The following is a 420,953-nucleotide window of genomic DNA, read 5'->3' on the forward strand; positions in this document are numbered from 1 at the left end:
GATCAGCAACAACAAGACTGTAAGCAAGTCTTGGGACAGTTTGCTAGTCTGTTCTCCCTGACCCCTGGACTCACCAATTGGTGTGTCCATGATGTTGACACTGGTGACAGCTTGCCTGTCAAGAACAAGCTGTACAGGCTGTCTGACCAGGTCAAGGCCAACATCAAAGCTGAAGTGGCTAAGATGTTGGACCTGAAGGTAATTGAGCCCTCTGATAGTCCTTGGTCCAGTCCAGTGGTACTGGTGCCCAAAGCTAATCCCCAAGGTGGGAAGAAATAATTAAGATTCTGTGTGGACTACAGAGGTCTAAATGCAGTCACTAGGACTGATGCTCACCCCATACCTAGAGCTGATGAGCTCATTGACAGGTTGGGGGCTGCCAAATTCCTGAGCACATTTGATCTGACCTCAGGATATTGGCAGATTGCCTTAAGTCCAAGAGCTAAGGAGAGGTCAGCATTTTCCACACCAGAGGGCCACTTTCAGTTCAAGGTGATGCCCTTTGGCATGAAAAATGCTCCTGCCACCTTCCAACGGTTGGTGAATAGAGTCCTATCTGGGTTGGAATCTTTTAGTGCAGCTTATCTGGATGATATAGCTGTATTTAGTTCCACCTGGAGGGACCACCTGGTCCACCTGAAGGAAGTGCTTCAGGCCCTGCTTCAAGCAGGCCTGACTATCAAGGCAAGCAAGTGCCAGATAGGGCAAAGTTCTGTTGTGTACCTGGGCCACCTTGTTGGTGGAGGCCATGTACAACCTCTCCAGCCCAAGATCCAGACTATCCTGGATTGGGAGGCTCCAAAAACCCAGACTCAAGTCAGGGCCTTTCTTGGCCTGACTGGGTATTACAGGAGGTTTGTTCAGAATTTTGGGACCATAGTGGCCCCTCTGACTGAGCTTACCTCCAAGAAACAACCCAAGAAGGTCATTTGGACCCCAGAGTGTCAGAAAGCTTTTGACACCCTAAAACAGGCTATGTGTTCAGCACCAGTGTTACTGGCCCCTGACTATAGCAAGGAATTTGTAGTGCAAACAGATGCTTCAGAGGAAGGGATTGGGGCAGTGTTAGCACAAGTTAATGAAGAGGGCCATGATCACCCAGTTGCCTTCATCAGCAGGCGACTACTCCCCAGAGAGAAAAAATGGAGTGCCATTGAGAGGGAGGCCTTTGCTGTGGTTTGGTCCCTGAAGAAGTTGAGGCCTTACTTGTTTGGCACTCACTTCCGTGTACAAACTGACCACAGACCTCTCAGATGGTTGATGCAGATGAGGGGGGAGAACCCAAAACTGTTAAGGTGGTCCATTTCCCTACAGGGGATGGACTTCACAGTGGAGCACAGACCTGGGACTGCTCATGCCAATGCAGATGGCCTTTCCAGGTTTTTCCACTTAGCTGATGAGGACTACCAGGGTGTAGGTTAGTACCCATCACCTTTCATCTGGGGGGAGGCAGTGTAGGAAAGTCCTTTTTTTTTTGCCTGATCACCCCCACTCTTTCTGGATAGGTACTGGTGGTTACTGACTCTTGGCTGTGCCCTGGGTACTGCTTACCAGTCCCAGGGCCAGTGCTCTGTGTAAAATGGATATGCAAATTAGGCTAATTAAAATTGGCTAAGTTAACCTATCTATAAGTCCCTAGTATATGGTAGGGCATGTAGGTTTAGGGACCACAGCATAGGTGGTGCACACCTAGGTGCATTGCTGAGGTGCCCAGTGTCATTTTAAAAGCAAGCCTGCCTTGCTGGCTGCTTTTAAATTAAAGTTATATGCAAATTCGACTTTGGAATTAAAGGTACTTCCAAAGTCTTAAACTACCTTATTTTTACATATAAGTCACCCCTAAGGTGTGCCCTATGTGCCCCTAGGGCTGGGTGCCATGTAACTATAAGCAGGGACTTTATAAAAATAGATTTATAAGCCCTGGTGAGGTAAAAACAGCCAAATTCGTTTTTCCCTCATTGAAGTAAATGGCCATCATAGGCTAGAATGGGCAGACTTTATTTTAAATTTTAAAGTCTCCTTAAATGTTACATACCAAGAATTTGGTATCAAATTGATTGTTATAATAAATCCCACAACTTCCAGTTGTTGGATTTAATATAACTAGTTCAGGTAAAAAGTTTAGACTTTACCTAAAAAGTTGCCAATTTCAGCTCTGCATTGTTTTTGCTGCTGTGCTCTGATTGGCCAGCCTGCAGCAGCTTCTGCCAGGCTACTTTAATGAGGTGTGAAGTGGCCTGGCTTCACACAAAGGAATGTGCTTGGGGGAGAGAATCTCCCCTCAGCAGATGGTGAGGCAGGAAGGGGGAGGGCTGCCAAACTGGTCTTCAAAGGCAGAGAAGGACATCTGGAGCACCCAGCAACACCCCCACATCCTGCAACCCCAGACAGCTAGGTGCCCCCTTGATTAGATTAGGAGAGGGCAGGAGAGGGGTGTGTTTATGATTTTTAGCCACACCAGTGGGTGGGCTCAGCCAGATCTCTCCTCCAAAAATCAGATTCATCCATTTTGGATTTTTAGAGACTGTTGCCTTCTGGGATGGATTTTTGCCACACTTCCCAGGAAGTGGTCATCACAGGGGGACGACCCTGTCCCTGATTGGAGAACCAGGGCCCCCCTGCTTTTCACCCAGGAGCAAGGATAAAACTGGCAGACCTGCACCCACGCCTCAGATCCCCTCCAGAATTCAACAAGAAAGGAACTAAAGAAGAAGAAGGACTGCCCTGCTGGACCCCTGGCCTGCACCTGGACCCTGCACTCAGAAGGACTGCACCAGCTGCACACTTGGGCTTCACCACAAGAAGGACTTTGCCTGGCTTCAACTGGTTCAAGGAGGGACTCCCTGTTTGCTACAGGTGAAAAATTGCTAACCAGAGTCCCCTGCACCAACTCCTGAAGAAAGCGACCAGCTGACCACTGTCCAGTGGCCAAAAAGGAGTTTGCGCCAGGTGCATTCTGGGAGTTGAAGTCCGCACCCCCCAAGGACCATCACAGAACTTCTGGACCCTTGGGGTGAGCTGTGGACCCCAAAAGAACCTTGAAAGAACATCTGGGTGAAGCCCCAGAAGTTTGGAAAAGATTGGAGAATTTTTGAAAAAAAGCTCCATAAAGTGACCGATCTGACGCGGAAATTCTAGCCGGCTTGCCTCAACCGCGACCCGGCCTGACTTCGTGGTTCGTCCCGGTAAAGAAAAACATCCAAAAAAGAGACTAAGTCCGAACGTAAAAAGTTGACCGGGACCTCCCAGCCATCGTATCCGAGAAGGGCTCCATGGACGTCGGATCAAGATCCAGGTTTACCCCGGTCAAAGGATTTTCATCTCGAAAAAACGACTAAGTCCGAAGGTAAAAATCACCACCGAGGAAACCGACTTCGCGTATCCGGACAAGGGCTCCAGGAGGTCGGATTCAACTGGCAGGTTCGTCCCGGTGAAGAAAAACTTCAAAATAAAGACTAAGTCAGAAGGTAACTTTTTAACCGAGGCCTCCCGCGACTTGTAGCCGAGCAGGGCTCCATCGCGGTCGGCCTGAAAGTTTGACTTTGCCCCGGTCCTGGTGCAACCAGATGACCCGATTGGCGCTTTTTGTTTCTAAGCGCTAGAAAATAATAATACTTTAAAAATTCATATCTCCGGTTCCCCTGAACCGATTTTAATAGTTTTTGTGTCATTTTAAAGATAAAAATATAAGCTATTTTTATAAATTGGTTTTGGATTTTTAAACTGTTTCCTGTGTTTTATTTAATTACTGTTTTGTGATATTTGAATGCTTTACACTTTGTCTCCTAAGTTAAGCCTTGACGCTCGATGCCAAGCTACCAAGGGTAGAGCTGGGATTAATTTACTGAGACTTAACTGTACCTATGTGGAGGTTAGTGGCTTGTTGCTAGGTGTAGGTACCTACCTGCCCTACCAATAACCCATTTTCCAACACTCTGCAAGACTCGTAAAGAAAGTTCAGTACAACTGAAGGTGCACGTTTAAAAATGTGCGCAGCAATGAAATGAAAACATGTACAAATACAGTAATTATTTACTTCAATCTATAAATAGCAAATATATATATATATATATATATATATATGTATGTATGTATGTATATATATATATATATATATATATATATGTATGTATATATTCTTGCACAATGGAAAGCAGATAATAATAATTAAAAATGAATTACCATGGGGCACAGTTGAATTTGCCTCATCTTTCTCCTGGCAGCAACAGGTCGTTGACCCCAAGATTGACAGTGAAGAGAAAGAGATTCTACCCTCATGGGAAAGATGACAGGCATCAGCGTCCCGATCCTGCCAGAGGTCTGCAGTTCACCCCATGGTCAATCCGGTTTCGGTCTCTTACATATCTTAAATAAGCCAGAGAGGAGAATTATAGAAAACGCCTCCTGCTCCACATGTTTTTGTTCACAAATGCTGGCTACTTCAGGTCAGATTTGAGAAGAACACGTTGGAACTGGCCAGGATCCCAAGGTGCTTTTCCAAAACCAAATCGTTCCCTGTTGTACCATAGGCATCATCCTAGTGCACACTTACCACTTTGCCTCCCCCATATTAAGCCTTAGCCCTTGATGAGAAAGAACATGCAGACACATAGAGAAAAAACATTAACGAAAAACACATTGCATAACAGATTGTGCACGGTAAAATACTTGCAGCTTCTGCACTTCTAACATGGCAGTGGCTAACGCTGAGTTCGACATAAAATATACTCAATAGGCAAAATGAAGCTGGTGATCACCAGTGTGAAGGTGTGCTGCTACGCACGAGTCAGTGGTCAAAACACAAATATAATTACACTCCACCCTTTGACCAAATGACTCACATACTCTAGAGGCCTAAAATGTACCTTTTTTTAAAACAAATTACAAGCAAATTCAGTATGTATTATACACAGCAACATAATGAAATGACAAAAGCAATAGAAGTGTGATTAATATTTTTAACCATTAGACAAGCTGACTTATTGATCATTCAGGTATTATGAACAGCTAAACCAGGCACACCTACAATAGAAAGACTTAGGCCTATATTTATACTTTTTTAGCGCCACATTTGTGTCATTTTCTAATGAAAAAACGGCGCAAACTTGCAAAATACAATTGTATTTTGTAAGTTTGCGCCATTTTGGGGTCAAAAAGTGGAGCAAATGCAGCGCTAAAAAAGTATAAATAAGGGCCTTAAACTTACATTTTCTGATTGGGATAATAATTCAATGACCGAATCACAGTACTCACTTAATTGAACTGTGTCCCTAGGATAACGAGTCTGCTCAGAGTTAGATGGAAACATCATGAGTCCTAATCGTGTAAAGGTACAAGGTCCACCAGTTATGTTAGCAGGGATGTAGGTAAAAGTGGGGTTCCCTCACAAGAATAACCAGCCAACTGGCAACTTACCATGCTTAATGTGGCTGGCAGCAGTCACCAAATGATGACAAGCCATGTAGTTGGACATATTTTTGCAATGTTGATTTGTTCGGTAAAAGCACAAAACCTTCCATGGCATGTCTTGAGAAGTTGATGTTTTCTTTTCTAAGCGCAATAGAATGCATTTTCCAACATCAGCAGGATTACATGTCATTCAGTAACAAAGTTCGCCTGTGGTAATGTTGTATGTAATTATCTGGGTGAGATTGTCCCACTTCTCATCAGTTGCTTCCTGACAGTCCCTACAATATTCACAGGGACTAAAATGGGTTTCCACGTCATGTTCTTGCACATCTTTATCCTGGTTAGTGGCATTGAAGATTTCTAACAAGATACTTGCTGGTGGTGGTATGGCAATTAAACAGGTTCACAAAACATCCACAGTCCTGCACATGACGCCCATACAGAAGTCAGATCTGTTGAGCACAACTTGCGCCAAATGGATCCATATGTTGTCATTCAGATGCAGCAGGGGTGTTGCACAACGTGATGGATCTGCCAGGTTGAAGTTGGGGGTGTTGGGAACCTCCCAACCCCACAAGCACTTGGCAGAAAGGAGACCACACAGCACACTCATGGCAGAGGCAAGCTGTAGTGTGATCTGTACAAGAAACAAGTATGATCATTCTTGCAAATAACAATTGTCAGCTGGGATGTGCTCCCATTTTTCCTTTCCTGGTTTTATGATCAGCAGAACATTATTGGGACCTGGAGGACCATTTAGAGATTCCACCAACACTTTAGCACCTGGGTTGTTGTCAGTTGAACCAAAACCTCTCTCCCCACGTACTGTAAGAAGGGATGGGGCAGTCCCTCTCCTCATCAATCCTCCATACACTGGAATTATGACAAGTTGGGCATTGGTGTAAGCATGTAGGTCAAGACCAGCAGATTCAGGTGTGGGTCTGTAAGGACCCAAAGCTCCAGGTTTTATTTCCCAGTACATGATGGTATTGGTGGCCACCTGTGGTTGTATCTGTAAAGCTGGGGTTAGCATTCTAATCAGGGGGGTTTCAGCATTTGTTAATGGTCTATTATTCAGAATCTAGAGGGCTTCATTTAAATGCTCTCTCCAGTTTTTCAGAGTCCCATCAGATAATTTGTTAGTTCAAAACCCCAGGGGCACCCTTCTTCTTCCCTGCTTTTGCCACCTGCTCCAATTTACATATTGTCCCTGGACAGTTACAGATAACTCAATGTCTCCTTCCTGCACTGGCCACAAGTTGAATTGCTTCTTTTGCCAAATCAAAAGCACACTGCTGCTCTTCACCCCATTCAAACTCATATTTGTTTCTTGTCACTTTGTAACAAAGGTTAAAATTTGACTCATATGAGGGACATGCTGTCTCCAAAAACCAAACAATCCCATGAATCATTGTGTCTCTTGCTTAGTGCGGGGAGTGGCAAACTACAAAGTCTTTTGTTTCGCCTGTAACAACACCTCTCTATATCCTTGATTCCACTGATCCCTAGAAACTTTGCATTTAGAGAGGGTGTCTGTGTCTTGTCTGAATTAATCATCCAGATTTTATTCTGCAAAAGTTCCACAACCCACTGCATGAATATATCTTTAATATCCTTAATTTCTTGCTGGGTGTAATCTTCTAAAGAATGCATTTCAACTCCTGCCAAATTCTGTGGATTACTCTGTATTATTTCTCTAAATACTGGCTGAGCACGAACTTTGTTCTGCTCATTTGGCTCACACTGGCCCCCACCTTTTTTAACCTTTTCATCACTGAAATCTGAAAAATCAGCTGTCCCTGTGACGGATTGGTGGACATCAGCCTTATCTTGTAATAACTTATTCTGACAAGACAGCATAGTTACAGTTTTTTTGTGGCAAAAAGCTGTTTCTCTAATTGCTGATTTTCATATTCTAACTGTTTGCACTTCGCATGCATTTTCCTGTAAGCAGAGAGGAGTATCCAATCCCTCCTACCAAGAACAAAAAGGTCATCATTCTGTTCAAAGAGCACCTTTTTTAAACATATAAGAAAATTCAATAGCTCTGTTTTACCCAGGCACCCGTCCCAAAATTTAGAAAGTCTTGATAAACAAGAAAACGCTTTAGCCAAGAAATTATAAGGCATTTTAATTACACATGCATTTTTTGAAATGATTTGCAGTGCTTCCTTGCCAAGCATATTTTCACTTTTAAATCATACACTCTCAACTTCTAACCTCCCTTTAGACTGCCGACTGTGCCAAAGTGTTTTGCTTCACTATGGACCGAGATGAAATACACACACACTGAAAAGAATCTCTGGTATGCAACTCATAGTCTAGGAAATACGTTTATTAAATCACTCTGCAAGGCTCATAAAGAAAGGTCAGTACAACTGAAAGAACTGAAAGTGCACGTTTAAAAATGTGCCCAGCAACGAAATGAAGACATGTACAAAGAATTCTCTAATTCAATCTATAAACAGCAAATATATATTATATATATATATATATATATATATATATATATATATATATATATATATATATTTATATATATATATTATATATGTGTGTACGTATCTATTCATGCACAATGCAAAGCAGATAATAAGAATTACAAATTAATCACTGTGGGGTACAGTTCAATTCGCCTTGTCTTTCTCCTGCCAGCAACAAGTCGTTGACCCCAAGATCGACCGTGAAGAGAAATAAATCTACCCTCATGGGAAAGATAACAGGCAGCAGTGTCCCGATCCTGCCAGAGCTCTGCACTTCACTCCATGGTCAATCAGGTTTCGGTCTCTTATCTTAAATAAGCCAGAGAGAAGAATTCTAGAAAACCCCTCCTTCTCCGCAAGTTATTGGTAAAAACTGTTTGCTACTTCAGGTCAGTTTTGAAAGAAACATGTTGGAACTGGCCAGGATCTCAAGGTGCTCTTCCAAAACCAAACCGTTCCCTGTCGTACCATAAACATCTTCCCAGTACATCCTTATGTCTCTGCCTCCCCCATGTTATGCCTTAGTCCTTTATGAGAAAGAACACGCTGACACGTAGAGTAAAAACATGTTGCATAACATGTTGTGCACGGAATAATACTTGCAGCTTCTGCACTTCTAACATGGCAGTGGTTAAAGCTAAGTTAGACATAAAATAAAAACAATAGGCAAAATGAAGCTGGATGTTACGAATGTGATGGTGTGCTGCTAGGATAAGTGCAATGTGGAGTCAGTGGTCAAAACACAAATATTATTACAGGGAGCTTTTTGATTTTCTGGATAATCATTACCCCCAAATACCTCAATTCACCTTTATTTAGTTCACGCTCACTTGGAATATTCCAAATCATGACTTCCGTCTTGGCATTACTGACCAGGTACCCTGCCACCTTTCCAAACTCTATTGTCAAACTAACCAAAACCGACAAAGTGCCCCTTAATTCTAACTTGTTTGCATAAGATCGTCAGCATACAGAACAACCTTCCTTTGCCAGGCATTACATCTAAACGGTACTATAACCTACTCCTTTCTAATTTTACATGCAAAGGGCTCTATATATAGACTGAACAATAGAGGTGATAATGGACACCCCTGCCTCGTGCCCCTCGCTATTTTTAATAGCAAAGTCAGGCTTCCGTTCACCAGGACTCTTGAATGGGGATTCTGATCAATCATATGTAGTACCCAACAAAAGTTCTCCCATAGGTTAAAAAACGTAAAGAGAGCTTGCAAGTATGTCTAATTCACTCTATCAAATGCCTTTGTGGTGTCTAACATAACTACAGCCAGCTGAACCTCATATGCTGTGCTGAGATCTATTGAGGTAGTCAGGTCATGCGTTAGCTCATGCATAAACCTTCCCTTGAGAAAACCTTTTTGGTCATCATGAAGGAGCCCACCAATCACACTCCCCAAGTCTATCAGATAGTAGTTTTGCAAAGATTTTGTAGTGACAGTTTAAAAGCAATATTGGCCTGTATGAATCGTAGCTCTTAGGGCATTTCCCTGGTTTCTAGAATAGCTTCATTCCAAGTTGGGAGTAGCAACGCCCCAAACTCCAAGATCTCTCCAAAAAGTGTGGTGATAATCAGAGGCAGACCATCTGGGCTTGCGGCTTTACCCGTTTTACTAGTCTAACATGCCTAATCTACTTCAAACTGTTCAATATACCCAGTGAGCAGTGTATTCTGTTCATCACTTAGTGTACCTAAGTCTTCATTCTTAAACCAGCTTCTCACCATCTCCTCCAGGACCTCCAAGTCTGCAGAGTATAAATCCTAAGAAAAAAGATGGAACGTGTTACTACTCCTTAAAATGGACCCAGTTGTCCCACAACCTAATTCACTTATTGAGTTTGTAGCCAAATCTGATTTTATCTTCCAGGCCAGAAACTTCCCACATTTTTCCCATACTCTAAATGTTAGACTCACATCTCTTTTCTTCCTTCCACCTCTGATGCCAGCCTGTCCTTCGCTGTTTGTAGCAGTACCTTCAGGCTCTCTATACCCCTGGGGCCTGTCCCCTGCTGGGTCAATTTCTTCTCTACCTCCTGCACTTCCCCTCCAGTTCATTTATCTCTTTACTGTAAGCCTTTCTTTTAAAAGAAACCAGCCTAATAAATCTACCCCTTAGAAAGGCTTTAGAGGAGTCCCACAACATACCCAGACATGCAAGTTTAGATTAATCCAGAAAACTCCTCTGTATCTAATCAGAGCTCTTTTATCGCATTCTCATCGAATATCAATGTGCAATGTAGTGTCCACCTGTGCTTCTCGGCCTTATTGTCTAAAGAAATATCCAGGCATATAGCAGAGTGGTCTGACAGGCGGGCCCCTACGTGACAGACATCCTGGACTTGCTCCTTTAGCTTCCAATCAGCCAGGAAGAAATCAGTACTCGACTGATGTCCATATTTTTGTTATTAAAAGTGTACCTCAGCAGTGGTCTCATTCTCTCTCTCCCCAGCCTGAATGGCCATCCTCGTATGGTTTCTACCAATGACTATCAGTTGTGCAGTCACAATACCCTGCCACAAATGTGGTGGAGCATCCTGTCTGCAAAATTCTAAATGAAGATCTAAATGTCTTTATTTTTTGGATACACATTTAAAGTTCTCAATCACCTGTTTGAGGTTGTTGCCTCTATATTTCCTTTACCTCAGGCCGTCTTCAGGCCTGAACCTTGAGCTGTCTCAAAAACAATAAACAACAATGGAATAAAGGGTTACCTTCCACTCCCACAAAGAAAATTGACCAAAGAAAACATTATATTTTGTCCCATCCATACCCAATTCGCTTCCTGTTTCCATTTTCTATGGCAACCTCACTCTGCTGGCCTTCCACCAGAACACTTGTCCTTTTAAATCACTGAATAAAAGTAATGTACAATGTCCCACCAACTGAGTTAAAGTTGATATGATATCTCTTCATTGTTTGTGTTGTCTTTTTTGGAGGAGTAGGTGTGGAACATGGAGATGACACAGAAGTGGAGCTAAATTCATTACATAAATATTACATAATACAAAGTCTAACTTTATTTGAAAGGTTACAGGCATCACATACATGTATGGCATGTCAGCCAAGTCCCAGCATCCATTTTAATTTTCAAATTCAGTACGATAATCCAGTGAACGGTATCAATCAAAGGCATCATTGTTCATATTGCAACTTGGTATACTTAGTGAAGAAAAAACTGAAACCCAACAGATGATATTGGAGTGCACCAACATGCATTTTGCACTTCTTCCATCTCCACCACAGCTTCATATGGCATGCCTACACACAACCAATACACTTCAAAGAGTGTTTCTATAATGATTCTTAGTCATTGGAGTGTGAAATTTCTGTTCTTGTCCTATACTCACGAAATAACAACGGAGGGATCAAGCCTGCATGTCTTCAAATACTATTTTCCTAATCATTGAACCTACACAAAATCCATTTTTTAGGAACTGCATTTTGCTAGGACTCAATCTCTTAGCTACACCAGAGGAGCCTATGTCAAATCAATGGCAAACAGGTCATTTGGGCACTTTGCAGGTGCAATGTATCTTTAGCTTTTGCACACCTGAAGTTTACCAGAAGCAGAACCAAATAGCTCTTGGAGTCCACTCATTGATCCTTGGCATGAGAGCAAGGCCAACCCTTTAGTCTCCCAACACAGGTTCAACGACAGGCGCAGTCTTTCTCAAGTTCTACCTTGGTCCAGTAGGGGCAGCAGGTGAAGCTTTCCTTGGTGCAGCCTTACTTTCTGGGGTCCACAGGTTCAGCAAGTTCAGTCCTTCTTCTTTTCTTTACAAACCCATCAGTGTTCTGTGGCTGGGAGGCATATTATGGCAATGTTGTGCATTTGGATAGGGAGGACTCACTAGCAAATAGGGCTACATTTCCCACAGTGCAACCCTCCCACTTTTACATAATTTTCTGTGGGGTTGGCTCTAAGAAATCCCACGGTGCATCTCTCTATCCAAATCTAAGAAATCGGGATCCTACTTCCTTTCTTCCCTGGGACAGAGCCATAGGCACACCCCTGAGGTGTGACCAGTAGAATGAGCTACCCCTCCTGGAAAACTGGTTCTGTAACAGGGTTTCCAATCCTGGAGGAGTTGCCAGCCTGTCACAAAGTAGCAGGCAAATTGAGGTATGACTCACATTTGCCTCTTTGAAACTGGGCCATCTACGACCATCGCTCTTGGTCCATCCTTGCAGGAGGTGGTGACACCTCCTCCCTGAAGCAGACTCTTTGCTTTTCTGGGAGCTCCTTACACCTCTTAGCAGGAGACAATCAGGCTGCCTCGGGTGACAACTGCTGCAGTTAATCAGAATCGTCTATTAGAAGTTTATGGCAAGAAAGTGGTGACTTTCTAGAGTCACCTTTGTTTCAAACATTACCTTAAATGCAATTTCAGCAGTATGTCATGTGTGTTGTTGCAATTAATTTCATATCTAGGAGTATTAGGTTTGGGGCTTCTCAAATGGACATCATGGAAGTTAGCACCAAGCACATGAGCTAGTGATGCTGCGTTATCCAATGGGACCACCAACCTTGGTAGAGTGAAAATGCTGATTTTGAGTTTTCACTGTCAGGACATGCACAGTATAAAAGTAACATCCCCTCCTCTTTAATCTGTAACACCCTGCCTGGTGGGCTACTAAAGCCTTCCATAGGGTAGACCTATAAGTATTAAAAAAGGAAGGTTTTGCACAGTTCTGTTGAGTTGGCAGTTTAAAAGCTGCCTGAAAAGGCTGCAAGTGACAGAGCTAGAGCCATCGTCTCACCTTGTCACTGTAGTGGTGGCACAATAAATGTTGTAGTCCACTAGTTACATTTAATGTAGTAGCCCTGGGTGCAATTGTGCCATATACCAGAGATGTATAGGTAAGTCAACTATGCCAATCAGGGACTGCCAATTGCACATAGACTTTGAGGGAACAGAGCTTGTGCACTGAGTTCTGGTCAGTTGTACTAGTGCACTTCAGATTGAAAAAAACTCTGTTCAAAACTTTGGAGGGTGATCACACAAAAATAGGCATTCTCTTACAAGTTTGTTTGAATAATGTTATGTCCAATGCAGGAAAACAGGAAAAGAATGGTGCAGCAGGTGTTCAATGCCATTATGACAACAGCAGTGCTCGGACCCTCTATTCCAAAGACATTCCATTTGTCTAGGAACGGAGTAGGGTATGGGTAAAGGGCAGTGCTACATAAGTGAATGAACAGAAAGGATAGCATATGCAGAATACATGTAATTAAAATAATACAAAAAGAAAAAATACCACAATAAGAATCTGAAAAAATAAGATATAAATATAAACACCAAAGAGAGCTTATAATCAGTATATTAAAACTCCATACCATAAAAAGTCAAACCTGTTAGCCTTTCCCAAACCATGTTTAGAGAGGATCCGCTAATAAGGCAGTTGCCCCAATAAGGTAATAAGTCTTGGAAGAGAATACATTCTAAACACAAGTGACAATGTAAAGGGAATTATACATTAGTCATTTTTTTAACAGTTTTACCATGCACTGTTGTACTAAAGAGGCGTTGGTGTGTTTCACGATGGATAGAACGAGAATTACATGAGAAGGAATCACAGTAGGAAGGGAGGAACAATGTCAAATGATAAACATAGATTTTACAATTATTGCAAACAGAAATAGTTGGAGAAAGTGAGACCTCAGTTCTATCCGAAAGACAAGTAGAGGGTGTTAGGTTCTTAAATTCAGGAGGAACGTGATTCAGAATGATGAAGCTGCTTTGAAAAATTGTGATTTTGGCCTCTGGATAAATTGAGTTTTAGGATGCAAAGAAAAAAATCCTTGCTTTTGAGGCCTTTTTAGCCTCCTTAATTGTTAAGCAGGCTCAGTAAGTAGGGAGGAGTTTTATGTGAATTGCTTGACATGCCAGGAATCCAATCATGAATCTAATTCTCAAAGAAGAGGCCAAAGCTTAAATGAACAGAAAAGGGACCACAAAACAGGTTAAGGCATAACAAGTGTGGTCGTTCTTTCCATGTCAGATGCAGCATGGTTTGAACGGAAGCAATATCCAATGAGAAGTGCAACCCTGTTTCTGAAGTTACTAACTCATACAACATCATAAATCCCACCCATACCTGTTAATTCATACAACTCCCACGACCAATAAACTAAACAACATTTTCCAGTTCTTTAAAGTCACATGATATGATTTTTTTTTGTAAACAGATTTTATTAGCATTTTCAAGAAAACAACTACATTCACATACAATTTCAAGCAGTGGTCTTCCCTTGTTCAGTGGACAGAAAAAGTGGACAGTCACATTTATCAGTAGCTAGCCATGTTTAAAGTTAATCCCACTCCAGGAACCGATTGCGCGGACTGTGGCATTACCCTTCCCGTCCCTTTCCCCTTGAGTCAGTGGAATAAAAGCAACAATAGTCGGCAAAGTTAATGGGTGTATGTAGGAAAGTACCATCTTGCCTGGCATGTTACCCCCATTTTTACTTGTATGTATGTTTATTTTTGCCTATGTCACTGGGATCCTACTAGCCAGGACCCCAGTGCTCATAATGTATGCCCTGTATGTTTTCCCTGTGTGGTGCCTAACTGTATCACTGAGGCTCTGCTAACCAGAACCTCAGTGTTTATGCTCTCTCTGCTTTTAAAATTGTCACTGCAGGCTAGTGACTAATTTTACCAATTCTCATTGGCACACTGGGACACCCTTATAATTCCCTAGTATATGGTACCTAGGTACCCAGGGTATTGGGGTTCCAGGAGATCCCTATGGGCTGCAGCATTTCTTTTGCCACCCATAGGGAGCTCAGACAATTCTTACACAGGACTGCCACTGCAGCCAGAGTGAAATAACGTCCACGTTATTTCACAGCCATTTTACACTGCACTCAAGTAACTTAGAAGTCACCAATATGTCTAACCCTCACTTAGTGAAGGTTAGGTGCAAAGTTACTTAGTGTGAAGGCACCCTGGCACTAGCCAAGGTGCCCCCACATTGTTCAGGGCAAATTCCCCAGACTTTGAGGGTGCGGGGACACCATTACACGTGTGAACTACATACAGGTTATCTATACAGGCTACCTATGTGTAGCTTCACAATGGTAACTCCGAACATGGCCATGTAACATGTCTAGGATCATGGAATTGTCACCCCAATTCCATTCTGGTATTTGGGGGACAATTCCATGCATGCTGGGGCTCCAGCATGGACCCCAGGTACTGCCAAACCAGCTCTCTGGGGTTTTCTCTGCAGCTGCCGCTGTTGCCAACCCTCAGACAGGTTTCTGCCCTCCTGGGGTCTGGGCAGCCCAGTCCCAGGAAGGCAGAACAAAGGATTTTCTCTGAGAGAGGGTGTTACACCCTCTCCCCTTTGGAAATAGGTGTTAAGGGCTGGGGAGGAGTAGCCTCCCCCAGCCTCTAGAAATGCTTTGAAGGGCACAGATGGTGCCGCCCTTGCATAAGCCAGTCTACACCGGTTCAGGGAGCCACCAGCCCCTGCTCTGGCCCGAAACTGGACAAAGGAAGGGGGAGTGACCACTCACCTGTCCATCACCACCCCAGGGGTAGTGCCCAGAGCTCCTCCAGTGTGTCCCAGACCTCTGCCATCTTGAATGCAGAGGTGTGAGGGCACAATGTAGACCTCTGAGTGGCCAGTGCCAGCAGGTGATGTCAGAGACCCCTCCTGATAGGCTCTTACCTGGTTAGGTAGACAATCCTCCTCTGAGGGCTATTTAGGGTCTCTCCTGTGGGTTTCTCACAAGATAACGAATGCAAGAGCTCACCAGAGTTCCTCTGCACTTCCCTCTTTGACTTCTGCCAAGGATCGACCGCTGACTGTTCCAGAATGCCGGCAAAACCGCAACAAAGTAGCAAGAAGACTACCAGCAACATTGTAGCTCGTCATCCTTGGCGGCTTTCTCAACTGTTTCCCGGTGGTGCATGCTCTGAGGGCTCTCTGCCTTCACCCTGCACTGGAAGCCAAGAAGAAATCTCCCGTGGGTCGACAGAATCTTCCCCCTGCTAACGCAGGCACCAAATTTCTGCATCACCGGGCCTCTGGGTCCCCTCTCATCTTGACGAGCGTGGTCCCTGGAACACTGGAACTTGATCCAAGTGTCCCTAACAGTCCACGGGCTCGTCTGTCCAAATTTGGTGGAGTTAAGTCCTTGCCTTCCCACGCCAGACAGTAATCCTGTGTACTGCGTGAACTGCAAATGCTAGGGCTTCTGTGCACTTTTGCAAGACATCCTTCATGCACAGCACAGCCCAGGCCCCCAGCACTCCGTCCTGCATTGTCCAACTCGCTGAGTTGGACTCCAACTTCGTGGGACTCTCTTTTGTTGTGCTGAGATGACCCCCATGCTCAGATCTTCTGAATGGCTGTTCAGGGGCTTCTGCGGGTGCTGCCTGCTTCTGTGTGGGCTCTCTGGGTTGCTGAGCGTCCCCTCTGTCTCCTCCTCCAAGGGGTGACCTCCTGGTACTTCCTGGGCCCTGGCAGCACCCAAAATCTTCAACCATGACTCTTGCAGCTAGCAAGGCTTGTTTGTGGTCTTTCTGGGTGAAAACAACTCTGTATCCTCCAGCATGCCATGGGACATCTTCTGACTGAAGGAGAAGTTCCTGGCACCTTCCGTTGTTGCAGAATCTTTGGCTTCTTCCACCCAAAGGCAGCCCTTTTGCACCTTCATCCGGGGTTTAGTGGGCTCCTGCCCTCCCTGGACACTTGCGTGACTCTTGGACTTGGTCCCCTTCCTTTGCAGGTCCTCAGGTCCAGGAATCCGCCTTCAGTGTTTTGCAGTCAGTTGCTGTCTTTGCAGAATCCCCTATCTCGACTTTACTGTCTTTCTGGGGTAGTAGGGTAACTTTACTCCTACTTTTCAGGGTCTTGGGGTGGGGTATCTTGGACATCCTTAGTGTTTTTTTACACTCCCAGCGACCCTCTACACACTACACTAGGCCTGGGGTCCATTTGTTGTCCGCATTCCACTTTTGGAGTATATGGTTTGTATTGCCCCTAGGTCTATTGTCTCCTATTGCATTCTATTGTGTTCTACAGTGTTTGCACTACTTTTCTAACTGCCTACTTACCTGATTTTGGTTTGTGTGTATATTTTGTGTATTTTACTTACCTCCTAAGGGAGTATATCCTTTGAGATACTTTTGGCATATTGTCACTAAAATAAAGTACCTTTATTTTTAGTAACTCTGAGTATTGTGTTTTCTTGTGATATAGGGCCAGATGTAGGAACCGTTTTGCATGTCGCAAACTGCGAAAATCACAGTTTGCGCCATGCAAAACGGCCATCGCAATGCTGATTCTCATTTTGCGAGTCGGTACCGACTCGCAAAATGTGAATCCGACTCGCAAATAGGAAGGGGTGTTCCCTTCCTATTTGCGACTCGCACCGCAATGCAGAATTGCTTTGTGACTGCGAAAGCAGTCGCAAAGCAATTTGCAGTTAACACCCACTTGAAGTGGGTGGTAACTCATTCGCAAACGGGAAGGGGTCCCCATGGGACCCCTTCCCCTTTGTGAATGTCGCTAAAAATATTTTTTCAGAGCAGGCAGTGGTCCAATGGACCACTGCCTACTCTGAAAAAATGAAACCAAATGGTTTCATTATTTTTTTGTATTGCAACTCGTTTTCCTTTAAGGAAAACGGGCTGCAATAAAAATAAAAAAATGCTTTATTAAAAAAGCAGTCACAGACATGGAGGTCTGCTGTCTCCAGCAGGCCACCATCCCTGTGAGTGCAGGGACTCGCTATGGGGTCGCAAAATGCGACCCACCTCATTAATATTCATGAGGTGAGTCTTTGCAACCCCATAGCGAGTCGCAGAAGGTGTCTGAGACACCTTTCTGCATACAATTTTGCGAGTTGCAAATTGCAAGTCGGTCTGACTCGCAATTTGCAACTCGCAAAATTTGACATTACTACATCTGGCCCATAGTGCTATATGATATAGGTGGTATAGTAGGAGCTTGGCATGTCTCCTAGTTCAGCCTAAGCTGCTCTGCTATAGCTACCTCTAGCAGCTTAAGCTGCTAGAACACTACTAATCTACTAATAAGGGGTAACTGGACCTGGCACAAGGTGTAAGTACCACAAGGTACCCACTATAAGCCAGACCAGCCTCCTATCTACAGTGTATCAGTTAATGCAGATGGGGCTCCCTCTGTATATAGTGTTTATAACTCCAGCAAGCTGCAAGACAACAACCCCCCACTTATAATTCCGGGTCCTTCAGGCTGGCAGATAGCAGCTACCAAGACTGTGCTATATCTATTTGGCCTATCCCCCTGCGTGCCTCCATACGCAGTACAGACCCCTCACACTCCACCCACCTCTTTGGCTCTCGTCTCCAGGAAAGGAAGCCAGGCACTTTGGGATCTTTCCATTTTCTAGTTACCTCTCTCTTAGAAAGCATTAACCCTAGATCCTCAAACTTACTAGTCACCTTGTTTTTGGAAGTATGGGGAAACCAATGTAGTAGGCAGTGGGCTGGTGTGGTGGGGACCGTTTTTTCCATGATTGCCGCAAGAAGTCTAGTGACCTCTATCTAGTATGGGGTCAGAGAAAGCGGGCACTACTACTGCGTGCCCCACTCCACTGCAAAGCTCTCCGAAATGTATAGGCCGATCCACACTCTGGCCATGGGGCTATAGTAGAGGAGACACGTCCAGGCTATAAAGCCTGGGTCTTTCCCCATAAGACCGATGACATCATATAAATAGTCCCATTCAAGACTGTCAAACGCCTTCTCAATATCAACTGCCACTACAGCAGCTTTATTCCGATCATACAAGTCATCTTCTAGGATGGCCATGAGCTACCTAACTTTAAAAGCAGTGTTGCATTTGGGAATGAAGTCCGTTTGGTCACGATGGTTCAGCTTCGTCATAAAAGGGAGTAGCCGGGAGGCCAAAACCCTGCTCAAAATGTTATAATCGACATTGAGCATGGATAATGGGCGATATGCCCCTACCTCTGTCGATTTCCCTGGCTTTAGCAGGGGAACAATCAATGCCTGTCTGCTATTTGGAGGCAAATAACCTCCTGCTCATGCCTCATTGTATAACTTCACCAACTGCGTGGCCAATTCTGCTGCATAGGTGTCATAAAACTCAACCGGCAAGCCATCCGAACCTTGGCCTTTGCCGCAAACCATTCTCTCAATTGCCCCAAGGACCTCTGGTAAGGTGATCTCCTCACCCAGGGCATTAGCTTGTATGGTATGCAGACATGGGACAATGACGGCACGAGGAACCAAGCACGTCCTTGTTCATCCAGAGATAGTCTACTAGTGTAGAGGGTCTGATCAAAAGAAGCAAAATAGGCAATAATTGCTTCTTGAGTCACTAGGGACTCACTGGTGTTTGTAGTCAATTCCACTATCAGGAAGCCTCGACAGGCTGGGTTAGCAAGCCACGCTAATAGTCGCCTTGCCCGATCCCTCTCGGCATGTGTTTGTTTGGTATGTGCCTCATAGTCGAGAGAACGAACCCGCTCTGTGTGCTCTGTGACCTCCTCTGGGCCTCCAGCAGCCTCTAGTTAAGGTCTGGGTGGCCTGGTCTGTCCAGTTCTAAGGATCTGAGTCTGGATTCTGCAGCAGTAATCTCTTACAAGAGGGTGGAGCGAATGCCCATGGACACAAAGAGACAGTGCCCTCGGATTACTATTTTAAATGCCTCCAATTCTGAGTGGAAGTTTGAAGCCGATCCCACTTAGTCAGTGAAGTAATTTATTATCTGACGATGCGCAGCATCCCTAAACGGAGGGTCCTTGAGGGCCTCTGGCTCCAGCCTCCAAGTTGGGATTGGCATAAGATGTCTGTCCCATGCCAGCCGAATCAATAATGGGTTGTGATCTGACAGCGTTCAGAATAGGTACTTGATTCCCTCCACCACAGCATGGGCATCTGGGGAGCATAAAAATGAATCAAGTCATACATGCAACTCATGCATGTGGAAGGTGCGCCAGCTATCCCGGAGCCCCCAGTGCTCATGCCAATCGCAAAATGGTCTAACTTCCCGATGTATGGGCAAGTCCGGCAACGGGGGTGGGATCGATTTAGGCAAGGATCCACCACACAGTTAAAGATGATCACTTTCACCACCACTATATGAGAGAGCTGGGAGGTCAGCTGGTCAAAAAGGCGGGCTAATTAGTGTTGAGACCATACACATTAATCAACAAAATATCCTGCCCTAATCCATTCACATATGAGTATAACATCCTACACACCTCCCTAGTTAAATCACCCCTTCTAACTACCATCACCCACTAGTTGAGCAGCATACATTTCTTGTAAATTCTTACCTTCTTAATGGCACCTAACCTTCCTGTTTAAAAACGTGGTAAGTTATAGCTAATAAAACTAAAATTCAAATAATGTTGCACCGTTAGATTTAAGAAGATTACAAAATTGCTTAAAACACTTGCCAATTAAAACTCACTATCTTAAAGATATCACCAAATATAAGAAATAACTAAACCATTCTGTTTATCAGATAAAGGTTTAGTAATAGGAGAGACAGGATTTGCACTACTTTTGTGACAGAATATTCAACCAAACTCTAAATAAGGTTCTTCGTTTTGTGATTTGTACATGAACATTGTAGCACAGTAGTCATTCTTTAATCCTTGAGTGAAGAACGAGGATTATTCTCTTATTTGTGCTCCTTAATAATATTTAACTTCGAAGCAAAAGGAAGTGTCGAAATAAAAATAGTTTACTTACTTTTTTACTTCATTGTGATGCCTGTGACAGGACAGCGGGTAGCTGGGCAGTTTATGATGCTTACTCAGAAACTGGTGTAAGCAAATGTAATGCTTCCAAGCTTTCGTTATAATGTTCAGAAGCCTAGAAGTATTAAAAGAGACTGTTTTTTCTGTGCTTCTAATATTCAAAACAACTGCCACTTGAGGGACTCTCAGACACGTTGGTCTGAAGGCTTCACAATCAGCTTTCACCATCAATGGCTGCAGGACACTCCTTAGTCAGACACGCTGCTTATATTCGTCCAGAATTGTTTTGGATTTGTGTTCTCTCACAAACGCATCTGTTGGTTACATTTTCTGACATATGGTGCGCCTGTCATGAGAATCTGTCTCTTTCTTCATCAAGCATCTCCTCTCTCTCCGTCGCTCTGGGGGAGCGTCTTACACCAATGCCCCTTAGGCCCTTTAGGTCAGCATGTGCTGCATTCTGACTTAATAGAAACAAGTACCTATTTGTTCAGCAGGGCAAAAATAATAACATTTTAAATGTATGGCACATATATACAGAACTACAGGGATGGATATCTATTATGTAAATGTAAATACATAAATATATTAATATACTACCAGTTTGGTGTCAATAGACACAGGTCCTACACAACTCAACAACTGAAAATGAGTAGTATAAAATATAAGTAAGCAGGCGATTCTGTGTTTATATATGCAACAATGTTTTGAGATAATCTACAGTTTGGTGTTCTGGGGAAGCAGCAAAAAAGTCGATCCTTTGTAGTGGGTATTTAAATAATGGTGGAGAAAACAGAACACATTTTTAGCGAGTGAGAAGCTGTGCAGGGTCAATGCAAATTAAACATGAAAATGTGCTGAGTCATTGCAAATGAAATATAAACATAAATGTAAATACAAGGATAAATATAAATTTATAGTGAGATAAGGATTCAGACTTTTCTTTTAAGGCAAACAAAGGCATTAAGGCATTAAGGGCCAGATGTATCAAGCTCCCGGTTTGCATTTCTTAAATAGCGAATTTTAAGAAATCGCTATTTAAAAAGTGCAAAATGGGATGTACGAAAATTGCGAGACAGTAATAGCAATTTCTTAAAATTCGCAATCGCTATTACCAAATCGCAATTAGGGAATGGGACTCCATTCATTCCTATGGGCCTGCCCATAGGTGAGAATGGTTTTGCATTACCTAATTTGCGAATTCCAGTTAGTAATTCGCAAATTATGTAATGCAAACCCCAGGGTGCTAGGGGCCTAAGGCCCCCTTTATGGACCCCAAAAAATATTTATGGGCATGTGTGCGCTACATGTCATTTTTAAAAATGCATTTATAATGCATTTTTAAAAATTGCACATGCTTACCACCAAAATGGATTTGGTGGGAATTGCATTTCCTAAATGCCCAATTCGCATTTAGGAAATGCTTCATACATGTGCTCTGGAAATCACAAATAGGAATTCCCTAAAGGGAATCGCAATTTTACAGATTCTTTGAAATTGCATTGCGAATGCCTTTCATAAATCCTGAAAGGCATTTTTGCATTCGCAAACGGTCGAATTTTGCGATCCGCACCGTTTGCGAATGCAGAATTGTTTGATACATCTGGCCCTTAGTGTTGTAGACTTGCTTTGCATGGATTTTTCCAATTCTACAATACTTAGAGAATACTTTTTCATGTGGCATAAAAAATAATTTAAACAGCATATGTTTTATTGTTTATGGAATCTAAAAAGTCTTCTAGCTCTAAGTGCAAACCATCCTCAAGTCCGAGTAATAACCAAAATGCACATTGTGTCTTTTGTAGTGCACCTTCCCAAGCAACAGACAGTCGTGTCCTGTTATGTAAAGTTACCTGATATATAGCACTATTGCCCATATTTATACTTTTTTAGCACTGCATTTGCACTGCTTTTTGACGCAATAGTGGCGCAAACTTTTAAAATACAATTCTATTTTGTAACTTTGCGCAACTTTTGCGTAAAAAATGATGCTAAAAAAGTATAAATATGGGCCTATGTTTTCCAATTTGTTAGTGTCTTGGCCCTTCTGGTTCTCGTGTAGAGACTCGAGGGCAGACTGCTGTCTGCAGATGTAGGTTTATGCACGATAGAGCATACATATGGCAAGTAGTACATATTCGGTTTGTTTCAGTGGTGTACTAATGCTCGCGTAGATTCTAATGGACCCAATGTTGCCATGGTGTCTGGATTTTTTGACTCTCTGCAACTCTCATAATCCTTCCTCAGTCCTGCCAAGTACCACGCATCAAGCGTTACAATAACACATTTTAATGTAATGGTCTTCATCACTGCATTAAAATGCATTATCATGCATTTAAATGCCTTGATCACCTGCGCGTGCTGAGCGTGAATGAACTAAAGCAGGTAGTTTACAGTTACCACACACGTGGCGCTTGTGCTGCATTATAGCAGCAGAAAATTACTTTATAGCCCTGAAAACACAGCACTTTGGGCCAGATGTAGCAAAAATAAAAATTGCGACTCAGATTTTGCGAGTTGATGCGACTCGCAAAATGCGAGTCGCAAATTGGAATGTCAGAAACAAAAGCGATCCTATTTTGCGACTCGCAGCTGGACTCGCAACGCTGTGTGCGAGTCCACAGTTTGCGAGGTCGCTGTTTGCGAGTGTGCAAAAAACGAACTCGCAATTAGCGAGTGGGTGTCGCAAATTGCGATTACCTTCAAAATTGCTTGCAGGTGCAGCAGAACACTCCAGAAAGCATACCAGAACACTCTGGAAACACTTCCTGGCACATGATGATGACATCACAGCCAGGAAGTTAACAAATACACCTGGGAGGAGGGCTCAACAGTGAGCAGTGTCTCTGCCACTGACAGTAGGGTGCTGAGGAGTGGTAGGCACAGCACCATGGACGCAGCAGGGATCAGCCAGGCTGGCAGGAGGGGCAGGAGATCATAGATAACAGCCAGGACAGATTAATGTGGCACATGGCGTTAATGTGCCACATGACTGGTTGGCATTTTCCTGCCCATGGACAATTTCAACTTGTATATAGTTTCTTCATAACATTAATAAAACAGTTATTTTTGTTCCACGTAACAAATGGTTAATAGGTGAGTATGGTGGGAGTTGACACATACCGTCCAAAATATTGCGTTGCAATGTGGTCCCGTCTCAGTCTGCCTTGATTAGCTAGACTCCTATCCCCATGATGGCGATGTGGTTGTTCTTGCTCTTCATCATCAGGATCTGGGTCTGCAGGGGTGAGAGGTAGCCCACGTCGGGTGGCTATGTTGTGGAGGATGGCGCATGCGACCACAATTTTGAAAGCGGTAATGGGGGTGTATTGGAGGGCGCCTCCACTGCGGTGGAGGCATCTGAATCTTGCCTTCAGCAGTCCGAAGGTGCGCTCGATCAGGTTCCTGGTCCTCTTATGCGCACTGTTGTATTGCCTCTCTGATTCAGTTCTTGGTGTTAAAAACGGAGTCATGATCCAAGGCCTTAGAGCATATGCACTGTCACCTGTTGGGCACAAAAGTACACTGTTAGGAAGTCCAGATAGTCGTGCACAGTGACCTGTGTGTATGTCTGCAAGTGTCTGTGGCTCTACCTAGGAGGTAGCCGTCTCCGAATTCCCCACGTTCCAGGCGTTGATGTATCCCACTATGCCTAAAAATGTATGAGTCATGGGTACTGCCTGGAAACTTAGCTACGATGTCCGTGATGACGTAATGGGCATCACAAACAACCTGTATGTTGAGTGAGTGGGTACACTTTCTGTTGCGGAAAATGTGTTCCAGATTAGCAGGGGGGCATATTTGAATGTGTGTCCCATCTACACATCCAATGACATGGGGAAAGTGGGCAATGCGGTAAAAGTCCAGCTTGGTGCTGTTAATTTCTGCCTCATTCCTTGGTAAGTATATGAAGTGAGACCTGTGCGTGACTAAGGCATCTAGGAATGCCCTGAGGAACCTTGACACTGCACTTTGGGATACCCCACCTGCCACGGCAATGACCCCCTGATAGCTCCCTGAGGCCAAGAGGTGCAGTGCGCATAGTACTTGCACATGCGTAGGGATGGCGCAGCCACGCAGAGTCTTGTGTTCTAGCTGTGGTTTGAGTAAATCTATTAATTCTAGAATGGCTGCGCTGCTAAGGCTGTATTTATCATAGATCTCCTCTTCAGTTTGCTGGAAAAGAGTCTGCCTGGTTCTATATATCTTCTCCTGTCTGTGGCCCCTCCTCCTCCTCTGCTGGGCTGCGTAGACTCTCCTCCTCACTGCTATCAGGTATATCTCCGCCATCTTGAGTAACCCAGATGGCTTCTGGGTCTCCTTTTATACTTTGGTAATGGTTACCACCTGCTCTGAGTTAGTGGTAAATGGGACATGCAAACTGGGCTTTTTGCGACTAGTCGCAATTTGCGAGTTGCAATTGCATATGGGTTGCGACTCGCAAATTGCGACTCGCAATTTGCGGGTCGCAAAATGGGGTCGCAACAGATGCGACTCGCAAACGGATCCCATCGCTTTTTGCGAGTCGCTTTTTGCGAGTCGGAAATGGGCTTTTTGCATCCCATTTCCGATTTTGCACTGTCGCAAATTGCGATTCGGCCCGTTTGCGAGTCGCAAACGTTTGCTACATCTGGCCCTTTGTGACTAGTGTTGCATGCATTTTAGACAGTAAAGCAAGATCGCAGTTTACTAGGAAGGAGTAAGTTAAAGAACAAGTGGAAAGAAAAAGCGTCATATACTACCCTCTTGTGGCAACATTTATGATATACTGTCTACTGCACTGAAGTGATTTGGAACACCGGTAATGTTCAAAGGTAATTCTATAGTGCACAATCTATGAAGTACATGCCTAATTTCCACTTGTCCATTATACACTTGACTTGTGATTTAATTGCTCGTGAACCTTAACCATTATGTACAATATTTTTTGGTGTCAATTTCCTACCCGCCTGGGCCCTCAGGAGTTACTGCTGCCACCCGGTGTCAATTAAAATTATAGGAAGACAATGACTGACTTCCTGACCTCGACACAAGTGCTGTGCCCTTTCGTGGGGGGTCTCCAGGGGTTGCGTCCGGTTCAGGAGGATTCAGGCAACAATAAAAATGTTAAGATAACTCCGGTGAATATTGTTCGTTGTGGAGCAAGATCAGCATTAAGTTTATTGGCAGTTTTCACTCATTGTAAAGTAGCACAGGGGGTTAATGTCCCTGCTGCAAAGAACTTGAACCATGCTTATTCACAGAACTGTATTTAATGAGGATATCTCTGAGTTACTGCTTTTGTCACACAAGGGGGCATATTTATACTCCGTTTGCGCCGGAATTGCGTCGTTTTTTTTTACGCAATTCCGACGCAAAACTAACTCCATATTTATACTTTGGCGTTAGACACGTCTAGCACCAAAGTCCATGGAGTTTGCGTCATTTTTTAGCGTGGACACCTACTTTGCGTTAATGATATGCAAGGTAGGCGTTCCCGTCTGAAAAATTGACTCCGAGGCATGTGCGCCGTATTTACACTCCCGGGCAAAATTCACGCCCGGGAGTGGGCTGGTCAAAAAAAATGACGTCCAGCCGCTTTTGCGCTGTTTTTTAGCACCTGGAAAAGGCAGGCGTTAAGGGACCTGTGGGCTCTGAAGGAGCCCAGAGGTGCCCTCCCATGCCCCCAGGGACACCCCCTGTCACCCTTGCCCACCCCAGGAGGACACCCAAGGCTGGAGGGACCCATCCCAGGGACATTAAGGTAAGTTCAGGTAAGTCATTTTTTTTGTGGCATAGGGGGGCCTGATTTGTGCCCCACTACATGCCACTATGCCCAATGACCATGCCCAGGGGACAGAAGTCCCCTGGGCATGGCCATTGGGCAAGGGGGCATGACTCCTGTCTTTGCTAAGACAGGAGTCATTTCTATGGGGTTTGGGAGTCGTAAAAAATGGCGCAAATCGGGTTGAGGCGAAAAAATTTCCTCAGCCTGACTTGCCCCATTTTTTGGCGCCCAAGCTCCATATTCCCCTACGCCGGCGCTGCCTGGTGTACGTCGTTTTTTTCCACGCACACTAGGCAGCGCCGGCGGCTAACGCCGGCTAACGTCATTGATTAAATACGGCGCCCGCATGGCGCTTCAGAATGGCGTTAGCTGGCGCTAATTTTTTTGACGCAAAACTGCGTTAGCGCAGTTTTGCGTCAAAAAGTATAAATATGGCCCAAAGCCTTTTGCTACTTGTGGAAGTTCTGTGCACAGCACCTGGTGCTGAGCTGAGGGGGTGGAGGATCCTTTGAATAAATAACTCATTTGTTTTACAGTAACATCAGGTTACATGGGTACTAGTTCAGTGCTCTTCCATTTCTGGTGCTCTGTAGCAGTTTTAATATCTTTGTAGAGCTTCTCCTTGCTCAATTGGCTGTAATTTCTTATATTTAAATGTTTCACTCATCTTCATTGCTTGATTTTGCTCGCAAGAAAGTGTCACTCATAGTCTTTGAAATGTCAATCATAATTACACTGAAATTATGAAAACATCACACATAGCAATCTGAAACCTTAGCAGCTATGCTTCTTCTTCATGTCATTTTTACAATGCTCTTGCTATTGCTTCTCTATCATTGTGTCTGGTATTTGCTGACCCAGTGCCAAAATTGGCAGCGCTGCTTTACTTTAGAAATGCAGGACTGCTTCATGTTTATTAGAATTGCAGTATTTTAGTTTTAAAATGTTTCCCCTTTTTATTAGCAGCATTACAGTATTAATATGTGACAGTAGCTTTAATAATCATACCTTTTTGCCTATTGTCATAACTTAGTGACGGCTCGTAGGCTTGCCACTTCCAGTTCGGTTTTACAAATCAGAGCGAGTTATATCTAATGGCCTGACTTTCCAACTTGGCGCTTGCAGGTGAAAGCCCTCCAAGACCAGGCTTTTAGGGAAGAGTTGAATGCAACAATAAGACAGTAATGGGAAATAAATAGGGATTCCACAAACACAAGAGCGATGGAATGGGATGCCCATAAGGTCATTGTCCGGGGTTGTTGTCTGTCTGCTAACTGAGAGTGCGGCGCTCTCTTCATGTTGAGGTCGCTAAATTGGAGAAGGAGGTGAGAAATCTGGAAGTCGCAGTGGTAAAAAATGGGGCATCATATACAGAGCCAAGAGACATGCGCACAAAATATGATGAGGCAGACTTAAGGCTCCGCCGTCATGATTACAACTATCACTTGATGCGATTACAAACAGAGGGAGATAGGTCGGGGAGATTGCTGGCATGGCTCCTACGGGAGGACCGCCAACAAGCTCCCATAGGATCCATACGCCTGACTGAAGGAAGTATGGCCACCAGTCAGGAATCAATCAACAAAGCATTCGATGACTATCACACCGGCTTATACAGGGGACAGACAATGTGCATTACCCAACAACTGTGGTCTTTTCTTGGAGGGGCACCCCTAGCACAACTGTCACAATCAGATAGAGAAACATTAGAAGCTCCTATAAAAATGGAAGAGCTAGAGGCGGCCATAACGCAGATGTCCAGAAACAAAGCACCAGGAATAGACGGCTTACCAATAGAATACTACATCACTTACTGAAAACACCTGAAATCACACCTACTGGTGGTATTCGAAGAGGCGTGGACCCGCAGGATACTCCCGCCTACTCAAAGAGAAGCACTGATAGTGGTCCTTCCCAAACAGGGGTGTGACCCTACAAATGTTAAATCCTATAGACCGCTCTCGCTTCTAAATCTAGATTGCAAAATTCTAGGTAAAGTACTGGCAAGTAGGTTGGCTCCCATAATACATACCTTAATACACGAAGACCAGAATGGCTTTATCCCAAAACGCAACACATTTTGAATATTCGCAGGCTGCTGAGCATAATGGGGGACACTCCAGCGGGGGCATATGATAATGTGGCGATGTCACTAGACATTGAGAAAGCATTTGACACACTAGGGTGGGACTACTTGTTTACAACTATGCAAAATATGGGTTTTGGTCCTAGCTACATACGCTGGGTGCAGACATTGTATGCCGAACCCAGGGCCAGAGTGAAAACAGGAGGCATTGTGTCTGATAGTTTCCCAATTGGTAGGGGTACCAGGCAGGGGTGTCCGCTGTCTCCCTTACTATTTGCCATAGCGATGCAACCATTGGCGACCAGATTACGGGCGATGGGGGAGCAAAGGGGAGTGCTCAGAACTGGAATTCGCCATATTGTTTCACTGTATGCAGATGATGCATTGATATACGTGAGAAGAGGATGCGAAGTGGTGCATTTAGTGATATCCCTGCTGGAGGAGTATGGGAAAATATCTGGATTGGTGGTGAACTGGGATAAGTCCTGTGTGTTCCCACTGATTAATTGGCCTACGGAGAATAGAAAAACTGCTCCGGCGGGACACCTGAAGTGGTGCTTTGATACATTCAAATGCCTAGGAGTTCATATTTACCATAACCCTGGAGACTTAAGGGACGGCAATTTGGGGCGCGCACTGAAATCTATGAGGGGGTCCCTACGTTTTTGGTGCTCACTAACACTATCGCCGTTCAGGCAGAGTGGCGGTGGCGAACATGTTATTATTTCTCCGACTTCTCTATTATTTTGCAGCATTGCCGGTTGCAGTGCCAAAAAGCTTTTTTCGTGATTTGAACACAGTACTGTTGGGACTCATATGGGGGGGAGCAGAACCCGAGTGGCACTTGCCACCCTGCATCGCCCATTGAATGAGGGTGGTCAGGGCGCCCCCAATTTTGAACTATACTTAACTTCCGCGCAAGTACAATGGATATTAAATTGGATACACAGACCTGAATCGGCAGAATCCACATGGATCAGATCACAGTTGAATGATGTGCTGCTGATTACATGGCTGTCGAGTGCCATAGCGAAAGGGGCCTCCGGTAACCCATTAATGTTAGCAGCGCATGCATGCTGGACACGGTATATACAAAAGGTCCGTACGGGTTTCCCATACTCTCCCCTTATCCCCCTAGGACAAATCCAGAGGAAGGGTAGTGTGTTTGGAGTGTACTCTACCGCTATTTGGGCAGAAGCGGGGATATTAACGGTAGGCGATTGCTTTGAGGCAGGAGCACTAATGTCATTTGAATCTATAAACAATCTCACGGCAGAGGGTCCAGGGCAATTTATGGCATACCATTCTATACATTGCTTAATCAAGAAGGCATGTCCGTCTGGCGACCGGGAGCCAAATATTTCCCCAGCATTTCATCACATGTTGTTATATGACACTCAAGCTAAAGTCATGACAAATTTATATAAAATTTTAAACAGATTTCCCGAAACTGCATTAGAGAATGTAAGGAATCGGTGGAACGCTGTTCTACCAAATCAGTTATCACCCGAGGAGTGGTCACAAGCCCTACAGCATACCCGAAAGGTGTTTAGAAACCCCAGGTTCAGATACACCCAATTAAATTATACACACCAGACGTACCTCTCACCTGTTCGGCTGAGGCGCATGTTCCCTGTCTCTGACCCTCTCTGCTCCCGATGTGGTTCCCCGTCCACCCACTTCTACCACATGGTTTGGGAGTGTGGTCCTCTTGAGGTGGAGTGGTGAAGGATAGTGACTGATGTCTCAGAGATAACCGACCATTTAGTTTTGCTGGACCCCGGTTCTTGCCTATTGGGAGTTAGGACAAGGGGTAAAAAGCACAGGCATACACACAAGTTTGCAGACCTAGCATTCATAATGTACAAAAGATTGATTGAAATGAAAGCCTCTAAGTCACCAGTTTTGAAAACATGGCAGGCATTGACGCTGCGCTGGACACGGACAGAACATCATGTACTATGCAAATTGTCAGACAAAGGTCAGACGCACACTGGTTGTAATGTTGGGAGACATTTGTCACTAAATTGGAAGTAAAAAACGATGAGCGCAGACCATGAAACCCGACATTATCATAGGGCTGCGGGAGGGGGACATTCCATACACGGGCCTGCACATACGGGAGGTAGCCATACAGAATACACCCACTGTGAAAGCACAAATAGACTGAAACTAACTCAGGTATCAACAAGGGACAAAATACAGGGTTAGTGAGGAAAAGTCATCGAGACCCAAACATAATGCGAGTGCGTACATTTTCATAACCGGCCTTGGTGAGGAAAGGAACAGATCACATGCGGTCCATAAGGAAGAAACAAATACACAATTGGAATATACATCACAGCAGGGACCAATACATGTCACACTCCGCCACACACTAAATGCAGAAAATAGATAATGAACTCCGCCAACCCGCTGTTCACATCTTCATTTAGAACTCATGACTCAATTGTGCATTAAATCCTGTGCAATATAATTAGACCTAAGTTGTTGTTAATGTAATATGTTATCATGGATACATTAGAGCCCATCACTATAATTGTAGACTTAATTGACAATGTCTGTGCAAAAATAATAAAAAGATGTTTAAAAAAGAAAACTTTGAGCCTGGTTTTATACCTCTCATCTTCTCAAAAGGAGATACCCCAGTTGCTTTCTTAACTTTGGTGCAGTGGGCCCACACCATTTGATCTACCATTTTCTTCACATCCCTAACACATTGAGTGGCCATAAGTATAGTACCCTTGAATAACCGGTTGACCTTTTTGACCATTCCATTTGCCAGTGGATTGTACAATGCTGTGCAATAATGTATAATTCTACAATTCTCAAAAAACCTCTTCATCTCATGTGAAGTAAGTTGTGTGCCGTTATCTGTCATTAACACCCAAGGGAGCCCTTCCTCTTGAAATACATCACACAAAGTTTCTATAGTACTGCTAGTAGTGATTTCTTGTAAAGCTTTGACTATCACCCATCTTGAGTGAACATCAACTATGACTAAGGCATTTTTAAGCCTGTTCTTTAGACCCTGCAAGGGACCATCAAAATCTACACACACGGCACTCCATGGTGATCCTGGATCCTCTATACGGCTTAGTACCTCTTGCACACAAGTCTTCAATTTGTTTCCTTAGTCACTGTTTGCCCTAAATGACCCTCATGAGCTAAATCATTTTTTTTTATTCTCCAGTGGTACACATTTATCATTTCTCATGGTTCATTTTTCATCTACCAACGTCAATTCATCCACTAGTTTTAAATATGGTCTCAGAGACGGAATGACTGAACTCTCTCTTCTTTTACCTTCTACTATCATGCGTTCCACTCCCTTGAGAACTAAATCGTTCTCCATGAAAGTCTTCCAATCTTTCGCTGTAAACGTTCCTGCCTCACATTCTTCAATATCACTTAACCAAGCCCCTGCTCCTTCTTGCAAAATATACATTTTATCCATATCTTACCAATCCAGTGATAGTCTAGAGAAACAATCTGCTTGTGTATTTTTCCAGACAGGAGTCTGCTCTATTCTAAAGCAGTACTCTTGAAGCCTAGAAGCTAATCTTGCTAATCTAGTTGAACCTTTGCCTACCCCACTAGTGCTTAATACTTAAAGTAAGGTTTGTAGTCAGATCGTAAAATAAAATCTATACCCCTGAAAAAGGTTCTAAAATGTTCTCCAGACCATGCTGCGGCTAATGCTTCACGCTCTATCACCGAATAGTTTTGTTAGTTTTCCGTCAGAGAGTGTGAAGCAAAAGCTACTGTCACCTCTTTTTTTCTTCGTAATTACGAAAGGACATCTCCCACCCCGCATGCACTGGCAGCGACTGTCAATATGGTTTTAAGCCGGGTATCAAAGGGTGTCAAAATACCAGCTTCATAAATGTCTTTGCTCACTGCATAGAACGCCATCTTTTGATCGTTTTCCCATTTGAAGTTGCTTCATAAAAGCATCCGCAAATTCTCTGTTTTTGGTGCAAAATTGTCAACAAACGCTGTAATACTCTATAAGATCCATAAAAGAGCGTAATTGATCCTTGCCACATGGGATGGATGTAGACCTAATGGCTTTCAGCAAATCCTCCTTAGGTCTGAACCCTTCCTCTGAAATAGTATGATACAAATAATCAATTTCCTCAACCAAGAATTGACACTTATCTCTTCTCAAGGTTAACCCAGGTTCTCTGAGTTTGTCCAACACTGACCTGAGTACCAGATTATGGCCCTCATTATGAACACGGCGGTCCAGACCGCGCCGCCGGCGGTGGCAGTAAAAACCGCCAACAGAGGAGCGGTCCGGACCGCCAAATAATGAACCAATCAAAAAACAGGCATCCAGAAAGCCACCCACCGCCAGTAGAGGAGTGGCGATGACGACAGCAGAGTCCGCCCACAGGCCGAGGGAAGGGCCCAACCCGCCCATCAAATTATGAACCACTATTCTGCTGCCAGTTCCAGGGCAGGAAACACCGCCACGCAAGTCCAGGCGGAAATTAACCAAATCCAATGAAACACTCACCGGAGGCCCACACAACGTGCCGAAGCAGACATGGACAGAGAGATGAAGATCATGCCAGCCCTGCTCCTTGCCATATACCTCCATGATGAGACCGCCGACGAAGACGATGACGGTAAGTACTGCAATCTACGAAACAAGGGAGGAAAGGGAACAGTTACATACCCACCCACTCCACCCACCCTGCAACGCCCTCCAATCCTTCCCAGCAGCACAACCCATAAGCCCCACAGCAAGAGGTACTTACCCAAAACAAGGCAAATCCAACTTGACCATCGTACATACAAATGCCCCACACCCACAAACAATGAAACGAAAGACCAGGGTGCCACAGTGTGCTGCCAAAACACAGGCCACACAGAAATATTTATTAAAGCTCAAAGAGCCAACTACTTCTAACAAGGCCAATGGCCAGTCCGTAGCGCAACAAGTGCCATGGGCCACAACGGACCCAACCTGACTCCCAAAAGTGCACGGCACTCCACCTAATGGGGCAACAAAGGGGCATCCAGGCACCTCACGGAAAGGGGGCAGGGGTGGTGGGGGGTGGGGACTTGCGACAGGGGTCGGTCTTGGACTTGTGCTTGGAAGGTGGAGGGGGTGTGGGTTTGTCCTTTGAATGTTGGGGGTGTTGTTTCGAGCGGGTGGAGCCAGATGGACTTGGCTCTTGATGGGGCTTCTTCTTCTCTGGAGAAGGGGCACAGGAATGTGAGGGGCAGACAGGGGTGGGCTGTGAAGTTGAAGGAGTGGAAAGGGCAAGGAGGTGTGCACGCTTAGGGACAAGATGGGGTGGGCCAGTGGGTTGGAAGAGGTCAGCACAGGAGAGGAAATGTTTCTTCGGAGCAATTGGGGTGGTCCTGGATGAGGGCGTGGGAGTGGAGGCAGAGGGTGTGGACTTATGTGGTGTAGGGGTGCGTGTAGTGGGTGCAGTGACTGGACAGTATGCTGAGGTGTGGTGGCTGTCTGATGGGTGGGTGTCTTGGTGCGTTTGTGTATTTTTGGAGGGGGGGTGGACACAGTGGGAGAAGACAGGCTGCCAGTGTGGATGTATGTTGTGTGGGTGTCTGCAAGTCTGGTGAGTGTGCTGCATGTGTCAACTACAGTAGTTGTGGTGAGTGCAGGTGTGTTGTCTGGGGTGCATGAATGGATGGCTGCTATTGTGAGTGCAGTAAGAGGAGCAGCAACAGTGACTGAAGGTGCAGTGCATGAGGGTGTGCATGTAGAGGGGACAGACAGGGAGGTGGAAGAGGTGGGCACACTGGGGATGTTATTGTGTGTGCATGTGTATGTTGGCTGTGTGAATGCTTGTGGTGGGAGGTGTGGTACTTGTGTTTTGAAGTGTGCTTCTTGTGTGTTGATGTGCTTGACTGTGTGTCAGATTGTGTGGTTTGGACGGGTGAAGGGAGTGGGGTGCTGGAAGGGGTAGAGGAGGTTGGAGGGGGGATGGAGTGGCCAGGGAAACTGTCTGCCAACCAAGAGGCCAGAGCCTGAAAAGATCTCTGTAGGGCAGACACAGCACAGTGAATGCCATCCAGATAAGCATTTGTCTGCTGCACCTCTGATACTAGGCCCTGGATGGCATTGACAATGGTTGTCTGCCCTACAGAGATGGTTCTCAGGAGGTCAATTGCCTCCTCTGTGAGGGTAGCAGGGCTGACTGGGGCCAGGGGAGGAGGTGCCTGGGTCGAAGGAGACACCCACCTTTCTGGGTAAGCGGGCACAGGCAACTCGGTGGGGAGCAGAAGGGAGGGCGGTGATGGAATGGGGGTGGCGGAAGATGTCACTGTAGTGGTGTGGCCACTAGGGTCCGCCACCCCTGGGAGCCCCCATCGGAGGAGTTATCAGAGTCACTACCTCTAGTGGCAGTTGCCTCCCCCGTGGTACTCCCCTCACCCTCCCACCCACTGGTCCCCTTGGCGTCGGATGTCTCTGGCTCCGAGGATCCGTGGGTCGCTGCTTCCCCACTTGCCGGTGCCTCAGCTCCCTCACCAGATGTTGCTGCTGTACAAAACCAACACAAGAGAACAAGGATGGGGACACAAAACAGGAAAGACACTTGTAAATAGCTGAATGGAGGTACATAGTGGCCAGACATACACCCACCCAGAAGACACCCCCAACAGGCAGCACCGTTCACTATGCCCATGGCCATGCCCCTGACTACTGACTAGAACCCTGCTCTACACCCCTCCCCTGAACTACCTAAGGTCCCGATGTGTGGGAGACCTGACAAAGACACCCCTACATCCTACGGGGACCATCATGTAGATGGACAACAGTCAAGAGTCCCTGCCTCTAAGCAGCATGAACCCTAATGCACACACAGACATCCTTCCAGACTTAGTTTGTGACATGAGTACTCACCCCCTTGTGACTGCAGTGCAGCCCTCAAGCACCCATCCAGGTGTGGGTACGCCACCGCCAGGATACGTTGCATGAGGGGGATCAGTGCCCGACGGGCACCCCTTTCACGTTGGGAGGACTTCCACAGCTGGGCCTCACAGATTTTACGCACTCAGGATCACAGGTCCTCCCACCTCTTCCTGCAGTGGGTGCTCTGCCGGTTGTAGACCCCCAGGATCCGCACCTCCTTGGCGATGGCATGTCAAAGTGCCCTCTTCTGGTGGGCGCTGACCTAAAAGGGTGACACAGAAATGGAACACAGAGGTCAGGCACTTGCAAGATAGGCACTGCTGGCTATTCGTCCACAATGGGACGGACACTACTGTCACGCTTTCAGGACACACGCACCCAGCATGCCATGCACCATGGCCCATGTAGGCTCTGAGGTGCACACATATGGCCTTACAACACCATCCATTACACCCAAACAGTGCACCCCAAACCCAGACTCACCTGTACCTCTGGCCGTCCGTAGAGTTTTGCGTACAGGGGCAGGACCCCGTCCACTAGCCTCTCCAGTTCCTCCTGGTTGAAGGCCGGGCCCTTTCCCCTGCAACACGAGCTACGTCAATGAGCAGAGGCAGGAAACAGCAGTACCACAGTGGAGTACCTATTCGACGAGATCAGTGAGTCAAGTGAAGTATAGATGACAAATTTTCGTACGTACCGTGGCGGTGTGCACGGCACTTAAGGCAGCGGTCATGATACGCCAGGATTCCTCATTGGTATCCATGTTAACCAATGACGGTGCGAGCGGCGGTAAACACCGCCTTACGGTCTTACGTCAGCCACTAGCAGTGTGAGGTCACTTCCACAATGACAGGCCTGGATTACAGTGGGCAGACATTTTGGCACTGACTACGCATCTATAAATACAAATTGTGCACAGTGCAGCCCCTACTTGCCACATGAAGCACCTATGCATGTGACCATTTCGAAATATAACACACATGAAGACCACTGTTCCCTCATTGAGGTGTAGATGTAGATCTGTCAAGAACATGTTATTGTTGAGTCACTACAATGAAGTATGCAGTGCACAATTTATGATAATATGTGCCTATGTATGTGCGTTCAACACACTTTTTAGATATCCCTCGTAGGTACCGACCCTTGTGGCGAGGAAGGGCACCATCGGTGTACAGACCACTTGTGGATATGAGGACCATGGTGGAGCATCAGATCATAATCAATTACAGACTCACACGTGCAACAATTCTGGAACTTTGTGCATTACTGGATCCTGCACTAACTCTGGGAAATTGTAATCAGCATGCCAACCCTACTGAAGTGCAGGTGCTCTCCGCACTCCATTTCCTGGCCACAGGATCGTTTCAAGTGACTCTGGGCATGGGTGCTGGATATTCACAGCCAATGTTCAGCATGGTACTGACAAGATTTCTAAATGCATTTGTACCGCACCTGCAGTCCTATGTGAGATGTCCCCATAGTACTGACCTCTCTGCCATCAAGTCAGATTTCTATGCCTTTGCCAACATACCCCATGTGATAGGTGCCATCGATGGCACCCGCATACCGATCATACCCCCAAGAGTCAGTGAACAGGTGTACAGAAACAGAAAGAACTTTCATAACATGAACATCCAATTGGTATGTACAGCAGACCAGTACATCTCACATGTGAATGCCATGTTCCCAAGTTCAGTCCATGATTGCTTTGTGCTGAAGAACAGTAGTGTGCCACAGAAGATGGAACAACTCCAAGCCCAAGAGGACAGAGGGTGGATCATAGGTAAGTGTTTCTGTCACTAACTGACGCATAGCAGACAGCCAGGCTGTCTGACTAAGGGGTTTGACAATGACTACTCTGTATTGCACCTTTTACTAGGTGATTCTGGCTATCCAAACTTGCATTGGCTCCTGACACCAGTGAGGAATCCTAGGACAGATACTGAGAGGAATTACAATGAGGCCCATGGACGTACTAGGAGGGTAATAGAGTGAACAATAGGTCTCTTGAAGGCTAGATTTCGTTGTCTACATATCTCTGGGGGTTCCCTGGCCTATGGGCCTGAAAAGGTGTGTAGAATAGTGGTGGCCTACTGCATGCTGCACAACGTGGCAGTGAGACATTCTATCCCCCTCTTGGAGGTGGAGGGTGCTGTATGTCCTGACCAGCTACCTCAGAGAGGGGAGGAGAGTGATGGTGATGATGAGGAAGATGTCAATTCCAGGACCCAAGTGATACAACTGTACTTCCAATAACTATGTGGGGCTTAGGGCTGACATTGGGGATAGTGACACATACTGTCAGTGTGCTTTGTCATATAAGGGGGGTTTGAATCTGATATGTGAAACAGGGTCCAGGTCTGCATGGTACAGATTTAAATTTGGTGCATTAACTTAGGGCCCACATTTAGGCACACAGGAGTCCTTTCATGCAACAATTTGTCGATAAAGTGGGTATTAGCCAGTTGCATCCATACTTCACTTTGTTCACATTTTAACACAGGGGACTGTGTTATAGGTGTGATGGGTGTTTTATTGGGAGCAGGGAGTGAATAGTGCTATTTATAGTGATGGCAAGTGGTCATGGGTGGGTGTCCTCAAGGCCAACATGGTGGCAGCCTTGTTGGTAGTATTGATTGGTCCATCAATTCTTACATTAGTTCATATTGCCTCTTAGCAATGTATGGTGGTTGATTCAGTGGGATGGTTGTTGTGCAGATTATTGCTGAGTTACTTTTTGAAGGGGGCCTTGTCCTTTGCTGGGGTTCCAGTGCCATATCTTGGCCTGAGGGTCCGTTTGGGCACCTGCTGTTGATCTTGAGGGGATGACATGGTTGGCCCTTGGGTTTCCTGTGAGGGTAGTTCCTGGGATGTTTCTGATGAGGGTGTAATTGGCAGGTCTGTGTCCGTGCTGTAGTGGGAGCCTCCTGTCCTGAGTGGGTCTCAGACTGGGTTTATACCAGCTGCAGCAGTGCTCCTGCTATGCTGGACATTGTGGCATTGTGCTGTTTCCACTGCTCCATGGCCTGTTGGTGGTGTTCCTGCTGCGTCCTCTGACTGTGCTCCAGGGTGGATACTATCTGTGCAAACCTGTCATGGGTATGCTGGTAGGCCCCCAATACCTCAGATATCATGTCCTGGGCTGCTGCATCCAACCTGTGGCCTCCCCCCTGGCCCACTGAGGCCCTGGCACTTGCCCTAGCCCCCTGTGCCTGTGTCCCCTGCACAGGCCTGTCAGTACCACTTATACTGGGGCCCTCTTCTTCTTGCATGTTGGGAGTGGGAGACTGTGGCCTCTGTACCTGTGTTCCACCAGTCTGTGGCCTGGATACACTGGTGTGGGGAAGCTTGCCCTGGGCTGCTGTTCTTGACTGGGTGGTAGGGGTGTCAGTGGTATCCTGGGTGGGGCTGCTGCATGGTGACGGTCCAGGACTAGTTGAGGGGCCTGCCTGCTCATCAGTGTCCAGGGATCCTTCCCCAGTGTCCTGTGAGGTGCCTCTTTCTCCATGGGGGGCACTGGCACTCCTTGTCCTGTCCGTGCGGGTGGCGTGGGTGGTGGTGCCTGTTGGGGGACATAGACATGTCTGTTACAAATGCATGAATGTTTGGGGTGCTCAGGACTGGGCTATTTTGTGCTGTTTTAACCTTTAGTGGCCATCCAGGGTGCTTTTGTCAGGTTTACACTGTACTTTGCTGAGGGTGTGGGGTTGCATGGCGGGGGGTGTTGCTCCATTGTTGATCCTTGCAGGGGTAGGTGGCTGTGCACAGGGGAGGGATGTGGGCCTGTTAGTGGGTTTGTGGTCATGCAGGGGGGCTGGATTCAGTGGCTGTTGCCTGGGTGGGTATTGGTCCTGGTGGGTGTGAGTGGGGTGGGGTGGTGCATGCATTACAGGTATGGTGTATATGGGGTAAATGTGGACGACTTACCCAAATCCATTCCTCCAGTGAGTCCAGTGAGTCCCTCAGGGTGCAGGATGGCCAGTACCTTTTCCTCCCAGTTGGTGTATTCAGGTGGTGTTGATGGCGGTCCTCCCCCAGTCTTCTGGACTGCAATGTGGTGCCTTGATGCCATGCCCCTGCCCTCCCCCCCTGGGTCGTTCCATCTCTTGTGGATGTCGTCCCCGGTGCGTGGATGGTGTCCCACTGCATTGAACCTGTTCACAATGGTCTGCCATTGCTCCATCTTTCTTGCGATGGGTGTGTGCTGCACCTCGGTCCTGAATATTTGTGGCTCCACCTTCAGGATCTCGTCCACCATGGTCCTTAACTCCCTTTCTGTGAAGCGTGGATGTTTGGGGGGTGACATGGTGAGTGTGGTGAATGGTGTCGGTGCTGGAAATGCAGTGAGAGTGCTCTTCTGTGGGTCGGTGTGCGTCTCGTGTATTGTGGCGTTAGGTGTCTGCTTCTGGTGCTCTCTGTCTTCTTTGGCCTGGTTTTGTTGCAAAGGATTGTGGGGTGTGTCTAGGAGTGTTTTATGGGGTTATGAATGTGTGTCAGGTGTGTGGGTTTCAAGCTTATCCAATGTGTACACTTCTTGCTGTTAAGTCCAGTTGCCGCCTGTGACGGTCGGCACCGCCAATGGTCGTCCAGCCTCCACTGTCCGCCAAGGTGATATGTGCATCATTATTTGGAGGGCGGGATGTGGGTGTGCTCGGTAGTGGCGGGGTGGGGAGGTCCAGCATTCCCGCCTACAAGGTCATAGCGGTGACTGGTGGTCTGGTGATTTTTGGTGGGGTTGGAATTTTCATTCATTATATGGCGGGTTTCCATTCACCACCAACAGCGGCCTTCTGTTCACCACCACCACGGTGGTCGGCGGTGTTTACCGCCGTGTTCATAATGACAGCCTATGTTCTCTAATCATTTGACCAAAAATCAAAATGTTATCTTGAAAGTAAGTTACATTTTGTACTCCTTTAAAAATTCTTGAGATAACTTTAAAATATGCTTGCAGCGGAGGACAAGCCAAAAGGCATCCTGGTGAACTGGAATGTGCCTTCCATAGTCATAAAAGCTGTGAGTGCCATGGATTCATCATGTAATTGTATCTGATGGTGAGCACTCTTTAGATCCAACTTAGTAAAATACCTACCACCTTTAAGTAGTGTCAGAAGTTAATTTATATTTGGGAGAGGAAATGTATCTGTCACTACCTATTGATTTAAATTTCACAAGTTCACAAAAAAACAAAGCTTTCCATCATTTTTTTTGTTATACCTACCAGAGAAACCCATGTAGATTATTCCACCGGTTCAATGATCCCTTCTTTCATCAACTAGCATTTTTTTTTACTTCTTCCTTATCCACCACCGGTACTCTCCTTACTTTGTGTTTTACTGGAACTGCTTCTTCTTGTAAGGCTATTCTGTGTATGTGCCCATCCTAACTTTTCATCAAAGACATCCTTTGCTTCACTCAAAATCTCATCCACACCTAAGTCGTCCAGCATTAAAATCTTGAATGTGGGTAAATCAGAATGTGTAAGTGATACTGTTGTACCTAACCCAGTATGGGAGGTCCACATTCTGCCACATAGATTTTTCCTTCTGTACTCCAAGACTTGAATTTGATAGTTGATACAAAGTATCCCAAAACGTTTTCGAACCTTGATAACCTCTTGGATTAATGTTTTTAGGTAGCGAAGCTATTTCTGGCCACTTTCTTTCCCACATTCCTTTGGGTATTATTGTATAGAGTGAACCGAAGTCAACCATTAGTTCCACCTCATTGTCTGAAACCACAAAATCTCTCTTCGGTCTAACTTCTCTTCCTTTTTCTACTGCTCCAGATAGTACCTCAAGAACTCAATCCTCATTGTAATTGTCCTCTGTATATTGTTCTATCAAAGCAACACGTGACTTGTGTTGAAACCAATATGTTAATAAGAGATATTTATAAGTGTTTGTGCATTTTAAAGAATAATAATAAATTGTAGAATTAAATAATGTAGAGAAAATAATGCGCACGTTTGAAAATGTGCCCTCGGAGAGTAGCTACCAAAATTCACAAAATGTACTAATAATATTAATGAAGTATGAATTATAGAAAATGTATTAAAATAATGTAATAGTATGTCATATTGATATATATAATGTATGTTTTGCATTATATTGTAGAGTCAACTTAGCCGAAGTTGTGGCCTAGTTTTGCCAGGCCTCATGCAGAAGCTGAATTATTAGCGCAATGTGCTGAACTGACCCTGAACTGCTTATTGTTTAATTTTTTAAAATCTGCTCAGCAAAATCCTATGCGTACACCGATGGACAGGAAACGATGGAATCATAATGTAACAATGACTGAGTAAAGCAGATGAGATGTTCTTTCCCAGGACTCGAACAATGGAGACACTGACTGGAGAAGAAGATGCAACATTTTTGATACCTGACGAGTCAGATGATAACATCGTACAGTGAACCAATCGACACTTTGAGAATCGTGTAATACTAGAATTCATAGATTTTAAGCTCTTAAATTGTTGGGTAGCGTCATAACTGGTGACTAATTGACCAATTAGGAATTGGGGGATAGTCTGTGTGACTTTGATATACTGAAGTGACAGGAGAGAGTTCAGATGTTAGGGGCAAACGCTGGAAGAGAGAGCTTTTCCGAAATTGATGCGATATTGGGAGAGAAGAGATTCAAGATTCTGTCATTGGGCTCACACTCAAGAGAGCCTGATGCGACGCTGATTGGTTGATGACCTGAAGATGAACAGTGGCTTTTTTGTTGATCCATACTGTGGATTAGTAGCTATGACAATGTGACTAATTAACTTTTTGTGCCTTTTCTTTCTAAGTACCAACTGCGCTGTTTTATAGTTTTCTTTCTAGTTAGATGTTTTTTCCAAATTCATGTTCTAAACTGTTTTCGCATGAAGTCCCACAGGCTAATGCTAATCTGGGTTAGGTAGGGTTCCTATTCTGAGATGTTGACATATACGGTGACAAATGATTGACGGACTGTTTTGCTGATCTCTGCTACTCATGTTAACATATTCATTGTTATTGGCTTATGTTGAGGCATTAGAATGCATGTTTTCTCAGGCTCTGATTAGATTATTGTTATTGGTGGTCACTAATAAATTAATCTTGAGTGGAATTGAATAAAGTTTGATTTAACCTCAAGACTTAGTATTGTAACCAGTAGGGAAATAAAATTGCTAAACGTATAATGAGTTGTGGTTTTTCATAAAAGTTGACTAATGTCTGCTTATTGACTATTGGTTTGTGTATTGATTATTGATGCACATTGGTTACACCATAGCTAGGATACTTCATGCGAATCAAAAGGTTAATCGACCTACACTTGTCCCCTTGTAAGTTTACTTACTAAGGACCAGGCGCTCTAGAAGTTTTTTGGTAGCAGCTTGATGGTTAGTTTCCTTGGAGAACTAGTTATGTGGTGACCGATGGTTATGGCGGTAGTTTAAATTAAGGTTAGTTATTCATTTTTATGAGATTAAATTTTGTTTTTCTGAAATGGTAATTGTAACAGGAATGATGTCCCCTTAAGCCCAGAACTGACTTTCCCAGGTCCTGGATCCTGCAAGTAGAGTTGGGTATGTTCTCGGCGTTTTTTGTGATAGTGTAAAAGTGGTAAATTGTGCTTACAAAGGCTTATGCAAACTGCAGGTGAATTGTAGGGTATGTAAGGGAAGTAGGGAGTCGGCGTACTCCAGTTAAGGTTTAGTATGAGTGTGCGTACTCAGCAGTATGAGAGTAGGAAAGTTGTCGAACTTCATATGTGTGTGGCGCTTTGTGCTCTAAAATTGTCCATGTGGTTGTTGATGATGTACGGCCCCTTCGTGGTCTAAGTCTCCAGAGTATATTGACAAGTGTAGGAGACACTTGGGTTTATGTTTTAATCTGCCTGGTTTAGTAGGTTGATCAGGCGTGATCAACAAGTCTGTGTGTGAGTTAAGTGGGTAAGAGAAAATTTTGACTGAGATTTGGCGAGTCCTATGTGCACCTGGACAGGCCCATTGATCAGTTGAGAGTAAGATTTGTGGGTCGAATGTTGCTTGCGAATGTGGGAGGCTAAAAAAGAGGAATAGCTGCATGAGCGAAAGAGCCATCAGTGAAAATCCGTAAGGTCTCTGAAGCGATTGTGTATCTTCCTGTAGTAAACCAGCAAGTTTGTTTTTGGTTATTGGTTAGTGCTCGCAATTATTTGCATTAGTTGTGTGAGTCGAAGAGTAGGAGGATGAGCCGCAAGACTTTGTCAGCCGCAGTGTGTGAGTGTGACGTCAGAGTGAGCCACGCTGGGATAGGCTGGTTAGTAACTGGAGTAGCGAGCAGATTGGCAGCCGTCTGTGAGAGACAATTGGGTGAGAAAGCCGGTGAAGGGAATTCTGGGAGTAAAAGTCATTTCCTTATTGAATCAAATAAACACAACAGAAAAAGATGACGTTTTTCAAAGCGTTCAGGAGTGCCATGAAGGGTGATACATACATTAAGGCAGCAGTAAGGGAGCCTACCCCCCCCGGAAAATTCTCCGGCTTATATTGAAATGGAGGAGCGAGGTGTCGCAGCATGTCTTTGGTTGAGCAGTGGTGCAAGTTGACTGAGAAACAGGGAGCTTTAGCATTCCCAGAGCATGGAACTTTTTGAATCAATTGCGAATGACATTACATGAGACAACGCCTCTCCCGAGACCAGCACAGTTTGAGGCATTAGCAGTTTGGGAGCTCATAGCGAGACAGCAGCCAGGAATCAAATTCTAGAGAAGAATAAGGAAGGTAGAGAAGTCTTTAGATGAGGCAAGATGGGACTGGGAACAGAAAAGGTGGAGAACAGAGACATTGCAGGGTGTTAAGTTGTTTCCTGCTATCACAGAGGAAGATGAGTCGGAAGGGAAAGAGGAAACTAGCAAGAGTGATGAGTTCCTCAGGGAGTAAGAAGAAGAAACAGACCTATGTAGAAGAGGAAGATTCAGATGTTGAAGATCTTATTACTCAGGTGTTGAGAGACCGACCTCCACCATATGCAGTGCATGATGCATGGGTCCCAGTACTAGTACTGCTCCGACTGCCCCAGCACAGGTGTCGGGGACAGCGGGACCAGTGCAAACAAATAATAGACAGGTCAAAGAGGTAGTGCAGAGTACTCCGAATGAAGCGACTGCTTCGGCGGTCCAGGCGCAAATGCACCCACCGCCAGTACAGAGAATTTATCCAGAGATACCAATGCTTGAAACTTAGTGGTTCCTCCGGAGCAAATGGTTCAGAGGCCAGTGTTAGTTCAGACTGAGCCGACTCCAATGTTGATACCTCAGGCACAGCCACAGGGTTTGCTGAAGTTCACACCAATGACAGGGACACAGTCAGGTGTGACACCAGTGCTGAATCAGAGTATGGGAGTAGCTCTTCCACAAAATGCGGGTGTCAGGGCGGCACCAGATGCGATATTGCTACTGATTACTGTTGGTCCAGCTGTACCATTATTTGCGCAGAAGAAGCAGATGGCAAGAGAGCAGGGTGAAATGTCACAAAGCCACATGAGGAGGGAGGTTAGAGAGCATGTGCAGGTGGTTTATCTATGGGTCAGACCTTCGATGGATCTAGGCCATTAATGGATCTTAGTCCACTTGTTGCGATTCCAGATGCCATAAATGGTCCGAGTCTAAGTCAGAGCTTGAAGCTTTTGATGCCGCAAACTCCAGGTGCAGTGGTACAACAGGTGCCATTGCCAAACGCAAGTAATATTTCATTACAGGAATCGACAGCACAGCAGTTAAATGAGTGGTTTGATAGTCTGAGTACCCCACGAAACACATCCAAGGGTGACGAGCAAATTGATCACTTAAGGCTGGCTACAGAATTGACTGAACTGGTTGAGGGGTCAAAGGGAGTGAATAGGTTAGAATCCTATACCAAAGACAAGCTGAGATATTGTGTCCGAGAATTGCAAGAAAAGTGGGCAAGATACATTGCAGAAAAGCATGACATAGAAATTGAGAAAACAAAGCATTTGAAACAAAGTAATATATTAGATTTTGAGGCAAAAGATTTCAAAACACATGAGGTCAGCTGGGATGACAGCGCATCTTAAAGAACTATTGCAGAGTGCTCAGATCTGGGGTGCATTTGAGAAGTGGGAATATAGATTGGCAAAGAAGAAGGATAAACAAAAATGAGATTCACATGAAGAGTCTGAAAGTGTTCAGAAAGAAAAAGATCCAGTAAAAATCCTACCAATGAGGGAAATTCCACGGGGGCAATTTGTTCATGTTCTTTGGCAGAGGAGTGATATTCTGTCATTCACAAATGATTATCCAAAGCTGAGGGAGAAACCGGTTGAATGGTATCAGCAGACATATAGATTTGTGAAACTTTCAAAATGTCTGTCGGAAGATCTGAATACTCTGTTGGAGATAGTAGTGCCAGCTGATTTGTGGGTTGAGTGTAAGAGAGCAGTAGATTGGCTGACAAGTGAACCGGAAAGAGATAGAGTTACAGGTGCACCATCACCCAAAGTGATGAAACATTATTATAAGGGGATTGAGTTCCTGAAGACAATAAACTCGCCTACAAATATTGATTGGCAGAGAATTGACAGGGCCGTACAGCAGGCAAAAGAGTCGATACATGCGTACTATGAGAGGTTACTGAAAGCGTTCAAGGAGTACAGTGGCAAGGAAGCGATTGAGCAGAAAGACATGCTACACTTAAGACCTAAAATAGGTCAGATGATTAAGAGTCATTTGATTTGCTTGCAAGCAAAACCGATTGGTGAGGTATTGCAGTATGCAAAATACTGTAGTGACGAGATTGAGTTGAAGCAGAAAAAGCTGAAGGAGAAAGCAATGGTGATGCAAATCAAGGCAGCTCAGACAGGAGTGCAGGGAGCTTTAGTGCAGCAGATGCCGCCGTAGCAGGGAACTGTTATGTTCCAACCTCAAGTGAGAGGTAGCTGTCATGGAGCTAATATGAATCGTGGTCCAGATTTGAATACGGTAGTGGTTCAAAATTATGTGCAAGGGATGAAAAAGATGTTGCTGTGTCATCTTTGCGGAAACTTGGGACACTGGAAGCGGGAGTATCCGATGATGGTGATAACGCGTCCCAATCTAGATAATTTATTCACTATGGGACTCGTTTTAGGCCGATGAATCTTTTGACCCTGATTGAAGTTTCCTTAAGACGAGATAACTAGTCAACATGTCAATCAATATATCAATAACCTCATCAATATTCACAATCGCAAATCAATCAAAGTAAGTAATAGCATCAATAAGACTCAGAAACCACCATGACCTTTCAGCCATGAATAACCACACAATACACATTAACATTGTCATGATATGGCAACTCGAATAGGATTTCATCAAAGCAAAGATCATAAACATTAGAACATGGCACGATGTCAGCATGGCTTAACTTTAGCAGAATATCATTAGCGCATTATTCAACAAGGCATAGATTCAGTCATTTGTCTGCTTGCGTCCGTTTAGTGACCCCCATAACTAACCTCGAATCAGCATTAGCATGTTGGGCTTCATGCAAAACAATTTAGCAACACCAATTTAGAACACATCTATCTATGGTCTCTATCAAAAGAAGCAGTTGGTACCTAGAAAGAAAAGGCAAACAGACAACACAATTTCATTATCACATAGTTACCCTCCATAATGGGTCAGCATACAGAGTCAGTCTTCGTCCTCAGGACATCAGTTGATTCTCCATCAGCCAGGAAACACAGCAAAGTTCAGTAAGACCGGGCAAAAGGGAATACCTCCCTCATAAGGAGGAAAAGTATGAATCGGGCAAGGCCAAGAAAGTGATGATAGTTTGCAAAGTTCAAACAGCAAAGTCTTTGGGCAGAGTAACAAAGTGGCTGGCAACAGCAAAAGGCATGCAATGGCTTGTAATGGCATATAATGGCTCGGAATGGCTGATTTCTCCTAATTTCCAAGAATTTTATATTGATCTTGTTGTACAGTCCCCTAATTTCCAATTGGGCAAGTTTTGGCACACCATCATCCCCATCCAATGGTTTACTTGTCGTCTCATTACAATTGTCACCCCATAACAGTTCTCACGTAGTTTATTGGTTCCTTGGTTTGACGCCTCCAACGGGTAGAATGTCAGGTGAGGAATAAGTGACATTTGTTACTCAAGTCAGTAGTCCCAGTGTCTTTCCTAGTCTAAATGACCTTGTACCTGTTGCGAATTACACTAGTTGCGCTCCACAAGAATGTCTCCTTGAGCAAGTAGGGTTCTCGTGAGAAGATTTACTACGGTTACACACACATCTCTAACTCCTGGAAAAGTACGGCTTCATGTCCTTCGGCAAGTCAGCACACTGCACATTAGAAAAACACATTTAAAATGAAACCGGGCAGCTATGCCCCGACTCAGGCTAACTAACTATTCATAGTGATTAATTAGCAAAACCTTAACATATACTCGTAATACTAGTACAAAATCATACATTAGTACATTAATATTTCATTAATAGTCAGTTTCATTAATCATCGTATATATTGGTGGCCACTCCGCGTGGGCACATTTCAGCACACGTTTAGTAAAAGCACAATAATACATTTTCTATGCGGCATCATTATGCATTAATTCGCAAATATTTTCATGTTAATTTTGATTATAAAACTACACTCCAACAATGGTGCAGGATGGTGTTATTCAGCCAAGTGATGAAGTCAATACATTTCAAATTGTTAACGTTCCTAGAATGAGAGGACTTAATCCGAATTTTCAGAATAACATGAATCAAGTGCAGAATTTTCAACCCATGCAGCAGATGCAAATACCTCGTGCACAAATGACACAGTTGCAACCAATGCAGCAGCAGGTTCCTATGGTACCTAAACAGCAAATGCAAATACTTCAATCACCAATGGAACAGCAACAGGTCACAGGTCAGAGACAAGACAGAAGTAGTGACACAGTGCACCAATTCCCATTACATAGGGGTAATAAAATAAACGATGAATGGATATGTGAGAGTTCGGATGAGGAACCATGCATGCTTGCAGCATCTCTAGAGGTAGATCAGAGAGGACCTTTTGTGAAAGGGAAGGTGATGGGTCATAGAGTCTCATTTCGAGTGGACACAGGAGCCACGTGTTTTACAGTAAGAAGTACAGAAGTTCCCAACTTACCTCTTTCAGGCAGGACAGTTCCGGTTTTAGGAGTAGCGAATAGACAGTTGATAAATCCGATCACAGATCCAGTACAGGTTGAAATTGGCAACTTCCAGAGACTGCGTAAGTTTGTAGTTTGTGACTCAAGTCCATTATCTCTATTGGGAAGGGACTTGTTGTACAAGACCAGATTTTCGATTAGTTGTTCAACTGCTGGAATAGAGGTTCAGATGAATAGTGAAGAAGAGGAAGAACAAACTCCTGAAACTGAGAATGAAACCACTAATGAAGAGTACCCGTTGATTGAGTTTTCCCGATGTTTACTGTGAAAGAATTACATGCAGACTTGCAGGGAACAGTGCAGGACAATGTGTGGGACCGGTAAAGACGTGGGCTTGATTAAGGGAGTGGAGCCGATTAAGATCACTTTGAAGCCAAATGTACTGTTCCCGCAGCTTCTACAGTATAACATGGCACAAGATGTTCTGATGAAAGTGGCACAGATAATTGGAGATTTTCTGAAACAAGGGGTTTTGAAGGAAGTGTTGAGCAGTCCATGTAATTCACCGATAATGGGCCTGAAGAAACCTTGTGGAAAAGTACAAATTGTGCAAGACTTGCAAAAAGTAAATGGCATGGTGGTAAAGTGTTGTCCTGTAGTGCCGAATCCAGCAGTAATATTGTTTCAGATTCCATGCAATGCAGAATGGTTTACAGTGGTTAATTTGTCACAAGCTTTCTTTTCTGTGCCTCTTCATAAGGATAGTCAGTTTCTTTTTAGTTTCAAATTCCTAGACAGAGTCTACAGCTGGTATAGGCGTCCTCAAGGATACACAGAGTCACCGTCCTTGTTCAATCAGATTTTGAAAAAGAATCTGGAGTCATTTGAACTACCGTACCAATCGACTCTGGTGAGGTACATTGATGACTTACTGATTGCACCTAAAACAATGGACGAGTGTAAGTACGACTCGATTGCCCTGTTAAATCATTTGGGAACATTTTGACATAAAGTGTCACCACTGAAATTGCAGTATTGCCAGAAGTCAGTGAAATATCTGGCACACCAAATTGAGAAGGAGTCAAGGAGAATTTCCAGAGAAAGGATTACAATGATACTGCAGAGAAGTCCCCCGATTTCACAGAGAGATGTCAGAATGTTTCTAAGAATGGTAGGTTATTGTTGTCAATGGATTCAAAATTTTGCTAAGATTGCCAAACCTTTGCAGCAGCTGACACATAAGGATGTCACAGATTCTATTACCTTAGATCAGGATCAGATGAAGGCATTCACTGAGTTGAGAGAGAGTTTGTGCAGAGTTCCAGCATTGGGAATGCCTGATTACATGAAGCCATTCATATTGTTTTGTCATGAAGGTGATGCTTGTTCTTTGTCTGTCTTGACACAGGTCCATGGAGGTGCTTATCGCCCAGTAGCCTACTTTTCAGCTACCTTGGAACAAGTTGCAGCAGCCTTACCAGGCTGTTTGTGTGCAGTTGCCGCAGTTGGTCAAAGCCTTTCACAATGTGAGGGAGTAGTGATGGGATATCCTCTGATGGTAATGGTACCTCACTCTGTTGAGATTTTACTGACAAGAATGAAAACACAGTATTTGACTGGTGCCAGAGTGACAAGTTATGAGAGGAGCATTCTAGGTGCTCCAAATGTAACATTGAAAAGATGTACTGTGCTGAACCCGGCAACATTACTTCCAAGTGGTACTGTTGAAATCGAAAAAGAAGAAGACATTGAGCATGATTGTCTTGAGGTAACTGAATTGTGCACGAACCCCAGACCTGATATCAGAGATACACGATTGGAAGAAAATGACCAAATTGTCTTTGTCGATGGCTCATATCTCAGGGATGGTACAGGAACATTCAGAGCAGGATATGCTGTGTGCACAATTACAGGTACTTTAGAAGCTTCTTGGCTTCAAGGTGTATATTCTGCTCCAGCAGCAGAATTGGTAGCTCTTACTAGAGCATGCCACGTATCTGCAAGATTGAAAGCTACCATCTGCACAGATAGCCAATATGGATTTGGAATTGTCCATGATTTTGGTCAGTTGTGGTCACAAAGAGGTGTCCTAACCTCTACTAGCACACCAGTAAGAAATGGCAACAGAATAAAAGAGCTGCTGTATGCAATACAGTTGCCTGAAAAAATTGCTGTGGTGAAATGCAGTGCACATCTAAAGTCACAAGACCACATTGCACAAGGAAAGGGATATGCGGATCAAGTCGCAAGGTTTTGTGCATTGAACTGTGTATCGTTCAAAGACAAGTGGGAACTGATGTCATAAGAAGATAATACGCTTACAGGTTTTGCATTGAAAGTGACCTATACTTTGGAAGAGTTGAAAACACTGCAAAATAATGTTGACAAAGAGGAGAAAAGACTTTGGTCTAAACTGAAATGTGTTCAAATGCCTGACGAAATATGGGTTTCTGAGGAAGGTCAGATGGTCCTGCCCAATAGTTTATTGTCACAAATGGCCAGGTATTATCATGGGCAGGCACACATTGGGAAGGATGCAATGGTTTGGTTGTTCAAGATTGACTCATTCAATCCTCAATTAAGGCAGGCAGCAGAAGCAGTATGTCATCACTGTATAATCTGTCAGCAGCTAAATGTGGGAAAAGTGACAGTGGTGAATTTGAGCCACATTGGAAGAGCAGGAGGTCCATGCAGCAGAATGCAATTAGATTTCATTGAGATGCCTGCATGTGGAGGTTTGAAGTATGTGTTGGTGCTTGTGTGCATTTTTAGTCACTGGATTGAAGCATTCCCCGACAAGAAGGAATGACAGTCTCACCGTAGCAAAATTGTTGCTCAGGTAGTTGATACCACATTACGGGTTTCCAATCTCTTTAGAATCAGATAGGGGAACCCACTTCAACAACGAGGTGATTAAACTCTTATGTGCAGCACTAAACATTGAGCAGAAGTTGCATTGTAGTTACCACCCTGAAGCATCAGGACTAGTGTAACAAATGAACGGTACTTTGAAATCCAGAATTGCTAAAATGTGTGCAGCTACGAATTTGAAATGGCCAGATGCCTTTCCTTTGGTGTTGATGTCGATGAGAAATACACCTGACAGGAAAAAAGGGCTGTCGCCCCACAAGATCCTCATGAGCAGAGCGATGAGATTACCAGCAGTTCCAGCAAATGCACTTGTAAACATTACAGATGATATGGTGTTGGACTGCTGTAAGGGTCTGGCTGATGTGGTTCGATCTTTCTCTCAGCAGGTGCAGGCCACTACCCTGCCACCCATCCATGCCACAATCTGAGAGCCGGTGACCGGATCGTTGACTGAAAACATGTTAACATGATTCGCAAGACGTGTTTAGAGCCACGCTGGAGAGGGCCTTACCAGGGGGTCCTAATGACTATGACAGCTGTGAAGTGTGCAGGACTTCTGAACTGGATTCACGGGAGTCATACGAAGAAGGTGGCATGTCCACTGGATCATGAAGAAGTGTTGTTGAGAGCACCAACAACAGTGAAACAGGTTGTCGCACCTAAGCCAGAAATTGAACAAGAGCGTGTGGAAGATGGTTGTGTTACCTCTGTAAGAGACAGAAGTGAAGAATTACTTGAGGGTGCAGAAGAATCAATCTCAACGGATACAGCAGGAGAACCTAGCTCAGCAGGGGTTCTCCCAGAAGTAGATGGTGCCGGAAAACAGACAGAGAAAGTGCCAGACCAAGAAAGGGGGGGGAATTGAGAAGGAGCATGTAGGAAAGTCCTTTTTTTTGCCTGATCACCCCCACTCTTTCTGGATAGGTACTGGTGGTTACTGACTCTTGGCTGTGCCCTGGGTACTGCTACCAGTCCCAGGGCCAGTGCTCTGTGTAAAATGGATATGCAAATTAGGCTAATTATAATTGGCTAAGTTAACCTACCTATAAGTCCCTAGTATATGGTAGGGCATGTAGGTTTAGGGACCACAGCATAGGTGGTGCACACCTAGGTGCATTGCTGAGGAGCCCAGTGTCATTTTAAAAGCAAGCCTGCCTTGCTGGCTGCTTTTAAATTAAAGTTATATGCAAATTCGACTTTGGAATTAAAGGTACTTCCAAAGTTTTAAACTACCTTATTTTTACATATAAGTCACCCCTAAGGTGTGCCCTATGTGCCCCTAGGGCTGGGTGCCATGTAACTATAAGCAGGGACTTTATAAAAATAGATTTATAAGCCCTGGTGAGGTAAAAACAGCCAAATTTGTTTTTCCCTCATTGAAGTAAATGGCCTTCATAGGCTAGAATGGGCAGACTTTATTTTAAATTTTAAAGTCTCCTTAAATGTTACATACCAAGAATTTGGTATCAAATTGATTGTTATAATAAATCCCACAACTTCCAGTTGTTGGATTTAATATAACTAGTGCAGGTAAAAAGTTTAGACTTTACCTAAAAAGTTGCCAATTTCAGCTCTGCATTGTTTTTGCTGCTGTGCTCTGATTGGCCAGCCTGCAGCAGCTTCTGCCAGGCCACTTTAATGAGGTGTGAAGTGGCCTGGCTTCACACAAAGGAATGTGCTTGGGGGAGAGAATCTCCCCTCAGCAGATGGGGAAGCAGGAAGGGGGAGGGCTGCCAAACTGGTCTTCAAAGGCAGAGAAGGACATCTGGAGCACCCAGCAACACCCCCACATCCTGCAACCCCAGACAGCTAGGTGCCCCCTTGATTAGATTAGGAGAGGGCAGGAGAGGGGTGTGTTTATGATTTTTAGCCACACCAGTGGGTGGGCTCAGCCAGATCTCTCCTCTAAAAATCAGATTCATCCATTTTGGATTTTTAGAGACTGTTGCCTTCTGGGATGGATTTTTGCCACACTTCCCAGGAAGTGGTCATCACAGGGGGACGACCCTGTCCCTGATTGGAGGACCAGGGCCCCCCTGCTTTTCACCCAGGAGCAAGGATAAAACTGGCAGACCTGCACCCACGCCTCAGATCCCCACCAAATTTCAAGAAGAAAGAACTACAAGGAGAAGAAGGACTGCCCTGCTGGACCCCTGGCCTGCACCTGGACCCTGCACTCAGAAAGACTGCACCAGCTGCACACTTGGGCTTCACCACAAGAAGGACTTTGCCTGGCTTCCACTGGTTCAAGGAGGGACTCCCTGTTTGCTACAGGTGAAAAATTGCTATCCAGAGTCCCCTGCACCAACTCCTGAAAAAGTGACCAGCTGACCACTGTCCAGTGGCCAAAAAGGAGTTTGCGCCAGGTGCATTCTGGGAGTTGAAGTCCGCACTTCCCAAGGACCATCACAGAACTTCTGGACCCTTGGGGTGAGCTGTGGACCCCAAAAGAACCTTAAAAGAACATCTGGGTGAAGCCCCAGAAGTTTGGAAAAGATTGGAGAATTTTTGAAAAAAAGCTCCATAAAGTGACCGACCCGACGCGGAAATTCTAGCCGGCTTGCCTCAACCGCGACCCGGCCTGACTTCGTGGTTCGTCCTGGTAAAGAAAAACATCCAAAAAAGAGACTAAGTCCGAACGTAAAAAGTTGACCGGGACCTTCCAGCCATCGTATCCGAGAAGGGCTCCACGGACGTCGGATCAAGATCCAGGTTTACCCCGGTCGAAGGATTTTCATCTCGAAAAAACAACTAAGTCCGAAGGTAAAAATCACCACCGAGGAAACCGACTTCGCGTATCCGGACAAGGGCTCCAGGAGGTCGGATCCAACTGGCAGGTTCGTCCCGGGGAAGAAAAACATCAAAAAAGAGACTAAGTCAGAAGGTAACTTTTTAACCGAGGCCTCCCGCGACTTGTAGCCGAGCAGGGCTCCATCGCGGTCGGCCTGAAAGTTTGACTTTGCCCCGGTCCTGGTGCAACCAGATGACCCGATTGGCGCTTTTTGTTTCTAAGCGCTAGAAAATAATAATACTTTAAAAATTCATATCTCCGGTTCCCCTGAACCGATTTTAATCGTTTTTGTGTCATTTTAAAGATAAAAATATAAGCTATTTTTATAAATTGGTTTTGGATTTTTAAACTGTTTCCTGTGTTTTATTTAATTACTGTTTTGTGATATTTGAATGCTTTACACTTTGTCTCCTAAGTTAAGCCTTGACGCTCGATGCCAAGCTACCAAGGGTAGAGCTGGGATTAATTTACTGAGACCTAACTGTACTTATGTGGAGGTTTGTGGCTTGTTGCTAGGTGTAGGTACCTACCTGCCCTACCAATAACCCATTTTCCAACATAATTGGAAGCAGCGACGGGATCCTGTACTTGTGTTCAATATCACGTTACAGTTTTAGATAAAACAAATTAAAAATCCTTCAAATTGTCCTAGTGCAAAAATTGTTTTTAATTTTTAATTTTAATTTTTTTGTTTTTTAATTAATTTGGATTAATTTCAATTATTGAATTTTTGTAATTTTTCTAAATTCTTGTTACCAATTTTTGCAAAAAGTTTTTGTTGACACAAAACTAGGGAACCATGGAGCTTGATCTGGCTAGCCTACCCACACTGACAGTAGTCCAGCTTAGGGGGTTGTGTATTGAGAGAGGGTTGCCTGCAACCCCTGATCTCAGGAAGCAAATCCTGATTAAATCCCTGACAGCATGGGCTGAGGCCCAAGAGGTAGAGACAGAGGAAGCTCCAGAGGAGGAAGAAAAAGAGCAAGATGCTAACTCTAACCACTCAGGGGAGGGAAGGCATCAGACCCCAAGTGAGGAAGAGGAGGAACGGTCCTCACTGGATACAGTCACTAGGCGCAGACCCAAAGCTAGTGGTAGGAAGAGGGTCCTTTCAGGAGAAGAGAACCCATCCATCAGGGAGAGAGAGCTGGAAGCCCAGCTAGCCTACATAGCTTTGGAGGCAGATAAGCTTGCCCTAGAAAAGAAAAAGTGGGCAAGCAAAGAAAAAAAAGATGGAAGCAGCGAGAAAGAAACTGAGGTGTCCCTGGGTGGGGGTTTTGCCCCCAGATTACCCAAAGGGGTGGTTCCTGCCTATGTGGAGGGGGATGACATAGATAAGTGGCTGGGGGCCTTTGAGAGGGCCCTCCAGATGAGGAAAGTCAAGCCTCAGTACTGGGGTTCACTCCTTTGGGAGTTAGTTCCCAACTCTGGGAGGGATAGGCTCCTAACCATGAGTGGGGAGGATGCAGACTCATACCCCAGTATGAAGAGTTGCTTGACTAAAAAGTTTGGTCTAACCCCAGAGCAGTATAGGCTTAAGTTTAGGGACACCCAAAAGACAAGCACCCAGTCCTGGGTGGACTTTGTGGACATTTCAGTAAAAGCACTGGAGGGCTGGATACAGGGCAACAGGGTAAGTACCTTTGAGGGGCTGTACAATTTGATTATGAGGGAGCACCTTCTAACTAATTGTGTCCAAGAGAGGCTCCGCCAGTATCTAGTAGACTCTAGGTTGACCAACCCCAGAGAGCTGGGGGAGGCAGCAGATGACTGGTTAAGAACTAGAGTTAACCAGAGACCCCCAGGGGGTGATCAGAAAAAGGGAGGACATGGTTCTTCTCAGGGGAAGAACCAAGGGAAAGATGACAAAAAACCCAAAGAGTCCTCACAAGAGTCCCCAAAAACTTCTCAGGGAGGGGGAGCCCCGAGCCAATTCACTTTTAAAGGGAAAGGGTATCAGGGAAAGAATTTTGATCCTGCTAAAGCAGGAAAGTTTCAGGAGCTTGCTAAGGCCGGCAAGTGTTTTGACTGTTATCAGCCAGGACATAAAAGAGGAGATGCTATCTGCACCAAGAAGCCCCCCACTGGTGGGCAATCCCAGGGGATTTCTAGTGTAGGGTTGGGGGTGGAAGTTGGCCCAGGGGTGGAATCAGGGTACAATGAAGTCACCTTAGTATCCGTGGGTGGGGTGGACATTGCAACTATGGCCACCTTACCTCCCATCATGCAGAGGTATAGGCAGAGGCCTAAAGTCAATGGGACTGAAGTGGAAGCTCTGAGAGATACAGGAGCCAGTGTGACAATGGTCACAGAAAAGCTGGTTTCTCCAGAGCAGGTCTTACCTGGTGTCTTCCACCAGGTGACTTATGCAGATAGCCGAACCAAACTCCATCCCATGGCTATGGTGAGTCTGGAATGGGGAGGTGTGACTGGCCCTAAAAAAGTAGCTGTAGCTCCTGCCCTCCCAGTAGAGTGTCTGCTGGGAAATGATCTTGAAGCATCTGAATGGTCAGAAGTGGAGAGAAGGGTCCATGCACAGATGCTGGACCTCCCTGAATGGGTGTGTGCTGTGACCAGGTCACAGGCAGCACAACAGGGAAATGCTGGACACTTGGACCCTGGGACAATGGGCCAAGCCTCCAAGAAGAAGAAAAAGGGCACTGGGTCTGGCTTACCAGCCCCAACAAGTACAGAGGGTCAGGAAGAATCCAACCCTGAGGGGGAGGATCTGAACTCTGAGGGAGGGACACCTTCCCTGCAAACTCTGCCTGACTTGGCAGAACTGCAAGGGGCAGGTGGGCCCACCAGAGAAGATTTGTGCCAGGGACAAAGAGAGTGTCCCACTCTTGAGGGCCTGAGGCAGACTGCTGCCAGGCAAGAACAAGGGGATACCGGTGGTACCCACAAGGTTTACTGGGAGGATGGAGTTCTCTACACTGAGGCTAGGACCCTTAAAGAAGGGGCTATTAGGAGAGTAGTGGTCCCCCAAAAGTATAGAGAATTCCTCCTTACCTTAAGCCATGATATCCCCTTAGCTGGTCATTTGGGACAGACCAAGACCTGGAGCAGGCTGGTCAACCATTTTTTTTGGCCTGAAATGTCAGAAAAAGTCAGGGAGTTTTGCAGCTCCTGTGTCACCTGTCAAGCCAGTGGCAAGACAGGGGGCAAACCAAAGGCTCCCTTGATTCCACTGCCAGTGGTTGGGACTCCCTTTGAGAGGGTGGGGATTGACATTGTTGGTCCCCTAGACCCACCAACTGCTTCAGGTAACAGGTACATTGTGGTGGTAGTGGACCATGCCACCAGGTACCCTGAGGCAATACCCCTCCGGACAGTCACTGCACCCACAGTGGCTAGGGCCCTACTTGGTGTGCTCACCAGAGTGGGATTCCCAAAGGAGGTGGTCTCAGATAGGGGCACAAACTTTATGTCAGCCTATCTGAAAGCCATGTGGGAGGAGTGTGGTGTTACTTATAAGTTCAGCACACCCTACCATCCACAGACCAATGGTCTGGTGGAAAGATTCAATAAGACCCTGAAGGGCATGATCATGGGTTTGTCTGACAAACTCAGGAGGAGATGGGATGTCCTCCTCCCATGCCTGCTGTTTGCCTACAGGGAAGTGCCACAGAAGGGGGTTGGATTCAGCCCCTTTGAGTTACTGTTTGGGCACCCTGTAAGAGGCCCATTGTGCTTGGTGAGAGAGTCTTGGGAAAAGCCTCTCAAGGAAGCCAAGGAGAATGTGCTGGATTATGTACTAGGCCTGCGGTCTCGCATGGCTGAGTATATGAAGAAGGCAAGCAGAAACCTGGAGGCCAGTCAGGAGCTCATGAAGCTCTGGCATGATCAAAAGGCTACCATGCCTGAGTATCACCCAGGACAGCTGGTGTGGGTTTTGGAGCCCATGGCTCCTAGGGCACTACAGGCCAAATGGACTGGGCCCTATCCAATCCTAGAGAAAAAAGGTGAGGTCACCTACTTGGTGGACCTTGGCACCCCCAGGAATTCTCACAGGATCCTGCATGTTAATAGGATGAAACCCCACCAGGACAGGGCAGACATGACCATGCTGATGGTCACTGATGAAGGGAAGGAGGAGGAGGGTGAACCTCTGCCAGACCTCCTGTCCTCAAAGGAAAAAGATGGGTCAGTGGAGGGAGTGGTACTCTCTCCCAAACTGACAGATCAGCAACAACAAGACTGTAAGCAAGTCTTGGGACAGTTTGCTAGTCTGTTCTCCCTGACCCCTGGACTCACCAATTGGTGTGTCCATGATGTTGACACTGGTGACAGCTTGCCTGTCAAGAACAAGCTGTACAGGCTGTCTGACCAGGTCAAGGCCAACATCAAAGCTGAAGTGGCTAAGATGTTGGACCTGAAGGTAATTGAGCCCTCTGATAGTCCTTGGTCCAGTCCAGTGGTACTGGTACCCAAAGCTAATCCCCAAGGTGGGAAGAAAGAATTAAGATTCTGTGTGGACTACAGAGGTCTAAATGCAGTCACTAGGACTGATGCTCACCCCATACCTAGAGCTGATGAGCTCATTGACAGGTTGGGGGCTGCCAAATTCCTGAGCACATTTGATCTGACCTCAGGATATTGGCAGATTGCCTTAAGTCCAAGAGCTAAGGAGAGGTCAGCATTTTCCACACCAGAGGGCCACTTTCAGTTCAAGGTGATGCCCTTTGGCATGAAAAATGCTCCTGCCACCTTCCAACGGTTGGTGAATAGAGTCCTATCTGGGTTGGAATCTTTTAGTGCAGCTTATCTGGATGATATAGCTGTATTTAGTTCCACCTGGAGGGACCACCTGGTCCACCTGAAGGAAGTGCTTCAGGCCCTGCTTCAAACAGGCCTGACTATCAAGGCAAGCAAGTGCCAGATAGGGCAAAGTTCTGTTGTGTACCTGGGCCACCTTGTTGGTGGAGGCCATGTACAACCTCTCCAGCCCAAGATCCAGACTATCCTGGATTGGGAGGCTCCAAAAACCCAGACTCAGGTCAGGGCCTTTCTTGGCCTGACTGGGTATTACAGGAGGTTTGTTCAGAATTTTGGGACCATAGTGGCCCCTCTGACTGAGCTTACCTCCAAGAAACAACCCAAGAAGGTCATTTGGACCCCAGAGTGTCAGAAAGCTTTTGACACCCTAAAACAGGCTATGTGTTCAGTACCAGTGTTACTGGCCCCTGACTATAGCAAGGAGTTTGTAGTGCAAACAGATGCTTCAGAGGAAGGGATTGGGGCAGTGTTAGCACAAGTTAATGAAGAGGGCCATGATCACCCAGTTGCCTTCATCAGCAGGCGACTACTCCCCAGAGAGAAAAAATGGAGTGCCATTGAGAGGGAGGCCTTTGCTGTGGTTTGGTCCCTGAAGAAGTTGAGGCCTTACTTATTTGGCACTCACTTCCGTGTACAAACTGACCACAGACCTCTCAGATGGTTGATGCAGATGAGGGGGGGGGACCCAAAACTGTTAAGGTGGTCCATTTCCCTACAGGGGATGGACTTCACAGTGGAGCACAGACCTGGGACTGCTCATGCCAATGCAGATGGCCTTTCCAGGTTTTTCCACTTAGCTGATGAGGACTACCAGGGTGTAGGTTAGTACCCATCACCTTTCATCTGGGGGGGGGCAGTGTAGGAAAGTCCTTTTTTTTGCCTGATCACCCCCACTCTTTCTGGATAGGTACTGGTGGTTACTGACTCTTGGCTGTGCCCTGGGTACTGCTTACCAGTCCCAGGGCCAGTGCTCTGTGTAAAATGGATATGCAAATTAGGCTAATTATAATTGGCTAAGTTAACCTACCTATAAGTCCCTAGTATATGGTAGGGCATGTAGGTTTAGGGACCACAGCATAGGTGGTGCACACATAGGTGCATTGCTGAGGTGCCCAGTGTCATTTTAAAAGCAAGCCTGCCTTGCTGGCTGCTTTTAAATTAAAGTTATATGCAAATTCGACTTTGGTATTAAAGGTACTTCCAAAGTTTTAAACTACCTTATTTTTACATATAAGTCACCCCTAAGGTGTGCCCTATGTGCCCCTAGGGCTGGGTGCCATGTAACTATAAGCAGGGACTTTATAAAAATAGATTTATAAGCCCTGGTGAGGTAAAAACAGCCAAATTCGTTTTTCCCTCATTGAAGTAAATGGCCTTCATAGGCTAGAATGGGCAGACTTTATTTTAAATTTTAAAGTCTCCTTAAATGTTACATACCAAGAATTTGGTATCAAATTGATTGTTATAATAAATCCCACAACTTCCAGTTGTTGGATTTAATATAACTAGTGCAGGTAAAAAGTTTAGACTTTACCTAAAAAGTTGCCAATTTCAGCTCTGCATTGTTTTTGCTGCTGTGCTCTGATTGGCCAGCCTGCAGCAGCTTCTGCCAGGCCACTTTAATGAGGTGTGAAGTGGCCTGGCTTCACACAAAGGAATGTGCTTGGGGGAGAGAATCTCCCCTCAGCAGATGGGGAAGCAGGAAGGGGGAGGGCTGCCAAACTGGTCTTCAAAGGCAGAGAAGGACATCTGGAGCACCCAGCAACACCCCCACATCCTGCAAGCCCAGACAGCTAGGTGCCCCCTTGATTAGATTAGGAGAGGGCAGGAGAGGGGTGTGTTTATGATTTTTAGCCACACCAGTGGGTGGGCTCAGCCAGATCTCTCCTCTAAAAATCAGATTCATCCATTTTGGATTTTTAGAGACTGTCGCCTTCTGGGATGGATTTTTGCCACACTTCCCAGGAAGTGGTCATCACAGGGGGACGACCCTGTCCCTGATTGGAGGACCAGGGCCCCCCTGCTTTTCACCCAGGAGCAAGGATAAAACTGGCAGACCTGCACCCACGCCTCAGATCCCCACCAAATTTCAAGAAGAAAGAACTACAAGGAGAAGAAGGACTGCCCTGCTGGACCCCTGGCCTGCACCTGGACCCTGCACTCAGAAAGACTGCACCAGCTGCACACTTGGGCTTCACCACAAGAAGGACTTTGCCTGGCTTCCACTGGTTCAAGGAGGGACTCCCTGTTTGCTACAGGTGAAAAATTGCTATCCAGAGTCCCCTGCACCAACTCCTGAAAAAGTGACCAGCTGACCACTGTCCAGTGGCCAAAAAGGAGTTTGCGCCAGGTGCATTCTGGGAGTTGAAGTCCGCACTTCCCAAGGACCATCACAGAACTTCTGGACCGTTGGGGTGAGCTGTGGACCCCAAAAGAACCTTAAAAGAACATCTGGGTGAAGCCCCAGAAGTTTGGAAAAGATTGGAGAATTTTTGAAAAAAAAGCTCCATAAAGTGACCGACCCGACGCGGAAATTCTAGCCGGCTTGCCTCAACCGCGACCCGGCCTGACTTCGTGGTTCGTCCCGGTAAAGAAAAACATCCAAAAAAGAGACTAAGTCCGAACGTAAAAAGTTGACCGGGACCTTCCAGCCATCGTATCCGAGAAGGGCTCCACGGACGTCGGATCAAGATCCAGGTTTACCCCGGTCGAAGGATTTTCATCTCGAAAAAACGACTAAGTCCGAAGGTAAAAATCACCACCGAGGAAACCGACTTCGCGTGTCCGGACAAGGGCTCCAGGAGGTCGGATCCAACTGGCAGGTTCGTCCCGGGGAAGAAAAACATAAAAAAAGAGACTAAGTCAGAAGGTAACTTTTTAACCGAGGCCTCCCGCGACTTGTAGCCGAGCAGGGCTCCATCGCGGTCGGCCTGAAAGTTTGACTTTGCCCCGGTCCTGGTGCAACCAGATGACCCGATTGGCGCTTTTTGTTTCTAAGCGCTAGAAAATAATAATACTTGAAAAATTCATATCTCCGGTTCCCCTGAACCGATTTTAATTGTTTTTGTGTCATTTTAAAGATAAAAATATAAGCTATTTTTATAAATTGGTTTTGGATTTTTAAACTGTTTCCTGTGTTTTATTTAATTACTGTTTTGTGATATTTGAATGCTTTACACTTTGTCTCCTAAGTTAAGCCTTGACGCTCGATGCCAAGCTACCAAGGGTAGAGCTGGGATTAATTTACTGAGACCTAACTGTACTTATGTGGAGGTTTGTGGCTTGTTGCTAGGTGTAGGTACCTACCTGCCCTACCAATAACCCATTTTCCAACAGAGCAAATTCAAGGTATTCCTACTCCTCCTGAGCCTGTAGCAGGTCCATCAAAGAGAACACCATAGAAAAAGAAAAGGAGAAAAGTCCAATCTTGAGAAGAATATTAACAGAAGGATTGAGAAAAGGAGATAGTTGGCCTGAACAGCAAGTAGAGAAAAGAAAGGATGTGGTCATAAATGAAACAATAGAGGAAGAAGTAGACACTACGAGAAAAGAAGAATTGAGTGAAGGAGAAATAAGTGGTGATCAAAAGTTGAAAAGAAAGAGAACAGCAAGTCGGCGCTACGGAGGTCTTGAATGGGCATATGCAACTACTAATGAATGACAACACAAGTTTATGTCCTTTGTTTTGATAGAGAGGTTCTAAGTCAGTACTTTGATGTATCCTGAAGCTGAACAAGAAGCTGAATTGTTGAACCAATCTGAAAAACTTTAAAGTGACTGTTGAAAAATAATCCGAAAGAGACATTAATAACCGGAAGTAACAAGCTGCTAATCGATTTTGACAAGGAAAACGGTTCCTAGATGTGAAACTGAACTGTGAGAGAAAGTTTTTTCCTTATTTTTTATTTTTACCGCACTTATATAAGAGTTTCTTCTGCTTTCTGATTCTTTACAGATCATGGCTGAGTTGAATAATCAAGTTAGGGGTGCTAGGTGCTGTAAATATATGAGCATTGGATTGGCGATTATGTGTGGGATTTTGTTTATAGTAGTGATTGTGGGAATGTCTGTTGTCGATACGAAAGAAGCCACTCATACTTCTGTTCCTGAAGCTACTACACTAATGGCTGTAGAGAGTTTTAAGCTAGATGAGAAATACTTGCATGACTATGCTAATGCTCAAGGAGAGCTTTCTTCTAACGTCTTCTATCGCTTGTTGAGTGAATATGTTGAGACAATGGATGCAAGGGATTATCTTGTGTGTACGCAAATTCCTTTGTCAGTAGAGGAAGGAGTTACGTACCTTTAACCTACGGAATAAGCTGTAGTCTGCTACTAACAAGGATCTATAATTAAGAGTATATACAGTATTTTTATTCTAATTATGATGTGGTGTTTTCATTTGTTCCTATTATTAGGTATCTGAGTAGAATAGCTAAGGGTCATGATATAGTATTAGTTAGAGGTTTCTTTGAGCCTACACTAACATTTGGAACTGCATACGTGCAACAAAATAATCTCACGTGCTTGCTTACACCTTTTAGGAAGAGCTTTATAGAGCATCCTGATGACAGGAAAAAAGCACTAAAAGAGAAATTAGAAAAAGGTTTAGAGAAAAGGACTTACAAGAATGATTATGCTTACAGTGCAATTAAGACGCATGGGAAATTAGCTTTAGATGCCTTACATGTAGGGAAGCTTTGTATATATAGGCCAAAATCATGCACTGACACTTTATTTGTGGGAACGAGTGAATGTAGGCATGTGTTTTTGTTTCAGAGTAAATTGACTTTTATGTTGAATGGTCAGGACCCTGAGATTCCTGGTACCTATGATATTTGTGGACTTAATGCTTATTATCGACTTCGAAGAGGATGGTATGGGACATGTTATTTGGGGATAGTTTTCCCAAATATTTATCAGATAGATGTCTTAAAGTTTTCTGAAATTGACTGAATTACATGATAAGCCACAGAGGAGGGAATTCTCTTCTGCTATTGTGGGAGATATATTTGGTGTGGTGATTCCTTCACTGGGAGTCATCCTAAACTCAATCAAGATACGAAAGTTGTCTACTTTTGAGGCTAACATGCTGACAAATTTTACAAGGGCTATACTCCTGATAGATACAGAATTAGCTGCGGATAGAGCTATGACCCTTCAGAATCGCCATGCTTTAGACATCCTTCTAGCGAAGGACGGTGGAGTCTGTAAAATGATCAACTCTAGGCATTGCTGCTCGTACATACCTAACAATAGTAAAGAGGTAAGAGACTTACTTACTAATCTAACTAACTCAAGTAAGGATTTGACGGAAATTAAGGAACCAGGTGTTTGGGAAAAGGTTGGTAAGGGATTTGCTTCAGTGGGAAATTCGCTTAGTAACATTTGGAATAGGGTATTATTAAAAATAATACGGGGAATATTGATTGTGATTGCTTGCATATTAGGAATATGGGGTGCATGTAAATTGTGTCAAAAAATTAAATTGAAAAGGTCTAAAAATAATCAGAGGAGGGAAGAACGAAACAGGGAAAGAATTTATAGGGAAGATTTGAGAAGGAGACAAAGCACTGAAGAAGTTGAGCTATGAAAATGTTAATGGGAAAAGTAGTGTGATGACATATTTAGTCATCAGAGGAGAGACTTTTGAAGCCAATATGTTAATTAGAGATATTAATTAGTGTTTATGCATTTTGAATAATAATAATAATACATTGTAGAATACATAATGTAGACAAAATAATGTGCACGTTTGGAAATGTGCCCTCTGAGAGTGGCTGTCAAGATTCACAAAATGTACTAATAATATTATTAACATGTATGAATTATAACAAATGTATTAAAATAATGTAATAGTATGTCATTTTGAGATATATAACGTATGTTTTGCATTATATAGTAGAGTCAACTTAGCCGAAGTTGTGGCCTGGTTTTGCCAGGCCTCATGCGGAAGCTGAATTACTAGCGCAATGTAGAGAAGCTAATGTGCTGAACTGACACTGAACTGCTTATTGTTTACTTTAAAAAATCTGCTTAGCAAAATCCTATGCATGAACCAATGGACAGGAGACGATGGAATCATAATGTAACAAGGACTGTGCAAAGCAGAAGAGATGTACTTTCCCAGGGCTCGAACAATGGAGACACTGACTGGAGAAGAAGATGCAACATTTTTTACACCTGATGAGCCGGATGATGAGAACATCATACAGTGAACCAATCGACACCTTGAGAATCGTGTAATACTAGAATTCATTGATTTGAAAAACTGAAAGTATTGGGTAGCGTCAAAACTGGTGACTAATTGACCAATTAGGAATTGGGGAATAGTCTGGGTGACTTTGATATAATGACGTGAGAGAGGAAGAGAATTCAGATGTTAGGGACAGACGTTGGAGGAGAGACCTTTTCCGAAATTGATGCAATATTGGGAGAGAAGAGATTTGAGATTCTGTCATTGGGCTCACGCTCAAGAGAGCCTGATGCAACGCTGATCGATTGATGACCTGAAGACGAAGACTGACTTTGTTGCTGATCCTTACCGTGGATTGGTAGCTATGACAATGTGACTAATTTACTTTTTGTGCCTTTTCTTTCTAGGTACCAACTGCGCTGTTTTATAGTTTTCCTTCTAGTTAGATGTTTTTTCCAAATTCATGTTCTATACTCTTTTCATATGATGTCCCACATGCCAATGCTAATCTGGGTTAAGTAGGATTCCTATTCTGAAATGTTGACATAAACGGTGACAAATGATTGACGGACTGTTTTGCAGAGCTCTGCTACTCATGTTAACATATTCATCTTTATTGGCTTATGTTGAGGCATTAGAATGCATGTTTTCTCAGGTTCTGATTAGATTATGGTATTGGTAGTCACTAATAAATTAATCTTGAGTGGAATTGAATAAAGTTTGATTTAACCTCATGACTTAGTATTGTAACCAATAGGGAAATAAAATTGCTAAATGTATACTGAGTTGTGGTTTTTCATAAAAGTTGACTAATGTCTGCTTATTGATTATTGGTTTGTGTATTGATTATTAATGCACATTGGTTACACCGTAGCTAGAATACTCCATGCGAATCAAAAGGTTCATCGACCTGTACGCGTCCCCTTGTAAGTTTACTTACTAAGGACCAGGCGCGCTAGCACTTGTATCCATCCTTGCACATACGTGCAAAGTGCCCGTTGCAACCTCACTTTCTACATCCTTTGTTCACCTCAAAACACCATTTAGCCTCACTGGTGTGAGCTGAACCTCCGCACCATGAGCATATCTTAGACTTAGTTGATTTTAGATCTTTGTTGCAATGTTTGTTGGTTGGACCTACATATCTAGGAGCAACCCTTTTTTTATAAAAGCGCTATATCACCTTCACTGTTCATATTTTCTTTTTTTCATTGATTTCTTTCATGCATAGCTCTGACTCCTCTACTATTTTTGCAATTGTTATTGCATTCTTCAGTGATGGATTCTTCACTGCCCATAACTGCTTTTGACTTTTATTGCTTCTACACTGCACAATGAGTTGGTCACAAATCAATTCTTCAATCATATGACCTGATCAGCACTTCACTGATACTTCCGTAAGTTTCAAATACAGTCTTCCAATGACTCTCCCTCTCCTTGTGGTCTGGTGTAAAATTTATATTGTGACAGTACTATATTCTCTTCTTAAGCAAACTTTTTCTCCAGTCGTAATTTTACTTCTTCAAACGCATCCTCCATAGGTTGGCCATCATCACTACATGTTTCAGGTAAATACTTAAGTATATGATGTACTTCTTTACCAATGGTACTCAATAACAGTGCTTTTTTTTCTTTGTGCCAAAAATGTTTGCCCATCTAATGTCACTAAGTAATCTTCAAACATATCTATCCATTCTTCGTGTGAGACCTGGCACCCTTGGCGTGGGCTCCCCTGTCTTTTTTGCCTCTGCTTCCTGTGTTGTTGACTGTGTGCTGGACTCTGTTTTTTGCTGTTTTGGTACTCTTGGCACTTTACCACTGCTGACTAGTGCTAGATTGCAAATGCCCCCTATGTAAAATGTATGTGTAATTGGCTTTTTCATGATGGGCACATTTGATTTACTAGTAAGTCCTTAGCAAAGTGCACCAGAGGTGCCCAGGGCCTATAAATCAAATGCCACTAGTGGGCCTGCATCACTGGTTATGCCCTCCACACGAGTAGCCCTGTAAACATGCCTCAGGCCTGCCACTGGGGTGTCTGTGTGTGCAATCTTGCACTGCTGATTCGACCAGGCAAGTGTAAGCACTTGCCAGGCCCAAGCCTTCCCTTTTTATACATGTAAGGCACCCTTAAGGTAGGCCCTAGGTAGCCCCATGGGCAGGGTGCAGTGTATGTTGATGGTGAGACATGTACTGATGTGCTCTCTTGCGAGGGAGAAAAACGACACATCTCTGACCCAACCAGAGAAGAAAACGATGCACAGCCTCACTTGTGAGTAAGGAATCTACCATCGCTGACTTTCTGATGCACACTCAGCCGTGCAACTTTATTTTTGACACAAACTAGGTACTTAGTGTAAAATCAACGTTTCCATTGTTTTCTATGGAGTAAGACTCTTATACTTTTAAAAATTCATATCTTGACTTGTGTATGTTGGATTTTTGTTGTTTTGGTCTTGTTTGATCTAGATCAATATTGCCTATGTTTCTAAACTGGTGTGGTTTCCATTTTGTAGTGTCTTCACTGTTTTACTATGTGTGTTGAAACAAATACTTTACACATTGACTATGAGATAAGCCTGACTGCTTGTGCCAAGCTACCAATGAATGAGCAGGAGATTCTTGAGTATGTCCCTTCATTGCCCTGACTAGAGTGGGGGTCCCTGCTTGGACAGAGTGCCAACTGACTGCCAACCAGAGACCCCATTTCTAACACTTCCCTTGAATAGCTGGCAGACCTTGTTGATCTAAAAATGTAGAAGGAATATTTATTGATGAAGCCATAGTAATAACAACCTGAAAATTATATATGTAATGTTACACTTATGTTAGATGATGAAACTTTCTAAAACCCTAAAATTTAATGTAAAAATTAAGTCTTGACTCTAGAGGTCTTTACAATTGAAATCCTTTTCTAATTTCTGCTAATGCCAAAAGACTCAGCAAGTGCTAACACTAGTTCCTTTAATCCTGCATTCAGAGCGCAGTTCTGTGAGAGAGGGATTGCCACGATATGAAACGATCACACAGTGAGGAATCTGCTTGTTGAGTATACAATTTTTTTATTTAATGAAGAATACTGTGCCTTTAATGCTGCACTGTATACGTTTATCCTGCCGTCTACAAATGCGTGAGGTGGAGCGCGAGAGATCAAAATAAGGCCCATATTTATACTTTTTTAGCGCCGCATTTGTGCCGCTTTTTGGTGCAAAGGCGCTGCAAACTTGCAAAATACAATTGTATTTTGCAAGTTTGTGCCGCTTTTGCGTCAAAAAATGACGCACATGCGGCGCTAAAAAAGTATAAATACGGAAATGTGCACACGAGATAGGGCGCGTGAATGCAGCTGCACTTGCTGGATTACAATACATCAATTGCAATGTGTTCCGTAAATACACGCGTACCAAACACATACGATTCTCCAGTCCATTGCGCGCTGCAAGAAGATGACATTTATGATAAAATCTCACCCATTTACATAACGAAAATAGCTTGTTTGGTAGCCTTTCCGTCACGGTCCGCCTTTCCTTGACGGTCTCTGTGCGTAGGTTAAATGGTAACCTCATAAGCTCACTACAGGAACACGCCTGGTCCAATCTCTGCTGTGTTATTAATGTGGCTGGCGCTCATTGCCCAGATGAAGTAACTACGCTGAACACCAGGAACTAATAAATAGTATAAATTGTAGATTTATTCCTGTAAGAACAGACTCGGTCCTTCCTTCTGCCAGCCACAAACCAATTGACTCGGAACAAACACATGCTGTACAATATTCTGATTCCATAGAATGTTAAGGTGCATACTTCTTTAAAGAAGTATGAAGTCCTTTAAAATATAACAGTTAGCCTCTGTGTCTTTAATGAAATTCAGATTCTCTTTGCACTGTGGCCCATATTTATACTCTGTTTGCATTGAGTTAGCATCATGTTTTTACTCTAATTCAGTGCAAACTTAACTCCATTTTTACATTTTGACGCTAGACCCGTCTAGCATCAAAATCTTGGAGTTAAAGTCATTTTTTGGATGCGTGAAACCACCTTGCGTCAATGAGATGCAAGGTGGGTGTTCCCATCCAAAGAATGAATCTAAGGCCCTAGCACCTTATTTATTCTCCTGTGCAAAAATGGTGCACGGGAGTAGGCGGACCTAAATAATGGCGGTAAGACTGCTTAACACCATTATTTAATGCCTGGGTCAGGGCAGGCGTTAGGGGACCTGCGCACCCATTTCCATGCTCTGACGCCATGGAAAGAGCCCACAAGTGCAAGCCGCAGGAACACCCACACCCACACCAGAGGGACACCAGAGGATGGTGGACCTACACCAGAGGGACACCAGAGGATGGTGGACCCCATCCCAGGTAAGTATAGGTGAGTAGAGATAAGTACTGAAATGCACCCCCCTACATGGCACTGGGTGCAATGGCCATGCCCAGGGGAACCTTGTCCCCTGTGCTGGCCATTGGGCTGGTGGGCATGACTCCTATCTTTTATAAGACAGGAGTCATGTGGTATGGATGGTTTTGCATCAGGAAATGATGCTACGCTGGATAAAGGTAATTTTTTTGCCTTAACCAGCCGAGCGTCATTTTTTGGTGCAATACCCCCTTTCCCCTTACCTCCCCCCAGACAAGGCTAACGTCATTTTGCCAGACGGTAGCCCACCCTTTGCGCTGGCTTGCAGGATTCCATAAATTTGTCGCCAGGCTGACACTCTGGAATGATGCAAGCCAGCGCTATACTTTTTGACGCAAAACTGTGATTGGGCAGTTTTGCATCAAAAAGTATAAATATGGGTCTTAATTTGCGGAATCGCTACTTTCACATATGGAGAGCAGATGTCATATTTTAGTACCCATATGGTAAAGTCATTAGTGTCCATAATGTAAATCTCAACTCAAAGTTTATTGTGTAACAAAAATTATAATTATACATCTATATTTAAGCAAAACAGCAAGAAGTAAAATGTCTAGCAACTATCCAAAGCGGAGCTATAATTACATAGCAAAATGAGAATAAAGAGAACTCAGTTACCGGCCCTAAAATGTAAAAAAAATAGAAAAAACTGTCAATGTAGCTAAACAACATTTCTTAAATATGTACACCTAGATCCAGATTTACTAATGCTTTGTGTTGGATTTGCATTACATTTGTAGTGCAAACCCATCTCAAAGCATTAAGGTGAGATTTACTATTACAAACAAATATGGCTTTGCATTTGATAGTATGCCAAAGTAACACAAAGCTGTGCAATGTGCTGCTTTGTATTACGTTATGTGCTGGGGAAGTTCTATGGGTGGTGCATGGATGTGCCCATGCAACCACCCATAGATGTTGGAACAAATCCCTATCTCTAAAGAATCATAGATAGAGATTGTTAGACCTGTCAGCCTTAAGGTGGTCTTCCCCTAAATGTTTTGCCTGCTTACCTCCTTTTTTTGCTGAATCTTTTTGTTGGCCTTAGGGCACTTTACCATTGCTGACTATTACCAAAGTGCATGTGCTTCTAACCTAAACATGTTAACAATGCTGTATACACAGTTGGCATATTTAATGTACTTGTAATTCCTTGTAAAGTGGCATACCATATACACAGGGCCTGTAAAATAAATGTTACTGGTAGACCTGCAGCATTGCTTGTGTCACCAACACAGGTGACCCTTTAAACATGTCTCAGGCCTGCCACTGCAGAGCGTTTGTGTGCAATTTTACTCCCACTTCGACTTGCCATTCAAAACCCTTTGCCAAGACTTACATTCAACGTTTATTACACATAATTCACAACTATGTGGTGGGTCATAGGTAGGCCAAAGATCAGGGTGCTATGTAATTCTTGAAAGAGAAGGAGTAGCTATGTTATGTTCCATATCATTGGAATAGTAATGATAAACCCTCTTTACTGGTAAAGTTGAATTTAACATTACTATTTTAGAAATGTCCACTTTTCGAAAGTGAATATTTCTCTGCTCTTACAGCCCAGTGTTCCTGCAGCCTGTCTCCAATACTTGCCTGTGGTGGGTGCCAGCTTCAGTTTGTGCCTTTCCTCTAGACAGCCACACGAACAGGAAAGTTAGGTGTGTCTGAGTACTCATCTGCATTCTGATGGCTCTTCCTGATCAGGAAGGGATTGAAGAGCTGACACACCTGAATAGGCAGCATGTGTCCCCACACGAAGGGCTGATTACCCCTTACTGATAATCTAGAGCCAGGGCTGGGAAGAAAGGGCCTCTGTGCATTTCGAAGACCCTTCTTTGAAGTCACCCCCACTTCAAAGGCATAACAAGGTATAAGGAATTATAACTGAACTAAAAAAAACGGCTGTGCTGCATCAAGGACTGTTAATCTGCTGGACTACTAACTTGGAAGGACTGCTGTCCTGCTGTGCTGCCCTGTTGCCTGTTGCTTTCTGACCCTGCTGAGTGAGAGCTGGACCCTCCCTTGTACTCCATGTGATCACCAAGGGCCTGCCTCCTGTTGCTTGAGACTCAGGAATATCAAAGTCTTTACCCCTGCTCTTGTGCCTGGTTCATTGGAAGTGGGCCCAGATACTTGCACCAGAAAAATTGACACATCTTCAGTCTTCTTGGAGAAGAACCAGCATATCAACTCTGGTACGGGAGTACAACCAGCGCATCTCTTGGAACCAACGCTTCACGTTGAGAGATCAATGCTCAGAACCGCACAGCATCGTTGCAGCAGCTTGGAGAGATCAGCGCACACCCGCAACTGTATGGAGAAACCCGGTGCATTACTCTTCAGAGCCAACGCATCTCCGCTCAGCGCTTTGTCCTCGAAACCAACCGATGACTACCACTGCATAATAAATTGAGGTATCACCTTGACTGCGGGCCCAACACCAATGCATTGCTTGATGCATCGCTTGTTTCCATCTCTTATCTCACTGTTGCAACCAGGATCAAGGTCTTCTGTTCATTGGGCCTGCATGACTCTGCCCCAGCCTGTGCTCCATTGCAGTCAGCCTGAACAGTTGACTTTGCCCCATCCAGCGTGACCAGATAACTCGCATTGGCACTTATAGCTTCTAAGTACTAGAACTCTTTTTATTCTTCCAACATTCATAACTCAACTTTTACTTATTGGATTTTTTTGTTTGATCTTGATTTTTTATTCAAGTATTGCCCATTTTTCCAACCTGGTAAGAAGTCTTTTTGTGGATTTTCATTGTGTTACTATGGGTTGTGTTGCACAAATACTTTACACATTGTCTCTTTAGATAAGCCTGACTGCTGTGTGCCAAGCTACCAGACCGTGAGCACAGGTTATCTTTTAGTGTGCATCTGACTGACGCTGACTAGGATTGTGGTTACTACTTGTACAGAGTGCATACTCAGACAACCAGAAATCCAATACCATATAGTAACTCATTGTTCACTACAACTCCATACTAAGACCAATTAGAGCCTTTTTCAAATCACCCTAATTGGCATTTTGATTATGTGCTAAACCGTGTCTTTATCTGGAGAAGTAGCATCTGCACATGCAGCAACTGATTTTGAAATGGCCAAGTTAGAGTCCTATTCAGTGGTCCAAGTTATAGATTTTTGCATGGGGTATCAGGTGTCCACTAAAGGCTTCACCTGGAAGGTGGCCCTGCAGAAGGCTTTGAGAGCCTGGGCAGAGGCTCGTAATACAAAAGCTGTGAGTCCAGAGGAGGGAGAGCAATTGATTGAAGAGGATGAGGAGCTGATCCTGGATGCCGAAGTGGATCTGGGACTGCCTATGGAGGGGCCAACAACTTGCTGGAAGCAGTGGTGGTTCCCAGAGTAGGGGGAAGTGTCTCATCAAAGAGCCTGACTCCAATGGAGCTAGAAGACAGGAGGGGGGAGAGAATGCTCAAGCTAGAGCTTGCCAAGTTGGAGCAGGAATAAACGCTTGTCAAACTGAAATTGTAGAAGGAACAAGCTCTAGAGGAAAGGAGCTTAGCTCTTGAGGAGAGGAACATGTCCCGTGAGCTAAGCCTCAGAGACATGCACATCAGAGCACTTCAGGTGGAGTCCAGCAGTAATGGTGGCAGCATAACTACAGTGTCCACTAGTGAGACAAGGGTCTGTCGCGTAGGCTCTCATTATCCTAATGAGACTACTGGATTTTGAGCAGCAAGATCGTTCGCAGTGTGGGGGACTAAGTCTAACCCACGGTGAAGGACCCTTGTCACTCTAAATCGGGGTTTTGCTCCGGATAACTAGCAGTGCCTAATGTCTCCCAAGTGGAGGATACAATTGGGCAGCCGAGGGCATGACATCTTAGCACTTCCCAGGGAAGTCGTGGTCACTCAGGTCACTGCCGTTGCGAGGCAGTGGTAGCGACCCTGGACCCCAGGGTAGGTCGCTCCCCTGTCCTCACAGCGCCACCAGATCCTGCGTGCCTTCCCCCTCGCTGTCTGCCTGTGTGTGATCCTTGCTTCCCGAGTGCCTGTCTGTGTGTGATCGCGCTCCCCTTCTCTCCTTGTTTCCCGAGTGTCTGTCCCCGATTGCTGCCTGTGTGTGATCGCGCTCCCCTTTACTCCGTGTCTCCCGAGTGTCTGCTCGCCTGAGTGCCCCCGCCGTCCCCCTCGTCCTTCCGCCGTTTTTCTCCTCTTTTTCGTACCTTTTTGAGGTACTTTTCGTTTTTCAGGCCTCCTCGCCGTTCTCAAGACCTCCCGCCGCTTTTTTTCCCGCATTTTTCCCTACCCGCCCGCCTCCCAGCTGACCCCGCCTCCCCGGCTACCCCTTAAATGGCAAGCCCGTCTGCGCCCGTCCGCGCCTGGACCGCGCCCAGCGCCCGAACCCCTGGTCCCCACGACCCCCACCCTCCACCACCGCCTGACCTACGACACCACCACCCTCACCGCCCTCAACCCCGGCCGCACGCCGGGCTGCTACCGCGCCACCCCGAAGCGGACCCACGGACCCTTCACCTGCCGCAACTGCCGCTTTACCTGCCCACGAACACACATCGCACCCATCAAGAACGACTCCCACGGAAACAACCTCGACTGCATCCTGATCAACACCCGATCCGTCCACAGGCACGCCACCGAACTGTGGAACCTCATCGACTCAACGAACCCGGACATCGCCTTCCTCACCGAGACCTGGATGAACCCCTCCTCGGCACCCGACATCGCCATAGCCATCCCCGACGGCTACAAAATCATCCGGAAAGACCGCACCAACCGCACCGGAGGATGCATCGCCATCGCACACAAAAACTCCATCCGCATCTCGACCCACGTCGACGACTCACTCCCCGATACCGAACACCTCCACTTCGCAATCCACAGCGACCCCAAGACCACCCTCAGAGGCACCCTCATGTACAGACCACCAGGACCACGCACTAAGTTCAGCGAAGACATCGCAGACTTCGTCAGCCCACACGCACTCCCGTCCACCGACTACATCCTCCTAGGGGACCTCAACTTCCACCTGGAGAACCACACCGACAACAACACCACCGCCTTACTGGACAACCTCGCCAACCTGGGACTGAAACAGCTAGTCAACACCCCCACCCACTACGCCGGACACACGCTCGACCCCATCTTCTCCTCCAGCAAACACATCTCTTTCAGCCACACCACCGTACTCGCCTGGTCGGACCACAGCTGTGTCCACTTCAGCTTCAAGAAGACCACCATGCGCCACCACACCCAGCAACCACCAAGAAGACAATGGAATCGAATCACCACAGAACAACTCACATCGACCCTCTCCCAAAACCAACCCACCAGCACCGCAGACCCCAACGAAGCCGCCAACAACCTCACGAGCTGGATCTCCGACTGCGCCAACCTCCGGGCCCCCCTGAAGACCCAAGCAAACACCAACAACCACAAGAAAAACTCCTGGTTTACCCCCGACCTCAAGGACTCCAAAAAAGAATGCCGCACCCTCGAGAAGACTTGGCGCCTCAACCAGACCGAAGAGAACATGTCTGCTCTCAAGAACGCCACCCACCAACACCACCAACGCCTCCGCGCCGCACGAAAATCAGCCTTCCAGAACAGACTAGACAACAACGCCCACAACAGCAAGGAACTATTTGGCATCGTCAAAGAACTCTCCAACCCCGACGCAGAAAACAACTCCATCCCTCCCTCACAGGACCTCTGCGACTCCCTTGCAGCCTTCTTCCACCACAAGATCACCGACATCTACAACAGCTTCACCACTACCAACACGAACCCACCACTGGAACCCACCACCGACAATACCACCATCCTCACCTGGAACCCAACCACCACCGAGGAAACCACCCGCATCATGAACTCCATCCACTCAGGATCACCATCCGACCCCTGCCCGCACCACATCTTCAACAAAGCCGACAACATCATCGCACCCCACCTCCGAGACGTCATCAACGCGTCCTTTACCACCGCCACCTTCCCAGAGAACTGGAAACACGCCGAAATCAACGCCCTCCTAAAAAAATCAACAGCAGACCCCACCGAACTCAAAAACTTCCGGCCCATCTCGCTCCTATGGTTCCCCGCCAAAGTGATTGAGAAAATCGTCAACACTCAACTCACCACCGCCATGGAAACCAACGACTCTCTCGACCCCTCACAGTTCGGCTTCAGAGCTAATCACAGCACGAGACCGCCCTCATTGCAGCCACGGACGACATCAGATCCCTGACCGACAAAGGAGAAACTGTGTCCCTCATCCTCCTGGACCTCTCTGCAGCCTTCGACACGGTATGCCACCGTACCCTGATACGCCGCCTCAGCAACGCCGGCATCAGAGGCAAGGCCCTGGAATGGATCATCTCCTTCCTCTCCGGAAGAACTCAGAGAGTCCGCCTCCCCCCCTTCAGATCCACAGCCACGGAGATCATCTGCGGCGTCCCCCAAGGATCCTCCCTCAGCCCCACCCTCTTCAACATCTACATGACCCCCCTGGCGAACATCGCACGAAAACACGGACTCAACCTCATATCCTACGCCGACGACACCCAGCTCATCTTATCCCTCACCAACAACCCCACCTCAGCAAGAGCCAGACTACACGAAGGCATGAAGGAAGTAGCGAACTGGATGACAGACAGCCGGCTTAAACTGAATACAGAGAAGACGGAGGTCCTCATCCTCGGCCCTACACCAACCGCCTGGGACGACTCCTGGTGGCCTCCCGCCCTAGGCAGCACTCCCCAACCCACCGACCACGCACGCAACCTCGGCTTCATCCTGGACTCTTCCCTCTCCATGACCAGACAGGTCAACTCGGTGACCTCGGCATGCTTCAACACCCTCCGCATGCTCCGCAAGATCTTCCGCTGGATCCCCACCGACACCAGGAAGACCGTCACCCACACCCTCGTCACCAGTCGCTTGGACTATGGGAACGCTCTGTACGCCGGCATCACCATCAAGCTGCAGAGGAAACTTCAACGAATCCAGAACGCTGCCGCACGACTCATCCTGAACATACCCCGCTACCACCACATCTCCGGACACCTGAAGAAACTTCACTGGCTACCAGTCAACAAGAGGATCACCTTCAGACTCCTCACCCACGCACACAAAGCCCTGCACAACCTCGGACCAAAACTCATCAACCACCGCGTCTCCTTCTACACTCCTCCGCGCACCCTACGCTCGACCGGACAAGCCCTGGCAGCCGTACCACGCATCTGCAAAGCCACCGCCGGAGGAAGATCCTTTTCTTTCCTGGCAGCGAAGACCTGGAACTCTCTTCCCAGCCATCTTCGCGCCATACAGGACCACCTCTCCTTCAGAAGGCAGCTCAAGACCTGGCTCTTCGAGCACTGACCCCCCCCCCACCCCCCCCCCAGCGCCTTGAGACCCTCACGGGTGAGTACCGCGCTTTATAAATGTGATTGATTGATTGATTGACAACCGGTTCTCTCATACACAGTGCGGTCTCATATATAAATGACAGAGGTAGTTTAAGTTTTAAAGATTGGTTAATAAAACGACTGCATTTGAGATAGCAAAACGTGAGCTGCAATAACCAGAACTACACAACACAATAGGATTAAAATAGTAACAATGAGAGTGAAGCACAAGAACAAAGCTATCATAGTGCCACTAGATTATGTTCTCTCTAAGTTATATTTCGAGCACAGCCTGTGAAGCTCTAAGCCTGCCTTTCAGGTTCCCCCGGGAGGACATCAACCCTCATACCTGAGCAAAGGCCTGTAATCTGCATCAGCATCTGCAATGAGGCAGTCAGCATCTAGTTGTAGGTTCCTGGCCGGAATGTCCCTCTGACCTGTACTAGGACTAGGAAGTGTTTTTATAACTAACACGCAGATGTTCTAAGAAAATGTCTCTACGTAAGGATGTGTATTTTCTACGAATACTGGAGACTAAACTTCTACCACGTTTACCTGCAATGTACCAGACTGTAGCCTTGATTGCAGCACAGGGCAATCAAGAATGCAGTATTTGAGAACACAGTGCTGAACTAAGCTAAACAGTGTGATAGAAGGAAATAAAAACAAGACCGTAAAACTGGTTATTGTGAAATAACAGTGCGAGGCTGAATAAAATGTATCTAGGGCAAAGTGCACAGCGGCCTAGTATGTTAAACTAACGTGCATGAAGCTATATTAAAAATGGCTACTCTACAGGTCCATGTACCCTAAGACTTGGTGCCTAGTTATGTGGTGGGAGATGACATAGCTAAGTGGTTTACATCCTATGAAGTGGATCTAAAAGTAAACAAGGTAACCAAGGAGTCCTGGGGTGGTAGTCTATTGAGGTACATGCCCACAGAGGGGAGGACACACTCCTTACAGTAGAGGTGGGGGCCAGACATGCTACACTGCAATGAAGGTCATCTTAGTCTGGAAGTTTGGACTGACCCCTGAGAAGTATAGGCAACCGTTCAAGGGCAGCCAAAAGCTCTTATCACAGACATGGATAGATTGCTTGGATTATGCTAGTAAAGCATGAGGGGCAGCAAGATAAATGATTATTCAAGGCTGTAAAACTTGATTTTGAAGAAGCACATGCCAGATATGTGTTTTCCAGAGCTGCGCCAACACCTGGTTGATAGTAAGCTTTCTGATCACAAGAAGCTTGCTGAGGAGGTGGACACCTGGGTCAGCACCAGAGAGTTCAAGAAGGTATCTTGGGGGGGGCTCCCAAAAGGGTGGTCAGGGTTCCCTTCAGAAGAAAGAGGGGGGAGATAAACAGAAAAAGTTCTCTCAAGCCTCCAAAACAATTCACAGGGAAAGGGTCCCAGTCTCAATCTGTCCACCATAAGAAAAACTACCCTAAGAAATAGCAGCCCAAATCTCCCAAGTGCTATGAATGTTTTGAGAATGGACCCTACAAGGGGGATCCCAAGTGTTTAAAAATAGTACAACCTCCCGCAGGAGGAAAGGTTCTAGGGGTGTTGAGTGTAGTGCTGGGGGAGGGGTTTGTCCCCATTTAAGGGGTGGAGTTTAGTGAGGTTACCCTAGTGTCCCTGGGTGACAGTGAGACGGTTCCTAAGATACATGCGCCCTGTGATACTACACAGTATAGGCAATGGGTCACTATCAATGGGCAAGGTGTTGAAACTCTGAGGAACACAGGTGACAGCATGACTATGGTACGGAGTCAACTGGTGTCCCCAGAGCACGTGATACCCAATGCATTCCATTGGTTATGGTGGCTGACAACAGCGAGGGTCGCTATCCAGTAGCCCTTGTTCCATTTGAGTGGGGGGGACTTCAGATCTTCTGAAAGTCGCAGTGAGTTTTGCCATGGCCTGTGGATTGTATGTTAGGAAAGTACCTTGAGCCCACTACCCAGAAGGAAGTGGAGTTCAAGGCTCATATGGAGAAATTGGGGTTACCTTATTTGATCTGTGCAACCACATGGTATATGGCTGTCCAGGATGTGAGTCAAAAAGGTCGGGAGCCTGGAAAAATGTCTCAGTCAACTGCTAAGAAGGAGAAAGACGGAGGGTATGGGAAACCAACACCTGAATATAATCCTAGTGAGGTGGATGGGGCACCTGTAGTGGTCGTCCTGGAGCCCGCTGAGGAGGACATTGCTCCCCTTGGTGACCTGCCAGAGCTTGCTGGAGCTCCTTGGAAGGAGGACCCACCCAGGAGGACCCACAAAGGAGGAGTTCTATAGGGCACAGAGGGAGTGCTAAACTCTTAAGGGCATGAGGCAACAGGCCGAACCACAAGCAGCAGGTATTGCCTCCGGTAGTAATTGCTTTTACTGGGAGGACAATCTCCTTTACAGTGAGCCTAAAGCTCCTGTGCATGAGACAACAAGGGCCATGGTGGTCCCCTGATGCTACAGGGCCTTTCTACTGGAGCTGGTTCACACAATTCCCCTGGCAGGACACCTGGGCAAAGGCAAGACCTTTGCAAGGCGTGTTCCCCACTTCTATTGGCCTAGGAACAAGCCTCCCTCAGATACATTCTGTAGACCTTCTGTGACCTGCCAGGCCAGTGGGAAGACAGGGCAGAGACTACACCCCTTAATCCCTTGCCTATTGTTGGCACACCCTTTGAGATGGTGGAAGTCAAGTTCATTAGGCGTATTGATCCCTAGACTGCTTAAGGCAAGATGTTTATTCTGGGTCTGGTGGATCGTGCCACTAGGGACCCAGAGGGAATCCCTCTGAGGACTATGACTGCACCGATGGGGATTTTTACCCTAGTAGGTTTCCCCAAGGATGTAGTGTCTGACATGGGAACCAACTTCATGTCTGCTTATATGCAGTAAATGTGGAAGGAGTGAGGGGTCACCTTAAAGCTCTCCTCCCCTTGCCATCCACAAACCAATGGGCTTGTTGAGAGGTTCAACAAGAACCTGAAAGGCATGATTAAAGGCCTGCCTGAGGCTTTGAGGCGAAAGTGGGAGGTCCTTTTGCCATGCCTTCTCTTTGCCTACAGGAAGGTACCACGGAAGGAAGTGGGCTTTAGCCTCTTTGAACTCCTGTAGGGAGACCCTGTCAGAGGACCTCTGAGTTTGGTGAAAGAAGAGTGGGAGCAAGCTCCCAGGAATATTCCCCAAGATGTAGCGAGCTATATGTTGGCCTTCAGAAGCCAAATGGCTAAGTTATGGAAGCAAACTTCAGACAACTTAGACGCCAGTCATGAGGTTATGAAGTGGTGGTTCAACCAGAATTCTACCACTGTGTAATTGCAACCTGGGCAGAAAGTGTGGGTGATGGACCCTCTGGAGTCCAGGGTCCTCCAGGGCTACTGGTCTGAGCCCTATGAGGTAGGCGGAAGGGTGAGGCCACATATCTGGTGGACCTCAGGACCTCTAGGCACCCACACAGGGTGCTCCATGTAAACCTCCTCAAACCCCACTTTGAGAAGTCCGAGTTGACCGTGCTGTTGGTGACAGTTGGAGGAGAGGAAAAGGAGAGAGAACCTCTCCCTGACCTCTTGGCCGCCATGGAAAAAGATGGGTCTGGAGAGGGAGAAATCTTTTTCCCCAGTCTGACTCCTGAACAGCAGAGGGATTGCCACCAAGTGTTGGGGCAGTACACCCCACTGTTTGCCCTCATTCCTGGGACTTCCCACCTGTGTACTCATGATGTGGCCATAGGAGACAACCTTTCTGCCAAGAACAAATGTCATAGGTTGTCTGACAAGGTGAGCGCCAGCATTAAGAAAGAGGTTTCCAAAATGCTGGAGCTGGGGATGAGCGAACCCTTTAGCAGCCCCTGGTCCAGTCCTGTAGTCCTGGTACCAAAAGCTGCCCCACTGGACACCACACCTGAACTCAGGTTATGTGTGGATTATAGAGGGCTCAACTCTGTCACAAAGACATATGTTCAGCCCCTTCCCTTGGCTGATGTGCTTATTGACAGGTTAGGGGCTGTCCAGTACTTAAGTACCCTTGATCCTACATCAGCGTACTGGCAGATCACCTTAACAGAAGGAGCAAAGGAGAGGTCATCCTTCTCCACTCCAGAGGACCACAATCAGTTTAGAATGATGCCCTTTTGACTAAACAATGCCCCTACCACCTTCCACAGTTTGGCGAACCAGGTCCTTGCTGGCATGGAGGCTTTCAGTGCTGCCTATTTGCATGACATAGCTGCCGTCAATAGCTGCTGAAAGGACCACCTTTTTCACCCCCAGGAAGTGCTTCAGGCTTTGCAAAAGGCAGACCAGACTAACAAGGTCAGTAAGTGCCAGATAGGGCTGTGGTCTGAGGTGTACTTGAGACACCTGGTGGGCAGGGGTGAGGTTCACCCCCCCTGCCAAGATAGAAACTATTCTGGTCTGGGAGCCCCCCAAAACCCAAACTGAGGTCAGAGCATCCTTGAGCCTCACTGGGTACTATAGGAGGTTTGACAAGGTATATAGCACCATTGTTGCCCCCTTGACAGATTTGACTTCTAAAAAGCAGCCCAGAAATGTGATTTGGAGAGAGGCATGCTAACAAGCATTTCACTCCCCTAAGTAGGCCATGTACATAGTCCCTGTGCTCAAGTTACCTGACTTCTCCAAGAAGTTTATTGTTAAGACAAATGTGTCAGAGCATTGCTTTGGGGCAGTACTATCACAATATAATTAAAAGGGTCTGGACCAACCTATAGCATTCATCTCCCAGAGGTTACCCCCCAAGGAACAAAAGTGACATGCTATAGAAAGAGCTTTTGCTGTGGTCTGGGCACTGAAGAAGTAGAGACCATACCTGTTTGACAACGCCTAATCAGACACTTATGGACCTATAACTGGACTCTGTCAGAAGAACTTCTGTACTACATCAAGGACTGTTACTCTTCTGGACTGCTGACCTGGAAGGACTGCTTTTATTCTGTCCCCCTGCTTCCTGCTGCTCTCTGACCCTGCTGAGGGAGAGCTGGACTCTGCCTTGCCAGAGCTTGCTGGAGTGTCTCCTGTTGCTTGAGACTTGGGGATATCAAAGTCTCTACACCTGATCCTGTGTTTGGTTCCCTGGAAGTGGACCAAGATACTTGCACCAGAAAAATCGACACATTTCCAGTCTGCGTGGAGCAGAACAGGTGCATCAGCCCTCTTGATGGAGTAGAACCAGTGCATCGCTCTCTGACCCATTGCTTCCTCTCGAGAGCCCAATGTTCGTAACCGCCCATCACCATTGCAGTAGCTTGGAGAGATTGATACATCCCCTCGAATGCTCGGGGAAACCCTCTGCATTACACTTCGGAACCAACGCAACTCAGCTTGGCGCTTCGTCTTCGGAAGGAACGTATCACCACCAATGCATTAAGAAAATCGCCTCGACTGCGACACAACAAACCGCTCATGCATGGCTCATCTGCACACTCCATCTCGCTGTTGCAACCAGGATCAAGGTACTCTGTTCAACAGGCCTGCAAGGATCTTGCCCTCCTCTGCTCTACTGCAGTAGTTCTGAACTGTTGACTTTGTCCCTGTCCAGCGGGAAAAGATAACCCTCATTGGCGCTTATCACTTCTAAACATTATAACTCTTTTTATTCTTTAAAAAATCATAACTCAACTTCTACTTATTGGATTTTTGTTATTTTGGTCTTGATTTATTTAGAATTTATTGTCTATTTTTCTAACCTGGTATGGAATCTTTTTGTGGTGTTTTCATTGTGTTACTGGGGGTTGTGTTGCACAAGAATTACAGAAATGCTGTAAGCAGATTTCTAAATAGTATTTGTGGACTATGGCATTGCCACATAAGACTACAGAAGGCTAAACAGATTTGTTTAAAATCATATTTGGGATACAGAGTGGAATAACCCAGAACAGGTAAACAGATAAGGGAGTATTATCATTAATGATATTGCAGGAACCTTAAATGATATAAGCAGTTAAACCATTTCTCCATGGGAATCATATATTGCTACAGCAACAGAGAGTTGTTGAAACAAACTACCAGCTCAACCTGTGAATATATTTTAACCCCTAAACTTAAAGTCTGTTCTACTCACCCAGGAATATCCTCCCCCATCCCCAAGGTCCTTGCAGTTGTTAGACTGTGGTAGAATCATTCAGTCGATATCGAGAATCCACAATAGAAGCAGTTGATTCTACACAAGCCAGAGGACATCCTAATCGGGGATAGGAGTGTGGATGATCATATTTTAGGCATAAACTTCACTCATGGCAAAGCACAGAAGGGCGTATCAGCATTGGAAGTGTCATTAAACAGATTGAAACCTGTGGTTCCATATATACTTGAACCATTTGAAGGTACAAGGCAGGTGATTTAGCAGATAAGGATAGTGTTTGCACGATACAAAGGATGAGGCAAATTTCAAGTTTCAACTGTATTCCGGGTGATTATTATTTGATGTTAACTAAGGCTTAATATCAACAGTTCAGTGGCATATTAGTAACAGTGAAGCACAATTTTGCCCCACAAGAATGACAGAGAGTAGTAGATTTGTAAAGCATGAAGGTTTATTAACAGATTAGCAAAGTTGCAAACTCAAATCAGTCGAATTAGTCTTAAATCTATATTCATTTGATTACAGAGTAAGTCGAAATAATTTGAGCAAGTCAGAACAGCAAATACAAAGCCAAAGCAATCAGGGACCCCAGGGATGATTTAAACAAGCATTTGCAATGCAACGGGTCTTGCATTTCCTCGAGTTGGAGCTATTAACATTGTAAACTCCTAACTGGACGTTTCTTGCCAAAACAAATTAAAAGCAAAAAACGAAGCACGATCACGCTATGTAAAATGCAGCGTGTTCGCACTGAAATTGAAAACATAAAAACAGAGTGCAATTGCGCTATGTAAACCCCAGGGCGATCGCGCTGCATGGAAAATAAAAGGATAAAGTAGTCTGGAAACCATGCTGAACACATGGAGTCTCGTATGTTTTCAGTAGTTTTCCAGTGCTGTGTAGGTGGGCTAAACACAGGAAAAGGCATGACATATGCATGCCTTTCATGAATGAAAGCAAGCAGATCTTAAAAGGCAAGCCCACGAACCAATGAAAGTGACTGACGTGACATGGGTGTGGTTAGAAGCCCAAAGAGAGATTACTGCAGGGGACGGAGCGCTTTGCGCTCACCCCTAAAAAAAGGAGGGTATGCAAGGTCTAAAGCTAAAGAAAAGCAAATGTGGCTCTTCCCAATGCAGCAGGAGAGCAGCTCATATGATATGCACAAACTCCTGAAACAGAGAGCCCCATAATGCCCTTCGGGGCTTTGCACAGCTTCTTTTCTGTCAGACATGGTGGCCCCAGGATGGCAGGAGCACCACCAACACAATAAGGAAGAAATGGGGGGCTACGGAAGGGCAGCAGCACCCTCTATGACATTTTACAAAAGTACTGAGCCCATGTTGCTGGGGTCAAGCAAATCATGACCCTTTAGGATTGTCACTCAATGTTTTAACACACTCCCAAGGTGGAAGCTTTTACTGGCAGTGCGATGAGTTCTAAGGCCTTATTTTATGGCTATATTTAATGTGCTTTGTAGGTGTTTAAGACCGGTGCGTGGTGTACAGTGGTCTTTAGGGGCAGAATGTGTGGTTGCTTTTCATATGATCAGAAAGTGATGCTCATCAGGGGCTGTGTTTATGATTGAATTTCATGGTTTAAAAAATGTATAAAAAGCACACAGACGTGTTGGCAATGACTATTGAGCAAGGTGAATAAGCATTACTAACATTAATAAGTGCAATTACACATGGTTATTATGGATTATTACACTTACACACAAAATTATAGTGTTTTTTAACATGTGTTATTTTGATCTTGAATCTACGACTAAGCCAATAGACTTACTTTATATGTTTGTATAACCCTTTAGGAATCAAATGTGATTTATGGTTTTGCAATGTCACTTATGGTTTTGCAATGTCATCTATGGTATTTTTTTAAATTTGCCTAATGTATATATTTGTAAATTAATGTGTAGTGTTTAGTAGTATATGTGTAATAAATGTACTTTCCATTTTTCTAAAGACCAACTCCCCTGAATAGGCCTTGGATTGCTCTGCTTCACTTCCCGGAGAGAGTCAAGTGCTACAATGGGGCGCTTTGTTCAAAGTAAGGAGAGATTATGGGCCTATCACTTGTGCAGGCTACAAAACTAATAACTCAAATTCCTACATTGGTGCTCAGCACTGGAATAACAGTGCCAGTATGCATTGATAACTCTTGATCAGTTCAGTTTTGCCACACATTACCTATGTATTCATGCACAAATATCAGGGCGTAAGGTTCTGAGAGAGGTTCAAGGCTTTGGTTGGGTGAACTCTAGATGTGAGAGAAGAAAGACCCCACACACATATTTCATGTGAAAACACTCTTGGTTGGTTAAAATATTAGCTGTGTTTGTTAAGACTGGTTTGTATTTTTTATTTTTATTAAGTGATGACGAGGTGAGCTTTCACACACAGTGTTCCCATTAGAGTGTTCCAGTCCAAAGGGTCCTTTAAAACCAAGAACTACACACTTGGTCTGTATGAGGAGGTTTTTTCTCTATGAGTTTAGGGACTACAACAGGCACCCAAACCACAGATCTGAGTGTATGAGTGGGCTCTGCTTCTGGGGGGTGTAGGAGGTGACTGAGGGCTCCAATAGATTCCCATGCTTGCCATGAACAGTGCAGATTTCCAGTGAGGCAGCCAAATGTGAGTCATTCTTTTTATAGGTTTTTTCCCCCACCATTGGGGAGGAACAGAAATCACTGAAAGGGTAGGGCTGGAGGTTACCCAGATGTAGTTGACCCTACCCTAGGCGTTCCCGCTTTGGTTACCATGGCCCACGGGAAACTTTCCTGCAGTAGTGATGACAGAAAATGGTGGTTACCTGGACGGGTGAGGGAGCTAACCGAGGGTGGTTCATACTGGTGGGTGGCCCTGTGGAGGAGATCATTGCCAAAGTTGGAGTTGTAATGACTGACCTTGAGGAGATCAGAGGGGAGGTAGGACTCCCTTGATTCCTGGAATGGGTTAGTGTTCGACCCTGAGATGTAAGTGTAGGGTAGGTGACTGCCCGAGAACAATGAAGGATGTCATCCTAGGACTGTTTTTACCTGTACCTAAGGTGACAGCTGAGGTGATGCCCAGCTGATGGCCAATCAGGTTGGTTCGGTGTAGTCAGACCCCAGGACTGAGCGCAGAGGCCCTATAGCTTGTGGGTGCAGCCCCAGCATGGTGTGAGGGTGTGCAGGAGGATGTGCCAGAAGCAGACTGGCACATTGCTGTTGTACCAGCCTTAGGGTGTATGCCCTGAGGCCCCTCGAAATCCTGACTTGCCAGGCCATGGTTTGGTTGGTGGGTGCAGCACCCAGAGTGTTCTGATGTACAGAAGCTGGGTGCTCCCGCAGTGGGAGTATCAGTTGACCAGGTGAACTCTACCATAGGCAAAGCGATGCTGTGCTTCAGTCTGGGAGTCTGGCTGGTTGCTTTGAGCTGTCCCATGAACAGTTGATGAGGACTGTGCCCTGCAGACTTCTGGTGAGGGAACTTTAGGTATACAGGTGGGGCAGATTTACATGGTGAAGTTGTGTGGAAGGCGTACCCTAAGTAGTAGTACCAGATCCCCAGGTGAGTCTTTCAATTGAGTTGGGACCTTGTGCTATAGTCTGGGATTGCGTTAGCCACTTCCATCCAGGAGGTTTTCTTCACACTATCAAACAAGCAGCGGTTGATGACTGAACCCAGCAGATTCTAGTGTGGTGCATTCCAGGTGTACCAGTCTAGGGTGCTTCCCTAGACCCCTCAGAAGTCCTGCTTCACAAGGCAAGGACTCAACAGGTGGGAGAAGCCCTCAGCTAAATGAGGTGAAAGGAGGCAGTGTGGGCCTCAAGGTGACCCACTGAACCTTTCATTGGAGGATCTTCATGCTCCCTCATTAGTATTTGTGTTTACAGCATGGAGGATAAAAAGTGGCTTTAAATTGAGCCTGAGTCAGGCATGTCCCACTCAGTGCCCAGCAGTGTTTCCTGTTGATCTGGTGGTGCTGGAGAGAGTCCACAGGTGAGGGGTTCCTGTGGTGAAAACAGCGTGGGGTCATTCCTATCTGGGAGTACTCCGTGATATGTCTGGGGTCCCATTAGGGGACACAGTCATCCCAAGAGGGTGTGGTGGCAGTGTAGACCCCATAGTAACCAATGTAGGTGAAGGTGAGCAGCCCAGTAAAGGAGCTTATATAGTGACCTAGTTGAGTGAGTGTAGTGGGTTGTGTAGTCTCCAGAAGAGGGAACAGTCAGTAACTTGTGGGGCAAGTTTTTGACCTGCCTGTGGTATTGGCATCAGTGCTGAGACAATGAACCTTTGCCAGCAACGTTGGTATTGGATGCAGCATTGTGTGACCCAGGACAAGGGTTGACATAGACCTAGATTCTAGATCCTGGTGGAGGGATTACTCTGTCACAAACTTGACAGATATCCCATCTGCCATATTACGATCCCTATAGGCTATAATGGGATCGTAATACAGTGGACAGGATATCCGTCACATTTGTGACAGAGTAACCTCCTCTGCCAGGTGGTTTAGTATCATGGATGCAAGTGATCATTACCAGAAGGGTTCTTAGTGTAGTCTGGGTTCTCTGTAGGGTTAGGTGGCCACATCATTGTGTTAGGTGGGAGGCTTTAGAATATGAAGACCAGTAGAAGGTATCAGTGGTAGCGGGCAATAGGCAAATGGTGTGTCTAGTCTGAAACAATTGCCACTTGTTACCACTAACTAGGTAAGAGTACCCATGAGTGATGACTATCCCTTGCTTACTTTCAACTGGCAATATAGCATGTGTTTCAATTGAGTTCCACCCATTTAGTGCACCCACATTCTTTGCTTTTTGGATCACCCAATTTTGGGCTTTTTACTTTGGGTGAGTCACACTGCCTGTGTCTCACCCTCGCTGAGCACATCTCAAATGAACTGTGCCTGTTTGCCTCCAGTGACCACTTTTTAAGATAAGGTTGCTGTGGCGCAGCTAAGGTATGGGGCACTTGGCTGATTATACATGAACACGTGTACACATGTGATTGCAAATGTGTGATGGCTGCTGTACGAGACTATTGCCATGCACAAACTAGTAGCTGCATACATGTAGCTTGACACAGAGGGGACTCTGCAGGATTAGAAAGTTAGTGTGAGTTACTGTTTTGTCTCTCGTGACACTTTATTATACACATAGTGGGAAACTGCCTTACGGTCCAGTGACATGTCAAATGGAGAGTAACCTGTGTGAGAAAGTCAAATTTGTGAGTTCCAAAAGGATGTCTGTACAACTTAGGGGTCATCCTGGATTGTCACATTTCTCTGGTTCAACTCAGGATCAGAGTCCAGGCCTTTTGTCACCCTGCTGTGCCAAATTAGTTACATTTCTCTTCAGCAGCAGGAACAAAGGCCTCCCAACACAAAGTAAGCAATTAACAGTGCTTCACTCAGCTCTTTAGGAAGAAAATGGTGAGGTGAAGGATCAGAATCAATCAATCAGCTGTCACACTGTACCAGGAATGGGCCTGGCCAAGCCCTCTGAACCAAGGAGGGAGCCCACTCCTCTGGAACCAACACAAGAAGGTGCTTCTCCTTTGAAGTTTTGATGGAAAAGGGGACCTGGCAGTGATGTTAGCGAGGGTCAGAGCTGAGACCCCCAAAGGACATGTGACTGGTGAATCCTGAATGAAGCCATCTTGAACTTCCCCATCATGCTGTGCAGAAGGGTTGGGGCAGGGGTGGAGAGGTGATGGGGCACCCTAGGGTTGGCCAGGGGTGCCTGGCTTCTAGAACCTCCCACCCCCATTATAAAACTCTTGAGCAAGGAGAAGATTCTCTCTTGGTTCGTGTTTTTGTTTTCTTCGCTACTGGACCCTGGGGTTGCCATGGACAATAGGAATGAGGAATCCAATTATGTCCAAAAAGACTAAGGTCTCTGCCTCAGTTGAACCCAGAACTAATGGGTATCCACAATGGCCAGTGGGCCTGACCCCTCTACATCTCTTAAAGACCAGTTGGGGGAAAGGCCTAGACTTTTGCTTTCACAGATAAAGATAAGAAGGAAGGATGGTGCAGGGATCCAGGAGAACCAGCTCCCTGTAGATGACACCACTTTGGAGGTGAGGAAGTCTGCTAACACTGCTCCTGGTGGTTAGAGCTCACCACCAGGATTACAATGATCCCAGGGTCAACCAAATTGTCCCAATGGGGCCAGGGTTGTGGCATTTTGAAGATTAGCGATCACCTTTTTACTGAACAAAGGTTGTGGGACTCCACTGTCTATCATAAAATTACCCTGAGTGAGCCAGGGCCCCGGAGTCGCTGCAGGATGGATACCTGAATTTTTTCAGGCAGGGTGAATGTCTGGGGACCTCTCCTGAGACTCTCCATTGGCCCACAAACCACATCCCGGGCCGTAGCGCAGAAAAGGGGTCTGGGCCCCGTCTCTGACCCCTGTAGAACAGGAGAAAGGTGGAGCACCATTGCATCTCCCCCACAAATGTCGCCAGGGGTCTGGGACCACAACTCCAAACCTCACTGAAGGAGTGTCAAGGGAGAGCCACTATACCAACCCCAAGCAGTGGTAGGCCTGCCCACTCCCTGTTCCTATGACTGGGAGAGCAGGTGCCTACCATAAGTATTCAGCTGCCAACTCCCATGGTCACACGCAGAAGTGCTGGCCATACAGAAGGCACCCGGGCAGCCAGGGGTGCGTTCCTTTGCCTGCTACCAACATTTTGGAGGCATTGCAGGGCCTGAGTAGGACCAAGCACCCACAATCAAAAAAGAAAAAGGAAGGCACATGGCACAAGGCTATGTGCTGAAGAAAAGCAAAAGCGTTTCTCCCTGGCACAGTAGGGGAGCCACTCATATGATATGCAGCAACTCCCAGGCACAGTGTACCATAATGTCCTGCAAGGATTAGCACAGCTTAATTTCTGACGTGGTGGCCCAAAGATGACAGGAACACCATCAACAGCAAGGATGGTGTGGGGACTGCAGGCTTGCAGCAACATAAATGCATGGAATCAATGTTTACGGGGTCAAGCAACTCCTGACCCTTTAGGATTTTTACTCAATGTTTTTAAACACTCCCAAGGCTGAGGCTTTTGCTCTGCAGCTGGGAGAGCAGTGTTCTCTAGGGGCTTATTTTATGGCTGTATTTAATGTCACCTAAAGATGTTTAAGGAAAGTACATGATGTACTGTGCACTCTAGGCGCTGAATCTGTGGTTGTTTTTATGTGATCAGAAAGTGGTGCCCTCCAAGGACTGTGTTTATGATTGCATTTTCATGGTTGAAAGTATATAAAAAGCACACAATCATATTTGTTCATTTTAAAATACTTTATGCATATAATTTTAGCAACGATTATTGCAATTACACTTCATGCCAGCATTTCGCTGTCTTGTGGTACCATGTGTTGGGAAGGTGTTCCGTGGGTAGAGCATGGGTGTTGGGCTTTGGTGCATTCCCAGATTAACTAAAGCTAGTAAACCTGGGTATGCATCGAAATACTATGCCTTCCCAAGCGAGGCGTAATTAGGAGGAATATCCTTATTTCTCCTATTTTTTTCCTCTTCTCACAAGTGCTACATTCTGCAGCACAAATAGAAAGAGGAACGTGTTGCTTAGGTTTATGGCCAATAATTTTGCCCACAGCCATACCAGGATGCTTCTACAAATGGCAGACATTGGCTGATTTAATAATTTCTTTATACTTGAGGATGTATGGTACCATCAATTGCAGAGTAGTGAGAAAGGCTTCAGGTTCTTCCCTCTTCTCTCAACCTTTTTATGGGTTGGTATGACGGAGGGATGCCTGAGCTAGAGCTGGAATGATTCCGTTTTATTCATTGTTTTCAGCTCAGGAGATTGCTGCAGTATTTAACACAGCACCAGGACATCTTTTTAGATCATCAGTGTGCTATAAATGGCTATTCAGTACAATTCTGGGGAAGATTTATTGATGATATTATCATCATTTGGACAGGCTCTAAGGTACAGACTCACCGTCAGTATGAGAAAAAATAGAATGCCATATTTAGATATTGATCTGCATACAAAGATGCAAGAAATCTTGTCGTTTATCACTTGGGTAAATACCCTAATTTGCAAAATCTAAACTATTATCAATCAATACTGGTCATTAACTAGGGATCATCCTTGATTGAAAACATAAGTGACCAGTAAACCAACAGTAACATTTTGTGGAAATTGGACAATTAGACAAATTGTTAGTCCTAGTCATGTACTTTCTGTATATAATAAGGACTTAAATTGCTAACAAAGGTCAGGTAAATCAGCTTTGTGACCTTATGCTATTGCTACAAACTTATGAGATCAGTAACCTGTCTGACTAATAGTACTCTATAAAGATAGGAGAGAAGGCTGTCTCTGTCAATTATACACAAATTATATTAAGGCAACAAGTACAAAAGAAAAGCTGAAAAATATTTTCTTCTCACAGTAGCTCTGTCCAACCTCAGCTTGCTGCTCGGCTATATGAGCAACCTCATCCAACTCAGTCTGATATTGTCTTCACAGAATCACCATTAGCTGTTCCATTATTTGCAAAGCGGCTGTTGTACCTCTGCCTTATGGCACTGCATTTCTTTTTTTCAACTGGAAAGAAAGGCTCAGACTAAGTTGGGATGAGATTGATAGTATAGATAAGTGGCAAGGCGAGTTTGGACTGAGATAACTATGAGGAACAATTTTCTTTTCTTCATCTGGATTAATGCAAAAATGGGTTTGTGCTATTTTGAGTGAATTCATAAGTGATTATTTACGGTTTAGTGTTTGGGGGTAGGAACCTTTTGTAACTTGATACTCCAGAATGAGAGTTTCCTCTCTTCTGATGAAAACTGGAATATTGGCAGCAGAGCCCTGAGGAAGCAGCAGTATGCTGCAAATCACACATTTGTCGGGCTCTATCAGAATAAAGACAGATGTTATAGAGCTAAATGCATACTTTAAAGAAAAAAAATATGCTTCAATGTATAGTGAATGGTTCCAAACTGATGTGTCCTTGTCTTAAGAACCTGTTTCTCTTTTAATTTTGTGTCAACGTACATGAAGTCTATGTGGAATGAGTGTGAAGTAACTTACAAGTTCTGCACACCCTATCATCCCCAGACCAATGGGCTTGTTGAGAGATTCAACAAGACTATTAAAGGCATGATAATAGCACCTTCAGAGCCCAGGAGGAGGAAGTTTGATGCTCTCTTGTCAAACGGTCTTTTTACCTACAGACAGGTGCCACAGTAATGAGTTGGGTTCAGTCCCCTTGAGCTCCTGTATGGCCACCCTGTGAGTGGGCTCTCAGCCTGGTGAAGGAGGGGTGGAGCAAGTTCTCAAGAACCCCCCAAAGGATGTAATGTAGCTACATGTTGGTTTTCAAGACTGAGATGAAGGGCTTCTGGAAGAATATTACTGAGAAACGGGAAGCCAGTCACAGGGTTATAAAGCCTTAGCATGACCAGAAGTCCACTTTAGTTGAGGTTAAGCCAGGCCAAAACGTGTGGGTGATTGAGCCAGTCAATGTCCAACAAAACTGGTGGCCTGGGCCTTATGAGGTGAAGAAGAGAAAGGAGGAGGTTACCTACCTGGTGGACCCCAAACTTTCAGGAACCACCCACAAAGGTCCTGCATGTCAATCGCTTCAAGCCCCACTGTAAGAGGTCTGAGGTTACCATGCTCCTGGTCACAGATGATAGAGTGGAGGAGGAGAGTGAACCTCTACCCAAACCTCTCCTCAACCCCCTCTCTTCCTGGAGTAGGAAGGGTCATTGGAAGGTTGAAACTTCTCCCCTATCCTGCCCCCAGAACAGCAGAGGGATCGTCATCATTTGCTGGGACAGTTTGGCGCTCTACTCTCTCTGACTCTTGGGGTCACTCATTTATGTACCCATGACACAGATACTGGGAACAGAATGCATGTTAAAACAAAAATTTACAGGACATCTGACAAGGTGAGAGCCAGCATTATGAAGGAGGTGTCCAAGATGCTGGTGTTAGGGGTAATTAAGCACAATGTAACAGTCCTTGTTCCAACACAGTGGTGCTAATACCCAGAGCCTCCCCTCCAGTTCTGCCGCAGAGCACCAGCTCTGTGTGGACTATAGAGGGCTTAACTCAGTCATTATGACTAACACACACCCCATCCCCCGAGCTGATGAGCTCATAGATAATTTAGGAACTGAAAAGTTCTAGGTACCTTTGATTTGACATCTGGGTGCCTGCAGATTGCCCTAAACGAGGGGGCTAAGGTGAGGTCTGCATTCTCTGAAACTTACAGTTTAGAGTGATGCCCTTTGGTTTAAAGAATGCCCCTGCCACCTTCCAGATATTGGTCAACAGGGTCCTGGCTGGGGTGGAGGCCTTTAGTGCAGCCTGCCGGAGTAACATTGCAGTCTTAAGTTCCAGCTGGGAGGACCACCTGTTGAACCCTGAGGAGGCGCTTCAGATCAGGCAGTCCTGACTATAAAGGTCAGCAAGTGTGAGATAGGACAGCGATCTGTGGACTACTTGGGACACCAAGTGGATGAGGGCAAGGTGCAGCCCCTCATGCCAAGATTCAGACTATCTGGGCTTGTGAACCCCTAAGACTCAAGCTGATCTTAAGAGCCTTCCTAGGCCTCACTAGATATTATAGGTTTGTCAAGTGCTATTGGACCATTGTTACCTCCTTGACTGCGTTGACTTCTAAAAGGCAGCCCAAGAATGTGATCTGGGTGGGGCCTGCCAGAAAGCCTTTGATTCTTTGACATAAGCCATGTGTACAGCACCAGTACACAAGGCTTGTAACTTCTCCAAGGAATTTATTGCCCAGAGAGACGCTTCAGAACATTTCATAGGGTGTGCTCTCAAAGGTAAATAAAGAGGGTCTATACTAATCTGTAGCCTTCATTGGCAGGAGGCTACAGGTTGAGTGGAGTTGAGAGGGAACACTTTGCAGTGTGATCTGGGCATTGAAGAAACTTAGACCATACTTGTTTGGGACTCACTTCTGAGTTCAGACCGACCACAGACCCTTCAGATGGCTAATGCAGATGAGAGGTGAGAATCCCACACTGTTGAGGGGGGCCATCTCCCTGTAGGGAATAGACTTTATTGTTGAACACTATCCTAGGACCAATCACTCCAATGCTGATGGTATTTTTGGGTCCCTCCACTTTAGTGAGGAGCACTCCCATGAGGGTGGGTAGTTCTCCCTACTTTCAGCTGGGGGCATATTCTAGGCCTGACTTTCTGGGTGTGGTCTTCTCCCAATCCTTTCCCTTCACCCCTCTTATTGTCTGAATTCATGTTTATTGGCATTATGACTCTATGCACTTCACTGCCAGCCAGTGCTAAAGTGTTTGTGAACTCTTCCTTAGACATGGTAAAATTGTCTGGCCTAAATCAGAAGGGCATATTTATTTTACTTGTATGCCCCTATCAAAGTGGTACTACATGTACCAAGGGCATTTACATTAAATGAAACTAGTGGCCCTGCAGTATTCATTGTGCCACCCACTGAAGTATCACATTAAAACGTGTATCAAGCCTACCAATGCATCCTGTAGTACAGGTACTAAAGTGCCATTTTGACCTGGCAAAATAAACCTTTTGCCAGGCCTATATGTTATATTTTAATATATTTAGATCACCCCTAGTGTAGCCCCTAAAGGCCTACATGGCAGGGTTAATTATATTTAAAAAGTAGGACATGGTGGGTTTGAGTTGTACATGTCCTGGTAGCAAAACAATCCTAAATTTGTTTTTCACTACAGCACAGCCTATCCCTCCCATTGGATAGCATTGAGTTACCTTATTACATTCAATAAGTTCTACCTTTTTATTGTGAGGTGGTAGAAATCTCATGTTTGGACTCAAGTAAATTGTAATTCAAAATCCTCTTTAATGGTAAATTCAGATTCTAAATCACAATTATGAAAGTGACACGTTTAGAAACATGCCATTTTCTTACCCTACCTATTTGGTGTTTGCTGCCAGTGTCCTGATTCGTATGACTCCGAATGGCTCTGCTGTTGGGGTTTATGTACTCCTGCTAGACAGTGAGATGAAGGGGACTGGGTATGGACAGGATTGGCCATCCTGACAGAAATGCTGGGGGAGGAGCTGTTCCCTGCCCCACTATGATTTCAAACAAATACACACAAACACACTCATCTGTGTAGTCCCACAAGGATTGTCACTCATCCCAGGACTCTTCAACATCTACATGAAGCTCCTCACAGACATGGTCAGAGCACACAGCATCAATATTCCATTCTATGCCAATGACACACATCTCATTCTCTCCCTTATTGACCCAACCAGCACCGCCAAAGCAAACTTCACCAACTGCATGAGCAACGTTGCTGCTTGGATTAAAAACAACTGCCTCCAGCTCATAACAGACAAAACTGAAGTCCTTATCTTTGGTAACAACCACTCCCCCAGGGAACCCTCTTGGTGGCCCTCTGAACTTGGCTCCCACCTACCCCTACAAACCATGCCAAGAACCTCAGGATCATCCTGGACACGTACCTCTCTATGAGCAGTTAGATCAATGCTATCACCTCATCATGCATGGATTTCACTTAACACCAGACGAACAGCCACCAAGACTCTTATCACAAGTAGACTTGGCTATGGAAACGTGCTCTAGTTTGGAATCCCAGTCCATGTTCTATGTCAACTCCAATACACCCAGAACACTGCTTCCAGAGTCATCCTAAACATCAAGTACAATAACCACATCTCTCCACACCTCAACAATCTCCAGTAGCTCCCAGTCCAGGAAATATGTCAGTTCAAGCTACTCACTCATCCCCACAAAGCTCTCTACAGTACAGGCCCAGAGTACCTCAACTACCACCTCAACTTTTACCAACCCACCAGACACCTACGATCTGCATCCCAGGCAAGATCATACCTCCCTTATATCAAAAAGGCCAGAAGAGGAGGAAGCTCCTTCTCAAACCTCACAGCCAAGACCTGAAACAACCTCCCACAATACCTCAGAACCTCCCCCCTCCTGGACTTCTGAAGGAGTCTCAAGACATGACTCTTCCAGGCAAAATAGGCCTAATCTTCTTCTCCCCCTTCAGCCCTGTTCTACTGAGCACCTGAATACCCTCGCAGGTGATTAACCATGCTCTACAAAACCACACAATGTAACATAAAAAAGAAACCAGACACTAGTCATTTGTCACCCTAGACTTCCTGGATCCTGGACAGGGGAAGGGAAGAAGTTTCCATAACCAGATGTGGGGGTAGTCCAGGATGTACCCCCACTTCAAAGGCTGGGAACAGTTATAAATATTTGACCCTTATAACACCACTTCAGTACACTCCTCAACATGTAGACTTACAGATGAAGGACTTCTCAACTCATTGAGGACTGCCCTGACCTCCAGAGGGTTGCCATGCTGCCTGAGAATTGCCTTGCACTTTGAGAAAGAAGACTAGAACTGATCCCTTCATCTCAAGGTACCTGAGTGACTCCAAGGTCAGTTAACTGATCTTCTGTCAGAGCTACAGGGACACAACAGGCTACTGCTGGTCTCTATTGTAGTGAGTCACTGATCCTCAAATGGTGCCTCCCAGTATCTTGGACCCTTGGCTGGCATCAGAATGGACTCCTCCTTGCTTACTCGAAGATTCCATCAAAGCAGGCACAAAGCAATGCAAAGCTCCTCAAAGCCTTGCTTCACAGCTGAAAGCTTCATTGGAACCAACTCTGGCATGCAAAAGCCCCACAAAGCCTCCCTGCACAGTTGAAAGCTTCATCTGAACAAATGTCAACCGACAAGAGGCCTTACAAGGCAAAGCAGTGCAGACCTCCCACCAAGGGCTTAAGGTACAACTAGGCCTGAACAGAGTACATTGAGTTCCACTTTGCAGAATTCTACAGAGTTGATGTAAAACTCAGTAGAATTCCACGGAGACGGAGTTCTGTGAGTGGTGGAGTGTCACTGCTGCCTGCCCTTCAGTGCCATAGTGGCACCCTGTCCTGAATGCACCTGGTCTCAGAAGCACTAAGCAGGTTTGGGCCTGGTTAGCCAGGCCCAAACCTGCTTAGTGCTTCAGAGATCGGGTGCATTCAGGAAAGGGCAGTAGGCACTGAAAGCTGCCATTCAGGCCTCTTGTGCACCGGCCTGCCCCGTGTACAGTGCACACAGGGCAGGCCGGTGCACAGGAGGCCTGAAACTGTAGCTTCTGCTGCCTAATGCTTCTGCTGGCCTGAATTCAGGGGCGTAGGCAGCAAAAACGGATGTTTCAGATGGGGCAGGCCGGTGCATAAGAAGCCTGATCAGGCCAGTGCACAAAAGGCCTGAAACAGCAGCTTTCACTACCTATGGCCCTGGCCTGAATTCAGGCTAGGGCTGTTGGCACCAAAAGCTGCTGTTTAAGGCCTTTTGTGCATTGGCCAGCCCTGGCCGTGTGCACAAAGAAGAGAAAGGGAAACAAGGGTCTTACCTGGGTCCAGGTCATCTCCAGGGTTCCAGTTGCCAATTGCCAGTGGCCTGGCACTCTGCCTCCCTCTGCCCCCTGCTTCCAGGCTGGCCTGGGCAGCTGGTGTAGGGAGGCCTGGATGATCCAAAGCTGGTGCTGGCAGCAGCACCAATGTTGGGCCAAGAGTGCACACTGCATACAAGTTATGGGCCACACAGAGCAACGCCAGACTGTGCACTTGCTCTGTGTGGCCCATAACTGGGTTGCAGTGTGCATGGGGTAAGCTCCGCTCGGCTGATGGGGCTAGCAGAGTTTTTGGTCAAACTCCGCGCTCTAATCGGAGTGCGGGGATCCAAAAACTCTCACCGCCCACCTGTAGGTACAACTCTGATTGGGCCAAACTTGGTCCTTTGCCTGGCCTGCACCCCACCATGGTTTGCTCTCATTATGACCTTATCCCTGTCCAGTGCAACCAGATACCCTCAGTTGGCACTTTCTGCCTTTAGACACTATGCCCTCATTATGACATTGGCAGTAAATGCCGCTTACCGCCGTGGTGATGGCCTCTAACATACTGCCACGATGGAGGATATCCGTCCACCATATTATGACACACACACACACACACCAATCACGCAGAATACTGCCATATACACAAATCCACCAGCCCAAAGGTCAGTGGTAAAGAGTCGGTACCAGCACCCATAATATTACGCCACCAAAACAACGCCTACCACATTATGACCCACGAATCACCACAGCGGACATTCAACAGCGGTTAACTATTGGCGATACACAGTGGCGCACTCAGAATCTATACCCAAATACCAAACAACACTACATTGGCCAAAACCGAAATAACACATGACACTCATACACACACCAAACCCACCCACAGCACTATAAAACACACACCCACCCACAGCACTATAAAACACACACCTACATTACCCACAACCCTTTGCGAACACCAGTTATTGCCACAAGACTGAAACCAAGACCACTGAGACAACAAACACCCACACATCCGTCATGCACCCCACATCCCACACCCCACCACATTACTCAACACCCTCCCACCAACACATACCACACAACACCCATGTCCCCACTAAGGCACCCCCGTTTCACTGATGAGGAGTTGCGGGTCATGGTGGAGAAAATAGTCAGGGTAGAGCCACAGCTGTTTGGAGCTCAGGTACAGCAAATATCCATTGCAAGGAAGATGGAGCTATGGCGGAGAATCGTGGAGAGGATGAACGCCGTGGGACAGCATCCAACAACAAGGGAAGACATCAGGAAGAGGTGGAACGATCTATGGTTGAAGGTACGTTCTGTGGCAGCAAGGAACCAGCTCGCCAGACAGAGGACTGGTGGTGGACCCCCACCACCTCCCCCACATCTCACAGCATGGGAGGAGCATGTCTTGGCAATACTGCTTCCTGAGGGACTCACTGGAGTTGCCGGAGGACTGGACATTGGTGAGTCAAGATTTACTTTCATCCCCATACCTGGATGCTATCACACCCCTCACCCTCACTCCCATCACTCCACTACATCCCACAAACTGCACTTACACATATGATTAACCTCAATGCCTAGCCCTACATGCTATATCAGTGCTTTGACAGCCCTCCCAGCCCTGTATGAACACCCATCACAAAAGCATGCACAGCATGGAGAACTAACAAGCCCACAATACATCACCTCACACAAACAAAGGCGACAGGGCAACAGCAACAAGAGAGGGGAAGACAGGGATGTATAATTTGTCACAGACATGAGGCATAATACATCACTTACATCCCCAGAGGTGTACCAGCCAATCTTAGCGGAGAGGAGGTGCCACTTCAATCCAGTCCCCCAACAGAAGATGCCCCCAATGATGACAGTAACTCTGGACTTCAAGATCTGGATGAACTACCTGGTCCATCAGGGACCACTGGTCAGTCAGACACCCTAGCCCACTCACAGTCCACTGCAGGGCCTTCCCCATCAGTATCCAACACCACAGCACCCACCCAACGTCTGTGAGAAGGTAGCCTCTTTCTAGCCTTGTTACCCCCACTTTTGGCCTGTTTGTGAGTGTATGTCAGGATGTTTGTCACTGTTTTCACTGTCTCACTGGGATCCTGATGGCTAGGCCCCAGTGCTCATAGTGAAAACACTATGTTTTCAGTATGTTTGTTATGTGTCACTGGGATCCTGCTGGTCAGGACCCCAGTGCTCATAGGTTTGTGGCCTATATGTATGTGTCACTGGGACCCTGTCACACAGGGCCCCAGTGCTCATAGGTGTGCATGTATATGTTCCCTGTGTGGTGCCTAACTGTCTCACTGAGGCTCTGCTAACCAGAACCTCAGTGGTTATGCTCTCTCATTACTTTCAAATTGTCACTAACAGGCTAGTGACCAATTTTACCAATTTACATTGGCTTACTGGAACACCCTTATAATTCCCTAGTATATGGTACTGAGGTACCCAGGGTATTGGGGTTCCAGGAGATCCCTATGGGCTGCAGCATTTCTTTTGCCACCCATAGGGAGCTCTGACAATTCTTACACAGGCCTGCCACTGCAGCCTGAGTGAAATAACGTCCACGTTATTTCACAGCCATTTTACACTGCACTTAAGTAACTTATAAGTCACCTATATGTCTAACCTTTACCTGGTAAAGGTTGGGTGCAAAGTTACTTAGTGTGAGGGCACCCTGGCACTAGCCAAGGTGCCCCCACATTGTTCAGAGCCAATTCCCTGAACTTTGTGAGTGCGGGGACACCATTACACGCGTGCACTACATATAGGTCACTACCTATATGTAGCTTCACCATGGTAACTCCGAATATGGCCATGTAACATGTCTATGATCATGGAATTGCCCCCTCTATGCCAACCTGGCATTGTTGGTACAATTCCATGATCCCAGTGGTCTGTAGCACAGACCCTGGTACTGCCAAACTGCCCTTCCTGGGGTTTCACTGCAGATGCTGCTGCTGCCAACCCCTCAGACAGGCAGCTGCCCTCCTGGGGTCCAGCCAGGCCTGGCCCAGGATGGCAGAACAAAGAACTTCCTCTGAGAGAGGGTGTGACACCCTCTCCCTTTGGAAAATGGTGTGAAGGCAGGGGAGGAGTAGCCTCCCCCAGCCTCTGGAAATGCTTTGTTGGGCACAGATGTGCCCAATTCTGCATAAGCCAGTCTACACCAGTTCAGGGACCCCTTAGCCCCTGCTCTGGCGCGAAACTGGACAAAGGAAAGGGGAGTGACCACTCCCCTGACCTACACCTCCCCTGGGAGGTGTCCAGAGCTCCTCCAGTGTGCTCCAGACCTCTGCCATCTTGGAAACAGAGGTGCTGCTGGCACACTGGACTGCTCTGAGTGGCCAGTGCCACCAGGTGACGTCAGAGACTCCTGCTGATAGGCTCCTTCAGGTGTTAGTAGCCTTTCCTCTCTCCTAGGTAGCCAAACCCTCTTTTCTGGCTATTTAGGGTCTCTGTCTCTGGGGAAACTTTAGATAACGAATGCATGAGCTCAGCCGAGTTCCTCTGCATCTCCCTCTTCACCTTCTGATAAGGAATCGACCGCTGACCGCGCTGGAAGCCTGCAAACCTGCAACATAGTAGCAAAGACGACTACTGCAACTCTGTAACGCTGATCCTGCCGCCTTCTCGACTGTTTTCCTGCTTGTGCATGCTGTGGGGGTAGTCTGCCTCCTCTCTGCACCAGAAGCTCCGAAGAAATCTCCCGTGGGTCGACGGAATCTTCCCCCTGCAACCGCAGGCACCAAAAAGCTGCATTACCGGTCCCTTGGGTCTCCTCTCAGCACGACGAGCGAGGTCCCTCGAATCCAGCGACACCGTCCAAGTGACCCCCACAGTCCAGTGACTCTTCAGCCCAAGTTTGGTGGAGGTAAGTCCTTGCCTCACCTCGCTGGGCTGCATTGCTGGGAACCGCGACTTTGCAAGCTACTCCGGCCCCTGTGCACTTCCGGCGGAAATCCTTCGTGCACAGTCAAGCCTGGGTCCACGGCACTCTAACCTGCATTGCACGACTTTCTAAGTTGGTCTCCGGCGACGTGGGACTCCTTTGTGCAACTTCGGCGAGCACCGTTTCACGCATCCTCGTAGTGCCTGTTTCTGGCACTTCTCCGGGTGCTACCTGCTTCAGTCAGGGCTCTTTGTCTTGCTCGACGTCCCCTCTCTCTGCAGGTCCAATTTGCGACCTCCTGGTCCCTCCTGGGCCCCCGCAGCGTCCAAAAACGCCAAACGCACGATTTGCGTGTAGCAAGGCTTGTTGGCGTCCATCCGGCGGGAAAACACTTCTGCACGACTCTCCAAGGCGTGGGGGATCCATCCTCCAAAGGGGAAGTCTCTAGCCCTTGTCGTTCCTGCAGTATTCACAGTTCTTCAGCCTAGTAAGAGCTTCTTTGCACCAACCGCTGGCATTTCTTGGGCATCTGCCCATCTCCGAGCTGCTTGTGACTTTTGGACTTGGTCCCCTTGTTCCACAGGTACCCTCAGTCAGGAATCCATCGTTGTTGCATTGCTGATTTGTGTTTTCCTTGCATTTTCCCTCTAACACGACTATTTTGTCCTTAGGGGAACTTTAGTGCACTTTGCACTCACTTTTCAGGGTCTTGGGGAGGGTTATTTTTCTAACTCTCACTATTTTCTAATAGTCCCAGCGACCCTCTACAAGGTCACATAGGTTTGGGGTCCATTCGTGGTTCGCATTCCACTTTTGGAGTATATGGTTTGTGTTGCCCCTATCCCTATGTTTCCCCATTGCATCCTATTGTAACTATACATTGTTTGCACTGTTGTCTAAGACTATACTGCATATTTTTGCTATTGTGTATATATATCTTGTGTATATTTCCTATCCTCTCACTGAGGGTACACTCTAAGATACTTTGGCATATTGTCATAAAAATAAAGTACCTTTATTTTTAGTATAACTGTGTATTGTGTTTTCTTATGATATTGTGCATATGACACTAAGTGGTACTGTAGTAGCTTCACACGTCTCCTAGTTCAGCCTAAGCTGCTCTGCTAAGCTACCATTATCTATCAGCCTAAGCTGCTAGACACCCTATACACTAATAAGGGATAACTGGGCCTGGTGCAAGGTGTAAGTACCCCTTGGTACTCACTACAAGCCAGTCCAGCCTCCTACATTGGTTGTGCAGTGGTGGGATAAGTGCTTGAGACTACTTACCACTCTTGTCATTGTACTTTTCATAAGAGAAAAATATACAAAACAAGGTCAGTGTATATACACATAGCCAAAAAGTTTTGCATTTCCTCTTTTCACTCTTTTCTAAGTGCTGAAAAGTACTTCTAAACTTTCAAAAAGTTCTTAAAAGTTTAAAAAGTTTTTTCTGTCTTTCCAAAAAGTTCTGAAAACTTTTTTCTCTTTGTCTATCACTTTAACTCTCTCTAAAAATGTCTGGCACAGGCCAAAATGTTGAACTGTCCAAACTTGCATATGTTCACCTTAGCTGGAAAGGAGCAAGGAGTCTCTGCATAGAGAGAGGTTTGAGTGTAGGGAAGAATCCTTCTTTAGAACTGTTAATTAATATGCTTAGAGTACAGGATAAGGCCATAAGTGCCCAATCTGTAGAAAAAGTAGCTAATGGTTCTCAATCTGATCCAGGGACTCCCCCAGGAAAAGGTTCAGGAAAGAAACTTCTCAGCCTGCCCATTACTAGACAGTCTAGCATAGTTGGTACAGAGGTTGAATCACACCATACTAATGGTGTACTCTCACATTATACTGGTAGCCAAGCTGTTAGGGTGCCCTCTGTAAGGGACAGGTCTCCATCTGTTCATTCCCATCATACCTCTGTATCTAGAAATGTCCCTCCCACCCACCCTGATGACAGATTGTTAGAAAGGGAGCTCAATAGATTGAGAGTGGAGCAAACCAGACTGAAGCTCAAGAAGCAACAGCTGGATTTGGATAGACAGTCTTTAGAAATAGAGAGGGAAAGACAGAAGATGGGTTTAGATACCCATGGTGGCAGCAGCAGTATTCCCCATAGTCATCCTGCAAAAGAGCATGATTCTAGGAATCTGCACAAGATAGTTCCCCCTTATAAGGAGGGGGATGACATTAACAAGTGGTTTGCTGCACTTGAGAGGGCCTGTGCTGTACAGGATGTCCCTCAAAAGCAGTGGGCTGCTATCCTATGGCTATCATTTACTGGAAAAGGTAGGGATAGGCTCCTTACTGTAAAAGAAAATGATGCTAACAATTTCCAAGTTCTTAAGAATGCACTCCTGGATGGTTATGGCTTAACCACTGAACAGTACAGGATAAAGTTCAGAGATACCAAAAAGGAGTCTTCACAAGACTGGGTTGATTTCATTGACCAGGCAGTGAAGGCCTTGGAGGGGTGGTTACATGGCAGTAAAGTTACTGATTATGAAAGCCTGTATAACACAATCCTGAGAGAGCATATACTTAATAATTGTGTGTCTGATTTGTTGCACCAGTACCTGGTAGACTCTGATCTGACCTCTCCCCAAGAATTGGGAAAGAAGGCAGACAAATGGGTCAGAACAAGGGTGAACAGAAAAGTTCATACAGGGGGTGACAAAGATGGCAATAAGAAGAAAGATGGTGAAAAATCTCAAGATAAGCATGGGGATAAGGGTAAAACCAAAGATCCCACTTCAAATCTTAAACACTCTTCAGAGGGTGGGGATAAAACAAATTCTTCCTCTTCTTCCCAACCTGCACACATTAAAAAGCCTTGGTGCTTTGTGTGTAAAAACAGAGGCCATAGGCCAGGGGATAAGTCCTGTCCAGGTAAACCCCCTGAGCCTACCACCACTACTACATCAAGCTCTAGTGCCCCTAGCAGTAGTGGTACTAGTGGTGGGACTGCTGGCAACAGTCAAGCAAAGGGTGTAGTTGGGTTCACTTATGGGTCCATAGTGGAAACTGATGTAATCAGTCCCAAGACAGTTTCTGTCACACCTAGTGGCATTGGCCTTGCCACACTGGCTGCTTGTCCCCTTACAATGGATAAGTACAGGCAGACAGTTTCAATAAATGGTGTTGAGGCCTTGGCCTACAGGGACACAGGTGCCAGTTTCACTTTGGTGACTGAAAACCTAGTGCCTCCTGAACAACACATCATTGGACAACAGTATAAGATTATTGATGTCCATAACTCCACTAAGTTTCTTCCCTTAGCTATAATTCAGTTTAGTTGGGGTGGAGTTACTGGCCCTAAGCAGGTGGTGGTATCACCTAGCTTACCTGTAGACTGTCTCTTAGGTAATGACCTAGAGGCCTCAGGTTGGGCTGATGTAGAGTTTTATGCCCATGCAGCCATGCTGGGCATCCCTGAGGAATTGTTCCCTCTCATTTCAAGTGAAATGAAAAAGCAAAGGAGAGAAGGCCTGAAAACTCAGGATCCCTCTCCATCAACAGGTAAAAAGGGTATCACAGTATCCCCTAACCACCCTACCATTCAGGATACCATTCCTGTGGTGGGAGAAACCTCTCCTGGGGTGGCACCTGTTCCAAGGGAATCATCAGCTGGCATAGCTGGACTCCCTGAGGTAGAAGTACCTCTCTGTGGGATAACTAACATTGGTGACAAAAAGAGCACCATTTTAGTTAACATGGAGCATCCCTCCAACCCTCCCAGAGAAACGTTAGTGCAGAAACCCTGCACTACCTCACAACACTTAGGACAGCATCCCTGCCCTAGTGTGGAGCTCATAGGACAGCATCCCTGCCCTGCTCCAACTCAAGAGAAACAGCATCCCTGTTCTCTCTTCCAGCCAGATGGACAAAGTTTTTGCCCAGCTATGGCTTTTCTGAGACAGCATCCCTGTCTGGCATTTCCATCACTACAAATAGGTTCAGTGGACAATTCCCACTGCTCTAAACTAAAACTTACTGATAGAAACTCTGAAAATACATCTTCACATTGTTGCTTAGCTAAAAAACTTCAAACAGGGTGGTTTACATCCCCACAGGGAAGTAACCATATAGTGGATGATAAAGGGAGTAACCAGTCTATTGCAGAGCTACTCTCTACTTATCACCACTTAGACAATAAAGTCTCAACTGGCCAAGGTTAGCCTTATTGTCCTTCGTTTGGGGGGGGGTTGTGTGAGAAGGTAGCCTCTTTCTAGCCTTGTTACCCCCACTTTTGGCCTGTTTGTGAGTGTATGTCAGGATGTTTGTCACTGTTTTCACTGTCTCACTGGGATCCTGATGGCTAGGCCACAGTGCTCATAGTGAAAACACTATGTTTTCAGTATGTTTGTTATGTGTCACTGGGATCCTGCTGGTCAGGACCCCAGTGCTCATAGATTTGTGGCCTATATGTATGTGTCACTGGGACCCTGTCACACAGGGCCCCAGTGCTCATAGGTGTGCATGTATATGTTCCCTGTGTGGTGCCTAACTGTCTCACTGAGGCTCTGCTAACCAGAACCTCAGTGGTTATGCTCTCTCATTACTTTCAAATTGTCACTAACAGGCTAGTGACCAATTTTACCAATTTACATTGGCTTACTGGAACACCCTTATAATTCCCTAGTATATGGTACTGAGGTACCCAGGGTATTGGGGTTCCAGGAGATCCCTATGGGCTGCAGCATTTCTTTTGCCACCCATAGGGATCTCTGACAATTCTTACACAGGCCTGCCACTGCAGCCTGAGTGAAATAACGTCCACATTATTTCACAGCCATTTTACACTGCACTTAAGTAACTTATAAGTCACCTATATGTCTAACCTTTACCTGGTAAAGGTTGGGTGCAAAGTTACTTAGTGTGAGGGCACCCTGGCACTAGCCAAGGTGCCCCCACATTGTTCAGAGCCAATTCCCTGAACTTTGTGAGTGCGGGGACACCATTACACGCGTGCACTACATATAGGTCACTACCTATATGTAGCTTCACCATGGTAACTCCGAATATGGCCATGTAACATGTCTATGATCATGGAATTGCCCCCTCTATGCCAACCTGGCATTGTTGGTACAATTCCATGATCCCAGTGGTCTGTAGCACAGACCCTGGTACTGCCAAACTGCCCTTCCTGGGGTTTCACTGCAGATGCTGCTGCTGCCAACCCCTCAGACAGGCAGCTGCCCTCCTGGGGTCCAGCCAGGCCTGGCCCAGGATGGCAGAACAAAGAACTTCCTCTGAGAGAGGGTGTGACACCCTCTCCCTTTGGAAAATGGTGTGAAGGCAGGGGAGGAGTAGCCTCCCCCAGCCTCTGGAAATGCTTTGTTGGGCACAGATGTGCCCAATTCTGCATAAGCCAGTCTACACCGGTTCAGGGACCCCTTAGCCCCTGCTCTGGCGCGAAACTGGACAAAGGAAAGGGGAGTGACCACTCCCCTGACCTACACCTCCCCTGGGAGGTGTCCAGAGCTCCTCCAGTGTGCTCCAGACCTCTGCCATCTTGGAAACAGAGGTGCTGCTGGCACACTGGACTGCTCTGAGTGGCCAGTGCCACCAGGTGACGTCAGAGACTCCTGCTGATAGGCTCCTTCAGGTGTTAGTAGCCTTTCCTCTCTCCTAGGTAGCCAAACCCTCTTTTCTGGCTATTTAGGGTCTCTGTCTCTGGGGAAACTTTAGATAACGAATGCATGAGCTCAGCCGAGTTCCTCTGCATCTCCCTCTTCACCTTCTGATAAGGAATCGACCGCTGACCGCGCTGGAAGCCTGCAAACCTGCAACATAGTAGCAAAGACGACTACTGCAACTCTGTAACGCTGATCCTGCCGCCTTCTCGACTGTTTTCCTGCTTGTGCATGCTGTGGGGGTAGTCTGCCTCCTCTCTGCACCAGAAGCCCGAAGAAATCTCCCGTGGGTCGACGGAATCTTCCCCCTGCAACCGCAGGCACCAAAAAGCTGCATTACCGGTCCCTTGGGTCTCCTCTCAGCACGACGAGCGAGGTCCCTCGAATCCAGCGACACCGTCCAAGTGACCCCCACAGTCCAGTGACTCTTCAGCCCAAGTTTGGTGGAGGTAAGTCCTTGCCTCACTTTGCTGGGCTGCATTGCTGGGAACCGCGACTTTGCAAGCTACTCCGGCCCCTGTGCACTTCCGGCAGAAATCCTTCGTGCACAGTCAAGCCTGGGTCCACGGCACTCTAACCTGCATTGCACGACTTTCTAAGTTGGTCTCCGGCGACGTGGGACTCCTTTGTGCAACTTCGGCGAGCACCGTTTCACGCATCCTCGTAGTGCCTGTTTCTGGCACTTCTCCGGGTGCTACCTGCTTCAGTGAGGGCTCTTTGTCTTGCTCGACGTCCCCTCTCTCTGCAGGTCCAATTTGCGACCTCCTGGTCCCTCCTGGGCCCCCGCAGCGTCCAAAAACGCCAAACGCACGATTTGCGTGTAGCAAGGCTTGTTGGCGTCCATCCGGCGGGAAAACACTTCTGCACGACTCTCCAAGGCGTGGGGGATCCATCCTCCAAAGGGGAAGTCTCTAGCCCTTGTCGTTCCTGCAGTATTCACAGTTCTTCAGCCTAGTAAGAGCTTCTTTGCACCAACCGCTGGCATTTCTTGGGCATCTGCCCATCTCCGAGCTGCTTGTGACTTTTGGACTTGGTCCCCTTGTTCCACAGGTACCCTCAGTCAGGAATCCATCGTTGTTGCATTGCTGATTTGTGTTTTCCTTGCATTTTCCCTCTAACACGACTATTTTGTCCTTAGGGGAACTTTAGTGCACTTTGCACTCACTTTTCAGGGTCTTGGGGAGGGTTATTTTTCTAACTCTCACTATTTTCTAATAGTCCCAGCGACCCTCTACAAGGTCACATAGGTTTGGGGTCCATTCGTGGTTCGCATTCCACTTTTGGAGTATATGGTTTGTGTTGCCCCTATCCCTATGTTTCCCCATTGCATCCTATTGTAACTATACATTGTTTGCACTGTTTTCTAAGACTATACTGCATATTTTTGCTATTGTGTATATATATCTTGTGTATATTTCCTATCCTCTCACTGAGGGTACACTCTAAGATACTTTGGCATATTGTCATAAAAATAAAGTACCTTTATTTTTAGTAAACTGTGTATTGTGTTTTCTTACGATATTGTGCATATGACACTAAGTGGTACTGTAGTAGCTTCACACGTCTCCTAGTTCAGCCTAAGCTGCTCTGCTAAGCTACCATTATCTATCAGCCTAAGCTGCTAGACACCCTATACACTAATAAGGGATAACTGGGCCTGGTGCAAGGTGTAAGTACCCCTTGGTACTCACTACAAGCCAGTCCAGCCTCCTACAACGTCCCCACACCTCTGACCCCAGGACATGTCAATCAGCACTGTGCCCACCTATACAGGGACCCCAGTCCACACCTCACCCACAAAACAATCAGGGTCCTGGGGTCAGTGACAGTGGGCACACCGTTCAGGGGATAGAGGCACAGGGCTACAGGGACACTGGGAGGACCGCTGTGCGCCAGGGGGAGGACAGGCTGAGGGAACCGACTCTCCAGGAGGCACTCACTAATGCTCTGGGGGCATACCAACAATCCCAGGACAAGATGGGCCCGATCCTCACCAACATGCAGGAGGAACACCATCAAGAGATCAGCGAGGATTTGCAGGCCCTCAACACCACCATGATCTCAATAGCAGGGGTGCTGGCAGACATGGCCAACATCATGAGAGAATGGACAGCACACCAGCGGGCCCCTACTACTAGCCAGCCTACTGACCAGCCCTCCACTTCCACTGCAGCTAGTGGGCAGTAGGCCCTGCCACAGGACCCACAGACCGCCAGCACCCCTCCCCCTGCAGAAGGTGAACCACCCCGTAAACCTTCCCTGCGAAGCCAAGACCATGATCACCACCAGGAAATAAGGTCCGCCTGAGTGCCCCCCTTGTGTCCCACCCTGTCACCTTCTCCACTTTGAACTGCCTTTGTTCCCCTTCCTATGACCATTGGACACTGGACTTGTGCTACAAACAGAATGGAACCATAGCCTGGACTTTCCTCTACCATCACCCCATTGCCATGCACTTCCCCATCAATTATTTGTACTACACTAAACACCCATGAACACAACTTGACTGATAGTGTTTAATGTGATGAAAGTGTGCATTTATGGAAACAGTCACATCATGTGCAAATGATCTGAAAACTGTGATTGTATAGAATTAATGACCTGTAGCTGTCTGTAGTCATCACATCATTACACTGTTGTAATATCAGCTAACAGCTGCAAAATGAGAAGCCAATGGTGACATTAAGTAGAGATGCAAAGTAAGTGAATGCCATCCTGTTACAGCCACACAGATAAAACAATAGTCGGAGGAATGGTCAGTTGCACTGTCTCACCTGTGTGTCATTGGAAGTATTGACGTATAACTGATGTTCTGTTGTCCACATCCTCATCCTCTGCCTCCTCATCCTCACTCTCCTCAGGGTCCACTGATGCCACAGGGGCATTTCCAGCCTCCTCCTCCTGCAGATAAGGCACATGTCGTCCGAGGGCCAGGTTGTGAAACATGCAACATGCCACTACTATCTGGCGGACCTTCTCGGGTGAGTAGTACAGGGATCCACCTGTCAGATGCATGCATCTGAAGCTGGCCTTCAGGAGGCAGAAGGTCCTTTTGATAATTCTCCTGGTTCGCGCATGTGCATCATTGTAATGATTCTCAGCCCCTGTCCTGGCATTCCTCACAGGGGTCAGGAGCCACAATAGGTTTGGGTAGCCTGAGTCATCTGCAAGAATTGAGGGACAAACATTAGCCATACACAATGGTATGGGGTTTTTGGTTGGCAGTCAGGTTACCCTCTGTCCAAGCAAGAACCCTCACTCTAGTCATGGTAAGTCACACACAATCCAAATTATCCTGTGCCCAACCTCTGGCAGCTTGGCATGACCAGTCAGGCTTAACTTAGAAGGCAATGTGTAAAGCGTTTGTGCAATAAATCATACAATAACACAATATAGCACAACAAAAATACACCACACAGTGTTTAGAAAAAATATATAATATTTATCCGGGTATTTGCAGGTCAAAACAATCAAAGATGCAATATGAATTTGTAAAGATATCACTAAAAAGTGATATGAAGTGTCTTAAGTCTTTAGAAAGTAAACAAAGTCTCTTTCAAGCACAAAGTACCTGGTTTGGAGTGGAAAATCTCCGCAGAGGGCCGCAGAAGAGGAGATGCGTGGAGACGTGCGTCGTTCTACGGGAGGAAAAATGGTGTGTGCGTCGGTTGCGCCCCTTCACACATGGACTTGCGTTGTTATTTTTCACAAGGGGAAGACGTGTGTCGTTTTCCGGCACGCGGACCATCTCCTTCTATGGATCGCGGGATTACCAGATGTCCCAGGGTCTGTGCGTGGATTCTTCGGCTTGTTATACGGCTGCCTGTCGTTCCGGGAGGCTGTGAGTGGAATTTTCTCTCTCACGGCAGGCGTCATGTCGATTCCCCTCGAAGCAATCTGTGTGTCGAAAATTTCGGCGCACGAAGAGTCCAAATGAAAAAGAGAAGTCTTTTTGGTCCTGAGACTTCAGGGGACTGGAGGCAAGCTCTATACAAGCCCTTGGAGAGCACTTTTACAGCCAGACAAAAGTTCAGCAAGGCAGCAGGCCAACAGCAAGACAGCAGTCCTTTGAAGAAAGCAGACAGGTGAGTCCTTTGAGCAGCCAGGCAGTTCTTCTTGGCAGGATATAGGTTCTTGTTCAGGTTTCTTCTCCAGCAAGTGTCTGATGAGGTAGGGGCAGAGGCCCTGTTTTATACTAAAGTGTGCCTTTGAAGTGGGGGTGACTTCAAAGAGTGGCTAAGAAATGCACCAGGTCCCCTTTCAGTTCAATCCTGTCTGCCAGGGTCCCAGTAGGGGGTGTGGCAGTCCTTTGTGTGAGGGCAGGCCCTCCACCCTCCCAGCCCGGGAAGACCCATTCAAAATGCAGATGTATGCAAGTGAGGCTGAGTACCCTGTGTTTGGGGTGTGTCTGAATGAATGCACAAGGAGCTGTCAACTAAACCTAGACAGACGTGGATTGAAAGGCACATAAAGATTTAAGTGCAAAGAAATGCTCACTTTCTAAAAGTGGCATTTCTAGAATAGTAATATTAAATCCGACTTCATCAGTCAGCAGGATTTTGTATTACCATTCTGGCCATACTAAATATGACCTTCCTGCTCCTTTCAGATCAGCAGCTGCCACTTCAACAATGTATGAGGGCAGCCCCAATGTTAGCCTATGAAGGGAGCAGGCCTCACAGTAGTGTAAAAACAAATTTAGGAGTTTTCCACTACCAGGACATATAAACTACACAGGTACATGTCCTGCCTTTTACCCACACAGCACCCTGATCTAGGGGCTACCTAGGGCACACATTAGGGGTGACTTATATGTAGAAAAAGGGGAGTTCTAGGCTTGGCAAGTACTTTTAAATGCCAAGTCGAAGTGGCAGTGAAACTGCACACACAGGCCTTGCAATGGCAGGCCTGAGACAAGGTTAAGGGGCTACTGAAGTGGGTGGCACAACCAGTGCTGCAGGCCCACTAGTAGCATTTAATCTACAGGCCCTAGGCACATGTAGTGCACTCTACTAGGGGCTTACAAGTAAATTAAATAGCCAATCATGGATCAACCAAATCAATAGTACAATTTACACAGAGGGCTTATGCACTTTAGCACTGGTTAGCAGTGGTAAAGTGCCCAGAGTTCAAAAGCCAACAACAACAGGTCAGGAAAAATAGGAGTTTGGGGATGACCCTGTCAAAAAAGCCAGGTCCAACAGGGGTTAACACCAGAAGGCGTACACTGACATACATTGGGTGGGCACTCAGGCTCACCTATTAGCCACACTCTGGGGCATATTTATACTCCGTTTGCGCCGGAATTGCGTTGTTTTTTTTGACGCAATTTCGACGCAAAACTAACTCCATATTTATACTTTGGCGTTAGACGCGTCTAGCGCCAAAGTCCATGGAGTTAGCGTCATTTTTTAGCGTGGACACCTACTTTGCGTTAATTATATGCAAGGTAGGCGTTCCCGTCTAAAAAATCGACTCCGAGGCATGTGCGTCGGATTTATACTCCCGGGCAAAATTCACGCCCGGGAGTGGGCGGGTCAAAAAAAATGACGTACGGCCGCTTTTGCGCCGTTTTTTAGCGCCTGCAAAAGGCAGGCGTTAAGGGACCTGTGGGCTCTGAAGGAGCCCAGAGGTGCCCTCCCATGCCCCCAGGGACACCCCCTGTCACCCTTGCCCACCCCAGGAGGATACCCAAGGCTGGAGGGACCCATCCCAGGGACATTAAGGTAAGTTCAGGTAAGTGTATTTTTTTTTTTTTTTGTGGCATAGGGGGGCCTGATTTGTGCCCCCCTACATGCCACTATGCCCAATGACCATGCCCAGGGGACATAAGTCCCCTGGGCATGGCCATTGGGCAAGGGGGCATGACTCCTGTCTTTGCTAAGACAGGAGTCATTTCTATGGGGGTTGGGAGTGAAAAGAAATGGCACAAATCGGGTTGAGGCGAAAAAATTGCCTCAACCTGACTTGCCCCATTTCTTGACGCCCAAGCCCCATATCCCCCTACGCCGGCGCTGCCTGGTGTACGTCGTTTTTTTTAACGCACACCAGACGGCGACGGCGGCTAACGCCGGCTAACGTCATTCAATAAATACGGCGCCCGCATGGCGCTTCAGAATGGCGTTAGCCGGCGCTAATTTCTTTGACGCAAAACTGCGTTAGCGCAGTTTTGCATCAAAAAGTATAAATATGGGCCTCTGTGCCTCTGTAGTTGTGCCATCAGCTGTGGGAAACTGCTATTCCTCAGAACAAAAGTGTCATGCACTGACCCAGGATACTTGGCAGTGATGTAGGAGATGTACTGGTCTACCAAGCACACCATTTGCACATTGAGTGAGTGGAAACTCTTCGGATTCTGAACACCTGTTCATTCTGGTGAGGGGGGGAACAAACGCAATATGTGTTCCTTCAATTGCCCCAACAATAGTTGGTATATGTCCCATTGCATATAATCCTGCCTTCACAGTGGCCATATACTTCCACCTGTGGGAAAGCGATGTTGCTGCACATGTGTTTGAGCAAGGCAGACAGAACCCTTGCCAGCACGACTGAGAACATTGGTTGTGACATTCCTACTGCCAAACCCTTTGTCACTTGGAAAGAACCAGTTGTGAGGAAATAGAGCACTGATAGGACATGCACAAGAGGGGGGATCCCAGTGCGATGACGGATAGCTGATATCAGATCAGGCCCCAATTCGGCACACAGCTCTGTGATTGTGGCCCTGTCCAGTATATAGGTGAGTATTATGTGCCTTTCCTCCAGTGTAGCCAAGTCCGCAAGGGGTCTGTACACGGGAGCTTGTCTCATCCTCCTATTCATCCACAGTGGTAGATATTTAAGGGACACAAGAGTGAGTAGGCTGTCACAGTTTGAACAATGGAACCACCACCTCAGTGTACGTAGAGCATTAACCCCTTCGCTGCCAGGCCTTTTCCCCCTCCTGTGCCGGGCCTTTTTTTGCCTATTTGGGGCAGTTCGCGCTTAGGCCCTCATAACTTTTTGTCCACATAAGCTAACCAAGCCAAATTTGCGTCCTTTTTTTCCAACATCCTAGGGATTCTAGAGGTACCCAGACTTTGTGGGTTCCCTTGAAGGAGGCCAAGAAATTGGCCAAAATACAGTGAAAATTTCGTTTTTTTCAAAAAAATTGGAAAAAGTGGCTGCAGAAGAAGGCTTGTGGTTTTTCCCCTGAAAATGGCATCAACAAAGGGTTTGCGGTGCTAAACTCAGCAGCTTCCCAGCTTTCAGGAACAGGCAGACTTGAATCAGAAAACCCAATTTTTCAACACAATTTTGGCATTTTACTGGGGCATACCCCATTTGTGCAATTTTTTGTGCTTTCATCCTCCTTCCAGTCAGTGACAGGAATGGTCATGAAACCAATGCTGGATCCCAGAAACCTAAACATTTCTGAAAAGTAGACAAAATTCTGAATTCAGCAAGGGGTCATTTGTGTAGATCCTACAAGGGTTTCCTACAGAAAATAACAGCTGAAAAAGAAAAATATTGAAATTGAGGTGAAAAAACCATAAATTTTTCTCTACGTTTTACTCTGTAACTTTTCCCTGCAATGTCAGATTATCGAAAGCAATATACCGTTACGTCTGCTGGACTCCTCTGGTTGCGGGGATATATAGGGTTTGTAGGTTCATCAAGAACCCGAGGAACCCAGAGCCAATAAATGAGCTGCACCCTGCAGTGCGTTTTCATTCTATACCGGGTATACAGCAATTCATTTGCTGAAATATAAGGAGTAAAAAATTGCTATCAAGAAAACCTTTGCATTTCCAAAAAGGGCACAAGATAAGGTGTTGAGGAGCAGTGGTTATTTGCACATCTCTGAATTCCGGGGTGACCATAGTAGCACGTGAATTACAGGGAATTTCTCAAATAGATGTCTTTTTTACACACACTCCTATATTTGGAAGGAAAAAATGTAGAGAAAGACAAGGGGCAATAGTACTTGTTTTGCTAATCTATGTTCCCCCAAGTCTCCCGATAAAAATGGTACCTCACTTGTGTGGGTAGGCCTAGCACCCGCGACAGGATATGCCCCAAAACACAACGTGGACACATCACAGAAAACAGAGCTGCTTTTAGCAAAGTGACTACCTGTAGATTTTGGCCTCTAGCTCAGCCGCCACCTAGGGAAACCTACCAAACCTGTGCATTTCTGAAAACTAGAGACCTAGGGGAATCCAAGGAGGGGTGACTTGCGGGGCTCGGACCAGGTTCTGTTACCCAGAATCCTTTGCAAATCTAAAAATTTGGCTAAAAAAACACATGTTCCTCACATTTCTGTGGCAGAAAGTTCTGGAATCTGAGAGGAGCCACAAATTTCCTTCCACCCAGCGTTCCCCCACGTCTCCCGATAAAAATGATACCTCACTTGTGTGGGTAGGCCTAGCGCCCGCGACAGGATATGCCCCAAAACACAACGTGGACATATCACAGAAAACAGAGCTGTTTTTAGCAAAGTGACTACCTGTAGATTTTGGCCTCTAGCTCAGCCGCCACCTAGGGAAACCTACCAAACCTGTGCATTTCTGAAAACTAGAGACCTAGGGGAATCCAAGGAGGGGTGACTTGCGGGGCTCGGACCAGGTTCTGTTACCCAGAATCCTTTGCAAATCTCAAAATTTGGCTAAAAAAACACATGTTCCTCACATTTCTGTGGCAGAAAGTTCTGGAATCTGAGAGGAGCCACAAATTTCCTTCCACCCAGCGTTCCCCCACGTCTCCCGATAAAAATGATACCTCACTTGTGTGGGTAGGCCTAGCGCCCGCGACAGGATATGCCCCAAAACACAACGTGGACATATCACAGAAAACAGAGCTGTTTTTAGCAAAGTGACTACCTGTAGATTTTGGCCTCTAGCTCAGCCGGCACCTAGGGAAACCTACCAAACCTGTGCATTTCCGAAAACTAGAGACCTAGGGGAATCCAAGGAGGGGTGACTTGTGTGGCTCGGACCAGGTTCTGTTACCCAGAATCCTTTGCAAACCTCAAAATTTGGCTAAAAAAACACATGTTCCTCACATTTCTGTGGCAGAAAGTTCTGGAATCTGAGAGGAGCCACAAATTTCCTTCCACCCAGCGTTCCCCCACGTCTCCCGATAAAAATGATACCTCACTTGTGTGGGTAGGCCTAGCGCCCGCGACAGGATATGCCCCAAAACACAACGTGGACATATCACAGAAAACAGAGCTGTTTTTAGCAAAGTGACTACCTGTAGATTTTGGCCTCTAGCTCAGCCGCCACCTAGGGAAACCTACCAAACCTGTGCATTTCTGAAAACTAGAGACCTAGGGGAATCCAAGGAGGGGTGACTTGCGGGGCTCGGACCAGGTTCTGTTACCCAGAATCCTTTGCAAACCTCAAAATTTGGCTAAAAAAACACATGTTCCTCACATTTCTGTGGCAGAAAGTTCTGGAATCTGAGAGGAGCCACAAATGTCCTTCCACCCAGCGTTCCCCCACGTCTCCCGATAAAAATCATACCTCACTTGTGTGGGTAGGCCTAGCGCCCGCGACAGGATATGCCCCCAAACACAACGTGGACATATCACAGAAAACAGAGCTGTTTTTAGCAAAGTGACTACCTGTAGATTTTGGCCTCTAGCTCAGCCGCCACCTAGGGAAACCTACCAAACCTGTGCATTTCTGAAAACTAGAGACCTAGGGGAATCCAAGGAGGGGTGACTTGCGGGGCTCGGACCAGGTTCTGTTAACCAGAATCCTTTGCAAATCTCAAAATTTGGCTAAAAAAACACATGTTCCTCACATTTCTGTGGCAGAAAGTTCTGGAATCTGAGAGGAGCCACAAATTTCCTTCCACCCAGCGTTCCACCATGTCTCCCGATAAAAATGATACCTCACTTGTGTGGGTAGGCCTAGCGCCCGCGACAGGATATGCCCCAAAACACAACGTGGACATATCACAGAAAACAGAGCTGTTTTTAGCAAAGTGACTACCTGTAGATTTTGGCCTCTAGCTCAGCCGCCACCTAGGGAAACCTACCAAACCTGTGCATTTCTGAAAACTAGAGACCTAGGGGAATCCAAGGAGGGGTGACTTGCGGGGCTCGGACCAGGTTCTGTTACCCAGAATCCTTTGCAAACCTCAAAATTTGGCTAAAAAAACACATGTTCCTCACATTTCTGTGGCAGAAAGTTCTGGAATCTGAGAGGAGCCACAAATTTCCTTCCACCCAGCGTTCCCCCACGTCTCCCGATAAAAATGATACCTCACTTGTGTGGGTAGGCCTAGCGCCCGCGACAGGATATGCCCCAAAACACAACGTGGACATATCACAGAAAACAGAGCTGTTTTTAGCAAAGTGACTACCTGTAGATTTTGGCCTCTAGCTCAGCCGCCACCTAGGGAAACCTACCAAACCTGTGCATTTCTGAAAACTAGAGACCTAGGGGAATCCAAGGAGGGGTGACTTGCGGGGCTCGGACCAGGTTCTGTTACCCAGAATCCTTTGCAAATCTCAAAATTTGGCTAAAAAAACACATGTTCCTCACATTTCTGTGGCAGAAAGTTCTGGAATCTGAGAGGAGCCACAAATTTCCTTCCACCCAGCGTTCCCCCACGTCTCCCGATAAAAATGATACCTCACTTGTGTGGGTAGGCCTAGCGCCCGCGACAGGATATGCCCCAAAACACAACGTGGACATATCACAGAAAACAGAGCTGTTTTTAGCAAAGTGACTACCTGTAGATTTTGGCCTCTAGCTCAGCCGCCACCTAGGAAAACCTACCAAACCTGTGCATTTCTGAAAACTAGAGACCTAGGGGAATCCAAGGAGGGGTGACTTGCGGGGCTCGGACCAGGTTCTGTTAACCAGAATCCTTTGCAAATCTCAAAATTTGGCTAAAAAAACACATGTTCCTCACATTTCTGTGGCAGAAAGTTCTGGAATCTGAGAGGAGCCACAAATTTCCTTCCACCCAGCGTTCCACCATGTCTCCCGATAAAAATGATACCTCACTTGTGTGGGTAGGCCTAGCGCCCGCGACAGGATATGCCCCAAAACACAACGTGGACATATCACAGAAAACAGAGCTGTTTTTAGCAAAGTGACTACCTGTAGATTTTGGCCTCTAGCTCAGCCGCCACCTAGGGAAACCTACCAAACCTGTGCATTTCTGAAAACTAGAGACCTAGGGGAATCCAAGGAGGGGTGACTTGCGGGGCTCGGACCAGGTTCTGTTACCCAGAATCCTTTGCAAACCTCAAAATTTGGCTAAAAAAACACATGTTCCTCACATTTCTGTGGCAGAAAGTTCTGGAATCTGAGAGGAGCCACAAATTTCCTTCCACCCAGCGTTCCCCCACGTCTCCCGATAAAAATGATACCTCACTTGTGTGGGTAGGCCTAGCGCCCGCGACAGGATATGCCCCAAAACACAACGTGGACATATCACAGAAAACAGAGCTGTTTTTAGCAAAGTGACTACCTGTAGATTTTGGCCTCTAGCTCAGCCGCCACCTAGGGAAACCTACCAAACCTGTGCATTTCTGAAAACTAGAGACCTAGGGGAATCCAAGGAGGGGTGACTTGCGGGGCTCGGACCAGGTTCTGTTACCCAGAATCCTTTGCAAATCTCAAAATTTGGCTAAAAAAACACATGTTCCTCACATTTCTGTGGCAGAAAGTTCTGGAATCTGAGAGGAGCCACAAATTTCCTTCCACCCAGCGTTCCCCCACGTCTCCCGATAAAAATGATACCTCACTTGTGTGGGTAGGCCTAGCGCCCGCGACAGGATATGCCCCAAAACACAACGTGGACATATCACAGAAAACAGAGCTGTTTTTAGCAAAGTGACTACCTGTAGATTTTGGCCTCTAGCTCAGCCGGCACCTAGGGAAACCTACCAAACCTGTGCATTTCTGAAAACAAGAGACCTAGGGGAATCCAAGGAGGGGTGACTTGTGTGGCTCGGACCAGGTTCTGTTACCCAGAATCCTTTGCAAACCTCAAAATTTGGCTAAAAAAACACATGTTCCTCACATTTCTGTGGCAGAAAGTTCTGGAATCTGAGAGGAGCCACAAATTTCCTTCCACCCAGCGTTCCCCCACGTCTCCCGATCAAAATGGTACCTCACTTGTGTGGGTAGGCCTAGCGCCCGCGACAGGATATGCCCCAAAACACAACGTGGACACATCTCAGAAAACAGAGCTGTTTTTAGCAAAGTGACTACCTGGAGATTTTGGCCTCTAGCTCAGCCGCCACCTAGGGAAACCTACCAAACCTGTGCATTTCTGAAAACTAGAGACCTAGGGGAATCCAAGGAGGGGTGACTTGCGGGGCTCGGACCAGGTTCTGTTACCCAGAATCCTTTGCAAACCTCAAAATTTGGCTAAAAAAAACACATGTCCCTCACATTTCTGTGGCAGAAAGTTCTGGAATCTGAGAGGAGCTACGAATTTCCTTCCACCCAGCGTTCCCCCAAGTCTCCCGATAAAAATGATACCTCACTTGCGTGGGTAGGCCTAGCGCCGGCGACAGGAAACACCCCAAAGCGCAACGTGGACACATCCTAAATTTTGGAAAAAAACAGAGGTGTTTTTTGCGAAGTGCCTACCTGTAGATTTTGGCCTCTAGCTCAGCCGGCACCTAGGGAAACCTACCAAACCTGTGCATTTCTGAAAACTAGAGACCTAGGGGAATCCAAGGAGGGGTGACTTGCGGGGCTCGGACCAGGTTCTGTTACCCAGAATCCTTTGCAAACTTCAAAATTTGGCTAAAAATACACATGTTACTCACATTTCTGTGGCAGAAAGTTCTGGATCTGAGAGGAGCCACAAATTTCCTTCTACCCAGCGTTCCCCCAAGTCTCCCGATAAAAATGATACCTCACTTGTGTGGGTAGGACTAGCGCCCACGAAAGGAAAGGGCCCAAAACACAACGTGGACACATCACATTTTTTTATAAAAAGCAGTGCCTACCTGTGGATTTTGGCCTATAGCTCAGCCGACACCTGAGGAAACCTAGCAAACCAGTGCATTTTTTAGAACTAGAAACCCAGGGGAATCCAAGATGGGGTGACTTGCGGGGCTCTGACCAGGTTATGTTACCCAGAATCCTTTGCAAACATCAAAATTTGGCCCAAAAAACACTTTTTCCTCTCATTTCGGTGACAGAAAGTTCTGGAATCTGAGAGGAGCCACAAATTTCCTTCCACCCAGCGTTCCCCTAAGTCTCTCAATAAAAATGGTACATCACTTCTGTGGGTAGGCCTAGCGCCCACAAAAGGAAATGGCCCAAAACACAACGTGGACACAACATATTTTTTCACAGAAAACAGAGGTGTTTTTTGCAAGGTGCCTACCTGTGGTGTTTGGCCTGTAGCTCAGCCGACCCCAGGGGGGGGGGGGCAGAAATGCCCTAAAATAAATTTGCCCCCCCAACCCCCACCCTCCCCCGCCGGGAGCGACCCTTGCCTACGGGGTCGCTCCCCCTGCGTGACATTGGCACCAAAAAACAAATCCCCGGTGCCTAGTGGTTTCTGCCCCCTTGGGGGCAGGTTGACCTAAACTCAGCCAATCTGCCCCCAAGGGGGGCAGAAATGGCCTAAATACAATTTGTCCCCCAGGGGAGCGACTTTTGCCTGATGGGTCGCTCCCCATCTCTAAAAAAAAAAACAAAGAAAAAAAAAAAGAAAAATTCCCCTGGCGCCTAGAGGTTTCTGCCCCCCCCCCCCCGGGGGCAGATCGGCCTAATAATAGGCCGATCTGCCCCCCGGGGGGGCAGAAATGGCCTAAAATAAATTTGCCCCCCCAACACCCACCCCCCCCGGGAGCGACCCTTGCCTACGGGGTCGCTCCCCCTGCGTGACATTGGCGCCAAAAAACAAATCCCCGGTGCCTAGTGGTTTCTGCCCCCTTGGGGGCAGGTTGACCTAAACTCAGCCAATCTGCCCCCAAGGGGGGCAGAAATGGCCTAAATACAATTTGTCCCCCAGGGGAGCGACTTTTGCCTGATGGGTCGCTCCCCATCTCTAAAAAAAGAAACAACAAAAAAAAAAAAAACAGAAAAAAAAAATTGCCCTGGTGCCTAGAGTGTTCTGCCCCCCCCCCCCGGGGGCAGTTCGGCCTAATAATAGGCCGATCTGTCCCCCGGGGGGGCAGAAATGGCCTAATATAAATTTGCCCCCCCAACCCCCACCCCCCACCCGGGAGCGACCCTTGCCTACGGGGTCGCTCCCCCTGCGTGACATTGGTGCCAAAAAACAAATCCCCGGTGCCTAGTGGTTTCTGCCCCCTTGGGGGCAGATTGACCTAAAATTGGCCAATCTGCCCCCAGGGGGGCAGAAATGGTCTAAATACAATTTGCCCCCCCAGGGGAGCGACCCTTGCCTGATGGGTCGCTCCCCATCTCTAAAAAAAAAAACACAAAAAAAAAATTGCCCTGGCGCCTAGAGTGTTCTGCCCCCTCCCGGGGGCAGTTCGGCCTAATAATAGGCCGATCTGTCCCCCGGGGGGGCAGAAATGGCCTAAAATAAATTTGCCCCCCCAACCCCCACACCCCCCCCGGGAGCGACCCTTGCCTACGGGGTCGCTCCCCCTGCGTGACATTGGCGCCAAAAAACAAATCCCCGGTGCCTAGTGGTTTCTGCCCCCTTGGGGGCTGATTGACCTAAAATTGGCCAATCTGCCCCCAGGGGGGCAGAAATGGTCTAAATACAATTTGCCCCCCCAGGGGAGCGACCCTTGCCTGATGGGTCGCTCCCCATCTCTAAAAAAAGAAACAACAACAAAAAAAAAACACAAAAAAAAAATTGCCCTGGTGCCTAGAGTGTTCTGCCACCCCCCCCCCGGGGGCAGTTCGGCCTAATAATAGGCCGATCTGTCCCCCGGGGGGGCAGAAATGGCCTAAAATAAATTTGCCCCCCCAACCCCCACCCCCCCCCCCCGGGAGCGACCCTTGCCTACGGGGTCGCTCCCCCTGCGTGACATTGGCGCCAAAAAACAAATCCCCGGTGCCTAGTGGTTTCTGCCCCCTTGGGGGCTGATTGACCTAAAATTGGCCAATCTGCCCCCAGGGGGGCAGAAATGGTCTAAATACAATTTGCCCCCCCAGGGGAGCGACCCTTGCCTGATGGGTCGCTCCCCATCTCTAAAAAAAGAAACAACAAAAAAAAAAAACACAAAAAAAAAATTGCCCTGGTGCCTAGAGTGTTCTGCCCCCCCCCCCGGGGGCAGTTCGGCCTAATAATAGGCCGATCTGTCCCCCGGGGGGGGCAGAAATGGCCTAAAATAAATTTGCCCCCCCAACCCCCACCCCCCCGCCCGGGAGCGACTCTTGCCTACGGGGTCGCTCCCCCTGCGTGACATTGGCGCCAAAAAACAAATCCCCGGTGCCTAGTGGTTTCTGCCCCCTTGGGAGCAGATTGACCTAAAATTGGCCAATCTGCCCCCAGGGGGGCAGAAATGGTCTAAATACAATTTGCCCCCCCAGGGGAGCGACCCTTGCCTGATGGGTCGCTCCCCATCTCTAAAAAAAGAAACAACAAAAAAAAAAAACACAAAAAAAAATTGCCCTGGCGCCTAGAGTGTTCTGCCCCCCCCCCCCCGGGGGCAGAAATGGCCTAAAATAAATTTGCCCCCCCAACCCCCCCCCCCCCGGAGCGACCCTTGCCTACGGGGTCGCTCCCCCTGTGTGATATTGGCGCCAAAAAACAAATCCCCGGTGCCTAGTGGTTTCTGCCCCCTTGGGGGCAGATTGACCTAAAATTGGCCAATCTGCCCCCAGGGGTGCAGAAATGGTCTAAATACAATTTGCCCCCCCAGTGGAGCGACCCTTGCCTGATGGGTCGCTCCCCATCTCTAAAAAAAGAAACAAAAAAAAAAAAAAACACAAAAAAAAAATTGCCCTGGCGCCTAGAGTGTTCTGCCCCCCCCCCCCCCGGGGGCAGTTCGGCCTAATAATAGGCCGATCTGTCCCCCGGGGGGGCAGAAATGGCCTAAAATAAATTTGACCCCCCAACCCCCCCCCCCCCCGGGAGCGACCCTTGCCTACGGGGTCGCTCCCCCTGCGTGACATTGGCGCCAAAAAACAAATCCCCGGTGCCTAGTGGTTTCTGCCCCCTTGGGGGCAGATTGACCTAAAATCGGCCAATCTGCCCCCAGGGGGGCAGAAATGGTCTAAATACAATTTGCCCCCCAGGGGAGCGACCCTTGCCTGATGGGTCGCTCCCCATCTCTAAAAAAAAAAAAAAGAACAAAAAAAAAAAACACAAAAAAAAAATGTGCCCTGGCGCCTAGAGGTTTCTTCCCCCCCTGGGGGCAGATCGGCCTAATAATAGGCCGATCTGCCCCCAGGGGGGGCAGAAAAGGCCTTCCCAAAAAATTGCCCCCCCTGGGAGCGACCCTTGCCAAAGGGGTCGCTTTGTTGCGTGACATTCGCGCGCAAAAACAAACTCCCTGGTGTCTAATGGTTTCTGCCCCCCTTGGGGGCAGATTGGCCTTATCAAAATAGGCCAATCTGCCCCCAAGGGGGGCAGAAATGGCCTAAATATATATTGCCCCGTAGGGGAGCGACCCTTGCCTAAGGGATCGCTCCCCACCTAAAAAAAAAGAATTCATCACAAAAAAAAAAAAAAAAAAAAAAATGGTCCCTGGTGCCTAGAGGTTTCTGCCCCCTCTGGGGGCAGATCGGCCTAATATTAGGCCAATCTGCCCCCAGGGGGGGCAGAAAAGGCCTTCCTAAAAAAATGCCCCCCTGGGAGCGACCCTTGCCCAAGGGGTCGCTCCCTTTTGCCAATTTCAAGAATGGAAAAAAAAATCCCTGGTGTCTAGTGGGGTTTCAAAAGCCGGATTGCAAGCAATCCGGCTTTTGAAACCTGTGAGAGACTTCAAAGGGAAGGAAATACATTTCCTTCCCTTTGAAGCCTCTCGGGGCCTCCCCCATGGGATTGAAAAAGAAATGCAAAAGCATTTCTTTTTCAATCGCGCTGGAAGCTCTGCTTCCAGCGCGATGGGGGAGACCCTGTGACTAATCAGCGTGCGCTCGCGCGCTGACGTCACAGGGGGGGTTGGGGGAGTCGGGGGTGGGAGGGGAAGGGCTTCCCTTTCCATCCCTGACTTGGGGGGGGTGGGGGGGAACCCCACAGAGGGAGCGAGAGCGCTCCCTCTGGGCTCTGTGCACAGGACGTAATGGTTACGTCCTGGGCACAGCAGCACTGTGCCTCAGGACGTAACCATTACGTCCTGGGCACAGAAGGGGTTAATGTGATGGGACAGTGGGAATGGCAATGTACGTGCAATGATCAGCAATAACGCAGTTATAGATTATCTGAATGTTGTCCGCCACCATTAAATGATGACTGCCTGTCCTGTATGTAGGGACAGGTGGAAGTGAGATAACTCTGCCGACATTAGGCGTTGTGGCGGAAGGCGGTCTTGCACCGCCCTGCAATTCCTCATTGGCTAATATGGGGCTCTATGGAGTGCAGAGGCCAATGGGGATCAGTGGCAGCGGTGACGGTGTACACCGCCGTGGATGTGACCTCCATTTTCTATCTATATCCTCACTTGATTCCTGACTTTCCACAGGACAACACTTACACTGTGTGTGCTGCTGTGACCTGTGTCTAAAACCTATCATGGCCCGTGTGACCCGGGGAAAGGGCCCCTGCCTTCATTTCGGAGGAGTTGGAGCATTTGGTGGAAGGGGTCCTACCCCAGTATGGACTGCTGTATGGGCCTCCAGACCAACAGGTGAGTACACCTTGGGTATGATGCATGTGCCAAGGTTGCATGGAGATGTGTGTGCAAGCATTGTCTAATTTGTGGGGGTAGTATGTCTGTTGGCAGTATGTCTGTTGGCATGGTGGGCGCCGGGTGATGTGTTTGCAAATGGAGATGGAAATGGTATTTGCGGGCCATATGTGTGACAGGCTGGATTGTATGTGTAATGCTGTCCTCCTGTCTGTATTACCTCTGCAGGTCAGCGCCCATCAGACGAAGGGATTGTGGCGTGCCATCGCCAAGGAGGTGCGGACCCTGGGGGTCTATAGCAGGCAGAGCACTCCCTGTCAGAAACATTGGGAGGACCTGAGACGCTGGCCATGGAAGATCGCGGAGGCCCAGCTGGGGATGGCCTCCCAATGAGGAACGGATGCCTGTCAAAACCTGACCCCACTGATGACCCACATACTGGCGGTGGCCTACCAAGAGCTGGATGGGCGCTTGAGGGCATCACAGTAGCCACAAGGGGTAGCACAGTGGGCGAAACTACAATCATTGGTAGGTGGCATGGGATCCGGGTGGTGGTTGTGAGTCGGTGGGTGCCCCTTAGTGCCAGGTCAGACATTGCGGCGTGACCCAGCTCAAGGGTAATGGGTGTATAGCAAATTCAGGAAACCTAGCTAGGTTGTATTCTATGTCAGACAGGGTTTAATGGGTCCCAGGAGGGCTGAAGTTGAGGGTGCTTGGCGCTCATCTTGCTGTGGCACCTATCTAATTGATTGACAGTGTGGTGCATTGTGCTCAATCCTGAATCCTGTGTGTGATGATAATGTGTATGCCAACTGTGGTGTTGGTGCTGTAATTGACCCAGTGTTCCCTTTCTCTCTCTCTACCCCTTTTTTCTTCTGTCATCCTATCCATGTGTGCAATAGCATCATCTGGTGGAGGAGCAGGGGTACCGGCGACTGAGGGAGCTGCATCCCACAGGACCCAGAAGGCAGAGTCCACAGATGCAAAGGGAATCAGTGGAACAGAGGGCGAGGGGAGCACCACGGCAGAGACAGGAGGTGACAACATTGACTCTGATTCCTCCTCCAATGGGAGCTCCCTGGTGGTGGCAGACACCTCTGGGACCACCCCAGCTCCAGGTACAGCTGCCACCCCCCCACCAGCACCACCCTCCCATTAGCCCCTCACCGAGTTGCCCATGCTCGCTCACCTAGGAGAGTGGGCATCTCCTTTGCCCCAGGCACATAAAGCCCTGCCCCAGTGAGCCCTGCTGCCCTGAGTGAGGGCTCTGGCCCCCTCTCTGATGGCAGCTATTGCCCCTGTTCCTACCATTCCCCCCTCCAACTACCACTTCCAAGTCCATCTTCTCTGTCTCTAATGGTGAGTCTTTGGTCTTCTGTGTTGTGTTTCCGCCAGGCTTTTGATGGTGGTGGTACTGCCCCTGAAATGACTTTTGTAGTTCACCCAGGCAGGGATTGTGGTGGTTATCTTAATTGGGCTTTGTTGGACCTGGCATCTCAGCGTGGTTTCCCTTAACTTTTTGCCCTCTGATCTCCTGTTTTTCTAACTCATTGTTGACAACTTTTAGGATTCTGGCCACTTTACTACTGCTGACCAGTGTGCTAAAGTACAGGTGCTCTGTACTCTAAAAATTGTAATATTGGTTCTCCACAATTGGCATATTTAATTTCTTGTAAGTCCCTGGTAAAGTGCACTATATGTGCCCAGGGCCTGTATATGAAATGGTAATAGTGGTACTAGTGGTCCTGCAGCACTGATTGTGCCACCCACTACTGTTGCATTTCAAATTTGTCTCTGGTTTGCCACTGCAGAGACTGTATGTGTACGTTTAAATTGTGATTACGACCTGGCAAGTGTACCCACTTGCCAGGCCCAAACCTTCATTTTTATTACATATAAGTAACCTAAAAGGTAGGGCCTAGTTAGCCCTAAGGGCAGGGTGCAGCATATTAAAAAATTTGAACATGTACTTTTAAGTTTAGCATGTCCTGGAAGTGAAAAACTGTTCATTTGTTTTTCACTACTACAAAGCCTATTTCTCCCATAGTTGAACATTGGGGTCACCTTGAAGCATCCTTTAAGTGTAACTTTCAAATAGGAAAATATAGGAATAAGGAGTTTGGTGTCTCCGGACTCACAATTTAAAATCACAACATATGTTGAAGCTGGATTTTACATTGTAAGTCTGAAATGCAACTTTTAGAAAGTTAGCATTCTCTTCCTTTAACCGGTCTGTGCCTCTGTCTGTCCCTGAATACACCTCAGGGTGGATCACAGCTGGGCTATATGTATTCCCACTAGAAAGTAAGACACAAAGGGAGCTTTGGTGTGACATTTGCATCCTAATGGCCCATCACCAGGCTGATTGGTTTTTCTGGGTTAGGTGGGAAGGAGGAGCTGGCACTTACACTTTAACAGGACTGTGCCTCTTCTCAAGAAAAGAGCTGTATAGCCTCCTGTAGAGTGTCTGAAGCTAGGGAAAGAGGGCAGGGACCTTTTGTTCTTTAAAGGCCTCTTTGAAGTCTCCCCCGAATGCACATTTAGGTATATGTACTGGACCCCAAACCCCACCAAATCAGAATAATACTAGAACCAAGGACATTCTTCCGGAAGAAGGACTGCTGTGCTGCCAGGGGGGACTGACAATCTGCATTGCTGTGTTGGCATACTGCTTGTTGTGTGCTATGGTGTAGGAGGGACTGCCACTTTGCTACTAGCTTTGCTGTGTTGGCCTGCTGCCTGCTGCTTTTTTCCTGGAGTGAGAAGCACTAGACCTGTTCTCTATAGCCTTAAATCCAAGTTATCCAAGAGTTTGTTGGTTTGCCCCTTGTTGAAGAAGTCTGAAAGACTTCTTTTAGGGTTGTCACACGATTGCAGGAGCTGTCCTGTGGGAAGTAGAACCTTAACTGCTCAAGAGAACAGCCCTGTGTGGTGCTCTGCACCAACTAAGAGACCTGTGTGATAAAATCCTGCGTTTGCCCGATCCTCAGCAGGGCTTAGTGCTCCGTGTACTATCTCAGCGAAGGACCCTCACTTCAGAAGCAAAGGTGACAGAGTCCTGATCGACAGTCCACCGGTGCCAAGGAATACTAAGGACAGCATTGAACCCAGCCTACGATCTTGAGAGAGACAGCTGCAGCAGCACTTGAACGTGGACAACTGCAACTCACCGCGGCAACACTGTCAGCACTTGGCTTGATGAAAGGAGACGTGACCCCACTGCCTCCTGCAACAGGTACTATGTACAAGAGACCTGCAAGGTCCCAGAAGCGGCTGTTCTTGGCTGCCTGGGCAGTTGTGTTTACCTGTAGATCTCAGGCCTGAGAACCCAGCTTTAACCTTGCCCATTGCGACCTTCTTCTAACGCACTCCCAGCAAATTGCTGAGTGCTCAGAACTTTGCCCAGTCCCCGATACAGTTGCCTAGAAGTACACAGGCACTTCCTGTGTGGTGCAAACCAATTGCTAGAACTTTCCCAAGCCCTGCAAAGCCCTAAGTTCCTGTATAGAAGATCACAGGCGCTCCCAATGTTGCACTGATTAGCATACATGTTTTGAATGTATATATCGCGACAGGTACTAATAGGATTTCTGTTGTGTTGGTCTTATTTGGATCAGACAAATATCCTTTATTTTTCTAGACTGGTGTGGAGTCTTTTATGTGGTGTTCTCAGCATGTTAGAGTACCTTATGTGTTGCAGCAATACTTTACACATAACCCTTGTAAGTTAAGCCTGACTGCTCTATGCCGAGCTACCAGAGGATGAGCACAGATTAATTAGGTTGTGTATCTCACTTACCCTGACTAGGATTGTGGTCCCTAAATGAATAGGGTGCTTACCTCTGCCAACCAGACACCCAATTTATAACAGGCTTCCAATCCTCTCAACCAATAATCTGATTTCTTACAGAGTGTCTTTAGAAGAGAGGTATATATCCATGAAATGTTTGCAAAGTCGGGAAGTACACCATGAAATGATGTATCATTGGTAGCATTCCCCAGGAAAGCTCCGGAATAGGTATACTTTCAGGGACGTAGGTTTGGGAGGTGTATGGGGTGGAGCACCCCCCTTGAATAATTACCTAATTGGGTCTTGGCCTGACAGTAACAGTTGGATAAGCCAAGAAAATAGTTGTTAAGTTTTTCATGCAGCAAATGTCTTGGAAAAAAGTTGCTTCCGATTTTAAAAATGTGTATTTATATAACATGCAGTAGTGTTTCACCTTGGTAATTCAGAATATATCACCACATTGAGAGGCCTTTCTTAGAGTGATAGTTTTAAAAGATGTACTTTGAAATATTCATGACCCCCAGCCCTTATGACCTTGTTTTTGTACAGCACGCTTCCAGCAGTCAAGCATTTTAAAGTACTCTCGTATGGGATAATGAAGAAAAAATGTGAAATAAAATATGGGCCAAGAATCACACAATTTGTTCAAGCAGCGAAGTCATGATTGATTCCAGTAACCTATGAAGATGTGTATGATATGTAAGCATGGCAAAGTGCACTGATCAGATTAGGCAAGTACCTGTCACTCACTCCACATCAGCGTTTCATCGGCAGGGCTTTAAGCGGGTTGGGTCCTACCAGGTCTCACATGCAGCAGGCGTTCAACACTATCTTTAAAATGTGTCCCTATTGGGCCCTACATTCATGTGATTTACGAGCAAACCATAACAATGATGCATTCTCTCTTTGCATTTCATTTGAACTCCATCTTGTATTCCCTAAAAGTATTTGTTGTTTCCACACGTAGTGTTTGCCTTGTCTTTTCATTTAACATATGTCCTATTTACATGAACAAAGTAACCTCTTGACATCTGAGTGCATTCTGGCTGTGGGGAAAGTTCATGGCGGGACACGAGTGAGAGCTGAAGTGAGAGTGAGAGTCGGTAGGTAGTGTGGATTTCTCACAGTGCATGTCATAAAGATGTTCAGACTTCATACACATGCATTCCTTGGTCTTTCTCTATAGGGCACACGATGAAGGTCACACAAAGTGTGTCAAGGAGGTAAACAACTCAAAATATTGACAGCACCAAAAGAAAAGTAAATGTATTTAAATCTGAGTTGGGTTGTTTACGATCAAATGAGATGAACAGAACTATGTACAGAAGGTAAGACTGACACGACAGTGTTAAGAGGAAAATGATGATTTGTGAGGTATGCAGATCATTTCAGAAAGATGTGGGAAGAAAAAGGGAGCACGTGCATAACAGACTAGGAGACAGCAGAGGGACATGGTGTGAAGGAAAACAGAAGTGAATGAGATACCTTGAAGGATACATTCTCTTCCACAGATCTCAGCAATATTTTATTCAGTCTCAAAGTTTCTGAACGGATCATTTTCAAATCTAATTATTTACAACACAATTGTTGTTGTTACTCATTTTTTGATCCTGTAAAAAAACATTGGCAATGCCAAAAGGTCTGGCGTTTTATTTTTTAGGCGTATGTCTATTGTTGTGTTATATGCCTGGATGAAATAACATACAACTCAGAGAGAAAGGCATCCAGAAAATGGGTAGGATGCATGCTTTGTAAAGCACATGGTTTTAGTTTTCCACACCCTTAATTCCGTAGGCCATGCCTCTTGATAAAGATTCCTAGTTACACTTCTTTGCCGATGTCCCTTTTGAAGACTCCACACTTTTTTCCTCCCACTTAATGCAGTGGCCACCTGGAATGATGACCAGTTATCTGTTGTCTGGTAAACATAATGTATTGTACATTCATGCCCCTTTCAGGACTAATGTATGTGCTTGGACACATGGGACACAGTGCTGCTGCAATTGAAATTGGCTCTTAAATTATGTTTCCCCCACCAAAACATCAGTTTTTCGTCTATCTCAATAAGTGAGGGGGTATATGAGTAGTACCAGACTTAGGGGAATTTATCTGGTGCTTTGAGGTCCGAACAAAATCCAGCTTTCTTCACTTTCACCCTCAGCAGCGCATCATCTACTTCCCTTACGACTGGATTATCGCCCATCTGTCAATGCAGTGTGACAGTGGGTCACAGCACCGGTGTTTGGGGTGGTTCTATATCTCCTCCAAGAATAGCAGAGTGGGCAGGTTAACTTTATTGTCAGGTCTTTAGTACCCAAAGATTCGTTTTTATAGCACGTTATGTTGTGTCATTCTGATGATGCATTCTGATAAATAAATCAGGGCACATGGTAAACACATTTGCAGAAGTCACAGTTGCATTTGTGACCATAGAACTGGAACTTACATATCACCAACATGTATATCATTCTGAGATGTCTCACTGCTATTCTTTCTGTCGTGGGTTTTTCTTACAGCCAGCAGTGGCCAAGTCAAAGTATCATATCAAACATATCATGTTTGTCAATGTAGAATCCCAATTTATTGACCTATGACTCCTACGTGTACCTAATTCTCAGTAGCTGTGCAGTATTAGGAATCTTAATGAGATTCGGCAGCTATGCTTCCCCATCACAGAGATTTCTTGTGCTTTCCCAGCAGGTAGATGTACATTCCCTTCAAAGTCACTAGTCCCTTTTTTTATAGCTAATCATGTGCATGAAGGAACCCGCTCTACATGCAGCAGCATCACTGACATTTATAAACATGTATTCACATATATTTCCATCTAGGCACATACACAAGATGCATCGTTTCTTACACACTTCCATATACACGCCACAAGCATACAAATTTACGACATACACAAAGTGAACTTTAATCCACACAAACACACAAACTAACCATCAAACATCCTTGCACAAACACTCATCAATCCACAGACATTTTCCTTTCACATGCAATCGCCATCCACATTTTGCGCCACATATCTACGCATCCATCTGTCCACACAGATTCATCAAAACATAAATTCAGCCTCCCACTCATCCAACTGTCTACCAACTGAGACCACCATCCACTCCTCCGTTATTTACTTATGTATCAATACAACCATTAACCCCTCCACACACAGAACATATGTATTAGTAAGCAAACGTTCTTGCCTTGGGCATATTGGTGCTGAAATAACAGATGTTTGATCACAGCCATCTATACTTAACCATCAATGCATTTACCAATCCACACAACAATACTGGAATATACAGATTAAATAGGGAAGGGTGTTTCCTTTAGGTTGTGCTGTACCTTATAGTTGAGAGAGGCGCCTTCACTAATACTTCCTGAGTTTTACCTGTTCCGGTTAGTGATAGCGTGAAGCTTGTACGGCTGCTGTAGTGTCAGAGAGAGAAGCCTGTGCTGCTGTTACTACGATACACCTGTTCCCAGAATCCAGGAAGCTTGTACTTCTGCCCATGCTCTATCTGTTCCATGAGGAACGGAAACCTGCACTATTAATCCCCAGCTTTACCTTTTGTACCTTTTGTGTGAGGGACATTCATGTGAGGAGAAAAGGTACTACAGTGGACAAGATATTTCAGACTACCTCACTAAGAGGCATATTTATACTCGAATTTGTGTCATTCTTTTTTATGCAAATTTGGTGCAAACCTAACTCCATATTTTGATATTAGACATGTCTAATGTCAAAATATAGGAGTTTGCACCATTTTTGGATGCGTGCACCTACCTTGCGTCAATAAGATGCAAAGTAGGCGTTCCTATCTAAAGAATTGTGCTATCCCCATCGCCCCATATTTATCTCCCCATGCTAAAATGATGCACGAGTGGGAGGAGGGGCTAAATAATAGTTCAAAGCTTGCTCTGCACCATTATTTAATGCCTGGGTCAGACCATGTGTTAAGGGACCTGTGGACCCAATTGCATGGTTAAACACCATGAAATGGGTCCACTGGTGCCCTCCCGAAGCCCCAGAAACCAACCCCACCAGAGGGACACCGGAGGATGGGGGACCCCAACCCAGGTAAGTCCAGGTAAGTATTTTTTTTTTTTGCCATTGGGGGCCCTAACTTGGGACCCCCTGCATAGCACAGGGTGCAATGGCCATGCCAAGAGGACACTTGCCCCCTGTGCTGCCATTGAGGTAGTGGGCATGACTCCTGTCTTTCCTAAGACAGGAATCATGTTTTGGTGGTTGTGCGCCAGGAAAGGGCGCTAGTCTGGTTAGACATTATTTTTACCTCTAACCAGGCTAGCGTCATTTTTTGATGCACAACCCCCTCCTTCCCTACCGCCACCCCCACCAGGCTAGCATCTTTTTTGAAGACGCTAGCCCAAGTTTAGCACCATTCCTTTAATATGGCACCTGGCTGCTGCTGTGAAATGGTGCAAGCTGGCACTATACTTTTTGCTACAAAACTGCGTTTGGCAGTTTTGCAGCAAAAAGTATAAATCTGGGCCTAAGATCCTAGGATGAGTGACCTTAATTTTGCAAATAATTACAAACTAATACCCCTAACCCTGTCCATTAACTTTGCCCAGAGGCCCCTTCTGCCCTATCATTCTAGTTGGGTACACCTCATTGTTTGTGGGGAAATTTCAGATTCCCCCCACCTCACATTATCGATAAAGCTACGCCCCTCTGTGTAATTAATCTATAAGTACATTGTTCCGTGAAATTCCCTCATGAGCACCTGTGGGTTCATATCAATTGAAATATATGGATCATCTTACTTTGTTTGGTAAGCAAAACCTAAATAAGTGTGGTTGTAAAATTGTAATTGTGCTTCCATGGAAAAATGTTTGCAAAAAGACAAAAAGTAGAGAAGCTGATTTATTGCAAATGAAAAGTCCTACACTTTTATCAGTGCAGAATACATTGCAGTTAATACTTTTCGTATCAGATGTTATGTTGTTCACAGACAAACATATATTTAACTCAATACATGCATACAATGACAAGTGAAATAGTAGCACTCCTGTTATCCTAATTTAAGTTCTGATCAAGAATCTCAAAGCACAGGGTTACAGATAAGCACAGTCTTTTCTGTAATCCATGAGGGAATTGCTTTGTGCATCGTTTTCTTCTTAGAATTCAAGAGCCATTCTTTAAGAAGGAACTACAGGTCCATATCCATCTTCGACGGAGTTACTTATTCCATTTTTCCTGAAGAATTCTAAACGCACCAACCCAATTCTAACGTGATCTCTGGTCACGTGATCCGACTGGTATTTCAAATGTCTTCCATATTCTGAAGATGCCAAAACAGGGACCGGCCTTCTCACTTCCTGTAAATTAAAATATTCAGTATATTTTAAGTCATTGTTCTCAGTATGGAAAGCACCAATTTGCAACGTATTTTTAAAGACATTTAGGATACATGCAAAAGAGAAGAGAACACATTCTAACACGAGAGGTGATTCAGGGCATAGAGCCAGTGAACGCTCTCTGCGATAAAGTAAACCATTAAAATGTCTGCCTATTTTCTAAGAGAAATTGCGTCTTTATTTATTGCGTGTGCGTGTGGGGGGAGTGGGTGAATGTAAAATTGATGGAACCCCTGGATGGATTGGTGCATACATGGATAAATGTTAGTGAGAGTCAGTTCAAGGATAATTACGGTCCGCTTGTGTGAGTATGGATGATGGTTAAATAACTGAGTGTTCAGATGGATGGGGAGAGCACGAATAGGTGAATAGGCAAGTGACTGAGTGCACTGACAAATATAGACAGGTTTCACAATCTAATAGCCTGATGCTACTGATAGTATAGTAAAAGTGTTATAAAAAGGCTAAATGATAATATAATGCCAACGGAAACATTACAATATATTGAAAAAATAGTGGTTCATAAGGTTCCATCAACAATAGTTACAAACCTTATGGACTGTAGGATGCTCCTCCGGACAGCAGACAGTGATAGTAACGCTGCATGTCTCCGCTCTTCTCATTTAGAGAAAGTTAAACCTGTCCATAGAAATTCAGGGGCAGGTTTATCATTTCATGCAGCGCAGCAAGCTACCTTTCTAGGCTGCGCTTCGTGAAAGGGAAAGGACAGGAATGTGCCGTATTTAACACGATATAGTGCACTCTTGTCTTTTTCTTGCACTGGCACATCATGTGCTGCCTTGAGCCAAAACAGACACCTTTGCACCATGTCCTAGGGTGCCTGTGTTGTAGGCAGGATTGTTTTTGCACAGGAAGTGGCACCTTCCTGCACAAAAACAATCCTTAGAGGCATTTTCCTGTTTCTAAGTGTGCTGCAGCATGCAGCACACTTAGAAAGAGGAAACATCAGAGGCGGTGCCTCCATGAGGGCGAAAGAGTGTTGCGCCCTCACTGTTAGTGCAGGAAAAATGAAAAATAAAATGGCAATAAAACACATTTATTACCGTTTTATTTTGCATGCTGACGGCAGCTGAGTGTGTGGGCGGGGTGGTGCCAGCAGCGGGGAGGAGTGAGCCATTCAGTTTAAAGTGTGCAAGTCACGGTGGCCAGATATCTTGCGACAGCCAGCCTGAGATGCGCACTTTAAACCCTCCAACCCGAGCTGTCTTAGACAGCTGGGGGGAGAGCAGGCACAGGCTCCCAGTGCTTCAAGGAGCATCGAACTAGGACCCTCAAGCCCATCCTGGTGCTGCTCTCATGCTGCCTGAGCAACGTGAGAGTAGCACCAGGATTGGTAGAGGGGAGTCAGATGAGGCTCTCAGAGTACCGAGAGAAAGAAGAAGAGCATTGCAGTGTGATTTCCCAGGAATATCAGTTCCTCTCAGAAGCAGTTTGCTCTGTGGGAGATACTTTCTCATAACTATGATGACTCATAAGTTATGTTTGTATTTGTAAAGTGCTCCGTCCTCCTGAGGAGTTTCTGACACACATTTTTGGATGTAAGCACGCTATTACTTTTAGCTTGGGAGAAGAGAATACCCTAGGTACTCCTCCCGCTCTCGCCCTAACTGGACCTCCCACATCTGTTTGTTAGATACAGAAGCCACACACACATGTACCTGACATTTCGCTTTACAGAATGCGGGTACTCTGTTACTGTAACATCCTACTTACCTACTTTAAGAATATATCTGAGCAGGTAGAGGGAAAACACAAGCTGCCATGCATGTGCTACTCTCCGCACTCAACCGGCTAGCCAAAACGCGTTTCACGTCCTTTCTTGCCAGCATGAGGATCATTGCAAACTGAACTGAAATGCTGACTGCAGTCCAGCACTTCCGCCATCAGCAATGTATCAATCCGGATTTACAAAGCTACGAGGCACAGGTTAAGGTTATCTGTTTACGTTTCACAGTGAACATACACTCCAAGATTTATGACTGGCCTTCATTAATCACAACAAGCCCTGCCCTGACAGAGGAAGCTCTACAGATAAGTCATTAGAGAAACAAGAACAACGACCTCTAGACACAGGGATCATTGTCACATTCTTCTTGGTGTTCCATCCAGTGCTTAACTTTTGTTGGTGGTTACAGATGGTGGGAAATGGCTTAAAGTCTGGGGACCGCGACTTAATTTTTCATCAGACTTTTACCTAAAGCAAGAGAGAGAAAGGCAGAAACAGGAGAAAAAGGAAAGAAGAGAAAGGGAGGGAAAAGGACGACAAAGGGAGAAAACAGGCAAAAAAGAACATGCAAAGGCTGCTACAAAAACACAAATACATGCTAGTGAAGAAAAGAGGCATGAGATGGGATAAAAACTACACAGCATAGGTATTCACTAGACCCAGACATTCAGCAACAAGGGAAGCGGGTTCCAAAGAAAAACTTAAATTCCTGCATTTTTTTGTCTATGTATTTAACAAATTAGGCACTGGTCACTTCGTACCACGGCCATACGACCCAGCCATGCATTGTAGCATCCCTATGTGGACTACGAGCCTGTCGTTGGTTTAGACATTAGACAGATTGCAACCACTCAGCCCTCAAAGCACCCATGGACTGAATCCAAGGCAGTAGGTAAGTGAATCTTACATATTTTTTCCAGTTCCTTTAACTCACTGACAAGTAAAAGGCACTGTGAGAAACTCGAAATGCTTTCAGCCTAAACTCCAGAGTCCTCAATCGTGGCCCATTATAAACACGGTTTATAATGAACCTTGACTGAGACCTTTAGCGTTGAGCCTAAGAGTACCGCTGTTTTTTTATCACTGCCTGTCAGTAGCCCCACCAGTTTCATTTGCCACTGCAAACACTGGGAAACAACAAGGAGAAATAAAGATAATTCTTCTTGTTGCGCCTCCCCTAGGTAGGTGTAGCATTTTAAAGCGTTCCCAGGTTCACCAATGTTGGTAAACCTGGGAATGCACCAAAATCTGTGGGTAGATGCGTGAGAACACCTAAGCTCCACCCATGGAATGCCTCCCTGGGACAGAATACCGTAAGGCAGCGATTGGCACTAGCTTGCGTTACTCCAGATTTATTAAGCCACTCAAATTCAATAATGGATCGAAAGTCGACACACAAGTCACCACAAGCACTGAGTGCTATATATCAGTGTGTAAAAAAAATAAAAAATAAAAAAATATATATATATGCAAAAAAGATTTCTGCCACTTTATTAAAAAGCACAAAAAAGTCACACCCAACATGTCCACTCCTCAAACATAAGGCTTTATTTGAACAAAAGATTACATTGTTCCAAAAAGCAAACTGATACAGAAAGAAAATATATGTATATATATACTACTAAGATGGCAACGCGTTTCAACACAGAAGTGTCTTCATCATGTCTAAATTGAAAAAACCTGCACACCTTCTGAGCCAGACTTAAATACCCCTTGTTAATAAACACAGAAAAAATACTACTTTAAATAGGAAAATTCCAATTATATCACAAAGGGCATCAAAGTGAATACTGAAGTCCATTTTAAATAAAATTTTCTCAAAAATTAATTAAAGCAAAATCACCCATATTTTTAAACCGAATTATCCTTTTCTCTCCAACTCATATACCACTATCAATAGCACACAATTGGAGATACAAAAACAAAGTAACATTTTGAAGGTGATACCAAGACAATTTGAGAGTGATACTCTAATGTGAATAACAGATATCAGAAAATAAAAAAACTGTCATATATAAACTATAAAAAATATGTTATACTGGTATTTAAATGTCACAGGTAATAATCAATACAGTGCGCCTAATCGGAGAGAACAGAGAAGGATAAAGTGCACATTACCATTAATCAATGTTCACATTTGTCCAACATGCACATAAAGTTCCTCATCCTTATTGAGGCCCCCCGGGGTCTTCGTCCCAAGAAGAAAAATATATTCAGATTCCCTGATTCTAAGGAGTCTCTCCCTGTCCCCTCCACGTAAATTCCTCTCAATCCTATCAATACCAAAGTATACCAAACAATCAGCATCTCTATTATGTATCTTACACCAATGTCTCGCCACAGGATATGAGGTGTCATAATTCCTAATAGCCCTGTAGTGTTCCAAAATCCTCTTTTTAACAGGGCCAATAGTGCTGACAACACACTGTAAGCCACAGGGGCATTGTAATACATAAATGCAGTGATCTGAGACACATGAAATAGCTTTGTTCATTCTTTAAGTCTCACCAAAAGCTGTTTTTTACATCTTGGCATTTTTACTATGTTTACATGCCTTACATCTTCCGCATTTGTAGATACCCCTCTGCTGATTGAACCAACCAGAGTTTTTATTCTTTTGCTGTCGTGGATAGCTATGAACCAAGATGTCTTGTAAAGATTTGGCATTACGATGCGTAAATTGAGGTCAAGGAGACAATGTTTTCCCTATTATGGGATCATGCTTCACCAAATGCCAATGTCTCATCACTATGCTCCTGACCATTGGACTAGCCATATTGTAAGTCGTAATCATCCTTATTTCCAGGATGGAATTATATTTCTTTTCAGTCTCCACCAATAATGCTTGCCTATTAGTATTAGTAACCTTCTCACTAGCCATACGTAATACCTTATTTGGATAACCTCGCGCTCGTAGTCTCCTAATCACCCTACTCTCCTCCTCTTTGTACAATTCCAGAGTACTGCAATTCATTCTGACTCTGAGTAAATCACAGTAAGGAATGCTATTTTTCAGACTAGTAGGATGATGGATGGCTACATGCAAAATACTGTTACCCGCTGTATCTTTACGATATAGCCTTGTCTGTAATTTATTATCAACAATTTCCAGTAAAACATCCAAAAATTCCATCCTTGTTGGATGTATTTTTCGAGTGAATCTTAGATTAAGGGTATTTTGGGAAATATGATCCAAAAATTCCTCCAAATACTGACGCGGCCCCTCCCAGATCAAAAAAAGATCATCCATGTATCGTGTCCACATTGATATATATCTGGTCCATTTCTCATTTTCCTCAACCCATACCCAGGTGGCCTCCCACCAGCCCATGAAAATTCCAGCGTAACATGGGGCAAAGCATCTTCCCATCGCAGTCCCGACCAGCTGACGGTACCAGGTATCCTTGAATAAAAATAAATTATTATCCAAGCAAACATCCAACATGTCTTATAACATCATGGAATTTTCATATTTACTGAGTGGTCTCCACGAAAAAAATATCTACACGCTTGGATCCCCAAATCATGCTGGATACAGGTATATAGGGATTCCACATCTAAAGTAACCAGCAACAAAATGTGGCTCCCAAGGAATACCCTCAATTTTAGAAATAAAATCCATGGTATCCCTACAATAGGAAGGTGAGGCCAACACATATGGTAGAAGGAAAAAATCTAAATAAATGGATGTGCGTTCCAAAAAACTGCCATTTGCAGAGATTATGGGTCACCCAGGAGGATGATGATAATTCTTATGAACTTTTGGTAACATATAAAAACATGGTACAGTCAGCTTTTTAACCAAAAGAAACAGATATTCATCTGTATTAAGCAACCCTCTGTCTCTCCAATCAAACAATTTACTATGATATTGGTCAAAGCCGACTGTATCATGTTTTTATATGTTCGGCACACACACAGTTGCAGCATTCCATTTGGACCAGGGCCCTGCATTTGCCTCTAAGGGATTCAGGGACACCATGCGGACGATGGGTGTTGAACTCCATTACTCCTCACCATACCATCCTGAGGGAAATTTGGTCGTGGAGAGGCGGAATCGTGATCTAAAGCAGTCCTTAACAGCTCGAGTATTAGGTTCAGGCCGCAGTTGGTTACATCACCTATATGGGGTCCAGAGAGCACTGAATAATCTGCCAAGACGGTCCTTGGGGGGACGCACTCATTATGAGGTTCTCTTTGGGATACCTATGTATGTCCCAGATCTTGATGCCTCTGGTGTGGTGGCAGCAGAAACACCATTTGACATAAATAAACGTCTCACTGTCTTACAGGAGCTTCAGAAATTTTGTGATGCTAAATCATCTACCAGTGCTGCCACCTTAGGAATAAGGGATTTAGCGAAAACTTCGACTGGCTGGATTCCTAAAGTTGAGGATCTGATTCGTGAAAAGATCGCTGTGAAGAAGGAATTCGGCCCATCATACAGAGCACCTGTACCGGTCTTGGGAATTCAAGGTACCAGGACTGTCATCTTACCACCACTTCTGGTTCTCGAACAAACAGATTTATCTCCATCGGTGACATCAAATTACACCATGTGGCTGATCCTTCACAGTAGACCAAAAGGTCCCTTGGGTAGTTCCCGATCCCCTCTCACTACCCAACAGGACATACATCTAGACAGTAGGATGAGCAACACTACTACGGACTATGCAACAATGTCCAATGCTGTTCCAGATACCTCCTCGACCATGGGGAGTGCGGAAAATGAACCCTTGCTAGTTCCAGTCACCACTTCAGTGACCATTTCTGTCCAAGATTTGGCTGTTTTTTACACAAACACCTCACAGACTGTAGACACTGTCTACCAAGAGCCTCCACATGAAGTGGACCAAATTACAGATAATGCACCGGCTCCCGTGTTTGCAGAGACTACCTCTGGCTATTTTATTGACATTGATGATTTTTCTTCAGACTCATCCACTACTGTGATTGACAATGGTTCAACATATCAATGGCTTAAAAAGAACTATTTGATATACCCGTGGAACTATTTATGGTTCTGTTTGACAATTTCAGCATTATTTTTATGGATTGGTTTTGTGACTTTTTTCTTTTTGCTCATAAATGGTCACTATATTCCTGATCGCTCCTCTGTTGAGCCTGTTGATGAAGTTTTAACTCCATATCATTCCTCACATAAGGTCCGAAGAGACTTATCCCCTGTAAATGTTACAGCAACACCGATTTCTGGTGGGATTGTGTGGGACAGTGTTCCCTTTGATATATACGGGCCTACAGAGATTATTCAAATACCACATGTGTTCAAAATTTCTATGACAGGTGTAATTACACCTGATGTTGTCTCCGATGATTGGGATGTCCAAACAGTTGATTCCATGCTAACTGAAATGAAGGACTATTCCGCTTTTGAAAGTGACGATGTATATGAGCATACCATGAATTATGGGGAAATGTTCTGCTATGACGATTCGGGACATTAATACCTACACCGTGCCACTAGATACAGGCCAGTATTGAACTACACACAGTGGGAACACTGTTCTACACCACCAGTGGGGAGACAAAAATACTATAGTGATAAATTTATATATTTCTCTGGACATGATACAAAAAAAGCAGAGTCGTATTATTTCAAGATACCTCCAGCACAAATTAGAACATTTTTGCTAACTGACACAAAACTGATTTATTCAGATCCCTTTGTTTCCTGGCTCGCACTAATTTTTCCAGAGAACAACAGACAATGGCTAAAAGGGACGCTAGTTTCACCATGCTTCACGTGGAAAAACTAGATAAGTTGCCCTTCACCGTAGCAGAGAGTCCTTCAACTATCTGGCTCTTACATGGCATTATTAATTTACCCATTTCGACCTTTTGTTTCTCAAGCTGCCTGAAACATCTTGCAGTGGGAAGGTATGAGCAACTAGGAGATAGCTATATTAAGGAAGAGTGGGAGTTGCCCTTTGATTATAAATGTCTGAATGGCGAAACAGAGGTCTTTCTTAGCGAAAGCGAATGTGAGACTGCTCTTAGTCATTCAATGATATGCAAGCAGGTGTCCCTTCATGGTCTTTGAAATGCGGATGTCGCGAACTTAGCCTGTTTTCTGAAGGGTACTCTCGTCCCTTTGATTCACCCGGTATTTCATGTACTTTCCAATGGAAGTTATGTGGTACTGACCGATCAAAGTTGTTGCGGCATGCAACCAGGAATTGCCTACGCAATCTCGTTCTCGAAGGTTGTTTCGTGTTGTGAAACGTTTTATTCCCCCCCACACGAGAGATAAAAGTATCTGACATGTGGCCCCACATAGATACTACTAATGTGAACTATGAAAAACTGAGCAGGCTAAAGGCGCTATTGTTTCAAAAACAGGTCGCCTTGACATCCTCAAAGGAGACGTATGCTCTCCAGATTGCGAGATCATCAGTCGAGATACAATCCCTATTATATACCAACTTCCCTAAGTACTTTGGAGAACTGGTATCCAGAATATTCAATGCTTCGAGCACTACTGGGATTGTCCATTTCTTTAAGGCTGTCGGGTCTGGTTTGTGTCCATCTTCCAGACTGTCTTCGGAGTCATCCCGTCAGCCATCCACTCGCTCTTTTCAAGTGTGTTTGGTGGCTTTCCAATTATTTTGGTTTTGATTGGTCGACTACTACTGCTATTTCTTCTGATTTGCAGTGGTTGTTTCTTTCCAGCTACGCAGAGCAATGGAGCCGCTCCCACCAACTCCACTGTACCGTGAACGCATGGTTTGGATCTTCGGTGCACCCTTGCTGGTGGAACTGGAGCATGACTGGCCATTGTCATTTCGGCCCCTTCTCTGGTGCGTACAACCAATTTTCCACTGCAAATGGTGCCTCTTTGAACATCTGCCTATGGTCTGTCTTGCTATTGCACCAACATCTCCTGTGGACCACGAACTGCTGATGTCCCCGATGAGGGTTCATACACGGTCATGCCCCTTGAGACTGAGGTTGCTCCGTGAGGCCACCTATGAAATCTACCATGGACAACGGCACTGCAATGGATGACTTTACACCAGAAAGTACTGCTCACTGCTGCTCTGTGGATCCGTTTGTCCGCCCAGCACTCGATTTAACATCAGATGATGTTGACTCATTTTTTAGGTCCTTGTTTGGTGACTTCGATGACACTGTTCGAGATCATGCGTACAGCAACTAATTTGATGAACTGGCTTGCCATTCCCAATTGAAAATGATGCATTCAAATTAACTTGCTTTGGCACGCTGTGCTTGTCATGGTTGACGTTAACATCTCTGTATGTATTTTAGCTGAACTGTTTTTATTACCTTTTTTAACACATTTTAAAGAGTTTTTAGCTAGTTTTTATGCTTTTAGCTTTTAGTTCAGAGCAATTTTAGCATTTGGGTTCCTGTAACCTTCGTCATACATGTTACAGAAATGGGGAGGGTGTAGTGAATCCTAGTTTGTTTTAATGGGATAACAGGAGTTAGCTTAGCCTTTGGCTTGCAGACTCATGCCCCGTCACCTAGTGACTTTTAACCTGCTTAGCTTGCTCTGTCTTAGCCCATTTAATTATTTAATTAATCTAAGATGGCTGCCTTGTTTATAGTTAGGCCACTTGTTATGCTTTGCATTATCAGTGCCACCGCGCAAGGCGTCAAGATCAAGCAACAAAGACAAACAAACAGTAGGTGTTCACACTTAGGGATTTTCCCTCTCTATACTTTCAAGGGATTGTTTATAATAATTGCGGTCCCAAGCATGTCTGTTATCTATTGTTAGGGAACACACCTACGTCAGGGGTCCTGGTAGATCTGTATAAATACATCGCACTTTAGACAGATAATGAGAGGGATTCCGACCAGAGGGCATCACCACCATCGCTGATACCGATGCTGCACGTCGTCTTGACGCTGACCCAGTCTTCGTGTCCCTGCGGAGTCTGAGATAGAGACCTCATTCCAAGGTAACGTGGCTTGGGGGCTCTTCTCATGGACATTGCATTGGCAGATTAGGTTTAGCAAACCCAGCTGTCCTTTAGGTAGGAGGTTAGGCCTATCACATTAGGGTATTAGGGCATATTACATCTAGTATGTTTTTTACATGCATTGCAAGATGGTGGGGGTCTTCGTAATAATGACTCTCATCTTCATAATTCATTATCTTAATCATTGCAGCCCATGCAACTTATCGCAAATTGCAGTTGTGTTAAATAAAAATGATTGAAACTTTACTGCATCTTTGTCATTGCCTCTGTTTGTATAAGTCAGGATATATCTGTGAGAAAGGGGTAATCTCCGTTTAACCACGACACTCCCTGAGATGTCTTATTCTCGAGTCCATTCGTAAAGGCTGCCACAAATCACCTTTTACTATTGTGTTTCTGGTGAGGTGCTGCTAGTGAGCCAGTAAGGTTGGGACAACAGTTGCGATTTGTTGTAGGATAGGCATAGTCGCCTACAAACTATAGTACCGTCATCCTTTAACCAGCAGTCTTGCCTAGAGCAAGAGTCCGAACGACGACATGTTATTTATAGCCAATCAGGAAAGCATTTGAGTTTCCACATGTGGATGAGTAACCACACCCAATTAGAAGCACATGTCTACACCACACCCAATTAGAAGCACATGTCTACACCTGCTCACATTAGCAAACAAGCATTGGTAAAACAAGCATTGATAAAACCAACTGTGTAACACAGCACATTATGTTTACTTAGAAACATGAAGGTTTAACCAAGAACAGATATATGATTTAACCCTAATCCCTGGGGATGCTGACAGATAATGCAGGAGGTACCTTGGGGATTCCTGACAGATGACACCCAGCTGATCATCTCCCTGACTGAAAACCCCACAACGGCCAAGGAGAACCTCCAAGATGGGATGGAAGCAGTTGGTGCCTGGATGAGGGAGAGCTGCCTTAAGCTAAACTCCAACAAGACCAAGATCCTTATCCTAGAACTCTCTTCCTCAGCCTGGAACGACTCCTGGTGGCCCTCAGCACTTGGCAGCCCCCACACCCCTACAGACCATGCACGCAACCTCAGTGTCATCATCAATCAGCGCTCACCATGACAAAATAGATCATCTCCATTGCCTCCACCTGCTTCCGCACCCTCCAGCTCCTATGGAAGATCTTTAGATGGATTCAAAGCAACTGCTGCAAAACCGTGACACGTACCCTGATCACAAGCAGACTTGACAACGGCAACGCACTCTATGCTGGAACTACCAAGAAGAACCTGAGCACGCTACAACAAATCCAGAATGCCTCCCCCAGACTCAACCAGAACATCCCCCACTGAGAACACACCACATGACACCCGAGAGATCTCCACTGGCTCCCGTTGAGAAGAGGATCAACTTCAAGCTCCTCTTACACGCTTACAGGGCACTCCACAAACTTGAACCCAGATACCTCAACCACCGCATCACTTTTTACTTCCGTGCCAGACCTTTCTGCTACTCCCAGCAGTCGCTCACCACCATAACCCTCATAAGGAAGTCCTCGGCCAGAGGGAGATCATTCTCCTACCTTGCCACAAAATGTTGGAACACCTCACCTCTCCACCTCAGACAGTCACCATCACCACCTCAATTCAGGAAGGACCTCAAGACATGGCTCTTTAACTGAACCCTGAGGACATACCCCACAGCACCTTCAGACCCTACGAGTGAGTAGTGCACTCTAAAAATATTGTTGATTGATTGACATAATAACCCTCACGAACATAAGTCCTTCAACAGCTTTTTGTCAGTAAGATCGCACTGATCTGATCCATAAATATACTTGGAACAGTGGGTTTTTAATTTAGAATTTGCCTTGCTCGGATTTGACACTTAGTAATCATGGCAAAGAAGTAAATCTTGCTATATTTTGCTAATAACGTTTTTACTACATTCTACGAGCAGAGCTAGAACATGCGCGTATAAGTGATTTTTTTCCAAAAGTTGCTTGGGCTGAAGATTCCTCTTTCAACAACTTGAACTTAAAAGTCAGTAATTTCTAAATAGACACCACTGTTAATAAAAGCCTGCTTTGTACACTAACCAGTTTCTTCAAGCTTAGTTTTGGAATTCATGTAGAATTTCATCCCACATATATTGTAATTTGACACCATTCAATGTCTGCAAGGATTCACCTTTCTTGATGCTCACATGCCTCTCTTTCTAGCATTTTCTGTTCCCACTCTGCTGCTTTTTTCTAGGTTCACATTCAGTTTGCTAAATTTGTTATCATGCTCAGACTAGCACTTTTCAATGTTTGTATTACTCTTATGTATGTCCTCCATTCTCAAACTATTGCTGGTCTATTTTACTATTCATATTTGCAGTCCACTAGCTTAGACTCATGTTTCAGTTTTTGTCACTCATGCAAACTCCAGCATTACTCTTGGAGGAGTTTTCAACACCCACACTGCTGATGTGTCAAGCTTTCCACTGCTACTCATGAGAATGTCTGCGATAAAATCTATCCTTGATAGGAATCTGTTTATATCACTGTACCGATGCTTGACCGAGGTGTATGATTTGCAGGTTACTTGAATTTCTCATGCCCATATGTGATCTACAAGTAGTTATCCTTTCTGTGGAATGCATGTTCTAATTTCCATACCCTTTGCACACTGCACCCTTTATCTTCTTTTTTAGGGTCGCATGTGCAAGTGCATGTGCTAGCGCATGCGTCTCACTTGCAAGACGTTGCTGTGTACAGTAAAGGGCTTGGAGCCCGCCTGTTTCTTACCATTTGTTGGCTTCCATAGCACTCCTCTTTACAGCCTCATAATTCGTCACTGCAGGCCATATTATCATTTCCGATCCTGCCCATGGAGCAGGGGCCAAGCACTGATTGATTCAACTCAATCAGTGCCCGTCCGCTGCTCCTGTTGTAATTGAGATACTGTTTTGGTTTTTTAACTTCTAGTGCCCTGCAAACAGAAGGCGTGTGACTGTCAGGGAAAACAAAATTGCTAAGTTTTTTTTTTTTTATAGCTAACTTTATTTTATTTTGCCAAGTCATCTTTTCTCACTTTGCACTTATGTTTTCTTTTGTTTTTGCTTGTGGGTGCTGTTCTTGGAAGAAGATGATTATCTTGTTCTAAATATTGCAGTAACATTGCTTCTGTATGTGTATGTGTAATTTCTGAAATAAGGCTTTAACACATAATTGTGCAGTACACCCAAATACACCCCACTACAGTCCCCCAATCACCCCACCTCTCCCCACACCAATAAACCCCACCCCAAATCAATCCACTCCAACTCACCCTACTCCAATCCTCCCACACCACCCCAATCTAACCTGCCCCACTCCAGTTTGCCCCACTCTGATTCCAAACAATTTAAATCACTCCAAAACAATCTGCCTAACTCCAAAACAATCTGCCGCACTCCACTTTGTCCCACTCCTGTCCAAAACAATGCACCACTCAAATCCATAACAATATGCCACACTGTCATCTGCCACCCCCAAACCAAAACAATTTGCCCTGCTCCAATCAGCCCAATCGAAAACAATCTGCCCCACTGCAATCTGCTGCGCTCCAATTCAAAACAATCTGCCCCATTCCAATCTGCCCCACTGCATTCCAAAACAAACAGTCCCACTGCAATCTGCTGCACTCCAATCCAAAACAATCTGCCCCAATCCAATCTGCCCCACTGCATTCCAAAACAATCTGCACCACTACCAATTCAAAACAGTCTGCCCCACTCCAATCTGCCCCAATTGAATCCAAAACAATCTGCCCCACTCCAATCCGTCCGACTACCATTTGCCCCACTCAAATCCAAAACAATCTGTCCCACTTGAATCTGCCCCACTCCAATCCAAACAAATCTGCCCCACTTCAGTCCGCCACACTCCTATACAAAACAAACTGTCCCAATCCAATCTGCCCCACTTCCATCTGTCCCACTCCAATCCAAAACAATATGCCCCACTCCAATCCACCTCACCCCAATCTAATCCATCCCACTCCCATTCAATGCACCCCACACCAACCCAATCCACCCCACTCCAGTCCAATCCACCCCACTCCATTCACTCCAAACCAATACAACCCACTACAATCCACCCTAATATTATCTGCCCCACTCCAATCCAAAACAATCTGCCCCACTCCAGTATTCCTGACTCCAATCCAAAACAATCTGTCCACTCTAAAACGCCCCACTCCAATCTGCTGCACTCCAATCTATTTCAATCTGCTCCACTCCAATGTGTCCCAGTCCAACCTGCCACACTTCAACCTGCCCCACTCCAATTCCAAACAACTCACTCCAATCCAAAACAACCTGCCCCACTCCAATTCGCCTCACTCTTATCGAGTCCCCCCACTAGATCACACCAACCCATCCCAATATAATCCAGTGCACACCAATCCACCAGAATCCAGCCCTGTCCATTCTATCCCACGCTAGTCCTATGCACCTCACCCAAATCCATTCCAACCCACCAATGCACTCCAGTCCAATTCATCCACCTCCAGTCCAATCTATCCCACTCCAGTTCAATCCAACCCACTCCAGTCAAACTCATTACATTCCAGTCCAACCCACCCCAATCCAATACAGCCCACTCTTCTCTAATCAAATCTAACCAATTCACCCACTCCAATACACCCCACTCAGATCAAATCCACTGCTACCAATCCACCTCACTCCAAACCAATACACCCACACCACCCAAATCCATTCTACTCCAATACCATCCACTTTAATCCACCCCGTCCAGCCAATCCAGTCCACATTAATTCACTATACCCCAGTCCAATCCACATCACACCAAAACACCTTAATCTGCCCACTCCAATCCTGTTCATCCTTCTCCAATTAATCTACCCCACACCAATCTAATTTACCCCACACCAATCCAATCCACTCCACTCTAATCCAGTCGCCCCACTCTAATCCAGTCCAACCCACATCCATCCAATCCTCCACAATCCACTCCACTACAGTCCACCCACCCTACTCTAATTGAGTCCACCCCACCCCACCCCAATCCAATCCACTTCATCCCTATCCAATCCATTCCAATCCAATCCACCGACCTCTATCCAATGCACCCCAGCGCTATCTAATCCACCCCAATCCAATCTACCTCACTCATTCCAATTGACCCCACTCAGTTCACCCCATCCCACTAAATCCAATACATCCGTCTCAATCCAATCCACTTCACCCCAGTCCGATCCAATCCAACTCATTTCTATCTACTCCACTCCAATCCACCCCACTCTACTGCAATCTACCCCACTATACCCTAAACCAATTCACTCCACCAATCCTAGTTCAGTTTACCACAGTACAAGCTAATCACCCTATCCCCATCCAATCCAATCCACCCACTCCAATCAAATCCACCCCACACCACACCAATCCAATCCACTCCACTCCAATCCACCCTACTCCAATCCTCTCCACTACAATCTAATCCACCCCACCATACCTCAGTTCAATCGACCTCACTGCAATCTACTCTACCCCACTCCACCCTACTCCAATCCACAACGCTCTACTCCAGTCAACCCCACTGTATCCCAATCCAATCACCTGCATTCCAGTGCAGTCCACCCCACTCCAATCCAATTCACCCAGCCCACCCCACTTCAATCCACCCCAATCCATTCAACCCCACTTCAATTCAATCCTCCCCACTCCAGTCCAATCCACCTCCCTCCAGTCCAGTGAATCCAATCCAGCCCTCCAACTCAATCCACCCCACTCCAGTCCAATCCACCCCAGCCTTATCACTCCAGTTGAAACCACCCACCCCAATCCGATCTAATCTACCCTACTAGAATCCACCTCAATCCAATCCGCCTCACCCCATTTCAATCCATCCTACTCCAATCCAGCCCACCCCACTCCACTCAAACCACCCCACTCTACCCTAATCCTATCCATCCCACTGTACTCCAATCCAGTACACCCCACTACCTCAATCCACTTCAACCAACTCTATCCTATTCCACCCTACTCCAAAACACTCTCTGCCACTGAACGACTAAATTCCACTCCCCTCTATTCAACTCTACAACACTCTACTCCCCCTACTCCACTCTACGACAATCCAACAAATCCACTCTATGACACTCTACTCCCCCACTCCACTCTGATACTCCATGCCACTAACTTTTAGCCATGCTGATTTTAGTAATCATTCCTATATAGGTCTTGTAGCACACAAGGCAGGTTGCATATTATTTAAAGGTGGATGGGTGGTCATAACTCTTCTACCTAGGAAAAACAAAATCCAGATTAAAATACTAACACTTTTAATAAATATTAAGGAAAAATACCTTTTAAAAAGTTCCCCTTTCCCTGGCTGACGTTCCTGAAGGCTAATTTCTAAAAAATCTCCAACAGCTCTAAGCCGGTTCTCAGCCCCAGAGGAGGTCTGAAATTCCACCCAGAAGCACACAATAGGCTCAAATGAAAGGGCAGCGGTGACTCCCATTACCTCAATAGAATATGTAGGGTGGGGGCTGTGGGGGTTCTGTTGACACCACAGCATCAAACCTTGCCCATCAGGTCTGTTGAGCCACATGTAAAGCTTTGGCGCAATTGAAAGGAAGAGAACAGAATGCCAGGATTTCTTGTGTATTCCCTATCTCTTTGCTGAGGAGCCCTGCTTTTTTTCTACCACACTTCTGTCTCTGGGCTTGCTATGGTTATAGTGCCTGCTTCAAACTGGATTTTAGTGTTAGCTGTGGGAGGACGCTAGTTGTTACCACAATGCACTCCCCTTTCACCCACAACCTTCACAGCCCAAGTTTAGTGTAGACTTACATCATCTTGAAAATGCCCTGCCACAGAGCATTGTGGGCCTGTTTGCAGAAAGGCAATGTGGAGGTACTGGAAATGTTGGTAGGACTGCCCCAGGAACTTATACCCCGTTGATTAGGGAGTGCCAAGGAGTCACTCCCACCTACTAGCTGATCCAAGGCATGCTAATGGCACCACAAGGCATCTGGACTGAGTACTTTCTTGACCTGCAGAAGAACAGACCAGGACTGGACCTGCTGTCTGTGACCTGAGAGGAGTATTGAAGGAGTGGACCTGTTCCCGTTTGTACACAGGACAAAGAGTTTGACTCAAAGGGTCAGTTGGTGGACCTCCTGTGTTCCTAAAGGCACACAGCAAACTGTTAGAGACCTTTACCTTTGAGTGCCCAGCTGAGAAGTAGCAACTAGACCTGGACTGCACCTTGCTGGTAGCCTCTGCTAGAGTAGGCCTAGCCCCTAAATGCTGCTCCTCAGGTCCTAGGAGTCTCAGAATTGACCCAGAGAAGCTACTCTAGACACCTAAAAACTCTGGGACTGAAAAGGCAGAATGTAAAATCTCTGACCAGGATGAACCTGGTTGGTGTACACAAGCCGCTCTCCATTGTGATCAGCCTAAAATCATACCTAGTTTCCAGTCCATTGCAAACATAGACTATCACTGGCGCTCCCCACCTTTTGGCGCAATTTCTACTTAAAATTTAAAAAAATCATAGCTCAGGTTACCCTTATTGGCTTTTTTTGATATTGGTGTCATTTTGTTCTCTTTTCCTCTATTTTTCTAATTCAGTTTGGGATTTTTATTGCTTGGTCTTCTGACGTTACTACTGTTTTGATACTACTAATTTCTCCAATATGGTTAACTTTGCAGCATCAATAGTAAAAAATAACTACCAGAAAGCCCAATACTTTCACATTACCCAACGTGGTTAAGTTTGGAGTGAAAATAGTAAATATGCACCCCCGCCAAAGTGCAAGACTTTCCACAATGTGGCTACTTTTGGCGTGGGTATATTAGATCTGCCCCTACTGCCCGAACGCCCCACATTTTCTCCATTGTGGTTAGGTTTTACATAGGAATAGTAAATCTAAGTACTCCACAATTGAACACTTTCCCAATGTGGTTGAGTTTTGAGTGGAAATAAAAATCTGCCCCTCTCCTAGTTCAATGCTCTCCTAAAAGTGGTTAAATAGTGCTTAGTTTGGTTATGTTGGTTAATTTGCAGTTAATGCAATTTTATTTTATTTTATTTCCTAATCATATAAACTATCTTTACAATTTTTTTCACGTTTACCATTTTCAAAATTTTTTCAATACAAAATGCAGTTCATATGGCACATTGTATTGATTTTCCAGTATGTTTTGTTTTTAAACAATTTCCAAGTCTGTTATAAAAAATATGTTTTTGCATATACATTTTTTTAAACTTCACAGACATCTACGTCCATAATGTTGTTAACATTTTTTAACAAAAAGTTTTTACATTTTTCAATCTACATTTTCATTATTTTCAATCTAATATATTTCAAACGACTGTCCATAATTTATTTTTCCTTTTTAACAGTATTTTCAATATAAATGTACATTTTATAGGAGAATTGTTTAAGCAGTTTCTTTAAACATTTTTATTTTTCACATATTTTGTACATTTGTTTGGGAAAACCAAAACACAGTTCTTGCTTTTAATTATTACATTGTTTCTATCATAAGAAAGAACATTTTTTAATTCCTTTATTCTGCCATTTTTTTACTGTTTGCTTTATTCTGTAATCTGTTTTTGTCATTTTTAGATGCTGATGACTTTGCAGGTTACCTGTTTCTCACGTCTTTCCTCTGTTGAAGGTAAATTTAATTTGAATCTTAGTTTTAATCTATTTTTATAGCTTGGATATCTAGGATAGGTGGAATATTGTTAGCCTCGTTATAATTTGTAATTTTATGTGCTTCTTAGGTTATATTTAGTGTGAGTTTTTCTGTAGTTGTTTGAGGTGTGTGCACTAAGTCTAAATCTGTTTTAGTGTCTATATATTTTTATGGTTAGACAGTATAGTATATTTTGACTATTTGTAGGTATTTTGATTTGCTTCTTTGTAAGTATATGGGGTGAATAGGGGGCTTTGCTTACAAAGGAAAGGCAGCCTTTAATCCTTTTGAGGTCCATGGCATCACATCCCCCTCTTGCCTACCTTTGGCCAGTCATTGATTCTGAGTTATCCTGACTCCTGGGAGGAGTAGCTAGGGGAGTTTTTGTGGCTCCGGTGTGGGCTATCCTGGGAGAGCAGCCTGCTAGGGTCTTGGAGGCCTGCTGGGCCTTCCCGTCCATGCTGCCACAAACTCTGCCTCTGGGAAGTGACTGACCTACTACCTCACTTCTCCCTCCTGGGACAGGAGGGTCTCAGGAGCTGAAGTGCCTACAGCAGAAGAACAAAGATCTACCCAGCCCTGAAGGAGGTGAGGTGTTCCCAGTCCCATATCTCTGTTGCAGCACCTCTTCAGCATGCTGTGGTGCACCCCAAAGGGGTGTTCTTGCCCCAGTGTAGGAGGTGGTGGTCTCTATCCCCTCAGGTCACTTGATAATGGTTTGGACTCTTGGGGTTTGCTGCTTTGGGTACCACCACTGAACTAGTGCTACAGCGTTCCTCTCTTCATAAAGGGCCAGTGGCCAGTGCCCCCACCCTGGGCCCTCAACTTCCGCTGCTGTGTGACCACCTCAGGCCAATATGAGAACTGACCTGACCTCTCTTATTGGGCTACTGCCTTGTCTCTTAGTGGGGAGTGAGTTGTCTTCTAGTTACAGGGAGTGGATGGGTGTGTGGGCTGTGCTACTGAGGCTCTGCATACCTGGATCATTTTGGCTTCATACCCATGCTACTGGTGCTTAGTACTGTCTGGACCCAGAATACTAATTCTTTGGGGCCTCTCTTGGGCTATGGCCTAACAAGGAACTTCACTCTGGGGTCTGGGGGATCCCCCTTACTAAATCCAATCACTGCTGCCGCTCATATGCAAACTGCACCAGCCAGGAAACAGCCTACAGTGCCTCACTGCTTTGACACCTTCACACTGTTTTGGGATACTCGTGCTCTGCTCACTGATACTGGGGCACAAGTGGGCCCATGTGTTGTGCCTTGAATACAGCACTCGCCAACATGATACCTACCTCGGACGGACACCTGGACCATGGGTAGGGTTCCTTCAATGACTGCGGCCCAATCTGCTAGGGACTCACAGCATCATGTGCCTTTGCATCCACCAAGTGTGCGCATCTGCTTTCCCTCCACAACTTGCCAAACACGATTCCACAATTGCAGCAAATGAAAACTTGTGGGCAATGACACTGTCTTTTCTGGAATCCTGGATCAAGGGCTTCAAGCCCCTGCAAACAGTTACCCCTTTTTTCTCTATTGAAAAAGCGCAGAACCCCCTCGCCCCCAGGTCTGTGCTGCGGCAGCTGCTGGCAAACTTGCTTCACTACAAGGAAAGCGAAACAAACCTACAAGAGGCCACAAGTTGGGCCTGCTAACCATTGATAATCATCATGTAATGTTGTTCCCTGAATCTACATTGGTGGTCCAGCATCAACAAGTATCCTTTTCTGAGGCGAAGTTCAAACTTTAAGAACTGGGCCTGAAGTAATCCCTCTTGTTCCTGGCTAAACTCCCGATCATGACTCAGAAGAAATGGCAATTCTTTGAATTTCCAAAGTTTTATCTAGCATTGGACAGAGCAATTCTCTTCTGCTCTCCTGCCATCAGTGGAGGGGTGGGATCAGCCATGACGTGGCCGAACACAAAGGAGGCCCAGATGTCACCATTAGATGACTGATCCATGCCATGTGGTCCCATCTGAGAGTCGGGCTAGGGAGCGCCAATGTTCGGCCCTGAAGGCCATAGCAGGTTTCTTCTCCCGCACAAAAACAGAAGACATTGATCATGCAGACTCTTAAAGTGACTCTGTCCCATCTCCTACCAGATATTAATCATAGGGGGCCCCCAGTTGGTCACTGCTCAGTCTGCGCATGAGTTGCTTTGATATCACCAGATGCTGCACCATGCACTATTACTACACTGTCGCACTTGCACTTCCAGGCACTTTTGCAGGTCCTCTCCTCCATCTAATCTCCTCCCTTTCATTGGGGATGTTTTGTGCTTGTTTTTTCAGAGGCAGCCTCCTATTCTCTGTATGCATATTAGGGATTCCAAGCACTCATACTCCTGTTTGGGACCACGCTGGTGCACTATATCTGCTACTATGTGTGACTCATTCATGCCTTAATCTTAGCCATTTGCTTCTAAGGTTAGGCGGTTGGTGTTGCTTCTGAATCACAATAGGGCTCTTCATGGCACCTTCTGACACTCTTGGCCCATTGGCTCCACTTTGGTGCAAGTGTGCACTCACCAACCCTAGTGGAACACCTTCTATTCAGCTTTAATGGTTTGCCCTTCAAGATTCTGGTTCCCTCAGTTCTTGGTAACAGTAGACACTTGGGCCCGAATTTAGGAAACGTGGCGTTGCATCCAATCCGACCCTAAGCACCCCCTACCACCACCTTGTGTGTGCCATCTTTAATATAAGGCGCACCATGGCGCAGGGTAGGGACAATATTGTCAAACGTTTTGACAGTATTGATGTACTGTGCAGGACTAGGGACAAAATCTTGGCGCTAATCCTGCAGAGCACATAGGGGCCCATAGAAAACAGTGGTATGCCTCCTTTTAATGCCTGCTCTGTGCAGGCATTAAAAATATCTGCTAAAATGGCACAGTGGAATCCCTGAGATTTCACCGCACCATTTCTGCGCTTCCCCTTGAATACATTATGGCTGGCACAGGTATAATGTGGTGCCAGGGGTTACAAAGTGGCACAATTCATGCATTGTGCAATTTTGTAAATATGGCACAAGGAATTTGGTCTCGTTGGGCCACATTAACAACATAAAAAGTATGCTAATGTGGTGCAAGGAGGCGCTAGGCCCTCCTAAATATAGGCCTTATTCCCCTTGCAACTGCAGGGTAGTAGCCAGCTGGACCACAATTAGAGTGCCTCTATATTATGGTTTAGCTATTTTATTATTTTATTTATGTTTGTACATGGCAGCTAACAATAGAATAAGAGCACTAACAAGCTATAACATGTTCACCTGGAATGTCAGGGAAAAGTACACAGCTAATAAATGCTGCTTCATCTACTCTTACCTGAATAGCAGGGAGGCACATATTGGGCTGCTGCAGGTGTCACACACCTTCTAGACTTAGAGGCAGTGAGGCAATGGTGAGGGCAGGACTGTTCAATCAACTACTCAGCATTTGCAAGGGGTGTGCTGATGGAAGTTAAGCCTAGAACCCCCTTTCAGGCACTTGCAAATATACTAGATAAGGATGGGTGCTTCATACTACTGCATGGGACCTTGGATGGCTCACCTGTGGTACTCTGATGCATAATGTCCCCAATGTAGAACAATCAGCCTTCCTTACTACACTATCACAACTTGTAGCACAGTGGGCACATGATTCCTTGCTCCTGGGTGTGGGTTTCAAGTACTTACTTGATCTAGCATTGGATAGATCATTACTGCCCAGACCTCCACATGATTCAATGCTGAGAAATGTGAGAAAGTCACTGAATATTTTACCTTAATACAGACACTACCTCATCTGCCTCTCTTTAATGAAAAGCATTTAAGATATTGGTTAGAGGTCACTGCATATGTGCATTGTGTATTAGAGAGGAAACAAACTGTGAAGAAGTTGCATCACAGGCATTATTATAGAGTATTACAGAGTTATATCTGGTGAAAGAACTGTGTAAGCCTAAGTTCCACAATGCTGCAAGACAGGTGAAGAGTTCACTGGAAAATAGAGTGCATGATCAGCAAGGTCTTAAAGGAAAACCTATGTTTGCAAGCTTAGAGGAATTTATGGGCACAGCACTCAAGCATATATTTTGTTCTTGGCAAATTGAAAACATGACTGAAAGAATGTGTGCAGAAGAAAGGGTTAGCCAAGTGCACGCAGAAGCAGAGCAATAAAACACGAAAGAAGCAAATAAATGGCTTGTTAAGCACTGTTAGAATTACAATGAAGAATGTGTAGAGAAAAAGGCTAGGAGTTTGAGGACACAGGAGATGTGATTTTCTTGTAACAAATATGTACTTGTTAAGTAACCTATTATTTGACCCTTTATAAAAACATTGTTTATGTAACTATATAAGGAGCTGCCTGTGAACAGTCATTTGAGACTAGTTGTTTACCTGTGTGCCGAAAGCTACTCTTACTGCCATAACAGCAATCCTGCTTTTGCCTTGCCAAGAGGAGTCCCATTTTATTTATTTAGTTTTCCTACAGGTGGTAGGACCATTGTGCACCATAGAGAAGAAGATTAAAGAAGTTGAAGATTCCCTGGTCTCCCTGGAGACTGATCATGCAACCCCAGTTTGACCTCTTGCCATTGCCCACACCAAACATGCTGAATTGCTTTAATGTTTGTAGTGATTTAATCACTGAACATATATAGAGTGCACAAATAGAAAAGTGGGCAGGACAGGGGCTTTGTTAGCTTGGCTGTACCCTCAGGAAAATGCACAGTGCCCTATCACATCCATCAAAATTGAACAGGACATATTGCTCATCACATAATATCCATGAGGCATGTACAAAATACTAACAAATATTATAGTATCCTCTACAATGTGTGCTTTCCCATGATATAGTGGCCTACCTGGATAATATTCCTTTACCCTGGCTTTCCACAGATCACCGTCGAAACCTAGAACAACCCATGTTCATTGAGGAAATTAAGTAGGAGGTATGATCTATGGTGTTAGAAATAGGGTCTTTGGTTGGCAGTCAGGTTACCCCCTGTCCAAGCAAGGACCCTCACTCTAGTCAGGGTAAGTCACGCACAATCCAAATTATCCTGTGCCCCGCCTCTGGTAGCTAGGCAACTGAGAAGTCAGGCTTAACTTAGAAGGCAATGTGTAAAGTAAAGTATTTGTGCAATAAATCATGCAATAACACAGTATAGCACCACAAAAATACACCACATAGTGTTTAGAATATATAATATTTATCTGATAAGATGCAGGTCAAAACTATTAAAATGCATTAAGTATATGTTGAGATATTACTGAAAAAGTGATGTAAAGTGTCTTTGGTCTTTTAAAAGCAATAAGGGGCATATTTATACTCTGTTTGCGCCGGAATTGCGTCGTTTTTTTTTACGCAATTCTGACGCAAAACTAACTCCATATTTATACTTTGGCGTTAGACGCGTCTAGCGCCAAAGTCCATGGAGTTTGCATCATTTTTTAGCGTGGACACCTACTTTGCGTTAATGATATGCAAGGTAGGCGTTCCCGTCTAAAAAATTGACTCCGAGGCATGTGCGCCGTATTTACACTCCCGGGCAAAATTCACGCCCGGAGTGGGCGGGTCAAAAAAAATGACGTCCAGCCGCTTCTGCGCTGTTTTTTAGCGCCTGGACAAGGCAGGCGTTAAGGGACCTGTGGGCTCGGAAGGAGCCCAGAGGTGCCCTCCCATGCCCCCAGGGACACCCCCTGCCACCCTTGCCCACCCCAGGAGGACACCCAAGGATGGAGGGACCCATCCCAGGGACATTAAGGTAAGTTCAGGTAAGTATTTAAAAAAAAAAAAAAAATTGTGGCATGGGGGGGGCCTGATTTGTGCCCCCCTACATGCCACTATGCCCAATGACCATGCCCAGGGGACAGAAGTCCCCTGGGCATGGCCATTGGGCAAGGGGGCATCACTCCTGTCTTTGCTAAAACAGGAGTCATTTCAATGGGGGTTGGGAGTCGAAAAAAATGGCGCAAATCGGGTTGAGGCGAAAAATTTGCCTCAGCCTGACTTGCCCCATTTTTTGGCGCCCAAGCTCCATATTCCCCTACGCCGGCGCTGCCTGGTGTACGTCATTTTTTTTCACGCACACCAGGCAGCGCCGGCAGCTAACGCTGGCTAACGTCATTGAATAAATACGGCGCCCGCATGGCGCTTCAGAATGGCGTTAGCCGGCGCTAATTTTTTTGACGCAAAACTGCGTTAGTGCAGTTTTGCGTCAAAAAGTATAAATATGGCCCTAAATGTCTCTTTCAAGCATGAAGTACCTGGTTCGCGTGCAAAATCTCCGCAAAGAACCGCAGAGGAGGAGATGCGTGGAAACAAAGGGGTGTGCCCCAATTTCTTGGGCTACACACAGCAATGCGTTGTGGATCCTTTTTCGGTTGCAGGGTTTTCGGGTGCCCCAAGGATGATGCTTGGATTTCCTGCACTGGAAGGACGAAGTCATGGGAGCTGCGTTGTTTCGGGGGGCATTGTGTCTAAATTTCTACCACATGGCAGGCGCTGCGTCGATTCCTTTCTGGAAGTCGGGCTGCGTCATTCCGGCTCGGCTGTGCATTGATCCAGTGGGCCATGCGTCAAATTTCCAGTCGTTACGCTGGCGCTGCGTCGATCTTCTCGATGGGAAGTCAGGCTGCGTCGTTCCGATTGGGCATGCAGTGAATGTTTTACAGCAATACAGGCTGTGTGTCGTTTTGGCAGGCTGTGTGTCGTATTTCGTCGCACAAGGAGTCCTTCTTGTAGAGATGAAGTATTTTTGGTCCTGAGACTTCTGGGAACAGGAGGCAAGCTCTATCCAAGCCCTTGGCGAGCACTTCTCACCACAGCCAGAGAGCAGCAAGGCAGCAGGGCAACAGCAAGGCAGCAGTCCTTCAAAGACAGGTGAGTCCTCTGGGCAGTCAGGCAGTTCTTCTTGGCAGGATGCAAGTTCTGGTTCAGGTTCTCTTCTCCAGGAAGTGTCTTTAAGGTAGAGTGTCTACCTCAGTAGTGTCTAAAGTCTGTGGTTTTGGGTGCTCTTCTTATACCCATTTTGGCATTTGAAGGAGGCTTACTTCAAAGGAAAGTCTCACTTGTTTGTGAAATCCTACCTTGCCCAGGCAAGGCCTCAGACACACACCAGGGGGTTGGAGAATGCATTGTGTGAGGGCAGGCACAGCCTTTTCAGGTGTGAGTGACCACTCCTCCCCTCCCTCCTAGCACAGAGGCTCATCAGGATTTGCAGACTACACCCCAGGCCCCTTTGTGTCGCTGTCTAGATAGAGGTGCCAACAGCCCAACTGTCAAACTAACCCAGACAGCAAACAGGCAGGGTCACAGAATGGTTTAAGCAAGAAAATACCAATTTTCTAAAAGTGGCATTTTCAAACACACAATCTTAAAACCAACTTTACTAAAAGATGTATTTTTAAATTGTGAGTTCAGAGATCCCAAAACTTCAAGTCTATCTGCTCCCAAAGGGAATCTACGCTTTAATCCTCTTTAAAGGCAGCCCCCAGTTTAACCTATGAGAGAGATAGGCCTTGCAACAGTGAAAACCGAATTTGGCAGTATTTCACTGTCAGGACATATAAAACCCATTAGTTTATATCCTACCTTAACCATACACTGTACCCTGCCCATGGGGCTACCTAGGGCCTACCTTAGGGGTGTCTTACATGTAGGAAAAGGGAAGGGTTAGGCCTGGCAAGTGGGTACACTTGCCAAGTTGAATTTACAGTTTAAAACTGCACACACAGACACTGCAGTTGCAGGTCTGAGACATGATTACAGGGCTACTTATGTGGGTGCCACAACCAGTGCTGCAGGCCCACTAGTAGCATTTGATTTACAGGCACTGGGCACCTCTAGTGCACTTTACTAGGGACTTACTAGTAAATCAAATATGCCAATCATGGATAAACCAATCAACAGTACAATTTACACAGAGAGTATATGCACTTTAGCACTGGTTAGCTGTGGTAAAGTGCCTAGAGTCCTAAAGCCAACAAAAACAGGTCAGGAAAAAAAGGAGGACGGGGGAAAAATGTTTGGGGCTGACCCTGCAAAAAGGCAAGGTCCAATTTATGGCTACTAAGAAAACTCTGGGACCAGATGGGGTTTCTCTGGAGTTTTACCTTACCTACATCGATCTCCTTGCTCGGAGACTTGAGTGATTATATGTGACTACTTTCACCAAAGGCCTCCTTCCCACCTTCTCTTTGCAAGGCTTTGTTGATCTCTATCCCCAAGAAGTGATGGGATACAGCCAAGATTGCCTCTTATCAACCATTAGCAATTTTTAATGTGGATTTTAAGATCTAGAGCATAATATCAGTGAATCAACTACTCCCACTATTGCCTCAGCTGCTCCACCTGAACCAGAATAGTTTAATTCCAGGGAGAAGCGCATCCCTGAATATTTAGCGGCAGTTTAGAGTCATGGAGTTTGCACCTCAACTCTTTCCTACATCAGAATGCCTCGTATTGGATCTAGAGAAGGTATTTTGTTTCCTCATCTGGGATTACTTATTTGAGTTGCTTTGGTGACTGGAGCTGGGTAAACTAATGTTTAAGCACATTCTAATACTCTACATGCTCCCTTCAGAGCACATCTTTGTTGGACCCCACATTTCTGCCGTCATAGCTATTCATAGGAAGACCAAGCAGGGCTGTCCGATGTCCTCTGTCCACTTAGTCTTAGCCATGGAGGTGATCGCTATTCATCTGCAAAGTGGGAGGCATCCCACTGGGAGACCGAATGCATGTGGTTTTCCTGTATGCGTACATGTTATTGTACATGACAGACATAAATACAAACAGTTTGAATATAGCACAGACCCTTTGGGAACTCCATGGGCTATCAGGCCTGAAGGTCAATTGGCAGCACTCTTGCATATTCCCCCTCCTGCAACCAATTTGGATATGGGAGCTGGGACACTTATCTGATAACAAAACATATTCCCCTACCTAGTTATATGCATCTATCATTGGGAACATGATCTATGGGATGAGGATCTGTCACAGACTCCTAGGGGGCTCCATAGTCAGATGTCCTTCTAGGGATTTTTGCCATTATCAAGGATGTAAGGAATAGCCTTCTCAAAGATAATTATGTTACCCCACTTACTTTACTTTTTCACCAACTTGCCACATCGCCTTACCGCAAAGTATTTTTGCACCCTTGATGCCCTCCTAACTTGGTGGTATAGTGTTGCACTGTTGCATTTCCCCAACTTCAGTGACTCACTTACTTAGGTTGGTTTGGTGCCCCAAACTTCAAGTACTATTATTTTGCCTCCCAGCTCCAAAGCCCCTGCCATTGGCTTGCAGTTGCAGGTATGGAGGATTCTGTCACTATGCATGCACTCTGAATAACAGCCCAATGACAGCCTCGACCTCCCCTTATGCTCTGGCCACCCCCATTAGATTGCTCAAGTCAGGCATGCCTTGGCGCTCTCTAATATGAAAAAGTGGCCCACTCTAGGCCTGGTGACCCTAGGCGATCTATTCAGTGAAGGGTCCTCGCTCACATTTGATGAGCTCCAGGACCAATAAAACAAACTTCATGATCACTTCCTGACATATCATGCACTCACCCACATGCTATAGCTCCGTTGGTGCATAACCTCTGAACAGCCTTCCACAGATAAGGTAGTCCAAGCACTCTACACCATAGGTACCGGATTCCATCTGATCAAATGGCTGAATGAAGTATATAACACCCTCTTTGGACACTGGGGGCCAAATGGGAATCTCCGTCAGCAGAGAACTCAATGATGCATAATGGAGTTGCACCCTGGATCACCCTCTATTGGTACCTTCGGATTGCTAGATTTAAATTAATTCAATTTTATGTCCTCCTTATAGTGCTAATTCCCATTGCACTGGATATAACTTGCTGGGAGCAGACCTGCATCATATGTTCTGGACATGCCCAGAATTGGTGCATTATTGGATGACAGTGATAGGTCACCTGCATCGTCTCTTGGAAGGTGACGACCTTCACAGCTGGGACAACTGTGCCCTTCACATGTTTTTATGCCTGAAGTAGAACAAGGCTGTATCCAAATTCCTAGATTTAGCCCTTTTGCTGGAGCTGGGGTCCCTCACATGTCTTTGAACCCATTCCCACCCGTTAGCGATCACCTGGCATCAAAAGGTTCTCATCTGGGCAGAATTAGATAGCACACCACTTTGAGTGGAAGAGGCTAGGGGCCTTTCCCTAAGCTGGGAGAAACTCATCAACATTTTTCATACTCAAATCAAACATGATGCTTTTCCTTCGTAATCGCACAGACTCAGTCTTTATTTCCCTCACGATGCACTTCCTAGCTGTTTTGCCACTCCTTTCCTTATGTGTGATCAGTCACTCAACCCGCCTCCAGACATACTTCTCCCAACATACAGTGCAGGGAGGTTTTGTGAGCCCATACTTGCAGCTCTCACTTATGATCTGTGGTTGCCCTTTCTATTGACCTCCTAGTTTTTCAACTTACTGCCTATGCTCCAAATGTTAAAACTTGCCTTGTGCTCTGTAATTTTCACCTTGGCGTATATAGGCCTGTCGCCTGCTCACATCCTGGGTACATACACATATAATGTCTGCATTTTGTTGCCACATTTTGATTTTGTGTCATTGAGGATTGTTCTTATATTTTAATTATTCTTGTATGTCTGGCAAGGTATGCCCCACTGACAGGATTACTAGTCGGGCGGTCTCTTCCCCCAAAACTCACAGGCCTGTATTGGCTTCTACCCTTTTTTCATTGTAAGGTGCCTTAATGCAACTGTCTTTATTACTTGCCTTATAAACCTTTTCCAAGTGTTCTGCCTTTATTTGTGTCTCTTGTTTCGAACATAAGTGTACCCTGCCTACTTTCAGATGTTAAATAAGGAAAATGTTCAATAAAAACAATTTTGAAAAAACGTACGGGGTATGTTTGTTTTGAGATGTTTTTTTCTGCATTTTCTCTTACTGTTTTTTTATTTGAAGTGGAGACTGTTTTTGCGGGCGTATGCGCTATTTTCAAGGAAAAGTAGTTGGGATTTTTAACCAACTATTTATTTTATTTTTCCTTGGTGTTTCTGTTTTTTCTAGAGTAGTTTTTTTCATTTTTCATGCTTTTCAGTTTTTGGGTGGCTTCTCCACATTTTATTTGGACATACTGGATGAATTATATTTTAATTTGTATTTTTGCATTCTTTGTGCTACATTTATTACACAATTCTGATGGGTTATATTTTGCTATGGGCACTGTATTGCCTATGGAGGGCTTCAGTTGCAAAATCATGAGTAAATCTGTTTTTAAACTATTTATTTGTTGGGGGTGGGAATGTTGATTTGCATTGTGTTTGTTCATATTTTCTTATTTTCTAATTATGAGTAAATCTTTGTTGTTATATTATGTATTGAATGTAATCTATTTGTACTTTATTTAATTTAATGTTAGTTGTTTTAGAGACAGCATTGTGTCATGTTTTATTCTCCTTCTATTTTATTTTGATTTATTTTCTATTTTTATAGTAGTGTTCTGGCTATTGTTTCAAGGTAAGGTAGGCCTTGGTTTTTAGTAAACAGATACACTTTGCTTGTTAACCTTTCATACATTGTATAGTTTGTTTAGATATTTTTAGTTTCAGTTGTGTTGGGGATTTATGGCTTTTTTTGAGCGTTCCCTGGGAGGGTTGTGCCATTTTCACACTGCCTTGTTAATAGTTGCTTCTTGAGAGATAGCTGCTATCGTAGAAATTCCACAAAGGGATGTGAAATTTTCGTTGGGCACTGTGGGGTCATTCCGACCCTGGCGGTCATGGACCGCCAGGGCCGGGGTTGGAGGATGCACCGCCAACAGGCTGGCGGTGCATCAAGGGCAATTCTGACCGCAGCGGTAAAGCCGCGGTAAGAAAAGGGAAACCGGCGGTTTCCCGCCGGTTTTCCCCTGCCCCTGTGAATCCTCCACGGCTGCGCTGCAAGCAGCGCCGCCATGGGGATTCCGACCCCCTTCCCGCCAGCCTGGTTCTGGCGGTTTTCACCGCCAGAACCAGGCTGCCGGGAACGGGTGTCGTGGGGCCCCTGGGGGCCCCTGCAGCATCCATGCCAATGGCATGGGCACTGCAGGGGCCCCCTAACAGGGCCACACATTTATTTTCAGTGTCTGCCTAGCAGACACTGAAAATCGTGACGGGTGCAACTGCACCCGCTGCACACCAGCAACTCCGCCGGCTCCATTCGGCCTAGCAGACACTGAAAATCGCGATGGGTGCAACTGCACCCGCCGCACACCAGCAACTCCGCCGGCTCCATTCGGAGCCGGCTTCCTCGTTGCTGGTGCTTTCCCGCTGGGCGGGCAGGCGGCCTTTTGGCGGTCGCCCGCCAGCCCAGCGGGAAAGTCAGCATGACCGCCGCGGTCTTTTGACTGCGGTACGGTCTTCTGGCGGTTCCTGCCAGGCGGGCGGCTTCCGCCGCCGGCGGGGGTCAGAATGACCCCCTGTGTCATGATGGGTGCAGGTGGCCAATCCAAGGGGCATATTTATACTCTGTTTGCACCAAATTAGCGTCATTTTTTTGTACTCTAATTCGGTGCAAAACTAACTCCATGTTTTTACTTTGGTGCTAGACCCGTCTGGCGCCTAATTTATGGAGTTAAAGTCATTTGTTGGAAGTGGAAACCTACCTTGCCTTAATGAGATGCAAGGGAGGCGTACCCGTGCAAAGAAATTACTCTATGGCCTTAACACCATATTTATACTCCTGTGCAAAAATGGTGCACAGGAGGGAGAAGGGGTCAAAAAATGGTGCAAAGCTTGCTTTGGCTTGCTTTGCCCCATTTTTTAACGCCTGGGTCAGGGCAGGCATTAGGGGACCTGTGGGCCTATTTCCATGGTGGAACACCATGGAATAAGCCCACAGGTGCCCTCCCAAGGCCCCAAGGACACCCCCACCGACACCAGAGGGACTGTGGAGGATGGGGGCGAAATAGGCCCCTCTTCATGGCACTGGCTGCAATGGCCATGCCCAGGGGACCTTTGCCATTGGGGTGGTGGGCATTACTCCTGTCCTTTCTCAGACAGGAGTCATGAGGTATGAATGGTTTTGCATCAGAAAATGACTCTAGGCAGGTTAGAGTCATTTTGTTTTTACTTTAACCTGCCTAACATCATTTTTTGGTGCAAAACCCCCTTCTTCCATACCGCGAACCCCACCCGACTAACGTAATTTATTTTTACGCTAGCCTACCTTTTGCACCCGCTTGCACCATTCTATAAATATGGTGCCCGGCTGGTGCACAGAAATGGTGCAAGCCGGTGCTAAACGTTTTGGTGCAAAACTGCATTAGGGCCTAAGTGTCTTCAAAATAATCCATTTTATTCTATTAGCATAACATAGTGTTTGACTACTTCGGTGACAGTAATGTAGGCTAATGCTATCAATTGGTTTACTTTGTAGACCAATTCTGCATTTGTGCCATTTTTTAGACTCAAAATAGAGTTTTGTAGATGTCACCATGTAATTTGCTTAAAGTGGCTACAGCACACTTGTATTTCTGTGTGTGAGTAAAAGTTTAGGATAGTCAAAATCATAGTATTTTCCAAAATCAATTTTTGTTTGGAGGCATTGAAAATAATTTTTGTTTGATTAATGTTAAGAGTTTTTATAGGTTGCACTTTGCTTGTTTGGCCGCAGTACATATATTAAAGAGACGTTCAATTGTGTTATGGTATTGCCACGGACAGTGTGTGTTTGTGTTATTGGTGGTGGGCATAATTTAAATGTGCCACCCATCATTCATGTGTTGCAGTGCATTAGGATCAGTACATTATTGTTAGTCAAATAGACAATGATTCTTTTGTCATTATTTTAATTGTCATGGAGTAAGAAATCTTCATTAGTATGCATAGTTTTTAAATGTTAGGGGATTTGTATTTTGTCATATGTTCTGGGTACTCTTCATCATAGTGATTTGCCTTGCTCTGCTTATTATGTTTTTAGGTTTTCTGTGGCTGGGAGTTGAACAGTCACTTCTTCAGGAAACTGAGGAATATATTTGTAATATAATTACTGTGGGCTCTTGTGAGCTTGTGCTGGCTTCTCCTAAGTCCTATAGGATGTTCCTAACTTGAATTTCAGTCCCATTTGGAGGATGAGTGTATTTCCTTACACTTTAAACTACATCTTCTTTGGTAGACGCTCTGCCAGAGCAAGCACTGGAACAACATTTAGTGCATTCCAATGCATCCTTTTGTGAAAAAGTGATTTCTTTAATAGGTGTATTTCCTATACCTAAATAATAGTTTTCCATTTTGGATTTTGATATATGTTGCAGGTTCAACATTATATCAGTGTATTATAGAATTATTAATGCATACTTTTTTCATGTACATATGTTATTTAAAAATGATTGTCACATTTTCTGTACCATATTTTACATTATTTACTTACACCTTTGGTGTTGCTTCTTTTTCCAGGTTGATTGGTTCTGGGTTTTAGGGTAGCTTATCTTTTTCTTTTTTCAGGACTTATTTTTGTAGGTGCTGTTAAAAAAAGGAATTGTTATTTTTGAATTTTAGTGGTTATTTCTTTTATTATACTTACTTTTCACTGTGCCGTTCTTGTATTGTAATTTTGAAATAGTTCCATGGGTTGGTTTTCTTTGTCTGTTGTTTGGTCTTTTTTTACAGCCTTGGTACCTTTGTTTTAGAGATATTCCATTTTAAAATAATTGTTATTTATTTGTGTATGTATTAGAATATGTAATTTATTCTTGTAGTTATAATTTATTTTTGTAGTTGAGTTTATGTTACAATTCAATACTTACTTCGCAAATGTAGGGGCTTTATTTCCAGAGAGTATCTTATTTGGTAAATGATCATCATGCTTTTTCTGCTATTTGAGTATGTTTCATTTATATGTATCTATTTATTTAAAAATATTTTAGTTTTTGTGGTTTTGTTAATGTTTTTTATGCTTTATTTCAATCTTGATATTTAGTATTTCTATATTTTTATTTTTGGTATATAGGTATCTTAGATTCCTTTGCAGCAATGTTTGTAATCAATATTTGTGGTTTTGTGTTTTATGTGTAGGTTGGCAATAATTGTGCTCTTGATATTTTTGTAACAATATTTTAGTTTGTGGATATTATTTATATCGATATTAAGTCATACAAGTGGTTTAACTATTACCTAACATTTTACAGAAGTAGTTGTGTTACTGTACATATCTCTTCCAAAAAGTATTGACATGGTATCAACTCCCTTACTTCAGTTTTTCGCAGATCACCGTAAATACTGAATTTAAAAACATGTCTTCTAGTCTTGTCTTTAATTCCAGTATTTGTCGAAATGTGACGTGTCTCACAGGTGTTTGTCTAATTTTCCAAGGCTGTATGACTTGAACACTCAGGGTTGGAGCACAGTGTTTTCAAGCAAGCAGTCTAATACTTATCTCTTAGTTGTTTGTGAGAAGTGTGAAATAATGTAATTTGTAGTTTGAGGCACCCAGTTTTTTTTTGTGGCATGGCTTGTATCATATAGTTGAGAGTACAGTGGGTCATTGTAAGGCATATTTCATATAAACTATCTCTGGAAAGCTTAAAAAGCAAAACCTGTGCAAAAATGGCAAATAACATGTGCAATGTATGTACATTAAATGCAGACAAAAGTATGAAATGAATGGCTGTGTACAGGGAATGAGGGGCACACAAGAAAGAGGGAGGGCAGGAGGGATGTTTGAGAGGAGGTGGTGGGTGGAAAAAATGAAGAGCAAGATACAGTAAAGGAGAGAGGGGAAAGAGAGGTCTATTGTTGTAAAGTATCTCTCATACAGTTTAGTGCAAGCATTGTATTAAAGGTAGCAAAAATCACAAAAACATCTAAACGCATCAGGTGAGTGAGGAATACTCCTCTGAGTTGAGTCAAGATATGATTGACAAAGTCTCAAGCCAATGGCTGTAAGTGGCTGGTAAAAAACTAGGGGTTGAAGGGGAGGAACTCAAGTCCCTAACCTGTCAACCCACACCTAAGAAGGAATAATCCCTGTCATTTATTCCTGAGTAGCACTAGCAATGTGGGTCAATGTTTAGTGTATTGCCTGACGTGGACAGTTGACTAGCCCTGCCAAGTGTCACTCATCATGGGTTAGAAGAAGTTATATTCTGTAAGTTCCTCCATTACCACATAGAGCGAAGATTGTCACCTCTGATTCATATGTGTACTCACACATTCTCTTTCTCTGTTGGGCGGCTCATTTCCCTCATCTACTGGCACATCAGCTGGTGAAGGTGAACTTAACCTCAACAAACAGCAACATTCTGTCGGCTGTGTTGGGTTGAGTAACTGGCACACTCCTACTCTTTAATTTAGGGTCTGCAATGAAAGGTTCCCTCTATGCAGCCAGTGCAGCTGATCCTCTTCCTCTGCACCCATTCTGGCCAAAGAATGCCACTTATATCAAGGAAGTGCAGGCTCGAGGAGCAGGCTCGAGGAGCAGTAAAACGTCTGATTGCAACTCAATTCTCGCTATGTGGATCAATTCATGTTTCCTGCATAGTAAGAATACAGTTCTTCTTTTATTCCTCAGGGCCATCACCCCTCCACCATAGGCTGACAAGGCTCAGCTATAGAGGAATAGTAGAGGCTATTATTCATATGCAGCTTTTGGGACCCATCTGTTTCATATGCTGTCTGATGCTTCTTGACACAACACCTCTTGGATTCTGCTGACCATAACCTAATGCCACTAGAACAATGCAGATTAAGAGTGAAGACACTTGAACACTAATCATTGTTTTGCCCTTTAGGCTGCTGTTGGTTGACTTCCATGTGGTGTTTCATTTGGTGGACAGTAAAACCTTCCAAATAAACTAAAACTTATAACATTTTACTATGTCCATTTTGAGACCTTTGCATCTTCTATACCTTTAATTGGGTGCAGGTTGAGGTAGATATCTCAGGTCATCTACCACTCAAGAACAAGACTAGAAGCAGCCTCAAGGAGGGTTGTGTCCAAGAACTGAGTTTATGTGGTTTATGTTTGGTGAATCTACCATATAAACATACGAATTACATTACTTTTCACTCAAAAAAGATGTGGCATGTTTCCTACCTGTTCTATTCTGATGAACTGGATTAATGGATTCAATGCCAATAGATCTCCAGAAGAAATTGGCCACCTTATATTCTTACCAAAATCAAACTTCATTTAATAGTAAATTTTGTGAAAAACGAATGTCCTACCAGGTGTGGGTAAACATAAGAAATGTTCTTGGATCTTTTGGATACTTACTGTGGAGGGAGTAAACTTCTATACATAGTTATTTGTAACTTTTGCCACTGCTCTCAAATGGTCACAAACATCTCCAGTTAGGATTACCAAGGCTTTGGCAATATGGTGCATTTAGTCAGAATTAATTCTGAATAAGGAGGCTTATTTATGGCACCACTTGAAAATGGTTTTCAAGAGTATACTCCAACCAATGGTCCTATATGGTGCTGAATTAATGTCTCAAGACCTAAGGGTTTTCTGGGATTCTAATAAGGGGTGTTCCTAGAAAAAACGCATGGACCATTCTGGCAAATGTGATAATTTAGAACCTATGGGGCGAGCTAGGACTTGTCTCATGGTATGTTGTGGCAGGAACCAAACTATTAGGATTTGTTCAATCCCTGTGTAGTGGGGATCAACATAAATCTCCTCTATATGATGGAAGGTAGTGTAAGCAATATTCTTTATGCAAATTTGGGAATCATAAAGAGCTTTTCTGGATGGACAAGGAGCAGTATTTATCCCCTAGGGAATTTAGTGCTCTACACTTGACCATGGTCAACAAATCAATAATTTCAATGTCATGTGAAGGACATTGGGTGCTGGAAAAAGGAAAGATGATGTTTTAGTATCAAACCATGAAGGTTTTTTGAAGTTGATGGTTTACTGAATGCAAAAATCAGGTTTGCAGCAACTTATGAATAGAATGTTAATACATTAATTATCAGGCAAATTAGTTTACATTTTAAGACGCAAAGGATGAACCAGTATGGGGTCACCTCAAAGAGAAGAACAAATAAAAAGTCAGTTCTCTCTTTGAGATTGCACTGTGAAATCTTCTGTTCTGGTGTGCCCTAAAACACACAAACTCTAACATTTTGCATCACTACATGCAGGTCTGATAAAGCCTATCCAATCAGCTTAAAGCAAAATGATATAATTCTACACTCAAAAGGTGCTCAAGGTTTCTCAAAATATAAGGTTCTCTCTGCATCCTGAACAAGACAAGATACACAAACTAGTCTGCACACTGAAACTAAAACAATGTCTTTATATGGGAAAGAAGGAAAAAAGAACACTGCTCTCAACAGTATTAGATGTCGAGCTTGCCTAGAAATAAAATGTCCATGTGCCAAAATGCAAAGATAGCAACCAACATTAACTCATTTTGAGATTCAGGCCTACATTAGCTATAATAAAGTCTATATGTATATAAATATAATTTCTCTCTACAAATAGCATTAGCATGACTATGCATTCATGTCATGTTAAAGTAAAACATATGGGGCCAGATGTAGTAAGCCGTTTGCATGTTGCAAACTGCAAAAATCGCCGTTTGCGGCATGCAAACGGCCGAACGCGATGCTCATTCCCAAATTGCGAGTCGGTACCGACACAATTTGGGAATGCGACTCGCAAATAGGAAGGGGTGTTCCCTTCCTATTTGCGACCTCATCGCAATTCAGAGTTGCTTTGTGACCGCGAATGCGGTCGCAAACCAACTCACAGTTACCACCAGTGTCACACTGGTGGTAACTCATTCCCAAAAGAGAAGGGGTCCCCATGGGACACCTTCCCCTTTGTGAATGTCGAAAAAAATATTTTTTCAGAGCAGGCAGTGGTCCTATGGACCACTGCCTACTCTGAAAAAAATTAAACCAAATGGTTTTGGTTTACTTTTCATTTTGCAACTCGTTTTCCTTTAAGGAAAACGGGCTGCAAAATGAAAAAAAAAACTGCTTTATTTATAAAGCAGTCACAGACATGGAAGTCTGCTGACTACAGCAGGCCACCATCCCTGTGAGTGCAGGGACTCGCTATGGGGTCGCAAAATGCGACCCACCTCATGAATATTGATGAGGTGGGTCTTTGCGACCCCATAGCGAGTCACGGAAGGTGTCTGAGACACCATTCTGCATCCAATTTTGCAACTTGCAAATTGCGAGTCAGTCAGAGTCGCAATTTGCAAGTCGCAAAATTGGATTTCCCTACATCTGGCCCTTAATATTTAAAACATTCTCAATTGTACAAAAGTCAGATAGAATCAAAGCTCAATCAATTCTAAATCAGATAAATTGGTAGAGGAACCATCACACTGCACAGAGTGGGACAGAAAATTAGAGTCCCTTTCCAACTTGACATATTCTAATACAATCAGCATTGCATATCTTGTAATAAAGAAATGGAGAATTTGAAGAACAAACCATTAATTGACCTCAAAAGACATTCATTGGGTTCAATCATCATGTTTCCCTGTATAAATAATTTATCAGATCGTCAAATGACAGATGAAATAATGAAAGCTAGGCTTCACTGCCGCCATAGCTTTAAGGTTGAAGTGAATAGTCTATGTGCACTGAATATTAAATGTACAATCGTATGGAACTATAACACCTGCACCTCTCCTAGAAAGGGTACTCTCAAGTATCCAGTTTAAGTCTGGGAATATGGGTAAATGACACTATAAACATAAATAAACATTCCTGCTAGACCTATCTACATGAATTAAATACATTACAGGAATTAATCCAATAGAAGTCACTGACCCAAAATCTTCTTTCAAATCACTAGGCCTGCCTTGTCTTTTGTCACCCCAGACTTCCTGGAGCCTTGTCTGGGGAATGGAAGTACTTTTCAGAGACAAATGTGGGAGTAGTATAAAGAATCACATCACTCAAGGCTGGCACAAGATAGAAATATTGATCTGGACCTGTGGAAGACTTAGAAGAATGACCGCTCTCCTGCCTTGCTGCTCGGAGAACTGCCCTGCTGCTGCGTTGCCTGAGAAAAGAAGACTGGACCAATGTGAACTACAGGGACACAACATGCTCCAGAGAACTGTCCTGCATCTGCCCAGTCAACCAAATTCAAATGGACCTGCCTATGCTCTGCTGAAAAAACAACAAGGTGATGGATGGAATGCTTGAATTAATCTCAGCCACTGGTCTTTGCTTGGGGCTGCCTCCCAATCCATCCGGCGATATGGAAACCACCTTGTTGTTTTTGCATTTGCGGCCCAAAATGCTCTGGATAAGCCCGGATGTAGGTTCCAGGCTTATTTTGACACTGGAACCAAACTATACCTGCCTGAAGAGTCCTAACTAGGGCAAACCTGGATGCGTGTGTTCCAGTTCAGGGAGGACCTGTCCTGGCAGTTTGGGCTGGACTGTTCCAGTGAGGAGCAGGATCAAGACTGATTTGCATATGGCTGGGTCCAAACTGAGGTGGCCTGGTGGACAAAAAAATGATGGATTTGGATGCAGCCTGAGCGTTTGCCATTGGCTGAGATTAAGTCAAGCATCCTATCCTTCGCCTTGTTATTTTTGCATCTGCTGCCCTGATATTAGCCTCTGCTGAGGTGAGTCGTGATCCTAAAAAAGGTGAGGTGTAATAATGTACCATTTATGAACGTGTATCTCATGTGGGATGTTTGTTTTGTTTTACAAAAAAGAAAAGTTTTCCACAAAAAAAAAAAAAATACACAGTAAAACACAACTCAACGCAGGAACTTGCACCACAGCACCTTGCAGCTCCTTATCAGCAGCCTCATTGGAACCAGTGCAACTGGGCCCAACACCTCCCATTCCAGGACCTCGCTGCTACCGATCAGTGGCCTCATCAGAAGTGACGCAGCATGATGTAGTTCAATGTAGGACCCCACATTTCAGCACCTTGCAACTCCTGATTGATGGTCTCATTGGAACCAACACATCTCAACACAGAACCTCCCTCACATCTCAGCCCCAAGTATAACCAGGTACACCTACCAGTGGGCCAAACTAGGCCCAGTACCCACGCTCCATCATTATTGGTCTAAACTTGTGGGATTGTCCTAGTTCGGGGCAACTGGCGCTTTACACTTTTGGATATTATTCCCCTTAGAAAATGTAAAGTTCAATACCTCTGGTTCTACTGATTAGAGTTCTGTGGATCTGGTCTAATTTTTATTAACATTTACTCTATTTTACCAAATTGGGATTTTCCTGGTGTTGTGTTTTTACTTTATAACTGGTTGTGTGCTGCATAAATATTTTACACATTGCCTCTAAGTTAAGCCTGACTGCTTTTGTGCCAAGCTGCCAGAGAGCTAAGCAGAGGCTCATTTAGTGGCGTTTTGTAGTTCACAGGGATTATGTTTATTATTTGAGTTAGGGCTTTCACCTCTCTCAACTAATTACCCAATTTCTTACAGTCCCCATTCGGACTCTGGCCACAGGGCCAGGTTAGAGCAAACATGTCCATTTCATAAAGGTTTCCTTGAATCCCAGTTTATGCAACACAGTGGAAAAAAAGGGCCAGAACAAGCAATCAAAAGCCTTTCTGATCTTGGGAGATGCCACAATGGGAGTTTGTGTACCATCAGCAATCCAATCCAGAATGTGAAAAGCAATCTAACGTTGGTATGTATATGTCAACCCAGGATAAACCTGTTTTGGTTGCGGTGGACAACAGCATGAATCAGATGTGCCAGATGAGTGGCCAAAGCCTTACCCAGTATCTTGTACTCAGAGTTGAGGAGGGACGGGGTCTATAAGAACCAATGTTCAAAAGGACATATCCCAGAACAACTATGGTCATTGTCATCATGGACTCAGGATCTATATAGCAACATCCAGCTTTTTGTATAATGTTAACAACTTTGGTAGCAACTGTTGTTTATAAGTGGTGTAAAATCCTATTGGTAGAACGTCAGTCCACGGGTTCTTACCTTTAGAGAGAAAATCGATGTCCGCCTTAATCTCCTACTCAGTGATAGGTTCACCCAACTCATTCTGCTGTACTGCATTCATTGTAGGGAAGGGGATGAGTTGTATAAATGTAACCAGATGAGGGATACAGAGCTCCTGGGGTTGGGAGTAGAGAGAGGCATAGCATGTAGCAAACTCAGTGGTAATCTCTTGTTGAGTGTAAACGACACTGTTCTATCCCATTCTAAAAGCACACATGGGCTTTCTGCCTATGTTCTCACGTAGCAACCATGTCAACATCTGTCCCGCCCTATCTCCATCTGCATGTTGTCAGGTCAAAAAATCTTTATATTGGACATCACTGAGCCTGTCTAGCAGCGCAGTGTGTTCTTTGCACTTTCTTGCTTCTGCATCAAATACCATTCCATACTTCAACTCCCTTTATCTAAAATCTGTTGCATTATCAAATTTTAATCCCATGCGCAGCTTTGATGCAGACTCTGCAAATCACCATTATAAAAGTGCCCAAGGTAACTGAGTGATCCATTGTCGAGCCCTTATTTTCTCCAGTAAAGTATCTACGATAAATCTCCATGTGAGGATAGTTTGTCGCGCCCCTGTCATACTCAAATTTAAAAGCTACAGACTATGATCGGAGAGTGTGTGGCCCCGGTATTTTCTATGTTATGTCTCCCAGAATACCCCCAACCTAGTTTAGAACATTTCCTACCCAATGTACACCCTATGCCTAGGAGATTAAAAGGAAAAGTCTAGAGCATCTGGATCTACCTCTTACCAGGCCTCATTCTCTAGTCTACTCCCCCAAGTGAGAAAGAAGTGCTCTGCATGTGGCCCACCTACGTGGCAGGATGTATTTATTGTTGGTTTCATCCATTACATTGTTTAAGTCCCCCCAATATGCAATATGTATCCCACAAGAGGAACGTGAGTTGGTTCAATTAATCTAGATACTGTGTATGGTTCACATTGGGAGAGTATAAGCACATCAAAGTTAATCGCTCATTTTCCAGTGTCCACAGCAATGCTACATATTGACCTTCTGGGTCTATGTGGGTGTTCTCCAGAGTTTATGGGACACCAGACGATATCCTGTGCACCCCTTGCAAATGCAGAACAATTGTTGCATACATTTGTCCCCTCCACCTCCTGCGCAAATTGTCTGTCTTTGGCTGTAGTAAGTATATCTCCTATAGGAAGGCTACTTGGACTTTCCTATACTGCAAATAAGTAAGTTCCCTATGACACTCACATGGCGTGCCCAATCCCCTTAAGTTCCATGTAATTCATTGGGCCATTGTACTCATAACATGTATTTCTATATTTTATATCGGGAGTTCCTGCACCTCATAAGTTTGGGCCGCCAATGTTGTGGAGGGCCCTTTTGTAGTACAAAATCTTGTGTGTGCTCTGCGGCCAGGACTTTTGTCGCTCTATACATGTGTTTGCATTGCCCTTGAATTAGGTAAATGTCCTTGTAACTCAAATGACTGTATAGAACCCCCCTTAGATAAGGTGTGAGTAACTCCCTCGACACTTACAACTATAAACCAAACAAATAGAATGGAGTTTCCCACTGGTACAATGTCAGCTTACTATGAGTAGAAAAAGCAGTGTGTATCTCTACTCTAAGAATTTCACCCTCAGCCTCATCCCTTCCTCAACCACCCTCACACTTTATGTTGCAGATCAACCAGTCTTCACACATGTGTTCCCTGAAACAAACCCTCTGGAGAAGCAGCGTTTCTCCAACCAGCCGGTTAGCTCCTGTGGTCTCACAGTCTAGTATCAGGTGGGAAGGTCAGCAGTGATTGGTAAGGTCAGCAGGGCCGCAGGACTATGCCCCTGGGAAGAAAGATTCCTATATGTCTAGTGGACACTGATCAGATTAAGATTCAGGCCCTCATTATGACTTTGGCGGTCTTTTTCAAAGACCGCCAAAGCTGCTGCAGCCAACAAACCGCCATATTAGGAGTCGTTGGAGGACTTCTGCCCATTTATGGGCGGAAGGCTGACGGAGTTGAAAAGGCAGGTACATCACTAGCACCGCCACGCAAGCAAGACTCTGCCCTCTGTATTACGAGCGTTTGTATGAGTGAACGGGGAGAGGTGGTGACTGTATGAGGTGTAGGGGAGTGAGTGTATGTATGTGGTGCAGGAGGGAGTGAGTTTATGTATGCGGTGACGGGGGAGGGTGGGTGAATTTGTGTGAATGGTTGCGGAGGAGGGGTGCGTATGTGTGAGTGTGGGGGTGTGTAATGCTGTGTAAGAGCAGGTGGGGGTGTTTGGATGGATGTGTACAGTTAGGGGGTGTATGGAGAGGTGCAGACATGTGTGCATGTGTGTGCCGGCAAGAGGAGTGAGGATTCCTGTCTTCAGGTGCATTACCGCCAGTGTTTACATGGCGGGGTGACCGCCACTGGAAGCCTGGCAGTCTGCAGGCATGTAATCCGGCCGGCAGGCGGAGGCCTGCCGACGGGCTGGATGTGCTCATTGTCAGCTGAGTCGGTGTGACCGCAAAGGCGGGCCAGGCGGCATTGTGGCAGTTTGGCTTCTGCCATACCCCACAACTTGTAATGCGGCAATTTTACCCACTGAAAAACTTTCTGTAGCAATCATTGTTCCATATAGTCTTCAGTTCAGGGGCCCTCTGATTTCTCACATATACCTATGGTGCACACACTGCTGTAGCAAGAAGGCCTCTCAGTATTTTCAGTTCATTGTTGTAGACCCTCAATCACCACTTCTATCTCTATGGCCTGGTTTCATAGTCCTATCACTATGGGTCTTAGTAATGATGAGGATGATTATTTGTGACCCTTTCAGCCAGTGGTCTGTGGTTAGGTTGCAGGATCCCTCGTCAATCTCTAAACTATTGATTTTTTTCTTTCAGTGTGGTCTTTGTGTCGATAATAGCCTGTAATATGTCATCAAACCTGTTCTTATGTGCCTCTAAGGTGGTCTCTACCGATCTGAGTAGAGGCTCTGGAGGAGGAGTGCTCTGTGACGATGTGTCCATGCGTTTGTCTTCTTAGAGGAGAGGTTTAATGTTTTGGGCTTAATCATCTTGAGTACATGTGGCCCAACAGGGTCTCATCAGCTCTGGTTGTCACTCTGTCATCTCAAGGGGTGATGATCACCCACCAAATTTTCTAATTGCTGTGACGACACACAACGGAGACCACGGGGTCTTCAACTCACCCCAGCTCACTGGTTCAAACAGGTCATCATTACAATGCTCCCTGAGTGCGTGCCCACCTATTTGGCAGAACTCGGCAGCACCAGCAGAGACATATGGGGTCTCCATAAGTCGGTTGGCAATAACATGAAGACAGCCCCTTCACCCCCTACTGTCTCGCCACATCAATCCCTACAAAACTGGAATTTGTTTCACTTGCCTCTAAGGACCACCAGGAATTCCGCCATTCACATCAAGGGCCTTTACTCCAGTGGGTCTCTTCATGTAGCTTGTTTCAAGTCCAGTCTGGTGACACCCTCACTGCAGCATGGAGCATGCTGTGACAAGCAGCAGAGAGTCTCTGTCCATCTCTGAGCATTTTCGGTCCTATTCAACCATAACAGAGCAAGGGGACTTCCACTCTTCACTCTTCTTGGCTCACTGCCACTGAACCGGGCGTCCACATTCCGTCTCCCAGCTCCATGCTTGGGGTCAGACAATATTTCCAGGGCCCTGGTCTTCTACTGTGGACGCATTCCCTGTGTCGCTTGCGCACCAGCCAAGTAAGAAAGGACTTTTGTGTTTTTCTCTCTAATACTCTGGGTGAAAGTCTCATGAGAAGAAATATGTGCTGGTCCCCATAAATGAGTGTCTGTGTGTCCCACTGGCAACCACTGGTTCAAGTCAAGCACCGCTTTACTTTTTTTTTTCTCAGTTCATTCACTTTTAAACGCTTGTCCATCCCTTCTCTTCCCTGCCCTTTCAGTGCAAGCTGAAAATGTATAGCAATGTAATCCCTTTCATTGGATGTGCATAAACTGTCAATGTAATTCAGAAACATGGCACCCTTTGATCACCAGAATGATGCTGTTGTAGCTAGGTTACTTGTCTCTTCAGCAAATAACCAAATTAAAAGAGGCATTTTTATCATCTGCATCATTGGTTCTTAATCTATGGTTCGGGGACTGCCTAGGTGTCTGCAAATCCTACCCAGGAGGTCTACAACTATTCAGAATTTTTAAAGATTAATAAAGTGTATATAAATACATAAGAAAGATGTAAAATTGAAAATGTAAAACATTCTGGAAATGTGAACAAATTTGAAATTTCCGCCTAAAAATTAAGTTAGTCTTCACATATTGATTTGTTGGAGCGGTAAAACTGCATCATACAGAATATAGTATAGATGATGAGTGGCCTCAATTGAATTTAGAAAATCTCTATCCTTACCATTACAACTAAAGTTTTATTGTGTTTTATATTTGTGAATTAAATATAATATTTCATCATTAGTGTATTTGTTGAAGGAATGCTTGTTTTTGTACTTTGTCGTATTAAATAGCTTAGACGGGAGTCCAAGGCTTCTAGTGACCACTCAAGGGGGGTCTCCTAATTCCAATAATGATTCAGCAGGGGATCCTGGGTTCCAGTGATGATTACGTTGGTGTCCACATAAGTCAAAAGGTTAAGAACCACTGATCCATGTAGTGTGGATAGACTAAAATACGGTACATGGCCTTTCGTAAAATGCAGCATCACATGTATTACAAGTGCTGCTGCAGTGCTCATAATCCAGAGACCCAACGCCCTGGCATGACAATCAATGGCAGGTGGAAATCTCTAGATAAAGTGGCAAAACTAGAAAAAACAATAAAAACTCAAAAGAAGTCTTGAAAATTAAGGGGCATATTTACAAGGAACTGGCCATTGACTCATGCACCAGTTTCCTTGCCTCGGCCTGTGCCCCCCGCAACAACACCATGGTAGCACTCTATTTTCAAAACAGCGCACCATGACACAATAGCGTCAATATGTTTGATGCTTTTGTGGCACTTTGCTGGACTAACACCAAACATTTTGATGCTAGTCTAGCAATGCTCTGGGAGACCCATAGGAAATTGCCTAGCATCACTCACCTGGGCAAGTATTAAAAAATTACATTAGAATGGTGCAGTGAAATCTTGTAAATTTTACTGCGCCATTTTTTTGGGCCTCCCTAAGGGGAAACGCCCCCTTGCACACATTATACCTGACGCAGGTATAATGTGGTGCAAAGCGTTTACAAAATGGAACATTGTAAATATGGTGCAGGGTGATAGTCTGTTTGGTGCCACGGTAGCATTAAAAAAAATAACGTTATGGTGGCACTAAGGGGCTTCTAAATATGCCCCTAAGTTTTAAAGCCTTTCCAAGCGTCATCTGCAGCATGTTCCAACTGTGATCACCAATGACCATAAAGGGTGTCAAAATGCATGTGGATCTGTTTTGTGTAGACTTCTAAGATGTGTGTGCACAACGATTTTAACTTTCACACTCCACCTTCATTGACAATCTTCTTGCAACCCTGGTAAAGAAGAAGTGAGCGTTAGAAGGAGATAGAAAAAGTGAGAAAAAATCTGGGAACGATAACAAGAGGCTGAGAAGTGATGGAAGTTAGAAGAGTGAGGAAAGGAGTTCGATAAGAATAGACATATGTGTGGAAAGGGAGACAGAGAAAATAACATGAAAGATAATTGAGAGGGAACAAGAGATTAGAAATAATAAAGTGACGGGGAGGGTGGGAACATGAAGCTGAGAATGCTCCGTATCTTTAAGTCTAAGGGTGCCGATTTCAGGCAGCCACTGACTGCTGCTTAGTGAGTTTACTTCGCACAGATGAGTGTCATTCACTGATCTTCTTTGTCCAAGATCTTTCACCAGTACAGGGCCCATGGGTACGGAGGGGGAATAACATTTACTTGGGACAGTAGATTCCAGTTGGTTCCTGCCATGTTAGAAACGGAATAGGTTTGAAATGTTGCATAAACACGTTGGTTGTAGGGGTTATAAGGCAGTTTCTGGCCATGCTATTCTACAAAGGGGCACGTACCTGCTGAAGCAGATGTCTTAATTAGAAATTATTAATGAGTGTTTATGTATTTTGAAAAATGAATTTTGTAGAAAATGAATAACCTAGAAAAATAATGTGCACGTTTGAAATTGTGACCTTAAAGTGTGGCCACCAGTGTTTACGAAATGTCCTAATTAATGATTAATACTCATGAAATATTGAAAACGTATTAGATTAATGTAGTAATATGTCATATTGAGGGTTATGAAGTATGCTTTAGCTTATTAATTGTAGGCCTTAACTTAGTGAGTGTCTTGGCCTAGTTTTGCCAGGCCTCATGGCTAAGCTGTATTTCTTAGCATTTAGTAGAAAATGCTGACAGAGTGAACTAACTGTGAAATGTTTGTTGTTTGATAAAATGCTTAGCAGAAGCTTTCCATGAGAACCGAGTAACAGGAGACAGTGTCCTTAAAATGTATCGGACTGTGTGTAATGTGTGCTAGAGGTTCTTTCCCAGGACGAACAATGAAGACACTGACTGAAGAAGAAGATGCAACAAATTTGATTCCTGACGAGTCGGATGATGAGAACATCATAAAGCAGTCCAATCAACGTTGTGTGAAAGGCGAAATTAGGGGATAGTTTGGGTAACTTTGATATAACAACGTGACAGAGGGAAGAGAGGATAAGATTTTAGGCAGACCGCTGTCGAGAAGAAGTGACTTAGAAGAGATTTGAGATGATGTCATTGGGCTCATACTCTCCGGCTGAGAGCCTGATTTGTTGCTGACCAACTGATGACCTGAGGACGAAGACTGATTCTGTTTGCTGACCCATACCGTGGATAGGTAGATATGACAATATGACTGAAATGTATTTTTATGCCTTTTCTTTCTAGGTACCAACTGCGCTGTTTCATCAGTTTCTTTAGCTAGATATTTCTAAATTCACATTCTAAATTGTTTTGCATGAGCCCCACATGCTGATGCTAATCTGGATTAGTTAACGCTATCTACATGACAATTGACAAATTGCAGAGACAAATGATTGACAAATTAATTTGCTGAACTATATGGATTATGTAGCATTGTTGAGGCTAACTTTGCTGATGATTTGCACCGATGTTTTAGAGTGTATTGCGATTCAAGTTTTTTATTAGGTTATGCTTCTTGCATCTTTTTGGTTAATCAATATTATTACTAAGTTTTTATTTGATTTTGAGATTCATCTACATGATTTTAGTATTGTTAATATAAGGGAAATAAACTTACTAAACGTTTACTCAAGGTGTGGTTATTCATTGCTGAAAAGTCATAGCCCCTCATTCCAACCGCGGCGGGGGGCGGTCGCCATCCGCCCGGCTCGAACCGCCATATGGCCGCTCCGCGGTCGAAAGACCGCTGGGGCCATTCTGACTTTCCCGCTGGACCGGCGGGCGCTAGCCAAATTAGCACCCGCCGGCCCAGCGGGAAAGAGGCCTGCAACACTGAAGCCGGCTCCGAATGGAGCCGGCGGTGTTGCAGGTGTGCGACAGGTGCAGTTGCACCCGTCGCGCTTTTCACTGTCTGCTATGCAGACAGTGAAAAGCATACTAGGGCCCCATTAGGGGGCCCCTGCACTGCCCATGCCAGTGGCATGGGCAGTGCAGGGGCCCCCAGGGGCCCCAGGACACCTGTTCCCGCCAGCCTGTTCCTGGCGGTAAAAACCGCCAGAAACAGGCTCGCGGGAAGGGGGTCAGAATCCCCATGGCGGCACTGCTTGCAGCGCCGCCATGGAGGATTCGCCCAGCCGGGGGAAATCTGGCGGGAAACCGCCGGACCCGGTTTTCCGACCGCGGCTGTAGGCAATGAAGCACCGCCAGCCTGTTGGCGGTGCTTCAGTCGTCCGTGGCCTGTCAGAATGAGGCCCATAGTGTGTGAAAATTACTGACTCCATTAAATATTGATTTGACTAATGATTATTGATTATCATGCATTGATTATTGATTCTGTTCTAGAGCTAAGCAAGAACATCTTAAACAAGTCAAAAGGTTCATTGACCTATACCCGTCCCCTTGTAAGTTTCCCTTTTTTAGGACCTACGCGCTAACAGTTATGGTAGCAGACTGATGGTTTGTCTCTTTAGGGGTTTGCCATAGGTGTTTGGTACAGAGTGATAGGTGCTAACAGTTACGGTGGGAAGACCGATTGTTAGGTATCTTTGAGAGCTTGCCATAAGCGCCCAGAATGGAGTGACAGGTGTTAACAGTTGTGGTAGAAGACTGATGGATAGGTGTTCCTAGCTATGGTAATAGGTTGAGATTGATCTGTTTGAGAATTCACTATTATTGAGATTTGGATTTTCTTTTTCCAAGATGACATTTGTAGTGAAAATGATGTAAAAAAAAAAAAACAGCAAGTGATGGACGGAATGCTGAACATTGTCAAAATGATGTTCCCTTAAGCCCAGAAATGACTTTCCCAGATCCTGGATCCTGCTAGTAGTGTTGAGTATGGTCCTGATAGAGTGAGAGAGATAGGTTGCGCTTGCACAGCTTATGCAAATCGCAGGTGAATTGTGACCGATGGAAGAATTTAGGGAGTTTGCGTACTCCAGATGAAGTTTTAGTAGGAGTGTGCGTACTCCGCAGTGTGATAGTGGGGAAATCGGCAAACTTCACAAGTGTGTGGTGCTTTGTGCTAAAAAATTGTCCATGTGGTTGTTGATGTACGGACCCTGCGTGGTCTAAGACTCTGGAGTATATTGAAAAAGTGTATGAGACACTTGGTTATGTGTTGTAATTTGTCTGGTTTAGTAGGTTAATCGGGCGTGGTCAACAAGTCAGTGTGTGAGTTAAGTGGGCGAGAGAAATTTAGACTGAGATTTGACAAGTCCTATGTGCACCAGGACAGACCCATTGATCAGTTGAAAGTAAAAGTTGCGGGTCGAATTTTGCTTGCGAATCTGGGAGACCGAGAAAGAGGAATAGCTGCATGAGCGAAAGGGCCATCAGTGAAAATTCTTAACGTTTCTGAAGTGATTGTGTTACCTTTCCTGTAGTACACCAGCAGATTTGTTTTTGGTTTATGGTTTTTTGATTAGTGCTCACAATATTTTGCATTAGTTTTGTGTGAATCGAAGTTTAGGAGGACCAGACGCAAGACTTTGTCAGCTGCAGTACGTTTGAGTGTGACATCATTAGAGCCGCACCGGGATAGGTTGGCTAGTGAGAAGGGTCGCACACGAATTGGCAGCCGTCCGTGAGCGGCAATTGGTAGAGAACGTGGGCGAAAGTAATCTTGGGAGTAAAAGTAATTTCCTGATTTGATTTGAATAAACAGAATTAGAAAAGATCAAGTTTTTCAAGGCATTGAAGAGTACCCTAAGGGGAGATACGTACATTAGAGCGAATATAGGGGAGCCTACACTGCCGGAGAATACACCAGCTTACATTGTAATGGAGGAGCGAGGTGTTGCGCCATGTCTTTGGTTAAAACAATGGTGCAGGTTAACAGAGAAAAATGGAAGCTTAGTGTTTCTTGAGAATGGGACGTTCAATTTGAGAATTTTGGAGCAATTGCGGATGGCGCTCTATGAATCAAAGCCCCTTCCAAGACCAACACAGTCTGAGGCATTAGCAGTTTGGGAGCTGGTATCTCGACAGCAACAGCAAATGAAATTCTAGAGGAGAGTAAGAAAAGTGGAGAAGTCTTTAGCAGAAGCAAGATGGGATTGGGAACAGAAGAAGTGGAGATCAGTAAAATTGCAGGATGTTAAATTGTTTCCAGCAATTACACAGGGATATGAGATAGAAGGAAAGAAAGCAACTAAAAAGAATAATAAGAGTCCGTCCGAGAGTAAGGAAGCAAGAAAATCTTCCATAGTGGAGGAAGAATCGGATACTGAGGATCTTGTTATGCAGATATTGAGAGATCGACCACCACTGTATGCAGTGCATGAGGGAGGTCTGAGTACTAGTGCTGATCTAACAGACCAGGCATAGGCAATGGTGACAGTGAGTCCGATACAGGTTAATGCAAACCAGATACAAGGTGTGGTGCAAGGTAGTTCTAATGTGTTGACTACTCCAGTAGTTCAAGCACAGACGCATCCGCCACCCATAAAGAGAAATTATCCTGAAGTGCCTATTTTGGAGACGACTTCGAACGTAGTTGTGCCTACTGAGCAAGTGGTTCCGAGACCACTGTTGGTTCAGACTGAGCCAACTCCGATATTGTTGCCCCAAGTGCAGCTGCTGGGGATGCCGTGGTTTATGCCAATGACAGGGACACAATCAGACTTGACACCGGTAATGAACCAGAATATGGGAGTTACTCTCCCACAGTGTACAGGTGCCAGAGCATCCCCAGATGCAATATGGCTGCTGATTATTGTTGGTTCAGCTGTACCATTACTTGCGCAGAAGAAACCAATCATGGGTGAACAGTGAGAGATGTCTTGGAGTTTAATGAGGAGGGGGCTGAATGTTCAAGTAGTCTCTTCTATGGGTTAGACCTTTGATGGGTCGAGATCATTGTTAGATCTTAGTCCACTTGTTGCACTTCCAGATGCTGTAAATGGAGCTACTGCAGGTAGAGCTTGAAGTTATTGACACCGCAGACACCGAATGATGTGGTACAACAGGTGCCACCGGTGAATGCGAGTAACATTTAGTTACAAGGATTACCAGCTCAGAAGTTCACTGAATAGTTAGACAAGCTAAATACCCCACAGAGTACTTCCAAGGGTGAGGAGCCGCTCAACTGTGTCAGTTTGAGCATGGAAGCGGGTGAATTAGTTGAGGGAACAATGGGGGTGAATAGATTAGAATCCTACACAGAGCCAGAGTTGAGATACTTATGCCCGAGAATCACAAGCAAGGTGGGCAAGGTACACCAGAGATTAGCAGACTTGTCAGAAAAACATGGTGTAGAAATTGAGAAAATGAAGCATTTGAAGAGAAATTACAGATTAGATTTTGAGGCAAAGGATTTTGAACACATGAGGTCAGCCGGAATGAAGGCACATCTTAAAGAACTATTGCAGAGTGCTCAGGTTTGGGGAGCATTAGAAAAGTGGGAAGGCAGATGGGTGAAGAAAAGAGACAAAAGGAAAGGAGATTCTCTAGAAGTGACCAACATTGTACAGCAGGACAAGGATCCGGTAAAGATTTTACCAATGAGAGAAATCCCAGGGGGAAATTTTGTTCACGTCCCTTAGAGCAGAAGTGACATTCTATCATTTACAAATGATTATCCAAAATTGAGAGAGAAGCCAGTAGAGTGGTATCAGCGGACAGACAGGTTCGTGAAGCTCGCCAAGGGTTTGTGGGAAGACTTGAACACATTACTGGAGATAGTGGTTCCAGCTGATTTGTGGGTTGAGTGTAAGAGAGCTTTAGATTGGCCAAGAAGTGAACCGGAGAGAGATAAGACTACAGGTGCACCATCTCCTGAGGTGAACAAATATTACTATAAGGTGACTGAGTTCCTGAAGATGAGGATTTCGCCCCAAAACATTGACTGGTAGAGGATTGATAGGACGGTGCAAGAGATAAAAGAGTCGATACATGCGTATTATTATGAGAGATTGTTGAAGTCATTCAAGGAGTACAGTGGCAAAGAAGCAATTGAGCCCCGGAAACTGAGTGTGAAGCTACAAATGCAGAGTACCCTTCGATTTAGTTTTTCCCGATGTTCACAGTGCAACAGCTTCACTCTGATTTGAAGGGAACAGTGCAAGAAAATGCGTGGGATTTGACAGGGAAAGAAGTGGGTTTGATCAAAGGAGTGAAGCCGATTAAGGTTACCTTGAAGCTGAATACAGGTTTTCCGCAGCTTCCACAGTACAACATGCCACAAGACGTCCTGATGAAAGTGGCTCAGATAATTGTAGATTTCGTGAAGCAGGGAGATCTAAAAGAGGTGTTGAGCAGTCTGTGTAATTCCCCAATAATGGTTTTGAAGAAGCCATGTGGAAAGGTCCAAATTGTTCAGGATTTGAGAAAGAAAAATTACTTTGTGGTCAAATCTTGTCCCATATTGTCCCTGGCGCAACCCTAAGGCGATACTGGTAGGCGATAGTCTCCCTATTTTGAAGTAGCCCCTAAACATTTTATTGATACTATACTGGTTTTATTGTTACGTTTGTTGTACTATATGTGTAGATCATATCAGGATTTGTATTTTAACATTAACAGGCCAGTGTGCAATGTTAATAATTTTTTATAGTCTAACCTTTGTTCTTTTCGATTTCTTTCTGCTCGGCTCCTGTGTCACCTCCGGTCCATGTTTAGAGGCCGGTAGTGGCAGGGGTGGCAGGGGTGGCAGTTGCCATTTTTCCTCCTTTCCTTCGGCACCTTAACGGACGCCATTTTGGAGGTCAGCGCTCTAGTGGCCTGACTCCCCTATAACTGGCACCTATTAATACCGGCAATGCTGCGACCGCGCAGCGGAACCCTAAGGCGATATCTGTAGGAGATAGTCACCCTATTTGGAAGTAGCCCCTAAGCATTTCATTGATACTATACTGGGTTTATTGTTACGTTTGTTGTATTATACGTAGATCATATCAGGATTTGTATTTTAACATTAACAGGCCAGTGTGCGATTTTAATAGATTTTTATAGTCTAACCTTTGTCCTTTTCGATTTCTTTCTGTTCGGCTCCTGTGTCACCTCCGGTCCGTGTTCAGAGGCCGGTGGTGTCGGGTGGTGGCAGTTGCCATTTTACCTCCTTTCCTTCGGCACCTTAACAGACGCCATTTTGGAGGTCAGTACTCTAGTGGCCTGATTCTCCTATAACCGGCACCTATTAATACCAGCGATTGATGCGACCGTGCAGCGGAAAGCTAAGGCGATACTGGTAGAAGATAGTCTCCCTATCTGGAAGTAGCCCATAAGAATATTGCTGATACTTTACTGGTTTTATTGTTACGTTTGTTGTATTATACGTAGATCATATCAGGATTTGTATTTTAACATTAACAGGCCAGTGTGCAATTTTAATAGTTTTAAATAGTCTAACCTTTGTCCTTTTCGAATTCTTTCTGCTCGTCTCCTGTATCACCTCCGGTCGGTGTTCAGAGGCTGGTGGTGGCGGGGTGGCAGTTGTCATTTTTCCTCCTTTCCTTCGGCACCTTAACGGACGCCATTTTGGAGGTCAGCACTCTAGTGGCCTGACTCTCCTATAACCGGCACCTATTAATACCGGCGATGCTGCGACCGTGCAGCTGACGCGCCCGGCTGGGACCAGGGGCCATCAGTTATGCCCAAACCAGGTTAGACTGTATAACGTATGATTCATATTTTTTACTTTCTCTCAGACCCCCTCCTCCCAATAGAATCATGGAGAAGGGGACACCATTATGGGACTAGTCCAGACCTTCAAACTGCAGGACCTGCAATCACTGGGATCCCCCCGCCGAACCCCCTCAAAGTCGATTTCTTTTGACTAACTGTAGATCGCTAGCTGCCCATAAGCTAAATATCAATCTGCTTTTGGACACTCAGAAACCGACACCGCTGTTCTTAACCGAAACATGGTTACACAAGGGCTCAGGACCTGATGCGATACTGGCCTTGCCCAATGACTACTTAATCATTAGGGTGGATAGAGTGGGGGGGAAGGGTTGAGGAATTGCCATCATTTTCAAGGATACAGTCAAGGTGACCTCATCTCCCCTTGATATCCCAGACTGTGAGAAACTACTCTTTTCTTTCCTCTTAACCCCCAGCGTTAGATTCTCCGGAGCCTTAATTTACTGCCCTCTGGGATCAGCATAACATTTGATAGATTTATTCCCAGAATATGTTGCTGATTTAATCTGTAATAAACCTAATTTTACGATCTTAGGTGACTTTAATTTACATGCAGAAAATGAGGACAAGGCCATAGTACAACATTTTTTGTCTGACATGAGGGCCTTGGACCTCACACAAGTAATTACAGGTCCTACATATAATAAAGGCCATGCCATTGGCCTGATTTGTAGTAACATAGCTAATTTTCACAGTCTCTCCACCTACCCCTCTAGCATGGTCGGATCACTTTTTAATTCCTTCTAGTCTTCTGACTTTGCAATCTAGTACATTTTTGTCGACCACATCCCAACTACAGAGATGTTGGCATACCCTCAAGGTCAACATATTAACTAGTACTAAACCAACTTTGAATGGGAACATGAGTAGTTCCCTAGACTCTGCGGATAAATGATTCACAAACAGTTTGGACATTTTGATACCCTACACAGTAAGGCGTGGGGCTCCCTGTAGAAAGAAAAGGGCACCCTGGTCCTCCTCCCAGCTGCAGGCACTCAAGAGAGACTGCAGAAGACTGGAAAGGCGACGGAGAAAGTCCTATGGTATGTTTGCCAAAAAAAGACTATAGGAGAGGCATCAGACCTTTCCACTTGGAAATCAAAGCAGCCCAAAGACTTTATTACACAACAATAATCAAACAGAATGCCAACTCTCCTAAAGTAATTTTTCAGCTGCTAAAAGATATTGCCTCCCCACACTCACACTTGGGAGGGGTAGAAGCCTCTCATAAGCATAGTCATGATTTAGGCTCCTTCTTTCAGGATAAAATTACTGATATTTACTTAGCCTTTCAGACTGACCCCACTAGCCCCCTAAACACGGAGGAACAATCTTTTAATTGCACAGTTATGTTTTCAGATCTTCCCCCTCTATCCCCTGAAAGCATTGTAAGATCTATGGGCACTCTTAAATCAGGATCCCCTCTTGATCCTGTGCCTCCCTCGATCCTAGCCTAAGGATCGACAATAATAGCACCCATTTTGACTGAGCTACTAAATCAGTCACTGGAAAATTGCATCTTCCCCTCACAATGGAAACACGCGATTGTTAAACCCCTCCTCAAAAAACTTAACTTAGAACTTTCCATTTTAAATAATTACAGACCTATTTCCCTGCTACCAGCGTTTGCCAAAATACTAGAAAGACATGTAAACAGTAATTTGTCTGTTTATCTTGAGGACAACAATATCCTTCACCCCTCCCAAATGGGCTTGAGACCCATGCATAATACCAAATCGGCTTCGATCGCAGTAATGGAAGAGGTCAGACGGCGCCTTGATGATGGCTTGGCCTCAGCAATTGTGCTGCTTGACCTGAGCGTCGCTTTCGATACGGTAGACCATTGTATTCTACTCCGGAGGATGAGGGAGATAGGAGTCACAGGGACTGCGTTAAGTTGGTTTAGTGAGTTTCTAAGCACACAGTCATTTCAGGTACTTGATCGATCTTTTTATTCAAGTTGTTTCAATAGTAGATGGGGGCTACCTCAGGGCTCTTCTCTTAGCCCTTCATTGTTTAATAATTATATGCTGCCTCTTGCTAAGGTAGTGGAACCCTTTGGCCACTCTTCAATATCATTTGCAGACGATACACATTTCGTGTTCTCCTTGATCTGAAATCACAACTCATTGGAAACTTCATTCGGCCCTTTCCTACGGGCAATATCTAACTGGATGTCAGATTGTAAACTTAAACTTAATGCAGATAAAACAGAGGTCATGTTTTTGGGCTCCCAAGACCCGTTAAATCTGTCCCCCTCTGTCCTGTCTCTTCTTAGAGATCTTCCAGCTCCCAAGGAGTATATTAAGAGTCTCAGGATCTGGCTTGATCCATGGCTATCCATGGATCAGCAGGCAAAGAAAATCTCGGCCATTTGTTTTGGCATATTTAGACTCATTAGGAAGTTCAAAATCCTTCCGTTTATGGCAACGAGATTAATCATATAGGCATTGATCAGTTCACGCCTGGGTTATGGGAACGCCCTCTTTCTCGGGTCTCCAAACTATGTGGAAAGGAGACTTCAACTGGTGCAGAATACTCCCGCTAGACTGCTCTTTAATATTCCTAAACATGAATCAGTCAAATCTGCATTTCTCACTTTGCATTGGCTCCCATTGGAGCAGTGAATAAAATTCAAGGCCTTATGCTATATACATAGGTCCTTCAGTGACAAAGGGCCCCCACAGCTGCGTTCTTTGGCTACTTTCTATAAGCCCTCATGACATCTCAGGTCATCGTCAGCAGCCTTGGCGGTAATTCCCTCAGTAAAAAAGGCCAGATGGGGCAGAAGATCCCTGTCACATCTAGGCGTGAAGCTGTGGAACTCGCTACCTCTTTCTTTACGGCTAACTGGCCAGGAACCAATCTTCAGGCGGCTACTGAAAACATGGCTATACTGATCTCTTTTATGAAAGTGTTGTGGAGGATCTGCTGAAGCGCTGGGAGGCCCCCGGGTAGCCATGCGCTATATAAATTTGTTAACGTAACATAACATAACATAGTGCCCAATCCAGCTGTAATAATATTCCAGATTCCATGTGATGCAGAGTTTTTCACAGTGGGTGATTTGTCACAACCATTCTTTTCTGTGCCTCTCCATGAGGATAGTCAATTTCTCTTTATTTTCAAATTTTTAGATCAAGTCCACTGCTGGTGCTTCCTCAGGGGTACACATGGTCACCTTCCTTGTTTAACCAGATCTTGAAAAATAATTTGGAGTCGTTAGAATTGCCTTTCCAATCGACTCTGGGACAGCACGTTGATGATTTACTGATTGCATCCAAGACAAGGGACAAGTGTAAGTATGACTCGATTGCCCTGTTGAATCATTTGGGAAAGTATGGTCATAAAGTGTCACCACTGAAATTGCAGTACTGTCAGAAGGTAGTGAAGTATTTGGGTCACCAGACTGAGAAAGGGTTGAGGAAAATATCCAGAGAAAGGATTACAATGATACGGCAGATAAGTCCCCCAACCTCACAGAGAGATGTCAGGATCTTCCTAGGAATGGTGGGCTATTGTCACCAATGAATTCCTGATTTTTCTGAGATTTCAAAACCACTGCAGAAATTGACTCATAAGGAAGTCACCGATCCCATAGTGTTAGACCAGGATGAGATGAGAACATTCACTGAGTCGAGAGAGAGTTTGTGCAGAGCTCCAGCGTTGGGTATGCCTGACTACATGAAACCTTTCACATTGTTTTTCCATGAGCGTGATGCATGTTCATTGTCTGTCTTGATGCAGGTCCATGGAGGTACTAATCGCCCAGTAGCATATTGTTCAGCTACCTTAGACCCAATTGCAGCAGTCTTACCAGGTTATTTGCGTGCAGTTGCTGCAGCTAGTCAAAGTCTTTCACAGTGTGAAGGAGTGGTGATGGGATATCCCTTGACTGTAATGGTCCCTCACTCGATTGAGATTTTACTGACAAGGACGAAAACCCAATATTTGACTGGTGCTAGGTTGACTAGGTATGAGACGAGCATTTTGGATGCACCAAACGTCACACAAGAAAATGTACAGTGCTGAACTCAGCAACTTTACTTCCAAGTGATACTACTGAAATTGAGAAAGAGGAAGATGTTGAACATGATTGTCTCGAAGTAACTGAGTTATGCACAAAACCGAGACCTGACATTAGAGACACCTGATTGGAAGAAAATGACCAAATTGTCTTTGTTGATGGTTCTTGTCTGAGAGACAACACAGGGACACTGAGAGCAGGATATGCTGTGTGCACAATTACAGGGTACCTTAGAAGCTTCCTGGCTTTGAGGAGTGTATTCTTCCCAAGTAGAGGAGTTAGTCACTCTTACTAGGGCGTCCCATGTTTCCGCTCAATTGAGTCACTATCTACACAGATAGTCAATACGGATTTAAAATAGTTCATGATTTTGATCAATTGTGGTTGCAGAGAAGTTTTCTGACCTCTACTGGATCACCAGTTAGAAATGGTGAGAGAATAAAGAAGTTGCTGTATGCGATTCAACTCCCTGAAGAAATTGCTGTGGTGAAATGCAGTGCACATCTAAAGTCGCTGGACTATGTGTCACTAGGCAATGGATATGCGGATCAATTCGCAAGGTTTTGCGCATTGAACTGTATATCGTTCAAGGAGAAGTGGGAATTGTTACCTGAAGAAGACACTACATGTACAAGTTTTGCATTAAAAGTGATTGACAAACTAGAAGAGTTAAAAACTCTGCAGAGTAACGTCGACAAAGAGGAGAAACGGTGATGGAACAAAATGAAATGTGTTCAAAGACAGGATGAATTGTGGCTGTCTGAGGAGGGCCAGATGGTTTTGCCAAACAGCATGTTGTCTTAAATGGCTAGGTACTATCATGGTCAGGCTCACATTGGGAGGGTTGCCATGGTTCGTCTGTTCAAAATTGACTGGTTTAACCCCAAGTTTAGACAGGCAGCTGAAGCAGTATGCCATTGTTGTGTCATTTGTCAGCAATTAAATGCGGGGAAAGGGACAGTTGTTAATTTGAGCCACATTGGAAGAGCAGAAAGTCCATTCAACAGAACGCAATTGGATTTAATTGAAATGCCTGTGTGTGGGGGTTTGAGATATGTGTTGGTGATTGTGTGCCTCTTTAGTCATTGGATTGAAGAGTATTGTACATGAAGAAATGATAGCCTCACTGTAGCAAAACTGCTGCTTAGGGAACTGATACTGCGCTTCAGATTTCCGATCTCTTTAGAATCAGATAGCGGAACCCACTCCATTAATGAGGTGATTAAGCTATTGTGTGCAGCACTGAACATTGAGCAGAAGTTACATTGTAGTTACCGCCCTGAAGCATCAGGACTAGTGAAGCAAATGAATGGTACTTTGAAGTCAAGGATTGCAAAAATGTATGCAGCTACGAATTTGAAATGGCCTGAGCATTGCCTTTGGTGTTGATGTCAATGAGAAACAAACCTGACAGGAAGACAAGATTGTCGCCCCATGAGATTCTCATGGGCAGGGCAATGAGGTTACCAGCAGTTCCAGCAAATGCACTTGTCAACATTACAGATGATATGGTGTTGGATTACTGCAAGGGTCTAGCTGATGTAATCAGTTCTTTCTCTCAGCAGGTGGAGGCCCCCACACTGCCACCAATCCATGATCCAGGGCACAACCTGAGAGCTGGTGACTGGGTTTTTGTCCAAAAACATGTGCGCAAGACGTGTTTAGAGCCTCGTTGGAAGGGTCCATATCAAGTGGTTCTAAAGAGTACGACAGCTGTGAAGTGTGCTGGGATCCCGAACTGGATTCACCCAAGTCACACAAAGAAAGTGGCATGTCCACTGGATCATGAAGAAGCGTTGTTGAGAGTACCAACAACTGTGAGACAAATTACAGCACCAGAAAAGGAGCAAAGAAGAACTGAAGCTGAACCTGAGCTCATTGAAGATGGTTCCATCACTCCTGTGAGAGACAAAGGTGGAGACCTCCAGGAAAGTGCTGCAGAAACCATCTCAACTGAATCAGCAGGAGGACCTAATGTAGAGGGGCCTCTCCCAGAAACATACAATTATGTGGGGCAAACAGAACAATTGCCATACCCAGAAGAGGAAGGAGTTGAGGTGGATCAAAGTCAAAGTGATCTGATTCCTCCTGAACCTGTTGAAGGTCCGTCAAGAGAAAACACCTCAGAGAAAGAAAAGGATTCAAGTTCAGTCCTGAGGAGAATATTGAAAGAAGGCTCACGAAAAAGAGATAAGTGGCTGAATTCCCAAGTAGAGAAAAGGAAAGAGATGGTTGTCGAACCAGCAATAGAGGATGAAGTAGATACTACGAGAAAAGAAGAACTACGTGAAGGAGAGCTGAATGGTGATCGAAAGTTGAAAAGAAAGAGAATAGCAGTCAAAGATACGCAGGTCCTGAATGGGCGTATGCAACTACAAACGAATGGCAGCAAGTGTTTATGTCTTTTTGTTTTGATAGGGAAGTTCTGAGTCAATATTTTGAGGTGACCTGAAGAAGATTCATGAACTGAACTGTTGAAACAACCTGAGAAATATTTTTGACAAAGAGACTGTTGAAAGTAACCGGAAAATACATTGATAACCTGATTTGACTTTTCAAAACCTGATTTTGACAAGGTGCTAACCGATTTTGACAAGGAGAAAGGTTCCTGGAAGTGAAACTGAACTGTTGAAAGAAGAATTGTATTTTTTTTTTTTTTTTTTCCTAAGTTACTTCTACTTTCTGATTCTCTACAGATCATGGCTGATTTTGATAAGCAGGTTAGGGATGCTAGGCGCCTTAAATATATGAGCATTGGTTTGGCAATTATGTGTGGGATTTTGTTATAGTGTTGATTGTGGGTATGTCTGTTCGTGATGCGAAAGGAGCCAACCAAACTTCTGCTTTTGAGACTATTGCATTAACAGCTTTAGAGAGGCTTAAGTTAGACGAGAAGAATTTGCATGAATATACTAATGCGCAAGAAGAACTTTCTTCTAATATTTTCTATCGCTTGTTGAGTGAGTATGTTGAAACAATGGATGCAAAGGAGTCACCTATCAGAATCTTCCATTAACATATGGGATAAGTTGTAGTGTATTACTATAACCATGAGAATATACAGTTTTTCTACTCCAATCATGACCTCGTGTTCTCGTTTGTTCCAATTATTAGGTACTTGAGTAGAGTAGCTAAGGAGAATGATATAGTATTAGAGGATTCTTAGAACCTACACTAACGTTCGGCACATGCGTATAGAAATAACCTCACATGCTTGCTTACACCTTTAGAGAAGAGCTTCTTAGATCATACTGATGACAGAAGGAAGGCCCTGAAAGAGAAATTAGAGAAAGGCCTAGAGAAAAGGACTTACAAGAATGATTATGCTTATAGTACAAATAAAATGCAAGGGAAAATAGCTTTAGATGCATTACACATAGGGAAGCTTTGTATGTATAGGCCTAAATTGCGCACTGACACTTTATTTGTGGGTATGAGTGAATGTAGACATGTGTTTTTGTTTCAGAGTAAATGGACATTTATGTTGAATGGGCAGGACCCTGTGATTCCGGGGATCTCTTATATTTGTGGACTTAATGCTTATTACCATCTTCCAAGTGGATGGATTGGGACATGTTATTTGGGGATAGTTTTCCCAAAGATTTACCAGATGGAGGATTTGAAAAAGTTTCTGAAAGTGACTGAATTACATCATAAGAGACAGAGGATAGAGTCCTCTTCTGCAATAGTGGGAGATATATTTGGTGCGGTGATTCCTTCAGTGGGAGTCATCTTGAATTCGATCAAGATTTGAAAGTTGTCTACTATCGTGGATAACATGCTGACAAATTTTTCAGGGGCAATAATCCTGATAGATACTGAATTGGGTGAGGATAGAGCTATGACTCTTCAAAATCGTCTTGCTTTAGGCATTCTTTTAGCGAAGGATGGCGGAGTCTGTAAAACGATTAACTCTAGACATTGCTGTTCTTACATACCTAACAATAGTAAAGAGATAAGAGACTTATGGGGTTATTACAACTTTGGAGGAGGTGTTAATCCGTCCCAAAAGTGACGGTAAAGTGATGGATATACCACCAGCCGTATTACGAGTTCCATAGGATATAATGGACTCGTAAAACGGCTGGTGGTATATCCGTCACTTTACCGTCACTTTTGGGACGGATTAACACCTCCTCCAAAGTTGTAATAACCCTCTTACTTACTAATCTGACTAACGCAAGTAGTGATATGAAGGAGTTGAAAGAACCAGGTGTTTGGGAAAAGGTTGGTAAAGGGTTTGCTTTGGTGGGAAACTGGCTTAGTAGTATTTGGGATGGCATGCTGCTGAAAATTATACAGGGAATACTAATTGTCGTGGGTTATCAATTAGGAATATGCGGATTATGCAAATTATGTAAAAGAATTCAATATAAAAGGTCTAAAAATAATCAGTGGAGGGAAGAAAGAAAAAGGGAAAGAATTTATAGGGAAAATTCAAGGAGAAGACACAATGTCAAAGAAATAGAATTATAAATTGTGGGTGGTAAATTTGGTGTGATGACACATTTAGTCATCAGAGGAGGGATTGCTGAAGCAGATCTTTTAATCAGAAATTATTAATGAGTGTTTATGTATTTTAAATAATGAATTTAGTAGAAAATGAATAATGTAGAAAACTAATGTGCAAGTTTGAAATTGTGACCTCGAAGATTGGCCGCCAGGGTTTACAAAATGTACTAATTAATGATTAATACTCATGAAATATTGAAAATGTATTAGATTAATGTAGTAATATAACATATTCATGGTTATGAAGTATGCTTTAGCTTATTAGTTGTAGGTCTTAATTTAGCGAGTGTCTTGGCGTACTTTAGCCAGGCCTCATGCAGAAGCTGTATTTCTTAGTGTTTAATAAAAAAATGCTGACAGAGTGAACTGTGAAATGTTAATTGTTTAATACAATGCTTAGCAGAAGCTTTCCATAAGAACCGACTAACAGGAGACAGTGTCCTTAAAATGTATCGGACTGTGTGTAATGTGTGCAGAGGTTCTTTCCCAGAACGCGAACAATGAAGACACTGACTGAGGAAGAAGATGCAACAAATTCGATACCTGACGAAACGGATGATGAGAACATCATAAAGCAGACCAATCAACGTTGTGTGAAAGGCGAAATATTAGAATTCATAGAATTGGTATAGAATCACTATTGGATGGAGTAATAACGCACGATTAACTGATCAATCGGAAATTAGGGGATAGTTTGGGTAACTTTTATATAACAACGTGACAGAGGGAAGAGAGGATAAGATTTTAGGCAGACCGCTGTTGAGAAGAAGTGACTTAGAAGAGATTTGAGATGATGTCATTGGCTCATACTCTCCGACTGAGAGCCTGATTTGTTGCTGACCAACTGATGACCTGAGGACAAAGACTGATTCTGTTTGCTGACCCATACCGTGGATAGGTAGATATGACAATTTGACAAATGTATTTTTATGCCTTTTCTTTCTAGGTACCAACTGCGCTGTTTCATCAGTTTTCTTTAGCTAGATATTTCAAAATTCACATTCTAAATTGTTTTGCATGAGCCCCACATGCTAATCTGGATTAGTTGAGGTTATCTACATGACGATTGACAAATCGTAGAGACAAATGATTGACAAATTAATTTGCTAGACCAAAATGGATTATGTAGCATTGTTGAGGCTAACTTTGCTGATGATTTGCACTGATGCTTTAGAGTGTATTGTGATTCACGTTTTGATTAGGTTATGCTTCTTGCATCTTTTTGGTTAATCAATATTATTACTAAGTTTTGATTTGATTTTGAGATTAATCTACATGATTTTAGTATTGTTAATATGAGGGAAATAAAATTACTAAACTTTTACTAAAGGTGTGGTTATTTATGGCTGAAAAAACATGGGGGGTTATTACAACTTTGGAGGAGGTGTTAATCCGTCCCAAAAGTGACGGTAAAGTGACGGATATACCACCAGCCATATTAGGAGTCCATTATATCCTATGGAACTCGTAATACGGCTGGTGGTATATCCGTTACTTTACCGTCACTTTTGGGACGGATTAACACCTCCTCCAAAGTTGTAATAACCCCCATGGTGTGTGAAAATTACTGACTCCATTGATTAGTGATTATTGATTTGAATAATGATTATTGATTATCATGCATAGATTATTGATTCTGTTCTAGAGCTATGGCAAGAACATCTTAAATGAGTCAAAAGGTTCATCGACCTATATGCGTCCCCTTGTAAATTTATTTATTAAGGATCGACGTGCTTAAATACTGATTTTATTATTTTAACATAATTGCTCTGTTCTACCTGCTACAAAATGTCACACGCAAGGCACTAACATACCATGCATAAGTGCACTTAAAGCATGAAAATGATGCACATAAGCAAACTCAAAACCTGGCAACTATGCTATGCTTGAGATTACAAGTAAGGAGCTATGGGAGCTCGGCACCACTAGAAAATAACATTTATTAAAAGAAGTTAGAGAAAAGAGGTAAACAATATTTCAGAACAAATATTGGTGCTACAAGAATGTTATAAGCAGTAAGAGCCAAGCTTCATATGTTTCAGCAGTATCAACTCTTATTTCGTAAATTATTATTCAGTGCGATTAAGAACTATGGTGTCCAGCCACATACCATTTATGACTAACAACTACTAAGACTGAAATACTTGTCAGTCTGTAATTCATCTTTACCAATCCCTGGATACAAATGCACTGTAATGTTTTTAAGTATGCATTAAAAGGCATTTACTAACATCTGTATGCTAAATGTGGTCAGCTGTTACAATTTACCCTTAACAACTGGTACTATGAAGTCATATTGAGGCTACTAATCAATTAGTTTGCAATGAAGAAGGAGGAAGAAATCACATTCTTACATAAAAAATAGCATTTGGATTATCTTACCTGTCCATGAATGTCCAGACCCTTATGTTTTGCGTGTTCTCTATCGTCTCGATGCAGTTTGGCATCATAGGTGACAGGTCTTTTATAAACGGTGTCAAATGTGTAAGTGTGGTCTGCCTTCAAAGAGAATTAAATAAAAAACTATTTTTCTATAGAACGTATGACATAATTTCAACAAAACATACATTTTGTGGCCACCTTTCTTTCATAGTTTTTGTATTATGATATATATATATACTCATTGGAAAAAACATAGTTAACATTTAAAAGACCTTGTTAAATGAAAGTTATGGTTCATTCTTCAGAAGAAGAACTAATGTTAGTTATCAGAAAAACACAGAAATTCAGCTAAAAATATATATTTTGGTTATGGTTACAAACCAAAACCTACAAGCCACTGAGATTAGCCAGTTATGTTAAGCAAAGCAACCATAACTTAATACAGTGCATTTCTGATGACCTCACATGGCATCACAGATGACACCTTCGAATAATACCATATATTACATCAATGAACCTGGTACTGTGGATTGTGTAGCCAGTGTAGTGTCTAGCCAAAAGAGAGGAGAGTCACTGTGGCCAGAATAAACTGAATGTAGTCAAAGGATAAGTAGAGTGAGATGATGTTGTTGAAAAATAGGTTTCAATATAAAGTTGGCTCCTATAACTCACTGGCATGGCCACAGAACATAATAATTTGGCTCCTAGTGGGAGCAATCTCACTTGCAAGACCCAATGGATGTCCAAATCCTGAATTAAGTGACCAGTGGACAAGGTTGAAGGTATTGACCGATGGGTGCTGAGTGCGAGCCATGCCTAATGATGTCCAACAGATATCGCTGGTTGATGAGAATAATGTCCAATGGTATAACCACAGAAATTAACATATACAATTGTGGAAGCCCAAGAAATTCTTCCATACATCATTTAATAATTTTATATCATCATATTCAGTATTCCATAATAGAGGTAGATAATTGAAACAATATCTTGTGCGTGAAGTGAACGTAGCTTAATTAGGAATTACTTCAGCTTTCTTTACCAGTTTACTGATAATGACAGGAATCATCTGAAAAAACCCCTTCCAAATCCATGCCCAACCCACCCAGAATTGACTGAACAAAATTAACCCGAATACTCTGGCTTTTCCTGCATCCAGCAGGATTTAGGAGCGGGCTGAGTTGCTGATAAGTTGGGACCTCTGTGGAATACACATTTGATGTTCCAACTCCGGGCTCAGGGTGACCTGGGGGTGTGATGTGGGATCATTAGTGTATCTATGACAGCCCACCAACACTGTACAGCAGTGAATAGCTGCTGCTGAGTAAGAACAGCTAGCGGGGTAGTATAATGATTCATCCTTATAGATGCATAGGATCCTTGAGTAATCAGCGACCAATTATACTTCTACGACAGGTGAATATTATGCTTTTCAGTCTGTGTGGATTCATGTGACATGGAAAATCCTCCTTGGGGTTACGCTGGTCTGAGGTAGTAGGCTACAACCTACCCTGAAGTGTAGCATTAGGTGTGGATGCATGTGGGTAATTAAGGAGGGACACCTAATTGGGTGACTGAGGCCTCTCTTCTACTGAATGGCACTTTACAGTGGCTACATGTGCACTAGAGCAGAATATGTGTCATTCTAGTGTTCGCTATGCAAGGTGGGTAGATACTTTTAAGCTTTGAACACACGTGCCCAGGAAACTGATAGCAGTGGCTCTGGGTGGGCGTAGGTTTGGCATGTGTCAGCCTAGCATAATAAGGACAGTAGACTGCAAGTGTGCGTGGGAAATGGCACATCAAAAGGACAAGTCTAACCTACAAATGCACCCCTAGTCTAAAGCTACCCCATAGCAACATCAATCCCTGTCAAGGGTAGTGTCATAAGGAAGGACACCAAGACTGGAAGGAAATGTAAGGAGAGAGAGGTGATGCCAGCCAAAGGTTTTTTGACCCCTCGTTAGCTCTCCCTAAGGCTTCGGGCTTGAGCAGATAGCCTGTAAGCCAGTAGACTGGTAAAACTGGCAGAGATCTTACTGACCCATACAGGGCTCAGTTACAGGGCATGGGATTGGAATGAAGATTGCTTCAGACCTCCCAGAGACTCTTACAGGGTCTTTATGTAGTCTCAAACAATGCTTAATGAAAAGTAAAGGCATGCAGTGTTTACACATATTCATTAGACCTTAAACTAGAACATAGACGGGCAGGTGGCTATGGTAATAATAAGTAAAGCATTAGGACAGGTATTAGGTATGTGAACAAAACATAATTAATTAAAGGGTTAGTAGCAACAGCAGCCTACAGTATCCTACCTGCTTATCATACAGAAATGTATCTAAATCCTCCCTGACTTTCCTCTGAGTAGCCAGTCAGAGTGGAGCCCTCATGTTGCCAAAGTTCTGGATTCATTGGCAAGGATTCTATGTCAAGCCACGGAGTTTAATATTATCCATATCGCTTATTTTGTGCCACAGCAGCAATAATTGAAATAATTAATAATTTTTAAAACCTTTTAATAGTCTATAAAGTCCAGTAACACACAGCTCTCTTCCTTCTTTTGTTGCTGCTGCTCACAAGATAAGTACTCCTGTTGTCTTTCAAAAAAGATATATATAAAAAAAAGGTGTGAATCGATATTGGAGCGTTATTATTGATTTGAGTTCATGGGTGATATGTCAGATTATGATTTTATGCAATCATCATGTCTGGGAGCATTATTTTAGCTTGATTGTCTTCATAACTGAGAGCCATAGATAATGTGCTGTAACAGAGCTGTAGATAACAAGCACTTAAATTAGGGATATACTTTTTTATAAATTTAAGATGCACTTCGGTAAGAGAGCCTGTTTAACGTTACCCAATGGTGTGAACCAGGGGAGTGGTCTAAAGGTTGCTTTTAGTCTCGCACTTAATTCCAGTGATCATTGCGCTTTTCATAAGTGTGAGCGTGCCCTTCTCAAGTAGTGGTTCACAGAGTGAAGTGTTTGAGCTAGGAGGGTACTGATGGCGATTAGAGTCAGTCCTCTCACCCAAGTCTGGTTAATATTTTAGAAGCTGAGGTTGCTTCCTAATAGCTTGGTGAATGCCTGTTTCTACAAAAGTACCTGATAGGTCGGGCGCACTGATCACTTTGTGCATGATAAGCTCATCTGCCGTTTTGTAAGACTGAAATGCAGACCACTTTTAACTAGTTGGCATTCATTTTAAACGTTTAGGATGACTCATAACAATGCTATGTTTGATAATGGCAGCTTCCCTTTGGGATTAGAGCGGATATATACTTAGAGAGGAACTAATACTTTTTCTTCAGTTTTACACTAGATATTATATTTTAATACTGGAAAAAGATGTCAGAGGAACAGAATGAAAGCAGAATGCAGAAATTGGAGGGAATTGTTAACAAGGCTCTAGGGAAATTAATGGGGTCATCAACTGATACCACTGACAGGAAGTCGGAGTCCTTATAGCCAAGCGTGAAACAAATAATTTATACAGGGATAGATTAACGAAAGGATAAAAGTGCTGATATAGAGGAATGTTCAGACTGGGTTGGAAAGGTTCAAAGGAAAAGAACATCACGGGAGATATATCGTGGAAAACTAAGAAGATTAGGGTAGAAGACGATAGTAATTTGAATGATGGCGTGAATGCAATGATTAGTGCTACAGGCACTATGGAAAGGCATGAAGAAAGGCGCAAAGGATGTTCCAGAGATGATTGATGATGGTGATGGATCAGAATCTGAGATAGACTTACCATGTTCATCTGAGTTTTATTCTGACCATGATGTAATAGAAGGCAAGGAAAAAGGACCATCAGACAAGGTCTCAGAAATAAACACACCAATACTTGATCCATAAGCGGATGGAATGTTTGACCCACTTTTGATAAATCATCCTCATTCCCCTGAGTAGGCGCCATCCCAACATGTGGCAAATTACACCACCTTCTGGTTAAGAAGGGAAATGCCACGGGAGGTCAGATCTCAACTAAGGGCAGAATGCCCACAGCCATCTTTACTGGATAAAGAGGCCATGGCACCTGAATTAGATGCAAAGGTGATAGCATTTATATGTAAAGGGAGGAAGGGTTTGAGAAAAGCTCTTGATGGGGAATTAAGGTCTTCTCAGAACCATCTTTTGGATGTTATTGGGCCCTGAACAAAAATAATTGAAATTTTTCTGCAAAGGCTCATGTCAATGAAAGTCTTGTTGATCTAGGGGAGTTGCGCCAATGGGCCACAAAAGAACCATTTGTTTATTGGGTAATGAGAACATACCATTATCCAACAAACAGAGGAAGAATATTCTACTGGAAATTGACCCAAAATTTATAGAATTGGCATATAAGGAATGGGGCCTTCCTCCCAGGGTTTCCTATTTCTGGACAAATTTATTTGAGATATAGCAAAATATAAACTCAATTCAAAAGTTGCACAAAAATATAAAAAAGGTGTTTGCAGATAGAGTTTTTGCTGGGGCTGGGAGAACAAGAAGTTGGTTCCCCCACCGAGGACAGGGAGGAACAAGACCCTACCTGGAACATAGCACACGATATTCCCAGATGGGATATGTAACCCATGAGGGGTTTTACCCTCAAAGGCAATGAATTAGAGGAAGATCAGCTAGAGGAGATATGAGGCAAAGAAGATTTTCATTAGTAAATTTGGGGGGCAGCCTGATTTTATGGGACTTGGAGGAAGGTGACTCAAGATCCTTTCGTTCTAGAGGCTGCCAGGGGACACAGACTCGAGTTTATATTCACACCAATATATAGGTGGGCCCCTAAGAAGATAACATTTTTACAAGAGGAGAAGAGGTTGTATACAGAGGAAGTTGAGGTTTTGATTGCAAAAGGGACAATAGCAGAGGTGTAGGATGGTGTTGGGTGTTATCAGCAACTTATTTTTTTTGGCGGGGGGAGACAAAGGGATGAATCCAGTGATAAACTTAAAAGAGTTTGCCGCACATCCCCTAACAACACCATGCATGCACTGTATTTACACGTTTTCACAAATGCTTCAGAAATTCTGACACACCCGTTGGCACTAAATTCACGCATTGCTGAAGTAGCATTGTTGGACTGATGCAACTTCAGTAATGTGAGGAGTCTTCCATAGGAAAAAAACCTGCATAACTTTTAGACCAGGAGGTAAAGTTTTGAGGCAGTGAAGTTGCAGAATGACGCAGTGAAATGATTTAAATTTCACTGCATCACTTCTGCGTGACTTTTCCTATGGGAACGCCTATGCTGCATACATTACACCTGGTGCAGGTGTAATGTGACACAGTGCTTTACAAACTGATGCATTGGGCCCAATGTGTCATTTGTAAATATGGAGCAATGTAGTGCACTGTAGACGCAGCAGTGAAAATGTTTTTTCAGAGGACGCAGTGGTCCCATGGACCACTGCCTGCTCTGAAAAAAACGAAACCAAATGGAAACCAAATCCTTTAAGGAAAACGGGCTGCAAAAAGAAAAAAAAAACTGCTTTATTAAAAAAAGCAGGCACAGACATGGAGGTCTGCTGTCTCCAGCAGGCCACCATCCCTGTGAGTGCATGGACTCGCTATGGGGTCGCAAAATGCGACCCACCTCATTAATATTCATGAGGTGGATCTTTGCGACCCCATAGCGAGTCGCAGAAGGTGTCTGAGACACCTTTCTGCATGCACTTTTGCGAGTTGCAACTTGCGAGTCGGTATGACTCGCAAATTGCAAGTCGCAAAATTTAACTTACCTACATCTGGCCCTTAGTTTCTAGAATTTGTTGTAGATATGATTTAGATACATTTCAGACAGAGCTAAGGTTATCAAGGGAGAAGTTGAAGAGGTTAACATAGGAGTTGTGCTGGCTCTTATCGATGGAGGAAGTATCCCTGAGGATTCTGGTGAGGATTCTAAGGGCTTAAATTATGAGGTCTGTGGTGTAGGGCAGAGCAGCAAGTGCCTTGCTGCACCACCGGGAAAGGGCAGAGATACACTATATTTATAAGACATTTCTGTTCTCTCCCCCTGCACTGGCACACAAATTGCTACAAGGATGCCTGCACTGCAGGGATGATTGTTTTTGTGCAGAAAGGGACACCTTCCTGCACAAAAACAATCACAAGAGGTGGTTTCCTTTTTCTATGTGTGCTGCAGAATATAGCACACATTGAAAGAGGAAAAATCGAGGAGAAATAAAAATATTTCTCCCTGTTGCATCATTCCTACACCACTACTGAGGCTTCTACACCTCAGAATGTGTCAGATTCCTTCTGCTTCCATGGGGGTTATGTGGGAACACCCAAAGCAACATCCATGGAATGCCCCTTTCATGTAGTGTTATGCGTGTACGGGGTCCATATTCACAAGGCCTTAAAAAGCCACGCAAGGTGTCCTTGTGTGGCATTGTAAATATGGGCTGGCAGCCCTGCACCACCAGAGTGTAAACAAAAATACACTCCTGTGGCGCAGTGTGCCGCGAGGGCCTCATAAATGAGGCCCTAAGTTTATTATCTTCAACGATTCACGCAATATTCCCAGGACTCCTGTGTCACTGGGCTCTTCAGATGTTGAAAATGAGGAGTTTGAGAAACAGTTGAGTATATTCTCAAAAAGTAGTTTTAGACAAGGAGTCAAAAGAGGAGATAGACTGGTGGCTCAGGAATGCAGAGGCTTGGAATCTATATTTGAACAAGATCCGGTAAGTGATAGAATCAGCTGTAAGTTTGGAAGGATGGGGAAAGAAATGTGGAAACGGATGGACGTTGGATAGAGCAAGAGAGGAATTTACATTTCAACTGTTTGGAATTGTTAGCATGTTCTTTTGAAATACTTTTTTTTCAGGGAAGGATAAAATGTTGTGTAATGCTTCATATGGACAATGTGTCAGCAGTAAGGTATGTCAACAAGGTGGGTGTACCACAATCAAAGTGGTTGGCAGATTTGGTGAAAAACATTTGGGACTATTGTTCGAGTAAAGGGATTTGGTTGCGGCGATGGTCTAAGCAATAGTGTGGTAGACTGACTCTTGAGGAATTTAAAGATTCTAGCAATTGAAGATTGGACAGGGAGGTATTTCTGAAGATTCAGGAGAAATGGGATCCTTTTGGTGTGGATCTATTTGCAGACAGACTGAATGCACAGTTGAGAAAGTATTTCAGTTGGAGACCAGACCCAGAAACCTGGGGAGTAGATTCATTCTGGCAGGACTGGAAGGGATTAGTTCCTTATACGTTCCCTCCATTTGGGATGTTGCAGATTTCTAGTGAAGGTACGCAGATGCAAGGAAACAGTGGTTGTTATACCTCTAGTTTGGAGGTCTCAAGTTTGGTTCCCTATCGAGATGGAATTGAAAATAGATTATCAGATCTACATACCCAGGTTCAGAGAGGACAGCAAGGAGGGTATCACAATATGGTAGAACATGAAGTTCTGATTTTGATGGCATAGAGGAATTCAGGAGACAATGGGGAATGCTGGGACTTTCGGAAGGGACTTTCAAACTTACATCGGAATCCTGGAACAAGAAAGACATATAGGCGGTCATTCCAACCTCGGCGGTAAAAGGCGCTTACCGCCGTGCAGAAGACCGCCATAACACCGCCGCGGCCGCGGTAAACCGCCACGGTCATTCTGACCCACAACAGGCAAACCGCCAAAATACAGACATCCAAAAAAGTCCGCCACACCAAAGGCCAGGGAGAAACTGGCGTAGACCAAACCTCCACCGTCATGCCAACAGAAATACGCCCACACTATCACGACACACGAATCCACGCGGCGGTCTTTCAACCGCGGTATTCCATTGGCGGTACACACCGCCGCGCTCAAAATACACACACACTTACAAAACACAGCCACATTGGATAATTCGAAATACACACACCTGATACACATACAAACAATACTCCCACACACCCAACACAATCTAAAACACACACCCACATCACCCACAAACCCCCACTCCTAGAGATTCGTGAACACGCACAGAGATAAGAGACCCGAGCACCCAGACACGCAATTCACTGTCATCCAGCAATATTACCACGCACTTCAAACTACACACCAATCCACATCACCACACTTAGCACCACACAATCCACCCCACACATCACCCAAACCACCCCATGGCACCGCAAAGACACCCTAGGTTTTCTGAGGCTGAACTCAGGGTCATGGTGGAGGAAATTGTACGGGTAGAGCCACAGCTCTTCGGGACACAGGTGCAGCACACCACCATTGCCAGGAAGATGGAGCTATGGAGCAGAATAGTGGACAGGGTCAACGCTGTGGGACAGCACCCAAGAAATCGGGACGACATCAGGAAGCGGTGGAACGACCTACGGGGGAAGGTGCGTTCCATGGTATCCAGGCACAACATCGCGGTGCAGCGGACTGGCGGCGGACCCCCACCAGAATTTACAACATGGGAGGAGCAGGTCTTGGCGATCCTGCATCCTGAGGGCCTCGCAGGAGTATCTGGAGGAATGGACTCTGGTAAGTCAAATCTTAACTACTTCATCCCCCCACCCCACCAGCATGCCAACTCATACCCCCAACCTCACCCCCACCCCCATCACACCTACTCCTTGCAAATGTCTCACCCTCACAACAAACCCATCCCAACACCAAGCCCTGCATGCGACCACAAAGCATGGACACCCATCACCTAAGCATGCCCACTGCACATACCCATCCCCCCCCAAACCACTGTCACAAAAGCCCACACACAGGAATGCAAGCACAGGGGTACACGGGCACCCACCCATTGCACGCTATGGCACACACAGAAGCAATAGTCATACTTTTATACCCCTGCAGGACCCGAACGCCACGTCACCGCGCAGGAGGGTCCACAAATGTCCACTCCACCCCCAGAAGAGGCCCACAGTGATGACAGCAGCTCTGTCTCCCTGGATCTAGATGACCAGCCCGGCCCATCGGGGACCTCTGGACAGTCGGTTCCCCTCAGACAGCCACAGGCCACAGCAGACCTTCCCCCCTCTGGGAACACCAGCACAGCACCCACACAGCGGGCCCATATCTCTGTCCCCAGGACATGTCAATCAGCGGTGTGTCCACCACTACAGGGCACCCAGGTTAACCCACCACCCCAACAACAACAGGGACCTGGGGGCAGTGGTAGTGGGCACACGGTCCAGGGGACAGAGGCAGAGGGAAACAGGGGAACTGGGAGGGCTGCTGTGCAACGGGGGTAAAGGCCCAGGGAACCCACTCTCCACGAGGCCCTCTCCTCCATCATGGGAGCATACCACCACTCCCAGGAGACGATGGCCACGGTCCTGGCCAGGTTTCAGGAGATCCAGCTTCTGCAGGTGCAACAGTATATGGGGTTCAGGGAAGAACTAAGAAACATCAGTACCGCCATGGGCACCATCGTAGTGGCTCTGAATCAGGTAGTCACCACATTGCGGGATACTGTTGCACCACAAAGGGCCCCTGACACTAGCATGGACCAAGAACTGCCTACCACCTCCGCCGGCGCTAGTGGACAGGAGGCCCCGACACAAGACCAACAGGCCACCAGAACCCCACCCCCTTCAGAAGGAGAACCACCCCGCAAGTGGGCCCTGAGATCCAGGAAGAAGACAGAGTAAGATGCCAAGACCCCCGCCAGCAAAGGATACCTCCCTGATTGTCATCCCACTGTCCCACATTGACACCCTGTCCAACCTTACACTGCCCCTGCTCCACTTTCCATAGGCATCTGGACAATGCACCTGTGATACTGATAGTCTGGACTCTGCCACGGACAATCCTCCACCATCACACCTCAACGATTTGCAACCACCCACCAATTTAGAGCACTGTAATAAACACACTTATTGCATAAAACAATCTGGAGTCTGGCTGTGATTTTGTACATATGTATTAGACATTAACGTGCCAAATGGCATATTCACATTGTGATGCCAACATACCAATGTCACACAGGTGTAGTCCATGGGGAAATAAAGCAGATGTCACGCAGTGGGGCCCACATCTCTGAAATCGGAAGGGAAAGTCACAACTCAGTTACCATACACTGGGGGAAAAGGTCAGACAGTAGAGAGGTAGTAGGGGTTAAGTATATGTAATATGCCGGTGTGGATTCTTACCTGTGTGTCATTGAAAATACTGCTGTATTACTGTGTTCCTGTTCTCTATGTCGTCCTCTTCACCTTCCTCCTCTTCACTCTCCACAGGCTCCACAGCTGCTACAACACCACCATCTGGACCATCCTCCTGCACAAAAGGCACCTGGCGTCGCAAAGCAAGGTTGTGAAGCATACAGCAGGCCACGATGATCTGGCACACCTTCTTTGGTGAGTACATTAGGGATCCACCAGTCATATGGAGGCACCTAAACCTGGCCTTCAGGAGGCCGAAGGTCCGCTCGATCACCCTCTTAGTTCTCCCATGGGCCTCATTGTACCGTTCCTCTGCCCTTGTCCTGGGATTCCTCACTGGGGTCAGTAGCCATGAGAGGTTGGGGTAACCAGAGTCTCCTAATAGCCACACACGGTGCCTCTGGAGTTGACCCATCACGTAAGGGATGCTGCTATTCCGCATGATGTACGCGTCATGCACTGACCCAGGGAACTTGGCATTAACATGGGAGATGTACTGGTCTGCCAAACACACCATCTGGACATTCATGGAATGATAACTCTTCCTGTTCCTGTACAACTGTTCACTCCTGCTGGGGGGGACCAAAGCAACATGTGTCCCATCAATGGCACCAATGATGTTGGGGATATGTCCAAGGGCATAGAAATCAGCCTTCACTGTAGCCAAATCCCCCACCTCAGGGAAGACGATGTAGCTCCGCACGTGTTTGAGCAGGGCAGACAACACTCTGGACAACACCTTGGAAAACATGGGCTGGGACATCCCTGATGATATGGCCACTGTTGTTTGAAATGACCCACTTGCTAGGAAATGGAGCACTGACAGCACCTGCACTAGAGGGGGGATCCCTGTGGGTTGGCGGATTGGTGACATCAGGTCTGGCTCCAGCTGGGCACACAGTTCCTTTATAGTGGCTCGGTCAAGCCTGTATGTCAGTATGACATGTCTTTCCTCCATTGTCGACAGGTCCACCAGCGGTCTGTACATGGGAAGATTCCGCCATCTCCTCGCATGTCCCAGCGGACGGTGCCTAGGAAGGACAACAGCGAGCACAGAGTCAATCAACCCACGGGTACGTAACCACAGCTTGCACATAACACGATTCCCAATGCATTGAATGGCTTGTATGAGTGTCGATGCAAGGCCTAGGTATGTGTGACGCAGTAGAAAATAAGGCATGTGGGCCCTTGAAATGGCAGCTGCCTGACCTGTGAAGTGCGACAATGGGATGTGAGGTCAATGCGCTGGCGTGGGACACCGTGGCGGTAGGCGGTCGAAGACCGCGGCGCAAAGCTGCATTGGTTAACATTGAACCCTATGGGTCTCAGGAGCCAATGACGATGTGCGCCGGCGGTCGCGGTACGCACCGCCGCGGGCGTGACCGCCATTTTCTATCTGCCTTATCACTCGATACCTGATCTTCCACAGGAGAGGACCTACACTGCAAGTGCTGCTGTGACCACGGTCTGGAAGAGACAATGGCTCATGCGACTGGGGAAAGGGCCCCTGCCTTCACTGCTCAGGAGTTGGAGAAACTCATGGATGGGGTCCTCCCCCAGTATGCGCTACTCTACGGTCCTCCAGACCAACAGGTAAGTACACTGGGACCATGCTTTGTGGCCAATGCCTGTGTTGAGTCGGGTGGATGAAAGATGGTGGTGAGGGGAGCGATTGAGGCATGCATCAAACGACAGATGAGAGCATGTGCCACATGGCAAGGGTGGGGATGGGGGGCCACTCACATCGAGCATGCAGAAGGTGATGATTATTCTTCTCTCCCTGTACATGTCACATAGGTCAGCGCCCACCAGAAAATCGGTATTTGGCGTGCCATCGCCAAAGGCGTCCGGACCCTGGGGGTCCACCACAGACGGGGCACCCACTGCAGGAAGAGATGGGAGGACATCAAACGCTGGAGCAGGAAGACGGCGGAGGCTCAGCTGGGGATGGCCTCCCAATGTGGGAGGGGTGCCAGTCATACTTTGACCCCCCTGATGTCCCGGATCCTGGCGGTGGCCTACCCCGATTTGGATGGGCGCGTGAGGACATCACAGCAGACACAAGGGGGTGAGTACACTCAAATCCTGGTGACTTTGCGTGCAGTGGATGTGTCTGGGTGGGGGAGGAGGGCTGTGGGTATCCCTAGGCCAGGGCGATATCTGTAGGCTAGGCCCCTCCGTAAGGCATGGCCCTGTGCCCCCGCCCCCCACCTCTGTAGGGTGCCAAGTACAGCTATTCATTGCCCTGTGTCATGTATGTGAGCAGAGGTCGCCCATAGGCTTGTAGGCCATGTCCCACGGATTACGTAGTCGACCCCAAGTGCGCGGCGTAGTGCAGGGGGCTTCTGTGTCTGTCCTGTCCGCCAACGGTGTCGCCAATGCATGCACTGAACATTTCTTTATTTTTCCCCACCCCCCTTTTTTGTTGTCTTCCTGTTCATTTGTGCATTAGCATCATCAGGCGGAGGAGAAGTGGCATCGGAGCACGAGGAAGCTGCTTCTCACATGGCGATGGCGGGCCATGCAACTGACTTGGAATTCACCAGTGAGACGGAGGGCGAGGGGAGCTCCACAGCGGGGACTCGTGCGGATGTCAGTGACAGCGACTCGTCCTCTGAAGGGAGCTCTCTTGTGGTGGCGGCAACATCCGTGCCCCCCGCAACAACAGGTTCAGCCGCCACCCAGCGCACCAGCACCGCCCTCCCAGCAGCCCCTCAGCGTTTGCCCCGTGCCCGCTCACCCAGGAAGGTGGGCATCTCCTTCGCCCCAGGCACCTCAGGCCCTGCCCCTGTCACCCCTGCTGCCCTCAGTGAGGAGGTCATTGACCTCCTGAGTACGCTCATTGTTGGGCAGTCTACCCTTTTGAATGCCATCCAGGGTGTAGAAAGGGAGGTGCACCAGAGTAATGCATACCTGGAGGGCATTCATTCGGGTCAGGCTGCCCATCAGCGATCGTTCAACACTCTGGCCTCAGCACTGATGGCAGCAATTGTCCCTGTCTCTAGCCTCCCCCCTCCAACTTCCTCCACCCATACCCAATCCCCTGTACCTCTGCCTATCCCAGACACACCATCAGACCAGTCTGCACACACCTCAACACCCAAGAGAAGCTCATCCAGACATAAGCACCACACATCACACAGGCATTCACCCAAGCAACATCCACATGCAGACATACCAACACCCACTGCCTCCACTGTGTCCCCCTCCTCCTCGTCTCCCTCCTCCCTCCCTGTCACTTCTCCACTCACACCTGCATGCACAACATCTTCAGCCACTACGTCCATCACCAGCACACCCACCAGAACCCACGGCACACGTGCAGTCACCACCCCCACTACCATTCACACGTCCCCTGTGTCCTCTCCCAGTGTGTCTGTCACCCCCTCTTCCAAGCTACACAAACGCAGGCAGCCACCCACCCAACAGCCATCCACCTCACGACAGCCTCCAGCCCAAGCACCTGCACCCAAAGACAGCAGACTTCAAACTCCTACTACCACATCCTCTTCCTCCACTCCCATACCTACTACACCTACCCGTCCCTCTCTTCCAAAACTTATTTTCCTTTCCAAACTTGACCTCTTTCCAACAACTCCCCCACCCCGTCCATCTAAAAAGACTCCAGTCAGCACCTCAGCCACCACAAAAGCGGGCCCTGTGAAGACAGTCTGCCATGGACTGTGGAGTCCCCCACCCTTAAGGGCAGCCAGCTCAGTAGGGAGCCAAGGCACGGGCAGCCCACCGCCGCAAAAACATGCGAAGATTGTCAGTGGCCGGCGCGAGAGGCCTAAAACACCTGGGACCAGAATCCCTACCATGGCTCCGGCAGGGAGTGTGGTGCCACTTGGCACACCGCCAAAGGTGGGGAAGGGCCACAGGCGACCAGGGAAGGCTGGGAAGGGCAGCACGCCCGACAAGACCGCCAGCAGCCCAGCTGTGCAGGAGGACCCCGCATGCCCCATCCCAGGTGGGCAGGAGGACACCAACAGGCCCGGTACTGCAGCCCAGGAGGGCCCCACCAGGCCCATCCCAGGTGGGCAGGAAGGCGCAGCCAGCCACAGGTCAGGTGGCGAATGACCTCCACGCCATGGGCTGATCCGCTTAACTGGGCACTCATCCGAAGCACCGCTGAACTGGGCCCTTCATCTCAAGCACCGCTCCGCTGGGCACCGCCGTCTCAAGCACCGCCCCGCTGGGCACCGCCGTCTCAAGCACCGCTGAACTGGGCCCTTCATCTCAAGCACCGCTGCGCTGGGCCCTTCATCTCAAGCACCGCACCGCTGGGCACCGCCGTCTCAAGCACCGCTCCACTGGGCCCTTCATCTCAAGCACCGCTCCGCTGGGCACCGCCATCTCAAGCACCGCTCCGCTGGGCCCTTCATCTCAAGCACCGCTCCGCTGGGCCCTTCATCTCAAGCACCGCTCCGCTGGGCCCTTCATCTCAAGCACCGCTGAACTGGGCCCTTCATCTCAAGCACCGCTCCGCTGGGCCCTTCATCTCAAGCACTGCTCCGCTGGGCACCGCCGTCTCAAGCACCGCTGAACTGGGCCCTTCATCTCAAGCACTGCTGCGCTGGGCCCTTCATCTCAAGCACCGCTCCGCTGGGCACTTCATCTCAAGCACCGCTCTGCTGGGCACCGCCGTCTCAAGCACCGCTCCGCTGGGCACCGCCGTCTCAAGCACCGCTGAACTGGGCCCTTCATCTCAAGCACCGCTGAACTGGGCCCTTCATCTCAAGCACCGCTGCGCTGGGCCCTTCATCTCAAGCACCGCTCCGCTGGGCCCTTCATCTCAAGCACGGCTCCGCTGGGCACCGCCGTCTCAAGCACCGCTCCGCTGGGCACCGCCGTCTCAAGCACCACTGAACTGGGCCCTTCATCTCAAGCACCGCTGAACTGGGACCTTCATCTCAAGCACCGCTGCGCTGGGCCCTTTATCTCAAGCACCGCTCCGCTGGGCCCTTCATCTCAAGCACCGCTCCACTGGGCCCTTCATCTCAAGCACCGCACTGCTGGGCCTTTCATCTCAAGCACCGCTCTACTGGGCACCGCCGTCTCAAGCACCGCTCCGCTGGGCCCTTCATCTCAAGCACCGCTCCGCTGGGCACCGCCGTCTCAAGCACCGCTCCGCTGGGCCCTTCATCTCATGCACCGCTGAACTGAGCCCTTCATCTCAAGCACCGCTCTGCTGGGCACCGCCGTCTCAAGCACCGCTCCGCTGGGCCCTTCATCTCAAGCACCGCTCCGCTGGGCCCTTCATCTCAAGCACCGCTCCGCTGGGCCCTTCATCTCAAGCACCGCTCCGCTGGGCACCGCCGTCTCAAGCACCGCCGTCTCAAGCACCGCTCCGCTGGGCCCTTCATCTCAAGCACCGCTGAACTGGGCCCTTCATCTCAAGCACCGCTCCGCTGGGCACCGCCGTCTCAAGCACCGCTCCGCTGGGCCCTTCATCTCAAGCACCGCTCCGCTGGGCACCGCCGTCTCAAGCACCGCTCCGCTGGGCCCTTCATCTCAAGCACCGCTGAACTGGGCCCTTCATCTCAAGCACCGCTCCGCTGGGCACCGCCGTCTCAAGCACCGCTCCGCTGGGCCCTTCATCTCAAGCACCGCTGGCCCATTGGCGGAAGGGGCAGGCCCGCATCTGTGTCGGGCAGGGCTGCACGAAGCACTCTGGGCACTAGTCCCCCTCCATTACCAGTGGAGACTGATATTGACTTGAGAGACTGTGGCTTTGCACTCCCCAGGATTGCACAGTGGGCAACCCACCCACTGTAGAGACTTGAGAGACTGTGGCTTTGCACTCCCCAGGATGGCACAGTGGGCAACCCACCGACTGATATTGACTTGAGAGACTGTGGCTTTGCACTCCCCAGGATTGCACAGTGGGCAACCCACCCACTGTAGAGACTTGTGAGACTGTGGCTTTGCACTCCCCAGGATTGCACAGTGGGCAATCCACCCACTGTAGAGACTTGAGAGACTGTGACTTTGCACTCCCCAGGATGTAACAGTGGGCAACCCACCCACTGTAGAGACTTGAGAGACTGTGGCTTTGCACTCCCCAGGATGGAACAGTGGCCATGGAGGCCCCTCGTGGATCTGGCGTCGTGGACTCATCTGGCTGAGGTGCCCCCCCTTCCCTTCCCCCTGAGGTGCCTGTAGTTTTGGGATCTGATGCCCCTGCAGTGTTCTCTCCGTTGGAGTCAGGTATCCTGTGTGGGCTTTGCCCATGTGATTTGGGCCCAGTGGCCCACGAACAATGCCTGATACACATATCGGACTGGACAATTTATGTATATAAAGTTATAGATGTGTGATATATTTTAAAGCCAGTTATACAATATATTCCAATGTTTATAATCATTTCCTTTTGTCTTTGCATTCTTCCGGGGGGTTTGGGGGGGTAACTGTGTGTGTTGTAGTGGGTGAGGGTGAGGGTGGGTGTGTTGCATATGTGTGTCCCCGTAATTTTTTGCCTCCCCCCTCCCCTGTGTCGTAGGTGCAGTACTCACCGTTGTCTTCTGCGCCAGCGTTCGTGCTTCTGATAGAGGAGCAGGAAGACAATCGCTGGGAGGATGTGGAGTTCTGGTTCCATGCTGTCGAGATTCCTCTTGGGGTGTATGGAGGTGAGCGTTTTCCGTTTGAAATGGCTGTTTCCGCTGTGTTTTTATCGGCGGGGCTACCGCCCCGGAAAAGGTGGCGGATTGGTGGGTTGTGATAGGGTGGGCGGTACATTGTCTCCCGCCTGTCTGTTGGCGGTGACCGCCGCACTGTTTGTTTGTCCCGCCGTGGCGGGCGGTGTGTTGAAGTGGCGGTCTCTGTTGGCGGTTTCCGCCAGGGTCAGAATTGCATTTTTTTTACCGCCAGCCTGTTAGCGGTTTTGCCGCCGCTTTAACACCGACCGCCAGGGTTGGAATGACCCCCATAGATTGGCGTGGCAGAAATGGGTTCATTGATTTGAACAATGGGATTATCATCCCATTTCAACAGATGTAGATAACTACTTAACAGAATTGTTTGAAACAGGACTATTGTGTAGAACGATGAATGCCTATAGATCAGCAATAACGGCAGGACACTGTTTGGTAAATGGAGTATCTGTTGGACAGAATCTAGCAGTTAGGAAAATCATGCAAAGCAGGGGGGTGCTTAAACCACCAGGGGGAAAAAACTTCCTTATGTGATGTAAAGCAGGTTTCAAAGGTAGTGGAGAGCTGGAGTGATAATTTAGACCTGTCACTGAGACAGATTTCACCAGCAACTTTGGCAAGGTGAGTAATAGAGGTGATGAGAGAGGCAAGTGTGGCTCTGAAAAGATGTGGGGCACACTCAGCTAAAAGTGCATCAGCATCAAAAGCATTTTCTTCTGGGTGGAGGATTGCAAGAAATTTTAAGAGCTACAGATTGATCTAAGGAGAATATGTTTAGAAGTTGTTACATTAAGCCTGTGGTGAATGCAATTGATAATATGTTAGCAGGACTTTGAAATTGCATAATAATAGCCTCTTTGGCTTGACTCAAAATGTATTTTTCCACCACCAGGTGGTCTGAAAATCCAGATTTTAATAAGGAAACGAAGGCTAACATTTTCCCACCTCAGTTATAACCCACCCTACCAAAATATTTTTTTTTAAATTCTTTCAGAGTAATGAAGACTTCAAGAAGAGGAATCAGAAAATTGGAGTCATGTTTTATCCATGTAGATTTTTGAGATACGTTATTTTGTATTAAGTTGTTCGCAGCACATAATAAAGGACAAGAGCTGCATATGTCTGGACTTTATAGACTATTAGAATGTTTTATAAGTTCTAAATCCTTTCAATTGTTGCTGCTGTGAGTGGAGCAATAAAAGAGATATGCATAATCTTAGCCTCCATGTCTTTAATAAAATTCGGATTTTCTGCGCACCAGGCAGTAGAAAATCTACATTGTCAGTGTGCAATAGAGTCTCCAAAGCCTATCTTCTATGGCTGCTATAACCTGTGGGTTTTACACACTATTGTAGTGGGTAAAAACCTGGTGAACTTTTTCTAATTTGAAGGCTGTTCATGGGAGTACAGTGTTAGAGATATCTGTGTATGTGGTAATGAGAGAATTGATGTGAATTGAGTATTTTAGGCACATTACACATTTCTACATATCATTGATAAGAGAAATAGTACTCATGGTCGGACTGGCCTATAGGAACAACAGAATGTCAGGCCACTCGTGTTTATCAGTTCATACATCCATGTGTTTATGGCTTCAGTGTCTTGTTCCAAACTGTCATGAAAAATCCGGGCCAGGATAATTGGCAATAGTTAAATTTATTCTTGAAACAAAGTATCCATTAAACCAAAAAAAAACAGCAACAAAACAGCCAACACATGTTTCGTCATGTGAGATAAATAGTCTCAAAGACTTCATCAGGGCTGTAAGAAATACAAGTTGTGACCATGATTAAAATCAGAATCACTCATAATGGAAAACCAGCACCAACACCCATGTGACTTTCGTTGAAGACTTTAACTCCAAAGGTGAACATTTCCTGAGCAATACCGATAACAATAATACATTGGACATGAAGCCACCATTGGAAAAATTAGCTGCTCAGCAAAAGAGCCATGCTTGGTGTGCATAAAGTAAAACGTTAACATAGAGGGTAGTATTATAATGCCAAAGGATAACATGATGAAACTCATGACACCCGCGTGAATATCCTAAAATTAAACCATGACTACATTAAACCAACCAATAGATGAAGAACAGCAGTGAATTACAAGAACCAAAAAAAATCCCAAAACATTCACATCAGCCAAATCTGACAGAGAAATAACATGATAAAAGAAGAGATATCACTCCTAAGAAAATGAGAAGTTATACCTTAAATAGCACTTGAAAAGGGCCATAAATCCATAAATGTTTACATGGCTATCCTGAAGTCCCAAACGAAGTGTACATCTATAAGTATAGAATTCCATGGTACCCAATTAACATCGTTGTGTCCCCAAATTGTCAAAATTAAGTGACTAAAATGGTAATAATAATGTCATCAAGAAGTCCACCTACCCCATAAGACAGAGTCCAAAACAGAGTCCAAAACACGGTGTATAAACACATATTGATGTGTGTGTACATCTATAGATAACCGAAAGCAAACATGTATAAAAGTTTAGAAGTTACTCCAAAATAATTCTTAAACTCTAAGTCAATGCCATCGATTGGACCCCCTGACTCACCTCCGTAAGTAACACGGAATGTAGATCCGCGTTCATTGTGTTCTGCGGCGCTCCCGTTTGCTGAAAGGGAGCGCTGGCACTAAGAGACTCTCTCCTTTATAGTAAATCAAACGCTATTGGAACGCACAAAAGTAAAAGAGGACTAAACGTCCCCTCTGTGGGCGCCATCTTTAAGAAAGCACCGTACGATTCGAGTTTCCAATGACTAAATCAAAATCAAAGAAGGACTACCAATATGGCACACGGGCGCCATATTGGGTGTATAACATATCCATCATAACAGTGAAACCTCATAGAAACGACAGGGAAAAAATGAAAAAGAAAAAGAAAGATATAGCCCCTCCCAGCGGACGACAACCTGGAGATAGGAGCAGCGAATTTTAAGGAAAAATTGAAAAATTAAATAAAAAAATATAAAAAATAACCATCTCTAAGACCCATAATAGACTATAAATTAGCCCCACGGGCGCTATATCAAGTAAGTCTGTATTAACAGAAAATATGACCATTTCACATGTAAAATAGGTCACAGCAAAAATTAACCTAAAGTTAAATGAAGAGATGAATCGAATTATAATGAAAATAACTAAAACAATGGGGAAAAATCACTCCTATGTCATAACCTCCACCTGCCCCCTTAGGCAGTATAATACCAACAATTTGTACATCATACCTACAATTAGATATTACAATTTACAGAAAAACATCCCCACTTATCAGGACATACATATAAAAATGATAATACATACAATAGTAGTTAGAATCTATAGACAACTAAATGAATAGATGAGTCGAATTATAATGAAAAATAATAAAACGAAGGGGAAAACAACTCGTGTGTCATAACCCCCACCTGCCTCCTTAGGCAGTATAATACCAACAATTTGTACATCATACCTACAATTAGATATTACAATTTACAGAAAAACATCCCCACTTATCAGGACATATATATAGCATTGATAGTACATTCAATTGTAGTTATAATCTATAGATAAGTGTCTACCATACATAAGCATTAATAAAGCAATTGGTCAACCTATAGTTGACCACTATTAAGTGATAGCATAATGATAGGACGAAAGACCAAGCAATATTTGTTAATTCATTCCCAGTAAGACTCATTCAGTTTCAAAAACCAGCTGGATAATTCAGATGCCAGATTATTCCCCCAACTAGTACTCCATTTCAAAATTTGTGTTGAGACCCTCCTTCACAGCCCTTAATTTAATAATCCAATAACACTCCCGTTTCATAAGGGCCAGTTCCCTATTACCTCCTCTAGGGTCCTTAGCTATGTGATCAATCCCAAAAATTCAAAAACGTTCGTCTGACCTTGACTGATGCATTGTCTAATATGAGTAACTATAGGGTACCGATCATTCTCTTGCCTTAACGCTCTATAGTGTTCGCTTACTCTAATCCTGAGTGATCTGATGGTACTACCTACCTAGTAAAGTCCACATTTGCAGGTAATCATATATATAACAAATTTACTGTCACATGTAATGTTATAATTAATACGGCAGTGCCCAATAGGCTGACCAGACACTTCAGTGTATGGGCTGGTTTTTTAGCACTTGTGGGGAGGATTTATGACCAAGTGGGCCAGTTTTTACTGTTGATGTCCCTGATGTTACCACTTTTTTTAGCTATCTGCTTCGCTAATGGGGGCCACTTCTTTTTGGTGCCTGTGCCTATTTTACCTCCCAGTCTGACTCTTTTAGTACTTTTCACTCACTTACAAATAACATGAATTCAAGCATACCATAAACACCATGGATCAATACAAACCTCACATCAATAGAATAATAATATATTTGAAATCTGTGATGAGATAGAAATGAGTAAAAATGAAATGAGCATTAAGAAAAATTATGTTTGTTCCTCCCTCCCCTTTTCCTTATCTCAGAACTCACACCCCATGTGAAATTTATATGTATAAGATTTGTTTATTAACATTTTATCATTAAAGAATTAATTCACAAGGTCTAACTCATGACAACACAGGAAGCTGCAGCCCAATCAAAGAGTTTGTATATACGGACTTTTACTGTTACATACAATAAGACAGGTTGTCTTTCGTGAATGTTGTGCTCTCCTCTTTCTCTGCCTTTAGGGCTGCTCCTACTGGAGCCTGTTCCACCATGGACCACATATTTTGGTATATTTCCTGGGACAGCTTCTCGCTTTGTAGATTATTTTCTTCACTACTGAACTGAAGTTTTTGGCATTGACCCAGTCTTTCACAGCGGTTGCCGTTGATGCCCGACATATTCAAGCTATAACCTTTTTAGCAATTGTTAGACCTGTCATCTTTTGGGGTGGTTTCTCCTGTACTTTTTTCTTCTGACCTCCTGTTTTTGATCCTGTGCTGAGTTTCGTTTTTACTGGCTTTAGGTCTCTGAGCACTTTATCAATGCTGACCTGTGCTAAAGTGCAATTGCTCCCTGTGTAAATTGTATTGGTGATTGGTTTCTCCATAATTGGCACATTTGATTTACTAGTTAGTCCCTAGTAATGAACACTATGTGTGCCCAGGGCCTGTAATCAAATGCTACTAGTGGGCCTGCAGCAGTGATTGTGTCACCCACATGAGAAGCTCTGCAAACATTTCTCAGACCTGCAACTGTAGTGTCTCTGTGGGCAGTTTTTCAACTGCCAGTTCGACCTGGCAAGTGTACTCACTTTCCAGGCCCAAACCTTCCCTTTTACTACACATAAGTCACCCCTAAGGTAGGCCAAAGGCAGCCCCATGGGCAAGGTACAGTGTATTTAAAAGATAGGAAATGTACTAATATGTTTTACGTGTCCTAAAAGTGAAATACTGCAAAATTTGTTTTTCACTATTGCAAGGCCTATCTCTCCATAGGGTAACGTTAGGATTGCCGTGAAGTATCTTTTAAGTGTAGTTTCCCATTGGGAGCAGATAGAGATGTGGAGGTTGGGGGCTCTGCACTCACAATTTAAAAATACACCTTTTGGTAAATTTGTTTATAAATAATAAGTTTAAAAATGCCAATTTTAGAAAGTGGGCATTTTCTTGCTTAACCATTCTGTGCCTCTACCTGGCTGTGGAATGCTCGTCTGAGTCAGACATAATCCCAAGAGGGTCTGCTTGGTTTCCCTGGCAAGAAGCCCCTAGTCATTTGGCAAGGATATTGTGAATTCTAAGCCAGTTTGTAATAAGCACAGGGTATTCCCACACCACATGGAGGAAAGTACCCATCTCCCTTCCACATCTGACGGATGTTGGTGATTGGCTTCTGCCAATTGTTTGAAGACGTTCTGGTGTAAGATAGATTCTATTAAAAAAATTCAGTTGTATTAGACAAAGCCTGACTGATATCACCATTACCCTGATGAACATCTTTACCACCTCCTCCAGGGCACCCAAATCTATTTCTCATTTTTACATAAAAGATATCACCTGGTCAGCCATGTTTACCACTAGGGATCTGTATGATCTGGGGATGGCATTTTTCCCCGTTTCCATGATAACTAGTTTTGAACTGGGACAGCAGTGAGCCATGGTCTCCAAATTTCAAGTACGTCTAATCTGAAGATACCTAAAAAATTGGGATGTGTGTAAATCAAATTCTACCTGTAATTGACTAATTATTTTAATATAGGATGTCTCCCAAGCATCTCCAACCCTGGCTATCCCGATGGTGTCCCACCCTGAAAAGCCAGGCAAACGCAGCACTACCAGGATCCCGTCAAGCCATTTCCCCTGCCACAGTGGATTGTTCCCAGTTACCTTAGGTATTGTGGCGATGGCTCAACAGTCCCGTAGCCTTTATCTGTAATTTTACCACTGGGTCCACTCTGCCGAAAAGCCAGACATTTATTGGGAGGGGAGAGATGCCTGGTATTGCCATCTAATATCTCTGAATCCTAATCCGACATGTATGTATGTATGGCGATTATATACATTTGTTGAAGGCCATCTTCAGAGACTTACCCGACGATAGGTAACTTGGGATCATCTTTTGTGGCAATGCAAAGAAAACCTTGGGAAGTCTGTGAAGATAATTCTAGAGCATGGATAAATTCTGGGACAGAGCAATCATGTTAAATAGGGCACTTCTGCCCATTATCGAGAGCAGCAATTTTTTTTTGTTCCAATTGCCATTTCAAATAGCTGGTTGGGGGGGGGAGTGCTGAACTCCCAGCATCTTCCAGCATCTCTTCAGGTCTAGTGTTACATGGACAACCAGGTATTTAAAGGTGGAAGCGACTTTTAATATGCACCTATTCCCCAGACTGCTTACTGTATCCAAACCAGACACAGGAGTCAACAGGGACATCTCCTATATAACCCTGAGGTCTGACTCCTCCCCAGAGGTCTTCAACATATGTGTAAGACAAGGGACTGAAAGTCTAGGTGCTGCTTATAGAGCAGGACATCTTCAGCACATAATGCAATTTGATCTTTGTCTTTTCTGGACCTCTACATCCCCCAAATTTGGGCATTGGTCCACAACCATTCAGCCAAGGGTTCCATTACTAACACAAAAAAAGAGGGGGAAAGAGGCCAACCTTGCATCGTACCCTGCCTCAAATGAAAGAGAGATGATGTGGCCCCATTCGCTCTCATCAAGGCCCAAGGGGAACATTACAAAAGTTTGCCATTTCTCTTAAATAAAGGGACATAATTAATCTGGTCATGCACCCTGTATAAAAAAGACCATTCAACTGAATCAAACCCGTTCTCGAAATATTCAAAAGCAAAGCCTTCGACTGGATTGAGCATTCTGCATAAGCCAACGCCATCCCTAAGCATCTGATATAGTGTCTTGTTCACCTGGCCAGACGTAAATCCATTCTGGTCCCACTGTAGTACAGATTTGATTGTTCCTGCCTGCCAGTTCACCAGGATCTTTGCCAGTAGCTTAGCATCAGTGTTAATTAAAAAGATGTGCCTATATGAGGCACGTTCTCAGGGAGGGGGGTTTCCTGGCTTATGAATGATTACCACTGTGACTATTCTCAGGTCCCAGGAAAAACCTTTTGCCTGGAGTGCTTCCTCAAACATCAACCGCATCTACAGAATCATCTTGGAGGTATGCATTTTAATGAACTTACTCGGTACATCCTCAGTTTTGAAGATGTTATATTTCGAAGTCCAATTAGCCTGATCTGTCTGCCTCATATTTTGGTTTCAAGGGAAGGCATGGCTGCCTCTAAGCATGTGAAGAGAAACTGGCTTGGGGAGCGAGCAGTTTCCTCCTCAATTGTTTGAGCATGAGGCAAACAGCCAGTTTATCTTTCTTTTGTTCATTCAAGCATGATATGATTTTCTCCTGATAAAGCCTTCAAGACATCTCATAAGGTTGCCTCAGAGTTGACTGAACTCTTGTTAATGTTGAGGAAGGGGTCAATTTCCCCTCTAATAAATTCCATGAAATTATAATTGGAAAAATGCCGGCCATTCAAATTCCAATGTGTCCAGTACCACCCAACACTAGCTCTATTGGAAAGTGGTCTGAAAGATATCCTGGGATTATCCGGGACTGAGTAAGATCCATCAGCATGATCACTTATACAAAGAAATAGTCAAGTCTGCATTGAGTGTGGTGTACATAGACATAATAGATATATGCCCTGTACTGGGGGTGTATGGTGCGCCAGGCATCACTCAAGCCCAGTAAGACTGACCACCCAGCCATATTGGTACTCCTGTTATGGAAGAGGGAACCAGTAGCATCCAAATCCACACCAATAAGTGAGTTAAAGTCTCTCCCCAGTAGTATTCGCCCTGGGAGGACTTTGAACAGCAGCTTGGACAGCCCCTATAATATGTTCTCCAACAAAGTGGGTGGGACATAGACACTAGTTTTAGACCATGTTCCAAAAGCCACCACCCAAGGGCTCAGGCTGAATGGCAGTCTTTTGAAAAGGGAAGGATTTATGAAGACAAATAGTGATTCCCTAGAGCCATTAGTGAAACAAGAATGAAATACACTGGAGTATCCATATCACTCTAAAAATTGTTAGTCAGTTCTCAGAGATGCATCTTTTGTAATAGTAGGACCATTGGAGCCCATCTTGTTGCCCGTTAAAGGATTTCTCACCTTTTCACCTTATTGTTGACATTCCAGGTACAACCTTTATATGCTAATTGACTGACAGGGTACTGATCAAACCATGCATCGTGTGCTTGCAAACATTTAATAATTAGCAGGGCTAGCTGCAAAATGAATGTGCTGAAAAAAACTGAAGTAAAACCCACAACCTTACGCTTGGAACAGTGAAGCATCTCTTTCCCATGAAACTAAACAAGTAAGCCTCTGCTTAGTCAGTGTTGCTATAAGGACAGCATATGTATCAATTATTATTATACCAGTTTGATTACATGACTCATTTTCATGCGGGTAATTCAGAGGGGCTTTTGTCCAGGTTCTAGGTCTCCTACTGCCATGTCCACCTAGGCCAGAGTTTCAGAGCAGTCTTGTTAGACCCAGCCAGGCCCAACCCTATTCTGTTAGTATCCTTGCACTGTTGTCATCATTACCCTCCAATGAAGACACCTTCTCTTTCCAATTTGCACAGAGCGCTTTCTGTGTCTCACTGCGCATTCTCCTCCACATGCAACCTGGCTCGATAGATCTACCCTGTATCCTCCAGATCCCCCTGTTGGGAAGTCTTTCAGACTCTATCTCCATGCTGCAGTCAATGGCTTCCACTTCTTTAGCCTCTCCCAGGCAGACTCTAGCGTCTCAAAGAATAAAGATTTCCCCTGAAATATCACTTTAGATTTTGGCAGGAACAGCACTATATAGCACTATATAGGGTAGAATCACTCTCCGGTTTTTTAAAACTTCTACAAAGGATTTGCTTTGCTGCTGTACACACACAGTATAATTGGGAAATTTAAGAAATGTTGCTGAGTCAAGGAGGAGCTGGTGTTTGTGTTATGCCGTAAATAAAATAGTGTCCCTATGAATATAATTCAGATGTCTCATAACTTTGGGGCATGGAGGGACTAGGGGTATGGCTGTGCACAAACGCCTGATGGGTCCTTTCCAGCACAAAGCATGATTACAGTTTCTCCACTGGAATCCAGGATTTCAACCAGGGTATGGAGAATTGCTCTGTTTAGTTTCCTTCTGCCCCCTCCGGGGCACCACAAATATGGTGATTGTTCTTCCTGAAACAACCCTCTATGCCTTCTGCTCTTCGTTCCAATAAGCTGGATAATTTGTTAAATCCTTTCATTTCTTTTTTGAGGGTCTGTATCTCATCTTCAGCTGTGGAGACACACATCTCCACTTCGGTTGTCCAGTCTGCTAAATTGCTAAGATCCAGTCATATCAATGATACATTCACTCCAACAGCCCTCATCTTTTCTTCAAGTGTGTTTTTGGACTCTAATGGCTTGTAGGATAAGGACAGATGTGGCCACCTTCTCACAGATGCTTTGTGCCAGGTCTATCACAAACATATCTGTAGTAGGCTGAGTTGTGGAGGGTCTTGTGCACTTGTTGATCCTCCCCTGCATCATGGCTGCTTGGCCTTTATCTGTGCCCATGTTCCCAATTAGGACAACGTACCTTCCAGGCAACCCCCCCACACATAGTTTCATAGTCCCAGGCCTACCTGGGACCACTGATGAATCATAGCCTACTTTGCAGGGGTCTAGAATTGTCCAAACCAAGGGGCATGGCAGACACATGAGCACACCCAGTTGATGCAACGAGAAAGGGAAATAAACAGGGTCAATTATGGGGCCCAGGGTGTTCTTGTGCAACAGAGGTCTCAATTCCCAGCAGTGGTGATCCCCAACCTCCTTCCCTGAGAGTGTGAATGCAGAGATCACCTGCCAGATCTCATGTTGGGTCCTCAACACCAAGAGGCCACACTTGATAGGGGCAAAGTCAGAGTTTGAGGCCAACCACAATGGAACTATTCTTGGATACACTGAGTGGAATGCCTCAGCCAAAATTTTGCCTTCGGACTTAGAAACTTTTCTAGAGCTTTTCCCTATCGATGTTGTGCAGTCCTCCTCATCAAGCCAATTTTGATGCAACAAGGTTTCAGGCAGAAGATCTCAGTTGCAATGCAGCCACTTTTATTCAATCATTTTGGGGAGCAGGCAGGGGGACACTGGTCCAATGAGCTGCAGGGTGCTACCCAAAAGCATGACAACTTCCACCAATGTTTGGCATCTTGTTGTCCCATAAAGTACTGCAGTTTAGCATTCCAAGATGGACGGTTTTCCTCCAGAAGAGCAAGACCTGGCTAAACCAACCCACAGGTGTAGCTAATTTCCATTAACTCTCCCTTTGGACATCTGTAAATTCTTCTCCAAAGCCCACTATCTATCTGTGAGGTACATGGTGAGAGGCTAGGCCTGGCTGCATTCCTTACTGACTGGCTTTCTTTTGAAGCCCAGTTTGAGTTACCCAGCCCCCTTCCTGGGCTGGCCTCAGCATCTGCCAACTTAGATAACCTTTGCTCAGTGCAGGTCACTTATCACCTCAGCAAAACAGCCTGGCTAATCCTGTTAGAGCTGACCAATCAGGAGAGACCACTAGCAGGCTGGAATTTGGGTTACAGTAAAGAAAGTCTTATAACTTCTCTTCTGTGTTAGTTATGATAATTTTAACAATGGCACATTGTTGGATTTATCGTTACCATTCATTTGAGACCTTTCATGACACATTTAGCTCCCTTCTAGCAATACCTATGCTTCTGAGAAATATGTCCATTTTAGCCGACAGAGTTAACTTTCTACAATTGAGGAACATAAAAGGCTGCAGATTTTCCCTCACCAGGGCATATAAAACATATTTTATAATATCACTGCTTATATGTACATGGTACCCCATCCCTGTGGCATCTGGGGGAGACCTTGGAGTGACTTATATGTAAATATAAGGTGGATTATCACTTTGGAGGCACCTTTAATTCCAAAGTTTAATTTGCAAGCATTTTCATTTTAAAGACAGGACTGCCTTTAAAAATGACAGCAGGCGCACAGCAGTGCATACTCCAGTGCAGGAAATCTACTGGCACTCCAAATGTCCCTGCACTATTATATACTAGGGTCTTATATGTAGTTTACATTCCGCTTGCCCTATTATCTACTAGGGATTTGCAGGAGTCTGTCATTTCCAATTGTAATTGTGACACTTTACCATATACCTTTTATTCAAACCACCAGTATCAGTCAGAAAACAATGGGGAGAACATGCATATAACTTTCTCACATTGTTATATTGAGAGGCATTGTAATGAAGCCCAAATGCGTCATACCCATCAGAAGACAAGCACCAGTTCAGTGGCAACCTCATCCTTCCCCTGTCGAAGGGAAAATGGTATGAGGCTGCTGGTACCTTTGGAACCAAGACTGAAAAAAATCTTAGGACTGATTGCAGATTACTTCAAGTTGGGGAGAGAAGAGCCAGAAAAGAGGGGATAATCTTGGAGTCCAGCCACAAATATGTGTCAAAGGATAGGTTCACCAGGAGGAGGTAGCAGTTGAAGGTAAGCTATCTGTTTACTAGGTATTCTGTAGTTAAGAGTGAACTATCTGATCATTAGGCAAGCTAAACATCAGTGATATTATGGTTACACAAAAGAAGCAGTCTCCCACTATATGATTCAACTCTCACTTTATAAGAACTGCCACCACACAGGCAAAGCTTCTTGATTCACTCCTAAGATTTCTTCTGCCATGTAATGTACAAGAAGGTCTTTTCTCGATTTCTGACCAGTTCATGTCCTTGTGATTTGCTCCTCCACCATCACACCTTTACGGTTGTTGTACAAAATGTTTTTCTTCAAAATGTCATAGGTATCTAAGAAGATTTAAAAAACCACTTTTTGTAAGCCTGTGATTATCTCCCTGAAGCTGGGTATGACACCGGTAACTATAATACTCTCTCTGCCACAAATTACTGTAACAGATATGAATGTCTCTATGTGGCTTACAGTCTAGTTGCCAGACAACACACAAACTGTGTTCTTATATCTAGGCCTCCTGCTATCATTGGATCATCATGCAGTTTGATTAATCTGTTCTTATCCTGAGGTCAATTAACAAAACACATGTTCTAAACATAGCTGATATGAAAAGCTGCATTCCCATTACAATCCTTCCAGCTGTTTCCAAGATTCTGACAAGTTCTTCCCCAAGTTGCTTTCCAAAGTCATAACCCTGAGCTATAAGACTGGTCCCATCCTCAAGTCCGCTTGAAGCACAGTATAGACACAATCTTTTTGGCTGCATTGGATGTCCTTCGTGTTATCCAGGATGACAGAGACCAAGATGGGCTGTTCAAACTTGGGCCCATATTTATACTTTTTGACGCAAAACTGCGATAACGCAGTTTTGCGTCAAAAAAATTTGCGCCGTCTAACGGCATTTTGAAGCGCCATGCGGGTGTCAAATTTATACTTTGACGTACGGCAGCGCAACCAACAGGTGGGAGTCATTATTTCGTGACGCACACAGCGTCGGTCTGTCGTAAAGGAAACCAACGTAAATGCGACGCACATCACTGTGGGTCGATTTACGACAGCACAATTGTGAAAACGCTGTTTTTTTTCACGCTATTGCGTTACATTTTTGCGCGAAAACTGCCCTTTCAGCAGAGGAGAGCCAAAATGGATCCCAGATGCCCCAACAGACCCCAGGAGGATGAGAGCAGACCAGGAACCAGCCAGGAGGATCCATACAGGAACCAGGACATTTAAAAAAAAAAAAGAAAGTGTCGCTTCAGTGAAGAGGAGCAGGAAATCCTGGTGAAAGAGGTGATGGAACACCAGCACCAACTTTTCATCTCCTCTAAATTGCCACTCAGTAGGAGAGAGGCCATTTGGAAACAAATAGTGGACAAGATCAACAGTGTGGCTGAAGAACGCCGCACAGTCACTGAGTGTAAGAAACGCTGGCATGACTGCAAACGTAGGACAAAAGAGAAAATGGCCAGGAACAGGAAGGCAGCAATGCAGACTGGAGGGGGGAGTCCAGCACAACAGGAGGCCCTGGACCACATGGAGGAGATGGTTGCAGCCGTCATCCCGGAGGAGATCGTCACAGGGATTCAAGGACTGGACAGCGCAGACTACCACGACACAACGCACATGCAGGGTAAGTCGCATGGGGAATTAAAATGCAATAATGGGGACTGTAAGCAGGGGGGGGATACCTACTACACAATGCATGTAAGTTAGCACATATATGAAGTGGCATGGGTAAAGGGGCACGGCAGGGGGGCATGCCCAGTACTGACCGAAGCTGGGGCACGACAAAATACAGCAACAACAACAGTCCCATGGGGACATCCTGTAATTACAACAAGAGAGCCAAGGGAAAGCAGTGACAGGTGGGAAGGCCACTACCTCAAATCCACATCCAGGCACTTGTATTGCAAAATCTAATCTACATCAACTAGGTCCCTATCTGTAATGCAGTAGCAAAAACAACAACTGCAATGTAACTGCCACAACAGTTGACAATAACACCTCTCATCTCTGTGCAGCTATAGTACCAAATGGCAGGAACCCCCCCCCTGGAACATACATACCTAAATTAGGGGGTGAGGATGACATCCGCAACTACTCCTAGAAATAAGACAAAGGTACCAGTACACTCAAATGCCGAATGTCCATACCTGACACATACATAAGCCTAAGTAACCAGCAATAGGAGCCACACAGCACTAATGACACACACATGCTGCATACGTCAGGGTCCCTCACGTGCCTGGCTAACAAGGCTACATCACTAATGTCATACTGCTCAGACAACAACATTGAGGAGGGGACACAGGCAACTGGTCACTGAAACACACCTGCACAGTCTGACAAACAAATAGGACATTCATACGATAAACAGGCCAATCCAGTAAGACACACATGACCCAACATCATCTTCAAACATCAGCAATGTTTACATCCATACCACATCCTAACATTGACATGCATAGGTAATGCCACGTAACATGTACAGTTCATGCAATGTGAATAAAAAGTGTATGGGGCAGGGCCTGAGAGGCAAGTGTGCTGGCAGGGCAGTCACAACACCCACAGTCAGTCAAAGTGTATTGTGGCAAGTGAAACATATACATTGCGCATTAGCTTCAGGCTTTAGGCCTTTGTGCATCTTACCCTGAATGTACTTATACTCATTTGCTCACATCTAAGAGCCTCAGAGCACTTTGCACTAAATGATTCTCATTGCCCTTCCTATCAGTTAATGTAGCAAATAGCCAGTCTTAAGGTGTGGTCAATTAGTCAAATCACACTGTTTTGCCTACTTCTGCACTGGAGTTTGCCAGAACATATTCACTCTGTGCCCCAGTCAAGGATACAGTCTGGTACGTTGCTGATAGATGTGGTAGGGGTTAAGGTTTGGCATTCCTGCGTAGGGAAACTTTGTCATCACCAGGACATATGACTTTTAAAATCACTTCCTTGTCCCAAGACACGCAAGAGGGAGTTTCCAAACAGAAAATCACAACTAGATGCTGCCTGCCTTGCTGCTGATGCACAACCAGATCACAGCCCATTCCTCTGATATGAGGGATGATGTCTCCCCTGTGATTCAGACAGGCAAGCTCCAAACTTAACATGCTGTGCTATACATAGAACAAGCAGAGGGAGAGTAGAAACTGTTAGGCACCATGATAGCTGTGTACTAATGTATTACTCTCCTGCGGACTATTTCAATTCTAACAGTGTGTATTGTTTGGGTTATTGGGGCTCACACCTAAATTTCTACAAGTCAGTTGTACAATGAAACTTCATATTAAACAAATACTGTCTTTGTCCTTTGTGTATGGGAACATACCGGAAAAGACATAATTGTGTAAGATCTGAGTGACCACGACTTCCCTGAGAAGTTCCAAAGATGTCATGCGCTCGGATGTCTAAACATTCCTTTGATGTGGGAGACCAGAGGCACTGCTAGTTAGTCTGAGCAAAATGAAATATCTGGGTGACAGAGTTATTTACAAGTGGGTCAGACTTAGTCCCCCACACCATTAGCTATCCTGCTGCTTAGAAAGCCAAGAATCACATGTAGGATAATGAGAGCCCACCCAACAAAATGTCCCTCCATAACAATAGTTAAACACCGAGGGAGGAGTAGGACAAAAAAAAGCCTATTCCTAAATTATTACAAAGCAACACCTAGAGGCGACCTGGCAGACATGTCTGATAGCTCCATATCATACATGTGACACACAGGTGGGCCATAGGCCTACAACAATGCACTATGACGGACAGCAGATACCAAGACAAACACAGAGTACAAAGTTAAGGGATCCAAAGGCTTGTATCTTAGTGCAAAATTGTCACAACACAGACCCACTAATAGTACCCTGTTTCATTGCAGAGGAACACGGATCTCCTGCCGATCTGCCTGTCCATGAGTTCCCTGATGACATGGATGACGAGACCATCAACCTCCCACAAGAGACCATTCAAATGGTCCTTGAAAGCCTCCAAACCCCACCTTCAGTCACAAGGAGGAGCACAGAAGAAGCAGCCACCACAGGAGAACCACCCGCCACCCCAATTGTAAGACCTGCCAGCTCCAACACACCTGAGGACTCTGACGACACTGGCACCAGCTTTGAAAGAACAGTCGTTGGGGTCCAGCGGGAGCTGGCCAAGGAGGTGCGGGTGGGGATGCAAACTATGGCAGCCAGCCTTGAGGGGGTGCGTTTGTGCATGTTGTCAACTGCAGATCAGGCAGCTGCAATGCAAGCACGAACATCGCTCTTGGAGGAACTTTTAAAAACACAGAAGGAAATCTGCACAGCTGTCATCCAGTTGACACAACAACTCCAACTGCAAGCCAGTCAACGTGTGCACGAATGCAACTTAGAACCCCTCAGGGCCGACCTGGCTGCCTACCATCGTGATGTGGCTGCCATTCTGAAAAACCAGCAGGCCCTCCTTGCTGCAGTACTGCCCTTCATTACTCGACAGGGAGCAGCCCCCGGGATGTCTGCCTCCATGTCTTCTAACACTGAGGTGTGTGTTGCCCCTTCACAACCAACAACAACAAGGACACACCAGGCAACACACACATCAGAAGAAGAAGACATGGAACAGATTACATTCACACGCAAGAGTACCCGGAAGCCCTAGTCCCTGCACCATGGCCTACTCTGACCAAGGTCCTACGTTTTGACACATGCCAGTCTCACTACAACTACACTCAATGACTGTTCGGCAATCCACTGTATGACTTGTCCCTATTGCCAGTGAATGTCTCTCTCCTACTATTTGGCAATTCCTGTTCCTCTGCACTGTCTGTGACATCACCCCAGCATGTCAGGAGCATCATCCACACCCCGTCTGTAGGATCACCATGTAAGAATGCACCAGAACGGACTCAGCTAACATTGTGAATGGACATTTTGCACTACACCACCTATAAATAAATATCACTTGCACACCTATTGTGTCTCTGTGTTATTTCACACTTCAAATGTGCAGTACATAACTCCAAAGTGGCTGTGTGGCAACCATGTAGATTCTCTATACTACTGTCCTGATTTCATGTATACTGAAACATCTGTGCATCGGCCAGGATTGCATCATAGCCTTACTATACTGAGGAAAATAACTGATGAAGGGACTAAGCACACACAATCATGCTGTGTTGGACAGAATGATGCACCATCTATAGCTATTCTAGACAACTAATGGTGGCTGAGAAATGTAGGCACCATGCAATACTAAAATTAGAATTAATGCTGTAAAATGTAAGGAATCATAAACAAATTACACTGCATCAATCACCCTTACGGCGTATACTTCCATGAAGGAAAGTCATGCTGAATCAGTACACACATGATGTAGGTCAGCAATGACAGCAACAAGACAAGAGTGTGAACAAATCCTCATCTACAAAGATCTCCCTGAACTTCACACTACTGTCCCACCTATCTATTTACCTACAATAACAAGTCTGGAAGCACTCTTTGTGAAGTAGGATACATGCCAACCCAAAACCTTGATGATCAATGCACACTACCAATGGTGGGTCTCCCACATGGTGGATACTTACCAAGTTAGCACACGGGTAGCTGGCATGTTAAACCTCAATAACCTGGGGATAGCGAGCATAGGACACAAATGTCATACTAAAACATTCTGCTACGCTGATGTCAAGGCCATGATAATGTAGCACCTAACGCATCATGTAAAGGGTTAACTAAATTTTTATTTCAAAGAAGTAATAAAAGAGGCAACTAAGGGAAAGGTAAACCTACACTAATCTAACCTGACTACTACTAACCCACAACTGTCCCTAACTAACCTAAGCTAAACTTACTCTACACATGTAACGAAACGATCTAAACATCAACCCCCCACCCACCATTATGAGACAAGACACATGCAGGACAACACTTACTAACCTACACACATACTATACTATCCTAAACAAACATATATTTTTTTAGGTATTTTTTATTTTTTTATTTTTTTATTTATTTAAACAGGAATCCCAACATTGCCCCCCACCCACCCACCCACACAAAAATAGAAGATAGAAAGAATAAGGACCCCCCACCCTCTTACCTAACACTAACTAAGCTAATTACCTTCACTTATCCTATAACTAACACCCCAAACCCAACTAACAGTATAAAATAGGAAAGAGGTGAGAGGGGAGGGGTAAAAGTTCAGGAGGGCAAACGTACTACAGATTTGCCCTCCGTAGTGTGCGCCTGATGGAGCGCACCTTCTTTTTGACCTCATTCATGTCCTCCGTCAGGTTGTCCACCTTTCTAATCAACTTGTCCAATTTTCGGGACAATGCCTGGAAGGCCGCTGGGTCGATAGGAGGGTCAGTGCTGGTTTGCGTGCCGGTGGAGGTGGATGTTGTGGCAGGAGTTGTGTGGCCACGGGACAGTCCTGCTCCCACCACACGGCTGGGTCCAGGTCTGGAGGAAGATGCTTGGTCCGTTGCTGGGTCCACTTGGGCAGACCTGGTGGATGTAGTGTCGGTGGTTGTTGGTGGCACCGTTGGGGGAGCCTGTGGTGTGGCCCACCACGCCCCGGAGGCCCGATCTGAATGGTACTTGCGGGCCATCCTCCGATACCCACACTGCACCTGCAGGATGTGCCTGTATCTCATCGCACGGCGCTCAAAATGGTTGCGATCAGCGGCACTCAGGTTTGCAGCTGTGAAGAGAAAAGGCAAATATTTAGCTTTGGATTTGCAGTGGGTGGAATACCACAATGGGTCATTTGTCCATTACTAGAAATGTATTGGTTGCAGCAATTGTTACAACATAGTTCACGGAAAGGCTCAGAGGAAGTACATGTGAAGCATGCATACATAAGGGCATATCACACCTAGCATATCCATGTCTCTACATGATGTATGACATCACCCTAAACTACTCATCCAAATCATACCTAAGGCATTTGGCATTATGGCACCACCTCTTCCGCATACTGACTTCACTACATATGTCATTCTATGTGATAACAATCACACTCCTCACTCAATGGCATTTGGAATTAGTTGTGTGCTAAGATTGAACCCCTGGCCCAGAATCATATGTCCACACTAGGGGCCAGATGTAGGAATTTGGAAAATGCAACTAGCAATTTGCAATGCAGAACGGTGTCTCTGACACCGTCTGCGAGTCGCTATGGGGTCCCTAAGACCCACCTCATGAACATCAATGATGTGCGTTCCAAGTTGCGCCACCTTAGCGACTATGGGCACTCACGGGGATGGAGGCCTGCTGGGAACAGCAGACCTCCATGGACGTGACTGCTTTTAAATAAAGCAGGTTATTTTTCCCCAAGTGTAGGCCGTTTACCTGAAAGGAAAATGAGCTGCAATTAGTTAAAAATCACAACAAATTCAATCTTGGATCATTTCACGGTAATTAGTGGTCCCTTAGACCACTGGCTGTTTTGTGCAGGATTATTTTGGTCCACTCACAAAGGTGAAGGGTTACAATGGGGACCCCTTCCAGTTAGCAAGTGGGTTACCATCCACTTCAAGTGGATGATAACAGCGACTCACTTTGCAACCACGTACTCGGTTGCAAATGGGATTGCCTACCACTGTGAGTTGCAAGTAGGTCTGGTAAACCCCTTAATATTTTGCAATTTGAAAAGCATTTTGCTAATATGTTCATGACCACCAATAACAATTTGGAATCGGAAACAGACGTTTGCAACTCACAAACAGAAATTTATGCCATTTGCAACGGGTAGACATTTTGCTACATCTGGCCCTAGGTACTCAAGTCACAAAAGGTGTCAAGTACGTGTAACATACTGGTTGCTACAGTCCTAGGTACCCTGTTTCACAGTAACATCCCAGTCTTTGTGGGTGGTGTGGGAAGAACAACCAACAATCCCATGTTCAATGCACACCCAGGAGTGTTTAGAAAGTTCCACAAGTATGTGCCTTCACACACAACACCTATGAAGGGCTAGCAACACGTTGTAGTCAGCCAAACATTGTCACATCCCAGGTCCACACATGTCAAAATGATGTGACTTAGGCCAACATGACATACTATCAGTGAGGCATGTTTTACAACACACACAGAGGAGGTAGAACACCCATTCTGATGATTCCACAGAACACCTAGGCCATTGCACTCAAGTCACACACACTTCTAGTTCACCTTGTGGAAGTACATGCCCCCGGAAGATCCGACCTACAGTGTACACAGTCCATCCTCAACTAGGAAGAAGCACTTGTCATCAAAGCCATGTGCCTAAGCTATCTGGGAGACTGTCAGTCTGATATGCAGACTCAGTTCATGGCAAGTCCCTGACCAAGTCTAACATAGACCAGTGTATTCCAAATGAGTCATACCATTCCCCATTGCCGCACAACTGGAATGACCTACAGCCCCTCAAACTGAGAGATGGCTAGGTATTGCTTTACAGAAACAGAAGTCCTATTTGATATCACACTAAAACAACAATGCCAATGAACGGCGAGCGCATCAAATCATGAATTCTCTTGAACACACAGTAATCCATCATGCTTCTTTACCAAACAATGAAAATGGCACTCAGGCGACACTCACTGTAGGTATCGGGGTCGTCAAAATGTGCCACCTCTCCCACGGTGTACGGGGCTGGTCCACCTGTAAAGCATGAAAGGAAGAATATACTCAGACTGGGTGAACTGACAAATAATTTCAGTTACAATGACACTGTGTGAATATGACATGGTAATGATAGACTTTCAGACATGCTCATACTGCATGGATGACTTTGTATTCAACATTATCATTGGATGAGTCTCCTGCTACAGTGACACACCCTACTACACACATGCAGTGGCCAGGACAGTCATGTGTTGGCCAAGTTAATCCTTCATTAGTATGCCCCACCAATAATGTTATCCATACATCTCAGCATGTGCATCCCAGAGAGACATTCCAAAACTGGTTCCATGAGGACTGCATGACCCCTCACAATCAAACAGGCTAGGTGGACATGTTCAACACACAGCAACCACACACACATGTGACATATGTGTGGACAACATAACTAACTTCATGTGACGTGAATCCAACACACATGTATAGCATCATCATGGGTATCTAATTTTCTGTCTAGCTATGGCGTCTACATATGTAGGCATGTTGTTTCAACATGACTTACTCACTGGCCATTATGACCAGTAGAGTACAAATAGAGCCGTTCACGTGTTGCTTTTCTGACACAAATGCAACACTACATTACATACAGCTACAGGCATCTGGTATGTGTTGCAAAAATGAGCCATCGGACTGGTAGCATTGGTCTTCATACACATTCTGCAACAAATACACATTAGGGCACATATGTATACCTTTGTAGCGCATCATTTGCATCATTTTGTTACGCAGAGAGGGGGCTACTTAGCAAAATACAGATAGAAGTTGCAATTTTCTGCTGTTCTTGCGTGAAAATGTTTTGCAAAAATGGGGATATATGTGTATAACCATGGGCCTAGGTTTACCTAGCATTACACACAGTCTGCTACTTATTTAGCAGATTGGGTAACAATCATCACATGTTCCCACACAGATTTCTAATTTTCCCATGTAATTGATTTGTACTCACCAACATGGCCACCAATCCGGAGTCCCAGGTGGTCCAGCAGGTCCTGTTCCCTGGTGATCAGATCTGCCCAGCGGTGCTTGAGTTGATGGACATTTCGCATGCTCCCGTAGACCCGGACCAGGTGATGGCGCACCTTCTCCCACCGGATTTTCCTAGCCTCCGTGTGATACCCCTGTATCACACGGCCCCCAGCCTCCAGCATCAGTGGGAGGAAATGGCTAACTAGCCATATGAATCCCCCCAATTCATCTTCACCCATCCTGGACAGGCGAGGCCTACCTGACATATTTAGAGCTCTAAAAATGGACAAATGAAATATGAAAGTAAAAGTGGGAAATGGGGAAAGGTAGAGGTGTGAAAGAAAAAGAAAAAGTAGAAAAATAGCCCAACTAACCCCCCAAACTATGCTACCCACAACAGACTCCCACAGACAATACAAACTATCACAGGAATAGACAAAACAAGACTAAACAGACAGAGACAATGTTATACCACAAGAATAGATTGACAAAAAGACAAAATACAAGGGACACAGGACACAAAAGCAGTAAAACACAGGACAACACCTTTCACACAACCACACAGTCTAGATAAATCTGAGACTGCAAAGTGAAAGTGAAAGTTAACTCCCAGTACAGATTTGGTAAACAGGATATCCTATTACATCACTTCCTGCATAAAATGGCCGCCGTTTTTATTTTCCCGTTATGCGTCATATTTTCACGCATACACAATTGTGCGTCATTTTTTTTTGACGCATTACATTGCAGATGATGCCGACTCAAAAATTATGATATGAATATGAATATTTTTTATTGTACATGAGATGACCAACATATTGTCCATGTAGCGTCAATTTTACCACGCATACATCATGGGCGTCATTTTTTTTCCACGTACAGTAGTGCACATGATGCGGAGTCAAAAAATATGATATGAATATTAATATTTTTTAATGTACATGAGATGACCAACATATTGTCCATGTAGCGTCAATTTTACCACGCACACATCATGGGCGTCTTTTTTTTTCCACGTACAGTAGTGCACATGATGCGGAGTCAAAAAATATGATATGAATATTAATATTTTTTAATGTACATGAGATGACCAACATATTGTCCATGTAGCGTCAATTTTACCACGCACACATCATGGGCGTCTTTTTTTTCCACGTACAGTAGTGCACATGATGCCGACTCAAAAATTATGATATGAATATGAATATTTTTTAATGTACATGAGATGACCAACATATTGTCCATGTAGCGTCAATTTTACCACGCATACATCATGGGCGTCATTTTTTTTCCACGTACAGTAGTGCACATGATGCGGAGTCCAAAAATATGATATGAATATGAATATTTTTTAATGTACATGAGATGACCAACATATTGTCCATGTAGCGTCAATTTTACCACGCACACATCATGGGCGTCTTTTTTTTTCCACGTACAGTAGTGCACATGATGCGGAGTCAAAAAATATGATATGAATATTAATATTTTTTAATGTACATGAGATGACCAACATATTGTCCATGTAGCGTCAATTTTACCACGCATACATCATGGGCGTCATTTTTTTTCCACGTACAGTAGTGCACATGATGCAGAGTCCAAAAAATTGATGATGTAAATTATACTTTGAAGGCGAAATATTAAGACACTTTTGGATACATTCGTATTTGACTCTGCATTGTGTGCACTCATGTACGTGAACAAATTATGACACCCATGCTGTATGCGTAGAATATGGAGCAAATTTTTCCTTATGTCTTCATGTTTTTACCTTTGGAAAGGTGATTTGTCATGGACAAACGGTGCGATGTGATACACATTTGTGTTTGGATATGACACATGTCCGTTGTTTTATGTATAGAAGGCATTCACACTGTAATGTTTTGGATACGTTAACTAATGTATTGACCATATTTGTCAACATATTTGGGTTAATTGCTGATGGCTATTTTGAAATGATGGATGGAATACCATGATGTATTCCTTCTCCAAAATGTGTCCACAATTAGGATGGTGATGCTTTTATCTGTAGTCCTAACAGGGAGTGGAAGAGTCACTTTCAGTTTTTATGGGGCTAACCATGTCCCATTATGATTTTGTGTTTCAGATTTGTGTTGGACTTATGACATGTAGGCCACACATGTGCCTTATGCATGTGTTTAGTTCACAAGTACATGATTCTTGTATGTTTTGGGGGCGGTAGAGGTGGACTTAGGCCCCCAGCACCCTAGGATTTGACCATCCAGAATAGCTACTGTATCCATGGAGTATATTTATTATATCATGGCAAACCTGCAGCAGCAGGCTAATGTAAGGCCATATGGTATGAATGACTGTTGACCATTCATTCATCTCATTAGCCCATTTGACGTTTGCAGTAATGATGAATTGGAGCAAACTTGCATACCATTTTCAAATGACTATGTTTGCAAGACTCTCAGCGTTCCCGATGTGATAATGAGAATAATTTTGTTGTTGTCTGTGTCCCTTTCTGCATAAACTGGTTTAGTGGCATGTTACAATCTTCCTGCTAGGTTCAAACTGGGACACAACTGTGATGGTCTACTTTCAAATATTAGGTTGATTGTATGACATATGTGTACATGTGTGTGGGAATGTGGATCCACTATCACCTGTCTGGGTGTATGTTGTCACTGTGACTTCAAGGTCTCCTCCTGAGTTAGTGGCAGCTGATGTTGTACCAATTGTGTATTGCTCATATCACACACTTGAGAGAAGCCATTGATGACATGGTCACGTACACATGGATGGTCCCACCCTGTCTCTGAACACGTGTGATGTGACTTTCAAATGATCTCCAATTTTGGGCTGGATGAGAGACTGTTTCAGTTGTTTGGATCCGGCATGTGTAATTGCCACATTTGTACTCCTGTTGGGCTCTGTGTATGGTAATGTATCATGTCACATCCTACCCTCTGTGCATACATTTGTGATGTTTTTTTTTGGTGTGATGAATGTTATAGCATTCTTGCTCAATGAGACGACATTCATCTTCAGCAATTTCAAAATAAAGGTGGTCAGAAATGAATAGGCCAAAGCATGATGTGGTGTCTCTTATCTGTGTTTATTTACAAGTGTGGAATACAAGTGATTATAATAAATTATGAAAAAAAATGATTGACAAGCTGTTGGCGCCTACGCACTCCTGCTGCCGTGTTAGTTTGTTCCCCCTCCTGTTGCAGGCCAGCATCCTCCTCTTCGTCATCCTCAGGCATGTCTGGGTCCGGTTCAAGGAGTGGAATGTTCCTTTTTACACAAATATTGTGTAATATGGCACAAGTGAGTATGATCTTACAGACCATCTCTGGGGAATAGAGTAGGCTACCGCCAGTGAGGTCAAGGCAGCGGAACCTTGACTTTAGGATCCCAAAGGTCCGCTCCACAATGCTGCGTGTCCTCTTGTGGGCGTCATTGTATGCCCGCTCAGCAGCAGTATTTGGGTTCCCATATGGTGTCATTATCCAAGGCTGGATGCCATACCCCTGATCAGCTGAAAGAGAAACACAGAATGGTATCAATTAGATGTAGGAGGCACTGTTGTACGTATCTTTGATGGCAGTAGTTGTGTTGTGTTGTCTGTGACTATTTTGTGTACTAATGTGACAACCTATGGTTGTTGGTGAAAACTTTGGCATTGTTTTTTTTCCTTGGCTGAGCAAGTGTTTGTTGGCTAACTGTTTGTCAGTAGGATGTATTGGTTTCTCCAGTACAGTGTGCCCTCCCTTGCATTGTGACTTGTGATACAGGTGTCCGTGTGTCCTCACTTGGGGTGTGATGATAGTTCCATGCAGAGTTGAAACATGAATGTGTATTAGAAACGTTCATATGAACATACCCAGGCCATCCCATCCCTTTAAACTTATGCATTGTATTAGTGTACAGGTTATTGTGAGCCTTCAAATTTGCAAGGTGACATTTAGGCAACCACAGTCATTAATGTCTTCACACTAAGCTGTAGAGTAAATTCCAATGTGTGAGAGGTTCAATGGTGACTTGTGAAACATGGCTAGTGATGTGAGTACCTCAGTGTGTTCCTGTCTAGGTGTTGCTATTGTGGTGTATGTGTTGTTTATCCTAGAGGGTTTCTGGGCAGTGTGTATATGAGTTTGTTTTTTGTCCTTACCAACAAGTAGTCCACTGCCATACCGTCCATCCTGGAAGTGTTGGTTGATGGTGCAGTGACGGAAGATGAATGCGTCATGTACACTCCCAGGATATTTAGCCACAATGTTGGTGATCAGTCCTTGGTGATCGACTATGGCCTGCACGTTGATTGAATGTGTGTGCTTCCTGTTGCGGTACAGGTGTTCACTCGCAGCAGGTGGCACAAGGCGTACGTGTGTGCAGTCGATTGCACCAAGGACGTGCGGAAAGCCACTGATGGCGTAGAACCCCTGTTTAGTTTCCTGCTGCTTCTGCACTGTGTTAGGGAAGCAGATGTGGCGGGGTGTCAGGCGAATGATGGCATCCAGTACTTTGGGTAAAAAGGCGGAGAATGAGGGTTGTGATATTCCACCAACCAGGGCACCAGTTGTCTGAAAGGAGCCACTTGCCAGCAGGTGAAGTACGGCAAGCAGCTTTGTTTCTGTTGGGATAGTGCGTGGAGTCACTAAAGTGGGGGCCAATTGCTGTTCAATATTTGTCAGCAGCTGCTGAATGGCCTGCCAGTTCAACCGGTACCTCTGGATGATGTCCCGTTCCCTGAGGCCATGCAGGGTTGTTCTTGGGCGGAATATCCTCTCCTGCCTTCTGCGCTGTCTTTGGGGTCCCTGCTGTTGTTGTTGTAGCTGCTGTTGTTGATGCAGGGCTCTGCGTCTACGTGCACGCTGAAGAAAAAGCACCTCCATGTCTCCCTGTTGCTGCTCTGCTGCTCTGCTGCTCTGTTGTTTGTTCTGTGTGTTCTGATTAAGTACAGGTGTGTTTGCCCCATTTTAACACCTGCCCTGACCCAGGCGTTAAAATTTCACGATATTCGTGCTTTGCGCCATTTTTTTGCGCCGCCTGAAGCGCGGGAGTGATTTTTGCCCTGAAGCATAAATACGACGCAACGCTGTGTGCGTCGGTTTTTGGACGGGAACGCCTATCCTGCATGTCATTAACGCAGGGCGGGGTGCCGCTTCCAAAAACTGGCGCACATAGCGTCATTTTTCTTGTGCGCCGGCTCGGGCATCAGGGTTTAAATATGGGGCAACATTTGCGCTGAAAGTGCGTCAAAATTTTTGGCGCACATTCGGCGCAAACGGAGTATAAATATGCCCCTTGATCTCTTTGTGGTGTTGACATGGTAGATCTTGACATTTTAACTGTTTGTATCAATGATTTGGACGTGCTTGCTCTGCGCTTCATTGGTATGAATCTACTCTTAGTTGCTGCATTCTTAGATTTGCTGAACTATTTATGCTATGTGGAATCCTCCAAGCATCATCTGTCTCTCCCATTTTGTTTAACATTTATGTTTCACTACTGAAAGTTGGTTGAATCTTCTGGATTCAAGGCATTCTATTTTGTTGATGACACTTAACTTCTCTGAAACCTAACTATAAATCATCTGACTCCAGGAGTCGCCTGTGGGATTAGAAATTACAATTGCCAAATGTGTTAAAATGAAGGTGTATAAGAAATAAGTCCTGGCAATAGATAAAGAATCCTCTTGGTGCTGGCTGAACAGATCTTGGCCAGCACATATCAGCATGTTTTTCACCCTAGTAGCAAAGAATCTGGACATCATTTTGATATTCTACTCTACTTTAAGGCAAAGGTTCAAAAGTATTGTGTTGTAAATTTTAATTATTCACAACAAAATTGTTGTCACTCTTTTGTCTGATAGTACTAACAAACACTGGCAAAACCAAAAGGTCTGTGCATCTAAGTTATTGTGTAACATATCTGGATAGGATATCAGATGTTTCAATGAAAACATTTACAGAGAGGTACAACAACAACAAAGTTGTTCATAGGAGGATTCAAATTCTTTCTACAACCAGTAATATTGATGAGGCAGGAGGTTATATAACCTTCTGTGAATGTACAGTTTGTAATGCCAGTGATCACGTCAGTAGCATCTCAAAATGAAGCCCAGTTTGCAGACCAGTCAGTATGAACAATATGCTAACTGGTTTGCAACCTCGGCTTAGTAATCGGAAGCCTAATATCAAGAATGTCAAATTCATGCATTATCTGCTATTATAAAAGCTGAGTACTTGTTATTTCTCAGATCAAAATATGTAATAAACAGTGTGGGTGATTTTTTTGACCAAATATCAATTTGCTTTTTGAAACATAGTTGTTGCTGCCATTCTTGCATCCCAATGTGAATTACGTGCGGGGAGACTGAAGCATACACCTTCCAAAGGCGGAAAAGCAGAAATCATACAGTTACAGCTGGTAATGATTGGTAGAGGTGTGAGACAAGTCCTATGAGGGAACCTTTTAATCTCACCAAAAAGAACTGTTTGCACTTGAGACCATGAAGCTGCTGTTGCATGGTGGGGTAACAGAATCTATGAAAGGGAATATGATAAGGCAACAGCAGACCATAGGGAAAAGCTTCACTCTTTTCAAGCCAGCCCATGTGCATCAAAGGTGATCAACAAACCATCAGACCTGCAGAATTATCTTTGCCTAGCCTGATACCACAACACTTTTCTTCATATATCTAAGACGTGTCATCCATGTTTTTCAGTGTCCTAAGAATAGGAAAGCAGTAAGAGAGTTTTCCTCTGATCACCATTTCAGTGAGAATTAACGTTGGAGAAGAAAGAAGGGTCCAGATGAGAATTTAATGGGTTAAGTAAGTCAGAAGGAAAAGATTCTCCAGAAAAGAGAGACCCTTGTTTCTCCAAATCGCTTTACAGCAGTGAAGCTTTCTTCATTATGAAGAAGTTTGAGTCAATCTTATTAAAGGGTTTGAAAGAGTGATCCCGTGGTGAAATATTAGCATTTATGACTACTATTATTGTCTCTCCATCCAAATGTCATGACGACACGTCATTACATTAACTGAAATTCACCACAGCTAGTGGGATGGCATGGACAGATGTCAACCATGAGTATTTAACTTACTGAGTCATCTTGCCAGTCAAAATTAATATATGGTATCCATCCCCAAAGCTGGCTGGTCTGGTGGCAAATTGATCCAGCTCAGGAGTCCCCTGCTACAGAAAGAGGGGCTAAAGCATAAGGATCTAAGTGATAAATCTTGGGAGGAAGGATAGACTCTACCAAACCTGTCTGAATGTGTATTGTTCGTGCTGATGAAAGTAGTGCCTCCAAGATTACAAGAGTAAGCCTCTGCCTAAGAGCTCTGGTTCCAATCTAAAAAATTGAGGACTCTGATATTAGTTCCCCTGCCTGTTTATGTTATCTGTGTGACCTTATAGACATTTCAAGAGAGCACAGGTGGAGAGTACTGCAGAGACAATTAGCAAACTAAGTAAGTCTTCCGGATCTTGCAAACCTGACTGGAGAAATGATGAAGATCCTATGAAAAGGCATTTCAAAGTTGAAGGCCTGTGACCCATAATGTTGTACCCTTGCAAGCATTTAAAGCAAGTGAAAAGTTACATAGCATCAGCTCTGACGTGCTTTGCCTGTAGGTTGGGTAACTTTATTGCAGTTTTGGAGTTATAACCAGAGGGCCCTTCTTGTGAATGGTTTGCCAAATAAAGCATAAGATTTTGAATTGAACTGAATACCCTGTTTCACAGGAAGCAGTGTAGACAGTTAAATGCCACAGCCTACAAAAGCCATACATAGGTCTAAGGGACATACTATGCAGCCTTTGGCTGTTACATATCAGAGCATTAGATAGACCAAGATAATTGGCATTTCTATAGTGTAGGTGCTTGAGAGTACATGTGCGTACACCATGGCATTCTTCAAGGCTGTAAGAAGTGGCACCATTGTATGCAGCAGGAAGAGCTGCAGAAAACAGGAGCTATACAACAGTTTCTGAATATTTAGCTTAAAGGAGAGTACATTAACAATCAATCAATCAATAAGTATTTATTTGGTTTAAAACAAGTAAACCACAAAAGAATTACGATACTGTACAGTTTAAAATCAGAATATAAGCAAAATCGACAATCAAGTACATGCTGGGCTGCATTGTTGATAAAAGACAAGCAATAAATGAAATAATCAAAGGCTAAAAACATCACAAAAATCATTATCAGTTAAAATCTTAGTGTTCCTCATTCTGACAACACAGTTTAAAAAATAGACAACATGAACAAAAGTTCACACATCAGTCAACATCTGTAAGTGTAGCAGGGCAGGCCTGGCTTGCCTAAAATGCATTCTAATATAAAGTGTCTTTAAAAATCTTCTGTGGATATGAGAATAAAACAGACAAACAAAAACACAATGCAATGTATCTTTAACAGAGCAACCAACACAGGCAGGGAGTGTCAATGTCCTCTGCAGTCCAGCCATTTGGCACCCGCAACAGGTGATTAATTAAATTGAACCTAAAACGTGTTAAAATAAAGCAATGAGTGCTTTACAAACCCTTAAAATACATAAGGTTCCAAGAACAAAGTAGTTAGAACCAAAATGTAGGATTTCATAGAGGACTAGGACAAAACTCCAGTTTCCCTTTCTTCAGACTTAAAACTCAATAAAGAATTCTTAACCCAATCAATGTCACTCTTAACAATGGTTTCAGTCTGAATAAACAATTCAGGTCAACCTCACTTGACCAAACAGTTCTTAACATATTTAAAACAGGGAATCATATAGGCATTGGCAAGGTTTAAATAATCTCTGATAAGTACTCGGTTAAGCTAAAACTCATTCTTGGGATGAATAATGAGTCATAAGATAAGGGGGGAAAATCAATCTAAGACATAGCTAACAGATAGTTCTTCAGGTACATTAAAGGTAGACATACTGCAGGGCAGTGATAGCAAATTTCTGAGAAACCTGTTCTCAATAATTTCTAAGTGAGACAAATTAGAACACCCCCAGATCTCAGCACCATAGGTTGCTAATGATATACACTTAGCTTGGTAAATTTTTAACATTGCAGGTACACATCTATGCCCTGGTTTGGAAGAGAAACTGAATACTATTCAACAATTCTAGCAATACATTTGTCATTAACCAAAGATGTCCAGCTAAGGGAGAAATCAAAAAGAATAACCATATATGAAACAGCTTAACCTTGTTGAGTTTGTTACTATGAACAAAAGTAGCTCCTGTTTTGGTGTTCTTGGGCCCAATAACCATAATATTCAACTTAGAGTAATATAAAGTAAGATCAACTTTGCCCATGAAGCTGACAAAACTCACTAAGAGGCATTGCAGATTTAAAGCGGTTCAAGTAATCAGGAATTCAAAGTCTGTGTAAAGTAACACAGGAACCAGCAGACCCCCCACTAGCGGTAGATCTTGCCCCCATTACACAAAACATTTTCCAAACTGCTAATATTTAATATAAACAAAAAAATGCTAAAATACAATTTTGTCTGACATCGCGTTTCAAGGCAAATTTAGTGGTGTATTCCCCAGAGGGACCATGGAGAACAACAGCTGAGAAGTCAGAGTGTAAGTCAAGCAAAAAAGCCTCAATGATTTATTCAAAGCCCATGCCCAACATGATATTCCAGAGCTTGGACCAACTGACTCTATCAAAGGCCAAAGTTAGGTCCATAAACTGAAAAAAGAGAGAACCCGTCTTTGTCTTAGTGTACTTGGATATGATCAAAAAAAGGATTCAAACCTTGATCCATCATCCCCTTGCCAGCCTGAAAACCATGTTGTCCATCACACAAAACACGATGTCCATGGACCCACTCGGAAAGTTGACTCAATAAAATGCTCCCAATTACCTTGGCAGTGGAGTCAATCAAGAAAATAGGGCGATACCAACGTGGATCATACCTGTTGCCCTTTTTAAAGACCAGAACAATAACAGAGTTGAACCACAAAGATGGAATTTGATGTCTGTTTGCAGTATTGATGTCAAGTGTTAAAATGGGAGCCCATAACACAAAACTGGACTTAAACATGTCAATTAACACACCATCCAGACCGGGAGCTTTTTTATTGGGAAGCATAATTATCATATCTTTTACCTCTTTCCAGCTAAATTTTAAATTTAGAATCTAGAGGACTAATTGGCAAAGTGTTAGCCAGGTCTTCAATATTACTGGTATTAACAGGGGCATCATAAATAGAAACAAAATGCATAAGACAAGAATCATGAGTAACAGTCTGAGAAATAGTACTCCTAGAAAAAGATCCTAAAAAGGGACGGTTAATAACTTTTCAAAACTTGGAACAATTTTTGAAGGAATAAGACTCCAACAAATTGGCCATGCCTGGCAAAAGGAAGTCACTCTATATTTTTCCCTGGGTTTCTCCTTCAAAGCATCCATGAGATTTTGATGAGCAATGGAACAGGAGTGGTCAAACCAACCCCAGAAAGCCAGGATGATGGATTTTTTCGAGGTGAGGATGGAACTCATCTTAGCGCAAATAAAAGAAAAAGAGAATAAAATGGTTTCTTCCGGGGCACTCTCAACCAAAAAGATAAAGATCTCTGAGGTGCTTTCTCTGTACAAGCCAAGATAAAATATATGAGAGATCGTTTTGTCCCAGTGAATTCTACGTCTTTAAAACATACCCACCAACACAAAGCCTGATAAGAGTGAGCAGAGTTATTTACCCAGGAACAAATTGCCTGTAATGCGTTAGGATCACTTCTAGTGTCCAAAAACACCTCCAAATCAAACAAAGTATGTAACTGGCCAGAGGAAAGAAAAATAAATCAATGGCAGAGGAATAACCTTGCTGAGAAAAAGTGGGCTCTATCAAAGGAGAATATTTTGTTTGGGTTTTCAGACTCAACAAGGACCAAGTTAAAATCACTCAAAAGGTGTCTAAAGTGAAAGGCAGATGGTGGAAAAGGAGATGAGTTAAAAATTGTATAAATAGCACAAGTAGTGCATAGACAGGTATTAAAATCACTCAATAATACAACAAATAAAGTATTCATTGAAGGGAATACAGTCTTCAGCCCAGGTTTTGGGTGACTTCGCAAGCCAGCGTATTCTTTGCTCCACGATCACAGATTTCAACAAGTTTGAGTTCAAATTCTTTCCTAATTGCCCCTCAAACCAATTAATTATTTCATGGTTAAGTTGTAGACAATGTTCTCCAATACCATATTTCAAAGGGGGCACATTGACAAGAACAATTACATGTGGTGTAGCAGCTAGCAGTAAGTCAAGATCATGAGGGAGGGTGCTAGAGCAAATTTGACAACTTGAGAATGTATCAAATTCCCTGTATCCACTCTGTTGGAAAGTTCCTGCTGAAACCAAGGAGAAAGAAAATGGGTACATGAGAATTGTTGTCCTCTTAAAATCGATTGACTGGTCACAGTGGTGGGCATGTTAATAACTTTGGGATCTAGGGCCTCACCTTGTGGATGATTAGAATGAACAGAAGGAACATTTGAACAAGCTGTCTACAGAGGGACCTAGTCCTGTGAAGAAGTCACAGAATTAATAACGGGCAACCGATCCCCCAGGAAGACTGACTGAAAGGGATATGTGGTGTTGACCAACCTGCCGAAAACAACAACTAATTTTGAGAGTCTGTCATTACACACAGCTAAATAGTTAATAATTACACTCTCTAATGTATGAAAATGACTGCAAATCAAATCACCAACTAGATCTAAAGTCATTACTGCTTTTGTAATCTCACCACAGAAGGGGGATATCTTCTTTTTATTGTGGTGGTGCTTAAAAGAGGAAACAGGGCCTACTGTGGGAGGTTGGTTCAATAATGGCCCAAACTAGATGCCTATTGCCAGTCAAGGATAGCCTGGGGTCAGAGTAAACAACAAGGGAACCCCCAGCCAAAGGCTTGCTATGAACCCCGTGGTACATTCCAAAGGTCTGGCAATTGATGCACCGAGACCCAGCTTTTCCGCAACTGAAATAATTTCATTAGGTATGACCCGACGCTTCAACTGCAAACGTCAGAGAGGTGAGAATGTTAGACCCATTGCATGGACGTTTCCGAGCGCATGCAATTGGAGACAACTTGTGCTTGCCCATCCACCAGAACATGCACTTACTGGATAGAAAGTCGAGTCAGATGAGTATGTGTTAGATGGGAGGCCCAGCTTAGCCTCCTCTGGGCTTCTCTGGGCACGGATGAGTCTCTGGGCACCGACAGGCCTGCTGCAAGATCCCTCAAGGGCTTAAGAGTGTGAGGAAAGGGGCATGGCCTGCGTTCTCCTACCCCTGCCGCTCGGAATGCTGGGACTTGTAGTCCTCAGTCACAGGCTACAAGTCTTTGGTCCGTCCTTCCAGAGTGCCCAGTCTAAAAAGTTGCTGCCCATAGGGTTATTCAACTTTGAGGCTGTGTCTCGCAGGGTACACCAGATACGGAACAGCAGCTCTGTCACATGCAGGCCCCCCACCACCCTATGCTCTCTGCAAATTGCCTCGCCACATATTGCTGTTGTAATAGGGGAGGTGGTGCAGCACACCTATAATCTTCCCCTGCATGCTCGCCTGCAGTCATGGTGGGATTCCTGACAAGCTGCCTCCATTCTCTGTCCCTTGATTGGCAGATAGGAGCAGGCCACAGCAGACAGTGTGCACTAGGCCACTGGGAGAATGAGGCTGTTGTCATCAGGTTGGCTCCAGGCCACACGCCTTATAGGTCAATTTCACAGTAGTTCTCCAGGCTCCGTTGATATGGTAGGGCTGGCCGGTGCTGTCAATAAGAGCTGGGCTGGACAGCTATCTCTGCTTCATCTGCCTGCAATCCCCCATGTCATCAGCACGGTCCATGGAGAAAAGTTGAGAGGGCCCTGGTAGCAGCTTTCTCCTGCCGTGTACCATGTGCGCTTCCTCACAATATCAAAAGAATGCCCTGATTCTTTGCTTTAGATTCTGGAGTGAGAAGCAGGCTAAGGAGTTCAGGCTAACATTTGTTTAAACAGCAGCAAGAGGGGGTCTCCACATATTAGCAGGACCTATTTTTATCCACCTTCACCTTAATACATTTTGCAGTCATAATTTGTAATCCTGCAGACAACTGACAGTTAGATGATTTATGGTCAGAATTCAGAAGTTAAAAATCATCATCATAAGAGACTACCTTGAATCCAAAAGATTCAACCAACTCTCAGTGATAGAACATAAATGTTAAATAAAATGGGAAAGAGAGATGAAGCTTGCCGGATACCATATAGCACAAAAAGTTCAGCTAATCTGAAGATGCGGCAACTAAGAATACAGTTAGACCAATAAAGCTCAGAGCTAGCAAAGCCAAGATCCCTGAGACCACCACTTAAAATGTCATGATCAACCATATCAACACCCCAGACAGATCCAGTGAAAACACCCCACCAGGATCTCTATCATCCTAGATAACACAAAGCTCATCTAATGCAGCCAAAAACTGTGGGGCATATTTGCAATCTTTTGACGCAGGGCAGCCCTGCAAGCCTTCTTGCTGCACTCCCTTGCATCAAAAGAAATGGCTGGAATGTGCTGCATCTACAAGATAGGGTGCATTCCTGTACTTTTCACTTGCGCTGGCACACAATGTGCTGCCATGCGCCAATGCAGACACTCTTGCACCCTGTTTTATCAACTTCCTGCACAAAAACAATCACAAAGGCATGTTCCTGTACACATAGAAAAAGGAAAGAACAAGAAGAAATAAAGGTATGTATCCTTGTTGTGCCTCCCTTGCACCTCCTCTTTGGAGATACAGACTTTTGACACATTCCCAGGTTTGCAAATTCTTGTAAATCTGGGAATATGTCAAAATACATGGGTGTTGTGTGGGAACACCCACTGCAACACCCACGGAATGCCTTTTTGATGCAGAGGAAAGCAATGACGTGACTTGCGCTGCATTGCCTTACTCCATTTCTTCAAGGCCATGTAAAGCCACACAAAGAGGCTTTGCATGGTCTTGTAGATATGGGGCTGCAGCCTGCTCCATCAGTGGGTCGAAAGAATTATGCACTGGAGGCACAAGCCATTTGTAAATATCGCCCTGTGTCTGTACTGTAATTCAAGCAATTAAGCATCTAAAAGCTCAGAGGTGTCTAAGACTTTGGAAAGCAACCTGGCCAAGTAATTCTTCACAATCTTGCAGGCAGCTGGGAAGATTGTAATGGGAATGCAGCTTCTCATATCAGCTATTTCTAGACCAGGTTTTGTGTTAAGGAGTAATATTTCCCCTTCTATAGGACTAAGGGGCTATGGCCTTAGGATTAGAACAGAGCAATCAAACTGCATAGGGCAACAATGATAGCAGGAGGCCATCCTATAGGAATCAGATATGTGTTTTCTGGGAACAAGATTGTAAGCCACATGGAACCAGTTTAATATCTGCTACTATAAGTTGAGGCACAGAATGTATTACAGTAACTAGCCTCGAACCCAACTTCAGTGACACAACTATAGCTTGACAAGAAGTGTTTTGAAATCCTCATATATATCAATGCCCTTTAGAAGAACATTTTTAGCAAAACATTGTGAAGGCATGATGTTGGATGTGTGTCTCACAGAGACATGAGCTAGTCGACAATTGTGAAAATACCTTGTAGCACATTAGATGGAAGAAGAAAGCCAAAAGGTGAATGAAGAGGCTTTCCCTGAGTGGCAGCAATTCTTATAAAGTGTGAGTTGGGTCTTATACTTTGAAAGTGTTTCTTCTGTGTAAACATTATATCACCTATGTTCAGCTTGCCTAGTAGTTAGATGGTTTACTTTCAACTATGGCGTAAATCACTGTTTAAAATACATCCTGATGAAGTTATCCTCTTCCACATATTTGCGGCTGGGTTCTGATACTCCCAGATTGTCTCCCTAATTTTCTGGCTCTTCTCTTACCAACCTTCATTAAGTATTCAGCAATCAGTTATTTGAGATTTTCTTCTGTCCTGGTTTGAAAGTTACCAGAAGCCCCATGCCTCCTTCACTTTGACAGGAGAAGTATGAGTTTACCACTAAAATGGCATTTGACTTCTAAAGGTGGATGATGCCTTAGGGCTCCAGATGACAACTTCCGTGTTCATCACATGGGGAAGCACTTCAACGAAAGGGGTTTGTAATGTTTTCCAGCAGCTAGATGTCCTGCCTGCAGCACCACCCACAACCACGATACAAAGACTCGTGGTTGTGAGCTTTACTCACCTGGCACTTTGCTGGCTGACACCTGTTGTGCTTGGGACTACACCAACCAGAATCCTTTGTCACAGAGAGGAGGGTGCTGCGGGGTGAAGCGCTAATTACCGTGCACTTCTCTACTGCATGTAGGATGAGTACATGACATGCCCAGGAACAGCCCAGGCCAAGAGCAGGCATGTCTGCACCTGTCCATAGCCAACCAAGGTTGGGCTCAGCAACCCCCCCGTTGGCCTTATTTTCTGACATATTGTTTTTGTGGAGCCTAATTGATTCAGGTAGGGGTAAGAAGAAATCAGCCACACACTTGCCTCCTATGAACAACCAGCCCTTAACCACTAGTATAACTAGCTTCCTTACAAATGCCATTGGTGTGCTCAATACCAAGATTTAAAATGTGGAAACAAAGAAAGGGGTTACTAAGAAAGCACTTGCCACAGTCCAAGACTCTGGAACTAATGTGGTTGGCACTCCCCATGCCACGCTTTAAGCAGGGAATCTGGAAAGCTGTCTTCTAACCCATGTGTATACAATGAGCATTTAGTAGTCAACTCCAGTAATTTCCCCTTTGATAGTACTAAAAGTATGTATTCCCTTCCCCCTAAAAACAAACAAGGCCAGTGAACGATCGGCTAACACATGCACCAGTAAGCCATTAAACAACCCTAAAGCGACTTATTTATCTAGTATTGATGCTAATGTGCTCACACGCTGTAGGAGTAAAGGTGTTGACGTTTTGGCCCCTAAGCTGGCCCGTGATGGAAATGCTTTGCATCCTGCTTATACCAAGGAGATGGAGACATCCCTGGACAGAGTTTTTGAACCTATCTATGAGGTACTCAAGAACCTAGATGTATCACTGAAGTTACTAATTGATATGTGGGCCCAGTAAGGTTGAAAAAAGATGTACAGGGGTCCTGAACCCCCCCCCCATGCACTATTGATGAGCTTAGACAAGGGCCAAGCCAGGCCAGGAGTACTGTAAGGAAAAGGAATGATCACCCATTAATAAAGGTACCTTAAAAAACATTGGGGGGCTTGTCGCCATCTAATGAACACCCTCCCCAGACAGAGCCCCACTTCACATTCTAAGTACCCAGGGAGAGCTTCCTGCACACCTACATCAGGCACAGACGAGGCAAGGGAGGATAGGGTAGGTGATCAGACTAACAAGGATTATGCTCCGAGGTTACGCAGTGATGTTCTGCAGTTACCATCAGAAGTTACCCCTTATGTGAAAGTACTTAACAACGTCCCTACCCTAAACAACAACAAAGCTAAGTATGATACTCAATTAAAGAATAATGTAGTAAAATGGCTGGGCAGAACCATGGCACCCTATAGCTGTGATACTTTGTAAAGCAACATCATAAATGTGCAAAGCGTCAGTTGGGTGGGATGCAGCCGCAAACAGGCTACCAGGGACTGTACAGTTATCAATTTCAGGGACACAGAGATCATAGGCTGTCTAGTATGTAAACTGTCTTATGCAGGATTCTTTCACACTAATATCAAAGCAGTCCCTTTCGGCTACTTCTAGAAAACCTCATTATATGGTACTTCCCAGACTGGGCAGGATCTCAGCTCACACGGGTAATCCATTTACCATTACCACCCAAAATCGCTTCAGCCTGCTTGAACTAGTAGGCTCACTCTATAGTCCATCACTTCTGATGGATGCAAGATCCAATATGAATCAAGTTGAAGGGATGGAGTCCAAGCTGGGATCAAAGAGGCAGTTGTACTACAGCAGGATAGAATCCAAGCTGGGATCAAAGGGGCAGTTGTACTACGGCAGGGCTGGTCCAGTTTCCAGTTCTCCTGACATACTGAAAGACACTACTGGTGTGGCAGCTGCATCAGTATCTTCCTAGTGTTATGTTGATTTTTCCAGTGTTACAGGTTAGAATTATTTCATCCCTATGCCTGTGGACTGACCTGAACAAATCAAATCTGGTATATCTTCCATCTCACAGAAAGCTGTATTTATGGCTGATTTGGATTGTTTATTTTGTAATGTGGCTGGTTTATCAAATGAGTTGAATACTACAGCATAGATTGACCACCACGTCATCTGTCTACAAGACACGTGGGCGTGTAATTACATTTTTATTGATCACGTTGGTGCTGTATCTACTCAGGCTATTTAGTTTAGAATAGGCCATCAGAGGGGAGGTTGATTAACTCTGATGTCCACCAGATGAGATGTCAGGATTTCTTAAACAAACCTTGACTCACCATGCTTTCAGATCATTTGTTTATCGTTAGAGTCCAAGGGAACGTTTATCATCATTAAGTTCTATCACAACAATTTTATTTCTTCCAATACAGAAATAATAGTCTCCCTCGACCAAGCTGTTATTAAGGTCCTGAACAGTTTAAAAAGGGATTTTACAGTAATTTGGGGAGGGAGTTCAATTGTAGGCTCTGTTCTACCTCTAGAACCTCTGTCTGTGGTGCTGTGGGGTGCGATAATGAGGATTATTTTTATTTCAGAACAGCCCTTGTGGCGACACTCTTAATGCAATGATTATTAAGCATTTGCTTTTGTTTGCATTAGATTTGATTGCTACCCCAACCTGTAAACAGATCACTTGTACCCACTCTGGAAGCCTAATTGATTTTATAATATTTTCAGAAAAGTATATACGTAAGGTAGCTGATTTCTCAATTATAGACAACTGTGTGAGTGATAATAAAACACTGACTTTTTCTTTGTAGGTGTGCAAGGTTCAGTCCTTGCCCACCTTTTCTATGTCACTATATTTGTCAAAAATGGGCAATGGTGGACTGAAAGGTCTTCCTAGCTGACCCTGTAGCCAAAAAAAATGAACCAGCTGTTGGTAAGCCTTGTAGATTAATTAAATCCCACCTGCATTCTGAATGTATTTAATGAGATTTGCAGTACTGTACTGAAATGTTAATATCTGCAAATACCTATAGAGACCCCCCCAGAGAAGTGGTTTGATGGTGCCTGCTCTTTGGGCTATAGAAACCTTATTCTTGCCCTCCAGTGGGTACCCAGGGTGGTAAGGGAAGTGCAGCTATGCAGATAGATGTATGAACAGGCTATAATTAAAAGGAAGCGGGCCATAAGACAGGATGCATGGGAACAGCTCCATGTGGCTAGCACTAAGAGTGACATTCATCTCTTTCGGAAAACAGTCTGCACTTCTTTTTTTTGGAAACACCCTGATTCAACTTTGGATGTTACCATCCCACAATATAAGTGGGTGGACCATTACTCTAGGGTCTAGAAAAGTAATTCTGTTATAGACAATAATTCTGGTTCTATGGTGGATATTTTGCAACATGACAGCACAGAATTGGCACGACCACCTTAGGGGAGGTTAAATCTGTCTTAAGACGTGGCGCCAGAAATAAGACGCTCGTCCGGATGGGGCTCCTATTGATCTTTTTAACAATAAAGTTGATTTATGGGCACCTCAAATTGTCAATGTGCTCAGGAGTGCAGTGATCACATGCCCACCTAAAGCTTGGTCTGATTCAATTATAGTACCAATTTTCAAAAAGGGTGATAGAGTCAAACCTCTGTGCTATTGACCTATCTTTTTAATTCATTCTACAGCCAAAATACTAGGTAAGATCCTCCCAGACCGGCTGAAGGCATGTGTTGTTGAAAGAGGTATTTCCTTTGTTGTCGAGTACAGTTTCAGGAAGGGTCTTGGGTCTGTTGATCTGTGCCTGAACTTACATCTAATTATTAGTAAATGCACATTGGTTAAGATGGGCTGATAGTTCTTACCGTTTATGGTCCTGAGCTAAGCTTTTGATTGTGTCAAGTGAGGGCTGCTTTAAAGGAAAATGCTTGATATGGTGGTGGAGGCACCATTGGTTCAGTTCTTTTGCCAAATTACATGTGGATGTGACAGTTTGTATTAGTTTTAATAGCTATTATAGCCCTCCAATCAGGATTAAACTATGGTTGAGACAGGGGTGCGTACACGCCTCATCTCTTTTTTGTTTGTATATTAATGATTTGGATACAAACTTACCACTGGTAGAGGCAGATGCACTACAGGTAGGTTGCAGAAGAATTCCTGCACTACTATATGCAGATGACTGGGTCTTAGTCTCAAGAACAGCTATGGGTGTTCTGACGATCCTGAAAAAAATTGTATTATTTATGAGCGATCTTGGTCTTTCGACTAACATCACTAAGACACATATTATGGTCTCTGAAATACCAGTTTATTAATAGTTCTAAACTCCTATGTGTTCCATCTTTTGCACACTTGTGGGGTACCCCTTGACTCCACATGCATCTGGTCACATTGTATTGGGGTCATAACATTTCAGTTTGATAAAATGATAGAAGCAATTTTTAGGTTTGCGGGAAGTTAGGCTCTAAGCCCTTGGAGGTGATGGTTAATATCTATAAGGCCCCCTGGTGCTCTGTTTGTGCATATGGAGCAGGAACATGGGGTATGCTAACACTTACAGCACCTACAGATCACCAAGAATACATTCTTTAGATTATTTTCAGTCCCTACCAGTGTTCCTACCTATGCATGCTACACCAAATTGGGTCTACCATACTTAGAGGACCCTGTCACGTTAGCACCACTTATATTGTGGCACTCTATTTAGTCCAAGCAAGAAACTTTCCTGAACCAGTTTTTAATTACTGATTGCCCACGGTTAGATTATGCTCATCGTATACCATGCCTGAGGTACATTAAGGAACAATTTACCCTGCTCTATAGGCTGGAATGCTTTTATAGACCACATGACAACACTACCTTACCGAAGAAATGTTTAAAAGCTGAGTTTCTTTCCATGCAGGGACAGAAAAGGGAAAGTCAAGAGCTAAGCAAAAAGAGAGTGGCTGCAGGGACAGAGAAGGGAAAGTGAGGAGCTAAGCAAAAAGAGAGCGGCTGCACCTCATCTAATCGTAACTATCGACCATATGGAGCCCTACCTATTCTTTTATGCATCACTATCACCATTTGTATATGCTTAGATTTAGATCTTAAATTTAGATTTAATATATATCATTTCTAGTTTCAAATCCAAGACATACTTTTAGTGACTCAGACCTTGAGCCATGCCAAAGTGATTCAAAATTCAGTCAATCCATATTACATTTCTTTTTCGCTTGTCAATTATATGCTGTGTCTAGGAAGCAATCTCTAATACCACTGCTTAGGTCTTTGAATATTAGAATGTGCAGACCAGCCCTATATTATTTGCCACTATTACAATCTGAATATATTTGTATGATGGGACATAAGATTATATCGGAATCAGTTAGACTGAGGAATATGTAAGGAAATTATATCAAGTGCACACCACTTTGTTAAACGTTTTGACTGGAATTTAATATACTGCTTTATTTTAACACTTTGTTTTTCAGGGGTTTTAATGGCTGTGTACATTTTTTTTTTACACATTGTTGGGTTTAATGTACTGTGTTTGTAGTTTTATACAAGCTGAATAAAGATATTTAAATTAAATACATGAATAATTCATACATGGAAAGATGGTTAAGCACATTGATTTTAGGGCAGGAAGCACAGCACTTAATCAATCCTTCACTAAAATAAAACGTTGATTTTCACACGTATTAAGATATTTACATCAGTTAGTGTGTTTATTGTTTTTCTTCAAATGTCCTGATTTTGAATTATTCTCTGCTAATTTTAGGAACAATTTTCTACACATGCAAGGTGGGGCTAGGAAGCCCAAGATGGTTGACACAAGGCTATAAGGCTCTGGCCTGCTTCGCTAAAATATCCTAATTAATCGGAAGTTGGTTAGCTCAATCCAAGCTCCAATCTGAGTGGATACAGAAGGAGAGTGCTCTTCCAGTGGAGCAGGAACGTGTTGCCCATAAGGAAGCTGGGCCCGGCAGCCTGCAGCATCTGCGTAAGTCCTGCTTCCTAGGCACTGAAAGGAGCAAAGAACACAACCTGTGGCCCTAAAATCCCTGAACCACATTCCTACAGAAAACCTGTAGCTAGGCACCACTGTTTCTGGAGGCCGTAACGGGTCACTGTATATTGCCTACGGCAGCGATGGGCTCCGGCTGGTATGGCTGGAGCCTGAGAATTACTGAGGCTCAGTAGCGTGGACTAAATACTCTCAAGTTGGCCATGTGTGGTGGAGGTTGGCTGCAAGCCTGGCCATTGGCCAGGCCCTGTGGGCAACCCCTACTAGTCACCCTAGGGGGGAGGGGAGTTGAGGTATAATTTTTATAAAATGAGCATCGATGTCGGAGTGCATCCTGACCTGCTTATTTATCAAAGAATAGGCCAAGGGTTTGCTCAAAATGTCGACCCAACTGGAGTACTTTCCACTGGCTAATTAGTAAGTGCTACCACATTGGGTAAATTTATAGTGCATATTCCACACTACAGATGTGTAAAAAATCCAGAGATAATATCTCCGGTGACCTTGTGTGTCTGTGAGTTTGACAATGTGATTGTTCGTCGAGCGTATTCATTCTGATGACATGAATCATGGTGTGGGGAAGATGATGAGACTACTAACAATTGCATCTCCATCAAACGAGAGTACTTCCTCTTACTTAAATGGTAGTAAGTGCTTCTTTGTTTGGTGGAGATGTGCTCTTATTCCTCTGCTTCAAGTAGCCATCTCTAAAATTGATGGAAAACGAGCTCTGGGAGCTATTCAGTCAGCTGTCCATTATCTTGGTAACAGGCAGGAAGAAGTTGCATACCATTAGCCTGTATGTGGAAGGGCCAAGGACCTGCCAGCATTGCACTCGCATGCAGGGAGCAGATAAAAATGTTGCTCCCTGCCATCAGGAGCACTCCTTTCATCTGTTTTCCTGCCTCCTTGACAGCAGGCAGGAAAACAGATTAAAAGTCCACTCCCAGCGAGTGGAAGCAATTTTCCTGCTCCTACCCACTGGTAGTGGACTTACAGTTTGCTCTTGCTTGGCAGGAGCTGTGAAAGCTTCCACCAAGTGAAAGCAAACTGCTATTTCCTGAAACTGGGCACCTTGGAAGGAAGCCAGTCTTGGGCGTGGTGATCCCCAGGCCATTAATGGCTCCAGAAGGGGGCCCCATCCTTTCAGTTTGTACTGGCCGCCCCGGGGGGGTGGTCCCTGGGGCCATATGTGGCCTGTGGGGTGCCATGTGGTCCCCTTCCCTCTTAATTTTAATTTCTGGCCCTGGGGAGGTGATGGTTCTAGGGGACCTATAGGGCTAAATGGAGTGACCGATAAATTAAGTATGCCTTGGGAAAGTGGTGGTCCCCAGGGCTATTCCCGGTGACAGGATAGAAGTCTGAGCAGCCCCCCTCCATATTTTCTGAAATGCCCCACAAAGGTAGTGGCCCCAGGGGCTCCAAGGAGCCTATGGAGGGGTGTCTGCATGCCCCCCTCCAATACACAGATAAAGCCCCAGGGAGGTAGTGGTCCCTGGGCTCAAAGGAGTCTGAGGTGGAGGGCCATGTGCACCCTCCTCCTCACTTTTTTTTAAGGACCTGGCCCTCCAGATGGCTGTTTAAAAAACAAGAGTGGGAGCCCACCCTTTTTTTTTTTTTTTTTACTTTTTCACTGGATCTGCAGATCCATCACGGTTTCCTCAAAACATTTTTTTAAAATGCTTGTTTGCCCTAGCTGAGTACTAAGGGGGCCCCGGCTAGGTGGTCAGGGTATACTTACCCTGCCCCCTTTTCTTTATTTTTACATTTGTTTGGAGACTTATTGAGTCTGAGTCCTAGAATGGCTGCCAACACTTCTTGACTGAAGTGTTGACAACCAATCAGATATCAGCACAGATATCCGCGAAGAATCCACGTCCCTAGATATCTTCATTTCCTTTTCCATAATAACTGCAAAACAACTGAATGGATGTACACCAAATCACACTTTTTGGACCAAGAGCTAGCTTTCTGCCAAATTTGGTGTAATTCGATCAAGTGGTTTGGGCTATAGTCATGTTCAAAATCCCTATGGGAAATTGCATGGGGAAAAAGCATTTTGGGGTGGGTGGAGAGGTGATGTGCCATATCTGGGTAGGCTAGAAGCGCAGACCTGCTGGACACTTCTGTTCCCACTTAAAAGGTCCTGCGCATGGGAGAAAGCTCCCTCTTGGATGTACGTTTCTGCAGAACACTGAGACTGGAGGCTGACGCCATGGACAATTTGAAGGAAGGGTTGCCATCTGGATTAAGGACTCTGCCTCTGATTGACCCCTGGACTGGTGGGGCATGCCCAAGGATTAGGGAATTCGGTACCCATACTCCCCCTGAGGACCAGTTGGTTTCTGCGGAAGGAGGAGTGAGGCGCAGAGGAAGAGCGAAGTGAACGACTGGCACAGGGGAACAGTGAAGCCAGCTCCCTGCAAAGTTTGTCTGTTTGGGGGCCAGGAAGCCTGGAGAAAGTGATCCAAGTGGCCAGGGCTCACGACCAAGAGCAAAACGAGACAAAGACCTTCTAATTTGGCCCTACATGGCTCGAGTTATGGCCATTTAAAGTTATGGTGACCTTTACCTGCACCAGTGATGTTTTACAACTCACCTCTGGGGTGGGCTAGGGCCCAGAGCCAGCCTCCAGAGCAGAAGAGCAGGAAGTGCAGAGAAGTGCCGTTGTGCTTTCCCTGAGGAGAAAAATTGCCGAGAGTAGAGTAGCTCCGTCGTGCTACTTCGCAATATCCTGGAGGTGGGCAGGACCCTATCCCTGTGCCCCTTGTGAAGGAAGAAAGCTGGAAAGAGACATTATGCCCCCGTGCAACTATAGAGGGTACCCAGGACCCCATCCCTGGGCCCTGATGCCACTGGCAAGGATGGGGAAGTGCTGCCGCACTCCCCAGGTGGCGAGCCTTCTGTGCTCTCTGTGCCCGTATCTGTCGGGGAGCAGGAAGGCCAGCATGAGGAGGCGCATCTGCCCAATGCAGCTGCCAGCTCCCGCAGCCGCACCCTAGAATGCTTGTCGTATGGGAAGCTGGCTTGGGCAGCCCGGGGTGGACTCCCGAGGCTGACCCACAATGGGCACACCGAAACAAATAAGCACTATGTCACTTAATCAAAGCAAAGGAAAACGAGAAAACTGTCACTGTGGCTCTCCCTAAAGCAGCAGGAGAGACACTCATTTCACATGCAGAGCACTCTGAGGAGCACCCCATAATGCCCTGAGGGCTTGTCAGAGTAGGAAATACTAGTTTTGGCTTTGTGGTGCCCCAGGAGAACAGGGTCACCACCAAATGGTTACTAAAGTGTGGGGGAGCTGCTGAAGCAGCACACCCTTCCCACAAAAGAAGTCAAATGTCCCCAAGGGTTTTGAAGGGTTTTGAAACATCCCTCAGCTAGAGCTTTTACTCTACAGCTGGGAGTGCTACGCCTGGAGGGTGAGAAGTTGGCAATTACAGCATTGTTGACAATATGTGGAATTGCTTTAGATCAGGATAAAGGTGATTTCAATGTTATGTTGCAAACACCCTCTAGGGGTGAGATGGTAGAATTGCACAAGAGTAATTATAAATGTGACTTAATTCGCATTGAGTACACAGATCACCCAGACATGCATAGATAGTGCCACTGGTGAATGCTTTAATGAAATAAAGACACTGACAATCATATACTTTATTGACCCTCTAAGGAGCGTTCATTCAAAGGTACAGTCAATTATTGCATTTCCATACAAGTGCATATTTTGCATGTGATTTGTTGATCTAGACTTCCTTTTGGGGATAGTAAGAATGATTACGCAATGTCACAAAGGAGCATTTCCGCTATGTATGTTTGTAAATTATTGCATAGTATTGAGTAGTGTGTGCGTAATAAATGTACGTTTTCCTTTTTTAGAAGAAAAAGCAAAGACTGGAAAATCATCAATTGAGTGTTATTATTGTGTACCTGTGATTGGTGATTACTAGCCCATACCACTTCCCTTCAGTAGGCCTTGGACTGCTCTGCTTCGCTACACTGTGAGAGTCAAGGGCTACAATGGGGTGTTTGTTTCCCAGTGGAGGACAAATGTGGACCAATTACCTGTGCAGGTCACACAATTAATGACCTGTTTTCTAACAGACAGCAATACATCTCACAAAATCCAGAACCAGCGCATTTTGTCCCAGAAGGATAAAGATAAAATGTTACTAAAACAGGGTGAGCTCTCAATAAATCTTTTGTCAGTTGGCTGTGCACACCCAGTCTTCCATGTAACCAACTAGAACCCTAACAGATAACTTCCACCTCTATCCAAAAACACAGACACAAGATACAGTGCATTTCTGTCCTCTCCCCCTGCCCTGGTGCACAAATTGCTGCCATGTGCCAATGAAGGCACCCTTGCACCAGTGCAAGGGTGTCTGTGTTGTGGGGATGATTGTTTTTGTGCAGGGAGGGACACCTTCCTGCACAAAAACTGTCAATGGAGGAGATTTCCTCCTTCCATGTGTACTGCAGAATTCAGCACACATTTAAAGAGGAAAAAATGAGAAGAAGTAAAAATATTTTGCCTCGTCGTGTCACTCTTACGTCACCGATAGGGTTTGCTAAGCTTTTGACGCATTTGCAGGTTTACAAAAGCTTGCACATCTGTGAAAAAGTCAAAATCCATGGGTGTTGCTTTAGAACACCCATGGAAATGCCTCCCTGATGCAAAGTAAGGCAACACAGCAACTAGAGCTGGGTTGCCTCACTCCATATCTACAAGGCCATGAAAAGCCACACAAAGTGGCTTTGCATGGCCCTGCAGATATAGGTCAGCAGCCTGCGCTGCAGGTGCATCACTAAAAGTGACGCACTGGAAGCACAGATTACTTGTAAATATTGGCCCCAGTAATTAAGAGGATTTTCTCTGCCTACAGTCTTATGACACATATGAAACAAGTTTTCTTGGCTGCTATTGAAGTGTACATTGCTTACCCAGGCTATATCGGCTTTGTATATGTGTATCTAGGACTGTATTTGATCAGACTGTAGCTGTTCTGTCTTTGACCAAGCTTACACTGCTGATGCTGTACCTTTTTTCCAGTGTGAAATAGGTTTACAATGGTGCTTTTCAACACACTTTTTACCTGTTCTCTGTGTGCAATATTAGAAAGTCAGTTGAACTGTGACATAGCTGACGTAACAGCAAGTGATATAAAGTGAAACTGCATTACAACTCAGTGTTTCTCTCGTAACATGACTTTTAGACCGCATTACATAATGAGTAGTTGCATATTCTCTCAGAGGAGAAAAATACTAAATAAGGTATGTGTTATTATGTATATTGCAATTTTAATGAGCTTTTTAGTGTAACACCTTTGGCCGCGGTCATGTGGTGCCATGTTACTACAAACCAACTCCTAAAACTAATTTAAGAGAATTCCAGGTGGCCTGAGAAGTGAGTATACTCAATGCTTTGATCAAAGCCACAGGGAAAGCCTTGCCACCAAAAATGACTGTTGTGGTTTCGGGACCTCCAGTAGGAGGAGTGAAGTGGATCTTAAGTGGCACTGTGGTTCACACAGCCTAACATTGGTTCACATGAAATATGGCTTTGATCAATAGATTACCCTATGAATAGGAACTTAGGATTCAAACAGAACTCTGATACAGAAAGCAGTGAATGAAGTGAGCCAAGAACCAAACTGCCATCATCTTACTGCAAGGTTAGCAGAGGAGTAGCTGCAGTTTATATCAAATGCAGTCTTTACAGTAGTTTTACTAGGTGCCCAAATATATTGAATTGCCATAGTCAAGTCTAGGGTGAAGAAGTGGCCTGGCATGGCACAAAGGCAGCCTTTCCTGCTGAGGTGCAACAACGAGCAGAATCAAATTATGACAACAATTACTTGCATGAAATACTGCAAAGAGTAGACAGACCTTGCTAGAAATTGATAAAATGACCCTAAAAATGACAAAGAGCTGCAAAGAGGAAGGGAGTATGCATGAAGGCCTAGCTGTAAGGTAGAAGGATGCTAAACTGCACCAGGAAAAGGCAGAGGAAGATGGGCAAGTGATCTATCTGAAAAGGAAGAAACCTTGCCCACTTCAGTGGACCAAAAAACATCCCTGATATCCAGGAGAGAAATGGAAGACTACAGTGGTGGGATGGCAGAGGCAACGGAGCTAGACAGAAGTCAGCATAAATGGCTCAAAGGGCCGTGAGTAAGCACAGGCCTCTGGAGACTAGGAGAATGCCTCACCCAAGTCTACCTGAACAGCCACATGGTTGATGGGGGCAAACAATCGTCCTTGGTGGGGAATGTAAGACATAGGGATGGACACAAGGATTTGAAGGCGGTGGGCCAGAGATGGGCCTCACAATCTCAACCTTCACAACCAGAGGTTAGGGAGCCAATAGTAGGCCTCAAGTTGGGAGAAAATCAATAGGGGCAGCATAGGCCCGAGGGTACGTAACCACAATCTCTAGGCCTGTCAAGAACACATATTGGGTCCGCTGGAGGATATTCATGGAGGCACCACACCAAGTCTAGGGCTGACAGGATGGATGATATGAAGGCAAAGAAAGAGGCATAGTTCTGCCAAGTAGCTCCTCTCTTACAGCAGGGTAAAATGAAAAAGGATAAGGAAACCACCGGGATTTGTGCAGCAATGCAATAGTACTGAGAACCTGGCTGTGGAAAGCATGGCCGCTGAAAAGGATCAAAAAGGTTTTCCTGCATGTGCCTCACCAGACAATGTAGAAGAGCCAGTCAGTAGAAAAGAGTTGGAGCAGGCAGGTTAACAGGCACCCAAAGGGGATGGGATACATCTTCTGGTGAATAGAGGGAGGTGAACTGTTCATTTTGCAATGCAGGTGTTCTCCTCCTCACATCTGTGGGCAATTTGATTGCAGACCAACATTACGTGCATTGAAATCTGGTAAGGATGTGTTCAAAGAATCTCCTGGGGTGGGTGAAGAAGGGTCCTAACAGATACGGACTTCAGGCATCCGTGAAGAGGAGAGGCACCCATACCCAAAGGGATACCGTCTGCGTGAGACACAGAATTGAAAGACAATAAGAGGCGTACAAAAGGCACAGTGACAAAAATGAAGGCTAGACAGTGAGCTCAATACAGCCCACTTGCAGAGAGGGACTGTAAGACAACAATGGCGAGAAACAAGGGGGCTTTGCCCTTCAACCTAGTTTAACTAAGTAAATATGTTATCTTGCCATGGACACAAATTGTCAGTGACCAAAAAGGGTCACAGGCCCGGAGAAAACAGAATGGCCAAGGGTATGGTCTTTTTGACAGAAATGATCCCAAACGTGACAAAAGACACCAAATGCACACTGGAATTCAAGACAGGAGATATAGGAGCTGGCATTCCATTTGTGAGACAGGACCTGCATAATGCAGCAGATCGATTCATAGTGGTTGATGAAAGAGTGCCTGACCTGGAGGATATGACTTGAGATTGAAAAATATAAGTCAATGAGAAGGGTGTGCCAGAAGGAACAATCTCTGGATAAGTGTTCTCCCAGATGATGCAGAAGGAAACCATCCAGAACAATTCTTAGAGATGTTTTGCCCTAAGTTCATGAGTCAGTGGGTCTCATCAGGACTTTGAGGTCATCTGTTTAAAAATGTTGAAACGGCTTGTTAGTCATAATGAGTGTAAAGGATGTTTATACACGAGTGATATATACAAATGTCTACTCATAGACCATGTTAGTGACACTGCTAAGGTATACTATGTGGCCACCATGACAAAATTGTTTGACGTAGGGAACAAGGTGACTTGGTTGAGTAGTGAGGAAGAATAGCTGCAATGGATATAGAGCGTGAGGGAGATGACGCTTGAGACAGACTACCTGAGCATATGAAAAGGGTTTGCCACATAGTGCAATAAGTTGCATGAGATAATGGAGAAGTATAATATGACTTTATGCAGCAAATTAAGCTACAGAGGCACAAAGAGGCTGGATGACCCGATTTCAAGTGAGGCAATGGGTGAGATGATGGGTCAGATGTAAACAGACAAAGTCCCTGGCTAAAAAAGCCTTCCAGGGGACCTGTTCAATAGATTGGGACCACAAATAGGAGACCACATGTGAACATGTTTACAAAGACATAAGATAGAGGGTCCCAGATAAATCATGATAGTGGTCTTACACAAAGAGGGCAGGCTGGCAGAGGAATGTTCCCCTTACAGCTGAATATTGAAACAAAAGTGCTGACTGTCTCATTGCTGTACTGCCAGCTCTCTTCTACCAAGACTAGCCGGAGTTCATACCAGGAAGATCCATGCCATTAAATCTGCATCACTTGCAAGACTGGATGGAAATTTGAGTGATATGAGATACACACATACTTAAAGTTCTAGAAAATTCTACCGTAGACCAAAATACAGAGCAGATGAGACTGCTGCACCTGATCAGTGGAGGTGAGAGTTAGTGGGGTATCACTGAGATTTTCCTAGTCTTGGTGTCAAAACAGTTTGCTTTTATTGAAGAAATGGAGGTGATTATTATGCTTTTTTTTGCTCTTTATTAAACAGCAGCTAAGTAAAAATGAACACTACATTACCCAGAAAACCTGGATAAAAAACTACAAGCAATGGCATCACAATAGAAGCACTAATAGCATGTCGAGTAACGCAATAATTATCCTGACTGAGAGCAACAATTCCTCTTTTTTTGAAGCAAGTTAGTCAATATAAGGAATGGAAAGAAACAACAAGACTAAACCAAGAGACATCAGTGAGGTCAATAAATGTGTAAAGCAGGCCCACAGAAGTCGAGAAAACTTCCTACGGACGGGAAGGAAGAATCCATGAATAAGTCCTTTGAGTTGCACTGCAGGAGAGAATCCAGGAGAATTAAAGGACCAGAGGTTGGCACCGGAACTCCAGAAAAACAGATAAGGGCGGGTTAATGAAAAGTGGTGGGATAATACTCACCTCCTTGTCTTTAGTAAAATCTAGCCTTTCAATTTTATTACTAGACCGGAGGCTCATATTATGCTTGTTCAAAGTATCGAAATAACAGAATCAGATACATGTGCAATAGGTTTACAATAAAAGGTTCTGAAAGTATTAACATTCAACCAATCTGCAGATTTGAGATTGTCATGCAAACCAGCACCTGCCCAAAAGTGCCTAGAGGCTGTAGTACCTCTGGCTGAATAGGCGCCAAAGAAATCAACATCAATACCAGCCCAGGACATAATCCATTTTACCCAGCGGGCTGGAGTGGGAGAAGTGACAGGTTTCTGGGTTTTCTGGAAAGAAATAAGCAACTGGGTGATCTCAAAACTGCAGTTCATGAAACATAAGATTTTAGACAATTTCCAACACATAATTTTGGTTGAGAAAGGAAAAAAAGATAAGGAACCATAGATAAATTAGTCTTGGTATGTTTATGAACCTGAAAAGAAACACCAAGGGGAGAGTAATGGAAGGAGGCTTTAATATCAGAAACATATTTCAAGGAAATTAAGCACAAAAGCATTGTCAATTATGCAGATAAACATTTGAAAGAAAGGCACACTTTATCTTGCCATGAGCCAAACATATTTGACACCAAATTAGCATCCCACAATGTACTGTATTTGGGAACTGGAGGATTAACATAACATACTCCCTTTAAAAGACAACATATCAAAGGATGTTCAACAATGAGTCTTCCATCAACTCTAAGCTCTTCCGCAAAAATGGCAGACCTGCAAGTAATGATCGTGCAATAAGCTTTTTCCTGAGATGCACGTGAGGCTAAAAAGTTGACAACAAGAGTCACATCTGGTTAAACAGGATCTGAATCCCTGCCCATACACCAGCTACACCAGGCAAACCAGGCTGATTTGTGGAGTTTGGAAGTGCCAGGGGCCCAAGATTATTGAATGAGGTGGATAGCCTCCTCCAAAATTCCTGGGGTACTCCAGGAAAACCCCAAATCCTCCAAGCGATGAGACCTACAGAGCCCTCTAGAACTAAGTTGTGTTGAAGTCCCTGAGAATTAAGCAGCATATCGGGAAAGTGAGGAAGCCAAACTGGGAAGTCCGAGGACAGCTCCAACAGAGTTGAATACCAAGGCTGAGCTTGTCAAAAGTGGTTGATTATAACCAGTGACGAAAACTGTCTGTGAGCCTGAGCTAAGACCCGTTCAATTAATAGGAATGGAGGAAAAGGATAGAGAAGAGTCTGGTGCCAAGACTGAAGAAATGCATCCATGGCTAGACCTTGAGGATCTGTCTCCAATTGAAAAGGGGAGGAAGTTGGGTGTTGAGTCAGGAGGTTAAAAAAATTGATTGACATGATGCCAAAGATGGAAAAAAGACTATTGAGCACTGAAGGGTGCAGTCGCCAATCGCTTGAATCTTGACAATGTTTGGAGTATCAATCTTCTACGACATTCAAGTTTCCTGGAAGATCAACTGCTCTGACTTAGATTTGTCTCTGAAGATAATATTACCAAAGATGTTAAGCAAGATGCACCAGAATTCTGGACCTTGTGCCCCTGAGATGATTTATATATCGGACTGCTGTTAGATTGTCCATCCGTAAGAGAATTGTGCATTTTGCTTTGTCTTTTGTAAACGACAGGATGGTAAATGAACCTGCAAGCATCCCTAAACCGTTGATATGCAAGAATGACTTCTGAGGAGACCATGTGACTCCAGTCGAGAATCGACCACATCTTGTCAACCTGTGTGACTTGCATTGGATTCTAAGACAAGATCTGGGGCGGCAGAGAAAATTGTTCTCCCATTCCAGGCTTCTAAATGAGTCAACCACCAGAAGAGTTCTTCTTTGGACTCTGAACCTAAAGAAACAGGGTCTGAATAAGCATGACCTCTACCGAGATGTCAGATCTTTAACCTCTGAAGGGCCCAGTGGTGAAGAGGGCCCAGAAAAGTTGCCTGAATCGAAGAGGCTAGAAGACCCACGAGAAGGGCCAAACAGTTGAGAGAAAAATGTGAGAGAGTAAGGGAATGACAGAGCTCCTTTTTTATGAGGGCCATCTTGTGTTGGAGAGGTTGCAGCATAGACTGTGAGGTATCTATCAGGAAACCCAGGAATTCAATCTGATGAGAAGGAACCAGAGCAGGCCTTTGAACATTGGTGAGAAATCCCAAGTGAAGAAGTAGATCCTGGCAAAGGTGTAAATGAGAAATTAATACATTCTTGTTCTGGGTCATAATCAGAAAGTCGTCGAGGTAGACTATCAGTCTGAATCCTTGTACTATGAGAAAAGCTACAACAGGGTTTGAGAATTTTGGTCAAACACCAAGAAACCAAAGAAAGGACGAATTGAAGGGCTTTGAAGCAGAAGAGGGAAGTTCCCCATTGGAACTGAAGATATTTTCCTTGAGAAGGATGCACCAGAACTAAAGGATAACCATCCTGAAGATTCCATCTGATTTACCAATCATCCTGGAGTAAAATATCTGTGAGATGGAGAATAGTTTCCCTCTTGAAATGATGGTATACCACAAAATTTTTGAAAACGTTTGGGTTTAACACAAGGCAAAATATTTAGTTTTTCTTCTGCACCAGAAAGATGGTGCTCAGACAACCTCAGGGATCAAACACTGTTTGTTCAATCACTAGTTTGGTCAGAGGTGAATTGATTTTTTCCTGAATTACTAATAACTTTAATATTCAATTACAAATAATCACTATAATGAAATATAGTATATAACATTAGAAAGATAAGGTGGATAATGTGAAAACAATACTTATCTTGACTGCAAGCAGCAAGAAAAGAGGATTTGTTGCTCCCAGTCAGAATAATTATTGAGTTACTCAACATACCATTGGTGCTTCTATTGTGATGCCATTGCTTGTAGTTTTTTATACAAGTTTTCTGGGTAATGTGGCTTTTGTTTTTACTCAGCCACTGTTTAATAAAGAGCAAGAAAAGACAGTATAATATGAGCCTCCAGTCTTGTAATAAAATCTGTGTTTTCAGTTAGGGCAAGGAACCAGCGAGGGGTGCCCCCTTTCCACGCTACTTTTCTTTTTACAGTAGAACCACTGACCTGCTAGGTAAGACAAGAAAAACTAGTGAAGAGATTCAAATGTGGAGCGGAGATGGAACTCAACATTTCACTGTATATGAGCGTCATACTTCTGTATGTGAGAAGATCATTCAATGACTGCTAAATGTGTTCTGGGTGCTATGAGGGAAACTAAAGATATGGGTTAAACTGGCCACACTATTTACACTATCTATACCACTGGAAAGAAGAGAAGTTGAAAATACCTCAATTACAACCAAAACAAACGGGTCCAGGTAACTAAGAGGGGCGGTCATCACCAGAAAACAGAAAATGTTCTTTGAACAAAACATGTCTTTGGTGTTCCTTAAATGCAAGGGGACATAAAGCACAGGCAGATGCCACTGCTATCAATGATGGAGAAAGCTCTCTTTAAAATGATTTTACTGCCTCGCTTTCTGCATGTTGTCTAAAACACCCCATATTAGATCCCAGGTATTTTCTTCTGGGGGCAAGGAGGCAAACTTCATACATTTTTCTGGAATGGTTGGTCACCACAAATAACATTGCCAGCTCCACGCAAATCAGTATATTGTGGTGATATCTCCCTACATAACTCTGTTTGGAATCAGTTCTCAGCGAGAGATGTCTTTACGCGACATTAAACAGTGATCGTATATTTTGAGATATTATGGAGATCTTGTTATGACCAACATAAGCCCTGAAGAAGTCCCTTATTGAGACGAAACACGTGTTGGCCATTTCATCTAAACGTTTGGACGACTGGACATCTTTCTAATTGTTGGACTGAGATTATAATATCTTGCCAACTACCGGCAGAAGATTGTTAATGCGACAATGAACTATGGAAATTTGGGACTGAACAAAAAATGTCTCTATTCCCTCTCATTCAAGAGTTTATTGCTTTATGGACTTTTTCCTAACCTTCACTTTTGGCCCATAATCTAAACCAATGATTAAATAAATATATTTGAATCAATTGGAGATTATGTGAAATAAGATTGGTACAATGAATTGTCAACATTATACAATTTAATGATGTATTGCTTTGTAAACATTTTTTAATGGTATCTTATTACAACCCAACAGAGTATTTTTGTGAAAACTTACAATACGTTTACATATGTGTGCCTCGCTTGATGTTATGGAACAAGAATACTGGTCCTGATACAGGTTCCAGCTTACACATATTGGCAACAGATGTGTTATTAGTGTTAGGAGCACTATATGTAAATATTATACTTTCTGTAACCGGAGGGATATGCATTTAGTAATTTCATTGTTGCCCTATTTTGTTTTCATGGGTGGAGAGTTAATGGGTGATGTCCCAAGGCTACAGGGGTTTGGAGAATGGGATCTAATTGGTATATCTACGTTAGATTGCATTCAGGAGCCAGAGAGTAGAAAGGATTACAATCAAGTAGGAGAGGAGCTTGAACTTTAACTGCCACAACACTTAAAATACCTGCAGCTTAGATATGTGCTTGACTGGTGAGATGTGCTGGAGGCAACTCTGATAAATACTAATGGCCAGATCTGGAGTTTGGAGGGCAGGTTACTAAGTCACAAACGTGACATATATCCTGTCAGCCGTATTACAAGTGGCATAGGATTTGATGGAATTGTAGTACAGTGAACAGGATATCTGTCACGTCTGTGATGGCGTAGGGGCATAACGGACACCCCTGTTGCCCCCGTGGTGCAGGAGGCACCAGTCTTTTATATATTAAAGGGGAGGGTCAGATTGTCAGCTTGAGAGCATGAATATTCCCAGGGGCCCCTTCACCATCGGTGCAGGGAGGGGGGGCCTATGGTTTCATTACACCACTGTGATGGAGAAACCGTGTCCATCAAACTGCAAATCAGGGCCTAGGGTCTTTATAGCTTAACTCTGAGGTGGGGAGCAATATCATAAACATACACAACCTTTGCAAACAATGCATCACAATTCCTGCAGAAGCTTAGAGATAGATGGGAGTGGGTCTACTGACCCCTGAAGAGAGATTGGTACAAGGTGCAACTCTAAATACTTCATTGGATGTATTATGCCAGGAGAAAACTACATAAAATATGATTGTTCTCTACTAAAGAATACCTTAATTTCAAAATAGAAAAGGGTAATTTCCTACATATCATCCGGTCCTGCAGAGTGACCCACGGTTTCTGAGCAGAGGTTGGGGGAAGGATTGTCAAGGGTTTTGGGAAAGGCTATCCATTTGACATCCTGGTTCACTGTACTTGGGATCCTTACCGGGGCTCATAGTTGCACAATGTGACATCATAAGAGAATGGGAAAATCCAACCATTTAGGGCGAGATGGTTGTCAGGAACAGATCAATCCTTGGAAGCAGAAAAGATCATGTAGCATAGGAGGGGATCTCAAGGATGTTCCAAAAGGTATGGACCCCCTGAATAAACCACTTTCAGTTGCAGGGAGGAGAAGGCGTGAAGTTTAATGAAGGTCTGTCTAACAAAGAGTCTCAGGAGAATCGAGGGCCTAGCCCAGTGGAACCCACCCTTTTGACTTCTTTGGACCCCATGTTATTAATACTGGATTCCAGGGCCCCCCACTGAATCTTTATGAGAATCAAGGGACCCCCTCCCACTGAGTCAGCACCGAAAGCTGGGGGCCTAATCTGTTATTTTATTTAATTTTCGAAGCAGTCTCGGACCCCCAGGGGTCCCCGGAACACAGGTTGTGAACCAGTGGCCTAGCCAATTTGGGGACAATTGCCAATTCTAGAACTACAACAAAAACACCACTTACTGCTCTGAGACTAAGAGAGTAGACCTTGCCGCCACGGGAAACAAAATATTTATTGGAAGGTTACACACTGCCTAAAACAAAAATACTGTCTGTACTTCACATTTGTTGAAACTCAATAATAATATTAAAACATACCTTCTAAGTAGCCCACAGCACAGCATCAACCTGGAGACAAGCTAGACGCAGCAGAAAAACACACAGACACTGTATCATGTTTCTAGTCTCACCCCCGGTCTCCCAGGCCATTTTATTACGCACCCCGCCTACATCATGGATCATCCTACCATGTTCAGATGAGGAAGGGTAAACAATAAATATCCCGCTCCTGTGGAATGCCAGGTGGGCTAAACCATGTTAAACATAACATTTCTCCTTTACCCAGGTGGAACCAAAACAAGAAAATAACACGTCTTTAAAAAACATGCACATGGATGCAGATGAGGATCTCAAAAAGGAGCCTCCCAGTGCCAGAGAAGTAGAGGCAACAGTCATAAACGAAAAAAGCTGGGAGGTTCCGTGACCTGCACCAGGTAGCATTCAGTGAAGTACAAATTCTATAATGGAAGCCACTGGACGAGGATGCAGGTTGTACCTCTCCATTCCTTGTCTCTGATGGCTGGGGTCATCTTTTGCGGCTCTGCTCTCATCATGGACGGTCACTTCAGGTTGGTCACTCCTCGTTGGTGCAGAGGCAGTCCCTGTTTGGGATAGGTAAAATGTTTCCTCCAGCAACTGATAGGATGACAATGAGAGCCTATCAGGCTGGTCCTCATTTCGGTCCTCGCCATTTCCAACCAGACCACATTTTGCACCATCTTCAGCATCCATCATTTCAGAGTCAGCTTCCCGGTATAACTTTAAAAAACGATATATTTCTCGTGATGAGCTCACTATCATTCTGGGCCATGATCATAAATTTTCCTCGACTTCAGGCTGTCGGGCATCCATTACTGCATGAGTGACAAGCCGTTGATTACAGAAGATTGCTCTGTAGCACCATATACATCTGCCTCTGATTGGGAGAGATGGGACACTAGCTGAGTATCTCCAGTATAAATGTAAAACTGCACCCTGACTAAGTGATGCATTTTTGCCAGGGGCAGAATGCAGATGTTAAATTGTAGAGGTGATGGTAAAGATCCCTGATTTACATTGCGGCAGAGCTTTTTATGTTCTTAGCTAAAATAGTGGTACAGAAACAGATTGGCTCGTGTTGCACAGGAACTGTTTCATCCACTTGAACAGTGCTGTAAATCTTGCTTCCTCCAAACTGTATTGGAGAATAAAGAGGCTGATGGGTTCAAAAATCTTAGGGGGGGTTCATAGAGCCAGCTCCCCAATACCACCATTGTCCACTAGATTTCTCAATTCATCCAGGAGATCACAACTAACTTGGTGCTTTGCAAAACGTTCTCTCAAACGAGTCTAATAGACCAAACCCCATGTTAGGTTTTCCGCTATTATTAGAATACGTGATCAGCAAGCTCTGCTGTGATCTTTGAAGACAGGTTTTTACCTACTGAGATTTCGAAATAGATGGGCTCAAGGCGCTTATTTAAATATGAGCTGGATACACAGAAAAAGGATCTTAAGGTAATTGACAGGAATATATAACGAGTTTTACCTTGTAGACAGTATATGGGGGAGGCATGAGCTGCTACAGTTTATGACCGGAAATATCTTTCTACAATTTCAGTTGATTCAGCCAGTATCTCCATCTTTCATCCTAATTTTGTTTTGAAAAGAAATTTAGTGGTGGGCTTTGAGGAGAGCTAGAGTCAATCTAACTGCACAAAGAGGTTAAAGTGGCTAGATATTATGTGTGAATAAAGATATGTACTGGCACAATAGGTTGTGAGCCTGGCATTGCGATTAATCTGATCTAAAAGTCGCGATTATTTAAGAGGGGATGGAATAAGAACTCTCCTTTACTTGTTTATATCATGAGTATAAATATCGTTTGACTAAGGTTTTCATACTCTGCAAGGCGACAAGAAGGGAGCGATCACTCACTGCTAAAGTGTTAGGTTGTCATAGATACAGAGGCGGAACACAGGAGACAGCATGTATGCCTCTTTATTTTAGTAAGCTACAAGGGGATTCTGACTAGTCAGTTGTGCTGAGTGACTGGAGAAAATGTGTGTCTGAGAAAATGTCTAAGTTGTGAGTTCACCTTGGCTGGCTACAGAGACCCATAATATGCAAGCAATGTCCCTCCAAGGAAACTTGCAGGACATGTTGCAGAATCTCCGTTTACTGTTTCAATTGCACTTAGGCTACCTACCCATGTAGCCTCTATTGAAGAATGGGATTTTTATGACCAGGAACGTGGTCAGCCGATTCCTTACTTGAAAACGACCCAGATCCCAAAAGAACTCCATATTGCACAATGGGGGTCTTTTTGAGACTGTATAACTGTTACTGAGAGAGTTGTGCGTTCAGGTATCCCCTATGTGAAGCAGAGGAACAGTGCATCTCCTACAAAAAGCACTTTGTCTATCATAGGGTCTTGTTTTTACAGATTGCACAGTGGAGTCTGGTGAACATTCAAAATGCAAAAGTGTAAATGACAAGCTTCAATAGGATCACGTGAGTGATCCAGCCTCACTCTGCGGTGGTTTGGGGAGAAGATTAATCCCGAGAAAAAATCGAAAAAGGTGCATTTCATAGCACTGTTTCGCACAAAAGGTCTTAAAATGTAGAGGTCATGTCATGAATGATCCAGTCCAATACTTATTAATTAGGCCGTGAACGCCCAAGCTTTCCAATGGGTGCTTTGCGTCACCCTCACAAAAAAAAATGAAAAATGTGTAACATAATTGTTGATTTTCAGCAGCAAAATTGTCTACGGAGTTAAATGTAGGTAATTAAAGAAAACGTGGTTGTGCAATGTCACTTGGGCCATAGTATTTTTCAAAATGTTTGCAGCATCTATGTTTCCCTTTCACTTTCCCATTATGCTTTTGCAGTGTAGATTTTCAGTCATAAGTTATCAGCAAATTTCTACTTAGAAGTGTCAGGATGGAAAAATCAAGTGATACATGCCTCACAATCACAGGACAATGAGACCAGAACTATATTCATCTCACAGGCAGACACGGCAGTGTTACTGTTCATTTACGTCAAACAGGTTACACTAATTGCACGTTCTCATGCCTCTGACAATTGTGGATAATGTAATAAAAGCCTTAAGTCTATAGAAGGAGAAACGCCTTCACATAAATCAAACAATAACAGCCATAGCACGAACTGCCCTTTAATGGCGAGCAATAAGCCTCGGTAAATTCAGAATGGTTTATGCCTCAAATACCTGCTTTAAATATATTTCCTATTTCTAATCTATTTATCAGAAACAACAGCTTGCCGGTTTATGAAAATTGTTATTTCACTATCAAATAAAGATTGTTCATGTTGAACAAATAAGCTCAATTTCCCAAAGCAGAAGTGATAACTATCATGAAAAAAGTATTTTTCCTGAAGCAACAGATTTCCATTTTTAGTGAATATGCTTAGCCATCAAATCGCAGCTTGTCATTTTCCTCAAGCTCTGAGATTTACTAGTCTCACATGGAGAGATGCTGCCTTTCACTCATATTCATCGTTATTAAGTATTAGAAATGGTCGTAGAGCAGAGATGATTGCTAATGTTATGCCACTCATAGTATGTGTTACGTCATAAGAAATTCTAGTATGTCACAAATGTGTCTCTATAATGCCACAGACAGCCAGAATGTTGTCAATAATGGCCACAAAATGTCAAGGATAAACCACTATCATGGCAGGGATAGTCAGAATGCACACATGCCAACATTTTTCGAAGAGAAATATAGGTGATTTCTGGAAAAAAAAATCGGGAGAATGTATTTCCCCCATTAACTTCTAGTGGGCCCTGAATCGGGTTACCGTTATGTATGGGATTTGCAAGTTAGATGGTGCAGTATTGGATATTAGACACGCAAATGTATGTTCTTTTACTTTACTGCCAAGAGGACGTAGAAAGCACTATGGCAGGCAGAGAGAGCATGATGCAAGTGCTGTGCACTGGCCTGCAGGAGCAGGTTACTAGCAGTGCATACTCCGAGTTACACAAGACCAGGCCCTGTCAGCTGAAGCTCACATAGGAATCAGGCATTTAAATTCAGAAATCAGGAGGCAAGAGACTTGCCTTGAAAACGGTAGTCTCCTGCATGAATCAGGAGGGTTGGCATGTATGAGAATGTTATAAGGAATGCCCACAAAATGTCATGGGCAGGCCACTCTTTTGTCAAGTGTATCCAAAATGTTGGTAAATGTTACCAAGAATGCCAACAGTTTGTCATGGACGGACACTATTAAGCAGAGAGAGCTAGTTGTTATCAGGAATGACAATAGTATGTAATTAAGCAACCACAATTTTGCTTGGAGTAACCAGAATGTTGCCTTCTACAAGTGATATTGAGCACCCTCAATGTGTTAGGGATGGGCCATTGTTCTAGGAGGGATAATCAGAATGCTGTCAAAAGGGCCCATGTTATATTCTGGAGGGGCCACTGTTATAATAGGGATAGCGAGATTGTCATTAAAAATGCCACGTTATATCATGGATGGGACAATATTTGGCCAGGTATACACAATATGTTGTCAAGAATTTCTACAATAGCAGTTGTCAGAATCACATGCCAGGAGCAAAACTGATCCAGCACCCCTGCCCATGCCCCACTTCCTCACAGCAATAAAAATGTGCACACATATATACACAGACGGACATGTTTAGTCATACACTTTCATATTTGCACATATGCATACATACATTTTTGACCCTCAACCAGAATCAGACTGAGACAGAAAATAGGCCCAGGCACCAAAATATAATTGGTCATCATTAGCAAAATAGATAGCTAAAAATGTGTCCCATGTTTGCAAGTTGGAGTGACAGTTTTGAACTTGGAAATATACTGTATGATCGTTTTGTATGATAGACAGGACTGCATGGATTGAGCTTGCTGAAGACAATATTTATTTTAATAATAGGAGTATCAACAGTAAAAGCTAAGCCAGCAGACAATAAAAAAGGCCCACAAGCAGCAAAAAAATGGCCCACACACTGGCCTGTCAAACCAGCTCGTTGGATACCTCCCTATAGGCCAGTCTGAAGCTTCCCTGGACTTCCATTCACTTTCCCCTCCTTACTTGCCTACCACGTAATGACTAAGGGCCTGATTACAACCTAGGTGGAAGGGATACTCAGTCACAAACATGACGGATATCCCGCCCACCATTTTCAAAGTTCCATAGGATAAAACAGAACTTGTAATACGGCAGATGGGACATCCGTCACATTTGAGACGGAGCATCCCATCCGCCAAGGTTGTAATCAGGCCCTTTGACACTTTCAATCATTTCTTTTTTGCTTGGGCGTTCTTCAGGTGAAAAAGTAGCCAGTGGTGTGAGCAAGGATCTGCTGGTGCCGGTGATGCACCTACATGATGATAGTTCTTATTGGGAATCAAGAGATTAAAGCTGCATTTGCAGCTTTCAGCTGGTCCATGAAGAATCCATGCACTCAGATGGAGGAGGCCAAGGCTGCAGGTACAGGCCCAAGATTTACATGTCAAAGGCCACGAGGGCAGGCAGAAAGTAGTGAGTGCAAAGACACCCATAGGAAACTATGACTGCTTTGAACTCCGTGTCTCTCCCATAACTTACCTCTTCTTGATTCTGGCAGATCATCTGAATGGTGGCCTTTGGCAGGAGAAGAGGATATCCTTGGACTAGGCACACAGCTTTGTCCATACCTCAAGGAGAGCTTATTGCCCGCTTTGAGCCCCTGGAAAAATGACTGATCTTAGTGCCCACCTAGAACTGCCTTTCAAACACATTGGGGGTGCAATTTCTCAATCTTAGATACCTCACATGGCCATATTTGGAGATACCATCATGAAGCTACATATATGTATTGACATATATGTAGTGCACGCTTATAATGGTGTCCCCGCACTCACAAAGTCCGGTAAATTGGTCTGGGACAATTGGGGGCACCTTTGCAAGTGCAAGGGTGCCCTCACACACAGTAACTTTGCACCTAGCATTCCATAACTGAAGGTTAGACATATAGGTGACTTATAAGTTACCTGGTGGAGTGAAAATGGCTGTGAAATAGTGTCTGCACTATTTTACTCAGGATGCATTGGCAGTCTTGAAGGAGTGTTTGTATGAGTTCCTTATGGGTGGCAAAAGAAATGCTGCAGCCCATAAGGATCTCCTAGAACCTCAAGGCCCTGGGTACCTAGGTACTATATACTAGGGACTTATAAGGGGGATCCAGTGTGCCAATCTGATTTGGAATATAAAGATCCTAAACTATAGTGACAAATTTAGTAAACAGAGAGAGCATAAGCACAGGGGTTCTGGTTAGCAGCACTACAGTGACACAGTGAAGCATGCTGACAACACATATAGGCCACAAACTATGAGCACTGGGATCCTGACTAGCAGGATCCCAGTGACACAGTAAAAACACACTGACAAACAGGCAGAAATCGGGGGTAACATGCCAAGAGAGATGGTACTTTCCTACATCACTGCTCTGCTGCACTCCTATTACTAGACTCTGGAGTAGACTTTATGTTCACTAACTGGGTGATGTGCTTCCCCTGCCTCTCACGTGGCTGGTGAAGCCCCAACATACAGTTATGGGCATCTACCCATGTGTTTATGTGCAGTAAATGGCACTTCAGGTAGGTCCCGCACAGTTGATGCCCTACTAGCATTGGCGTAATAGGGCAGGCATGAAAAGTTTGTCACTAGGTATGTCCATTAATAAACCTGAATATTCTTATGTGTTAATTTTGCATTGTATCCTGGGGTCATAGGTGCAACTAACACAATTACCGTTAACTTACATTTCGAATGCTAGTTAATGCGTTACTATTTTCTGACATGCACAGCAGGTAGCCTATAAAGTCAAAAATGTTATCTAGACTAAGGAAAGAATGACGTGCAAGTCGTTCTCCTCTACCTCACTTCCATGGGTCACTGATTTAACCTTAGGTCAGGAAGGGGAAGGTATATGGAGGGAAATGATTGCACTTGGACGTGGGTTCAAAGGGCCTTTTTGAACAGAAAGCCAAGCATCGGTGCCTTATCCTATCGAACTCTGTTTTACATATTCTTTCTGTGGGGCAAGACTCACTCATGTGTATGCACTAATTTGAACAGAAATGGCATTCCATCTGTGAATGTCCTTATTTGAACAGGAATAGCATAACATATGGGTATGCATTTATTTAAACAGGAACAGCACAACATGCGTACATGCTCTTATTTGAACAGGAATGGAATACAATCACATTAATTAACCCCTGCAATGCCATTCTGGTGCTTCTGTCCCTTTTATGCATAGCAGTTGATCCTCCTTTGTCTAAATCACCGAGCGGTTCCTATACATTGCTGAGTTAGTCCATTTTGTTCACCTACGGGGTATGTATCTCTGTACGCCAAAGAGACAACGTATGCAAAGTTGCGTTTTCGCATCAAACTATGTACTACTGGGCACATTTGCAGAGCTTGCTAAAGATTCACATAGTGAAAGTTTGTGAGGAACAGCGGTCTGGCTGATGCTTACTTAGACAATGTGTATGCTGGACCTTACTGCTGCAGTAAGCAGGCAGCAGCAGAACATGGCTACCATACAGTCTGGCAGGGCTTTCCTTTAGAGGGATGAAGCTCGTTCTCTCTCTTCACCTATAGTACTGCTGAAGAACACCCTGCCATGATACCTTCTTCGGGGCACCTACTCATGCCCTCTGTGCACTTGCACACTGAGGGCCCTGTGCACTGAGGCAGAGTCAGGCATACAGAACCTTTGAAACGGAGAAACTGATTACCTGCATCTTCAGGTGATCTTCATCAGCAATAAATAGTAAGGTACTGTTAAAAGCACTGTACATCCATCGAGTGCTAGTATTTTATATTACTAATACAGCATGTGTTTGTGCTGTTACAAGTACCTTGCTAAGAATGAACCATGTCTCAGGGTTCTACCAAATATATTTAATGTCCAAATAACATCACCAGTAGATATTGAAGCCCCTGAATAATATAGAGATACAGAAAAAAAAGATTCCATTGGGTCTTTGAGATACATCAAATCTTTCAGGGAAAGAAAGCATGCTGGATGGCTGAAGGATTATATCAGCTAATTTTTTATATTGTGTATAAGGGTCTTTGTGTACAAAGTGGGCTGTTTATCATTATGCATTTTTCATAAGTAGTGTTTTTTGCATTTTTTTCTTGTTTGGTTTATCAAGAAAGATGTGTTATGTTACATTGAAATTAAGCATTATACGTTTCCTCTTTACTGTGTCACCTGCATAGAACTGGAGTCAGGTAGTCTCCGATGTTGGAGGCTTGAAGAAATACTGATGATGTGTTGCATTTGGCTTTTAAATCTGTGTTTGTGGGATTCAATCAAGTGGATAACAGCAATTTTGTTACAGCGCTATATCTTGGAATTATAATACACGAGGGGGGAGATTTGATGAAAAGTCACGCAACGCAGAAAGACAACTTGCTGCACTGTGTTGCGGAACAGGGAGAGAGCAGAAATACATCATAGTTACTAAAATATGACACATTCCTGCTCTTTCTCTGCGCCGGCGCACTGAATGTTGCCTATAGCTAACGCAGGCACCCTTGTGCCATGGTGCAAGGGTGCCTTCATTACAGACAGGAATGTTTTGTGCAGGAAGGTACACCTTCCTGCACAAAAACATTAATTTAAGGCATTTTCATTTTATATGTGTGAGGCCAAAAGCAGTACACATAGAAAGAGGAAACAACGAGGAGAAAAAAAGGTATTTCTCTTCACCATGCCTCAGTTGGGAAGGCTACCATTTTGGTGTAATCTCAGGTTTATTAACCTTAGTAAATGTAGGACTGCATGGAAATCCATGACTGGGTGCTTGGGAACGCTAATACTCCACCCTCTGAATGCCTTCGCAATGCAGAATAATGCAAGGCAGTGCTTTGAGATACCTTGCGTTATGTTGGATTTATTAAGCCATGCAGAACCACGCATGGTGCATTGTGTTGCTTAGTAAATCCCACTAGAGAGCTTGCACTGCCTTTGATCACCCTGCGTGAAGCAAGAGTAAAGCAAACAGTTTGTCAATCAGGTCCCGGGAACGTAAGGCCAAGTGAAGCAGAGAAAGTAGTGAGTATTAGATGGTTGAATTTAAATAAAAACTGTGTAACTTTGATTGAGTCAGCAGAAGGGTATAAATTAGAATGGAGGCACTCATGTTGTGTTAGCTCTGCAGGTTCAAATAGTTTTTTTACGGTGACACCACTGCGTGGCACCCTCAGGCCCAGCAAATATTCTTCCCTTGAGACGGCGAGGTCCTCTTTGCCTTTGAAGTAGTGTTCATGACAGTATGAGGTATATGGTGAGTCTAATCAACGTGGGAGGAGTCAGTCTAGATGACTGTCAGAGGTGAGCCATTGGCACTACATAGGCATGTGCCATGTCTATTGAGTAGGGAGGGTGTATTGGACACCAGAGATCACCCGAAGCAAAGCTGGAGTAGTGATATCTCCCAAGCAAGCAAAGCTGAGTCCAGGGCATGCAAAGCTGGAGCTCTGCACTCCATTTCTACCTCTGCTAGGACTGAAAGAAAACCCCCACTACAGAGTGGTGGGGCGAAGTCTCCACAAGAAATCAGTCATCACTACGACCAGAAAGGAATACGAATTTGATGTAGGACCAGAACAATTAACAACCAGCTAACTAGAATGCAAGCAACTTTGGAGATATTTGATAGAAAAACGTTTTGTGTTTTAAAATTAGAAAACTATAGAGAGTAGGCCTGTATATGAGTTGTTTATAACTATTACATCAACAGAGTCAATTAGTTTGTTGTATTATCTTAGTGTCTAGTTTTATTGTGTTAGATAATTATTTGATATTGATATTTTAGCTTGTGTTGGGAGTAAATTGACAATGGCAGCAGGTATGGTGTCACCGCCTCCATGTTCCTTTTTGATGCCATAGAGATAGTATTACGATAGTGAAAGTGGATGAAACTTTTCAATAATTAACACAAAGAAATTGGTGCCAGAAATTCTCACCTTTAAGGAAGCAAAATGTACTACTAGACATCTTGAGATTTACGTGAAGGTACATTTATAATAGTATGTGTGAGTTGTATTTTGAAAAGGGAGAATTGGATGCTAGAGATGTTTAGGACATTTGTATTAAGATGTTAGAAAAGGTCTCTGGACCATGAATAACAATGATTTAGATTAACATAAATTTTATACCACACTGCAGGCTAACAAATGAAAGAGTGAAGAATTATGTGGCTCTATTTCATGAAATAGTACTGAAGTGAGACTTCAATAATCTTACAAATGAATTAATCAAAGATCAGCTGATGAGGTATACCAATAATTCTAAGGTAAGACAATCTGTTTACAAAACAACCTTGCCAACTTTCTGATATTAACAACTGCCACACAATCCACTGTCAACCATCTAGAGTAGTAGTCAACACTAAAAGTTATTCTTCATTCACAGGCAAGGTTTTAATCATTCCAACTATGTCTAATCCAAGCCTCATCTATGATTTCTCTGGAACAACAATACAGGATAAGGGAGATCTCCTAGTGACTCTGACTTTATCACTGTTAGCACAGCTGGTACAAAATCCAACATAATCTTCATTCTGGCTACCGGTTTGAAGCCAACAATACTTCTTCAGCATTCTCACTGTGGTTACACTGCTCTCCATGTGAGCACTATGAGCCAATTCAATATGTTTCTTCCTGAATTCAAACTTGCCCCCCACACAATTCTTCCCTGACTTTACAATTCATCAGACCAAATGTCTGGTCCATGCTTTCACAACTCTCTTATTAATCTGAGCAAGCAATTTATCCTTCTTGTAATCCTTATCCTATCCCTCCTCGCTTCAGATTAGTTCTTACTTTTGCATACGTGTCCTGGAAAAGAAATCAGAAGTTTTGTTCAAATCTTTCACCAGCTGACAAATGGTTTGGTGATGGCGCAGTCGTGTCCAGCACTCAATGCTGGTGCCAAACTAAAGAGTTAAACATAGTACAGATTTACAACACATCACACAAAAATTCTATTGAGGTGTGTGATGATGAGATTTTGCTGACATGATCAGTTTTTTATGTGCATTTCCTTCGGGCCTCCTCACTGCATAGGATAAACAGATTGTCAAAACTAGAACAAAACCCAGATACTGGCTCACATATAGCAATCATGAGACACATGACTCATAAATGAAAGCCTCTGCCAAATACAAATACTGAAATGAACCCCCATATTGGCCTTTTTGAGTTACTGACAAGTAGAAAATTGAACACAAATGTTTCACTCAGACATATTTTCATAAGCAACCTAAATGCTCAGTTATGTGAGTTGCTATGCATTTGAGCAGAGATGTGGTAAGGAGGCATGTGTTTCTCTCATAATCTAATTTGATGATTCAGGGCCTGATGTATGAAAGTTCAACAAATCATAAATGATTTGAGCAATGCTTTGCAACTATTAAGTAGGCCTTAATTAATGAATCAGGAGTCAGAAAATGTAGGTTCACTTAAACTGCATAGTGAACCAAATATTTACAGATTTCTTATTTTGCGATTTATTTTTGCAGTTCTTAATTTGGATGTCTCAATAACAGAATCGTAAATTGAATGTACTAAGTATTCGCAATTTAGTATGCAGCTAGAAACAAAATTGTGGAAAACTTAAAGAGCATAATTACCTACCAAACGTTATTGAAATTAAAGTTAGAAATGTGTTACAAGACCTTAGGGAAGCCAGCACTAATTCACAAGACAGTGAAGGAACTATTAAAAAAAATATCATACCAAATGTTCATGACTGTACGACAGGACAACTTTCAGATATCCCAAACTTGAAAAGACTTATTGCCTGAACCTTCAAAGCCATCACTGAAACCTCTGCTGGCCCTTTAAAATTCAAAGGCAGCACTCCTTCTCAGGGCCGTACCCATTGACAAGATGAAAGGGCAGCTGCGCTGGGAGAGGGAGCTGGGGAGAGAACTTTCAGATAAGGAGTGGGAGGGAATCTACTTTAGGGTGCACCACGTGGCGCACCATATCGCGGGGGTTGAAACGGCCTACAAGCTTGCTACTTCCTGGTACTATACTACTGTGAGGATACGTGAATGGGACTCTACTAAATCTGGTCTTTGCTGGAGGGGGTGTGGGAATCCGGGTTCGCTCATCCACCTGTTGTGGCACTGCCCGAAGCTGACGAGATACTGGAATGGTATTCTGGATGAGATTGACATAGTGTTTTCCACAGAGATCCCAAGGTTCCCTGCATACACTATTCTGGGTTTACCTAACCCTCTCACCTTACCCCTCCGTTCTCTGCGGGGACAGCAGATTGCCCTTGCCCTCAATACGGCACACCAGGTGATTCTTGGATTGTGGGGCACGGACGGGGTCCCGAGATATACCTCCTGGCTTTATAAGCTTTGGTATATTCTGGCCATGGAGAAACTAATTTTAGTTGCTGACCAGAGGGCAGATGACTTAGCTGAGCTGTGGAAACCTTTCATTCAGATTCTATCTGCTGAATTTAACAAGCTCACATGCCCTGTATATTTGAGGGTGCTGAGGTTACTGGGAGATGACTAGTTGCGGAGCTGGAAGTGGGGCTTGTGGGGTGCTGGACAGGTGAGGCAGGGGGCCGGGAGGGTCTGAGTGGGCGCGGGGTGGACCTTAGCCGAGCATCGCTGTGAGGGGTTTTGTTAAGTTTCTTGTTATGGTTGTCTGTGACCTTTCTTCTGTTTCTTTACTTTTAAGATGGGGCTTCAGCACTTGCTAGGTCTCGTTCTAGTTTGGGGTTCTTCAGGTGGGAGGGATGGGTTTGCACTTAGCTGTGGCTGTATAGCCCTTTCCTTGGAGCTTCTTCCTGGGGCATGTTGACAGAAGATGCGAAACACCGCCGGCCCGTATGGTTGTAGGCGCATGGCTGTGTAATATGTTACTTGCATCTTAAACTGCTAATAAACAGATTTGATCCATAAAATTCAAAGGCATAAATAGCCCCAATAATTTAACTACAACACATTAGGAGAAACCCTTTCTCATGAATGACAACTCTAACAATGACAAAAGAATAATAATTTGTGCCACAGAAAGCAACTTGCTAAGATAAACACTAAGCAACACATGGATAATGGACAGCATGTTTAAACGTGCCTACCACTGTCGTAGTTTGGACTCTTGCTCTGAGCAAGACTGCTGGTCTCAGGATGACAGTACTTACATTTGTAGGTGACTAAGTCTCTTCCTACAACTAGTTGTAACTGTTGTCCAAACCTTACCGGCTTACTAGCAGTACCTCACCATAAACACAATAGTCAAAGGTGATTTGTAGCAGTCGCTTACGCATGGACTCAAAGTACAATATCTCAGGGTTTGTCGTGGTTAAACAGAAATTACCCTTTTCTCACAGATTTATTATGTCTCATACAAACAAAGGCAATAACACAGATGCAGTAAAGTTATAATAGTTTTTATTCAACATAACTGCAATTTGTGATAAGTTGCATGAACAGCAATGATTAGGATAATGAATATACCAAGCAACAGTATTGTGAAGAGGAGAGTCATTGTTATAAAGACCCCCACCATTATGCAATATATGAAAGAAATATATGTATATGTAAAAGATGGAACAAGCCCTAACACCTCAAGGAGAGTAGGTCTAACCTCCTACCTAAAAAAGGAGAGCTGGGTTCGTTAAACCTAATCTGCCAAAGCCGTGTCCATGAGAGGAGCCCCCAACCCTCGTTACCTTGGAATGAGGTCTCTATTTCAGACTCCGCAGGGACACGAAGACTGGGTCAGTGTCAAGATGACTGCAGCATCGGTATCAGCGATGGTGGCGATGCCCTCTGGTCGGAATCCCTCTGATTATCTGTCTAAAAGTGTGTTGTATTTATACAGATCTACAAGGTCCCCTGACATAAGCGTTATTCATAACAATAGATAACAGGCATGCTTGGGCGGCAATTAATATCAACAATCCCTCGAAAGTATAGAGAGGGAAAATCCCTAAGTGTGAATGCCTACTGTATGTTTGTCTTTCATGCTTGATCTTGACGCCTTGGCGCAGTGACACTGATAATAGAACCCATAACAAGTAGCCTAACTCTAAACAAGGCCGCCATTTTAAAGGAAATAAATAATTAAATGGACTAAGACAGAGCAAGCTAAGTAGGTTAAACGTCACTGGGTGACGGGGGCACGAGTTTACAAGCCGACGGCTAATCTAACTCCTGTTATCCCGTTAAAACAAACTAGGATTCACTACACCACCATTCACACCAAGATACACAATCCACTATGAATATCACACCACTGGCATACCTTTAGTGTATGCACTTTTCCCTGACAAAGTACAGCATACCACAAACTACTAACTCTTATAAAAAATGGAAACTAATAACTGCTATCCCGCCAAAAATATTCTTGAACAAGCAATGATTAGGTCCACTTAAAAAATATACCCACACACAGCTCTACAGGGCCGTTACTACAATTTTAACCACAGTACGTGGAGACACCTCCATAAATCTGCCCATAGTATAGAGTATTCAACAGACAACTCATTTTCCTACAAAATAAAAAATGAACTTCCCTACCATCTGCCCCAGGAACAGAAGTAGCTAACCACAACCTCCCAATAGACTCTCTCATCTATCAAATCCACACAGAAAAGCTAAGGGTCTTATTACGAGTCTGGCCGTCCAAGGACTGCCAGACTTGCAGTGGTGGTCCAACTGCCGCATTACGACCCTGGTGGTCGGACCACCAGAGAACTGCCGTCACCACCGGGAACATGGCTCCCAACATGCTGACGGTGGTCAGACACGTGGTCAGTGCCACCGTGCTGGTCAGAACTCCTGTTTCCACCAACGTTTCCATGAAAAGGCTGAAGGAAACACAGTGCTGGTGTTTCACAGGGGAGCCCCTGCACTGCTCATGCCCATGGCCCCACTGCCTAGCACCATCGGGATTTGCAGACAGTGCACATTATGAGGCTACTGTAGTGCTACGGTATTGGCCTCAACTCCCTTACAAATATCATAGCGCTTTTGCCGCTGAGCTGACCAGCAGGAATGTCGTAATATGATGTTCCCACCGATCAGCCCAGTGGGAACATCATAATATGGCAGCATGGTGAGGCAGCTGGGTTGATGGCCACCTTATACCCACGAGTTTGGCGGTCGCCTCATAAGATACCTGGGTTCGCAGACTGCATTGTTCTGGTCACAAACACCAACCCAAGTATAATATACCAAGGTGGTATTATTTACATGGTGCAACAAGCTAAAACAAACAGTGTAGTGTAAGGGTGCACAATGCCTTATAAAGCACACTACGTATAAGTTACCATATACTCTACCAATTCCTAGAAATATTAAAAAAAGACATACTACCAACAACTTAAATAGAGCAATCTATAACCCAACAAAAACCTAAAGTATCAATAGCAAACCAAAGAAATGTATGAAATACTACAAAGTACAAACATTTGGCAAACCCCAAAGCCTGTCACACCTAGACTCCATAGCAAGAACACTATTCAAACAAAAACAAAAATACAACTGTAAATATCAAACAACATACTAAACAAATTTATTTATAACTATTACTTAATAATTTTACTAATCATTAAGCCATTTACATTTTATTATGATGAAATCCATTCAGACTGAAAAGTAAAAATTACTAAAATAAATATCAATAAATAAATTAATACACAACCAAATCTCTTCACAACACAACACCTAAAACCAATTAGAAATTAATAAAATACATAACACATAACAAACCATTGTAATAGAAGCAAAGAAATAAACATTTATTACTTGCAACACATAAAATATAACTTACAGTTTAGTTACTGATATCCATGATCTCAAAGTAATCCACCAAAAAATACATTCACAAAAATAAATAAAACAAATCCCCCCAAAAAATATAGAAACTGTAAAGGATAAAAAATATATCCACAGGAAAACAATCATTAAAACTAGAAAAATAAAGTACAAAAATAAGCATTGGCAGAGCCTGTAGGTTTTGACTTTGGGGCCTAGTGGCTTTGGCACTGTTTTTTAGCGATTCTGTACAGCATTCCCAATGCTGTGCAGCAAGGCTACAGAGGAGAAAAGGGAAAGCCTATAACAGTGCCAACATAAAAATGCCTACAAAATGATGCACACAATTTGTTTTTCTTTTTATGTACTGATGTGAATTAGATTGGTAAATACAAATAAAAAATAAGTAACTCAAATATATATTTTTAAAAGCTGGTGGAAGGAAGCAACAAGGAGGGTGGGGTGAAGAAACAATGACAACAGCAGGTGTGAAAGCAAGATAGAGGCCGTGGTTGGGTAGAAGTGACAGAGAAGGTGGTGGAAGTAACATGCAGGTAGGAAAGTAGTGACATAAAGAGAGAGTAGGGTGGACAGTGAGAGGGGAGAACAGAAGCAAACAAGTGAGAGTGAACAATGTGGAGCTGGGGAGGAGAAGCAAACAGGCAAAAAAGCAGCACTGGGAAAGAAGGATGCTTTGTGATGGTGCATCATGGAAGGGGGCTGGGGAGAAGCAGAGGGGCAAGGGAGAGCAACACAAAGTGTGGCAGAGAAGAGAAGAGAAGTGCATGAGGGAGACAGCTGGCAAACACATGCACTCTCATGGAGTGCTAAACCAGAAAGAAAAAGTAATACTTGAAAAGTAAGCAGTGGAAGGAAACAAGTAACCAGGCCATGGTCTAGGGGACAGACAAACAAAAGAAAGGGGAATTTAAGCCAACACAAACTTACAAAAAGAAAGTGAATGGCAGTGACAATAAAGCCAATCATTGGTAGGCAAGGGTGGTCTGAAAGCCCACAGTAACTGGACAATAGGCCTTCTCGCAAACAGACAGCTTGTATGATCTGGTAGGCAAGACCTAAAAATTGAACTCTTTTTTTTACTGTTTTCATGTCTGAGCAGTGAATAACCGGGTTTAGAACTTGGGCCCTCATTACGACCTTGGCGGTTTTCGTCCAAGACTGCCATGTTAAATGCCACCACCATACCACCAGTGGTGGTGGTACAGTGACCTCCGTATTGCGAGCCACAAAGAACATACCGTCCAAATACAGCCACAAAACCAACACAGCCAGGCCGTCTGACTGTGAAATGCCGACTGATTTACCGCCGGCCCCACTTCACCGAGCCCATTTCAAACGCCCTATTAAGAGTCCTTTTTCACCACAGTGGCATATGCACGGTGGTAAACCAACGGTGGTCCACACCGCCACGGTACAGAAACGCATCATCAATAGTAGCCAACACCCCATTGGACAGTTCAAATACCCCACACCTGAAACACATACACACACCACACACCTGCTCACAGCACCTTATAAAACCCCCGCCACACACCAACAACCCTCTGCGATTACCACGACCAGCCAGAGAGACACAAGCCATGAAGCGCACCCAATACACAACATGCACCTGCACATTGGACACTTTGCACATACCAGCACCACAACCCACTAGCACCCACAACCAAACACCACCACACCACAAATCACCCCTCACTGCACCCTATCCCGCACAGTACACACCCCCCAACATGTCACGCCAGAAGCATCCCAGTTCACAGACAATGAGTTGCGGGTCATGGTGGACAAGATCGTCAGAGTTGAGCCACAACTGATGGGAGTCCAGGTCCAGCAAACGTCATTGGCCAGGAGTACTGAGTAATCATAGAGGATCGTCGACAGGGTCAACGCAGTCGGCACCTATTCATGCACAAGGGAGGATATCAGGAAGAGGTAGAACGACCTCAGGGGGAAAGTCTATTGGATAGCGTCCAGGGACAGGATCGCCATGAACAAGACTGGAGGTGGACCACCCCTTGACTTTACATCCTGGGAGGAGAAGGTCTTGGACATCATGCATCCGGATGGACTTACTGGAATTGACAGAGGGATCAACACTGGTAAGGCAACAATATCCCCCGAGACAACAACCACTGCTAACCAGCATGCCTACCCACCACCCACCAATCTCCTATGCAATCCATCCAACACTACTGCAACCCTCCAATCACCCCATGCCCCTCTCCTGCTTGCCACAGCACCCCTCTCCCACCATACTCACACACTCCCCCCTCTAATGTACGGATAACGATCACAATGTGAAGAACTACAACTCCAACAATGCATCACACCCCACCCAGCTAAAATGTACTTTACCACTTCACAGTGGGACACCTGCATGGACAACCATATCACAGCCCACAACTACTGTTTGCTATGATTGCCTCTTAACACATGGCAATGGCAGCAATGCCAGCCACCATCCACAGACCACCATGGCACATAGAAACCATGGTACAGTCCCCATAACCAAATCAATGTCTGCAGTGCTGCAGCTGTCACTGCCATCAATGGGAAGCAAATGAAGCCACTGCATGCACCACACCATGACAATGATAACTACACATCCACATACAATCTCTCCCTCTTTCCATCCACATGTAACCCTGCCATGGCCACCCAGCAGAGAATGCCAGGCTCAGACAGCCGTCCGCATGATGAAGACCCCAGTGGATGTCTGGATGGGAACAAGTTGCCTTGGCCATCTGGGGTGACTGGTCAGTCCACTCCCAGCAGCCCCACCCTGGACACACTGGACTCGCATCCCATGTGGTTACAACACCTCAGCCAGCCCCTCCTCCCCAACCACTTGCCCCAGGGACATCTCAATCAGAAGTGTGCCCCAAAGTACAGGGGCCAGAGTCAAAGGCACACACCCCAGACAATGATGGACCTGGTGCTACTAGGAGTGGGCACACTGTGCCAGGGGCACAGGTAGAGGAAGCTAGTGGCAGTGGGAGGGGATCAGTGGCCCAATGGATGGGGCAGACACAACAACTGGCTGCCCAGGAGGGCCTCACCCAAATCCTGGGTGCATACCACCAAACCCAGGACACCAAGGGCCAGATCCTCGCCACTGTGAAGGAGAGCCAGAGGCTGCAGAGTGAATACCATCAGGAGACTATGCAGAAGTGACAGACCCACAATACCACCATGGCTTCCATGGCAGGGGTGCTGAAGGAACTCACCACCATCCTGCCTGAGTGCATCTCCCACTAGCAGGCCCCTTCCATTAGCCACATCACTTCTGAGCCCTCCAAGTCAGTGGCAGCTAGTGGAGTGGAGGCCCTGCCACAGGACCCATAGCACACCAGCATTCCTACCCCTGTAGCCGACGAGCCCCCACGCAAGTGAGGACGTCCAATCAGACATCCTGCAGGAACTGATGCCAAGACCAAGACCACCGCCAGGAAGTGACCCTCTCTTGAACATTCTCCCTTGTGTGTCACTCAGGCACCGTGTTGGCTGTCCACTGTCATGTCACCATACCCCTATGGACACCATACTGGACCTCAACTACCCACAGCTAGCCCACGTACTCTGTTGATCCCACCCACCATGACCCTACTCCTCACCCCTTGCACTTGTACATCCCAAATAAACACCATTGACCACAATTACTGCCTATATTTTCATGATGCAGCCATTATGTGTGCAACAGTTAACCCATTGTCCTGGCAATGCATGTATGAGTGACAGAGGGGGAGCGATATGTAGCTAGAATTACAGTGGAGCAGGCAGTGGCTGGAGAGATGGGTCATGGGAGGCAACAGGTGAGGCAGGAACCAGAGTGCAACCCAACAATGTCCTGAAAGTAGAACAAGACAAGGACATCAATCACTATAGGCGTCACATTTGCCAAAGCAACACAGTTGCTGTAGGAGGCTGGACTGGCTTGTAGTGAGTACCATGGGGTACTTGCACCTTGCACCAGGCCCAGTTATCCCTTATTAGTGTATAGGGTGTCTAGCAGCTTAGGCTGATAGATAATGGTAGCTTAGCAGAGCAGCTTAGGCTGAACTAGGAGACGTGTGAAGCTACTACAGTACCACTTAGTGTCATATGCACAATATCATAAGAAAACACAATACACAGTTATACTAAAAATAAAGGTACTTTATTTTTATGACAATATGCCAAAGTATCTTAGAGTGTACCCTCAGTGAGAGGATAGGAAATATACACAAGATATATATACACAATAGCAAAAATATGCAGTATAGTCTTAGAAAACAGTGCAAACAATGTATAGTTACAATAGGATGCAATGGGGAAACATAGGGATAGGGGCAACACAAACCATATACTCCAGAAGTGGAATGCGAACCACGAATGGACCCCAAACCTATGTGACCTTGTAGAGGGTCGCTGGGACTATTAGAAAATAGTGAGAGTTAGAAAAATAACCCTCCCCAAGACCCTGAAAAGTGAGTGCAAAGTGCACTAAAGTTCCCCTAAGGACAAAATAGTCGTGTTAGAGGGAAAATGCAAGGAAAACACAAATCAGCAATGCAACAACGATGGATTCCTGACTGAGGGTACCTGTGGAACAAGGGGACCAAGTCCAAAAGTCACAAGCAACTCGGAGATGGGCAGATGCCCAAGAAATGCCAGCGGTTGGTGCAAAGAAGCTCTTACTAGGCTGAAGAACTGTGAATACTGCAGAAACGACAAGGGCTAGAGACTTCCCCTTTGGAGGATGGATCCCCCACGCCTTGGAGAGTCGTGCAGAAGTGTTTTCCCGCCGGATGGACGCCAACAAGCCTTGCTACACGCAAATCGTGCGTTTGGCGTTTTTGGACGCTGCTGGGGCCCAGGAGGGACCAGGAGGTCGCAAATTACACCTGCAGAGAGAAGGGACGTCGAGCAAGACAAAGAGCCCTCACTGAAGCAGGTAGCACCCGGAAAAGTGCCAGAAACAGGCACTACTAGGATGCGTGAAACGGTGCTCGCCGAAGTTGCACAAAGGAGTCCCACGTCGCCGGAGACCAACTTAGAAAGTCGTGCAATGCAGGTTAGAGTGCCGTGGACCCAGGCTTGGCTGTGCACGAAGGATTTCCGCCGGAAGTGCACAGGGGCCGGAGTAGCTTGCAAAGTCGCGGTTCCCAGCAATGCAGCCCAGCGAGGTGAGGCAAGGACTTACCTCCACCAAACTTGGGCTGAAGAGTCACTGGACTGTGGGGGTCACTTGGACGGTGTCGCTGGATTCGAGGGACCTCGCTCGTCGTGCTGAGAGGAGACCCAAGGGACCGGTAATGCAGCTTTTTGGTGCCTGCGGTTGCAGGGGGAAGATTCCGTCGACCCACGGGAGATTTCTTCGGAGCTTCTGGTGCAGAGAGGAGGCAGACTACCCCCACAGCATGCACAAGCAGGAAAACAGTCGAGAAGGCGGCAGGATCAGCGTTACAGAGTTGCAGTAGTCGTCTTGGCTACTATGTTGCAGGTTTGCAGGCTTCCAGCGCGGTCAGCGGTCGATTCCTTATCAGAAGGTGAAGAGGGAGATGCAGAGGAACTCGGCTGAGCTCATGCATTCGTTATCTAAAGTTTCCCCAGAGACAGAGACCCTAAATAGCCAGAAAAGAGGGTTTGGCTACCTAGGAGAGAGGAAAGGCTACTAACACCTGAAGGAGCCTATCACAAGGAGTCTCTGACGTCACCTGGTGGCACTGGCCACTCAGAGCAGTCCAGTGTGCCAGCAGCACCTCTGTTTCCAAGATGGCAGAGGTCTGGAGCACACTGGAGGAGTTCTGGACACCTCCCAGGGGAGGTGCAGGTCAGGGGAGTGGTCACTCCCCTTTCCTTTGTCCAGTTTCGCGCCAGAGCAGGGGCTAAGGGGTCCCTGAACCGGTGTAGACTGGCTTATGCAGAATTGGGCACATCTGTGCCCAACAAAGCATTTCCAGAGGCTGGGGGAGGCTACTCCTCCCCTGCCTTCACACCATTTTCCAAAGGGAGAGGGTGTCACACCCTCTCTCAGAGGAAGTTCTTTGTTCTGCCATCCTGGGCCAGGCCTGGCTGGACCCCAGGAGGGCAGCTGCCTGTCTGAGGGGTTGGCAGCAGCAGCAGCTGCAGAGAAACCCCAGGAAGGGCAGTCTGGCAGTACCAGGGTCTGTGCTACAGACCACTGGGATCATGGAATTGTACCAACAATGCCAGGATGGCATGGAGGGGGCAATTCCATGATCATAGACATGTTACATGGCCATATTCGGAGTTACCATGGTGAAGCTACATATAGGTAGTGACCTATATGTAGTGCACGCGTGTAATGGTGTCCCCGCACTCACAAAGTTCAGTCAATTGGCTCTGAACAATGTGGGGGCACCTTGGCTAGTGCCAGGGTGCCCCCACACTAAGTAACTTTGCACCCAACCTTTACCAGGTAAAGGTTAGACATATAGGTGACTTATAAGTTACTTAAGTGCAGTGTAAAATGGCTGTGAAATAACGTGGACGTTATTTCACTCAGGCTGCAGTGGCAGGCCTGTGTAAGAATTGTCAGAGCTCCCTATGGGTGGCAAAAGAAATGCTGCAGCCCATAGGGATCTCCTGGAACCCCAATACCCTGGGTACCTCAGTACCATATACTAGGGAATTATAAGGGTGTTCCAGTAAGCCAATGTAAATTGGTAAAAATGGTCACTAGCCTGTTAGTGACAATTTAAAAGTAATGAGAGAGCATAACCACTGAGGTTCTGGTTAGCAGAGCCTCAGTGAGACAGTTAGGCACCACACAGGGAACATGTACATGCACACCTATGAGCACTGGGGCCCTGTGTGACAGGGTCCCAGTGACACATACATATAGGCCACAAACCTATGAGCACTGGGGTCCTGACCAGCAGGATCCCAGTGACACATAACAACCATACTGAAAACATAGTGTTTTCACTATGAGCACTGGGGCCTGGCTATCAGGATCCCAGTGAGACAGTGAAAACAGTGACAAACACCCTGACATACACTCACAAACAGGCCAAAAGTGGGGGTAACAAGGCTAGAAAGAGGCTACCTTCTCACAGTTGCATTGTAAGTACAGGAAGCCAGGGTAGAGATGGCAAGTCAAGTTCAAAAACATATGGCCATTACAAACTCACATTCACAAGATATACCTCCCACATGGCCCCTCTCCCACAGCAAACAGAAGTGCCACGAACAGTAATGTTGCACCACCTCCCAAAGTCGAATCCCAGTACAAGATGCAGTACAGAGGAAACCACCTAGTGTAGCACACATACTGCAGTGGATCCGGCAGTTCAGGGAACAATAGTCCTTCACATAGATGTCACAAGTGCAGCAACACAACAGCAGGATGAGAATAGCACTGACCAATGCACATGAACAACCAAACTTATGGTCACATGTAACCCCCCCAAACCACCCAGAGTCAGATCTCAAAAATCTCCAGTTAACACAGACAACAGGTGGTAGCATGGCACAAGGAAGACAGTGGAAAAGGACATATAGGAGGTCATTACAACATTGGCAGTGAAAGCCTCTTACCGCCGTGCAGAAGACCGCCAACACACCGCCGCGGCAGCGGAATTCCGCTACGTTCATTATGACCCATAGCTCGGAATCTGCCAAAATCCAGACACCCACACAAGTCCGCCACACCAAAGGTCAGTGATAAACTGGGGATAACAAAACTGACACCGTCACGCCAACAGGAATACGCCCACACTATCACGACCCACGAATCCACATGGCGGTCTTTCAACCGCGGTATTCCATTGGCGGTACACACCGCCGCGCTCAAAATACACACACTCTTACAAAACACAGCCACATTGGACAAATCGAAATACACACACCTGATACACATACACACACCACTCCCACACACCCAATACAATATAAAACACACACCCACATCACCCACAAACCCTTACGTCAACAATTGCGACAGAAGGCCAGAGAGAGACACCACCTGAAAGAACAATAGCATCCACAGGCACCCTACACCATCACACACACAACATCCAAGCACCTCACACAACACACCTCTAAATATCACCCCACACATAACAACACACACCACCCCACACATCACCCACACCACCCCATGGCCCCGCAAAGACAGCCCAGGTTCTCTGAGGAGGAGCTCAGGGTCATGGTGGAGGAAATCATTCGGGTAAAGCCACAGCTATTCGGATCACAGGTGCAGCACACCACCATAGCTAGGAAGATGGAGCTATGGCAAAGAATCGTGGACAGGGTCAACGCAGTGGGACAGCACCCAAGAACATGGGATGACATCAGAAAGAGGTGGAACGACCTACGGGGGAAGGTGCGTTCCGTGGTCTCAAGACACCACATCGCGGTACAGAGGACTGACGGCGGACCCCCACCTCCTCCCCCACAACTAACAACATGGGAGGAGCAGGTCTTGGATATACTGCATCCTGAGGGCCTCGCAGGAGTAGCTGGAGGAATGGACTCTGGTAAGTCAAATCTTTCATTACTTCATCCCCCACCCACCTGCATGCTATCACATATCCCCACCCTCGCCCTCACCCCATCCCTCCAACTCCTCACGTATGTCACAATATCACAAACCACACATCCCAAGCCCTGCATGTAACACCAAAGCATGGACACCCATCACCAAAGCATGGCCACTGCACATACCCATACACCCCTCTAAACCATTATCACACAAGGTCGTACACAGGAATGCAAGCACTGGGATATAGGGTCACCCACCCATTGCCCACCATGGCACACACAGATGCAATAATCATGATTTTATACCCCTGCAGGACCCCTACCCAACGTCACCGGAGAGGAGGGTCCAGACATGTCCACTCCACCCACAGAATAGGCCCACAGTGATGACAGCAGCTCTGTCCAACTGAATCTAGATGACCAGCCCGGCCCATCAGGGACCTCGGGACAGTCGGTTCCCCTCACACTGGCACAGGCCACCACAGAGCCTCCCCCTTTGGAAACACCAGCACAGCACCCACCCAGCGGGCCCATACCTCTGTCCCCAGGACACGTCAAGCAGCAGTGTGTCCACCACTACAGGGAACCCAGGCTAACCCACCACCCCAACAACACCAGGGACCTGGGGGCAGTGGCAGTGGGCACACGGTTCAGGGGACAGAGGCCCAGGAACACAGGGGAACTGGGAGGGCTGCTGTGTGACAGGGGGAGGACAGGCCCAGGGAACCCACTCTCCACTAGGCCCTCTCCAACATCATGGGAGCCTACCACCATTCCCAGGAGACAATGGCAATGGTACTGGCCAAGTTTCAGGAGACCCAGCGGCTGCAGGAGGAACAGTATTTGGGGTTCAGGGAGGAACTCAAATCCATCAATTCCACCCTGGGCACCATTGTAGGGGTGCTGAAGGAACTCATCAACACCAGGAGGGACACTGTGGCACAACAAGGGGCCCCTAACACTAGCCTGGACGATGAACTGCCCACCACCTCCACAAGCGCTAGTGGACAGGAGGCACCGCCACAGGACCACGACACCAGCACCCCACCCCCTGCAGATGGAGAACCACCCCGCAAGCGGTCCCTGAGATCCAGGACAAAGACAGAGAACAATGCCAAGACCCCCGCCAAGAAATGAGACCACCCTGATTGTCATCCTTCTGTCCCACTTTGTCACCCTGTCCATACTTAAACTGCCCCGGCTCCACGTCCTATGCCCCTTTGGACAATGCACCTGTGAGACTAATAGACTGGACTCTGCCATGGACATTCCTCCACCATCAACCCTGACCATTTTACAACCCCCTCCACTATTTAGCACTTAAATAAACACCCTTAAATCACAAAACAATCTGGAGTCAGTCTGTGCTTTCGAAAATGTGTATTTGCAATAACTGTGGAAAAATGCTATATCCATTGTATTGTCAACATACCTATGTCACACAGCTCTAGTCCATGAGGAAACAAAGCAGATGTCACACAGTGGGACCCACATCTGTGAAATCGAAAGGGAAAGTGACAACTCAGGGTCCATACACTGTGCGAAATGACAGACAGATGAGAGGTAGAAGAATTAAACAGATGTAGCAGGCAGTGTTATCATCTTACCTGTGTCTCACTAGAAGTATTGTTGGATCACCGTGTTCCTGTTGTCTATGTCCTCTTCTTCTGCTTCCTCGTCTTCACTGTCCACAGGCTCCACAGCTGCCACAACACCTCCATCTGGACCATCCTCCTGCAGAAAAGGCACCTGTTGTCGCAAAGCCAAGTTCGGAAGCATACAGCAGGCCACGATGATCTGGCACACCTTCTTTGGTGAGTAGAATAGGGAACCACCTGTCATATGGAGGCACCGGAACCTGGCCTTCAGGAGGCCAAAGGTCCGCTCTATAATCCTCCTAGTTCGCCCATGGGCCTCATTGTAGCGTTCCTCTGCCCTTGTCCTGGGATTCCTCACTGGGGTCAGTAGCCATGACAGGTTGGGGTAACCAGACTCACCTGCAAATATAGAGGGACAACTGTTAGACACACACTAACTCTTAGGGACATCCCCAGACACCTAGTCACACTGTATTGGGTTCATGTCCTCACCTAATAGCCACACACGGTGCCTCTGGAGTTTTCCCATCACATAAGGGATGCTGCTGTTCCTCAGAATGTAAGCGTCATGCACTGAGCCAGGAAATTTGGCATTCAAATGGGAGATGTACTGGTCGGCCAAACACACCATCTGCACATTCATAGAATGGTAACTCTTCGGGTTTCTGTACACCTGTTCACTCCTGCGTGGGGGGGCCAAGGCTACATGTGTCCCATCAATGGCACCTATGATGTTGGGGATATGTCCCAGGGCATAGAAGTCACCTTTCACTGTAGGCAAATCCTCCACCTGAGGGAAAACGATGTAGCTCTGCATGTGTTTCAGCAGGGCAGGCAACACTCTGGACAACACGTTGGAAAACATAGGCTGGGACATCCCTGATGCTATGGCCACTGTTGTTTGAAAAGACCCACTTGCTAGGAAATGGAGTACTGACAGCACCTGCACTAGAGGGGGGATTCCTGTGGGATGGAGGATAGCTGACATCAGGTCTGGCTCCAACTGGGCACATAGCTCCTGGATTGTGGCACGATCAAGCCTGTAGGTGATGATCACATGTCGCTCCTCCATTGTCGACAGGTCCACCAGCGGTCTGTACACCAAAGGATGTCGCCATCTCCTCATCTGCCCCAGCGGACGTGCTCTATGGAGGAGAACAACGAGCAGAGTCAACCAACACTGAGGTACGTAAACACAACTTTATATGAAAAACTTTTTACATCGACATATGGCTGTCTTGGTGTATAATCAAGGCCTAGATATGTGTGACACATTTAAAATTAATGCCATGTGGCCCCCTGAAATGGTGGGTGCCTGACCTGTAAGGTGGACAAGGTGATATGAGGTAATTGCGCTGGCGCTGTACACCGTCGCGGTCGGCGGTCTAAGACCGCGGCACAAACCTGCATTGGTTAACATTGGACCCTATGGGTCTGAGGAGCCAATGACGATGTACGCCGGCGGTGGCGGTACGCACCGTTGCGGATGTGACCGTCATTTTCTTTCTGTTCAATCACTTGATACCTGATCTTCGACAGGAGAGGACCTACACTGCAAGTGCTGCTGTGACCTCAGTCTGGAAGCGACGATGGCTCGTGTGTCTGAGGAAAGGGCCCCTGCCTTCAGCACGGAGGAGTTGGAGAAACTAGTGGATGGGGTCCTCCGCCAGTACACGCTACTCTACGGTCCTCCAGACAAACAGGAAAGTACACTCTGAGAATGCTGTATGGGCAATGGCTGTTTGGAGTGGTGTGGATGAGAAATAGGGGGGGGAGAATGAGGCGTGCTTGAAATGACGGTGAGTCCATGTGCGACATGGCAAGGGTAGGGATGCGGGCCAATGACTGTGACGGTGCGGGCGCTTATATCTTCTCCTTTTCCCCCGCACTATTCGTGTAGGTCAGCGCCCACTAGAAGAAGGATATTTGGCGTGCCATCGCCAAGGAAGTCCGGACCCTGGGGGTCTACCACAGACGGAGCACCCACTGCCGGAAAAGATGGGAGGACATTCGCCCCTGGAGCAAGAAGATGGTGGAGGCCCAGCTGGGGATGGCCTCCCAACGTGGGAGGAGTGCCCATCGCACCATGACCCCCCTGATGTTCCGGATCCTGGCAGTGGCGTACCCGGAGTTGGATGGGCGCTTGAGGGCATCAAAGCAGCCACAAGGGGGTGAGTACACTCTCATTCAGCTGATTCAGCATGCAGTTGAGGTGTCTGGGTGGGGAGGTGGGCTGTGGGTTCCCCTAGGCCAGGGCGGGTTTAGTAGGCAGGGTCCCTTCTTAAGGCAGGTCCTGTGGCACCCCACCCCACTTGTGTACAGAACCAACTACACCTACTCATACTCCTGTGACATCAATGTGTGCAGCAATAGGGCATAGCCTTGTAACCTATGTCCCTGGGATTGATTAGGGAACTCCAAGTGCACGGCGTAGTGCAGGGTGCTTCCGTGTCTGTAGTGTCTGCCAACGGTAGCGGTATTGCATGCATTCAACATGTCTTTCTTCTGTTTCCCCCCACTTTTTGTGGTCTCCCTGTGCTTCTGTGCATTAGCATCACTAGACGGAGGAGCAGTGGCACCGGAGCAGGAGGGAGCTGCATCCCACATGGTCCTGGAGGGCGAGACATCGGAGTCAGAAGCCACCAGTGGGACGGAGGGCGAGGGGAGCTCCACGGCAGGGACAGGAGCTGAGACCAGCGACAAGGACTCCTCCTCTGATGGGAGCTCCCTTGCGGTGGGGGGCCCCTCTGTGCCCCCCGCATCTACAGGTACAGCCGCCACCCCCCCTACCAGCACCGCCCTCCCAGCAGCCTCTCAGCGTTTGCCCCGTGGCCGCTCACCCAGGAGGGTGGGCATCTCCTTCGCCCCAGACCCCTCAGCCCCTTCCCCTGTCACCCCTGCTGCCCTCAGTGAGGAGGCCATTGACCTCCTCAGGTCCATCACTGTTGGGCAGTCTACCATTTTGAATGCCATCCAGGGTGTAGAGAGGCAGTTGCAACAAACAAATGCATATCTGGAGGGTATTCATTCTGGTCAGGCAGCCCATCAGTGAGCTTTTCAGACTCTGGCCTCAGCACTGATGGCAGCCATTGTCCCTGTCTCTAGCCTCCCCCCTCCAACTTCCTCCACCCAGACCCAAACCCCTGTACCTCAGCCTATCCTAAGCACACCATCAGACCAGCATGCATACACCTCAACACACAAGGTAAGCTCATGAAAACATAAGCACCACACATCCCACAGGCACTCATGAAAGCATCATACCCATGCAGACATACCAACAGCCACTGCCTCCACTGTGTCCCCCTCCTCCTCGTCTCCCTCCTCCCTCCCTGTCTCGTCTGCACTCACACCTGAATGCACTACATCCTCAGCCACTACCTCTATCACCAGCACACCCACAACCACACCCCGCTCACGTGCAGTCACCACCCCCACTACCATTCACAAATCCCCTGTGTCCTCTACCAGTGTGTCTGTGATCCCACCTCCCAAGGTACAAAAACGCAGCCACACACCCACCCAACAGCCATCCACCTCACGACAGCCTCCAGCCCATGCACCTTCATCCAAAGTCACCAAACGTACACCTCCTACAACCACTACCTCTTCCTCCACTCCCAAACCCCCTCCATCTGCCCATCCCAGTGTGTCCCAAAAACTTTTCCTGCCCAACCTTGACCTCTTCCCCTCACCTCCCCCACCCCTTCAGTCTCCTACGGCCCACCTCTCCAGGTCCCAACCCAGCGCCTCAGCCACAACATCAGCGGGAGCAGTGGTGCCAGTAGTGACTGGCTTCTGAAGTGCGACAGGCAGCAGGGCAGCCAGTATGCCAAGGAGCCAGAGCACAGACAGCCCCCCACCTCAAAAACACAAAAAGTTGGCCAGTGCCCGGCGGGAGAGAGGAAAAAATCTTCAACAAAGCCATTCCCAGTGGTACAGGTGGGAGTGTGGATCCAGCTGCGCCACCATCCAAGGTGGGAAGGGGCACACTAAAACTGGCAAGTCTGGGAAAACCTGCACAGCGGACAAGACCGCCACAAGCACCGCTGCCAAGTACACCGCCGCCACCAGCACCGCTGCCAAGGACACCGCCGCCACCAGCACCGCTGCCAAGGACACCGCCGCAACCAGCAGCGCTGAACAGGACACCGCCGCCACCAGCATCGCTGAACAGGACACTGCCACCACCAGCACCGCAGGCCAGTGAGCGCCAAAGATTCCGATGCTACTGAGTCCGCCACGAGCAGGATGAAGCACTCTGGGCACAAAGCCCCCTCCAGAACCAGTGGAGAGATACATCCACTAACTCAGTCCTTGGCAGAAGGAAGCACTCTGGGCACAATGCCCCCTCTAGAACCAGTGGAGAAAGGCATCCACTACCTCAGTCCTTGGCAAGATGAAGCACTCTGGGCACAATGCTCCCTCCAGAACCAGTGGAGAGATACATCCACTACCTCAGTCCTTGGCAGGATGAAACACTCTGGGCACAAAGCCCCCTCCAGAACCAGTGGAGAAAGGCACCCACTACCTCAGTCCTTGGCAGGATGAAGCACTCTGGGCACAATGCCCCCTCCAGAACCAGAGGAGAAAGGCATCCACTACCTCAGTTCTTGGCAGGATGAAGCTCTCTGGGCACAATGCCCCTTCCAGAACCAGTGGAGAGATACAGCGACTACCTCAGTCCTTGGCAGGATGAAGCACTCTGGGCACAAAGCCCCCTCCAGAACCAGTGGAGAAAGGCATCCACTACCTCAGTCCTTGGCAGGATGAAGCACTCTGGGCACAATGCCCTCCCCCAGAACCAGTGGAGAAAGTTATCCACTTGAGAGACTGTGGCTTTGCACTCCCCAGGATGCAGCAGTGGGCAAACCACCCACTGGAAAGACTTGAGAGACTGTGGCTTTGCACTCCCTAGGATGCAGCAGTGGGCAAACCACCCACTGGAAAGACTTGAGAGACTGTGGCTTTGCACTCCCCAGGATGCAGAAGTGGGCAAACCACCCACTGGTGAGACTTGAGAGACTGTGGCTTTGCACTCCCCAGGATGCAGAAGTGGGCAAACCACCCACTGGAGAGACTTGAGAGACTGTGGCTTTGCACTCCCTAGGATAAAGCAGTGGGCAAACCACCCACTGGAGAGACTTGAGAGACTATGGCTTTGCACTCCCCAGGATGCAGCAGTGGGCAAACCACCCACTGGAGAGACTTGAGAGACTATGGCTTTGCACTCCCCAGGATGCAGCAGTGGGCAAACCACCCACTGGAGAGACCTGAGAGACTGTGGCTTTGCACTCCCCAGGATAAAGCAGTGGGCAAACCACCCACTGGAGAGACCTGAGAGACTGTGGCTTTGCACTCCCCAGGATGAAGCAGTGGGCAAACCACTCACTGTAGAGACTTGAGAGACTGTGGCTTTGCACTCCCCAGGATACAGCAGTGGACATGGAGCCCCCTCATGGATCTGGTGTTGTGCACTCATCCGGCTGAGGTGCCCCCACTACCCTTCCCCCTTAGGTGCCTTTTTTATTTCTATCTGATGCCCCAGCAGTGTTCTCTCCGTCTTGTTTGGGTATCTTGTGTGGGCCTCGCCCATGCATTTTGGGCCCAGTGGTCCACGGACTATGATGGTGGAATCCCTTGGAGTTGTATTCTTGGTGTATATATTTGTTTATAGTGTGAATATGTTTATAGATGTATATATTTTTGATTCATGTCTTTGAATATATTATAATCATTCGATTAATTTCCTTTTGTCCTTGCATTCTTCCAAGGGGGCTGGGGGGTGTAACTGTAATGTATCATGATGTATTAGTGTGTGTGTTGTAGTGGGTGAGGGTGGGGGTGTTGCGTGTTGCACGTGAGTGTCACTCTCTTTTCCCTCCCCCCTCCCCTGTGTCGTAGGTGCAGTACTCACGTGGTCTTCGCCGCCGGCGTTCGTGCTCCTGGTAGAGTAGCAGGAAGATAAAGGCTGGAAGAATCTGGAGCTCAGGTTCCATGGCGTCCTGGTTCCTTGTGGGGTGTGTAGAGGTGAGCGTTTTCCCTTCCAAGCCCTGTTTCCGCCGTGTTTTTGTTCACGGTGAATCCGCCCCGGAAAAGGTGGCAGATTGGACTGTTGTAATTCTGTGGGCGGTACATTGTCCTCCGCCTGTCTGTTGGCGGTTACCGCCGCGGTGTTTGTTTGTTCCGCCTTGGCGGTCGGAGTATTAAAGGGGCTGTCTTTGTTGGTGGTTTCCGCCACGGTCGTGATTCCATTTTTTTCCAGGGTTGTAAAGACCACCATAGTGTGCTCATCCCACCAGCGTAACATGTCATGGTGGTAGGCGGTCTAAACCGCCATGCAACTCCTCATTGGTTAACATGGTTGCCTATGGGAGACAGGAGCCAATGGTGATCGAAGCCAGCATTGATGGTGATGTCAACGGCAGCCGTGACCGCCATTTCATGCCCTCATGCTCACTTGACTCCTGTCAGTCTTGCGCAGAAGACCTCCACGGCGTGTACTGCTGTGTTCTGACTCTGGTATCCAAGATGCAACGTCCTGCAGGAGATAGGGCTCCAGCCTTCAAGAATTGGAGAAGCTCGTGGAGGGGGCCCTACCCCTGTACGGATAGTTGTATGGGGCACCAGAGCAGCAGGTGAGCCAATGTGATAATGTCACATGGGTGTGGAGTCTGAGCCTACGTGGAATGATGACATGTGGGTGTGGTTGTGAGATGTGTGCTCTCCACTGCTATCCCTGTGATGCCTCTCTACATTAATTTGTCCTTCTGTCTGTGTCACCCTTGCAGGTCAGCGCCCATCTGAAGAAAGGATTGGGGGTTCATGCCCAGCAGAGCACCCACTGCAGAAAGAGGTGGGAGGACCTGAGACACTGGGCCTGGAAGACCACAGACAGCCAGCTGGGGATGTCCTCCCAATGTGGGAGGGGTGCCCATCGGACCCTGACCCCCTGATGGCCCGCATTTTGGCTGTGGCCTATCCTGAGGTAGATGGGTGCTTGAGGGCAGCACAGCTGCCACAAAGGGGTGAGGGCACACTCTCACTTACTGTGTGTGTTGCCATTGTGGCTCTGGGTGTGCACTATTGGGAAGCTGTGGCGTGGGTACTAGGTGGATTCATGTCCACTATGGGTATTAGCCAGCCGGGCAGGATTCACATCATGGCTGCGTGACCATGTAGGTTGTGAATGGAGGTGCAGCTAGCTCCAATGTGGTATCTGTGTTGTCACCTACTACCAAAATGTGCTAGGCAGCACATGCCACCAGGATCATAGCATCTGTGGTGTCAGGCCATTGTAATCAGTTGATGCCAACCACTGTGCCAGGGGTGACAGTTAAGTCCTCAATCTGCTGCCAGCTACTGTCTGTGTAGTGAGGTACGGTGGGCCAAGATGTCACTGTGTAATCTGACAATGTCCTAGTTGGCATGCCAAATAGCCATGCAGGATTCTGTTGGTTCTGTAGTCCAGAATTAGTTTGTGTCTACAGGCATGTGAAGAATGCAGGTCCTAGGCAGGTGTGCAGGTAGGCCTCTCATCATGTACATAATTTCATCTGTATCAGCTTCAGCGGTGTACATGTGCATTGCTCCCCATGGTGTTCCATTATTGTGGCATTTGGAGGTGAGGGCATGGCGTGTCATGGCATGGCATCAGAAGATGCTGTAGTTACTCTGTGTGACTGTTGTGCTAGCATTGACCAATTGCACCGTGTCTCTCTCGAGCAGCCACCCTCCCTTCCGCTCGTCCTCTGTCTTTGTGTGCATCAGCATCATACGGTGAAGGAGAAGGGGCACCGGCGAGTGGGTATGCTGCAGTCCATGGGACCCAGAAGGCTGATACCAGCAGAGCTGAGGGGACCAGTGGGACAAAGGGCGAGGGGAGTGCCATGGGGGAAACAGGATTGACGACACCATCTTCAGATTCTTCCTCTGATGGATGTCCCCTGGTGGTGGCAGACCCATCTGGGACCATCCCAGCACCATCCTTGTCCGCCACCCCCTTACCAGCACTGCCCTCCGTGTAGCTCCCCACGCAGTTGACGGTGCCCGCTTACCCAGGAGGGTAGGCGTCTCCTTTGCCGCAGGCACCTCTGCCCCTACCCCGATCAGCCCTGCTGCCCTCAATGAGGAGGCTATTGACCTCCTGAGGTCCATCTCTGTGGGGCAGACAACCATCATGAATGCCATCCACAGACTGTCATCCCAGATGCAGCAGACCAATGCATTTCTGGAAGGTTTTCACGGTGCCCTGTCTGGCCTGCAGAGATTGTTTGAGACTCTGGCCTCCTCCTTGATGGCAACCAGTGTCCCTTCTTCTTCTGTCCCCCCTCCAGCTACCTGTTTCCAAACCCACATCCCTCTCCCCTTGCCCATCCAAGGCACACTTACTGACCCACATGCATCCACATCAACAGACACAGTGCGCAAGGACAGACACAAGCACCACAAATGCCACTGCCGCCTTGCACACACACAACATTCAGATGCAGACATGCCAACATCCACTCCCTTCACCGACTCCTCCAGCACCTCCCCCTCACAGTCACGTCACCACTCACACTTGCAGTCAGTCCCTCATCAGTCCCAGATCCTGCCACATGTGCACTCACTTGCACCGTTACCACTATATCAGACCCCCATACATGCACCCCATACGCCACATGTGCACACACCACAACAATGAACACCCTCACATGCAGCACATCCACCCTATCTACAGACACCACTCCAACATTCACTCACACATCCCCCCTGCCATTCCCCACATCTCTTCCACCCCTCCTCCCAGTACACCTAAGCGCCCACACTCACCCACCCAACACTCACCTATCGCACACAGGGTACACACCCATGCACCTGCACCCAAGGCACCTCCACATACACACCTCTCAACCATACCCTCTCCCTCCACTCCCAAACATCCTTCCCATGACCTACCTTGTGCCCCTAAGAAATGTTTCCTGACTTAGTTTTCCCTGTTCCCCACCACTGGCCCAGTCCCTGTTCCCCCATGCACCCTGCTACCCTTCCCAGGAGCCTGCCTTCTACTTCCCAGGCTTCCACTGGTCATTGCCATGCCCCTCTCCTACCTAAGACGTCCACTTCCAGCAAGGCCACAGCTACCCCTCCCACAGCCAAGGCCAAGACCACTCCGTCTACTTCCAGGTCAGGCCCAAACCACTCCCCCTCCTGGCTAAACCATCACCAACTAGGGGCAAGCCTAATGATCCCTCCTCCAAACTCAGCCCAAAAGACCCCCCTCCAACCACAAACCTCCCCCCACCTCTGAGGTGCCTGCATGCCCCATTGATGCCCATGCCCTGTGGAGGTGAGCACTTTGCAGTCAGGAGTCAACTTGGGGCCTCATACTGTGCCCTCTGTTTTTGGGGCACAGTGGACAATTTTGGACTGGTTCTTGGGCCTCATTGTACTTATTGCTTTTAAGTTATTTATTATATATGCATCACTGCACCGTTGGTGTCAATGGAGACACTCTTGTCCTTGCTTTCCTTCTACAGGTATGTGTCATAGTTATGCAATGTGGTATGTGTGTTTGTGTGTGTGTGTGGCTTGCCGTGTGTGTGTGTTGTGCGTGTGTACTAATTTCCTTCGCTCCAGTGTGTGCTAGGCTGGTGTACTTATGGTTGGTGTCATGGTTGGCTTCGCTGGTTCTGGAAGTCAATGGCCAGCAGGAGCATTGGGAAGACTTGCAATTCGCATGCCATGGCGCCTATGAACATGCCTGTGTTCCTGAAGGTGAGTGTTCCCTTTTATGTTGTTTGTTTCCACCATGCTTTTCGTCACAGAAATCCTGGTGGTGTGCAGCCTCGTAATACGGACTGGGAAACTGCTTGACTGCCGGCCTGGAGATGCGTGCACACTGTCAGTTCGGACTGACACCTGGCTGTGTTCTGCAGGTGCCTTCCCCTGACTTGTAATATGCTGGTCTTCACTGACGGGCCCGTGACAGTCCTACTTCCACCTTCACAGTGGCGGTCCACTGACTGCCATACTCGTAATGAGGGCCTTGGTGTTTACACTACTGCGCTTAATGACAGTTCTTAGACCATCCCATGCTTCAGCCTAAAGAAAAGGAAGTGAATCCAGCACACATTAAACAATGGTGGGGCTACAAGGCTCTTGTTGTATACAATGTCTCTCACAAGTGAGAGTGCATGCAGCATATGTGCTGTTGCAGGTGAGCATAAAAAACAGCTAAGGAAAATCAAAAAATAAGGGGAATTACAAATAATATTGGTTAAAATATAACCAATCTTATTTCCACTATAGTAAAAAATGCATTACATAACTGGAAAAAAATGTTTGAATCCAACAAATACACCTTAAAAACACAAAGGGCCTCAATACAAGTACGGTGGTCCGAAGAGCACTGTACCCGCGGTGGCAGTCTGACCACCAGATTACAATGCTGGTGGTCAGACTGCCAAAAGACCACCACCAGGATCATGGATCCTGATGCGTTGGCAGCGGTGCAAGTCGTGGTAAAGCACAGTGGTGCAGACGTCTGCACAATCGTGCTGATCATGACTTGCCTTTCCAGAAACCTTTTCATGGAGGGGGACCGCCATGGAAAAGCTGCAACACACAGGGGCCCTGCACTGCCCATGCCCATGTCATGGGCAGTGCAGGGGCCCCTCTGTCAGCACACTCAATTGTGCACTGTCTGCAATGCCAGAAAGAGCGCATTCCAAGTGCACTGCCAGCATAGACAGTACAGCGGCATTGGCCTTGGCTCTCCCTGAGAGATGAAGCCAATGTCGTAGCACTGTTTCCGCCAGCTGGCGAGGTGATCATAATATGCCGTGGGGAGGCTGCTGGCTTGGCAGTCGCCTCCCCATAACCATATTGGCGGTCCGATGGTCAATCCGCCGAAGTTGTAATGAGGCCCAAAATGCCCACACACACAACACAAATAACCCCTTAAACATAGCAAGTAAAATGAAATTAATTTTAAAATACCATAGATATAATACACTTTAGGACAACATTGCATTAAAATTTTTATAACACATTAAAGCCTTGTGCATACATGACCTACACTAAACCACAACAAAACACTAAACTATACTAACCCTAAACACACACCCCAATTCTTCCCTGATCTATAGAGCAGCGGCAGGGAACCGCACCTGCACAGAAGCTGGGATGACCAAAAACAGAATAGAAAGTAAAGGTGGCAGTAAAAAAGGCCACTAAATGGACATATAAAAAGTCTACCTATCCAGAGAAAATAATGGATAATACATAATAAACTTTTGTAATAACTTTCCTATGTTGGAAAAAAGCTATACACATGTTTAAAATGTATTAAAATGATGAAAACATACCAAAGTAAAAAAATTGAAATATATTACAAAGTACTGATATAATTATAATTGACCATACTTAGTAATATATACAAATAATGGGCCTTATTACGAGGCTGGCAGTTGAAAGACCATTAGCCTCATGGTGCGGTCAAACCATCGTAGGTTTGGCGGTCTGATCGCCACATTAAGAGGCTGTCAGGCAGACCAGCCAACATACCGCTGTCCCCACCAGGATCGGTGATCCTGATGGCAGTCCTGGTTGTTATCAGTCATGTGGGTGCTGAACTCAGCACCACCCTAATGATTACAACCTTGTTCTCCACCAGCCTCTTCAAGGCTGTCTGACCACCATGAAAAGGCTGGCAGAGAGCACGTGCAGGGGGCCACAGAGGGGCCTCTGCACTGCCCATGGCCTGGGCAGTGCAAGGGTGTCCCTGTACAGCACACTCGAAATGCACACTGTCTACTGTGCAGACAGTGTACATTTTGAGGGTGCTGGTGCCCCCTGCGTGCGGCAGCATCACGCCGGCTCTATTATATTTACATTTGATATTATTTTGAAATATCATTAACTATATAACTTTAAATTATTACACTTTACAAAATTTATCTAAAATTAACTTTTTCAAAGAAATCTAAACATATTAACATCACCTTTAAAACTATGAAATATTGTCCTAAAGAAACAATTGAAACCAAAAAAAGTTAAAATGTTTTAAATTTACTACAATTTTTTTTAAACTGACATCAAAATAAAAAAATACAAAATAATTTTAAAAGACTAAACTTTCACAAGCGAGCCCTAAATATGTAGTATAAAATATTTTTAACATTCGTCTTACATATTTTTAAAAAAAATAATTGTACAAAAATGAAAAAAGTACCCATTGCATACCCCTACAAAACATTGTGCTGCTCCCAAAATATTTAAACATTTTAATAAAAAATAATATCAACATACTGCAATAATATAAAACAAAACTATATTACATACATTTAAAATATATATAAAATGCTATTTTTATGACAATATTAAATTCAACACAAAGCACCAATATTTTTACCTTTGATTTTCCAGACAGTTATATTTTCGATCTCATGCCATAAAGGCAACAATTTTATAGTAAAATTATTTTTACAGTACAATATTTTGTTAAAAAACTACTGAGGACATACCACAGAGTGTTTTTTCTAAGTATTAGAGAACTTTCTAGATGGTATGCTTGACAAATTAAATGGCCCTAATTAGTTTCCTCACAACCCCATTGATTTATAGGCCACAGTTGTTTGACTTTTTATTCTATTGCAAATTTCCCAAATGTAATAGGATGTCTGGATAGAAAACATATCCTCATGTGTGCGCCTTCTGAAATGAAGTACACTTATAGAAATGGGGAACACTACCATTCTCTAAATAACCAGGGGGTTTGCAATGCCTGCTTCAACATTGTAGCTCAGCTTCTAAAAAGCACATTATTCATACCTTTATAGGCATTGTGCTTTATATAATAGGTTGTCTTTAGGATAATTTGGAGATGGATTACTATTTGTTAAGGACTCAAGTTCAACAGAGCTGTATCATTATATAAATGAAAGTATGTTATATTAAATGTATGTATGTTCGCACAGGTGACAGAGCATTTTCATTACACTCTTTGATATTAACATCTTGCTTCAATCCAAGAACTACAAAAGAGGAATTACAATCATGCACAAAAACAAACCTGATCAGTCACTTAATTTACATTTGGACAACTTAAAGCATAAGAATGAGAGTGCACTGGGGTATGAAATCTCTACATACTGCAAAATAGCAGCCACAGGTGCTATTTGCACAATATCATAACAAGAAAATGCATAACATTAGAGATAATTTCATACAAGTCAGAAAATGAGAATTAAAATATGATTGCCCTTTCACCCCAGAACATGATGCTTCAAGAGTTGCTAAAGGCTTTGCATGCAGGAATGTTGTGACAAACCATGGTTTTAGGCTAAGAAAGGTGAATTTTGTAATTTAAACATTTAAGTGTTTAATTGTTGTCATAAGATTTTAACTAAAGTAAATGCACAATTTGTGCAACATATAGAAGAAATATGCAATTTCTTGGTCTATACAAACATTATTTGAAAGGAAAATATTCACCATCTATCATTATGTAACATTTTAAACTATTATTTTTAACTTATTTACATTTTGAACTAATAGTAGTTGACTTTTTAATTGCACATGCTTTAATAGTCAATTCGCCTTGCACACTTTAACGTCTAGGTGTTCGACTCTTGCAAGGCTCAAGTGTTCCCTACAAACAGTAGACCCTTTCTCACTGTCTGGATTTCCAACATTAGATCTGTTTGCTATTTGTATTTCATCCAGAGTGAGTGTGATTTGAGATAAAGAGCTGCCTACATCACTACTTTGAGGCACAAGTCTAACTGCAAATTAGATGTGTACCTGTACATTGCAGTAGTAACAGATGCTAATCTCTCTACAGACTACCCTAAAGTCTGCAGGCATGTATCTGTGCCTATTTGCCTGTGAGTCTGCATGTATTGCCTGACATAGATCTTTCACTGTCCGATAATGTTAGGAATACCAGCCCTTTATATATAATATATTATTGGAGTCTGATATGATTTTCTGAGTCTCTTTAATTCTTCCACTGGCCACACAAGTGGCCCTCTGTAGTTGTCTTTATATCATTAGTAAAACATTCCTTCTCCAATTATTTCACTGCATTCAGATGAATATTTTAAACCCTTTAATTCAGTAAGAAGGAGCACGATCAGCTCGGGGTCAGGGACAGCAGCAATTCTACCCAGAGTGCTTCTACATTCTACCCATTCTACTCATGGTTACATCATAACTACAAATCTTTACATACAACACATCCCCTGTTTATAACAATTGTTTCAAATATATTATTTGGATAAAATTCACTATGGTATATGCATTGATAATATGTACTAACATTTGTTGATCCTAGATATTTGCAGTATATTTTCCTACCTAATACGCATGTACTAAATTCATTACTAATAGAGAATTGCTTGTTGTATATGTGTTCTGGTGTTCGGAAATATAGTTACATACAACACCCCAGTTATATATAACCTTTAAATTTCAATGCAATCTTCCTATGGCGATTACTTCTGTGTAATCAATACCTATTGACACAATTTTCATTTTTTACCTACAATACTCTGTTTTTTTCATTCCATTTTTCACATCTTACCACATTCCTCATATTCCATCTTTTTCTGTCTTCTAAAATAAGAGAGAATCTTTTCACATCTCGGATACTATTTGATTGAGACCATTTCGATTTACCTTTCTTAGATCCATTAAGCTTTCTCACTCTTACAAAATCATCAACCTTCAACTTCATTGCACCAGTTACACCTCTTTCTCTGATACCGTATTTCTGCTGATTTTCACAAACTCTTTTTCTTACACTTTCCCCATCTGTATTACCTTTATTTAGCCATGCTGGCACAGCTAATGTACAAGGTCTCCTGCCTTCCAACAACATTAACTGTGTCTCTTTTGTTATAGAATGCAGAGAGGTTCTATAATTCCACATCATTTTCTTAATCTTTTCCTTCCAATCAAGACATTCTGCATTGAAAGTTGAATATTATCTCCAATAACCCTGTTGAATCTCTCAACAAAACAGTTTTTTATGTTGATATAAGGCTCTTTTATTATTTTATGGAAAACAGCAATGTGCTTCAAAAACTCACCAAACTACCTTGCTAAAAACTATGCCCCACTATCTGTTATTAATTCCACAGGATATCTGTGTCTTCTGAAAACCTTTTTACAAAACCCAATCACCACACTAGTCTTCATATCCTTGATAAACATAATCTTCGGCCACTGCCTATGGAGTACTTTGGGTTTGCTTCTAAATTCTCAAATGGCCCACATACATTCTTTCCCAACCTCTGCCACGCACATTGAAGAAATTACATTGATACCACAGGAGTCCCTTTCACAACATAGGATTTGTCGCTGCACGCACAGGCTATGCCAGCTCTCACAAATCTCTCTACTTCATGATACAACCCCTGCCACCAAAAATCTAAAATGACCTTGTGTTTCATGGCTGGAATTACTCCATAGCCTTCATGTAAAACAGCCAATAATTTACATCATAATCCTGTTGGTATTAACAATCTATCTCCTCTTCTAAGAACGTCATCAATGTACTACAATTCTGGCAGGACCTATTTGTAGTTAGCAATCAGACTTATTTTGTCAAAATCTGTATCCCAACCATTTGGCAACAATTCAATTATCTTCTGGCAAACTTCATCCATTCCGACTTCAGACTTGCACTCTTGCTCGGAAATCATTTTCAATCTAGCTAGTTACACTTCTGCTGCCATAAAATCTTTCTCCACTTCATCAACGTTACTTTGCGTTGGTAATCAAGACTAAAAGTCTGCATGATATGCGCTGGGCAAATATATGGATGAATAGAGGCGGTTCCAGTCTGCAAATAATGGTCTTGGAGCCTATAACTTTTGAAAAACAAGAGTAAGTCCAGGGAGGGAGGCCAGGCAGTGAGAGGCCCCGGCATTAAGCGCAGGCCGCACCGTCAGTATGATGAAACCCTGGCGCTCCGCTAGCTGCAGCACCTGCCGCAGAGTCCGTTCACTTTATCTCTTCTAGGATTCGCTCCAGCAAGGGTGCCCGCTGCGAGGCCGCTGCAGAACAAGGAAATTTTTTATTTTGAATGTGCATTTTTTTAAATACACAGTGGAACGAAGCAAGTGGTGAGTTGGAGTCCTGGTGGGCTAAAGAAGAGGAGGAATCTTTTCACCAGTACCGAAACCTTCTCTTCACATCACAAAGGCCTTGCAGTTCTCGGTCCTGGGTGTTGTATCGCTGACCAGTTTCACCCAACCACCTCTATTTCAACTAATTAAGAAACAAACATAACGCCCTTCAAAAGAAGCGCAAAAAGTCACATCCTACTAGAAGAAGCCCAACCACGTAAACAAAAAAACGACAACGAAGAACAACTTCTTCTTGGGGGACTCGGTGTCCCAGGAGCCTGCTGGTGTGAGGGGGCAGGGAGGAAAGGGTTATGCTGCAATCCTCATGCCATTCAAATTTAGGGGTCCCCAGCAATTGTTTAGAGTCAGCTTCTGTTGACTCGTTTACAGCTGTAAGGGACAGTGGTAGGTCTGGAGTCGGAAAGACAATTGAAAGCAGGTCCATGGAGAACGTGGAGGTATCCCAAGAACTGAGAAAAGACCAAAATTTGCATCTGGATAAGGGCCATCCACTCATCCATTTATAGCTCCCTCCAGACTGCGCCCCTTATGTGGTGGTGCTAACAGATGTTCCTTCTTTAGTGCTGGGAATAAGTGAATCTATGGACCAATTAAAAAATAAGACTTGCCACTGGTTGGGCAAAAACTGTGATTTTGTGAGTGAGGATTTTAGGGATATTTTCTTAGAAGGATTAGGTGGGTTGTGCCTCGGGTCAAGGAAGGTAAAGGGGATTGCATTGTTGTGAATTATAGATACCCAGGTCTGGCCCATCGGCTTCTTTCGACACAACGTTTGGCACCCCAGATGAAGGGAAAGATTGGCATGGTCCCTCTGGGTTTCTTCGATAATCGTACCGGCTGAGGGGTGAATTCCAAACTCAGAATCCTGGCTATGTGCAGGTGGAATCACAGCCTACTAGTTTGGAAAACAGATTCACTACATATTCAGATTTGGAGGAGGTTGATTGACGCTATGTATGGGGACCTTCAGCAGGATCGGAGGAACCCCTTAATGCTACCATGGGCTTGGAAGGTCAGAGTGGGAAGACTTCTAAGTGTCGTCTTATTTCTTGGAATGTGGCAGGGTATAATACTAAGCTTTTAGATGGTCAATGGGTAAAGTTCATGGTATATTTTGATTTTGTTTTACTCCAGGAAACTTGGTCTTATGGGCATGCAGTGTGGGATGGTTATCAAAGGTTTGCGGTACCGGAGCTGAGCAGCCTCAAGGAGGCCGACCTAAAGGAGGTTTAGTTACCATGATCCGGTCTTCCAAAATAGCTAGAGCATACCAAATTAACTGCAATCATCGGGGTTTCCTAATTATATGGGTAGTCTTTCCAAATAAGTTCAATGTCTTGCTGGTAAATGTTTACAACGCTGTATGGGACTCTGGATGCCAAATTGGGGTCCTTTTTTCTGTTTTGCAGACACTGAATTGTAAATTGGAGGTGTTTGGTTTGGAATTCTGTGCTGTTGGGTCAGGGGACTTCAATGCGAAGATAGGGGGACACAGTACTGTGGGGAACCCCTTTGAGCAGGATCATAGGATTCATACAGCTGATGGAATACAGGGTGCGATAGGTAGGACCCTGATTAAGGGCCTACGGAGCCTGGGTCTTCTGAATATATGCGATTTGGAAGTGGCATGTGAACATCAGGTCCAAACTTTTGTTGGTAGAGGGGCTGGGACGACAATTGATTACATCTTTGTGTCCCCAGCCCTGAAAAACCTGGTCATGTATGGTGAGGTGGTTGAACCACAATCCAGTGACCATAACCCGCATACAATTTTCTTTGACTTCCCCTTGAATATATGCAAACCAGTGTTTAGAGGGTTTCTTTGAGAATTAAAGATCAGGGAAGGAGACTTGGATGGAGACAGGTGAACACCCAGCGAGTAGTAGAGAGGGTGGTGGACCAAAATTTTAATTTGATAATAGGGACCCTTTTAGTCGAATCCCCCATACCAGGGGAAGTTTTGGATGCCATGCTCAGTGTAAATAGAGCTATTAAAGACTGTACGACCACAGCTGTTGAGCCCATTTCTTAGTATCGGGGTGGTTTAGTAAGTCATGTTATGAAGCGAGGAAATCCTTGAAGAAGGCACTAAAGGCACAGCCAAGAGATAAGGCTCATGTGAGTGGAGCGTGGGCTCACTATAAAACTGTTTTGAGGGCTAGGAAGCAGCAGCTTAAGGAACAGGCCTGGGAGGACTTGGAACATGTGTCCTGTAACAAGAACCCAGGCCTGTTCTGGAAGGTTGTAAACAGGGGTACCTTTGAGACAGAAACATTGGATGGGTTGGGTTGCAATATCACCCTGGAGGTTTGGGTGAACCATTTCTGTAGGATCTTTTTGGGGGGCCTTCAAGGGGAGGTAATAGGCGAACCGTATGGCCATTCCCCAAAGTTGGCTATTAGGTTTACACTTGATGAGGTGATGGAGGCTTTACAGGGTAGTGCCAGCCATAAAGCCCTGGGCCCTGACACCATCCCCATAGATTTATATAAATGTTGCCCACAGGTGTGGGCACCTATATTGCTCAATGTTCTAAATGCAGCAGTAAGTGCAGGAATTCCCATTACTTGGAAATCGGCATGCATTGTGTCCGTCTATAAAAAGGGCAATCGTAGTGACCCTAAATCTTATTGCCCAATCACACCTTGATTCCTCAGTGAAAACTTTGGGACGAATTGTGTTAAGGCGTATTGAGGATTGGATGTTTGAAAATGAGGTCCTGAGCAGGGTGCAGTATGGTTTTAGGGAAGGGCTTGGTACTCAAGAGCAATGTTTAAATCTGCTCATGCTGATTGGCAAATATACGCAAGCAAAGAGGGGTACACTGTATCTTGCTTTTATGGATCTCAGCTGTGCCTTTGATAAAGTGAATTGAAACAAGCTATGGGAAAAGCTAACCCTGATGGGTTTGGATCCCCAAATTGTGGAGCTTCTTCATTATCTCCACCTAGGGACAAATGCAACTGTGAGGTGTGGGTCGAATGGGGAATGCACGGAATCATTTTGGCTTAATAGGGGGGTACGACAGGGGTATGTTTTGGCCCCTACCCTCTTTCTTTTATATAAGAATGGCCTGCATGATTTCCTAGTAGGAAGATGTAAGGATGTTCCTATAATCAATGGTAAGAGTGTCCCGGTATCGATCTACACAGATGATGCGGTTCTCATGGCCCGCACTATGAATGGCCTCCATGAGGTGGTTAAAGCGCATGGAAACTTCATGTCTGCTTTAGACCTAGAGATCAATAGTAGCAAATCACACTTTATGGTGTTTGGTAAACCCCTGAGTAGGGTGGGGGGGGGCTGAATATCCATGATCAAGTAATTAGCCAGGTACAGGAATTTCCCTATTTAGGGGTAAATTTTGATGAAAAGGGAGCCTGGAAATCTTCTATCTCCAAGAGAGGGTGTGTTTTAATGCCACAGTAGGCGCTACCTTTGAGTTTGCCGCAAGGGTGGGCAGTAAACCTATTAAGCCCCTGCTTGAAGTATACAGGCGTAAATGACTTCCAGTTTTAATGTATGGGGCAGCACTCTGGGGCTACTCAGATAATAGGACCCCTATGATAGAGGAAAATCATTTTTTTATAGAAGGTTGTTAGGAGTAGGACAAAATACCTCTGGCTTTTGCTTCCATGTCGAATTAGATTTGGATTTCATAGAGGATGCTATTAAGATTGCCCCTTTTTTGTTATGGATCTCCATCTGGACAAATGAGTTTGCACCCTGAATAGGGAAATCCTGCGTGACTGTATGTTATGTGAATCATGCAAGCTATATTCCCTGGCTGGCATACATAAGAGAGGTAGCCATTTCCCTTGGTCGTCCATATATGTTTAATGCACCAGAGTCTTAACACGTTCTGATTAACGCTAGGCAAAGGAGAACTTCTTTAAAATCCAAGGGGTAAAGAGGGAGGCAGAAGAATTAAGGACAAAATCAGTGATGTATTTTATAAGGCTGAAAATGTTGGTGTTTCCAGAGGAGTACCTTTTAGAGATAAGGACTGTATGGGAAAGGACTCTCATTTCGCGTTTTCGGCTAGGAGTAATTAGAAGCAATTTGTGCTTTCAGGAGGGTCCGTTTGATCCAAATTCCATTCAAATTTGTCCGTGTTTCACCTTACATTCAAAATTCTCTACCAACAACTTCATAGAACATACATACACATGATCAGATCCCTCCTCAGAATTCTCTTCTTCACCATCTCCTTGACTCCTCATACCAGGCAATGTTTTTAATCCTTTCCTACTCTCAACACCAAGACTGTGCTTTTACATGGCCAATTTCCTTTTTGCAGTAGACTCATCTCCCTCAATCGCCTTCAAATATGTTTCAGACTATTCACACCAGTCCTCCCATGGTATTATGTGATCACCTTTTACTAGCCAGGAATGTAGGTGGTGGGGAAACTGTCTGCATTTTCACTTACTCAGCACATATTTCTATTTAGGTATGCCTGTTATCTTACATTGAACTATAAATCGCCTTTCATTTAGTTCATTGCTTATTCACATCCACTTGCTTATGTAAATACTAGTTTATCAAAACAAATAATTAACATAAAGTTGTCACCATTGTCATGCAAGTTCAAAAACAACAAAAGTATGCAGCAGTCAGTCAGTGTTGTCAAATTAATCTTCAACATTGAGGTCATAAGGAAATGGGATCATGATGGCAGCTATAATTGCATACATGAGCCCAAATAAATTCATTGCTAACAGATTATGGTTGCTCTCAAAACAATAGAGATGCCATCCAACTTGCAACAACTGCCGCGTCCGCTTTCTATCCCCACCAATATGCATCGCTGGTGTTAGTCCATTTTCAGTTTTTACTCTCTCAGGTCGGCTTTTAGCCAGATATCCGGCCACTCTCCAACTACTCACCAAACGCACTCCTCAGGTCTGAGCAATGTTTGCATAACTTTACCATGCTGGTCCATTTTCTATTTTTTAATCCCTCAGGCCAGGTTTTAACCTGAGTGTAATGTTTTGCTAATTTAAACCTTTTGGCTGAGAACGGACTCTGTAGAAGAGTGAAATAGGTATAAGAGTGGAATGCAATGAAAGCTTGATTTAGAATGTCGGGTTCGCAGTTACACACAAAAGAATAAAGATGTGCAATATTCAGCTCCGTGTGAGGCGTAGTCGTTGTTGGGAACCCAGGCTGGAGTGGACGCTGCAACTGGCGAGGAGATAGAGGATAAGTAACCCGAAGAACGATTGTGCTCTCCCAGAGAGATTGCTGTGGTCTGAGCAAACTGCTGACCTGGGCCATATGTGCCACTGTTGAAGTATGGAATCAACGCTTCATGCATGTGGTGTCAAAGCGCAGCTCCAGCCTCTGCAAAGCAGTTGAAGACAACAAAAGCATTGCAAAGAATCTACACTTTGTTTGCTGAGAACCTGCTGATCAGGCCTTAAGTAAAGGTACTGTGCTGCCACGCAAGATAAAATTGTACATTATAGGGAGTGCTACTGCAAAAGGCAGTTACATACAGATACAGAAAATAAGTGCTAAAAATTGTTGTAGTAAAATATTAACAAAATATATAGAAGCGCTGGCTGACAGAACAAGTAAGAAGGAAGGATACTGTCTTTACACTTACCAAAGTGTTTATAAATTGAGCTTTTTGACCTCAGAACCGGGCAAGGAGCCCAAAGATGAAGCACAGGGGTTGTGCTTACTGAGCTGTCAAATACCTGAAGTAACACACCACAAAATATGCCAGGTGGTCGTTCAGAATAACTCCAGACATCTCCAAAAGTGAAAGGCCTCTGATGGAGACCAAGAAGGAGGTCACTGTCCCAAAGACTGCCCAGGATGACCCAGAGGCCAGTCCATCGCAAGGCCGGAGAGATGGCACAGATGATGCAGGTCCTAGTGGAGAGCAGACATCATCTGAAATATCTCCACCCTCAGTGTCAGCCATTTCCACAACTAGTTACCATGCTGCTGTCTTCCTGAAACCACCAGCACCTTTTGAAATTACTAAAAAGCAAAATATTGGCTATAGATGGACTGCTTAGACAGAGACATTTGATGATCGAATTGATGCACTTGAAGAGACTGATAACAGAAACATTATCAATTATGTCAAAAATCTTGCTGGTAATGGTGTGAAAGAAGTCAAAAGAAAATGCCAAGAAGTGATGTAGAAGTCACATACATTCAGATTAAAGAAGTGTTGAATCTCAACGTGCATCCAGTACCAAATGTTGATTAGGAAAGATACATTTTAGTCAAGATCACCAAAATGTTGGTGAACTATCAATGAATTTGTAGAGAGACTCAATACATTCATCAAACATTGTAACTTCAATTAATTTAATGATGAAGAAGCTATGCGTCTTTGAGTTATTGATGGATGCTTGTCAGATTCGTTCAGATGACAAATGCTGAGTGAAACTCTTAGGGCCAGATGTAGCAAAAATAAAAATTGCGTCTCGCATTTTGCGAGTTGATGCGACTCGCAAAATGCGAGTCGCAAATTGGAATGTCAGAAACAAAAGTGATCCGATTTTGCGACTCGCAGCCGGACTCGCAACGCTGTGTGCGAGTCCGCAGTTTGCGAGGTCGCTGTTTGCGAGTGTGCAAAAAACGAACTCGCAATTAGCGAGTGGGTGTCGCAAATTGCGATTACCTTCAAAATTGCTTGCAGGTGCAGCAGAACACTCCAGAAAGCATACCAGAACACTCTGGAAACACTTCCTGGCACATGATGATGACATCACAGCCAGGAAGTTAACAAATACACCTGGGAGGAGGGCTCAACAGTGAGCAGTGTCTCTGCCACTGACAGTAGGGTGCTGAGGAGTGGTAGGCACAGCACCATGGACGCAGCAGGGACCAGCCAGGCTGGCAGGAGGGGCAGGAGATCATAGATAACAGCCAGGACAGATTAATGTGGCACATGGCGTTAATGTGCCACATGACTGGTTGGCATTTTCCTGCCCATGGACAATTTCAACTTGTATATAGTTTCTTCATGACATTAATAAAACAGTTATTTTTGTTCCACTTAACAAATGGTTAATAGGTGAGTATGGTGGGAGTTGACACGTACCGTCCAAAATATTGCGTTGCAATGTGGTCCCGTCTCAGTCTGCCTTGATTAGCTAGACTCCTATCCCCATGATGGCGATGTGGTTGTTCTTGATCTTCATCATCAGGATCTGGGTCTGCAGGGGTGAGAGGTAGCCCACGTCGGGTGGCTATGTTGTGGAGGATGGCGCATGCGACCACAATTTTGAAAGCGGTAATGGGGGTGTATTGGAGGGCGCCTCCACTGCGGTGGAGGCATCTGAATCTTGCCTTCAGCAGTCCGAAGGTGCGCTCGATCAGGTTCCTGGTCCTCTTATGCGCACTGTTGTATTGCCTCTCTGATTCAGTTCTTGGTGTTAAAAACGGAGTCAAGATCCAAGGCCTTAGAGCATATGCACTGTCACCTGTTGGGCACAAAAGTACACTGTTAGGAAGTCCAGATAGTCGTGCACAGTGACCTGTGTGTATGTCTGCAAGTGTCTGTGGCTCTACCTAGGAGGTAGCCGTATCCGAATTCCCCACGTTCCAGGCGTTGATGTATCCCACTATGCCTAAAAATGTATGAGTCATGGGTACTGCCTGGAAACTTAGCTACGATGTCCGTGATGACGTAATGGGCATCACAAACAACCTGTATGTTGAGTGAGTGGGTACACTTTCTGTTGCGGAAAATGTGTTCCAGATTAGCAGGGGGGCATATTTGAATGTGTGTCCCATCTACACATCCAATGACATGGGGAAAGTGGGCAATGCGGTAAAAGTCCAGCTTGGTGCTGTTAATTTCTGCCTCATTCCTTGGTAAGTATATGAAGTGAGACCTGTGCGTGACTAAGGCATCTAGGAATGCCCTGAGGAACCTTGACACTGCACTTTGGGATACCCCACCTGCCACGGCAATGACCCCCTGATAGCTCCCTGAGGCCAAGAGGTGCAGTGCGCATAGTACTTGCACATGCGTAGGGATGGCGCAGCCACGCAGAGTCTTGTGTTCTAGCTGTGGTTTGAGTAAATCTATTAATTCTAGAATGGCTGCGCTGCTAAGGCGGTATTTATCATAGATCTCCTCTTCAGTTTGCTGGAAAAGAGTCTGCCTGGTTCTATATATCTTCTCCTGTCTGTGGCCCCTCCTCCTCCTCTGCTGGGCTGCGTAGACTCTCCTCCTCACTGCTATCAGGTATATCTCCGCCATCTTGAGTAACCCAGATGGCTTCTGGGTCTCCTTTTATACTTTGGTAATGGTTACCACCTGCTCTGAGTTAGTGGTAAATGGGACATGCAAACTGGGCTTTTTGCGACTAGTCGCAATTTGCGAGTTGCAATTGCATATGGGTTGCGACTCGCAAATTGCGACTCGCAATTTGCGGGTCGCAAAATGGGGTCGCAACAGATGCGACTCGCAAACGGATCCCATCACTTTTTGAGAGTCGGAAATGGCCTTTTTGCATCCCATTTCCGATTTTGCACTGTCGCAAATTGCGATTCGGCCCGTTTGCGAGTCGCAAACGTTTGCTACATCTGGCCCTTAGGGCCTAATTACGAGTTTGGAGGTCTTCAGAACTCCAAACTCGCAGTGGCAGTCAAATAGCCAAACTATGATTATGATCCTGGGGGTTGGACCCCCAGGAGACCGCCACCTCTGCCGGGATCAGGGATTCCGACGGGTTGGCAGCAGTTGAAGTCATGGTCAGTCACTGCAGTGCTGAGTTTGGCACTGCCATGCTGATCACGACTTCCCTTTCTGCCATCCTTTTCATGGTGGGGGTCCCGCCATGAAAAGGTTGGCAGAAAGGCAGTGCTGGTGGCCACAGGAGGACCCCTGAATGGCTCACACCATGTTGTGGGCAGCACAGGGCCCCCTGTCAGCACCCTTGGAATGCACACTGCCTGCTCTGCAGACAGTGCGCATTCTGAGGGTGCTGTGTGCGGCAGAGTCAAGGTCAATGCCGCTGCATTGTTTCCACTGGGCTGACTGGTGGAAACATCGAAATACGACGTTTCAGCTGGTCAGCCCAGTGGAATCATTGTAAGACGATAGAGGTGAGGCCGCTGACTTGACAGCCGACCTCAACACCACCATATTGGATTTGTGGAGGTTCATCCTCCCAACCCCTAATCAGGTCCTTAGTCTGGGGTAAGTTTTAATGGCTGCCAGAGCTGAACAGCATGCTCAAAAACAAGCCTCTGACATGGAGGCCATAGGTATCCGGAGTGAATCAGTCATGAGAGTGAAAAGTAAGAGAAAGCACAAGACTGAAGGGCACAAAGTGATATCCACACATAAAAAGAAGTTAAAAGAAGTTATGTTTTAGATGTTGATTTTCATTTCCATACAAGGGTAAATGTCCTACCATTAGACAGAAATGTAAAGGCTGTGAGAAAGAGAACCATTTTTGTGATTGTTTGTAAAGCAAAGAAAAAAATAAGTGTGTCATGGCGCGAAGACAAAATGACACCCAGAACATTCCAGAAGCAACACATAACACACGCCCACAAAGCAAAGCAGGGACATCAGTTGAGGCAAATCAACACTGAACAAAGTAAATCTTCATCTAAATCATCAAACAGTTCTTCTGCCTTAATATCAAGTGAAAGTGAGGAAGATGGTGGTGCCATGTCGATGTTTACCTCAGGAATGTGCGCATGTTGGAATGGCTGTGTATGAAGAAAAATGTCAATCAAAGAAAAGTCAACCTGCTAAAGCACTGAATTCATACAAACACTGTTCAAAGATTACATTAAAAAAATGGTTGTTCAATACCTTTACTGTGGTGCATCCATTAACCTAATGCCTGAAAAGAAGTACAATTAACTATCTCCATTACTGAGCTGACGCCATTGAAAACCAAAGTGTATCCATAGGCTGCATTGACGCCCATGAAGAGTCAAGCTTCATTTGTATAGACAATGAGACACAAGAAAATAAAGGTGCAAGGACCCATCCATGTGCTTTAAAGTACGGTGTCAAGAGCCGGTCTACTCAGCTTTAGCTCATCAGCTGATATGGGACTGAGTTCTGTGAAATACAAATTGAATGCTCATTACAAAATAGTAAGTCAATTCCCTTCATTATTTCATGGTTTAAGAAAGCATAAAACTATAAAAGTCAAGCTGCATATTAATGAGGATGCCATTCCTATTGCTCAGAGACATAGACAAACTGCTTTTCATTTACAAGAGGCTGTTGAAAAAGAACTTGAATCGTTGCTCAAGCACGACATTATTGAGCATTCTACTGGTCTGACTCCAAGGGTTTCTCCCATAAGGGCAGTGCCCAAAAAGGAAAGTGAAGGAGCTGTACACATATGCATTAACATGCGTCAGGCAAACAATCCAATTCAAGGAGAACGACATTGAGGTCCACACATTGCCAACATGGTAACGCATTTAAATGGTGCAAAGGTCTTCTCTCACCTTGATTTAAATAAAGGTTATCATCAGTTGGAGCCCAAAGAAAATTACAGGCAAATTACGACCTTTCCTACACATGTTGGTTTGGTGTGTCATCGGCTGCAGAACCTTTCCAAGATGCCATTCGACTTATCATACAGCCTGTTGTGAATTCATTCAATTATAGCGATGATAGTTTTCGGAAATACACAGAAGGAGCATGATAGAGTTCTCACACAAGTACGTTGTTTACTTACTGATGCAGGTTTGACTTTTAATGCATACAAGTGTTTCTGAAGACAAAGCTAAAATTCTTTGGCCATATCTGTTCTGATGGGGGTTTAACACCCGATCCTGCAAAGTACAAGCACTATTAAATGCTGATCCCCCACAAGATGGTTCTATGGTACATTCATATCTTGGCATGGCCAGTTACTGTTGAAGATAAATACAGGACTTTGCGACTGTAACTTCTCCATTACAAGAGTTGACAAAGAAAAATATTTCATTTCAATGGTCACAAGAATATGAGAGAACTTTCAAGAGAATCAAACATGCCATTGAAAATGCTGCTGAAATGACATAATCCAATCCAAAACTTCATTCAGAGGTTGTTGTTGATGCTAGTCCAGTTATGTTAGGCACTATCCCTGCATAGCACAAAAGACACCCAAATGCTCGAAGGCATACTGTGGCATACGCTAGTAGAAGTTTGTTCCAAACAGAATATGCTTACTCATATGTTAAGCCATGGTATAGGCTTGTGAACATTTCCATGTATTCCTGTATGGAAAGCCTTTCCCCTGGAAACTGACCATCAAGCTTTACTAACTATCTTTTGCAATCAAAAAGCCAAGATGCTTGTTCGCATTGAACGATGGGCACTTTGCAAGAGTACAAGTATACGATTGTGCATCATCAAGGGCAGGATCAAAACCCTGCTGACTACTTTTCCGGAGTACATATACAGGGTCAAGGTACTCCATCTATGATGGCTGAAGCCTACATTAATTTCTTTGTAAAATCAAATATGCCAACTGCTATCTTGTTCGATTATCACTGCCACGAGCAATGATCGGGACATGTTAAAGTTAAAAGACAAAATTACACATCAGTCATGGAACTGACACACTCAACCTCATTATACTGTGAGGGTTCAGAATCCTGATCCTGGAGAGTCTGCAACAGAAATTAATTGAAATGGCTCATGAGGGACATTCTGGTACCATTGTCACAATAGAGACCCCCCTGTTGCAGTTTAGCAGCAATTAGAATAAGCATTAGCAGAAGACATCTTGTATTTAGTAACTATTGTGAACATTTCGCGGAATCCATTTTGTATTCATGGCAGCCATTTTCTCTGCCACATGCTGTCATGTGCTCACCATGTGCTCTGTCCTACCCTTCTGTTAACTACTCTTGAAATTCTGCCTAGTGACAAGTTATATTTAGCATCTCCCACTTTCGCACATGCTCAGTAAGGTCTGCAGCTGTTAGTCCTTGAAAACTGTTAGCCCCTCCTACCTGTCGACTGTGCATTTCCACATGACCTTACATGTATGCAAGTCTTGCTTCTATAACTGTACCACCTCCTTTTAGCCCCTGCGTGGGTATAAAAAGACCATGCTCTCTCAGTTCAGTGTGCTACTTCAAACATTACCGAAGGGTGCTGTTTGAACTGTGGTACCACCTCATGAGGTTTAATAAACTTTGTCTTTTATTTCAGTTTCTGTGCCAACTTCTTCCTACATGGTCTGAGGACTTTGTGCAGAGAAAGGTGAACGCCTTGCACTAGTAGGCCTTGCTGAGGCTTACTTCAACAAATTGGCGTCCGAACAGGGACAAAGGATTGGGATCTCGCTGCGGACGATCAATGCCTGAGGAGACCCGAGTCTTGGCAACCACGGCGTTTTTCCATTCTTTCTGATTTGACCATCCAGGTGGCGCCGGTCCTCGACTGAGATCCTTTTTGTTCATTCATCATGCAGTGACCATTTGGTCGATTTTAGAACTTGTCAGTTGGAATCTGGACACCCTGTAATTAGTAAGAGCCGTTTTACGGCACTTGCTGTGGGTTTTGATGCCTTTGTTTGGTAATGTAGTTTAGCACTACTTACTGTGGCTCTCGTGTTTTGGGTGACTATTCAATTTGTGTCCTTTGAATTGATATATAAATTGCAATTTATATAAGCAGGTAATGAGGAGAATTTTCTCCAATTTAATTTTGATTTGAACGGCACCGTAAGTGCTACTTTGATTATAATATTGCATATTCTGCACTATTTTTTGGCATGCCTGTTTTTAGCGCACTTCGTAGGATGTGCTGCTTTTGTAATGGTACCAATTTGAGACTGGAAGAATCGCAACCGGCACCCCCAGAGGGGACGCCAAATAGAGATATGTATGTTAAACATGGTCTTTCTTCTATAATGTACAGCACATTATGGAATAAATACACTCGAAAGATTGAGTATGTGGAACAATGTATGTGTAAGCGAAGGTCTAGGCAAGATATGTTTGACTGTGTACGAATGAGGGAGAAAGAAGTGCGTGGACGAGTGAAGCGTGAGCAAGCCTTGCTTGAGAAAGAGCAGCGGAAGAATGTATATTTGAAAGCAATGGAAATGAGAAAGAAAGAAAGAAATGACTTAAAGGAGCTAGAAGAGAAAGAACGTAAATCACAGGTAACTGGCCAATACACCGTTAGGCAACCTCTCTATCCTATCCTTAATTAACCACATGATGATTTTTTGTTACTAGATCGCCCTCCACCTCTGTATGTCGTTCCTTCTGCCCCTCATGAGTTAGTTAAGGTCTCCAGTTCGGAGCAACAGAAGATGCGAGACAGTCGCTCTATGTTGCCTGCTAACCGTGCGTCTGAGCTTAGATCTATTGCTCGTAAAACAATTCGTAGCTTTGTCTCTGCTTCTGAACTTTTAGGCAACATGAAAGGGTGGACGGAAAAGGAGCAGCTATATTTTACTGAGGCATTTGGCTCAGAAGTTATTGAACTATATCGGAAATATTCTGATGAGTTAGAGCCCGATGATGTAGCAGCTGATCATAAGCAAATGCGTGATGGTTTTTTTGTTTTCTCCCAGGTGGCTGATGAAATCAGGCGTTTGGTGAAATTATGTGTTGCGGCAGTCCGCTTGCAAGAGGAGAAAAGGGCTGTGGACGTAGTTGCACGGACATCTCAGACGGGTGGGGTGCAAGATTCCATCATCGGAACAGATAAGACTATGATAGTTCACGCGAAATCAATGCGGGAGGCCGCGCCTTTGTATGTTCCACCTAAAGGATTGGGTACAAGTGATGATAAAATTTCTTTTGATGCTAAGGGTTATTTTATTTATAATTGGGTGTATACTCCTTGGAATAGGGCAGATGTAATGGCACTTAAAACAGCATTACCTGACCCGCGGAAAAATCCAGCCGCCTTTTATGAGGAAGTTGAGGGAGCAATTAGTTCTTGTACTATGACTTTGGCTGACATTGATTTATTTTTCGGATTGATATTACCGCCAGATATGTGGAGAACTGTTCGTAAAATTGATGATCGTGCAGTTTTTGGGGCGTCATGGAAAGAATTAGAACAGATGGACGGGGATAGGGAACCTGCGAAAAAGCCATATCAGTTGATTCTAGTTCTTCCCGCAGCCATATTAGTTAAGTTAAAAATGATTATTCCCCCTAAAAAGATAGATTGGACTGTTTTAGCGTCTTGTAAGTAAAAAAGGCAGATGAATTGGTCTCTGAATTCTTTACACGCTTTGAAGAAGCATTTCATGATTTTAGCAGCCAGTTATTGTCAGATGATACGGGCAGACATTTGTTTGTCGATAAATATGTTGCAAATCTGTTACCAGGAATAGCTAGTCGTTTAAAAGCTAGTGAAAGTTCATGGACTACCTCTACTCCGGTTTCTCTTTTGACTATGGCTCAGTATTATGAACATCAGGAATTAGAAGCAAAAGGTAGCGAGGATAAAAAGATTAAAGAATTAAAGACGAAGGTTATGTTGGCTCAAGCTTATGGTCCGCCTTTTAGAGGTAGTGATAGAGGTGGATGTGGATCTTATGGTTCTTACACTCGTTCGAATTTGTCTGTTGATCAGTGTGGTATTGTAAGAAATTTGGGCATTGGGCTGCCGATTGTCCAGCACTACGTGTTCAGCAGTGTTCACGTGGTCGGTCACAAATGAGAAATCGCTCAGGATATTCAGGACCTAGAAGAAGCACGAATGATCATGCTAGGGTTGATGCTAATGTACGAGGGCAGGATGGGTTTAACACTTTTGATAGACGGAACCAATTCCAGATGTCTAACCATGTGCAGCCTGATTTCCAAGATTCTGCTTATGCATAGGATTGCCTAGCATGGGGTTAGGAATTAGTTGAAGTTCCAGTAGATCAGAGGGGTCCCTATGTTACAGCACATGTTTTGGGTTCTACTGATCAGTTTCTGGTTGATATAGGAGCTACTCGTAGCGCCTTGTCTAAACAATTGATTCCAAGGGCTCCCCTGTCTGGCTTAACGAATACATCGATAGGTTTCGATGGAACACCTTCCCCTAGCCCATTGTCACAACCATTTGCATTCCATGTTGATAAACTTACTGCTCCATGTCCATTTTTGCTTTCTCCAAATACACCAGACAATATTCTGGGTCTTGATATGCTCAAGTATTTCAGGGCTACAATATGATGCTCTCCTGAAGGGGTGCGTGTTATTTTAAATGATAATCATCCTGTGATGGAAAGAGTTTGTCTTGTTAAAGAGGATATTGCATTAGCTTCACTCCCTAGAACTTTGTGGGCTACTTCAGATACTGATGTGGGACAAATGATTATTCCACCAGTACACATTAGTGTCAAGGAGGGAGCTGTATTGCCACGTTTGCCTCAATACAAAATTTCACAGGAGGGCGAAGAAGCACTCACACGAATTGTGCATGATCTTATTGCAGTTGGAGTTGTTGAGGAAGTTCTGTATAATGTTTGTAACAGTCCGATTCTTCCTATTCTGAAAAAGGATACTGATACCAGGATTTACCGATTCATTATTGATTTACGAGAAGTCAATAAGATTGTGATACCACAATATCCTGTGGTATCTGACATCACGACACTTCTTACTTTGGTTCCCCCGACAGCAACTACGTTCTCTGTGATAGACTTGAAGAATGCTTTCTTTTCGATCCCTATTCATCCTGACAGCCGATATTTGTTTGGTTTTACTTTGAATAAACGATCATATAGATTTTGCAGAGTTCCTCAAGGCTATACTGAGAGTCCAAGTATTTATAGCCAAGCGTTAAAACGACAACTTGATTCTTTTGTTTTGTCTGAAGGTGTGGCTCTCATACAATATGTTGATGATATTTTGTTGGCGGCTGATACTCCTGAGCAATGTGAAAAGTGCACTTTGTCCTTACTTTCTTTTCTTGCTTCACACCATCATAAAGTGTCACGAAAGAAATTGCAATATTGTAGACCAAAGGTAACCTATTTAGGTCACCTTTTGTCTAAGGAGGGCCGTGCACTTACATCAGATCGTATTCAAGCAATTTTAGACACACCAGTACCCTCTACTCAGAAAGATGTTTGTGCATTCCTAGGTCTTACTTCTTTTTGTAGGCAATGGATATTAGGGTTTTCACACATTGTCAAACCTTTGCTAGCACTTTTGACTAAAGATACTCCAATGCCCCTCCCATGGACAGATGAATGTGAGACTGCTTTCCGGCAGCTACGGCAAGCCCTTTGTTCAGCACCAGTGTTAGGTACTCCAGATTACATAAAGCCTTTTGCACTTTACGTACATGAGAAAGATGGATGTGCATTGTCAGTTTTAGTACAGACACATGGTGATAAGCAGCGTCCCTGTGCATATTTTTCAGCAGTACTTGACCCTGTCTCTCGAGCGTTGCCTGGGTGTTTTCGTTCAGTTGCGGCAACAGCTGTGTCAATACGTCAGAGTGAAGGGATAGTTTTGTCACATAAGCTGTTGGTATTAGTACCCCATGCGGTTGATGCTCTTTTAAATCAAACAAAGACACAACATTTAACTAGCGCTCGCATAACAGGATATGAATTGACATTGCTGACCCCTCACATTACACTGAAGAGATGTGCAACACTAAATCCAGCCACTTTGTTGCCATATCCGGTGACTCAGCCTCAGTCACAAGAAACACATGATTGTATATTCCTTACCGAAGAACAGACAAAGGGTCGTATTGATTTACAAGATACGCTCCTTCCAGATGTAGACGGGGAACTGTGGGTTGATGGGTCTTGTTTGAAGTTGCCAAATGGTACGACCTCAGCTGCATATGCAATCACCACAATACATACGGTAGTGGAGACAGCTCGTATACCACAGAAGTCAGCTCAAGCAGCTGAACTAATAGCTTTGACACGAGCATGTGAGCTTAGTACTGACTTATGTGTGAACATTTATACAGACAGCAGCTATGCTTTTGGAGTGGCTCATGATTTTGGTTTGCTTTGGAAGGAGAGAGGCTTTCTCACATCCCACAGGATGCAGATAATGCACGGAGAATTAGTGCATAACCTCTTGACTGCATTGACATATCCAAAGAAACTAGCTATTGTGAAATGTAGTGCACATAAGAAAGTGACCGATAAGATAGGGCAAGGTGATGCTCTTGCGGACCGCGTAGCATGTGAGACTGCGATGCAGTGAATTACTACTTCTATGTATGTAGTCAAATCACAAGCTGAACGTTGGCATAATGCTAGACAAGACGTATTAAATATACAGAAATCTGCTTCTGTGAAAGAACGTGAGCAATGGCCTGAAAATGGAGAGTTGGATGATGAGGGCTGTTGGCGGAATAAGCAGATGGATAAATGGAAATTGCCTATAGCTTTTGTACAACCTATGGTTCAGATGGCACCTGGGCTGGCACATGTTGGAGCTTCAACAATAACGAAATTGCTTACGCAAGTTTGGGAGCATCCAGAAATTTCCAGTACAGCTAAGAGAGTAGTACAGTCTTGTTTGATCTGTTTACAATACAAGCCTGGAAAAGGGACACGTACTCCTGCAGGAGGGTTTGCTACACCAACTGCACCTTTTGAAGTTCTACAAATGGATTATATTCAGCTTGAACACTTCAACAATTTAAATTATGTCTTGGTGGTGGTATGTGCGTTCAGTAAATGGATAGAGGCGTACCCCACAAAGGACAATACTGCAATTACCACAGCGAAGGTGCTTTTGAAAGAATTTTTCCCTAGGTTTGGTGTTTGCAGACTTTTATGGAATGATAACGGACCTCATTTTGTTGGGGAAGTTATTAAGTATGTCCTGAAAGGATTAGGGATCAAACAGAAGTTGCATGCAGTTTTCCACCCACAATCAGCAGGGTTGGTGGAAAGGTATAATGCTACTTTGAAGCTGAAGTTAGCGAAGATACAGGCTTCCACATCCTTAACTTGGCCGGATGCATTACCGTTGGCATTATTGTCTATTAGGTCAGTGCCACACTCTCGACTCAGCCTTAGTCCTTATGAAGTGGTTTTCGGGAGGCCAATGAATATTTGGGGAGTTCCTAAGCCAAATTCTGTATATGATGTACCTTGTGTCCTGATGAATGATTATTTGGCACAGTTAACTGACAATTTGGTTTCTATTCATCAACAGGTTCGATAAGCACTTCCTGACAGATCTACAGGTGAAGGCCATGAACTCCGACCCGGTGACCAGGTGATGATTAAGTCCTTTGAAAGATCAAGCAGCTTGGAACCAAGTTGGCGAGGCCCAGAACAGGTGCTCCTTGCGACAAGGACAGCAGTTCGAGTGACGAACCGAAAGAATTGGGTCCATAGTACTCACTGCAAGAGAGTGCTACCTACCTTGCTGGAACCTGCTGTGCTGACCGATCATCGAGAGATTTTGACTACGGAGAAAGGCCGTGCTATATCACCTGACGAATCTGCAGAGGTCTTCCGGTACCATACGACTTCTGGAGTGTCGCGATATAATTTGAGACCCAGGAAAGAATCTGAATTTGTTTTGAAAAAACTGGTTGAGCTACCGCCCTGGGTTAGTGAAACAGAGAGCCAATGTGGCAAGGGGGGGGGGGGATCAGTCATGCATTAGAGTAGTGACACCCATCTTGGCCCGTGGTGAAGAAATCAGCGGCTGCCCAGGGATAAGAGCTCCAACTATTGTTTTTAATTCATTTCTGAAAGGGTCGATTATCACTGTTGCTAAAATGAATAACAAACTGATCATTAGTACTATGGGGTTTGTTGTTGTTTTGGTGATTATAGCAATAATCACTTGGTTTATTGAAAAGAAGGCTCCTGCTCGTGAGTTTTTTGTTGCCACTACTCCAGTACCAGAGGATCACTATTACTTTATGCTTCCCTATCAGGAGCAGAAGCACTGTCAATCGTACTTCAATAATACTTTTATTCAGATGTTGCATCATACTCATAATGCTACAAATACTACTTACTGTTGGGTATGTGGAATGATACCTGCGCATCAAAAGAAAGGAGGAACACCCTTCATTCCTCTTCCTTTTTCACACAATGGTTCTTGTCAAGCTTTTGTTTGCATCTGGAAAACGTACAGAGGGCGGACTTCTTTTTCGCCTTAATACAGTATGCTACCAAGACAAAGATGGGTATCCCCAAGCCAAAGGAACTAAATGGGAATGGGAAGAGTATCATCCGGACAATGTTTCAATACCATATGTCTTCACAAATATAAGAGACTCTGACAAGAAAGAACAATTTGTGATTTCTGTTACAAAAACTAAAGCAGATTTATGTATACGTAGCATTGGGCGAATTCCAGTAGGGATAAGTGATTGTACCTTGATTTTAACTATTGAGGGTGTAAATAATAGTAGTTTTACAGCTTCTCATAATACATATTTTGTTTGTGGTAACTATGGATATTACCAACTACCTATTGGGTGGTCAGGTATGTGTTATGTATCTTTTCTATTACCCCCTGTGTTTTTGGCCCCTGCATCATATCACCAAGATTTTAAACTATTCAATGACATCATTAACAATAGATATAAAAGGGCAATAAGTACAAATGAGGTAGACCAAACGGATACTAGCCTGCAACAATATGTTGATTTTAATTTAGGGTTGTTCCCCTTTGTGGGTGCTGCGTTAAACAGTAGGAAAGTGAGACGATTGACTAGGGTTGTGGAAGCTGTTACCAATCAGGCAGCTCTGGCACTTGGGAATATTACTGAGGAGCTCCAAATTGCGAGGATTGTAGCGCTCCAAAATCGTATGGTACTAGATGTGATATTAGCTGACCGAGATGGTGCATGTCGCATCATCGGTAGTAGTTGCTGTGTTTTTATTCCTGATCACTCACGTTCAGTATATGATGCAATATCTAAATTGCATAAAATTGCTGCAGAAATCCACACAGAGACTGGTACTTGGACTTTTTCTGGATGGTTTTGGGCTCTTGTTTCCGCCTGGGGCTGGAAACTACTGACTATCCTGTGTGTAATGATTGCAATATTTTTCACATGCTGTATCTGTATTCAGTGTGGTCCAATGTTCTGCTCCATGTGTAATACTGCTTGTATGCCTACCAAAAGAAATATTACAGAAATTAAATCACAACATATGTTAGATAAGGAAATAGCTGAAATGATGAGCATAAATATACAAGATGAATATTTAGATTATCCCAGAAAGACGAATGTCTTCAGCTAATGCTGAAAGGGTCATCTGTTGTAGTTTAGCAGCGATTAGATTAAGCATTAGCAGAAGACATCTTGTATTTAGTAACTATTGTGAACATTTCGCGGGATCAATTTTGTATTTATAGCAGCCATTTTCTCTGCCACATGCTGCCATGTGCTCACCATGTGCTCTGTCCTACCATTCTGTTAACTACTCTTGAAATTCTGCCTAGTGACAAGTTATATTTAGCATCTCCCACTTTCGCACATGCTCAGTAAGGTCTGCAACTGTTAGTCCTTGAAAACTGTTAGCCCCTCCTACCTGTCGACTGTGCATTTCCACATGACCTTACATGTATGCAAGTCTTGCTTGTATAATTGTACCACCTCCTTTTAGCCCCTGCGTGGGTATAAAAGGACCATGCTCTCTCAGTTCAGTGTGCTACTTCAAACATTACCGAAGGGTGCTGTTTGAACTGTGGTACCACCTCATCAGGTTTAATAAACTTTGTCTTTTATTTCAGTTTCTGTGCCAACTTCTTCCTACATGGTCTGAGGACTTTTTGCAGAGAAAGGTGAACCCCTTGCACTAGTAGGCCTTGCTGAGGCTTACTTCAACACCCCAGACCAACTTTAGTTTCCTTATTTAGATGAGAGGGTTGAAAAATAATCCAAGGCCTGTCACCTATGGTACCACCTTTCTACACATTACTCAAAATACACTTAATATGTCAGAACTCCCTAAGCATGCATGGGAGAAAATAGTCATTAATGTTTGATAACGGACAACACCAGATGGTGATTGTGAACAATTACTCACGTTTTCCATTAGTCGTAGATCTCTCAGCCACAAGTCATTGAGAGACTAGGGGGGTTATTACAACTTTGGAGGAGGTGTTAATCCGTCCCAAATGTGACGGATATACCACCAGCCGTATTACGAGTTCCATAGGATATAATGGACTCGTAATACGGCTGATGGTATATCCGTCACTTTTCTGTCAGTTTTGGGATGGATTAACACCTCCTCCAAAGTTGTAATAACCACCTAGATGCCCTCTTTCTGACATGGGGCCTTCCAGCCATTTTGAAGTCGGATGATGGCCCGACTTTTAACAGTCAAGAATTCAAAGAATTCCTGGAGCATTTGAATATACAGTATCAAAAGAGTACACCTTTGTGACTGCAGGCCAATAGAGTGGTTGAGCATTATATGAGTACGCTAAAGAAAGACGTACAGCATGCAACTCTTGAGAAGCTCAGTCTGAAAAAACTGTATTAAATTCTACCACACAAGCTTATCCTTCAACACCTCACTAGACCACGGGCGAAAGTCCTGCAACTTTGATGGTCAGGAGAGCGATGACAACCAAGTTACCTCAATGGAACAACAAGAGAGAAATAAGTGAGGACAAGATTCGTACAAGGGACTTGGTTAGCAAGCAAAAAATTAAAGCCTATGCGGACAAGAAGTGACATGCAAAGAATATCACTTTTAAAAGAGGAGATGTGGTGATCGCCTGACAGAGGCAAAGAAGGAAATGAGATGCTTCATATGATGCTGAACCTTTCCATGTGGTGTCTACCAAGGGACATATGGTGACTAGCCAGTGCCCTGGGAAGTCTTTTACCAGTAACTCTTCTTACTTTAGGCCTTTGATTCATCAGTCTTCAGATCAAGATGATGAAGGAAAGACTGAACCTTTGATTGAAGAGATGTAGTTCTCCATGCATATATATATACAGATTTAGTAAAAATGTTTACAAAATGTGAACTTTTTATTTAACAGAGGGAGAGATGTAGTGTCTTATGACAGAATGCTTTTGGCTCCGAATGGATTCCCTAGAAGTGTGATGGTGATGTAGGTATTGGAGCAGAATGCCATGAAAGTTTGGTTTCGAATGTTGAGTTCGCAGTTACATGCAGAAGAGTAAAACCGTGCAATATTCAGCTCCGTGCGTGGCATAGTCATTGGCGGATACACAGACTGGGAAGGATGCTCCACTGATGTCTGGTCACTCTTCAATCACTCTAGGCACGCTCCTCAGGTGTGCGGGATGCTTGTTCTACTTTAATGCACCAGTAAGACACACGCTGCCCTCACTTACATACTGCAGAGCTCCTGACTCGCCTCACCACACTTCAATGTAGCTCGTGGGGCTGTACAAGAACAACTTCCACAGTGGCCTTCTCTCATGCTACTTCCTCAGAGCCTTTCACCGACATTAGGTAGGTAACGTGCTGATATGCGCGAGCACAGCTTCAGTCAATAAAAATTATTTTCCTCTTCATTTAAATTTCAAACACAAATGAAATGGAAAGTCCTCACCTCTCAGATATGCTGTTCTCCTTCTTCTTTTAATGTGACTATTAAAGGCTTGGTGAATGATTGTTATTCCTCCTCGAGGCAGTGGATCAGGTGGGTCTTATCACCATCCCATTCTCACCGCCAATATAATGTTCCTCCTTTAAGCGTTTCACAGCATCCATGTGAATATTTGAAACACTTTAATTTAGTAACAGGGAACACTACCAGCCTGGGATCAGGGACAGCAGCAACTCCACCCAAAGCTCTTCTACATTCTACCGATTGTACATTCCACTTGTGCTTACATCATAACTATGAATCCTTAGCTACAACAGTTAGCATAGCAGTTTCTAATAAGCAAAATCAAATGTAATTTGAGTGCCAAATGGCATGTGTTCTAATGATGCAGTACCTAGAAGTGCTGCCCTCTCTCACTACAGACTGTGGTCTAGACCTTCCTCTACCACTTAGTGCTGTGGATTCTGTGACAACAGAAGGTGTTAAAACCGAAGTTGGAATAGGCACATCAGTAGATGGCCAGATTGTATCCATGTCTCCAAGACTGTCATCTTCTCTAGTACTATGAGAAGTATCTAAGGCCACCTGTTGCGCAATCAGGGTCTTCTATGTCTCGTTGTTTAACAGCTGTTTGGGTCACAGATTTCTGTGATGGTGGATCTACTTGAGGACATGTATGTTTTAAAAGTCTGTTGTGTCATAATGATTGCTGATGCATTTACATAATTAATTCACTAAATTATATGTCATATTGTTATTTTCCAAAACATTAAATTAATGTGACTTTCTTTTCTATTGTTGTTTTGCAAAACATTAAAAGAATGTGATTTTTTTGCAGATGTCAGCATGAATGAAATGTACTAGGTTTTTTTATTTGAGAAAAACAAATGGACTACATAACCTACAGTTCTTTGCTAACGGTTCATGTAAAATCCAATACAGATTTGTGTGATGAATATGTCTATTAAACATAATACATTATAATATAAATAACAATAGAAAATCAATAGTTCTCTTTCTGGGAGAAAAAGAGTCTACAGATGATACTACTGCCGCTAGCTCAGACTATAGAATAGATGCCTTAAGTTGCTTTAAAGGTAAAGCAGTTTCCAAAGAACTGGGTTCTCCATCTGTTGCAGCAGGCTCCTTCCTCCTAGCAGTAATGATTTCCTTTTTTCTCGAACTACGGTTGTACAACCTTTTTCTGATTTGCTCCACGTTCCTATTTGTCATCCAGTAGAATTACTCCTATTTTGAATTCTTCCACAAATTAGTTTCTTGGTGGCTTCTGGTACTGTTAGGGATGCCTTCCCAAATTACTTTCATCTTCTGCCACTCATTTTTCAAAGATTTCCTCCTCCTTATCATTAAACCTTACTTCCTGTTCCTGGAAACCTATATCTGTGGCTCTTGTGTTGCCATCTTCAATGGTTTAGTATTATCAAGACAAATCCTAATGTCTGGTATTCTGCAAGACCTTTAAACAATGGTGTAAACATTTTCTGGATGTGTGATGTCATCATCAACTGCCGCTATGACATTCACAATTTGCAAATGGTGATTCACACCTAAGGGCTATTAGGGATTCAGTATTTAGAAATAATAAGAAATCGCTACTTTGAAACAGTTTTCCTTCATATTATTTTGGAATTCAAAAATAGCTCTCTCTTAAAAATTGCCATTTTCGTAGCTTGATAATACAATTTTCTATATCAGGTAATTTGTCCTTTGATATGTTTATAGGAGATAACTAAATGCAACAAGAATACCCAGGTCCACAATTCTTACAAGGCTGTGAAACTAGAATGTCAGTAAAGTAAGGGTCATCATTAAGCATGCAAGAAATTGCAGTAAGCACTTTATGCACCTTCCTTCCCTTACACTGCCCAATCAAACTACTAACAACAAAAACATCACAACAACAACAAGGAAAACAATACCAATTGTTTTTTTCAACTGAGACACATGTAGAACAATTCAAATTCAAGCCAGATTATCTGGTAGTGACAGAGCCTGGCGACCAAGTCCAACTCTGCTGTCTACAACATCATCTTTAATTTTAGTAAAGAGGACAATGGTACAACCAAATCTGCCTCTCTGCAGTGCACTATCAACCATGCCAACTTCTTCACAAGATCGTCTGGAAGCTTTGCCCGCTAGTTCATTTTGAATCACACCACTTTGACCCTGTAGAGGAACTGAACTTGCAACTATGATGTTATCATTCAAACGTACAACACCTGAACTTGCCTGCACATTGCCTCACACTGCTGCAGTGACATTCAACTTCAAGTTCACCTTCAAGCACCTTTCAAAACATTTTTCCATCCATACTTCAGTATCAACAAATCAACAAATGGAACCTGTCTTTCACATTTACCATAAGAGTCATTTACACCCCCTGGCTAAACATCTCATTTGCCAAACCTTGCCATTGCCTAATTCCGCTGAATTTGTTAAAATCTTCACCACCCAAAGCAGTTCTGAAAAGTTGTTTACCACTTTACCTACCTTGACACTCTTGCTCACTAGCACCCACTGTACTTTCTTCAAAATATCCTCTTTAACACCATGCTTACTAGATCAATAGTCCTTGTAAACTGCTTAGACTTTCACAGTGTTCTCTCTTACTACCTCAGGAGACCCCGCCACAATGAAAGGAAAGGACTATAACACATCACTGTGGAGTCACGTTGCATTTGCAACATTTTCATCACTTTCAAATACCAACATTTACCATTCCTGTTGGCCAACTGTATTAGTCCTTTCATTACTCTAATAAATCTCTCAACAGCTTTGTTGTCCACAGGATAATATAATGATGTGGTGCATGCAAAAAAGTATTCTAAGGTTGAAGATTTGAATTGTGAACCATTGACACTAAAATTGCTTTAAATAGCCCTTCTCTTAGGAACACATTATCAATAAACATCAAAATCTGCTCTTCTTACTATCTGTTGTGTTTTCCAGGTGATGTCCAACAGGATCTGATGACAATCTGCCCTACTCCCCAGAATGTAGGTCAGCCCAAGCAAACGGGAGAGCTCAAGGCAGAACTAAATACTTAAGGGGAAGAGGAATGGGATGCAGCTAGAGAAAGAAGTAAAGGATATGCTAAGATCTTCTGTGACATCACTCGCTGAATATCAGGTAGCACAAAGGTATTAATGATCAATACTCTATGATAAAGGACTGACGCTATACTCAAGGAAAAAGCATATAACTTCAGTAGCAGTAACTTAACTAAGCATTCCTGTATTCCCTCTGTTTCCTTTGCCTTGTTCCCTTTACCTTGCACATTTTCTTGGATTGCCCCTTATGATGTTGATTCCTAACATTACCCATGGCATGCTTTGTTAAAGCTCTCACATTCAATAGAATTCTGCTCATAGTTCATTCTTTACATTAATACCTGCCCACCAGTATGAACCTTTAATTCTTCCTTTACTTTTCACAATCCTCAAATGCTGCTTGTCACAAATGTGTACCACTTTCTTCCACAACTCTTCACATGGTACAACCTTACCATTCTCCTACAGGAATCCATCCTCTTCTGTCGACTAATTACTAAACTAGAATATTTTCCTTACACCTTTGATCTTCCCAGGCCAACCATTTCTCATATAGTCTCTCCTCTTCTTTATGGCCCTATCCTTCTCATAGCAACCCTTATACGCATCTTCACCAGTTGCTCCCACATCTTTGCTTTCCACCTACTCCACCTGGTACTCTTCCAAGGCATAATGTGGATACACCTTCATGGGTATTGGAATATGATTTAAGAAACTGCCACCTATCCCTCACATTGGGAACATACTGCATTCTAAAATGAAAATCTTGTAATCTCATGGATAACCTTGCTATTTGAGGTGATGCATTCAGCAAACCAGTAGCGGTTACCATTTTGGTAATGGGTTTTTGATCAGACCTGGAAACAAATTCCATTCCCCACACAAATTATCAGAAATGCTCTAAATCACATGCTGGGTAAATATTCCCTCTCAAGTAATGTTATTACATTTGTGTCACTACTTCTTGTCCATTTGTTTCCATCTGTGTTTGCACTGAGATGTCCCTTGCATAGTGTACATTGCCCTCTACCCTAAGAGACCTAAAACCATGTGAATCTAATGTTGACTTTTACTAGTCTTGTTAACATGCTATTTTAGTGTGTGATCTGATGCCTGTTCCTGGTAATGCCAAAAATCCAGAAATGGTTCTGTGACCTGGAGGGACATACGAAATACACTTTCTTTTTTAATGACATGGGACTACTATTCTGGCTTACTGATATGAAGAGTTGGTAGCTGCCTACCGATATCCTGAATTATTAGCCCTGATGAAACCTTGTTTTCTGTGTCAGAGAGGAGTGATTCCTTATGGCCACACTCAGGTAAAACTCCCTGTGCTGCACTACAGGCAGGGGCATCTTCTCAGAGTGAGTGGACCACGTGGTCTCTTTCTTTCAGCACAGCTCGTGGTCATGGACCCAATTTGAGCGCGACGTTGCCTGTTGCAATTTTAGGGCAAGGGGGCTGCCCCACTGATAACACAGCACCTGACTGGTCCCAAAGCCCACCAGTTCTGACAATGAGCAGTGTGTGGCAGTCCTGTATTTATTTGCTGCTTAAGAGAGAAAAGATCCAAGATTGGCCTACCTCGCATTCATCTTTAAGTGCCAAGTTTACATTTTCCATACCAAAAAATTTGAGTTATAACCATACTCTTATGTTTTTTATGTTTATTTTTTAACCTTCAGCTTTGGAATGCCCGTTTTGCCTTTTACCTTACATTGAAAGTAGTTTATGTAGCTTAAAGAAATATGCAAGCCTTACCACGCTGCTCGATTTCCTAGTACACGGGCTGAGGAGTGTGCACCTGCCAGCTGATAGACGAGGCCAACAATTTTACAACCTTTCGTAATGTAAGCATTCAGAATGTGACCAATAATTTGAATACACCGGACTGCTGCAGAGCCTTTACGCTCCCAGCTAAAATGTTTACTCTTCAGCGATAAAGCGGCGTGTGACTACCTAAAATCATTGCTGGGGCATGCAGGTTTCAGGTGCGTCGGAATCACTTATCTTGCCTCTCTTCACAGTCCTTGTCGCTACTGCTCCAGATGTAAGCCTTTCTAAAGCCAAGATTTTTAGTTTTAAAAATAAAGACTGTGCTCACTGGAACAGAGTGTCAGTTTCTAATTCATCTTGGTTTTACTTCCAAATAAAAAAGACTGCTCACTGGAATTTAGCACCAGTTTCTAATTCGCCTGAAGAACCTCTCAGCTTAGTCAACACCATGGAAGACTGGTTGGCGCAATCGGGAATAGTGAACTATTATAGAGCTAAGAGGTTGCAGCTTGTGATTGAAAGCACTGAATAAGCATAGTTTTATAAATGTATCACACACAGTATAAAAGAGGCTGTCGCAGAAGTTTAGTGTTCATTGTAAAGCATGTGTTAACCTCCTATTTCAGTGGTCTTGAAGCAGTTTCAAGATAGTTTTTGGAGCTTTCTCTTTGCTCAAAACTGTGCCATTTCTGATCAGCTCTTTCCATGCTTGGTTTTACTCACGAGAAAGTGTCACTCTAAGTGCCACACATTTGTCAGCTGAATGTCACTAATAAGTGTACTGAAACCTGGAAATGTCACACATAAGCAATGTAAAAACGTGTCAGCCCTACAAAGGCTGTGGAGGGCCCTGTGGCGAGGTGGACGCAGTTAGGTCTCTCCACGGGAAGCTTTGGGCCGGAAGGAGATGACCTGGGACAGGATAGGCTGAAGGGTGGGAAGGGGAGGGAGTTTAGGTAGGGAATAAAGGAAGGGGCGGGGTTGGGTATCGGCCTCTTCACAGCTTGTCGCTCTGCTGTAAAGATTAGAGCCAATCCCTAGGGGTAGGTTTATTTAAACATAGACTATCGGCTGTGCGGGCCGCGCTTTGCGTGTTGGGCGAAGCCGGCCGCAGTGACCTGCTCAGGCCTAGTGTATTAGACCAGGCCTGGGTAGGTATGCAGCACGCTACTCGCACTGCTATTCATGGCGTGGAGGTGGCGGTTGCCGCCTGCCACTCGCCTATTACAATAAGTGGCAGGTGCAAAATGTTTCGGGCATGGCGGGGGTTTCTGGTTTTGGCCTTTTTTGGGATGGACAGTGGTGCGCAGAACCTTGGCCAGCACATTGGTTTAACCAAGGCATGAGCATTGAATTTTTGGAATTCTTCTGTTGCTGACTTTGGTGGTGTGGGGTGACAAGCTGGCAAACAGGACTGTAATGTTTCATGTTGACAATTTGACAGTGGTTGATTTGGTGAACAGACAGGGGGCAAAGAATCTTAGGGTGTTGCGCCTTTTGCGAAGATTCATGCTGCACTGCTTGTCTTTGAACATCATATTTAAGACTGCACACATTCCTGGGGTCAACAATTCTATCGCAGATTCCCTTTCTCATTCACAGTGACAGCGTTTCCGCGCATTGGCACAGGGCGCAGAGAAGCACACAACAGCAGTTCCAGTAGACATTTGGGAGTGGGGAGCACGATGGTCATGAAACTGGTGGAGATGTCGCTCACTGAATCCACGCTGAGGAGTTACCATTTAGCATGGTTGGAATTTCAGGATTTTGAGGCAAATGGAGACCGTTTCTGGTGGCAATGGAGAGGTGTGCTTGAAGCGCGTGTGGTGCGTTTTGTGTTATTTCTGGTTCACAATGGTTTGTTGCCAGCCACGATTGGGGGTAAGCTGGCGGGTGTGTCTTTTTATGGGATGTTGTTTTTTGGTAGGGACCCGACAAAGGATGACATTTTGCCAAAAATGTTGAAAGGGTGGGGCAAAGTGCAATCAGGGTCAGGAAGGATGGTGCGTGAGGCTATTACGTTCGAGCTATTGGTTCAACTGTTACATGTGTTGTTACATGTCGGTTTGTTGTGTGGATGTTTATGAAGTAGCACTTTTTCGGTTGTGTATGATATGGATGTTTTTCAGAGCATTCCGGGTGTCTGCATTGCTGGGATTGGGTAAAGATGGTGGGATTCGGAAGGAGGATGTGCAACGGGAGGGAGCACATTTGGGCATTTGGTTGAGGCGCTCGAAGATGGACCATTTGGGGAGGAGAAGGTGGATATGGTTGGATAAAGGGGGAGAGGGGGAAGCATGTCCGGTGCAGGAATGGGACTCTTTTCAGACACGTTTGTGAGCATGCAAGGGATGTTTTTTTGTCACATGAACGGGAAGAAGCTTACGGCTTTCCAGTTGTTGGCTGTGATGAGAATGGCTTTGAGGAGGGTCGGAAGGCAGCCGGATAACTTTGGAACTCATTCTTTCCGGATTGGTGCTGCTACTGAGGCGGCTCGTTTAGAATGGGATTGGGAACGAATCTGGCGCATTGGCAGATGGAGGTCAAAGTGTTGCGAGAGATATGTCAGGGCTTCAGAGGGGGTATTGTCAGTGACAATACAATTTTACAGACTGGGGGGGGAATCTTTGTCATACATTGATATATGTTTATATTTCTAGGTCGTGTGTACCGCCCTGAGAAAGCAAAAGTGGTGACATGGCTGGTTGGACATTAGTTTATTCACTGGGTGGCAAAATATGCTGAGAAGCAAGTTTATGGACGATCACTGGGACTTCCGAGTAGCAGACATGAGGTGTTGTGGTGGGGGAAGAGCAGCATGAGGTGGGGCGATTTGCTTCCTTTTATAACTGCAATGTTGCCGACATGGGGTTGTGTGGATGTTCTAGTATAGCACCTAGGGGAAAATGATTTGGTTCGATTGTCAGGACTCACCCTACTGCAACACATGCAGATGGATCTGGCACTAATAAAGCACAATATGCATGGGACTTGTCTTGTATGGACGGAGTTTGTGCCCAGAAGGAAGTGGAGAGGAGCTTTGAAGCATGGGGCCATTGAGCGGGCCAGGAGAAAGCTCAATCGGGCTATGCAGGCGTTCTGTGGGACACAGGAAATCAAAGGGACTTATCAGAGATGATGGAGTCCATTTGTCGAACATGGGAAATGCGCATTACATGATGGAATTGCGTATTTCTGCTGACTAACCTGTCGGGGAAGAAGCTATGGAGAAGCAAGCCTGTTTGATTTTGTGTTGCAGTGGGTTCGCTGGTGGGGCAGGAAGATGCCTAGAGGGTTTATGCTGGGTGGCAGTAGATGGGGAGGGTGGAGGGTCAGATGCGGGCCTGGCCACCTTTCCACCGGGGAAAAAGAAGCAAGTGAAAGATGACAGAGTGGGATGCCTGTTTTCAGGAAGGGGCCGAATGCAAAGGGTGATGCGTGTCAGAATGGAAGGGGATGCCGGGTGAACAGAGAAGTGGGGTAGGAAGTGAGATTAGAAGACAGGGGAGTTTAAAGTGAAAAGTCTGAAGCGTTCAATCAAGTTACGGTTATGTTAATGTTTATGTTATGATAGCAAGGCTGTCCTAATAAATGGCCTTTTACACTATCGAGAAGGGTGTTGAGTGTTTATGTCCTGATGTCTGCAGTGAAGCCAGAAAGTGGCATTTGAAGGGGAACCACCTCAACCCGGTTCTAGGATGTTATAAGCGAGAGACCCAAACCCCCTCAGTTTATTCCAGTACCAAGTTCCTCGTGACCAATGAAGGGAATGCTGCACAGAGTACTCGAAGAACTGCTCTGAGACCAAGACTGGCCAATGCAAATTATCCAAATTTCACAGCTGTGTCTTCAGTGGGTGGAACACCCAGAAACAGCTGACTATCCATCTTCTTTCACTGCAATTCATATTTGGACATTATCCAAGAAAGCAGTGGATCATGCCAATGGTCAAAACAGGCAGTGTCAGTGGTGAAAGATGGCTGTGCCAATGGAGGATGTTGGCTACAGCAGTGGAAGAAGTGGGTGGCATCATCCTTATAAAATCTTTGGCCACATCCACTAATTTTCTTTACAAACTGTGGACAGCAATTACCAGCTTCCAAAGACCTATCACTCTCAGATCTCACTGACACACCCACCTTTCTCAAAGCCACTTCTGAAGACAACGATCTCTACTCTTCTCCTTCATCAAAGCTCTCTTTAGAGATGCTTTCTCACCACTACTCACCATTGTATATTCCTCTTTCACTCAAGGCATCATGCAGAAGCTCTCAAGATAGTCCAGATCCTCCCACTCCTAAAGAAACTTATATTAGATCCTGATGAGGTTTCCGACTAACGGTCCATCACTCATTTTCCATTTACCAGCAAGATCATTGAAAAAGCAGTCTAGGTTCAACTCCTAGATCACATCAAAGCTAATAGTCCCTGGCAAAAACAACCAGTCTGGCTTTCGATCACTCTGCAGCATGATGACCACTTGCTAACTTATACATTGTAGATGATGCCCTCTTGGCCACAGAGGATGACCACTGCCTCCTGATATTGCAGGACCTTTCAGTTGTCGTTGACACAGTCAACCATCCCACCTTCATATGCACCTTAGAGTCTCAAATGGTATTCATGGGCAAAGTCTTTCATTTGTTCTCCTCATACCTTGCCAACATACACCAGTTTGTTCACAAAGATACATCCATGTTCCAAAAGATCCTTATCACATGCATAGTCCCCCAGGGTTCCATAAGATAGGAAAGGATAAGATGTCTCTTATCACCTTCAGCCTATACATGGAGCTGCTTAATGTTCCACTCACAGATAGCAGCATTAAGATTCTCCAGGATGCTACTTTCCTCTGCTTCAGATATCCAATTACTCCAAAACAGACTGCACATCATCCAGACTTGGATATCCAGCACCTACCTGAAGCTCCACCCAACCAAGACATAATTTCTCTTATTTTCCAAGTACAATAAACAAGAAACAATACAAACCTTGCTCAATAACATGAGCCTGGGTGGCTTTGAAATCCAACTTTCACTGAACGCCATGTAACTTAAATTCACTCTGGACACCATCTTGAACCTCCAGGAACACACTGACAAAAAAACTAAAATTACCAGGCACTAGCTCTCTCTACTAAAGAACGTCAAACCCTTTTACTCTAACATCTTGATGGTGGTAATGCTCTAGTCAATGGCCTTCCAGAATTTACATTGGGACTCCTTAAGGGCATCCTGCACACAGCAGCACCTCTCATCCAGGCCATGAAGATATATGATCACATCACGTGTTGGAGTGTAGCTTTTATATTCAAAATTAACATGAAATGTTTGCGAATTAATGCATAATAATGCCGCATAGAAAATGTATTAATGTGCTTTTACTAACCGTGTGTGTGAAATGTGCCCACGCGGAGTGGCCACCAATGTATACGATGATAAATGAAACTGACTAATAATGAATTATTGATGTACTAATGTGTGGTTTTTGTATTAGTATTAAGAGTTACATGTTAAGGTTTTGCTAAATCAATCACTAGGACTTAGTTAGCATGAGTCGGGCCTAGCTGCTCGGTTTCGTATTAAATGTGTTTTTTCTAACGTGCAATGTGCTGACTTGCTGAAGGACATGTAGCCGTACTTTTCCAGAAGACGAGGAGATGTGTGTAACCGTAGTAAGTTATTTCTCATGAGAATCGACTTGCTCAAGGAGACATTCTTGCCGAATGCAACAGTGTAAACTTGCAACAGGTACAAGGTCGCCTGAACTGGTCTAGACATTGGAACTACTGACTGGGACTGTGTGAGGACCACGCAAACATGAAATAGTACCTGACATTCTACCCGTTGGAGACGTCAATTACAGAAGCCAATAAACTATGTGAGAACTGTTCTAAGGTGACAATCTTAATGAGGCGACAGGTAAATCATTGGATGGAGATAATGATGCACCAAAACTTGCCCAATTGGAAATGAGGGAACTGTACAACAGGATCGATATAATTCTTGGACACAAGGAGAAATCAGCCGTTACATGCCTTTTTGCTATCACCTATCCACTTTGTCACTCTGACTTTGTCATGCCTGATTCATACTTTTCCTCATTATGAGGGAAGTGTCCCTTATTGCCCCGTCTTGCTGAACTTTGCTGTGCTTCCCGGCTGATGGCGAATCAACTGATGTCCTGAGGACGAAGACTGACTCTGTATGCTGACCCATTACGGAGGGGAACAATATAATGCCGAAATTCTAATTGTCTGTTTGCCTTTTCTTCTAGGTACCAACTGCTATCTGTTGATAGAGACCATAGTTAGATGTTTTCTAAATTTGTGTTGCTAAATTGTTTTGCAGGAAGCCCAACATGCTAATGCTAATACGAGGTTAGTAAGGAGTTCACCGAACGGACGCATATAGACATATGACTGAATCTCTGCTTTGTTTAATAATGCGCTACTGATACTTTGCTAAGAATAATCCATGTTGACGTCGTGCTTTGTTCTAATGTTTATGATTTTTGCATTGATGAAATCTTATTTGAGTAGCCATATTATTACCGTGTTGATGTGTTTTCTGGTATTGAGACTAATAAACTTATTTGTAGAAGTGTAATCAATAGAGAATAAATATCATAAATCTTACTAAAATCTGGTGTGGTTATTCGTGACTGAAATCAATGATGATTTGATGGTTTCCGATTCTTGTCAATGTCACTATCTGAGTTGAATCGATTTTTTATTGTAAATGTTGTTGACGTTATTGATCTATTGATTGGCATGTTGATTAATTGTCTCATTCTAAGGTGTCTTCAATCAGGGTCAAAAGATTCATCGGCCTAAAACGAGTCCCAAACTAATTAAATTATCTAGGAAGGGACGCATTATCAGTTCTGGTAGCAGAGGACGGTTTAGGCCCTTTGGGGTCCTAGGACAAGGGACCATTGTTTTAGAATTGTTTTTGGAATAATGCAAATTGGAGATAAGATGTGCCCCTAAGTCCCAAATGACTTTCCCGGAATCTCAGAGCTTGCCTAAGTGAGTTGCGGCGTTCTAGTGATAGTATGTGTGACATAGAATTTACGCTTGCACAGCTTATGCATATCGCAGGTGAATTGTGAGGTTTGTGAGAATTTAGGCCAGATAATGTTTTAGGAGGAGTGGGCGTACTCCACGGTATGAGAGTAGGGAAGTCGGCGAACTTCATGTGAATGTGGCGCTTTGTGCTCAAAATTATCCACGTGGTTGGTTGGTGATGTACGGACCCGGCGTGGTCTAAGACTCCGGAGTATATTGATAAGTGTATGAGACACTTGGTTTATGTTGTAATTTGCGCGGTTCAATAGGTCAATCGAGCGTGGTTGACGAGTCAAGTTTGAGTCAAAGTGTGTGAGTGAAACCTTCGATGGAGATTTGGCAAGTTCTAAAGTGCACTAGGACGAACCATTGACAAGTCGAGAGTGAAATTTGCGGGTCAAATTTCGCTTGTGGGTGCGGGAGCTGAGAAGGAGAGAGTAGCGGCCGAGGCTTCAAGTGAAATCTCTGTAAAGTTCTGAAGCAATTGTGTTACCTTTCCTGTAGTAAACCAGCAAATTTGGGTTTTGTTGTTAAGGTGCTCGCAATATATTGAATTAGTTGTGTGTGGATCTAGAGTGAGAAAGACAAGCCGCCAGACTTTGTCAGCCGCAGTGTGTGTGAGTGTGACGTCATTGGAGCCGCGCTGGGATAGGTCAGCTAGTGAGAAGAGTCGCGCACGGATTGGCAGCCGTCCGTGAGCGGCAATTGGTTGAGAAGGTAGGTGAAGAGTGTTCTGTGAATTAAAGTCACTTCCTGATTAGATTCTAAACAAAATAAAAGACGCAAAAATTAAGTTTTTCAAGGCTTTAAAGAGTGCTTTGAGGGGAGATACATATATTACTGCGAGTGTGGGAGGGCCTACACCGACAGAGATACTCCGGCTTATGCCGTAATGAAGGAGAAGGGAGTCACGCCATGTCTTTGGCTAAAGCAAGTGCAAGTTAACAGAGAAAGATGGGTGTTTGGCGTTTCCAGAGAATGGGACCTTCAACAAAGGGGTCCTAGAGAATTTGTGGAAAGCATTAAATGAGCAAAAGCCGGCTCTGAGACCAGCTCAGTTTGAGGCGTTAGCAATTTGGGAATTAATGGCCATACGACAGAGACAGTAGAAATTTGAGAGGAGAATGAGGAAAGCAGAAAGGACTCTAGCGGAGGCTAGATGGGATAGTGAGACCAGGATGTTGAGAACAGAAATAATAGACGGAGTCAGGATGTTTCTGGCAATAACTCAAGAGGCCGAAACACAGGGAAGAAAGGCCACTTGTAAAACAGACAAGGGCTCTAGTAAGCAGAAGGCGACTCAGAAGTCTTGGGTAGATGCAGATGATTCAGATGATGATGAGTTTCTTAATCAGTTGTTACATGATCGACCGCCGCCATATGACATAAATGACAATAGACCGAGTACTAGTGCAGGTCCTGTAAATTCGACACAAAATCAGGGAACCACAAGCGCAGCACAGGCAAATAATGTTACCACAATAGTTCCTGTACAGAATGGTGCTAGTGTATCCCCTGCACCTGAGACGCAGATACAGTTGCAGCCACCACCAATTCAGAGGCTCTACTCTGATGTCCCAGTATTAGAGACGACTACGAATTTGATGGTACCGCCTGATCCAATAAACACAGGATCAAAGTTAGTGCAGATTGAGCCAACTCCACATTTGCTGCCCCAGCCGCAGCAACAGATGGTTCCGAATTACACTTCGGTCGCAGTACCACAGTCAGTTACAGCACCTATAATGAATCAAGCTGTGGGAGTAAATGCTCCACCGGGATTGGGAAACGGACAAGCACCAACTGCTATATCTTTGCTGATTACTGTTGGTCTGCCAGTACCGCTATATGCGCAGGCAAAGCCTAGTGTATGGGATCAAGGAGTAATGACTCAAGTAATGATAAGAGGAGGGTTCACAGGAAGCTCCCAAGGGGTGACACCGGGAGAACAGACAGTAGAGAGATCTAGATCCTTGTTGGACTTCAGTCCGATTGGGGTTCCTTTAGAGACCATGAGACAAGCAGGTTTGGGTCTATTGACTCCACAGGTGCTGAGTGCGAATAAATCACAACCACCGATGGTGCAAGCTGGAAATATCTTGTTACAGGGTTTGACTGCACAACAACTGAATGAATGGTTATACAAGCTTAACACTCCACAAACCACTCCTGCAACAGCAGAAAGGCCAGAGAGAGAGGAATACCTGAATTTTGTGAGGTTGGGTGTGGAAGCAGCTGAGCTAGTTGAAGGAACTATGGGAGTGAACAGGTTAGAATCATACACTGAGGCAGAATTGGGGTATATGTGCCCGAAAATAACCAAAGAAGTGAGTAAGGTGCACCAGAGGTTAGCGAACTTGGCAGACAAATATGGCATAGACTTGGATAATAACAAGCATCTGAAGAGGAGTTATAGGTTAGACTTCGAGCCTAAGGATTTTGATCACATGAGATCTACTGGGATGAAGGCACACCTTAAGGAGATATTACATAGTGCTCAAGTTTGGGGAGCATTAGAGAAGTGGGAAGGCAGGTGGTCGAAGAAGAGATATAAAAGGAAAAGTGACTGCTTGGAGCTGCAACAGGCGAAGGCTGTGCCAGATAAGGGAACAATAAAGATGTTACCAATGAGAGAAACGGCTGGAGGTGTTCTAGTTCATGTACCGTGGTCTAGAGGTGACATTTTGTCATTCACAAATGACTACCCCAGGTTGAGGGAAAAGCCGATAGAATGGTATCAACAAATGGACAGGTTCGTAAAGCTTGCAAAATGTCTTTGGGAAGACCTAAATACGCTGTTTGAGATTATAGTTCCAGCTGATTTGTGGCTTGAATGCAAGAGGAGTGTGGATTGGCCGACAGCGGAACCGCCAAGGGACATGGCTACAGGAGCACTGTCTCCTGAGGTGATGAAGTACTACTATAAGGTGATTGAGTTTCTAAAATAGAAGGTGTCGCCGAAAGTTACTGATTGGCAGAAGATTGATCGAACAGCACAAGAAGGCAAACAGTCGATACATGCTTACTATGAGAGGTTATTAAAGGTGTTCAAACACTACAGTGGCACAGAGGTCATAGAGCCGAAAGACATGAATCACCTTGTGTTCAGGTTTGTTGAAAGATTGAGGCCGGAGATTAGCCAGATGATTAAGAATCATTTGATCTGTTGGCAAGCGAAGCCGAATGATGAAGTGTTGCAGTATGCGAAATACTGTAGTGATGAGATTGAATTGAAGCAGAGAAAGCTAAAAGAGAAGGTGATGGTGATGCAAATAAAGGCAGCTCAAGCAGGGATGCAGGGAAATGGAGTGCAGCAGATGGTACAGCAACCACAAGGGAACGGGATGTTTCAGACGCAACCGAGAGGCCGAGGTCGAGGAGGTTTTGTGAACCGTGGTCCAGATTTAAATACGGTTGTGGTTCAAAATGATGTGCAAGGGATGAAAAAGATGTCGCCATGCGTGCAGGGGCGTGGGACATTGGAAGCGGGAATGTCCGATGATGGTGCAGGATGGTGTTGTTCAACAAGGCAATGATGTCAGTGCATTTCAAAATGTGAGGGGTCCAAGAATGAGGGGTCCAAATCCGAACTTCCAGAATAACATGGTTCAGATGCAGGGTCTCCAGCCCATCCAGCAAATGCAAATGCCACGCATACAACCAGTGCAGGTGCAACAAGTACAACAGCAGATTCCCGTGGTACCTAGACAGCAAATGCAGTTGCCTTTAGCTCCGATGGGATAGCAACAGGTGATGCTTCCTCAACAGGTCGCAGGTCAAACAATGAGTCAAAATAATACAGTACAACAGTTCCCATTACGTGGTGAGAATGGAATAAACGATGAATGGTCGGATGATTGTTCAGCTAGTGAGGAGTGCAGGCTTGCAGTGTCCCTAGAAGTAGATCAGAGTGGACCTTATGTGAAGGGGAAGGTGATGGGTCACAAAGTTTCCTTCTTGCTTGATACAGGAGCTACACGCTCTACAGTCAGAAGTGCAGAGGTTCCGAAATTACCACTTTCGGGGAGTACAATAAAGGTGGTAGGAGTAGCAAATCAGCTCCTGACAAATCCGATTACAGATCCGGTCCAAGTTGAGATTGGTACCTTCCAGGGATTGCACAGGTTTGTAGTCTGTGATTCAAGTCCTGTGTCCCTACTGGGAAGAGATTTGCTGTGCAAGACGAGGTGTTCAATCACTTGTTCCAATGAAGGAATTGAGGTGCAGACCAATAGTGATGATGAAGGGGATGATTGTCAGATCTCAGAGCCAGAGACCACAGATGAGGAGTACCCTTTGATAAGCTTCTTCCCAATGTTCACAGTGACCGATTTGCCAACAGAATTACAGGGAACAGTGACAGATAAAGTGTGGGACTTGACAGGAAAAGAAGTGGGACTGATAAAAGGAGTAGAACCAGTCAAGGTAGAGGTGAACCAAATGCAGTGTTTCCACAGGTACAGCAGTACCACATGGCACAAGATGTCCTCATACAGGTGACGCAGATAATTGCGGACTTCGTGAAGCAAGGGGTCTTAAAAGAAGTGATAAGCAGCCCATGTAATTCGCCAATAATGGGGTTGAGAAAGCCTTGTGGGGAGGTTTGAATTGTCCAGGATGTGAGTAAAATTAATGAGATAGTGGTAAAGTGTTGCCCTATAGCGCCAAATCCAGCCATGATCATGTTTCAGGTTCCCTGTGATGCAGAGTGGTTCACAGTCGTGGACTTGTCTCAAGCATTCTTTTCAGTGACTCTTCATGAGGACAGCCAATTTCTCTTCAGTTTCAAATTCTTGGACAAGGTTTACAGTTTGTGTCGAATTGCTCAAGGGTTTTCAGAATCGCCTTCTATCTTCAATCAGATATTGAAGAAGGATTTGGAATTATTGGAACTGCCTTTTAATTTGACTCTAGTGCAATACATTGATGACTTGTTGATTGCATCCAAAATGAAAGATGACTGCAGGTACGACACTATTGCCTTACTGAATCACTTGGGAAAGAACAGACATAAAGTGTCCCCAAAGAAGCTACAATACTGTCAGAAAGAGGTGAAGTACTTAGGCCATCTGATAGAGAAAGGGTCAAGGAGAATATCAAAAGAGTGACAGCCATATTGCAGATGAATCCCCCAGCATCCAAGAGAGACGCTAGGATGTTTTTGGGAATGGTGGGCTACTGTCGTCAGTCGATTCCAAACTTCTCAATTATCTCTAAGCCCTTGGTGAGGGTGACTGTTAAGGAAGTTAAGGATGGCCTGGATACCCTAACTATGTCCGAGAAAGAGATGAGGGCATTCATTGAGCTGAGGGAGGGTATGTGCAGGGCTCCAGCTTTAGGTATGCCTGACTGCACAAAGCCGTTTGTCCTGTTTTGTCATGAACGTGATGTTTGTTCTTTGTCTGTCTTGACACAGGTCCATAGAGGTGCAAACCGCCCAGTAGCATATTTTTCAGCTACTTTGGACCCAGTCGCAGCTGCCTTACCGGGTTGTCTGCGTGCAGTTGCAGCAGTTTGTCAAAGCCGTACTCAGTGTGAAGGCATAGTGATGGGACATCCTTTAAGAGTAATGGTCCCACACTCAGTCGAAATACTACTCACCCGAACTAAGACGCAGCATATGACAAATGCTAGATTGAACAAATACGAGATGATTATATTGGGGTCACCTAATGTATCACTGAAACGCTGTACTGTATTGAACCCGGCAACTTTACTTCTTTATGAGAATACAGATGTTGATGATGCTGAGGAAGTAGAACATGATTGTCTTGAGGTAACGGAACTGTGCACCAAACCGAGACCTGACATTAAAGATACTCAATTGGAAGAAAATGATTACATTATCTTTGTTGATGGTTCATGCCTGAGAGACTCAGTAGGAGTACTGAGAGCCGGGTACGCTGTGTGTACAATTACTGGTATCCTTGAAGCATCTTGGCTCGAAAGAGTGTACTCTGCTCAAGTGGCTGAATTGGTTGCTCTTACTAGGGCATGCCATGCCGCTGACAAATTGAAAGTCACTATCTATAGCAGATATGGATTTGGAATTGTCCATGATTTTGGCCAGCTATGGTCACAGAGGGGTTTCATGACCTCTTCTGGTTCTCCAGTGAAAAATGGTGAAAGAATTAAGGAGTTGTTGCACGCGATTCAGTTACCTCTTGAAATTGCCGTGGTGAAATGCAATGCTCATGTGAAGTCACAAGACTTTGTGTCAATGGGGAACGGATATGCAGATCAAGTCGCAAGGTTTTGTGCATTGAACTGTATATCGTTCAAGGATCAGTGGGAATTGTTAACTGAAACTGAAAATGAGACATGCACAGGTTATGCACTGAGAGTGGTCGACACGATGGAAGAACTAAAATTGTTACAGGGACGTGCCAGCAGAGAAGAGAAACGTTCTTGGCTTAAAATGCAATGTGTACAAAGACCTAGTGATTTTTGGGTTTCAGATGAGGGGAAAATGGTTTTGCCATACAGTCTCCTGTCACAGTTTGCAAGGCTCTACTGTGGTCACGCACATATTGGGAGAGATGCCATGATCAGGTTGTTCAAAACTGATTGGTTCAATCCAAAATTCAGACAAGCTGTAGAAGTAATCTGTCACAGGTGCATCATCTGTCAGCAGATGAATGCGGGGAAAGGGACCGTGGTGAATTTGAGCCACATTGGGAGAGCAGGAGGTCCATTTAGCAGGATACAGATGGATTTTATTGAGATTCCTGTGTGTGGAGGTCTGAGGTACATGATGGTGATTGTGTGTATCTTTAGTCATTGGATTGAAGCCTACCCAACGCATAGGAATGACAGTCTCACAGTAGCGAAGTTGCTGCTTAGGGAATTGATACCACGTTTTCGGTTCCCGATCTCTTTAGAATCAGATAGAGGAAGTCACTTCAACAACGAGGTGGTTAAGCTCTTGTGGGCAGCACTGAACATTGAACAGAAGTTGCATTGTAGCTACCGTCCTGAAGCCTCAGGACTAGTGGAACAGATGAATGGTACCTTGAAGTCGAGAATGGCAAAAATGTGCGCAGCTACGAATTTGAAATGGCCTGATGCATTGCCCTTAGTGCTGATGTCAATGAGAAATACACCCAACAAGAAAACAGGACTGTCTCCTCATGAAATTCTTATGGGTCGAGCTATGAGACTGACCACAGTGCCTGCGAATGCTCTTGTGAATATCACGGATGATATGGTGTTGGACTACTGCAAGGGTCTGGCTGGCGTGGTCCGCTCTTTCTCTCACAAGGTGGAAGCAACTACATTGCCACCGATAAATGATCCAGGTCACAATCTGAAAGCCAGTGACTGAGTTGTTGTCAAGAAACACGTGAGGAAGTTGTGTTTGGAGCCACGTTGGAAGGGGCTGTGTCAAGTGATACTAACAACTACTACTGCTGTGAAATGTGCGGGAATTCCAAACTGGATCCATGCCAGTCACACAAAGAAGGTGACGTGTCCAACTGAGGAGGAACTTGAGTTGTCGAAAATAGCTACAGAAAAGGAAGTCTCAGGGCCGGAGAGTAATCAAAGGGGAACTGAGACTGAAGGAGAGCCCGCTGGGGACGGCTTGGTCACTCAAACAGCAAACGAGATCCAGAAGGGTGACTGTGAGCCTATCTCAACTGAAGCACCAGGAGGACCGACCCAAAGAGATGTTCTCCCAGAAGCAGACGGATACGGTTTGAAGTTGAACCCCTGACAGACCCAGAAGGCGAAGGAGTTGAGGTGGAAGGAAGTCGTAGTGTTCAGACTCCTCCTGAGCCACTTTTAGAGCCAGCAAGAGAAAACACCATTGCACAAGAGGAGGGCAGTGAACAGCAACCTGAAAAACTAAACAGTAAAATGATACTGAAGGGAGATAAGTGGCCAGAGTCACAAACTGAAAAAGGGAAAGTGGTCATCAACGAAACAATAGAGGAAGAGGTCAATACCACAAGGAAGGAAGATCTGAGTGAAGGAGAATTGCAGGGTAACCACAAATTGAAAAGAAAGAGAATAGCAAACAGAAGATACGCAGGTCCTGAATGGGCAACAGGAGTTTTCTGTCATTCTATTTTGATCACGAAGTTCCAGGTCAATATTATGGTACTTGAAGTTGCCCACAAATAAAAAGACTGTGTTAAGCTGAAATTGAATAAAGAGAAAAGTGAGAAAAGAGACTGATGAAAATTACCGGATGCGACACTGCTAATCTGAATTGACTTTTAAAAACCGATTGTGACAAGCTGCTAACTTGATTTGACAAAGACCCTGGAGTGAATGAGAAAGCTATAAATACTCGCTGAAGAAAAACTTTGCTTAGCTTTGCAGAGGAAAGGAGACTTATTAACCATCCTCACATTAGTTGTTTACATTTATAGTACTTTACTTTCTGATTCTTTACAGATCATGCCTAGGTCAGGAGATGACATTGAGGGAAATAAGCATTGTAAATATTTGGGTGTTGCTTTGGTTGTTGTATGTGTGATATTCATTATAGCTATATTTGTGGAAATGAGTTTGGTGGATGAGAGTGAAGCTAACAAAACTACAGTTTCTGAAACTGCTACGCTAACACCCTGGGACAGGTTTGAGCAGGATGTGAAGTATTTGCATGACGAGAATAATGCAAAGTGGGAGCTGTCTACTAATGTTTTCTATTGCTTGCTGAGTGAGTATGTTGACACTATGGATGCGTAGGCTTGTTATGTGTGTACACAAATTCCTCTTTCAGTCCAAGAGGGAGTTACATATCACAACTTGCCATTAACCTACGGGATTAGATGTAGTCTTCTACTAACGCGTTTTTATAATCAGGAAGAAGTGCAATATTTTTATTCAAATTATGATTTAGTGTTCTCTTATGTGCCTATCATAGAAGATTTGAATAGTGTAGCTAAATATTATGCGATAAAGCTGGTTAAGGGCTTCTTGGAGCCTAGAATGACAATTAGTACATCATATGCGCACCGCAATAATTTGACATGCTTGCTTACGCCTGTAGAAAAGAGCTTTCTAGATCACACTGAAGACAGAAGGAGGGTTTTAAAGGGGAAATTAGAAAAGGGCTTGCAGCAACGAACATTTCTTAGTAATAGCAATAATGGAGTTAGGGAACAAGGGAAATTAGCTTTAGATGCGAAACATGTAGGAAGGCTTTGCATTACGCGACTAAAGTCATACTATGACATTGTGTTTGTGGGAACGAGTGAGTGTAAGCATGTGTTTTTGTTTCAGAATAAGTGGACGTTCATGCTAAATGGAATGGATCAAGCGATCCCAAGGGTCTATTATATTTGTGGACTTAGTGCTTATTACCGTCTTCCTAAGGGATGGTATGGGACATGTTATTTGGGAATAGTTTTTCCAAAGATCTATCAACTAGACGATTTGAAGAAATTTCCGAAAGTGACAGAATTACTTCATGCTAGACAAAAGAGAGAAACTGCTGCTGGTGTAGTAGGAGACATATTTGGAGTAATAATTCCTTCAGTGGGAGTTGTTTTGAACTCCATAAAGATTTGAAAGTTGTCTACTATTGTGGATAACATGCAGACGAACTTCACAGGGGCTATACTCCTGATGGATACTGAACTTGCGGCAGAGAGGGCAATGACTCTTCAAAACAGGCTTGCTTTAGACATCCTTTTAGCGAAAAGTGGCGGAGTCTGTAAGATGCTTAATGAGCGCCACTGTTGTGCTTATATTCCGGATAATAGTAATAAGATTAGAAGTATGCTAAGAGATAGTGCAGATTTGAAAGAACTGAAAGAACCAGGAGTTTGGGAAAAGGTTGGAGAGGGATTTGCGCGTGTGGGAAGCTGGTTTAGTGGTCTTTGGCATGTGTTTTTAGGAAAATTAATACAGGGGATAGTAATAATTTTGACTTGCTTATTCAGACTATGGATATTGAATAAATGCAGTAAAAGAGTTAAAACAAAATGGGCAAAGCATAAAGAGAGGAGGGAAGACAAGAAAAGGGAGAAAATGTTCAGAGCAAAATAAGAAAAGGCGAAACAAAAAGAAGAAATTGAAATAAAGGAAATGAACAAATGAAAGAAATGTTAAAGGATTGATTTATGTAATGACAAGTGTCATCAGAGGAGGGATTGTTGGAGTGTAGCTTTTATAATCAAAATTAACATGAAATGTTTGCGAATTAATGCATAATGATGCAACATATAAAATGTATTAATGTGCTTTTACTAAACGTGCGTGTGAAATGTGCCCACGGGAGTGGCCACCAATGTATAAGATGATAAATGAAACTGACTAATAATGAATTATTGATGTACTAATGTGTGGTTTTTGTATTAGTATTAAGAGTTATATGTTAAGGTTTTGCTAAATCAATCACTAGGCCTTAGTTAGCATGAGTCGAGCCTAGCTGCTCGGTTTCGTATTAAATGTGTTTTTTCTAACGTGCAATGTGCTGACTTGCTGAAGGACAGGTAGCCGTACCTTTCCAGAAGACGAGAAGATGTGTGTAACCGTAGTAAATTCTTTCTCATGAGACTCGACTTGCTCAAGGAGACATTCTTGCCAAATGCAACAGTGTAAACTTGCAACAGGTACAAGGTCGCCCGAACTGGTATAGACAATGGAACTACTGACTGGGACTGTGAGAGGACCGTGCGAACATGAAATTGTACCTGACATTCTACTCGTTAGAGACGTCAATTACAGAAGCCAATAAACTATGTGAGAACTGTTCTAGGGTGAGAATCTTAATGAGGCGACAGGTAAATCATTGGATGGAGATAATGATGCACCAAACCTTGCCCAATTGGAAATTATGGGACTGTACAACAGGATCAATATAATTCTTGGACACAAGGAGAAATCAGCCGTTACGTGCCTTTTTGCTATCACCTAGCCACTTTGTCACTCTGACTTTGTCCTGCCTGATTCATAGTTTTCCTCCTTATGAGGGAAGTGTCCCTTATTGCCCCATCTTGCTGAACTTTGCTGTGTTTCCCGGCTGATGGCGAATCAACTGATGTCCTGAGGACGAAGACTGACTCTGTATGCTGACCCATTACGGAGGGTAACTATATAATGACGAAATTGTAATTGTCTGTTTGCCTTTTCTTCTAGGTACCAACTGCTATCTGTTGATAGAGACCATAGTTAGATGTTTTCTAAATTTGTGTTGCTAAATTGTTGTGCATGAAGCCCAACATGCTAATGCTAATTCGAGGTTAGTAATGAGTTCACCAAACGGACGCATATAGACATATGACTGAATCTCTGCTTTGTTGAATAATGTGCTGCTGATACTTTGCTAAGATTAATCCATGTTCACGTCATGCTTTGTTCTAATGTTTAGGATTTTTCCATTGATGAAATCTTATTCGAGTTGCCATATTAATACTCTGTAGATGTGTTTTGTGGTATTGAGACTAATAAACTTACTCGTAGAAGTGTAATCAATAGGGAATAAATATCATAAATCTCACTAAAATCTGGTGTGGTTATTCGTGACTGAAAGGTCATGATGGTTTCCGATTCTTATTAATGTCACTATCTGAGTTGAATCGATTTTTTATTGTAAATGTTGGTGACGTTATTGATCTATTAATTGGCATGTTGATTAATTGTCTTGTTCTAAGCTGTCTTCAATCAGGGTCAAAAGATTAATCGGCCTAAACGAGTCCCAAACTAATTAAATTATCTAGGAAGGGACGCGTTATCACACGCCCATACTCAACTCCATTGACTTCGCTTTTCAGCACGCACCACCTTTAAAACCAGCTGTGTCATTTAGAAAGCCATCACAATCAGCTAACCCCCCCTTATCTTGCAGAATAGCTTACCATCCATGGTGGTTCTCAGCTGACCTTCAGGCAGGGTACCATCGCACTGCAGTCTAAGAAATGGGAAAAACAAAAACAAGTCTGCAAGCCTTTTCCATATGTGTACCCATGACCTGGAACAACATACTTGTATCCAGTCAGGACCACCCCAATGCTGCTTCAGTTTATGAAAGAGTGGAAGGCTCACCTCTTTTAACCCCTTGTGTGCCCAGGACGAGGTGATCTCGTCCAAGGTGCCGGTTCCCCAGTGCCTTCGACGAGATCACCTCGTCCTGCTAGGGACCCCCGGGGGGAGCGCTAGCGCTCCCCCCGATGGCCTGGCACACCCCTCCCCTAGGCAGGGATGGAAGGGGAATCGCTTCGCCTTCCACCCCCGCCCTCCGTGAACCCCCTGTGGCGTCTGATGTCAGCGCGGTTTCGCACGCTAACCTCATCAGAGGCCTTCCCTCTGGTGCTGGAAGCTCAGCTTCCAGCGCTGGATCGGAGGAGAAATGCAAAGCATTTCTCCTCCGATCATGTGGAGGGGGCGGAGAGGCATGAAAGGAGAGGAAAGGTCTTTCCCCTCCTTTCATGTCTCTCTGAGCATTTCTGCGATCGGGCAGCAGAAATGCCACTAAACACCAGGGAATTGTTTATTTCATAAGGAGAGCGGCCCCTTGGGCAAGGGCTGCTCTCCAGGGGGGGAATTTATTTTTGGCTGTTTCTGCCCCCAGGGGGGGCAGAAGCCCCCCTAGACACCAGGGATTTTTTTTATTTTTTTTATTTGTGGCGAGCGACCCCTTAGGCAGAAACCACTAGACACCAGGGATTTATTTATTTTGTTATTTACTAAATAAGGAGAGCGGGCCCTTGGGCAAGGGCCGCTCTCCAGGGGGGCAATTTGTTTTTGGGCTGTTTCTGCACCCCCCTGGGCAGATTGTCCTAAAATTATTAGGCCGATCTGCCCCCAGGGGGGCAGAAATCCACTAGACACCAGGGAAAATGTTCTTTTTTTTTTGTTTTGTTTTTTTGTATGGTTGGGGAGCGACCCCTTGGGCAAGGGTCGCTCAAGGAGGGGCAAATTATTATTAGGCCATTTCTGCAACCCTGGGGGCAGATCGGCCTTGGGATAAACTACTAGACACCAGGAATATATATTTTTGAGGGCTATTTGAAGTAAGGGGAGCAGCCCCTTGGGCAAGGGCTGCTCCTCGGGGGCAAATTATTTCTAGTTCACTTCTGCCCCCCCGGGGGCAGATCGGCCTAATATTATTAGGCCGCTCTGACCCCGGGGGGGGGCAGAAATCCACTAGACACCAGGGAAAATGTTCTTTATTTATTTTTTATTTTTTGTATGTTTGCGGAGCGACCCCTTGGGCAAGGGTCGCTACGGGGGGCAAATTATTATTAGGCCATTTCTGCCCCCCCGGGGGCAGATCGGCCTTGCGATCTGCCCCCGGGGGGCAGAAACCACTAGACACCAGGGAATATATATTTTTGTGGGCTATTTGAAGTAAGGGGAGCAGCCCCTTGGGCAAGGGCTGCTCCTCAGGGGGGCAAATTATTTCTAGGCCATTTCTGCCCCCCCGGTTGCAGATCGGCCTAATATTATTAGGCCAATCTGCCCCCGAGGGCGTTGAAATCCACTAGACACCAGGGATAAAAAAAAATATTGTTTTTTTTATTTTTTTATGTTTGGGGAGCGACCCCTTGGGCAAGGGTCGCTCCGGGGGTGGGGGGGGGAATCATTATTAGGCCATTTCTGCACCCCCTGGGGGCAGATCGGCCTTGTGATCTGCCCCCGGAGGGGCAGAAACCACTAGACACCAGGGAATATTTTTTTGTGTGGGCTATTTCAAGTAAGGGGAGCGGCCCCTTGGGCAAGGGCCGCTCCTCGGGGGGCAAATTATTTCTAGGCCATTTCTGCCCCCCCGGGGCAGATTGGCCTAATATTATTAGGCCGATCTGCCCCGGGGGGCAGAAAACCACTAGACACCAGGGCTAATTTTTTTTTGTTTACTTTTATTTTTTTATGTTTGGGGAGCGACCCCTTAGGCAAGGGGGGGCAAATTATTATTAGGCCATTTCTGCCCCCCGGGGGCAGAAACCACAAGACACCAGGGATTTTTTTTTTTTTTATACTAACGCATAAGGGGAGTGGCCCCTTTTGCAAGGGCCACTCCCCGTGGGGGGGGGCAAAATATTTTTAGGCCTTTTCTGCCCCCCCCGGAGGCAGATCGTCCTCATATAATTGGGCGCATTTGCCCCCGGGGGGCAGAAACCTCTAGACACCAGGGATATATATATTTTTTTTAACTTTATGTTTTTATGTATGGGGAGCGACCCCTTAGACAAGAAACCTCTAGATACCATGGATTGGTGTGTGTGTATGTGTGTGTTTTGTTTGGAGGGGGCAGAAAGCCCACCAGAGACCAGGGAAGATTTTTTTTCAAAATTAGAGGTTGGGGGTATGGCCATACCCGCACCCCAAATAAATGGAGCCAAAGTTGTTCTGCCCACCAGTGGGCAGATTGGGCAATTACCCCCGATCCACACCCCGGGGGGACAGAAAGTCTACTAGATGCCAGGGAATAAAAAAATAAAAGAAAATAGTGGGGTGGTGGCTACCAACCAGTATGGGCCTGGTTATGCCCCCACCCGAACTGAAGGGGCTAACAGTCTTTCAGCTCTCCCCCGCAACACTAAAACATCTTATCCCATGGCAAGCAGGAGGACATTTGATTATTTTTGTTTTTTGTTTTACATTTGGGCCATGAGAGCTTGGTAACTCTCAGAATCGTCCCACTTGGAATGGTGAGAGCTGCACTTTTTTGTACTTTGGGACGTTGCCATGTAGCAAAATCCACAAGACCTAGACACATATGAAAACTAAACATCTAGTTAATTCCAGGGTGGTTTGCTTCACATACACCCCGCACCATTTCCTTACCCACAATGCCCTGCAAACCTGCAACTTTGCTGGAAAGCACACATTTTTCCCCCATTTTTGTGATGGAACCTTCCGGAATCTGCAGTAATCCACAAAATTCTTACCACCCAGCATTGTCTCATCTATACCGATAAAATTTCTGCTGCACTTGTTTTTTTTCAAACTGCCCTTTTGGACCCACTTTGGTTCCCCCTCAATTTCAACGTGTTTTTGGCTCTTCCCTGTCACAAACACTTGGTCCACCTACACAAGTAAGTTACCATTTTTATCGGGAGACTGGGGGGAACGCTGGGTGGAAGGAAATTTGTGGCTCCTCTCAGATACCAGAACTTTCTGTCACCGAAATGTGAGGAAAAAGTGTTTTTTAGCCACATTTTGAGGTTTGCAAAGGATTATTTGTAACAGAACCTTGTGAGAGCTCAACAAGTCATCGCATCTTGGATTCCTCTAGGTCTCTAGTTTTAAAAAATGCACAGGTTTGGTAGGTTTCCTTAGGTGGCGGCTGAGCTAGAGGCCAAAATCCACAGGTAGGCACTTTGCAAAAAACACCTCTGTTTCCTTTGAGAAAATGTGATTTGTCCACTTTGTGTTTTGGGGCATTTCCTGTCGCGGGCACTAGGCCTACCCACACAAGTGAGGTACCATTTTTAACGGAAGACTTGGGGGAATGCTGGGTGGTAGGAAATTTGTGGCTCCTCTCAGATTCCAGAACTTTCTGTCACCAAAATGTGAGGAGAAAGTGTTTTTTTAGCCACATTTTGAGGTTTGCAAAGGATTCTGGGTAACAGAACCTGGTGCGAGCTCAACAAGTCACCCCATCTTGGATTCCCCTTGGTCTCTAGTTTAAAAAAATGCACAGGTTTGGTAGGTTTCCCTAGGTGGCGGCTAAGCTAGAGGCCAAAATCCACAGGTAGGCACTTTGCAAAAAACACCTCTGTTTTCTTTGAGAAAACCTGATGTGTCCACTTTGTGTTTTGGGGCATTTCCTGTCGCGGGCACTAGGCCTACCCACACAAGTGAGGTACCATTTTTATCGGGTGACTTGGGGGAACACTGGGTGGAAGGAAATTTGTGGCTCCTCTCCGATTCCAGAACTTTCTGTCACCGAAATGTGAGGAAAAAGTGTTTTTTTAGCCACATTTTGAGGTTTGCAAAGGATTCTGGGTAATAGAACCTGGTGAGAAATCGACAAGTCACCCCATCTTGGATTCCCCTAGGTATCTAGTTTTCAAAAATGCACAGGTTTGGTAGGTTTCCCTAGGTGGCGGCTGAGCTAGAGGCCAAAATCCACAGTTAGGCACTTTGCAAAAAACACCTCTGTTTTCTTTGAGAAAATGTGATGTGTCCACTTTGTGTTTTGGGGCATTCCTGTCGCGGGCACTAGCCCTACCCACACAAGTGAGGTACCATTTTTATCGGGAGACTCGGGGGAATGCTGGTTCAAAGGAAATTTGTGGCTCCTCTCAGATTCCAGAACTTTCTGTCACAAAATGTGAGGAAAAGTGTTTTTTTAGCCACATTCTGAGGTTTGCAAAGGATTCTGGGTAACAGAACCTGGTAAGAGCTCGACAAGTCACCCCATCTTGGATTCCCCTAGGTATCTAGTTTTAAAAAATGCACAGGTTTGGTAGGTTTCCCTAGGTGGCGGCTGAGCTAGAGGCCAAAATCCACAGGTAGGCACTTTGCAAAAAACACCTCTGTTTTCTTTGAGAAAATGTGATGTGTCCACTTTGTGTTTTGGGGCATTCCTGTCGCGGGCACTAGCCCTACCCACACAAGTGAGGTACCATTTTTATCGGGAGACTCGGGGGAATGCTGGTTGGAAGGAAATTTGTGGCTCCTCTCAGATTCCAGAACTTTCTGTCACGAAATGTGAGAAAAAGTGTTTTTTTAGCCACATTTTGAGGTTTGCAAAGGATTCTGGGTAACAGAACCTGGTGAGAGCTTGACAAGTCACCCGATCTTAGATTCCCCTAGGTCTCTAGTTTTCAAGAATGCACAGGTTTGGTAGGTTTCCCTAAGTGGCGGCTGAGCTAGAGGCCAAAATCCACAGGTAGGCACTTTGCAAAAAACACCTCTGTTTTCTTTAAGAAAATGTGATGTGTCCACTTTGTGTTTTGGGGCATTTATTGTCGTGGGTACTAGGCCTACCCACACAAGTGAGGTACCATTTTTATCGGGAGACTAGGGGGAACGCTGGGTGGAAGACAATGTGTGGCTCCTTTCAGATTCCAGAACTCTCTGTCACCGAAATGTGAGGAAAAAGTGTTTTTTTAGCCAAATGTTGAGGTTTGCAAAGGATTCTGGGTAACAGAACCTGGTGAGAGCCCCACAAGTCACCCCGTCCTGAATTCCCCTAGGTCTCTAGTTTTCAAAAATGCACAGGTTTGGTAGGTTTCCCTAGGTGGCAGCTGAGCTAGAAGCCAAAATCCACAGTTAGGCACTTTTCAAAAAACGCCTCTGTTTTCTGTGGAAAAATGTGATGTGTCCACTTTGTGTTTTGGGGCATTTCCTGTCGCGGGCACTAAGCCTACCCATACAAGTGAGGTACCATTTTTATCGGGAGACTTGGGGGAACATAGCATAGCAAAACAAGTGTTATTGCCCCTTGTCTTTCTCTACATTTTTTCCTTCCAAATATAAGACTGTGTGTAAAAAAGACGTCTATTTGAGAAACGCCCTGTAATTCACATGCTAGTATGGGCACCCCAGAATTCAGAGATGTGCAAATAACCACTGCTCCTCAACACCTTATCTTGTGCCCATTTTGGAAATACAAAGATTTTCTTGATACCTATTTTTGACTCTTTATATTTCAGCAAATGAATTGCTGTATACCCAGTATAGAATGAAAACCCACTGCAAGGTGCAGCTCATTTATTGGCTCTGGGTGCCTACGGTTCTTGATGAACCTACAAGCCCTATATATCCCCGCAACCAGAAGAGTCCAGCGGACGTAACAGTATATTGCCTTAAAAAATCTGACATTGCAGGAAAAAGGTACAGAGTAAAACGTAGAAATAAATGCGCTATTTTCACCTCAATTTCAATATTTTTTTATTTCAGTTGTTATTTTCTGCAGGAAACCCTTGTAGGATCTACACAAATTACACATTGCTGAATTCAGAATTTTGTCTACTTTTCAGAAATGTTTAGATTTCTGGGATCCAGCATTGGTTTCATACCCATTTCTGTCACTGACTGGAAGGAGGCTGGAAGCACAAAAAATCGTAAAAAGGGGGTATGTCCCAGTAAAATGCCAACATTGTGTTGAAAAATTGGGTTTTCTGATTCAAGTCTGCCTGTTCCTGAAAGCTAGGAAGCTGGTGATTTTAGCACCGCAAACCCTTTGTTGATATCATTTTCAGGGAAAAAAACACAAGCCTTCTTCTGCAGCCCTTTTTTCCCCATTTGTTTTTAATCGAAATTTTCACTGTATTTTGGCTAATTTCTTGGCCTCCTTCAGGGGAACCCACAAAGTCTGGGTACCTCTAGAATCCCTAGGATGTTGGAAAAAAAGGACGCAAATTTGGCATGGGTAGCTTATGTGGACAAAAAGTTATGAGGGCCTAAGCAAGAACTATTCCAAATAGGCAAAAAAAGGCCTGGCACAGGAGGGGGAAAAGGCCTGGCAGCGAAGGGGATAAGAACACTACATAACAATGCATCAACTGTCCACAACCCAGCTACCCTTCTTATCACTTGTTAAGTTTATGCTTATTTGTGAGACTTCATAGCTCCACAACCTTTTGGCTTAGTTTGCACTATAAAAATACAATATACACACAGTATGTTTGAATGGAAGAGATGTACTTCTCAGACAGAGTAATGAATATTTATTTTTTCATTGCTATTTTATAATCAATATCATCAGTAGAAGATTGAAAGGAAAAGCTATCTAATGACCCCATTGAATGTACAGCAACAATGTGATGAAAATAATCTGGCATAGCTTGTAAATTCAATGACCATGGAGATTAAAAAATGACAACAGAAACAACACAATATCTTGTTGTCGAAATGTCTCATGACAAACAGACACGAACAACAGGAATCTCTTGCTTCACAATTGTTGGGACGGAAAAATCATCTGCATACTTGGAGATGTGTACCCCTGTCCTGAGTGTCCAACTGTACTGTTGCCTGGATCCCTAATGCTGATTTCTTGTCATGGGTGACCACAACTCATTGCGGTCTTGTTGGACCGGGAGGGGTGCCCAAAACACTGCCCTCTTAGTGGTGGAAGGCTACTGACTTCACCAGGAGTTAAGCAGGACAAGTGTGATGGTTGAATCATACTGTATAGAAGTTGTTTACAGGACCTTTTCACCCTGAGGCCTACCTTTTTTAAGTTCTGCTGCTGCGTGCTTGACTTAACCCTTAGCCTACATCAGGTAGATATGGAGTGCTGTACAGCGGAGGAGTAGTGACTCTGCGCTGCTTGTATGTGTGCCTAGGGAGGGTACAGTACAGAGATTGAGCAGTACTGTGCAGTATGTGTGTGTGTGTGTTATTAGCGCATATGCTGGGCGTATGTATGCCTGTAAGGAACACATGGCACAAGAAATCTAGTGCTATGCAGCGCGTGAACAATGGGAGCATGTTCTGGGTGAATGTGTGCTTGTGAGAAGTACAATACATGGTGAGGGAAGTGTTGTGAAGCACGCACCGGGTAAGTGTGTTTGCTGGCAGCATGTGCTTTTGTAAATAGCACACCCTGGTTAAATATAGAAAAGCTTTAGTGCTGACCAGTGCATGCAGAGTGTGTGGGGCTGGTAAGGGAATCATAAAGAGTAGGGCTTAGTGTCTGAGATTAACCTTTTGGTGCACATGTCAATGTGTCTGACATTCAATCAATCAATCAATTAATCAGTATTTGTAAAGTGCCGCTACTCACTCGTGATGGTCTCAAGGCGCTGGGGGGGAGGGCCTCATCCGAAGATCCACATCTTGAAGATGGTGAGCGACAGGCTTTGTCTGAGGTGCAGGGGGAGGTTGTTCCAGCTCTTTGCTGCAGTGTAGGTGAAAGATCGTCCTCTGGCAGTGGTTTTGTGGATGTGAGGGATGTTGGCCAGGGCCATCTGGGTGGAGCGTAGGGATCTGGGGGGGCTGTGGAAGGAGACACGGAGGTTCAGGTAGGCTGGTCCTACGTTGTGTATGGCCTTGTATGTTCTGGATGAGTTGAAGTTTTTTGATGTTCCTAGTTGAGGTGCCGGCGTAGAGGGTGTTGCCGTAGTTGGGCTTGCTTGTGACTAAGGCATGGATGACTGTCCTGCAACAGTCGGCTGGTATCCATCTACCTAGGCAAACCCATTCCGAAGCACCGCGGTGCCCTCTATGCCAGAGAGGCCACCTGTAAAGTTACCTCTGCTGAACTGCTGGACCCATGACCGTCATGGCATGGGCATTTGCACCAAGAAAGTCTGCGCCTGTGTTGTCCTGGAACCGCTGCAACCCCGTATGCCAGGACGGGCTGCTGGTACCAAAGACCCAAATGTTTCAGGTCATTACCTGAAGGAGAGACTGAGGCTACGCTGTGCGCAGTGGACCCACACTGTGAGAGAACAGCACCTCTCTGACTGGAGGCCTGATCTGCACTGCAGGGGAACAGCACCTGTCTGACTGGAGGCCTGCTGAAGATGCCATGGATGATGTTGAACCCTCACTGGGCTCCAGCAGGGAGCAAATAAAGGATTTCTCCCCTACTGGGAAAAAACAATTGATCACATCTCTGCGAGCTGGGAGCTGCTCTGACAACTGAGTCGGACTCTGGCAGCGCCTCTCAGGAGAGAGCGCCTACCCTGCCGGGTGCTGCTGCATGGACCCCGAGCAGCCCGGCTTCTCCGAACTGAGCAGGACTTGTGGGTGCTTGCTCTGAGGGCACATGCTGCTGTGCTGAACTCCTCCATGCTGCAGGAGCAGGTAAGACATGAGCTGGGCCAGTTGGCGCCCAAGGGACTCGCTGCTAACGGTGCTGTGACACCATAGACACTTTTGACTCAAATCCTGAAGAGTTAAAGGAGAACTCTTGAGTATGGCCTAATAGTGGGATTCCCTCAATGTGGGCACCAGTGAATGGGAAATAACCACAAACATAATACAGAAAGGAGGGTGGGAGAGGGAGTTGCCTGACAACTACTTCAGCCCCTACCTCAAGGGGGATTGTGTTGTTGCTTCTGAATGTCATAAACCTTTGCATGTGTAGAGTAAAAATAAAATACTTTCTTTACTTGTATAAAAGCAAGTATTTTATTGAACATTGATTGTTCATACCCCATGACCTTTGAGTTCTGAGACAAGTTCACTGCACCTTATCTACCCTCCCCCAAAGGGAGCCTTGACTGCTCGACCAGACCTACCACTAAGAGTCAAGTACAGAAGGATAGTAGGCGCAGTTGCGTGGGATAGTTGTTTGGGTCTTGGGAAATCAGGAGCAAAAGGCTTCAACCACCCTGGTTAGGCTCAGTAGCCTCTGCATGCCCTGTGCCCAGGGGGGGCAGAAATCCACTAGACACCAGGGAAAATGTTCTTTTTTTTTTGTTTTGTTTTTTTGTATGGTTGGGGAGCGACCCCTTGGGCAAGGGTCGCTCAAGGAGGGGCAAATTATTATTAGGCCATTTCTGCAACCCTGGGGGCAGATCGGCCTTGGGATAAACTACTAGACACCAGGAATATATATTTTTGAGGGCTATTTGAAGTAAGGGGAGCAGCCCCTTGGGCAAGGGCTGCTCCTCGGGGGCAAATTATTTCTAGTTCACTTCTGCTCCCCCGGGGGCAGATCGGCCTAATATTATTAGGCCGCTCTGACCCCGGGGGGGGGGGGCAGAAATCCACTAGACACCAGGGAAAATGTTCTTTATTTATTTTTTATTTTTTGTATGTTTGCGGAGCGACCCCTTGGGCAAGGGTCGCTACGGGGGGGCAAATTATTATTAGGCCATTTCTGCCCCCTCTGGGGCAGATCGGCCTTGCGATCTGCCCCCGGGGGGCAGAAACCACTAGACACCAGGGAATATATATTTTTGTGGGCTATTTGAAGTAAGGGGAGCAGCCCCTTGGGCAAGGGCTGCTCCCCAGGGGGGCAAATTATTTCTAGGCCATTTCTTCCCCCCCAGTTGCAGATCGGCCTAATATTATTAGGCCAATCTGCCCCCGAGGGCGTTGAAATCCACTAGACACCAGGGATTAAAAAAAATATTGTTTTTTTTATTTTTTTATGTTTGGGGAGCGACCCCTTGGGCAAGGGTCGCTCCGGGGGGGGGGGGGACTCATTATTAGGCCATTTCTGCACCCCCTGGGGGCAGATCGGCCTTGTGATCTGCCCCCGGAGGGGCAGAAACCACTAGACACCAGGGAATATTTTTTTGTGTGGGCTATTTCAAGTAAGGGGAGCGGCCCCTTGGGCAAGGGCCGCTCCTCGGGGGGCAAATTATTTCTAGGCCATTTCTGCCCCCCCGGGGCAGATTGGCCTAATATTTTTAGGCCGATCTGCACCGGGGGGCAGAAAACCACAAGACACCAGGGCTAATGTATTTTTTGTTTACTTTTATTTTTTTATGTTTGGGGAGCGACCCCTTAGGCAAGGGGGGGCAAATTATTATTAGGCCATTTCTGCCCCCCGGGGGCAGAAACCACAAGACACCAGGGATTTTTTTTTTTTTATACTAACGCATAAGGGGAGTGGCCCCTTTTGCAAGGGCCACTCCCCGTGGGGGGGGGCAAAATATTTTTAGGCCTTTTCTGCCCCCCCCGGAGGCAGATCGTCCTCATATAATTGGGCGCATTTGCCCCCGGGGGGCAGAAACCTCTAGACACCAGGGATATATATATTTTTTTTTAACTTTATGTTTTTATGTATGGGGAGCGACCCCTTAGACAAGAAACCTCTAGATACCATGGATTGGTGTGTGTGTATGTGTGTGTTTTGTTTGGAGGGGGCAGAAAGCCCACCAGAGACCAGGGAAGATTTTTTTTTCAAAATTAGAGGTTGGGGGTATGGCCATACCCGCACCCCAAATAAATGGAGCCAAAGTTGTTCTGCCCACCAGTGGGCAGATTGGGCAATTACCCCCGATCCACACCCCGGGGGGACAGAAAGTCTACTAGATGCCAGGGAATAAAAAAAATAAAAGAAAATAGTGGGGTGGTGGCTACCAACCAGTATGGGCCTGGTTATGCCCCCACCCGAACTGAAGGGGCTAACAGTCTTTCAGCTCTCCCCCGCAACACTAAAACATCTTATCCCATGGCAAGCAGGAGGACATTTGATTATTTTTGGTTTTTGTTTTACATTTGGGCCATGAGAGCTTGGTAACTCTCAGAATCGTCCCACTTGGAATGGTGAGAGCTGCACTTTTTTGTACTTTGGGACGTTGCCATGTAGCAAAATCCACAAGACCTAGACACATATGAAAACTAAACATCTAGTTAATTCCAGGGTGGTTTGCTTCACATGCACCCCGCACCATTTCCTTACCCACAATGCCCTGCAAACCTGCAACTTTACTGGAAAGCACACATTTTTCCCCCATTTTTGTGATGGAACCTTCCGGAATCTGCAGTAATCCACAAAATTCTTACCACCCAGCATTGTCTCATCTATACCGATAAAATTTCTGCTCCACTTGTTTTTTTTCAAACTGCCCTTTTGGACCCACTTTGGTTCCCCCTCAATTTCAACGTGTTTTTGGCTCTTCCCTGTCACAAACACTTGGTCCACCTACACAAGTAAGTTACCATTTTTATCGGGAGACTGGGGGGAACGCTGGGTGGAAGGAAATTTGTGGCTCCTCTCAGATACCAGAACTTTCTGTCACCGAAATGTGAGGAAAAAGTGTTTTTTAGCCACATTTTGAGGTTTGCAAAGGATTCTTTGTAACAGAACCTGGTGAGAGCTCAACAAGTAATCGCATCTTGGATTCCTCTAGGTCTCTAGTTTAAAAAAATGCACAGGTTTGGTAGGTTTCCTTAGGTGGCGGATGAGCTAGAGGCCAAAATCCACAGGTAGACACTTTGCAAAAAACACCTCTGTTTCCTTTGAGAAAATGTGATGTGTCCACTTTGTGTTTTGGGGCATTTCCTGTCGCGGGCACTAGGCCTACCCACACAAGTGAGGTACCATTTTTAACGGAAGACTTGGGGGAATGCTGGGTGGTAGGAAATTTGTGGCTCCTCTCAGATTCCAGAACTTTCTGTCACCAAAATGTGAGGAGAAAGTGTTTTTTTAGCCACATTTTGAGGTTTGCAAAGGATTCTGGGTAACAGAACCTGGTGCGAGCTCAACAAGTCACCCCATTTTGGATTCCCCTTGGTCTCTAGTTTTAAAAAATGCACAGGTTTGGTAGGTTTCCCTAGGTGGCGGCTAAGCTAGAGGCCAAAATCCACAGGTAGGCACTTTGCAAAAAACACCTCTGTTTTCTTTGAGAAAACCTGATGTGTCCACTTTGTGTTTTGGGGCATTTCCTGTCGCGGGCACTAGGCCTACCCACACAAGTGAGGTACCATTTTTATCGGGTGACTTGGGGGAACACTGGGTGGAAGGAAATTTGTGGCTCCTCTCCGATTCCAGAACTTTCTGTCACCGAAATGTGAGGAAAAAGTGTTTTTTTAGCCACATTTAGAGGTTTGCAAAGGATTCTGGGTAATAGAACCTGGTGAGAAATCGACAAGTCACCCCATCTTGGATTCCCCTAGGTATCTAGTTTTCAAAAATGCACAGGTTTGGTAGGTTTCCCTAGGTGGCGGCTGAGCTAGAGGCCAAAATCCACAGGTAGGCACTTTGCAAAAAACACCTCTGTTTTCTTTGAGAAAATGTGATGTGTCCACTTTGTGTTTTGGGGCATTCCTGTCGCGGGCAATAGCCCTACCCACACAAGTGAGGTACCATTTTTATCGGGAGACTCGGGGGAATGCTGGTTGGAAGGAAATTTGTGGCTCCTCTCAGATTCCAGAACTTTCTGTCACGAAATGTGAGGAAAAGTGTTTTTTTAGCCACATTTTGAGGTTTGCAAAGGATTCTGGGTAACAGAACCTGGTGAGAGCTTGACAAGTCACCCCATCTTAGATTCCCCTAGGTCTCTAGTTTTCAAGAATGCACAGGTTTGGTAGGTTTCCCTAAGTGGCGGCTGAGCTAGAGGCCAAAATCCACAGGTAGGCACTTTGCAAAAAACACCTCTGTTTTCTTTAAGAAAATGTGATGTGTCCACTTTGTGTTTTGGGGCATTTATTGTCGTGGGTACTAGGCCTACTCACACAAGTGAGGTACCATTTTTATCGGGAGACTAGGGGGAACGCTGGGTGGAAGACAATTTGTGGCTCCTTTCAGATTCCAGAACTCTCTGTCACCGAAATGTGAGGAAAAAGTGTTTTTTTAGCCAAATGTTGAGGTTTGCAAAGGATTCTTGGTAACAGAACCTGGTGAGAGCCCCACAAGTCACCCCGTCCTGAATTCCCCTAGGTCTCTAGTTTTCAAAAATGCACAGGTTTGGTAGGTTTCCCTAGGTGGCAGCTGAGCTAGAAGCCAAAATCCACAGTTAGGCACTTTTCAAAAAACGCCTCTGTTTTCTGTGGAAAAATGTGATGTGTCCACTTTGTGTTTTGGGGCATTTCCTGTCGCGGGCACTAAGCCTACCCATACAAGTGAGGTACCATTTTTATCGGGAGACTTGGGGGAACATAGCATAGCAAAACAAGTGTTATTGCCCCTTGTCTTTCTCTACACTTTTTCCTTCCAAATATAAGACTGTGTGTAAAAAAGACGTCTATTTGAGAAACGCCCTGTAATTCACATGCTAGTATGGGCACCCCAGAATTCAGAGATGTGCAAATAACCACTGCTCCTCAACACCTTATCTTGTGCCCATTTTGGAAATACAAAGATTTTCTTGATACCTATTTTTGACTCTTTATATTTCAGCAAATGAATTGCTGTATACCCGGTATAGAATGAAAACCCACTGCAAGGTGCAGCTCATTTATTAGCTCTGGGTGCCTACGGTTCTTGATGAACCTACAAGCCCTATATATCCCCGCAACCAGAAGAGTCCAGCGGACGTAACAGTATATTGCCTTAAAAAATCTGACATTGCAGGAAAAAGGTACAGAGTAAAACGTAGAAAAAAATGCGCTATTTTCACCTCAATTTCAATATTTTTTTATTTCAGTTGTTATTTTCTGCAGGAAACCCTTGTAGGATCTACACAAATTACACATTGCTGAATTCAGAATTTTGTCTACTTTTCAGAAATGTTTAGATTTCTGGGATCCAGCATTGGTTTCATACCCATTTCTGTCACTGACTGGAAGGAGGCTGGAAGCACAAAAAATCGTAAAAAGGGGGTATGTCCCAGTAAAATGCCAACATTGTGTTGAAAAATTGGGTTTTCTGATTCAAGTCTGCCTGTTCCTGAAAGCTAGGAAGCTGGTGATTTTAGCACCGCAAACCCTTTGTTGATGCCATTTTCAGGGAAAAAACCACAAGCCTTCTTCTGCAGCCCTTTTTTCCCCATTTGTTTTTAATCAAAATTTTCACTGTATTTTGGCTAATTTCTTGGCCTCCTTCAGGGGAACCCACAAAGTCTGGGTACCTCTAGAATCCCTAGGATGTTGGAAAAAAAGGACGCAAATTTGGCGTGGGTAGCTTATGTGGACAAAAAGTTATGAGGGCCTAAGCAAGAACTATTCCAAATAGGCAAAAAAAGGCCTGGCACAGGAGGGGGAAAAGGCCTGGCAGCGAAGGGGATAAGAACACTACATAACAATGCATCAACTGTCCACAACCCAGCTACCCTTCTTATCACTTGTTGAGTTTATGCTTATTTGTGAGACTTCATAGCTCCACAACCTTTTGGCTTAGTTTGCACTATAAAAATACAATATACACACAGTATGTTTGAATGGAAGAGATGTACTTCTCAGACAGAGTAATGAATATTTATTTTTTCATTGCTATTTTATAATCAATATCATCAGTAGAAGATTGAAAGGAAAAGCTATCTAATGACCCCATTGAATGTACAGCAACAATGTGATGAAAATAATCTGGCATACCTTGTAAATTCAATGACCATGGAGATTAAAAAATGACAACAGAAACAACACAATATCTTGTTGTCGAAATGTCTCATGACAAACAGACACGAACAACAGGAATCTCTTGCTTCACAATTGTTGGGACGGAAAAATCATCTGCATACTTGGAGATGTGTACCCCTGTCCTGAGTGTCCAACTGTACTGTTGCCTGGATCCCTAATGCTGATTTCTTGTCATGGGTGACCACAACTCATTGCGGTCTTGTTGGACCGGGAGGGGTGCCCAAAACACTGCCCTCTTAGTGGTGGAAGGCTACTGACTTCACCAGGAGTTAAGCAGGACAAGTGTGATGGTTGAATCATACTGTATAGAAGTTGTTTACAGGACCTTTTCACCCTGAGGCCTACCTTTTTTAAGTTCTGCTGCTGCGTGCTTGACTTAACCCTTAGCCTACATCAGGTAGATATGGAGTGCTGTACAGCGCAGGAGTAGTGACTCTGCGCTGCTTGTATGTGTGCCTAGGGAGGGTACAGTACAGAGATTGAGCAGTACTGTGCAGTATGTGTGTGTGTGTTATTAGCGCATATGCTGGGCGTATGTATGCCTGTAAGGAACACATGGCACAAGAAATCTAGTGCTATGCAGCGCGTGAACAATGGGAGCATGTTCTGGGTGAATGTGTGCTTGTGAGAAGTACAATACATGGTGAGGGAAGTGTTGTGAAGAACGCACCGGGTAAGTGTGTTTGCTGGCAGCATGTGCTTTTGTAAATAGCACACCCTGGTTAAATATAGAAAAGCTTTAGTGCTGACCAGTGCATGCAGAGTGTGTGGGGCTGGTAAGGGAATCATAAAGAGTAGGGCTTAGTGTCTGAGATTAACCTTTTGGTGCACATGTCACTGTGTCTGACATTCAATCAATCAATCAATTAATCAGTATTTGCAAAGTGCCGCTACTCACTCGTGATGGTCTCAAGGCGCTGGGGGGGAGGGCCTCATCCGAAGATCCACATCTTGAAGATGGTGAGCGACAGGCTTTGTCTGAGGTGCAGGGGGAGGTTGTTCCAGCTCTTTGCTGCAGTGTAGGTGAAAGATCGTCCTCTGGCAGTGGTTTTGTGGATGTGAGGGATGTTGGCCAGGGCCATCTGGGTGGAGCGTAGGGATCTGGGGGGGGCTGTGGAAGGAGACACGGAGGTTCAGGTAGACTGGTCCTACGTTGTGTATGGCCTTGTATGTTCTGGATGAGTTGAAGTTTTTTGATGTTCCTAGTTGAGGTGCCGGCGTAGAGGGCGTTGCCGTAGTTGGGCTTGCTTGTGACTAAGGCATGGGTGACTGTCCTGCAACAGTCGGCTGGTATCCATCTGCCTAGGCAAACCCATTCCGAAGCACCGCGGTGACCCTCTATGCCAGAGAGGCCACCTGTAAAGTTACCTCTGCTGAACTGCTGGACCCATGACCGTCATGGCATGGGCATTTGCACCAAGAAAGTCTGCGCCTGTGTTGTCCTGGAACCGCTGCAACCCTGTATGCCAGGACGGGCTGCTGGTACCAAAGACCCAAATGTTTCAGGTCATTACCTGAAGGAGAGACTGAGGCTACGCTGTGCGCAGTGGACCCACACTGTGAGAGAACAGCACCTCTCTGACTGGAGGCCTGATCTGCACTGCAGGGGAACAGCACCTGTCTGACTGGAGGCCTGCTGAAGATGCCATGGATGATGTTGAACCCTCACTGGGCTCCAGCAGGGAGCAAATAAAGGATTTCTCCCCTACTGGGAAAAAACAATTGATCACATCTCTGCGAGCTGGGAGCTGCTCTGACAACTGAGTCGGACTCTGGCAGCGCCTCTCAGGAGAGAGCGCCTACCCTGCCGGGTGCTGCTGCATGGACCCCGAGCAGCCCGGCTTCTCCGAACTGAGCAGGACTTGTGGGTGCTTGCTCTGAGGGCACATGCTGCTGTGCTGAACTCCTCCATGCTGCAGGAGCAGGTAAGACATGAGCTGGGCCAGTTGGCGCCCAAGGGACTCGCTGCTAACGGTGCTGTGACACCATAGACACTTTTGACTCAAATCCTGAAGAGTTAAAGGAGAACTCTTGAGTATGGCCTAATAGTGGGATTCCCTCAATGTGGGCACCAGTGAATGGGAAATAACCACAAACATAATACAGAAAGGAGGGTGGGAGAGGGAGTTGCCTGACAACTACTTCAGCCCCTACCTCAAGGGGGATTGTGTTGTTGCTTCTGAATGTCATAAACCTTTGCATGTGTAGAGTAAAAATAAAATACTTTCTTTACTTGTATAAAAGCAAGTATTTTATTGAACATTGATTGTTCATACCCCATGACCTTTGAGTTCTGAGACAAGTTCACTGCACCTTATCTACCCTCCCCCAAAGGGAGCCTTGACTGCTCGACCACACCTACCACTAAGAGTCAAGTACAGAAGGGTACTAGGCGCAGTTGTGTGGGATAGTTGTTTGGGTCTTGGGAAATCAGGAGCAAAAGGCTTCAACCACCCTGGTTAGGCTCAGTAGCCTCTGCATGCCCTGTGCCCAGGGGGGGCAGAAATCCACTAGACACCAGGGAAAATGTTCTTTTTTTTTTGTTTTGTTTTTTTGTATGGTTGGGGAGCGACCCCTTGGGCAAGGGTCGCTCAAGGAGGGGCAAATTATTATTAGGCCATTTCTGCAACCCTGGGGGCAGATCGGCCTTGGGATAAACTACTAGACACCAGGAATATATATTTTTGAGGGCTATTTGAAGTAAGGGGAGCAGCCCCTTGGGCAAGGGCTGCTCCTCGGGGGCAAATTATTTCTAGGTCACTTCTGCCCCCCGGGGGCAGATCGGCCTAATATTATTAGGCCGCTCTGACCTCGGGGGGGGGCAGAAATCCACTAGACACCAGGGAAAATGTTCTTTATTTATTTTTTATTTTTTGTATGTTTGCGGAGCAACCCCTTGGGCAAGGGTCACTACGGGGGGGCAAATTATTATTAGGCCATTTCTGCCCCCCCGGGGGCAGATCGGCCTTGCGATCTGCCCCCGGGGGGCAGAAACCACTAGACACCAGGGAATATATATTTTTGTGGGCTATTTGAAGTAAGGGGAGCAGCCCCTTGGGCAAGGGCTGCTCCTCAGGGGGGCAAATTATTTCTAGGCCATTTCTGCCCCCCCGGTTGCAGATCGGCCTAATATTATTAGGCCAATCTGCCCCCGAGGGCGTTGAAATCCACTAGACACCAGGGATTAAAAAAAATATAGTTTTTTTTATTTTTTTATGTTTGGGGAGCGACCCCTTGGGCAAGGGTCGCTCCGGGGGGGGGGAATCATTATTAGGCCATTTCTGCACCCCCTGGGGGCAGATCGGCCTTGTGATCTGCCCCCGGAGGGGCAGAAACCACTAGACACCAAGGAATATTTTTTTGTGTGGGCTATTTCAAGTAAGGGGAGCGGCCCCTTGGGCAAGGGCCGCTCCTCGGGGGGCAAATTATTTCTAGGCCATTTCTGCCCCCCTGGGGCAGATTGGCCTAATATTATTAGGCCGATCTGCCCCGGGGGGCAGAAAACCACTAGACACCAGGGCTAATGTTTTTTTTGTTTACTTTTATTTTTTTATGTTTGGGGAGCGACCCCTTAGGCAAGGGGGGGCAAATTATTATTAGGCCATTTCTGCCCCACGGGGGCAGAAACCACAAGACACCAGGGATTTCTTTTTTTTTTTATACTAACGCATAAGGGGAGTGGCCCCTTTTGCAAGGGCCACTCCCCGTGGGGGGGGGCAAAATATTTTTAGGCCTTTTCTGCCCCCCCCCGAGGCAGATCGTCCTCATATAATTGGGTGCATTTGCCCCCAGGGGGCAGAAACCTCTAGACACCAGGGATATATATATTTTTTTTTAACTTTATGTTTTTATGTATGGGGAGCGACCCCTTAGACAAGAAACCTCTAGATACCATGGATTGGTGTGTGTGTATGTGTGTGTTTTGTTTGGAGGGGGCAGAAAGCCCACCAGAGACCAGGGAAGATTTTTTTTTCAAAATTAGAGGTTGGGGGTATGGCCATACCCGCACCCCAAATAAATGGAGCCAAAGTTGTTCTGCCCACCAGTGGGCAGATTGGGCAATTACCCCCGATCCAAACCCCGGGGGGACAGAAAGTCTACTAGATGCCAGGGAATAAAAAAAATAAAAGAAAATAGTGGGGTGGTGGCTACCAACCAGTATGGGCCTGGTTATGCCCCCACCCGAACTAAAGGGGCTAACAGTCTTTCAGCTCTCCCCCGCAACACTAAAACATCTTATCCCATGGCAAGCAAGAGAACATTTGATTATTTTTGGTTTTTGTTTTACATTTGGGCCATGAGAGCTTGGTAACTCTCAGAATCGTCCCACTTGGAATGGTGAGAGCTGCACTTTTTTGTACTCTGGGACGTTGCCATGTAGCAAAATCCACAAGACCTAGACACATATGAAAACTAAACATCTAGTTAATTCCACGGTGGTTTGCTTCACATGCACCCCGCACCATCTCCTTACCCACAATGCCCTGCAAACCTGCAACTTTGCTGGAAAGCACACATTTTTCCCCCATTTTTGTGATGGAACCTTCCGGAATCTGCAGTAATCCACAAAATTCTTACCACCCAGCATTGTCTCATCTATACCGATAAAATTTCTGCTGCACTTGTTTTTTTTCAAACTGCCCTTTTGGACCCACTTTGGTTCCCCCTCAATTTCAACGTGTTTTTGGCTCTTCCCTGTCACAAACACTTGGTCCACCTACACAAGTAAGTTACCATTTTTATCGGGAGACTGGGGGGAGCGCTGGGTGGAAGGAAATTTGTGGCTCCTCTCAGATACCAGAACTTTCTGTCACCGAAATGTGAGGAAAAAGTGTTTTTTAGCCACATTTTGAGGTTTGCAAAGGATTCTTTGTAACAGAACCTGGAGAGAGCTCAACAAGTCATCGCATCTTGGATTCCTCTAGGTCTCTAGTTTTAAAAAATGCACAGGTTTGGTAGGTTTCCTTAGGTGGCGGCTGAGCTAGAGGCCAAAATCCACAGGTAGGCACTTTGCAAAAAACACCTCTGTTTCCTTTGAGAAAATGTGATGTGTCCACTTTGTGTTTTGGGGCATTTCCGGTTGCGGGCACTAGGCCTACCCACACAAGTGAGGTACCATTTTTAACGGAAAACTTGGGGGAATGCTGGGTGGTAGGAAATTTGTGGCTCCTCTCAGATTCCAGAACTTTCTGTCACCAAAATGTGAGGAGAAAGTGTTTTTTTAGCCACATTTTGAGGTTTGCAAAGGATTCTGGGTAACAGAACCTGGTGCGAGCTCAACAAGTCACCCCATCTTGGATTCCCCGTGGTCTCTAGTTTAAAAAAATGCACAGGTTTGGTAGGTTTCCCTAGGTGGCGGCTAAGCTAGAGGCCAAAATCCACAGGTAGGCACTTTGCAAAAAACACCTCTGTTTTCTTTGAGAAAACCTGATGTGTCCACTTTGTGTTTTGGGGCATTTCCTGTCGCGGGCACTAGGCCTACCCACACAAGTGAGGTACCATTTTTATCGGGTGACTTGGGGGAACACTGGGTGGAAGGAAATTTGTGGCTCCTCTCCGATTCCAGAACTTTCTGTCACCGAAATGTGAGGAAAAAGTGTTTTTTTAGCCACATTTTGAGGTTTGCAAAGGATTCTGGGTAATAGAACCTGGTGAGAAATCGACAAGTCACCCCATCTTGGATTCCCCTAGGTATCTAGTTTTAAAAAATGCACAGGTTTGGTAGGTTTCCCTAGGTGGCGGCTGAGCTAGAGGCCAAAATCCACAGGTAGGCACTTTGCAAAAAACACCTCTGTTTTCTTTGAGAAAATGTGATGTGTCCACTTTGTGTTTTGGGGCATTCCTGTCGCGGGCACTAGCCCTACCCACACAAGTGAGGTACCATTTTTATCGGGAGACTCGGGGGAATGCTGGTTCAAAGGAAATTTGTGGCTCCTCTCAGATTCCAGAACATTCTGTCACGAAATGTGAGGAAAAGTGTTTTTTTAGCCACATTTTGAGGTTTGCAAAGGATTCTGGGTAACAGAACCTGGTGAGAGCTCGACAAGTCACCCCATCTTGGATTCCCCTAGGTATCTAGTTTTCAAAAATGCACAGGTTTGGTAGGTTTCCCTAGGTGGCGGCTGAGCTAGAGGCCAAAATCCACAGGTAGGCACTTTGCAAAAAACACCTCTGTTTTCTTTGAGAAAATGTGATGTGTCCACTTTGTGTTTTGGGGCATTCCTGTTGCGGGCACTAGCCCTACCCACACAAGTGAGGTACCATTTTTATCGGGAGACTCGGGGGAATGCTGGTTGGAAGGAAATTTGAGGCTCCTCTCAGATTCCAGAACTTTCTGTCACGAAATGTGAGGAAAAGTGTTTTTTTAGCCACATTTTGAGGTTTGCAAAGGATTCTGGGTAACAGAACCTGGTGAGAGCTTGACAAGTCACCCCATCTTGGATTCCCCTAGGTCTCTAGTTTTCAAGAATTCACAGGTTTGGTAGGTTTCCCTAAGTGGCGGCTGAGCTAGAGGCCAAAATCCACAGGTAGGCACTTTGCAAAAAACACCTCTGTTTTCTTTAAGAAAATGTGATGTGTCCACTTTGTGTTTTGGGGCATTTATTGTCGTGGGTACTAGGCCTACCCACACAAGTGAGGTACCATTTGTATCGGGAGACTAGGGGGAACGCTGGGTGGAAGACAATTTGTGGCTCCTTTCAGATTCCAGAACTCTCTGTCACCGAAATGTGAGGAAAAAGTGTTTTTTTAGCCAAATGTTGAGGTTTGCAAAGGATTCTGGGTAACAGAACCTGGTGAGAGCCCCACAAGTCACCCCGTCCTGAATTCCCCTAGGTCTCTAGTTTTAAAAAATGCACAGGTTTGGTAGGTTTCCCTAGGTGGCAGCTGAGCTAGAAGCCAAAATCCACAGTTAGGCACTTTTCAAAAAACGCCTCTGTTTTCTGTGGAAAAATGTGATGTGTCCACTTTGTGTTTTGGGGCATTTCCTGTCGCGGGCACTAAGCCTACCCATACAAGTGAGGTACCATTTTTATCGGGAGACTTGGGGGAACATAGCATAGCAAAACAAGTGTTATTGCCCCTTGTCTTTCTCTACATTTTTTCCTTCCAAATATAAAACTGTGTGTAAAAAAGACGTTTATTTGAGAAACGCCCTGTAATTCACATGCTAGTATGGGCACCCCAGAATTCAGAGATGTGCAAATAACCACTGCTCCTCAACACCTTATCTTGTGCCCATTTTGGAAATACAAAGATTTTCTTGATACCTATTTTTGACTCTTTATATTTCAGCAAATGAATTGCTGTATACCCGGTATAGAATGAAAACCCACTGCAAGGTGCAGCTCATTTATTGGCTCTGGGTGCCTACGGTTCTTGATGAACCTACAAGCCCTATATATCCCTGCAACCAGAAGACTCCAGCGGACGTAACAGTATATTGCCTTAAAAAATCTGACATTGCAGGAAAAAGGTACAGAGTAAAACGTAGAAAAAATTGCGCTATTTTCACCTCAATTTCAATATTTTTTTATTTCAGTTGTTATTTTCTGCAGGAAACCCTTGTAGCTATCTACACAAATTACACATTGCTGAATTCAGAATTTTGTCTACTTTTCAGAAATGTTTAGATTTCTGGGATCCAGCATTGGTTTCATACCCATTTCTGTCACTGACTGGAAGGAGGCTGGAAGCACAAAAAATCGTAAAAAGGGGGTATGTCCCAGTAAAATGCCAACATTGTGTTGAAAAATTGGGTTTTCTGATTCAAGTCTGCCTGTTCCTGAAAGCTAGGAAGCTGGTGATTTTAGCACCGCAAACCCTTTGTTGATGCCATTTTCAGGGAAAAAACCACAAGCCTTCTTCTGCAGCCCTTTTTTCCCCATTTGTTTTTAATCGAAATTTTCACTGTATTTTGGCTAATTTCTTGGCCTCCTTCAGGGGAACCCACAAAGTCTGGGTACCTCTAGAATCCCTAGGATGTTGGAAAAAAAGGACGCAAATTTGGCGTGGGTAGCTTATGTGGACAAAAAGTTATGAGGGCCTAAGCGAGAACTATTCCAAATAGGCAAAAAAAGGCCTGGCACAGGAGGGGGAAAAGGCCTGGCAGCGAAGGGGATAAGAACACTACATAACAATGCATCAACTGTCCACAACCCAGCTACCCTTCTTATCACTTGTTGAGTTTATGCTTATTTGTGAGACTGCATAGCTCCACAACCTTTTGGCTTAGTTTGCACTATAAAAATACAATATACACACAGTATGTTTGAATGGAAGAGATGTACTTCTCAGACAGAGTAATGAATATTTATTTTTTCATTGCTATTTTATAATCAATATCATCAGTAGAAGATTGAAAGGAAAAGCTATCTAATGACCCCATTGAATGTACAGCAACAATGTGATGAAAATAATTTGGCATACCTTGTAAATTCAATGACCATGGAGATTAAAAAATGACAACAGAAACAACACAATGGGGGTCATTCTGACCCTGGCGGTCTTTGACCGCCAGGGCGGAGGACCGCGGGAGCACCGCCGACAGGCCGGCGGTGCTCCAATGGGGATTCCGACCGCGGCGGTAAAGCCGCGGTCGGACCGGCACCACTGGCGGGGTCCCGCCAGTGTACCGCGGCCCCATTGAATCCTCCGCGGCGGCGCAGCTTGCTGCACCGCCGCGGGGATTCCGACCCCCCCTACCGCCATCCAGATCCCGGCGGTCGGACCGCCGAGATCCGGATGGCGGTAGGGGGGGTCGCGGGGCCCCTGGGGGCCCCTGCAGTGCCCATGCCACTGGCATGGGCATTGCAGGGGCCCCCGTAAGAGGGCCCCTACATGTATTTCACTGTCTGCTGCGCAGACAGTGAAATACGCGACGGGTGCAACTGCACCCGTCGCACAGCTTCCACTCCGCCGGCTCGATTCCGAGCCGGCTTCATCGTGGAAGCCTCTTTCCCGCTGGGCTGGCTGGCGGTCTGAAGGCGACCGCCCGCCAGCCCAGCGGGAAAGTCAGAATTACCGCCGCGGTCTTTCGACCGCGGAACGGTAACCTGACGGCGGGACTTTGGCGGGCGGCCTCCGCCGCCCGCCAAGGTCAGAATGAGGGCCAATATCTTGTTGTCGAAATGTCTCATGACAAACAGACACGAACAACAGGAATCTCTTGCTTCACAATTGTTGGGACGGAAAAATCATCTGCATACTTGGAGATGTGTACCCCTGTCCTGAGTGTCCAACTGTACTGTTGCCTGGATCCCTAATGCTGATTTCTTGTCATGGGTGACCACAACTCATTGCGGTCTTGTTGGACCGGGAGGGGTGCCCAAAACACTGCCCTCTTAGTGGTGGAAGGCTACTGACTTCACCAGGAGTTAAGCAGGACAAGTGTGATAGTTGAATCATACTGTATAGAAGTTGTTTACAGGACCTTTTCACCCTGAGGCCTACCTTTTTTAAGTTCTGCTGCTGCGTGCTTGACTTAACCCTTAGCCTACATCAGGTAGATATGAAGTGCTGTACAGCGCAGGAGTAGTGACTCTGCGCTGCTTGTATGTGTGCCTAGGGAGGGTACAGTACAGAGATTGAGCAGTACTGTGCAGTATGTGTGTGTGTGTTATTAGCGCATATGCTGGGCGTATGTATGCCTGTAAGGAACACATGGCACAAGAAATCTAGTGCTATGCAGCGCGTGAACAATGGGAGCATGTTCTAGGTGAATGTGTGCTTGTGAGAAGTACAATACATGGTGAGGGAAGTGTTGTGAAGCATGCACCGGGTAAGTGTGTTTGCTGGCAGCATGTGCTTTTGTAAATAGCACACCCTGGTTAAATATAGAAAAGCTTTAGTGCTGACCAGTGCATGCAGAGTGTGTGGGGCTGGTAAGGGAATCATAAAGAGTAGGGCTTGGTGTCTGAGATTAACCTTTTGGTTCACATGTCACTGTGTCTGACATTCAATCAATCAATCAATTAATCAGTATTTGTAAAGCGCCGCTACTCACTCGTGATAGTCTCAAGGCGCTGGGGGGGAGGGCCTCATCCGAAGATCCACATCTTGAAGATGGTGAGCGACAGGCTTTGTCTGAGGTGCAGGGGGAGGTTGTTCCAGCTCTTTGCTGCAGTGTAGGTGAAAGATCGTCCTCTGGCAGTGGTTTTGTGGATGTGAGGGATGTTGGCCAGGGCCATCTGGGTGGAGCGTAGGGATCTGGGGGGGCTGTGGAAGGAGACACGGAGGTTCAGTTAGGCTGGTCCTACGTTGTGTATGGCCTTGTATGTTCTGGATGAGTTGAAGTTTTTTGATGTTCCTAGTTGAGGTGCCGGCGTAGAGGGCGTTGCCGTAGTTGGGCTTGCTTGTGACTAAGACTTGGGTGACTGTCCTGCAACAGTCGGCTGGTATCCATCTGCAGATCTTCCAAAGTTTGCAGAGTATGTGCCAGCAGGAGGAGGCCACAGAGTTTACCTGGGGGGTCATAAATAGGGAGAAGTTGAGGATGATTCCTAAGTTGGGGGCATGTTCGGTCAGTGCAGTGGGGTGCTGAGGGATGTGGACCACCAGGAGTCATCCCAAGCTGAGGTGGCGTTCCTGAAGATGATGAGCTCCTTCTTGTTGGAGTTGAGCTTGAGGCAGCTTTCTTTCATCCAGGTGGCGGCAGCTTCCATTCCTGTGTGAAAGTTCCTTTTGGCCGTATCCGGGTCTTCGGTGAGGGAAATGATGAGTTGTGTGTCATCGGCATATGACATGATGTTCATACCGTGGCTTCTAACAATAGCAGCCAGAGGGGCCGAGTATATGTTGAATAGTGTGGGACTCAGCGAGGATCTTTGGGGGACTCCGCAGTTGACTCCTGTGAGTGTGGAAGGGTAGGGTGGGAGCCTGACCCTCTGCGTCCCCTTGGAGAGTAAGGAGTGGATCCATTCCACGGCTCTTCTGTGGATTCCTATGTTGTGGACTCTGGTGCGCTGAGAGCTGTGGGAGACTGTGTCAAAAGCTGCTGAGAGGTCAAGGAGTATGAGTGCTGTGGTGTGGCCGTGGTCTAGGAGTAATTGGATGTCGTCGGTGGCTGCTAAAAGTGCTGTCTCTATGCTGTGATTGCTGCGGAAGCCAGACTGGGAGCTGTTCAGAGAGTTGTTGGCCTTAATGAAATTCTGTAGTTGTGCATTCAGGTCTGTATTCTGGCTAATCCCGTAAATTGTGATGTGGGACAATCAGCTTGGAGTCTTGCATTCTGGGACAGACAGTCTTTCATGAGGAAAGAAGAAAAGAAGCAGTGTTCACTTCAGAATAAGCAAAACTCCAACTAAAACTACAAAGACTTAGAACCTAAAGTACATTTTGGTTTCTGGAAAGGGACTATAAGGAAAGGAGGTTGACACCCCAAAATGTGTCATCTGCCAAGCAGTCATATTGGCGGTGTGAGAGGAAAAGCTCTGTAGGACTTCTGCCTGTAACCAGAGCTGGGGGCTAAAGGCAGCCAGCCTCCCTGCTGGGTAAGGGTGCATAACCCAGGACACCAAGATCCCCTGCCATCGAGCCTGAAAGCACCAGAGCCTACCTGCTTGCCAAGACCAGTGCGCCCTGCGAGGAAGCGGAAAGCATTGGAGGGAGCGAGGTCCAGTAGGGTGCCCTGAAGAGGATTCCCTGAGCCAGGTGTGAGGCTGTGCACTGATCAGTTTGTTTCTCATGTGCCATGTCGGCTCTGTGGCCCCCATAAGTCAGGAGAGGGTCCTTGGAAACTGAGCTGAGGGTGAAGCACTGTGCAGGCCTAGGCAAACCCATTCCGAAGCACCGGGGTGACCCTCTATGCCAGAGAGGCCACCTGTAAAGTTACCTCTGCTGAACTGCTGGACCCTTGACCGTCATGGCATGGGCATTTGCACCAAGAAAGTCTGCGCCTGTGTTGTCCTGGAACCGCTGCAACCCTGTATGCCAGGACGGGCTGCTGGTACCAAAGACCCAAATGTTTCAGGTCATTACCTGAAGGAGAGACTGAGGCTACGCTGTGCGCAGTGGACCCACACTGTGAGAGAACAGCACCTCTCTGACTGGAGGCCTGATCTGCACTGCAGGGGAACAGCACCTGTCTGACTGGAGGCCTGCTGAAGATGCCATGGATGATGTTGAACCCTCACTGGGCTCCAGCAGGGAGCAAATAAAGGATTTCTCCCCTACTGGGAAAAAACAATTGATCACATCTCTGCGAGCTGGGAGCTGCTCTGACAACTGAGTCGGACTCTGGCAGCGCCTCTCAGGAGAGAGCGCCTACCCTGCCGGGTGCTGCTGCATGGACCCCGAGCAGCCCGGCTTCTCCGAACTGAGCAGGACTTGTGGGTGCTTGCTCTGAGGGCACATGCTGCTGTGCTGAGCTCCTCCATGCTGCAGGAGCAGGTAAGACATGAGCTGGGCCAGTTGGCGCCCAAGGGACTCGCTGCTAACGGTGCTGTGACACCATAGACACTTTTGACTCAAATCCTGAAGAGTTAAAGGAGAACTCTTGAGTATGGCCTAATAGTGGGATTCCCTCAATGTGGGCACCAGTGAATGGGAAATAACCACAAACATAATACAGAAAGGAGGGTGGGAGAGGGAGTTGCCTGACAACTACTTCAGCCCCTACCTCAAGGGGGATTGTGTTGTTGCTTCTGAATGTCATAAACCTTTGCATGTGTAGAGTAAAAATAGAATACTTTCTTTACTTGTATAAAAGCAAGTATTTTATTGAACATTGATTGTTCATACCCCATGACCTTTGAGTTCAGAGACAAGTTCACTGCACCTTATCTACCCTCCCCCAAAGGGAGCCTTGACTGCTCGACCACACCTACCACTAAGAGTCAAGTACAGAAGGGTACTAGGCGCAGTTGCGTGGGATAGTTGTTTGGGTCTTGGGAAATCAGGAGCAAAAGGCTTCAACCACCCTGGTTAGGCTCAGTAGCCTCTGCATGCCCTGTGGCCCTCTGAAAGGGGTTCTGACAACAGTCATAGGATCATGTGCTACCAAACATGCTGCTAGTTTTTTACAGGGCATTGCATACACTATAAATGACAGCCGAGGAGCAGCATAAGTGCCTGACACGAAGAGATGAGAAGGCACTCGCTGATGTAGCGGCTTGGGGAACTCTGTTGGAACGATTAACTGGCGGGGAGGACATAAGCTCTGTAAGCAGTGCGGAGGATGAGCAGGGTGGGGACACTCGCTGCGTCTTCTGAGAGGGGGGTAGACAACTATGGCTTAGATATGTTCCTGCTTGCATAAGCTGTTTAATGTTTGGTCTCACAATGTTCTCGGTTGGGGTGGCGGGGTGGAGGGTAATGTCCGTACAGTGGTTATAACTCTCACATGACTTGAACTTGGTTGCAAACGCCCCTCTGGTACTCCTATGTAAGGATGATGTATTGTCTTGCTATTATATGCACTGTATGTATGTTCTTGTTGGTTTTAATTTACCAAAACTCAATAAAAACCGTTTTTAAAAAAATTATAAAAAGTTATGTATGGAATGTATGTAAATTAATTAATTTATTTAAAAACATAAGTTTACATCTACTTTCAACATTAAAAAGTTGCTAAAATGTCATAAAATGCAAATATTTTGCATTTATATATAGTTTTTTTAAACATTTAATTGAATGTATATGTTTATATTTAAGAGATCAAGTTAAATGAATTTATTTTAATATTATTTAGTATGGGGTGCTCTTTTATGTCCCTGACTCCACAATTGGATGGGGTTTCAATACCAGTGGTTGGCCTGGTGTAAGGCTGGAGTACATCTTACTCAAGGTTTGAGCTGGAGTATATTTACTAATGTTCTGGGTACCTTTTGGCTTTAGTAACTTTAGAAGTGCAGATTGCGTATAGGAATGGGCTTAATCTTTTGTGACCCTTCCTAAACCCCTCCTGAGCTCTCCTTTAACACATCCTTACTCCTGCTTAACCCCCTCCCGTTTAGTAGTAAGTAATCACCATGTTCCAGCCACACACTCTGTACCTACCACATTTGCTTCTAAAACGCAGGCTGACATGTGGAGATATTTCTGTAGTCGGGGCTAAAATCTACAATTTTGAAGTGGCAGTTGCGTATGTAGTTTTCTGAATAGCATTTAGGTTGGTGGACGCTGGTGCCGGTTGGCTCACGTCTTGGATCTGCTGCGGAGTGTGAGCCGCGGACGCGCTGCTGCTGTTGCTGCGGCGATTTTGGGGGTGCTAGCCGGGGGAGGACCGCTTTTCGCCGGTGTGTGTCCCGGCTGCATTCCGGCTGAGGGTGCCCACCCTGCTCCTTTCCAGCGCCAGATTTGCTGTCTTGGCACGGATTGAGGAGCCAGGAGGAGCCAGAAGGAGCCTGAAGGAGAGCCTGAAGGAGAGTCAGAGGGAGTTTTGCTGCCCTCCCCTGCGGACCCCCGCAGACCAGGTGAGCAGACCGGGCGAGACCGGGAGAGACCGGGTGAGCAGCTGCTCCTGCTGTTTCTGGGGGCTCCCTGGTCGGATCTTGTCGTGCGGGACACTCCTTGGCCACTTGATCCCCCCCCGCTTCTACCCTCTGCTTCGGCTCCGGTCCTCCGGTCCCAGCCCTGGTGCTGGTGTTTAGTCGCGTCGCCTCACCCAGCCCCAGCTCTAGCCTCGGCCTCGGACCTGGCGTTGCTGGTGGTCCGGTTGGTGGTCTCTCCTAAAGACTAAGTAAGGAAGTAAGTAAGGAACCAAGGAACCAAGGGGGGACGGCGAACGGTGAACGGAGAACGGAGAAGCCCTCGAAGATGGTTGGGACAAGAGGAAAAACAAAGAAGGCCAGGGATCAGAGCAGGAATCCAACAGTTCACAAGATCTGGGGTTAGACCAGGACCAGGACCAGGATCCTGGAATCATCCAGTTATCCCAGGGGGGATTCATAAATCAAGGAGAGGTCACAGCAGAGGGTATCCAAATCGGGATTCCCGGCGACGAAAGCGAACCAGGAGAAGAGTTGGGTGGGACACCAGAAGCGGTGTCAGTGCCTCTGCTGCCAGCCCATACTGACTCCGATGATATGGGGTGTGCAATACTGAACGCAGGAGAAACTGCAGGAGAAACTGTGGGGGGCCTTGTAAGTCCTCTGTGTAGGAGACAACAGTATACACCAATGCACCCGGGCCCAGGTGGGACCACGGGAGTAAGGAAAACTAAATTAAAGATAAACACCATTACTAACTACTATAACCAAGTGAACTTAAACTCTGAACAGCCGCAAACGCAAAGTTCCAAAGCTAGTGACCTCCCATTACAGTCATCGGGGGAAAAGGGTGGCAATAACGTGGGGGGGGGGGTGAACTGGAGCATTCAGAGACCGGGCACCAGGATATTCGCCTATTCCAGCAGCGATCGACTGGTTTATCGCGACTATCCTGTCCAATGAATAACCCCCTCGGGGATGGCGAAGTGGAGTCAAATAACTTCCCGGAGTGGGGCAATTTTTCGGGAGAGCAAAGAAAAAGCAATGAATCACCTTATCCTGAACCCCAAATGGGACTATTAAACTCCGGGAATTCCTCATTAACATTCCCTCCACGATGTGCCCAAGCAGAACTTATAGTACTCCAAAACATAATGGGTCCTGAAATAGAACAATTACCACCTAAACAGACCCATAAACTTTCAGCGCCACAGCTTCACTGCGAAAGCCAAACTGTAAAAACTAATTTAACGCTGTGCAGACTCAATAGTAGTTCCTTTGGTCTGGAGCTGTCCTCGCCTGACAACTCCGTTATTGGCAATATAGACCCTCAACTAAACAGTATAACATCAGAAGATCTAAACTTCCTGGAAGGTAGCATAATAAAAGGCCACAGAGGAGAGGACGATAAGAACTTAGAAGGCCAGATAACCAATGAGCAAAGTGGGCAAAATTGGGGAAACAGAGATGATCTCTCATTAGATCAACCAATTCTTAGCATCATGAAAGTTATATGTACAACACTGGGCTCAATTGCAACAACGATCATGGCCCAGTCTCAAAAATTCGACGATCAACTTGAGCTGACTAAACAATTTACAACCTCAATACATAGACTATAGATTACAGGATGGCCCTAGTAGAGGGCGTAAAAGGGAAAACCTGTTGCACCAGGCAGTGGCTGACAAAATGGACAAGACGGATAGACAAGCCTGTGGACCACTGCTGGAAAAATTACTGGAAGTCCCGAAAGTAATCAAAGACATAATCGAAGATTGCAAACATAGCCTTAAAAGCACACAGGTGTGCAATCACGAGTCAGGAAAAACAGAATCTAGATTAACTGAAAGGCCAATAGACAGAGAAGATAGAAAAGGGCACTCTGTCCCAGGACGAGAGAATTGCCCAGATGCAAAAAACCAGACAGACAAGATGGAGAGAACCAACGGAAGTCCTGAATTTGGAATCAAAGCCTCAAATACAGTAGAAAAAAGGACCCCGAGTAAAAGGCCTCAACCAATAGGCAGATGGAAAAACACATGGAAAAAAGCTAGAAGAAATAAAAAAGTACCAGCAAAAAATGCTTTAAACATGCCACAACAGATAAGCCCAATAGGGGAAATCAGGAACATAGGTGATGAGTCTGCCCAACAGCAGCATAGAGATGAAAACATTAAGTCTGAGAGTCTCGAGAAACTTACTGACAAAGTCATTAATTTCATAAATAAAAATCCTGGATTACTGTGCGACAAAGGTTGCACTCACCATTCCCATATAAACCGTATACCCATTGGCCCCAGGGGATACCAAGCATCTGGGCATGACTTAGATAAAGGAAGGAGGTCTGAAAAAGATCCTGGTACAAATCATGGGACAAATGAGGCAAACGACTCCCTAGTCAATGGACAACCCAAATGGAGCCCAGAAACATCAAAATCAAGTACCGGCATCGACAAGTACCTCCCAGCTATAAAAATAGAACACTCAGCCCAGGTACATTACTCAAATACAGTAGGAGACCACTATGGAAAACGCCAGCAGCCTCCGAACTCCATTACTGAGGGGGTAGAACAAGACAACAGCAAAGGTGAAAGCAGAAGGGCAGAGACCCCAGAGTGCATAGGAAGCAAACAAAGTATAAGAACAACCATGTGCGTGGACAACACAATAGCCCCGGGTTCCCGCACCCCGGACAAAGGTAAAATACTGCTCTCAGGTTAGCCCTGGAAATCGCAATCTCAGTAACCAGCCTAGGTGGATCACTGATTCGCTTGCCCTACCGCGCCCAGCGCTGGACCTGGAAACTAAAGGAAAAAGGGATAATTGGCCTCCAAAAAGGCAACCTTATGAAGAACATAGGAACAAAGAGTTGCAACTTGGGAGGGAAAAAGGCCAGGTAGAACGAACATTGACTAGTCGGGCAGTTACCACTCATAACAGACAAAATGAAGATAATCAACTCCAAGGAAGACGGTCGCAGGGAGGTGGCGGGCATACTGAGATCCGCACTGAAATAACTATAAAGAGCTTGAAGCCACGATCACGTTTATCCCCGAGTACTCCTCAAGAGGAAGTCATGACATCCTGAACAGGTCTAATATCCTACATTTGGTCCACTCCCTGCCAGCCGTACAGAATGTAACAACCAAAGACCTCCTCTCAGTAAGATTCATACCAAAAAAAGAATTAGAGAACGGGGAATCAACAGAAACAGTCTGGGCCTCACCTTGGATAGCAGAACAGATCCTAAAATGTTCTAACATGATGAAGACCTGGGGAATATCTATTGCTATTCCACAAAAGGAACCATATCCAACAATATTTCTTGAAAAAGCGCCAAACCAAAACATGTTGGGTAGGCAAGAGGTAAAAGGCAATTCTGGTTCGATACTCCAGGGAGCAATTAGCTCCAAACAACAACTCCCTGAACGAATAAATCTGAGCAATATGAGGTTCTGCCTGTTGGCCAATTCCCCTAGAAACAGCAGGGGCAATCTCCCACAGTCGCAGAATTACGAAGATCAACCATCTAGAAGTTTGTAGCAAAAAATGGACGGCTTGAACATAAAAGATAAAACTAGTCCCATATTAAAAATTCTAAGCTGGAACATTGCAGGCTTAAAAAGCAAAATGGAAGATAAGGACTGGGTTGAATTCATTAAAAAACAAGACATCAGCTGTTTCCAAGAAACTTGGTCTATTAATGCTATTGACCTAGATGGGTTCTCCACTTTCCACTCACCCTCTATCAAGCAAAAAAAAGGAAGACCATCGGGAGGCCTGATCATTTGGATCAGAACTTCACTACTGGGAAACTCCGTAGTAACTCATGCTGTATTAAGCAAGGAAATCCAGACGCTTGCAGTAAAATATGAGGAGTGGTCACTCGAAATAGTAAATGTGTATTTCCCTCCTATTAGCCGGGTCCAAGTCATGCCAGGTGTGCGGCTCCTTAAGGAACATATCCTAAATAAAAGAACTAAGGGTTGGAGGAACCCAGCACTAGGTCATACGAACAACCGCTCTCCCCAGCCTTGTAAAACCTTTTTACTGATATGCGGTGACTTCAACACTAAACCTCATTCTATCCTCTGGGATGAACAAGTAGTAGAGGAAGACCACACTTGGAATATTCCAACGCCCCTCATCCAATGTTGTAAAGACTCCAAGAAAGGAGAACTAATCTTTGAAGCATTAATAGAAGGAGGAATCCGCACATTAAACGGAAGAACAAATTCAGATAGAACTTTTAAATCTACCTTTCGAACTGGAAAAAGGCAAAGTATAATCGACTACATGGCAATAAACATCGAAGCCTGGCATTATGTCATCGATATGGAAATAAGGGACAGGATTGAGAGTGATCACGACCCACTGCTAATGGAGATAGTCCATCCGGACACGAGCCCAGGGAAGGCCGAGTCTCCATTCAACGGAAATAGCTTAAAAATAACCATGAGACCAAATAGGAAAAACATATTAAGGTCAAAGGAGGATGAACCTTATACGAGCGCACCTAGTCAAACCTGGTTGCTATCACTTAGCACGTTTTTAAATCTACCAGTTAACGAAGCTTTACCCCTCCTGCATAATTTTAATAATCTGCTATTACAAACAACAAAGGAAAAGACCAAGCATCTTCAAATTAATCCTAAAACGATGGAGGGCTGGTTCGATGAAGAGTGTTTGAAACTAAAAAAGACCTTATCACAAGCACTAAAGAATCGGCATTTGAATGACTTTAATGAGCAATATTTTCATGAATGCAGGCAACAGTACAAAAAATTACTGAGACACAAAAGGAAGATATTCCCACATAAACTCTGGAAAATTCTACTGCAGGCAATATCGGCAGGGAACTGCAAAAAGTTTTGGGAGATAGTCAGGTGGGGATGCGAAGGTCCTTCGAAAAACCTAGAACTGAATATCAACCCACAACTTTGGGTAAAGCATTTTACCGCCTTGTACCAGGAAGTTGCCAAGACGGCATCCGGGAGTACCAATAACTCAAACAGTCTTACTCAAGGGCTGGTAGGCAGAAATCAAAGATCAAGTAAGGTATTTCCACTTCAAAAGACCTATGCAGTACCTTCAAATCGGCTTGTTAGATCAGGAAATGAAACCCAGAATGAACTAGTCCCTAACGAATTCCCCAGCACAAATTCCATGCAAGTAACCCATGCCATTCCATGTGCAATGGAGTTAATACCGGAATTCAGTGAGAAAGAGATTAAACAAGTTATTCTCCTCCAAAAGCCGCACAAGGCTACAGGCCCAAACGGTATCCCTTCAGACTCTTACCGTAACCAGCTAACGTTATGGCTACCTGCTCTAGCCCGTCTATTCAACAGTGTTTGGCACCACGAGGTAATCCCTACTTCTTGGAAGAAATCAATAATTGTTCCAATTTACAAAAAAGGGCCTCGTGACATGGTGTGCAATTACAGGCCTATCTCACTGCTTGATAGTGTTGGAAAGATTTTTGCCAAAATGATTCAGTCGCGCCTAGACCAATGGCTAGAGGATGGAGATTTAATATCAACACACCAAGCTGGTTTTAGGAGAGGCCAAAGTACAACAGATCAACTTTTTAAGCTAAACATGATCTGCGCTAAATACGCCACCCTAAAAGATTGTCCATTATATCTGGTCTTTGTGGATCTTCAAACAGCCTTTGACAGCGTAAACCGCCAAACATTATGGCAGTTATTGTCGGAAATGGGCATACAGGGAAAGATTTTAAGGCTGTTAATTCTACTGCATACAGGAAATACTGCCAGGGTCAGATATACTACGAGAAATGATTATACGGCAGAAATTCCAATCGAGCGAGGCGTAAAACAAGGCTGTGTTTTGGCCCCAACCTTATTCAATTGTTATATAAATGAAGAAAGTCAAGACCTGAGGGAATTAAATCTGGAGGTGCCAAAACTAGCCAATGAAAGTATACCTATCATGCTCTTTGCTGATGACGCTGTACTACTGGCAAGAACGAAGAAAGCAATGCATCGACTACTCAGGGGTTTCAAATCATTTTGCACCTCAAAGAGCATGGTAATCAATGAGGGGAAAACAAAGTTTATGATTCTTAACCAAAAACAGACGATGCAATCGACCTTTAGGGCAAACAACAAGCCTTTGGCCCGAGTGGCTACTTATGATTACCTGGGCTGCAGATTAGACGAAAAACAGACATGGAAACCACAAATTTATAAAAGTAGCATCTCCTTGGCCCAACAAGCTGGAGCAGTACTCAGATTTGCAAAAGCTACAGGCAACCATTCTGTGAGTTCTGCACTGCTCGCATACAAAACAAAAGCAAGAGCCGCAGCACTTTACAGCGCAGAGATCTGGGGATTCAGAAAGACTCCATCAATACAAGTAACCGAGAATAAATTTTTACGCCGATTACTTTGTTTAGGCAATGCCACACCAATGAACGCAATAAGAATTGATCTACAAATGAGAAAGGTTGAGGACTACATTGCTCTGGCTCCAATAAGATACTGGATCCGTATTTGGTCAAAAGAGGAACTCAAACCATATAGAGACGTACTTAAGGACATCATGAAGCTACAAAGCCATCGGAAATTGCCCTGGTTCAAACACATCTCAACTACCCTGGCTGCTATCGGCCAGGAAGACCTCTGGCTCCATCCAGAAAAAATCAGAAGGCCTAGTTTAGCTGTCATAAAAAAGGCATATTGGGAACAAAAGACAGAGTATGTGTGAGACACTTAGCCCTTCATTTAAGCGCTACATTTTGTTTATTTAACCAAGAGCTTAAACCAGCAATATTCATAGACAGTATTTATCCGGAGGAAAAAAGGGTTCTCTATTTTAAATTCTGCATGGGCACACTACCTGTGATGGCGGTGACCAACAGATGGCAACCCATTCCTCTGGGTAGATTAGAATGTTGTCCATGTCTTCATGGTGGCCCAGAAACACTTTCCCTCTTCCTTTTATTATGTCACTTCACGCTTAAACTCCGCAAATTATATTTACGTCCACTTTTTAGATCCTACGGAGTTAGGAAGTGCAATGAGGCGGAAGTGTTATGTATGCGATCAGACGAGAAACACATTATGACAAAGGTTTCAACTTATATATTGGAAGCATGGAAGTTACATTCATCAATGCACCCACAGTTGGCACAAGCATAACTGCTTGTGTTATCCCATAGCTATCTAGCTTGGGAAATCGGTGCAGGGTGTTGTAAAACTGGGTTAGGCCTCGCGCTTCTATTAAACGGTTGGCAGGCACCGTAAGGTCCCAAATGATTTGTGCCAGAACAAGATATTTAAATATTAGATTTATAATGTTTTTCTAGAATAAGTTAAGTTTTATGCAATTTATGGCTATACATTAAGTTTTATGATAATGCAGGGCAAATCGGATACATTTCGGCACATGTTAAATCAAAAATTCAAGCACAGTTTTCCCTTTCTATTGAGACGTTTTATTCAATGTGATTTTTACAGAGTGTGATGGACTGATACTTATTGTGTGATTATTGTTATGGCCGTATAGGCTAACAACAATTAAATAAATGGTAAATGGAAATGGAATAGCATTTACTATTGTCCAACTAACATACTACAAAATCAAATTTGAGAAAGGCATAGTAATGTTTAAAGTACCGTTTTAATTGAGTATGTTTGATTATTCCAGGCGCTAAAAATGGAGGGTAGATATAATGACACAAACAGTAATTACGTTTTCCAGTTCAGAGGTACTAGTACTATGCTACTTAAAGTATAGCCAACTTCACTGGAAGTGTGAGATTCTACTGCTGCTGCTTTTTTCCGCATGATTATGGTTTTGCCACATGATCCATCATCTGCTGTATAGTCTGCAGATTTTAGCAAACAAAATGTTTCTAGTTCAACTATCAAACATTACCAAAAAGGCTACTACATGTGTTTGTCTGCAGTAGTGGGCCCTTCAAAAGGGTTAACAGGTCATCTTTCATTTGCTTACTTATGTGTTATGTTGTTAAACTGGTACTAGTGAGGTGAACATTTGCCAAACAGTATTTCCATGCGTAAAAATTGTACAATAATAAAGTAATAGTATCAAAAAAATGTACGGCATTATGTCGCATAATGTTCCCTATCTTGTCACATAATTTAGTCAATTCTGCAGCATAATTTGTAGAATTCCTGCCGCACAACTCCAGTGCCCACGCGTATATTACTCCTTTTAACAAGCACAGGACTCATAGTGGTACCCTATCATAAGTATAGCGGTCCTGCTGTACTGCCCATTTAAAGGTGTGGCGGACCTGAAGGCAAGTGCTGGGACGGTCCCACAAAAAGTAGCTTCGCTGAGAATTTCTGACAATTCAGAGAAATGCTTGTACTGTTCACTGCTCGTGTAGCAAACTTGCTGACAATTGCTGGTGACATTGCAAGAATATACTGATAACGAATTTACCGATGACAAAGTTCATGGATCACCTCTCACCTAACCTACCCACTGAATATTAAAATGACTACGTGCCTCCACCCGAGCCCGCCCCGGTACAGTTTGTGAGATTATATTTTCTATGCAGAGAAAACACAAATAATGCACAGCTAGGCCACCACGACCTCATCCAAAAAATAGATAAAGCCCACTGGTGCAGAAAGCCGCATTATGTACATCGGATCAGCGTTACAAATGTTTAACTGCACACATTTCTTTTCAGCTTCCAGAGGCGAACCCTCGGCTTCCACGTTTCCCGGCACAATGTATCTCCCGATAATACAGTACTCATTGCACCAGCGCCTCAGTACCTATATTCTCCGTACCTTAATCTCCTGGTTAAAGTAGCTCAATTCTTTAGGTCCCTCTCTCCTTGTCGGTACGTATGCAAACGCTGACTGGGATGAGATGGGAGGTTCTTTGGCTTTCCTTCCCGCGCATTCTGCTTCCTCTATTGTAAAGTTGTCTTCCGTCTTACATACATTTAAATCCTTCATGTTTATAGAGATGTGCAAACCTACGTCCTTTACGGTCACAACACTGCGGTCTCGGTGTCTTTCTTTGCTTGTGAGAGCGCTGGCTGTTCTCAGGTTACAGACGCTTTCCAGCGTTGCTAGGTAATGTAGCTACTGTTCCAAAGTCGACGCGTTTCACGGGTCATAATTATCTTAGAAATGTGTTGCCATTTTTTCTTTTAAAAAGTGCCAGTTTGAAAAAATATATTTTTTTCTCTAGTATTCTATCGTCCTTCGGCTTTTCAATAAAACAACATAGGTCATATTTGTCTGTTTTCACTCTTCGCGCCCGAGATTCGGAAATTTCAACTTGGAACGTTAGTCCACTTTAACTTACATGCTTACTTCTCCACAGAGAAGGGGTGATTGGCATAAGACAGGTTTTCTCAGCGACCTTTATACTCTAACATGACGTTTGCGAAATGGGAACAGTCAGTGTAAGTTACGTGCTTTTGAACAGACATAAATGTAATGGTGAATAAAACCATGGAAGCACATCCGCTGTAATGTGTAGTAAACAAGACTACAGGTATAGGTAAGGTTAAACTCTTTTATTGAAGATGTAGACCGCTGCGATGTCGCAGCTACCGCCCCAACCGTCCTCTTGACTCCGAGTGTCTCGAGCTCTCTGTCATGAGCTCAAGACGTAAAACGGGAGTCGCGAGGACGCGGCATCACCACATTATCCTCTTCCCTTACAAACGAGCAAATAACAATTTAACCATTACTCATTAAGATAACAGTCTACAGAAAAAAAACAATAACACAAAATAAATAAAAATACATTTAAAGATACAAATTATAAAGAAAGATGAAACACAAAATCATAACTCAAATACATGTCACAGAATTAACGGTATCTCAAAGATCTCAAATACATGTCACAGAATTAACGGTATCTCAAAGGATTCACTCTTTGTCTGCCACTCCTGCGTACACAACCTTCAAAAACTACTTTATCAACATCCGTCGGATTCGTTTCATCAGTAACTGGTTCACTGTGAGATGGTTTGTTCAGACATTCCATAGAATGATCAGACTTACACATTTTGTTAGGCATTTCCTTGACTTTAACTACCCTGTCAACATTCCACCAATTCCGCAAATTAACCCTAACAGCATTACCACATACTTTGTCAATTATCATGGGTTCTGAAAATCTCTTTTCTCCTTTTTTTCTGTGAACAGGAAGTTTGATTCTAATCTTGTCCCCTACTTCAAATTCATGGGGGTAGACCCTCTTTGTTAAATCAAAGTATTCCTTCTGCTTCATTTGTGCCCTCCGGACATTATTTCTGACAGTATCATCAATTACACTCAAATCACTTCGTTTCACCCACTTGGACATCCAACCAGGACAGATCCTTGAAGATGGTTTCCTTCCACGCAACAGTTCAAATGGAGAAACACCTGTAGAAGAATGGGGGGTTGTGCGATAAAACCAAAGCATAGTACGTACAGAAATTTGAACATTTGACTTGTTAGCAATAGCCCATTGTACACAATTCCCCAACACTCGATTCATGCGCTCTACAAGGCCATTGGTTTGAGGATGATATAGTGAACTCCTTATGTGTTTGACATCACCTTCTAGTAAAAATTCTTTAAATTCCTGACTAACAAATTGCACACCATTGTCAGAAACAATGGCCGAAGGGAACCCCTCCCGTAGAAATACATCTATCAGGAATTCAATTACATTTTTTGATGAAGGCTCACTTATAAACTTGATTTCAGGCCACTTCGAATAGTAATCAATTAAGACTACAGCAAATCTACATGGACTTGGCAAAGCATAGAAAGGACCAATAAGATCAATTTCCAGCTTTTCCCACAGCCTAGCAGGTAGTTCAATAGGTTGTAATGGTGGAGTCCTCACCTTGAACCCCTTTTCACAACTGTTGCAAATCACACATTCATCCACACAGACATCAACACATTGGTCCATTCCAGGCCACCAAAACGTTTCACGTAATCTGCGCTTAGTAAGTGTCCTGCCCAAGTGTCCCTCATGCGCAGCAGCAACTATTCTTTTCCTCAGGCTCTCCGGGGGAACAAATCTCTCACCCCTCATCAGAATGCCATCCTCAACTGACATTTCACCTGACACCTTGACAAAAGTTTGAAATTGAATAGGTCCATTTCTTTCTCTGGGCCACCCTTCTTTTATAAATTTTACAATTTGAGCCAATACCAAGTCTTTCGCCAATTCCCTTTTCCACTCACATTCACTTATTGCGCACATATCTTCCAGATCAACAGCTGCTATAAAACAGTTATCAACATCATCTTCATCTTCATCCTCCCCAACACCCGCATCCTCAACCAGTGGAAATCTAGATAGAAAATCTGCTCTAACATTCTTGTTACCTGGAACATAACGGACTTCAAAATCATATTGCAATAATTTTGTGACCAATCTAGAAATGCGAAGTGTTGATTCTCTGATTTTGTCTCCAGTCAAAAAAGAAATAAGAGGACTATGATCTGTGCACAACACAAACTTGTTTCCCCAGACGTACGGATGAAACTTCCTTATAGCCCACCAACATGCCAACAATTCTTTTTCAATAACAGAAAAGTTTAATTCAGACCCTCTCAAAACTCTTGATGCATATCCCAAAGTTTTTTCAGTACCTTCTTTCGCCTGAGTCAACACAGCACCCACACCGAAACTGCTTGCATCAGCAGTTATAATACACTGCACGTCTGGATCAAACGGTTTCAAAATTTTAGGCCCAACTAGTTGTGACTTAATCCACTCAAACGCTTCCTGACAATCCTTACTCCAAACAAAAACAACATTTTTCTTTAACAAATTCGTTAAAGGTTTAGTTTTAGTAGCGTAATCACTCATGAACCGTAAATAAAATTCGCACAAACCAATAAAAGACTTCAATCCTGTTTTGTCTGATGGTGGAGAAGCATTCATAATCGCTTTGACTAACCCTGGTTTGGGTTCAATCCCTTGTTCGGAAACAACATGTCCTAAATATTCAACCCTATTACGCAAAAATTGGCATTTTTCCCTTTTGGAACCACTCCTTTTTCCTGCATGATTCTTAACACCTTCCTCACAATGTGATCATGTTCCTCTTTGGATGCTGCATGGATCAAAACATCATCTTGAAATACAGCTACCCCTTTTATGTCCTTTAACATCTGAGACATTACTCGCTGAAAAACAGCTGCTGCTGAGGCTAACCCAAAAGGCATCCTGCAATACTGAAATGTGCCCAAAGGTGAAACAAAAGCAGTAAGATGCCTTGAGGCTGGGTCTAGAACAATCTGATGATATGCTGTAGCTAAATCCAACTTGGAAAACCACCTTGATTCACCAATAGTGGCCAGCATTTCTGTAATTTTAGGTAAAGGATACGAGTCCACCCAAATATGTTTATTCAAACTGCGCAGATCCACAAATCGCCATTTTTCTTCCTTGCAATAACCAAGGGAGACAACCACAAAGAGGAATCTATAGGTTCAATGATACCTTTCATACACAGGTCCTTCAACTCCTTTTCCAATTTGTTCCTCACACTGAATGGTACACTCCTAAATGTGTGTTTCACTGGAATGGCTCCCTCCTTTACTTTTATCACATGAGTAAATTCTTCAATAGTGCCCAACATTTCAGAAAATACCAAAGGAAAATCCTTTATCAGATTGGCTGCATAATCACCTGATTCTACAACAGATACTTGTTCCTTAGTGCCTGGCCTCAAAACCATTTGGAATAACCCTTGATGGAACCAACCTAAAATGTTTAGTCCCTTAATCGCCACATAAACCTTGCCAAAAATTCTCCTTCCCTTGAACTCAAGAACATCTTCGAAATAACCAAACAATTCAATCTTTCTCCCTCCATAGGAGACAGGTGCTCTGTCAGGTGCACAGAGAGTTCTCTCTCCCCAAACCTCCTTGCACAGCTCTTGAGTAATCATTGTGATCCGAGCACCAGAATCCACCAAAAGTTTGATCACTTTGTCACCAACACCAATTTCAACATAAGGATCCACACACCTAGTAGGATTTCCAGTCACTATGTGATCCTCTGTGACAATCATCACCATGTCTCTGAATTCTTCTCGGATTCTATCTACATCACTATCATCCATTTCTGTAACATACGCTACCCCTGAACCATTTGGAAACCTCCCTGAACCCTGTTGATAACCAACACTCATTGTGCCACTCTGACACACTTTGGCAAAGTGCCCAACTTTGTTGCACTTCCTGCATGTGGCATTCTTAGCAGGACATCCCCTGCCACTCTTAATATGGTTCAGATTACCACACCGAAAACAAATGTTGCTTTGCTTAAAAAATGGTTTGGAAAAAGTCTTAGTTGATTTTAAATTTTTTCCATCCTGAGAATTCACCAATCCTATATTTTCTGTCGTTCTGGATTCCAGTTCCTTCACAGACACTTTAGACGTCTCAATGCTCTTTGCCAGTCGTAATGTCTCATCTAGTGACGGATTGCTCAAGGAAAGAAGTTTTTGTTGGATGGTCTTGTTCATGCATTTAGCAATAAATTGGTCCCTGACCAGCTGGTCACTAAACGCCTGAAATTGGCAATCAGCTGCAAGTTTTTTCAGTGCTGATACAAAGGTATCCACGTCTTCACCAGGATTTTGTTCTCTTTTGAAAAACTTGTGTCTAATAACGACTAAACTGGGTTGTATGTCAAACCTCAGTTCCAATTTTTTTACTGTTTCGGCATACTCATCATTCTCTTCTCCTTCTTCCAATACCAAGGCAGGAAGATATTTAAAAACAGATCTCCCTTCAAATCCTAGGGAATGGAGTAAAATATTTTTTTTTCTTTCAGGACGGAAGCGCGCTGCACCAATTGCTCCTAAGTACATTTCAAATGCATCAAACCAATTTTTCCATGGAATTGGAGGGTTACCCGGTGTTTCCCCAAAAAATGGAGGTGGATTCACAGACTGCATTCTTAAAACAGTACAAGTGCAGAAGATAAGTAATATCACAGGGTGTGTGACACAGAAGAAAATGAAGGCTGAAGAAACCCAGCAACAATTTTTACTTAACCTTCTTCACTTTTACGTCTGTATCAATATAAGAGCCACAGCAGATCACAGACAAAAAAAAAACACTGATGGTTCTTTGTAATATAAGCAGACCAAAAAAAATAAAATAAGATGAACTGTCAAAATTATCTTTCTTTTTAAAATCAAAGTGCAGTACCTCTTAATTCCATGAGATGGCAATATTGGCCCAAAAAAATTCAAAGTAACTGCTTCAGTTCTTCAGATTGACGTTACTATTATTAGCTGTACTTCCTGCTTGGTTTCGACGAGGAAAATGGGTCCGATGCAGCGGTCTACTCGTCGCCAGAAATACTAGTAGTAAACATGACTACAAGTATAGGTAAGGTTAAGCTCTTTTATTGAAGATGTAGACCGCTGCGATGTCGCAGCTACTGCCCCAACCGTCCTCTTGACTCCGAGTGTCTCGAGCTCTCTGTCATGAGCTCAAGACGTAAAACGGGAGTCGCGAGGACGCGGCATCACCACATAATGTTAAGTGGGAAAGAAATATTACATCCGAGCCCACCTCCTCCTCTCACCCTATGCATTTCAACGCTCGATAATTTTTTTGAACGCTAACCTAGCCGAGTAATATTTAGACTCATCAACATGTGCTAAATATTTCCAGAATCTTCCTGGATTTGTTCTGCAGTCCTACAGAAAAGGTTCCACTGGCCTAAATATAATGAAGGAAAGTGCCCACTCGGTCATGGTTGCATAGAAAAAGATATGTATATTTAGAGAGCAATGGGTGTCGCACATCCGTGATACAAGGTACCACTGCACCTGCTGCACCACTGCCAGCTATGCCCCACTACATCTTCATATGGAGAGTGTAGTGTCCTGCTGGACACGTTCTCTTCACATAGACACCCCACACCCACCCAACACAGGCGTCACCGGTCAGGTGACCCTGCCAATAACCCCACCACTGTGTCTGTGCCACATCTTTTAGTAGCATGGGGGCCTAGGGCCCCCAAAACTACAGAGAGGTCAGTTTGGATCATTCTACTGGGCTCTGATTTTGAAAAAACACCTATCTTGATGTCACTCTTTGCTGGCTTCTGGGGAAATCCATAGGTTGCGCGGAGGCATACCGAGGTTTGGTAAAGCATTTGAGGGTATTCCTATGTGTCATTTCTGACAATCGGATGATGGTCCCAGGGTTTACCATCTCAGGAGTCATCATGACAGAATGCGAGGCTCGTCAACCAGGAAAGGAAACAAACAATTATGGATATTTCACTTGGTAATAAAGGTGTATACACAAGATGCGTCAAATAATACACATCTAGTAAACACCTATAGTAAACACCTACTGTTCTTCGTATTAATAAAGAGGTATGAATAGGAAACAAAGGAAACAACATGACGTTAATAGAATACAGAAATAAAATAGACATTTCAGTTACTGAATGGTCACTAGAAAAAACTCGAACAAAAGATCTTGAACATTACGAAGACAGGAACATGGGTTCAGCATGAGGGAGGCACAAATTAAAACAATTTACTAACACAGTAAACAACACCACAAATGAGGCTTTTATTTTGTTGAGTTTCTGAAATGGAAAAGCACACAAAGAAAAACATATATGTGGACAATATTATTTCACAGATAAATAAAAGTGCTTTCAGCACACTGTTCTCTCTCTGCAGCAGATCTGATACTTCTGAATGGTAACTACAATGGAAATGTTGCATCTATTTTTAGTGCAATGTATAGTGTGGTGTGTTGTGAGATAATGTTAGCGCGCCTGGTCCTTAGTAAGTAAACTTACAAGGGGACGCGTATAGGTCGATTAACCTTTGGATTCGCATGGAGTATCCTAGCCATGTAGTAATCGATGACCATCAATAATCAATACACATATCGATAAATATTAAGAAAAACATGAATCATCAGTCAATAGCGTCAACATTTCATGAATAACCACAACTCAATTATACATTTGATCAATTTTATTCCCTATTAGTTACAATACTAATTCATGAGGTTAATTCAAACTTTATTCAATCGACTTCGGTATTAATTCATTAGTGACCACCAATAACAAGATCTAATCAGAACTTGAGAAAAGATGCATTCTAATGCCTCAACATAAATCAATAACGATGAATATGTTAACATGAGTAGCAGAATTCAGGAAATCAGTCCATCAGTCATTTGTCACCTTGTATATGTCAGTGTCTCAGACTAGGAACCCTGCCTAACCTCAGATTAGCATTAGCATGTGGGACTTCATGCGAAAACAGTTTGGAACATGAATTTTGAAAATCATCTAACTTAGGAGAAAAACTATAAAACAGCGCAGATGGTACTGATGACGCGTCCCTTTATGATAATTTATTACACATCAGGACTCATTTTAGGCCAATTAATCTTTTGACCCAGTTGAGAGACACCTTAGGACGAGATAGCTAATCAATATGTCAATCAATACGTCAATAATGTCATCAATATTTATTATAACAATACATTTCACTTTAGTCAAAGTCATTAATCAATTAAAAATGCTCCCATGACCTTACAGTCATCAATAACCACACCAGTTTAGTAGAATTTTATGAGTTTTATTCCCTATTGTTTACAAATCTATAGGCAGATGCGTCAATCTCAAAACCAAGAAACATAATAGCATAGTCACGATATGGCAACTTTGGTAAGATTTCATTAAGGCGAAAATCACAAACATCAGAACATAACACGCCGTGAACATAGATCAATTTAGCAGAGTGTCAATAACGCGTCAGTTCAACAAAGCATAGTTTCGGTCATTTGTCTATTTGTGTCAGTTTAGTAAACACCTGTCCTAACCACTGATTAGCATTGGCATGTTGGGCTTCATGCAAAACGATTTAGAACACCAATTTGGAAAACATCTAACTATGGTCCCTGTCAAAAGCAAGCAGTTGGTACCTAGAAAGGAAAAGCAAACAGACAAATCACAATTGTATTGTCATAGTTACCCTCCAAAGTTTAGTTCAGCGCACAGGCTCAGTCTTCGTCTTCAGGACATCAGTCAAATCGCCATCAGTCAGGACTCAGCTCTGGGGCAAAAGGGGCACTTCCCTCATAAGGAGGTAAAGTGTAAAATGGACAATCTAAGGACAAAGATGGTTCTAGATGAACCAATAAGTCACCAAACAGAGTGACAAAGTTTCTGGATAAAATCAATAGCATTCCCTAAACCGCCTCAATGTCTTCCTGTGTCATGGGTTTTTATCCCTTTTTCGTTGTACATTTTCCTAAAATCCTATTGGACATTTGTTATACCCCACTATCTTTAACCTATCAGAAAACACATTAGGTCACCTATCTTTCACCCCATATTATTTTACAAGTCTCTCATTGGTTCTCCTGTTCGATGTCTCCAGAGATGGCACGTCCGGTATGATTTCATCTTTCTGTAATTCTTTGCACATCTTTTGGTCAGTAGCTCCATTGTCTTCACCGGTTTGAATTACATTAATCTATACTGTTTCATTTTGTTTTAATATCACTCTACAAGCAATGAAGAATGCCTGAGAACGGATCTAGCATGGTTACATTCGGCTTCTAGTTTTGAAGCAAACAAGAGGTCATGTCCTTTTGCGAGTCAGCACACTGCAAGATAGAAAAATACATTTAATATGAGAGCCAAGCAGCTAAGCTCACGCTAACTTAAGACCTACAAGGATTTCAGCACAAATTCAATAATACAATTATTAATAATTATCATAAACGTATTCAATATAATAATACATAAACATTTTAGTCATCATTATTAGTCCACGTATACATTGGTGGCCACTCCCCGTGGCCACATTTCAGGTGCACATTTAAGCACAATTTTACTATTACAGTTTCTATGCAGCATTTTCACACCTTAATTCATAAACTTTTCATGTTAGTATAGATTATATAAGTTACGGTCTCTCAGTCCCTCCTCTGATGACGTTCGTCATCACACAAACCTTTCCTTTTAACCTTTCTCTTTTAATTTTTCACCTTGCGCATAATGCGCATTTCAACATCTTGTCCCTTGTGTGAACTTTCCCAAATTTCATTAAACATTTTCTCTCTTTCACTTTCTTCATTCTTCTTATTCCTCTTTGTCCAATTTCTTTTAATCTTATCATTAATTTTGCATGCTCCCCATAAACCTAATAAACAGGCCAGAACAATTAATAGACACCCTAGTATTTTTGCAAGAACCCCATTCCAAATGTTGCTAAACCAGCTCCCTACTCTGGAAATTCCTTTTCCCACTTTCTCCCACACTCCAGGTTCCTTCAAATCATTCAAATCTGCACTATCTCTAGTTAGGTTAGTAAGCATACCTCTAAACTTTTTACTATTATCGGGTATATATGAGTAACAATGCCGCTCGTTGAGCATCTTGCAGACTCCGCCGCTCTTTGCTAAAAGAATGTCTAAAGCAAGCCGATTTTGAAGAGCCATAGCTCTTTCCGCAGCAAGTTCAGTATCCATCAGGAGTATAGCCCCTGTAAAGTTTGTCAGCATGTTATCCACAATAGTAGACAACTTTTGAATCTTTATGGAGTTTAAGATAACCCCTACTGAAGGAATTATGGCTCCAAATGTGTCACCAACGACAGCAGCCACTGTCTCTCGTTTTTGTCTAGCATGTTGTAATTCAGACGTTTTAGGTATTTGCTTTAAGTCATCAATCTGGTAAATCTTTGGGAAAACTATCCCCAAATAACATGCCCCATACCATCCCTTATGGAGACGGGAACAAGCATTAAGTCCACAGATTTCATAGATCCCGGGGATTGCTGGGTCCTGTCCATTTAACATGAATGTCCATTTACTCTGAAACAAAAACACATGCTTGCATTCACTCGTTCCCACAAATAAAGTGTCATGATTAGACTTCAGCCTATATATACAAAGCCTTCCTACATGTAATGCATCTATAGCTAGTTTGCCTTGCGTCTTTATTGCAGTGTAAGCATAATCATTTGCATATGTGCGTTTTTCTAGCCCCTTTTCTAATCTTTCTTTCAGTGCTTTGCGTCTATCATCAGTATGATCTAAAAAGCTTTTTTCTACAGGTGTCAATAAGCAAGTCAGATTATTGCGGTGTGCATAAGCTGTCCCAAATGTAAGTGTTGGTTCAAAGAAACCTCTAACTAATTTTATACTATGTTCCTTAGCTAACTTATTCAAAAACTCAATCACTGGCACAAAAAAAACACCACATCCAAATTTGAATAAAAATATTGCACATGCTCTTGATTATAGAATCTCGTTAGTAGCAAACTACAACTTATCCCATAGGTTAATGGCAAGCTATGATAAGCGACCCCTTCTTGTACTGATGAAGGAATCTTTGTGCACACATAACAGTTCTTTGCATCCATGGTTTTAACATACTCATTCAGCAAGTGATAGAAGACATTAGTGGAAAGTTCCCCTTTTTAGTTAGTTCCCTCATGCAAGTGTTTTGCATCCTGCTCAAACTTTTCCCAGGTGTTAATGTTGTAGTCTCAGGTTTTGAAGCATTGTTAGTCGCTTTCTTATCCAACCACGGCATTCCCACAATCACACCTACAATTATTATTGCACACACAATACCTAATATAAGACTTAACCAACCACACACCTTACCCCTTTTGTTACTACCTCTATTATAAGCCATGTCTGTAAGAAACAGATAGCAGATGATATAAGACAACAATCAACTTGAGGACGACTTAAAGCTCTTTTTTTTTTTTTCAAAGTCTCTCTTTCTTCCTGCGTGTATTTACAGCGTTCCACTCACTCCAGGACCCCTTTTGTCAAATCAGGTTAGCAGCTTGTCATAATCGGGTTTCAAAGTCAATTCAGGTTATCAGTGTCACATCCGGTAATTTATAAGTCTCTTTCTCAGTTTTCCAGCTTTCAATTTCAATTTCAACTTTAACACAGTCTCTTTCTCTGTTTGAATTCAGGTACCGTAGTGTTGACCTCATCCTTCTCGATCAAAACAGAATGCTAAGAATTCTTGTTGCCATTCAGATGCAGTTGCATATTCCCATTCAGGACCTGGGTACTTTCTATTTGCAGTTCTTTTTCTTTTCAATCTGCGTTCGCTTTGCAATTCTCCTTCACTTAGATCCTCTATTCAGGATGTATTAGTTTCTTCTGTTATTGTTTCACCTGGTACGACCTTTTCTTTCGCAGCCTGCTTCTCTGGCCAGTTATCTCCCTTATGCATCTTCTTCCTGCTTGACCTTTCAGGATGCTGAACAGCACCCTCCTCTTGTGCTATGGTGTTTTCTCTTGATGGACCTGCAACTGGCTCAGGGGATGCCGGTGTGCTTTGATCTCTCTCTACTATTTCCCCTTCTTCTTCTTCTTCTGGATCTGTAACAGGTTCAAGCTCTAACCCGTATCCGTCTACTTCTGGGAGAACCTCTCCTGCTGCCTCTACTGAGATAGGCACACTGTCACCTCTCTCGAACTCGTTTACTGTATGAGGGACTAGGCTGTTCTCAGTGGGCTCTCCTACAGTCTCAGTTCCCCCTTGGCTATTGTCTGACCCTGAGACTTCCTTCTCTGGACTTGCTGAGTCGGAGGCTTCAAGTTCCTCATCAGTTGGACATGTTACCTTCTTTGTGTGACTGGCATGTATCCAGTTTGGAACGCCTGCACATTTCACAGCAGTGGTTGTTGTCAGTATTCCTTGATATGGCCACTTCCAGCGCGGCTCCAAACACAACTTTCTCACGTGCTTCTTGACAACTACCCAGTCACTGGTTTGCAGGGTGTGACCTGGATCACTGATTGGTGGGAAATGTGTTGGCTTCCACCTGGTGAGAAAAAGAGCGAACCACATCAGCCAAACATTTGCAGTAGTCCAACACCATATCATCTGTGATATTCACAAGAGCATTTGCAGGTACTGCGGGCAGCCTCATAGCTCTTCCCATAAGGATCTCATGGGGTGATAGTCCTGTCTTCTTATCAGGGGTGTTCCTCATCGACATCAGCACTAAGGGCAATGCATCTGGACATTTCATATTGGTAGCTGCGCACATCTTTACCATTCTTGACTTCAAGGTACCATTCATTTGTTCTACTAGTCCTGATGCTTCAGGGAGGTAGCTACAATGCAACTTCTGTTCAATGTCTAATGCGGCACACAAGAGCTTAATCACCTCATTGTCAAAGTGTCTGCCCCTATCTGATTCTAAAGAGACCAGAAAACCGAACCTGGGTATTAGTTCTCTAAGCAGCAGCTTTGGAACTGTGAGACTGTCATTTCTACGTGTGGGGTAAGCTTCAATCCAGTGGCTGAAAACACATCACCAACACGTACTTCAATCCTCCACAAACAGGCATCTCAATGAAATCCATTTGCATCTTGCTAAATGGACCGCTAGCTCTCCTTATGTGGCTCAAAGTTACCACAGTCCCTTTTCCTGCATTCATCTGTTGACAGATGATGCACCTGTGACAAGTAACCTCTGCGGCTTATCTGAATTTTGGGTTAAACCAGTCAATTTTGAAAGACCTGATCATTGCATCTGTCCTGCTATTTGATGGAGTTTTGTTTTGACCAATGACTTTGTGTTTCACCACTGCGCATATTAGTTGCTCAATGTTCACCAGTAGCACATGGTATGTTTTGTTCAGTTGAGCCGCCTATTGGCTTTGACATGGCATTAGCCATTACTTTCTGTATTCAGTTTAGCCGTCTATGGGCTTTGACATTGCATTAGTCATTACATTCTGTATTGTGCCTATTGGCTTTGACATGGCATTAGCCATTGCTTTCTGTATTCAGTTTAGCCGCCTATGGGCTTTGACATTGCATTAGTCATTACATTCTGTATTCTGCCTATTGGCTTTGACATGCTGTATCCAGTCTAGCCGCCTATTGGCTTTGACATTGCATGCCTATTGACTTTGACATGATGTATTCAATTTAGCTGCCTATTGACTTTGACATGCTATTAGATATTCTGCCTATGGGCTTTGACATGATATTATATATTGCATTTTGTATTCAGCTTAACTGCCTATTGGCTTTGACATGATATTCAGCTCCGCTGCCTATTGGCTTTGACATGATATTATACATTGCATTTTATATTCAGCTCAGCTGCCTATGGGCTTTGACATGATATAAGACATTGCATTTTGTATTCAGCTTAGATGCCTATTGGCTTTGACATGACACTAGACATTGCATTTGATATTTAGGTTAGCTGCCTATTGCCTTTAACATGACATTGCATTTGATATTTAGGTTAGCTGCCCATTGCCTTTAACGTGGAGTTAGACATTGCAGTTGAGAATAGTTCTGTATTTTTCCAAGCTGTGTTTTTGCACCAGAGAACCAAGATGTTTTGCTCTCACAGTAGACTAGACCTGATAAGAGAGAGTACATGGGCGTTGTTTCTCTTCCCTTGAGCTTGGGAACAGGAGTAGTCTTGGAGACCTGGCCAGTCTCCAAAAGGCTTGCTCAGTTTCCCAGGTCTGAGAGGAGGGGGCACACCTTTGTAACGAATGTAACAGGCTGCAGAGAGTCAGATTCGAATCTGCCGGACCTCGTGCTGGAGCTTGGCGCCAGTTGCCAGCATCCCGTGTGGGTAGATGACACTCTTTCTCGCGGCTGACAGGGGTCTCAGCTTGCAGACCTTAGAAAGATGTAGCTGTAAATAGTTCCTACACGGTGAAGTATTTGTTTTGCTTTGCATTCAATATCTTATAAATATAACCTGCTGTGTATATTGCAAACTGATATATTTTGTTTGATTAACGCGGACTTGAAAGCTACTAATTCGTCATTCATTCATAAACATTGTGGTTGGGGAAGAATAAAATAACAATAAAAGTCTTCCTTGACCTCAGAAGTGCATTTCTGTTGTGTTATGTTAGTGCTTAGAAACTAAATAAGAGGAAAGCACTACAATTGGTACCTGGAGTCGTGGGGTCGGTCATTAAGAGGTGATTAAAAGGGGTTTGACGAGTTAGTAGATTTCTAAGTGCACACTTTAAAAGTGTAATTGTTTTTTTGTTGTTTGGAGAATTACAGAAATTGTTTTCTGTTTGGAGAATCACAGTAGCACGGCAGACCATGTCTGAGAATACATGTGTTGATGAACTGCCTGATGGTGCTAAGAAAAACTGTGAATTGTTTTCTGTTTGGGGAATTACAGAAGAAAATGCATGTGTAGCTAAAAGGCCTGATAATGTTTTGAGAAATAATTCCTGTTGTATATATGTAGAAAACGTGTGTTTTGGAAGTAATGATGACAGAAAGGTCTGGATACCTTTATCTGCTTACAGAGAAATGCAGGAGAAATGTAGGAAGTTGGAACATGAAAATAGGAATTTACGTGAGCAAATTAGCCAGGATACGATAATTCAAAATAATGCTGAAAGTTATAAAAATGAAGAATCTTTCTTGTCCCATTCCAATAATGAGGGGGTTAAGACAGCTCCGAGCTGCACTGAGTTTCCGTGTGAGCCAGGGTTTTTGGCAGCCAAAGTGCATTCCTTAACTGATAACACGGACGAGAATGTGATTTACGAGTTACGTTGCAAAATGCACAAGTAAAACGAAAGATTTTAGAGCAAGACACCCCGAGTTTCATTAGCTTGTTTGATTTTTGGAAAAAGAAAAGCCCTCATTTGAGTGAAATCCTAACACTTTTGTATATGGTCACTGTGAAAAATTATATGCAGCTGCGCGCTTGTGATTTGGCAAATGAAATAATGCAGACTTTAGGTTTCTGCGCAGTGCAAGAAGGAAATACTTATGTACATTTAAATCATGAACAAGGAAAGAAAATAGTGCCCCTAGCTAGAATCATACAATGGATCTGGTACTTGCAAGACAGGGCTAGAGTACCACAGGTAAAAGAATTATCAATGAAATTGTGTGCACCATTTGAATTCGTGTCTACTGAAGATAAAAAGCATGTTTGTTTTACTAATGATTCATTGACTGAAATGTTGCTTTCTGGCACAGTAGAAGGAACAGCATTGTATAATGTGTGTCAGATTTTAAAGCAAGACCTACGTGAGATGTGTCATTTTTACGCTGATTTTTGGTTCTTTGATAATGTTTTAGCCACATGGCTTGTACCTAACTGGTTCAATTACCTTGCAGATGTTAATGAGAAAAATGCAGAGAGAGAAGTGTTCACCCAGAATTCTGCCTTAGTGGGGATGGCTATGTGGGTGCCCCAGAAATGTGAAAAGGCCACTTACAGGTGGGCAGAGATGAGAGAGATGCACATTCCCCTAGATTTGATAAAAACTGTGCAGCACGCACAAAAGCAATCTGTCATGCAAGCAGTCACAGAGCAGTTGGGGAGAGGAAAGTTACCAGAACAGAAATGGCAAATTGATCAGGTTTTAGGGAGAGTGATTGCTGCAAATTACCAAGGAAAAATCGAAATTATGCTGATACCTAGAAAAGAATCTGATTCATTCATACAAATTGGAGACAGAATGGCCCAACTTGACAAAAATGCAGTGAATGGAGGTTTGGTAAAGAATGAGTCTGCCCCAGCCCTTCTGACAGTGCAAGAAAAGGGAAGCTGTGGTGCAGCAGATAAAAACCTCAGTGCTGATGTGTGGGCTGACGCCCCAAGTTACCCTCCAGAACCTACAGAAAATATAACAAAGGGCCTCAAAAACGTCCTGCTGATTATAAAACAGGGAAAGAAAGAGGAAGGGTGCAGTTTAAATGAAAAATGTTATTTGCAAGAAAAGTCATACTTGTTTCTTTTGCAGATCCGACCACGTTTCGCCACTGTCCCTGAGTGTGCTGCGTGGTCCCCCTTCCGGTGTGTGCGTGTGGGGTCGGGGAAGGGACCGAATCCCCAACCTGAACCTGGCTGAGTAAAGTGCCAGCACCATGGATCCATTTTGCGCAAACTGCGCCTTCAGTTCAAGTTCAACTTGTTTGATTGCATTCTTCAAGCTGTGATTTTTTTTTTTTCCCTCTCGTATGGAACTCTGACTTTTGCTTACCTTCCAGAAAACCTTTCAGGTGGACCGTGCACCTTTACATGAGCAGAACTCATGCCACATCAAATTGCTAACACTGTTGAATTAGAGACTCATTCAGAAAAAAAAATTAAAAAAAAATTGCCCAGTCTTTTCTATGTAGATGTATCTGATGTGAAAGGTTATGAGATCAATGTGTTAATTCACTTCTATTGCTTTACAGGGATTGCTTTGATCATTGAAATTTGATTTGCTGATAATGTTTTTTTTTTGTTTGTTTGAAATATGAGATATGTGAAACAAAAATTCATTGGTCAAAGGGCGGAATGTCCTGCTATTTGATGGAGTTTTGTTTTGACCAATGACTTTGTGTTTCACCACTGCGCATATTAGTTGCTCAATGTTCACCAGTAGCACATGGTATGTTTTGTTCAGTTGAGCCGCCTATTGGCTTTGACATGGCATTAGCCATTACTTTCTGTATTCAGTTTAGCCGTCTATGGGCTTTGACATTGCATTAGTCATTACATTCTGTATTGTGCCTATTGGCTTTGACATGGCATTAGCCATTGCTTTCTGTATTCAGTTTAGCCGCCTATGGGCTTTGACATTGCATTAGTCATTACATTCTGTATTCTGCCTATTGGCTTTGACATGCTGTATCCAGTCTAGCCGCCTATTGGCTTTGACATTGCATGCCTATTGACTTTGACATGATGTATTCAATTTAGCTGCCTATTGACTTTGACATGCTATTAGATATTCTGCCTATGGGCTTTGACATGATATTATATATTGCATTTTGTATTCAGCTTAACTGCCTATTGGCTTTGACATGATATTCAGCTCCGCTGCCTATTGGCTTTGACATGATATTATACATTGCATTTTATATTCAGCTCAGCTGCCTATGGGCTTTGACATGATATAAGACATTGCATTTTGTATTCAGCTTAGATGCCTATTGGCTTTGACATGACACTAGACATTGCATTTGATATTTAGGTTAGCTGCCTATTGCCTTTAACATGACATTGCATTTGATATTTAGGTTAGCTGCCCATTGCCTTTAACGTGGAGTTAGACATTGCAGTTGAGAATAGTTCTGTATTTTTCCAAGCTGTGTTTTTGCACCAGAGAACCAAGATGTTTTGCTCTCACAGTAGACTAGACCTGATAAGAGAGAGTACATGGGCGTTGTTTCTCTTCCCTTGAGCTTGGGAACAGGAGTAGTCTTGGAGACCTGGCCAGTCTCCAAAAGGCTTGCTCAGTTTCCCAGGTCTGAGAGGAGGGGGCACACCTTTGTAACGAATGTAACAGGCTGCAGAGAGTCAGATTCGAATCTGCCGGACCTCGTGCTGGAGCTTGGCGCCAGTTGCCAGCATCCCGTGTGGGTAGATGACACTCTTTCTCGCGGCTGACAGGGGTCTCAGCTTGCAGACCTTAGAAAGATGTAGCTGTAAATAGTTCCTACACGGTGAAGTATTTGTTTTGCTTTGCATTCAATATCTTATAAATATAACCTGCTGTGTATATTGCAAACTGATATATTTTGTTTGATTAACGCGGACTTGAAAGCTACTAATTCGTCATTCATTCATAAACATTGTGGTTGGGGAAGAATAAAATAACAATAAAAGTCTTCCTTGACCTCAGAAGTGCATTTCTGTTGTGTTATGTTAGTGCTTAGAAACTAAATAAGAGGAAAGCACTACAGCATCTCTCCCAAGATGTGCTTATCCATGATAAAGCCTTGCAAATTGTGACAGAAGACTGTTTGGCAAAACCAGTTTCCCCTCCTCTGTGACCCATAAGTCATCAGCTCTTTGTACACATTGCATTCTCTGCCAGGAGCGTTTCTCCTCTCTGCTAGCACGACCTTGTAGTGTTTTTAGCTCATCTAGTGTATCAACCACCCTTAGTGCAAAGTTCAAGCATGTTTTATTTTCAGTTTGCGGTAACAATTCCCACTGATCCATGAACGATATACAGTTCAGTGCGCAAAACTTCACGACTTGATCTGCATAGCCGTTTCCCATGGGCACAAAGTCTTGTGACTTAACATAAGCATTGCATTTCACCACGGCAATTTCAAGAGGTAACTGAATTGCATGTAACAAATCCTTAATCTGTTTGCCATTTTTCACTGGGGAACCAGAAGAGGTCATGAAACCTTTCTGTGACCACAATTGGCCAAAATCATGTACAATGCCTGTAGGAAGTTGGCTCTTTTCTTAGTTTATTTTAAGAACCACAGGTTCAAGATTTACAATCAATACTTTAAATTGTCTTTCCCTTTCTATGGCTAGGATCTGCCTTTCCAAAGCCAATCTTTTGGACAACCTGGCTAGCAGAAGGTCATCTTCATTGAGGCTTTCCTCAATGCTTCCAGAGTTGCTGGACTCTCCTGTGAGAGAAGCAGCATCTCTGACTATCACATTTGGAGTCAGGGTTGGAGGAACCCTGACTCTTGGACTAGAGGTGGGAGTTCCTCCAACTCACTAGTGTCCCCCTCTGTGAAGGCATCATCAGAGAGGCAGTTTTTAGCAAACTCTGACAAGAGCTCCTGGAACTGTACTTTGGTAGGGTTTGAACCAGTCTTTATCTTTTTGATTTTACAGAGAGACCTTAACTCTGACATCCTAAGATGCAGGTAAGGGGTGAGGTTGAGTCCCATCACATTCTCTTCTGTAGTAGACATTATGGGGGTCATTACGACTTTGGCGGGCGGCTACCGCCGCCCACCAAGCGGTAACTGCCGTGCAGCCCCCATTAAGACATTCCCGCTGGGCCGGCGGGTATGAGGCCGCAACATAGGAGCCGGCTCCTAATGGAGCCGGCGGTGTTGCAGCCGTGCGACGGGTGCAGTTGCACCCGTCGCGCTTTTCTCTGTCTGCCATGCAGACAGTGAAAAGCTGGCCGGGGCCCTGTTAGGGGGCCCCTGCACAGCCCATGCCAGTGGCCCCACGACTCCCCGTACCACCAGCCTTTTCCTGGCGGTTCAGACCGCCAGAAAAAGGCTGGCGGTCGGGGAGTCGTAATCCCCTGGGCAGCGCTGCAAGAAGCGCTGCCCCAGCAGATTACATCCGCCGGGGCCATTGTGGCGGTAAACCGCCGGCCCCGGCGGTGCGACGGCGGTGCGACGGCGGTGCGACGGCGGCGCAACCGCCGCGGTCATAATACGCCAGGAGGCACCGTCAGCCTGTTGGCGGTGCTCCCGTCGTTTTGGCCCTGCGGTAGTAATACCGCCAGGGTCATAATGACCACCTATGTTTCTAAAAGTTGGAATACTTTTTAAGAATCTAAAACTATCTCTAGAACTTAATCCAAACTTTTACAAAACTTTTAAACTCTAAAAGAAATGCTAACAGGGACTAACACAAGGCCTAGCAGGACTTTTAAAAATTTAGAAAAATAGCTAAAATTTCAAAAATCTGTTTCTAATGACAATTTTTGGAATTTAGTCATGTGATCAGGTATTGGCTGAGTAGCCCAGCAAATGCAAAGTCTTGTACCCCACCGCTGATCCACCAATGTAGGAAGTTGGCTCTGTATGTACTATTTCAAAGTAAGAAATTGCATGCACAGAGTCCAAGGGTTCCCCTTAGAGGTAAGATAGTGGCAAAAAGATATAATTTTAATGCTCTATTTTGTGGTAATGTGGTCGAGCAGTAGGCTTATCAGAGGGTAGTGTTAAGCATTTGTTGTCCACACACAGGCAATAAATGAGGAACACACACTCAAAGACAATTCCAGGCCAATAGGTTTTTATCTAGAAAAATATATTTTCTTAGTTTATTTTAAGAACCACAGGTTCAAGATTTACAATAAATACTTTAAATGAAAGTGAATGAGAGTGAAAGGTATTTCACTCAGGTATCATAGGAACTTTGAACCAGCAAAATAGCATGTACAGTTTTGGCAAAAATGGCAATGAGCTATTTTAAAACTAGACACTGCAAATTTCAACAGTTCCTGGGGGAGGTAAGTATTTGTTAGTTTTGCAGGTAAGTAAACCACCTACAGGGTTCAAAGTTGGGTCCAAGGTAGCCCACCGTTGGGGGTTCAGGGCAACCCCAAAGTTACCACACCAGCAGCTCAGGGCCGGTCAGGTGCAGAGGCCAAAGTGGTGCCCAAAACGCATAGGCTTCAATGGAGAAAGGGGTGACCCGGTTCCAGTCTGCCAGCAGGTAAGTACCCGCGACTTCGGAGGGCAGACCAGGGGGGTTTTGTAGGGCACCGGGGGGGACACAAGTCAGCACAAAAAGTACACCCTCAGCGCCACGGGGCCGGCCGGGTGCAGAGTGCAAACAGGCGTCAGGTTTGCAATAGGTTTCAATGGGAGACCCAGGGGTCTCTTCAGCGAAGCAGGCAGGCAAGGGGGGGGGGGCTCCTTGGGGTAGCCACCACCTGGGCAAGGGAGAGGGCCACCTGGGGGTTGCTCCTGCACTGGAGGTTGGATCCTTCAGGTCCAGGGGGCTGCGGGTGCAGTGTCTTTACCAGGCGTCAGGTTCTTGGAAGCAGGCAGTCGCGGTCAGGGGAGTCTCTGGATTCCCTCTGCAGGCGTCGCTGGGGGGGCTACGGTGGGTTAACTCGGGCTACTCACAGGTTCGCAGTCGCCGGGGAGTCCTCCCTGTACTGGTGTTTCTCTGCAGGTCGAGCCGGGGGCGTCGGGTGCAGAGTGGAAAGTCTCACGCTTCCGGCGGGAAACGTGGAGTCCTTTTAAAGTTGTTTCTTTTTGCAAGTTTTGGTTTCTTTGGAACAGGGCCGCTGTCCTCAGGAGTTCTTGGTCCTTTTAGATGCAGGGTAGTCCTCTGAGGCTTCAGAGGTCGCTGGACCCTGGGGAGCACGTCGCTGTTGCAGTTTCTCTTGAAGTTAGGAGACAGGCCGGTGGGGCTGGGGCCAAAGCAGTTGGTGTCTCCGTCTTCTCTGCAGGGCTTCAGGTCAGCAGTCCTCAGGAATCTGTTTTCTAGGGGCTCTGGGGCCCCTAAATACTCAATTTAGGGGTGTGTTTAGTTCTGGGGGTTAGTAGCCATTGGCTACTAGCCCTGAGGGTGGCTACCCTCACTTTGTGCCTCCTCCCTGAGGGGAGGGGGGCACATCCCTAATCCTATTGGGGGAATCCTCCATCTGCAAGATGGAGGATTTCTAAAAGTCAGAGTCAGCTCAGGACACCTTAGGGGTTGTCCTGACTGGCCAGTGACTCCTCCTTGTTTTTCTCATTATCTCCTCTGGCCTTGCTGCCAAGAGTGGGGCCGTGGCCGGAGGGGGCGGGCATCTCCACTAGCTGTAATGCCCTGTGGCGCTGTAACAAAGGGGGTGAGCCTTTGAGGCTCACCGCCAGCTTCTGCAGGGGGAGGTGAGAAGCACCTCCACCCAGTACAGGCTTTGTTAGTAGCCACA

The 420,953-nt window shown here is 44.9% G+C and overlaps 1 protein-coding gene across 1 annotated transcript; it reads right to left on the minus strand.

Moving 5' to 3' along the window:
- Positions 1-133,402: 133,402 nt before the first annotated feature.
- Positions 133,403-399,602, minus strand: CFAP90 (cilia and flagella associated protein 90). Its single transcript, XM_069218878.1, has 3 exons — positions 399,351-399,602; positions 198,461-198,577; positions 133,403-133,871 (listed from the first exon to the last, which is right to left on the minus strand). The coding sequence occupies exons 1-3, from the start codon at positions 399,519-399,521 to the stop codon at positions 133,692-133,694; spliced, it is 468 nt and encodes a 155-aa protein (XP_069074979.1). The 5' UTR covers positions 399,522-399,602; the 3' UTR covers positions 133,403-133,691.
- Between the last annotated feature and the right edge of the window lie 21,351 nt (positions 399,603-420,953).

The sequence above is a fragment of the Pleurodeles waltl genome, chromosome 2_2, assembly GCF_031143425.1.
Source record: "Pleurodeles waltl isolate 20211129_DDA chromosome 2_2, aPleWal1.hap1.20221129, whole genome shotgun sequence".
Taxonomy (NCBI): domain Eukaryota; kingdom Metazoa; phylum Chordata; class Amphibia; order Caudata; family Salamandridae; genus Pleurodeles; species Pleurodeles waltl.

Bases quoted from the DNA above. Each gene is read 5' to 3' on its own strand.
- CFAP90 (XM_069218878.1), bottom strand. From the start codon at position 399,521: ATGAAGGATTTAAATGTATGTAAGACGGAAGACAACTTTACAATAGAG. The intron at 198,578-399,350 runs GTACGGAGAATA...TTCTCTTTGAAG, and splicing joins ACTTTAACCAGGAGATTAAG to GCAGACCACACTTACACATT. The intron at 133,872-198,460 runs GTAAGATAATCC...TTTAATTTACAG, and splicing joins GTCTGGACATTCATGGACAG to GAAGTGAGAAGGCCGGTCCC.